General features: G+C 40.1%; 14 protein-coding genes and 1 non-coding gene across 31 annotated transcripts; 6 read left to right on the top strand and 9 right to left on the bottom strand.

The window, feature by feature from the left end:
• Positions 1 to 21047: 21047 nt before the first annotated feature.
• Positions 21048 to 22288, top strand: RRS1 (ribosome biogenesis regulator 1 homolog). The gene has a single exon (XM_040075156.2). It carries the CDS (start codon positions 21084 to 21086, stop codon positions 22158 to 22160), a length of 1077 nt encoding a protein of 358 aa, XP_039931090.1. The 5' UTR covers positions 21048 to 21083; the 3' UTR covers positions 22161 to 22288.
• A 3064-nt stretch (positions 22289 to 25352) lies between these two features.
• Positions 25353 to 44591, top strand: ADHFE1 (alcohol dehydrogenase iron containing 1). Of its 2 annotated transcripts, XM_040058700.2 has the most exons (14): positions 25353 to 25449; positions 26017 to 26054; positions 28238 to 28281; positions 28459 to 28512; positions 29669 to 29823; positions 29994 to 30190; positions 30585 to 30662; positions 31825 to 31930; positions 33168 to 33320; positions 34472 to 34570; positions 35311 to 35389; positions 35527 to 35623; positions 38757 to 38914; positions 42576 to 44591. In XM_040058700.2, exons 1-14 carry the CDS (start codon positions 25394 to 25396, stop codon positions 42657 to 42659), a joined length of 1398 nt encoding a protein of 465 aa, XP_039914634.1. In that variant the 5' UTR covers positions 25353 to 25393; the 3' UTR covers positions 42660 to 44591. The 2 variants fall into 2 exon arrangements, with proteins under 2 accessions (XP_039914634.1, XP_039914643.1); XM_040058709.2 differs by lacking the exon at positions 38757 to 38914 and having other exon boundaries at positions 25394 to 25449.
• Positions 44592 to 45800: 1209 nt separating this feature from the next.
• On the bottom strand, positions 45801 to 64464 carry LOC131378531 (synapsin-1-like). Of its 2 annotated transcripts, XM_058420101.1 has the most exons (4): positions 63563 to 64464; positions 62184 to 62281; positions 53045 to 53106; positions 45801 to 45936 (listed from the first exon to the last, which is right to left on the bottom strand). In XM_058420101.1, exons 1-2 carry the CDS (start codon positions 64433 to 64435, stop codon positions 62255 to 62257), a joined length of 900 nt encoding a protein of 299 aa, XP_058276084.1. In that variant the 5' UTR covers positions 64436 to 64464; the 3' UTR covers positions 45801 to 45936; positions 53045 to 53106; positions 62184 to 62254. The 2 variants fall into 2 exon arrangements, with proteins under 2 accessions (XP_058276084.1, XP_058276085.1); XM_058420102.1 differs by lacking the exons at positions 45801 to 45936; positions 53045 to 53106 and adding an exon at positions 46432 to 46544.
• On the top strand, positions 54830 to 69003 carry VXN (vexin). The gene is made up of 6 exons (XM_040058723.2): positions 54830 to 54896; positions 57788 to 57843; positions 64388 to 64523; positions 66946 to 67007; positions 67406 to 67491; positions 67957 to 69003. The coding sequence occupies exons 1-6, from the start codon at positions 54830 to 54832 to the stop codon at positions 68141 to 68143; spliced, it is 594 nt and encodes a 197-aa protein (XP_039914657.1). The 3' UTR covers positions 68144 to 69003.
• Positions 69004 to 85068: 16065 nt separating this feature from the next.
• On the bottom strand, positions 85069 to 108671 carry MYBL1 (MYB proto-oncogene like 1). 3 transcript variants are annotated; one of them, XM_040064239.2, is made up of 16 exons: positions 108510 to 108671; positions 104737 to 104839; positions 104537 to 104608; positions 101699 to 101791; positions 100301 to 100521; positions 98423 to 98606; positions 98136 to 98210; positions 96552 to 96656; positions 95054 to 95287; positions 94404 to 94769; positions 93792 to 93934; positions 93458 to 93572; positions 91791 to 91907; positions 91600 to 91704; positions 89447 to 89626; positions 85069 to 87637 (listed from the first exon to the last, which is right to left on the bottom strand). In XM_040064239.2, the coding sequence occupies exons 1-16, from the start codon at positions 108527 to 108529 to the stop codon at positions 87509 to 87511; spliced, it is 2262 nt and encodes a 753-aa protein (XP_039920173.1). In that variant the 5' UTR covers positions 108530 to 108671; the 3' UTR covers positions 85069 to 87508. The 3 variants fall into 3 exon arrangements, with proteins under 3 accessions (XP_039920173.1, XP_039920153.1, XP_039920164.1); XM_040064219.1 differs by having other exon boundaries at positions 96552 to 96653; positions 108510 to 108652; XM_040064230.1 differs by lacking the exon at positions 89447 to 89626 and having other exon boundaries at positions 108510 to 108652.
• A 648-nt stretch (positions 108672 to 109319) lies between these two features.
• On the bottom strand, positions 109320 to 109409 carry TRNAY-GUA (transfer RNA tyrosine (anticodon GUA)). The gene is given in 2 exon segments: positions 109320 to 109355; positions 109373 to 109409. It is a non-coding gene; the product is annotated as a tRNA-Tyr (tRNA).
• Positions 109410 to 121478: 12069 nt separating this feature from the next.
• Positions 121479 to 137570, bottom strand: VCPIP1 (valosin containing protein interacting protein 1). Its single transcript, XM_040060825.2, has 3 exons — positions 134676 to 137570; positions 129606 to 129692; positions 121479 to 126697 (listed from the first exon to the last, which is right to left on the bottom strand). Exons 1-3 carry the CDS (start codon positions 137362 to 137364, stop codon positions 125826 to 125828), a joined length of 3648 nt encoding a protein of 1215 aa, XP_039916759.1. The 5' UTR covers positions 137365 to 137570; the 3' UTR covers positions 121479 to 125825.
• Positions 137571 to 154113: 16543 nt separating this feature from the next.
• SGK3 (serum/glucocorticoid regulated kinase family member 3) lies at positions 154114 to 209523 on the top strand. Of its 4 annotated transcripts, none has more exons than XM_040063824.2 (17): positions 154114 to 154218; positions 183146 to 183350; positions 188103 to 188186; positions 190111 to 190183; positions 192998 to 193073; positions 198700 to 198787; positions 200603 to 200652; positions 201713 to 201770; positions 202575 to 202658; positions 202755 to 202886; positions 204109 to 204221; positions 204437 to 204473; positions 204588 to 204674; positions 205444 to 205539; positions 206369 to 206524; positions 207570 to 207659; positions 208108 to 209523. In XM_040063824.2, exons 2-17 carry the CDS (start codon positions 183273 to 183275, stop codon positions 208276 to 208278), a joined length of 1473 nt encoding a protein of 490 aa, XP_039919758.1. In that variant the 5' UTR covers positions 154114 to 154218; positions 183146 to 183272; the 3' UTR covers positions 208279 to 209523. The 4 variants fall into 4 exon arrangements, with proteins under 4 accessions (XP_039919758.1, XP_039919748.1, XP_039919769.1 ...); XM_040063814.2 differs by lacking the exon at positions 154114 to 154218 and adding an exon at positions 175829 to 176009; XM_040063835.2 differs by lacking the exon at positions 154114 to 154218 and adding an exon at positions 175829 to 176038.
• A 2714-nt stretch (positions 209524 to 212237) lies between these two features.
• On the top strand, positions 212238 to 222898 carry MCMDC2 (minichromosome maintenance domain containing 2). The gene is made up of 14 exons (XM_040080229.2): positions 212238 to 213200; positions 213285 to 213415; positions 213507 to 213566; positions 213858 to 214053; positions 215025 to 215147; positions 215315 to 215422; positions 216785 to 216913; positions 217442 to 217673; positions 219354 to 219553; positions 219865 to 220031; positions 220346 to 220522; positions 221240 to 221382; positions 221888 to 221997; positions 222445 to 222898. The coding sequence occupies exons 1-14, from the start codon at positions 213101 to 213103 to the stop codon at positions 222609 to 222611; spliced, it is 2043 nt and encodes a 680-aa protein (XP_039936163.1). The 5' UTR covers positions 212238 to 213100; the 3' UTR covers positions 222612 to 222898.
• A 5717-nt stretch (positions 222899 to 228615) lies between these two features.
• Positions 228616 to 235531, bottom strand: TCF24 (transcription factor 24). 2 transcript variants are annotated; one of them, XM_040072977.2, is made up of 5 exons: positions 235451 to 235531; positions 234350 to 234434; positions 233321 to 233412; positions 232002 to 232411; positions 228616 to 229632 (listed from the first exon to the last, which is right to left on the bottom strand). In XM_040072977.2, the coding sequence occupies exons 4-5, from the start codon at positions 232383 to 232385 to the stop codon at positions 229519 to 229521; spliced, it is 498 nt and encodes a 165-aa protein (XP_039928911.1). In that variant the 5' UTR covers positions 232386 to 232411; positions 233321 to 233412; positions 234350 to 234434; positions 235451 to 235531; the 3' UTR covers positions 228616 to 229518. The 2 variants fall into 2 exon arrangements, with proteins under 2 accessions (XP_039928911.1, XP_039928921.1); XM_040072987.2 differs by having other exon boundaries at positions 233321 to 233408.
• A 5490-nt stretch (positions 235532 to 241021) lies between these two features.
• Positions 241022 to 260355, bottom strand: PPP1R42 (protein phosphatase 1 regulatory subunit 42). The gene is made up of 8 exons (XM_040074290.1): positions 260227 to 260355; positions 259143 to 259309; positions 258549 to 258687; positions 255722 to 255838; positions 250575 to 250692; positions 249204 to 249332; positions 247884 to 248035; positions 241022 to 241099 (listed from the first exon to the last, which is right to left on the bottom strand). The coding sequence occupies exons 1-8, from the start codon at positions 260353 to 260355 to the stop codon at positions 241061 to 241063; spliced, it is 990 nt and encodes a 329-aa protein (XP_039930224.1). The 3' UTR covers positions 241022 to 241060.
• Positions 260356 to 276325: 15970 nt separating this feature from the next.
• On the bottom strand, positions 276326 to 286366 carry COPS5 (COP9 signalosome subunit 5). Its single transcript, XM_040075234.2, has 8 exons — positions 286076 to 286366; positions 285730 to 285964; positions 283084 to 283212; positions 282541 to 282606; positions 281249 to 281334; positions 280321 to 280432; positions 279453 to 279601; positions 276326 to 276721 (listed from the first exon to the last, which is right to left on the bottom strand). The coding sequence occupies exons 1-8, from the start codon at positions 286231 to 286233 to the stop codon at positions 276637 to 276639; spliced, it is 1020 nt and encodes a 339-aa protein (XP_039931168.1). The 5' UTR covers positions 286234 to 286366; the 3' UTR covers positions 276326 to 276636.
• A 741-nt stretch (positions 286367 to 287107) lies between these two features.
• On the top strand, positions 287108 to 350421 carry CSPP1 (centrosome and spindle pole associated protein 1). 9 transcript variants are annotated; one of them, XM_040073381.2, is made up of 31 exons: positions 287108 to 287159; positions 291796 to 291899; positions 292464 to 292560; positions 297336 to 297436; positions 298127 to 298150; positions 300605 to 300685; positions 303164 to 303265; positions 308011 to 308180; positions 312538 to 312639; positions 313284 to 313366; positions 315184 to 315277; positions 316239 to 316296; positions 319849 to 320039; positions 320940 to 321058; positions 322055 to 322133; positions 322485 to 322605; positions 324618 to 324753; positions 326729 to 326875; positions 329085 to 329197; positions 330296 to 330445; positions 331639 to 331785; positions 332543 to 332647; positions 333695 to 333761; positions 335176 to 335296; positions 336006 to 336151; positions 336700 to 336840; positions 340589 to 340644; positions 341930 to 341993; positions 345447 to 345562; positions 345711 to 345861; positions 349688 to 350421. In XM_040073381.2, exons 2-31 carry the CDS (start codon positions 291798 to 291800, stop codon positions 349900 to 349902), a joined length of 3399 nt encoding a protein of 1132 aa, XP_039929315.2. In that variant the 5' UTR covers positions 287108 to 287159; positions 291796 to 291797; the 3' UTR covers positions 349903 to 350421. The 9 variants fall into 9 exon arrangements, with proteins under 9 accessions (XP_039929315.2, XP_039929230.2, XP_039929252.1 ...); XM_040073296.2 differs by having other exon boundaries at positions 308011 to 308456; positions 336009 to 336151; XM_040073318.2 differs by having other exon boundaries at positions 308011 to 308456.
• Positions 350422 to 353184: 2763 nt separating this feature from the next.
• ARFGEF1 (ADP ribosylation factor guanine nucleotide exchange factor 1) lies at positions 353185 to 440178 on the bottom strand. Its single transcript, XM_040061355.2, has 39 exons — positions 439915 to 440178; positions 413420 to 413450; positions 409433 to 409589; positions 408248 to 408394; positions 400702 to 400881; positions 399721 to 399994; positions 399105 to 399218; positions 398266 to 398429; positions 397062 to 397195; positions 393442 to 393676; positions 389348 to 389447; positions 389089 to 389228; positions 388876 to 388984; positions 387709 to 387910; positions 385143 to 385254; positions 383730 to 383935; positions 383548 to 383632; positions 382837 to 383008; positions 381528 to 381679; positions 378185 to 378313; positions 374900 to 375058; positions 374405 to 374555; positions 370826 to 370916; positions 369717 to 369757; positions 369459 to 369628; positions 368685 to 368836; positions 368350 to 368522; positions 367280 to 367440; positions 366509 to 366639; positions 365539 to 365668; positions 364433 to 364568; positions 364206 to 364344; positions 360240 to 360309; positions 358530 to 358659; positions 357597 to 357736; positions 357049 to 357217; positions 356413 to 356551; positions 355388 to 355505; positions 353185 to 354654 (listed from the first exon to the last, which is right to left on the bottom strand). The coding sequence occupies exons 1-39, from the start codon at positions 440036 to 440038 to the stop codon at positions 354490 to 354492; spliced, it is 5532 nt and encodes a 1843-aa protein (XP_039917289.1). The 5' UTR covers positions 440039 to 440178; the 3' UTR covers positions 353185 to 354489.
• Positions 440179 to 462236: 22058 nt separating this feature from the next.
• On the bottom strand, positions 462237 to 530979 carry CPA6 (carboxypeptidase A6). Its single transcript, XM_040068161.1, has 11 exons — positions 530962 to 530979; positions 509321 to 509434; positions 494627 to 494751; positions 491125 to 491239; positions 490095 to 490196; positions 489174 to 489278; positions 473878 to 473988; positions 473538 to 473628; positions 468845 to 469047; positions 463741 to 463825; positions 462237 to 462424 (listed from the first exon to the last, which is right to left on the bottom strand). Exons 1-11 carry the CDS (start codon positions 530977 to 530979, stop codon positions 462237 to 462239), a joined length of 1257 nt encoding a protein of 418 aa, XP_039924095.1.
• Positions 530980 to 576716: the final 45737 nt, after the last annotated feature.

The raw sequence follows: 576716 nt of genomic DNA, 5'->3' as shown, positions 1-576716 counted from the left end.
CGGTAGCTCGTTATACGGTGGGGCTTCCTCGGCACGTGTCACTTGTTCTTCCTCTTCTTCAAAAGATAATCCAAAAGTCTCACCTTCAGGCCAGTTAGTTATAATTTCTAGAATCCCAGGGCGATTTGGGTTTCCAATACGGGCGCGCTGTGTGATGAGGGCAATCCATTTGCTCCATGTGGTGTCAGTGGCATGATGCGTGGAAGGAACCTTTCCCTTGAACATCCATCCCAGCACTGGTAGTCGAGGTGCCAAAAGCAGCTGCGTTTCAGTGCCAATTACTTCTGAGGCAGCTTGAAGTCCTTCATAGGCGGCTAAGATTTCCTTCTCTGTGGGAGTGTAGTTGGCTTCAGATCCTCTGTAGCTTCGGCTCCAGAATCCCAGTGGTCGGCCCCGAGTCTCCCCAGGCACCTTCTGCCAAAGGCTCCAGGACAGGCCATTGTTCCCGGCTGCTGAGTAGAGCACGTTCTTCACCTCTGGTCCCGTCCTCACTGGGCCAAGGGCTACCGCATGAGCGATCTCCTGCTTGATCTGGGCAAAGGCTTGCTGCTGTTCAGGGCCCCAGTGGAAATCGTTCTTCTTGCGGGTGACCAGGTAGAGAGGGCTCACAATCTGGCTGTACTCAGGAATGTGCATCCTCCAGAAACCTATGGCGCCTAGGAAAGCTTGTGTCTCCTTCTTGCTGGTTGGTGGGGACATGGCGATGATCTTATTGATGACCTCAGTGGGAATCTGCCGCCGTCCATCTTGCCACTTTACTCCCAGGAACTGGATTTCTTGGGCCGGTCCCTTCACTTTACTTCGCTTAATGGCAAAACCAGCTTTCAGCAGAATCTGGATGATCTTTTCTCCTTTCTCAAAGACTTCCCCTGCTGTGTTCCCCCATACAATGATGTCATCAATGTACTGTAAATGTTCAGGAGCCTCACCTTTTTCCAGTGCAGTCTGGATCAGTCCATGGCAGATGGTGGGGCTGTGTTTCCACCCCTGGGGCAGTCGGTTCCAGGTGTACTGTATGCCCTTCCAGGTGAAGGCAAACTGGGCCCTGCACTCTGCTGCCAAAGGAATGGAGAAGAAGGCATTGGCAATATCAATGGTCGCATACCACTTTGCTGCCTTGGACTCTAGCTCGTACTGAAGCTCCAACATGTCTGGCACAGCAGCACTTAGTGGCGGGGTGACTTCATTCAGAGCACGGTAATCCACAGTCAGTCTCCATTCTCCACTGGACTTACGCACTGGCCATATAGGGCTGTTGAAAGGTGAACGAGCCTTGCTGACCACCCCTTGGCTCTCCAGTTTACGAATCATCTCATGGATAGGAGTCACAGAGTCTCTGTCAGTGCGGTATTGCCGTCGGTGTACTGTTGTTGTGGCGATTGGTACCTGTTGTTCTTCAACTCTTAGTAGTCCCACAGCACAGGAGTCATCTGAGAGACCAGGCAAGGTACTCAGTTGTCTGATGTCTTCTGTCTCTACAGCAGCTATCCCAAAAGCCCAGCGATATCCTTTTGGATCTTTGAAGTATCCATTTCTGAGGTAGTCTATGCCAAGGATGCATGGGGCCTCTGGGCCAGTCACGATGGGGTGTTTTTGCCATCCATTCCCGGTTAAACTCACTTCGGCCTCCAATACAGTCAGCTGCTGGGACCCTCCTGTCACTCCAGAAATAGAAATGGATTCTGTTCCTACATACCTTGATGGCATCAGGGTACATTGGGCACCAGTGTCAACCAAAGCCGTATATTTTTGTGGGTCAGATGTGCCAGGCCATCGGAGCCACACAGTCCAATAGATCCGATTGTCCCTTTCCTCTACCTGGCTAGAGGCAGGGCCCCCCTATTCCTGGTCATGGTACACGTTGCTTTCTTCCTGTAAATATGTTCCTGAGGTCCCTTCAAGTGGATCAGTCATATCATTCTTCTTATACTGTCTGGGGTTCTGTGCCTTTGAGACTGGAGCAGTGTTGGCTCTAGATGAGCTCTTCGTGGTAGGTGTCTCTCTCTTCAGTTCACGTACCCGGGCTGCTAAGGAGGAGGTGGGTTTTCCATCCCAATTCCTCATGTCTTCTCCATGTTCCCGAAGAAAAGACCAGAGGTTACCCCGTGGAGTGTATCCTCTCTCCCTGGCTGGTGGGTACCTGCTCCTAATGGCAGAGACTCTTGTTGGTTCTGGCGAGATGTGGTAAATTTCTTCCTTAAGTTCCTTTTTTAGTTTCTGATGGCCCTCTTCAATCAAGCTCCGGACTTGCTCAGCCAGCCTTGTTTCCACGGATGAGACATGGGTACGAAATGGGGCGGTGACAGTATCCTCGTAAATTCTTAGTTTATTGACCAAGACGCCCACCTTGTCCTCACCTTCCCTCCATTGCAGCGTTGCCAGGTAACGGGAGTACATCTCTGGTCCAAGCCGTGCAAATCTCAACCACATCTGCGATGTGCACTGGACATCATCTGGGCTTTTAGGAAATCTCTCGTCTTCTGAGAAAATGATCTCCAGCACAGCCAATTCCCTCAGGCATCGGGTACCTTGTTCCATTGTGCTCCATTTTCCTTGATGCACCTGGAGGTCTTCTTTACAAAGGTATCTGTCCCTCACACTTGTTAGCAGTCGCCGCCAGAGGCTGAGAGTTTGTTGGGTTCTCCCGATCCCCTGGTCAATGACCACATCCCGAGACAGCGATCCCAGTTGCCTGGCCTCACTTCCATCCAGAATGGTGTCATTGGCTGCAGCGTCCCAGATGCGGAGCAGCCAGGTCAGGATGGACTCGTTTGTCTGGCGGGTGAATTCCCTCCGCAGGTCACGCAGTTCACCCAGGGATAGAGAGCGGGTGATGATCTCTGGCTCTGTCTCTTCTGCTGGGTGCGAAGGTCCTGCCACATCCTCATCAGTCATTATGCGGACTGATTTGCTCTTTGATTTCTTCTTCTGAACAGGGGCAACTGCCACTGGTTTAGGTTGTTCTGCTTCGGTGACAGTTTGTGTGGAGATGCTGATGGCACCTTTGGTTTCTTTCTCCTCTGTGACAGCTTGTGTAGACACTGACACTGTTGCTTTGTTTTTGGCTCCTTTCTCCTCTGTGATGGTCTGAGTAGATGCAGAAACTGTTGCTTTGTTTTTGGTTCCTTTCTCTTCTGTGATGGTCTGAGTAGATGCAGAAACTGTTGCCTTGTTTTTGGTTCTTTTCTCTTCTGTGACAGTCTGCATAGATGCGGTTCCTGTTTCCTCTACGACAGTTTGTGTAGACACGGATGCCGTTGTTTTGCATTTATTTCTTTTTTCCTCCTCCTCAAGGAGACGCTGCACCACCCCATGTAGTGTTTGATTTCTAAACATGGTGTAGGCCGTGCAGAGAAGGCAAAGCAGAACTAACAACAATATTATGCTGTCCTTGGCACCTAGAGAGAACTCAATACTTTTGAAAACTGCTGTGCCATACCTAAAAGACTGGAAAAAATCATTCTTTACCCCTCCCCACAGGGGCTGGGTGCGATTATTGAGAGCCCAGATGTAGCATTCTGGACCAGGACAAGAACACAAAATAGAGTATATATTCCGAATGATGCTCATTGCCTCAGAGGTTATCATACAATAAACATAATAGACCAATACAGCAATTCTGGTACCATACCCTGGTCTACACATGAGCATTAAGACCGGCAAATACTGCCCCATGTGTGGGAAAATGTAGAGAGCTAGGTATAAGATATATGAAAGCATGTTGAGCATCATAGCGGACAGCTGTTTCTTTTTTCCTCACTACAAAATTGTAATTCTGACTTTTCTCAGTACCTCCTGCCCCACGTTGGGCGCCAAAATATATGTACTGGCTTGAAGGCAAAACCAGCGAGAGACTCCAAGTCAGAAAAAACAATTTAATAGGAGAGGAAAAAAAAAAAAGTAAAATAAAATAAAACACATGCAATGGTACAAAAGATCACTGACAGAGTCAGAATACAACCTGAAACCGTGGTGGTGGCAGTCCAGATGAAGTGGTCTTGTTGAAGCAGTGTTCTTGCAGAAAGGTCTGGTAGCTCTTGTCCTCTGGGAATCCAGTGGGTAAGGCTGCCTGTGCTGTCCCAAGGCCCCGATTATATCCAGGTGGGAATGCTTGGCTCCTCCCCCTGGGCGGAGCATCTCACAATGGACTGATATCATTTTATCAGTTTTGCAATGGGTCCTTGATTGCCTATTAAACAGAGGTAGCTCCTGGGGAGAGTTATCTATGAGTCATGCAGGACGGTATTGATGGGCCATTAACAGAAGATAGTCTGGAGGGAGGGGGCACGGGAAACAGTGGTGCACAACAACATTTCATGTAGATGGTGATAGAATACATACTTTGGGCACATTTTACATTGTAACCTAGGACAGAAGGTCCTTTGTCAGAGCTAGGGATATTTGGGCAGCTAAGGAATGTACATGCTTGGCCTTGTAAATGCTACAGAGAAGGGAGCAACAAGGAGCAAGAATGCAGCCCAGCAAATACTGGTATTTCCCTATAGTACCTCCCACTGACAGGTAGTCCAAGAAGCAAAGACTGAACACAAGTTGCATGAGAAATCTGCAGGTTTTAAACCAACAATTAAAAGTGTCGTGGATTATTCCATTCATGCACCCTTGACTAAAGAGGCAAACCTTTATTTTGTCCCTCTCATTTATTGTGTGAATATATTTATTTATTTTCATTTTATTGCTCCTAACTACTGCTACACACAAAATTGCCCTGCCCTGCTTTAAAATTTCCTCAGTAACTCAAAAAAAATTACAGATTGAGCAGTTCCCACAGTACCTGTAGGATTCTGGAAACTGAGGATCTATCCTGTTTTGTCCCTTATCATGCATTGCAGCGGCTGAGGAACAGAGGCACTTTGCAGAAAATAAAAAGAATAAAGATGCACTGTGCAGAGCAGCTGATTTGGGTTTGTGGCAGCATGCGGGAGGCTCTGAGCAGTTCGGAGAGTCTCATCCCCTCCAAGGACTCAAGAGCCCTGACTGCAGATTAGGACAGGGATTTCCTGCCCCAGCTCTGAGGGCTCTGATTCAGCAGCAGCAGCAGCAGGGAGGTTACCTTGTGATGGCCAACATCATTCCTACATCCAGTTATTCTCACTCCACTCATCTGAGATGTTCCCAAACCTTTTGCAGGAATGACTGAGCAGTCTATGTAGCAACTTGTTTAGTTTATAGTATATTATAATGAGGTAACAGCAAATTGCTGACATTTTCCCTTAACACAGCAAGCTGTGAGCTCTGGTTGCTACGGGAAGGGGTACAGGAGATCTCTGCAGCTACCTGAGCAGTTAAGCCTCCTTTACATAAGAAACTTCTTCAAGAAGAGTTTTGGTAGGCTGTATAGGTACAAACCATGATGGCTTCTTCAAGGAAAGCCAGCCCTGATTGTGAGTCAAGCTAATTCCCTCAGGAAAAAAAAAAACAGTTTGAGAGATTGCTGTTCCCTCTCAAATTCCTAGCCACAAATTCACACTCCCACCCCACCCCAGAAGTTATGCTGATTCAGCTACCCTGTGAGCATGGCCTAAAATGTGTGAATTGACTATGTTAAGCTCTAGGACTTCTTTTGCAGCATAAGAACTATTTTAACCAAATCTGTCGTCACTTGGTAATGATGTAGAGCCACAGCCCTAGGCTGTATGACATTCAAAATTAATAACATTTTTTAACAGAATTTCTCCTAATTTACTCCAAGCCACAACATACATCCTAGGTAGAAGCTCACAGAAGTTTACAAATGATTCTTGTCTTACAAAAGTCACCTGTGATTACATGTGGTTGAAATCCTCCTAAATATCTTGGACCGAACTTTTAAACTGCCCTATTTCTGTGTACAAAAAGATCTAAACCAAGACTCTTTTCCCATTTCGTTAATAAATATCACCTGGAAATGTATTAGCAAGACCTTGAAGTCTCTAATGTAGCTTTAAGAACAAAATGGTCTAGAAACACACTGAGGACAAAATTCCATCTTGACAGATCAGCCTTGCTGATGAATGGAAAAATGGAGGATAAAAGGTTACAAACCATGTTTGGGAAGCCTTTTTCTTGCTATCAAGTAGTGCTAAGGTTTTAAAGATACCTTTGGCAAGGAGGACTTCAGCAGGCATCTCCATGTCATCCAGCAAGGGCAGGGGGAAGATTCAGGCAGTTGAGGTGTGTGTAATGGTTGTGGTGTGTGTATGAAATGATGCTTGGGTCTATGGCTAGTCTCAGGTTCAAATTTCCCCAAAAGATTCCTGAAGAATCATGATCCTGAGTGCATTGCATTGTCTTGTTTTAAGATCAGGTCTCATATTTTTTCCTTTACCAAAATCAATATTTGTATCTCTTGCATATGTGAATGCTGTTATCTGCATAGGTTTAATCACATGGATGGAGTATCTGCACGTGCACATAAAAGGATGAGATTTCCTATTGAAAACACGCCCCAAGAAGGCCACTGCTGGGAAATGGATTATTTCTGCATCACAAAAGCAAGAGTCTATAGGAACTGGCATGGTCATTGCAAGCAGACATACATTTACCCTACTCTCAGATTCATGGTATTGAATCTCTTTCTCCATTTAATTTGTCTTGTGTCCTTCTGTCAACAAAAATCAGAAATTACTATGGCACATCTTTTATGTCCTGGATGAAGACTTACATGTTTCATCTCACTTCCAATGTTGGAGATAATTCCAACCATGAACCCAGCCCAGGAACAGAGAAACTTGTTTTGTTCTTCTGTTTACAAGTGCAGACTTAATCAAGGACAAATCGCTGAGCATGACAGATTTGTTCTAAAAGAAGGAGATGTGTTCATTGGCTTTTTTTAACTTGTAGAAGTAATCTTATGCCAAAAAGTAGGTCTACTCTAGACAGATGATAAGAAGGACTGACCCTGGAACAGGAATGTGTTACTATGTTGCCATTCTTTCCATCACTGCCTGATAAAGTTCTCATTCTGTTCTTTAAATCATCCTAAAAAACACCCAACAAAACCATGCCCCACCATTGCTGGTATTTCTAATATTAAGACTGTGCTACAAGAAAACTTTCTCAAACAAAAATCAGGTCACAGTTAAGCTCATAAAAAAAGCAAACCACATCACAATCTGTTCTCAGTCTGATTCCCTAATGCATAGCAAGATAGGCATCAAGCACTTGGGAAGGCCTCAAATTAGCTTAGCTTTGTTTTGTTTACCCAAAATCAGTTCAGTGAAACCACACAGTCACAACCAGTCAAATGATGAAAATAGATTCTGGTCTACCCATCACTTTCCACAGTGCCTGCAGTCATCCAAATCTCCCAGCTATCTTGCCAGCTATCTGCGTTCTGGCTTCTGCACCAAAAATCAGGCTCTGCTCAGTTATCCTTGTATGCTTGTAGCTGCATTCCAAACCACCTAGTCTCAGGTTTTGGAACTAGAGCTACAGCCGCCTGAATTCCATCTGCACTTTTTTCTTTTTTTTTTCTTTTTTTTTCTTTTTTTTTTTTTTTAATAAATAAATAAATAATTAAATAAATAAATACAGCATTCTGCTATAATCACATGAAAACTTGGGACAGGAAATTTAAACCTGCTCATTTACAAACCAACCAGAAATCTTTTGAAGTGCGTGAGCACAGATAATATCATCACCATCAACACAACTTGCTTAGAATTAAGCACGTCCCTGTGAGGTTCCTAGTAAGACCTTACAGTGGTGAAACCACGTAAAGGAGTGCCCCATTATCTGTAATGAGTAATATAATTCTTGTAATAGGAAAAGCTCTGACTACCAGATGTATTTTTGTTATACTGCTGCAGTCAACTCATACATTTTATAAAAGATGGTGCTTAAATCTTTGTAGGTTTTTTTTTTTTTAATTCCTTACAGACATTTTCACATTATATGGACTGGTGACTAGGAAAAAGTCTTTGTTTAGCCAAATTTGCATTCCTCTGTTTTGTTATTTGGACTGAAAAAGCACTTATAGGTCCCAGGAAATAGGATACATGCTGAAATATATGAAATGTATCTTACAGGGTTAAAAAATATATATCAGGAAGCAGAATCGGGCCCATAAATTCTTGTACTTAATACAGCTTCAGTGAGCAAACAACTTCTCCCTTATACAAAAGAATCCTACAGCACAGATTTTTACTTCAAAACATACTGAACAAAGTCAGTGGAAGGGAAAGATTTGGAGATAGTGTGGATATTTTAAGGGCACTTTCTACTATTTTCCAAAATTATCAGCACTTTGAGTTTGCCTGATAAAAGTGTTCTTCATAACAATCCTCACAGCAGGCTTATGAATTGATTGAATCATTTTGTAACTACATCTACTGCCATCCAGAGGTAATTGGCAAAAGTTTGAAGCGTAAATCTAAGTTAATGGTATCACTAACAGTGAGAATCCCGTACATTAGTGCAGCTCCTATCAAACACAAACTTCAGGTTACAGCCCAGCTGAACAGAAACTACAAAAATAAAAGATAAGTAGGATAATTCTTTATTCTTTCTCACAAGAAAAACAAACCTGACAGTATATCACGCTGATGTTGTAGTTCTTTTGGTGCATCGCATATATCCTGCATTATGCTTTCAAATAATCTTTTGGACAAGTGTTTCTGCAAATTATATTCTGCCATCTTATGTTTCTCATGCAGCTAAATTTTTCATGTGGTTTAAAAAAAAAAAAAAAAAACAAAGCCCCACCCAAAACTCTACAACCTTCTTGACTCCAGAGAAAAACTGTGCTTTGCAAGAGCATCCAAACTCTGTCTGGTAACCTCCCAGTGAAGAAAGCAAGCAAACAATACATTATTAAGCCCATATATGCACATACTGTGACATGTATTGCTATTGTTCATACTGAGGAGATAAAGTACCTCAGGGAAAGGGAGAGCAATGATGAAATTGTTTAATTATCTATGGATTTTAAGTGCCCACAGTTAGCTGTTGTCGAGCCCTATAGCTGAGCACAACCCACAGGCAGTCTGTAAAATGTGATATTTGATATGCCAAAAAGAACACAGGAACCCCAGAACAGAGATGATCAAAATGAATAAACACTTCTAAAAATTCATTATTTTAAAAATTGCTGGAAAAGTCTTTCTAAAAAGCTGAATTAAACATGAGATAACAAAAACATTCATTTCCCAAAATCTGTTTCTATAACTGAACACTGGTATTACCTTTTTATCCTTTGGAAAGCCCATATTTGCAGAAGTACACACACATCTATTCCCTTGGCAGAAGCCATGTACCTGGTTGTAATCCCCAGCTCTAAGCTGGGAGTACAAGCTCAAAGCATGGCTATGATTACTACATTAAATTCAGAAGCCCCTTCTCAGAATGGGACATCTTCCCAAACTATCCATTTGGGGACTATTTACAAATCTCTGTTTACAAATATTTTCCAATATTCTTTCAACTACCACCTTCCCAACCACACTGTGAAAGCTGCAAATGCCAAAAGCAGGGTCGCGCTCTGAGGTGCAGATTCCCAAAATACATTAAAAGGCTGGAATTCAGATCAACACAGCAATCTCCAGAAAGTAATTTTTACCTTCTGAGATTCCTCTACATGTCTTCTGGGAAAACAAGAAGATAAATTCCTGGCATGCACTCCTTCTGCTGTTCCAGTGGTAATCATTAACAGTTCAAGCAAATTTGGAAGTGCAATAGATATTACCAATTATGTCCTCTCAGCCCAAGGCATCTACTTGAAGTATCTGGACTTAGTGCAAATACAGATCAAAAGAACTCTGAGATTTAGCTGCATAAGGATAAAACAGAAGGGTACCTAGATCAGTGTAAAGGTATTAACTACACTGCCAAAATAGTGGACCTTGCAGTTCAAATGTTTAAATTTATGCCTAAATCTGGATAGTAGCTATGCACCTCTTCAAAGAACTGCCTTTAAAATTAATTTTATCTGCAATTCCAGGTGAAAGTATGAGCTGCCCAAGACAGGGTACAAAATATTATCCAATGCCATCTTGTGGTAAACAAGAAAATAGTCTATGCCAACCAGCCTGGATTTAAATACATAGGGATTCTGTTGCTCCATAGTATACAAATCATGGTCAAAACGGCTGACTTGGGGGGAAAAAAAAAAATATTCCTGGTTAATTGTGGGTAAGTTGTGTTATGCTAGCCATTAGAATTTGAGAATCAGCTATTTGTCCTCACCTGACAAACATGGCATTTTGTTTCATTTCGGCAATACTGCTGTGGCATTAAACTCAGAACTGTTTCCATCACTCCAGAACTAATGTAAAGGCAAAGATGGGGTAATAACTTAGAAGAGAATGATACCTTGTATAAAAACACCCATCATTTCCCTCCACTACAGCTAAGTGCTATCATGAGCTTGTTTTTAGGGCAGCAGGGATCAGCTCAAAATATCATGGCCACACAAGCCAAATCACCGTACAGCTATAAAAGGATTCTTCTGCAGCCCATTTGTTTAAAAATAGCATGGCAGTATCTTTGACCCAGCTGACCTTTAGGAGCACACCATATCACCCCGATCACCTCACTTATAATTATGTCTGTTGAGACATCTGCCAGATGATACTGCTTTCCAAATGCTGTTCCTCCCCTCCCTTCTCTGCGGGGAGATTTACCCACAACACCTGTGTCAGCCTCGGTGGAATTGCAATACAGCACTTGAATGTTGATCCTGCGAGGAGCACTTAGTGGGACTGTTCTACAGCAAGGAGCATCAGAAAAAATCATATGCTTAAAAAAACATCAAAACACAAATGAAACAAACCACACACACACACAAAAAAAAAAAAAAAAAAAAAAAAAAAAAACAAAACAAAACGAAACAAAAACCAACCAAAAAAAACCACACCACAACACCACAACGGGAAAAGTATTTTCCTGTGTCACAGTCTCAGTGTTTGGATGCCATGGCACGTCCCTAATGCAGGCAAAGGCAAGGGAAGCTGCGGGGCCCCTTTGATTCTACGACAGTCCTACCTCTCTGCTTTTGGCATTTGCCTCCCCTCATGTGCTGAGCCTTCCCACATATTTTCCACCTCAGTACCACTCATGGTGGCAGCAAGAGGCAGATTTGGGGCTGCTGTGAACCCCACATGTTATAAATAGGCAGGAGTCGATGTTATCTCCTTTTTAATGCCTTTATTAGTGATTTCAGCAGAGGGACGGCTCGGGGTAGGGATGCCCTTGCCCACGCTGCATCAGCCGGACACCGCCGAGGAGGAGGTCTCGTCGGATCTGCGCCGCTGTCGTCGCAGAGCCGGAAGCCACGCCTCACGGGAGTCCCTAGGCTCACTGATGGCTCGAATGTCTAGGGGGGTGACTCTTAGCAGGGACTTCAGAGGTTATGGCGACTCCTCTCGGTGTTTATAGATGATACTGGCAGCTACCTTGGCTCTTTCCCCACTCAGTGCTGCATTCCGTCTCTCCGGGTCTTGATCGGGCTCGCTGTTCTGAGCGGTTCTTTGGTTCTAAACTCACTTCCGGCTATACTCGATTTGCATAGAGGCGGTGACAGGCCCAGAGCAGGCGAGGAGTGGGCGAGGCCCCCAAGTTGATGGGCAGGCTGGTATGTGGGCGGTGTCTCGGAGAGCAGCAGGGCTTACAGACTAAGGTAGGGGTGCAGGGAAAGTACGGGACGGGATGAATGTAACATTCGAACCACAGAATCAGTGCATTTACGATTGGGTTTTAGGGTACAACAGTACATTAAACAGATAACTAACAGATAACATTGATACATAGAACAGAGGATACCCACAACTAACTACTAACTGCTAATAACTAATGGCCTGGACCCTTTGTTAAAATCTTTATCTTTCTCAATCCCCCCTCTTTTTCTTTGATCGAGTTTAACTCGCATCAATTCTTTTGAGTTCTTGGTATTGATTGTAAATTTCTTCTGCTGTACTTAGTTCCTTTATTTCTGATGTTAAACTCAACATATGTGGGAGCTTTTGTGTATTACCTTGGGATACTTGGAGGCTTGCTTGCACTGCTGATGTAATAATTCGGATTAGGCAGGGTAGTAAGCATGGGATGAGTATGAGGCTTACTAATGCACTCAGAGCTATAAAACTTACTTTCTTCCACCACGCCCCCTTGGATGACCAAAATCTGTCCCACCAGTCAATGTTTAGTAATGGGGTCCACTCCTGGTTTCCCACGTAGGCGACTCTCCTGATTTCTTTCGAGATGTTTCTAATGACCTCACTCTTATTGTCAATCTCAAGGCAGCACTCAGAGGTATTAAACTTCCCGCATATGCCACCCTCATCGGCTAACAGGTCTAAGACTGCCTGCAGCCTAATAATTCGGTTTAACATATAAACGGGAGTTCGATACCCCCACGACCCGTCTTGCGCCCAGGTTGCTGGTCCATATGTTTGTATAATTTTTTCAGGAGTCCAAACTTCTCCTTTCCAATCCTGGGAGCTGCCCATATTGATTACGGTTCGTTTTTGCCTCTTTAGGTTGTCATATAATGGTACTCCCAGGGTGTTTCCAGATTGGCGTGGCAACAGAAAGAAAGCTGGTTTTATAATTCCTATAGTGCAGCTCCCTGCCCAATCCCTGGGAAGATGTGTATACGCTTTGTCCCCACAAATCCAAAAGAGATGTTCGGGGGCGTTCCAGAACGTATTTTGGGTAATAAATGGAGATTCCCAGTATTTCGAGATTTCTTCAATTCCCCAAAAGGGGTTAATTCCCCGGTCAGTGCATTGGTACAAGTCATACACCTCATTATAGATACATCCTGTTCCCGTTTTCCTAGTTGCCCAGTAGGTGTACGGTTCTCTGGGAATCCACTTTTGGATGAAGTCCCTGATAATGAGGGTTCTTTTACAGGCCATTCTCCCCACTGGGGTCTTGTATCGTTTGCCTGTTCTTTTAATGCATTCTTCTCCGACTACTTTAGTTTTCAAATCCCATTGCTCTATTTCTCTTTCCCCTATGTATGGTGGTTCTGGCTTCATCATTTTCCATTTTAGTATGTCTAATGGTGATAAACTGATCCCTTCCCAAGGCCATACGTCTGCTACTTGAGTACTCCCACATATCCAGCAGTTAGTTAAGTTCAATTCGTGGCTAATCCTCTCAATTAGATCAATGAATAAATTTTCGTTGGGGAGTTCACTTAATTCATCTTTTCTGATGGTTAAGGGTTTTTCTTTCACTAGGTCTGAGGCCCCTTCCTGATTGTCTATCTTTTCTAAGCAGAACCATTCTCTCATAGGGCATTCTCCAGTCAGACGCTGCCTATAATTGGCTATATTCTTAGCAACCCAATATTTCTTACCTTCCTCTTGGCAGGAGGTAAGTTGTCCAGCCTCAAAACAAGTGGGGTTTACATTCGTATGAACCCTTATCAACTGCTGTAAATCCTCCCCATCATAGATGGGTGAATAGCACTTTGTGCAAGCGGCCCCTTCTGTATGTTTATTCATCGCTTGGACTAGTATCAGTCCTATCAGCTTCCCCAAGAGTCCAGTATGAACCATGATTGTTTTGGTCTCACCTGGGCTTGCCTCTTGGGACTTAGGGGCTCTCCGCGTTTAGTCCTTAGGGTTCTGTAGTTATCTTTCCTTCCACTCGGAGGTTAATTTGGTTATTTCGCCCTTCTAAAGATTGCTCTAGGAGAGAAATTTGAATATATGTTCTAATTTACTTATCTATTTGCTTAACTGCTTTTAACATTAACTGAACTTTATTACAACAATGTTAACAATTTTCAAACTTAATACAACAGCAAGTGATTTATAATAACTTTCTTTCGCTTGAATTAATTTCTTAATCACAGGTTTTTTTTTTTAACAGTCTCTGGGGCTCAACTGAGTTGCTCCAGTCTTTTACTGAGTTTTTGTTTTCCTTTTAAACGTCAGTTTTAGCGGGTCCAGTTGCGGAGTTACCGTCCAATCGGAGGAGTCAGCTGGTTGGTTTAGGTCTGGGGGTTCACTTGGGGGTGACACAGGTCCTTTTACTCTAGTGATGTGGGTCCAGCCTCTTTCTTTAGTGCGTACCGCGGTATGAGTGGTTAGGAGTACCTGGAAAGGACCTTCAAATTTTGGGGTCAATGGGGTAGTGCTCCAAGATTTAATTAAAACCCAATCCCCAGGATTTATTTGATGTATGTTAGCGTCGAGTGGGGAAGTCTGAGGAATATACCCTTTTATTCTGAGGTTTTCTAGTGTTTTACCGATGGTCTGTAGATACTTTCGGGCGGCTGTATCACCTTCTATATATTCCCCGGTGCTGTGGGTTGTTAAAAGAAAGGGGAGCCCGAACATCATCTCATAGGGGGAAGCCCCTATATCCGATCTTGGCCTAGTTCTGATTCTCAGGAGAGCTAGGGGTAGACACTTTAACCAATTTAACTGTGTTTCTTCGATTAATTTTGTTAATACGTTTTTAAGGGTCTGGTTCATTCTTTCCACCCTCCCTGAGCTCTGGGGGTGCCAGGGGGTGTGCAATCTCCAATTTATGCCTAATTCTTTAACAATTTGGCGCAGAATTTTAGCAGTAAAATGAGTTCCCCTGTCCGAATCAATGTTATTTACTAACCCATACCGAGGGATTATGTGCTCTAGGAGTATTTTTACCACTACTTCCGCTGTTTCCTTTTTGGTCGGGAACGCCTCTATCCAATGAGTAAGGTGGTCGACCATGACCAATAGATGTTTGTACCCTTGGATTTGAGGCATCTCAGTGAAGTCAATCTGAATACTCTGAAATGGTCTCAGAGCTAGTTCCCTCCCTCCAGGTATGGCTTTCCTCGCTATCCGTTGGTTGACTTTTTGGCAGATCGTACACCCTTGCGTTATGGCTTTTGCTATGCTGTATATTCCTATGCAAAAGTTTTCTTTTAAGAAATGATCACATAATCCCTGGGTTCCCCAGTGGGTTAGTTCGTGAATTTCGGTTAAAATCCTTCTGGCTAGGGGTTTATTCAAAAACTTCCTGCCATCCGGAGTTAACCATTCCCCATGCTCTCCCTTCCTCATTCCTAGGTCCTTGATCGCTTTTAATTCTGTTCTATCATACTTCGGTTTCTCTTCCCCTCCCTCTTCCTCTGATGTTTCATTTAAGGCTAATATTCTAATTGATCCTTTGGGGTCTTGAGCTGCTCTTTTTGCTTCTTTGTCTGCTAGTTGGTTCCCTTTCCCTTCAAATGTGGTTTCTTTTTGATGTCCTTTTACATGTACCACAGCAATCTCAATGGGTTTTAACAAGGACGTTAAAACTGATCTTATCATTTCCTTATGCACTAGGTCTTTCCCTTTTGAATTGAGATATCCCCATTCCTCCCAGATCTTTCCGAAGGTATGGACTATCCCAAAAGCGTACTTCGAATCGGTGTAAATAGTTCCCCGGTCTCCTCCTAATAGGTCTAGTCCCCTTTTTACAGCATAAATTTCGCAGAGTTGGGCGGACCAACTCGAGGGTAACTTTCCCGTTTCTCGAACTTGAATGTCTTCTATGGTGGATCCTTCTACCACTGCATACCCTGAAACCCTTTTCCCCTCTAGAACTCGTGATGATCCATCAGTGAATAACCTTTTTCCATAAGGTAAGGGAGTACTTTCCAAATCTTCCCTTACCTTCGTCTGGAGACTCATAAGTTCCAGACAATCATGCTCCAAATCTGGGGGTGGTTCCCCAGAGAGGAACTGTGCAGGGTTCAGGTTTTTGGAAACTGTTAACCTCAAGTTCTCCGAGTTTATTAAAGTGATCTCATATTTCAGGATCCGGGAATCGGTTACCCACCCCGGGGCTTTTTGGCTCAAAACTGTTTTGATATCATGAGGTGTATGAATTTGAATTTTTCCATTTAATGTGAGCTTTTGAGACTCTTCAACCAACACTGCGGTGGCGGCTACAGCTTGCAGACAGGCTGGCCACCCTCGGGCTACAGGAGGGGTAGCCTGTATCTTGGAAATATATCTTGGAAATATATCTTGGAAAGGAAAGCAATTGGCTTTTTGCATCCTCCCCACTCCTGAGCTAACACACCATAGGCCACTCCTCCTTCGGTGTTCACAAATAGATCGAATTCTTTCTTCAGATCGGGCAGGCTCAGGACAGGTGCAGTGGACAATTTGTTTTTTTAGTTTTTTCTAATTGTTTTTCATCTTCTTGTGTCCACTCTATGAGCTCTGAACTTATCAATTTATCATAAAGGAATCTCACATTTTGGGTGTACTCATCAATCCAATGTCTGCAATACCCGAAAAGGCCTAATAATTTTCTTATGTCTCTTTTGGTTTTTGGAGCAGGTATTGCTATTATTCCAGCAATCCTTTCAGGGCTTAATTTCTTGTATCCTTTGCCAATCAAATGCCCCAAATAGGTCACTTCTGGTTTCACGAATTGTAATTTCTTTTTTGATACTTTCAGCCCTTTTTTCCCCAGAAAATTCAGGAGTTTAATGCTGGTGGTTCTCACTTCAAGTTGGTTTTCTCCTGAAACCGACATTAACTCCCACTGGAAGCCTCCTAATACTGGATCGGTCTGCTCCAGTATCTACTAAAAATTCATATTCCTCGTGTTGGGGACCCACTTCAAAATTTACTATGGGCTCACCTCGGTGGTACATCGGGTCCCCTAGTGCATAGAGCCCATGACACCCCTAATCCTCGTTGTTTTCGCCCTTTAATAGCTTCTCTAAGGCATCCTGTTCTTTTGTGATGGCTTCATCAAAGGATAATTTCTGACACTCTCTTCTTATGTGTCCAACCTCCCCACAATAGAAGCATTTTCTGTCCTCTCCTGGCCTCCCAGGAGTCTTCCAAGGTGGTAAGGCTTTTCCTCCCCCTGACTTGGTACTTCTCCGATTGGGAGGGTTTTGATCTTGTATCGCTTCTCTTGCTACAGCCACCATTATCTTTGCTTTCGTCTTGGTTTTCTCCTCCTCCCTTCTTAGATAGACCTTTAAAGCCTCTCTTAACAACTCATTTACGTCTTTTTCTTGCCAGTCTTCTATTTTTTCTAATTTCCTCCTAATATCGGGCCAGGACTTGGTGACGAACTGTGTCTTTAACAACACCTGACCCTCGGGACTATCGGGGTCTATACTTGAATAAAGTTGAAAATTCCTCTTTAACCTGTTTAACCAGGTTGCGGGAGTCTCGTCTTTCCCCTGCATATTATCAAATGCTAATCTGGTATTATTGCTTCGGGGTACTGATTCCTTTATACCTTTAACTATTAGACTCCGATAGTCGTCCATACTTCTCCGGTCTTCCTCCCTGTTCGGATCCCACCTCGGATCTACGACTGGTAATTTGTAATCCCCTGGCGGACCCGTTCTGTTTTCTTTCTCCCAAGTTTTCATCCCGGCGGTCCTAATCATTCTAATCTCTTCTGGGCTAAATAAAATCTTCAGAATCGAATTCATCTCTCCCCACGTGTAAGTATTGGGGCCCAGAAATTGATCAACTTGATTTGATATTCCTACAGGGTCCTCTACTAGGTTTCCCAGTTCTTTCTTGAAATTCCTCACCTCTGAAGCTGTTAGTGGAGCATTTACAAAACCGACCCCTCCTGCAACTCCACCCATCGGGACTTCCCTTAAGGGGAAAAGTTTAGTTCTGGACCGGGTGTTATAGTTATGTCCCTCTGGGACTTCAGTTGCCCCTATGAGGTTGGTACTGTGAGAGGGGTCCGTATTCGGGGTGTTAAGGTCTAGCTCCCAGCTACGAGGTGGAACAGGAAGTTTAGATGGCGATGGAGAATGTATGGAGTTTGGAGAGACTGGCTGCGAGACTGAAGGAGGAGTAGGAGAAGCTACAAAGCTATAAAAGGGGTTTTTACTAGAGCTATGAGATGTTACTGTTAGGGGTGTATTCCCAGAAAAATTCACAGCACCTACTAGAGGGGCATTCATAGAAAAATTAGTCCCCATCGGGGACGTATCTACCGAAAAATTAGGGGAAGGGGAATTAGGTACAGGGGAGGAAACTGGTGAGGAAAGGGTCTGAGGACTGACTTGGGGTAGATCAGGGTAAATAGGAGGAGGGGGTAAGTGCTCAAGGGGGTCCCATACAGGACCCTTCTCTTCTTTCTTATCTTTATTTTTCCCTTCCTTTTCCTGCATCTTGCAAATTTTTACTGTCTCGGTACCTGATCTTACATGCATCCAGCAAGCAGCATACCTTAGCTGCTCTGTGTCTACTTCCTCTTGGGCTCTCAAATATTGGTTTAACTGTGAGCTCATCCAAGAGTCGGTGGTACCGTACCATGGCCATTCCCCGGGTAGATTAAGGGTTTGCCATACTTCCACGCAATAGTGAATCATTTTCACTTTGTTTAAATTCTTAGTTTTCTCATTGTTCTCCCACTGGTCTAACATTCTCCCTAGTGGGCTATCAGAAGGGATGTTAGCTACCTTCCCTTTTCCCGCTTTTCTCTCCTTCCTGATCTTACTTCCACACACACCCATTCTTACTTAGTCAAATGAAAATACTCTACTGTCAACTAAAATCTAAAATTTCATTCACTCTGGATAGCTTACTGGCACGCCCTTAGGTCCTGGCCACTATCCCTCTTTCACTCTCTCAGACAGCCTGTTGGCCCGCCCTCAGGGCCCAGCCACTGTCCCTCTCTTACTCACGACGCCACACTAAACTAATCCCCGCAGACGGCCGATAGACCGGGGCCCAAGGTGTCAGGCACCGCCTGCAGCCAGGATTAGTGCGTCGCGGTGCGACACTCACTCTGTCCCTAGCTTTGAACTACCCGCACCTCAGTAATTCCCTAACCACACACACCCCCACCCGGGACAGCGTCCTGTCCGCCCGCCGGTGGGCTGCCCCCGGATAGCGTAGACGCCTCCGCCCAACGGTCCCAACGTGTCCGGTAGCGTACCCTAGTGGTACCCCCGCCCAACACTCCCGTCCGGTTTGCACGTCTACCCCCGCCAGGGCAGGTCCCTTACACCCGGTAGCATAACTCCCCTTTGAGCTACCCCCGCCCAGTGTAAGGCTCGCACTCTTGGTCCCACTACCCTACGCCAAATCAGCGGCGCACCCCCTCGTTGCCGGCCCGTAGGTCCGCCCTTAGGACCCCAGCCGCCGCGCTACGGGCTTCCTACCGCCCTTGCTCGCTGGGTAGCCTGCCGACCCGCCCTCAGGGCCTCAGCCACTACCCCGGGTAGCCTGTTGACCCGCCCTCAGGGCCCAGCCACTACCCTTGTGGGGGGGGATCCCTAGTGGGGCCTCCTACCAGTTGCCTATCAACCTCACACGGGCCACTCACACCCTAGGTTTCCTCCGCCCGTTCGGAGGGGGGCCCACTATGCCCCTGGAGGCGCCTCACTCGCTCAGGCTCCACTCGCTTCCCCCTGTTCCCGGCCGGCCCCCTCGCGGGAGTCCCGGAACCGCGGTACTAAGGGGTCCACACTCGCTTCGGAGGTCCGAGCTGCCGGCCCCCGTCTCATTCACACCACACTCGCTCGCCTCCACTCCCGCCACCGGCTATACTTACCAGCCGGCGCTCCTCGGCGCTGTCTTCCTCGATGCTGCGTCCCTCGTTGCTGGGGTCCGATGTTCGCCAGCTGTCCCAGGAGTTCGAAGATGGGCGGCGCCTTCCCTTCTTCGTCCTCTTCTGGGCGTGGCGATCCCGGACGAGCCCCCAAAATTGTTATAAATAGGCAGGAGTCGATGTTATCTCCTTTTTAATGCCTTTATTAGTGATTTCAGCAGAGGGACGGCTCGGGGTAGGGATGCCCTTGCCCACGCTGCATCAGCCGGACACCGCCGAGGAGGAGGTCTCGTCGGATCTGCGCCGCTGTCGTCGCAGAGCCGGAAGCCACGCCTCACGGGAGTCCCTAGGCTCACTGATGGCTCGAATGTCTAGGGGGGTGACTCTTAGCAGGGACTTCAGAGGTTATGGCGACTCCTCTCGGTGTTTATAGATGATACTGGCAGCTACCTTGGCTCTTTCCCCACTCAGTGCTGCATTCCGTCTCTCCGGGTCTTGATCGGGCTCGCTGTTCTGAGCGGTTCTTTGGTTCTAAACTCACTTCCGGCTATACTCGATTTGCATAGAGGCGGTGACAGGCCCAGAGCAGGCGAGGAGTGGGCGAGGCCCCCAAGTTGATGGGCAGGCTGGTATGTGGGCGGTGTCTCGGAGAGCAGCAGGGCTTACAGACTAAGGTAGGGGTGCAGGGAAAGTACGGGACGGGATGAATGTAACATTCGAACCACAGAATCAGTGCATTTACGATTGGGTTTTAGGGTACAACAGTACATTAAACAGATAACTAACAGATAACATTGATACATAGAACAGAGGATACCCACAACTAACTACTAACTGCTAATAACTAATGGCCTGGACCCTTTGTTAAAATCTTTATCTTTCTCACCACACAACCCTAGTCTGGGAGTCACCGGGGATTTCATCAGTATCGTTGGTGATCATGGGTATCATAGGTCAAGGGCCCAGAGGTGAAGTCCCATGAGTAGCGGCCAAGGGAGCCGAGGTTGTTTTGAAGAAGAGGCTCAGGGGTGATCTTATCCTTCCCTACAACCAGGTGGAAAGAGGCTGCAGCCAGGTGGGGTTTGGCCTCCTCTGCCAGGCAACTGTAGTGACAGGACAAGAGGATATAATCTTAAACCTCACCAGGGGAGGTTCAGGTTGAGTACTGGAAATAATTTCTACACAGAAAGGGTGATTAAACACTGGAACCGGCAGCCCAGGGAGGTGGTGGAGTCACTGTCCCTAAAGGTTTCTAACGAAAGACTGGACGTGGCACTCAGTGCCCCAGTCTAGTTGACATGGTGATGGTTTGGTCACAGGTTACACTTGATGTCCTCAGAGGGCTTTTCGAGCCTAATTGACTCTTCGATTCTGCGACTGGAAGCGCCTGCCCATAAGCCACGGCGGCGTGTCCCCTGGCAGAGGGGCTGAGGCGCGGTGACACACGGCTCCCTCTGGCGGGCAGGCGCGACGGGACTACAGCTCCCGGCGGGCATTGCGCCAGTCCCGCCGCAAGGGCGCGGCGCTTCCGGCGCGCTGACCCGGCGGAGCTTTGCCGCGCTCCAGGGGCAGCGGCGGCGCCGCTCGCACGTGGAGCCGCTGCCATGGCGGCCGTGCGGGTGGAGGCGGTCCTGGCGGCCGCCGAGGAGCAGGAGGCGGAGAAGCGGCGGAGCATCACGGTGGAAAAGGAGCTGGAGTTGGAGTACGACCTGGGCAATTTGCTGGCGGTGGACCGCAACCCCCCGCCGGCGGCGGCGCTGCGCGGGGCCGGCCCGCGGCGGGAGGCGCTGCTGCGGGCGCTGGCCCGCGACAACACGCAACTGCTCGTGTCCCGGCTCTGGGAGCTGCCGGCCGAGCGCGCCGGCGGCGCCGGGGGCCCGCTGGTGGCCCAGCTGCCCGAGCCCGCGTTCCGCCTGCCGCGGGAGAAGCCGCCGCCGAAGCCGCGGCCGCCGACGCGCTGGGAGCAGTTCGCGCGGCTGAAGGGCATCCGCCGCAAGAAGAAAACCTCGCTGGTGTGGGACGAGCAGGCCAAGGAGTGGCGGCGGCGCTGGGGCTACCGGCGGGCGGGCGGAGACCCGTCCCGGGCCTGGCTGGCGGAGGTGCCGGCGGGCGCCGACCCCGAGGAGGACCAGTTCGCCCGGCTGCGGCGGGAGAAGCGGGAGCGGGTGGCTCGCAACGAGCTGAACCGGCTGCGCAACCTGGCCCGAGCCCACCGCGCCGGGAGCGCCGTGCCCGCCGCTCCCCTGCACCCCACCGGCCACCAGGACCGCGACGAGCTGCGCCGGGTCGCCCGCGTCGCCCGCGTCTCCACCGCCTCGCTCGGCCGCTTCCAGCCGCGCCTGCCGAAGGAGTCGGCGGAGCCGCCCTCCCGCAGCGGCGGCAAGAAGCGCCGCTTCGAACCTCTGCTGGGCAACCTGGCGGCCGAGCGCAGCCGGCAGCTGGACCTGCTGCGGGACATGGGCAGCAAGAAGCCGGTGCTCGACATCACCCGCGCCGTCAACAAGCAGCTGCGGCAGGAGGAAGCCGAGGCGGCCGCTGCCAACAAGGGCAAGAAGCAGTCGAAGCGCGGCAAGCGCGGCCGCCGGCAGCAGCGGCCTGGGCGCAGCGGCAAGAAGAGCGGAGCCCGGCGGCAGCCACAGCAGCAGAAGCCCGCGGGAGCAGGCAGGAGGAAGAAGGCGTGAGGGACAGTGTGCAGCACGGGCTGGGGATGCCCACCGAGACGTGGGAAAAGACTGTCGCTGCCAGCCTCCTGCCCCGTGCTCTATTCACACACGTATCTGTCAATAAATGCGTTCTGACCTTTCTAAAACATCCTGCGTTTGGCTCATACCTGATAGACAAGGAGGGCTGTGTTCTCCATCCAAGGGACGTTGGTGTCCTGTGAAGGGGATCGGGAGCCCCGGTTCTCCCCAGGTTGGGGGTTTCACAGTCACTTGTTTCACAGGTAATGTTGCTTCACAGCTGGCCTGCAGCATTTCTGCCAGGACAAAAGCTGAGCAAAGCTGTCCCATTTTCAGGTAGCGGGGACTGGGGGTGGACCGCAGACGTGACCTGGAGTTTTGATGGAGTAGCAGCCGCAGGTCTAGTTAAAGGATTGAGGCTGCTCCTCTCCGCCTTGGGCAAGTGGCCTGACGGTGGAGCTCTGGCTCCATAAGTCAACTTCTGCCGCTCAAGTCTGTGGTATTCAGTTACAAAAGGAACATGGAAACTTACCGTGAGATTTATTGCAGGGCCTAAGAAATTGTACAAGTTTTCTAGAGCATTTTGTTGATGAAAAAAGGAAGTCAAAATTGCTGACCAGCCATTGAGTTCAGCAGAAGAGTATTTGTATTGTACAGGTTAAAACCTAAGTTTCTCCCTGTAGTAGCAGTACTCCATCATTTTATAGAAAAAATCTTACAGTGTTTACCTAGCAGCTTGAGAGCAGGTAGTAGAAATTCTCAGACTTTTTCCCATTACTCTTTTGAACTTTGTAGTGTCACATGTACACTTGAAATAGGAAAAAAAAATCTGGTGTCTCAGTGTGCGGCTTAGCAACAGGGAAGATGCTGTTCCCTGGTAAGAAAGTTAGTAAAACAAGTTTCAGTAATCTCAATTAAATTAGGTTTTCAAACTTTGAGGGTTTTGAGTGGCTAGTGATATTGTAATGCCTCACTGCAAGTGAGTTTTTGAAAAAGCTGTGTGACTTTAGCAGTTCTCTTGTCTCATTCTGTAGCACTTCAGTTAGGATGGCAGCTTCATTAAAAAGCCTCAGTATGCAAAACCTTTGTGTAGGGGAGCTGCTGAGGGCGGAAGGGTTATGTACACCTTGGAGCTTGGATGGCATTGATAGACTGACCACTGCCCAACCTGTGAGCCCTGCATAAGGTGTGTTCTTTGCCTCTCTCATGCTTCTTGCCCATGTGCTGAGCCATCTGCAGCACTACAGGCTGCTTTGGACTTACCAATGGCTGGAATGGTCTTGTGGGCACAACCCTCTGTTACCAACTCTTCAGTGTAATTATCAAGGCAAAGCAGGGGCAACAAACGCTTGTGAGTCATTGAAAACCCATATAGTCACGGACAAAGACCCTCTAACTAATTAAAGTTAGACAGTGGTATGTTTATTCACCGGCGGGCGGCACGGGAGTCATCTCCGAAAGGCGTGGCTGCCCCGAACAAGGCTCTTTGCTCTCTATTTATTCTCCAAGATCTTACATACAATACATATGCATAACCCCAGCACCTCCCATCCCCGCTCTCCATTAAAATGAGGCTATCAGTCCTTCACGCGTGCGCAGTTCTTCTCTTGAATTGTGTTGGTGGTCTCAAATTGGGTCAGTGGTCTCAAAGGATGAAGTCAGGAGAGTCTTCATCAGGTCTCTGTGACCCTCTGGCACTGTCCAAGGTCCCCTGCTTCGTGATTGATTGATACCAAGTCCAGGTGCTGGCCATTGTTCTTAGTGGTTTCAGTCTGTTCTTATGATGGTTCGCTTACTCCACTTTTTCTATAAACAAGCTCATAATATAACAGTTAGCTCTAGCTTGGGCATCTAATAATCATTAACCTACCATTTACTAATCTAACTTACATCTTGATCAATATAAATTGCTTTTAGCCCTTAGCTAAAATCTTAACTCTTGAAAGTCATGTATCACTTGGACATGGAAAAGGTTGTTAAAGAGAGACATTCCAGACCTCTGATCTTCCAGGTATTTCCATAGGGCACATCTTGTATGTGCTCAGCCAGAGAGGAGGACTCTTTCCAACACATACATGTACCTGATGAGAATTTTGTGTTGCTCACAAGACTATTGGTCATTTTTCTCCACCAAAATCCTATGAAGTATGTTCATCTCCAGCAGCAAAGTGGTCACTTTAGCAGAGGTGCAGGTGTTCCTGTGGTGTTTCCACTTTCTGGCTCTCAAAAGGTGGATAAAGGTTTTGCAGCCTTGTGTGGGGGCCTGACCTGCTTTCCCAAGCTCAGCGCCTTGCAAAATTGTGAGTTTTGGGCTCATCTGACCTGCTCATAGAATCATTGAATGGTATGAATTGGAAAGTGCCATAAAGATTGTCTAGTAAGACATAAAGAGCATGCAAAGGCAAAATACTTATATCTGTTACAACAGGAGAATGATGGGGGGGGTTGGCAGAATCCAATGTTTCCTTTGCTTAATATTGGTTTACTACTCTGCTGGCAGCTAAGCAGCATAACTTAGAGCTTAAAATTTGGTTATAAAGTTTTATCCATCCTGCATTGTAATTTACTGTGATTTCATAGAAGTACGGGATTGTTATGGTTGGAAGGGACCTCTGGAGATCATTTCATCCGAGGCCCCTGTCAAAGCAGGGTTACCCAGAGCAGGTGACACAGGAACGTGTCCAGGTGGGTTTGGAATATCTCCAGAGAGGGAGACTCCATAACCTCCCTGGGCAGCACGTTCCAGTGCGCTGCCACCCTCCATGTGAAGAAATTCCTCATGCTGAGGTGAAGCTTCTTGTGTTTTAATTCATGATCATTCCTCCTTATCCTGTTACTAGGCACAACTGAAGATCTTGTCAGAAAAGTATTTCGCTTAATTCCAGGACCATGGGGGTTTTTTTATTATCTTCACTTTGCAACTCCGTTACTTTCAGTATTTTTCTGTGACAAATACACGACACGCACTCAGTCCTAATGAGGTTTTAGTCGGTCGTCATTGGCAATCTGTGCTGTATATTTTAGCGACCAGATTTCGCTTGCCTTAAAACAGGCGTGAGTTGTGTTTTGACAACGCTGACGGTCGCGCCGTGGGCTGGGGGTGCTGAGTGCGGACACTTCTCGCCTCACCCGTGCGATCCCTCTTTGGGTCACCGCGTGTCGGGTGTCCCGGGAGGAGGCGCTGCCGCCGGCCCGGCCCCGGCCCCGGCCCGGGCCGTCCCCAGATCCGGGCGATGGCGGCGGGGCGGGCGCGGGTGTCCCGCCTGCTGCGGCAGCTGGAGCGGGCAGCGTGAGTGCGGTGGGACGGGGCGCGGGGGTCCTTCCCGGGATCCCTCCCGGGGTCCTTCCCGAGGGTCCTTCCCGGGGATCATTCCCCAGGGTCTCTCCCGGGGTCCTTCCTGGGCGTCCTTCCTGGGGGTCCTTCCCGAGGGTCCTTCCCAGGGGTCCTTCCCGAGGGTCCCTCTCGGGGTCCTTCCCGGGGGTCCTTCCCGAGGGTCCTTCCCGAGGGTCTCTCCCGGGGTCTCTCCCGGGGTCCTTCCTGGGGGTCCTTCCCAGGGGTCCTTCCCGAGGGTCCTTCCCGAGGGTCATTCCCGAGGGTCCTTCCCGGGGTCCCTCCCGGGGTCCCTCCCGGGTTCGGTCCCGGGGCCGCGGCTGGAAAGCGAAGAGCGGCGGCCTCTCCGCCCCTGCGAAGCGCCCCCCGTGCCCGCTCCCGCTGCACACGGCCGGGCTCAGCTGCACGCCCTTGGAATGGGTGCTTACAGGAGACTTTTAGGACGTAAAACTTTAGTTCTCTGCTTTAGTTTTCCCCTTTTAACTATATCCTTTTTCTTTTTTTTTTTTTGAACATTTTGCCTAGTTGTCGGTGTCCGAGCCATGGCCACACTTATTCCCAAGGTAAGACTTAATTTGTGTCTACAAAATAATTCTGTAGGAGACCGTGGCCCTGCAGAGGGCTGTATGTACCCGTGTAACCTGGGCAGAGGGTGCAGGTTACAGGTGGGAAGGAGCAATCTAAAGGAGAAGGCCTGTTATTTTGTAGCTGTACAGCGGTGGTGGTTTTTGTTGGAGAGTCACTCTTCCCACATAAACCGCAGTTGCGGCCTCCTGTCCCCTCCCTCCCCGTACCGTGGGGCCAGTTGATCTGAACTTTGCTCGGCCTGTCATCTCCTGAACCATCTCAACTTTAGATCTGCTTTTGGATACATTTTCTGTTACATCCGAAAAGGAACAGGATATGAATAGGAAGTAGCTTGTCACAAAGGTGTGTGTTGGCCTGGGGAATAAAATCTCCATAGGTTTTTTTATACAGTCAGACCCTTAGGCCAGGATTGTGGACTGTGAGCAGGGGAGCTGCACTGAGTAACCCAAGTCACCCTGTGGGGAGTTTGTTTGTGTGGCTCCAGATCCACCAAATATTAGTGTTTTGGGCCATAATTTCAGTAATGTGTAGCTCTAAGTAGCATGGTTTCACATGCTTAGAACACTTCTTAAAGAATTGGTGGTGTCATTTTACATATGGGAAAGCTATTTATATGTTCAGATACTTGTTTTGCTGAAGACCATCATACAGCAAGACAATAGTGCAGCTGAGAAATAAGATTTCATTCTTTAACTTGTATGCTTGATGACCTGCTCAGTCAATTCAAACTAAACTCTTGCTAAACTGAAGCCTGAGTTAAGAACCCTCTCTGAAAGTTTCAGGCAGCAGTAGAGTCTATAGTGTAGCAAGATGATACCAGTTCAGTAAATCTCTAAATAGTGGGAATCGATTGAACAGTGACTATAGCTGGGGGGGGGGGGGGAATTATTTAATTAATTAATTAATTTAATTGTGTTTCTTGGCCGTGTTCAAGGAAATAGTGCAATTTTTGAACTCAGTAAAATTTGCCCTGAAAGTTAAGTTTGGTTCAAGAATGTAACAGCAGAGCATCTATTATACTATCAGAAAGCAAGAGAGTAAATGGTGTGGACATGTCCTTAGCCTGTCAAATTAATGATGAAAAGTGCAGCAGACTCCAGCTCCAGGAGAGGTCAAACATGTACAGCCTGGCAAGAGGTGGCAATGAAAGAGCTGGTAACACCTGATCTGTGCTTCAATAGAAAGTACATAATGGGTTTTAATACATCTGTCTGTTACTGCTGTGGGTCAGTGCTTCAGTGCACCCCAGCGTGTCTGCAAGACTCATTATCACGGCTTCACTCCTTGGATTGGAATCCAGATTGCATATTTTCAATTAATATAGCAAACATAAGGCATGATTTTGGAAGCAGGAAGAGCAGAATGCTTTGCCTGATCTTTTCTTGGAGAAGAATGGGCAATTTCAGTTGATGTAATTGGCTTCGCTCTGCGGCAAAATCAGAATTTGCCAGAAATAGAGTTTTGTGATAATTTGCGCAAAAATGGCATGGCAGAGAGAAGCTATGACAGAAATACTGTCCTTATAAATGTCTTCCAATAAAGTTAATAGTAACACACTGTTTCTTATTTATTATTAGCAGCGCACGTGGTAATTTTCCATCAAATAATTCCGTTTCACCTGCAAGTTCAGGACTAGGCATAAGTAAAAAGAAGTGTAAACACCTGTTAGTATTGCTCCCATGCATACGTAAGATGTTCTCTATCCAGGTGCATAAAGAGGATGTCTCATGAATTTGTTTTAAACAGTGTTCTGAAAGTTATCATGTAGCCCCTACACATTTCTAGCACCTCTCAGCTTGTGCTCTACACATTCTCAGTTCTACTTTTAATGTGCTGTTCTGGCCTTTGTAGACTGTAAACAAACTCTCATGCAACCTTCCTGCTAATTTGTCCAGTTCTTAAAATAAATAGTTAATTTTTGGAAGAACTTGAAAAAACTCACTTGCTTTGTTGAATTATGAGTCAGATCAAGTACTTGTATCATTTAATCTCATAAACAGCAAGGGATGAAATGGGTAACTGTTATCCAGACAAGCTGAGATGACCTGTGGAATATATTAGTGATTCTAAAAGCAAGGGAATCTGTCAACTCTGGAGCTGAGAAACAGATTGAAATAACTTATTGTTCCCTAATTCTGCTGTTTTATTTCCATTCCAGTCCCTGAACGGCCCACCCTGGGGAATACAGACTATGCATTTGAGGTAGATTTAATCATTAAATATATTTAATTTAAAAGTTATATAAACAATACTTCTTGACAAATATGGCATTTAATAAATATTTACATTATTAAATATTTATGTTTCACTTTGAATGAGTAGGGCCAGATGCCATTTTTTTCGAGAAAAATAAATGGTTGTTGTTGTTTTTTTAAATAGATGGCCATTTCAAACATCCGATATGGAGAAGGAGTTACAAAAGAGATTGGCATGGTAAGCTGCCATGGTGTAAGTCCATCACTGGTGAAAAGTTATTTTCTAAAGGGCTGCCAGTACTATCAGTCCACTTAATAAAGGAAAGCTTATATCTGGTGTGGTCCTATGTATCAGTGTAAAAAGGTTGGAGCATACTGTTGGTTAAAGAACAGAAGAATGGTGCATCAGTGCTGCTGTGGTATAGGAAATGCAGTTCAGGGCATAATTGAGTTATTGATAATTTGCTAGATGTACGCAACAATGTTTTTCTCTGACAGGAAATTTAATTCAGAAAGTTTTGAATCCTGGTGACTCACCAGGATTTCCTAAGATCGCTTTCATCTTTCTAGCACTCATTAAAATGAATCAGAGGCTTTCTATTAGATTAGCTAGATATTCATTCAGCTCTCAGCTAGCCCTGTGTAAGTGTAGAATTATTGTTGCAGCAGTGTGAGATGGTTCACCTGAGTGCATTGTTCCAGTATGCTTTTATCACTGTTTTTCTCCATTTATCATTTTTCTTCCCTTTCTTTGGCATTTCTAGTATTACTAGATCTCTTCTTATTTGAAAATTTGTGAAGTAAAATTAGTCAGACCGTAAATGAAATTAGAGAGAACATGTCTTTAAACAGCACTAGAATAATGTATACATATTTTGTAGCTACTGTGACAACTTAGCAAATGTTAGGATGTAGCATTATTTTTCTTCCTTTTGCCATCTCATTTCGATTTTTCATCAATAAATTAATGTTCAATATTACATTTTCAAGATTTACATGCTGTACTTTGATAGGCAGTTAGTGGAGACGACCTGTGAAAAAGCCTTTTTTATTCTCACAGGAACTGAGGAAAAAATATTTTTTAAAATGTTTTATATTTTACTAGAGTTTAAAGTGGTTCCATGTGGTTCAACAATGTTAGCTTTTTGTATCATAATACTTCAACTATATAAATTTGGCAGCTTTAAACTTTATTCTGCTTTCTGTATTCTACATGTCCGTGGTTAATGCTCTTTTTCTTCAGCTGATATGGTTTTAAAAATCTTACAATAACCAGCTATTTTTAAGTCAGGGTTTTATTATTGTCAAATGGATTGGTTGATTTGGATTAGTGTTTAAATAGTGAAGTGTATGATTTTATACCAGTTGCTTGGTTTTTTGATTTGTTATTGTAGGACCTGAAGAATCTTGGGGCTAAAAGAGTTTGTCTGATGACAGATAAAAACCTCTCCAAACTCCCTCCTGTAAATGCAGTATTGAATTCCTTGGCAAAATACGGCATAAACTTTCAAATGTATGATAATGTCCGTGTGGAGCCAACAGACCAAAGGTACAATTTACTTCTGATGGTGCACTTCTCCAAGCAGTGCTTAGGCCTTTACAGGATTCCATATGGCTTTTTAAACACCGCCTTGTGGCCTGCATGCTGGACTTAATAGTTAGTTTCCCTGTGTACTGCTTTTGTTCTGACTAATTGGAAAATCTTCCTTGTGCTCTCAGTTTCCTGGATGCCATCCAATTTGCTAAAAGGGGAGATTTTGATGCCTATGTTGCTGTTGGAGGTGGGTCTGTAATAGACACCTGTAAAGCTGCCAACCTGTATGCAGCCAGCCCTTCCTCAGAATTCCTGGATTACGTCAATGCTCCCATTGGGAAAGGGAAGCCGGTCACTGTGCCCCTCAAGCCACTTATTGCAGGTAAAGCATGAGGAGACTGTGTGGAGGCTTGGGGCAAGGGGAAGGTGAGTTATTCTATACTCTCTGATACTTCTGCTGAAATCAGTTTACTGTGACCATTTCACCTTCCTTTGGGCTTACATCTCCTCTAGTTGTATTCAGCAGTCGTTTTGCTGTTTAATTCAGTGGAGGTAAAATCAGAGGTTTTATCATTACTTTGTCTTGTTCAGCTCAGTTAGATTCCTTTACTGAGAAAAGAGATCAAAGTAGCAGTTTGCCTTTGACCTGTTGGCTTTGGATCAGGGATTTCCTGGCTCCTGTATTTTGGGTGGTGTTACTATTGTGGTTTTATTATTTGTTTCGCAGTATTGTATATTTCTTATTATTTGTTGTTATCTCCGTCCTTCCTTTTAAGTTCCTACGACATCTGGCACTGGAAGTGAAACCACTGGTGTTGCCATTTTTGACTTCAAAGAACTAAAAGTTAAAACCGGTGAGGTTTTGGTGCTTTGTTTTGGGTTTATTTTGTGGGTTTTCTTGTGGGTTTTTTTGTGTGTTATTCAACATTGCTTTTCCAATGTCTTTGTTATTTCCCTGCCTTGAAAGGAAAGGATACTGCATGTCATTTCAGGTGTCATTTTGTTTGATTCAACTGCCACAGGCAAATTTTAAAAGCTTAAAGATTTCCTCCTTGAATTAAATTTATAGCATATTAACATAATGAAATACCTATGTAATACAGTGGATTGTAGTTTGAAGGCAAAACAGGAAACTAAAATCTTTCAAGTCCTTAAATGGCACAAAATGTTAATTGCAAAGGAAATTTCTACTTATATTCAGGGTCAACCAACTGTTCCTTATTTCCTCTGTATTTTTCTTTCTACTTTTAAGATTTCTGTTTCTTTGTTGTGTAATTGCAACCAAATGTTCCTTTTCCTGACTTTGGAAACCTCAGGCCTGGGATGCTGTGTGAGTGAGGGACACTGTCTTCCTTTGGCCTTTTCATCCCTGGCAAATAAAGATTAAGGCTAATATGTCATCTTGAGCTTCATAACTGTTTTAAGGTTTTGCTTCTAAACATGTGGATTTTATATGCCACACAGTCTGCAGAACTTGGGACCCAGATGGGTGTGCTAAGGAGGTTTGACAATAGCTCAAGAGTTTTCCAGTCTATACGTAGTCAATCGGTCTGTCTGTCTGTCTCAAATCTACATCTTTGTGCCCTTTTCCGAAATACAAGGACATCTGGTTATTACAGATGCTGAAGACAGCAATTAGAAATAGCAGTTGATTGTAGATACAGCCCAGTTTTGTCCTCTGACTGTCCACAGAAGATACAAATCTAAGAATACTGCAGATGCCACAGACATTTTGCAAGGCTGTTCAGGTAGGGTTGCAAACAGATAGAGAACATTGTCTGGTATAATCCACTTCATGTGAAAATCTCAAATCATATAACTCTAAAAGAGAGACTTCACCTCATCAGTCTTCCATTCGTAGATAGTCTCTACCCTCCCTTCTCTCTCTTTGTTTTCATGTTCATAGTTTCAAATATTTTTTCCTTCCTCATTTTCATGTCTTGAGCATTAAGCTCATCTTGTCCTATTTTGTGGCAAAACATCTTTAACTGATTTTCCTCCTTTTACATATTGCAGGTATTGCTTCAAGGGCCATTAAGCCAACATTAGGCATCATTGATCCTTTACACACACTGTCTATGCCTGAACGAATAGTGGCCAACAGTGGCTTTGATGTGCTTTGGTGAGTTTTCTGCATAGGCTGCTACTTGAATTTATTTAAATTTTGTATTTTTACTATGATGATTGTAGAAAAAATGTATTTTGAGAGCACAAGAGGATGATCTTTTTTTTCCTCTATTTGCTGTTCTTGTTAAGGTGAGCTCTGTCAGACTTTTCTCTTCCTTAGTTTTACTGCTTTCCTCAGAATGTACGGAAACAAATCTTGCATTTGCAGAAATTTGAATGTTTTTGCAGTGCACTGGAGAAACTGTTTGCTTCCAGAATAGGTGTTGTCAGGGTAAGAGAGTCCAAGTGTACCTTTTTAAAGGATCATAGAGATAGATGATTAATCACAATTGTAATAGCATTTATCATGAATCACAGACATGGCAGGGACTAGAGAACAAGAATTTTCTAACAAAAGCCATGGTCAATAAAAATTTGTAAAAGCTTCTGAGATACTAGCAGGTCTTCACTCAGTGCTGGTCATCTTTGGAACCAATCTCATAGCTTGCTTTTCACTTGGCAAAAATTATATTCATCTTAAACCAACAGCTTAACTTCACAAAGTGCATTGACATTTCTATTTGGGGAGCCAGAGCTTACTTTGCTTCTGGGTGCTATGTATATTAAAGTAATAGATATGTAATGAAACTATGACTTCTTAAATGTGATGAAGGACCCTGTCCTGCAATGTCTGTAATGGATAAAAGGCATTTGTTCACCAATGAAAATTGTTTGTCTGTAGTTTTGTTCATCTTAATGGAGCCATGTAGGCAGTGCCCCTTCTTTATATAGTCGGATTCATGAGTATCTGGGAGATGAGACTATTAGCAGTTCCATTTAGTTTAAACATTATACCCATAATTTTTTCAGTACTTTTAAAAGAAAAGTACCTTATGAAGTTTCCAGTGCTAAAGCCTCTTACGGTTCCTGTCCTACAGAAAGGAAATGCACTCATTGCACATATACAGCCCTCTTCAGTGAAAAACACTACAGGTGCTGGTGCATCCAACCAGGCCTTTAGCATGGTGTGAGCTGATAGAAGGGGACTTTGTTTAGATTGTTTTTTGTGTGTTTGTTAGAGAGGAAGTGCTCTGGAGGTGCTGGCCCAGCATTCTTCTAGCTGTAAGACTGTATTTCTTGTTTCAGCAGCTCTTGGACGCCAGAAATAAATAAGAACCTGCATTCAAAGGACAGCAGGGCAGTAAAACGGAGCTCTCCCCGTTAAAAACTTAATTTCTTAATCTTTCTGTTAGCCATGCCCTGGAATCATACACTGCTCTCCCTTACAACAAGCGCAGTCCCTGCCCCTCCAATCCCCTGGAGCGCCCAGCCTACCAAGGCAGCAATCCCGTCAGTGATGTCTGGGCTCTGCACGCCCTGCGCATTGTGGCTAAGTATCTGAAAAGGTAACACGTTTAACAGCCATCCCCCTGCAGTGTGCTCAGCACAGGGCCCTGAAAGGGATGCTTGCAAGGATGCAAATTCTGGGCTACAGTGAGGCAAGCTGCAATGTTAAGCTTTTGTTTCCTATCCTGGATTTTTCTTAAATAAAGCAAAATATTTTTCAAATTAAAAGCAAAGTAAAATTGGGGTTAGTAGCGTGTCTTGAGGAGGTAGATTTTTAATGCCTCTGTGAATCAAGTCCTCAGTTAAAGGTATTTCAAGCTGTTCATAATATGGGAGCAGCATTTCCATACTTTTTTCAAGAGTCTCCTTTCTATGACGGTATAGGGGGAATATGTAACAAACTGAATAAAATACTGCTGATGTTATTTCTGTGGCCTTCAGTGTAAATTAAGATACTTGCACATCCATCAAGAAGGTAATGACGTGCACTTATGACAGTGCAAAATTATGCATTTATTGCAAACCTGCTCATTCTTAGGAGACCTTCAGTTTAGAATAGCTACTGATTTAGCTGGGAGTTGGTTTTGATCCCTGTCAGTAAAGTTTTAGCCTCTTTACAGCTTTTGCATACATGTGCACATCTGTTAAAGATCAAAGTCGGGATTTTTTGTAAAAAACTTTTTACAGTACCTAGTGAGTCAAAATAGTTGTTTTTTGTTCCTTTGAATCTATTCATGAGATGTTTTCTCCTTACTGTCAAACCACATATGGATCCTGAGGCATGGGAAGGCAAAGAATCCTGTCTTCTTCCCACACAGGTGGTGGGGTCTAGAGCACCACCTCATGAGATGGTGAGAAAGCTGGAATGATCCTGGAGCCATACACAGAATTACCAAAGATTCCAAGTAGAATTTTGTAATTCATCACTGAATTGAATATGGTTAAATTCACTCTATTTACTTGGGTCTTTTTGGAAAAGTGAACAGAAGTTTGCCCTTCACTGAACCAGTACGATCTGCCTAAGTGATCCAGATGCAGGATTGTTCTTTTATTAAAGCATGACTTGATTCCATTTCCACCATTTTTACCTCAGCTTATCTTTTGGATTTTTTGTGTATTCCTCCATAAAGAAGCCCTCTCTCTCTTTTTCCTTCTGAATCACCAATCTGTTTGTGAATTCATTGATACCATTTGCCTCCATGGTGCACAGAGCCATCAGAAACCCTGACGACCGTGAAGCAAGAGCCAACATGCACCTGGCAAGTGCTTTTGCTGGTATTGGCTTTGGCAATGCTGGTGTTCATCTCTGGTGAGTACAGAGAAATAGTAACCCCATCTGAGGTCAGCTTATAGCTAGTGTTTGTTTCATATGGTCGAAAATGTTGCTGCCCTTGTTGCTGATTGTAGAGTAGGCAATTGTAGCCTGGCCTGTGGTGCTGAAGGACCTGTGTGTTGTGACAAACTGATGGGCTCTTGTCATTTATGTGTATAAAGATTGTGTATTCTGGGTTGTGATACTCAAAACCGGTCACGTGAAAATTACAAACCACAGCCTTCCTTACCTTCCTTGGTTGTAAAAACAGGAGTAAAAATGTCAGTGATATCTGTGTGCAGAAGTTATTAGTAGTCATTCTCTTCAGAGGCTTTCCTTTCATTCCTTTTCTTTGAGCAAGCCTACTCTTTTAATTATATGTTAAAATTAAAGTTTATTTTTCTCAGACAGTGTGAACACATAGGTATGCAGACTATGATATTTTTGGCATATCTACATTACTTTAGGAACTGAACACCTTTCAGTCCAGTCAGTGAAGTAATATAACTTCACGCTCACAAAGTGAGGAGCTACTGTGTTTTACAGCTAGGTCCCTGAGGTGCAGAGGGATGAGGGTTGTCTGTACCTAATATCCTCACCATACCTGTCAGTACCTTCTGAGTACCAGTACTGAAGAGACTTGCACTGAAAAGTGACCACGAAAGGGACTGAACACAAATTTTCCAAATACCAGAAGAGCTGCCCTAACCACTCTCTCTCTCTGCTCTCTGTTCCAGCCACGGAATGTCTTACCCTATTTCTGGTTTGGTGAAAACTTATAAACCAAAGGATTATAATGTGGATCACTCTTTAGTGGTAAAACTTGTTTATTTGGGGGTTTTTATTATACCTTTCAAATGTCTGCTATCTGTCATTAGTGAGCATTAAAGTCCATTGAAGTTAAAATGTCCTGTTGCTGTGTTTTATTCCTTTTTTCTTTTCTTTTTCCCCAGCCACATGGTCTTTCTGTGGTGCTGACATCCCCAGCAGTGTTTGCTTTCACAGCACAGATACATCCTGAGCGGCATTTAGAGGCTGCAGAGATTCTAGGTAGGAACCTCTGTGGGTACAGTTCTCGTGTACAAATGGAATTCTTTCCAAAATGACATTTTGGGATTGAAAAAAATTGTGTGCAAGCAATTGTCATTGGTTGTTGGGAGGGGTTTAAGTTTAAAAATCAAGATTCTGGAATTAGATGTGATGCTAATTAGATAGAATAATGCTGAATTTTGATATTGAATTATATGATTAGAGGAGCAAACTGAAAAAAAAACTGATTCTTGGCCAGAAAAGTGGGCAGCTGAAATTAACTGGAGGTCTGTTGCAAATCAAACAAGAGTAGCTGTGATTGGCACAACTCTTGGTGCTTTATGAAGAGTAGTTACCATAAAGTGAACCAGTACTCAGGAGCATTTGTTAACTAAAAGGAGGAATTTTGCCTAACAAATTCCCTGCTGTGGCAGTGAATGAGAACAGTGATTCACCAAATCACTCCTGTTCTTTTTCCATGGCACACAGCTGTGGGTTTTGGTCTTTCTAATGTAGGCCTAAGCTTGTTTGTAGGTGTTGGAATTTCTCAGTGGCTGATGTCAAGGGAAAGCTTTTCCTGGAGTAGCTCTTCTGTGGACACATTTGTAATGGCTAAGAAGAGAATAATGAACAAAATGGCCTTTTCTGCTTTTTAGCAGAATAAAGGTGAATGCTGCAAGCTGACAGCTTATTTAAAGGTTATTTTATCGTACAGTGCCTTGTTATGTGTGCGGCCCATCACCAAAGGGTGTCCTGAGAGAAAGGATAGCTCTTCATTATACCTCTGGCATGACTGTGTGTAACAAACCAGCTTCCAGGGATGTGATCTCAGAGCTGCTAGCACTCTAGCTGTGATAGCATGGCTCTGCACTGAGCTAATTTATTTATGTCTAAGGTCAGGGGTTTTGCCTGGACTAGGTTTTGTGTTGTGGCTACACTGCCGCTAATGCCCATGCTGGCTAAGGAGCAGTCACAGCCACACACACAGCTGTGCAGGGAGTGGAGAAAAAGGGGTTAGGCCAACTCTCCTGCTATATGGAAAATTTGTGTTGCGTCCCTTGTATGGTCAGCCTTCTGTATGCAAGTCACAGCAGTCCGGTCACATATATGACTTGCTTGTGTAAGTAATCTCCAAGCATTGATTGGAGACCTCAAGAAAGAATGGAAATTTTATATAGACAATGAAAATATCACGGTATTTTATAGAGGGTGTAAAAAAATGTGGTCAGAAAAACTACATTGGGTGCAAGTTCTGTTTATTTCATAAATGGTCTGTGAGGTTGTTCAGGCTTCCTCTAAAGTATGCTGTCCTGCCTATGGTCGGATCCAAAACACAAACCTTGCTGGAATCATATACTAAGCTAATTAGTATCTGTGTTCCTACAGCAATAACACAAAACTAAAATTAGTTGAAGAAAATGTGTCTGGTCAGCACAGGATATCAGAAAGCTTCAGCTCTGGCTCTTGATTTTAAAAGAAGTGTCTGAAAAGGAGTTCCTTTAGGTTTTGTGGTATTTACTTCTGCCATAAATTCTGTCTCTAAAAGTTCTGTTAGTTTTCTCAGTAGAAATTTTAACTGCGTCATTGTGTGCTTTGTTGGAAAGGGATTCTGCTAAAAACATGTCACGTGGAATTGAATTTATTAATTCCCATCTGGGTGTTTACTTCTGAGTCCACTCCAGAGTCCAGCTGACTACAGTAGCAGATTCAAGTCTGTCATGTTGCCAAATGCAATGGCTAAGAAAGTATTTTATGACATGAAGCAGATTACTAAATAGTTGTGTTGTGTGTATGTACAGCTATGAATTTGGGGATAGCCAGAAAAAGCTTAATACCTCCCTGGGTGGATTCTTAAACAGTCGAAACAGCTGTGCATGTGGCCTGAGATTTTCTAAGTGCAATCAGACTGATGCATCTTTTAGGTTGAGCAAAAAAGAAAGCACTAGAACTGTAGCAATATTTTAAAACTGCCAATCACATTTACTGTCGTGTTTTATCCTCCTCCCTTTCCCTTTTACTTTGCTATCTGAAGATAGTGGGTTTATGTCCTAGTTACCCCTCTACAGCAAAACCCCGGATAAACTGACTTCATGGCATAGCCCCAATAGCACAAGACTTTGTACAAGACTCTGTCATATCTTATTTATCAGTTTTTCCCAGACATTATTTGCCAGTCTTACTACCTGAATATCTAAACTCTTGAAGTGAGCTCGTGGGTCTCCAGTTCACTTAAGTCCCTTTGAATGTTACACTGAGCTGTGTGAGGATCACAGAAGGTATTTTTCCTGTAGCTATGTATTGCTCTTAATCATCTCTCAGTATGGCACTTGGACCTAACATATTTCTGGTGTAACGTCATTGAGGTTACACGGAGAACCAATTTAGCTCTGGTTACTTTGAAAGAAATCGTATGGAGGAACTCTGGTCTCCTGTCTGAACATACTTTCATTATTACTTTTAAGTAAGTCCTGAACATTCATTGAAGAAGGGAACATAAGCTATTCTGTAAGAAATATTTGTAAGCTTTCGTTTTATGTTGGTGTTTTCATTACTCATCAGTAGATGTTTCAAAGAGAGCAGTTCCTCCTCTTCAGTTCTACAGTACCTTAAACGAGTAAGCACATATTCAAACAGCAGTAAATTTAGAATTTACTCAACCCGCTGAACACTGCCCTGCTGTCTCCTGCCTTTTTCAGCCCACATGCTGTCGTCTTCTCCGTGAATGTGTGATTAAACGGAGCAGTCCTCTAGATGTCAGCAAACTCAAGGCCTTAAAATGAAGTTAGCATTTGGCACACTGTCCATACAAATAAATACCACTGACGTTCCTGCGTTAGCTGCTTTCCTCCCAGCAGTTAGTCAGACCGAAAAGTGCTTCTCCCTCTAAGCACAGAGGGAAAGGAAGTTAACCTCCTGTGGCAGTTGGTCTTTTTGGCAGCAGTTCACCTGCTTCTGAACTTGTTTTATTTCACCTTTCACTAACTATTCCAACAGTAAAATGAGGACTGATTCCTCTTTTTACTTCATGCTGCTTTTAGGGCACTGGCTGTTATGTATGGATATGTATTCAGCTGATATTATGATTAAATTAAGTCCAGGACAGGCTTCCTCTGCTCTCTCCACCCTACAGTCAAGACATTATGTCTTATTTTAGGAGCTGACATCCGCACTGCCAGAATCAAAGATGCAGGGCTTATTTTGGCAGACACACTCCGGAAATTCCTATTTGATCTGAATGTTGATGATGGCTTAGCTGCAATTGGTTATTCCAAAGCAGACATCCCTGCATTAGTCAAAGGCACTCTGCCTCAGGTAAGACAGAGAGCAAAACAGTTTTTCTTGTCAAATAAAATAGAACAGATTTTGGCAAAAACAAAAGTGTTTCTTTTCCAGCAAGTTTTATTTCTATTCCTACATGAAAACTATTTAAATGGAGAAAATTATGAATCGTCAACTGTATTTTGTTTCACTCCACAGCTTAGGTTTTTCTTTTCAGTGGGATGGAGTGCATGCTGCAGTTTCCACGCGGACTCAGAAAAAAAGGCTAAGTGTTTGGTTGTGGGTTTTTTTAATGTTACAGTTTTTAAAAAGAGGATGTTTTTCATAGGCCTGTGATCTTTGTAGTAGATACTGTTCTTTCATAACTACCTCTCTTAATTATGTGTGCAGGTGGTCTATAGATAAAGCCTTAATACCAAATGCTATCTGGTAAGAATGACCAAATTCACTTTGCATTAAACTTTCCATATTGAGAAGTTGCATTTTTCTTCGCAGATGGCTTTTTTGTTCTGCTGACCCCCATCAGAATTTGAAATAAGGTCCCCTGGGATGATATAGATTAAACTTGTAATACCCTTTATTGTTTCAGTGCCCACAAAGACACTGCAAAAAGCAACACACCACTCTTAAAGCAAAATCCAGAGTCTTCCTTGTAAAAAGACAGTTCAATTCATATGCTATGGATCTAGTATTTGTTTCCACCAAGTTGCAAGGGAAACACATACTACAGAGAAAGTGAAAATTTTTTAGGCCAAAAGGTTATTCACATTTTACAGCAGATCCTGTGTAGTTCTTCTCACTCATAAATCTCAGAGCAGTGTAGAACAGTTATATTAACAGTTACATTAACAGTAAATATCAATATTCCTATTTTATACCTGAGAAAGTGACACAAAGGTGCAACTACTTAGGATCACACACAACAGAGCAGTGGCAAGCCAGGAAGAAAACTAAGGTCTCTGAGCACCCATTAGGTAGGTTATGTATATACACTGTTATGGGGCACTTGGAGGGTTTGTTTTGATAAACATGTTTCTTTAAAACAATGACTGGATGAAAGTTTTGCATAGCTGAGGGAGAGTTCTTCACCAAAAGATGTTGAAGGGCTTTTCTGTCTTCTTATGGCACCGGTGATTAATTGTACTGTGTAAAATGAGATGATCTAATAGTTTCTCGGCCCTTATTTTTTGTATGAGGCATAACATGATGCAAATGTATCAGTGTTCTTTAACAATCTGTTAGTAACCATGTGATCCATACAGTTTAGTTTTTGGTAATTTTTTTTGCTTTTCAGCTTGCATTAGGTTTGCTTTGTAACACAGCAATGGCCCAGGAAAGCAATGTGGTGCACCACTAAAAAGTTTGCCAAGTATATTCCATGCCCTGAAGTGCAGGCTGCAGGGAAAAATGTAATCTCACTGTTGGGATTTGGGGTGGGAGCTCTGTTGGGACAGATGTCTGTGCTTGAAGTTAAAACAGATTTTTATTTCCCTTCCTAAGTGAGTGTATTGAAATTGATCTTGTTTACAAACAGCAGTTATTCTAGCAAAGATTCTGTCTGAAAGTTCAAGGTGGCTGGGTTGTGTTTGAGAGGAGTTGGGGATACTGAAAATAAGAGATTGTGGAAGGGCTGTTCTCTGTCCACCCACCCCCTGCAGACGTCCCAGAGGCAGCTACCATGGGGCTGAGCCAGTGATGAGTGCAGAGCTGCTTGGCTTGGCACCAGACCAGAATGCACTGAGTCAGACTGAGGGGGCCAGGGCCTTGCTGTCTGGGCACCAGCAAATATCAGCAAGCTTGTGCAGAGGTAGGGATTGGTGCCTCTGTGTCGAGGCATACGGGATGAGCACCCGTTTGCAGCCTTCTGTCGACAGAGCTGGGAAATGCTCCAGTCTGTCAGGCTGTCAGGCTGGCTGTCTCCTGTCACCTGGTGTGATTTTACAGATAGCTCTGGACATCTCAGTGCACAGAGCTGCCAAACTGGCTTTGGCCCAGATGGTCCTGATATGATGAATTTATGGATACTTGAGCATTGTGTTGTCATATTTTGTATTTAATGATTCTGCAAAAAAAAAAAAACAAAAAAAAAACAAAAAAAAAAAAAGAAAACACAAAAAAAAAAAAAAAAAAACCAAACCCACCAACCCCACACTATTGCCCTAGTGCTATTTGAATTTTCCATTTGGTTTCAAAACTGCATAGAAGAATCTTAGGCTCCTCTTTGCCTGGATCTCTGCGTGTAGCAGCACTGGTATCAGGAATGGGGAAAGAGGTACCATCTGATTACTGCTTAGGCACCAGTAAAGCTTCTTCTGCAGGTAAAATGCACACACAGCTGCACTTTTCAGACTCCTCACAAGCCTTGCTAGCCATGATTATGAACTGTGAATACCTCACAGCTGGCTTCTCACCATGCTTCTCACCACTGCTCCACGTTGATTGTGCAGTGTGGTGGCCTCGCTTGCCGTGTAACCACATCCAGCCTGCCCACAAGCCGCGTCCGCCGGCTGGGGGAAGCGCAGTGGCTGCAGCCTGGTGCTGTGGCATCACCCTGGGCAGCGGGGTGTGCTCTGCTCCCAGGGGCTCAGCTGAGCCTTCTGCCCAGGCAGGGCACTGGGGGAGCCCCTTCCCCTGCATCCCACTCCTTTCCTGGGGCAAGGAGCTCAGCAAATGATGTCCACTGTCTCATGTGTGAATAAAGAGGGGAACTTTAGAGCTGGAAGGCAGCATCTTCCACGAGGGAGATGTTGAAACAGGTTGCAGCAGAAGAAACTCTCTCTTGCCGAAACACATCCCACCTAAAGATAACGTGTTCCTAGTGTAGGCCTGGACTCTGTCTTTGCAAACTTCTCTAACTCTCCCCAGTATTTCAGTAAATGTTAAAAACATTGGTTGTTGAAAACATGAAAGTTCTAATCATAACCAGTATGAGTACACTGATGTTAGGCCCTTTCAGCTGAATGTTTCTGCAGTAACTGGGTACCTACACTAATGCAGCTCCTCATCCTCAGTAGCACAGGGCTTTTCTGAATTGCAACCCCTGCCTTTGTGGTGATTTTGTCAAGCAGAGCACTAAAGCACATACCTGAGTTTTATTTCAGTTAGTGGGGCTTTAGCACCTGAACATTCTGTTGAATCAGTGTCCAAATGAAGGCCAACCACAACTCCTTTGTATTCTGACTCTGAGGTGTGGGCTGTTTATTAAGCAGTTTCACACCGTCCCTTGCTGTGTCTCTTTTTCAGAGTCTGACTTACAAGTGCTGCTTATTCTCCCCATTTACAGCAGCTCCTGGGCCTTGAGAGAAGTAGTATTTTGAAAGTCTTAGTCCCTTAAACTCTAACTCCTAATTCAGTGCTGGCAAATTAATTTTGAAATGGACTATTTCCGGGATAATGTCCTCCAGTGTACTGACATGTGCGATGGAGAAGGCCTGTGTTTGCTGTACTTGACTCTGAAACTGAACAGCATTCTGATCTTGCATCTGTGTATTTAATTACAGGGAAATTTTGTCTTATATATTCTTGAAAGTAATGTACAGTTGATGATGCTTCAACTTTAATTACTTAATTACTTATTTTGCAAAACCTTGTTATTCTCTGTGAAGGATGTTAGTACAGAGACACACGGTTCACCTATTGTTTTATTAATTTTATTGGTATCCATTTTTAATCCAGTTTTTCTTTCATCTTGCAGGAGAGAGTGACTAAACTATCACCACGTCCCCAAACAGAAGAAGACTTATCTGCTCTCTTTGAGGCTTCCATGAAACTTTATTAGCTTAAACATGTTGTTCTGGAAAGTGTGGTCTATTCTAACACAGAGGTAGTTTCTCATAGATACTGAAATTGTTCAGAGCATAGAAGAATTTGGGTACCTCTGACTTTTGTTCCATTGTACACTGCCAAAAGGTCACGTAATTCATCTTTAACTAAACAGTGCTTTGAAGTGAGGATTGACTGTGGTTTCTTTCTTGCTCAGTAGTCAGTGGCATTGACTTGCATAAAAGTTGGAGCATATTTCTTTCATTACTGAAGGCTTTTTTTGTGCTTTAGAGATGGTCAAAGGTGGAAAAATGTTCTAAGGGATATTTCAAACCATTTTTCAAATTATGCTTCCATTTAAATTATCCATCATTTTGTTTCTAAAAGTCATGCTAGTTAAGAAATAATGAAGGTCATTTTTAATTAGGGAGGGGAAGTCGCCTGCAGAAAATGTCAGCTTACTGTATTCTGTTCTGCTTTATCATCTTTTTACCATCTGGCTTTGCTAAGAATGCTATTGAACTGGGGTGCTTTTTCATTGTTTGGTTAAGAAAAATCTGCACCCTTCATAGCTGTTTGGAAAAGGCTGCTTGAAATTTTGGTTTGGGTTAAAATTCTGACATATATTGTCATATATTTCCCTTTTCTCTTATCATCTCTATAATTGTCATATATTTATCTCTCCTTCTATGCTCTATGTGAGGTAGCATCAGAGGAGCAAAACCAGAGTAAAGCATGGTCACAGACTCAACAGGACCCATATAACAGCAAGACAGCATCCATCATGGTCATTCTGTCTCTCTGGAGGCAACACCTCTCTTTTCCTACTGTGTTCTGTGGAAGGAAGCTCTCAAGCGTGTCTTGCTTAGCTGAGAATCAATTGCTGCCGCTGAGCTCCTGCAGGTGCTGTCCCCAGAGCACAGCCACACACTTGAGGAAGTGGCTGGGTGCTGTGGTTCAATATTAAAAAGTGGTGGTGAAGCATTTGGCTGCACAGTGCCCCACGGGGAGCGCTGGTTAAATGTGGGAATGAGAGTGCACCTTCCGAGCAGTTAACCAGCTGGGTGGCTGTCAGCTGAGAAAGGGAAGTGGGGAAGGGAGGAAACTAACATTTTAATATTATTTTCCTTTATTTAAAGTTCATGTGGTTGTGTATACAGTTCATTTAAATCAGATTCTGCTTCATGTTGGACTCTTTCAGCATCTGATGCTACCACACAGCACAAGACAAATGAGAGAAGAACCCTCTGACTTCTGGTGTGCATATTTCCTTCTGCTGGGGAGGGAGCACATTTCAGTCACCCTGTTGGAGTGTTGAAGGCTCTATGCTTGCACCTTTGCATTTGTGTATTTGTCTGATCAAACTAGTGCTGTCCTAGATTCTGAGGACAGATGTGTACTGGATATTGACACTGGATCCCTGTCAGTGCTATTAGAACAGGTGGATGGATACTGGTTGAAGACTGGTTTTTAGCATCAGAACAGGTTTGGCAGGCACAGGACTGCATTGTCACTGTGTGATACACATGTGATTTCCATGTCCTTCTGAGCCTTCCCCTCTGCTGAAATTGCCCACAAGTACCTCTGTCATTGAAGGCTGATGTTGTAATAGCAAGGGATTCGCTTTATTATATTGTGCATAGCTGACATGTTTGGAAAAAAACCCCAAATTTTGTCAAAACCCATTGTCCAACGCTGTTGTTCAAAGTCAGGCTGGATGAGGCTCTGAACCCAGTCTAGTGAAAGGTGTTCCTACCCATGGCAGGGAGGTTAGAGCTAAATCTTTAAGGTCCCTTCCAGCCCAAACCATTCTATGGTTCTATATAAACTTTTGGCCTGTTTTGTCTTTCCACTCCTTTCTCCAGTCTGTGGTAGCAGTACAGATTCATGAAGAGACAAATCTTTTTGTCCAGGAGCCTAATTCATGGTTAATTCATGTTGGGGGGGGAATATACTCTCTGGGGAACTGAGCAGCATATGATTTCATCACTGCAGCAGAGCACTCTGATGGGCTGCTTAGGGAGGTAGGATAACTTCTTCCAGAACATTTTTTATCTGTCTTGTATGGCAGTTACTGGCAGGCTGCATTTTCAACTGACAGAGCCTCTCACTTAACTTCCTATACCAGGTAACCTGCAGCTCCTGATGGTCTATAAAATAAACTTCATAACCTCTTTGATACCCATATTTTACAGACGTGACAAAGGGGTTTATGTAATACCTAACCTAACATAAGCAGATGGTGCTGTAAGAAAGGACATTTCTGTTTTCCACACCTCTTTGACTGCAGCATCAATGTCTTCAACTGGCTTAAAGTGATTGTGAAATCTCAAACATCAGCTACCTGTGAAAATTTCTCTCACAGACATCAGTCTCCACTGCCAATTATTCATTACTAGTAGAGATTTTCTGAGGAAAAATCAAGGGAGCTCAAGTTGCCCCAGAATGCTGTCTTTCAGATAGTGATGATGTGACAGGGTATCACATCCTGGCTCCTGGGCAGTGGTAGTTTTATTCACAGCTGAAGAGCTACGTGGAGTTTTTCATGTATTACCCCACTAAATTACTCTGTACTGGTATTTCTGTGGGGAGCTGGGGTAACACTGTAGTTGTGAGTACCCAGTGGTGGTTGGGCATGTGTGTGAAATCTGGGAGTTCTTGTGGCTCCTGGTACTGCTGTGTTACTCAAACCCTCTGTGATGGATCTGTTATTTTAGATTATGCTGAAATGTAAATAAAAAAAACAAGCTTGTTTGAGAGCTGCATTTAACTCTGTATTCTCTGAGCTTTGTGCAGGTAAACACAACCCAAAACCTGGCCCGTGTGATCACTCACTCAGTCCATTTACTTTGATTAGATTAACTTTGGGGAGCAGTATGATCAAGTACATATGTAGTGCTGGTGAAAAGAGTTTACCAGCAGGTATAATTTTATCTGGAGTACCAAATGGAAAACTTAATTCACAAGGTAGAGCCTGCAGGATTGCTGCTTGAGATTTATAGATAAGAGAGCAGCTGGTACAGTAGTTTGTCCATCCCCTCATTTCCCTTGCCTCTTTCCATACCAGTGCTGATTTTCTCAGCAGATAATAAGAGAATGAAGCAAAAAAAAAAAAAAAAAAAAAAAAAAGTGCCTGACATGCCTAAATCTTCAAAAACTCTCACCATCGTCCTGTGTGAATAAACTTGGAAGAAACTGCACGTAGCTTAGTGTGTATGTTCATTCCTGTTGAACTGTCTTGTGCTGTGGCTGCCATCTTCTGTCCTGTGGTTGGCTTTCCATTTTCCTGAGACCTGAAAAAATGGACGAGAAAGAGCAGTGGTTAAGGGACACAGCCAAACTCTGCCTAGGCCCTTTCCATAACCCCTGAGTAAATCTGCTAAAGCATCACTGTGCCCCAGGACAAGTGCAGTGTGCCTTGGTTTCAGCAGCTCCACCCAAATAAAGCTGTCACTGCATTAAACGTGTCTGTGCCGAGGGGACAAGCACGGCCCGATGCAAGGCAGCAGAAGGCCTCAAGGTAGGGTCTCTGTCTTCCCACAGACCATCACTGCTGTGCTTCCTAAATCAAAATGAACTGATTTTAAATCCAAGCACCAGCTAGTGAATGCAGGAAGTGATGCCACCATTTTCCTGCTGTCTCCAGCAGCTGTAGCTTGTCGCACAAGCTGCTTGTCTGCTGCAGTGTCTGTCCTGTGCCTGCTGACACTGAGAAGAGGGTCTTCCACACCTAACCATCTCAGCTAATCCTGTCTCGAGGTCTGATTTAATTTTTGACTTACCACCTGGCCACCTGTAGAAGGAGAGATTCCTCTGAGCAGTGATGTGGCAAGACTGTCAGTGACCAAATTTGCAGGACTCAGCTCTCTGCACATGCATATTTTTCAACCTTTCTGTTTACCTGCGGTGTATATGTGAGAAATCACGCAGGGTCAGTTTGTCATAAAATGTTTAGTGCATAATTTTTAGGGGTAGTGGTCCATGGGAATAAACAGAAGCTTCTCCTGTTTGCTCTGAATTTCTCAAAGAATTTGAGACAAAAAAAAAAAGCCCCACACCTGGTTTATCTTTAGGAAGGCTACAGTTCCCTTAGATGCACCATTTCTGAATGCAGTTTTATACTTCGCCAGTTCTAGTCTTCCATTAACCCACTAAAATGCCATTGTGTTTCTTTTTTTCCCCATAGTACTGAAACAGCTGCCATGAGTGAGTTGGTAGAAGATGTTGTCCAGCCAGAAAGTAAGAGGAAGAACCATTTGACACAGCTCAATGGAGTGCTAATCAGGTTCTTAAGTTAACGGCTTTCCTAGTAATTTTCCTAATAATAGGAGGATAAAAAAATACTTTCAATCTTTGATTTCTATTGAAAAATTACATGTACCCTATTTTCAGAGAACTCTAAGTACAACAAATGGCGGCAGATATTTTCCTTATTTTTCTGAACATGGGAATTAAAGAGGAAAATTGATTTACATCTGTGTGGCAGCGTAGTTAAGTGAAGGCAGAGGAAATGTGACTTGTATCCTTTGGAGATAATTCACGTGTTAACTTGTGTCACCCTGTAGGGCCGCGCATCTTGGTTCCTCGGCCACAAAGAATGGCAGCACACACACCACTAAAGTCAACTGAGGAGCAGAGGAATACTGGTTGTGCTGACACCGTAGTCTGAGCTGCCATTAAATGTTTGATTTAATCTAGTATTACTTTATCATGAAATATATATCCCATAGCCCAAAAGGGTTTATTGATGGAGAACTTTTCCTCTGTGTTCCCTGACTTGCAGTGACTTTGACCTACTTTAACAATGCACTTGTGCTTTTTCTGGGTGTTTGACCATACAGTCTTAAATTAGCAAGTTGACATTGAAATGCTGATTTACACCTGCAGTCAAAGGGATAACACATGTTAAGGACTGATTGTCAGCAGCTCCAATACGTTATCGCTTCATTCTCTGGCATTGTTTCTGGCCTTTATGGGATTTAAGGACAACATTGTGTGGCATTGTTGTTATGGCTATGGACACAGCTGTGGGGGGCTGACGCTGTGTATGGTCCTTGCCATTTGTCTAAAAGTTGACATCACTTTCAAAAAAATGACTGTGAAAGTTTGGATGTTTAAGTGTTGCTGTATGTTTTAAGACAGCATTGGGAATAAAAAAAAAAGCCTTTTTGCTGCCATAAAAAACCCAAAACAGTTAACACTGAATAACTTGCTCTACTGACCTTTTCACCTTAAGGAAGATTAATGGTGGTTTAGATCAGAACATCCCCTCTGATCAGGGTCTGAATGCTTCAGGGATTCAGAGAGACAAAGAAAGTCATTTCACCCCTAGGTCACCAGCACAGGCCTATGGTGTCTCACTAGTGACCACTGGATGATTGCTCAGTAGTTTATGTGCAAGAGTTGGTGGTCATAATCCATTTTCCAACGGACAGGTCCCTGCCTCATGAAAGCTGTCACCATGTGCTTATTCAAACAGCAACAAATGGGAATTAACATGAACAGCCTGCGTTACATTTGCCATGCACTACTAAAATCGCAGAGCCTCTGTGTTTTGATGGATCAGTCTCTCCAGGAAGGATTGAAGCTGTGCTGGTGCTGTTCTGTGAGTGGTGGCACCTCGGTGTTCCCTTCTGGAGGGCTGCAGCCTCTGCTGCCACCTCAAGAGCACACAGGTCTCATTCAGGCACACTGACAGTGTCACCACTTGCATTTAGGACATCCTGGAATGTCATGTCCCACAGCTTTCATGTAGCCATCTCCCAGGTTTAATTCTTGGTATTCTTGCATTTTAAATGGAAGACCTAAAGTAAGGACTCCTCAGTTAGTAAAACTGAGCAGAGAGTTGGCGGGCAGGTTTTGATTGTAAAGTGACTCTTTGTGACTTCTCCTGTCAGAAATTATAATGTCACCAACCATAAAGCCCAATTCGGGGGTCTACCCACCAGAGCTGAGCTAAAAACACCAAGGTGCCCAACAAAGGCAGCACAGGGTTGGCTGACAGGCGCTGAAGGTCTGAGCCTGTCCTTCTGCAGGGACATCTGCATGCACACAGCAAGCCAGGCTTTGGGAAGAACTGGCAGACATACAAGTACTGTTGTTCACAGCTGAGATGTTCAGCCTGAGTACGTAACATGGTTACGCGTTACAGAGAGAAAAAGCCGGAGTGCTAAGATCTAGGAGTCTAGGAGCTGAGAGGATCAGACTTCAGGGAGCATCTAAGATGAGAATATGCATTCTAAAAATATTGTAAAAACCCGAAGGATGAGGAATCTAGACTTACGTAGTTAATCGGTGCCATGTCCATAGCAAGGCCCACAAAAACTCTTTTCTGTTCCCTTTCAGGTTTTTTTACTCCCAGGGTTAGCATTGTACAGTGATCAGATTACAGGTAGAACTGAAGTAATAAAGGTAAATGCTTAAGTGTAAAGGCTAACAGGATAAAGGAAAAGGACAAGTAAAGATCATGAGTTCTGCGAAAATCTGAGATCTCAGAGGCTACTGCGTGACTTTAAAAGTACTGACCTCTATGTAGCTTATAAGCTTGAAAATCCTCTCCTATGTATTTGCAGCATTAATTCCTCTTGTTATCTGAGGTGATCTACTTTAATCAGATTCCTACAAACAAGCCAAGTGCTTACAGCAGAAGATCTTTGACACCCCTACTGGCAGTGTCAGTGGAGAGGACAAAGACCAAACCAGCAGGAAGATCAGATAAATCGCCTCATCTCAGCAAAAACTGGTTTAGGATAATTGGCATCAGAGTTTCCCACTCCCCAGGCTCTTACCTGTATGCTCTATGGTTATTCAATGTACTCAGTGCACAAAAGATACCTCAAAATAATCACATTTCAAAGACACAGCAATTCTGAAGCCTCCCCTGTCACAGTGCCAACTCCTGTGCTACCTTGCTCCCTCATACAGGCATAACTTGAGTCTGGATCAAAAGGGGACTCATAAATTTGATCCTGCTTTTGTGCCTTTAGTGCAGCTTCTTATTTTCTAAGTTGCTAGTCCCATGGTTTGTGAGTCCAAGTGATGATGGTCCTTGTTTTAAATTTAATCTCATTTTCACGCAGAGCTTAAGCCAGAGGTGGCAGTGCCATCTGATACCCTCCAAGGACCTCCCATCCCTACTGGAGCACATGTATTGCATGTGGCCAAAGCAGCTCAATGGCTGTGTAAGGACACACAAGATATATGTCAGTTCAGGTTGCCTTACTCTTTAGACTTATCCATTGGAGAAAACCTAAGTATTTTGTGCCTGGTTACCCAAGTGTAGATTTCACTGCCTATGGTGCAAGACTCAGGATGCAGTTGCAGCAAGAGGACTACCACTGCCTAAATCCAGGAACCACAGGACAAGCTCTGATTAATGTGCTTGTTTGCCCAAAAATGGCTATGTTTATAGCAGGAGTCAATAGTCAAAATAATCTTAAGATGTTTTAAAGGAAAAAATTGGGAGTGAAAAAACCCTATCTAAAAATCATTATGGTTTATCAGGGGAATAAAGACCTCACTGATCAATTAGCTTGAAAAATTAAAATCCAGGACAAATGTAGCTAAAGATTAGCATCTTAATGAACTATTCTTGTCACAGCCCAGTTTGGACATATAGGTCCTTTGTTGACATTTTTAATGCTTTCTGTGGATTACCAGTACATGACCAGTATATGAAAGCTTGTTAAGCCTCCACGTGCTCAACCTGGCCCTAGCTTTAATACTGGATTAGTGCAATCCCTGCTGTTGGCACAAGCTCTGTGGGACTGGAACCTTGTGGTGTTGGGCATTGTGTTTCTACCTAATCATCATATGGACCTACTCAAGTGTATTTTACAAGCTTAGGGCAAATTTGTGAATGCCCAATTATCTATATGTAACTTTTATAAGAGAAGCCAACCAGGGTTTTTTTGGGTTTTTTTCCCTTTTGTTCTTTTTTGCAGAATTCTGCAATATCTTTCTGTAACTAAGGGGGGGATCTTTCAGCCTGGCTTCCAGGTCTGGATGGTATTTCCTCTCTCGATTAACAGAGAAGCCTGTGCACTCATCTTTTCAAACTGCACAGCTCTCTCCCCTGGTTCTCTGTAGAGAATTTAAAGTCAAAATGTTTTCTGAATGCCTCAGTCTTATTCCCATTCAGGAAAAATCTGTTACAATATCTTCTAGACAGATGCAAGTTCACATGTTACTTTTGAAAATTCTTCACTTATTCACAGACCTTTAGCTGTGTGATGCTATTTCAGTTTTGAACTAGTTTTGCTGTCTGCTACAAGTATGAGGTGAAGTTACTGATAGTGTACTTGTCTCTCTACTCCTTTAATTCAGAGAAAAACAACAGATTATGTATGAGAAACTCACTTTATAGTTTGCTTTTTTGGTTGGTTTTCCTTTTCCATTGTTTGCAGTTGTAGTTCTGTGGCCCTAACTGAAACAAAGCGATTTTCCTTCCCCCCAAAAAAAAAAAGCTGCTGGCATTGCATCATGCAGAAGTGGTTTAGAGTAGATGCCTGGAGTATGCATGTGCAGTTCCATCCCATCTTATTTTTAAATGGTTATCTGCGCATCCCTCTGGTTCACAATCTTATTCCAAAAATACTTGGGGTTTATCCTTATCATATTGCCCAGCTAACAGTAAGAAATAGGCTCAAGTGGCTCAGTACAGATTAGATTTGCCTCTTATGCAACAAGGTACAAGATCCATGGAGAAGCAAGAGATCTGCCTCGGGAAGATCTCTGTCCTTCGTGGGCCAGGGAATCCCTTGGCAATATCCCTTGCACTTGTTGACAGTATCAGGTTGCTTCCCAACAACTTCACTAGAAGAATACTGCATTGAAAAGGGATTCATTTGTTCACAGATGTCAGGATAAATAAGGTCTAGAGGTTTCTGATCAAAGAAATTAAAGTTTTAATTACTGTTTTTGTAACTATATTTTTTTTAAATTTGATTCCTTTCAAGTTTATCAGCTCTGGCATACTTGGTAAATAGGACAAGCATCTACATTTGTTTCTTCAAAATAATGTCCTCACAGATTCAGGCTTTGGGAAAAGCACCCTTGCTAACTCCCCAGAGGGACATTTCACCATTTTGTGGGATTTTTCTGCCATTTTTACAAGGTTTGCTGAGCCTTCTGCTGTTTTTAAGTTTTTGGTTTTTTTCTTTCCTTTCAGCCTCAACAAACATTTCTTCTTCTCCACATTTCCCTCCTTTCTACCCACATTCCCAAGAATCAAATACTTGCCCTGTCCCTGCAGATAAGGTTAGATGTGTGTTTTGTCAGACAGCTTGTGTCTGTTCCCGTGTCCAGTGTTCTCTTCCTCCTCCTCCTCCTCCTTCTCAGTTGCCCTGTTCACCTTTGGTAACCTTATTCTGGCACCAGAAAATGTTTTGATCCTTTACTGTCAACACCGAGAGTGAGTTTTGGTAAACTGCTGTATCACAGCCCGCTGGGAAGAATTTGGGTTCAAACTGTTCACTTGGGAGTCTTATGTCAAAGATATACCCCAGGGCAAAAACTTCTTAGGGTCTTCTCACAGCTGCAGTGGCACTGTGTGAATTAAGTCAATACCTTATTCCTCACTTTAGTAGAGAATAAAAAAAATTGAGCCTGGTTTTTAGACATTTTATGTAGTTTGGGGAACAAAACAAAACAAACAAACAAACAAAAAGTTCATAGATTCAAAAACGGTTTGGTTTCTCCTCCCACCACAGACTGGACTCTTGCTAGCTGAGTAGGGAGCTGGAAGGAGATACCATGTGAGATTGTCTGATGTGGCTCTGCAGTTCCTAGGCTGGACATTGTAGAGAGTTTCTCCACAAAGTCTAAAATTACTGCCTGCATTTCTTTATCAGATAGCATGCAGTAGAGCTTTTGTAGTACACTTCCTGCAGTATAATTACACCTATTTCATAGCTAAACCAAACACTGGACATTTGCCCAAAATATCTCCCACACAGACAGAAAAAAGTAGCCCAATATGTGTTCTTCTCCTGAAGCCACATTAAGGTTTCATGGAAAACCCTGAGCATCCATAGTGCTCAGCTACTCTGCAAGATCTGGGCAAAATTAAGAAAAACTCCTTTTCATGGACAGGGGAGGATTCATTCCCAGATGAAGACCCATGATGAGGCATATTATATCTGTCCTCCTTAGCCCTATTTTTATGCCTAAAAGTGATGTGAGTGCCTTTCTTCAGCTCTCTGTACAGTGATTTGTCCCCAGAGCATCCTGTGCCTTGCAAAGATGCATCCAAAACCTACCTGCACAGTGAATGCCAGCTGGTGACCAGCTCTAGAATCTCACTTCAGTTTCCACATCCCACCAACCCTCAAAGGATGAAGAACCCAGTACTTGTTCTGATGTTAAACCCCATCTATGATTTGAAATATCTGTAGGTCATACCTAGAATTAGGAAAACAATGACTTAGGTCCAAAAGTGCTGCTCTTCTCATAGGACTCAATACCTGAAGGTGAAATAAAGGGTGGGTTAGATTTGTTATAGCTTGCTTTTTTTCTTTCTTTTTTTTTTCTTTTTTTTCTTTTTTTTTCTTTTTTTCTTTTTTTTTTTCTTTTTTTTTTTTTTGGCTTTTTTAATCGACTATTCAGTGTTGGTCTTCATTATTTTTTTTTTACCCTTTTGAAAGCTTTTAGAGCCTCCTGCATAACCGCCTCCGCCCCATTCAGTGCTGAATGGACAGTGCGCTGATCTTTTTCTCGGTTGGTAATGGATTTGGGTTGATTGCTTGACACGGGGACAATAGGGGGGTAAACAATTGCCTTCGCACCCGTGCAGCTCCCCATCTGTTGAGTGCGTGCGCCTTCAGAGGCAGCCGGGCAGGGACAGATGAATGCGCCAGCCGAGCCTGATGTTAATGACATCAGTCATACAAGCAGAACATGTGGCGCAATAAATCAAAAACTAATTGAACTTTTGGTTGATTATATCGCCGTCCCACTGCCTGCTTCAAGCACGGTTTCCTGGGACAATGCTCCCAGCCCTGCAAAGGCTTGGCTGCCCCTGGACAGCAGGAGCCTGCCCTGGGTGGTGACAAGTGACAACAGCTTCTCTTTGCTCGCTGCTTTCTTGAAACAGCGACACCTTCCACTCGATCAAAATGCTTCCAGGCTCAGGGTGTCTATTTGACCAATATTTATTATTTCAAATAAGATATGTTCATCAATATGACAGTGACAGCCCATGTTCACTGGCACTTTCCATCTGGGACGGTTGGTGGCAGACATCTATAGGAGAAGACGGCACTAGTTTTTGTGTTAATTAGACGCACATGTGGTAGTAATGAAGGCCATTCATTAGACTGATATAATTTAATATAATTATTCACACTTGAAAACGTTCCAACTACATCAGTTGTTGGAGCCTGAGAGCCAAAATTTTCTGTCTCGGGTGTCCATGGCAGCATTAAGTCACCAAAAGTTGAGGGGGCTGATATTCAGAGGTGAAAAGGAACAATATCTGATGGGAGTATTAAGAAATTAAAAGCTTTGGCAAGAAAACCCTTTACTGAAGTGCATAAATACGGGATTAGGTCCCAGAGCCATCAAGCCAGGAATCCATCCATGACTGAGCCACCTTTCCTCCCCTTGCAACCACAGACATGAAGGGGGCATGGAGATCTATGCGCATCTGCCTTTCTTAGACATCTGCTTTTGAAATTTTACTTTGAAAAACCCAGGATTCCAGTATTTGTTTATGAAATGGAAAGGTAAAGCACAAAATGTTTTTCCTAATACACCTAATCATCTCCTCATTACAGGTAAGGGGCAAATTTTTATGGTAAATATGTTAAAGTACACACTTTACCCAATAATGTAAACTTATTTCAAGTATCTTTGCAGTACTTCTGTAAACATTTGCCAATAGATTAGACTTTAATAATTAGCTATCTATTGCAGAGGATTGTCCACACTGGTAAAAGGAAATGTAAAATAAAATGCTTAAGTAAGAGCTAAATTAAATCTTTGTGTTAATATTATTCATAGAAAGGCAGATGGGAGCAGAAAATGTTGCAATGAAGAATATGGAATGAGATGAGATCACAGCATCAGTCTGTCCTTTGTAGATCTGGACAATGATCACAGAGCCAGATTGGATTAGTGAAACCTATTTACCAGAAGTTCAGAGCGGTTGCATGAAGCTGAAAGGCAGTCAGTAGGGAGAGGTGGAAAATGCACCAGATTTACAGCTGCAGCGATGAAAATTTAGAAGTTTTCACCACTGTGATTTCTTCCAAATGTGAGTACATCAAAATCTAACAACAGCTACGGTGTTGTCTTTCAGAGGGATGGGATGTTTAGCAGCAGGGAAATATTTGAAGAGAGCAGCTCATCTGTTCTGCTGTGCCATGCTCTGCCTGCAGCCCAGCACTCGCTGCTGCTTTCTCGACCTAATCCGTGCAGGTGCTTCAATATCGTGGCTCTGTGAAATCTTTGCTCTGGCAAAATTGGGAGATCTGGAATCGGTGTTGCTATACCTATGAGGTAACTGCTAAAGTGACAGCTTGCAACTGTGTGGCTTTTCTGTGTAATAGAAAAGAGAACGATGTTCTGCGAGCAGTTAGAAGTGGGTGAAGTGCATGAATGTTGAATTTAAGTCTGCTGGCTCAATAAGTGGAACATTTCCAAAGCCATGCCCTGGAAATGAATGCATGATTAACATTAATTGCTTCTAATGAAGAGTAAGGACCGGACAAAGCCCAGCCTGCATTTGATTGAACAAATTAGTTTAAACTCAATGGCCGCATATTTCAGCAACAAGAAAGCAGGGAAAAGCAGGGAAAACAAATTGTGGGGCCAGATCAGAGCTTTACTTGCAAGCTGTGAGCATGAGCTCTCAGCTGCTTAATTTTGGAATATAAGTGGAAATGACAAAGTGAAGCATCACTGTAATTGTATTTGTTGCCCGAAATCTGGGCTGTACATAGAAACATCCTTTGCAAATCCACATTCATCATCTGCAAGAATTCGTTTTTCTCTTCCTTCTCCAGCTCTCTGCAGAAATTTGCATTTGCAGGGACATCCTTGCAGCCCCACTGTTTGCACTGCTGCCATTATATTCCCACGCAAGTGGGTCGCTTCTGGCTACCTCTGTGATTCACCCTTCTTTCAATGCCTATTCAAGTAATTGCATGTTTGCTGGTGCTGTGACTTGCCTTTCATGCCTTGCCTTTCTTCAGCCCCTGTAAGGATTTTTCCACTCGTTCTGGCAGGCAACAGGGGATGAGGGACTGTGGATCGTATATACTCTGAAAGTGGGCAAATTTATTACTGTTAGGCACATTTATGTGTTGTTCCTTTTGCACTAGGCTGGGTAGCAGCTATAACAGCACAAGAGCACTTGCTTCTGGTAGAAATTTCTAAGAAACTGTACTCCTTACACTGTGTGGTAAAATACCTAAAATGCCAGAGAGACAAGAAGATAGTTCTTTGCATCACTAATCTTTTCTGCACTCGAATGTTCTGCTTATGAGCAATTAGTTTAGTCCTCACACAGTGAAATTCCAGAAGTAAAGGTGATGGAAGCAGCTTCAAAAACAACTTACAGCATATTCCTAGGTTAAACAAAAAAAACAAGCCTCCGTCATTATGTTTGTCTGGCTTTCACCCCACACACTCACCACGGTTTAAAATATAAAATGTGTCCTGCAGAAGACAGTAAGGACCCCTGAGGACAGCACACGGTGTGGAACAGACTGTAATCATACTGACAGCTTAGCACACTCCAGGCAGGCAGATAACTTACTTGTGATGAGCTCAGTAGAAGTGCCCTGTGCTGCTCACAGGGACCCTCCCATTTTCCTGTCCCATTTCGCTACAGCCACAGCACAGGCCAGAATTTCCTCTCCAGTGGGCTCCTAATGCTCAGTACTCACATCCTCGCTGGGGGATGGCTGTTAGACACACACAGGCTGTCTAGGAAGAGTGACTTTGGTCTCCCTGCCAGCTCTGCTTGTAGCAGAGCCCTGGAAAGCCCAGTCACTTGTTATTCCTGCCATCTGAGGAGAGGAGTTTGGCTGCAGTAACGAGCAGCCTTGGATGACCTCCAGCTGCTTCCAGAGCTCCAAAACTCTGCAAGCAGTAATACACAGCAACGATAAGCACTGCAAGTTAAATGTGTGCCAACAAAGTAAAGGAAAGCTCACCTGGGGAGTAGGAGTCACCCATCATCCTGTAACAAACCTTCCTGGCTCTTCAAAGCCTTTGGATTGTACACAGAGCCTGAATAGGAAACCCCCATTCACGTGCCTTGGCCCCAGGGTCAGCCTTTAGAATGGGAGTTAATTCCCCACGTTTGGCAGCTTTCTGCAAGCCTGTTTCTGTCTCTGGTGGCTGAATCCTGTAGCTCCAGTACCCTGAACACAAGGCAGGGTAAGATATGATGAGCTGGGAGTATCGCAGTCTTTCAGGCCAGTTTCAAGTCTAACTCAAACAACAAGAGTTTAGAGAGCCTTCACTTAGCCCAATAAAACCACCACCCAAAACCAATCGCTCCAGTCCAGACAAAAGCTTGGCCTAGGGCCCTGGCACCCTGTGTGTCTATTGTCTAGTGGTTCTCTGAGTTTGGTGTCTTGGTGGGCCTAAAAGTGAGAAACAGACTTTAAGCAAAATGTCCCAAGCTAAAGAACTGAACAGGCCATTTTGAGGATTGAAAAAGAAAAGATTAGGCTTAGTGTAAGTGTTGTGCTTTGCCCATCATGCAGTAAAAGTGAAATAGTATCATGAGAGAGTTGGAGCTTTTTGATGAAGTCCCTAACCAGATAAAATACTAAGTCTCCCAGTTAATGTATACACTACTCATTTCCTACTGAAATACTGGCAGGTGGGAGGCCAAATCAAAACTGAGAAAGGAGAAGGAGTGTTTCTCCTGGAAACCTATGGGAGAGGAGCAGAAACTCGGGATAGGCTGTGGCCCTGGGGCCACGGATTTCTGTATTGTATAGCTAGAGGATGGTCTCTGAGATCACATCAAAAGGGACTTTCTTTTGGATTGTTTCAGCTGGAATCTTCCTTAAACCCCTTATTCTCCCCCCTCTTCCCACCATGCCTCCAGTGAATTCTTACAGAGGACTTTTGGAGGCACGTGTCCACCTCCACAGCATCCTGACCATGTTCCTGTTCTTTTCGCAGCATGTAGCCCTGCCCGAAGACGAGCCAAAGCTACGCAGCACATCCTGACAAAGACCGTAAGAAAAATCTCCTTTCCTCTCCCTATTTTATCTTTTTTTAATATTCCAGTTGACTACACACACCCTCCAAAGTGCTGTGAAGCAGATCTTCCAGGGTAAAGAAGTGCAATTTGTGTCTGATGCAGGGAGTGGGGTGGGAAACAGAAGGAAGAGTTTCTGTAAAGCTGCAGTTTATTTACAGAAGTCCTTCAAAACAAAAAACAAAATATGGTCTTGCCATGCAGAGCCAGTCAAAATGAACATAGTGGCTTATCAAACCTGGTCATCTGAGGGAATCACAGACTTAATTATCATCCATAGAGCCTTCACAATAAGTCCAGAGAGACATGCAGGAATGAAAAGTAAGCAAATCATACCAAATCATATCAGTGTTAATCAACAGTAATAAAAATATAATAATCAAAAGTAATAATAATAATGTTAATAAAGGAGCCAGTATCCTAGGGAATTTGGGAGAAAAACACCAAGCAATGGACTGTAACTCTGACCCTAAAAGTTGGCACTGAGAGACCCAGGGAGGATGTTTGTCCCCTGATCCCAGCAGTGCTTGCCTGCCCTTGCCTCAGCCTCGGTGCAGAGGGCACAGAGGAAGCTTTACCCACTCCCTGCAGGTGAGATACCCCCAAAATTAAAATAACTGAACATTTTTCATGCTCTGAGTAAATGTCTTGCAGGTAAATGTCAAGCACTTGCAAGGTGCTTTCACACATGGGTGTGAGGTAGGTTTCTTGTATTCAGAGACAGTTTTCTCTCCTTAAATCCACTTGACCTATTCACAACCCCTTCCACAATCTTTTTAGCTGATTTGCAGGAATGTCAGTCTCTTCTGCATTCAAAGCACTTCTTACAAGTTTGAGAGTCTTCTGCCAAAGCATTTCTTCCCACCACTGTCTCTCCTCTAGCACTTTGCTGAAGTATTTTGCTCCATGGCCTTCCCTTTATCCAAGCCCTTTCCTACTTCCCAGATCCACCCTCATTTTCAGAGAGCCTTTTCTTTGTATTCCTGATTCTCTGTCTCTTCACAGAACTGTAGGTCCTCCTGCCTACCACACTCACCTGTGCACTGGGAAAAAACCTCATCCCATTCCCACTCTCTCTTTTGGTTATTAAATCAGATCACAGGATCCCAATATGCCACACGATACCTGAAGTGGTCCTCAGGAAGAGTCAGTAACATGTCTGTCACTTTTTGGGTAGAAAGTATGCATGTGTATATTTTCCCAAATACCGACAGTTTTGGTTTGGTTGGTTTTGTCCCATAGCTCAGGCTGAGATTTCATACTTACTCTTCATTCCAAAGGAATATGAGTGAGACTGCTGGAATATTACTCAAAATAAACCATTTTGAGATACCTTACTTTTATTTGTTAAACTTTTGGTATGTTTGCCATGCAATAGAAAAACATCAAAAAAGTGCAAACCAAAAATTAACTATTCTGACTTGCTGAAACAAAATGCTCCAGGTTTTTTTTGTTTGTTTGCTTGCTTGCTTTTTGACAATATTTATCATAGAACTATTCAGCTGAAAATTTTCAGCTGGCTTACATCAAAATCAAGGGAAATTCTATGGCTGTTATCTTGTTCCAAATCTCAATAAATAGTTGTTTCTACTAAATGGAAGTATCTAATATTTAATTTGGATTGGATCAGCTGCTGTGACAGCACAGTACTCATACAGGCCTAAGAAAATAAGAAAGTCCCTATTTTGTTGCTGTATTTTAGGAGGATTGGGGGTTTTTTTCCCTTTGGGGCTTTCCTGACCCCAATTAAGGACGTCCTTTGATTGGCTCTTAGTCATGATGCAGGCAGCATCATATTAGCAGTGGGAACACCAAGCCTGAGGAATGGTCTGCAGCTCCAGCTACAAAAAAATGAGGATGGCTCTCAAACCAAAGTGACTGGCACACTGAACTCTTAGACATTCCCCTCCTTCAGTGGGAGGCAGCTGCTCACAGCTCATAAGCAAGCATTGAAGTAAATTGCACATACTGGAATAGACGTGCCTGTGAGGAAGCTCTGATTGCCAATTTCTAGACCCACAGAAAAGTCGCAGAATGATTGTTTATTTTTCACTTTTACATCTGCACCTGCATTCAGAGCTGTAAAAATGCCTCAGCTAACAAAATCTTCTGCTCTGGTGGTTGCAGTGGATGCACAACTTTAATCCTCAGCAAGGACAAAAATAGCAACCAACATGGACATCTGCCAGACCTTTCTTTTTTGCAGCAGAAATACTCAAGCAGTGTAGCATTAAGTGATTTAACATTCAAATTACTGACTGTGGGGGGTAACTTCCATCACATGCAAGAACTCATCCTAAAAGCATGAGAATGACTGTGGAAGGGTGACAGAAAGGAGAAAGCACTTTTTTTTTTTAGCTGAGTGTTTCACCAATATGTATACTTGCAGTTCCTTCCTACTGCCCTATTAACAGTTATTTCCAGTGATAGTAAATCCTTCCCTTCTCTTCTTCTATCCCCAAAATCCCTTGGGTAGAGCTGACTGGACACCAGTTCCTGTCTACTTTGAACAAAAGTAGAAAATACACCTGTGCATGCTTGAGCTGCTGCACTAAAAATTAGCTCAGCATTAGGCCATCAAAATAACTCCACAGATCTGGAATTTTCTCTGCTAACAGGCACATTGTTGTTTAGACTCTAACTTTCAAAGATTTACCCAAAGCCAAGTATTTAATTGTCACCTTTTCTGGATGGTTGTTGGTTGGCAGTGGGATTTCAAGTCCAGGATCAGGATGGTTGGAACAGCCTCTCTGTGACCGTCCTGTGTCCTCTGTGCCCCTTCCCTCTTAACACAGCTAATTCCAACAGTGTGTATGCCAGGCCTCAGTGCTCTCATGTGTGTGGCAAAGCCCATAAAAAGAGAGCTTGCTGAGCTCTGATTTCAGAGTCAGTGTCCTGCAAATAGACTGGGCCAGTCAAAGGATTTACAGGTTCTAAAAACAGTAGGGTTTTTTCAGTAGTTTGCTTAATTCTGCATAGTTTGGCTGACTCTGCCTTTTGCACAGATTTAAATTTCCTGGTATGTCTAGAAAAGAAAAGTGACTCCCAGTTGATCCTTCTGCCTTACCCTAGGTACCCTAGAGAAATGTCAGCTCCACTTTAGATCAAAACCAAGCTACAGCAGGTTTAGTTTCCTGACCTAGATAAGTCTTTACATATTACAGTAATGGGTGAGGTAGCCAAAGTCACTGTGAAATCTTGAGTTAGGAGATAAGGGACTCCTAAAGTGTGCTACAACCACATGCTGCAAAGATGCTCACTGAAAATATATTACAGAGATTGCACTATTGTCTCCAGCTGCAATGGAAAATGGCACTCTAACGTATTTATACAGGTTCTGCTGCTTGGAGGCATTTGGGCATTACTGATATCATATGCAACAAGGAATCTCAAAAACATAGACAATGTGCCTAAATAATTCTTGCTATTAATCAAGATAAAAATCCTCTTCTTTTCCCCAAACTGTATTTCATCCTGTGCAACACGTAGGCAGAATGCTAAGTTTCAAGTCCATGGTGGTTTACACTAATCAAATAAGCCACTTTCAGGATTAGAGGTGACTGCAGCCAGCATCCTACTTACCAAAAATGCTCTTTCCATGACAATGCAAAATAAGTGACCTCAGGTGCCTCAGTAGCAGAGGGTTGATGACATTTTCTATCACACACCAGCAAAGACTGAGTGTGACCCAGAGCACTGGACATTTTTCCAGAGATGGTGGGAGAAGCTGAGCTTTGTGTCCTTGAAAGCTGGAAGAGCTCAGTTCACACGAGGCAGACTCCAAGGGCTGTCATTAGAGACCCCTGCCAGCCACAGCCTCATCACGTTAGTCCTGAAGACAGGTGTCTCCACTGGTGTTACCGTGGTGCAGGGGGTGATGCCCTGGTGAGCAGCTTGTCAGATTTGTGTGGTCAGGGCGTGGAGGCAGAGCCTGCAGCCTGCAAGGAACTGCTGCAGAAGGATGGGGAGCTGCTGGAACTGCTCCAGAGCCAGCAGGGAGGGAGCCAATGCCAACAGCTTAGAGTAGCAACAGGAGGCCTCTCACAACCAGCATCACCCTCGTTCTGAAACATCGGAGCAATGCTGAGGCTCGGCTCTGTTGTCAGCTCCAAATTTGTGATCAGTAGATCTGGGAGCCAGCTGCAGCCTCCTTTGGCACGTGCTTGCCTTCAAGGACACCAATAGTCCTTTTAAGTGAACACTGGGCATGTCTTTAAGTAGTTTACAGCATATGCAATATGTTAGGCTGTGTGTCAAAATCCGCAGAAATAAGGGAAAACCCCTACTCAGCCTTGGATTGGGCTTTGGTTGCCTTACCTGCCGTTTCCAGAAGTCTTTTTGCCTGTTGTTGGGCAGTTTCTGCTCCTCATCCTACTAATCAGTAGTATCTAGGTAATGTAGCCTTGTCCAGACTCCTGAGGGCACATGGAGACAATAGATTTAGAAGTGGTTAGGTTGGAATTTTTTTCTTTCCTGTTTCGGAGAACATGGGTTTGCATGTGTTTTTATGTCTGTGTAAAAAATCATATACACAGAATATTGTGGATTAATGGCAAACTGAATTAAAACTTAATTAGAGGAAATTAACAATTTGGCGTGAAGGGACATGTTTGAATAGTGTCTTGTTTTTATATTAAGTGCATGTTAACAGGCAGAGCAATAGAAGGAATTCATGCTTTTTCTATGCCAATAGTGGGCTGGCCAGTTGTTTGTCTCAGTCTTGAAATAAAATAACTATATTTATATCTAAAACATGTAGCTGGCAACTACCAGTCATCAGTTAGATGCAACTGCTTTTCTCATGATCTTCCAGCATAAGTAAGTCTAAGGACTTATTTATAGTAAGTTGCTTATAGTCCCTAGTAAGACTATAGGAAATAGTCTGAATAGTTGCCACATGTCTTGTTTCCTTGCTGGTTTGGCTCTTCACCCTGTTTAAGTGGTTCTATGTATGACAGCAGCAAGTCTTTAGGGAAGAATAAAAAAAAAAAAAATTAAAAAAAAAAATCACAAAGTATGAAACACTCTGTCTCTGCTGTTGGAACTTTGATCTTCTTGAGAAAACTCTTTCCAGACCATCCTGGATAACAGTCCTGATGAATCCACTTCTTTGAGGTGTATCCCTGTTTTTTGAAACTCACATTAGCTCTGGCCTCCCCAGTTGCTTGTGGCAGTACAGTGAATGCCGTGGCTTAGTCGTAATTGATTAGAAAAGGATTTGGGTTTGTTCATGCTTGTTCTCAAGGGCTGTTGGAGATACCGTGGGGGGGCTGATGCTCAAAGTTGCAGCTGTCAGTGTGTTTTATCTGTGCGAGCTACTGTTTGTGAAAATTTATCTCTAGGAGAACAATTCCTCTCTGCCTCATATTGCCTGTAGTCATTTATCAGGTACAATATGTAAGTAAGTTCAGAAGACAGGAGAGACTGTAAGGAAACAGCATTTTTAATTCACATCGCAAAAGTTTGACTGAGTGCCCAAGATGTGATGCAGTAAGAAAACAGATCTGAGCTGCCTCAGAGGCATATCCTATGCAGCTGAGTTTGGAAAGGAGCACATTCCAGTCTCCTGAGGAGAATACAGAGAGGTGCAACCAAGTAGCTGGGTCCCAGAAAGACCCAGCCAGATATTCCCATACTTGTGTACACAGCGCAGAAGCTGGAGCCGAACAAAATCCCACAAACCCCACAGCCCCCACCTGACAAAATCCCTTGGGACAGCGCAGCAGCAGGAAGAACAAGCAGCCTCTCAGCTCCCCCACGACAGACCCCGCGTTGGCCGGGCCCGGGTGTAATGGGTGCTTTGCCTCTCCCCGCAGGCGGTGCCTGGAGCCGGGTGTAATGGGTGCTTTGCCTCTCCCCGCAGGCGGTGCCTGGAGCCGGGTGTAATGGGTGCTTTGCCTCTCCCCGCAGGCGGTGGCCGTGCCCGGGTGTAATGGGTGCTTTGCCTCTCCGCGCAGGCGGTGGCCGGGCCCGGGTGTAACGGGTGCTTTGCCTCTCCCCGCAGGCGGTGCCTGGAGCCGGGTGTAATGGGCGCTTTGCCTCTCCCCGCAGGCCGTGGCCGGGCCCGGGTGTAATGGGTGCTTTGCCTCTCCCCGCAGGCGGTGGCCGGAGCCGGGTGTAATGGGCGCTTTGCCTCTCCCCACAGGCGGTGGCCGGGCCCGGGTGTAATGGGTGCTTTGCCTCTCCCCGCAGGCGGTGGCCGGGCCCCGGTGTAATGGGTGCTTTGCCTCTCCGCGCAGGCGGTGGCCGGGCCCGGGTGTAACGGGTGCTTTGCCTCTCCCCGCAGGCGGTGCCTGGAGCCGGGTGTAATGGGTGCTTTGCCTCTCCCCGCAGGCGGTGCCTGGAGCCGGGTGTAATGGGTGCTTTGCCTCTCCCCGCAGGCGGTGGCCGGGCCCGGGTGTAATGGGCGCTTTGCCTCTCCCCACAGGCGGTGGCCGGAGCCGGGTGTAATGGGTGCTTTGCCTCTCCCCGCAGGCGGTGCCTGGAGCCGGGTGTAATGGGTGCTTTGCCTCTCCCCGCAGGCCGTGGCCGGAGCGGAGCGGCGGCCGCCCCAGGGCGAGCTCCTGCATGTGCTGTGCCAGGCGAGGGGCGAGCCGGAGGCGCGGGGCCGGCGCTGCCCGCAAGGAGCCTGCCCCGCCAAGGGCGCTGCCCAGCACGGTGAGTCCGCGGGAACAGCCCTCCGGTCCTCCTCCGGCCGTGTACGGCGTCCTCGGGTATCGCAGCCTTCCAGGCTTCGCGGCGAAGCAGGCGCTTCATTGTGCGCCCGGAGGATAATTCCGTGCTTAAAATATCCGGTGGAATTAATGAGATAGTGACCGCGGCGTTGCTTAATTTATTCGGAGCCGTGAACTCACTTTATTCGGAGCCATAAACACTCCCTGACAATATTTTAGAGATGATAAACAGTAAATTACTGAGTTTGCCTGAGTCATCTTATTATATAAGATCCCTGTTTGGTTGCTCAGAATTAGCCAGAATATAATCATTTGGGATGAATTTTCAGATTCTGGCTGTGAGCCACAGACCTGATTTTTTGGCAACCAAATCTTGTTCAGCATATTTGTGAGAAACCGTGAAGGAAAAATAGAGCTTGCCAATACGAAACCAAGGAGATGGGTAAATATAAACAGAGTGGCTATTCAGCTCCTCCAACACTGGTGTGTTATGTTTGGAAGACTGAAGCTGGAGCAGGGCTGTGCATTTTCACAGGGGATGGCCTTTTAATCAAAAACACATCTTTTGCTGTCCTTTGAAAAATCACCCAGATGCAGTCAAGTCATATGCCTTTATAGAAATCCCACATGGCATGCTTTTGCAAGAGAATTTGGACATATGGATGTTAAAAGGTGCAAAATCTCTAAAGCAGGTCCATGAAGGTGCATGTTCCTCACATCACGTAAGCTATCCATCAAGAATACAAACCAGACGAGAGCAGGGCCTGGGAAACTGGAAAGGAAGAAAGTGAGCCTGGGACCACAGGAAAAGTTCTCAAAAAGATGTCAGGTCCAGAACCAAGATGTGGCTGAAAAAGAACCGGAGCTTCAGGACTGGAGCAGGGACGGGAGGAGGAGTGGCTGGGACTGGCTACAGGGTAAAGGACGGCAGAGAGCCAGAGAGGCAGAAAGGCGGGACTGCTGGTCTCTGCTGTTAGGGGAGATGAGCGGTAAAGGGTAACAGGTGCAAACAAGAGGGAAGCTGTAGGAATCTAAAAAGAAGAGCAGAAAAGGGGAAACGGGTCTCCTAGGGGGAGAAAGGGGAATGGGCAGGCCTGAACATTAAATTAGAACAACAAACAAACAAAAAAGCACATAGATGAGGCCATTGGCATGTTTATCGCTACCATCAGAAATCCTGCACAAATAGCAAAAGCAGAAGGACAGCCCATTTCAGCATGTGAAAAAGTACTTCTGAAAGTGGAATTCACACTGCATCCAGCCACCTGAGGGGAGCCACTACAAACCTGAAGCCATGATAACTTTCTTTTGCTTAGATATTTTGCTAAAAGTTTGCAAGAACATTTTCTGTTTCTAAAAAGAGGGACGGGCTGACTGGAAGAATTAAAGTAAGAGAAAACAAAAACAAATAAAAAGATGGGCATTAGCTGAAGCACTGATGATCTGCTTGCTGAATACTGTTAGTACCTAATATGCAAGATGAGAGGAGGTAATTGCATTAACTTTGACGTGAGGGATACAGTAAGGTACCTAATGGAATTACTGGAGGGGGGTGGAGCGGGAAGAGGGAAGCTGGTTAGGATATTTATCATAGTCAAATATTGCCCCCAGAAGGAGGAGACAGTTCTGATTGCTAAGTCATGCTGCAGACAGCACTATGAGCAGAACCCTGGCTATTTCCATATTTGCTGTCATTATTCATGCTCCATTGGTCACAGCAGTGGAGAGGTCCACATTCCCACAGCCAGGGAATAGGAGGATTTGGCCTCATGAAAAAATCTGGCATCCCTCACTCATTTATTTCCTTGGCAGAGTGAGCAGGAATGTCAGTGAGCATTTATCCATGGATAAGTAATCGGATGAGCAATTACTTGAAATTGAAGGGTAGACCTCAGAGTTGAGGACAGCAGAGTGAGATGTCCCTCAGCCACAGGAAATTCCTCCCTGTGACAGGGTAGACATAGCACACATCTCTGCCTAGGTTAAAATAACTCTCCAGAGCAATACAGAAAGGAGAGAATGATCTCCTAGGCAGGACAAACCTGCAGTGGGGGCTGAAGAGGAGCATTTGGGCTCTTTGTCTTCAGAGATACATGAGCGTTTACAGAGGGGGAAAGGGCTCCCACTTAGCTTGGTCTGCTAAGGGCAGCTCATCATCTCATTTGTAAAGTCCAGGAGCAAGCTGAGAGACTTTCCAGAATGACTTAAGCAGTTCCACAATCGCTTGTTTTGACATCACAATAGATGATCACTCTGCTACTTTGGCTATAATTAAATCTGGTGGAACTATAACCTGTACCTAGGTTCTGTCCATATCTGGGTTTTACTGTACAGAGGGATTTTTTTCATACAAGTTGTGCCAATGTTATAATTGCACCTAATGTCATATTTCTTATGCTTTGCAGTGGGAATTACTGAACAAGAGTCATCCAAGTCCTATAATCATCTGTTGGATGGAAAATCTTTGGTAAGCAAATAGAGCAAGACCAACTACCACAGCATCTTAAAACCTTGTACCTGTCAGCATGTCCCACCATTAATAGCATGTCAGTCTGTTGCAGCACCTGTCGATTTTCCAGTTTCTGTTAAAGCTAAACACAAAAACTAGGGAATAAAATGATCTGCAAGTGTCCCTTCTTTGATGGGGGTTGTAACTCTCACTCATGCCGAGCTCAGTAAGAATATTCACGTGAGCAGCTGGTAATTGTGTGGGTGAGAGTTGGGCAGTCAAATCCTTAACCTGCTTTCTCTTGTAAAGAGGTTTACAGCATTTATTTGCTTTCTTAAAACAGCTCTTTCCTCAGATGAACCGGTGTCCCCACTCATCAGTGGCATTTCCTAATGATGTGCTTTATCCTCCCACAGATTGCTCCATCTCCAGTTGCCCATATCACAGTGAAAGCTGTGGCTGTCACGGGCTCACCCACACGCAACCGCACTTCTCTGGAAGAGTAAGTCCCTTCCCACCCTCCAGCCATGCCTCTTGTTTCCCACAGGAAGGGAGAGATTGGTAAAGGTTGTGCTGAATTTATTATCAGCCGTGGCCATTTATACAGCTATCTCAGTGTCCGTTACAGCTCTGCTTTATCACTAGAAAAAAAAATCATAATTCAAAATAAAAGTATTTTCCCCCTAAGGAGTGTGTAATATTTGCCTTAAAGCATAATTAGAAAATGTAATTAATTGGAAAAAAAAAAAGTCTTAAAGTCTAGTTAAGGAACAGCTTGACCATAGTACAAATGCACTCATGACCCACAGAGTCTCTGCTCATTCCAGACTTGCCGATCCCAGGGCTGGGCCAGGCATGGGCACACCTTGTCAGCCAGGCAGCTCTTGGCTCTGAGCGGCTGGTTGCCATAAGCAGGGAAGAAGGGCCAGGGAGAAGCACTCTGTACACACCTTGTTTTATTTGTTAGCCACAGGCAGCACTGGAGGAAGACCACAGAGTATGACCTGGCCCTGCCACCAGGAGCAGAAGCTTCCCTACCACTGACAGGAGGCAACCTGTGTGGGACACCCAGCCTCCTGAGGAAGATGTGGATGAAGCACAAGAAGAAGTCAGAGTACCTGGGGGCAACAAACAGTGCCTTTGAGGCTGACTGATAAGGCTCAGCATCCCTTGGAAGGGCAGAAGGTGCTTTAGCAGGACAAGGTGCTTTAGGATCAATGAGGGAACAGACACAGCACAGCTCATCCAGGAAAATTCTATCCTTTTTATTACTTGATGCCATTGCCTCAGAACAGTGGGAGAAAGGCTAACAAAGGTAAAAATGGTGAATATGATGCAACTCAATGGCCTTTCCTTGTTGCATTACCCTTAAATCCCAACTATCCCACTAGATTTACATCTTGACTCGATGCTGAGACTACTGCTGGCTCATTCACCATTCTCTATGTCCTGTCTGAGTGAGCTTGGACTTGCAACAAGAGAAGCCTACGAAGAGGTTTGTGTATTCCTGCAAGGCAACAGAGACTGATTACAGAGTGCCATTAAATCCCAGGGAACTGCTTGTTGTGCACCACTGCTTGTCATCTTTCCCCTCTCATATCATGAGATAAAAACCCCATCTTGCGATATGCTTGGCTGAATGACACATGCTAAACCTCTTTTCCTTCAGTTTTGATGTTTCAAGGCAGGAGTAAAAGATGCAAAAATTCTAAAACAATGGGCGAGAACTGGGCAGGTTTGCAAACATATGTACCAAACTTTGCTATGTGACAAGTGATCTGTGCTTTAAGGTGTCCTGCCAGATCAAACTATGAGCAAGAGGATAGCCTCAAGGGATACTTTCTGCTGTAGAACCTGCTTATGGGTGAAATGTAGTCAGCAATTTACCCTCTAGCCATGTGGTAAAGGATATTACATTAAGTGCACAAAATACTAGGAGGAAGGAAAGTATGTAAATGGTGCAACTAGGTGACTAAGTATAAGATATTTGCATGTAAGAGACTTGTGCTTATAAATAGATGGATTTAATGGAATTTGCTTTAAAAAAAATTCCCTCTTTTTTATTTTTCAATTTAGAAATTGCTGGCCAGGTTCTCTTCAGGTTTTCTCTCAAAAAAAACCCTAAAATAGTTTTACAAAAAGAGTACTCACAGCTGTTATGGACAATATAATATTAGTCATGAGCAGTATTTGCCTTCTGTGAGTGCTCTCTTATTTATTATAAAAACCACCGGTTTCCCTAAATACAGAACTTTAAGTATAAAGTTGGAGGAGGCGTATCTCCTGTTGTTTATAGTAATGACGACCTCTAATCTAACCGCCAGTGCACCAAAGCGTAAATTAAAAATAAAAGTCTGACTCTGTGGCAGCAGCAGAGGGAAGGAGCTCCCATCTGAAAGCAGCTTGCCTGCAGCCAGTGCAGTGAAATGCACTGAGATGCCACCACAGACAAGGCCATGGTAGCGAGGGGCAGCTGGCCCTGGTCGGGGGTCACCAGCTCAGGAGTACCAAGGGACCCCCTGGATGGGAGGGAAAGACAGCCAGGACTTCTGGCTTTGGCTTGAGCAGCACACAGGAGAGGTTTGCAGCTTGACAGCCTGAGCAACCAAAGTTCATGGGACAGGAAAACAAATGGAGGAGGCCAGTAGCTTTACAGAGCATATGGTCCTGATAGCTGCAAGGAGGGCAACAGGGAAAAACTATTTAGGGCTGGACATGGTGGGAATGATAGTAGGATGGGGATGGAAGTTCTTACTTAAAAATGTACTGTGGCTTCTAATGCTGCTAGAGTCAAGTCAGTCCAGAGTCTGCCAAGGAGAGAGAGGCACTACACCTTCATGAAGTACCTCTGTCCGCCCTCCCGTTCTGCTACCCATCACTGCTTCAGTCACAGCCTCCTCCTTCAGAGGTGCCCAACTGGTCAGAGGAAAACTTTGGGCCTCAAAACCACACAGACTCTCCCTCCTCATTACCAAAGGCAGAAGTCCTTCTGTGGCCCAGCAGCCCAAGACAGGGATGATCTGCTCTCTAGCTCCTATTTCTTGCTCCTGGGAAAGGAGAAGAACGCGGTTCCTTGTGAGCCACGTGCTGGCACTGGTGACCCAGTATTGACCATGTGTTCTCTGCCCTGGAATGAGAGAGCAATGCTGGCACCCACTGAAGGCTGCACACCTGAACAGTTCCCCCTGAAAGGTTGCCCATAAAGGTGAGTTCCAACCCACCTTTAGAACAGAGCCTGGCACACTGGTCCTGGGCAGTATTCTGAGCACCCTGACCCTGCCAACATCAGGTCCTCTATGACTGAGCCATCCTGGAGCCATGGCCAAGAGTTTCCTGAAATACTTTTTACAAATATCACTAGCCACACTTCAGCCCCCTCCTCAGCCCATAGCACTCCTGCCAGAAACCCATATCTGTATTTTTACACATATAGGTAAACCTAGTAAGTCCAGTGGGACTGCTCCCTCACATAGCAGTACATGCATTCAAAGAGTAGGGAAAAGACCAGTCACTGCTTCCCTTTTTTGGTGTCATTTCCTAAACAAAGGAAAAATAAGGATGATGGACAGACACTGGGAAAGGGCCATTTTCTGCATTAGGTGTAATTAAAAGAGTGAACATTTGTGGTACCAGCCCTTGTAGTTAACATGGCCCATAAAGTACCCAAACGCACTCCAGGGCAGCAAGAGCTTTGCTTGTAGAGGAAGTTGCAGTGTAGTAGTAGTATTTAATTTGTTAATTAATAGCTTTGAGCAGTATGAGGATGGAGGCAGAGATGATTTGTATTTCTTCTTAATAATTGCTGTATCTTGACATGTATTTATGCTTTTCTTATTTATTTATTTATTTATTTATAATTTGGATCTACAAGAGAAGGAGCTTTTTACAAAAAGCATATTTAATTTCCTTGTATTCCAGGAACTGCTGTGGAGATTTTTTTGTATTGTAGTAGATATTTATTTTACTTATTTAAAAGCGTGTTCTATTCTTAAAAAAGAAAAAAATAAACAAAAAATAAACAAATTGCATGTGGTTACATATGGGTCTCAGAGATATAGGAGTTTTTTGGGAAGCATTTGGTGGCAAGTAAAGGAAGGTGTATGGTACTGAAAAAAAGGTGAATCCCTGACAGCAAAGAACATGAACTTCTCCACAGTCTGAGAGTGTTTATGAGTAGCTCCAGTATTGTTCAGGTGATAGAACCATTTTGTTATCAGATGTTCAGAGAGGAGCCCTGGCACTGCCAGCAGTTGGAAATCAGATACACCTTTACACATCTGACTTCAAGTGCATCCCAGACACGACATTTGCATCACCTCCCTCCCATCAAATAAGAGTGCCAAGACAGAGACTCCTGAAAGGGATTTAAGGCTCTGGTGGAGAATAAAGCCAATTGAATTGTCATCAAAGTCACTGAACTTACTTCAAAGACAACCCTGACTTTGAAGAGCCTCTGCTGAACCACGGCCCAGCCTGAGGTGGATGGCACAGGACCACAGGAGCCCAGCCTAGAGAAGATGACTCAGGACTGCAAGTGGAAAGAATTCAGGATACAAGGGAAAAAGCATATGGTGTGGGCATGGTCCACCAAACCCAGACTTCACAGCTCTCCTTTAGAGGATGACTCATTCACTGCCTGCCACACTGCCCATAGTCACACAGCTCTGGTGAAAAGTTGTCACATTTCTGGCTCTTCCATTACAGACACCATCTATGTTTAGTACGAGCAGCCAGGGAGTGTCCTCCTGGTGACTGTCCACACCACAGGAGCTGGCACAGATTTTTTTCCAGGTCCTGGCCTCTGCTGGGAACTCATTTGTGAATACTTGATCTTTAGCTATGCATTAAAAATACCAGCATGAATGTGGAGGAGGATGGGGATGTGCAATGTATTTTTCAGGTGAAGTTGTACAGAAGGCTGCATTAGGTTGACCCCAGCACACACTCAGAAAAATGTGAAATAGTGATTACAAAAAGAAGTGAACTTTACCTTTTTTTTCACCAAAGACAGAAGTTGTTAACAGTGCAACCAAAAACATCGCCTCTGGCACGTGCCTGTTGTCACGATTTATAACATCTGTGAGAAGATGCATTTTTCAGACCTGTTTCATGTCAACTTATGACTTGGTGTTCCCCAGAACTAGAGACTGACTAGGGCACTGATCTGACAGAAGGAGACTGCATGATCCCACTGACAGTCATTTAGAATTCATTTTCCCCCTAAAAAGGTTTCTAATTTCCCCCCATCATTTCAAAACCATCTTTGTGATAGAGTTACCCAGTAAAATATGCATAATTACTTTGCATACCACTTTATTTAAGTAAACTGTAGTAAATTTAAGCTGGGTTAATATATAAAATCATTCCTACTGATGCATGAAAAAAACCACCTCAGATACGCCTTGCCCACCTGTCTTCCCCTTTTGCTCTCACTTTACAGGTGCTGTAGCAAACAGGGTTGCCAGAAGAGTTAATCATAGACACATCACTGTTTGAGGGAATACCACACACTTTATACAGAAAGTATTTAAATTCAAACATCGACATCAACAGAATAATTTTACTTCTGCAAGTCACCCAGTCAGAAAAGTTACAGCATCAGAATTTGCACACACAAAAATTGAAATAACTCAGATTTCTCAGATGAGACCCCTGAAAAGAAACTCTGCAAACAATACTGGTGTCACACAATTATCTAGGCAAAGCTTTTAGAATCTCAGCATTAACTTTAGAGATGATTCACAAGTGAGCAGCTGAACCCTAAACCTTCCAGGTGGGTAATGATGTCATTCTGAGTAGTCCAAATCTCCTCCTTACGATTACCTCCTGTGAGTATATCATCAATGTACTGGGAAACTTCCACTCCCTCTCCCACTGGTATCTTTCCCAACTCTTTTGCCAGCTCATGGTGAGCTGAGGTGGGTGAATTCTTGTACCCCTGAGGAAGCCCTGTAAAGGTATATGGTTGCCCCCATATACAAAGGCAAACTGATGTTGATCTCCTCGCTGCAATGGCACCATACAAAACAGGTCTTTAATATCAGCAGTGGTCATGACCCTGTGTGCCTGTTCCTGGATGGTGGCTGTGAGCCCAGTGATGTTTGGTATGGCTGCTGTTGATGAGTCTGTGTCAGCACTGAGGCAGCAGTAGTCCACAGTTAATCTCCACTTACCATTTGGTTTTCACACTGGCCGTACTGGGGAACTGGAAACTGAGTGAGTGGGATAACAATTTCCCATTTTTTCAAGTACTAGGACTGGGGCAATTCCCTCCCAGGCCCCCAAGGGCAGTGGATAGAGTTTGACATTTGTTAGTTTTGAAGGGAGAAGATTTGGGGCCATCTGGAACAGTGTAACTTGGTGGTTGGTGGTTCCCAGGGACCACTGGCACCACAGATTGTCATGCCAAGTTCTCCCTCTGAAAACATCCAGTCCCAGCTAACTTGCAAGGAAGCCCCCCTGTTGCCACGGTAACAGTTATGGTGGCTTCTTCTCCCAGTAAGAAATACTAACTGCGGTGGAAGTTACTGGTTGTGACACCCCCTAACACATTCACTACAAGCAAAGGCTGCTTGGATGGGACAGCTCCTCAAGTGGTGGCATCTTCTTTAGTCAGGGCTGATATCTGAGCCCCAGTGTCCTCTAGGAAGGTTAGTCATTTGCTTTTGTGTCCGGGAGCTACCATCAATAGACATCTCCATTTCCATTATCAGCGAGCTGTCCAACATAAATCAAGCTGTTGTCTCCCTGCACACCTAAAGGGAGAGGAGCTTTCAGTTCTCTGTTTCCTTTAGCACACTTTCTTCCCTGCTTAAGATGATCGAAGGGGGTGTGCTGAGGCTCACATTACACTTCTCTGCACTTGGTTTCTCAGACAATTTGTCCAGCCATGGTAATACCACCTCTTCTAACTATCCATTAGTTTTTAGAGATTCTCTTCTGCCAACCTTGTGACCAAATTTCCTCTCATGTGTGGGTGCTCCTGCCAAACCTGATTGGCATGGGGAGGAGTCCTATGTGAAATCCTCAGAATAAATCAGGTGGTCCAGAAAGACATATGAGCAGAAATTTTGAGGTACTGACACCTTGGTGTGCCTTTTCCAGCCCTAGTGCTCCTGGAGCTGTGGGCTCTTTGACTCTCTCAACCCTAACCCTAATGGCAGCTTGACACTGGGCCAGGGGTCCTCATTGCCACAGGAGGCACAGATTGAACAGTGTGGAGCTGGCAGGGGTGGCACAGATTAAAGAGTGTGGAGCTGGCACCAGTGGCACCCTGCCCTGATGCCCTTGTAATGCCTTTTCAAGTGCCAGTGTCCCTGGAGCTGTAGGCTCTGTAGATCTCTGAAGCCTAAACCTAACCCTCAAGGCATCTTGTCCCCATCTCCATGGGTGGTCCAGATTAGAAAGATGTAGGAGCAGCAATACTGGGGCCCTGCTGGGATCACCTTGACATGCCTTTTCCAACCCCAATGTTCCTGGAGCTGTGGGCTCTTTGACTTTCTCAACCCTAACCCTAAAATACCCTAAGTGGTATTCAAAACTTTTAAAGTGGCAGAACTCCTATTTAAATATATGGGCATAAAAATGACTGATATAAAAACCAAAGTATTTATGAAGGAAAAAAAGGAGTTGGATATTTAATTTGGTGAGATGAAGGCCTAGAAAACCCCAGGAGCTTAGATCAAAGGGAGACAGTTCAGGATAAAATGGAAGGCAGTGTGAATGATGAGTCTCTTTTTAGCCATCAGGTTGGGGTCCCTACTAAAAGAGACATCATATTTAACAGCCTTTAATTAATAAGCCCCGTGGAGTAGTACAGGGCCTCAGAGCTGGCCCAAAGGTGACAGATCAATGCAGACACTTGCTGGCAGCCCCCAGTCCCAGCCAGGTGTTTCACCACATCAGACCTCCTGCATCAGTCCTGCAGATTCACCTGCCTAACATTTGACTCTGCTTTATTTTAGACTGATATTTCCCTACTGAGCCGTCACATTTTGCATAGCAGTGAAACAGCAAGAGGCAGCACACAGCCAATTCGTCTGATGCTCCGTTTTTGGGGGAGGATGGGGTTCACTGGACCATAAAGCAGAAGAGACATGCAAAGGCCGCTGCAGCATGCAGAGTTCTTCACCCCTGTGTCTGACGAGGCACTTTTGGGTGAAGCGGGCACTGGGCGCGGCCGTGTCGGGAGCTGATGCTGCAGAACCAGACACTGCCTGTGATGTGCCAGCACAAGCAAAGGTGGGGTTCAGGAAACAACAGGCTCCTCATCAAAGGTGTTGCCTTAGTAACAAGTAGCCATGGCACAAGTAGCAAAAACTGCAGAAATTACAGCTCACTTTGGCAGTGACCTTAAAGATCATCTAATTCCAATCCCCTGTCATGGCCAGGCACACCCTCCACTAGACCAGCTTGCTATAAACCAGCCTGACTTTGAACTCTTCCAGAGATGGGGCATCCACAACCTCTCTGGACAACCTGTTGAGTGCCTCACTACCCCTACAGTAAAGAATTTCTTACTAATATCTAATCTAAGCCTACCCTATTTCAGTTTGAAGTCATTCCCCATTGTCCCATCTGTACATAACATTGTCAAAAGTCCTTCTCCATCTCTCTTGTAGCTCCCTTTAGGTACTGGAATGCTGCTCTAAGGTTTTCCAGGAGCCTTTGCTTCTCCAGGCTGAGCAGCCTCAACTCTCTCAGCTTCTCTCCATAGGAGAGGTGCTCCAGCCCTCTGAGCAGCTTCATGACCCTCTGGACTTGCTCCAGCACATCCAAATCTTTCTGATGTTGCAGAGCCCCAGAACTGGACACTATAGTTCAGATCTGGTTTCACATTAACTCATCTATGATGAACTCTTATAAATGGTGTTCACCAACATTCAGACTCTTACAATGTCTATTCATTTAGTTTCAATTGCAATGTATAAAAATCCAAGCCTGGCTAACAGTTTTTTAAAAAATAATTTACAAATAGAATTACTAAGTTTTTTAGCCGACAACCGTACTGGAAGTGGGTCATCTCATTAGCTGAGGAGACACAAATATTCTAGGGGGGAAAAAAAGAATAAGAAATAAGCCTCAAATAATTTTCCTCCACGGACAAACCCTTTGGCATGGACATTCCCAGCCGCTGACACGCTGGGCTTCTGTGCCCCAGTGCACCAGCCACATGCAGCAAAGACAAAAGTCTGTGCAAAGCTGGTGTGGGGCAGGCAAGGCTGTGAATGAAGGCTGCTGTCATCCATCCTGCGGGGTTGCAAGGGGACCTTTCTTCTGTGACTGTTGCACACTTCTCAGCTGACACCTGAGCGATGCACTCTGGCTGGGAGGCTGCTTTGGAGCCAGGCACAGGGCTCTCACCTGACACAGGGTCTCCATGGGGAAAGCAGAGATGCTCAGAGGCTGTGCAGTGCCTCAGGTAATGCTCTTCCTTCCCTGACCTTCATCACCTAAAGAAATGAGACAGGGTGACAGAGGAGTCACCCCAGCTGTGCAGAACATCTACGGTCTGGTTGCCAGCACTCCAGCCCCCTCTTGCCCACATCAATCCTCCCTATGGGTGAGGAGTGGGAAACAGTCATGCAGTCCCTCCCCAGGGATCCCCTGGAGCAGGAGGACTTGACCCATTCCTCTGTGGCTCAGGACACTCCCAGCCATGCCACAGCCAGCCCCCCATATCTCCTCACGCCAGGGAGGGCATGTCAGTGCCGTGCTCACACATCTGCTGTAGCAAACATGTGGAACAGGGTCTGGCCCCTTTGCACAACAGCCACAGCAGCTGGACACATCAAGGGCCTCTCTGCAGCCCATGCCCTCAGCTTAAGCTCCCAGGGTTAAAAATACCTTCCTGCTGCTGGGCTGGAGACACTCATATCATGATAGCTTAACCTGCATGATCAGTAGAAGTGGAAACACTCTGAATCCAAGCACTGTGGAAGCCAGCAGCCTCAGCCCCATCAATAAAGGGTCAGAAAAACCATTCCTCACCTAGTCCAATTGCTAAAGCTGGCACCGGGAGCTCTGTACAGATAGCAGGGTAAAGAGGAAGACGGCACATTCCAGCTGATAACAACCAGTATGCAAAAGCAGGAGAAATGGCTTATTGACACAACTCTTGTTTGTAGCCATGAACAGCTGGCTTACAGCAGCCTTGTCACTACACAGCAGCCCCCAGCAGGCATCTGGGGCATTGTGTGAATTACCAGTGCAAACATCACACACCAGTGTTGTCCTGACACAGAGCATGGCTCTGACACCAAGTCGGCTTCACAGATTTTCTCAGCCTTCAGGTCACCCCACCGGGTTGTCCAGCTCCATAACCAGGTTTTGGGGGTGCATCACCCTTCAGAAACCCATCAGAGATGTGGGAAAGTGGTGGATGCTGTTCCCAGAGGGTGGGAAATTCCTGCCCTCCCTTTCTGGGTATCCTCTAATGGAGAAGAGAGGCAGGAAACCACCAAGGTGTGCAGAGGTAAATGCTTCTTTACCCAGACACAGGCTCCACCTTCACATCTCTCCCTGTGTCACCAGCTAACCTGGCTGGCACCAATATCTTCTGACTCATAGGTGCCTGCATTTCTCTCAGGAGAGTGTTGGTATTAGCAAGCTTGCAAATAGCTGTTCTGCATGATATTTAAAGGCTCGGTAAAAGCAGACATCAACAACATAAAAATCTATTCCAGCTGATGCAAGTGCCTAAAAATAGGGTACAAAACTGCTCTCCTGTGATAAACCTACATGTGTTTATAAAGTCACAGAACTGCATCACTGCCACCGAGCTGAAAACTTCAACAAGGACTGTTAATATAAGATGGGGTAAGTAAAGTAAGTTTCAAAACTCAGACAGAACAGGCATAAAGTTAACACACAGCTCCTGACAGCCCATGGACTGCTCAGTTTTCAGTATTTCACCTGAAACACAGAGCACATGATGCAGTCATCAGAATGTTGAAGGAGGCTCTGACCAGTCCTAACCTCTGGGACTGTGTCCTGCTGCCCTCTCCACGTGCTCCAGAGGAGGCGGCTCACTTCATGCCAGAGGAGAACATTCGCCTTCACAAAAGGGACCCAGCAGTGCAAACTTCAGCACAGTCTGCGTCTATTTGCTCAGTTTTGGACGTGGTACTTTTCATGAGAAACAATACTTTTTGGAAAGAACTCAAGGCAACTTGAACAATTCCTTTTTCCAGGATCTGACAAATGCTAAAATCCCTCTGCCCTCTAATCTCTTTTTTGATGCACTATAATAGACTATTTAACAGATGTTTGGGGTGAAGTTAGAGATAAATGAGATTATGGAGCCAGTTTTATGCAATAGCTAGGTCACCCAGTTACAGCAATCACTTTTGTCCCTAGAAATCATCAGGTCAGCACCAGAACTGCTTTAGTAGTCCTGCCACAGAACCCACAACAGAAGGAAAACTCCCAAGTCACCTCCTCAGCACCTGGTTGTGCTCCCAGCTGGAGGGCTGTTAGTTTAAGCAGATTATTTCAGAGAGAAAGTAGCGCACGCATGAGCCCTGCAGCAGCCCTCTGCAACACAGGGCACTACAGCTGCCTTACAGAGAGACACTTCACATGATCGAGGAGATCTTGTCTCACACTTGCTACAGAGGGTAGGTGTTGTACAAAACCACCCACTGACACACACACACTTTCCCCTGTGGCTAACACCCGCTCCCAAAGGACAGTGTGGCGGTGTCCTGCTGGGGCTCCGAGCCAGGGGACACATCCAGCTTCACCCTCTCCTAGCCAGCAACCCTACCTCAAACCACCATCACCCCCAGCAGAAGCAGCTGCTTTATTTCCTTTCATTTCCCATGAGGAAATAGCACAAAGCCCATGTAATCAGGGCAAATGCACACAGCTATTATCCACGTTCCTGCATCTTGATAACCAGTGCAGGCAGAGTCCTGGCTGATGTCACACACTGGGAAATGAAAGGACTTCCATCATATGTTGGAAATAGTGTTATGTGAAGTTATTCTATCTCTGTTCCATAAACACCCAGGACAGCTGGACACGTGTCACTTTAGGCCGCACACAGCTGAGAAAGAGGCTGCCTGTCGCCAAGACCCCAGACTGGTTGTGCACTGTGACCCATGGGCAGCGCTGCACCTCAGAACACCGGGGTTACTCGTGTGCCACAAGCTGCAGGGCAGGGACAGCAAGCCAGAGACAGCCCTTGTGTCTGCACCCTTGTGAACAGCCGGCTCTGAGTCTCCGATTAGGTTTTATTTAGGTGGCACAAACCTCAGCTGGTTGTCAGTGCACAGCACAGTAATTAAAATTCTTCACGGAAAATATTTCACACAGTGCAATGTGAAAAGGAAAATATTCCTGCAAATGCATCTGCATCTTCCAGCGCTATGAGGCAACCAGGTGTGGATTTAAACCACTTTTAAAAGTCAAAATGAAATCTTTTCAAGTTTCCCCCTGCACAGGCTCCAGGCCAGGTCTGTCAGAGCACCCGTGTGCCCCTGAGCACTGTGGGTACAGACTGAGCAGCACAGTCGGGGCGGTGTCTGTGTTCCTCACCTCCCCTGTGCATTTCAAACATTCACCAGACTTTCACAACCAAACCCCTCCTTTCTCACTCAAACCCAGAGTTTTAGCATCACCAGCTGACTGCTGCTGGGAATGAGGTCACAGCTAGGCATCCAGAGCAGGGAACAAGTCCGGCAGCTAACCCAGCCAAGGAAGGTCACTGTTACAGAGTAAAGCTATTGAGGAGTCTGAAGTCCTTTCTTCCCTCCAAGATCTGCCTGCTTTGCAGCTGTCATATTGCTTGAGTAAATCAGTAGCCAATAGCTCCATTCATGTTCAGTAAAGAGCCAGAAAGACTTTTTGTTCTGGGTTATGCGCAGAAGGAAAACTGTGGTCCATAAGCATTATGTTACAATGTAGTCACTTCTATCCTGCCATCACACTCTTTGTGAGACAAAAAGTTCTAAAAAACACTGCCTGAAAATATTCTGTCCCCAGTCATTACACGTTAAAACATCTCCCAAATGATCTCTCAGGTTTTAAATTAAAAGTGAAATAAAATTTAAAAAAATAAATTTAAAAAATAAAGCCCCATGGGAAAAAAAGTTACCAGGGTACAAGGACAAGTGCATATGGGTTCAGCTCCAAACTTCCTGACATCGAATATCAACACTCAGTAGACACAGAGATGTGCTGGCACCTGAGGTGATCCTGGTCACTTAGCTCTACAGATTTTAATTAAATCAGCATTATCTTTTTCTCCCATCCTGCCACAGTCAGACCTTGCACAATCATGGTGAATCTTTTCAACATTTTTAATTATTTACATTTTTGACTCCTGAAGCGGAGCTGGCTCCAAGCACCTTTGCAGAGCATGCCTTTGTAAGGCAGTAAGCAGTCTCTAGCAATAGAGTTTAAAGGACATAGGAGGATGAGTTAGACAAGGACTGCTGCTGCCAGCCAGCCCCAGTGCTTCCCCAGAGCTGAGCTTGTATGAGGCAGGGAGCTGGGCTGGAAGGGGGATGCTTACACCTCCCTTACCACAGAGCCTGGCACCAAACCTTGGGAAAGATGAAGAGGATTAGAGGCTGCAGGTGCTTCTTCCCTGAAATTGCACTGGCAACCACTAACCCTTCAGGGCAACATTTCTCATCTTACCTTGCTGTTACCTGCTCATTTAAACCTGGAAAGGAGAGAAACATGCATGCTTACTCCTGCCTTCTCCAAGGGCAAGGAGCACAATGCCAACCCATACAGGGCCAGGCTGGGTTATAAACACAGACCCTGATGACTCCTGTTTACCAGCAGGAAACATAACAGAACCACAGAACATGCTGAGCTGAAAGGGTCCCACAAGGATCATTGATTTCAGCTTTCGGCCCTGCACAGGACCATCCATAGAACTGCTGACAGCGTCTGTCATGAACTGAACTGAGGCTCTGGACCAAAAAGCTCTACTGAACATGATTTCCAGAGGGTTCAAATTCTGCAGCTATTTATAGACACATGGTTGAGTGCCATTCACTGTATGTGTGAGATGGGAGCACTTCAGGTGAAGAGAAATTCCCTCTGATTATGTTGCTAATATCCATGTTTGCCCCTGAGCCATTGCTGAGGGAGGGAGCCAGATGCCACACATTGTCACCAAGCTCCTCGGGATCTCTGCGAGGAGAGAGACATCAGCTGCCAGCTAGCCATGACTCTCCTCTCCGGGGCCAGGACCAGTGGAGCCCCTGTCCCTGCTTGGACTTTTGCTGCCTCCAACGCACCCTGGAAAGCGTGACCTCGGGTGACCCAGGCCATGTTTGCCATTTTCCTTCAGCCAGCCAGACAAAAGCAATGGAAGATGTAATATGTTTTGCACATTTGCCCAATGCAATTAGCAACAGGCTCTTAGCCGAGGGGCTGCATTGTCACACTCAGCTGGAGCCAGCTAAGCTGATTTGTCCGTGTTCGCAAAACTCCCCTTTCACAGGCCAGTGCCTATGGTCAAAGGACAAACCGATGAGGTCCCATGTTGGCCCCAGCTGCCAAAAGGTCCACCCCCTCCACCTGGCCCTACAGGGAGATTGGAAATTTCTGTCTCACTGCTGGACAACCAATTCCACGCAGCAGGAGCTTCCAGGCTCCTTCATTCTCCTGTTCTGCACTGGAACTCTTCTGCCCCAGCTTGGCGGGCCAAGTGGCTAAAACACCCGTGCCAGCACTGCAGGCCAGTATTTGCAAACTACACAATGTACAAACACAAGCATAACCATCGCTTACTTGGCCCAGGGGAAAATGCTTGCACTCCAGAGTGCTCACCACAAGGCACAAAAGGAGCATCAGCTCAGCAAACACAGGATGCTCCATACCCAGTCACTGACAGTTTTGCTAAAGGAGATGTTGTATTAGCAATAAATAAAATTAAAAAAAAAAAAAAAAAAAAAAAAAAAGTAGGGGGGGAGACGGTGGAAAGAAAAGTAAAAAAAACCTCTCCACTTCCCGCCAAAAATTATGCAGCAGCAGGTCCGCAGAGTGTCTGCCAGATGACCCGCTTGTCACACTCATAATTGCTTCCCATCTGGTGTCTGGAGCACACAAAGCCTGGCCGTTTGCCAGCGCAGGACGACGCACAAACTGGCCTACTTCTGGTGACACGGGCCCTCCAGACACCGCTGATCCCCCGTTTCCGTATGGCTGAGGAGAACGTGGCATTCATTTGTAAATTGCCGGCGGCGGGTTGATCCGGCTATTCGCCGCGCTCAGCCCGCCTCACGCGTCCCCTCCGCTGCGCAGCCCCAGCCCCAGCCCCGGCGCCGGGACACCGAGCCGCCGCAAACCCCCGCTCGCCAGCCTGACGAGGAGGCGGACGAGGACGGTGCTGCCCGCACACCGCTCAGCTTTGAGATGAGCGCAAGCCAGCCCATCCCTACATACACGTGGAAGCACATACTCGGCTGCTCCGGTGTACAAAGCTGATTCCTTTTCCAAACTCGTTCTTTCCGCCTCAGGTGTAGGCATAGTTCTGCTGTTCAGACAGTTCCTGCAAAGGCCTTTGAGATACTTCATCTCACTGCATACGAGCAGTCCTCAATAAGCACTTTTCTCTGATTTTTCTTTATCTGCTCTACTGGTATGTCCAATTAATAATTTTTTAAATTGTTTTTTTAATTTAATGCCTACTGGTGTAAGAACCTGACACCCTCAGAAAGTGGAGCAAATATTCCTCAACCTACGGGGCAGACCATTTCAAAGCAGCGTGCTAAACGCTGTAAGGGGTACTCTGAAGCTCTGATGGTTGTGCAACCACCAAACATTTTCACAAGGAGTAACTATGACCAAATTGGTCAATGGTGGACAAGGAAGGAAATGCTAAGTAAGCAGAATTCTCCCTCCCCAAAAGAGAAGAGCACCCCTTCCCCTCAGACTATGACACAGGACAGACACAGTGCCCATCACTGCCAGCCAATACACAGCCCATTCCCATCTTGCTTGCACTAAGGCCACTAACATCCACTCTCTCTGTAATCAGAGGGTGTGATGACACAGGAAATCAGAGGTCAGGTAAATAATCGAGGACTCTAAAAATAAACCCAAATTAGAACCCAAAATTTCTGTAAAACATAGTAGCAGGTAGACAGAATTCCCATTGCAATAGCAACTGCATCACTGGGGTGCTACAGCCCAACAGTGGGCACTGTCAGAGGGCTCCTCTCTGCTCTGTACCTCACAAAAAACACACAGCAAGGAAGCAGAAGAGAAAATGAAATTAGGAAAGAAAACCACACCACCAACAGAGGCTGAAAGTGAAGAATGCCATATTGCACATCTCTGACTCCCAGTGCAAACAGAAGCTGCACTGCTATGGTTTCTTCATTAGGGTGATATAGTGAGTATGAGCATTTGGATTTTTGCTTCATACAAAGATGTAAGATTGTGTATAAATGTCCAAAGCTTACCTGCTCTTCCAGCACATCATGCTAGCAGAACTACAAGGATCCCATTGTTCCCTTCAGCTGCAGGGCAAGAATCCAACCCACTCGAGGGATAAGCTGGCTGTCTCCAGGGGAAGCCACACACACCAGTATGCTGCAGCTTCAAGGGGGACCAATCTTTTGGCTCTGCTGGCTCAGAAACAGTAATCCATAGCTTCCTCATGAAAGTAAGCATTTAAGCCTGTAAAGCTTCAGTTTATCCAAAGTCAAGGAAATTTATGAAAAAAAAAATTAAATGAGGTCTAGCATGAGAAGACATCAGTGTATTTTCTGCCTAGGTACTGAACTTTTATCAGAATATTTGTCACAAAACCAAATGTAAGAATCAATTTCAGTTTCAAAATTTTTGTTGTTGGCATTGTGTGTCTTGGTCACAGGTATAGTGCAACCTTGGTCCATTAATATTCAGTGTTGAAACCTGTACTTCACAAAGCTTGATTCACTCACAGCATTGGATCAGTTTTAGTTTGGTGCAAATCTAGTAGAGTCATTCTCACTTAAAACCTGATTAACAGCAGTAGGAACTGCGATTATTCTCACCAATCAATTCCTTAAAGACCATTTCTTCCAAGTAAAAGCCAGACCCATAAGAAAAGCTTCCAGAGTTTTCATATAATAAAACTTGGGATTGTAGTTACTGCCAAACCTGCCTTACTGGCTGTCCATCTGCTCTACTTTGTTTCACTGAGGAAAGTCAATACAGAAAAAGGAATTTGCTGCATCATTAGACTTTGCCTTCCTTTACCTACACTTTGGTCCCATTTCAGACATCAGAAGCCAGCCACGAGACAAACAAAAGCTCCAGTCAGTCCACCTCACTTGTCCCAAGTAATGGAAAACTTCACACTTGCAAACAAATATGAGCATGTCTGCAGATTACTCATACAGCAGTCTGGCTATGACAGTCAAATCCCCAGCAAAGCCCCTGTAACAGTCAAGAATTTGCTCATACAGCTTAAAGCTAGATGATACAAGTTACCAGGACCTATTTCTGATGAGTTGGCTCATGTTAGTCCCTCTAGTCCTTTTCCTTCAACAGGTTACCTTAACTGTAATTTATATTGTCACAAAACTGGGAAATGGAAATTTTGAACTGAATGCCTATCTTGTTTCTATCAAAATAAGAGAGTTTAAGTCTAACACTAACTCAGATTAATACATGTTTGTGAGAACTGCTTAGGGGAGGAAAAAAAAAATAAAATCATACTGCACAGCTTACACTTGCATTTACCTCCCAGGCAGGTACACATACTAAAATATTTTTACCCTACAAATGAAAGGAATGTAACAAAAGCTTTACACTATCAGCATGCATTTCTCAAATTGTCTCCTATACGTAAAAAATAGTGTTACAGCTTTGAGAGACAAATATAAACTGATAATCAGGTACAAGTAAGCTTACATGCAGGTTGGATTGAAGCAGGTACTGCCAAGGGACCCCATCCTGCTGTGTGATCCACTGATTTCCACATCTGCTGTCTCTGGTCAGTCCAGAAAACACAGTTCCACAGGCACACATACAGACATGTTGCTTTAATGAGCACTGAGTGTTACAGTTGTCAAACAAAAGACACTTACAGTAACCTGGTACATAGATTTTTTTATTTCTGACATTAACACGGTCTGCATTGTGAGATTCTCTTACATGAAAGAAAAGTTCGTAGTACAACAAAAACTAAGATAAACAAGGCATTTGTTGCACGTCATGTCAAACCTTAGAACAAAAATATGGGAATATGTATTTAGGTTTCATGCAAGTTTGGCTGCTGCATGTACAATTTACCTATAAACTGAAAGAAATGCCAATGCACACAACATTCAAAAAGTAATAAGATGCCTGACATATGAAAGATTAAAACCTTCCTGCTAAAGCAACAAAGTAGGAGTTAACTGAACGATCCAACCAATACCAACACAAATTATTACTACTTACCATAAATCTATGCTTAAACTTGGTATAGGTAGCTTTGATGACACCATTTCTATTTCAACATACCATCCAGATTCTAGATAGTCATTCTGTCTTAATGTCTGATTTCATTTTTTGTGAATTAAATGCTGTCTCCAGCATTACATGTTGCTGTTAAATCCATTCAGGTAATGCACATCTAAATGCACTGCCAAGAATTCCTCTATATTTTCTTAGGTGAGGAGTATTCCTGGCATGATGGGCATTTTCTGATCCCTTGCTTATGATAGGATTCCCGCCCCCCTTAAAATTTCGATGTGAATTAAAAACTGCTAAAAGTGTTTGTGCCTACTACTATCAGAGCCAATATCAAAAAGCTCGTAAAAACAAGGATTGTATAAGCTTTGAGATGCTTTAAAAAAGTTTAAGAACCCATTACCTTCCTTGTGCCGCTCCTCACGTGTTAAAATTCTCCATTAATTAATTCTTCTCTACCATCTTTGATATTAAAGTGTTAGGAACACTTTCCACACCCTGCATAGTACTGGTTGATCTCATAAAGTTAACTAGAGAACCTGACATCGTGTAATTTTACATACAGTGCATATGATGCTCGCTCTTTCCATCTCTCATAGCAGCAAGCCGATTCTGCCACGATCTGTAGCAGCACATCCGGGAGTGGAGAGGAAGAGTGTTTGAATTATAAATAGCTAAAACTACAGTGTACAATACTATTTACCTGTCAGTATCTGTTGAGAGCACTCCATTATATCTTGCTCGAAATTAACTACATAAAAATCTCTACAACAAAAGCAAACCAAAACATTCCTTCAAAACCAAAAATAAGGACATAAAATAAGTGCAAATACCTAAAATAGGCAACTAAAGCAAGTGTTGTGACCTGTATACCTTTAAATAAGGACAAAGATTTTTCATAAATAAAAGAATGTTCTCTTTGCTCTTCAAACATTTAGTCAGTATATAATGGTCAAAGTTAAGTGCAGATACAATTGTGTTGAGATCCAAGGTGCCAAGTTTCTTTAAAAAAAAAAAAAATTAAAATATATATATTGAAAATGCATTAGTTTTTAGTTCCTATGCAGGACAAAGTACTCCTCGGTCACATATAAGACCCCACCATTTCTTTCTAAATATATTTAAACAAGGTACAGGAACAGTTGCTGTATAATACAGGAATACCTTGTAATTATGTTGTAGACCAACATGATTTTAGGGCTATAGTGCAATCTTCATGTAGATGTAACATACAGTATAGATTTTTACACTTCACCACTGTAATTCTTCTGCTATTTCATATATTTTAAACTTGTCCTTTTTTCATTTTAGCTGTTTTAACAGGAAACAACATTGGCCTCTAGACAACCTGCATACATATAAATATCTACATTTAAGCTCTGAAATGGAAATAAATTATAAAAACAGAGACTCCTTTCCAATTTACAAAATTTCGCTTGTTCCTACATACTGTACAATACATTCAACAATCATCTCATTTTGAGATTTATGAAGAAAATACTGATGCTTTACACTAAACTTAATTCACCCCCCTGTGCCTACTTCTAGTACCATTTGCAAATAAATATATTTAACACTGTAGTTAATTTCATTGTTTTGCAGCATACCAAAAAAAAATTAGTAGTGCAACTTTCTATTCTTCCTTTGTACTCCTTTCCATTGTGTTTCTTTATATACTAGAAAAATGCTACATAAGCAAAAGCACATTCAGTCATGTATGTTGCTCGTTTGGAAACCAGTAACAACCTATAAACCTATTCTATATTGAAAATGAGCTAACAGATAAAAAAGTGATGCAAGTCAAAAGAATAAATATGAAAAATAGACCTAAAAACTGTATGTTGTCAGTACTGCAATGTACTTTACCCTTCTTTATATTTTAGGGGTTTACTATCTAAAAAATTCATTGCAGAACTGTTTGCGGTATCCCTTTGTAAAGAACGCAAGAGCCTCATGTCTGCTCTTTATCAGTCAAAAGAAGAAAGGAAGCTTTAAGGTTTCCCTTGGCAGACTTTCTCAAAGACTTAATTCCCAAGTATCACACGGGAGTCACCTTCAACATTGTTTCAGTTTCAATGAAAAGAGATGGTTGTCAACTGCAGTGACCATCACAGTATCAGAGACCTTGAATTGCTGTTGGTAGCCGTGTATGTGCTCAGATACCTTCTTGCTTGCTCAGTCATGATAAGCTGGTCTTCTGTTTTTCCATAAACAACTGCTTCCCAGTCACGATTTGGCTGCATGAAATAAAATTCTGTTAAAAAAGTTCTTTTAACAAACTGAGTAATAATAAATACAAGAGGAATAATAAATTATTAAACCCTAGCAACAGAGTATATTTTACTGAGAAGGATCCAGTTCTACAGTACAATGCCTAAAACTTGTGACTAAGCTCCCTCTCTACCCCTTAAGTCCAGCTCCCCATCAGTGCATCTGGGTTATGCTTCAAGTTCTTACACACAAAATGAAAAATGCTCTTCAACAGTCTAACCAGTTCAACAATTAACACATAAAAGGGAAGTTAATTAAGTTATCTTCTCTTTGACAACTTCCTCTTTAAATGTGCTAAGTTCAACTGGCAGAAAAACACAGCTGTCTGGAGACACCAAGGCAGGTAAAATGATTTGGGAGCAGAAAAAGGAGATTGTGAAGAACTTTACCAAACCAAGTGGCAGCTGTTGAAGAATCATCAGATTTTTGGGGAATATATTCGAAATGGCAAAGGAATTGGGACTAACAATGATAAATGGAAGAATAATTAAGCTACCAGTCCTGCTTTTTCCATGGAGTAAAGCCTACATCTTCACATGATGTACTGAATCCCGAGTTGATTTGTTTCAGCTCCAAATTGGACCTGACACTGGGCGATCGTAGGATGATGAAGAATGCAAGATCCCCTCCCTTCCACATCGAACTAGCAACTGATCCAAAGGATCAGTTCCCCATATTGATTCACAGAGAAAACCAACTGTTTGAGTTTCTCTGTAAATTTAGCAGAACTTGATTCATGGAAGTGGACTTGGGTTAGAGAGGCCACAAAACTGAGAGGGAATTTCTCTGGAGAAAAAGAAAAAAAGATGGTTCAATGAAAATAATTTTGAGTATACTATGACTAAGCTCCCCTATTAAGTATTCAAAAGACCATACTTCTAGGCCTGATAGATGTATTCAGCTTTGCTGCAATTCACAGCAAAATAAATTTTTCCTTTTTTTTTTTCCCAAATTTTAACATCACAGTTAAATGAACTTTGTTTTTCTTCCTCATAAGAAAAGATCAGAAAGTAATACTGTTGTCTGTCTACTTAAAAATGTCATTGTTAAAGCAATTAAGTAGAATATAGAAGATCAGACTCCAGGTGTCCTGTCTTTTGGGGTTTTGTTCCATTTTTTCATTAATACAGAGTTGTAGATATTCTGAGAAGACAAAAATACGTTATTCATTAACTCCCTATGGGACAAACTGGAATTGGTACAAAGTCAGGTCAAAGAATCTCTTCTTAAAGCTGGTGATCAGGACATATCCAGAGGGAAAACTAGGCTCCATAGTTTGGCCACTATGGAAAATATGTGGATATAAAAGAATGGACCTGCTCCAAGAACAATTACCAAGTAGAACCTATGGATGAATTCTGCTTACTGAATCCCACGGGGCTTATTAGGAAGAATAAGTGCCAGAAAAATTTGAGAAACTGAAGCCCAAAAGAAGTTTAGTTTACACCAGGTCAAGTTTTCTAACTCCTAGTCTTGGGCACCCAAACCTCTTTTGTATCTCCCCTACCCTGTTTTTTTTCCCCCCCTCACACATCTAAATCATAGTGAAACATCAGTTTGTTTCACTGAAATAAAGTGTGAAACGTCAGGGTTGTATTTAAATAATTTAGCTCTGAATAAACAATTTGCAGAAAAATGACTAACTTACAAGAAATAAGTCATGGAAACACTGAAACTGGATCACTGATTTCAACAATTCTAGACATTAGTGCAAGACAGAAACAAAACATAAAATTTCATTGTTAACCCACTAACAGAACTCTTTGCATCCAGACCTGAAGAGCTTTCTCCATTTTGACATTTTTTGTAGCACATGCATTCAGTTTCTTCTTAATTACTGCATTTGCTTTGTTTGCTGGATTTACATCCTGTTTTTCTGATGTCAGGTTACATCTGTTGTCCTGTATTTCCAACAGTGGTGTCATTAATAAAGATGTGGTATATGCATTTTTGGACTATTGACAAAAAAAGAGAGTAGGGAACAGGAATAATAATTAGTAATTAATACAAAAAGACTTCAATTGCTGCGTTCAGAGAAGCCAAAATGTAAATAAAGCAAATACTATCAGAAAGACCCTAGGAAAGAATCTAAAAAGCAAATGTAATGAACAGTATATGAAGAACTAGCCTGGTCTATACTGGGATGATCCACAGTCAATACTAAGCATAGTACAACAAGCAGCTGCTAGCATGGTTTAGGTACCACTGAGTAGACAGTTTCTTTGCTCTAAAGCCACACCACTCTGATACATTTTGTTAAGAACAAGATTTGATAAAGTGGTAGCTACAGAAGAGTTTAAAAAAAAAAACAACAAAACAACCAACTTTTCACTTTCACTTCTAGGACAAGCCTTATGAAAGTAAGGACAAGGAGACTAGAGTCCAAAGAGAAATATCACATCAGTTTAAGGGAGAAGAACTTTAAGAACTGATATAAGCACTGGATGGATTTTTCCAGAAGAATTTTATATATCGGTAAAGTCCATGGAAATAAAAAGAAATGAATCCAGCTTCAGTATACAAAAGTGGAAGACAGCTATATGTCAGTGTCAAAGACCAAAAATTAGATCACAGTAACAGTGGCATAAGTACTTGCTTGCATACAAAAACACCCCACTAAACTGCATTAAACCACCTTAAAGTATTTATTCTACCTCAGACCTTATTCCTAAATTATCATCACATGGACACACAATTTCTACTTAAAGATTGTGTGTATTTTTCATTTTAAATAAGATACTACCACTATCTCTCTTGCTAGGAGTGAATGTTCTTGTTGCACCAGCAAGAAGATGTTGACTTATGAAAATGCCTTATGAAAATGAAGGAAAACAACTTTTTCTCAGTCCCCAGCCTTTACTAGAACACAATATCATGGTGTATCTTAACCTGAGCTCAGTGATATACAATAATGAGTCATAACAAGACTTCACTCAGAGAACAGCAGGCATTTTGGTTGTGATGGAACGGCTGCAGCATTGCTGCTCCTCCAAGAGATGTTCCCGGGGGAGCTGTCAATTCCCACTAGGTGGCAGAGCACCTAATACCCAGCAGGAAGATACCAAGGCTCGGCACAGAATCTAAGAGGCACTTTATAAGGTAATCTAGAAAACCAGCTAGAAAGGAGTATGACCTAAGCACCTTACACAGTCTTTTTAAGGACCTTGGATCCTACATCCTCTATATAGCCTTAAACCTAATTAAGAATCACAGACACTTACTCGTTAAGAATTAAACACATACATGCATTAGAAACTCGTTAGAACAAAGTTTTCCTACAAGACTAAAGAATGAGCTATTCAGTTACTCAACTGAAAAAACATTAAGCTTCTTTTTAAAGGAAAGAGGGACCAAAATAGCCCCATATCTGATTTCTTCATGTCTTGGTTGTTGAGGCAGAAGTATTCAAATTCCTTTAGGCAGAGGAAGCACGCAAACTTAAATCTTTTATGTGCTTGATATTTCTTGAAGTATTCCCCTAGTACATGAAGCAGGAAAAACATGCTGCCTAATATGCAGTTCGGTATTTTCAGAACACATTTGCCAGACTGTCAAGCATACACAGCACAGGAGGAAATGTCATCTTCCTGGTATATTACAGAAAGCTTCAGCATGCTGTGTATGCTTAAGTTTATAGGTAACCAGCATGGAAACAGCTTTGCTACAAACCTGTAAAGCATTCACATTATTTTACCTACTCTGAAGGACTGAAAGAAAAAATCCATGCATGAATTCAAGCCCAATGCTCACCTATTTCTTAAGTACTCAAAACAGTATTTCAAACAGAAGGTATTTTTCACTTTCTAGATGTATTATTCTAGCAACTTCAGTCCAAAAATGTATTTTAGTTTACAGAACGAAAGATACACAGTTTCATATCAGTATTGCTGCCAGTGATGCTCTTCTGTTAGTTTAGTTTAATTCTTACCTGTACATCTAAACTATTATCTTCTGTCAAGCGCTGGGCCCCAACCTCTTCTTTTTCCTGTGCATCTAGGACCAGTGATTTTCTGACTTTTTTAGAAAAGTTGTGCTGAAATAAACATTTTGCAGAGAGTAACTGTTAAATATTATTTAAAAGCAGTTATTCCCTATTTGAAATTACTATTGTCATATTACCTCCTGCTTGCAGTTTTTATACAAAGTGTCATCTTCCTCCTTGGGAAATATATCTGTTCCAGTTTCCTCTTTCAAAACTTCCCTAATATCTTCCTCCGAGAAGGCAAGTGGTTGTGACTTAACATTAATTAAAATTGAAGAAGAAAACACAAGAAGTCTATTAGTGGCCAGTTCTTACGACATTCTACTTTCAGCTAATGTAAGCCAGAAAGGAGATCTTGCAAAACACAGCAAGAAAGGACATAAGCTACTGTAGTTAAAAACCACAGGGCTACATTTCAAGGCTATGAAGATTATTTTAAGTTCATTTTACTCCACATTATTTTTAGCCAGATAAAACATACATATGCACACAATGCCTCAAAAAATGCAAGGTAGCATTGAAGAAAAGCTACCTGTTTGCAAATGGTTATCCACTGATAAAAAGGGATAAAAATAATTTACATATACTAAATACCTCCATAAACACATATATATGCATAAAAACATACTAAAAACTGTACTAGAAATGTATAACTGTTGTTGTGAAAAGGATTTATACGAATTTTAACACAAATCTTTGAATAAGACATTGATAGTCCTAAGTACAGTACAGAATTTCACAGAAGCCATACAGATGGCTCCTTTGTGTACCAACAGGAGAAGAATTCCCTTAAGCCCTCAAAATTTGATTTTGAACAGGAGGTTAATAGTGGACAGGAACAGGAATGCCAAACCACTCCATTTGCATAGTGAGGGACTGTGAATCTATAGGGTAACACAGATGGTGCCAAGCCCTGTGGCAAAGTCTGAGCTACCTTCTGTGTTTGCAGAAAAGAAGCAGTCAATATATATTGGCTGGAATCTTTTCAGAATTTGAAAAGCATATGTCTCTGGAATTCCAAAAGTTATTATGCATTAACATACCTTAGCTAGGCTAGGAAGAGAACAAAAATTGAATTCATTTGGAACAAACTAACAAAAAAAAGGTAACATCCATAGTCAACAAAACCAAAAAAAAAAGTGTGATAGCCAGCAGAATCAGAGGATCATTAACTGCTATACTAAAATTTCAGAATTTAGGATGAAGAAAACTGGAAACATCACCCAAAATCATCACATGGTGGTAAACACCTAGTTTCAGTGCTGTAGAAAAACCAAAACCAAAAAACAACTCCGCTCTTACATAGTCCAGAGGATTCAAAGGTAATGCAGTTTTTCAAGTGAAATGTGAAGGTTGTTTAAAAAAATGAGGTCAGTCATACTCATCTATAGCAGCTTGCCCTTACCAGTTGGAGAACCCACACCCATTCATTCTCTGACTTACAAAAAACAGGAATCCTAAAGTATTAAAACTAAAATTTCAGGCAATTATGCAACCACCTTGTAAGAGATAAAGTGTTAGCAAGGGTAGGCAAATTTAAAACAACTCACGAACATGAAACTGATGCATTTGAGATTAGATCAAATTATTACATGTACCGAATTACTACTCAAGAAGACAATGCCTCCATACTACGCTGAAGAATACAAGTCTAACAACCAGATCCAGAGCAGTTGATTCACATTCTAGTTTTTTCTATGACAAGAAAATGCTTTCTGAGATCACACGGAGGCTTACAATAGCCCAAAATCAAGGGGGCGTTTAGACTTCAACAAAGAAGAAAATAAACAATATTGTCACATACCATAAGTCTGAGGGGACCATACTTTTTTTCCTGAGCAGCCAAAGCGTTTTTAAAAGGAGTTGGTGTCCTTGGTGTTGAACCCAAAAGAGATCTTCTCATTGTGGGAGTTCTAAAACTATACAAGCATAAAAAAGCATTTACACATGCATTTTAGTATTTTATCATTAGCAATGTAATAAAATTAATCTTATTTAAATAAAACTAAAAATACCTTCATTTACACAACGGATATCACCATCATGAATCTGAAAGTACTGAGATCACCATAGCATTATCCCACGTGTATTAAACTTTAATTTGATAACACCACCAGATGTTTAATGCAATAACCTACCCCACATTTTCCTTTTGATCTTGCGGTGTCATTTCCTTGTGTAGAGGAGTCGTAATAAGGACTTTCTGCCCACAGATTGGAGTCGATGTAAATGCAGGATTTTCAAAGTTAAATTGTTCATTTCCAGAGCAAGTGTTGAAAAACTAAGCACAAGAAGGAAAAAAAAAAAAAAGCAACCTTACAGGACAAAATTTCCCCATTGTGCTGAACAGCAAAAACCCCCAAAATATATACATATATCTGAAAGACTTTTACTGACAAGTCCCAATACGTTGTTCTTGATTTACACTTATTGCTGAAACCTTGATTTTCTTCTTAAAATCCCTACTATTTAATTAATTCACAGAGACAAAAGGCCTCTACCAACAATTACTTGCGTGAGAAAATGTGAGCTGACACAGGGGTTGCGACTACCGCCCTCCCCATCACTCTTCAAAAACAGAGGTTGTTTAGTGATATATTTTTAATATATTTACCCTTAAGCACATATTTTAAGAAGTTGTCCGACATATTTATTTAGGCTACAATGTACTACTAGGGAAGAAACTTCTTACAATTTGTAACCCACGCACTACAGTCTTCATGTTTAGCCATATTTAAAGCCACACTCACCTGTGATGGAGAAAATGGTAGTGTTTTCACTGGCGTCCGCTTTAGTGCAACATTGACGGCATCGCTACCCAAGCCATCGTTCACATCAGTAACCGGGGACTGCCCAACACGCAATCTCTTTTTCTTTCTCAGGATAGCAGGTGGATTGCTGAACTTGGTTAAGTTCGAGGTTGTTGAAAAAACTGTTTCCTCATCGCCACTGACGCTGCTGTGGTTTTTGCCATCGAGCATAGCGCCAACATTATACTGGCACTCGGCAGCCCCTTCACTGTGTTGAAGCCGCATCAGCTTTACTGGAGCTGGCTTGACGGGGGATACAACAGCCTCAGAAAGCTCGAAACAGGTATCACTCCATGCTACCGGATCCTATGGGGCAAGATGCAAAACACGAGCAGGCTTATCCAAGATTACTTTCAGAATGTCCAAGCCAATCTATCAGCCCTCTATCTACACAAGCCATATGCTGAATTAATCTCCCTGTGTCTTTCATACAACCACAAAACAGTGGATATTTTAAAACAGGCAATATAGCACTTGATAAGGCAGAAGTTATAGACAAATACAGAATAAGGTCATTTTAAGAGTATTTTACGCATATTGTGTAAGTTGACATTCCTAATTAAACATTTAACAAAGGAATACAAACTTACAATTTCCATAAGATCTAGTGTCTCTGCAAATTCTGGAATGGTTTGTAGAGGTGTTAACATCCTATTTGCTTCTACACCCAAATACTTAGGCGGTGAATTCTGCTGAACGGGTGTGATGCGGGTCTCGTCCATGCTGTAGAAATCACTTGTTTGTTCCTCAAGGCTACTTAGTGTATTAGGCATACAATCCTCCATGATAAAATTTCCAGACCAACAAGACAAGCTTCCAGCTTGCTAAAAAGTTATGAAGAAACATGTTAATCTTATTCAGCTTTGAGGCTGGAGAGAGTCAATTATGTGACTGTAGGGTGGCAAAAAATGTAGTGTGTGGAAAGACTAAGCATAATGATTAATTTTGGCATTTTCAAATACTAATTATCTGTGTCAGTTAAAGAAGATAGTCTTCTCTTTACATTAACATGCTCAACATTCTCAAATTTTGTAAGATTTTTGTCTTACCCCACATTCATATCTTATACACATTCACAACTTAGGTAATTATGGGCTTGTACTGGAAGCCATCTCTGATGCAAGTTTCCTGCATACCTGAACACCAATATATTATGAAGTCATATTCTAGACTAGAACACTGAATTTCTAATTAAAATATTAGAAAATGTTTCTAGAGCGTGAAATACTACTTGTTTGATCTGGGGGTTTTTTATGCATATTTTGCATTAATAGTTAAGTAAACTTCTAAAAGATTATCCCATTTCAGTAGACTGCTTAGTACCCAAGAAACAAATTTTAATTTTCACTGGGAATCTAGAAGCAAATTCTACTTATCAGACTCCACTAGATAAGTAGAATTACACTGTTTCAAAAGAATGCCAGGAATAACTCCACCACATAAAATCTGAAGTTCACATGTAACCTAAACTAGTGATCAATATAGTTGGGATAGTTAGGTGTCTGATATGCGCAGGCCTCTGAGGAAATCAGTGACTGTCATGTGCAAGTCACCCTAATTCTACAGAATTAGGGAAATTCCACTGAATTTACACACAAATTGTGTACAGTGCATATTTATTTAGTGTTTGTCATGTCTAAATGTGGGTATTAAGTATTGCAAGCACTCACACTGAAGTTTGAGGAAAATATAGTCTACAGGACATTTTGAAATCAAATGGGGCAAAACCCATGTATTTTTCACCTTTCTCTCCTAAGCAGATGACCAACATTGCTGATCCATAAAACTGAATACCAATTATATCAAATGGGTCACCTCCTGAAGAGGATTACAATACTGGGTCTTAGGAACTGCCAAATTGCTGGTCATATTTCTGCTGTCTTCACAGTTTAGAAAACTGTGCACTAAAAAGAAGTTGTCTCAGTCCTAATATATAGATTTTTGTTTTTCAATGCAAAAGCCATAGGTTTGATTTTAGAGGGTCAGGTGAAAAAAACACCACACTAAACCAAACAACCGTTACTGAATTTCTGAGGATTAACCTCAGTAAAGCATATTCAAATATTTAGAGAAATTTACAGTCCTTACAGAAGACATTTGTTTTCTTCTGATTTCATTCTCTGCTGACATAAGTAGCAATTCAAGTTCCTTTATTTTCTTTTCTTTATCAGGATCATCATCAATAAATGGCTGCTGAAAAATTTAAGAAAGAAGCCATTACTATTTTTCACCTCCACCACCCCTTCACGGTAAAGATTCTGTATTATAACACAGCTGTATTTTTAACAGGAATCCACACAGAGAGGGAACAGAACTGTTCAAGTTGTATCATATTTTGTAGTACAGAAGTCACCCACAAGTGAAACAACTCCAATTACCAGGAGATGGATCTGATGCTCAAGTGGTGTGTAAGGTGGTATTTTAACTGGGTTTATAACATGGCCTGTAAGTTACCATTGTGCTAAAGCACTTTCTAAAGTAAAGTCACCACATTCCATCTTTAATAGAACCAAGTGCTGGCACACTGGTTTATGTGCTTGTGTTTTCACATGCCTTCTACAACTTTGTGTTATTATCCTCACTCAGTGTGCAAGGAAGTGTTTCAAATCAGCATTTGCTAACACAGTATTTATACAAGAAATCCCCCCACTACTATCAGAAAAGAAAATTAACTAATTGGTTTTGATTGGTTTGTTTGTTCTTAACCTCCTTAACGCTTTCCATTATTACTACAAATACAGGTGAGGATATATGCTATCACCAGTTTAGAGACTACTTCAAGGAGCAGAAAGTATCTTATACTTTTCTGTGTAGGGCAATCCAGACTGTCAAAAACCATCTGAAGCTTTGTTGTGACTTGTATTCTTATACCATTATGAGGGAAGAAAATGCAACATGAAACAGATGACCTGCACAGGAAAACTTCAGGTTAGGTAGAGTTCTACAGAACCCCTCTATCTAACACAAACAAAACAAGTATTAATCCCCGTGTCAAAATACTTCTTTTACTAATTCCAAATTCACAAGAATTCTTCCAAGGCGTCATATTAGAAACCAAGATCTATATTCATTCTGCACCACAGGAGGAATTTCAGATATATTCCAAGTGAGCCCAAAAAGGCAAAAGAAAATATTTTTTCCAATTTCTATTTGTTTTAAAGTTTCTTAATTCTTCAGCATTTAGAATGCTGCAAAAGAGCATCTTCAACTGATTGGAAGATGTTTATCAGTGAGAAAGAAATAAAATCTAACGAGAACAAAAAAGCACAGCCAGAAGTGTAAGTCACAATAAGTTGAGTTTTTCAGATATGGTTATATGTATTACATATACGTAAAGAGTAAAGTCTTGTCTTTAAATTTCTCATAAGTTAGGTAGTACTAATATAGGTATAAATTTCTAGCCTCAAAATTTAACAAGTAGACTCCGTTTTAAACCATATTTCTATCAGAAATAAAAACAAATATCATGTATCTAGAATACAAAAAGAGAGGTTCATTTTTCCTACCTAAAACTACCAACTAAACTAGCAAGCTTACTTACAGAGGAACATATATAAATTTAGGTGAATGATAAAGACTAACAGACATTTTGAAGAGCCACATCTTTTCATTTTACTGAATAATACTATGCAGTAAATTCCCTTTAATTTGTGAAGGCTGTTAACAATTTACCTGAACTATGTTGGAAGAAGATGGAGCATGTTCTAGACAGCTGCCTTCTGGTGAGGCATACTGATATGCTGGAATCTAGAAAGACATAAAACATTTTACAAACCACCAAGAAAAGGAGGTTATAAAATTATCTCTAGTTTACACATAAACTATTTACAGTTTCCAAATCCTGAGCTGCCATAAAATCACAAAAATACTCAACAGCTCTTCAGTCTTTCAGACTTGTTTCAAACCAAATCAATTATTTGAAACGAGGAAATACTTATTATTCTAAATTTTGAACTTACATGTGTCTGAACAGGCACATAAAATTGATTCTGAGTGTGCAAGTGTTCCATAGTCAGACAAGGTTGGGGCTGAAGTTCAGCAGAACTAGCGCTTTCAGACTTTATAACACTTTGCAAATATCCTTCCTGTTCCACCTTTCTTCGCATTGTTGAATTCCAGTGATTTTTAATTGAATTATCAGTCCTAAAAAAAAAGTATAAAACAGTGAATGGTTTCCACATCTCAGAATTTAATATATGACACAATTTACCGGGTTTGTAGAGTAGGTTAATCTGAAGCCACAAATCCAGAAAGCTCCAGCAGCTTAAACTGAAAGTTCTGTGATCAGCAAGGTTTTGGCATAATGACTAGAAGGCTACCCTTTTTAGAACTTCCTCCTACTAAACTTCAAATGTGCCGGAAATTAAAAGCAGTAAAGGAGAAAGCCTTGGTTCTGACTGTAATTATGAGGGGGAACCTTTTTTCTTAGGTACTTGGAATAATGTAGTGAACACATAGTTACTTACCCCTCTGCTATAAATTTGCAGTACATGTAGCTAAGAATCATCCCAGTGTCCCACAATATAATAAAGGCACTTTCGCTGGTGTTTGCCACTGGAAGACATCTCTTCTAAAATTGACAGCCTGCAACCCCCACTCTGCATTTTATGTGCAACTTTGTGGAACAACGTCCTACTACCTCTTCATGCCCTTGATCGTGGATAGGATAAAACAGGCATGGCATTTTGACAAGCAGGTTGAAATCACTTTTAACACTAAACAAACATTAAGACGAGAGTAGAGCATAACTGCATTACTGTCTAAAATACTAGCATTATTATTCCTAGCCTTAGGTGGAGGCACACGGAAACAAGAATTGGTTAAAGCCCCATTCTTCATTTAAGGTCAACTCCGAGAAGTATCCCCCTTTTCATCTCACTAGTGTTGGATTCTACAAATCGTCTAGGTCTATGATCTTTAGCAGTCTTTAGCCAAGAGTGTCAGACTTATTGACAGCAAACAAGCTAGCAAATAGGAATTCTTCTGCCAAACTCATCTTCCCTCTCCAAAATTCTATTTAGATGCAACCCATTCTCTTCATTCCTCCAAAGGATTTTCTGTGAGACAGCGATTGTGCACTTGATCAAAATACAAAATTTTTAAGCACACATTCCTCATTACACCAAGATAACAAATGCTGACATTTTTTAGGCACAGCAAGACAGTCACTTCTTGAACACACAAACTGAGTTCAGAAAGGGACAGCTTAACACTGAATTTCAATTAATAGTACAAGGTAAAAGAATTATTTCATTAAACTCTTCACACACTAAAATTTTGTTTTACACAACCACAGAAATTGGCAGTGAAACTTAAAAGAAATATAAGGCAAACTGCATACAATTTGTTCTTAACTTCACAATAACCAACTAACTTTGCAACCCACGGCTCCTAAGCCTGGACTTTTGAAGGTTACTAAGATTTTCTTTTACATGTGTCTAGTTCAACGACTGCTACAGAAAAAAACCAAATCAGATCTTAAACCAAGAAAGTCACCCTCAAATGCCTATTAATGAAGGCACTTTGAGATCAAGTTTGATATCAAATATTTTTTCTACTACTTGCAGTTAATTCAGTTCAGCTGCATTATAGAGTGTTTTTAAGTGATCAGGATGAATTTGAAGATACCTTCAAACCATTAGAGCTCTTTGTATGGGTTTTACATCTTTTTAAGGATACAGATCAAATGCAAAAGATTTTTAGCATCTATCAAGATAACTATGCTTTGATTTAAGTCCCAACAGATGCTTTCTGACTAACAAATTAAGATTTGAAAGGGTACTGAGATGAGCACTTTTCATATTCCAACATTTAACACAAATAGACTTGAAAAGCACCTTCCAGGAAGAAGTTTTGCTATTTCAGCCCATCGGTTTCCCAAACGCTTGTGAGCTTCATAGATTATTCTGTCTTCTTCTTCTGTCCATGAAGACTTTTTTACCTCAGGATTGAGATGGTTATGCCATCTTTCTCTGCATTGCTTGCCTATTCTTCCTTTCAGATGTTTTGCAATTAGAGACCAGCGCTTTGGACCATACTTCTGAACTAATTCAATAACCTGGAATACAGATGAAAGCACATTATAATTTCAAAACCTAATTTACCTAATCAAAGGCTGAAAACAATGATAATCTCACATTTTAGAATAGCATTATAATAGTCAACTGGTATTAGGCCTAAGAAGGCAGACAGTGACTTGGGGGCTTAAAAATGATTTTTCAAGAAATCAAAAAATTACTAACTCCAAAAATTACTCCAAAAAAATTACTAACTCCAAAATCTCTGAATCTTAGAATATAAGTGTATACTGACAAAAAGACTACTTTGGAACTTTCCTTTCTATTGCCCAGCATATAAGCTGACATTAGGAAAGGCCAAAAAAGAAACTGGTAAAAACATTTCATTTGTCTATTTTCAAAAACATTCATATGAGGAAAGACCGACACCTCTACACCTAGAAATGGAATGGAGGTTGGGAGTTTTTACAAAGTAGAAGCTTTTTCTTAAAAGACTAATGAGAACTGTATTCATAAATTGACAGAGAGTAGTTTAAAACATCTTAGAACAGTTTTTAAACAGTAGGAACAAGAAACCAACTTGAAATACCACAGGAAAGCTGTGTTTGCATCTCCCCACCAGGCAGTCCAGGTTGTGCAGGCAAAAGGCTACAGTATGGATTAACAACAGCGAGGTGAAAAAGGAGCCTAAAACCCTGATAGCTCCTTTACACAAAGAAATGGTTTCACAGAATATTCAGAACTGAAAAGAAACCAGAAGGAACATCGAATCCAATGGCTCATACAATGGATCACTCTCACAACCATTATTAGCACTATGCTCTAACCAAATGAGCTGATGTCAGGATTGTAACAATAGGTTATGAAATAATTTCCCTTATTCCAAATCCCTTCAAGTCTGGTGGGTTTGAGGAACAAATGATGTAAATGAGACCTTTGATCTTTAGTGCTACAAAGAGATCCGCCCCCCCCCAACTTGGTAAGCTAGAGTAATTCAGCCAGCAGTCTCACTAATGGGAAATTAAATGTTTGAGCAGACTTGACATTCCGTCTGCTTAAGAGAGAATTTTTTTCTTCTCGTACATCATAATGTAATAAAAGTACCCATGTAACAGGAGGCATCAGATATCAACTATATGGGAACGGAACTTAAAAGTACACATTCTTAGCGGTCATATGCCAATTTTATTAAAAAGCAGAATATTAGTTTTTTGTTACCCTCTGATCTTCTTCTTTAGTCCAGGGACCTTTAATCAATTCTGGGTTTAGTACCTTCTGCCATCGATGCTGGCACTGAAAATCTGAACGATTCTGAAACAGTTTCAGAAGACCAGTGTAGTTGTTAAACTCTTGAATACATAAAGCTGTAAATACATTCTAGCATGAATTATTAGCTTATTTCAAATTAAAAGACTTATTTAAAAATTTGTTTTAAGTATAATAGTTAAATTCTCTCTTATTATTTCTTATTCCATTTGCTTATAAAACACTCCTCTCTGGAAAAAAAAAAAAGAACCTTGCATGAAGCTCTAATCTAATTACTTCAATGTACTAACTTGGTAATCACATTCTGAACTTACTCTTCTTTAAAGAAAAATTTATATTTTTGTCCTCATTACTCCATACTTTGTCTGAACTCTGCAGTTGATCTATTTTTTATAGTTACATTATCTGTGACTTAAATAAGGGGAGAAAATTTTTAAGGAAATACTTTTTCTTTCAAATAAAAGAATACACTTTTTGCTAAATCCCAAATGAATGTATTCTCAGCTCTTTACTGGAGTGTTAAGGAAAACAGATTTAGATCAAATTTAGATAACATGTACTAATTAAACAACATTGCTTTTGCTGGTCAGGACAGATGGTGCTTTTCTGTAGCTTAACTAAGGATCTTTTGAAATATTGTTCCCAGTTATGAAAGAGAAGTAACCTTCATTTAGCCTCCTAAAAACTGTCTGTATGAAAGGGTTGGTCCAATGCTTAGAAATATGCAGGTAAGAGCCTGCCCCAGGATAGCATATTTTTTTAACACTGGGACATGAGTATTTACTTGATTCAATGCAAGCTGTTGGAAAGCAAATACCAATTGCAAGGTTTTGCTGGTCATGTCTATCAAGTAAAGGTGTTACCATGCTAAGATAAAGTTAACAAAGTAGCAGTCTGCAAGACCAGAAAAAACAGCCAGAACACTAACACCTGGAATTACACTGCTCACAGTACTTTGAAGCTAATCACAAGTAGTAACTGTATGATTCAAAGCACACTATAGTTTTTTACAAAACATCATTTCCTGTTGAAGACAATCTGTAAAAGACAGACTCAATATAGAACAGCTGTTACCAGTTTGATGGAAAAACATTTTAAATTGTGGCCTTTTAGTGCTTTTATCTTCCAGACATTTCTGAAATCATAACACGATTTGGAGAGAAGAGTAAAACAAATGATGGAATGAAACAATATAATCGTTTCAGTCTGCCTTAGCCACAAAAAAAAAAAAAATCAAAAGCGATTACAAGCTACACTCCCTCTCTTGAGAGTGACCTTGAAGCTGTCTTCATTTTTTTCAGGCAGAATGGAGGGAAGGTTTACCTGCGCCAGTACAGCAAAGAAATGAGGGTTTGAAAGCACAGCAGTCTGAGGGCCTTTACAATTTAAGGTTTTCCTAGCAAAAGTCCATCAGTTATAAGGTAAATGTGAATTATGCCAGCCTCTATTATTTGGCTGTTGCAACAGATCACCTAAAAAGGCTGTGCAGGCTCCATCCATGGAGATAATCAAACTCAAACACTGTCCTGGGCAGCCTGCTCCAGCCGACCTTGCTTAAGCAAGGGCTGTGAACCAGATGACCAGCAGAAATATTCCTTCCAGCATCAATGACTCTGCAGTAGGCACCTGATTATGCATGTTTCCTATGATAAGTGGGGAATGTTTTTTCCAACCTCACTTGGGCCCAGCTGAACAACAGGTTTTTTTGTCTCCAGGAGCATTTGCTTTCAGCTGGAGAATTTTTTACTAAACTGTTAGAACTGTTAAATGCAACTCCATACTACACCTGCATATCAGTTTCACCAAATGTATTTTCAAACAGCTTAATATAAAAGCTTTTTGATTCTCGTCTGCCACCCACTCATTTCACTGATTTTTATAAGAGAATAATGTAAATAACATGGATTTGCTTATGCATGACTTAAATTTAGAAGCTTTGCATTTATTACCTGATATCTACATTTTGCCATTAGGAAAAAAAATCAGAAGCACCACAGTTGCACAAAAACATGATGAAAACAATGCAAAGTTAGTTGTTCAGCATATAGAACTCAAGTCCTTTTTTACATTACAATGGAATTTCATACAACCACATCATCCCACACAATATTGTAAGAGCCTCAAAGGTAGGAGGAGGTGTAATTTTTTGATTTCTAATATTTCAGCATTCGATACCACTTCTAGGAAGTGATTTCAGCCTTATATTCTACCACGTTTTTACAGCGGGCATTTTATAACACTTGTTCAGAAGAGAAACAAACACCATCAATTCTAGTTGTGGGGACTTCCTACCATTATCTCAGGGAAGCAGTCATCACTGTGGAAAAAAAACCAAAAACAACCCAAACAAACAAAACCCTCAAACACACACAAATAAATAAATAAATAAAACACACCTACAGTGGTTAAGAAATTCATCCTGCTCTTTCAAGCAATCTTTCAGACACAACCCACTCTCCTAACGCTTCAGAAACAACCTATGAACTGTGGATTTAGCCACCACAAGTAACGGAACCAGTAAGATACAGGAACATATTTCATAACGAAAACAAATAGCAAGTGTGAACAGAAGGTATTTTTGATCATTTCAGATTATCACTGAAGACTGAGCCAACAAGATTCTTCGAGGTCTGAGCTAGATCTTAAGTCTATTTTCGAAGCATCCTCTAAAATAGCTTTTATAATGTGCTTCTGATTCTATTTCACTTCATTTCCAAACCAGACATATGAGCAAAGTAAATAAATATTAAGAGAACTTAACTGAAACAGAGTAAGTAAGATTGAACTTACTTGTAGATGACTAGCAATGAAAGCCCAATCATCTGTACCATTTTGTTCCACCAGCTTCTTTAGCCTTTCATCCTGTTAAGACATAACCTCAGCCAATAAATTTTACATGCTACCCCAATACAATACTAAATAATAACGTATTTCATGAGCTAAGAAGATCAGGTAGGGATCAGACTGAAGCAAAAAAAAAAAAGTATTACCTCTTCACGGGTCCATTTCACCTTGCTACATATCTTCTTCAAACCTTTTTGCTGTGGTACTTCATAGTCATGATCCATATACTGAAAGTCATCATCTTCCTCACTGCAAAGTACAACAGAACAGTGAAGAAGATCAAAACAAAGTTTAAAACACCTCTGAATAACCTTTTTTTCTAATTACTTGTAGCTTTTTTCTAATCTGTACATATTGTTCTAAAACTAACATATAGGATTTGCATGATCACAAGGTCTGCCTCCATCAGTTCACCATGTCAAACTACCAAATTAATTTTAATTTCAAGGCCAAACACTGGACAGATAACTCATTCCAAGTCAAGATTTAAATCTGAAGTAAAAACTACTTTTTAAGATTTCTGTATTTCTTATACTTTTTTTATCTTTGTTTTACATGAAGGAGCTTATAGAGTGGTTTGTTAGACTGCAAAATACATTCTCGATCCACCTCCATAGCTGAAACAACAAAGGCAACAAGAATGGCAAATAAGTAAATCTCAGCTTGACTAAAAGAGCTGCTTCGGTGTTACAGGAATTAGATACAAATCTCTGAAGATACGAATTAGTTTCGGCACCAGTGCTGAGCCTCAAAGCGCGGACCCAGAGGCGCAGGGCAGGGCAGCCAGGTACCTCTGCGACACCGCGTAGATCACGCTCCATCTACTGGAGAACTGCGGAACTCCACAGCCTGCGTAAACAAAGCCTTCCAGACAGGCGGCACAGGGAAGTGTTTCATGGAATCATCGCTTAAACTTCTGTCAGTGACTCACGTTAGCATAAATTCAAACACATGTGGAAACCTAGGGCTAACAACAAGAGCTGCAGTGCCCCTGCATTAATTATACCAAAGGCACAAAGAAGGGACTCACATCCAAGTACACCGCTTAAATTAAAAGCGGTTTCACAGCACAATTTTTTCTCTGTGTTATTACTGGTACAAAGCAGGATAAAAATATCATAAATTTAGGCTTAAAACAAAAAAAAATATTTATGCTCATCCTTGAAAATTACTTCAATTTTTCAATCGAAAGTATAAAAAAAATCCTTCCCCAGTAATTAAATTAACCTATGCTGGTGTCTCAAGAACCGATTCGATGGGCCACCTCTCCATTGTTTTCCAGAACATGCAATGATCAGCACAGCATGCTGATTAACCACTTACACATTATTTTTTATTTCTCATTAAGTCTGTTCCTGTTAGCCACCGAGAACATGCTTTATTCAAAAGCATTACCACAAGATAAGTAAGTGCCCAACTCCTGCAGGCTTGCTTCTACATCCTACACATCTGCACTTGTCCTACTTGGCTTCATGATGCAGCAGTAAAACATAAACAAATTAAAACGTTGCTGAGTTGCTAAAAGACAAGGCAGCAAACTTGCGAGAAGGTCAACAGCGAGTCCTTCACTATACTTTCAAAAAGCAAATGAGCTGCAAACCAGTGACTTTAAGAGATTTGCATTAAGTGGCTTAAGACTTACAAAAAGAGAACTTAAACTCAGAAGTAATATTTTTTTCTGCCTCCCTACCAACTCCTCTTTTGTCCACAGGTATTTGACAAACTTCAGAGATCTATCTTAGGATTGTAATACCAAAATACACTTCTCATAATACCATTTCATATCAAGCGGACCACAACTACAACTAAAATCGGGCCTTCTTGTAAAGCCCTTTGTCAACACAACCTCCTTACCACTGCACAGCAAACTAGTTTGTGAGCAGTCTCCGGTTATGTGAAAAGTCACGGGGATGGAAAAGAACAGAAGGGGTTCCGTGTATTACACAGCAGTGACACTGATGAGAACACCCGTGCCACACAAGGGGCGCCCCGCAGGCAGCTGCGGTTCGGAGCCCTGCACTGGGAATTCTCCGGCTGCACGCATGTCCCACAGCCACAGCGGTGCCTCTGTCAGCCAAGCAGGCATTAACCTCTCTTGAACCTCGATTCCACCTGAGGAACCACCTAGTCCTGAGTCTTGTTTAGACTAGCGCTATGACAGACTATAAATCAAATCCAGATTAATGATTGGGACCACTACATCAAGTTTTCAATTAAAAAGACAAGATTTTTAAACACGTGGGGTTCTTGTAGCTCACTTGACAATTCTTTTGCAATTCTTATGAAACCACTAAAATACTGAGCCAAAGTGGAAGGCAGCCACCAAGTTTTGTCACATAAGACATCTGGGACAATAAAGTACGTATTTTGTGAGATCTGGCCTAGGTGTCCTTGCAATTCTGAATTGAGGACCATTAAAAAAAAATCAAGCATGTAATGCAAACACCAAGAGCAGCTTAAATTAAACGAATATAAGATTAAACTCAACACCATTTGGAGCAAAGCAATTACACTTTCTCCTTGCTCCACACCTAGATCAAAAGTCTTGAAGTCACTTTTATGTAAACTCATAGCTTCAATGATTTAGTTTTGGAGATACCATCACCATTCACTGACACAACATCCGCCTCGGGCTACCAATCTCTAACCAAACCTTCCTCTGCTATCCACAACCCACTGTACTTTCAATCATGAAATCAAAGCACACCACTGTCATGGGAGATAATACAACCTAAAACTTGACAAAAATGAAACTACTGCGTGTAATACCACAGGTGAAAGTCCCTTAAACTATAAAATGCTGATTAGGAGTGCCAAGAAACACACTGTCTCTGAGTTATTCTAGGAGACAGCCAAGCACAGACAGCTTCAGCAGTCAGCCTCTGCAAGCAAAGCCCTTTGTGGCTTACACAACTAGAACACCAAAGCACTGCTTTCTTGTTTTAGTTGCAGTTTTGCAGAAAAACATTCTCTTCTAATTTTTTTCCACGTCAGAGGAAAACATAGAAGCCGGTTTAATACGTGTAACTTTGAAACTACCTCCAATTCCATGAAAAGTATGCATTCACAACAAACCCCAGATGCCGTAGATAACTCAGCGAGTAGCTTTTCCTTTCTCAGTCTAATCCTTCTCTTGCATCTCTTTATAACTTTCCAGAAACTGATTTAAGACAAGAATAACCATAGCGACAAAAGACTTCTCCAAGACCCACCTTCTGAATACAAAGCAAAGACACACCCATTTTCATATCACTATAACAAAAGATGAATGAAAGCCATCTAGGGCAGCTGCTGGAGCTCTTGTGCAAAACGTTATCTTTTAGGAATATTTCAAGTTAGATTGTGATATCTTTACTCAAAGAATATGCCAGATGAGAAGAAGGTGCATTGAACATACTAGAAGAATCAATAGGCCCAAACCTTTAAATCAAGGCAGTGCCAAAGCCACTTGGGAGGTGAAAAGGAAAAAGTATTACTCCACCAGAAGAAAAACAACCAGCACGGAAAGCTACTGCGGGGACAACGGAGTTGTTACTGACAAGCTCACCTGCCCAGGTAAGCTACAACAAAGACGACCTGAGAGAAAGCACAGAAGTGAGAGCAACTGCCAGGGGAAAGGCGGGATTTGTACCCGAGAGGTGGTGCGCAGAAGTCCGAGAGAAGAGATACCTGCGAGGGTGCCGGAGGGGGGAGGGAGGCGGGCAGTGACAGCCGAGGCCGGGGCTGTGGAAAGAGGCCGAGAGCAGCGGTGAGGGGCGGGGCGGCACCTGGCCGGGATCCCGGGGCGCGGGGGGAGCACCTGGCCGGGATCCCGGGGCGCGGGGGGAGCACCTGGGCTCGGGGCGGCGGCGTGGAAGGCAGCACTGCCCGGGAGGGGATGGGGGGCAGAAAGCGCAGAGCGCCCCGGTCCCGCACTCACCTGCGCCGTCTCTCCGCCATCCTCGGCGCGCACCATAGGGGGGGCCGCCACGGCCGCGGGGCGCAGCACGGAGCCCCCGAGCCGTCCGGGCTCCCTCTCTCACAGCAGGGCAGGGACGTAGCGGGACTCCGGCGGCTCAGAGTGCCTCCAGCCGGACAGAGATCCTCGCAGGGCCCGCCGCTCCCCGCGGTGCCCGCAGCGCCCCGGCGGCCGCCCTCAGCCCCGGCCCGGCCCCTGCGCGTCAGGCATGGCTCGGCCCGGCCGCTGCCCGCAAGGACGGGGCGCGCGGCGGCCCCTTTCTCGCCCCTACTGCGCCTCGCTCTCCGATGCTGTCAGAGCTACCGCGGGTCCCGGCGGCGCCCGCCGCCCTCCTTCCCTCCGTCCCCGGGCCGACGCGCTCCGCCGCTCTGCCCTGTGCCCGCCCGGCCGCCGCCCCGCACCGGCCGCCGCCACCGCCGCTCGGGCTCAGCCGCCGGCGCTCGCGGCGCGCTCGGCCGGTGCCGCCCGAATCTCGCGCGCAGCCTTCCCCCCGCGAGCCGCCGTTTGAATCTGCGCAGGCGGACTGACGCCCCATTGGCCGCCGCCGACCGCACGCGGCTCCGCGCGCCGGGCGGGAGGGGGCGGGGCCTCGCGCCGGCGGGCGGGCGACGCGACGGGGCCGGGGCCCGGGGGGAGCGGGGCGGCGCCGCAACGCCCCGCCGCGAGCGCCCGCGAGGCGCCCCCGCGCCCGCGGCAACGGCGGCGGCTCCCGACGGCAAAAGAGTGCAAAAGTAACGGCGGGGCCGCCCCCGCGCGGCAAAACCGAGCCTCTCCTTCGAGCCGGAATCGAACCAGCGACCTAAGGATTCCCGCGGGCCGCGCCTCTACAGTCCTCCGCTCTACCAGCTGAGCTATCGAAGGGAGCTGGACGGCGTTCCCGCTCCACGGTATAAAGGCTTTTTTCCCGGTGTCACTGCTGATGTCCGTAGTAATTGGAGTTGGAATTCTCTCTCCGGGCGCAGCTGGAGGAAAGAGACGCGCTCGGGACGGAGATGTGGAAGCGAGCGGCCCGAATGCGCAGCGGGGGCTCCCGGACCCCGGGCCCTGCTGCCGGCGGGTCGCTCAGCGCAGGGGCCGCGGCGCTCTCGGCTTCTGACGCTCCCGCGCCGGGGGCGAGCTATTCCCGGCGTACGAGGGCTGCGCTTCCCGCTTCCCTCCCGTGCCGAAATATCCATGCCCCGTCGTTGCTCGCGTGCTCGAGGAGCGGGAAGCGCGGGTCTCATCCATCAGGCAGCCGGCGTTCTTACGGGGCTCCTGCTCCTGCCACGGCACGGGTCTGTCGGGAAGAGGCCACCCCCGAACAGAATCAGGTCGGAAAAGACCTCTCAGATCATCGAGCCCAATTTACGACAACACCACCGTCAACTGCATCATGGGACTGAGTGCCAAATCCAATCCTTCCTTGAATACCTCCACGGGTGGTGATTACACCACCTCCCTGGGCAGCCCATTCCAATGTTTAGTCACCCTTTCCATGAAGAAATTCCTAATGTCTAACCTAAAATTCCCCTGGCACAGCCTAATACTATGTGCTCTCATCCTGTCACTAGTTGCTCGGGAGAAGCCGAGCCCCACCTGGCTGCAACTTCCTTTCTGGTAGAAACATGGCATTGCATCCTCGTGTGGCTATGCTGATGGACACGGGGACTCCACAGAGCTCCTAGGAGAACAAGGTGGGAGCACCTGCTTTAAAGACAGGTGTTGGTGGCTGCAGAGTCAAAAAAAGAACACTCAGAAGGGTAGAGACAGCATTTAAAGGTGCTCAATCATGGTGTTTACTCGACATTGGAGTGCTCACATCCATCACAGAGCCAAACCATCACTGTTTATTAATTGCAATGTGATTTTTACTTCAGTGGTCAAAACAAATCACCAAAATAGCAAATGGTTTCTTATCCATCATCTTCTTTCCAAATACTTTTTTTTGGATCATTTACTTAAAGAATTTTATTAACCACCACCACCAGAGGCAATGACCTCCTGAAGCTATCACCATCGTGAAGTAAAAGCCACATTCCAGCAGAACCTCTGTGTGTTCTAAGTATTTCCCTACACGAGTCTTTAGCTGGAACTATAGAACAATTAAGGTTGGAAGGGACTTTAAAAATCATCTAGTTCCAGCCTCCATGCAGTGGGCAAGGACACCTTCCACTGGACCAGGTTGCTCAAAGCCCCATCCAACCTGGCCTGGAACACTTTCAGGGATGGAGCATCCACAACTGCTCCAGGCAACCTGTTCAGTACCTTACCACCAGTAAAGGGTGATCATTTTCTCCTAATATCTAATCTAAACCTGCTGTCTTTTGGTTTGAATCCACTCACCTTTGTCCTGTCACTACATGAGATGCTCCAGTCATGCTTTAAATTGTATTTAAAGAGAGGTGCTTCACTCCCTTAATCATCTTTACAGCCCTCCACTGGACCTGCTGCAGAAGCTCCTTGTCTCTCTTGTCCCGAAGAGCCCAGAACTGCACACAGCCCTCCAGTAGAGGGGCAGGATCATCTCCCTCGACCCGCTGGCAATGCCCTTCCTAAGGCACCCCAGGGTACCACTGGCCTTCTTGGGCACCAGGGTGCACTGCTGGCTCTTGGGCACCCTGGTGTCCCCCAGGATGGAACACACAGAAGTTATCTGAATAAATGAAGCCGTGTATGGAGTCTGTACATCCCCACAGCATTGAGGCTATTCCCAATGCATCCCCACAGCAGCGTGGATGTTCCCGATGCATCTCCACAACCCTGTCAATGTTCCTGGTACATCCCCGCAGCGCCCTGGATGTTCCCTGTGCCTGCGGGCGGGAACGCCGGGCTCGCAGCGCCCCCTGTGCGGGTATGCGGGAACTGCAGGCGGCGGCACGACCCGCACGGCACGGGAGGGCAAAAACCCACCAAAAACCCACCAAAACCCACCAAAACCCCACCAAAACCCACCAAAACCCACCAAAAACCCACCAAAAACCACCAAAAACCCACAAAAAACCACCAAAAACCCAAAAAAAAACCAAAAAAACACAACATAACCACCAAAAAACAAACCAAAAACCCACCAAAAAAACACCAAAAAACCACCAAAAACCCACCAAAAACCCACCAAAAACCACAAAAACCCACCAAAAACCCACCAAAAACCACCAAAACCCACCAAAAACCCACCAAAAACCCACCAAAACCCACCAAAAACCCACCAAACCCACCAAAACCCACCAAAACCCACCAAAAAACCCACCAAAAATGCACCAAAAACCACAAAAAACCCACAAAAAACCCACCAAAAAACCACCAAAAAACCACCAAAAACCCACCAAAAACACACCAAAAACCCACCAAAAACCACAAAAACCCACCAAAAACCCACCAAAAACCACCAAAACCCACCAAAAACCCACCAAAAACCCACCAAAACCCACCAAAAACCCACAAAAAACCACCAAAAACCCACAAAAAAACCACCAAAAACGCACCAAAAACCACAAAAAACCCACAAAAAACCCACAAAAAACCCACCAAAAACCCACCAAAACCCACCAAAACCCACCAAAAACCACCAAAAACCACCAAAAACCCACAAAAAACCACCAAAAACCCACAAAAAAACCACAAAAAACCCACCAAAAACCCACCAAAACCCACCAAAACCCACCAAAAACCCACCAAAAAAACACCAAAAAACCACCAAAAACCCACCAAAACCCACCAAAACCCACCAAAAACCCACCAAAAAACCACCAAAAACCCACCAAAAACGCACCAAAAACCCACAAAAAACCCACCAAAACCCACCAAAAACCCACCAAAAACCCACCAAAAACCCACCAAAACCCACCAAAAACCCACCAAAACCCCACAAAAAACCCACCAAAAACCAACCAAAAACCCACCAAAAACCCACCAAAACCCACCAAAACCCACCAAAAACCCACCAAAAAACCCACCAAAACCCACCAAAAACCCACCAAAAACCCACCAAAAACCCACCAAAACCCACCAAAAACCCACCAAAACCCACCAAAAACCCACCAAAAACACACCAAAAACACACCAAAACCCACCAAAAACCCACCAAAACCCACCAAAAGCGCACCAAAAACCACCAAAACCCCACCAAAACCCCACCAAAACCCACCAAAAACCCACCAAAAACCCACAAAAACCCACCAAAAACCCACCAAAAACCCACCAAAACCCACCAAAAACCCACCAAAAACCCACCAAAACCCACCAAAAACCCACCAAAACCCACCAAAAACCCACAAAAAACCCACCAAAAACCCACCAAAACCCACCAAAAACCCAACTTCACCCGCACCACAAACCCACTGTTACAAAGACGAACTCGTATCGTTGCGTGTTTCACGAAGGAGATTAATTCCTTGAGGGTTTTATTTGTAGTGTTTGCTAATAGGTGTTCAGCGCCAACCTACATTCCCTGTGATGTACTTTTAGCAGCCAAAGGTGACAACGCAGCAGGTTTCCCCACATCAAAGCTCGGACAGGAGTCTTTGAACTGCAAAAGCTGTAATGAAAAAGTAATAAAAACCACCCAGAGACAGGATTTGTGTCATCAGCCTCATACAGTATGAAATGGCATCTTTTAGCATTCATTTATATTTCATTCAAAGTGAAGCCTGAAAAAAAAAATTATTGTCTAAATAGTTACCTTCTAGTGTATTCCCACAGTAACACGTGTGCTTCTAATTTGCAGGAAATAGATCCTGAAAGCATTAGGTGAAGCAAATTGCTAAAATAATAAGTACAGATGGTCCTGTTGTTAAAAAGAATAATAGCCTAAAGATGTAGTTTGTTATGACATCCAGTAAACATTCTCCTTGGAGTACACCAGTAAGCACATACACACCTCACTTTTTTTTCCTTTTTTCTTTTTTTTTTTTTTTTCTTTTTTTCTTTTTATCCTGTTATTGTCCTGTGTGACAAGAGTGTTTGGAGTTTCTTTTGCTCCTACATGCGGGGGGGAAAAAAAAAAAAAAAAAAAAAGATGGAGATGCATCCCCCTCCCTCTGTCTTCTCAGCTTCTAGTAGCTTCACAAAACCAAGCCAGGGGCCTACTAGTCTCTTCAGGGAGCTTATAAGAAAGAAGGCACAAACAGACACTGTCTCTGTAGGAGGATGTGGACTGTCCCCTCCCATCCCACCCAAGCTGTCATGGCCCACAAGCCAGCAGGCTCCGTTTGCTGGGCTTCTGATAGGACACTCACCAGCCAGCAATATCTGAGTGCCACTGTGCAAGAACTGCTTTCTGCCTTTGTTTGTCCTTCCTAACACTCCCTTGTGACCAAGGAGAGCCCAGTCCCAGCCTAGACCCAAAGAACGTGACCAGGTGCGAAGACATGGCTGCGGGTTCAGGGTGTCAGGAGGAGGCCAATCCTAGCTCATAGACCTTGAGTCATAGTGGACATACTTCCAGTGGCATTTTTTGCCACTTTCTCACTACCTTAGAACTGTTTAGTTGAGTCTCCTGACAAATCAAAACCAAACAACACTTGAATCACCTGCTGGCATTTGGATCTTGCTTGGGTTTTATAGTGTTGCCGAAGTTCTAATAGCAGTGGGCAACACATTTCTAAAGACAGGGATGCTTACTCTTACCCAGATGATTGAAAGGGCAAAGTGCCCTGGAAGAGAGAGTGATGATCCTATCACTTGTTCTATTATTTATTCCTTCTTGTTTAGTTTCCTGCTGATCTGCAGGGGAAAAACTTCTATTAGGCATTAATTATGACCTTAACTAACAGCAGATTGTTCCTGCTGGGAAACAGGTCCCTTCCTGTGCAACACTGATGCTTCAAAAAATGTCACAAAGCTGCAGTGGTATGAAGGTACCACACTATAAGGCCATATATTAAGTCCATATGTATACTATTTTTTACTGCTCCAATTTGGTGAGAGTTCCATCTATTTCCTCCTAAAGCCTTTAGTGAATAAAAAATACCAGTCACGATCCCACTGCTTGTTGTCACAAGGAAATGATAGAAAAACTCTGAAGTCGCATGCAGAGGTTTGTAATTCTTTGCTGCTATGCATCGGAATCTCATTGTAAATTCAGGCAGCCAATTTAACATTTCTCTGGACAGTAAAGCATGGGTTGTTCCCTGTTCAGAGGCACAGGGTAATTTCACTGACTTGAAGTTAAGAATAATTAGCCTGTCCTAAAAATTCTCTCTCTAGGTTGTTTGGAAACCGTAGAGCAGACGAACCCAGAGTCTTTGTGAAGATGATCCTCAGCACAAATAATCAACAAGACAGGCAACTGACTTCTTAGCATGAGAGAATAATCTAGAAAAATTCCTACAAAGTAAACTCAAGAATCAGTTTTTCGAATTGTGGAAAACAAGAGGCTTATTTCCTCAGCAAAGAGTTTCCCAGTGAATTGCTGCCAGTCTCACAGAATTAAGATCTATAAAGCAAAAGAAATACTTGATGATTGTAAAATAAAGAAAAAGCTCAGTGTAGGTGACTTTACAGGTCTTTTACCAGGTACGTTCCTTTTAGTAATTGTCAATACTTTATCACCAGTTGCTCCAATGACTGCAATCTTCTGAGCTCAGCACTGGCTGAAACACCAAGTATGTCAATCAAACCACGTGTATCCATCACGTCTTCAGCCCAGCTACTTGACTTGGTCTCGATTCAATGTCACAGCACCACTCATTCAGCACCCAAGGTGTGCTTGCCTGCATCATCCTGGTGGGATTGAGCTTTCTCCTCAAGTTTCGAGAAATTCCCAGTGAAATGCACAAGGATACCCACCAGATACTCGTTTAAATAAAAACAGTTTTTTGTATGACAGCACCTTATTATCTGCATCTGTTCTGTGTCTTGGTACTAAAGATTCCAGCTCGTCATCTGTACTCCAGTCATGTCACAGTCAGTTCAGAACAATTTCAACTTTCTATGTTCCTTCAGAGTCATACTTAGTCTTGTGTTGTTCTTTTCTTTTTTCCATCTGCTTGGTATCAAAAATTCTGAAGGACAATATTCTATTCACGGCTGATCTGATTTTATTGGAATTCTCTCTGAATGCTTCTCATAACATTTTCCTAAAATGTTAAGTCTTAAAGGATCAGCCCCTTCACCCAGAAGAACTTGCTAAGTCCTGGGCACTTTGACTCAACCTATTTACACAACCTTTTGCAGAGGGGAAGAAGTACTGTTACCTTCATCTAATTCAATCAGCCTGTGTTCAGACACAGAAGAATTGCATGTACTTTGTGATTTCATAAATTTTATTTTACTGTATTGACAGTATTAAAGCTAGAGGAGGGAGTGTGCAAACAGAAGGCTTAAAAGCTACCATATCACAAAAATACCAAAATAATCTAGTGTATCTAGGCGGGCTCAGAATTTATTCTGATGCATTAACTTCCCTGAGAATCATGCACACAAAACATCTTGCATGTTTCCAAAGCAGCCTATATCAGCTTATCAAGGAGGCTGTACAACTATTGAAAGAATTCTGAGGTGGCCTTGAAATCAAGCCTCGGACTGAAAAACACAACCACAGTTTCCAGGCTCAGAGGACCGATAAAGCGGCTCCAGGGATATAGCCCTGCCAGAGATCAACACTAGGATCCACTTGCTCAGAGTGCAAGGAAATGGTGTCATTGCACAGCTCAGATGGATGCTGTCACTTCAAAACCAAGCTTTAAGCCTCACCTCATCTGCTGTGCAAAGTATGATGGCAGCTAAACTGATTGACAGCTTTCCTTTGAAGAGACAAATTTCATTTGGCAACCACATCCCCTATGGTTTCAATGGCATGAGCACTCATTTAAATGAGGTGCTATACAGGCAAGTATTACTTTTTACAGGCTGAAAGTAGAACAGCCTTGAATCAATGAAAGAGGGAAAAACATTCCTAAGTTTACACCCAGGCATTACCTATCATCTTGCTATCAACTCTCACAATAATTAGTAATGATACCACTGCAGGATTAGATTATAATATTAATCTCAGTTAACAACCTCTCTAATTTCTCAAATGCCACTTGTTTATTTTGGAAATTATTGATAAATAATTTTACTAGTTCTGGTCGAGTATACAAATACTTAAAAATATTTCACCAATATATTTACAACTTTGGAGACCAAAGGGGACATTTGCAAGTCATCTGGTAACCAGGTATCAGCATTACCCCATGGTTTTAGCATTACATTCTAGCAAATCATCACTAGAAATGCAAGAGAAGTCAACTTAATTCTTAGATTCTTATCAACTCCAGGAGTAAACAATTACTCTTAAAGAAAGGGATTAAAGCTGTCAGAGCCAGACTGAGCCAAGCTGACAGGCAGGCAGCAGCAACAGTGTCCTGGCAACTGCATGAGCTAGATTCAGGCAAGCCTAGATTCAGCCTAAATTAGTTGTAGTATCCTGGTGATGGATGAAAAGCACCAAGTTACGGGCTTGACTTTCTACCCAAAAATCAAAACTACTTTATAAAAAGGACAGTGTTTTGATCCCCAGCTTTCCAAACTAGCAACAAGGCTCCCAACACTAATTACAACAGCAGGAACCACACAGACAAATCTACCAGTATCACAACGAGCGCTCCCAGAGGTGCTGGCCCCGGCTGCTTGCACAGCAGTAGTTTGCCTCTTTTTCCAAGGCAGTGTTGCTCCCATGCCCACAGAATTCCAGCAGGAGAGAAGAGAGATCACAGGGTGCTTACAGACTGCAAAAGACTGCATACCTCCATCCTGGCTCCGCTTCTCCAGGCAGAACAAGTGTACATGAAATGTCTTCAGTTACTGCAAATGTATTTTCCAAGTTTGTGAAAACATGTGAGTTAATGAGAGTTTGCAATATAGAACCTCAGGGTTAGGATTGGAAAGAATCAAGATGTTAAAGATGATTTTCACAGTGGCCATAGGTAAGTGGGAATTTTTGGGCTGCTGGCTTAATAGAGACGTGAGAATTTAAAGTTCCAGACTCAGGAGGGAAACGGCTAGCTCAGCTGACCTCAAATGCAGGGAAGAAAACAAACCAAAAAAATACACTGATGAATGTGGCAGGGTAAAGAAGTAGTTACAGTTAGGAAAAACAAAGGGAACAGAGAAATAAATAGTGGCATTTAGCTTTTTCCATTGTACTGTGCCTTGACTTTTCTTATTTTGAAAGCAAAAAGAAGCAGGTACTTTTGACCTTTATTTTCTGCATCCCTCTTTGCTGCCTGCAAAAATAATTGCTATTTCCAGCATCTGTGTTAGGAAGCCAGGAATGGCCTTGTTCTAAGAAAAACAGTGGAGAAAGAAGTAGTGTTCTTGTATGTGCAGTGTTCAGATGTAGGATTTGGTATGTACTGAGAAATGCTTGGGCAGATTTGAGCATATGAATAGTTAGAAATAAGAGTTATTTCATTCAATACATGTTTAAGTTAGGCTCTTTCTTTTTCTGTGTGTTTTGGCTTTTTTCTCACTACCACAAAACCTACACCATCATGGGGCAATGTGTGGTAAGGTCTCATCCCTTCTCTCCCACGGGGTTGAAATGTATGTATTTGGTAGCTTCCGCTCCTGGGAGAAAAGAAAGGTGGATCTCAGGGAAATGCCCAGATTTGGAGTGAGCCACTGCAGCTTCTAAAGTTCCACCACAGAGATGGAACGATGTAAAACGTTCTTGCCATGCCCAACTACAAGGTGAAGTTTTAGAAACACTGGTAAATCCTTGTGCATCTTCTTCCCTTCTCCCGAATATGCAGGTAAGTACTCCCATCTCCCAGGAATCTCCCTTTGCTCCTTTCTGTGCCATATAAGGTTTCTGTGCTTGTAATAAGGTTTTCTTATACATCAGGCTAATTTGTGTGAAATTTGATCCTCTGTTGCCTCTCACTGTCTCTAAGAGGCGCAGCATAAACAGAGGACAATAAACCTGGTAGAAAGGATATAGAATAAAAGTTCAAGAGACAGATGAAAAGCAAACAGGAAAGGCAGCCCAGCATCAGAGGAGCCCTCTTGAGGATTTGCAGAGATGGCACAAATGCATGTGGGAAAGGAGAATTTAGGATCAGGAGGTGTTGGAGTCCAGGGCATTCCTTTGGTTGCCCTGGAGGGTCAGGGACCTGGGCAGGGGGGTCTGGGACCCTAGCCCAGAGCCCAGAGCTCAGAGAGACACTGGATTTGATTTCGGTCTATTGGAGAGGCTTCTTGCACTGCAAGAGTGTTTACAGGCCATAAAAGTGTGAAAAATAGTAGTTTAGTATATCACAGCGTGAAAAAACAGTGGGTTTGGGATTCTTGGCATTGAAGTGAATGGGGCAAGATGGAGAATTTAGGGCGTTGTCCCTTTCTTCTTCCTTCTTGTTCCCTCACTCCATTTCTGCAGTGACGTTGGCACAAAGTAGTTAGTGAGGATTGGGTCAGAGTAAAGATGACCTTTCTAGTAATAGTGATAGACATTGGTAATAAATAGTAAATAAAGAATACGTAGCAATTAGTATAAAAGATAAGGACAGCCCAGAGACAAGAGGAGTCACCAGATGTCCGAGCCGCTGCAAACATCTTTTGGACACTGAGAAAATTGTAAGATAAGAACTAATAAACGAAGCATGTAACCTTGAAGACTCCGTCTTTTCCTGCGTTTGGCACAGAGCTTTGCAGAGGTCCAGAACTCTAAAACCACCTGAATGCCAGGGAATTTAAACTCCAGGGAAAAGGAGCCCCCGACAACTGGCGTCCCTGGGATGGGGAGAGGCAACTGGCATCCCTGAGATGGGACAGAAACAAGGAGGTAGCCATTTACACAACAATGTGATAATCTAAAAGATCATTTTAAAGAAAATCTGGTACACTGACTTGACAAAGTAGCCTTTAAAATCAAGCTTTCTTGTTCTGAAAGAAGTTGCTTGAAGCATGCCTTATGGGTTTGTAAGAAGTGACTGTGCATTTCATGCAGCCAGACTCCACAGACTGTTGGCTAATAAGAACCACAGCACCATTTAAACCTTCTTATAATTTCTGGTAACTTCCTTCCATCTGCCATCTTTCTTTCAATTTTTCACTTATTGAATACAAGTTTCCAAACAACACAGACCCAGTCCAGACCTACAGGATCACTTTAGAAGCAAAATTAGATTTACCAGCAAGACAAGCCACTAGAAGTATTATTTCCAGCGGAAAACAAAATTAGGTAGTCTTTTAAAAATAGAGATGGATAAAGTCCAAATACAAGTCTGTGCAGCTATCTCATAATCAATGTTTTTCAGTAACAGAACAAAGAATAAAAAGAATAATAGTTTTTTCTGAAACCTCTTAAAGTGCCTGCAACTTACTTCAACAGAGGTCATGCTTACACTGAAGCCTAATTCCTCTTTGTTAACAGATGTCCAGAATAACCCAGTATACGTGAATTTAATTAATTCAAATCCAAATAATCCATTTCAAACCAGCTGCAGCAACAGGGTTTCTGCAATGTCAGCTTGGCCATCAAATCTACTGTGAATCAAAACATCTACTTTTCTTTGTCCATTTCTGAGTAATAAATACTCTAAACTACACAAACCAATAGAACCCAACATATATCAAAACCTCTACATCAAGCAAAGCAACATGATTTCAATTAACTTTTGCAGTCACTATAAGGTGTTTGAACTGACTTTGTAATACCAAAAGCGCCTTCCATAGGTCACTATACATGCTGATGAATTTCCAAGGTTCACTCTCACCCTGGCCCTAGGGATAAGATTTTATTTTGAGGAGTTTTATGGTGGCATAAAGCCGGGGGTTTTACAGTGACGTTACAACAGATTTGCTGTGGACATGCATAAGAAGAAAAACCAGACAAACCAACCAACCAACAATAACAACCCAAACCAAACAACTCCCACCCAAAATAAAAAATTTAGACAGATATTAAGAGTGTACAATTGCAGAAGTAAAATGAAAACACTTTCAAAGCAGACTTACCTTTGTTGCTTCATAGACTCAGTACTGGTTTTGGCTCAGATTATAAGCAGTGTATTAATAAAGATGAGCAAACTTCTAGCTTAGCATTAAGCATTTAAGCTTTTGAAATACAAATCTTCTGAAGGATAATTTTCAATTCTTCACGATATGACATACAGTCAAAATTAACTCTGTATATTTACACCCATCATTTTAAAGAATGCTTTAATGCTGGCACACTTGGAATTAAAGCCTTTCAGTAAATAGCGGAAGAAGTAACACAGGAGTTTCGCAGATGGGTTTTATGGCTTGTTTCTAGGCTCAGTTTTGATTAAAGCCAATTTATGAAACGAAGTACCACATGTAGCTGGTGGGAAAAGCATAGAGATAATTTAAATAGTTGTCAATATGTTCATCTTTGAGTATTGCCAAATTTTCAAAAGCCTAATTCTTCCAAATTGTACTATTCATGCTTGAATATTACATGCACACATTAAAATTTTGCTTTGAAATACATTTTGATCAACATTTCAAATCACAGATTGCAAGGTATCTTAAATGCTGACTTGGGCAGCATTTTTCTACGTCTTTTCTACATCTTCTTCGTGACAACTTTGAAAAAAGGATTCAGGTCTTGAACTTTGGTCTCAAATACGTGAAACACATATGGTTTAGAAATCTCTCAAATTCAAAAGTCCAATGTGTTCAACGAAATATTTAGAATAGGTATGAGGTCAAAACCCCCAACTTTTTCCTGAAAGAGCTTTTCTCTCAAAAAAATTCTTTTTAAAAAGAACCATTACTAAAGGAGAATGGATAACATCTGATTTTACTTTTCTATGAATTGTATCAGTTTTTCAACTTCTGTACTAGTATTCATGTATGCAAGCATAATGCAATTTATATTCAAAATGCAGAAATTAATTGCCTCATTTTGTAGGCAAATCAGCATTAATTAAACAAGCTAGTGTGTGAAAGGGTAGATAAAAATTACACCTTATAAAAGCAAAGCAGATGTTTTGACTTATAGTTTTAATATAGCAATCAAAGAAAATTCCAAATACTGTACAGTGAAGTGTAGTATAGTACACTATATACTGTTATAATACACTATTGTTACATTACAGATAAAAAAAAAAATCAAATATAATTAGTACAGCAATCACAAATAAAACGAACCAAACCTTGCTGGGTAACAGCCAGTACTGTGAAGATGGTATAGTTTCTATGCTAATTTATTTTTAATTCAACATGTAAAGCACTTACTTTTTAAAAAGTTTTTTTTTTCTAAATATATACACTATTTTAATTCCTATTTATACATTTTAAATAGCATTCCCTCCTAAAAGTGCACTCTTTCATTGCTTGGCAATAATCCTCATCAAACGTAAAGTAACTCTGAAAATAACCACTCTTGTTTCAACCTTTTATTGCTCAACCACAGGCATAAGGGCTCAGAGGGAATCCTGCATTCTAAAGATCTTAAGCAACTTCTTCATGAAGCTAAACTGATATCCACAAGCAAAACAAAGAAACCACTCTCTGTTGTGGCTTTTTTTAACAAAAGGATTAACTTCATATTCATATTATTATTTTACAAAAGCATGTAGATTCTGATATTTAAAAATAGGAGCCAAACAAATGTAGAGATAACAGTGGCATCTTCTTAAATCATTAATTTTCCATACAACTAAGGTGGAGCATCACTCTCCCAACTGTAAACACACCAAGAATTTTGTTACCTGGCATTTTCAGCACATTGAAAAAGTAGCAAGCAACTCCACTAACCCTGTGACAGTGACAACAGATTCTACTCTGTGAAAGATTGTAAATCAAGTATTTTGGCCTTGCAGGGTTGCTAGCACACAGCCCTGTGGCACTGTGCCTCTGTGACACTGCGAGAGCACTCTGTCAGAGGTAATGTCTAGCTTGCATTTTGCAGCCAGCACAAGACTAGTAAACTATTTGGGATTCACAAAGCCAACAATGCACACAGCTGTTTTGTGACTACCACGGGGAAGACATCCCAAATACACTTCTTTGATTTCATTTGAAAATCTGCTATTTATTTTTCCTCGCTGAAATGCAAACAATTCAGAGAGAAACAGCACTATCAAAAAGTCAACTTTACTAAGCAGCCAGACATTTGAAGTAGTCAAAGTCTTGCATTTCCCAGGAAAACTGATCTGTTCTCCCAAGGCTTCCCATATTCATCAACAATCTAGTTCATTCCCCTTTTTATTTTTGTATTAGGACTGTATTTTTAGTAATCATCTTTTCTTTGGGTTATACATACTAAGCCGTAGTAACATTTAGGATTTTCTAATAATGTGTCTTCTTCGCCATGAGATGCAGTGTAGATCGTTGGCCTTCAGACAAGAAAGTAATCAAGGTGGGTACTCAAAACTACAACCTCTTTCCAGAGGCAATTTGGTAGCAAGAATTTGGGTTGGTTGCCTTTATTTTTCAAGAAAAGGGCACCATTCTTGACATTTGAGAAGTTCTACTGACACATCTTCTCATCCACAATGAACCAGTCTTCCCTGCCCTTATACCCCACCAGCATTTTCCTGACTGTAAGAGGGAATTCTAACAAGCACACTGGTCCTCCTTAAGACAGGCACACAGATTTGTCTGAACTTAGATTCGCACCCACTGCCAGCAACCAAATGAAACATCTGTTCCAACTTAAACTTCAGTGTTCTTTATTTCACTTCTTCTGCACAGTCACACATCTCACTGGCACAGAGATGATGTTTAGCTTCATTTGAGGGTATCAAAAGCTATCTTTCTAAAACCCTTTAATATTAAATGCATGAAAAAGCAACGTGAGGTAAGAACACTGTAAAGAAATATGCACAATCCTGCCTTCCAGAATTCACACCAGCAGATCTTGTGATTGACACCATTTTGCCAGTCCTGTGAGACCATCTTCTTTTAGGAACTGGAGGGTTCTGATCTACACGACTTGAGCGGGCCCAAGATGACACTAACGGTGAGTCAAACAGAGCTATTATCTGGTTCTATGTCTATTTAGATAAGAAGAAAAATGTCAAATTACTGCTGAAATGGGAAGTGTGTCAAAACTAAACCAACCCTTCCTCTTTATACAGTAAAAGGCACACTAACTTCTGCAGTCTTACCAGAAAGGCATGAAAGAAGTAAGCATTTTTCCTTGAAATAAGAATGATGTGCAATAAAAATTTCAATTTATTTCAAACTTGAAATTCCTTCGTATACACTGCTTGCTCATTATTTTTCCAGCCAAGGAAGACTTTTTTTCCCTAAAGAAAAGGTTAAAACTGTCAAAGCATTGGTTACCTGGTCTAAAATTCAAGAGATCCAGGAGATTCCTCCCCCTCAGCCTCTCCCAATTGAAATTCTTTCCCAGGAACAAGTCACTGCTTTACTTTTCTAACGCTGTGACAAAGCAGAAGCCTCTACTCAACATTTTCTATATAGATGTAGCCTTCAGTGAGCTAGACTGATTCATGGGAGACTAAATGTTTTCAGAAGTCCTGGCAGGCTTCCAGGTGCTGCATGTGCATCCTGTTTCTCACTGAATAAGCCCTGCCAGTTAATCAGTGCATCAGCAAGGTCAGTTCTGGCAAGCCAATTACTTCATACATTCCAAGTTTCCAAACTGCTAACTTACCAGATCGCAATTTGAGATCTTAACATTTTTCATTTATTTGTGAAAATGTGATATTTTTATTTAACCTCTAAGTAGTGTACGAAATCATAAAATATTTGTACCATCTACATAAAAAGTTAACCAACAGAGGCATTTTAATTTACTTTGACAAAAGAGAAGGGCTACTCTTTAAGTGACTTGCTTCATTTCAGTTCTACATACAAAAATAAATCCTTCCTCATGGGACATTTTATCATACTAACGCTTAGAACTGTTTAAGTGATTAGAAATGTAAAAAGTGAGGAGACTTTTCTGAATACAAACATATACAACACAAACCACATTTGTGAACTGGTTAAAATCTACGTGTGCACAAACACAGACTTCAGTATTTAAATGCTCTTAATTCCTTTGAAGCTGTATCAACATCTTTTCATCCATTCACAATGTTATTTTACCATGAGAAGAAGCAACAATAGTGCATTTAAATGAGTATGAAGATAGGAAGCAAAGTGCAATATCAGAAACACATTCCATCCTTAGGGAGCAAGCACAATGGCTGCTTCTTAAAAACTAGCACTACAAGTCTGATGAACACACTACTTAAGTGGATACCAGCTCTATAATCACTGGTGCAGGGAAATCTGCATCACAAACTGAAGTGAGGCTGAGAGAGGCGGGTAGTCTTTATAGACACTGAAACAGCGTGTATTCCTTGCTCCCACAGAGTAAACACTGAGCTTCTAAAAGCTCAATTATCACCAAACACTTTAGGATAATGTGTGTTAGAGAGTAATTTCCTTCCAATGAATTGTTAATTTGCTCTTAAGAGGGCAGCTATTATTTCAATTTTGCCATTTCTAACCAATGCTAGCAATCTAAGTCTTCTAAAAGAAATGGATTTGCCACTGAACATTTGCTCTTACTTGCAATTGCCAGCTTCTCTCCCGTAATTGTCTCAAAAGTTGCACAACCACCTGACCAGTTTGGGAGGAAATAAAGACATGCTACCAAGAGAGCACCAAAATGGTTTTGTTGGCTCAGACAGCCATGCATAACCACACCACATTCAATGTATCTTCATCATATGCTATGTGGCCTTTTTTCTAACTTGCTTTCTAACTGACAATAGGAGAACTTAGACTTCAGTTTACTAAAGTTACACTTATTTCAAGATTTCTGAGAGGAGGACATGAATGAAAAAGTTATTAAATTGGAGAAGTGCCAGCCAAATGTAATTAAAAGTACTGCATATGCAGCATTATCAAATTGAGCAGAAGTTTAGTTTCATTTCCCTTTTGAAATTTATGTCTAATTTATTATAATAGTGTATTTTTTATTGGAATTAAGTACCTGGGACAGAATTAACTTGGCCATGTTTCTAGTTTTGCCTGTTCTAGCCCTTCCAGTAACCTTAAGCTAGCATGGTAAGAACCTTGCATGGGCTTAAATTTTAAGACTTTTAAGAAATTAAAAATTACAAAGAATTTTCAAGAACCCACATATACAGCAGATATTCATCTCAGTGCATTTCCTAATAACTAATTTACAGGTAACAGAGCCAGCCTGGGCAGCAGTATGGTAATATTGAAAGCTATTGCCAATCACATGCTTATCATGCACTGAATAAGATGATATAATCTTTGACATACATACAAGATTTAATAACTAATCACTTTGTGTGGCCCAGCCAATAAACATTACATTTGAACAGTAATTTCTTCTACCCTTATTAGATTTTTAACCTATCAAGAGTGATCCATTGGCTCAGTTGCATTAGTGATTCCTGCATCTTGACTATCCATCTCCTCAAGCTCCTCAACAGAATTTCCCTTTTGTGCTTTAGACCTTGAAGGGAATGTTGTTCCCACAGAATTCACCACGTTACCATCAGTTGATTCAGTATTCAAGTGTGCAGTACCACCTGGTGCAGAGAATGATTCGGGTAAGGCAGCCTGAAAGCTCCCAGTTTTAGCAGTTGAACTCACTGCCTCTACTTTTCTTTGAGATACATCAACTGATGCTGACTGCTCTGTATTCTGATCCCGCAAATGTCTATCCATTGAAGCCTGAATAGAAGAGACCATTTCCTGCAACTTTTTTCTCTGCGCCTCAATCAAAGTGGGGTCAAGCTGCCTGCTGTCTCTCATTGTCACAACTCCCGGAGCAATTCGAATAAGCTCACTGTTACCAGAAGCAGCTGTGAATACAGAAGGCTCAATTCTAGCAGAAGGACTGAAGTCCGTTTCTGTGCTATGCTTTCTTAAAAGTGGTGTTTCCCTGGCTCTTTGATCATGTTGTTGACTACTAGATGCAGTTCCTAGGGAATGACCCTTTCCTTGAAATGCAGTTATGTTATGCAGTTGTTCAGATTTCTTTTTCACTACTCCACCACTACCCAGCTTCAGCATTCCATGTGAAGGACTTGCTTCCCTGCTTCTTGAAGTAGCTTCAGCTCGCACTTGACTTAAGGCCTCTTTAACCAGCTCTTCAACATCAGGACCGATCGGGAAGTGCCCAGCAGCATCCACACACAGCTCTAATCTGTCTTCTGCTGCATTGTACACAAAGTTTTTACCAGGCAGATGTGGAAAAGTGCAGTGCTTGCCATCAGCCAAACCTATAAAGATAAGAAAAGTTACTCCAAGTGCTAACATATTTTAAGGCATGCTCTGAATGCACAGTAATAACTGTATTTAAATTTACTGAATCAAGTATGTAAAATCAAACACTGAACGTTACTACTGTGGGAGAAAAAAAACTAGGCTTTTATGCCACATGATAACAACCACAGTATGCTGCAAAGATGCTGCTGCCTTCTGTGATGACTCTGATGAACAGACAATACTGTACAAAATAACCACACTGCTATGACTTGCAGTTTTGTGCTTGCAGTAATGTAAAACAAACCAAACCCCACCACTACCACCACCCCACAGCCCCAAAACCACAAAAAGCCAAACCATCAAAAATCAAAATCAGAAAACTGACAAGAACATTACAAAACAGTAGGTAGATAAACACTACTTAGGACTACTTCCATACTAGTTAGAACTATAGTAGGATTTCTGGTTGTCTAACTGCTGCTAAGCCTGGGGAATTTCACATTTGCTATTTTGTCTTCTTCTCTGAGAGGAAGTGCTGCTATATTAACAGAGGTGTTTCAAGCTTATTGCATTTAGTAGTCCTGGAGATTATGGCTATTAACCTTTACAAAACAAACATAAGGCATGGTATTTTTGATCTGCTGTTTGTTTAATTGTCTCACCTAAAATTTGACCAATCTGTTAAAACTGAGTTCACTAGATAATTTTAAGTTCTGAAGTTTCTGTGTGCCAAAAATAGACAACATTCATTTTTTACAGTTTATCATCATAAAACACAAAATAATTCTTTCAACTCTATCCCATGCAGGCTGTGGTAAAAGCAGTAAGGTATCACTTCAGTGATGGTGGCTTTCTGTGACTTAAAAGCTATCTGCAGATGAAAACTCGGCTGCAACCATTCTCTTCACTTTAGTTCCATCAGCTATGCATGGAGAGCTACAATGAAAACAACACAGTTTAAAAGGTGCCAAGAACAGGTAAATTGTTGGGATTTTTCTTCTCATTCTCAAAATTCTTGAAGGAAACCACCAGAAATTATTCAGAAGGGAAGAAACACTACAAGCAAATCCTATTTCTGTGTTACCAAATACAGTGCTTTAAAAATGAGTGTTCTGGGTAACAATGGAAAAGGTCACTCAATAGTTTGATAAGTTATTAAACTGTTTTCATACTAATGAACCTACTGATCAATCTCACACATTCTTCACAGCTTCTGATTCACACAGTTGCAGAGGACCTACAAATAAGATTTTATTCTGAGATCTTCAGACATGTAGCTCCTTTCTTTGCATATCCATGGGAACCAATAACCAAACAGTCAAAATGCAGAACAAAATTTTACCTCAAACGCCAACCTAACTTAGCCTGAAGAACATATTTTAAAGCACGTAATTTAGCAGCTCAACTTTCATTTGCAAAAGAGAGAACTGTAACAATTCCTATGATTGACCAAAACTGCCTCTGAAACTTCAATACCGAAATCTCAAAGTAAGATCTTAAACAAGATCTGTTAAATCAAGTTTCAATTGATTAACAGTACCCACACTTCACAGACAGCTTTGCTTCAAAGGTCCAGTATGATAGGTGCATTATTACATTACCTAAAAGATTACAAATAGGTAAGTAGCTTCTTAAAGCGGAAAGATGAGACAGATTGTTGCACACTGCAATAGTAAAAGTGTGCTAATGCTGAAAGAGGAATTGTACCTACCAAGACAGTCTGTATTTGAAATTACTGCACTTCTTTGCATGCAGGCATTTTACACTATTATCTCCTACAGCCTTATTTATTGCACAGTAAGCTGGGAAAAATGGCTTTTAAGTCAGACATTCTTGGTGAGTTGGGTTAAAATTCTTTGGATTCATTTCAGGCTTTCAAATCTGGCTAGCCATTAACTGGTCAAAAACACCCTTTCCATCAGGCACTGTATAAGCTGATTCACTTTCCACATACAATATACCACTCGTTACTGTACAGGCACAGTAAAAGAAGGAAAACTAAAAGGAAACAGATCTAAGACACTTGCATGCTAACTCTATTATCTAGGCTAGTAATTCAGTGAGAGGTAGTGGGCACTGAGGATATCATGCATTTTAACTTATTTCCAGAAATAAGTAAGATAAGTTTGATAAAACCGGCTAAGAAAAATCATACAGCAAGAAAGCAGCATAGGAACCATTGTAATAGCTGAAACCACAAGAGCTAAACTGTGAATGCAAATATTTCATCAAGAAAATAAACTTTGAGAGAAAATAACTCCTTAGTACTTTCTTCTCTAAAGAAACAGTTGCTATTCTTTGTAGGCAGTATCTGTAAAGCCACCTAAAAATCAAATCTACATGCTTGGTTATTCTGCACAGAGCCCAAGACACAACATTCAGCAATTCAAGAAGGGGATGGATGGCTTTGCTTTTGAACAATAATCTCAGGAATATGAAAAACAAATTTAACCAACCATTTAAATTTAAAACATATAGTACCCCATATAAAATATCTACTAAGAAGCAGACAAGAAAGGTAAATTCCTTATCCAGTAAGCATCTTAAACTAACAGGAATAGGTCCTATGATTTTGTTGTTTGATCTCTACAGGAGAAAAAAATAAAGAAAACAAAAAAAATCAGTTGATTTTTTTTTTGGTCATATTGTAATTTTAAAAAAAGAGTTGTTTGTACAATTCAGGAAGTGGAAATTTCAGAAAATAAGAGGTTTAAGTTCAATGAAATTGGTCTAGGCAGCTTCCCTAGTCTCAGTCTGTCTGAGGGAGCATTAGAAGTTCTGAAATATTTTAAGAATGAAAATTTACCCCAGTAATAGAATAATAAAAAATATGTTTATGCTTACAAGTAACAATACCAATTTACAATTTTCAGGATTTGGAAATGGAGGAAGGAAAGAATAAAAACAAAACCGAAAAAATACCTGTTGTTTTCTTCATTATGCTGTAGAACACTCCACCCTGCTGAAACAACTGAGGAAGCCCCTTTGCGTAAGACCAAACATCTTCTCCTGTAAAAATCAAACATGAACATCAAAATTAAATAGTTGTGTTTTCATATTAGAGACAATGGCTGAAAATGTAACTCTTTAAATCAGAAGTTGAGTCCACAGTCTCTTCTATGCTCTATGCAATTAAGAATTTGAATTTTTATTGCAAATGCACAGAACAGGAGCCTGGGACATTGGGACTTTCAGAAAAACATACCACTGTCTGCAGTCAAATATCCTATATGTTCTAGCACAAAGGTGCCCAAATTAGATTTGATCCAAGGTGCAGCTCCTGGTTCTTTGCCAAGCCCTAAACATGAGTCTCCATTCCCTTCCTACCTCCACTTTCAACATTAAACTAAGAAATTAAAAACAAGCTTCCAAAATTCAAGCACAAATCCTTGCTCATTAAAACTTGAATTCTACATTCCCACACCTTCTCAAAAATCAGAGCTCAATTTCCCAGCTGCCACACAGCAGACTTAATACTGCAGCCGAGACACAAACTTCCACCCAGGCAGCTGCTGTGTCTGTACCTTGCTTTTCTTGAGAGTTAGAAACAAAATACCAACCATGAGGCCCTGGCAGTCCTGTATAACCAGTGTTTCTCAACAATGCCAAAAATGGCATTGAAATGTGACAACTTTAAATGCCATGGAGTGAAAAAAAAAACCCAACCTAAACTACATAAGGAAAGGAATATAAAGCACAGAAAAATTGGGTTACAATGATGGAATATCAGTGACCTAACAACACCTGCTCAATCAGTTCAGATCTGCATTTTGCCTATACCCTTTTCCTTATTTTGCTAACCACTTACCTGCTTCAGAGAAGTGACATGTGCTGTTGCTATCTAAGCAGTACTAACAGAAAGTTCTGATAAATTCTATTCTCCTGATGCAGAAACAACTACGGTGCATACACACTTTCAGAAAAAAATTGGTTTTCCCACTTTACATCAAATATTCAGGGAACATATCAAGATATTTTAAATAGAAATTGCACCCTTCTGTAGGGATTGAACTCTCAATAACCACATCTCTCAAATTTCTATTAAAATTGGAAGATGTAAATCTTCAACTAAAGTTAACTGGTTGTATTACTTGGATAGAGATAGCCAGAATGTGTGAGGCTGCAAAATATAACCCACCAATGTATCTTTGCTAGCTGTTATAAGGAAAATAAAATAAAAGAGCACAGGAGGCATAGGACTCTGTACACTCCCCTGCTCATCTGTTCCCCTACAACTGTCACTCACCTCTCCACTTCAGGCATGACTCAAGCCCTCATTCTCTTTACAAAGGTACAGTGCACATTCACCACATTCTGTCTTTGGATGTTTTGAAGACGGGAGACATATGTAATCTAATTTATTTGGAAAGCGTTCCTTCAAATCATATATGCTCAGGCTCATTGCATTCATTCACACATCAGGCGCACAAATCTGGCCTTCACTTCCAAGATGAACATCCAAGTAATAAACCAACTGCTCTTCTTTCTTATTTTCCATTATCTACAGAAGGAAGTCTTCTGTCACTGCTACCTGTGTCCTTACTCTCGCTGACAATGTGAAATGCACTGCCCTAAACACGGTGTCTCCAGAGCATCGCTGCTGTGCCTCTTCCAAGTCCTCCTGAGGGTTTAAACACTGCCCACAGGAATCAAAATAACCACTGCACTGAGAAGTACAGAATACAGCAGTCAGTCCACTGAAGCCTGAAGGGGCCACAGCCAGCAGGACTCCATACTAAGGACTCCTTTACTGCTGCATCGGGCAATCCACTACTATTTGAAGGACTCCCTTTCATTCCACAAGACACCCTCTGGACTTCAATAAGAAGCCTAGCTTTAGAATTACTGACATTTTCCAAGGAAAGACTCCCTATTTGCTGTGGGCATGATTTTTCAAGCCTTGCACAAGGGAAGCATCACTGTTTAGATAGCTTTTTATGCAATACTAACAAGTACTGCATGCAGGAAAGCAGGGAGAGCAGGGCTCACAATACAAAAGCATCAGCCACTGAAAGAAATACAAACTAATGACACTGTTTTGATAGACATCTCCCACTGGGAGACCAAAAAAGCCCACATTTACAACTGGACTTTCCCAGATCAAAGGAACTAGTGCGTGTGACTCAACCAAACTCCATTTGAGGTTTGCACATTTTCGTTGTTAGTTGAGTTTTACCGTTTGTTTTGGATTTGTTCGCCATGGTAGCTAGATGTTTATAGGTCACAAGTTAATTTGAATGATCATTTAGTTAGATTAAAAACTCCCTCAAGACACTACAATTATCAAAGAGATTATACTGTTCCTACCCCAGTACACACTTCCTCAGTCCAGACCCCAACCCCAGAACATTCAGGTATGGGAACAAATCCAGACTGTCCTACCACAAACAGGCCTTGTTCACTGGTGTAAATTAGCCAGCAGCTGCTGCAAGCCCAGGACTGTCACTTCAGACAGCAGACAGAACACACAAAGTGCAACACAAATAAAAAACTCAATTGATAAACATACGTTATAGGGAAGTACAGCTGGCCCCAAAGCAAGCTGTTTAATTCCAAGAAAATCCTGGTATCAAATAATACATTAAATTTAAACCTGGCTATTTTGATTCCTTGTATATGGATGAATTCACCAATGAAAAACAAACCAATCAAAATGAATTCATATCTGGCTTGCACATATTCAGAGTGCCTCTCCATGGGTTAATTAAATCTGGTTTAAAATATAATGTTTTAAATATGTTAATGCAAAATTCCAATTCCTTTAGTAATTTCCCTATAGAATTCTGTCTTTTGAGCTAAAAAAAAAAAAAAAAAAAAAAAAAAAAGAGAAAGCTTTACAAAAAATCATGCATAATTTGTTAATTGGTCCAGAAATTACAGTATTTAATTTCCCAGGGCTTTATTTTTTTAATTATATACAGAAAAATTAAAGAACATGATCTAAAATTCTAATAAGTATCTGAGACCAGAAAATAAAAATTCTAGTAGCTGAAATAAGAAAAATATTTCAGCCTACAGGAGACTCTGTATGAAAGTAAATGTTCTAAGCACACAGAACGAATAATTACGGATGTTTAAAGACACACGTCCACTATGGGCATCAGGGAAAAGTGTGTCTGGCCCTATAAGCTGTCTCACCAGCATCTCCCCTCTACACCTTCTAATCTCACTGCATTACAGGAATGTTTTTAGCAGAACAAAGTTACAAAGCTGTCAGACCTTCACAGCAGTTCTTAGCAGTATGGAAATGTTGTTGAGAAAAACTAAGGCTTCTAGTCCCAAAAAGGCTGAATATGCCACCTTGAGGAATTGCCACCCTTAAGAAAGTGCAAGGACTTAAGAAGTTTGTTAATCTGTTGGAAAATCACAGTTGTGAACAGTCTAGTAACTAGATTCCCCCCACAAGTATTTTTAAAGGAAAATGAAGGCCCAATGAGAAAAGTGATGATATAATAATAGCATCTTATTCAGTAGTCGCATAAGGTTTTATAACTAGTTGGTTTATCACTTGCTGCTGCTTTTACTTCTATTAGTAATGCACAATGGATGCAGCCAGAGAAGGGTGAGATAAATTCTATTCTAACCAGTGCTCTTAAAGCAGACTCTTAACAGTAGTGATGGCAAAGACAAAAAGTCATTCTTGCATTCTTGCAAGATCAGCTCACAGTTTATGGATAAGCACCTGTAAAATGATGACACACCTTAATGTTGAAGTAACCAAGATATTTTTAAAGCATGCCTAAGTTTTTTGAAGTCAGTAATTATACTCTCAGCAGTATTTCCTGCACACAGGGAAGCACTGTTCTAAGCTTCATCTCAAAATAAAGATAACTTTTAAACCTAACTTTTTCCTGCACTTTGGAACTGGGGTGTAAATGTCAGTGTGACGAGGTGAGTAGTGATTCAGCACACTATCTTGTAAAAGACACAGGAGTAAACAATCACACTTGGAAAAGTACCAAAGTTCTGCTTGCTGAACTTCTGACATACCACTCTGTGATTACGTAATTGTTTCGTTTCTGAAACATCACATGCTTTAGCCACACCAAATCCCTCCAGCAAAAGAGTAGGCTCCCACAAAAAAAAAACCCCTTGTAAACATGACTATTCAACTGGTTCGTAGAGCTGAATGTATGATAATTACAGCTCTAGCTCCTGCCAGAAAGCAGCAAGAACTGTGAAACCTGATGAACAAAATACACAAACGGAGGTCCAAGTCTCCCGAGTTCAAAAAGGAAAATAAAAAACATAGGCACCTAAGGAAAGTCCTTTTGTGTTGAATTATTCACAGTCAGATTTACATGACTGACAAGTTATAAGCATAGCTTTGCAACCCTGTGTCCAACCTTTGGAATTCAGAGCCATATTTAGATTTTTTCAGTTTCTCCTCTGTTTATATTCTGAAATAATACTTTTCTCAGCTCTTTAAAAAGATCAGATCCTATTTTAAAACTAACAGATTTAGACGTTTTTCTTTAGGTTAAGCTAAAATGACTCCCTGTGGGGTCAAATGTCAGGATTTCACCCTACTACAAAGGTAAAATTTTGTTCCTCAAACTTCCAATGAGCAGACACTCAGCATCCCATTCTCACCCCTGCTCTGAACTTATTTCCTGAAACCTGAGGGAGATGTAGGAAACAAAAGTCCATTCACACAGACTTTCACACATCCACTTCAAATGTGTACCTAATGAGAGGCTGGAAAAACAGAGACGAGACAGCAATGCAATCACCTCTAACAAAAAAAATGCTAGACAGCAATTTTTAAAAGAGGACTTTACAGCAAAGGAAGAACAAGCATCTCATATACGTCACATATACATTTCTAAAAGTCACTGACAGCATATTAAATGTTCTTCTAATAAAGGAATAAGGGAATTAAACTGATCAACATGGTTTAAGAAAAAGGGAAATGTGTACATAACTACAGTTTGCAACGTTATCTTCTACTCAAAAGCACAATTTTAAAAAATAACACGAAGTCAGCCTTACCCATGAGCGTTGCCAGAAGACAGAGCGAATACATCTCCTTGTCGACTTGCTCCTGCAGATCCCTCGACGAGATCTTACTGGTCACAGCAACATCTTCGTGCTTCACAGCATGGGCTGAGTGCGCTGAGGCAGCCTGCCTGCCTTCCTCCTTGCCCTTCAGGATTTCTATGGCAATCCTGTCACCGTGCTGCAAAGGAACAGGCTCGTTTTCCATGCCTTCTTTGGGAGGCAGAAGCTCTTTCGGAGGAAAGCCGTAGCGAATACATTGCAAATACGGGGGAATATTAAATTCTCTCGCTATGCCTTCCTGGAGTTCCAGGAAGGTGGTAGTGCACTTCAAGGTAAGCATCGACTGCCTCCCGTCATTGGTGGTTATTCGAATTTTCTTTTCTTTTGCAGACGTTGGAGAATACGGGGTTTTGGTTGGTGTAGCAGGTGCAGACGAGGGCCCCTCACGGACAGCCCCAGGAGAAGCAGTCCTGGGTTGCCCTTTATGCTCTTGTTTCAATTTTTCACTTTTCCGTTTCTGCATTACGGAAGCCTGGTCCGTAATGTTCTGCTGAATAGTTCTTTCAGCTTTGCTCATATTCAACTCCTCCTTGTGCAAAGTTTTAGTCTTCTGTCCAGTCAAAATGATTTTGGTTGGAAGTTGAGACTCTAACTCTTGTCCTTGCTGCACGTCATCAGCTCTTTGGGCGTGAGCACCATCAATATTTACAGGGGTATAATCATCAGGGTTCTTTTTGGCAGTTTGGTGCAGAATTGTGTTGACAACTTTCTGCACAAGAATCTCGCTACCAAATTCACCGGGGAAGTGCTTGGTAACAAGTTTCATGGCGACATCATACACGTTGCTGTTCAAAGAGGTGTCACTTTCATACTGGAACCAGTAGACAGTCTCTCTCACCACTCTTCCACCCCACTCTAGAGTTATAGGAAAAGCTTCAGGCAGATTGTCGTATTCTTTACCTTCCCAGTAATGCTTGAATCCACAGCCACATTTGCCACCTGAAGATCTAGTATTAGTTCTGTCTCCATCAATATACAAAACAGACCCATCTTCTCTGACACGACGCATTAAGTTACCGTGGCACCAGTTACAAACAGTCAAATTACTCAGGCCATAGTCTGGTACCAGCACGTCCTTCACGGGGTTGTATGAACACACCAAACTGTTCAGGGGAAAACTGTAATTTTTGTCAGGCCTTAGCTGGCCATGAGTACTCTTTGCCAGGTTATACAGCTTCCCCCCAGGAGCCAGCCACTCTGGGGGAACGTGATGCTCTGAAAGAGCCCCACAGATGAGGCACCTGTGAAGGCGGTTGTCCATCACTGCTTTTTTGGCAGCTGCAGTGACCTCTTCGGGCTGGACCCCTATGACACCAGTCCTTCTGTAGAAATACTGATGCACGTCAGCTACAAGACTGGGGTGGATACCGTGTTTACTCATGAAAACCTCCTCCATTGCAGCAACAAGCCTCATCAAGTACTTATCCTGTAAACTTCTGTCTCCTCCAATAATACAACCACCATCCTCCTCTAACATGATGTACTTTTTGATGAGGTCTTGAGGAACTCCCCAGGCTTTAGGTAGTAGCTTCCTAGGCAGCTTAGGTAAAGCAGCACCTTTTATTCCAACCAGAGGAATATAATGGTTACGTCCTGAGCTACTCCACGCTATACAGATCGGCTTGTTCAACATGCCATCTTTCCCCGTGCATTTTTCCAGAGGTATCAGACCAGGGAGGAATGTTGCTGAATAATCTCCAGAGCTTCGCATTCCACTCAAGGAGTCTAACAGGATGATAGGCCGGTGAAGCACATTGGCCAGACCAAAGATGTGAATATTCCTAAGGCCCATTGGCACACCTTCTGGAGGAACAAACAAAGGGTCACATTCATTGATAATATCCTCCCACTCTGCAGCATCAATAAAGTCATGGAAAAGTGCCTTGTAGTGGCTTAGATTCTCCTCAAAATGCTTCTTTAGGTTCTCTCGGAGAGCATGCCAGAACAGTTCTCTGCCAACAAGCGCTCGTGAGACTGCATGGACAAGGCAGTGGCCATCTCCATCTACGTGGACAGGAATGAGGCACTCTTGACTGTTGTTGGCCTTCTTGATGTCCTCCAGGGTGTCGTGAAGGTAGATGAGGCTGCCGGAGCGGTCCTTCCCGTAACCCATGGTTTCGACGTGCTCTGGCTCGATGAGGAAGGCGCGGTCGCCCAGGAGAGAGCAGTCAAAGATGTCTCCCTGATTCATCTCCGTGAGGAGCTTGGCTTTGCCAGTCTGCTTGTCCATCCCATAGCGGGCCAGGATGGGGGCCAGGAGCTTGCAGTGGTAGTTGGAGAGGCCATTGACTTTGACGAGCTCAGTGTTCCTGCGGGGCGGGCCGGCGCCGCTGACGCCCAGCAGCGCATTCCGCAGCAGGTTGTGTAGCACCAGGTCGGGGTCCGTCACCTCCTCCACGGCCAGCAGCTGCCGCTGCTCGTGGCGCCGCCCGCAGTCCGTGCACTCGATGCTGCCGCTGCCCTGCGGCCCGTGCGCCGGGAAGAACAGCCGCGCCTGGCATTTGGGATCGGGGCAGGTGCCCGAGAAGATGCGCCGGTCTCGCTTCTTAGAGGCGGACGGAGGCGGCGGCTGAGGTTGCTGCTGAGGGGACGGCGGCGGCGGCTGCTGGGGCTGGGACATCGCTCCGCCCGGGCTTCACCCGCACCCGCTCCTCCGCCGCCCTCACAGGCGCATTCCCTGCGCGCCGGACAACGACCGCCGCCTCTCAGGCGCCGCCGGTGCCGGTGCCGCCCGTGCGGTACCGAGCGCCGCCCGCTGCCCCCCGCCCGACGCGGAAGCCGCCGCCGCTCTCACCGCCCCTCGGCCGCCTCAGTGCCCGCAGCGCCGCGGCCTCGCGCACTTCCACGCCAGCGGCGCACGCGCGGTGCCGCAGGGGCGGACGGGAGTGATAGTTTCCTTCGCGGCCAAGGCCCAGCGTAAGGAAGGGATCTACGTGCCGAGGGGAGACTACAGGGACCATGATGCCATGCGGCGAAAAGAGGGAGGGCGGGGGTGGAGCTAGTCCCCGGGGGGTTGCTGGGAAACGTAGTCGGCGGCCGGGTGGGCCGGCACAGACGCGCAGGGCACTTGGCGGCGCTTGTTGCGCTTCCTGCGGGAACGCTGGGGGTGGGAGTAGGATCTGAGGTGACATTCCACATGTACATTCCTGCTCTGTCTCGCTTGGGTGCTGGTCTGAGGTGGCACCCCACGTGTAAAGTCCCTCTCTGTGCCCCTCGGGTGCTGGTTTGAGGCGACACTCTACGTATATCCCTCCTCTGCTCCCCTCGGGGGCGGGTCCGAAGTGACCACCCCTCCCTGTACATCCCTCCTCTGCCCCCTCGCCCGCTCAAGCCCCGCAGGAGCACCGGGGCGAGGTTCCCTCTCGTGTCGCCTGTCCCCCTGGACAGGCTCCGGGAGCGGGAGGCTGCCCAGCTCCAACAGGCTGCTGCCGGTAAGGGGTTGACAGGAAGGGACAGGGCGGGGGCCGGCCCCAGCCTTCCTCTCAGCAGTGCCGCTGAAGGGGAATCTGCGGGCTCCCTGGGCACGGAGGTTTCCAAAAGCACGGCAAGCAGCGTATCCTGCCAGGGAGAGTCCTCTGCCAGACAACACCTCCTGCACGCGTGGGCACACGGGCTCTGACCCCAGCCTCTGCCCCGACAGCCCCACAGCCAGGCCCGTGGGCGGCGGAGGCCGGGCCGTGCCTGCCCCTTGAGCTCCTCGGGGTGTCTGGAGCTCGGCACACCCTCGCCGGGCTTTCGATTCCCGAGAAGCCGCGCCGGGCTGCCTGTCCGGGGGGTGAGCTATCTGAGCCGAGGTGTTCCCCGGCTGCCGGCTGCTGATAGCGACAAAACAAGGCTCGAAAGGAGACGCGAGAGCAAGCTGTTAACGCGAGTGATCCCTCCAGCTGCTGCGACCTAAGGAGATAATGAGGGAACGGCGCTGGCGCTTACGTTATCTCCAGTGGCCGTCTGAAATGGTACTTTTGCCAGAGTGAAACGGAATAATGTTCACGAAGTCCAGCTTAATTACAGTGGGCTGGCATCTTATACACGAGGAGAACTCCAGGAGGGATACTGTCCGCAAACCGAGGAGTTAAGCTCTCTGAAAGCTATTGCAGATAGAGATTTATCCTTAAAATAAGGAAAACAAAAGCTGAATGTCAGAGGACAAGGTGAAACCTCACAGGGTATTTCCAATTACCAGTGACCTACCCCTGTGAACACAAGGGGGGGGGGGGGGGAAGAAAAAACAACAACAACAACACACCACCACACTTCCCCACTCCTCCATCACCCTTGTTCTACCAAACAAACACCTGGAATTTACACCCCAAGGCCTCACCTATTCTGTAGTCACTCAAGTGATCTAAAATTAGAATAAAAATCATAGAGATTGTATCAGAGAAATGGTATTGTGCTTGTATTTTCCAATACAAAGGGCATGTTTCATTTCCATTAATCCATGAAAAGTAATTTATGCATCTGACATTTAAATTATAAAGATTCAGATGATTAATACGTACAGAAAAAAAAAATCTGGTTTTGTGCTTTATCACAGGCTTAAGGGAAAAAATGGCTCCGGGCCTGGCCCTGTGACAGACTGAGCACTGCCACCTTCCAGTGACAGCAGCTGAGCTGTGCATGCTCATTCCCTTTTGGTTTCAGTAATTTGTCAAGCACAGAAAATAATGTGTGTGTGTGTGTGTGTGTGTGTGTATCCACAGTGTAATTTTTTATCTGATCTTTTAAAATATGTGGCAGGTTTGACGAAGAAAAGATGAAAATTATGAGATGGATTTTCACTCTTGCCTGCTACTAATACTTTTTAATGTGTATGACAGAAAGGTAGCAGCATCACCAGCTCCACAATCCTGCCAATGTGCCTTGTACTTGGACATAAATCAGCAGTCTGTGCCCATTCATTCCTTAGTCTCCCCTTCATAAGTAGTGGGAACGCAGTAAAAATGCAAATAGGGAAGCCTCTGTCCTCTGTGAAACTGTGGCAGCTACTGAGAATGGGCACCATTCAGGGCATCGGCCGGTGACAATCCTGTGCTAACCCGGCCTGCATTTTGAACAAATGTCAAAAAATTTTTCCATAACATCACTGGCCTCTGGAGCAATCCAGTTTTTCACATATGGGAAAGAAACACTTCTGTTACCATTTAATTGTACTTTATAGTCAATAGTAAGGGAGCACCTTGGTGAAATAATTCACTTGTACTGTCAAAACCAATGGGAATTAGGATGTTCTGTTTACTTCTTCAACCAGATGACTCTGACTGTAAAGTCAAAAAACGTTTCTCCTTTCTGTTCCTTACATTAATTTCACTGATAAATTATATTCAGTAGAGGAATCTATCTTTTATGGTGGCTTGACCCTAATTAACATGGATGTTTTTGATGAATGACATTTATAAGTTTTCCAGATATATGCACTTACGATAATGATTGATTGCCCAAGCAATTTCTGCAACAATAAACTTTCATTACAGACTCTTTGATAAAACTCACAATTCTCTGGAAAACTAATAATTTATGCAAATTAAATGCATCTTTATTTACAAGCTTTATACACTATACCTGGCAAACAGGATAAGGAAGTTATGTGTTGTATCTCTGAATACAGATTACACAAGTAGCTAAATCTTTAAGCAGTCTTGAAGGAAAATTCAGGAAATACAGTGTCTGCCTTGTTTGTAAGTACCCTGCACTGTGTAGCAATGAGTCCTACCAGAGATCATAGCAAGTGTCATGCTATTTTCACAGGCAAACAACATCACATTCAAGAAAGTAGGATTGAAGATCACACTGATTACAAAGTTAAATCTATTTGTAATGGGTCAGAAGAGTGATTAATTGTCAGCAACAGGACATACCTGAACTCGTGCCACTTCGTTGATGAGAACCAAGCACTGACAGTCAAAATACCAGGCATTCATTTCAGGCCCAGGATGGAAGATGTAAAAATTTCAGTGCTATTCCATCTCTTCTTTGTCATTTACCCTCAGGAAATGGGTCATTCCCAGGTCAAAGCAATTATTTTTCAGAGGCACTTGTTTCTTTGGAAGAGCAATGACAGAAGTTTCCAGCTAAACAGAAACAAAAGGCTCGTGCAGCATGCCAAAGAACCGATCATGATAAACTAGAAGATGGTCTGTGTAATCAAGAAGTGAGTATTATTATCAGCCTTCAGCTACACCTCAGCATGCTCTTCAGAAAGGATAGCTAAAATCTTTGTAGATGTTTTCTTCATTGAAACCCTTGCAGAGCTAATCCTGCCTAGCCTGCAAGACTTGCAGTTTAGCCTGACCTGGCTCTGAAAGCTCTCTACATGTACACTCAAGAGGAGAAAGAAAACAAAAGTGTGAGCTAGAGGCAAGATGACAATATCATCACAGCCCACAATGAATGCAACATTTCTTATTTAGATGTGATAACCTAGCATCTAAAAAGCATTTGTAGACCCACAACTGGATACTACTTATGATATCCTAAGTACTATTAATAGTACCAGCTACAAGAAGAGAAATACAGCATGTGCTCCACTGCACAGAGCAGCTTTGAGTGTTATATGGGCTCTTCACTTCTTGTTCCTGCTAAGCCAATTTGGCATTCCCTTCCTGACTGCTGTTCAACTACGAATCTTGTTTTGCTCATCACTTAAGCAAGCACTCAGCACCGTGCTACCTGTGGTATTCCAGAGGGGTGTTGGTCACAGGCCTCCTCATCTCCTGGTCCTCAGAGGCAGCGTGCAGCCCAGCAGTGTTCTGGAAGGACAGGAATGACCACTGAGCAACTTTGGCTTTCATGAACCTTTGGGTTAATTAATAGTTAGTCAATGGCAGTTAGAAAACAGCACCTGGCTTATCCTGGGGACCTAGACTGGTAACTCTTGTCCTGGATACATCCAACTGAATAATCTCCATATCCCTCTTTTACTACCTTCCAATGACCTCCAAAATTAAAAACAAAAAACCAAACATTTTCCTTCAGTGCTTTCACAGAGTCAGAGCTTGAACTGCTGCCATTGCACGAGATTCAGCAATTCATACTACTATTAGACGCTCTCTGTTAACTCTAATGTCATTCCTACACGAGACCAGATTTGGGCTGCTCAGAGTGTGGAATGCGTGTTAGCAAAAAAAAAAAAAAAAAGCACTAGGAAAACAACATGAAAAGTGAAATACTAGTCAGAGGTTCTGGTACTAATTACAACCATACAAATAATCTGCTCAACGGATTTGCTGCAGCAAAATCAGTGTTCTCAATGGTGATTCAGGTACAGCCTAGTCCAGTAAGAACAGCTCTACAGCTGATTCTTGTGCTGGGTCAATCTCAGCATGCAAGACAAGCTGCTCAACACTGGTTTGGGTTTGTTTACCTATGCTTTCCTTTTATTTCTTGGCACAAAATCTGGCTCTGAGGCCCTATCTTGAAAACATTTCAAATTGATTTCACATGCAAACTCCTCTGCAAAGTTAAGGCCCCACATTTTTTTACTCTGAATATTGCTTTGCGAATTGATGTCAGCACAACTGGCAAAATGGATTCATCAGGACTGTCAGTGTTCAGGAACTGTCAATAGAAAATCAATCTTTAGGGCAGTAGACCGTTATAAAAAAAAGCAGAATGAAAGTGTTATTAGCTTAGATGTGTAACCCGATTATATGGAAGCATCAATGGCAATTACTGTGAATGTTTATCTGCTTTCCATAGTGCTCTGTCAAATACAAATTGAACTAATGGTACAATTCCATTACACTAAAAGATAAATGCCTCAAAATAAAATAGGTTGAGCAACTAACACACTCACCCTGTTGAATTGTATGTTCACAGTGTATGCAGTCACTGATCTCATCAGCTGTTAAAGGTTTACTTAAATCTGTATAACAGTCCCATGTATTTACATGTCCCAATTAACTGTCTGGTCCTAAGTGAAATTCTCTCCTCAAATACCCAGTCTAAAGAATGAACAGCATTTCCAGTACAGAAGAATTTCCAAGTCAAGGATATAAATGGGGGACAAAGACATAAAATGCTTCTTACAGAGAGCACATAGCAGTGATGCCTGGCTTGCAATTATGCTACAAATCTGGAAATATTACAGGTTTAGAGCCTGTGTTTTTCAGAGTTGAAGACTGAGGAGAGAACACAAATACAGAATGGTGGGAGTGGATCAACAAGCTGAAAAAAAAAAAAAAAAAGAAACAAAGCCACTCTATCCTTAAATTTTCACCTAAGGGTTTTTTTAACTAGATGTTATACCACTTCAAATTGAAACCAGATGAACCCTTCCAACAGGTTTGTTGCCCTGTCCTTTGGCAACTGAGCTGAGCATAATACCCTACCTTCCAACATGCACAAAATCCTTACCACTAGTAGCCAAATGTTCTAAGTCTCTAGTTTTCTGATAGCTCAGAAGGTTCTTGGTCCTTTATACACCTATAAAGGTCTAAACTACAGCTCTTGTGTTCATTAATTCATTGTAGTTCACTAATAACCTTCCAGTAAGTGGCATCCTCTACGACACTTCCTTGTCTTGGATGTGATTTCTAAGTACTGAAGTAAGTGAAAAGGAGATTTGCAAAACCAAACAAACAGGTGCCTATTACTGGGCAGGAATTTCTTTGAAGAGCAGCTTTTTCTTGCATCTAGTGTAAAACCACTCACAGTAACAATGAAGATGTACCATCTATTGAAAAAAAAAAAAAAAAAAAAAAAAATTTGTGGGGGTTTTTTTTGGTGGTTTGGGTGGGGGGGGGGGGGTTGTTTGTTTTGTTTTGTTTTGTTTTGTCTTTGAGAAGTATTTTCCCATTATAAACTCATTGGCTTCTATCATGGAAAATGCATAAAATGACTTTCAATTAACTCTTGTCCTTTACTAATTTTATCAAAAACAAAAACCCAAACCAAACCAACAAACAAAATCCCACAAAAATCCCACCAAGTTGCCCCCGGGGTCTTTGCCATTTCTGGTCTATATAACTTATGTCCATAAAACCACAGGTGGTATTTAGCGCTCTCCATTCAAGGCGGTGCGAACCCAGAGCCCCGGGCCCCGCATCCCGTGGGCGGGACGCTGCCGCGCCCCGCGTTGTTGTGCTGCCTTCGGCTCTGGCAGCAGGTGTCAGCAGAAGCTCGCCAAGGAACCCGCCCGCCATCCCGGGAAAGTGCCGCGCTGCGCGGGTGAGACATTGCGGCCGTGGGGCACCGCTGCTTTGTCACTCCGCTGCCTTTTTCTGCCTAACCAAGTGAGGAAAAGCAGCTGGTTCAGCCGCTGAACGTCCTACACGATTGTACCCCGCGGCGAGCAAGCAGGACGAGCTTTGCTTACGCGCCGATAATGCATTTGCGTAGCGAGCGTGGTGGTTCACATGACAGATGCTGGTCTCGAAGAACATTTTGTGCTGGAGAATGACAGGACACCGTGATTTGCGCATTGAGAACATGAGTGCCTGTCCTGAGGTCCGGAACTCATCAGGCCAGTGGATCAAATAACTGCAGAGCAAAGATCGTCCTTATGATAATGACTTTACTGTACAGCACTGCAGAAGGATGGTTCAGGGGATAAAATTTTAAGGAGAGGTTTTCAAATAGAATCATACTATGATCAAAATCACTACTCAACCTAAGAGCTATCTGCAGGTACATCAGGAGAAAGCTCATTCGCAGGAAGGAAGTTTGAGAGAGATTCTGTTGATATAGAGTATGTCAGGCATCCTGTGGGGAAGGCTTTCGATTGTAATCTGAGCAAATCTAGATGAGTAAAATAAAGTATCAAAAAAGTTGCACAACTTGATGAAATAACAAGAGAGTGAAAGAAAGACAACTTCGATACAGCATCTTTGGAACTCTCCACATTTCTAGATAATACTGATGTGAAGGAAGTAAAAATCAAAAATCATTCAGAAAAAAATCTGAGTTTACATGTGCCTAAGCCACCTCAATCCAAGGAATAGTAACGTGAAGAAAATCACTTCATTTAAGCAATGACCTTGACCCCAAAACAAAACCAAAACAAACAAACAAAACAATATCAAAACAAATGAAAAAACAAACAAACAAAACCTAAAAAAAAAAAAAAAAAAAAAGAGGCAAAAAAAGTCCACTAAACTAAATCACCAAACAGAAAGCAGGATGAGGGGGGAAAAAAAGATCCAATGATGCCAAAGCAGAAAGTAAGATGTAATTAAGGGGATATAGGGATATAAGGAGAACACTGTAAGAGCATTACTTCTGTTAGAAATGTTTGCCAATGCCAGCCCAATATGGTCACCTGTTTTCTCTCAGTAGGGGCAGAGCACATACAGGAGAAGAAGTGATGCCTGTCTGATCTTGGCATTTGTGAGTTTTGGTATCCTTTCACATTGCACTTTACAATCAAGCTGGCAGAAAATGTACTGGTCTGATACTGCTGTGCTAGATAGAAAAGCCATGATTATAGCAAACTTATGTAACCACAGCATATGCACAGCAGCTGGTCACTACCAAACTGTAAAACCATATCAAAATGAGGTTATGCAGGCATCTGTCCTCAAGTCTGTTCATTAATTACGTGCAAGATTATACGTATTAAACTTGTTGGAAACACCGAGCTGGAAAGAGTTGCAAGCACTTTGAGGGAGAAAAGTATAGCTTAAAATTCTCTTGACAAGCTAGTGAAATAAATAAGATTAGAAATCAGCATATATAACATCTTATTCTCACTTATAATCACAAGATAAAGGAGTACATTTATTGGAAACATTTTTCAGAAAGGATCAGGGCATACAGTGAATCACAAACTGATTGTGAGTCAGCCACGTCATATTGTTATGAAAAAGCAAAGCCTTTTAAAGGATTCAGTGAATGAGTGTCACAGGGATACAAAAGGATCAACATGGCAACTTGCAGCAAGTGCAGTGTGTGTTACTACCTCATTTAAAGAAACATGAGAACTAACAGGGAAAGGTCCAAGCAAATGAACAACAAAATAATCATGATTAAAAAAAAAAAAAAAAAAAAAAAAAAAAAAAAAAAAAAAAAAAAAAAAAGAGTTTTCTCTCATATGAATGGAGAGAAATAATGGATGTCCTTATGTAAGCATGCAAGAGCAAGGTAACTGAGGCAGGTAACACACAAACTGTGAGACAAGATCTCAGTAAAGAATCATGATACAGAAATAGAGAAAATCAGAAAAATGTGTTAGAGATAATATGGCTCCATGAAAAATAATCTGCTCTACTGACAACCCTTTCCTAGCCTTCTGTTTGTGAAAATGATTGGTAAATCCACTCCTCTGATGGTTAAGCTTTGTTCACCTCCTGTTTACACCAGAAGTAGCCAGGCCAGCGCTCAAGGTGAAATTTGGAGGAGTGCTCCTGAGGAAGACAAACAAAAACATGCTACATTGAAAAGTAGAAAAAAAGCAAAATGAGAGTTTGAGAAAAAGAAAATGAGAGATTACCTTCTTATATGTGGGTTAGCAGAGCTGAAAGATTTAGCTAGTGTTATAGTAACCTACAGATCAAAGAATATTTGACTGAAGCTGTTACCCCTCCAAGAACGTTATTCCCAACTCAGCTCTTCCAAAGCACTTCACTGGCTCTCTGTGTGCAGAGAAATAAATGCATGTGGAACCTCTGATACAGGGGGGACACCTAAGCAGTCTCTAGCAGAGTGGGAATCACCAGCTCCTCAGAAAGGGCATCCCAACAGTCCCTCTTCCCCGTCGCACAATACCAGACCCTTCAAAGAAGGCCTCTCACAGGTAAACCTACTACTGATGCCAGAATAAGACAGAGAAGAAAGAAGAGGATATGTAACTGTGCCCAAAACATTGTCTTTCAAGTCTAGGTGTAGGAAAGACAAATCTTTAGGAACAGATAGGATCTGAAAATTCTCTGAAGTGGAGAACATGGCATTTTTACCACTGGTTTAATATTGATTTACGTTTATCCAATCCCTACTTTGATTATTGTGCCTCGGTCACTCCCTAGACTCCAGACTCTTCCCAAACAGACCTTTTGTAAGCAGCCATCTCCTATTGTGTACCAAAGGATTTCTCATAAATTTCCAGCAGTTGCAACAAATAAGCTACCTCAGATGCAGAAAGCTACTGGTGTTTGGAATTTGCTCTGCCTTGGACAGCAGATCCACGGACAGCAGATCCACAGACCATTGGTCAGAACACCTGGGACATTTGCTGGGCCTTTCCTGCTGGAGCTCTGCAAGAGTTGGTTACAAAATGGATGCTTTTAGACTAGAGTTACAGAACACTGAAGATGCAGGGGCTTAGTAGATGTCTCATTCTCACCTGCACCGTTCAACTACCCTTTCATTGTATGCTCACTAGATTTCACTATGCTTATATCTGTGTGCAAGGTTAACCAAAAAAAAAAAAAAAAAAGGTTATGTCAGTTCTTTCCCATTTTCCCCTACAGTACATCATGAATTTCCTTAATCTGGTTGCATGACAGTAAAAATGAGAAAGAAGAACAACCAACCTGAAGGAAAACAAAAATTTTATTTCATTTTTAAGTTGTACTCTTGCTATCAGCAGAGCTGGAAAGACTGCCTGATAATGATGACTAAGCATTAAGTAACAACACTTCCAGTTGACACATATATAAAAGAATTCACATCTATAAACTTTAGTAACCCCTCCACTTCACTTAAAAATGGATTACAGCTTCCTTACAGTCTTGTAATCTTGCCCACTCAAAGGGCATATTCTCTTCTTTTAAAGGTTTTGGACCCTAACTCCTATATTAACACACATAAGAACACCTCCATGAATTTGTGGTAGGTTTTGAGATTTTGTATCTGTGAAAGCTATTGACTCATGGTTGCTACTTCCTAATAACTCATGGGAAACATACAAGGCAGGGGTTTTCATGTTCCCCAAAATGGCAACCACAGCTAGGACGGAAAGGGAAAAGGAGAAGAAACAAAGAACCATTTCATTAAATAAAGTTGTTTTCTAAGCGGGATATTTTCTTGAACTGAAACTTTGGTAAATTAACTCAATTTCATCTTCTTGGATACTTACATTGTTATATCACATGACACTTTTTTTTTTTTCCTCTATACCACTAAGATTTAATCCCATTTCCCTTTTATATAACTGTGTTAAGAAGCAAAAGTAGACTTAGAGTTTGACTTAGGGTCTCTAACTTCTCTGCTTAATTTTAAGTTTGCATTGAATAAGATGATTATATGTCCTCTTTTTTTTTTTTTTTTTTTTTTTTTTTCCCTATATTATTTGTATTTCTATTTGGACATATCTTGATATAACAATTACATTTCACCCTTGCAATACATACCATACTGCCCTTTTTTCTTGTATCTTTTTGTAGAAAAATAGCTTGCAATTCTTGGCTGGATGTTTGAGAATGGTTATTTAATATATTTAAAATAAATAGTTTCAATTTTAAAGAGCTTTTTACAGATTTGAAGAATATACTGTCTTCCATTATTTTAGCTAATTGTGCTTGCAGAGATTGACTCTTAGATGCTGTAGCCAACATCACTGATATTTCACACGATAAACGGTTCACAGCAGCAGGGATCTTGAATGCAAAAAACGGGCTCTGCTTTGTATGCAAAAATTTCACACGTAGTGGTGTGAATGGGATGGGTCTTACAGTGCATCCAGTAGCAAAAGCTGAAGGGCAGCTAACCTTCTGGTCTAATTAACTTTGAACATTATAGAGAACACACTAAAGCATGAAATAGCAACACAAAAAATATGTTACAACAGTTGAATAAGAGGATATGATTGAGGAATAACAAATTTTGGTTTTGGAAAAAGGGAAAGAAAATAAAGCCTGATTACTACGTACCTAGACACAGGATATGATGCTTAATTGTGTACCTCTCACCATTCCAGGGAAAGAACTGTACTTACTCACTTGAAAGCTGCCCCTTGTTAGGGGCAAAGCAACAGTGCTTACATGTCCTGAAATATCACCCACAAATTTGGCAACATCTTGCACCAGTGTCCATCATGTCTCAGGATCAAAGAGAAAATGACCATTATTTAATAACAACTAAGACTAGGAAACACATCTCTGTTTACACTCATCTGAATATCAGTCCATGAACTCCAATTCTGCAAAAATCTGATCTAGATTTACTCATTACACTGACAACTACAAACCAAAGTATGAAACTCAAAGCATGCAGCAGTGTAGGAAATACAACCAACTTAAAGTGGTGGCCATGAGAAGAGTGACCTTCTGCTCCTCTGTACCTGTTGTGACTTGGGTGTCCATGTAAAAGCCTAATGGCAGTGCTTTGGAGAAGATGATTTTTACTTGAAGGCACAATGAGAGGTAAAGATCCTCAGATGTGATTTGGTAACTAAGTTCTTGGAACTCAATAAAGAACTTAAGTTTCTTTTAATTTGACATTTGTGTTAAACTTTCATCTTAATTTCTGTGGGCCGTGTTTCAAGTGTTCAATAAAATGTATTATACTACCTTATTGGAGGAAAGCATTTTCAATACTATACCTTGTAAATCTCTCTGCTAATTAGAAATATGAACTGTTACCTAGCCTCCTGAAGATGAACTTTATCATTCCTTCAGGAACTTGCCCTGAAAAGATGGGATTTTACATGCCCGAAGATAGGAGCCTCTTCATGAGCATGGATTCAGTGGCAGATGAATCCATGTCACAACAAGCCTTCCTTGTGATACGCAATCATTGATTTATTTCCTGGTTAGTATGTGGCTGTGGGGGATCTAACCAGCCTGAACATGTACTGTCAGGTCTGCTGAACAGAAAGCCTAGGAAAAAGGTCACCTTATATAACTTTGCGCTCTGCTTTAAAACTTTTAAAGCTTTTATCCCACTTGTCCTTAGTCTAATTCTTTCATCCCAACTTTGGCTCACAGCCCATAGTGCTAGAGAACTTGCTACAAGTCTGCATCAGCAGACGACCCTTTGTCTTTGCAATTTCCCCTCTGAAGTTCAGCCCGTGCTAATACGTGGCTTCTTCACGTGGGAGGAGGCAGAAGTAGGATGTATGAAGGCAGAGTTGCTATGGGGAAAGAAGAGCAAAGGGATGAAAGGCGGAGACATGCAAATAGGTGAAGCAAGAAAGAGAATGAAAGAAAGTATAGCAAGAGGGCAGAAGTCCTGGTGACCCTACAAAAGATGTTTCTCCCTGTCATCTCCACAACTACTGAGTTACTGAGTTACTACACAAAGGGTTTACTCTGACCTCAGTCTGTGCACCAGACTGTTGATATTGACAGGAGTTTTGTTTTGCTTTAAAAGCAGAATGTCATCATTATAATCTGTTTTTTTCTCTGTTTTCTCTTTCTGTATTTGAAAATTGCTGCTGCTGCTTTTAGGTGTGCTGTTCAGACATTGACCTGCGTGTAGTTAAACAAATCAACCTATCTGGAAGGATTTGCATAAGAGAAGAAAACAAACAATGGAGCAGACATGAGGAAACAAATGAGGCGCATTTATTAGCTTTGTTTGCTCATCAGTCGGCCTGAGACTGACCTTTTAAAGATTTCCTAAGTTTAGTGCTTCCTAGTATAGAGGACTTAGCATTAGGGACTTGAGGGTGTCCTCACAGTAGAATATCAGAGCAAGAGGAAAATGCCATTCTTATAGGAAAACTAAGATGGAAGAAAAGGCTGGCTGTGGTTGCAAGTCACTTTTTCCTTTGTTTCCTTTTTTATTATTATTTTTAAGAGGCTTTTACCATAGGTGAACTCTGCTTACATTGAAGTGGAGATTGTTAATATTCTCTTTGATATTTAGGTTTTCTGCTGTCTGTACAGGAGTGCAATAGTCTGACTAGCAACAGAAAAGTCACTGGTGGAGAGAAATAAACTTGGAAAGAGCATGAACTTGCAGTTGCTGAGGAGCTCTGTCACCATGGCTGCATCTGCACATTGTGGTCTAGACGGGAAACTTTTCCCCATGGCAACCCATCACCTACAAGAGGACCATGTCTCTCTCAAGCTTCCCAGTTTGTGCCAAAGTGTATGTGAAGCAGGAAAAAATTAAGTATACCAGGTCAAAGAAGGATTTGTACTGTTTTTACACACACATGCACACAAAAAGGACTAGAAGAGACTTCCAGCACTTCAGACCCCTCAACTGATAAAATATGCTACTTACAGCTGACCTTTTGTGCTCCTTTGTGCCATCTCTGTGTTCTTTTAAGAGGCAGGAAAACTCTAGAAAGCTTTTCTTGTTGTTATTATTAGTTAACTGAAGTGGATTTCACTTAAGATGGGTGCTTTTCACAATTTTTAATTTCTGATAAGGAATGAATAATACAAGTATACCTGGTTAGAGCTTTGGAAATGGGAATTCTGTAGGCACTTTATGCAGTGTTTAAGAAGCTCAAGTACATTGAGATGATACATCGGGTTATAGGCTACTTTGGGGTGGAACAAATTTTTCCTTCTTAGGAAGGGTAAAGATCATTTTTTGTTCTTAGTTTTGTCCTGATATGGGAGAAGAGCTTTCAATACTTTTTCTTCATTCAGGTTCTTTGGAGAAAAGGGAAAGGAGGGAATGGTTACATCTATTATTCAGTCCTGTCTCAGCTAATTTAATACAATGCAAAAATAGGGTTCTGATACTGACAAATTAATTCCTGAAAATCTAGGCCATAGAGGAAATGTTTAGTTGTGTTAATCAAACCCTTTCTCCCAAGTAATAATATAGCTAGAATCACTCATCACCTTTTAGCATTACTTCTGCATAATGAGGTGGGTCTCTTGAATGGGTCAAACTGCATAACCTTTTTGTCTGGAGATTTGCCTTTTGGAAGTTGTCCTGAAAACAGTTTTCCGTGTGACTGTATTCTAAATAATTACACATGCAAGATGGATTGAGGACACCCAAGTGTGTGTAATGTTAAATGTGTGCAAGCCTTATGAGAAACGTGAAGTTATGATGATCACAGAAGCACAGAATCATAGAAAAGTTCAGGTTGGAAGGCACCTCTAAAGGCCATCTAATCCAACCTGCCTGCAATGAGCAGGGAAATCTTCAGCTCAAGCAAATTGCTTAAAGCCCCATCCAACCTGAACTTGAATGTTTCTACAGATGGGGAATCTACTACTCACAGAACAGGCAGCATGTTCCAGTATTTCACCACCCACATTATGAAATTTTTCTTCCATATATCTAATCTAAACCTACCCTCTGTCAGTTTAAAGGCATTATCCCCTGCCCTATCACTTCCTGCACTTGTACAAAGTCCCTATTCACCTCCCTTGTAGGCCCCCTTTAGGCCTTCTCCTCTCGAGGCTGAACAACCCCAACACAGCCTGTCTTCATAGGAGAGGCGCTCCAGCCCTATGAGCATCTTTAAGGACCTCCTTTGCCTCCTTTGCCAACAAAAACTTGTTGCAACAGGTCCATGTTTTTCCTGTGTTGAGGACCCCAGAGCTGGAAGCAGCATTCCAGGTGGGATCTCATCATAGCAAAGAAGTGGGCAGAACCCCCTGTCTCAACCTGCAGGCCACAATGCTTTTGATGCAGCCCAGGACACGGTCAGCTTCCTGAACCACAAGCACATATTACTGGATCACATCCAGCTTTTCATCCACCCCAAGTCCATCTCCACAGGTCCTGCTCTCCATCCATTCATCCCCCAACTTGTATGGATACTGGGGACTGTCCCGGGCAGCAGTCCTGTCAACAGCACCACTTGGCTTCGTTTCATCTGCAAATTTGCTGAGTGCACTCGATCCCTTTGTCTATGTCATTGGTGAAGATGTTGAGCAGCATCGGTCTCAGTATGGATCCCTAGGGGACATCATTTGCCCTGATCTTCACCTGGACATTGAGCCATTGACCACTACCCTTGGGATGCAATGAATTTTAGGTGCAATCAGGTGACTGGGCATAATGATGGGTTAAAATAGTATTCCCACTAAAATATGTCAGCAAAATTCCCAAATGAAGAGAGGAAGTTTGCATGAAAAGATAACCGTCTTGGCAAGAATTGCTTCTACCTACTTTTCCTCAAAGATGTGGCTTTTAGCTGTATTTTTCTTCTCACTCCTTTGCTTAATTGAAAGCTAGGAAGGAAGGAACTATCCAAACTGTATTGAAGGGCCATTGTAATTTAGGGATCATTCTTTTAAGATGTACTATGGCAACAGATTAACTATAGCAGCCATCATATTGAGCTCATTCTCTGGGATTCACTTTTGCCCATACCATAGTCTCTGTCTTCTTTCCAGCACCTCAGGATGCAAGAGCTGCTGCTGCCCTCAGGAGTCTCTTCCCTTCCCCTTATTACCACTCAAAAAAATTCACCTGTGCCCTGGCTGTGCTTGAAAAAACCTCCCTAATCTCACATCCTCTCACTGAGGCCTTCCTGGAAACTCTCATTGTTTCGTGAAGCATCCAAATGGGTACCACCTCCTAAAGCGTGCCATGTGGGGACCTCAGTTGGCCATACCAGAACCATGAATCTGATAGAAGTGTTTTGAGGCTGGATTGCACAAATTAAGGGTGAGGTGAGTTTTGCTGTGCTGCATCCTGTGGTAACTTGAGAAAAAAGTGTGCCAGGAAGCATAGAAAACAGCCAAAAGAGAGATAACAAATGTTGCTTGAGACAAACTGATAACTATTTTTACCACATCCTGCTGCGAGAACTGAGCACTGAAAGTGATTATTGAGAAAAAAAGGCATAATAATCCCTACAGGACAGAGTGGGGAGGATGCTTCTGCACGCCAGCTGATGTCTCTGATGTCGCTCTCCTCCATCCAGCCCGACCGATCTACTTTTGCTGCCCAGGTGGATAAAACATCGGCATCGAAAACCGTCGTCGCTTTCTGTGCCAGGGTGTGAGAGCTGTCAGCGGAGGGAGCGGCCCGGCCCCGGGCAGGCTCCGCGTATGTCCCGCTGGGGCACACACAGTCTGGGGCACACACAATCCCTGCCAGCGGCCTGGCGGCGCCGTCAGCTCTCGGAACTCGCTCCCGAGGCGCAGCCTGCGCGCCCGCTGGGTGCCGCACGCGGGGAGGACGGCGTGGCCCTGGATTATCCGCCGGTTTAGCGGGAGGATCTCGGTGATCCGTCCCTGGATCGCACATCCCGCGCTAGCCGGCAGCCGCAGGCTCCGCGGTCCCTCGGGCAGCCGCAGCCGCGGGGCCCCGGGCGGGAGCGGGCCCGGCTGCGCGTCCCCGCCTGACCCCGGCCGGCGCCGCCCGGGGGGCGCTGCTCGGGGCGGGCCGGCGGCGGGGGCGGCACCGACAGCGGCACCGACAGCGGCACCGACAGAGACACCGACGGCGCCGGTGGCCCCGCCTGCGCCGCGGGGAGCGGCGGCGGCCGTGGGCGCCCCGGGGTGGGCGCAGCCCCGTGAGGGGAGCCCGTCATCCCGCGGCCGCGGCGGGAGGAGCGCGGCTGACGCGGCAGGGAGGAGGAAGCGGCAACTCGAGCGGACGGACGGACGGACGGACGGACATCGCCGGCCCGCCCCGGCCGGCGGAGGGACGGAGGGTCGGAGGGAGGCAGGTACGCGGGGTGCAGCCGTCCAGGGGTTCGTGCCCCTCCCACGGGCGGGGTAGAGAGGGCCCGTCCGGAACCGCGGAGGCTCCGCGGCCGCGGGGACACGGGACTCAGCCGGGGACACGAGACTCGGGGACGTTTCGCTTCCCTTTTGTTGCAGCCCGAAAACGCCTGCGTGCTTTGCCCACCCCGCCGGCGTTCCCGAGGAGCGTGCTCGGGTCGGCCACGCCAGGCTCCTGCGGAGGGGCCGGGGAGCTGAAAGCGCTCCCGCAGGAAAGCGCTGCTCCGCGTGGGCGTGCGGCTCCAGCGGCCGGGATCCGCTTACGGACAGGGGGCAAAGTGCTCGCGGGCGAATAAACAAACAAACATGGAGAAACTTCTGCTCCTCCCGGCCCCGCCGCTACTATTTTAGATTCTGTATTTGCAAAGAAGTTTTAAAGCCATTTAGAGTTTCACATTCTCCTCTGTCTTTCTCTCCTCTATTTTTTTTTTTTTTTTTAATTCCCCCCTTCTCCATCAGTGTTACTGCCTCCTGCTAGTACTCTTGCACTAATGTTTTTTACTGCGTGTATATGTAGTTTTACATATTATGCTTTATTTTGCATGGCTGGCTCGGTGTGGGAGGGTTTGTTTTCTGGGTTGCAACTACGGACACCACCAAACTCCCATTTCAGTTCCACTACTTAACTCCATAAAGACAGTAAAGCTATGCTGGAATCAGACATTTAAGGGGTGAAGAATGGCTGGGCGTTTACATTTAGAGCAGGTGAAAGAGCTCTCTTCCAGAGTCTTATACCTCTGCCTCAGCAGGATGAGGAACCCCTGGTTTGCTTTGCTTTGTGCCTTGCAGAGGCAGCGCAGTGAACGCGGTTTGGATCTGCAGTCCCTCTTTCTGGGGGTCTCTGTGCCAGAGAGGGAAGGGCTGGAATTGTCTCTGTGCTCGTTCAAACACCTTCAGCATGAGAGAAGGTTGGAGGCAAGGAGGGAATTAAAATAATGCTTCGTCCTCATGTGCAGAGGAAGTTGCAAAGTATTGGTGATTCCTGCACAGATCTTTTATGGGCAGACTTGATTTGGGTTAAGGAGAGAGGTGGTCGAGCTGGAAAGAGTATCCAGTAGCATTCACCTGCAAAATACTTTGTTACTTGCAGGATGCCTGCCTCAGTGCTTTTGCGAGCACTGGTGAGAGCCCCTCGGCTTCCCCTTGCTGAGACTTACATGCTCCTGCAAAGTTTTTTTTTAAAATCTGAATTCTGTCAGGCTCTTTCCCTTAATTTTTGAGATTGTACAAAGAGCAGAAATATGCACTAGTTGGCAGCAAAAACCAGTTAGTGATCTCTGTATTTCTCTTCAGTAAGTGCTACAGCCTATTTATTACGTGCTCTAAGCACTGAAATGGCATTGACATTTATACTGGACACTCAAAATAGATGTTGACAGCCCTTGCATTTAATTTTTTTTATGCTAATCTAATAAATTCAGTATCTATTGTAATCTTCAAAGAGGATTAAACATTTCCTGGGGGAAAGGAAAGTTATGTGGACTGGTGAATACATGGGCTGCGTCCAGAGTGCTGCAAGACTTGTGATTCATTGGTTTTGTTGTTCCGAGGGGATCTTCATCCTGATAATCAACAACCCATAGGAGCTGTGGCTTTTTATTATCAGTGTGTGCATTCTCATTCTCTAAGGACAGGTATCTTTCTAAAAAGCCTGGCAAAGCTTCAAGATGTTCAAGTCTCATTGAACAGAAATCTTCAAAGGATTTATGGGGGGATAGTAGTTGGTTGGTTCCTAGTCCACTCTGCTTATAAAATGATGTATTGCAGGGAGCTAATAGTTCAAGTTTTAAGATGTGAGCACTTTAAAATCATTACTGTGTTAATTTTTTTACTTGTTTAAAGTCAATCCACAAGTAGGTGGATAATTTGACTGTAATGGCATGTGTTTAAAATAGTGATCGGTGGTTTTTAATATGCAGAATTGCTTCAGCCTAGCTAGCTGGAATAGATGCAAGCCTCCAAAGCTGACTTGACCCAGCAACAAAATATTTCAGTAGGGTATGCTGAGGGCCAAAAATAAAGTATATTAAATAAAATTACCTAGGTATTAGCAAATAAAACTAGATACAAAGCATCTCTTGTTTCTTTTGGGATCTAGGGTTTATGATGGAAATCATCTGTCAATCTAAAATGCCATGCATGCTAATTGCAGGTTCATGTTAATCATCACTGTATAAGAGGGTATGTCAAATCTTATTTTCCATCCCATCCATACAGGATAGGCTGCTAATAAGCTGTGATCCTTCAGCCACATCCACACATCAGTTCTCTCCTGGGTTATCCTCCCTATATCCCAGATAATTTTCCAGATGGTTTCAGTTTTATAATTTGCGTGCAAGTAACTAGGGCCTTTTTGTCCCATGGCTACAAGCCATTTTATACACAAATGCCCTCATTTCTGCATGGAAATAGAACTCAGATTACACATATTGGCAGTTCCAAATTATGTTTTTGTTTTGGCTGTCTAAGTTGTCATTATGAAGAATGTTATTTTGAAGGAATGTGCACTTCCCAAATGGAAAGTCACTATTGGTTGGTTTTGTGACTTCATTTTTGGACATCCCTAAGTCACTTAAGAGTTATTCTGCTACGATTTTTTTTTTTTTTTTTTTTTAAACCGAGGAACTAGAAACTACTGTAAATAATGTATGTATTTATATAGACTGAGCCCTAGTAAAGCAATCTGTTGTTTTTATTTGAAGTTAGTTCTTTGAGTATTTGTATCGAAGGATGAATTTTGTTCTAGTTTAAGCAGTATCCATATGCTAAAATGTCCTACAAAGCAAACACACTTTCCAAAGTAGAACTGAAGGGCTTCCACGTGCTGCAAGAACATTTTAAAATATGTTAATCAGGTTCCTGCTTGCATTCCTAATTCTCAAACAGAATTTATTCCCCCAAGTCTTCCAAACCACCTAACACTGTGTCTGCCTGACTCTGAAAGTGTCTTAAACATATTGGATCTCCTTCTTTGTGCAGAAAGTTCTTAAGCGCCTTATCTAGAGCTGCTGTAGTTGAGCATCAAAGCCCTTAGGAGATGAAGAAAGTAGGGCACCTGGCAAGCACACTGTAAACACACGCGCTGATGGCATCTGTGGTGCCTCGAAATGCAGCTGCGTGCTTCCTTTTGGGAACGCTGCTGGAAGAGGAGCCAGTGTGCACCTTTCCCTGAGAGCTGCTGCTGGTGGGATTTGTCTAAACAGCAGACTGTTCTGGTAGTTGAAACCTGGGCTCCTGCTCCCTGTGCCCGAGGGGCTCACAGCCACATCTTCTGTCACCTCTGCAGCTGTTGAATAGGCTGAAGGAGGCGAGCAGAAGGGCACGCTTCGCTCCTTGTGCTCAGCCTGGGCCAAATCGTGGAAAATGCAGCAGGTTGCCCAAGGCTAGCACGAGGGAGCACCAGAACCTTGATTCTGTCACAGCAGTTCGTGTCCTACTGGGAGGAGGGCTGGGACCTGGTGGTTGCTTGCTGGTGATGATTATCAGAGGAGATTATTTCCATGGCATCCTCTATGTTTCAGGAGAGGATCAACACTTGACTAATTTCTCTAGGAGAGAACTGGGCCCAGGAGAACAGACTCGGAGATGTGGAGTGGGTGGTGACAGCTGTTGGTAGTCCCAGTTTAGAAGTTCAAGCCTGCAAGCTGAAGTGGGGAAAGTGTCCAGTGTTTCCTCCCAGAAAGCCCCATTTCCAGCGCAGGAATCTCCACCCTGGGCCACCACTTTCACACTGTGTCTCTATGTGGCAATAGGTGTCACCCTGCTAGTTTTATATTATGCAGGGTTTTAGGTGGTGTTTTATGTGTTCTGTCCAACAGATTTGTGTGTTTGTGTCCTGACCTGTAACTCCATTCCCTTGCCCAGTTCCATGTTAGGATTCTTTCTCCCTACTCTTTAGCAAAGGAAGAAGTAAGGTTTTATCTTCATGTGACCTTTTCCCTCCAGTTTCTCAGACAGCCTGTGAGCATCATCATTTGAGGAGAGGGAACTTCCTTATTCCCTCATATTTGAAATGCTTTGCTTTGCAACTACTAAACCACAGTTTTTCTGTGGTTTAGGGCAGGAAAGCACCTGGGGGTTGGGGGAGAGTGGATAAGGAAGATTGATGTCTAAATTTATTTCACAGCTCCTTTATTCAAAGAGATGTCACATCTTACTTCTTGGCAGTCTTGTTTGAAATTGTGAGGGCAACTGGCAAGCTGCTAGTGCTGAGTGTCTTGCCAAATACTATTGCAAAATACTGCTAGTGCAGAAGTTGCATAGCTTTACAGACTGCGATGTTTCTCTGGGAGTTAACCAAAGGGGTACCAATTTCTGATCCTTTGCCTCTGATGGGAAGCAGGAGCGATATATTTCCATTGCCTTATGAGGCACCATCATGCTGCTCTGCAGCTGCTGTCTCTTCCAGCCCTTGGGATTAGTTTTCCTTCAATGGTGCTTCTCCATCTCTTGCTTACTGTTGTGAAATAAACGAGGAAACAGAACTATTTTAAAAAAAATCTTCACTATATTGTTAATTGCAAAATATTTTGGAACAGACATCAGACAAAGGAGAGCTCTGCCTCCAATCCTGTACTCAATGTTGCTAATGCAGCAGGTGCATCAGCATAGATTTGCTGTGCCCCACGGAGTTATGCCCCATATTTCAGTGTTCATTGAAGAGCCATGCAACTGAAGTCAATCCCAACTACTTATCAGTGTAATATAGGATGCAAAATCTGATATCTAAATATATGCAAACTGTGTGCCAATTATTGAGGCCTTGTAACTTTGCTGTTAAGGCATGAGTTGGAAACACAGTTCTGTTTTTCAGGAGCTAGCTTGATAGCTATTTCAGAGCTTTGCATCATTAATCTGTGCTCAAATTGGTATTTTAATGAGAAAAGGGGCACCTGTGAAGATTATGTCCCACGGTGTTGTATATAATATTGCATTACAATGACATTTCTGGATTCAGCTAGGAAGAAAAGCTGAAGGGGTAAGTGCTGCTCCTGGATAAACATCTTAAACCATGCTGTTATTCTGGTTAGAAGGTACCTTGGAAGTTGGTGAGTTAACTCACCAGCTTAACTCCTCGCCCTAAGTGTTCAGACTGGGCTGCTCAGGGCTGTGTTTGCCTGGATTTTGAAAACCTCCACAGCCCCCCTGGACACCCTGACCTAGTGGTCAGTTATCCCTGTGCGGATTTTCCTTCTCATGCAATGCACCAAGAAGTCTGTCTTGGTAACCTTCTCGAAGACATTGGGAGGCTGCTGTTAGATGCCCCTTGAGCCTCTTCTCAAGGCCAGCTATATAAGTCGAGTTACCTCCAGTTCACCTAGAGAATGTGCTGCAGCCCATGACTGTCTGTGTTTTGGCCTCTTCCATACCCTGTGTAGTTCCTGGAATGTTGGATGCATGTGTTAGGATGCAAGTGTACCTGGTCTGCATGACTCTGAACTACTGTGTGTTTCTATGATAATAGTTTAGATTTAGACTTTATTTTTTTGTTTGTTTGTAAATTCCTAGTGTTAGGTATTTATGAACTGGGATCACTATCAAATCCTAAAATATGTTTTATACTAAGTTTAGTAAATAAGTAAGGACTGAGCATTCAGAAAATGAATGCTTTTACTCAACCATGGTAGAATTTCCACTTTATGGTATGTGTTTTGCTTTACTGCTGGAAAGAGCATAGAAAAGGGATAGGAGGTAATTAAAGAAGAAAATAATTCCTGTACTCCCTTTGGATGGGACTTTACCATACCTTGCAAAAGCAAGATACATTAAGTCTACAAGTTCGAATGCTGCTGTAGTAGTCGTGCATCTTGAATATATTAAAGTGGAGGGGGGATGAGGGAGGGAAAAAAAAAAAGCGCTATGTTTTCATAAAAAGGTAAGTAAAAAGAGCATGTAGCATTAAGGAGTATATAGCAATGTTTTGAGAGGTAAGAAGTGAAACAGAAGGGGGTTATTTTGGAGTCATAGTGGATGCTGATAGCCTAGAATCCAATTATCCAGTTAGCCTCCTGATTTTTTTTATTTTTTTTTCAAATACTAGGCCCTCCTGTTTCATTTAAGCAATAAATGTAATGCTGTTAATTTAATCTCCCAGTACTCATGGTAAATAGCTTGTAAACAACTAACTTGTTTTCATCAATTGCTCTTTAAAAGGGGTCATACATTTTTCGGATTAGCGTGGAGATGGTTAAGCAGCATTTTAATATCTAAATTTCACCCTTCCAAATCTTTGGTAAGAGAATATCTGTTATCTTTGGAATTTTTGGGACTAACAGTTCTTTCCTGCCATAGTTTGGTTTTCAGAGCCCTGACAGAAAACAGATAGGGTTTCTCTGTCAGGGAATCCCAAAACTGTCCCTTAGCTGTCCCTTGAAAATAATGTGACACTTGCAGCAGTGACAGAAAACCAAACAATTACTGTGCTCTGGTGAGAAAATGTGGCCAGTGTGCTACAAAATTTTCAGCTCTCTTGGTGTAAAGTGTTGGTATCAAGAATGAATTGTGCTGTTTGCAATGAGGTTTTACATCTTGTGTATGTGCCCACACACATTATCGGTAGCTCTAAAGGCATATGTCAGATAGATTGATTTAACTTCACTTTTCTTCAGAGTTTTTTGGAGGTTGGCTGCCTCTTTGGTGCTCTTTTCATGTTAACTAATAGGTTATGTGGTGGATGAATAAGATTCTTTATAGAATTATCTGAAACCAGGCACTGATTTATTTGAAAACAAAGGGTTTCTTTAGAGCTAAGTTTAAGCTGGCATTGCCATGAATCCTAGAATTATTCTACATTTAAATGAGAGAACAGTAATGCACTTGTACTTGGGCTTTGAACAGCACAGAGCTGTTGACCAGAGACTTGGAGACTGCTGAGCAAATCTGTTTAGGTTCCTTTGCCGAAGTTTCCAAGCCTACTCTTCTCTCCTTACACATGAAGAGAAGCAAAGCTAAAAAGACACTATAAGTTGCATTGATTAGTTTGTTTGGAGGAAGGCAAGTTGTTTGCTGGTGTGTGATCAAAACACGTGTAAAATCCTGCTCTGTAGCAATCTGAACACATACTTTTTCTCTGTTTTGCTTTGGGGTGTGTGGGGTCTAGAGCATAGCAGCTAAACAATACCTCACTTGTTTATAAAAAACCTTGGGAAGAAGGGGTGAGAAAGAAGAAAATATTTACAGTAGCTTTCTACCCAATTAAAATCAGAAGGCAGACTAAAAAGGAAAGAGTTCATCTATGGTCCAAGCCAATTAAAAGTAAATTTTGCTGCTTGGATGTTAATTTACACATCCAAGGCAATGTAAATTTAAACTAGAAGCTTGATTTAACCTCACCGGTTTAGATGAACTTCAGATTTATGACTCATTTAGTTTTGGTCATAGCATCTGGGTATTTAAGCACATTTTATGTGAATTGACATTAGAAATTCATAAGCTGCCTTAAAATGTTAAAGCTGTAGAGTACTTCACCAGAATGTGTAAATAATGCCTGTCTCGCAAACACAGCTCTACAACATGAGCTGGCTCAGATCCTCAGTTAAGATATTCTTATGCCCTCAGCCATTTATCCCCTTGTTTAATTATCTAGGAATAAAACCAGATTTCTGTAGCTTCTCTTATGTATTAAAAGGTATCTTGAAGTTCTGTGCAAATGCTTTAATTGTATTTGTTGATAATAGTTGAGATTGTTTGTGGGGGTTTACACATAAATTGTGGGTTTATTTTTAAAGAATTGAAATAGAGGTAGAATCACATAACACTTACGGGGTTTTACTCAGAAATTAAACTGCAAACTTGTCAATGTGTGCAAAAATCAGTTCACTGTTTTACATAGGAGCATCACTTGAAATGACCTGAAAGAAATTTTATCATCAACCACCCAGTCAAATCCTGGATAATTATTCAGAGAACCATGTTGGATGTATGATGTGCACAGAGTAAGAAACAGAACAGTCCTTGAGAAGGAATGTGAAGGGGCTGAATATTTCAGAAGCTGCAGAGCATAAGGAACAGAGGACAGCCTTGCAGCTCAGAAACAGGGACACACACAGTTGTGCACAATTTGACACTTCTTTAGGAAAAGAAAGTTCATGAAATGAAAATATGTTGATAATGGAAACTGGTAAGGAGAAACTGGAACATGCCTTGTCTTGGTTACTCGGCAGCTGGAAAAGATCCATGACTTGGGTGCTTGGCTCTTTGTTTTGGTTTTGCTGTTTTAATTTATGAGTCAGAAAGTCCCTAGACATAGGGACTCATTTAAAGGAAAAGAAAGAAAGAAAAATAAGACATTATTAGCTACGCTATTTTAAAGCAAATGCAGTTGCTAAGTTAAAATATTGTGATAGTTGTTCCAGCGTATTTACGGATCTACCGAAGATGTCCATATGTCACATCAGATGTCAGTTAAAATGGTCAATATGCCATCTCAAATCAGTCAGTGACTGGTGTCTGGACAGTGAACACTATCTCTCCAGCCACGCTTGTTGCTGCAAAGCATTTAAATCAATCTAACAGTGGAGGAAAGCAGTGTTGCTCTGGTCTGCTGTGGCTGGTGTGTCCTGCTTTGGTCTCTGCTACGGTTGGTCCCTGGATTTCTCTGGTTTGGCTTAAGATGAGTCTCTGTTACAGTATTAGTTCAGGTCAGGAGCATGCTTTTGGAGTACATCCCTTGTGGTTCACTCTGCTGGGGGACCTTGGGGAGCATGAACTGGATTCCTTTCAGATGAAGTAAGATTGGAAGATGTTCTTCAGGAGCGCTTTTAGCACTGAACCACAGTGCTAAACACCTGTGGGCACAGGTGTTCTGCCCACAGGACCAAGCTAAAGTTTGGCTGAAGCAAAACATACAACTTGCCATGCCAACATGGGTCACGTGGGTGCTGCATCTTCAGCATCAACAGTCTTCCTCGCTGTAGATATGCTTTGCTTGCACTACATTTCTTGGTAAGGTAGACATTGAAACAAAAACTGCAGCAAGAGTAGATCCAAGCACCTGGAGCCTGCCTTTTCTCTTGCCTTCATGTGCAGCCTGGTAAGTCATTGCTCATGAAAGTGTAACACACCTCTGAAATGACTGTCCCTGCAAATGGCAGTCTCATTTTTCATCTTTGTTTTTCCCAGTTTCCTGCCTGTCACCTGAGTTCCCTCAGTGCTTCTCTGCGCTTCTAAACCACTTCTTCTTCCCCTCACTTCTGGTTTGCCACCATGGCATTCCTCAACCATTGTTCCCAGCCATAAGGTCTCAATCTCAAGTGGTCTCTGCCCCAAAGATGCAATCTGTGTTTTATAAAGAAGTGTTTGCTTCAGCTGTTTTCAAAGCTTTTTCCTGGTGAAATCTGTTCAATATCTTCACTACCCTTCCAATATTTTTTTCATGTTGTCTCCCTTCCTCAAGTGCTTATTAACCTGAACCTTTTCTGTGCTCATTTTAAGCTCATTAGGACTTGTCCTGAAGAGACAATTCCCTTCTCTTTGAAGTAGTCTTCCAAGGTAACAGCCACTCCTCAAGTGGGTTCCCCCCACCCCACACTGGCTTGTCAATCCCACCTCCCCATAACACACATTTTCTAGACCAGTTTTCATTCTTATTTCTGTTCCCTAGACCCACATAGGTAGGACCACATCTTTCCTAGGTATTCAGACACAGAGTGAAGTAGAAGGACTTTTTGAGTTCAGAAGATTATGCTCAGGCTTTTCACTCTTATTTTATATCTCATAGCAATATTTGTCTTAGAGCAGCATGACATTTGTCTTTGTGACCTGCTGCAGTCTGAGATGCTTCCCGTCCTGTATTCCCATATTAGACGTTTTCTGCCTTTGGGCAGTGTCTTGCATATAACCTGCTACATTTCACTCCATTCTTCCAGATCACTACTCTGTCCTGATGATGATACATTTAACCTTTGTTTCTCACATCCAGAACTAATATTTATTCTTCCTGCATCTGTAGCCTGGTTGTTAAAATATCTCAAGGCATTTTCAAAGCTTTTCTGAAGGGAAGGTGTGCCATCTGTGATTTCTTTCTTACCTCTCTGGAAGGCTGTCAGAAGAAGTTAGCAATGTGATTTAACAAATCTCTTTTGGCTATTGCTTAGGATTATCTTCCAGGTGCTGCTAATTGATCTGTTTTGGATTGTTTTCTCCAGGAATTTGAAGTTAAACTGACTCACTGGGTCTTTAATATTCTTACCTGTTGTTTTTTTGTTGTTCTGATTTGTTTACTTGGGTTTTTTTCCATTGTGCAGACATGCACACACTTCAATTCGCATTCTCTGTCTCTCTCCAGTTCGTCCTGAAATCCTACCTGTCACTACTATTATTTATACTGCTTGCATTTGACCCCTTTGGTGAAGACTGATGTCCTAGACATGATAGTCTTCTGGGTGTCATTTCTTATCAGCTTTTCTCTGTGTTGACTAGGGCCAGAAGGTTTTTCTTTCTCTTAAGCTATAAATATGTTGATAATAAGGATTTCTTTTTGTTGCTAGGTTTTTTTGTTGTTGTTTGTTTTTGTTTTGTTTTATTTTTGGGGGGTTTTTTTGGGGGGGGTTGTTTGTTTTTTTTTTTCATTATAATTCTACCTTAACCATGCTGATTCTCATAACTATGTACTTCTGCAGATTTTATATTTATTGCTAGCAATTTGGCTATGTTTTCACATTCTGTGCCTGTCTTGACAAATAAATCTTGTGCTACTTTTTTATTTTTACAGGGCACAAGCACAGATTATCCTGTTGTATTGTTTTGTAGAGGAATTGCTGCTTCTTTCTTGTCTTGCCTCTTAGTGTCTCTTGGGTTCACATTCTCTTTGCTACATTCTTGGGCTCCCCCACCTCCCCTTTAATGACATTTAATCAACTTTTCTTCTGAACTGGTTGCTTTCCATTTGTCTAGAAACAAATCAAAAGTATTCGCTGCTTTTTTAAAATGTAAAAACCAAAAAAATCTGATTTTGAAATAAAGGAAGTTTAAGTCTAAACTAAACTAAAGTGCTGTCAATTCACAGGCCTTTGCTCTTATACCATGTGACTGTTGAGATACCACATGGCAGCAGATTTCCCGTTCCAGCTCTTTGGTTTTACTTTTAAGTTGCTAGCTGTTTGATATGTAGATTTGAGATATCAAACAAATAACCCTGGTGCTGGTAGGTGGTTTTTAATGGCTTTGTTTTTGTTTAAACTGATTAGCCCTGTCAGTGCAAATGGCTTGTTCTTGCAAGGCTTCAGATTCTGCCGGCTGTCATTGCGCTTGTTGTCTGTCATTGTCCACAGTGACAATGGATCTACCATAGTGGGAAAACATCAATTTCAAACCTAAGGAGAGTGTATCTTTTCAGATTTACAGAACAATAGAATGGTTTGGATTGGATTGGAAGGGGCCTTAAAGGTCACCTAGTTTCCATTTCTGGTCTGTAAGCTCAGCCCATTCATGGGTTGGTCCAGATTTTGTTTCATGAGTTGTTGATACTGTACAAAGGTCAGATGCTGGATCTAGACTCTTCCAACCATGGATTTATTTCCTTGGCTCATTACAGCAGTGACAGCAGACATTTTAACTGAACCACTCCATCAGAACAAACGGCTGCTTGACATGGGTGACCTCGACAATTAACTGAAATGCCTCCCCTTGCCGTTTCGAAAGGGGAATGCTGTACTGCATTCCACTCCCAAGAGAGAACTGAACCTTTGGATGTTCATCCTTGGTGACACCAGTGATTCTAAAGGCTTACCACTGACTTGCATTGCATCCAGGGTGAGTGAAAAAGTTGCTCTGCTGTGGGAAGCCCATCAGTTTGGCACTTCCTCTGAGAGGAATTAAAGCTGTGATGTGCTGCCACACTTAGAAAAGAAAAGGATCTGGTTCAAATGTACAAATTCCACAAATTATGTGTTCAGAAGATACTGACAATTATTTTCTGACGTAATTTTTTGTTGCTATCCGATTTACTTACTTTCATGGTAAATTTGTCCCCTCCCCGCCCATGTATGTTTGGAGTTTTTTGTTGGGTGGTTTCTTTCTTTTCAAAACAAAAATCTCAAAATAATAATTATTATTTTAGTTATAAAATAAAAGAATGTGAGTTCTGCGTGTTTTCCTCTCTCCTTCCAGACACTACAGGAAGGCATGATGGTCTCTCCTCTCAACTTTCCTGGACACACAATAAAATAAAACTGGATATAATCTCATGTAAATTAAATAATTAATCCCAACATCTTGTTTCCATACTCCCACAATTCTAGCAGGCCATACAGGTTTAGTTTGGCTCTACCTGCCCACCATAGTAGGCATATTAATGCGTCCAAATTTTCTTTTATGTGAAACATCCAAAATGTCTTCTTATTTTGGTGTTTGTTTGATATTTTATTTGTTCACTTTTTGTCTCACTCAACCACTGGTCCTTCTGTTAGTTGATAGAAGTTCTTCTGCCTCTTGTTTATCCTATGAATTGCTCTGGCTTGTGTGACTTGGGACATCCTTCCCACAAAACAAATTAGGAAATGTGGTACAAGTTTAACTGTGCAGTACCACGTTATGGTTTGATCCCAGGTGGCAACCAGCCCCTTGCTCACTTCCCCTGTCCTGCTGGGATGCAGGGGAAAACTGGAGAAAGGTGCAACCCATGAGTTGAGGTAAGAAAAGTTTAAGAATTGAAATAAAGTAAAATAATAATAATAATAATAACGAGAAAGGAGAAAATGGAAAGAGGAATAAAACCCAAGACAAAGAAGTGATGGACAATACAGTTGCTCACCATGCCCTGATATCCAGCCCGTCCCTGAGCAGGGATTGGTGGCTCCTGGCCAACTCCCCCAGTTTATATGCTGAGTATGATGTTCTAAGGTATGGAATATCCCTTTGGCCAGTTCAGGTCACCTGTCCCAGTTGAGATCGCTCCCAGCTTCTTGTGCACCTGCTCAGTGGCAGAGGATGGGAACCTGAAAAGCCCTTGACTTAGGGTAAACACTGCTTAGCAACAACTAAAACATCAATGTGTTATCAACACTGTTCTCATACTGCATCCAAAACACAGCACTGCATCAACTAATAGAAAATGAACTCTATCCCAGCTGAAACCAGGACAGTGCACAAAGTACGCAATAAAGTGTATATGAAAAACTTCATTTAGCAATTAAGAACTATAAGAATGCTGGAAATAGGAGTCAGCAGTAGAAACAGCCAACTTCCTTACTGTGACTTTAAAAGAATCCTGATTACTTCTTCATTTCTCTTCTCAAAATTAGTCATCATTCCTGTAAGAGTGAGAAATAAACAGTGGTTGTATTTTCTGACATTGGACGCACTTCTAAATCAATCAGGGGAAGTAGATGGGCGAAGGATGAAAATGTCCACAATTACCCCAACTTTATTTTAACAGAGGTGTGTGGTGAGGACCCCTTGGCTGGACATTGCCTGGCACCCCAGGCTCCCTAGGGGAGGTGACCACAGCAGCAGGCAGGCATCCCTGAGCTTCTGGTGTGGCAACAGCTGCTTTCGGGAAGGCATAAATTGGTGACAAACAAATCAAAAAAAAGAGCAGCGTAGGCCTGGGAGAACCACAGTTATGTAAAGGTGAACAATGAAACATTATTTCTCAAGCGTGTATTTTGAAGGGCTTGTTACCGCAACGCTTTTTAAATAAATGAAAGGTACATTTGAATCGGAAGCAATTTGGTGTAGCAAACTGCTACTGACTCATCCCAGACCTGAGGGGAAACAGAGCTGCCGTGACATGGAGAGATTTTTGAGTGCTTGCATGGGATGTGCTTCAGACGATCCAAGAGTGAGAGATGTTAATGCCTCCTCCAACACCGCTCCTATTAGCATCCAGTAGCATGGTGCACATTCCATTTAGGAGATCCTCATGGCCACTGAAATTGCATCCAAAGAGAGGTTGATGGTTGGTAGCTTCCTGAATGTTATACAGATTCCACACCTATCCCATATTTTAATACCAATGCAGTAACAACGTATTTATCGATAGCTTCAGTCTTGAGTTCTCATGGCTTTACAAAATCTTTTATCTTCTTTCTGGAACAAATTTTTTTCCTTAATTTAAAGATTTTTTTAAAAGTTTAATGAATCAGGTTGACACAAAGATTGCCATGTAATTAGAAACCCATGACATTTTGCTTTTTTGTGTTCTTGTGCAAACATAGAATTGTGCTGTTATCTACAAAAACTACTTTAATTTGTATAGCATAGTTGGAGAAAACTGTAGTTGAAATAATAGTAGTTGCTCTTGATACATCCAAGAGTAGCTTGGATTGTGTGCAGGAACATTTTCTTATGAAACATTTGAGTAATTTGAACAATGACTTCAAGAAAATACCGTGTCTTTTAAATAATCTGGTTCTTACTGTCCCTTTTAAAATGGCTGCATGTACATCAAAGCTAAATGTCAATTGATACAATTTTGTGATAATTTCTCCTACCTCGTAGTCATGTTCCATGCTGTAACCTACAATATCTTCTGTGTGGTCCCTACCCCGCAACACCACAACACCTAACATCAAAAAAATTTTGACCTCAAATGTTAAGTACTGCCATGTTCCTTTTTAAAGCTGCATAATGGAACAGTGGTCTTGAATTAGTGAGATTAGACGGATTTATTTAATTGTTGCTTTATGCTCCATACTTGGATTTCCAATATTCTATTAACTGGCTTCTACTAGATTGCTGTAGTATAAAAAGAAAGGTAAGTGAAAGAAAAAAATAGTTTTGTGGAGTCCAGAAGTTGATCATCTGTACCTGCTTCCTGTTGTATTGGCTTTACCTGCTCTAAGAGGACCATATGCATCTTTATGTAAAATACTGCTGATGTATCTTTATATAAATCCTTTCTGAAACTCATTTAAAAGTTCAGACCTGCATGTACCCTTCAAACACTGACCCATAGTTCCCAGGACGGAAAATGTGAAAATGAAAATGTTCTTGGAGAACAAAAATCAGACTCTCTGGCTAGTAGATGAATTGTACATCTTCTCAGTGGGTTGGGAATAGGGTTGGAAATCTGGCAAACCTGGGAAATGACTAGATAAACAAGTAAGCAAAGTAAGGTCAGCAAATAATAAACTCTTCAAACAGTCTTACATCTATGTCCTTTTTGGATTATAAGATCCTGCTTTGGTTGGTTGAGTTTTTTTCATTGTTGCTACCTTTTTTTCTACTCTGAGTTTGTGCATAACAGTGCTTTAGTGGAATTCATGTGTCTTTTGCCATAAACAGTTTGTTGGAAGTATTAATAGAATAGGAAAACCAAGCCTATTCTGTAGATCCTAGGCTGCCTTTAAAATGCTTTTATTTTGGAAAAACCCTGTGAGCCTTTTGTGAGGGGACATACACAGCCCAAACCAAAGCCCTTGTTCAGTTTCTTTTGACTAGAATGCCAGTAAACAGCTTGAAAATGCAAACGGGGCTCATCTCTACAATTTGAGGAAGAACTCTTGGCATTCTGGGTAGACCCCACCTACATAACATCGTGTGCCAGAGAACTTGTTTACCAAAGCATGTTTGTTCACCCCAGCCTGTATTTGCAATTCTAGTAGAACGTGCTGTAGCTGGGATTCAGGAGGCTGAAATAAGAAACATCCATACAGAATTACCACTTAGAGAGATTTTTTTCTTTTATTCTTAGCTTTGGTATACCTTCCTGAACAAATTGGTCAGATCTCCTGGAAACTCAGAGACTTGACCTATTTTATAGAACCGTATTTATAAATGGAATTCCAAAGAGTCTTTGTTGAGGGCAAAATGCAGGTCATACAGTGCTGTCAGTTGGGAGGGTTTTTTGGCATTTTATATTTTCATGGGCTGTATTTGATAACTTCAGCTTCACAGTGTTTACCAGTGCAGTAATTTATTACTGTGTTGTATGCCTGTCTGCTGAAACTACTCCCAGAACATGTCAGCGTGTACCAATAAGCTGTCTGTGTGACATGTCAAGCACATGTGCTGCTACATGCCTCTAAAGCAGCTGGGTATCTTCGTCCTTTTGTTATCTATATATTCCCTTTTGTTATCTATGTATTCACCCTTGTAGGACTTGGTGGTAAGCCAGGTCCAATGGGCTTCTTTTTTTTCTTGTATTCTTGGAACCCATGTAAATCTTTTGTGCTTCGATGTGATCAAGTGGAAGTGGCATGAGGCAGTATCCGTACTGTGGGTCTCTGAGATAACTGATAACTAAGGTAAACTAGGCTATCAGTTCAGCATTCCCACTGCTCTTCTGGCACTGAACTGGTTTGTGGAGGTTTCACTTGAGTACCTGCTCCAGACTGCACACTTGCAGTGAGTGAGGGCAGCTGCAGGGCACAAAGAGATTACGGGCCATGTGCCCTCTGATAGCGGTGCTTCTCCTAAGGACACAGTTACAGTTATGGTGTCTCCTGGTGGAACCCTGCCAGCTATTGGAGTGATAAGTGAACAGGATGTAAACAGCAGGGTTTGGGTCAGACAGTTCATGTGCACTGAATTCACCGTTCACTTTAAATGCCTTGCATGCTAAGTAATTTTTAGAAACTAATCATTGAAAAAAGTGAAACTAACCTGAGAAAAAGTACTCCATATATGGTAACCTCTTGGCGTGTGCATGAGGAAAGTAAAGATCTTGAGGAGGATGAAGTCAGGAAAATAGAGATACCTGTATTGAAATTGCAGATATGGTATTTCACTGCCTGATACTGCTTTTTTACTTTGAAATTTCATCATTCATTTATGCTATTGGCAGAATGCTTGCTTGTGTACTGGTGTTCCTTTTAAGTACATGCTTCAGTTGATTTAAACCAGTTTTCCTCTGAGCTTCTGTGAAGAATTTCTTTGATGTGGTGCTGCTGTCATTTTTCTGGTTCATGTTATACACACTCTGTGACGTTCATGAAATGATGCAGTTTATTACTGTTTTTCTATAGTTTTCCATCATTTTGATTTGTGGTGTTTGCTGTCCTAAGGGAGAATCCAGGTAGTGTTGTTGCAGGTCGTAGTTTTGATATTCATTAACCTCTGTGCTCCAGGACATTCTTCTTGTAATACATGGATCATCATCATCTTTATGTCTGGACTGCTGGAAAACTGGCAGTTCATTGTGTCACCATGAATGAAGCCTCCTTTTACTTGCCAAGCTCTTAATGCTTTGTCAAAAGATAATACTAAATCTTTCAGCTGTGCTTAGGTGGCTTGTGGTAGTTTCTGGTGGGTTGGTTAGTTTGCTTAGGAGAAGGGGCTGAAGTATATGTTTGCAATGAATCAGTCTTTTAAGTATTCATTTCATTCCTGCAAATTGAAAGACTGTCATCTGAAGACATTCTGCAGCTGATCTAGCGTACAAAAAGAAAGTAGGGAAAAAAACATTTCCTCTGCACAGCTCATGGAAAACTGAGCCATTACTCAGACTCCTCTAATAAGCGCAGGCAGGCAGCTATGAAAATGAGTTAAATGAAATCTATTAATATGCATACATTCATTAAGTGTTACAAAACCAGCTTTGGTAAAGAACAGTTACCTGGTGATACTGTTGCTTGCACCTGCATTGTGAGCTTTAAAGCTTGCCCGGCTGGCATTTCTTCCACGGTTTTAACTCTCAGGCTTTCAGCTAGTTCACTTTCCCACCAAACGTCTTCTCTCACTTGATGCTGTCCACGGTTGCCCGTCCATGTTGTTTTCTGGTGATCTCAGGGAGTCTAACAGGACACTGTTTTCTCCAGTACACAACTCTGGGGTGCCACGCTCCGCAGTGCAGAATACCTGCTCCCAGCTGGCCCATGCCCACGCCTCTTCAGTTCCTACTCCGACGGTGGAGTATGAACATAGCTGCCAAACGAGAGGCTGGAAAGCAGCGTGAGAGTAACTCATAGAACAGGGCAGGTGCATATCTGTCTTCATGCGTTTATGGGATCTCTGTGGCAGCCACTATCGCTGGTGTTAGACATTATTTGCCCAGAGTCGCTGTGCCTGTGTCATTGTGAGGCCCATCCACGGCAGCCTGAGGCCTTTCCGAAGGGTGATGTCCTCAGCCTGCTCAGTGCTGTGCAGGTGGGTACAACCTGCTGGGAGCTGGGCTCTTCGAGTAAAACAATTGGCACATGCCATGTTAACTGCAGTGGCTGGGAGTTGTTTCCTGAATGAAGTCCAAGTTCAGGGCTTGATGGGCTAAAGGCTAACAATAATTATTTAAAAGATTGCTTCATATCTATTACTGTATCATGTTTGGAGTGTTTTAAACAGACATGTTTGGTTTAACTGGAGTTAACAGTTGGCAAGATGCTGCTACAGAAGAAGTTTCAATTCCAAACACCATCTCATCTTAGTGTCCAAAGCTCTTGACTATTAACAGTCTGTTCTGGGACAAGGAGATTGTGTTTTCCTTAGTGTGAGGAGAAGGATACAAAGCTTGGTTTTAACAGAGATAGGCTAAGATATTCCTTTGAAGATGCCAGGATGGAAATGGAAAGCTGTGGTGTTAATGTTTGAAGTTGATAGTGAGGTAATGATTTTGTTGCTCAATGACCTGCTGTCTTTTAGAGGTAACTAAAATTTTTGCGCTATGTTTGTCAAATGGTTTGGGCTGTGCTTTTGTGTGAATAATCGAATGTATACATAAGTTTCATGATATATGGAACAGTATTCGCAAGCAAACTCCTGGCTGCATTTAAACAAGTAGTCTGTGTTCCTGCTTGTCTTTGTCATACAATGAGGTTTTTATGCTCTATTTTTTTTCATGTATAGTTCTCTTGATGTTATAAAGTGAGACTTTTGATCTTTGGTCAGGGACAAGGTTTTCATAGTAATTTAAGGACATTTTCAGTAAAAACAGAACTGAATAGTTCATATTGTTGCTACCTGCTCTTCCTGTGCTTGGAGAAACATGTTAAAGGTACTCTGCCTTTCTGTGACCTCTTGCATTTGCAATAGATTGAGATGGATCCTTCATTTCTCTTCCCTTTTCTCATATTTTCCACCCCCACCACCCAATCACTGATATTCCTTGAGCAAAGGCTTAAAATAGTTGGGATGGCAGCACACTACACAGATTTGTAACATTCCTTAGGAGCAAAGTACTCCAAAGCAGTGGAAATGAGATTCTCTGTGTGTATTACTACCCAGAGAACATAAATGGGGAATGCAAGGGAGTTCCTGGGGGACAAAAATGTCAGAGTGAACGCTGACCTTTAACTTCACTAAAAGGCAAGTTGAGTTCCTTGCATTTCTCTGTGTGCTATGCAGTTAACCACCAGGTATCCACCTTAATATTAGAATATTAGCCTTTAAAAGCTCATCAAGCAAATCTGTAAATTACAGTTTATTTAAATTGTGTTTTGCATAGTATGGTGCACTAGACAGATGAATGTGCTGTGGAATTCATTCAAGCAAATTACAATTTAAGGATATGTACCGTGTTGCTAATCTCTAATTACCTATGCCAGAATAGGGAGAGGAACTGCATAAAATTAACTGCTCAACAGCCCAATCTTCAGAGGGATTTTAAGTGTGAAAAAGGGCAAATAGCCGCTCTTTAGTCAAAGGTTTAGGGCTTAGACTGTGTGGACAGGGAGTCAGTTAAATTATCTCCAAGCCAGGGTTATCTTCCCACCTTTCCTTGGTCGAGGCTGTACTGTAAATCAGTCCAATAGCTCTGTTTAACTGATCTGCTGACAAGTGAATTATTAACTGAAAACTATCAACCAGACAGAAGCAGAACACTGCTCAACAACTGCAAAATAAAATAGCTCTTGAATACAGATTACCTGCCTAAATTATTTGCCTATGAGTTATTGTAACTGACTGAAGTTCAGAAGCATTCTGGTCCAGGGCTCACCACAGAAAGTCCTAACAAAGCCTCTTGTAAACCTCTCCATGAATGCAGAGGCAAATACCTTGCCAGATCCAAATGAGCAAGAGAACAAGTTGCTACAATGCCAAGTCTCAATATCTAGCAGTACCTCTCCAAAACCACAAAACTCCAAAATCAGGAAAGGGCAGGTTAGGATGGGAAAATTCCTCATTTCTTCCTGTATGGACTCCACTGAAATGGAAGCTTGCGATCCAGTTGACTTGTAGCTTGTGTGTACACAGTTACAACACACTAATCCAAACACTGACGTATTTTAAAAACTGCCAGACTGCTTCTCTGATTTGTTTTTGGAGAGTGCTTGGATGACTGTCAGTGCCTGACACGAGTGTAGTATTATGCAGGAGTACTTCTGCAGCAGGACTGTTCAGAAACAGAATTGCTTCTTGCCAGATTCTTGCCAATACCTGTGACTCTTGAAATGAGCACCGTCATGTCCTGTCAGGCCCCAACACAACTCCTGTGGAGACAGGCCTGTGGAACATGGGGCTTCTCCACAATCAATAGAACCGTTCCTGATGACAACTTGTGAGGTTTTGGGGACACCCTTGTGTTTCATTGGTAATAGAGTGGAATGGGCTGCAGTGTTTTCACACTTGCTCATTCTTTACGTGGCCATTGAAATCCCAAGAAACATTTCAGGTATTTATAGGGAGGAAGCTAATATGGCATAGGCTTTTAACTCATCTTGAGTGTTACCATTTGCTTTAGATATTCCCTGCCTCTTAAGCCTTCTCTGAATGTTTGAAAGCATAGCAGATCCTCAGTAAACACAGGCTTTAACTTAATGGGTGTGGTGGTCTTTTCTGTTTAACAGAATCCATGCTAACTCCCGTTTGTCCCACACTTTTAGCTCACGTTAACAAAATAAAGTGAGGACTGATACTGTCATTAAAGGAGCTTCCCTACCCCAACCCCCCCCCCCCCCCCCCCCCCCCCGAATTTATATTTATATAACTGTTTTATAGCCTCAATTTGCTCAGGAAAACTGACCAAGTTACACATCATTTTAAGAAGTCCAGTTGAATTTTAGCGGTGGTATTGAGACTTACCCCTGAAATTTCAGAGTTTGCAGAAATAGTTCCCTATATAGTGCTAGGTGTCATACAAACCTATCTTATTTTCCCTGTGTTACTGCTGCTGCCCACACAGAAGGAGAGCTGTCATTACAGCGGCTGGTTGGTTTAATGTGGCCTTGCCGGTGGATTGTGGGCACCCCTGGACACACTGAAGAGTTAAACTGAAACCCCTCGTGTGCGCAGGGGTGTTTTAAAGTTATTTTTACCAGAGCGTTGCTGTTTTTCCAGCGTTTCTGTGGGGAGCCGCCCAGCAGAAGCGGGAGCATCCCCCTAGGGGCTGGGGAGGGGAGAGGGGATTGGAACCTTGGGATTAGGGGAAGTGGAAGCTTGCCCCTAAAACAACACATGTTCTTTAAGGTATTTTATCTTAGCGTAGATGTATATATTTAGGCCGGGAGGGGAGAGGATCTCACCTCAGGCCCAGTCCTGCAGCCCGGGGCAGGCCGGGCTCCGCGGAGGGTTGCGCGGGCGGGCGGGCAGCCTGGCGCCGCGGGCGGGGAGGGGCGGAGGCAGGCACGGAGAGACGGAGGGAGGGAAGAACAGACGGAGGGAGGGAGGGAGAGAGGGAGGGCGGCCGCAGCCTGTCCGCCCAGGCGGAGCCGCCTTTCCCTTTCCCTGGCCGCCGAGCCCCGAGCGCGTTCTCCTGCGGGGGCGGGCGATGGCCGCGCGGGGCAGCGGCGGCGGGCGCTGGGCCGGGAACGGAGGAACGCCTTAACTTCCTAGAAGTCGAGGAGCCGAGATAGAGTTGCTGGGGTGAAGGCAAGAGAAGCTTGGTTTCGTTCCTGAGGTCCTGGCGAAGCCGGTGGCTGCGCCGGTGAGGAGGGGGCGGGGGAGGAGGAGGAGGTAGGTGCGGGTCCGTGGTACCCAGGGAGGGGAACCGGGACGGCCTCTGCGCCGTCGTTCTCGTCCTTTCCCGGGTGGTTCGCAGCCAGGACGTGCTGCTGTTTGGGGAGAGCAGCACTGAAGCGTCTTGGGCAACGCTGCTTTGTCGGGATTCAGGTACCCTTGAGGAATTTAATTTTGTGGAGGTTAATTAAAAGGTTGTTGTAAAGTATTTATGGCTAAAGCTGTTTTGACAGCTCGTCTTTTTTTTTGTGTGTGAGTGTGTTTATGTGAGTTTTCCTCCTCTAGCAGCTCATAAAGGTGTAACTGCTGCTTCTAAACATGCAGTAGTTTTGCAGGATGGAATGCACGTTTCTTATTCCCCACTAACCTTAGGATACGCTGTCATGCGGGTAGTGCATTTCATCGCAGCACAGCAGTGTCACCTGAACGTCCTTACTGTTCTTCCTCCACTGAAGATTTCTATGAATATCACTTGCTGCAGTATCCTTGTAGCTAAGGGTTGTTCATAACTTCTTTCAGATGTTCCAAGTGGTTTTATAGACACACACAAAATGAGACTGTATTTTTAAGGGTTGATGTTACTCTATTTTGGATTCTTCTAACATTAGTGTTGTTTCAACCTCAGCATCTAAATATAGTTCTGACTTTTTTTTTCCTTCACCTTCACATCAATCTCTTCAATGACTGTAATATGAACTAATGGTAAAAACAGAAGTTGCATATGGAGGAGTATTTTCCTGAAGACTTTAAGATACTTCAGATTTCAGGAAAAAATGCTACTAGAATTTGGAAAGCCTTTTGGAAAGTTCAGTGTTGTTAAGGTAGTCTTCATGCATGGTATTTCTTATAACTTAAAGGTAGAAAACTGACCTATTTCTTAAAAGATTTCTTGTTCAGATCAGAAATGCAGCACGACTGACTTGCCCATGTGAGTGAGAAGTACCGCTTGTTTTAAGAAAACCTTGGCAAAGCTGAAGATGTAGGCACTAGTGGTTACATGATAATGTAACATGATAATAATAATAACAACATAATGTGTTAAAATTGCTTTCCAGCCTCAAATTCCCACCTGTGATGTAAATTACAGTCTCACCACATCTGATGTTGTTGCACCAAATTCTGTTTCTGTACATAAGCCACTAATCTCTGAATCCTTATGAGCTGAACCTTCTCATTCTGTGTGTAGCACAGAAACATGTGAGAGTTCAGTGTATGCTCTTGCCTGTGGGAGTCTGTAAACTGTCCCTGAAGAATGAACATAGAATATACTTGCTGTGGTTGCACTGATGTAACATGGTGAATCAACTGGTGGTGAACTGGACATGCAGTTTGTATATTGCTAAAGGGTCTTTCTCTTGCTTGCATTTTATATTCCAGTGTTTAAATTGTTGCCTTTTCATTATCCAACAGCTTTATGGTTCTAGGCAGCCATTAATTCTGTAAAGCACTGACTTCAAAAGTGTGATTTCTGGATTTTGGCCTGTAGCTTGGATTTGCATATTTTATTATGTTATTATCCAGCTATGTTCTGTTATATGGATTTTACCCTTCTACCGATTACAGTACATAAAATCTGGGAACTCTCTACATGTTCAGTGTGTTAGCAGTAACATCGTCTTAAACAGATTGGAATTCTGTATTTATGTAGCAAAACCAAGGGAGTGCAGTTGGTGACTTCTGTTGAAGGTCATGTAAGAACATGTCCAGTATATCTGGAATTGAAATGTGGTGTTCTCTCGTTTAATTTTCATCCAGAGGGGTAAAATGAGGCTGGATTGTTTGCTTGGTGTTTACTGAAGTCTGACTGCCCTCTTACGTAGAACTGACTATGTTGCAGGTGGATGCTGTCAGATGTCTGTAAGACCTCTTTAAAGTAGCTTGTGGTGCTCTTGCTGCAACACTTGAGCTGCGCTATCCTTAGGCATCTACATTTAAAATTTAATTGGACCTGTTGTATAGGGAGACTGAGAAAGCACACCAAGAAATGTGCAGGTAGCAAGTATAATGCAAACTGGTTTTTTTTTTAATACACTCTCTTGTTTGTGTAAGTTGTACCATCTGAGGCATATAGTGATCCTTGTGGATACTATGGACAGAGGCTAAAGTTGAAGTTATTATGGAGATGTGTTCAGGATTAAAAGACAATTGCCTCTTACTGGCAATATTTGTTCTTAAGACCCGTTTTATTACTCAGGGCTTGCTTACCACAGCAGAGAAACCTGTGTTTTGTCATGTAATAAATAATGAATGCAAATAGGTCTAATCCAAGCCACGAATCTTGTTATATGCCAGTTAAGAATAATTTACTGGAGCTTCTTTTGGGAGGTGGAACAGAATGGATGTTCCTGGGTGCAGTACAGTTGTGGGAAGGTAATGTTTGCCTGACTTCTCCAAAGTAAATTTGATAGAGACAAAAACAAGTTAATTACCTATTTCATTTTTTTGATTCCGTTTCACTTTACTTGCAGTCCTTTCCTCTTAAGTAGAAAGATTCAGTTGAATTGGACTTTGCCCACGTTGCTGCAGAGGAGGGGTGCTACTAGAATTTTTAAAAACTGCTAGGTAGTGGGTGGATGTGTAAACAGGGAGCAGGCTTTTTCGTTTATACCAGTGGCTGAATTCTCAACTCTCTCAAATTGTACTTAAAAGGGAGTGTGGAGATAAGCCACGGATTGACTAGAGTATTTTGGTTAGTGCTCTCTCCTCTAATTCAGGTGAAGGCTCACTAGAGGTCTACCCTGGTGTCCAGTGTTACTGTATTAAAAATTGTATGTGATGTGATATTTAAAAGGATGTATTTTGTGAATGAAATCTGTTTCCTTCAGAACCTTGTTAGTGAACAGCTTCTGGCCATCCCTCTCTCTTCAGAGATCAGCAATCCGTGTTTTACTTTTGACTTTTTCTGAAGCATTTGACTTCACCTACAGTCCCTCATCCTGTAATTCTGTTGCACTGGATTCTGAATATCTTGTCTCCCATTTCCTGTGTGTCAGCTGCCTGTCTGGTAACAAGAATGGAACACTATTTCTCCATAGAGAGGTTGAGAAAAAGTCGACTTTCTGGGTTTTCTCCAAGATTGTGTAAGGTCCAGTGATGTGTTGAGCCATTTTCCGTGTATTTGTGGAGAAGACTGAGGAAGTGATGATAAGTATGCCAAAGTTGATACTTTCTCTAAAGTTAGAAGAAATAGGGTAGTGTTTATAGGATAGTGTAGAAATAGGGTAGTGTATATAGAATAATAGGACTGCCTCCTGTGCCTTCCTTTCAGTTCCTTTGCATGCAGGTTCCTCCTGTGATTGGAATCACAGGTGAGATTTTCAGCAGCTGGTTTAATGATGACTCAGTCCCAAAGAAAGTCCTTCAGGGTAGATGATTAGTGTATAGGGAAGTGCCTATACACTGTTCCAATGTTCTGTTTCAATCGATGTAGATCCTGGTTTGGATCCTCCAAACATGCTTGAAGAGTGAGTCCTTTGGGATTTTGTTTGTGCTCGTCTCTGCTTCCCTTGTGTTACTCGAAGAGCGAGTGTGATTTGCCCTGGCCTTGGAGGTATTTAAGGCAATGTGGCAGCCGCTGGAGAGGCGCCAGGTGAGTACACAACTACCTGATCTAGCCTTGGACATTCTAGGTAGAGGTACGTAAGGTGCGTAAGCTCCCAGAAAAAGGATCTTTTGATCACACAGTGATACTATCTTTAGGCCATTACCATTTTAAAAAGAAGAGAAAAGGTTTCAGTCCAGAATAAAATAGTCTGATTAAACTTCAGAAACCTTTTCTAATACAGTTTGCTTATGTAGAAGAGAGTAAAAGGAGGATGCCACATGCAGCTAAACTATGTCATATTTGCCTGTTGCATGCAGCTATTAGGAGGCTGCACAGAAGATTTTACAGTCAGGCATTCATTTGTGGCTGTAGTAGATTTGTGTATGCTCTCATGGTGTCAGGGTTCTGCTATTGCCATGCTCCTGCTTCACCGCAGGCAAGGGTCAGCTGGAAATTGATGTTGTTGTGGCTTCCTGCGGGAAACGGTGAAAATACTGCTGGCTTTTTGACAGCCCCCATGGAGAGAATGGACAGTGTAACTGTGATAGGCTTGAAACTGTGCCAGGAGGACTGGTGACTTACGATCTACTCTTAACTTTTTCTGTGCTTTCTCCTGTTCCAGGTCTCCATACTGTAGCAGCTTAAGTTTTAGCTGTTTCTGCTCAACACTATTCTCAGCATTAATCTGTCTTGCAGGCTATCTACATTATCTACATGTTTCACTGATGGCCAGGTTTGATTTGAGGGCGCTTACTTTTGTGAAGTTCCCTTCTCTTTTGGTCTGTAACTGAGGTTGAGCCGAGGGGTTGCTTGTTGTTAGTTCCAGAGGTGGGGACTTCTCTGCTGACTGTGTCTGTTAAACTGACTCGTACCTGGCATCCTTCAAAATGCTGCAATTTCCACTTCTGAAGCTGTGGATAAAAATGTCTCTACTGTTTCTCCCCATTATTTTTTCATGTAGTCACCACAGCATTAGTGGTTTTACCTGCTATTTAAACTACAGCTGTGTTCCTAACTGCAGCATGTAAAGATTAAGGCAAGTCTGTCCCTCTTTCTGTAGTCAGACCTACAGTTCAGATGTAAGAAGCTCTCAAGAGCTGATGTGCTTGAGGCAAATAGAAATTGAAAGAAAGCTCTGATCCTTTGGAGATTAGTGGCAAAGTGAAAATGCAGTTCTTCCAAGTTTGTCAGTTCAGCTTAGCGTTGGTGACCCAGGCACGGCTCTGGGGAGATACCTCGGGGAAAGAAAATAATCACAGCCAGTGATCTTCCAGGCAGCTTAAAGAAAGAAATGTGAACATTACAGTTTTGGTTTCTCAGATGATTTATTCTTCTTCTCCCCAGTAAGATGAATAAACTCTTCCTGAATTAATCTGGTTGACACTTCCTCCTTTTGTTTTTCAGAGATCTTTCAACTTCAGATATGAAATAAAGCTCAGTCTTCCAAGACTAAAGCTTTTAATCCATACGAGTCCTATACTGGATTTAAAACTGACACTAAAAATAAGAAGCTGAAGGGATGAGCGAGATACAGCCTGTATTGTGAAAATGAGTACAGGCATCTTGGAAACCTTTGTAACAAACGCTGGTTTACAAGATGAGAAGGACAGTGAGTGATAATAGTCAGGGAACACCTAATCCATTTTAAAGCTTTACTTGTTTTTCTCTGATGAGCTGTAAAACAGATAAAACACAGGGGCTTATGCTCAGTTCCTGATACTGGACCTGAAGTAGCTAAAGATTGACACAAGTGCTTAGTAAAGTCTAAACTTAGTGAAACACTTGCTGGAAGTGGTGCCTATTGACTGTTTTAGTGGACCTCTTACGATGGAGAAGAACTCAGTTAACCTTTACATCTCAATTTATGTATATGGCAGTGGGAGAAGGACACTCTTACTCTCATGCTGGCATAAAATTGTGGAAGATGTGCCCTGTAATAAAGCTTTTAACAGTAGCTTTCCAAAGGAAAAGAGAAACCAATTTGAAACTCATGGTCTGTGTAAGTGGATTGATTGAACTGTGTTCTAGCCAAATAAAGGTGGGGAAGAAGCTTAACCCTGCTTAACACTGTAATTGCCTAATTGGTGAAGTAGGGAACAATCAAATTAAGGTAAATGAAGTGTAGCTAAAAATAATATTCTGAATATCTTGCAGTATGTATGATCTGTCACTTAGCTGTGATTATTATAGTAGTTGTAAACATTCCTTTTTGTTAAAGTCATCAGATCTTTGAAAATTAAATTTAAATGGCAAGACGAGAAATAACATAAAGTTTGATGGTTTGGCTTTTGAGAGCAAGAAAAATAGTCAGTTGACTGACTGAGACTAGTTGGGTATCAAGAACAAATCTTCAGTGGATTCTGGGAGCTTTAGCCTTTGTGCCAACATAAATATGGGTGTCTCTCTAATAGCAGAATTGCATGGGATTAGTTTGTGCTTTTTTGGAAATTTATGATTTGAAATATAGAGTTTGCTTTTACACTTCCCTGTTTTAAGAAAATAGGGAGTTAATGTTGAATTGGGCACTCCTTTTTCCTCTGGGTGTTTTGAAGAGAACTGAGGTCCTCCTCTTTCTAAAACACTCTTCTCATATTTGTAAGTTGATCAGCCACATCTTGTTCTAAAGCTGTGCTGCGTTCAGTGAAGCGGTTCAGTTGGCTGTGCTGTGCTTTGCAGGCCCAAACAGAGGGTTGTAGCTATGCAGCATTAATTTTGGCCGCTCCTAAGCATCGCTGGAGTTCCTGTTGTTATCAGTAGGGTCCAGCAAGTAATGTGCTTGTGCTCAGGGCAAGTGTGGAGAATACTGTCCTTCCATGAGTGAGGAGGCATCTGGTTAACACTAATATTTCTGCCTTTTTGATAGCTTTATTCTCAGTCTCTTGTGTTGTGCCCTTCTCAGATTCTGTGTGGAAACTTAAGTGTTCCACTGAAGAGAAAGGTTGACCTTACACCCTGTGTGCTGCCAAGCACAAAGTATGCCCAGTAAGTGGAAAGAGGGGCAGAGGAGGTAAATATTCAGATAGACACATGACGCAGCCTCTGTCCCTCTCTAAAATTCGCATGAAAAATTAGTTTTTCTCACTTCATCTTTATTCTCAGATGTGACATTTAAATGCACTCAGCATGTTCTGACAAACCTGAAGTGCCCCCTGGTATAGACTCATGCAGTTGAAAACCTTTGGTATTAAAATAAATTGTTCTGAATGTACAAGATGGTGGCATTTCTCAGATGTCTGATACCAGGTTGTCATCTTCAATTATTTCTTCATGCTCTTTGTTCCTACAGAGTATTCTCTGTAGTGGCTCAAATCTGTTTCCAGGATGTCTACACAGCTCAGTGGGTTTTTTTGGATGCACTTGTGTCCTTGGAGAATGTGAATGATTTCAGTGAAACAACAAAGGATTGCAAGCATGAAAGTTTACAAAATAAGCATGATTGTGGCTTTATATGTGCATATAAATGTGCATTTCCTGCCAGCAAAAGTTCTTGTCACACAGGTTTTTAGCACTGTGAGTTAAGATTTCCTGTACTTAAATTTTCCTTCTATGTTCACTTCAAGATTGCATGATGGAATTCACGTTTTCTCAAGAAAAGCTGCGGATCTTGCATCAGTACCGTTGACGATACCTCCTGAGTGCGACACCCGAAGTGAGGTCCTGTAACAAATCTGTCACAAGGAACCTACAATGGATCTCAAAGAGAGCTGCCCAAGCGTTAGCATTCCCAGCTCTGATGAACACAGAGAAAAGAAAAAGAGATTTACTGTAAGTATGTAAGAGAGTAAGCACTGTGGGCAAAGGCATAGGCTGTTGGTGCCTAGCAGTGCTGCTTTCTTTTCTTCTCCTACTAAGCTTCGTATTATTTTCAATAGGTTTATGGAAATCAGTTTCCTTGCTCTTGTGAGTACTGGCCATAGTCAGTATTTTGAATATTTTACAGTGTTTACCTGTGTTGCTTTAGGCAAAAGAACTTGCCTTTACAAATTTCTGCTATTTCTACCCCAAATAGCTGCATTTGCTTGTATAAAATAATTAAGTATCCAAGTACAGGGAGAACATTCTGGTACCATTTTTGGCATTCTGCGTGATTTTTCATGAAGACATTTATTTTGTAAAGGGATAAAGTGTGGATTTGGTTCTTTGTTGGGGTTTGTTGGTTTGTTTTAATGTCCATTCTTTCACTGATACCTTATTATACTATTGTAATTTTTTTGTGTAAAATGAAAAAATACAAACCATCAAAAAATTTTAAAACATTTTTTTTTGTCTTCCTTCCTGTTTCTGATTCTAATGCTTATGAGTTTTTTCCTATCCTGTTCCCATTTCCACTTCTTGTCATTTCTCTCCCTCTTCCTTTCTTTGCCTCCCAGTTTGACTTTCTGGTCGTGAAGTCTTGCTGTTGTGTGGGAAATTCTTTGCATTGCATACTGAAAAATAAAGTAGTGTGGTATGGATTTTTGTTTGGCCTCTATATAACCCTAAATGACAAGATCAAAGTACTTGCTTTAGAAGGCTCAAACTGTTTCATTGCTCTTGTGCAACTTCCTCCAAGATTTTTTTTTTTTCATTGAGTGAGTTAGTCACTCTTCAGATGAGGAATGCAAACACCCTTATATGGAGTTGCTGTCTGAAGAATACAGCAGAACAATGGTTTACTATGAGTTATGTTGTCTCCCTTTCCTCTTCACCTCCCTCGGAGAAGCGAGCGTGTCAAGATGTAGCTTGGGGAAGGAGTGTGCTGGTAAAGGGAATAAACAAAAGAGAACTTTACTAATTCCTTGAACTTCTGCATTCGTGTGAAACTCAGGTGAGCAGGAAAACCTTTGTGAGAGTCTAAACTTGAGCAGAACAGGTTTGTTTTGTTGCCTCAGTGCTGGCAGTTCTGCAGTTAAAATACTCTAGTGTGGTACATTGAGCATGTACTAATGCTGTGGTCTCCAGGTCATTTTACCGAGAGGTCTGTGAGACAGTCTGAGCAGTGTAAAGGCACTTGCTTTGTGTGTGTCCTTTAGAAAGATGTACGAAACATCAGAAATGGGGGGCTGAGGGAGGAGAGGGGAAAGAATCCAGCCCGGCTTACACTGTGTGGTGGTACACTTTGTCTTGCTGCCTTCTGCTTTCTGAGACAGGGAGTAATTAGCAGCTTGACAAGAAGTGCTTTCACAACCAAGTTTTCGAATATTATCACATATATTTTAGGATTTGGTAACAGAAGTGAGGGTCCTATTAAACTTCATGGTAGAAACTGTGAATTCCAGCATGTGTCAGTGCTGTTGCTGTGTCCCCTCTTCTGTAGCTGCGTGTAATGACAGGATCCTGTCAGTACTTTGACAAGGAATGAGAAAGGGGTGCAGGGGAGAAACAGTTCTTAACAAATTTGTGGTAGGTATAACTGCCTCTTTTGATGGCCACACTAGTGCCATTTCTAGAAAGAAGAGTAGAAAGGGTTTTTGCTTGGGGTGAAAAGAAAAGTCAGAGTGATAAACGGCTAGGAAAGATTTCAGGTGACCGTATAGGCTTCACTTTACCATTGCTCACAGTATCACTGCTCCTTCTGAGACGCTTCTAAAATCCTATTGGTCTGAATAGAAACTGAATTTCAGGTCAAATCTCTCAATGGCTCACTTAATGCTGGCATGGAAAAAAGACAAGTATGTGCAACTTAGCTTTTGCTAGTTCTACTTTTTCCCCTCACACTCTGATAAAGCATTTTTTAAAACAGTCATCTGTCTGAGAAGTCGTCATTCTGATAATTAAATGAGCTTTTCAGTTTTGTCTCTGGAAGTGAACTTCTCATTCCTCCTGAGCATTCTCATGACCTTGTATTGAATATTTGATTTGGTTTTGTTAAATACTGCATACTTTTGATGTATTTACTACCATTTTTTGTCGTTGTTGTTGTTCAAATGATTACATGCTAGCATTTTTTGGGGTTCTGGCAGAGAACCTTTTTTGCTTCCACTTAATTCATGGCAACCAAGCCTCTATGTAAACCCACAGTAGTTCACTGTCCTGCATTTCTCTGAAGATTCAGCATTCACTTTCTCCATAAAAAGAGTAAAACATTTCCTTGTTTTGGGCCATATCTAGCCTGTATTAATTCTTTCTGTCCTTGCTGCCTATTAGGTCATTCTTCTGCCTGCTTTGACAAATAGCTTTGTTTTGGGTTTCTCACTTTTATCCCTATGCTTTTTGATGTCTGAGGCTTAATTTTCTCTTCTGACCTGTTCTCTTCTCCCTTTACACCCAGATCGTATGCAGGATTATTAAAAAATCTCTTTCAAGGGTGCTGTATGTCTGATTAGATCTGAAAACTTTGTCTCAGACCTGTGATGTATAATATTAATCCCCAGCCCTGTGGAAACTGGAGGGTTTTTTTCATTTTATTTGTTGACAGTAGTTTCCTTCCTTTCTCAATGATTGCTCTGTCAAAATTGGAAAACAGCCTACCTTTTTATTTTTCTTCGTTTTATAAAAATCAAGCTTTTAATCCAGGAGCATGAGCTACCACAGAGTTGAAGGCTTTTAATTTCAATGACTTACTTTGTGAAGAAATCCTACAGTATCCAGAAATAGCTGGATCCTGTCCTGTCTGTATCTGGGAAGATATTTTATGGTGATGTTTTCAGGAATTCTGTTTATTTTCTTCCTTTTTATTTTCCTCTAAGCTTTGTCATTTTTACCCACATACTATGAGTTGTGGATGCATCATGTCGATGTTTAAGGAGTTTTCTAAGAACAAATCTGGATTAGGAATAGTTAGACTTAAAAATGTTATCATTTAAGTAAGTCTAGATTCCTCCCCCCACCTTTCTAGAAATAAGCATTGCACATCTCTCTAATCATTACACAGGTGTAGCTGAGAGTAGCAATACAGCCCAGACATGCCATGATTTTAGGTTTTACCAGATTCTTTGTGGATATTGTGTGTTTTCTTACCTCTTAGTGTGTCCATAACTGTTGCACGGGCAGCTTTTCCTTTGTTGGGGAGGTGCAAGAGCATCGTTAGTGGTATGAATTAGGTGACCTCATACAGGTGGGTTTTTTTTATGCTCTGTTGTGTAAAAAATGTTGGTTGTGTCATTGTTCTACAGCTGCTCTGAGAACAAAGCTGTTTCAATTTAGCGGTTGCCAAGGAGGTGGATATCATCTCGCACCCTGAGTTGTGCTTGTCTGTGCACTCTGCTGCCTCTGCTTTGTGCCCAGCTGCCTTGGCCCTCGGCTCGAGTCTGTTCAGGACATTGATTTGCCGTGCAGTCATGGGGGGCAGAGGTGTTTCGTGTTTGGACATCGTTTGTAGGATTTGATTGCTGTATAAGAGACACAGTTCAGGAGGACAGTGCTTAAGTTTTGCAGCTGAAGCTTTCGCTGTCTGCAGTCTAGGGGGGCTCTTAGAAGGGGAATGGGTAGGTTTTATGCTAACACTTGTTCAGCAGTGTGAGGCAAAGCGGGTTTCCTTAGAAGGTCTCATCAGCATTCTGCTGGATGCTTCCATCCAGCTTCCTGTGTTCCCCAGGGCCTGGAGCTGAGAACAGCTTATGTGAGCAATTACCACAGCATGACTGCAGCCCTCAGGCTGAGGAACTGATGGTGGTGGCTGCCACTGCCACTGCGGAGTTGGAGAGAGAGCCAAGGTGCTGCTGCAGGCCAGAAGGGAGACTGGGGCATTGGTCCAGTTGTCTGCATTGGGAATTAGCAGCGCTCTGCACTCATTTCCTTGCTGTGCCCATCATCTTCCCTGAAGGAATAGCTGAGCTCCCTCTGGAAGTACAAGAAAGTAGAGAAGTATAGACAGCTAATTGCCTGAGAGACAGGGGAGGCCTGCTGGACACACAGCTACCAACCAGATTTATGAATGCAGGGACTGACAATCTAGCTACTGAAATGCTTTGAGACATGCAATTGAAAGGCCAGAGGTATGCAGCAGGTTCCAGCTATACCTCCCTTCATCCCAGTGCTGCATGTTACGTTATATGGGCTGTATTTCAGCCACAGCACCATTTTTTCCTCCCTGAACAATTGTGCCATCAGCCAGGATTCTTCTGTATTTAGGGTGTTCAAGTGAATAGTTATCTTTGTACCTTCCATATGTACTTTCTCTTTAGGTTTTGGTGAAGGCAGTCTTCCATATTTTTAAATGTTTTGCTTCTTTAATATTAGTCTTTATTATGGATTATAGAGTTTTTAACAGATTTTATATTAAATTCTAATAGATTTCTATCTGATGGCCAGGTGTTTTTTGGATATTAACTATTTCATGAAACTCTACTAAATCAATTTTGGTGTTACTTTTTGCTTATGTGGTGTTCAGAAAAATTTCTGTAAAGTACCAGATTCTTTTAATTGTTCTTTTAATAATTCCTGTTAATGTCTGTGTGACTAGCTGTAAGAAATACATGGTTCGATAAATGCATTTACACAATAAATTTAATAACCTGCCCTTATTTCCACCACAAGATGAAACCTGGGATGTTTTACTAAGTTTTGTAGGTAATAGCGCTGTCCTTGTTCCTACAGGTTTACAAAGTGTTGGTCTCTGTTGGCAGAAATGAGTGGTTTGTCTTTCGACGGTATGCAGAGTTTGATAAACTCTACAACACGGTAAGCAAGAAGCAAGCTATGAAATCATGCCAGAATAGCAGAGTAGCACTTGTTTGCAATGTTACGGTTTGAGTTAATCCTCTCTTGAGGAGTTTGAGTCAACATTTAATAACCATAGAAGCCTAATTAAAGAAAATGATGGAGTGGGTTTTTTAAACTTTGGTTTGTTTGAATTTCAGACTCAAAATCCACTTACTTGTCACAATTTTTATAGTTCCTTGAGATCATAGCTTAATGAAACTTCCAGCTTAGTTGTTGTCAAAACATACAAAACATGCTTTTGTTCATGCTAAAAAAACCCACAAAACATTTTAGTTAGATGTATTTCTCCTAAAGTCAGTGTTTTTCTTTCAAGTACTAAAAGCAACGAACAAATCCTTGCTTCTTAATAGAAATTTTCTAGTCAGTCAATGATGGCAATTCATACCCGCAGTTTCATAGCAGGTATGATTTTTTTGCACAAAAAAATGTGGTCAGTGTTCCAAAAAAAATAGGCCCCTTCAGCAACTAAGTATGAAGTTCTTGGGTTTGATGCTGGAAGAGGGTTTTGTCTTTTTTACATAGTGGGGTAAGTACTTGTTCAGATACGTGTCTGAGTTATGTGTGCTGTGTCCATACTTTCCTCCAGTTCTTTGTGTTTAGAGACCATAATTTTTGCTTTAACAAAAGAGGAAACTGTTCCTCTCTGATTCCGATACTAAAATATTACCAGCTGCTTGTTTGTGCCTTCCCTTCCACTATCTCACTGGGAAGGTAGTCAGGCTTCTCTCTTCTGCCTCCCTGTGCATGGATTTGCACGTGGCAGTGGTCTCCAAACACAGGCTGTGAGCTTGGAAATGTTCTTGGAAAGGTTTGAGTTGAAAGGCCCCTGGATACCCCATGCTATGCTTTGCCTGCATCTTGCAGGGATAGACCTGTAAGGGATGTAAATGCAGAAAATCCTCCTTTCAGAGGGAGTGTTCTGATCCTGTTCTTTTGCCACATCCTCTTGCCACTCGGATTGGCCTTGCTCTGCTGAAGTTTGTTCAGCCCTGGTCTCTCTAATATGGTCAGAGGTGAGGTCTTGGGGAAGCAAAACCAGGAGGAGATTTAGTCCAGTTTCTGTTCAGTGTAATTCATACAATATATACACCAAAAAGAATTTGTGCTGCTAACAGAAAGAAATACTGGTGTTGCCAAGGCAAAAAGAATTGCCAGCTACTGTATTAGAAAACTACTCTCTTAAATTAAGAGGATGAGAGTAAGATTGTTCTTCTTGAGACTTGAAGGTGAAGAAATTGTAGTCGAGGCTTGATTAGTGTCAAGTTTGGGGGTTTTTTAACACATAATTCACTGTTATTGTTTACTACCTTCTGGTTAGTTTATTAAGTATAATAATAATAATTGAATTATCAAGTGCAAGATCCTAAAATAGATTGTTCATCTGTTTGCAATTTTGATGTAGGGGTAGACCACCTGTGATTTCTAAAGCTTTAAGAATGTAATTTGGACAAAACCCAGATGCCTGTATCCCCAGCCCATCGCAAACCTCATGCATACAGCCCTGTGCAAGCATGAAAAAAAACAAACCCAAAGAGTTAAAGAATTGATGGAGGAAGGAAGAAAAAGGAAAACAAAAACAACACTGAAATTTGTTTTTTCAATCTGGAGCAAATCAGTTTGCACTGTTGCTCTAGTGTTCCATAAGATGAAGATGAGATGGCCTTTGAATTTAAAAGGGTATGTCTATTACAAATAAGCTGAGTACAGATTGTTCTGGGTATGTTTTTTTCCCCCATGTGTATGAACAGAGGAAATGGCATAGCGAAGCAGAATTACTAATAATCAGGTGTTCAAACTGTTCATCAGAAAACAAACAAAATGCAATTATTTCTAGGTACTTTAATGTCTAAGCACAATCCAGTTTTATGTGTTTTGTTTTCAGCTAAAGAAGCAATTTCCCACCATGAACCTGAAGATTCCAGCTAAAAGAATATTTGGAGATAATTTTGATCCTGGTATGTCATCATCTTGTTATTCATTTTGTCAGTTTCTTTATATGAAAATTGATCTATTCCAGCCTACAAGAAGCTATCTTAGATGAGTTTTGCAGCAGTCCTCAAAACAGTGACTAAAGCAGTTTAGTCATGCTTCAGTCAAGAGCAGGAACTAGCGTGGGTAGGTGTTTTACCTTGTGATAGTGAACAAAGCATTGCTAGGTTGTCCAGTGCCTCTCTTGCACTGAAGGCTGTAGCTCCTCCCCACCCTCCTGTGTCCCGATTCTGAGTTGTCACGTGTGATCTCTCTCCAATAAAAGCAAAAGCCAAACCCCAGACTCCTCCTAAGTGTTATGCGTGGTCCCTTTTAAACTTTCTTTGTGTGACTACCCCCACCACCTCCTCTGAGAAATGAAATAACTCAAGGATTTATCTTTGAGGACTTTTGAACTCTCTGTATCTAAATGTGCTTCCTTATACAGTTCAGGTGAAAATGAACTTCTGTAAGTGGAACAACAGCAGGAAGCGTGTGCGATGTGAACGTGTTGTGCTCCAGTTACCAGTGATAGGTCCCCATTTAGCTTGCTCTGTACGCAGTGAAATAGTAAGAAAAGTCACTTGTAAAGTGCCTTGAAGTAACCTGGGTGGCACCACAGATGAATAACTAAAAAGGCAAATGGGAATGCCAGGCCATTGCTCTGTGTGTTTGTACTATTCATTCAAGCCATTTTTACTTCAGGCTTTTCCCGATGTTCTTTGGACCCTCCCGCCCTCCTCTGGCTTGCTGATGTGGTCAGACTGTAGTTTCATCTCCTCCTGCACCTGTTTCCATTGTTTCATTTTCTTCTTTGCTGAGGATCAAATGGATCCAAAGCTGTTAACTCTTAGGATGTGTAGATCTGGGTTTTTTAAAGTTCTGACAAGCAAACCTAGTTTTCCAGATCGATCATCTGGATCCTGATGGGAAGTGCTGTTTTATTTTTTATCAGAATAATCAAGTAAAAGTATCCAAGCTCTGATGTTCTCTTCTGATAAAAATTTAAATAATTGCCAAAAGGTCTACGTGTATTTTGTCTACAGGGAGACAAAGTTCAGTTCTGGTTCCTTTTCTCTGACCTTGGGATTCTCAGAACTGGCTGAGGACCAGAGGATGCCCTACAGTCTTGTTTGCTGTACAGGCAAATATGCAGGTGGATTTCTTGGAGCCAAATTTAGGAAACTGGAGTTTTAATGGGGAAAAAACCCTCAACTAAAACTTTATTAAAATTATATATGTAAAAACAAAGTCCTCAAACTTGTTTTAAATTTCCGTGAACTACACTGAAATCCTTGAAGTATGAGAAACTAAATAGTTCCCAAGATGTTTCTTACCGGGAGGCAGGGTGGAGATGGAGCCATGATGCTTATGTAAATAATTCTTTTTCTTAACACTGATTTATTGAAGCTTTGATGCAATGTTTCTGCTGGCTCCTGAAACAAGTCACACATTTTACAAATACGGAAAAGGTATTTTACTTCTGTAATCCATCCATGAGTATGCAGCATTGTGCTATTGCATAGAAATGCAGCAGAGTGAGATCTTTACATCCCTTTACCCAAAACTACAAAAAATACTGTCATTTAAATTACCATTTAAATGCTCCAATTTTATTGGTGCTGAGGTTATTTTAAAGTTAATCTTGTTTAAACTTGAGAAAAATGGAACAGAAACCAGTCAGAAGACAGAACCTGAAAATTTCAGATGTTATAGGTGTTTTAACCTCACCAGCATGGATAGCCCTGTAGGCTTAGAGTGACTGATGACACTGTACATCTGCCACACTGAAACTGCTGATGTTAGTCACTCCCATAATATAATATCTGTATGCAGATTTACTTTTCTGTTAGATGTCTGTAATTTGGGATTATTAAATGCCATAGGAAAGGTTCAGGGATTATATCTCTGAAACAATATGGACATTTTTCTTGATATTTTAAATACAGCTGTTAATTAAAACTTAATTTTAATTTAAAATTTTTTAAATCGTCAGTAATCTGGATATGACAGTCATTGGAATGCCTTAAAAGTTAGTGCACAAGTTAAATATTCTTTTTCCAGACAAATTATTGTCGGTATGAGTAATGAAAGATAAGATTGTTCCATTTCACACTTTCATTTTATGTTACAACTCTCTTTCTATTCTAAATCCTTCATGTATCTTTCCGTGTTGCTACAGAACAGTTATGTGTCTTAAGATTTAGATAAGGGAAGGGATTCTGAGGATTATCTTTTTTAATGTTGGAGATGATTTCAAAATCTAAAGGAAATATTTTATTTTGTTATCTTTGATGGCTCTATCTGGGTGCCTGCCGGCAGGATGAATTGTGTAATTTTTCTGCCATACATATATTTTGGAAATATGCTGCTTGGTGGGACTGTTCATGTAAAAACTTGACTTGTGCAACTGATGTCAGGTTTTGCCAGTGGGTTCTTGGGGTTTTTTCCCTGTGGAATCAGGTGCTGAAGGACTCACCCATGCAATGAGGGCTGCACAGGTTAGCCCGCTGCGGTTACACACAGCTGTGGTTACACACTGTTCTTGAAGCACAGGGTGTCACTTCTAATCCACCTGGCTTTCAACGTTTTTAAGCAGTGTTACAGAAAAACTGAAATTTGTTCTTTCAGCTCAGTTCAATGTTTTAAGCTAACAGTTTTGATATGTAGAACTAATCCCGTTCTAAATCAGTCATGGGCTAGTCTCCTCCTAACTGCTGTTTTAAATCCTAAAAAACCTGAATAAGAAATTAAGTTTTTCACAAGCTGACTGATGATTCTATAAATCTGTTTTTTTTCAGATTTTATTAAACAGAGAAGAGCAGGACTGAATGAATTCATTCAAAATTTAGTTAGACAGCCAGAGCTATGCAACCAGTAAGTAGTTTCATTTCTGTTTTTTAAGGGCTGTTGAAAAGACATGAGATGAAAAGAGATGTTAAATACAAAATTGCAAATTAGGTATTTAACCAGAAAATGTATTTTACCTGTTCAGAGCTCTTCAGTATAAAGAAAATAAACTTTATATGGCCATCCATTCAGGAAAAATCTACAGACTGAAGAGTATAAAAGTGTTTTTGTTTTCTGAAAACCAGCCTACAAATCAGTTTGCAAGCAATTAACTGATCTTAATTCCAGGGCTGCAGATTCCGCTAACCCTAAACTATTGCTGTAGGGCAGGTGTTTGTTTTGCCATGGCTGAACTGTTTGAGGGCCCTGCTGTCACTTGCTGCTTTGCTGCTGGCAGTCAGTCACGGCCTGCATCCTTTTTTTGTTAAGAGCATTTTGTGTGTGCTCCAGAACTTGCTTAAAGCATGGTAACCAGAGTGGCGTAATTAGCTTGCTGACATGGTTTGGGATAACCAAGCTGAGCTGCCTGAAGGAAGTGATGAATAAGCTTGTACCTAAAGTTTTCCCAGCAGAACTGCAGAAGTGTTCACCTCCACCCATGGTGAATGGGAGGTGGTGTCAGGACAAAGCTCCAGTTAAATTTGGAGAACAGTGCTTTGTGTGTGAGCTCATTACAGACCAAGCTGGTGCCTTCTTGTAGTTGGAAGCTGTGATCAGTTTGAGCTAAATCCGTGCAGCTTTCTATGTTGCTTGAACTGGTAAAATGGTAAAGCTCTATGCTTGGCTTTAGAGTTGAGTGAATATCTTTAATGTATATGCTTTGTTTAATTAGCCTATTTATACAACCTGTGAAATTGCCCATTTCCCCCAGGAAAAAAGTAACTCTAACAGAATATCACTGCAGTTTGCAGCATGCAGTCAGATTTTCTTTTTTCACAACAAATGAACTATTTAATGTCCTGTCACCCTGAAATATGTACTTCCTTTCCTTTCTAGATAAAAAGGAGCATTTAATACATACTTCTTTTGCTTAGTGAGAAAAAATTAGTAACAGTCTTTACAGAAGGATGAAGGATACCTTCCCACCAGAACAAATACTATGAGTTTTGTGTTCGTGATACTGTTCTTTGGGAAATAATACAGAGCACTTCAATATAACAAATTACTGAATCTGTTTCATTGGGAAAGGATACTGGTTTATTTAGGCCAGTCTCCTTCTCGGTGGTCAGTATATCCAATTACCAAATATTTTTGTTTCAAAACATACTGTATTTGTTCTCCAAAGGTAAAATGTGTTTTTTTTGTTATGGATGGCAGAAAATGGTGTGCTAAAAAAAAAAAAAAAGGAGTATCAAACCTCAAATCTACCTGCCTGCTTAAATTTTTCTGAGCTTTTAAAATTGTTTTATGCTTGAATGTAACTGTAGAAGAATCAGTGTTCTCTAGTACGATACCTGGCTTGCCTGGTCCATTAAACTGACTTAAACCAGGGTTAAGACATAGGTCTGATAGTGTTTGGTGCTGATGAAAGTGTGTTCAATAATAAGCCTATTAAACAGAGTTCTACAATAAAAACAATCAGTGGAGACCAGAGTTTGTCTTGTACTGTTCTCCTCTACCCCAGCCTTACAGAAATAGTGAGTTAAGGAGAAAAAGCCTTTAATGCACAGTTTAGTGCAAAAGCATTTAATTTTGTAGTAATTTCTGTGCTGTTTTTCTTTCAAACACAAGTTAGCTTTTACTTTTTGCAGTGTTGCACTGCAACAAATCGTATTAATAATTATGTAATCTGTCACCTTTTCTGTGTGCCAATGAATGTTGTTACAGAAGAAATACCAAATCTTTTGATCTTGGTGCTTGGGATTTTTTGTATAATCTGATAGAAGTACTCAAGGGATACGTGATGACTGAGTCTTCACAGATAGTCGATCCTTGCTTTTTTAGTTTTGCTTTAATGTGCTAATTAAATTTGATACTAGGTCAAATAACTTATGTAAAGTTAGTGACGTACAAGGAAGACGTGGGTTATGCATTGTCACAGAACCGTCAGGAAATCCACCTTGCACCACAGAATCTTTCAAGCTTTAAAACCAGTATCAGCATGTCGTATATTTTAAGTAATTCTTAGGAAAATTGTTTCACTAAAAGCTTAAGGATGATTCAAGATGTTCTCATTTCTGGATGGGAAGGCACGTGAACATCTGAAGTGAAAAGCACAAATATCAGATTCAGTGTGTCCAGGATGCTAATATTCACATTATTCTTTGAAGCATGCAGCACTATGTTCTTATTTTCCATCAGTGGACTTTTTTCTTGGGTCTGGCACATTTCTTGAATATTGTATCCAAGTCAAACCTTTTTGCTCAATAAAAAATCCAAGAAAAACGTAAGTGTGTTGGAGTGCTTAGAGGGACCTGAGAACAGTTGAGAAGGATTTTCCTGCAGTCACTGTCAGGTGGAGTACAGGTGGGATCACTGGCTTAGTCCAGATTGGGAATTAAGTGGACCGGCTTCAAGCTGCATTTCCTCAGCAAACTTACTGTAATAGGTAGCTTGCTGTCATGGGTAGAATGCAGGTGTTGTAAGAAAAGGTAGGGATAGAGATCTGATAATGTGTTCCCCTTGCTGACTGATATCCTTAAGAGAGCTGGGAGTTTGTTGCTAGTGAACACTGTGAGCCTCCCTAAAACGCTACACAACTCCTGAAAGTGGGCTGCTCACCCCCTCAAACGTAAGCCTTCACTGAAGTATTAATGCATTTAATTGCTCTCTATCAGAAGATGTCCAAAGAAAACCAGTTTGAAAAACTGTATAATAGAGGATGCATTAAAGATGTAATGCAGTTATTTTTAAATAGTCCAAAGTAGCTCCTTAATGAGAATGAGAACATTTGCATAACACTTGAAGAACTCAAGGATGACAATACACTGCAGCCTGTGGGGAAATGAGTTACCGGTTCTGTAAGTGAGAAGCGGGGTCTGAATGTACTCCTTAAAAGAAAATCAGCTACAGTTTTTTTCTGATTTCAAAATCTGATTAATATAAAAGTGAATATGAAACTCCTGAATTGTAGGATCTTGCAGTCTGTGCTTGGGAAAGCAAACTTTGCATTATATTATTGTCCTCTTTTAAAGTGTTACTGTGCTTTATCATATTAAGGCTTTTTGAACCTTTGCTTACTGTAAGAAATATATCAGTGGTTTACTTTTTAAGAAAATGTGACAAGAAGGAGGAGCTGAGCACCATTATTTAAATAAAGTGGGTCTTACATGTTAAGTTTTTGCCACTGGCTATTAATTTTAACATTTTGATTCAAAATTTGTGTGACTTTTTACGTTTGTTCATATTTCTGTGTGTGTCCAAAATTTTGTGTGGCATTACATTGTTTTTTGCAGGAAGACTAATGCAGAATGAGTATTACATAAGCAACTGTATCTAAGCAGAGCTTGACACCTTTTTGTGTATTTCAGAGATAATCCACAACATAAATTTATTCCGGCAATCATAAAAATCCAGACAAAACCAACTTTTGCTGGTAGTGTATGTATATTGTATATTGAGCATCCCTTTTAAAATGGCTTTCTCAATCCTTTTAATTTCATAGGTGAAGTTATTTTAGGAATAGTTTCCATGTATTCTAAAATACATTGAGTTAATCCATGTGAGCTAATACAGCGTAGAAGGCCTATCAATCTGTATAGCTTTTTGCATAATATGCTGCAGTCTTGCCTAGGAAATTGGTACATTAAACTTTTTATTTTTGATTAGTAGTTCTTTGCAGTGCTTTTAGAATTGCATATGTAAACAGTGTAACATTAATCAGTTCTGCTTCTGGCCTGTTGTGGATTGTGGAATACCCTGCAACTGTACAGCAACCCTTTCCTGTGGATTGATATTTTTATGTTTTTCCTGCTCTGAATTCAGTCATGAACAAAGTTACTATAGTAACTATTTGAGATGTATTACAACATGCTCTATTTAATGAGAGAGTTGTCCAAAATAATTAATGCTGAAAGGTAATTAAGGTCTATTTCTGTTGTGAAAAGCATTAACCATAACTTTGAATTCTTGATTTTACGATATCCAAATGTTCTGAAACTGAAATTGTTGCATCAGGACCCGGTATTAGCACAGTGTTCAAACAGCTGGGATTTTTGTCTTCCTGGCCTCAGGATACAAGACAGATGCTGAAATAGGTCAGAATTTGGAGTGCATATAAAATGAGAAGTATTAAACTGAAATGATGGTGGGAAATTATGTGAACAGTCTTGTTGCTGTGCTTTAAACCTGAAAGACTGAAGGTAACTGAAGACATATTTCAAATAGGATTTAAGAATACAGAATATAAGTGATGAAGCCTCAGATAGCCTAGGATTTGAGGTAGGTTCAGTAGTGCTGACATGAAATTACAGAAGCTGCAGAAGTGTCAGAAGCAGCTCATCTCTTACTTCTGATCCTCACTGTTCAGAGATGGGGAGGGTAAATGGATTGAAAAAGGCGAGTACATCTGTTTCTTACATAAAACTACCCTATTTTATATATTCTAGGGACAGATTAAAAGAGCAGCTCCATAGTAAACTAGTGCTTTTCTTGTACTAAGTGGCTCATGTGGAGTTTCCTATCAGTGAATCCCCTGAGTCCTTCTCAAACAACTCTGTCTCTGAAATGTAGGTAAGATTTCTGCCTCGATAAGGTTACCTTTTAGTGAACTGAAGGAACTTGAAAGATTCAGATCAGCTATTGAAGTGGTTTATACAGGCTGTACACGATACCCGTTTTTTTAGGAATTAATTTTTCCTCAGTTGTATTACATTATTCTTTATTTGCACTGTGCTGTGGTTCAGAAAGATTTTTTATTCTCTTGATCCGTTGGACAAGCCTTTCTTCCTGGAAGAGGAAATTCATGTTCTTGGAATTCTCTTACTTTCCCACCTTTCTGTCAGTCCTTGTCCCCCAGCCCTACCAAGATAGAGCTTGGAACTGCTGCTGAAGATAAAATGCATCTCCTTAGGTACTGTGGGAAGCCTGTTGCTAATTCCTGAAGCATTTGTGTCCTACAGCTGACTGGAAGGATTTCTTAACACCATTTTGACAGTGTCTGGCCAAAAGGAATTCTGAATAGAAGATCACCATCTTCTTCTTTAAAGTGAATGGGGAGAGGAACGTTACTGCTGTGTATCTCTTGGAACATGTGTCTTTCCTTGGGATACAGATGATGTGTTTCATTCCCTACTGTGTTGGACAATTCAGTTAATTTTAGAAAACAAAAATTTAAACTCTTCAGTTTTTTGGAAGAAAGTTTCTTGGTGGCTGCTAGCCAGATAGAACTCATGATTTCTTCTGGTCTTCCCATCTTTAAATGCATTTCTGCAGTGTTTCCTTCCGAAGTCTTCACATACGTGCACTTTTAACATGTCAGGTTTTTGCAAGTGAAAAGGTTTGTGCTGTATAACACACTTGGGAATTGAATTATGTTGCTGTAAAAGTATTGCTTGTACACAGTCCTTAATTACCAGAACTTAAGTATAAAACTGTTAGGAGTAACTCCTCTGTGTGCTGCTGTTCAATCCTATGCTCTGTGTTTATGGCTGAAAATCTTGCTGTGTGCTGTGTGCATCTGTTGGTGTGCTAATGAAGTTAACTGTGCTTCTAGCCCAGATGTCAGAGCATTTCTTCAAATGGATAACCCAAAACACCAGTCAGATCCATCTGAAGATGAAGATGAAAGGAGCAGTCGGAAGGTAATAAAACAGAAGTAGAACAGTCTTCTAAATTTTAGCTACTTGAGGGAAACCTTCCTAGGTATATTATTTACTGAAAACTACTGGTAGGTTTGGAATAAATCCCTTTCCTGTTCTTTTAAACAACTCAATTCCACCAGATGTGCAGAGAGGAGTAAAAGTGATTGCTGGCTTTGTCTTGCTTATTCCCCTTGCTATACGGATTAAAGAAACACAACTTTAGTCATAGCTTAGCTGTGAGAGTCTTTACAGTCTGTTCAAAAGCTCTTGCTAGGAAATCTGGCATGGAGCAGGGGAGGTAGAATGTTTAATTGTCTTTTTGTTCGCTTGTACGTTCTTCTTTTTTAAAGATAGGGAGAAATAGAATTCTCTCAGGGGAGAAAATGCAGTCTTTCTAAAAGTCACTTAGGAGCAAGGAAGGATTTGATTTCATTTCACATGTAACACTGTGTGAGGTCTGAAGTTTCTTTTGTCAAAAAAGCCACTGTATAGTTGGATGGATTCTCTGAAAATTAGTTTACAGCCTCCAGAAACAGTTTGAAAAAAAGGAGTATTTCTAGGAAGGCAGAAGAGCCATATTTAACTTTGTCTTCTCTATTACTACTTGGCATAAAGATCTGGTATTAATACTTTTCTTATTCAGCCCCTGTTAAAGATGTAAGAGTTGTTTCAATTTGTGTGTGATCTACAAGAGATTTAGTGTGTTCTAAAAGTTTCATTTCCAAAGTCACTGGTTTAAAATTCCAATGTCCTCCTCCTTTGAAAGGTACTTTAAGTAATGAGGAACGATATGAACAGTCTGTGGAAAATTTATAATGTGTCATACCACAGTGAATTCCAGAAAGAGAGGTACTGCATAATGGCCTGGACCCCATATTTTTGGTGGAAAATTCACCTTATGATTACTGTAAATGATGGAGCCAAACAACGAGGAACAAAAAAAAGCCTTGAAAAAAAGAGTCATTTTTACGGTAGCTCTTTCAAAACTGTCCAGTACCACTGGCTCATTTTAGTGAGCAGTGGCATCCAGTGCTGCTGTCAAACCACTTTCCACTTCTGGAGTACTGGTTTGTGCTGCCTGGCAGCTTATCCCCAGGTAACTTGTACTTGACTGCAGTTCATTCTTCTCTGATAAATTCCAGAATCACAGTGAGAGTACAAATATCGCTTTTCTAAATCAAAAACAAAATGGAAAAAATCACCTAAATGACAGTGGCTTCCTCTGCTCCTTGTAATTTATAAATTCTGCCTGGGTGTGTACCAGTAAGGTTCATGGAATTCCAGGAATTGAATTATTTAACCTTTAATGTCAGGATAGAAAAGGTTAGTAATGTTTTTCTTGGGGTTGGGAGAATGTTCACTTTGGTGTTTTTAAAAGCACTGTGTCTTTCATTAATTACTTTTATATAAACAGTGTGGGTTTAAAATTACTGTGTTAGTAAGAACTTGGAGAATTTGGCATAAAAGGCAGAAAATACGTTCATGGAACAGAAAGGGTTAAGTTCAGAATGAGGAGCAAATTGTTTTTTGAAATATGCTTTGAGTTTTATTTCTGATCTTTTCCTCTCTGAATGAGCACATATTTCATTACCTTCATCCTTGAACAGGATGTGTGTAGAAAGAATTTGTGACGAGGTGATGATGGCTAGGTATTTCAGTTCCCAATCTAGATGTTAGATCTCTTTAAAATTCTAATGTAGCAAGTGTAAAAGTATGGATTGAGCAGATTAGTAGAGTATTTTGAAATTAGTATTGGTTGAAAGATGAGAGAGAAGAAAACGTACTACAAGTAAACCTCTTTGTTTCTCCCAACAGTTAAACTCTACCTCACAGAATATCAACCTGGGACCATCTGGAAATCCTCAGTAGGTTTCAATTAAATTGAATTTCATGTAATTCAATTAAATGTAAATTTAAAATTTAATTAAATGGGATTAAAATTAATTTTAAAACCTGAAAAGTTAGACTGACCTTGGGAGTGCTCCCACTGTTTCTAAACACAAGTTTGGTTTATTGCATGGCAGAGGAGCAGCTTGCATTGTTGGTGCTACCCAGTTACTGCAGTGGTTACTTGTGTCTCTGTTTGGTGTCTTCTGCAGAGTTTCTGTTCTCAGTTCTGTGTGAATCTGCTTTTCTCCTCTAGCAGATGACTGCTGTTTTGGTTTTGCTTTCCTCATTGATTTTTTTTTCTGGGCTAGCAGGAGGAAGTGGTTAATAGATTGCAGTAAGAAATGAAATATAAGAGTCCTTCCCTTAGGGGGTAATAAACAGGGAGGTGTATGGTGATGTAACTTGTTTTGCAATTTGAAAACATGGATAATTGTTTTGCTGACAGAATTGTATTCAGGAAAGAGTAAGGGAATCCTGGGAAAAACTGAAAGGAGTGGTGATGTGGGAAATGGAAAAACTGAGAGTGAATTCATACAAACACCAAGAAGAGGCAGGTGTTAGGACCTCTCTCCTCTTACTGAAATTTAAAACGAGGAAAGATTGGATGGAAGGAAGAACAGAAAAAATAAGAAGGAAAAGACAAACTTAGTCCGTCCTTTCCTCATGTAAGCTTTAGAATCCATTTGGACCACTGGAAATAAGCTCCAGGAGATATGATGGTGAAATGGAGACTTAGAAATTACAGGGAACTAGACGATGGAGAATGAAAGAATGATCTTGCTTCTCTACATCATAAGGTTAAACTTAGTAAATAAAATAAACTCAGAGGATGCAACTTGAACACTTCTGCTAGAAGAAAATGGAGTTGCAAAATGAAGAGGAGTTGTGTCTGAGGACAGATCTGCAGAAGCAGTGCTGGGTGGAAAAAGAAGAGGAGGGTGCTTACGGGCCATTGTGCTACACTACACTGCTGTACAGCTCTAAGGCTTGTAATTTCTACCCAGATGACCTGTCTCCTTCCTAAATATCTTTCAGTGCTAAACCAACAGACTTTGATTTCCTGAAAGTTATTGGGAAAGGCAGCTTTGGCAAGGTGAGCTTTTATTCCTGTTTATTATGGTGGTGCAAAGATACTTGCTGGTTTCTTGTGCACAGTGACTGGAGACTTGGCCAGAGGTTCCAGAAGTGGTGTTGCTCTTGGGTGGCCCATAAAGTGTTCTCTTGGATCCCCATTGCTGCTGCTCTGTGGCCCTGCCATTTTCTCCCTGGTGCAGCTGTTGGCTGCCTCAGCCACTTGTTGGGACTAACAAAAGGGAGATTTTTTCCCTTTCTCGTTAAGGGCAATTGGGATCCTCTGTTTCCCCCAGGGAGGAAGGGAGGTACCCCTGTGCTTATGCAGCGGCTGAAGTACAAATCGCGCTCTTCCTCTTGTTGTCATGGACTATTTTGTGAAACCTCTGATACTGTGAAGCAGTGGGAACAACAGCACATTGAAAAATGACTTAAGTATTGTTATTTTACTAAGATGCCAAAAAGAATCCCTCTTGAAATACCCGTTTCATTATTTTTATAACGAAAGTTAATTTCAAAAAATTATTTTTCATGTTGTTGTTTTTCATTCAATTAGTTTTACAATTTATCCCATGTAAAGCTGAAATTAATGGAAAACAAATGTTATAATTTAGTCTTTCATGATACCACTGTCAGAATAAGTTTTTACTGAACTGACTGTAAGCTTTATGGGCAATTACACTGCTGACTGACTGTATTAGAAGCAAAGAACTGCGTTGTGAAAAAATAGCATGAACACTTTCAAGTTATACTGAAATGATAAAATATTACCAATAGTATGTGAACTGCAGCAGTCACATTTCTTCCTTTTTTTTAAATTTCTCAGGTTCTTCTTGCAAAACGAAAACTGGATGGGAAATACTATGCTGTCAAAGTGTTGCAGAAAAAAATTGTTCTCAATAGGAAAGAGGTTAAGATAAATTGTCTTTTTCCACCCACCTCCCTTGTTTTTTCCCTTAATTACAAAATCATTCCTGTTTACTTATTGATCTCTTACTTCTTGCAGCAAAAACATATTATGGCAGAACGTAATGTGCTTTTGAAAAATGTGAAACATCCATTTTTGGTTGGATTACATTACTCATTCCAAACAACAGAAAAGCTTTACTTTGTCCTGGATTTTGTTAATGGAGGAGAGGTATGTGGTGGGTTTGTTTGCATTTTAGTCTTAGTCTATTCTGCTAATTGTAAGTGGGAGGAGTGAAATGATCCTTTACAATGGGCTGTGATCAGCATTCTCCCAATATTGAAAATCCTGTTATTATCTGCTGTTGCTACAGACTTCTGTAGCTATTTGGACCCTGTTCCTGTTCTTACTGACAGTTCCAAATTTATTAATGCTTGTCAGATACAAATACTGTATTTTACACTTATAGAAATTTACCTTTATTATTAATTAATCTTACATTTACATTTTTCACCGTGTAACCCTGTCTTCCTCTTGCATCTGCATTAGGTGAGATGCTGATATTTGAAAAGGGGCAGGAAGGAAACTGACAGCTGAATTTATTACATTGTGTCAGAGTTGGGACAAGATGGGCATTTTTCTTGTCTAACGTATTGTCACCTTGCTTAGGCTGTATTAGCAGAATCCTGGTTTGCTCTACTCTGAATTGTGGGCAGAACTTAGTTTTGTGCTGTTACGGGCAAAATAAAATACAGTTCAAAACAGCTTTCAAATTGGAATGGAAAGCTGGGGGGCTTTTTATCTTTCATAAACTTTGTAGGCAGAAATCAGAAAATTTCATTTTTCTTAAAATCTTTACAAGTTGAGTGTGTAGTATAGTTGAATCTGTATATTTATAATTTAATCTTTGTCTAGACTTTTGTATCTGGTCAAATTAATTGCAGCCAGACAGTTCACTGTGGTAGAGAGAACTGGTGGATCAGCTTGGAATATACATCTCACACAGTGATCTACATCTAGGTTATTTCAGAATACAATTCTATAAATAATTATGCAAATCTTTGAATACACGCATTTGCAGAAATGAAAGATGACTTGACACCAGGGTTATATATTCTGCTTGGAGGCAATCTTGCATGATTTACTCTTGCCAGCTTCTATTCACAGCTTAGTGATTTACTCTAGTTCCTTTTGACTAGTCCTAGTTTTAAGGGAATGTGTTGGAGTTACCCATCCATCTGAGCTACAAAAGAGAGGCAGGGAAAAGAGTAAAGTAATGACTAAGTCATGCAGTAAAACAATTCTATTTCATTGTACTTAAAAAATAAAAATATAAAAAGTGGACAACAAAATAACTCTTCACTGTAAAATTACTTGTCATTAACCTGATTTGTATTGTCAAGATTACACATTGTCTGTGTAACATTCTTATTTCCTATTTGCATATTTACAGCTGTTCTTTCACTTACAAAGAGAACGTTCCTTTCCTGAGCACAGAGCCAGATTTTATGCTGCTGAAATAGCCAGTGCACTGGGCTACTTACACTCCATAAATATAGTGTACAGGTAAGTTTCTGAAATCTATGCTTGCCCTGCAGAAATTTAAAATAGGACAAATTACCAAATAAAAAACGCTACAGGAAATCATCTTAAGGGAAACTTGAACATAACAATTTCATCAAAACTTGAAGCTTTCAGCTGAAGAATAGTAAAGCCCCTTGCCTCTGTGACATGTGACATGTGACTGCTGTTTTGATTTACTACCTCTTCTTTTCTAATAGGGATTTAAAACCAGAAAACATTCTCCTAGATTCACTAGTAAGTATGCAAGATTATTTCCGTTTTCTGTGTTTTCTCACAAAATTGACACTTCTGTGTATTCACATGTTGAGCATATTCTCTTTTTAACATATCACTCTTTATTAAACATAGGGTCATGTTGTGTTGACAGACTTTGGACTTTGTAAAGAAGGGATTGCAACTTCTGATACCACTGCAACTTTCTGTGGGACCCCAGAAGTATGTTGACAACTTTCATGGGTTTTTTTTATCAGTAATAAATGACTGTTGACTAATATTAATATTTGTTTAACTGGAAGGTCAAATACTGTGTTGTGTGCTGCTGGGAGGTTTGCATTCTTTTAATAAGCTGAAACCAAACCAAAGACAAGCTCCCTACACATCTGTTCATTGTTATTCTTACTAATATGCAGTGTCCACTGCTTGCTGCCCTCGTGGCCGTACCTCATCTCTTCCTTCCTCTGTTTCTCCAGCTCTTTTCAAATACCCTTTTCTCCCACGTCTCCTAACTGCCGGGTAGACACAGGACAGTTAGATTGTGTAACAGCTGCTACAGATTTGTCAGTATCAATCTACTTACCATACCCTGCCTTTGATTCTTAGTAAGTTAATAGAGAATTAATACCTGTGCCTCAAGACAATTATTGCATATGCACAAAACTCTGAACTTGCTGACTGAGTTATTGAACTCTGTCTTTTTACTGGGAAAACTACGCTGGAAAGCCTAGAATGTGGAATGCTTGAACACATATGAGGGATTCACTGAACAGAGGATTAGAAACTTTGGTAACTTGATAAACATACTTTAAATTACAGGGAAGACCTTTGAAGGCAGGGAAAGATGAGCGAGGTGTAGTATTTAGCTGAAACATTTGATTGTTATGAAGCAACTTTTCTTGAAAGTGTTTGCTGTGTGACTAAACCTTAAGTTTTATCCATGTTACCCTAACTCTCTAAAGTACCTTATTTATTTATTTATTTATTTTAGTATCTTGCGCCAGAAGTCATTAAAAAGCAGCCCTATGACAACACAGTAGACTGGTGGTGCCTTGGTGCAGTTCTTTATGAAATGCTTTATGGGCTGGTATGTACCTGATATGTAAAGGTTGCTTTCCTCCCCTCTCCTCTTTTATTTGAAGTAACCTTTGAGTGTTGTTTAAGATGCTAATATTTTCATAACATCAGAGTACTCTGTTTAAGCAGATTAACATATTGTCTTTTACTTAACATAGCACTTATTTTTCTCTTTTGGATTTTACTTTGCCTCTCAGTGTCTTACAGTTCATGGAAAAGCAAGCTCGTAGACATCAGCAAAATCAGTAATCATAACTTTGAGGGACTGTGAGAGTAAACTGAATCAACAGTGATAGTACATAATTAAAAACAAAAAAGCTTATAAGAAAAATTTTGTGAAATACTGGAATAAATAAAATTAAAAGACATTTATTTTACTTACGTATTTTGGGTTTTCTCATAGCTTTTGCCATCATTAGAACAAAAAAGTCTTGCTATGCTTCTTCTAGTCATATATAGTTACTCCAGTAAGAATCTGTTCTAGTTTTCTCAAGTTCTGTCTCCTCCCATAGGGCCTTAAATAGGTAGATGGATTTGTTTTCCCATTCTCAGATTCTTTTCAGGCAAGTTCAGTGGGAGCTTTGAAGCTGGATGGCATCTGTGGCTACTTGGGAGTGTGAGAACATGTTAGGAGTAAAGAAAGGAGGGTGGTGGGAAGTTATCAAGTGTAAAGTTCTGGCAGCGGTGATGACTGAATGAGAAGTTAGCACTGCATGAAAAAGATTTCTGCTTCACTGCTAGCAGCTTGTATGTCTTAGAGAATCATTTACTGATCATACATAACATATGAAACAACATTGCATGTGGCTTCAGATTCACATAGAACTTGTATTTTTTAGCCTCCTTTTTACTGCCGTGATGTTGCTGAGATGTACGATAATATTCTCCATAAACCCCTGGTTTTGCGCCCAGGAATCAGTCTTACAGCCTGGTCTATCTTGGAAGAACTTTTGGAGAAAGATCGGCAAAGCAGACTAGGAGCAAGGGAGGACTTTGTAAGTTATATCCTAATTATCAAACCCCATTTCATTTAAAGGAATCTCACCAAATTAATGTGCACAGCACAGGATTAATAGTTGGAGATAGAAATTGCATTGCTGCATCTGTCTCTGTTTTCCTCCTTTTTGTTTCTTCAGGAAAGACACCAGTGGGGTCTATCCCTGGAAGTTGCTGGGGATAAGAGAGCAATGATTGTTGTGGGGTATCTTGAGCTTGGTTGTTGCTGTGCCTGCCAGTTAAGGAAAAACAGTCGCTGCTGTAGCAGTCACTAAGGGGCACAGAAGAAGGTTTCACTGTTGATAGTGAAACTGGGAAATAATCAAAAGAAAAGGCTGTCATGTGGTAATACTAGTGATTTGGAAACTAGTCTTCAGGTAAAGAGGGACACTAGTTCCATGCAAACAGCAGCGCTTTTTCTAGCCTTAAAATCATGGCAGACATTCTCCCAGTGTAGCAACAAAAACTTCGTTCACAGAAAGTTGATGTGAGAAAGTTACAAGTGTCTTCAGAGCTGTGCAATGAGGAATGATCTAGAGGATGTACTCCATCCATTAGTGGTGGGATCTTTGTAGTCTTTAGTTTGCAGTCCTTACATTAGTCTGTGGACCTTGTAACTAAGCAAGATGAGAGCACTTAGCGTAGCTGTTGGCTGCTTCTTAAATAGTTAAGTATATTGCAGAGTTGTTGAAGCAGCTGCTTCTCAGACAGTGATATGCTTTACGAAAACTAACAAAACTTGAAGCAGGAACAGATACTGACAGAAAACATTCTTGCTCTGTGGTAGACTTCAAGGTTGTTGATTTAAGGGCTTAAAAGCAGAAAGTATAATCTTAGAAGGAAAACGGTTTATAGAGGCAGTCTCACATTTTAATTGCTGTTTTTACTGACTACAGCTTTTATTGCAAAGTAAATTCTGAATAAACAAACTGATAAGGACATGCACATAAGAACTTCCCTATGTGCATGTAGCGTGAAGTAATGTTTACTACAATGCACAGGATGGGATTATGAAATATCTGAAATCTTTATTGTTTGCTGCAGCTTGAAATACAAAAGCACCCATTTTTCGAATCTCTCAGCTGGACTGATCTTCTTCAGAAGAAGATACCGCCACCATTTAATCCTAATGTGGTAGGTGCCTGGGAAGTGGTTGTTAGTGTTTGCATCTCAGATCACACATCACAGAATATTCTGAGTTGAAAGGGACCCACAAGGCTCATCGAGTCCATCTTTTAAGTGATTGCCCCATATGGGGATTGAACCCATGAACTTGGTGTTCCTAGCACCATGCTCTAACCAACTGAGCTAATCTCCCTAAGAGAGACTTTTCTTCATATTTTTTAGGTTTATCAGATCATTAAGAATGTAGGATTTGGTCAAAACTCCAACCTAAATGAATAAACACAGCCTTTTAACACCTATTTTCAGAGATGGAGTGGTGTGCTTCCTTAATTTTTTTTTTACTTAAATAGAATATAACAAAATAGATAGCCTTGAGAGGTAGATTTGGAATCTAAAGGACAAACACTGTCTAAACAATGTCTTAATTGGATGACTGAGAGATCCCTCTGTTTTCTAGGTTGGACCAGACGATATTGGGAATTTTGATGCAGTGTTCACAGAAGAAATGGTCCCATACTCAGTTTGTGTTTCTTCTGACTACAACATTGTCAATGCCAGTGTCCTAGAGGCAGATGATGCATTTGTTGGATTTTCTTACGCACCACCTTCTGAAGATGGGTTTTCCTAGGAACTTAGAAGGGAAGAGTGGTTTGGAAGTCTTGGGTTGAACTGAAATGTTAGGATTATGGACACATTCCAAAATAGCGTAAATAGTGCCTCGTCTTGTATGTAGGTTGGAAACCTATGAACAAACTTTCTCTGCTGTATAGAAGGAATTTGGGCATTTTGGATGGCTTTCTTTGGGGTTTGAACTGTTTGTTCCTGCTGCAGAAAATATTTTTTAAAACCTTTAAAAAGCATTCTCTACATATTTTTTAAGCAAAAACACTGACTGTTCTCCTCAATCCCTTCGAGTTTACATTCATACCTATCTAATTTGGCTGGCACAAACAGCAGCAAATTTAGTAAATTTATAAATGCTTTTGTACTTATTTACAGTGACTTTGTGCTTGAATTGTAACTATGCAAATTGTCTTTTGTATATCCTGGTTTAAAAAAAAAGGTAAATGTTTTCCCTGTTGCCAGTTTGGAATATGTGTTAATTTACCTGTCAGCACTTAAATGATATAAATTACAGACCAAGATTCTTAAAGGACTTCTTGATAATGAAGGACTTCTTCTTGGTCACATAAAACTGGATTGTTGCTCTTGTACTTGCTGAAGTACAACCCATTGACTCAACTGGATTATCTGAGGTATGGGGGATTACTCAAAGCAAGGGCAGAACAAATTAACTGGATTGATTTGATAACATTACTTATTATGTGTTCTACTTTTCTTTCTTCCCTGAGCTAAGTGTGTCTATATTTCAACTACATTAAAAATATTTTTGGTTAAAGCTCTGCTTCTCCAAAGATCTAATATGCAATAATCATGGTTACTTTAAAAGTAAATCAACTAGCTTTGACATTTTGGGGGTGGGTGGTGAGATGATAATGCCAAATATTAAGGATTTTTCTTGCAGATTGGTAGTTTAAAACACTCTTATGTTCCAAATTGATTGTATTTCAGCGTTCATAGCTACTTGTTTTTGTGTTCCAGTTTGCACCATTTTTAAATCTTCACTTGATATTGGGGGAAAGATGTAAATGACACTGATAATTTTAAAAATGTGAAAATCTGTTGTACTTCTCAAAACATACACATGTATGGACAAACATAATTCTGAAAAATTTCTGTTTAAGGAAATGGTTTTTTTAAGCAATGCAAAAATTGACTGCAGTTACAGTGTATAAAAGGCATATAATGGTAGTACTTTTATTATATATATTACTTGTAAATAACAACTTTTTTTTGTCTGTTACTCCAAAAATATTCAGTGGTTTTTTGTTCATAAATACATTCAGTTAAATGCCTTGATTTGAGAGAAGTCTCGTAAGATACTGATACATCATAATGATACATAAATTGAATGAGTGTTACATAAATTTCAGTATCTAAGTCACCTTGTTTGTAGCAAAATAAGCAGCTAAGATAAATATACTGCATCAAGATCAGATAAGAATTGAGAACTTAGGGGGATAGAGTGTATCAAATCATAATTCTTTTGAAATAAATGTTATATCAATACATTAGAAGAGTAGAAAGTAAAACAGGATTCCTTGCTTATCTCAAGGAGTATCTCCTAGAGCATAGTGCATAGTGGTTAAGTGATGTTTAGCAGTTGCTACATGAGATTTTGGAATGAGTGATTGGGTAAAAAGTAAGAATTGACATTGGCAGGGGAGGAAGGAAGGAAGGAACTGTATCATTTGTGGGAGCAGAATGATGGCTTGGCACTCATTTTCCATAGTTCTCTTCTGCAAGGGTTGAAAAAAGCTGTTCAGGTCAACCAACAACTATGTGAATTGTTCCTTTGGCATTAAAATAATTTGGAAGTAACAGCCCTGGGTTTTTTTAGTTTGGGGTCTGGAGGGGGAGGGGTGTTTGGATTTTTTGGAGGGGGGATTTTGTGTTGTTTTGTTCTTTTTATTTAACTTATTTAACATGGCTTTCTGATGGAGTGGGAAACAAATTGGTGGTATGAAAGGAAGTATCCATTCTCATACTGTATTTTTAGTCTGTATGCTCCTGAAATTACAGTAGCCACATAATTTCACAATAGCTACCTTCTCTTTATGGCAAGGAGGTACAGTGCTGTAGAGGGATGGGAAGGAGAGGGAATACTTCAGAAATTGTTGTTGTGGGAACTACCCTTTTTAATTTTTGTCTTGTATTCCAGTATCTTCATACCTAGCTGTCTGACTGGATGAAGGGTTTTGGGTTTTCTTCTGTTTTCTGTTAAAATCAGGGGTTCTTTCCTTTAAAAAAAATAGTATGGCAGTTGAAGTTATTTCTGGGAGAGCAGTTTAATAATTGCTTATTAAGCTTTTTCCTTTCAGCAGACTCTGCCTTTTTGGCAAAATGTGAATGCGTTCCGCACATCACTTGAAGTACTTAATTTCTTTGAACTAAAGGTTAACAGAGTGTACAGCATCAGGCAGGAAAGCCTCACAGTATTTCTGCATGCAGTGTTCTTGTTCCACATCTCTGTGCTCCCAAGAGGATGGTTTCCAAAGTAAAACGTGTTTGGAGTGCTGTGGCTGCCTCACCCAGGGCTGAGCTAAAAAGTTACATCTTAAACACTCGGTAAAGCCTAGAGAGGAGAGCAGACCTGCACAGGAACCACCTGTGTTACTCCTTTCCTGCCTTGGCTGATAAGTAATAAAGGGAGGCAAAATTTGCCTTTTTGTGGCTAGTGCAGGGGGTTTTGTTCCACCTGTCTGTAGCGGAAGGGGATTTGTTCCTCCCTTTGCAGAGAGGGAACCCAAGCACCCATGAGAAGCAGCCTTTTCTCTGGTGGTGTGGGAACGGTGCTGCTGTTGTGGTCTCCGACCTCTCGGCCTGGTGGGGAACAAGAGAGACCACACGAAGGATGGACTGACTGAAATTCACCATGGTTGTAAAAATGTGAACTGAATCACGGCACAAATAGAGTTCAGAGGTGCTCTCCCGGAGAGGTAAGTTCGGGATGCCTGGCATGCTAAAGGCAACAGTTAAATATGCAGTGTGTATTAATGACAGAAGATGGTTCTGTACGTACGTTGCCGCAGTACTTCGTACGCTGACAGAGCCGTGTCCCGTGCCCATTGCCCTGCCCGTGGGTGACGGCAGAAGCTGTGTGGGGCCGAGTCGCCACTCCCGGTGGTGGCCGCGGGGCTGGGGCAGCTGTGGGTGTGCGGTGGGCTGGGAATGGCCTTCCCCGAGGGCTTGCACTGAGCAAAAGCGGTGCCCCTACCCCACCGAGCCCTGAGGGCTGTAGCTCTTGCCGCGCCGCGGGCTGAGGGGAGCGCCGTGCCGCGGGTGCCTAGGCCTCGCTGCCACCTCATACAGGGCCGCCTTGGCCTCCCCCGCGGGCACAGGGAGCGGCCCCGCGGGGCTGAGGGCAGCCCGGCCCCCGCGGTGCCCGCTGCTGCCCCCCGGCCGTAGGAAGCCTGTGAATAACTGGTGCAGAGGTCTGTGAGGCGGGGGTGCCGATGGCAGGAAGCTGAAGCCAGGCGGGAGATGGCGGCTGGCTGTGCCGAGTCACACCTGGAGTGCGGTTTGTTGGCTGTGGGGTCTCCGGGGAACACCATCACCCTGGTCAGGCTTTATTTTCTGAAGCTTAGGCCATGGCTGCTTAGTGCACAATGAGCGGGGCCATAGCTCAGTCCTTCCTATCGTGTGTGGTGTCCTGGGTGTCCAGCCCGCGTAACACGGGATCCAGGGAGATGCAACAGATCTATGTGTGTACATTTCTTTAAGCCCTTCTTGCTGAATATTTCAAGAGATGGAGTAGTAATTGTGCAGGAGTAATCCCAAAGACACGGGGGGTGGGGAAGGAGCAATCCCTATGGTAAATTGTCTTTTAACTTGTGCCTTTGTTACTTCAGGCACTAAACACATTCCAACCCACAGTGTACAGTTCTCAGGCCACAGGGTTTATGCTGCTGCCACACTGAAGTTGTGCTGGAATCCACTTACTCCTCTTGGGTGTTGATCTCTTAGTCCTCCCGAAGTCATTTCTGCGAACTCCTACAGGGAATCTCTCGTTTGCCGTGAGCTTTGATTGCTCATCAGCTCAGTAAGTCCACGTCCTATCCTTTATCAGGTAGCTAAGTCTTATTTTTAAAGATTCGAGTGTTGTTTCATATTGGTCATCTACAGAGAGGACTAAGGACATTTTGCAGAAGAAAAAATGAAAGACATTAAAACAGATGCATATATACAAAATACCATCTTTTCTCCTAAATTCTGCAAAGTAGTGCTTCATGGCACAAGACTCTACACTTAAAAAAAAAAAAAAAAGTGGGTAATACACAGCAAAAATCACACTTAAGAGCACAGTCAGCCTCCAAACCAAAACTGTAGTTGTAAAAGCTTTGCCAGTGGTAATCAGAATTAAATGTCTGTGTACATACATGGAAATAGGTGCAAGATCAGCACCCTGAGTGGGTGCTGATCACAGGAGGATAGGAAAGTCAGATTTTAAGAAAAGAGATATTGCCCAGTTTCACACTTTTAACAGCTATGACAGACTTCTCAAATAAGGGAGATAAAATTTTAAGTCTTACTTTTGATAGACTGATTATAAAATCAGTCGGGAGAGGTTACATTAAATGGAAACCTTAATTTCATGGAAATTAGGAGTGAAGTAATTCACTGAGGAAAACACTAGAGCATTCCTCAGAAATTTACTCTAGAAACAGGATACACTTCAGTCATTGGAAAGCTTTGAACTGAATTTTAAAAATCCTTCAAGAATTGCATAGTTTGAAAAAAAGACTGTTTTAATTTTGTATGGCCAGTGCTACCATAATTTCTTCACAGTTTATTCCCACAGTTGGATAAAGAGTGCAGTATCTTGGAAGATGGATCCTGAAATACAGAAAATGAGGGAAGTCGTCCTTGTCTACCTTGACAGAAGTGGTGGCCTTCAGAAATTTGTGCATGATTGCAAAAAATATAATGGTATTACTGAATAATTAGTCTGTTAAATTGATACATAATGTTACACAAATCTCTGTTATTTTAAGATACTTTTTGCTCCTGCAGACTCAAAACAAAGCTATGCTGTTTATCGTTTCATTATTTCAATTAATCCTTCTGACATTGCTGAATTGGATGCAACTCTTGGAAACTATATTCTTCATAACCCCCTACAAGCTGCACAGATTTTTCAGTCAGTAAGTGTGTAATAGATGAGTAGACAAAAGTGCATCATCTAAACTTTAACAAGATTTTCCTTTCTAAAATGAAGTTTTTACTCCATCACAGGTATGCTTTGTAGCTATTAAGACGTTATCATTAATTGAACAATTGCAGACAGAAGCCCAGGTGAGTCTGCATTGGTTCTCCATTTAGATCTTGAATCTTCCAAATACCATGAAATATTAGCAAATATTTTTGTACTTTTGTTGCAGTATTAATTATAATTAAAAATAAAATAGCTGGATGTCTCACTAACCATATTGCAATTGTGAGATTAATTAATATGAAATCTAGTTACTCTTCATGTGTTTCTGAAATTTTTAAGTTATTTATGTTGTGTGTTGGTCCATGAAAAGTAAATCAGTTTTAAATAAAAATATGTTTTTATGATATTAATGCAATTGTGTCTCTTGCTAGATAAGTATATTGCTGAAACCAACACATTTGCCACCTTTACCAAGTTATGTTCTGAGTCTTTCTGCATATCCTTTTAATTACACATCTCCAAGATTTTATATGTCTGAAGGGATAGTGATTGCAATGGGAACTGTAACAAAATACACACAAGGAGCAAGATTTCTTTGTACTGAGGAAACCTGTCCATTCTCTGAAGGTAGTAAAAAATATAAAAATTAATCACTACTATTTCAAAAGCTTTTAAATAAATTTGGTAATAAGAGATGAAAAACTTAGCCTAACAAAGGTTTTTTCCTATATAGTTTTATTATGCATACATTTTTGTAATGAGCACAGCAGGATTTTTGTTAATTGAAAGGAGTGGACTTGCTCAGCATTCTTAAATGTTTTGGAAGAATAGCTGTGCCAGCAATCCCTTTTCCTAATGCTGAAGATAGTTTATAGAAGAAAACATAAGTCACCGGTATAACTTGGATATATTTAATATCTTAAAAAACCTAATACTTAAATATCTTAAGTAGAAATAAAATATCTCGAAAGTAAATAAGCTAAACTAGTAAAAAAGCTTTTTCCTTGGAAACTGTTTCTGTCTATAAAAAAGTACCACAGAACAATCTGTTTAAGTGGCTGACAGAAGCTTCTAGCATAGAACAAGCGCTGCTTTGATGGTTGTCTTCTGTGGAGCTACTACTTGGAGTAGTACTGCTGAACTTCTTGTCCCATTGCAGAGAGGCCCTAAATACTTTTAGGGCTGTGTGGGTTTTTTATCTTTTTCTGTAAGGGGGACCATACAGTTCTAAAAGAGAAGCAGAATCCCAGAGTTTGGAGACTGCAGGTTGTCACACAAGTGCCTTCACTTGGACACGTACCTCTAATGGTGACTGTCCATATCCCATGTCATCCCACGCCAGGCAGAAGCCGCTCGCTCCTCAGGAGCCCGTTCCGCTTGCGAATGTGCAGTAGCAAACTCTGCCATCTCGTGGCCAAACACAATAAATTGGTTGGATTATTTTAGTGGAATATATAAGGAAGGCTCATTTGAAGAAAAACATAATAAATTTAGAATTTCACTGTCCAGTATTTTAATTGCTTCTGTTCTTCATGGGAAATTTAAAATTAAAGCTATGCCCTCCTTTTAAATGGTTGGTAAATGATTACTTTGTTTAGGGTTTAGGTGCATCAGAGTGCATTGTCCTGGAGCTACAGAGTCTGCTACAGTGAGGACAGATTTTGTGTGCAGCTTGTGTTCTTCACCACTGCAGGAAGACATGAAATTTAGAGTACTTGGTGGTAGGATCTATGTAATCTTGCTTATAGATCTGGTAGTTTCCTACTTCTGTTACATAGAAAGTAAACAACATATTTAAGTGGAAAAAGCCCACTTACAATACACCAGGTCTTTTAAAGAAGGATGTTTTCAAGAGAATTAACCTTTTTCTTTGCCTTTGTTTTGAAAGATAAACAAATAGTTGAAATGATTGATGCTAAAATTCTGAATGCTTTGAAAGGATATTCCATTGATAAATCACATTTTAGGATTCAGGCATTTACGCTGTTCCTGAGAGGTAAGCTGAGCTTTGGAGTTCTGTCAAAAATGTTGTTTTAGAATTGAGCTTTAATAATCCCTTGCAATTATAGTTTTGTTTGTTTGTCTTGGGTGGTTTTTTTGGTGTTTGTTTTTTTGTTTTGTTTTGGTTTTGTTTGTTTGGGTTTGTTTGTTGGTGGGTGGTTTTTTGTTTGTTTTTTTGTTTTTTCCTAAACGGTGGAAGTCATAATTCATATTGCAGTTCTTTCTGTACTCAGTCCCTTAATTTTATAAAAAGTAGGTAGGTGACAAAGCTGTGTGCACAGGTGATTGCAGAGTGTACATAGCAAAATTCTTGTGTTACTTTTTTTTTACACCTCCATTTCATTAAAATGCCCTGGCCAGCTTTGCAGTGTCAACTGTTGCTTGTTTCTTCCTCCTTTCCATTTTCTTTGGTACTGCTGTTCTGTACTAATTTCATGTATATTTAACATCCTTCCTCAATCTAGCTGTTTTCCATATGCCATCAGGATTTTTGGCTTCTACTGTCACTGCCATCCACTGCAAACATTAAATGATTTCTAATGTTAATATCTAACAAAAATCGCAACTCAGCAACACACTTCCATTAATTCCCAAAAAGACCCCAAACAAACACAGAGACAAGCAACAAAAAAAACCCTCTTCCATTCCAGATGTCTAGGGAATTATATGGTTCATTTATTGAAAACTAAATAAAAATAACTAGTAGTATTGAAATTATAATAAAAATATATAGAACAATCTATGGTCAAGATACTGACAGTTGCATGCAATAATTTTCTGCTAGCTCTAGTGATCAGTGTGGGTACAGTGTTTCTCAGGCTGAGACTGAGATCTGGTTGGATCTACTTCTCATTTTCAAAAAAGAAATGGGATTTAGTTTTCTAAGGAGCACAGAAATATAAAGGCTCACAGAGCTATCTGTGTTACAGATTTCTTTTTGAAATCTGTGTAGCTTGTAGCTCCTCTGTATGGTGTGGGGGTTTTTCTCTGACATTTTACAGGACAGTGAGTGATAATGGTGGTGCAACAAGTTTCAGAGTAGGAAATATACTTGCAAAAAACGATCCATTTTCTTTTCAATGCAGGACTAAATGCACTGTCCATTTTCTTTATCATGAAGTCTATTTTCCCTCACCTATTGTGCCTTCCTTACCTTTTGCACTAAGTAACTTAAATTGTGTATTTTATTCTAGTCCATTATCCATCTGGCATCCAGCTGTTTTCTGCCAATGTTAAATCATAAAATCAGATGTTCAGAATGTTTAGAAGTTTTCTAAAACATGTCTTTAAAACTGTTTTTATGCCCTAATGTATCTGTAGCTTAGCCCCCCTACACTTATTTTTTTATTATTTTCAGATGAACTGGCCAATAAAATGACAATAGGAAACCACTACAGGATTATAGGAATTCCAGCTTGTGTACAAAACGGCCTGCAAGCAACTGCATGTATAGAAGTCACTAGTGTACAGCTCTATAAACCAAATGGTAAGAAAGTTCCATTAAAAATTAACTTTAAAAAAACTGAAAACCTCCTAGAAAAAAAAAAAAGTTGAGATTTGGTACAGTTTTTTATTATATAGAGGTCCAGATTACAAAACCACTCAGGGACTTTCCTCTTACGGTCTGAAATGTGTACCTCCTGTTATTTGAGAATATCTGCTTTTGCCCACTTACCATGCTTTGGTAAACTCCCTAATTTTTTACTGTAGTTCTTCAGCTTCTCTTTCCATCTTCTCCTGTCCATTGGAAAGTACTCTAAAATCATATAAAATGAACCTGATATTTCAGTTTGGTTTTCCTTTCTTATTCCACCAGTTCTAGCAGATCATGTCTGCTACCTTTTTAGCAGTAAAATTAACAGTGTCAGATGTTTACATTCTGAATTTGTGCTTAATACAGAGACATATTTGTCCTTGGTAAGTTTTTGTATCAAGACACCAATGGTGATTTGCTCTAACACACCTGCATAGGTCTCTCTAATGTGTTTGTTCACCTGTACTTTGTTTCCATTAGGTCCTTCTTTTGTCAGTGACAATTTTAAGTATCTGCTCTCACTGACTTCAAGTTCATGCTGGAGGTTTACTGCCATCCTAGCCAACATCTTTGCTTCTCAAGTTGTTCCACCAGGCACTTACAATACTCTTAAACTTGCAATATTGCTGAGTCTAGTACAGACATGTGAAAAAGAAAATGCAGATTATCTGGATCTCTTGATTGTGACAAGTGACACCCTGGTAATTGACAGGTAAAGAGATTCCTTTTTTTTTTTTTCCACATAAATTAGAATTTAAAATCTAGTCTTAAATATGACAGGACTGGTCTTACATGAAAAGCTAGAGACTTTGTTTTAAAAGAATGTAAAAGGTCCAACTTAGTTAAATACTCAATTTTTATCCCTGGGACATTTTTGTTTCTCTCAAATGATAAATCTACATCAGAACTTCATTAATTATAAAACCTCCTGAAACTCTTATAAGATTCTGGTAAGAATTTAACACTAGCACTGTTTTGCAGAGCTCAGATAAACCATTCTTCTAAAATCAAAACTGAAGGCTGTCCCAGAAGCTGGTAGCAAAAAAAAAAAAGGACTCCACTTTTCAAACCTTGTGTCAATTTAAGCCCTCTCATCACTATTCCCAGCTATTGGCCTTCTGAATAACTAAGCAGTGTATAAATAGATACTTACATTTTAATCTCTTTTTTTCATAAAAACCATTTGAATAAGGTATCAGAATTCACACGTATTTTTACACATAGATTATAATTCTGCTTGCTATTGCCTTTAAATATTTTTCACTATGCATTTTATGTATTTACCTATTCATGCAGCCACTAACACAATTTTACATATACTGCAGAAAAGTACCATATGCTCATATTTACATTTATTTAAACAAAATTAGTTTCTCCTTTCATAACTTAAGATCTCTGAAAGGGGCAGGAATTTTATTTTTGTTTGGAAGTTATTCAGCCAATTCACTAATATTTTTCGTTGTGAAAAAAATCCCAAAACTTTGACCACTTCAAAATTTAGCTGCAGAAATTATTTCAAATTTTTAAAAAGGGAACTGCAAGGTTTCTTTTTTTCCCAGGTTAAGATTAAGATTTCTTGAGAGAAACAGGAGTTCAGTGTTTTAAGAATCAAAACATCTGGTTAATATTAAAATGGTTGCACACTGTAAATCATGATCAATATTGCAATTTGTACTGTCTTACATGTGCACAGTATTTACTGTCAGCAGCCTGTCAAAGTAAGCATTTCCTGTATATTTCCACTGGTGCAATACCCTATTTACTAATTCTTACTAATTTTACTTAGGAATTTTCTCCCAGATCGTAACAGTAGGACAAACCATGCTCTGACATCTTAAAACCATGAAGAGCCTTTGATTGTGGAACCAGACAGACAATCTGCAATCTCTCTGTGCTAAAGAACATAGTACAAGAGATGAAAAAGATATTTTATACCTTCTCCTTCTCTATAGAAAAGATATTCTATACCTTGGAGGGGAGTGTGTAACTCAGGAAGGCAGAGCTTACAAGTTCCAGCCTTTTCATTTTTCCCAGATGGCCAGAATTACTAATCCTCTAAACTTTGAAATCACTGGAAAAGTTTCTGTAGAATAGAAAGAGAAGTTAACAAAGTGGCATTAAATTACGAGACATCTTTGATTTCCTAGGAATTACTTCTGCAACCCATGATTTGCCTCATGTTTAATCCATAAGAAATACAGTCCTGATGACAGCTGTTAGAGAGCAGGCTTGAACCTCTACTTTTGCATGCAAAGTTAAACAATTAGTTTTGATGCTGGTTTCATGTTAAGGATTTTTTAAATTGTTGTTGTTTCTAAGCAAGACTTAATACTTAAGTTTTTTTAGAGGTAATTTAACAATTTATGACTGACAGAATTATTTAATCCTCCAGGCTTCTGAATTACAGCTTATGTCTTCTGCCTCGTGGCATACGACACCCCCCTTGCAGTGACATTTTTCCTTCTGTGTCCAAGGATAAACACGGAAGTGCCAGTATTCAAGCCTGCAGCGCTGTGCTGGCCAAGGGTGGCATCTGTTACATAGGAGACTTAAGTTCATATAAAAAGGATAAACTTGAACTTCTACAGTCTGGTAATCTCCCACCTCCTAACAAATGAGGGGACAGAACTAAACAAATACGCAAATTTAAAGCTAGGTTTGTTCCCCGGGTCATGGCCCTCAAATGCTGCAAAAATCTGTATGCTGTTGTTAATGGGTCTGTGTAATACACAAAGCCAAAAAAGCCAAGGTCCTGTAAATTTAAATCTGCTACACTACAGACATTCATTAATCGTAGCAATTCAGCAAAATCATAATCATGACTGATTTCAGATGTGTGTGGGACTAGAATTTATAGCTAAGCTAAATCCATCACATAACTGATGAATTTTGTCTTATCCTAGTGCTAGAGAGCAGAACAACAACAGTATTTATTCCTGGGAAGAAGTATGGAGAAGAGGCTGACCAACAAGTTACTGTTTCAGTTCAGACCAACTTTTGGTCCTTTGTAGATGTGGACTCTTCCTCAAAGAAACATATGCAAAAGGAGAACTTTCTAATTGGACAGATGGTAAAGCACATGCCTTGTTATGAGAGGAACTGTGCCATAGCTGTCATTTCCACCTATAAAATAAAACAATAAAATTTCTATTTCCCAGAAAGTCACAACTTAAGTAACTTTACATCAAGTATCTTCTAAAATGAGATAGCTTTCCCAAAAAAGTAGGTGTCATTCAAACAAAATTTGACCAAGTATTACAGGTAATTAATTAGATAATCTTGCAGTAGAAGTGGATATAGGCTATTTCAGATATAAAACACCTTCTATCTGCTTCTATCAAAAGCCCAAAATAGACATTTTCTTTCTATGGGTCTCTTCTTTAGGATGTGAGTTTGATTCCAGTTAACCTTCTAGATGGTTTTGGGCTCTTGATCTACAATGAGTTTCCTTCCTGTCGCCTTTCTTCTCCTGTTGTACATCATATCTTGAAAAAAGCCATTAATCCTGAAGCCATGCTCTACAAAGTCTCACAGCAGTTCACAACACAGGATTATGAGGAGGTAACAGATTAGACACAATAACTTAGAAATGCATTATCTTTGTGAAGATCATACTGGGTCTGGCATCAGAAGGCTGGTTCTCTCTGCTGTCTGCTTAACTTCTAATACTCACTTTCTGCCCTCTCCCCCACTGTATTTCCACTATTAGGATCGTTGACAAAAGCAGCTGCAGTTCTTGAAAATGGTCAGTATAATAAAACCAGTTTGAGTGTGTTTCTGGAAAACATACTAAGTTAACTTTCACATGAGAACATATCTCAAGTATCTATTTTTGTCCAAAAAGTTTACAATCAGTAGTAGAAGTTAGTATTCCATTCTAATTAAATTGTCAATATCTGTAGCATAACTAACAGATGATTCCGCCCTGGAAGTGCTTCAAGGCCAGGCTGGATGGGGCTCTGAGCAGCCTGGTCTAGTGGAAAGTGCCCCTGCCCATTGCAGGAGTTGGAACTGGATAATCTTTAAGGTCTCTTCCAACCCAAACCATTCTGCAGCACTGTTTACTATCCAAGATATGTCCTTATTATTATCCTTATTATTATCCTTCGTATTTTCCTTATTCAGCATAGCCAGATGGTGACAACTGTCTTTACTATTATATTGGTAGAATATATTGTCCAACCTGTATTACTATGCCACTGGTATATTAAATGATGTGAAAAAAGGTCAATTCCTTATTTTCCAGTTAAATATTTAAAATGTATGCCCTCTCTCTAGTTTATTTTGTTTGCTAGGAACCTTCACGTTGAACTGAGTTCAGAAGCAGAAAGTCTCATTCAGGGCTATTATCTTGCAAGTCGCAGGGTGAGAAGAGATTCCATTCATGGATCAACATTATCGGCCTCTGCACTAAAAATTCTGTATGTCCTACTTTCCATTTTCAAAGAGAAATTTGCTAATCTGCTCAGGAGCTTGTTTAACAAAAATCTACTTAAGACTCATATTTTGCAAAGTTCAAGCATAACTAATCTTATTTACTATTTATAAATGCCATTTATTTTATATATTGACACTGCTAAAAGAAACCCAAGTTCAAACAACTTTGCCAGGCAAAAAAAACCCAGCTATTTACAAAACATGTATCATTATTAAACTACCTAGAAAAAGAATGGGATTTAAATATGTACAGCTTTATTATGGGAGCAGAAAAAATTAATGGATAACATGCCAAGTTCCACTTTTTAGCACAAGAAGTTAATGCATAATATGTATTTTGTGGTAAGTGTAACTGCACAGCTGAAGTATGAAAAATCCACCCCAGTGTTAACTTTTAATTCACACAAGAGCTTGACACAGAGCAATATACATTGCATTCATGCCTGCAGTATTTTTTATTTCTGACATGCTTTTATATTGATCTCTCAGGATCTCACTGGCTAAGGCTCATGCCAAGCTCAGTTTAAGACGGACAGTACTTCAGGAAGATGCAGTGATTGCCATCTTGTTACTTGAGTCATCACTGACCCTAAAACATGGTAAATAATGCCCAACAGTTCCTTAGTCTTGGGTGCATCACTGTCAACATTTTGCCAGTCTGAAAAAAATCTACATCCATTGATTACAATAGCAGGTAATTTCAATCAAAATCCAGAACTTCCACTGTTGAAGACTGGCATTGGAGGAGTCTGTCAGTTTGTCCCAGTCTGTCCTTCATGCACCAAGTCTGTCCTTCATGCTGGTTTATTTAAGGCATTGCTCAGGTTAAATTAAGGACACAACTCCCTCCCTGGGAAAACCAAAAACAAAGTTTGGAGGGTATTTCTGTTTATTAAACATCAGTCATATTTGTTCACACACAGATTTGGAAGCAAGGTAAGAATTGTGATCTAGGATTGCATGACTAAGTAATTTGCATCAGTTGTTTTTTCCCTTGAAATACTGGCAAATATCAAGTTTTACAGCTTAATTTCTTCTTTGCCTAGGCACATCTGCATTATGTGTAGCACCAAATCCTCTATTTCCATTTGACCTCAGTGATGAGAACTCCCTGCAAGAGAGAGATATTTACCTCATGCAGTGTTACCATCAACTGCTGAAGTTTATTGCTGCCTATAGCCCAGGAATTCACATTAACACTAATGAGGAGTAAAAACTCCACCCTAAGTAAAGCCTCAGGCTTTGGCTTTTTGAGAGGCTACAGTTAAAAATACAAAATTACTACGAACTTAAAAGACAGTTCAGTGATGTTTTACCAAGGAATAAAGCATAGCTGACAAGATTTGAATTGCAAGTCTTTGTGAGTTATCAGAAGGCAGGAGGAATGTCTACATCCTGGAAAGCCATGGCTTCAGAACACAGTCCTAACCGGAACTTCTCTTCCTTCCTCTACCACTTTCCATTCACAGTTAAGCAAGGAGTAATTTAGGATTCAAGATTTTTAATAAGACTACAACTAAAAATTAAACCACCTGTTCAGAATCTAGTGTTTCATTTCAGCTACCTGAATTCTGCAGTTTTTCTTGTTGTTTCCTTTCAAATGTATCACCCAAAGGGTTAAGGAGTTTTAAGAACATTAAAACTCTTCATAGTTTAAGTCAACAGTCTTTAATTACTCATGGTGTATAGATTTTTAAATGTATAAAAGTATTATCATAGTGCTTCATGTTCTGTGTCTTTTTTACATTACGGCAACATGAGATTAGACAAGGATGCCCAATGCAACCAAAACCCAAACCACACCAAAAAGCCTTCAAAACAAACCAACCACAAAAGAAACCCACTAAACCACCCCAACCCAAACCCCAGTATTTCCACATTATTTTATACAGACTGCAAGAGATAGTAGAGTGCTACAGTTAGGTAAAAAAATATTAGACAACCTGGCAGGCAGGCAGCTCAATGAATTTAACCCCACCTCACTGTAAGAACAAATGAAGAATGTGTGGTAGGAAATGAGGTGTTTGGAGCACAGTATGCTTCCCCAGCTATCGGCTTTCCCATGTTTCATCTCCCTAGTAAGGATACAGCACTAGGCATAATCCTCAGAAAGCCTTGTATCCAACAGATACACGTTAAAATAAAAAAGCTGCAGTATAATTGTACAGACTCACTGTCAAATCTGGACAAACTGAATATTTAAGGCTTGTGTTACTCCTACCCAGGATGTCATCCAGACTGCTACTGCTCCCATAGCCTCAACAAAAAAAGTTACTGAAAACAGAAATCCAAGATTTTATTCATACTCGCTATTAACACTGTAAATACTCATTTAGACAACACCAGTTTCCCCACATTTTAATCTTTGCTTTATTCACTTTTGATCCATTTATTTGAGACACTCAAAAATTCATACTAAGTTCTAAAACAGCCCGTAAGGCCCCTTCTCTTTCTAGAGTGAGCTACCCTGAACTTCATTCCCAGATTTTTCATTTTCAGTGAACAGCTACTCCCTGCCGTACTGTGGAACCAAGCAGTATTTCTGATGAGCAGGAAGGGCAATGGAAGCATTTCCAAGCGCATTAGAACTCCACATTCCAGGCTGCTGTTTTCAAGCTAAGAACAATAACGATAATGAGTTAGTTTCCTGTACCCTTAATCAATCTTTTACAAAGGTATTACCCTCACTGGCATTTCAGATCTCAAGATACACATCAAAAAACATTCAGATGGGTAAACGGCAAAGGTCTCATCATTATGCCAGAAAAATTACTCTTTAAGAGTAGACTGAAATAGAATTCTTTAATAAATCACAAATTTTGAGAAGCATTATTAAGGGATTTTCTGCAAAAAGAGCACAATGTTTTATCCTTGCTTCTCCCCAGTTTCTCCCATGAGCTCTGGAAAATTGTAACAATACCACAAGGAAGGGACGGCTGCCAACATGGCCAGTACAGGCTGTCCCTGGATGGCAGTACAGCCTGCAGGAACCTGGGTCCTGTCACAGTAAAAAAAGCAACTGACCTTACACACCCACCCTTCTAGAAGTGGGTGGACTCTCCTGTTGGCCCTATGTGCACACACAAGGCTGGAAGACAGTGAAGATGGTCACGTCATATCACAGAACCTTGAAAAAAATAAATGAAATCAGAAATGACAGGAGCTAATCAAACTGGAAAAACCCTACTGATTAGCTGGCACATCAGATATACAACACTGCTCATCACAACCTTCAGTTGGGTAAACGGCAAAGGGTCATCATCACTGTGCCAGCAGCTCCCTGCCTGTGTAAGGCTGCTTCTTCCAGGTACTAAATACAAGGGGACTGGTTAAGTTTGTCTCAAGTTGTACTTCAATAAGCTGAAGCAGAGCCTCCATTTTAACTGTTAAGCACAGAACAAAGTACAGCCAAGAACAAGAAAAAAACAACTCTGTTTGGGCACAGAAATATCGGTCCCTCTCGAACATTCAAACCCCAGATGCCAAGTATCTTTCTAGAGGTAAAGCTCATACCACAGTCACCTTTCTCTTTGGAATGTATTCCAAGACGGACACAGTTGAAGTGCCAGCATACCGTTCTTCACTTAATTACCTCCCTTTCAACTAACATCCGTGAATTCTTCAGAAGTCATGCTTCCTCAGTTAAAAACTAAGTTCTCTAATACAAGCCTCTCCCTTCTGATTCCTTTGGGATTCTTGGATTGCACCTGCTTTATTATGGTGAGCAAACTGTAGGAGATTTTATAGTTGCCATAATACCTTTTGTTAGGATTTCAATCTCTTAACCCTACATGAAATCATATTTCTCCTTTTTCTATCGGTAAGGGAATTTGCTAGCCATTAAACAGCTTCAGAACTCTTGATCTGCATTTCATGATGCTTACCTCAACACCTTTAAGTACAGTAAGAAATACTTCCGTAGCTCCAGAATTTACGTGGCATCTTTCTGCTTGCAAGGCATGGTAGAGTCCAGACTGAGGATTCCCAAAGCCAGTAACAAACTCATCTTGAGCTTCACTTTCTGCCTGAAACAATGAAAAGGTATCTGACTCAGAGAGCTCCACTGATGAGCCAGTAGCAGAAAGCATTGACACCAACCCCATCCTCTCTTTGTAATTACCTGGGATAGAGCATCAGCCAAATGAAGGTTAAGCAGAGGCACGACCCTTTTCCTAAAACGAGCTCCAGTGTGAGGAATGACTGATTGCAGGACAAGCACCGTGCTCCTAATGACCAGCCAGGCTGGGGAAAGGAGCACCCTGGCAGGGTACAGCCTTTAACCCCAGTTCGTATGTGACACCCTGGGGAAGTCACTGATGTTTTACCACCAGTTGAACTGAGGTCAGCACTCACACCACAGTCTGTAATGCAGGAGAGCATTATCCCAGAAGCTGCTGATACTCCTGGGGCCCTGTCCCTGCCAGACCCCACCAGTTTGCATCTGTGCCTATAACCCGAAAAAGGGCACAGTCTGGGTCACCTCACAGCCCTTGCCCAGCTCCCTAAAGGAAAAAGAAGGTAATTTATCTCTTGAATTATGACAGGCATTTGCTGATGAAAACGATCTGTCAGCTAAACCAAGTGTCTTTGAATTTCCAATCTGTCATTCCTTTCAAGACTTGATGAGCCAAGAGACAGTCGAAGTAACCACCACGTGGCACACAGTAATTAGCTCCATCTCGGTCTCCCACAGCACCCGCTCTCCTGGGCAGCCTGTGTGGCCGGAGTGTCAGCCTGAACTTCCCAGCACGCAGGGGAAACACAGGCACAGTTACAGCAGCCTGACAATCTCTCCTCTTCCAAGCGACAGCTTAGGCCGCTTAGAAAAGCCATCCCTGCAATTCCTGAGATTACAGCCACTGCTTTGACCTGCCACGTGGGGATTTCTCACACGAACCACCTGGGAGCATTTCCAATTCCCCTGAGAAGGCCAGAAATCACTACTGTTCAGACACGCACGTTGCCGGACCTGCTCCAGGGAGCACGGCAGAGGGCGGGCGGCTCACAGAGCACACGGATCGCTGCGGATCCACACGGCAGGATCACGGAATCACAGACTGCTGAAGGTCTGGAGCGGACCTCAGCGATCATCCAGTCCCAACCCGTTTCCTGCCACGGGCAGGGACACCGCCCACTACACCAGATTGCTCTAGGCCTTATCCAAGCCTTACACACCGCCGCGGGCTGGGACACTGACGCCCTTCCTGCTGCTAAGGCCTCACCACCCTCACAGTAAAGCATTTCCTTCCAATATCTAACCTAATTTTCCCCTCTTTCAATTTGTACCCATCAGACTCGGCGGCCGCTGCTGCCGCTCCCACGCCCGCGGCACGGCGGGCCCGCTCCCAGGGCAGGGATCGGCACGGGCACGTCCCACGCCCGGGCATTCCCCCCGCCCAGGGCGCACCTCGCCGGGCCCCGATCCGCCGCCGAAGGGGACTCGGGCCGAGTCCCGCCACATCCGTCCACGCACCCCGGCTGGAGGCGGGCAGGCGCGGCCGCTCCGGTTCCGTCCCGCTGGGAAGAGGCGATTCCCGGCCGCCATCCCGACAAACACGCGGCGCGCAGGGAGCGGCGGGGCGGAGCAGGGCGGGAGCGGCGCCTTCCGGCTGCGTGCGCACAGGGACACGGGGAGCACGGGGGTGAGGGGAGGGGAAGGGGAACCGGAACGGGAACGGGAACGCGAGGGGGAGGCGCAGGGGCTGCTGGAGCTCGGGCTGCGAGCGGCCGGGAGAGCCGGTCCGTGCGCCGCAGGGTCTGCCCGGGCAGCGCCGGTCCGTGCGCCGCAGGGTCTGCCCGGGCAGCGCCTCTCCGTTCGCCTGTCGCAGCCCTCCGAGGGGAAAGCTGTGACGACACTGACCGAGGTTTGCCGAGATCTTTGAGGTTCCTCCGTGAAGAATGCCACCTTTTGATAGCAGTGTATAAGCATTTTACAACTGCGTCCCTAGGCACGTGCATATTCCTAGTGGTAAATGCCAAACTCTTGTGTTTCAGTATACGAGGCTATGAACTGTTCCTAGGAAATGTAACACTGGAACCAAACACGAGGTTTGAAGCCAGCAGGTTCAGAGGATCTGTTGTTACCCTGCTGTGTAAGTTTCTGGAAGATAAAAGCTCTCGCCCTGGTCGAAGAGAGTGAGAGTTGCCTAAGCTGGTGTCTTGGTTCTGGAAGGAAAGACATAATTCTGGTGCAGAATAATCTGTTTAAAGGGGGGAAAAAAATGCTGATAGATATGGGGAACCCTTCTTAACTGAAAAACTGCTGTTGTGGTTCTCCATGTTCTTACAGGGGCCTATAATAGATCCATAAAATGCTGAAAAAGTCTTAGGAATATAGGTACAGTAAGTAGCTACATTGTAAATATTTAGTTGTAAATACTGCAGGGGTTGTAGAGGACTCCAGATTTTACTGTACTTTTTTAACAAGAGTTGGTTTTGGTAGTATTTTTGGTTTTCCTATTTTCCTAAATGTCATTTTGAAATTTGAGGTCTTCAGAAAGGAGACAACATCTATAAATTCAGAATATTGCCATGTACAGTGAGATACAGGTCTTGCAGCTCAGTGGTAAAGAGTCTGAGATGTATTCTCTGTGCCATCCATTCATAACTTTCTGTGTTTTTAACCCTTACTGCTCAAACATTTTCATGCTTACAGAATCAACTAGGTTGGAAAAGACTACTGATCACTTCTGACTGATCACCACGTTGTCACTTTGATCATGCTGCTAAGTGGCACATCCTGACTTTTCTTGAACAGCTCCAGGAATGGTGACTCCACCACCTGCAACTCCACCACTTCCCTGGGTAGCCCATTCCAATGCTTAACATCCCTTTCTGTGAAGAAATTCTTCCTGACATCCAACTGAACCTCTGCTTCTTGGATAAGTAGTCAGAATCTTTCAATGACATTTTAAGGAATTAGCCTTTTAAAAACACTGAGGAATTATATATATATATTTTTTCTTTCTTGAATACTGTCCCTTCCAGGTATATTATCTTGTTTAAAGCTCAGAATACTGCAGAGGCAGTTGAGAGCTCTAGATTTTACCACAGTGTTTTTTTGAAAGTTGTTCTGGCTAATATTTTTGTTTTCTTAAACGTCATTTTTAAATTTAAACCATGAAGCCTTCAGAAAGACAACAGCATCTATAAATATAGAATATTATCGTGTACAATGAGAAACTGTTAACAGATTTTGCAACTCAAACTACATAATATTCACAGAATAATATTTAATAGAACATTTACCCCAGCAATAACAAACCATATGAGAAATGCAGTGTTTTACAGAACCGATACAACAGATGACATTTGTGCATTTAGTTTCAACTTTTCTTGCCTAAATACAGATGTTTAAGTGAACAAGTGTGCTACAAACAAGCCAACAATTTGGGTTCACCTGCTCCAACATGTGAACCCCTGAAATGAAATGAGGCGTGGTGTGGTGAGCAGACACGTGGTTGTGCCGGGGTAGCAAACACAGGCTGAGCCCCTAACATGCAGCACAGTCCTGTGGGTGGCTACAAGCAGTGCTCAAATTACAGCACTCAGTGCAGGAGGGAAGGTCTCCCAGCACATTTTTACTCCATGAACATGCATCCACATTCCCAGCAATAGCTACAAACATACAGGACTACCCGATGGATGGAGCCCTGACCGGCCAGCTGCGGTCAGGGGATTTCTGCCATCGGCTTTAAGCAGTGGAGAAAGTCTGTGTGGGATTACAGTTGCTATTTTTAGCCTTGCCCTTCTCTTTGCACCCAAGCCTGTTTTGCCCTGTACTTGGCCATTAGCACATCACTCCTCCTCTCTTTTCTCACAGCGCTTGTCCCAGAGAGGACAGGGATACTCAACTCTGCTCTTTGCTGCTGCTGCTTGGATTGGTGCTGGCTTCAGTCACCCCCTCCCACTCCCCCTCACTCAGACTGCAGCAGTGATAGAAACCAATGATGTGTCACATTAACTTAATGAGGTATTAGTTACATTTAAGAATCAGTTCCTTTTCCCCTACAAACAGCATTTCAGGAACTGTAGTTTTGTCTGTAGATACTGGTTTTTTAACTTAAATATATATATCTAAGGTGTAATAAATAGCCATTTTTTGAAAGCAAGAAGGGAGGTTAGATCTGTGAAGATGTTGACGTTTCCCCATGGTTTGCACTGTCTCCTTGTGCCGAGTGGGTCAGAAACTGTCCCGTGGCTCCAATGTACAACCTGGAACGCATGGGCCACTTCTGCAAGAGAGGAGACAAGCACAGCACTGAGACACCCGGGATCTTTGCACTCCAGCTGCAGTTCTCAGCAAAGTTTTCATGGAATCAAGAAAATAGGAACCTGTTGCTGTCACCAAACAGTTCTTCTTTTGTCATTTGCTGGAAAATGTTTGGAGCTTGATAAGGGAGCCTCAGCCTGGCTAGTTGTGAGGCACAGCTCCCAACCCTGCCATGCCCCAGCAGACAGGAACAGGCCATGCTGGCCAGTCAGCCTGGCTCAGTTTGTGTCGTAGATGTTCTGTGAGTAGAATAAAACAAAGAATTCCTTCTCAAGGCACCAGGGATGCTACAGGGATACACCTGCACCTGCAGGGATTGCAGCCCTGTCTGCACTGTCCTTGCTGGCTGGGCCCCACAACACCACAGGGGCTGCTGCTGAAGGCTGTGAGTCTAAGGGAATTTAATGTAATTGCACCTTGGCCGCCTTCAGCACTCTCAGCTTCTTGTCCTCGTCAGCTCCAGCTGTTTCAGATGACACAATTCATCCTTACACTCACTGATTTTTGGAATCATCAGTTACTCTTGGTGTTAGATATTTATTCTGACAGCTTGAGTTTCTTAACGCCAGCAGGTTGCTCACTGCAAGCAGCCCTGTGGTGCGGGTGGCCGCAGCCAGGCACCCAGAACTTGGGGGGAGCATCCAGAGGGGGATGCTTGAAGAGACAACTTGTCACACCCAGTGGATGCAAAAAATACCTGAAATGCAGCCAGCACGTTGTTCCAAAAGAATGCAGGGTTTTTTAAGACTCCTTTGGGAACAGACTGGCACCTTTCCTGTGGGTAAGGGATACTTTATAGTACTGCAGATAAATCTCAGCTCTTCTCTTCAAAGACCTAAAGCGGCAGCATATTTTCACTTAGAAAGACTGTACAATCTCATTCAGTAATTTCATTTCAAGTGTGATGTTAAGAGTTTTTCACCAACAGACCATTCAAATTCTAAGTCATTGACCGTATTTTTAATTCCGTGTACACACAACTGTACTTGGATATTTAACTTTCCTCACTATTTGCATTTACTATGCTTAATCTATCAGTTTAGTTAAAGACTTTATCTCTAAAAGTTGTCTTATATCCTGCATTTTGGGGTTTTTGAAGCACATACTAGGATTTGACTGTGACACATTCATCAAATATATTAATAAAAAAATCACTTAAGTGAATCCGGTGTTGCTCTCTTCCAGAAGCCTGGGAAATCGGCATCTGGATCATTTAACTGCTGTAATAACTACTCAAGAATATTTTTCTGCCAGTAGTAGTTGGCAGCTGATAAAAAGTACCATAAGAGACCTGTGTCCTTTCACTCTGACTGAGGGAACTAAGAGAAGCTATTTTGGACTTATTTTGAAATACATCACAGTATTTTTTTTACTTAAATTATAACCATCTTCTGATTGATATAGAGGTTTTTCTTTCTTTAGGAGTCTGCTAATCATTTAAATGGCCTCAGAAGCCTGCATTCACAGCATGCTGTAAAATACAGCAACCAACACTGTGAACAAGGAACTCTCTGTGAATTAGGCCCTTCTTAGAAATTAGAGATTACTTCACAAATTAATCTTAATTAAATCATTCTGAATTCAGACTCTTAAAATAAAATTTAAAAAAATAATAAAAAAAGAAAAGAAAACACCCCAGTGCTCTGAGTCGCTCCCTGTGAGCAGAGCCAAAGAAAACACCCTGCGGTGTCTGAGCCCCATCAGTCAGTGAGCCCTGCATTTGGAAAGAGTTTCCAGCCCAATCCTCTCCAAGAGCAGTTCCCCTTTCTCATCCCTTCTGCATAGCTGTGATCTTTTTGGACGAAAGGAAGAGCATATACCAACCAGGGCAATGCTTCAGAAAAGCACTTTAGTGGAAGTAATTAATACACGGCTGGTAATTAACGCCGCTGTCTGCACGGGGCTGCCTGGGCAGCAGAACCGAGGCGGGCCCAGCCGTGGCAGGATCACCGCTGTGGGACAGTGTCACCTCACCACATGGACCCCTCACAGCAGCATCCAGTGGGTCTGTGGGCATCACCGAGGTTTCCACACAGGGACCAAGAAGATGCACCTACTCCTGTGGTGCTAACCCTCACTTCCAAAACCAGGTTTGGATCTGCACCAGATTTGATACTTCGGTGCAAAGTCCCCGAAGCTGGAGGAACAAAGCTCCAAGATATTTCCATCACACCCCTGAGACCTAAGCGCAGCGGTTTGTCCAGGCAGAATTTCCACGTAACACCTCTAGGCAAGGTACGGGAACTTGAAATCTTTCGTTTGAATTACGTATCTAAGGCCAGCGTACTCACTCACTGGCGGACGGTGGCGGCTGCTCCTCAGCTCTCCTACCTTGACGGGGTGCAGGTATCCATCCCCGCGGAGCGCGCCCAAGCCTTCTCCCGGCGACTCCTCCTCGTCCTGGAGGCTGCGGGTGAGGTGCGCGATGTAGGTGGTGGCCAGGAGGAGCACGTCCAGCTTGGAGAGCTTGGTGTCGGGCGGCACGGAGGGCAGAGTCCTCTGCAGCTCGAGGAAGGCGTGGCGCAGGGTCTGCACCCGGCTGCGCTCCCGGGCCGCGTTGGCGGCGGCGGGGCGGCCCGGAGCGGCCCCGGCCCGCGGCGAGGCCGCCGAGGGCAGGCGGGAATTGCTGCCGCCGGAGGAGGGCAGCGGGGAATCGGGGCCTGCGCCCGGGCCGCAGATCTCCTCGCTGCTCTCTGCTAAGCGTCCACAGTCCATCGGTGACGTCCCCGGCAGGGAGAGTCCTGCAAGCAACAGGAGTGTCTGAAGTAAGGTGCTGCGGTGAGCTGGAGCCAGCGCCTTCTGAAAACAAGGGCGGTCTGAAATGCAGGCACTGCGAGTGCCAGTACAGCTCTCTGAGCCACTTTTCCATTCGCTGCTTACAAATTCAGCATCACACACGGGTACAGACCAGAAGTTAAAATCTTCGCAACAATCAATTTTTTTTTAAAATTTTTTTTTTTTTTTTTGGACAGTATTACACATAGCAAAATTTTCGAGTCACTCATAGCCCATGACTTCTGGGAAAAATGACTTTTGAGAAAACCCAACGGGAACCATCACAGTGGTTTCCATTTACAACCGACTAAAATTTAGGCTAAAGGCAATTTTTAACACATATTCTCTCTATGATTTGGAATGTGGAACTGTTAGTATATTCTCTGTTTTAGCTGTGATCATTTTATGAGCAGTCTTGTAGGTGATTAGTGCTCCGTGGGCTATGGAAAGAAAAATATCATTTTCAAATCATCAGTAGGTGAAGCCACAGAGCGCAGACTCAGTTTTTGAAGGGCAAAACTTGGCCCATAATTTTAAAGGATCAGGAACTGACTTCTATCTTGCCATGCGGAACCTTACTAAAAAAAATTTGCATGCTTGTCCTTTCTCATCTACATTTTCAAACTTCTAAAGAATTTTTCGAGATGTATTTTGGGGGCAAAAGAACCTTTCAAAAACATTAAAAAAAAAAAAAAAAATCATGTGGGAAAAGCTGAAAACACTGACCAGAAGTTCTTTTCCCTGCTATTTGTAAAGCTGGTCAGTCAGCTCTGCCTGTAATACAACTCACAGTCCCTTAATTCATTCAGTTCCACAGAAAAATGCAATTCAATCAATATTCCCCAAAGTGCAGCACTTCTTAGCTGGACTAATACCTGATCCTGTTGTCCTCAGCCAAGCAGCCCGAGTGAGTGTCCCAGATCCTGGCTTTCACGTGTTAGGAGTATCTGTTCCTGTGACAGCCTGGCTAGACAAGGGCAGAAACGAGTTATTAAACCTTTTAATTTCATCCAAATACTGCATAATTAAAAATATAAATAACATTGATGCACATAAATTACTGAATATCCACATTTACAAGAATTAGCTCTTGATTTTGCAGAGCATTTCAGGCACACATTCAAGTCAGAGATTTCTGTCAAACACAAGGAAAGGTTTCTAAGTAATCCTTTTTGCAATGCTATAATTTGATGGTATTTAGAAGATATTTTTATTGTTATTATTTGGGTGATTAATTGTGATTAATTTGCTCACAGAGATTTATCACATAATGTTCTCCTGAGCAGCAGTACAGGTTAGACTGAAATTATTTGTGAAATATTCCGTGCACATTATAGCTCTTAACCAAAGGGGAAAAAAAAAAATCTCACTATTCTTCTTATTGTGGTATTTATGATCAATATAAAATAAAGCTTACATTAAGACTTCATGAGCTCATCTTGAGTGAGGGCTGAAAAATGGTCCTTATATTGGCTATTGCCTCGAACTTAAAAAACGAATCCAGTGTGCTTTTTTTCTTGGTGTTTGCTCATTGTGTTAAGGCATAGTCAGATCTGGATGAATTTTAGTTTAAAAAAAAGAATCATCATTGTGGAGATGACATCAAGCTAATCATTTAAGATAATCATGAAAACTGGCACAAGAATCTAACAATTTATGTTCAGCAGAAGGATTACCACCATCCCATCAAAATCCCACTGGTAGGAGGAAATCTTCCCCAATTTACTGGAAAAGTCTGGATTACCCAAGGATACAGACTGGGTTAGTAGAAATACCTGCTCCTCTACTGAAATACAGGATTAGGGCTGGTTTACACACAGTTTTTTTTTTGCTGTGCTCGTGTGTAACCATATTTAGAACCAGAATAGCTTTGAGTGACATAGAGTACATAGTAATGCACGTACCTAAAAACCTCATCTCCTTGGGTGCCCTTGGAAATGGTCTTTATGGTTCAGGAGCTTCACATCTATATGAGATAAAATCCTGGGCCTGTGGAAAAAAGAAAAAAAAAAAAAAAAAAATCAGCTGTGGAAATGAGAGATTTCACTCTGAATTAAATTTCTCTTCTGTCAGACTTCCCATCAAACACCAAAAGCAAACGGCCTGAAAAAATCTGCTGCACAAAACAAAGGATCTGCTGTAGTTATGTACATCTGTGTAGCCAAACCATGGTGGTCCCTGGATCACACAGAGCCAGCATCACTTCTGTTACACACTGGGACTGGGCAGGAGCACCCTTTTCCCCAGAGGAATCAAGACACCCGTTCCAGGTGCTTCAAACCAAGGCACTGCCCAAACCTCATGGGCCAAAAAATGCTGCTAAAAACTAAAGTAAACAAAAAGCCTCTGGGCAACAGTCATTTCCCCTTTAAAATTTTACAAGAAAGAGGTTTGGTTTTTAAAATAATCACAGTGATATTTGCAAGCACCCACTTGTCACCTGGTATGCTGAGAGAGTTGGGAACAGGGCTGTGAAAGTTAAAGAATTTATGTTGTTTCTAAAGCACTTCTAGTGCAGTATTTCTAATGCATGCAGATGCACTTCTGTTTTTACCTGACACTACAAAGACGTGATTGGTTTGACAGCTTTTACAAAAAAAACCCAGCACAATATTTTGGTCTTATATTCTGTGTGAACGAAACGCCGACGAAGGCAACCTGCCCACACAGACAGGGAAAAGATGGAAAACGCCAGAGCAGAGCACAAACTGAAAACAAACAGGTGGAAACCTTAGATAAAGTTTTCCGTCGCTCCTTAGGGGGCAAAATACAGTGAATCTGAATTTTTTGCATCGGTTTTAAAAAGACCTTGCCCTTTGTATAACTCCGGTAACAGGTAACGAAAAGCCTTTCCCCGGAGCAGAGAGATAAATAGGAACTTGCCCGTGGGTGTGCGGGAGCAGCACCGGGGCTCACGGTCCCGCGGCGGCTGCTGCGTTCCCGGTCCCGCATCCCGGCTGCCGGGACCCGGCAAGACCCGCGCTGCCCGGCCGGGGTGAACTTACCGCTCCCGCTCCGTGCGGAGCTTCCAGCCCGGCGCGGCCCCTCCCGGCGCCTCCGTCCGGTCCCGTGCCGTCCGGCCCGGTGTTTATAAGCCGTCGCGACCGGTGGGTGCGGCGGGGCTGTGTCGCACCTGGCCTCCGGGCTCCCCCCTCCAGCCTGGGCGACAGCGACCGCCCCTTCCCGGGCGGGTGGGTCATCAATCACGGAGCTGTCGGGGCGGCATCGCCTCCCGCTCCCCCGGACCCCCGCCCTCCCCCGCACCCGGCCCCGGGTCCGTGCGGGTCTCGCAGCCCCGCGCCGCCGCTCGCGCTGTTTGTCTTAGGATAAAGTAACGGTTTTGCTGGAGGAGAGAAATTTAATCGCTGGGCTGGGGGCTCAGGCGATGTCCCGTTAAAAGCCAGCCCTTTCTCTTCGCTCCGCCGCCGCATCCCCGGTTCGCGGATGTGCCCGGCCGGAGCGGGCTCCCCCGGGCGAGGCTCCGTCCCGCGGCCGCGGGGGGAGCGGCGGGGGCCCGACCCACGCGGGATGGAAATCCCATCAACACGGGATGAGGCGAGCCCGGGCGGGCAGAGAGGGGCTTTAACGGGGAACGGGGAGCGATTAAAAATCGGTAACGCTAATGAGAAGGGACAGTCAAAATAAATACCGGGGTATGAAATTAGCCCAGAATAACATTTTGAACGAAGCCCGATCGTGCGATAAGAGAGACACAATAAATCAAGCCCCGGGAGCAGTGGAAAAACAAAGTCTAAGCGATTCGTTACCGGGTTTGCAGCCAAGAAAATTAAAGGCTTAAACTTCAGCGATAATTGGAGGTCCCGGGAAGGGACGAGCCCGCTGAGGACCCGGCGGGGCGGGAGCGGCCAGAGGGAGCCGGACACCTTCAGCCCCGGCCCGGCCCGGCCAAACTCCCCGGCCCGAGAATTCCACCAGCTCCGCACCGGGGGGACGGGCGGGGCTGCCCGGGGCCGCGACCCTGCCCCGCCCGGTCCCACCGCGCCTTCTGCCCTCGGGCTGGCATCCACAGCTCCGAGGAGCCGCCTCCGCCGGGCCGGAGAGGGCTGGATGGCAAGGAATGCTGTCGGGTTGCTCTACAGGTTCTGAATTTAAGCGCTAAATTCTAAGTTAGATACTTAAATTCGTCTGTAAATTTAAGTACTGAAACTCTGCTTCAGCGTTTACCTTTGCTTGGTGCTGACAGCCTCGGTCGGGGTTTCCCTTCAGCCATCAGGAGCTACTCTACAAAAGCTGCTCTTGAGAGTATGTACGCGGCCGCGATCATGGACACTGGCACCGCAGATCATCCTTTGGCCTCCAGGGTGCAAAAGAATGAAGACACTGGATTCTCTGGAGGACACTGGAGGAGCCTCCAGGGAGCCCTGCTCCGTCATGGCTTTTTTGGCCCCAAGGTTTCCAGGGCTGCCTCCTGCCCAAGTGAGCATTGCTGAATCCCTTCTGCAGTCAAAACCTCTTAAAAAATGCACTCGACAGACATCCCTCTGCTCAGTCAGCCTCTGGGGCTCAAACAAGTAGCTCTTGAACATATCCTTAAGCTTGTACTGAAAACTCTGTGGTGTGATGTCAAGAACTGATCCCAGACTCCTTGGGGAGCAGGGACACTTGCCTTCCAGCCTCAGTTCCCCTGGAACTGAGGAATCGGGAATCAGCTCTCCCACACCCCAAGGAGGTTTCTAGGTCTGCTGCCCGCCTAAAAAAATGCCTGCTCAAGGACTTCTCCTCACAAGGCTGTGTCTCAGTCACTGACAGAGAACTTAACAGCAGGTGTCCCAACACCCTGAGACTTCCCAGCCACCCTAAATTAGCAGATTGTGAGTGCCGTGCTCTTCTCTGCTCTCATTTGATTAATGACAGTTTTGGGGTTTTTTTTTTTGAGTTTCCCACTGTACACAAAGTTCTGTGTCAGTGCAGGAAATCCAATGGAAGGAGCTGGAAGAGAAGTGGTGGTGGAACTCCCATTACCATCTTTAGACAACACCAAATCCACCTTACTGCAGAGCGTGATTAGGGAGATTGCACAGTAAGAAATTGAGCAGTGTTTGGAGATGCGACTCTGGCTGCTAGCCTTGTTATCAAAAAAGGGGTGCTTTAAACATATTTTAAAACCCCAAAGAGATAGAAATGTAGAAATAATTGTTCTTCACTCCATCAAGAGTTTATCCCATCAGATGAGGCTTCCTCTAAGCGCAAAGACATCCAGTGATTATTTTCTTGTATCAACCCATTATTTAAATCCAAAGCTGTAACAAATAGCTGCAGCTGTTTCTTCTTTCCCAGACAAATGACTGAGAATTACTTTTCCTGCCTTACCTTCCACAGTATATATCAAATCTGAGAAATGCCAGAGTCACAGAAGAGCCAGATTTCCAGTGTGATTTAGGTAAGAAGTTGTTCTACCAGAGATAGAATGATGTTTTTCCAGGTACACTCTGCTCCCTTTATGTCAAATAATTTTCTGGTTTTATGGCTACAATTCAGCACGAACATTCAGGGTATTTCTTTCCAATTTGTTCATTTTCTCCAATTCCCATTTCTGTATAAGGGTTTCTCAAGTATGCTTGCCTGCTGGTATGGTGCATCAGTTATTGGTGCTTCTGACAAAGACTAGCAGAAACATTGCTTGTCCCAGTAAAACAGCTCCGGCAGGAAGCCACACACAGATTGGTGGTATCTGGTCAGGTCTCACAGATTCCAGCTGTAGCCTGGGAACAAATCAAAGGCAGGATGCAGCCACAAGAGAATAAAAATAAGTTGCAGTTCACAACTTTTGCTCCTTGGGGAAATCTCAGCATAATGGACTCCAAATCCAAACAAATATTTTGAAGATTTCCAATTAAATACTTTATCCCTCTTTTTTCAAATGCCATGTTGACTGCATACTGTAGAACCTTAATATATTCCAGTTATGTTAAATATGCCATATTACAGTGTATCAATATACTTTTCATAGGATTTCTCAGTAGTATTACTTTAAAAATATATTTTAAATGTGTATCAGAAGGTGGGGGAGGTGTTTACACAAGTGTTAAACCATGCTGTCAAGACTTTGCTAGGGGTTTGCTTTACCTAGTCATGAGTTGCTTGGTTGTGGGATTCTCTGTGTGAAACTCCATGGCACATATTTTATTGGGAGTAATTAATTCAGGTCTTCAATATTTCATTTATTATACAAGAAAGTATGATAAATAAAACATTGAAGACCTGAATTAATTACTGTTTATTAATGTTTAATCCAGAAATACCCAGAACCTATGAGAAATAAGCCATGCTCTAGGTGGCTTACACAGCATAACCCACATTAAGAAAGACTAACAATCCATTAAATAGTTTTAAATGGGTGTGGGTAAGGCAGAGGGAAGTGTAAGATGCAAAGACAACACCATGGCATAGAGATCAGGAGGCGAGTTCCTAATGTGCTGCATTGAGTCAGCAATCAGCAGCTGACACTGCAAACATACTCACCAAGACTATTGACATCCTTTGGAAATTGCCTAAACAATTAACTATTTTTTTAATGTATGCTTTTCTGTCTTTCTCGACCTGAATATCATTGATGACAACAGCTAGAACAAGTATCTTCAGTAAGGGACTAAGAGCTACACATCTGAGCTTTATTTTGTGTTTGGAATATTCTGATTTTGAAGGCAAATTGCCCACTAGCTTTTTATGCTGCTTTGGGTGGGGGTACAGATAATTTTCTTCACGGTGGCTGGTACGGGGCTGCATTTTGGATTAGTGCTGAACACAGGGTTGCTAATACAGAGATGTTTTTGTTATTGTTGAGCAGGGCTAACACAGACATGAGGTCTTTTCTGCTTTTCATACTGCCATGCTGGTGAGGAGACTGGGAACGTGGGAACTGATACTGGGGGAAGCTGGGACAGGTGACCCCAACTGACCAAAGGAATATTCCATACCATATGGCATCATGCTCAGTATCTGAAGTAGGGGAAGAGGGAGGAAGTGGAAGGATGTTTGGATGTTTGGCATTTGCCTTCCCAAGTAACCACAGCACGTGATGAGCCTCTGGTTTCCTGGCAATGGCTGAACACCTGCCTGCCCATGGGAAGTGGTGACTAAATTCCTTGGTTTGCTCTGCTTGCATGTGTGGCTTTTGCTTTCCCTATTAAACTGTCCTAATATCAACCCATGAGTTTTCCAGCTCCTACCCTTCCAATTCTTTTCCCAATCCCAATGGGGGGAGTGAGCTGCATAGGGCTTGGCAGCTGGCTGGGGTTAAACCACAACACTTTAACAGAAGCACTGGCACCTCAGCGTTACAGTACCACTCATTTACTACCTTAGCTTTGGAAACCTAGCTTTTTATAATGAAGATGAACATCTTGTTATTCAAGGGGAGAATGCAGGCAGGAGTTAAATGCATTCTAATCATCTGTACTGAATTATCTTTATCTTTATAAATGTTAACAAAATACACAAAACATTCCATGCAAAAAGCCAGATCCTGATTTCCTTATTCAGGAAAAATTCCTTTCTTATTTCAGAGAGGGCCGCAAGCACAAGGTGCTGACCTGCCATTCACACAGAGAAACTGCATTAGGAAAGTTCTTTTCCCAGGGGCAATTTGTAATCTGGGCTTTCCTTTCCTTATTTGTAGGATTGGAATTTTCCTATATCAGAAGTCTCTAGCATTTATTTAATTACTCAAACTAGTGCAAAGCAACCAAACAAACAGAATTTCAAGTTAAATTAATAAATGATCCTCCCAATCAAAAAATTAATCGGCATAGACATCATTAACCTTCTCATGCCTCCTGTGCTAACTGTTCCACATTATTCACCAGAACCTGGAAAAATCCAAATCATGGAAATTACTTTTTAGGACTATAGATCTTCTCAAAAATCATGTGCTAATAGCTCCTTTCTGCTTGAAAGGAGGTTGTAGACACGTGTGGGCTGTTTTTTTCTCTGAGGTAACAAGTGACAGGACAAGAGGAAATAGGCTGCAGTTGCACAGGGGAAGTTTAGATTGGGTGTTGAGAAAAAAATTCTTTGTTGGAAGGGTGGTCAAGCAGTGGAATAGGCTTGGAACAGGGGAATTATGGAATCACCATCCCTGGAATTGTTAAAAACATGTGTAGATGTAGTGTTTTGGAGACATGGTTTAGTGGTGAACATGACAGTGTTAGGTTTACAGTTGGACTGCATGATCTTAAAGGTCTTTTTCAACCTTAATGACTCCATGGCCCTACTGTGAACACGCCTCTGGACAATTGCTGAGTATCACATAGGGAAAGAAAGAGCTACTAGGTCAGGCACTGACTAAAACCAGTTCATGTCTTGAGGAGTTTAAGAATTAGGCAAACGATTTAGCCTAGCATGTGCTGATGTTTTTTACATGCTTTTGAGACAAAGCATTACTGGTAAATAAATAGGAAGTCCCCTTATTTTTCTGAATGCTCTTAGAAGTATTAAGTTCAACAGACTTAATTTTATCAGGTTTTGGGATTAAAAAAAGACACAGCTAATGTATTCAAAGAAACACCAGTATCTTTCTTTGTAAGCTTTGAGGGAGAAAAAGAAAATTAGTAATGGCCAAATCTTCACATCCAGTAACTTCTGGCTTTTAGAATTCAAACTACTTCTGCTGTTACTTCAGATTCCTCCTCAACCTACATCAGAGAGATCAGAGGAGACAGGTGAGATCTTCATGTCACAACCACATCAAAGAACCTATTGCTCCCATGGTCATTAACACTTCCTGCAAACACTCAACATTTCAACAAAAATTATAAGCAGTGTTATCAAATGCTGTTGATGAGAAAAAAAAAAAAAATTATGACAGTCTAACATATTAACTTTCCAAGAAAGGAAGAGCTTATTGATTGAAAGCTCTTTTTGATTTAAAGTATTAGCCGATTACATGGATAATTTCATAGCTGGCTTGGATTTATCTTGGTTTTGATGCAGCAATGAATTCTGCTCAGAACTAAGAAAGTAGAAAGATGTAGTCAGTCATTTCTGTAGTCTTTGGTTACAGTGTTGTTTGATTGAAGAGGTAAGGTTCAAATACAACTTTTTTAACAGTGAATTCCTAGAATTCTTCAAGGCCAAGTGACTTACAATAAATTGTCACTGGTTTTTTTGTATTTTTTTTCCTAGCAAAGTAAAAAGTATTGTTTTCAGTTACAATATAAAGCATTTCTAATTTTGTGAGTGTAAATAACTAGGTTCACATAATTAAATATTTTATATAATTAATAATTTTAATTAAAAATTAATATATAATTAATAATTTTGCCTCAGAGCTCTGTTAATCAGGATAGCGACTTTGTACACTACACTGAAATAAAAACTCCTAAGTAAAACAGGGAAGAGAGCCTTTCAGTTGCACTTACTTCTACCACTTACACTCTGAATACAATCACATACTATCCCATATTAAGAGATCACATCTGAATCCTCATCCTGAAAAATCAATGGGCACATCTTGAACACTGACAGTTTTCTGTCTGTTTTTTTCCCCCCGTCTATCTCAGAACTTTTGAACTGTATGGCTTTTAAAGCTGTATCACAGGCAAGGCTGTGTACTGCTTTATACCTGCATATATAAAGAAATAATACAGCATTAAATTAACTTAAACCTTGCGCTGGTTTTAATGTGATGTTTAAGAAAAAATATGATTTTTTAATTGGCTATGGATTCAAAGTTCAAATATGAACTTTAGATCAGTGACTCAAACACTGTGTGTTTACATATATTCTGAATATGGTAAGAACATTACCAAAGGGAGGTATTTGGGCAGTGATGTCTGATTTTTTTTTTCCCTTTTTGTACTTCTGACACACCAGTACTGTGGATGCTCTAAAAGCATTGGAGTCTTTACTGGTAAGACCTGGTCTCACACCTTTTAGGTCCTAGGAACAGTTTTTGGTGGGGAGAAATTCTACCAACAGTAGATGATGACTGATTTAGGAACCAATAAGGTAAAACTGACATATCCAAGTTTTTGCAACTGAATTGGATACATCCCAGGGGGCTGGAAGTGAATTTGAGGAGGTATAGCTGCTACTAAGGAATTAGTGGTTGTAGTGCTGTCCTCCAACACGTAGTAGCTCATCTTGCTAGATGAGGGCAGTCTCTGTTTTCACCTCAGGTTTGTTAAAGCAGCTGCTTTCAACTTTTCAGAGAGGGGAGTGTGCCTACACAATGTGTGACCGGATACAGGAAGGTAGATATTGAAAGAGTGTTTATATCATTGCAGTAAATTAGATTACTGGAAGTGACTTCAACAGACTTATACTGAAATTACAGAATTTATTTATATATTCCTATTCAAGCAGCAGTCTTTATTTTAACCTCAAATTACTTTTTCAAACTCACATGCAGTCATGTATTTTAAAAACCTAAAACCAGAGCATTACTTCTGTAAGTTTGCTAATTAGATTCATATTTGTGTTATTAAAGTGATATTTGTAATTTTGTCAGTCAGCTACACAATAAAAAAATGTGTAATGCTAATACAGCAGACCAAAAATGTTAGGAAGTTTTGAGGTTTAATCTCAACAGTACTCTAAAAGTACTAACAACAAAGATCTAAGGATAGGAAAAAAATAAATACTGCATACTGAATGTTTCATTTTACCTAGTAAGTATTAGGGTGAACATGTAACAACTGAAAAATAGATAGGCAAAGATCTGAGTTGGTTTTTTATTTACCATCCTAAAATAGTATTTAATTCCTGATACAGTTTTGAGGGCTCAGTTACAAGATGCAACTCACAATAAAGTCACTTAGTAGTCCCCTCTCATTCTGCATTCTGTTTAAAATGTTACTGACTTACAGTTGGACTTAATGATCTTACAGCCTAAAGCAATCTAAATATTCATCTATTTTATGCAAAAGATTTCAGACAGTCTGGGTTCCAGTGTTCTTGAGAGCATCTGACAGCCTGCAGCCCCAGATGTGTCCCGGTAAGTTGCTGAGCACCTACTGGCTGACAACTCACACGTGCCATTTGTTCTTCTAAATGTCTAGGAAATAGCCCCTATCTCCTGGAAGATGGAGCAGACTACTGCAAGGAAATGTGCTCCTGCCAGATTGCCCATCAAGAATGTGTCTATGCTCTAGCTGGTCAGCCAGACATGTAGGAGTATGTGAAGTCCAGCAATCTGCTCATCAGCAGATGTGCTCTCTGTCCGTGGTTTGAAAAGAATTTACTCCTTTCAAGGGCACAGGAGGTCTATCAGTGCACGTGTTCTGCCAGTGTGGTTTAGTTCCTTACTCCTTCTCAGCTTTGGGCACAGGCAGCAGCACAGAGAACTGCAGTGGGGAGGCAGGGCATGGGCAAAAAGATTCCTTTTATCACTGCCTTTAGGACACTGGATGACATGGCAGGGTTAAGTACTACAGATTTGGCATATAGTAGACCTACTTCTTGTTTTTTTTTAATTACCACTACTGAAAGATGTTTAGACAGAAAACAATGCCATTGTTGGTGTCTTGTATGTTTGTGGTGACAGTTACATTTTTCCTTCTGAACAAAGTATGAATAATCATGAAGAGAATCATCCAGCACCATATTCAGCAGGGCTGTAAGCATGGATACCAAAAATATCACTAGGGTGCTGATTACTGTAATATTAATTATGACTCTGCAAAAGTACTTACACTCGCCTTTACAGGTAGTGCATATTCTCCACACACACACAAGAAAAAAAAAAAGGAATCAACCACTAAAATTGGCTGAATTGTCTGCTGGGACCTTACATGGGCCACAGTAACCAGAAACTGCTAATACATGACCTTCATTCAAATGGCTCTGCTTCAGCAACTCTATTTAATTTCAGAACTTCACTTTATCTCTTTATCCTTACACTTTATCTAGCATTGTAGTAACTCCTTTCACATCCTATGTCATGGCTGAATAATTCAACGGCAAGTAAATTCCTTACATTTCTCTTCCACAGCCTTCAGCACTAAATGCTGATTGATACTTTCTGGACCTCACTAAGAAGATGTTTACATTTTTCCTTCAACACCATCACCAAGGAAAGGCAGTGAGACAGGCTGCTGGAAAAGGCACTCCATGTCTGTTCTAAGCATGCTCTCAGCTCTGGCAAAGTGCTCCAGCTGGTATCTCTAAGCATTTAATGCACCTAATTCTGAATACATTTGGAGTGCTTGTAAGCTCTTCAGCTGCTAAAGCCAGCTTGAGGGTGCACAGCTAAAACTGCACTGGTTTATATCTTAAATCTGTGTTTCTCTTCTCCTGCAGCTAAGACTAAGGATATCTTTTATTTTCCAGTTTTCAGATGTTTGCTGAAATTGATATTCAGTAAGTGAACAAGGATTAGGTCACCCAGAGGTAACGTATTTCCCCACCTCCCTCTTAAATAAGAGAACTGTATTCTGTAACATGAAGCGTATGATTGCAAAACTTACGTTTTGGGTATATATATCATTATAGTCTCAGTATCATTTCTCCCCAAAAATCTGTCATATAATAGGCCTTAATAATTCAATTTATTATAATGCTAGTTAGATTCATATGAACAAAAGCCCAGTATACATGAAGAACGTGCACATTCCTACCTGTTATCAAATGTACATTGTCCTGTGTAGATTTCAGACCACAGTAATCACCATAACTCATGGCATTTATAAATATTTAACTAATTAAATACAATGTTCATACAAGTATCTGCCTAAGAAGAGGGAGAGCTAACATTGTTCACTGCAAGTTCCTTCCTTTTGGACTAGAACTTGAAATATAGATGATATATGGATATATGTATATGCATGGTGGCAGCAGAGTGGCTTATGATTAGTTGGCACAATCCAGAGTATTTATTACATGCTGACTGTATAATTTAAAGACATTTCCATATTGCTAATCCCATAACATACGATGGAGAGACAAAAGGTGACTTTCCCACCACATTCTGAATTGCTACAAATACCTACCACAATATTTAATTCCGTGAATAAGGCAATGTGGGCAGAAACTGCTGGTTACAGATTAAAGTTTACAACGTCAAAATTTCAACAACTTCTCTACTCAGGGAACATTAATAATGGTGTATCCCATTGGAAGGTATTAGGTATCTTTAAAATAGTTAAGTGATTTGGTTTCTTTTAATTACTTCCTGCCAATATCCATAATTTTCTCTGCATGTCCAAAACTAACTTAAAATTCAATATAAAATTGCTATTGTTTTTATATCATCAAAAAGGAAAGATTAATGACATATTTCAGTAATCTAGTAATAGGTGGCTTTTTTCATTGTTCAAGCTGCATGCAATCCTCAGTGGATCTTAGATGTAGGTTAAAAAGGTATTTGATGCCTGTTTTTCAGTTGCCAAGGTCAAACATCACCTAGTATGTATAGGGGAAGAGGAAACATCTGTTGGAATAATTTATTTGACTAACACAGAGGTTAGGATTAAAACCCACTCATTTCTTTGGTCCGATACTGAATTTCAATTAAACAATACAGGTATTCGTTCAGTTTGAAAAAATTTCCTTCCTTTACTTGTGGGCACATTCATGTATATCCCTAATTAGTGGATCTGGCAAGGGAATACTATGATTTATCATTTTTTCATATCTGCATAAGCTCTGAGAATGAATATTTCTATTTTTTTAAGGTTTGGGGTTTTTCTTTTCCCAGTAAATGTTCTAAAGAATTCACAAACTTTTAACTCCCAAGACTCTTTGGTTTCTATGGAATTCCTCTACTAACAAGATTAGAATACATCTCAGGATCAGTGATTACACATAAAATTGTAAGATACAGCAACCTTCAGCATCTAAGTCCCACTTACAAGTTTTTAGAAAATACTAAATGCACATCATCTGACTGCAGTTTCTTCTAACCTTTCTGTGAAATCAAACTAAAGTCTTCTAGACTAACAGTAAAAAATAACTTAAATTGCTTAATTTACAAATGTAAATTAATAAAAATATATGTATTTTATTTCAATCAAGTGTGGGAGATGCTCTTTTTTGCCTTTCTAGGGTCAAAAGGGATTTCAACAGAGCCATGATTGTGTTCCACATTTATAATACTATGAAAATATTTGCCAAGCCAAGAAGCTCAACGATTGGACAGCTTTTTACCATTGTAAAGCAGAATCAGAATGCTTTGTCTTAAAGGGAATGGCAGAAGATCTTATAGGAGAAAGATGTTGTACATGCATGTTCCATCCTTTTTTAGGATTAAGGGGAATAGTAAATGAAAAGCACAGTTTTACTCAGCCTGGCCCAAAAGAGAGGATGCTAATAGAGATGACATGCAAGCTGACAGAACACTGAGCATGTAGACAAACCCATCTTACAAAAGAATTTAAAATACCCCAAACATATTTATATGGCATGAGCATTAGCCTGTATCCCTCTAAATTTCAGAAGCCTCTATTATTCACTGGAAAATTATAGTGTACTACTATAGTAGTACTAACAGTATTACTTGTTATAATAACGAGTACATTGTTCCTGCAGTTCTTGTTTTCATCTGCTCCACTGCTCTGTGATTTCTGAGAAGGAAAAAAGTTCAATAACAGGGACATACATGACAAAATTCAGTTTCTTTTTTAGGCCAGAATATATCCATTGTCATATGATGAACAAAAATTATTATTTGAAAGAGAGCAGCTTTGTGGTTTGCAATTCTTCTTCTCAACAGAAAGGCAGCTATTTTTAAGTGGAACAAATTATCAGAAGAAACAAAACTCATGGAATGGAAAGGGGTAAGTTGTCAAGAATAAAATAGCATTAAATGCTGCTCAGTTAAATTGTCAAACATACTAACAAATTCTATCTGGAATGTAAAATAGAATACTACATTTACTAATTTAGTTACAAAAGAATACCCGTGTCAGTTGCATGTATTTATTTTATCTACCGCATTGTACAAATGATGACTTTTTTGTTGGCTAGTTCAGCTAATACATAATAAAACCATTAGGTTAAAAATAGTATTAAAAATCTGGAAGTGATATAAGGTCCCAAATAATTAACTACACTATTGCCACAGGTGAAACTGGGGCATGGCTGTTAGAGGTGCGAGGTAATGATGAAAAACTGATTGTTTCACCTTCTCTAGATGATTCCATGCACAGCATCACCCTTCACCAATGGTCCTCACACCTTAACTTACTTCTGAGAATTAACTTCAATATTATTTTACCTTTGTGGGAAATTATTACAATTAAATGCATTTGACAGAAACTAGTAACACTAAAGTTACTACTATTAGGTAGCCCACTGATTTGTACCAAGAAACTGAAATCTATTTTCCTGTCTTTCAAAGAAATAGACAATAAATATAACATGGTTAAAAAAAAATACAGATTAAATTCTATCTTTCTGTACGCATTTTCCAACTGATTCAGCAAGAGCTGTACAAGCAATAACCAACATAGCTAAAAGGAAGATATTTGAGAAACACACCTGAGTTTTCATCTGACTTTTTCTTTCACAGATTCTTGGTGGAGGTTTTCTTTCAACTTTCTGCTTGTGAGCCAAATCTAAATAATCTGCTTTTTCTTTCACAGAGTCACTGGGGTTATAAGGAAGAGTGAGATGAGGTGTTTCAGAGTCAGCTGCAGAAAACAAAGAGAAAAAAGGAATAATTCAGTATCCCAAGTCAAACCATACATATTTAATATTCAGTGTGATTGATCACAGGTTCCAATATATCTCATTATAAAGAATGTAATGAACCTTAAGGTAAAATACCCCACATTTGATAATTCAGAATGGAAAACTTTGAATGGAATTATGGAAGGTGCTACAAACACTGATGAAGGTGAATATTAAAACAGGGATTCCCATTCAGGTAGAGTTATTTGAAAGGGATTACATAGCACCTCCTTATATCAGAAGTTATCCAGAAGACAGTTTCAGAACCATTGCTATTTATATATGGCTTCCAAATGATGAGCACATTCCAACTATTTTGGGCCGGTGCTGGCAGGCAGAGCATCAGCCTTCATGTCTTCAAAAATAACATATTAATATATCTTCCAAAAGCAACAGTCTAAGTGCCACCAATTTTATTTTATAATAATATAACTCAAATAATTTTGAATAATTTCAAGTTAAATGGCTGCATCCAAGTCCTGCAAGATGGCAAAACATGCTGTTAAGTCATTTATGTTTTAACCTGCAGTCAACTCTGTAACAATCACCACCTCCCCATCATTTTTAAAAAACCCTCAAAGTTTATTTCAGGTTTTGCTTGAGTTTCAAAACTAATTTGCTTTCTCACTTGATGAACAGATTGCCTTTAAACCTCAAAAAGGGTTTAAGGCTTTTTTACCTCCCAGATATTTTTTTTTCGTTTCCAAATTTAAGACTTGGACTTCTGTTAGGCATGTATCTTGCAAAGGCCTTTAGAAGGACCGACAGTATACAGAGATCAAGTATCAACAAAGAGATTTTAAAAGTCTGATATATTTCATATATATTTATTCTAGAATGCTCAACATTTTTAAAATATGGAAGTTAATGTGAATATTTACACACTCAAAATGTACTAGCTACCCCTTTCCATAATTGTGGGAGATTGGGATGTGAGGAAAAAAAATACATCTACTAGTGTCAAAATTAAATTTTATATTGGAAAAGCTCAATTTCTGCTCATGTCTTTTGGACTCATCACTGGTACAAATGTCATATAAACAGTTCTTAGTATATTTATTTTTAGCTGCAATTTTATGATTTCTCTAAGTTTTAGATAAACATGAAGCAGTTGATTAGTTTGCTTACGAAATTGTACATTGGCTGCATGTTCATCTGTCATTCTTTCATTGCTTTTTTCCCTGGCATCTCTGGCGGCTTTCCAATTTATCAAGAAACGTCTTTCCATTTCTTGAATTTCTTTCCCATCAAGGTATTCTGCAAAAGAGAACATTTTCTGTGACTCAAAGTGAACTAAGGGTCTATACAAAGTTGGATGTAATGTGTATTGGCTCTATATTAATTCTCTTCAAGTCTTTTTTTCTTTTTCTAGTATTTTGGTAAAGAAAAAGATACTTAGTAAAGACTGATAATCATATTGAAGTTGCAAGAGTGAGTTAACGTGTCTTAATTACAACAAAAAAAATTGACGGTTTTTATAGCTTTTAAGGGAAATATACATATTTCACATTTGGTTAACATGGAAGACTCTCTAAAGTTCTGCAGAAAAGTTATGCTCTTACACAGGGTAGAGACAGATGCAGAAATCCAGGTTGAGAGGGAAACTGCACATCTTAGCAATCAAGGAATTCTACTGATCGTGAAGACAGTCACACAGATTTGCCTCTCTCAGTTTAACTTTACTCACTTAGGTGCCATAAACCTTATGGTCTACAATTCACTGGATGCATCTGCATTTTTGAGTCAGCCCAAATGAAATACCTCACGTGGCCACAAATTTAGGCACCTAAGGCACCGTCATTTTCATTGTGCAGATAGGCTTTTTCTTTTTCTTAATGGCCAATATTTTGTGCTCTGTGAAAAACCAAGTTCTATAATTATAACTTCAAAAATAATTGCCACCTTTATCCAAAAAAAGAAAAAAAATAGCAGATTTTTTAAACTTATTTCTACAGTAGAAATATTTAGATATAGAAGAATTAGTTTCTTCCTTTCACGCTAAAATTTTATGCAAAATAATAATATAAACTGCACCATAAGGGTTAAGATTAACATCTTAACATCACAATGTAAGTGTGAACTGCTTAGAAGTTTAAGGATGAATGTTGTATGACAAACTCAAACGCAGTACAGCGGGATCTGCACAATTGGCACTGTACAACAAAAACACAGAGGAATAGATAAAACTCATCTTTGAAAATCCGTTTCATAACATCTGGAATATGAACACAAAATATTGTCTTGTGAGATCATCAATCATCTCTTGTAAAACAAATTATTATTACTACTACTAATACCAAAAGCCAAACAAGATGGCTTGTGAAGCTGATTACTAAAGCAGTTTTAGCTTTCTACATAAATTAAAAATTTATCATTTGCCATAAATACCTATAGCAGTAACTGTGTTTACACGCATAGTGCTACTCAAGAACAATTCATTTTTCAGTTGTTTCCTAAAAGAGTGGGGGTTATGGGTGGGCTATTGATGTAATTTTTTACCTAAAGTCAGTGACTGTACTATAATCCTATCCTTGTACTTTGGTGTTTGGCAGATGGGGTTTCCTGTAAGATCTATTCTGCGTAGCTTTGTCCATTTTTTCAATACAACCTCCAAATCCTGCAATTGAAACAACAACAGAACATTGTGATTATGTTTCCCCCTCCAGAGTGAATTCAACAGTAATGTGATTTGTTCAGCCAGGCCCAAATCCTGCACACATAAATAACTTCAATAAGACTATTCACATGTATTAATATGCACATTAATTAAACAGAGTGGTCCACAGCATTCCCTAGAAATGGTGATTTTGGAAGATGCTGCATTTTTAAGGATACAGTAATGCCAGCTATGGAAAATTACCACTTCAATTCCATTGATAAGTACCCAAAGCCTAGGAACAACCAATGAAGAAATTTGTACAATATGCAATGTCTGTTAATGCATCCCCAAGGTCTTACAGAGCCCTTAGAGTATCAGTGTGTGGAAGAATAATTACTTTATACAAATAAAGAACAGACAAAAAAAAAAAAAAATCTAAAAATCATGCAATCCACAGTGGACTGCCTCTCTCTTTATATATATGTAGAACTGCATTTCACAGGAGAAACAGTAATGCCCCCCTTACCTAACTGTGGGTGGTCAGTTATAGTATTGGCCTACACTGTGAAATTAGTGAAATATACCTTTCTCCATCTCTATTTCTGTCTGGTTACCCAGGGGCAGTATGACCTAGATGAAACTACTCTGTCTTTTAACTGCAATAAATTCAAGTTAAAAACATGCAAAGTTTAGCAGAACGGTCCTTTCTACTCAGACACCTTATTTTCTGAAATTCTTTCCAAAATTTCATTTAACTCCCATTTTTGACAGGCATTCCTTGTATGTGTAAAAAGCATAAGGAGGGATTCAAGACAATAGTTATATATAGCAGAGAAGATTTGTATCCTACTGTTGTAATAATTTGGAAAAATCTACTAATCGTGCTGTGACGGATTCTAAACCACAGAGTGTGTAAAACTTTGTAGCTTGATGCCAACAATGAAGTCTCTAGCAATGTAGATATCTCTTAGCTCCTTCAAATTTAGAAAATTGCTTGGGTGACACAAGTAGAGAGAATTCTGCTTTTGCTGGCTCATCTCCCTTGGTAGAAAATCCTCTCGGAAATATTCTATGGGTCATATAATATATGTTTAGAAAAAATCACATGGAAGAGAAAGTGGCAGCACAGCCTCATACCTCCAAACCATATAATTTTTGGTGCATCTATGATGATAGTGGTATCATCTATTGTTATTCAGTGAGAAAAATGTTTTTTTAGAAAACTAGAGAGCAAAAGTCTGATTCTGTGAGGATCAAGACTGATAAAACAATGCAAGAAACTCTGAGGACTAGTCCACATGAAGAAATGTTAATAATTCTCATAACATTATTCAACAAAGTTTAATCAGCATGTATCAGGATAGCAATGTGATAACCCCCATAGTTTAAGTGTTAACCCTTAATTACAAGCAAAATTTAGGGGCAAAATATTTTAGGCTAGACTTACGAAAAAAGAAAAATAATTTAGCAAGTATATTTATTTATCCTTACCTAAGCATTCAGACACTATCACTGAAGTCTGTAATGCGTTCTAGATTTCATTAGAAAGAATTTTTCCAAGTAATAATTTTGCAACACAAAGTTGTCTATTACTGAAATAAAATGTATACAGTTTAACTTTGATGAATGTATACAGAGTCCTGAAGATTTTTGTTAGCTGTTACTTACTTGATAAATGACCCAGAACATGCTTACTCCAGTGTATGTTTATCTAAGAGCACACTAATCCTGTGCTGAAATATGATTACCCTTTCGATACGCTCTAGTTGTTCATTGCCTTCCTGTCTCTAATAAAGTGCTTTCACTTCCCAGCCTTTCAATAAGCTGTACTAAAGGGACTAGACACTCTTCTGGGCAGGCTCCATTTGATAAATGATCATGTCATGCTATCACTTTGAGGTCTGCTACAAAATACTGACGAGCAAATTATATTCCATCGGGGAGGGTGGGGAGGGGGAAGGGCAAGCGCCTGAGCCGGCGGCTCTAGTGCTGGCAATAACTTGCTTACCAATTAACGGTGGCTGTTTAAGAATTGGTATTTGACCAGCATGCTCCAGTTTTTATCGGAAACATCTAATCCAACTGCCCCAGCTACATCTACAGACAGCAATTTGTCACCGGTTTGATTACCTGTCATAATCTATTTGAGAAAATCTATAATTTTTCTCTTGTTCCTGACTCAATTCTAAGGAGAATGAATTCATCTTTTGTGATATCCTCTTGTCATAATCAATACTGGGCAGAGGTTGAATAAATTAAAGACTTGGGAAATACAGATTTTTCCAGGTATTTCTAGCTATATATATATATATTTTAATCTATCCAAATACTCACACAACTCATAATCTTTCCAAAGCTAATGAACTTAAATAAATAAATTATATTCTGGCTTTTTGTAAAAAGGAATATTTGTGGGGTTTTTTTAATAGACATAGTGTTTTAAAACATTTCCTTTATTCTAACCCAAATACACTACAGTTTAGAAGACCTAGTGTTCCTGACTAAAGCAAACCAGAATCTCAATACAATGAATAAATGAAGTAGCAAGCAATAGAAAACAAAGAAAAGCCAATTCTATTAAAATCAATTATATTCTTGATACCTGACCTGAGACATACTTTTTGCATGTGGTAGCTAGTCATAGTTATTTTGCATTAATTCAGAAAAATTACTTGATTTTCTTCTGTCTACTGTTCAGACTGAATTATATAAACTTCAGTCAAGTGAAACAAGGTCATATGGCTTGTTGTCTGTTAATTATGCTAACAAAGCCTTGTATTAGCCACAACCTTAAGTGCTTGAATTTATTAGTCCTAATTTTCAACTACGCTGATATCAAAGTAGCATAGTTGAAAAGCGAAGGAATATGGGTTTTCATAAGAAAGTGAAAAAACTGAGAAATGTTTAAATATAAAATAATTACACAAAATACATGAAAGTGAGAAAAGTCTACTTTTGTAGATTGTATTTCATGCATTTCTTATGTCCTTCATATTTTCCTCTTTCACAAAGATTGTATGTTACTCCTGCAGTTCACCAGACCTGCTCAGACACAGGTAGCTCCTCTAGAGCTTCTCTTCCCACCAGGTGAGGCACAGCTGGGCACAGAGCTCTCTGACACTTGCCTGTCATGCAACACTGCCACGACCTGTGATCAATGCCAGACATTCCTGGGGAAAGCTCTTGATGGCAGTTATGGGAAAGCAGGAAGGGGAAAACAGGGGACATCGTGCTTTTGGCATGAAAAAGAGGTATACATCAGAGTTTTGATAAGATAAGGGCAAGAGGGAGGAGAATGGAGGCAGCTCATGTGGGAGTGAAAGAGCCTTTGCTGCATTTAACAAGTTCAGCCAGCAAAACCAGTTAAAGGTATAGATCTGTATACCCCTAAAATCCTTGCAGCTTTCACAATTGCAGAATGACGTATGCCATGCAATCATGAAATTCAGGGATGCAAAAAAATTTGAAATATACCCAAAACTTCCCTCAGCAATTTTTTTTTTGAACAGTCAGTGGCTGTGTAAGATCTCCTGCTAGATGTCCACTGTGAGCTAAAACCTCTTACATGGAGCTAAAACTGACTTTTAAAAAGCCAGCTTCTCATGGCTTACTGCTTTTTTCAATAGTTTGGTTTTTATTTATTTAAGAATTTACACTAGTGATAAGTAGAGTCTACCAAAAAGTAATCCCTTAAAACTCAGTAACTGTAGCTGGAAAGTAGGATATCCACCTGCATTATACTGTATATTAAACACATTTGATATGTTCATTAATTTTACAGGTCTGCAAAGATATGAACAGAAACAAGTTCCCCGTTCCGTATATTTCAAAATGTGAAAAACCTGGAGATTCTTTAGAAAACACACAGAACAGTCACTTTCAAAATATAATGGAGCTTAATCTGAGCATAATGGATAGCAAACTCAAATGCTAACTGTGTAATTTTTCAAGAGTTGTGATCATGTAGCATAGGAATCTACAGGGCTAGCGGATTTGGGTAAATATAATTCTGGTATCCCTGATGATCAAATAATGAAATTTAATAAAAAATAAATAATATATACACAGTTACTGAATAATGCAGTCCTTTTGTCCTCTCCTTATTCTTTTTCAGAGGATACTAATTTTTCCTCTGAGATACTGTAAATTCCATCTCCAAACTGGCATCATCATTCTTAAATTTAATTGGTTCTTTGGCTATGACAATTTTCTTTTAAGATCAACGCAACAGAAGTATATATTTTATTTATAAGAAAGAAAGAGCCAATATAAAAATCTCTGTAATATGTTTTATTTAGAAATGGATTTCTTTTAAAAAGGGAAGCTTTGGGGAGATTGCCTATTTGAAAAAAGCTTTTTGTTATTTTGATGTAACCAACATATTCAATGTGATTTTAACTATTCAGCAAAAGCCTACATTAATTGTATTTTGATGTAAATTCAATCACAACTGCCAGCCAGGACTTGAAATACAAAGCATTAATAATTCCAAAGTAAAAAAGAAGGTCATCATTCAACATTTTTTAGCATTAAAGTGTAAAAAGATGAAGAGTCCAAATAGAGTAAATTCATCTAGAAAACTGATAGGTTATGCACACAAAATACTGCAATCTCCTCACTAGTAAAGAGAATTGCCAAATTCTCTCAACAATCTGTTAAAAATACATGTGTTCTCAGAAGTAATAAGAATAGTCATTTTAATAATTACTAACCAATGAAAGTTAAGTTTACTAAGAACATAAAATGCTTATGCAAACCAGAAATGAAAGAGTTTATTTCAATCAAGACTTTGTCTTGGTGATTTGGGTTACTATTTAAGCCAATTCGTTTCAGTATTAATTAATAAAAGTATAAATTTTGACATCCTAGGTAAATGCTTCTTCATTTTTAGTCTCAGTAAGATTTTTATATGAAAAAAGATGCATGCTTGACAACCCAGATTTAGTAACTGCAGAAGTAAAATTTCTTTTTCTTATATATTTAGTGATAAAGATGAATGTGACTAATTTCTTAAACACCCATACTTAAAATAACAACTATTTAATACCTTAATATGTTTAAGTTGATTGTCGACTGCTTTAAGATAAGAAAGGTTTTCCAAAATTGCTAGTTCTTCTAATTCATCAATGTTGTTATTGCTGATATTCAATACAGACAAAGATTTCTGAAGGGAGAAAAGCAGAAAAAGAAGCATTTTTTTCTATGCCATGTATGAGTCAAGTTGCAAATTGTTACAGAAAATTATCTTAAAAGATGAACAACCATATGAAGAAGAAACATGCAAACACCACCTCCACATACCATACAAATTGTTTTATGCTGGTGTTCCACCTTGTCCTAAAATGTAATTTATTTTGGTTTTGAATAAATTACTGAAACCAAAGTAAGATTGTTTCTCAATTATTTCAGAAATTCTCAGTAAATACAGAATTCTTGTGGTTTTTTAAAACTCGTTCAAATTCTTTACGGAGTTCTGCATGTGCTACAACTCTGCTTTTGAAGATGAAACATACATTGAAACTGACTGCCTTTTTATAGAACCACAGAATGGTTTGGGTTGAAAGGGACCTTAAAGATCATCTGGTTCCAGCCCCCTGCCATGAACAGGGACACCTTCCACTAGACCAGGTTGTTCAGAGCCCCATCCAACCTGGCCTTGAACACTCCCAGGGATGGGGCATCCACAACTTCTCTGTGCTATCTGTTCCAGTGTCTCATCACCCTCACAAGCAGAGGATTTTCTCCTAACAGCTAATCTAAACCTGCCCTTGATCAGTTTCAGGCTATTACCCTGTGTCCTATCACAACACACCCTTGTAAAAAGTGCCTCTCCAGTTTTCTTACAAGCCCCCTTTTTAGGTACTGAACTGCTGATATAAGTTGCCCTTGGAACCTTCTCTTCCCCAGGCTGAACAACCCCAGCTCCCTCAGCCTGTCTTCACAGGAGAGATGCTCCAACCCTCTGATCCTCTCTGTGGCCCTCTCTGGACTTCCTGCAGCAGGCCACATTCTTCTTATACTGTGGGCCCCAGATTGCATCTGAACTGCAGAGCTGAAGCCTGTATGTGCTACCCACTTACTCTCATTTAGCTGGACTACACTGCTTTTCTTTCAGGCTTGATCCTTCAAACCTCTTGCTGTCCATACCTCTGATCCTTATCCCTTCTCTGGAACAGTACTGAGTCACATATTGCACTTTGTAACAGACAATAGTTACAGAGATCTTTACATTTTAGATAAAAATCTAAGTGTGTTTCAGGTGTTTATCTTGAGAAATATGAATGTAGTTTCACATAAAAGGAAAATATTTATATCTCTAGAAAATGAAAAGGGACTCCTAATCCAGTGAGTTTAGAATTATACAAGATATAAGATTTACCATTAGCTGGAAAATACTTTTCAGCAGTTTAAGCAGGAAAACTAACCCCCTTCAAAAATTTGACCAAGATCTACATTGTAGATGGAAATTACCAGTATCATACTGATAAACACAGTTCATTATCTTAATCTTCTCAGTCAGATTCATGACATTGTCATCATCAAACATTTGCCTGTGGTACACACAGAGCTACCTGGCCTTGTGCTTTTATCTCTTTTATCTCTGATACCATTAGAAGAGCTAGAAACAGATGAAGAAGTAAAAAGCGACGCCTTAAAAGGGCTTCAAATACTTAGCACTTGAAGGATAAAATATAATATTTTTACATTTAGCCTCGACAAAGATGTTACATAGTCAAGAATGCAAAGTTGTTTCACAGAAAACAAAACAAACTCCACATCAAAAGCCCTTAAATAAAAGCCACAAAGAACAAAATCTAGACCAGGCTGCTGAAAAACATGGAAGAGTTTATTATGCATTATTGTCCTGAGAAGATTATAGCTATAAAACCTCCCTTTACTTTGATAACTTCTCCAATATAGAAGGAAAAAAGTACAAATGCTCTCACAGTAATGATTAAAATCTATTAAAGAAGAACAGCAACATGTCTTGGATTACCTAATCTCAAAACAGGGGAAAAAATAGAGCTAGGTCAAATATTTCTGATATACATGTGAACAAAATTCACTTTTTAGTGAGTTTTCCATCTTCACAAAAAAAAAAAAAAAAAAAAAAAAGGCTCATCAAGCCCTGATTACACTATGGGAGATACAGCAAGAGGAAATTTTATAGTACAGAACCACATCCATTAGCAAATAAAGCCTAGTTTTTAACCTCTTCATCTATATGTTTTATGTTTTCTGAGCAATTAACATGTTGAAAGACAACTTCAAAAAGATATCCTGAACTTTCGACATCACACAACATAAAAGAACTGCAGAACTAAAATGGAATGCTTTTGATTGCGTTGTTCTTAATATCCAGGAAAAAAAAAAAGAAAAAAGAAAAAAGAAAAGAAAAGAAAAAAAAAAAAAAAAAAAAAAAAAAAAAAAAAAAAAGAAGCTGTTTGTGCTCTTTTTTCCACTCTGTTTTTCTACAGAAATACAAAAGGCAATAAATAAACAACAATACCAATTAAATCACTGAAATATCAACAAATTAATTCACTACAAATGAAGCAGACTAAGAAAACTAAGAGCAGTAAATTCCAAGTCCTTTTTCAGTTTATTCACATTCTGTTGGTATAGGGCATCCACACACTTCCTTAATTCCTCTCTCTCTTTATTCTCGTTTTCATCATTCATAATGAAAAAAGATGAAGCAGAATTTGCTGGACTCCTTATAAAAAAATTAGGGTGAGAGTCCCTTGGTAGAATTTGAAATAATGACACCAACTGGCAAAAGAGGAAAACAGAGTGATCGACTCCTAATAATTTCTCCTAAAAATACTGACCTCCTGATAATTGACTCATTGAAATTCTCAAAATGTACTTACTGCCAGGGAGTTAAGGGATACTGGATCAAAGAGAAGCTTTTCACCAGGAGGGAGATGTTGATTTTCAATATGTAGCTCCCTTAGTCCTCCTACTTTATCCAAACCCTCTACTACAGTGATATAGTTGTCTCCTAAATACCTACAGAATAGAACATAAATTAGATTTAATAGCCTTCAAAAGCAGGAGCAAACACAAGGCTTCAATATATAAAGAAAAATATTCGTCAAGCATTATTGAATAATACTTGGAAATTATGATAGATGAAGCAAATAATCTAGCATACTACTAGAATATACATTTAATTGATTCAAGCAGTTTTTTGCAGTTTTATCTACTGCTATTATTTTTATTATTATTATTATTATTACTAAACTGAAAAAATAAAATCATTTAAATGCAAATATATAGGCCAAGATGATATGCCATTATTTTTATCACAGAACATCTCATCAAAAAATAATAAGCGATCCCTTCTATTTGAAAAGCAAAATCTAAGAGATGAAAGGACCTCAATGGCTACATAATTTTAAAAAAAGTTAAGCATCATAATTGTAGTTTTTACTAGTAAAATAAATATTTTATTTTCAACTTACAGTTTTTCAAGTTTTTTCAGTGGTGAGAGATTTTCTATACTTGAAATATGATTGTTCTGAAGATAAAGGTGTGTTATATTTGAAGCAAAGTCCAAGTTCTGGATTTGGTTGATTTGGTTGTCATATAAATACAGGAATCGCAGATTTTTACAGAAAGCGAGGTCACCCTGAAATAAACAGTAACATGCCACTTAATGTTCACTGACTGCCTGCTTCTGGAAGCTATTGATTGTTCTTATCTTTAAGTTCTGATGCATGATTTATCAATTTTCACCTTTAGCAAACAGTTCTTAAAGCTATTTTTCTATTTTAATATATTTCTGAACTCAAGTTTTCACTCAAATGTTGAGTTTCTTTGAACATATTCCTATGAAACAACTAAAAGGCCACTCTTCATGAAGGTTCTGTAAAACTTTGCTGCAGCAGCTGATCCAGTTAGTGACTCGCTATGGCTGGGCACGTTCCTGGGAGTGGGCTGAATAAACCCCTTTGCTTGCAGGGATCTCTTCACACAGAACCAGCGATTTCCTCTCGACTGAAATCACAGTTTTAGAGCAGAAATTCACCACATTCAACAATGCAATTGTTCAGGGCTCAGCAGTTTCAAAATTTACTCAGTATCTTGAGGGGATGTGAATTAACTCAGAACTTACTGAAACCTTTATACATTTCCTATTATTAAACTCAGAGGAAGAAGGACTGGTTTAAGTTTGCAGGTTTAGTCTTTGAAAATGAAAAGCTCATGGATTATTTTTTAAATGAGTAAGCCCCAGGGAGCAATTTAAAAAAAAAAAAAAGTATATTTTTAACCTGGCTAATTTGAAAAAGCCATTATAACAGTCCAAATTTGTTAACCTCACTCGGGTTATTTCCTGTTCCTGAACTCTCCTTTCCTTTCTCAGACTTCCTCTGAAATTTAAGGAATAAATCACAGATAGATTGAAAAGATTATGCTGTGAGTTAACAAATTTGTAAAACTTGGCTTTCCTCATATGTCTCTCCAACAATGAACACCACATCATAACCGTAACTACAAAACATCAGGGTAACCAGTTTAAAAAGAATAATAAAAAATAAATCTTACAATTGAATCTATATTTTTATCTGATAAATACATATGAGTTATTTTTTGCAGATATTGTCCAAGGTCCTCTTCACTACGATTCTTGTGACTGGCATTTTTAACAATTAGATCCATTGTTAGTTGAACCATGGTTCTGTAATAAGTCAAGCTGCTCTACTGCCTCTTTTAATAGTGTATTCCACGTGCTCTTCTAAGTAGTATTACAGAATGCCTTAAAAACAAAAAAGAAAATGTTATACTACTTGTATCCCCGATCTTCAACAAAAGTTGCGCGTGTACTTCAAATCTTACATATTCTCACCAATTCCCATTTCATTTACAGTGCTACTATGTTGCATATAAAAACTTACCCCTTTTATTGCTGACATTTTATCAAGTTTTTGGTGCATTAATAAATATTCAAAATAATTTTTCTATTTGATTTGTTGATTCAGTTTGCTTAAGAATATTATATCCTAGTTTTACATACAGAAATATGAGCACAATGCTCCACAGCAGGCACAGTTCTCACACATAGTAGCTAGTTAATGGAAGCTCATAATCTGATTATAAATTAGAAAATACACGACACTCCATAACAGGTTTTACAGGCTGTGAGAGGTGATTGTAATCTACAGGACTCTTTATACATCTGCACAGCACTTTCATCATCTACACAACTGCATGCTCTGCACAGTCAAAAACTGAGTTTTTCCCATTAAGGCATATTATAGAGGTTCTCACAACAATAGCAACTTTTTTCCCAAACTCTGGCTCATATAAGTGAGCTTATAAATGATGGAATGGTGGAGAGGGATGAAGGCAAGCAGCTAGTATTGAACGGGAGGCGTAAACCGTCTGGGGATACAGACACCCTAACAGATATAACTTAATGACGCAGAATAGAAAGTCTGAGTACTATCTAGCCAGTACATATACCAATGTATATTATGTGTTATAGCTTGTAAGAAAGCACCACATCAGTGTATCAGAACAACTGAGGAGACAGCAAAAAGCATCCAGTGCTGAGCCTCGCACAGAGAATCCTCCCTGCCAGCATTACAATTAGGAGAAACTGAAGAAAAGCCAAGATCGAGGTAAAGGCAGAAGAAACCTCCTTTCGTAGTTAAAAAAAAAAAAAAAAAAAAAAAAAAAAAAAAAAAAAAAAGCTCTCCTTTATCCATACGGGATTTGCTTCAAACTTTTAAAAGGTGGGGATGAAGGAGAGATGAAAGGACATTGTGAGTTGCCTGTTTTTCCACTGTGAGTGTCTTGCTTTTTACATAGAAACACCTTTCAGAGCCCTTTCTTAGACCTTCTTCCAAACTCAGCCGAATAAGCGAGGGAAAGCCGGGCAGGTCTCCCTCCCTCGGTCCCAGCTCCTTCCTACCTACGGCCGCGCGATTTCACACCGCCCTTCCCTTCCCGTGGCCCCGCCACCAACCGCCTCCCCGCACGGCCGGCGGGAAGGCGGCTCTGATGGCGGGCACGGGCCGGGATCCTCTCCAGGCGCTCTCCCGGGAGGAAGCGCCTCCTGCCCGGCCCCGCTCTCCCCTCAGCTCCCGGCCCGCGCGCTCCGCCGGCCCCCGGTTGCCGCGGCAACCGCACGCCAACCGCCGGGGGGCGGGGCGCTGACCGCTACCGGCCGCGGCGCGCGCTTCGGACCAATCAGCGCCGAGAAAAGGGAGCAGGGGCGGGGCTCTTTTGCGAACGCGCAGCGACGATCCCCGCGCGGCTTCGCGCGGGCCGGGCGCGCTGGCGGCCATGTTGGGAGAGCGGGGGGAATGGCCCGAGGCGGAAGGGACTCGCGAGGGTCGTCGGCAGCTGTTGCACGGGGCACGCCAAAAGTTACACCATGTGCCTGAGTGTACTGCTCTTATGCTTCTCGTACTCTTGTTAGGCTTGGTGTTGTCACTGCTTCCCGGAAGAGTCCGTTCCAGTGCCCAACCACCCCCTCGTTGGAAAACCTTTTCCTAATATCCAGCCTAAATATCTTCTGACACAACTTCAGGCCATTCCCTCGAGTCCTGTGACTGGACGCCATAGAGAAGAGATTAGTACACGACCTTGCACTTTCCCTCATGAGGAAATTGTAAACTGCAATGAGGTCTCCCCTCAGTGTCCTCCAAGCTGAACAGAAAAGGTGACCTCAGCCGCTCCTCATAGAGCTTCCTCTCCAGTCCCTTCACCATCCTCCCTGCCCTCCTTTGGACCCTCTATGATACCTTCATGACATTTTTGTGTTGTGGCGCCCAAAACTGCACACAGGACTTGTTGCAAAATGTGTATTCTGTAAAAAATTTTCTAAGGATGTTCTTTCATGGTTGATGTTTGTTTACTTTCAAATCAAAAAGGGAGGTTTAACTTGTGAAACAGCAGCTAACAAGCAAGCTCCAAGTGATAGCTATGGTATCTAGAAGACCAAATTACTTGTTTGTAGAATTACCTTGTTTAAAGTTTACGGCTTGACATGCTTCAATGATCTGAGACCAAGGGGGAGGTTAACAAAGCTTGGGAAAAAGGATGATGATTGATACTGGACACAAAGAATGCAGAATTTATGACCTACAGAGACATGTGGTAGAACTCTTAAGATAAGGTAAAAACTAATAAAGTCAACTCAGCAATTGTGCTGAAATCAGCTGCAAATGAGTGAAAGGTAATTCTGGCAGGGCGAGATCTGCGACCTCCAACCCAGAGACCACTGACCCAAAAGAAGAGAAAGATTGGCCCTATGGACTAATTAGCATAAGAAGCAAGAGATTGTCAGTCAATAGTAGAATATGAATTAATAAGAAAACTATGTAACTATTAGCCAATGAACACTAATTCCTTTATTTGCTAAAACATATAAATTCTAAAAAGTTTTGGTAGTTCGTGTGCTTGATTTTTGCAATTCCACCAGGCACCCAGGCTTGTGCCATCTTGAAATAAATAATCAATGTCTCAAGTGTGTAATTACTGGCTTGTTGCACACCAGGTAATAAATACATTTTTTGTGGACAACGGGACTCAAGGTGAGGCTACCCCAGTGCAGAGCAGAGCAGGACAATCCCCTCCCTTACCTGGCTGGCGATACTGATACACCCCAGGACACGGTTGGCCCTCCTGGCTGCCAGGGCACTGATGACTCAACATTCTCTCTAGGATCCCTAGATCCCTTTCTGTGGCATTGCTTTCCAGCCTCTCAATCCCAGCCTGTACGTATGCCCAAGGTAGCCCCATGTGTAGAACCCAGAACTTGCCCTTGTTAAAGTCACTACTGTTGGTGATTGGCCAACTCGCTAATTTGTCCCAGAAGAAATTTTTGAAACCTGCTAATGCAAATGGACTTTGAACAACATCCCCCATGCTGCCCACCCCTACAAAGAGCTCTTTGTCTTGTTAATGTCTTAATAAGGCTATGCATTGTTAAATCTTGTTAACCAGCCGTTTTTGTTTGGTGTTGCCTCTTTTTCCTCCATGCCAGACTTTTTTTTTGTGAGCATAGACTACTGGCAAAACCAAGATCCTATGGTTCCTTTCCCACATGCTTGAATTGGAGAAGTTAATAGTTCTATAAATTGCGTGGATACTGTATTTAAAAACAAAGTTCTACCAAAAAAAAAAAAAAAAAAAAAAAAGCGTTAGCAAATGTTTAATGATTTTTTTTAATGGTGAAACATTATTGCAATTTGTGGTTAGTTGGTTAGTGGTTCTGTTTTGCTTTGTTTAATCAGTTATATCACACTTTTTAGTGCCTATACAAAAGCCAACTAATTAGTTGCTGATGACACAAAAGTGGGAGGAGTGGCTGATACGCCAGTGGATCATGCTGCCATGAGGAAGGACTTCAACAGGCTGGAGAAATGAGCCAAGGGGAGCCCAAAAAAAGTTCACCAAGGGAAAGCACAAAGCCTGGCCCATGGGGAGGAACAGCCCTAAGCATCAGCAAAGACTAGCTGCAAAGCAGCTTGGCAGAAAAGGACATGGAGGTCCTGGTGGACACCAAATTGTCCAGTGTAGCAGCAAGGAAAGCAAATGGTGTCCTGGGCTGCCTTAGATGAATATTGCCAGCTGTAGAAGAAGAATATTGCCACTTGTGAGCATCTTTTTTTTCAGCGCTGGTGAGGCCACACCTGGAGTGCTGGTGTCCAGCTCTGAGCTCTTCAGTGCAAGAGAGACATGATGTACCAGAGAGAGACCTGCTAAGGGCTGTCAACATGATGATGGGACTGGAACATCTCTCTTTTAAGGAGTAATTGAGAGAGCTGGGACTGTCCAGTCTGGAGAAGGCTCAGGTTGTTTGCTTCAAATGAAAACAAGATTATGACTTAATTTCTCTTATAGGAAAAATGACACAAAATGTTGTTAGGAACAAACATGTTTTATATGTAAAACATGTCTGAAATAACTTGTTCTAATTAATTTCAGTTTGGGTTTTATGTTTTCAAAGGTAGCAAATATAAGATTCTCAAAAACATGGAGCAGAGCAAATAGGGGAATAGGGGTTGTGGAAAGTGTCACACCTTCCTGCTTAGGGGAAGACACTTTACACTCTTGCCTGTTCCAGCATGGGCTTCCCACAGAGTCAAAGCCTCCTTCAGGCACATCCACAGGCTGCAGGTGTCTGTCTGCTCCACAGACGTCTGTGGGCTGCAGGGACACATCTTGACTCACCATGGTCTTTGCTATGGACTGCAGGGAAATCTCTGCCCTGGTGCCCCTCCTCCTCCTACTCCCTCTTCTCTGACCTTCTCTTCACAGTGTTGTGTCTCTCCTGTATTCTCACTTCTATTTCCTAGCTGCTGGTGTTGCACAAGGTTTTTTTTACCCCCTTTTTAAATATGTTATCCTGAGGTGCTACCTACCATCACTGATGGGCTTGGCCTTGGTCACTGGTGGGTCTGCCTTGGAATTGGCTGGCATTGGCTCTATCAGACATGGAGGGAACTTCTAATAGCTTCTTACCTAGTGTGAAGAAGCCACCCTTGTATCTGACCCTTATTAGCTGTCCTGCTGGGTGAGTCTGTCCTTTGAGGCTATCAAGGTTCTGGCTGCCAGGGTCAGCTGTGAGCTGCAGAGCCAGGGTAGGGCTGGGAGTGTCTGATGAGCTTTGGCCCTATGCTAAGTAGTCCTAGGGGATGGGTCACAGTGTGGGCTGGTTTTCAGGTCCTGAGCCAGAGGTAAGCACATGAGGGGAGTCTGGGCTGGGCGAGAGCTGGGACAGAAATGGGGATTCTCACCCTTCATCAAGAGCCCAGGTCCCTGCCAGCAGCCTCACCCCTCACTCCTTCTCCTACCTGCTCCCAGCTCCATGCAGCTTCCATACCTGCTTCCCACTCCTTCCCAGACCCACTTGACCTTTCCTCTCCCTCCTCATCCAGGCCATGGCTGTCCAAGTGTTCTTTAGGGTGGTGCAAAACATCATCATCCAGTACCCGCAGATGGTCAATAGGGAGCTGGATGAGGCCACACACGAGTGCATGTGGCAGCACGAGCAAATGTTGAGATAGGAGATGACTTGCCTGCTGCAGGAACTGGGGCAGAATGACATGGCCCAGAGACACCTGCTCCTCACTGCCATACTGCAGTGGCAGAGCTGGGCTGTAGCCCTTGTTGTGCTCTTGGGGCTGTGGTGGTGGCTCCAATAGTTGAGAAGTCATCATAGAATTGTAGAATGGTAGAATGGTTTGGTTGAAGGGACCTTAAAGTTCTATTTAACAATTCCAACTCCCCTTCCATGGGCAGTCACACCTTCCAGTAGACCAGGTTATTGCTCCATCCAATCTGGCCTTGAATACTTCCAGGGATGAGGCATCCATAACTGCTCTGGCAACCATTAACCACTATTCCAGTGCTTCACCACCATCACAAAGAATAATTTCTTCCTAATGGCTAATCCAAACCTTCCTTCCTTCAGCTTAAAGCCATTCAAGCAGCCTGTCATAGCATGCCCTTGTAAAAAATCCATCTCTGTTCTTGTAGGCTCATTTGCATAGTGGGAGGGTGCTGTAAGGTCTCCCTGGAGCCTCTCCAGGTTGAACAGCCCCAGCTCTCTCAGCCTGACTTCATAGGAGAGGTGCTCCAGCCCTGTAAAACTTAGTGGCCCTCCTCCTGACTCATTCCAACAGGTCAATACCTTTCTTGTGTTAGGGGCCCCAGACCTGGACGTAAGTACTCCAGGTGGGGGTCTCACGAGAGTGGAGTAGAGGGGAAGAATCACCTCCCTCGACCCGCTGGCCTCACTTATGTTGACAGAGTCCAAGACACAGTTAGGCTTTCTGGGCTGTGGGTGCACACTGTTGAGACGTGTCAGGCTTCTTGTCCTTTCTCAGCCCAGCCCATAATTGTGTTTGGGATTGCTCTTATCTGGGTGGAGGACCTTGTGCTTGGCCTTGTTGAACTTCGGGAGTATCACAGGTTAGCACAATTTTGTTTTCTAGATATAGAGAAATGTAAAATGTTTTTTCCCTGCCCTAACTATGGCGTAGGTTGGTGGGAGGAGGACAAGGACCTATCAGAAAGCAGGCTGAGATATTGACAGCTAAGTTGACCAATGAGAACTGTCAGTGCGACTTTGGGAGGAACATTTAAAACTTAATGCAGCTGACTGCCCACACTCCTGCTTTGGTGATCTACCATGAGGTAACATTGTGGTCTGGGCCGGGCCCGGGCTGGGTCGGGCTCTGCTGCCCCTCTGGGTGGACGGGCCGGGCCCGGCTAGGCTTCTGAGAGCTGCTGCCCGAATGCAGCGGGAGGGGAGGCCTTGGTCAAGCCCTTTTGTCTCTGGGCCGGGCCCGGCCGAGCCCTCTGGGAGCTGCTGCTCGCATGAAAGCGGCTCGGGTGAAGCCTTTCTTGTGGCTTAGTGATGGCTCTGAGCTAGACCGCCTTAGATGAGACCAAGGGGTGGAAAAAGAGACATTTGCTGGTTTCTTCTACCAGCTGGGTGTGTGCACGTGGCTTTGCAAGCCCGGGCAAAAATTTTAACCCTTTCTTAGCAATACAGAACTTTTAAAGCATGATTCTTCCTTGAGAGAAAGAAGAAAACAGAAAGCACATGAAACAGACACTGCATGAAGTCAGTTAGATGAGAAGTGAAAGAACTAATAATATTGGAATAGGATTGAAGAAGTGGACATTTTTAACCGGAGTCTTCTAAGGTAAATTATGAAGAAATGAACTGTTCTTTGCAGCATTCTTAGTATTATTTTGGGTTGAATGCTTCTAATCAAAATTAAGGACTGGTGTAATAGAGATTTGTTTGGGAACTTTGAAAACCCCTGCTCCTGGGTCAAAAAGGAGGTCTCAGCCTTTTGAGACAAAGATCATTTTAGATCAGAAGAAGTATTCTTTCCAAATACACTGAGAAGCTCTGCAAACATCACAGTCTGCTAAAACTCCGGGCGGCAGCAGATGTGTGACAGCACTAGACTGTTTGTCTTGTAGCAAACATCTTCATGAAAGATCTTAGAAGGACTCTTCTCCTAAAATAATGTGTAGTTATGTCTAAGTAGTGAAACTGACTGAAAATCCTAAGTTGTGTTTTTCTATGTTGTTCAATAAGAAAGTTAATAGTTTGTAAGAGGAAAGAAGCGTGTTTTTTTTTTTTTTAAAGCTTCATTCTGTTTTAGGTTTTTTTCCTATTCTTTTAGTGTGTGTTAATAAAACCTTTTTTTTGTTCATTTTTAAGCTTAAGCCTGCTTTGTTTATTTTTCTCCTAATCTCTCCCTCCCACAAAAATATTAACACTAAAATCCCTACATTAGTTAGTGTTTCTGCCTGGTTTTATTAAATTAAAACCACTACAGGGAGGTTTGCATGGGCCCACCTCTCAAGCCTATCAAGGTCCCTTCTGGGTGGTATCCCTCCTGTCCATCATGTTATCACACCACACAGCTTGGTGTTATCAGTAAACGTGCTGAGGGTACACTCAATCCTACTATCCATGTCACCAACAATGATGTTGAACTGAGTGGTCCCAATACTGATATCTATGGCTATGTAAAGCCCATTCAGCCCTAACACTAATAAATAGAATAAAGTCATGAATGTTGCATGAATGTTTGGCTGCTGCATATTCTATTCCTTAGCTAGCACACTATTTTTAGACAAAAAAGTCTACCATAAAACAAGAAGTTTAATATTGATGCTCAAGACTTTGGCTTCTAAATTTGTACCAAGTACAAATTCATTTTTGTACAGATGTTAGGAGTTATCTTATTCAGACCTCTAAGTGACAAAATGATGTAAGTATCTCTACAAATGCAGAATTATCAGTGTTATCATTCTCCTATGCACACTTCATGTGTTTGAACACTGTTGTCTGCAGACCTGAAGCCACCATCTCAAACTCCCATCCCAAATCAACACAAACACACAGTATTTTTGTTCCCACATCCTAAGACAGATGGGAAGGAAAGAATGGGGTTTTATACTCTTCTGGGTTGAAATTATTTAAATTTCATTACAGGGGATAGGTTACTTTCTTGTTTTACCTATATGCAAGATGTCATTGACCACAATATCTTTTTCCTAAAGCCAAGAACACTTACACATCTCCCTGTTCTCCCTAGTTTCCAAGCACAGTACAGGGTTCTACATTTATTTAACAATACTGAGCCCTCTAAGTTTGGGCTAAGTAATGGTTTGTTCTAAGTTCAGAACAGGAGAAAACTCTACATTTCATGTTGCCTTCCTTTTGCAAGATTAATTCATGTCCTTAGATCTCCTTTTAGAAAGCTGACAAACCATGTTAGAAGAAAAAAGTCTTTAATGGAGAAGCATTTCATTCCAAAGAATGTACATTGACAGAGGCCATAGTTCAATTCTTTGGGCCATTTTCTGTAGCAGCAAGGCAAGAGATCCACACATCTCTTTTCCTATTAGAAGCAAAACCTGGTGCTCTACACAGCCAGACAGCTTTGTCAAAGGATTTCAGAGATAAATAAAAGGCTTTAATGTTTATGAGGAGTAAACAAGTTCCTTGAAATTAGTGTAATTAAAAAAAACCCAAAACACAACAACCAAACATAAGGAAGGAAAGAGAAAGTTCAACTACCTTTAAAGAGACTGCCTTTCAATAGAGAAAGTTCAGTCTCAAATTAAGATCTTTCCTTGTATCATTTGATCCTTCTAGGACTTCAAATAAAATAAAAGTTTTTATCCTATTGTCTGGTTTGCATGGCAAACCAAGATTGCCTGGTTACAACTACTATAACCTCACAAGTTCTTAAGTTTCTCAAGTCTGTGCAGCCCACCCAGTATCCAGGCTGGGGCAAGAAAAACTCTTAACTTAAAACAAGGAAGTTGAAGCTTTAGAGAGTTGCTTCTATTTATGCAACATACTACTACAGCTAATTTCACACCTCTTCAAATCATCTGCACTACACATCTGCATGATGAGAACAATTACGCAGCTGGGATTGGAGCACTTCAGTCAACAAAGACAATAAAGTGGCATCTCAGATCTGCAGCATGAAAAACTGTTGAAGCCTGGAAACAAAGGTGAAGTTATTAGAAAACTATTTGTTTGTTAGGACAAACATTTTATCTTTGAAGTTTTTTTGTTTGTTTGTTTGTTTGTGGTTTTTTGTTTGTTTTTTTTAAAATGAACATTGTATCTTACCTCCAGCAGAGATGACAGTGTAGATTTGAGAAATGCAAAATCTTGTCTCCAAAGATGAGTGATAGGAAATAATTCAAAACATCAAGTTTTCACCATAGAGGAAAAAATAGCTTAGCAAATATTGTAATGAAGTTTGACAGATGAATCAAGAAGAGAAAGTAAAAATTATTATATGCTGCTATGATTCAGAAAGAGTCCAAAGATGTACTGGTATCTCAGAATTATTTTGTCAAACATTGTATAGATATCTGAGTACTCACACAATCATTCTTTTTTCTTAAACAGGTGTAAAATGTTATGTGTTTTTTGTCCCCAGCTGATAATTTACATAAATGTTTGTGTTAAACCATTTTTGTTAGTCTGAGAGTTTTACATAGATGTTCTAAGAGTAATTTTTAAAGTGGAAAAGGAAGAACTTCCACACAAACTTGGAATAATGAGGAGCTAATTTGGTGCTTGTATCACCATATAAAATACATACAGCTTGTTTAAGTTGAAACAGTATCTGCCATTTTCTCCAGTTAGATCTCCAGCTTTGTAGAACTCAGACTGAAAATACCTCCCTTAGAAACAGATTTCAAATATAAGAATTCATATAATTAATTCTAATCTCAAGTGATGTGAATGCAACTTGTCTTCAGCTGGAAAAGGAAGTTCAGATGGTTGTAATTATTAAAATTGCATGCCATTAGATGCAGGCACATAAATTAATTTCCTTTTATAATAAAGTAATGCCACTACAGTTGTACATAAGCCCTAAGGTAATGTGGGCTAGAGCAAACAGAAATTCACACAGGAAATTATGGACAAATTTACATAGAAGTTGGATACAAGTTTCAGTCAAAAATAAAGTTCTGAAAACAATACATTTATAATCCCCTCAAAGGGCTTAGCCGTTTCCTATCTGTGATGATCTAAAAAAACTCCCCAAAACCTATGCAAAACAGAGTAAACATTCTTTGCTAACAGTATTATTACAAATTGCTATTAAAGGTGGTAGTATCTGACAAACTAGAGATGCATGACCTGTGGTGCATACGCCCAGTAATACTTACATATACTTTATCATCTATATTTTTAAAAGGCTAATGATCAATCTTCTTATTTCATAGAGGGAAACAGACACTAGCTCTGCAAAAATGCCTTGCTAAAGTTTATGCACTCCTGGTTTTTGAAAAGGCAGGAAGAAAACCCCATTCTCCTGAGATGCGGTCCTGTGACCTATCCACTAGACCATGCTACTTCCCAGAATACTGTAGTTTTCAGAAAGTCCTGTATGAAGCAATTTTTCATAATTAAAAACAAACCAAACGTCATAGCAAATATTTCATATGTTAGAGGTTTCATCTGAGGGTCAAAATTAACTTTCCTAAATTACATATTTCCTTGTGGATATTATTCTGAGGCTCTGAAAAGTAAAACTACAGCTCATAAAAATACACCCTGAGGAACAAGATACTTCATTAATTCCTTAAAGGTTTAGCATAATTGTTTTTAACTCAAGAAAAATCTTTCAACTAACTGGATACTCTCCGATGTCAGTTCTTCCAGATCTGACACATGAAAAAAGTTCTATGTGCATGCAATTAATCTTATATTTTATCACCCCATATTTTAATAATTTTCAACCCTTAGGGACTTGCACCCTAAAATGATGCTATCTCAGCTGTGTAGTATTTACATTTTTTTCTGGTTTTGTACTTTTTAATGTATTTGTTTTTATCATTTTATCTTAACCTAGTTTACGGTATGATACACAAAATACTTTATATAGGGATTTCAATAAATACTTTAAATATAATAGTATCATTAAGGTTGGAAAGATCATTGCCCTAGCACTGCCAAGTCCACAACTAAATCATGTCCCTAAGTGCCACATATACTTGTCTTTTAAATACCTCCAGCGATGGTGACTCAACCACTTCCCTGGGAAGCCTGCTCCATTGCTTGACCCCTCTCAGTGAGAAATTTTCATGGTATAATGAGAGTCCAATTGTAATTTGGAATTTTTGAGACACAGCCATAAAAATAGATAAAATAAATAGTACATTTATCAAAGAGAAAGTAATATACCAAGCTTATTTCAAAACACAGACAGAAAAAAATTTCCAAAATTTAGCAAAAGGGAGAAAATAAGTAAGATGATGAATGTTTAATTATATTTACTATATTTTTAACTTTATAAATAAAATAGTAGCTTGTCAGCAATTAGCTTTACAGCTTGTATTCTTCCATTTTTCATAATCAACATTAAATAATCAACTGGTACTGCAGTTCATAATAAATAGAGGACTACTCTGGAAACACTGCCTGTCTTGGGACAATGTACTACCCTGTGCAGGAGTGATCCTGTACCCAGGTCCATGGCAACTTTATACTTTCTAAAGCAAATATATCTGTCACACTAAAGTTTCATGAAACACTGGACAAGGTAAGGTAAAATCAAAATATCCAAAACCAGCTGCAGTCAAAACTTTATAAAGGCGGAAGTGATAGAAATACAAGAACATTATGCTTCATTTACTGAATATCAAGTTTAAGAGAGCTTATTCTGTTTAATCTGAGCAAATGTGCACACACTGCCACCAAAGGCAAGGAAAATGAGAGAGTCCCTTGTCAAATAGGGTCTGAACAGGGGTAAGGCGAGTTTTTCAAGGAATACCAAAGAGAGGCAGTGAACAGAGCTCTTCTAACCAGGTCACAGTTACCTGTTATTCCAGTACTAGAATCAAAGATAATTTGTGAAAAGCTCAAGGAATATTTCTTCTGACCTGGCATGAATGCGAGGTAAGGAACAACTGAAGAACTTGTGACGCTGCTCAAAAGCAAAAGCTTAAGGTCAGCCTTTTTATTAGCTTTTTCTGAAGCAAAATTTTTTCTTGACTTCAGTGAGGCTGCTTGTAAGAGTAATGATTACAGAGTTTGTGACAAAACCCAGATACCTGTGGCTAATGGTGCCAGAAAAGTTTTTGGGACTGAAACATGTTCTAAAATTTGTCTTTCTTCAGTGTACTGAGGTTATTATTTAAAACTCCTGTTTAGCATAAGTCTTCAGAAAGGCTGTCTCCAGTAGATATCTAACATAAGAGATCTAGGCAAACACTTAATATTTACTAACTCCCATTTCCCCTCAGAGTAAGGGCTGAGGTTTTGAAAATCTGTATGCTTCAGGGAACAAATGGAGTTGCTGGATGCAGACATATTTAGGAAAAAATTGACCCTAATAAATAGCCTGATTCCTTAATTAGCTTTTTACAAGAGAGACAAGGGAATGAGGGAGAACTATTTAGCCTCTCTGTAAAACTTTGGTGCACCCAGATCTTGAGTACAGTGCAGGTTTGGGCTCTGTGTCAAGGTCAAAGTAGGATGTGGGACATATGGAGGGCAAATAAAAATATCAAGTAGGTAAAGTGGCAGCTTTATAATGACAAAAAAATAGCTGAAACTTCTCAGTTTAGAGAGAAAGCTGAGGAGACGACATGATGAAAGCTAATAAACACAAAGGTGGAGGGAAAAGCAAAAAAAATTGTTAATCACCCCATGCCACGCTATTAGAACTAGAAATACTTTAGAAAGCTACTACATCCATTCCAAACAGGTAAAAAAGTGGCCAAGTTCAGGTGCTCTCCCTTAGGAGCATTCCTACAGATGGTCCATCAGCACAGCTCTCCCACATCCCCTCACTTTCTCTTCCCCTCCTTGTTTTAGGTAGACTGGAGGACAGGACAGCAGGGAAACAAGCAGAAGCCAGTCACACAGCTGCCTTACTCCATGCAGTAAATTTAAAAATGAAAAAGGCAAGAAAAAACATTATGTCTTTTTTCTCATTCAGGCTGCAACAGAAGCCAAGCCATTCAATCTTCAGGCAATAAAATTAATTTATTGGAGCTGTCATTCCGTTCCTGACCAAACATTTGAAGGGAACTTCAAAGGAGAAGCAGATCTGATAGGATAATAAAGCACCTTTGTCCTGGTAATCACAGAATAAATCTGAGTGGCTCTTCTTCTAGCCCACTCACAATAAGGCAAACCAGTATTCTATCAGGAATTACAGCTTAGCCCTTTATATTTGATTGTCACAAACACATATGTATTTCTTTGGATCTTAGTGGTATTAGTATATATAAATTATTTAAAAATGTAATTTGCATACATGAGAAAGGTGAGCACACAGGTATGCTTCAAAGAAGAAAAACAGAACAGGATAGGGAAGACGTTCAAACACAATTCAGCATCTTCAGCATTCTATAATTTTAATATGTTGGCAAATACTGTTAGATGAAGAAATTACTTGTGTTCATTAAGATTTTTATTTATTGAGATGTAAAAGGGACTCAGTATTTTGGAATGCAAGCCTGTCTCAAAAAATCTTACCAAAGAGAACCTATTTGTATGTGCTTTAGTTCTTACTGCATTACTTCAGCTGTCAGCTACCTCATATGTAGCACTCATTTGCAAAAATTAACTTCTAAATAAAAAGTAGCTGCAAATGGGAAAGAATAAATCAGTGTATCTGAACAACATGTAATTGTTCTCAAGAAAACACTTATTACTAATATTTTTGAAGTCTCACAACTGCTTGGTAGAATTAAGGCATCTACCCATTAATGATGCTCCACTGTTCAGGATACACCTGTTTATGAGTGTAGATGGGGATGTCTCCTTTGTGGAAATGATCTTCAGTGCATGGAATTCTGATCTCAAAATGTGGAATAATGCTAGCATTAAAAATGGCTGTTCAAAGACAAGGGCCCTGTTATTCTGGTTCCTGAACACTGCACAAAGGATCCTATGCAGGGAACAGGTACAGCCCCACTACATGTATAATTTTAAATTGAGTTATAACACCATATGCTCAGCAAGTAAAAAGACACGTAACTCAATGGACAACTGTTCACATGAGCATTTAACATCAGCATTCATATTGCTATAGTTTATAAAACAACTTGATTTTTTAAATTAAGCCATCTGTGACTAAAAACATTGTGTGTGAGCCTACATGCAAAAAAATTTCTGTTCACTGCTATCACAAACTAGGACAGTTTCAATAGTCATAGATTAATATGAGATGAAACTATTATTTTGTATTTTAGATAGATACAAGATGTGCAAAACCTTTGGATCACGTTATGCAAAGGGAATTCTATAAAGTAGCAATACAGATACCTATTAGGAAATATCTTATATCTCACAAAAGCAGAATGCTTCTTTGTGTAAACACATATTGACTGGGACAATGGCTATGTGCCCAATTTAAAGTCTCAAAGACCTGTGGAAAAAAAATTAAATAAGAAAAGTTACTGGCCAGGTACACTTGCTTTGTCTTCATTGAACTTAAAGGAACTGCTGTGTACTTACATACTGTACTTGTCTGTACAGAAGTCTACTGGTGCAATTTCCAAGAAAAAAATACCTTGAACTATTAAAATACCACAGCTTTCTTCTCCTGACTCCCCACCACCACTATCATGCTGCAGGAAGAATGAAACTGTTCTCCTACCAAACTGCACTTCTGATAATTATCTCAAATTTACTAGCTATGATAAAACATATTTTTCCTATACAGCTGGATGCTGCAGCTTTAAAACTTGATGAACTTCTACTTTAGGATATCTGCATTTCCCTGCTGAATTACAAATTTTCATTGTATAACTTGCACCTTAAATTCAAATGCACTGGAATATGTTTGGATGAAAAGGCCTAAATGAGTAATAGCTATTAACATTTCCAGACCAAAACAAAAACAAAAACCACATGAAGACAGAGCTATGGCTGAAAAAGAGAGTAAGTTACTTAAGGTATAAAGCATAATGGCATATTGCATAAAGCATAAATTATCCCAAAAGTAAACATTCCAAAACCCCCAGGAAATTCAGGATTAAAGATGAAAACTTAAAAGGAATCCAAACATCTTGTATAATTGAAATGCAGTATGAAAGCCTCCAAAACAAACTTAGATTAGCCCTGCAGCAGCACCACATTGTAAGCCAGAAATCATGATTAATGCATTTAATATCTGTGGCCCGAAATTAGCCTAATGCGTATTTCAAAGGTAATTTTTCATTTTGTTCCTTTGTATGCAACAAGTGACTATGACAAGCATTAGAAGGTGAGCGGGAGAAAAACAATGGTATCATAACCATGTTGTGAGTTCCTCTGCAGAGCTGGTCAATAGTTGACTATTTAGAAATATAAAATGTCCATCATGAGTGTGAAGCTATAAGCAAAATACTGTTGTACCATGCATAAATGTTTCATGAATGTGAAAGAAACTGGCTGGACCAGTAAAACTCAATCAGGAAAGGCTCCATTACATTTAATAACTTGTTAAAAGACAAACAAGTAGAATTCCAATTCTTAAAATAAAGCACAGATATTAAAATCTGAGAAACAAACCTCTTACACTACATGGGTTACCTATCTAATCTGAGTAGACAGAACTTTTCTACAGAACAATAAGAAGAGTAAGAGAAGATAAACGCTTGCCAAAAATATCAAGGCCCAAAACGCACATTTAGTTTCAAAATTCTTTTATTGCAGTTGGATAATAGAGATAAATATCTAAGAGCAAAATCCAGTAAGTCACATTTATTTTCCTTTGGAACAATTCTGCAAACTGGTTTTATGATAAAGAACAAAAAGTTGCACTACATTTTGGAACATTTTGTTCTTTAAAACTGGTCAGACAGGTGGGAAATATTAAAGTACTACAAATTAAATGAATAATTTTCCACTTCAGCTTCATTTCCCAAACTGAACAAGTCCAAGCAAAAGAAACTATGATATTTTCTGCTTGTGAGATACATATCAACTGGTGATGCACTTCAAGCTATATTAATTTGATTAAAAAGTTTATCCTTAATAACCTGAGACATCAATCCATGTATAGCTTCTATGGTGGTCTTGCAGCTGAAAAACAAGCATAAACTCAATGTTGGACAAAAACGGAACAGAACTGTCATTCTCCTTGAAGATATCCAGCTGTTTAGAAGTTCAGGGTGCCCATAACCCCATGAATCTTAAAAACTGTCCAGAAAGAAACAGTCACACACAACAATTTGGCCATTGTTGCCAGTACCTTTTTGTTACTTAGAAAGCAATCTGACTGTACACACACAGACCAATTCCAGCAAACTTTGTCTTGCAATTTAGAACATCTTACATTAACTATAGCAAGTGGGCTCTGTGGCCATCTGAACCAAAAAAAAAAAATTCCTTCAGGGAATGGAGCTATCAGCTGGTATTATCAATACCTGCAGGCTCTCACTGCTCTCTATCTTATCTCCTTTGCCCAAGCTCAGGACAGTAGTGTACAGTAACCATGGTCCTGCCAAGAAACTTTACAGGGAACATGAATGAAAAGTTTATAGAACAAATCAGTTATTGGTCAAAATATGTAACCTGCAAAACCCCCAAAGAGCTGAGAAGATTCCTACTGATCCAAGTTTTCCCTAATGTCTGCCGCAGGGCAATGTAGTGTCAAACTAACAAATAAAAACAGACTGTACAAATGCAAAAGATTAATCAGGACTGAAGGCATGGAGAATAGGGACAAATTACTATTAGACAGATAAAGGAACCCTAGGGAAAGCAAGCTGACTTGGAGCACAATTTACCTAATGCACACGTCCGCTTAGAAAATGGCTTAGAGATATGCATGGACAGCAACAGAAGTTATCATACAGCCCAGTGTAAGCACCTTTATGCTAATGCTCTACAGCACTGTTTTCCCAAAACAGGTATGTCTAACAATCCTTTAGTGATCTTTCCAGCTCTATTTCTTCAGAGTAATTTAGGTGACACTAAATTAATTGTCCTGTGTCTGCACAGGTTTCCTACTGTCTTTTCTCTTATGAAAGATCACTAATTGAAGAAAAACATGCATCTGCAGAAGTGTTACACTCCATTTTGGGAACTATGGTAGCTTTGGTTGCACAGGAAAACAGAATTATTGCAAAAACAATTCCCTCCAATCCCTTACAAATTATGCACTAACTACTGATGAAAATTAAATAAAAACAGAAAAGCGAAATACCTAGAACTGCTGCAACAAATAATATAGTAGCATGATCAGAGAAGGAGCTATTTCTCAGAATAACTGTAAGCATGTAGGAGTAAGGGGAAAATAAAATGCAGTCAGTATTACAGGACTCCTAACAGCAATGCAAACTTATGAGCAACTCCATCCTCCTCCGGTCTTCAAAGCATTGCTATTTTGTTTCCTACAGGAACTAGGACGTATCACTTAACCTGGCTGCTGTGCCGTAGCAACAGCATTAACTCCACTGCAAATGTAATCTGCAACTGAAATAGGCTAAATGAGTGTTAATTTTTAAAAGTCAACCTCCCTCCAATTCAATCATGTTTGTTAAAAAACTTGTAAGAGCCGGTAACTTTCCAGAAAAAGGAAACAAAGGTGTGTCAGGGGGAGAGAATACCAGGAAACTGTTCTACTATCAACATAAAGTGATGGGGAAGAGGGACAGAAAGCCTCAAAAGCTGAAAACACGCAAATGCAAACATCCCAGATTTTGTTCAATTTTTGCACTCTGTTCTAAGGGATTCTACAGAACTGTTTCCTTATTAAATGGAATTACTACATCTCACTCAGAATACTCCTAAGGTGTGTGCAGTTGAGTCCTGCCTTCTCCACAGATGGAACTGAGTTTGTCCCACCATATACGGTGCACTATTTCTTGGTTTTCAAAGTCTGAAACTTGCCAATACGGTGTTTTTGAACAATGCAGCTGCATGAGCTGTTGGATACTATTAACCTCTGCTAAAAGATTTTACTTGAAAAACCGGTGACTCTAACATGATATAATCTAAGCACACATATAATTCTTAAGACAATTGGGAAAGAGATGTGAGTATTACTGAGAAGCAACTTGTGTACTTCAAAGCTCAAAATAAACAGAGCTGATCACCAATAAATGTAAGGAAAACTGAGGGAAAATATTATAACTCCTTTGAAATAATGTTGTACACCTTGTGATAAGAAGTTTATTAACTTACAACAGCAAGTATGTGCTATCAGGCAGCGTAGCTAAATATAAAGGCCAGAATAGCTGTAAGCTACTTCTTAAAAAAAAAACCCCAACAAAACCCCAATGTTTTCTTATTTTTAAAATAAAAGATACATTAAATAAGAAATATGAATGAGTTCATAATTTTTATGTTACTATTAGACAACTGTAAACAAAACTTACTGAACTGTTTACACTAGTTCTTAAAATCATGTTCTATACCATAATTTTACTTACTGTTAGTTTTAACCTAATTAACCATAAAACTATGCTAATTACTAGCAAAGTTACAATTTTGCACTAGACAGTAAACATTTTTTTTTGTTTGCCAGATACTGATGGAATTTTACAGCAATTTTTTATTTAATAAACTAGAATTAAACTCATTCCAAAATTAAATTCAAACCCCCCCCAAATTAAAAATTCCTTGTAGGTTTAACAGAGGCAAGATTTTCTTTAACTTTGAAAAACAACTAGCGACTTCTTGAGTTTCTCATTCCTAGTTATAATCTAATTATTATCTCTAATTTCCCAGGTTACAGTTACAGGCATTATAAAAGTTTAAAACCAAATAATACTTTTCACATGAAGAACACATGGATGTGTTATCTTACCTGTCTCGTGTTGCTTTTGCAAGTTTGTCTTCTGACTTCTTGTCATGAGTCTCTAAACCCAGCATGAAACTGCCCCTTCCAAGCTGAGCTTCTGACTGTTCTAATTTTTCAGACAAATCAAAGACTTGGCCAGTGGTGTAGTCAGCATTCTTAGGAGAAAGAAAGTAATAAAGATTTTGAATATAAGCATAAATTCAAGCATTTATACACAAAAATAAACCAAATCTGAGGAAAGGTTTTAAAAGTGCAGTGCTGCATATTTTAATCTGTATCTGCAACTGAAGTGATACAGAACATGAGTGGTGGTTAAGAGAACAGAAGCTGAACATCTGACAAATGCTCAATCCCTAAAGCCTGAATTGGGTTCTTTTTATTACTTTCAACCCATGCCCTAAGTTATGCAGGAGTAAGTAAAACTCAGTTGGTTTTGACCAAGAGAAAAAGAAAATTGGCTTCTGCAGAGGGAAGGTTTTGATGCTTTGCTGTTACACTGAAGGTCTACCTGCAGTATTTCTATTGCAACCTAGTTTTAACAGTTCCTTTTTTTATTTTTTCTTAAGTGTTTACTTATTAAACACCATTATTCACTGCAGTGCTCTACAGAGTTACAAGGTTAAAAAGTATTTAAGACAAAATCCAAGTATATAGACAGAACTCAGAAAAATTAAATTTGTTATTCCCACCTTCTCCTTTTACAGAGCAGATATAAGGAGCATTTCAGTATTTATGATTAGGAAAACCTTCTTGTTTGATCTGACATTCTTAATGTGGGGTCTGTATCTATCAAGTGTTCTATTAAGCATTTTACAGCAGAGGGCCTGGCTTTCAGACTCATGAATGAATCAATGCACACAACTGTGGTACTTACAGTGAGCAAACTAGAAGAACTGAGAGTGTTCACCCAGTACTTGTTCCACAACAGCTCAAGCAATTTACGATCCAAAGATGATTTAAAGTACGAGACTTCTAAAGCATAATACCTTTAAAAACAAACATGCAAACAAACAAAGTGTCCATCTAAATATCCTGCTTGATTGTCACATCCAAAGTACATGCAGCTCAAAAAATCCTTATCAATGGCAAATATCTTTAAAAATTCAAAGCATTTAAGGTTACTCCCAGTTCCAGTTCTCTGTATGATCTTCTGTAAGTAATTCATATATAGATTTAATACATAATCCCCACACATACTGCAGTGTTCTGTTAAATGAGATTGCAAGAGTTTTTGAATTATTCTCTTAACAACCTATCCTATGCTTGAGTTCTTCAATACCATAACTTACAGATGATTGTAGTTTTGCATATATTGCTTCTAATTTCTTGAGGAATGCTTGGTAGCAGTAAATGTTACAAACAGGCCAACAATCTCACATTCTACTCTTGAAAGCCAGCCTTTAGCAGTGTTACAAATTAACACACCCAGAAATGCAATAAAAGGAGCTGTACAGGCCTTGCCCCTTAGTCAGAAGAGCAGTGGGATCACAGCGTCCCCAGTCCTGCTGGTCAATCCCCATCTGACCCTTTCCTCCCTGCCCCAACAAGGCATCACTGCTTACAAGTGTTCAGAAATCAACTGCTAAAGCTTTTAACCAGGTTCATCTTTACCTTTGCAGAGTTCTCCCTTAAAACATCCTCTGATAAATGCCAGTGACACTTTTTTTCACAAAATCAAGAGCACTTAAAGTAAAAGTGAACTTCAGGATTTGAAACGCTACAGGAAATTTACTTTTCCATACTGAATCACTAACCTAAACACACAAAAAATAAAAAAGTTGGTTTTTTTTTTTGTTACTTACTGTTTACAATGTACACCAAAGTCTTCTATTTTATTGAGTGGAATAGTCTGGTATTCAGAGGGACCTTCATCTGGAGGTTTATAGCCCTAAAAATTTACCAAATGGCAAAGATGACATAATAATTCTGAGGCTTTTCAAAATGCCTAAACTTTACAAAAAAATTTCTAGCTTATGCAATTCTAGTTTATTTTTGTCTAGAGAAAACGACATTTCCCCTGGTAGCCTGAAATTCAGAATTTTCTAAGATCTCAGGCTTACATTTGGCTTTACTAGCTGTACTAGTCATTACATTTGCAGGTTTATCAAAAGCAAACTAGTGGTCATAGTTGAGTTTTTTCAAGTAAGTAACATGGCAAGCTGTGATTAGATCCTTTCTTAGATCAAAGAAAGGGCAAGCTTCTTTTTAGTCAGTATTCCTCTACCTGTTCATGGAAATTTTGAGGGAGGATTTGAGAAGAGGGCAGAAGCATCCATGGACATGCCTTAGAGATACCTAAAACTTTCAGTTACTTGTTTAGCCAAGATGGTGACACTCACAGCTACTGACAAAGCAAAAACTGCCTGCAGTCCACTGTGAGAGCTCCCTAAAAATATGCTTCTCACGTGCATTTTCCAGATGTGATTTGGTTTTCAGGTACAGGATTCTTCTCCCTGTTCAAAATTCTCAAAGTATTTATGAAGGGGTTTCCGATATACCTGAACTTTACTGGATTGAAATTAAATAGCACAGCCAGAAGTATGCATGAGAGGATCCATTTGGAGAACTAATCTCCAATGCTGATGTGATTTTTTAGCTTTAAGCCTAACCCATATTGTTTCATTAACTTTTTTGTACATTAGTTTGCGAAGATTCATAATATTTACTTGAAAAAGTAGATAGTTTTGAACCCTACTTTTCTAAAATGAAAAGCAAATTACAACATTTAAACATGCTATTAACATTTGGGTTTAGGTCTGAAAAATAAACAGAGAAGAACTAACATAAAACAATTTTGATGAATACTACCTACAACTATGGTCATTAAAAACTACCTATATGGAGCTACATAATTTTGGGATGGATCCACAATCTGGACAGTGTAATTGATTTAACAGTGCCAAAACTCTATGAAAACCACACTAGGAGTCAACCTTTATAAATGTAATCAATATCCAAAGGCATGCAGTAACCAGAGTATGGGCACATCGTCCTTTGGAATGAACATTCAGTACAGCACAGCAGACCAAACTCCATCATATAAAGACAGTTCAGTGTTCACACATTAGATAATTTTAGATATTTAACTATTTACCTTAGGATATGTCCTAAAAGCTCCAAGATTTACTTTTCCTGCAGATATTGTTCTTGTTGGATCAATCTGTAGAAATGCAAGTAAAACTCATTACACACATTTTATTATTTATTACAGGCTTAAATTAAGTTTATAGTAATTTTACTTCAGAAATGTAATTCATGCTGATTGTATTAGTTCTGTCATAAACAGTACTTCTTCTGTTGGTATGAGACTCTCTAAAAAGATGGGAGTATCAATAGCCTTCAGTGGATTATTTTTCCAAACTGATTTTCCTTATTTCCTAAATACTTAAAAACCCCTTATGCTTAAGAACTATACCATAGCTGAAACAACGCAGTGAAAACGGCCCAGGCAAGCAACACTATTGGTTTGCCCAGTACGTGGCCAGCAAAGCAGGAGTGGCACCAGTTTAAAGTGTGCATCTAACACCTCCGTCACACAAAGTACACACTACTAAAATGCTAACAGACAGAAATCCAAAAATTATTCTCCTCAACATGATCTGCTATGCAGGGTTATCACCCACGAGCCACTACTTACAACCACTGCTACGAAGGGTTCCTGAAATTGCTGGTTGAGCATCTGGGTGCTGACGTCGATCCCCGAGAGCCAGCAGCCGTAGCCGGGGTGACTGTGGTACCAGCCGATGGCATTTTCCAGGCGTCCGACCTAAGAGCAGCAGGGAAGGGAAACAGCCCCAGCGTTCAGCTCCATTCCCAAAGCACCGCCTGCCCTCCAGCGGCACTTCCAGCACGCTGCAAGGCGCGGCAGGATAAACAGGAATTTCCACTCGTGAGGAAATATTCCCGAGAAACCCTACAACGAATAGTACTGGCATTCTCTGCTACAGCTGCTGCCACAGAGCAAAGGGCTTCAAGGAGCCTGGAGCTCCTTCTTCGGTGACAGCTGAACTACTGAAGAGGCTCCACACAGCTGGATGCTGAGCTGCGGCTCCTCAGCAGCGCTGAGAAATTTCTTAGGGATGTAACACAAATATATCTGATCTCCTATAAAGTAGGGAACATCAGCAGAGAATGAATTATTTAGTATGGTAACATATCTCACAGACATACAACCTGTTAGTGGTAGGTTTAAAAAGTAACTTCAAAGGCATGCTTTCAAACACCAGAAGAGACAGAAATTATTGCCTAGAGCCAAGTTTAAAAGCCAAAAGATGAATTTTTGACAACTTTTTATCAGATAAAACCTCTGAATAGGAGTTTCCTGGCTATCTCTAAAAATACTGGAAGAGAAAGGGGCAAAGCCAAAAACCCCCAGGAGAATAATCTCCCATTGAACCTAATTTTTGTAATCCTCTCTTAAGGAATTGTTTACTGGCTGTTCCAGTAATGAGACAGAACACACAAACTGCCTACTTTATTTTTTAACTGGTGAAGAATATTTATATTTTCTTTACAATTCCCACAAGAGAGACCAAAAAAACAAAAGAATGCGTGTTATTTTTCAAAGCCAAGTAACATATTTGAACTACATTAAGACCAGATCCTGTCCATGGAGAATCAAGTAACTGGAATGGCAGCATCTATAAAGCATTTACATAGTGCTTTGTATAGTTATGTAAAGATATATTAACCAGAAACCTAATGATAAAAAGAGCTATTCCAGGAACAAGTGCCTACTAAAATCAAACAGCCACCATGAAAACTCTGCCAGAGCAACAGGAAAGCTGAGATATTTTATTTGCACACAAGTTTAGTTTCAAAATTGTGAAACCAACTACAGACAAAACTGAACAACATAAACAATGAGAAAAAAAAATTTCCTGTCACATAACAACTCCTACAGAAACCTGGACTGTTTTAAACATAAGACAAGCTGTTTACATTTTTATGCAATATATTTACCATTCTGAAATTCAGTATTTCTCCCTAAGAATGGGATTCTATGAATATATCTTTATTTAAAGATAGCATGACTGTATTCTTTAGGCAAAGACATCTCTTCAAGTTATTTACTTTTTGCAACAAGAGTATGAGCATCATGACATTGTTTTCAGATAAAACAAATTAGATTAAAGGAATTATTTCTACATCTTCTCACAGGGTTGGGAAAAAAAAAGTCCCAGAACATAATTATTTCTGCATTATGTTTACTCTTTGCTGATGTTATGATTCACCCTAAAGCACATCAATTTCAGTATCTTCAACTCTATGTAAGTCTATGAACGTAGGTACAACTCTCCAAAATAATCCAAATGCTCCTCTGTTATATCCACTTAGTATGTAAGGGGCTTCTAATTTTAGCTGGTTTAAAAATCAGTGGGTCAACAGGGTATCAAAACTGTTTGAGCTTGGAGAGTTAAAGCTATTTCAACTCTTATTTCTAGTATAGAATTGTCCTGTATTGGAAGAAGGACATCAGTAAGTGCTCTGATGTGCTGTGGTGGTTTCCTCATCAGCCACGGGGCAGAGCTGTATTTCTGTTATCCTTTCTGCACATGAGAACTTCACTGTACATGAACTTCACTTCAGCTTTAATATAACACGGATCTCTGGATAGAAAGTGACAAAGATGGGAAACAGACAAGTAAGTCTGTTCATCTAAATGTCCAAATGACAATATGAATAATTAAGTTGCACTGAAACTTACTTATTCTTTCATTGGCATTTTCTTCACAAATATGTCTTTTTTATGGAAGAGAGCGGCGTACTATACAGAAAGATCTCAGAAGAAGGTAAGAATAAATGTCTTAATTCTGATCTACAAATACTAAGTACGTCCAATGCAACATACATATTTAATTTTGCACAGTTTTTAGAAAGAAGTATCAGTTACTTTGGAAACACATTCTCCCACATAGCCAGCAGCCTCAGCCATACAAACACCTCCTCAGCAATGAGAATAATTTACAAAGGTAAGGAGAATGCACTACTTTTCATCAAATCATTGAGGTTGGAAAATATCTCCAAGATCATTGTGTCCAACCTTTGATGAACTATTGTAAGTCAGGGAAACACGGATGTGAAAATGTTTACCGGGCCCTGCGTTCCGTGCTACTGACATAGTTCTTAGCGCCACGTTTGAGGAGAGACAGGACAATCGGGCAGGCGCTTCATGACTGGGGGAGGGAGGAAGCCTGCAAGCCCCCAGGTATGTTCCTGTAGCTCACAAGGCGCACAGGGTCTCCACGAGGAGGGTCAGACACCCCCCGCCAGCTCTCCTTACCTGCTTGGCGTTCTCGATGTAGGCAGCCATGTACTCGTAGGCGGCGGCCTGCGCGTTGACGCGGGTCTCGGTGCCCTCCACGGGAAGGGCGAAGCTGTCCATGATGATCATGGTCTCCCCGTCCACCTTGCCCAGCATGAGCCCCATCACCTCCAGGTTGCCGCCGGACCTGGCGTGCATCACCATCTTCAGCAGCGCCAGCGCAGAGATCTTGCAGTACTTGAAGTAATGGTGGCTGCAACAACGCGGAGGCCGCGGAAGGGAAGGCAGAGCCATCAGATCAGGCCGGTCCTGGCCGCCTGCCCTCCCGCCCGCCCGGCCGCTCGGCCGCCCCGCTCCCACTCACTCCTTGGTCCAGGGCTTGGCCGCCAGGATCTCCTGCTGCTGCTTGCGGTCGTACTTGTAGATCTCGTCGATGCTCTGCGCCTCCTGCATGTTGTTCGCGAGCTCCCACGTCTTCTGCGCCATCCCGCTCCCGGAGGCGCCGCTCCCCGCCGCCGCCATCGCCCCGCTCCCGGCCCCGGCTCGCGCCCCGGCCCCGCACCGCCGCACCGGGCCGCGGGCGGAACCAAGCGCGGGCCGGGGGTGCGCACGGAGGGTGGTACGGTCCGCGCAGGCCCGGGGCGGGCGGCGCTGCGCCCCCAGCGGCCGCGCTCGGCTCTGCACGCCCCGTGAAGCGGCACCGCGGAAACCCGACCCCGGCCGAGCGGAGGCTTCTCTCACTGTTTATCCATTTAATTATTTACTTGTGCTTTTTAAATTACTGTGACCAGTTCTGGGCTGTTCAATACGAGAGAGACACGGAGCTTTTGGAGCGGGTCCAGCTGAAGGCAACAAAGATGTTTAAGGGACGGGAGCATCTCTTTCGTGAGGAAAGGCTGAGGGAGCTGGTCTTGTTCAGCCTCGATAAAGAGACGCCTGAGAGGGGGCCTTACCAATGTATATAAGTATCTAAAGTGGGAGGCGTCAAGAGGATGGAGCCAGGCTCTGCTGGTAGGTGCCAAGCAAAAGGACATAATGAAAGAAAACTAGTGCACGGGAAATTCTCCCTGAAGATGAGGAAGAATTTCTTGACTGTGCAGGTGATCGACCACTGGAACAGATTGCCCAGAAAGGCTGGGGAGTCTCCCTCCCTGGAGATACTCAAGAACCGTCTGGATGCAATCCTGTGCTCTAGGGTGGCCGTACTTGAGCAGGCAGGTTGGACCGGCTGACCCGCCGTGCTCCTTTCTATCCTGCCTTACTCTGGGATGCTGGGAAGCCCACCCGCCGCCGCCTCCCCTCCCGCTCCTTCTCCCCGCCCGGGAGGAGGCGGTGGCCGGGTCGCACCGCCCTCCGGGGCAGCGGGGGGCGCTGCGCGGCGCCGCCCGCCGGGTTCCGGGGCGGCCGTAACGCGCGGGGCGCGGACGGAGCCGCGGCCGCCGGCACCGGTGAGCGGGCGGCGGGGGCGGCGCGGAGCCCAGGGACCCTCCTCGCAGCCCCGCCGGGCGGTTCCATCGCCCGCATCGCTCACAGCCCGGAGGGGGCGGCGGCGGGAGCGAGGGGGGTTCGCTGGGCAGCGGGACGGGCTCCGGGGCGGGACGGGGCGGGGGCGCGCCCGGGGCGCGCCCGGGTCTGGGGTCCCCGCGGGGGCGGCGGGGCTCGGCTGGGCTGGGCTGGGCTGGGCTGGGCTGGTCCCGGCCCTCCGGCGGGGCCGCTTGTTGTGCGGCCGTTGCCTGACAACGGCGCCGCGATCCGGAAAGGGGCCGAGCCCCGAGTGCCGCATCCCCGCCCCGCAGCTGCTCCCTGGGGGTCGGAGCCTCCGGGAATGCCCCAGTGCTGCCAAGAAGGAAGGAGGGAGGTTGGGAGGTGGGCGCTGCAGGCCAGGGGAGAGGCGCTTCTCCGAGCTGTCGCTCTTGGAGAAATAAACTTGTTCTTCTGGGTCTGAAAGTTTTTCGAAATTAGTGTCTTTTTGGATCAAATTACGTGCTCTGAAAAATAGATAAGCCCTGTAGTGGAGGGAAAGTAACTCGCGGAACTTGTTGCTTGGTTGTTTAGAGGATGGATTGTTTTCTCAGTTGCGAAAAAGTCGCGTTGCTTTAGTCAAGAGTTTACTCTTTGTGAACGGCCAGACCCTGGAATCTGAGCTTTTTCAGCAAGGAATTTGAAAGAAAAGTACAGGGAGCGCATTTCTAAGTGCCATTCACAAGGGTACAGAAGCAGCCAGTTCTAATTCCTTCGGAAGTTTGAGTTAAACTTTTAAGTGTTTCTTAGCGACACAATTAGTGGCCGTGTAACTTGTAAGTACAGTTACGAAACGTGGCATATAGTTGCTCTTTCAAAGCATTTCCCTCCTTGCCACCCGTGCTGCAGTTCACGTGGATGGGAATTGCCATTTTGCCAGTGCTCCTGATGATACTTCAATATTATGTTGGCATAGAAGAGACGAAATCTGCTTGCACGTGCTGATTTTAAATTTTGTACGTTTTCCTGAACAATTAGGAGGGGGAGGGAGAGATTAAAATGGAGTGCGCCCGTTTCTTTCAGAGTGCAGTAAACATTGCTTTAGGTGATAAAGTAGCTACGCAATATGTAGGTAAATATAGTACATAAAATATGCACATGCATATGCACATACATGTTTTGGATACCTTGAATAGAGAGACGTGCATTATTAACTCTGGGCATAGATCCAATAAAAATCTGATGTTCATACTTGACTTACTGTTCTTGAATATTTGTGTGCTTTCTATTGCTTGATATGTTTACTAAAGTTGGAATCTACCTAGGTGACAATAATTACTCAAGAGTCGTTTTGTGAAAACTGTGAATAAGGAAAAGAGGCTATGAAAAGCTAAAATCTTCTTGAAAGAAAAAATATGTAAAAATATTTTTATGGGAAGTTTTCAAACCATATACAGCAGCAGTATGTTTAATGGAATTTCACTTTGAATAATGCATTGTTTTGGGAGTGCAGATTATGCAAGATTTAAAGTTGTGAGAACTAAAGAAAGGCTGATAGATATGTGCTGTCAAACATTTTTTAGAAATACCATTTGCAAAATACTCTGTTTTCCAAAAAGCTAGAAAAATATGCTTACACCTCATAATTTTGAGGGCATATAGATAGATTTTATAGTGTTTACAGGATATTCTGACTTTACACTCTGTACACGCCCATGGAGCAATGTCTCCCAGCTAGGTTTTGAATCTGCTACTTTAACTAGTAATTGCAAGGATCTAGAAATGCACAGAAAGAATTCAGATGCATTGCTAAACTGAAAATAAATTATTTTGTTCTGAATTGGTTTTATAGTGTCAGGCTGTGCCTCAGTGTGTTTGTGCAGCCATGGGAAGCCACTTTGAAGTTGACAGTTCTCTGTGAGTTCGGTGCTGTCACCTCCGAGGATAGTTCACTGCATACCTGGGGCTGGGGTAGCCCTCATCTCAGAAATGTGTTCTTTCTTTATTTTTATTGTGGTTAGTCACGATCTCTTCACATGCTGCAGTAGATGATAAAATGGATTAATATTCACTACAATACTTGCTTATATACTGGCATATTTTTGGAACTTAACAGTGTGTGCATCACATTGAAGTTGTTACTCTTTTGCTTAGAGTAACTAAGAAATTTTTATTTTTTGGTATAATGTATTTTTTTTTGCTTATCTCATGAAGTTTGCGCTCGTACATATTCTAAGATCAACTCAAGTAGAAGGATGTTAAGACATAAAATGCTTAGATATTTTTAAGAAGGATTTAGTTACTCTTCCAGGCAATTGTGCTGTATTAAAGGTATGCTGAATCAACAGTGCTGTAGCATTAGTCAGCTTACTGTTCTCCAAGGCCTGGAGTTGCCAGCTCTCTTCACACCAGTTGAATTGCGTGTGTGGTTCAACCGTAACTGTTTGAGCTTTGGTTTTTAATTTATTATATTGGCCTTTTGAGCAATATGATAGGTGTGCAGAATGCTGGAATATTCATTGTGTTCCTCATGCTAGTTAGAAAATACTCTGCAAAGACTCCTTTCCTTATGCCAGCTCTCAGAATAAGTTTGGTACCATTCCCATACAGTGATTTGGAAACAGCGCTAGAATTTATAAATTATATTCTAAACAGAGGTAGGAAATATAGATGTTACAGTCAGTGAGCTTTTGGAAAGGCTTCTCACAGTGCCTCCTCCATGTGGTAATTTTCCTCTTGGTGACTCTGCAGCACGGGGTAGGTGATGAGACCAGCTTCTAAATTCTTTAGTATCACAAGTTGTTTCACCCTTTCCAACCAGTTTTTTCATTATTGTTATATAACCTAATGGGCTAAATAAAATTTATCACGCTTGAAAACTTATCCTCTTCCAGATTTCTTTTATCCTTTGTCAGTGTGCAAATGAGATTAAAGATTTAGGACAAATCAGATGGGGGTATTTATTTTTGGCATTGATTGTCCTTTATTACCACTAGGAATTGTAAATTGGTTGGCCTAGTTCTGCCTCCTTCATAACAATATTATAATTTCATATTATGAATCAAAAAAGAGAAAAAGTTTAAAGGAGTACATTCTAAGGAATACATCAAGTAAATGTATTCTTTAAATTAAGTTAGCCTGCAATTACTTCACTTTATCTTATAGCATTTGTGCATTTTTTATTTTCATTTTGCTTCCAGTGAGAATTTATTTCAGTCTCTCTGGACACATTATTCCATGTTTACCTGTTTACTACCTTATCTTTGAGGTGGTGATTTGGGTTTTTTTTGTTGCTGTTGTTTTTAAGTTCTTCAGTAGTCTTCCTGAATCTGTTTCCTAATTTCTTTATCATTGGCCTCTTGTTTACTTCGTACAGTCTTACAAAGATACAGAATTAGCTTCAAAGAAACCTGCTGTCTTAGTTTAGATATTGGATGTGTTGGGATTTTTCAAGAACCTGCATAAGCAATCCTTTTGCTTAAGCTGCATAGAGTGATTTGAGGGTCATAATTTTCTAAGTTTCATGCTGCTTTTAAACATGGAATAAAACTTGAGGAATTTTTTTTTCATTATTGGTAGGCTTGATTTTGTAAAACTCCTCCTCCAGTGGAGTTGGCGAAAGTGCTGAGTGGAGATTAGGATGAGTCGGCTTGTATGCAGTCATTCTTTTTGGTTATGTCTTTCTTTTTTCCATAATTAGTGAGTGTGCAGCTTTGCAGTATTTTTAGTTCTGATAGGAACTAAACTATCTTAACTTCGGTACAGTTCCATTGACATGAACTTGATTGACTTCAGTTTTTATAATGAGGTTATTGAAAGCAGCAATATACACTAAATTCCACTAATAAGGTGCTAGATTTCTGGAAGACTTTCAGTTAAATATGCAAGGTGCACAAGTAATAGAAGAGAGGTAATTGTAGTTCCTCAGTATGTGTTTTCTTACAGAGCAGTGTCTGATTCTGAGTCAATGCTTCTTTATATCCCTGATTTGTTCTTATTGCCTGTGCTATTTTAGTGATACAGGGGGGTAGGCACTGTTGGCTCGAACTCCAGAAACACTATTCATATATTTTGTAAGGGTTTTTTTAAAAATTCATGTTTTGTTTTGATTATTTCAAGACTTCTCATGATGGTAAGTTAATCACAGAATTAATTGTGTGATTTGGTCCTTCTTTTAGTACATGTATTTTGCATTTTTTTTGTACTTTTTTCCTAACGATTACTTTATCCTGTTTACTTTTCTGTGTTTTATAATTTTGATTTTATAGTTCACTAAGAGTAAGCCTGTGCTTGTGTGTAGTGAAAGGTCACTGGTAGACTTGCAGTTAAAAAAACAACCCCCAAACACTGCAACCATGTTAGGAAAAAAGATTAGATAAGTATCTTCAGTCTTGTAATCCAGAATCTTGGAATTTTCTCTCTGATGAAACATCAAGGAGTCTCATGCATGGATAGGTTTCCCAAGCCAGTTGTTTTGTTAACCCAGCAAATATCATAAGGCTCATAGTTCTGAGGGAGAAATTTGATTATGTTTAACTGCTGTCTTAAGCAATAGTAATTGAGCATTACATTTTTGAGGTTGTAACATAAATGCCATGTTCTGCATCTTTTCTGTACCCTTAGAAATGATGGCGGATGATTTAGAAAAATTTATTGAAGACCAGAAGGCCAAGTTGGCACAAGATAAGGCAGAACTTGAGAATGATCCACCTTACATGGAAATGAGGGTAAGAGTATTAAAAAGCTTTCCTGAATTTAAATACTTCTGTTGCCAAAGTCTTGATTGAAGATTGCTTTTATTTATGCTCTTAAAACTGTCTTGTTGTTAGAAAATATATTAAAGATTTATCTATTCAAAGTAATTTCCAACTTGAGTACTTCATATCTATATGTAGATTTTTAAAAGCCTGTTTGCCACCAAGCAAGTAAGATTTGTGTTTTACAAGTGAGAAAAGTCTTGTACATGGCTTTTATGATTCCTTCACCTTCCCTAGGGAAGCTGATTAGCAGGGGTCTGTCCTCTGCCTGCTCCAGAGCTTGGCTGTTGGTTCTGGGGATGGAAAGTATAAATATCCTCAGAATTTCTGTTCCAGAAACTATGAGATATAAAAGGCAAATAACAATTGAAAAAAAGCTGTTCTTATCACAGTTTTCCTATTAGTAATTTCAGTGTGTTAATCCAGCATTACTTTCAATCTCTTTTCTCCAATGCTAATAATGACATTACTAATGTTGTTCTTTTATGTGATATTTCCTTTACTTTGTGATGCAGTACGGTGTTTTGTTTTCAGAATAAGGAATCAGAGAAGCTTTCTGAAAATAGCAAGATGTTAATTTCCATGGCTAAAGAAAATATACCTCCAAATAGTCAACGGAACCATCCTTTAGGTATAGTATATTTTTTTTAACGTCTTCTTGATTTAAGTAGCATATAATTACCTTTGACAAATTTTGGAAGGGTTTTACTGCTTTGTATCTTTAATGATTAGGATGATCATTGTAATTCAAGTGCATAGTAATTTTTCAGTCTTCGAAAGCCTTGGGATTGTATGGAACTTTTTTTTAAGTTAGGCTTTTTATTTTTTTTTGGCAGGAAAATATCCAAAAGCTGTATCTTTTTTCTTGCAAGGTACTGCCATTAAAAATACACCAAATGAACCAAACAAAAAAAGAACAACACAGAAAACCTGCTTGCCAGTCCTTGATAGGTGATGTGTCCTTTCCTGTTGTATTTGGGTAGAGCGAAATCTTTGAAAGTCCATCTTTCATCTGCACTTTACTGCAAAAGAGTACATTCCCATTCCCCATGTATGTTGTGCCAGGGAACCAGGGCCTCTTTCTTTCAGCCTCTTAAGAGTCCTGGTCCAACTTGGCTAAGAGGCACACAGTTAAGCTATTTTTTCTTTTCTATAGTGTCTTTCAAATGTTCAGGCAGTTTAAACTGTTTTTATTGCTTTTGTAATTTTGGTACAATGTAGTCAGTCATTGTGCAAGTAAAGAACTAGGACTTCATTTTGATTGAAATCTTAACAGGTGAAATGGTTAGATTTATTTTATGTGGCTACCAGCTTAATATCTGTTTTCTTTATATATTGTCTTTTTTCTTCTTCTCTGTGTTCTTTGTGACCTTTGACTGAAAATGTGTGATAGTGTTCTTTTCTCCATTTTCCTGTTTCTGCAATGTGCCACCTTTCCTTACTTCTCCTACTATCTCCCTTCTGAAGGCACTACTGTTTTTTCTTAGCTACATGTGTGTAACTCAGGTTTGTCCTGAGAGCTTTAGAGCTTTTCTGTGTCCTATTTCTTGTTGACAATTAACTCTTTTCTTTCACCTGCAGACACTTTGGGTTAGTACCTCATTAATTTTCATACTGTGCCTACTGTAATTCTGGTATAATTCTGCAGCTTCCAGTGGGATGGAGCTTGAGCTTGTGAATCTGTGGCTCTGAACTGCTCTTAGCAGCATAAGTAAAAACATGGGTTTTATAGGGATGTTGTATAAACAGAACTTCCAGCCAGCAGGAAGGCAAGCTCCTCAAAGACATTTAGAGGAAAACTTCACTTAAAAGTACTTGAAATGATAACTGAATATTCCTTGCCTCCAGAAGTGATAATGGATAAACTTGGTTAGAAGGTGGCACTTGAAGAAGTATCTATCACACACATTTCTGGCAGTTTTATTTGGTTCAGCAGGTTACTCCAGGTGTTGATAATTGTGCTGGCTTGAAGGCAAAACCAGCAAGAGACTCCAAGTCAGTAAAAACAATTTAATAGGAGAGGAAAAAAAGGTAAAATAAAATAAAACACAAGCAATAGTACAAAAGATCACTGACAAGAGTCAGAATACAACCTGAAACTGTGGTGGTAGCAGTCCAGATGAAGTGGTCTTGTTGAAGCAGTGTTCCTGCAGAAAGGTCTGGTAGCTCTTGTCCTCTGGGAATCCAGTGGGTAAGGCTGCCTGTGCTGTCCCAAATCCCAGATTATATCCAGGTGGGAATGCTTGGCTCCTCCCCCTGGGTGGAGCATCTCACAATGGGCTGATATCATTTTATCAGTCTTGTAATGGGTCCTTGATTGCCCATTAAACAGAGATAGCTCCTGGAGGGAGTTATCTATGAGTCATGCAGCAGGGCATTGATGGGCCATTAACAGAAGATAGTCTGCAGGGAGGGGGCAAGGGAAACACTGCCCAACCTAGTTTCAACAGCTCAGGTAGATGGTGATAGAATACATACTTTGGGCACATCTTACATTGTAACCTAGGACAATAATTCTTTGCTTAACTGAGGAAACATATGATACAGAAAACAGCACACAAAATGTAGTATCCCACCAGCTGTGGCAGACTATTACCAAATAGTTAAGCTTTATTAATATTAAAATAGGTTTGTTGTTGTTGTTGTTGTTGGAGAGCTGTAATAGCATGTCATGCTGTGTTTGTTACTGTAAAGTTGACCTAACTGTTGATGGCTGAACATACTAACACACTGAAGTATTACAGATGAGGGGCAGTCAGGTGATCTTAAATGAAAAGAAGAAGTAGGCGTTGCCATGTTATTGTTTAACCCCAGCTGGCATCTGAGCACAGCCACTTGCTCACTCCACACCAGTGGGGTGGGGGCAGAGAACTGAAAGAGTGAAAGTGAAAAAACTCATGGGCTGAAATAAAAACAGTTTAATAACTGAAAAAAAAAAGTGATGAAAAGGAAAATAACAAATAGAAAGCAGTAAAACTCAAGAAGGACAAGTGATGTGAATGTAGAACAGTTTCTCACCACCAACTGATGCCTAGCTGGTCCTTGAGCAGCAGGTCCCACCAACCTCCCTCCTGGTCTTACTGCTTAGCATGATGCCATATGGAATGGAATATCTCTGTGGTCTGGGGTCAGCTGTCCCAGCCATGTCCCCTCCCAGCTCCTTGTGCATCCCCAGCCCCCTTGTTTGTGGGTGGGGTGAGAAGTAGGTAGTGTGACCCTGCTGAGTAGGAACTGAAACGTCCGTGTTATCAACACTGCTTCCAGCACAAATCGAAAACACAGCCCCACACCAGCTGCTGTGAAGAAAATTACCTATCCCAGCTTCACCCAGCACTTTCTATAATAAACATTTGGGTGCTGAAATGGATGGTTGCTGATATTACTGGCTTGCTCTGCTTTAAAGCACTATGATTTCCTGTGGATTAAATCAGATGGGACTTGTTCCTTGGTAGCTACTAAGTATATTCTATAGTTCTAGCAGTAATGTTGAGGCTCAGACTGAGTAAAGTTGCAGTTATTCCTCAACATTACATGCATGGAAATGTTTATGTAAAAACGCATTTAAAATCTTGACATTTTAAAAAAATCATTGTCACTGTGACTGTATGTGGTTAATGGAATGTGAAATGGCAAATAAATACAGCTAATACCGAAAAAACGAAAGTAAAATCAATTAAAAAGAAGGTATATATCTTATTCTGTCAGAAGAATTTGGACAAATGTTGCATGAAATTAGGTTGAATGTATGTTAAGTGGAGTGATTTTGCTCTGCTAGGCTCTCCAAGAGTAAGTTTTTGAAATGGGTAGTTTTGAAATATCCCCCAGATCACTACCCATAATTGTTATCTCAGTGCTTTTCTGGTGGCCCATAAAGTCCTCTGTAACAAAATTAATTTTAAACCATCTTTTGTTTGAATACTTCACAAATTTGAATCAAAGCACTGGATTGTCACTCCTTTTTAAAAAAGATTTATTTATTTATTTGTGTGTTTGTTTGTTTGTTTATTTATTTATTCCCCTACTGAATTTCAGTGGCACTGTGAAATTACTGAATTAATCTTTCCTCCAACTTGTTAGTTACTTTTTGATCTTTTTCTAGAATGAATTCAATAGCAATTATGCATACAAATAAAAGGCAAGAGCAAGTAGCTGAAACAAACTATTTATTTTTCTGTGTTCTGTTCCGCTTTAGAACCCCTTTTCTGAAGTTTGAAATGGTACCTTATTTTTTTTGAATGGAACTCACACTTACTTTATGTAAATTAGGAGAAATTAGGAGAAAGGGAACTTGCAGGTTGGAGAAGAAATTCCTTTGCAGATTTTGGTTAATAGTTTGACTCCACATGTTTCAGAATGGCATAGGAGATATTTAATCAGGTATTGGGTCCTTTGCTTCTGAATATCAGGCTGACTCCTGTTTGCCACTTCTTCCCTGTTACACTGTTTTCCTGGCTCATGAGGATAGAATGAGTCAGAATATATCTTGAGCCACGCCAAACAAACTACTCTACAATAAACTGGGACTGATTGAAGAGCAAGTCTTGAATATCCCTCTCTTCCCTTTTACTCCTTGCTACTAATTTTGCATAGATCACGAGATGTAGAAATGCTTTTAGAGAAACAATATGCACACACTCACTCCCAGTTGTAGTCTTTGTCACTAGTTGTGTGATTTTGTGGAATTCACTACTCTGTGGAGAGTGGTGAAAGTAACTACAGAGATGGGCTTCTGGGGTAGAGGATGTTCTTATAAAATACTTTGAAATGTATTTTGGGAACAGCAAACAGCTTGCATAGCATTTTATTTTATTATATTTTAAGAGTGCAGTTGTTATGAGACATGATAGTAATCTCAGAAAAGTACTAACGTGTTTTGGGTCTACTACAATTAAAAACACTGAGGTGGAAAGAAAAATTACTATTATTTTTACCATATGGTCAGATTCCATCCAGATGTGTAGGGGCAAAAAAAATTTTCACATGCCAAACAAACAGCTTGTTGCTTTCATTTGGGAAGTATGTTTTCTCTTGTGTGGTAAACACAGATTAAAATATCAGAATAATTTACCAGCTCATATGTCAAAGGAGATTGCTTTGGAAACTTACATTGACAAAAGAAATATGTACAATATTCAAATAAATTCAGCTTATGGTGCTTTTTTTTTGTAATGGGAAGAAAAAGTCAAAGGGTTAGAGGAAAACTATCCAAATACCAGTCTATTTTTCTATGCTTTTCACCCAACTACTCTTACAGAGAAGGTGGGGTTTTTTTCAGCTGTCGTGTAATTACTGGTTGAGTGGTTCTTAGTTTTATTGCTTGTGTTTAATAAAAATCCAGATGTAGCTTTTGCTTTGTATTGATGCAAAAATAATAAATAACGATATTTAATGGCACCAAACTTTCAGGTGACTATGGCTTGAGTTTACCTCTTGGAGAAGAATATGAACGAAAAAAACATAAACTCAAAGAGGAACTTCGACAAGATTACAGGCGATATCTTTCTCAGGTAAAGCTGCTTGTCTGGTTGCTTAACTTTAGTGAGTCTCTTAAAATTATGCTCTTATTTAATTGAATGAAAATTAATGTCTGTAGAAAAGTTTTTAAGGAGGCATTCATTATGAGCAGTGGCTGATTTTGAAGACGTAAGTGAAAGTAGTTTCAAAATGTTTTGTTTATATATTTTAGTCTTCTACAGATCTCATTGACATGTGACTACATATTATTTAGTACACTTCTTTCTGAATATTTTATTCATTTGTTTTTGCATCTTCCTTGATTTTTTTTCTTAAGAAATAAAAAGCTGTTACTTCCTGAAGTACTTATGTATTCTATGGTCTGTAATTGGGGTAACAATATCCCTGTACTTAGGATGACTCTATTTGACAGCTTCTTTTCAATTTTAGAAAGAAAAACCTTTGATGTTCTGCTTAACATGATTTACTAAATGTCACAGTAAATTTAAAATTGAAATGATATGTATGAAATGTCATCATCTTGGGAATATTCTGTAACTGCTCTGCATGAATCAGAAAAAATAAGGAACCAAATAATTTATGTTTTATGAAAATACTATTTAGCAGTGTCTTTAGTTCTTAAAATAAATGGATTTGCTTTAAGAAAGGAAGTTTTTTTTGTTAAGTCAAGTATTTTTGACTCAAAGACTCCTTTTGAATAGTATCTTTTCCCTGATTTTTAGGGTATTTCACAGGCAAAAAGAAAGGTAGGGTGCCTTCAATATTATTTTCTTTTCTTTCAAATTAGTTGCTTTTTGCTTTTTTTGAAAACTTTATGCTCTTGGAATTGAAAAAATCATTTTCTTTGTGCTTTCTGCATTTATGCATGCTGTGGTGATAAGCTGTGACTAACAGCATTGCTTGCTTTGTGCAAAATGATTACTTTCATATATTATTTTCCATTTGTAAGTTTTTAAAACACTTGTTGATTTCCTTTTTCATGTGCAGTTGCCGTTGTTGCTGTCTAATGCTGGCTCTACCATAGTTTTTATTTTAGTAGATGTTTGCTTCAAGGATGATCAGTTACATAGAGAGTAAGAGTTCAGATTTTTTTCCCCTTGATATACATATTTTTTTAAAGCTGGAAAAAATAGTAACTTATATAAGTATTGTACTATATCATTCCAACTAGAATCAGGCCTTTTTTCTTCCCTGTCTCTATGAAATCTCATCATTGGTGCTTAGAGAAGCAGTAGAGCCAGATATTTAGCACCTACTGGCCAGAATGCAAGAATACAAACAAAGATTATGAGGAAAAAAATAACACCTCTGGTGTTATTTTTACAAGCTTTGTTTAATTAATTTTAGTTTTAAAAATATTTTTATACTTTTGTGTATCTGTAATTTTGAAATTTAATGCTGTCCATCCAAATTGTTCAGACTGAGCAGCATCAGTAAAGGACCAGGAGGTAATGTGGTAGAAACACAATCTGCTGGGTTTTTTTCTGGGTTTTGAATAACATGCATATGATACAAATTGGCTGTGTTAGCATGCACTAGAATTCTTAAATAGCAATAGCAACAGCAGAATAAACTGCCTTCTTAACCTCTAACCAAAATCATCCTTTTATAATTTTTCTTTCTTGTTTAATTTAAAATGCCAGATTATTTTCAAAGTTAGAATATTGTGTTAAAACTTAATGTTTCATAATTATCATCAAAGCACCCAAATAATATAATTTTTTTACATTAACCTCTAGTGTTTTATTTTCAACTGGACTTCAAGGTTTACAAGGCCTTTTTGTTAGTGTGTTTGGTTTAGTACATGTTAGCTCCATTAAGCTGGTAAGGACCAAGGAAGAATAAGATAACAACCTCTAATTTCTTTTTCCCACCTAAAGAGAACTGCTGGAACTTTCAGCAGTTCCCACAGTGATAATTTTTTTGTTAGTAACTTGCTTAGTCTTGCTTACGTAGAGAAATGCAGCTTCCATATCAGGTTCTGATTTTGGAAAACGTGTTTTTAAGATTGGAGATAATCTCTAGAGATGTCTTCAAAATTCATGCAAAGAATTACTTAATAATGAGGATTACAATTTATTTACCTTTTCTAGTAGAAATAACTTGGTTTTCCATATAAATCTAGTTTTCTTGGTGCTTGAATATTTTTGCATGATTATTAAATCCCTTAAATCTTTTAATGTCTGGTTTGAAATATGATTAATAATGATGTGGGTTTGTACTGGAACAGGTAGAGCTCTTACTTCTTGACATTCCTCTAAGCATTTTGGCCACATTGCAACATAGTTAAGGAAAGGAAACAATGCTAGTGAAATACTGTATCTCACCATTCCCCTCTTCAGCCCCTCTTCACACAAATAGATGATCTTTTTAGTAATGATAATCAGATTTATAAGACATATGACTGACTGGGAATGGCCTGGGGATGCTTTTAATAAAGGAGTGATGTGTAACAAATCCTTTAGACCTGTAATCTAAAGACCTGCATCAGCACTGGTGTTTGGTTTGAAGAGCAGGTACTTCGGCTTTCTGCACAGCCCAGGTCCCAAGTGCAGCCCAGGGATCATCTGTGTGGAGCAACACCATACTGGTTTTGATGGGAAGTTCTGCTCTGAAAGTGACTGATGGTCCATAAGGAATTACGAAATTTGGTGGTGGGTCATTATCCTGAAAAACGTGGGCACTACTGATATGGAAAACACTGTTGAGATAGAGGTGTGCTACTGTTAGCATGAATTCCATCTGTTAGAGGTAGACATGTGTTTTCTGCTGTTAGAAAAAGAAATTTTTCATCTTGAGTAAGGAACTGTTTTGGAAAATTCCTCTTATGTTTGTACAGACACTTGTGCCTGTGCTACAGAAAAACTGAGTAGGGCTTCTTTGAATAAAAATAGGGTTTTTTAATATAGAGACTAACTTACATAATACTGGAAATAGTGTAACATGGAAGAAGTGACAAACACTTTCAAACTCAGGCTTAAAACTTGACAAAGACATTTACTTCCTGCATTCCTTGACTTCATTCATGTGTTCCAAAAACATCCTGTATTTTCAGAATGTAAAGGTTGTCTTCAGTCTTTATTTCATCAAATTGCTCAAATTGCTTCAGTAAAATATAATACCTAGCAACTCTTTAATGAGTAAGATCTGGTATTTTAAAGTGTATTGAATGGGTTTCAATTTTTTTTTTTTTAATGTAGAAAAATTATATGACTACTGGTGAAGTAGATCCATATACTCAGGGATTATCTCTCCCTATTGATGAGCGAAGATCTGCCAAGGTAAATGGAGTATAACTTGAAAATATACCTGGGTCTTAAAACTGTTACAGAAAGAGTATTTCCATTTAAGTTTTTTTTTTTTTTTTTGCTTGGGTGTTTTTTTTTTTTTTTTTTTTTTTTTTTTAATAGAAATGAATGTTTTTGGTGGTAATTAGTAATAATTTTTAGAAAACTCTGTTACTTCATTTTTTTTTTTTTTAATTTAATACTATGTTACCCGTATTCTTAAGTTTTAGATATTTGGTTTTTATTATGTAGATATAATTCTATACTGATACAAGTTTGAGGTTTGCTACCTCTGATCCACACATTTAGAGCACTTGATCTGTTCAACACCTCTAGTGGTTGTGCTTGGGTTTCGTTTAGCAATCGCTGTTGATCTCATCTCCTGCCCTCACACTGTTGGCCTTAGTGTGGCCTTAGAGTCTCAGGTTCTTTTCTTGTGTTTGCTTGTAAATTGATCCATAAAGTTGAATCAGCAGAAACATTGAAATTTATCAACTTTTTTCCTGACAAACATCACTGGCTGGTTGTTAAGATTGGTCATAGCACAGCAGAGATTCAAGGCAATGAGATAACCTGTGTTGCTGGAGGAGAACCAGGCATTACGCTCCTGGGGCTTTTGTTGGTTTTTGATGTTGTCTTTAACCTTTGTTGCTTTCAAATTGCACTGTTGATTTGTGTTTGTGGCTATGCTGTCACTGCAATCAGGTGCAAGACTTCTGCAATGCCCTTGTGCTTAAACTTTCTGCCCCTTTTGTGCTCGTGGTTTGGCTATAGGAGGAGCCAGGTGAGAACTCAAAGGGAAAATTACTTTTATGAAAAAGCCCTGAACTTCAAGTTATACTAGTGTAAAAAGGAGACAGCAAGAATGAAACCCAGGAAGGGGGAAAGGATTCCAGGGGCAGTGTGCACTTGTACTGAGTTTATGTTGCCTTTAGGTTCTCAGGAACTTTGTATTTTTACCCTTGCAATTATGTGTGCTGAAACAGTAAAAAATAAAGTATTTTTGATTAATTCTGTGGAAATAAAAGATGTATCTGTACTGCAAACATGTTTTATTGTTGATGGGTTTATGTCAATCATATCAGCTCTGTGAAGGTGTGTTGTATCATTTTTACCCATCTATTTGTTGCTCTTGCAGAACCTAAAAGCTGCCAGGAGATGTCACACTGTGCCCCATTAATCAGTTGGCCTCCAGGCAGAATAATGGGAGGTTAACATTTGCGTTTTGGTTTCCTTTATTAGGTCAAATGTGCAGTCACATAGCATATTGAATCTCCTGCTGAGTGTTTTGCCACCTGTCAAAGATAAATGTTGGTTTCTCAGCTTTGAAAAATGTATCTCAGGCAGTTTTCATGGCTTTCTGCATGTTTTATACTGTCACTGTTAGCAAACATATAGAAAACGTGGTTTTTTTGGGAAAAAACCTCCAAAAATGAAACAGTTTTGGAGACCATTGGTCTAATCTGCAAAATCTGTAAAATCTGTGATAACCTGGTATTTACATGGTGATTGAGATATAAATTATTTTATTTATTCATGAGAAAGTAAATTTATGTGTGATGCTCAGATTTTTAAAATACATTTACTTTTTTATTGGAAAATGGTGCAGCAGAAAAGAGCCTAATTCATAATACTGTAGAATTCTCTTTTTTTTCCCTTTATGTGATTGTTGGAATGAGATAATATAAGAGATACCCCAAGCTCTAAATGGGGACTAATATCAAGAAATAATACAAATTAGAGTTTGCTTTATCTGGAAACTTTTGTATTTCATATGATATTTCTAGGCTGTTGATGTACCATTCATATGTGTATTTTTAGACTTGAGAAAGCTGAATATAAATGTTATCATGTTGCAAAAGCAGCTAGGACAACAAGCATAGATCCTGTTTTTCTTGGTTTTCCTTGCAATCTTTTGCACTTTTGACTTTTTGCAGTCAGTTTAACTGCTTGTGTGAATTCAAAAGTTCCAATTGTAATTGATACATTTGTCTACACTGGTATTTGTTATCCTGTTTTAATTGTGAGGGGGCAAGTCCCAGCTGACCTTAAAACAAAGAAGGAAATTATATGCTTGAAAATCAGCTGTAAATAATTCCGATTGGAAATTAGAAGGTGATTCCTAATTGTTGGAGCGAGGCTTTTGGAGGCAAATTTTGGAATGGGTGCTTAGCAGGAGGGAACCTACCTGGTTTTAAAGATGGACCTTGATACACAGTAGTGTCTCTGGGGATTAGACTTCCTGCCCAAGAAGCTGACTTCTACTTACAGGTTTCAGATTAAGAGAAAGTGCTATGCTAAGAGAGAATGAAATAAAACCTCAAAGTAATTCAAGCCTTATTTGTACACCACAAAGAATGTGAAGGGGGGGAAAAACACAGTTTGCATTTATTAATTTAGTACTGCAGCTCTATGAAGTTAAAAGCTACTAAAAATGCAAAATTATGATGCCCTTTTCAATGCCTATTTTAGGAGAGATTACGGCTTGAAAGGAACAAGGAGTACAATCAATATCTCAGGGATAAAGAAGAATGGAATGAAAGGCTAAGGAAATTAGGGAAGAAAAACAGAGAGGTAATACAGTTTTACGGTCTTATCATTGATTCAGACATCCAAAGTAAGACAAAATACACAAATAATGTTTAATTAGGCTACATTTTTATTAACCTATCTATGCAAGTCCTGGTTACAACTCACATGGTGCAGTTCCTGATTCCTTCTTCTGTCATGTCTGTCTGGTAGAAGGATGCTCTCATTCTTCTGTATGTCTGAAGCAAATCCCTGCATTGTTCTTGATGGTAAAAGTGATATCCAAAAAAGCTGTCTATTGGAACAAAATGTTGAACTCCACATAGTGTTCCTTAGCTTTTGTTTGTAGATGCTTTTTTCTTCTGTCATGTAGATTGCCAGGCAAGGGTAGCAGCCATATAGAATATGGAGCTGTGCATTTGTGAATAAAAATCAAAAAGTATTTACTGGTGAAAGTGAACTAGACATAGTCTAGTCCAGTTCTAGGCTGAGGCCTTTGATTTGTGTAGCAGTAAGCAGCTGGGAACACACACACACCTCGGTTGGATGGGGGAGAGAATCAGAAGAGTGAAAGTGAGAAATAGTGTAGGTTGAATTAAAGACAGTTTAATAGGTAAAGCAAAAGCTGCTCACAGAAGCAAAGCAAACCAAGGAATTCATTCACTTCCCCTGGGCTGGCAGGTGTTCAGCCATCCTCTGTAAAACTGGGCTGCCGCATGTAACTGTGACTTGGCAAGACTAATGCCATACTCAGAATGTCCCCCTTCCTTCATGTTGAGCATGACCCCCCTTTAGAGTGGAATATCCCTTTGGTCATTTGGGATCACCTATCCTGGTTGTGTCCCTTCACAAATTCCCATGTACCTGCAGCCTCCTTGCTGGTGGGTTGGTGTAAGAAGCAGAAAAGCCCTTGACGCTGCGTTAGTGCTGTTCAGTAGGAATTAAATTATTCCTGTGTTATCAACACTGTTTTCATCACAAATCTAAAACATAACCTCATACAAGCTACTATGAAAAAATTTGTCCCAACCAAAACCAGTGCAACAGCTAGTGGGATTTTTAGGTCTGATTAGCATTGTTGGGAGACTCTTTGTTTTAGTAGTCTGGAAGCAATATATTGATCTAGAAAATCTTTTTAACTTTAAAGTCTTGTCTAGATTACGTAAATTTCCTTTTAAAAATATTTTTGCCTCCGTTTAGTGATGGACTGTAATAATTTGGACTCTCATCTAGTGAAAATTTGATTTAAGAAGTCCTGCCACTTCTTTCTAATAGGGAAATTCTAAAGTGTACAGTAGTCTGAGAGCTAGATCAGTCTATGAAAGACCTCGTATTTGTACCCAAACCAGCTGGAAGTTTATTGTCTTCCTTACAACAGTTGGCAAATACAAATCCTCCTGTATTTGTAATTTCTGTCCAGAAGAATGCCTGTGCAGGGGTTTTAGTATTTATTCTCTTTTTTGTGGGAGGGAGAGAGAGATTAGGGAAAAAAAAAAACGACAAAGCAGGCTTAAGCTTAAAAATGAACAAAAATACTTTTATTAACATACACTAAAAGAATGAAAGATAAAAAAAGAAAGTTGAGAAAAAGAAAACTTAAACTAAAACAGAATGACACTTTAAAACACGCTTCTCTCCTCTTACGAACTATTAACTTTCTTATTGAACAACATAAAAAGACACAACTTTTTAGGAGAAGAGTCTCTCTAAGATCTTTTTATGAAGACATTTGCCACAAGACAAAATAGTCCAGTGCTCCCAATGTCACACATCTGCTGCTGCCCGGAGTTTTTGCAGACTGTGGTGTTCTATCAGCAAAGCTTCTCAGTGTATCTGGGGTATTATTTACGAATACTTCTGATCTAAAATCATCTTTGTCTCAAAGGCTGAGACCTCTTTTTAACCTGGGAGCAGGGGCTTTAAAGTTCCCAAATAAATCTCAATTACTTCAGTTCTCAATTTTGATGAGAATAGCATTCTACCCAACGACACTAAGATGCTGCAAAGAACAGTCCTTGTCTCCATAGTTTACCTTAGAGAAGTTCGGTTAAAAATGTCCACTTCTTCAATCCTATTCCAATATTACTAGTTCTTTCACTTCTAATCTAACTGACTTCATTTGGTGTCTGTTCCATGTACCTTCTGTTTTTTTTTTCTTTCTTTCTCTCAAGGAAGAGTTGTGATTTAAAAGTTCCATGTTGCCAGGAAAGGGTTAAATCTGCCTGGGCTTGCAAGGGCCACGTTCAAGCCCCGGGCTGCAGGATCTGAAGAAAATACAAAGCTGTGTTGATGGAGGAAGCTGGTAGATGTCCTTTTTCCACCCCTTGGTCTCATCCAGGGTGGCTCGGCTCGGAGTTGTTATGGAGCTGCAGGCTTTCTTTCTCTGCTGCCAGCGGTGATTCAGCTGGGCCATGTTTTGGCCCCTTCTGCCGCGGTGCGAGCCCGTGGCCAGCACTGCCGAGCTGCAGCCGCCTCTCTTCGCTGCCATGGCAGGGGAAAGGGGCTCAGCCGGCCCAGGCCCTCCCTGTGCGGGCAGCGGCCCTCAGAGGCCCGGCTGAGCCCGGCCCGGCCGCACAGAGGGGCAGCGGGGCCTGAGCCGGGCCCGGACCTGCCCGACCACCATGTCACCTCACGGCTGATTCCAAAGCAAGAGAGGGGGCTAATCACCAGCAGATTAGTTTTAAATGTCCCCTCCAAAATCGCATTGACATTTCCCATTGGTCAGTTTAGCTGCCAATATCCCGGCCAGCTTTTTGCTAGGTCCCTGTCCTCCCTCCCCCAAAGCACTCCATGGTCAGGGAAGGGAAAAAACATCTCACATTTCTCTATAACCAGAAAACAAAATTGTGCCAACCCACGATAGCCTGTCTCTAGAAAGATTGTTTTCTTATGAGAAACATCTTTTCCTTCAGGTGCACTGGAGTGTCATATAGCTGAAAACTATTTTAATTTGTGAAGGCATCCATAAGGCAGCATTCAGGCTTCCTTCATATGTTGGAATTCAGTATCTCATTCTTAACTTTCTTCTTCAAGGTTTGGAGTGCTACACAGCGGTGATCCCTAGGAAGCATTGGGAAAAGTGTAGTTTATTTTTGTGCAACTGAATCTATAAATTTTTAAATTTTTTCTACATTTTTGGGCACTTAGGTTTCCTAAGCTGACTTACCTAATGAAATCTATTTAGGGACTCAAGGGTTTTTCTTTTTGTTTTATTTGTCATCTACTTGGACCTTTAAGTTGTATTTTTATTATTCTTGTGGAGAAACGATCTTACTGCCAGAAAAGAACAAACAGAAAAAAAAAAGGTCAGGATTTGTTGAGGTTATGCCATCTCTGAGAGGTATTTAACTTGGAGTGAGAGTCAAATTACATATGTGACCTTCAAAATTTGATTCAACAGTTTAGATAGTCATAGAATAAATCCTGCTTAGATTAGGTTGGTCTGGCTTTATTTGATGGAGTTTTGAAAGAATGGAGAATCCAGAGTCCTCTGGGCAACCTGTTCCACTGCTCTAAGTGCTTGATGTGAACTTCTGTCCCTCTGTATCCCATTGGAATTTTCCTTTGCTGCAGCTGTTGGTTCTTTGAAAACCATGAATACTGGTATCTCTGTAACCACCTTTTACACAGGGACTGCAATTACTCCTTCCTTCTGCACTGTACACACCCTCCTTAATCTTTTTCCAGGCTGAATAAACCCAGCTCTGTCAGCTTCTCCTTTAAGAGCTCAAATACCTCGACCATCGCAGTAGCCACCCTCTACACTTTCTCCAGTTCATCAGGATCTGTGGGGAGAGGAGGCAGAGACTGGACACACTACACCAGAACTAAATACTAGATGAATACTGAGCAGAGAAGGATCACTTGCCTTGACCTGCACAGATACTGCAGCCCAGGGTGTGGTTAGCAGTCATCTCTGCAAGCATGCACTGCTGCCTCATGTTCAGCTCTTTGCCCATTACTTTTTCTGCAGTGCTGCTCTCTAGGTGGTCAGTGCCCAGCCTGTCCTGGTGCATGGCACTCTTCTGTCTCAGAGGCAGAGGTTTGCCTTTGCATTTGTTGATTTTCATGAGCTTTTTGTCAGCGTGTTTCTCCAGTTTGTCAAGACCCTTCTGAGTGGCAGGCATACCCTCTTGTATATTGATTCTTCTTCCTAGTTTGGTATCATTTATAAACATCCTTAATTTATTTTTCATTAAATTTTGCAAGATAGGAGTTACTGTTGTCGTTATTCCATAGAGGAAAGATTAGAGCAAAGATTGGTACACAGAAATACTACAGGATTTATGCAAAACCGTGGTTTTTGTAAGGACTGTGTATTGAACAGTAGTTCTAGTTAACTATCCTTTCTCATAATGACATTTTCTGAGGAGCAGAGAAGTCGATTAAGAAATACTCAGGTTAAAAGGTTGCGCTCATAGGGAAGAAGTATTACAGACTTGCCTGAATCTGGATAGAATTAAGATATCTAGTCTCTTGATGAAGTAAAGTTTGAAGTGTTTTTTTGATTCTTTGCACCTCAAAAACTGAAGGTCAGATTGGTGTTCATAAAAGACCTGTCCAGTATTGATAGCTGTTCCTGTGAAAGACATTAGATAAGGGGAAGACTGCATTTTTTTCCCCAAGCAAAATGAATAAAGCCCTAGCTTTTAAGCAGTCCTTGAAATATTTTCCTTGCTCACCTTTTGACTTACTTCTTGTTTTGGGTTTATTTGAAGAAATACAAAGCTAAAGTTTTACTTGAGGTGATTTGTTTATATTCAACTCTCAATATTGTTTCCATTAAACAGAATGAGATGCACAGGAATAAAACACCTATTGCTGTTACCAGGCTCCAGCCAGAATTACACAGAGAAGTCCAGCCCTATAATACAGGTGCAGAACCTCCCAAGAAGGATGCTTTTACTTCCACAGAAGGTTGTGAAGAGCTGCTAAATAAGAGATGGCTGGAGGAAGACAGGTACCACAGGTTAAATGATGAGGTTGAATTGAGAAGTCGACTGTTAAATAAAAGACTTGATGGGGATTTGGATGTTCCCAATCGAAGACATCATGGATTTGCTAGCCAATCTGTAATTCCTACTAGGAAGCATCACAGATTTGATGAAAATGGGGAATTTGGTAGAAGATACTACAGAGTGGAGCATGATCCTGAGACAAATGCAGAAATGGACCCTAGATTTAGATATGAAAGCACCTATGACAGAAAAACTCCCCGGGGTTTTTATGCTGAAAGGTATTCTTAATTCTGTTTTCTCTTTTATTTCTGTAGTGCTTGTTGATGGCCACGGCTTACTCTCTTTAAATAGTTGGGAAGATTCCCATGTGAAAGCAGGATTGTTGTACTTATTTTTGTACTTACAAGAAGGACCTTTACAATAATTTATAGAAAGAAGTGTTGAAAAATTGAATCAGTCCCTAAGACCCTACATATATTAAGAAGCATTTTATATATAATAGCAAACCAAGGATACTAGAGAAATTACCCCAGAAGCAGCAGTCCCCAATTCATTTTTATGAAGAGCGGTTTACCAGAAAACATATTTGAGAGCAAACCCCTGCACTGTGAACCCAGTGTTACCTCTGTTTCCTTAGTCTGTAATATTCAGAGTGAGTTAGTTTCCAGTTCAGATTCCAGAACTGGTTTGAGATTCAATTTTTGGTACATGTGACTGCGTGTATAAAATGTAAAAGTCTATTTTTTAAAAATCCTCTTTCTTCCTCCATGTCTTGTGAAATGACAGTCTTTAAACATCTGTGTAGTTGAACCAAATCCTGATGGTTTTAATAGGTGCTCTGTAATAACTACACAGTAAGCATTTACAAAAGCCCAAACCAAACAAGAGAGTGTCTTATATAAATCATTCAGGAGGAAAACTGATACTATGTACTGTTCAGTATTGAATAGTCTTTACTGTGTCAACTGATACATCAGCTGGGTTACTTTGGCATAAATTTTTGATCTTTCACTTCTAGCTTTCATTTAAAAGGGAAAAAAAAAGTATGGCCTTCTTAATCATTCAGGGTTTGGCATTCTGGCCACCTTTAGTTATTCCATTGCAAGAACTGGTTGCTTTAAAAACCAGATGGGTTGTGGTGTAAAACGGCACCAAATTGAAACTGATTTGTTTATACAGTTAAACAAAGCAGTAAAGTTTATTGTAAATGAATTTTCAAATGATATTTTAAAAGTGTTAATTTGTTCCCTTTCCAGGTCTTGGGAACGTGAGTGTTGTAGTTATTTGTGTTAAGCCTGTTGCTAGAATTGGTTTCCTCCAATTGCTTCACTAAGGGAACCACCAGTGTTCTTCCTTTGCAAGGCAAAATAAACACTTTCTCTTTTTTCTACAATTAACACTTCTAGGGAAAACAAAGGCAAACTGTACCACTCTCAACAGTGTTGAATATTACTATTATGTTTTGTTGTTAGTTGCTGGTGGATGGGTTAAATGATCTTTTGAGTCATTGTTTACAGGGATAATCTTCTGGATAGTACTGCAAATTAATAACTGGGGGGAGGGGAGATGCTCTTCTATGGTTAAAAGCAACCTCTGAATTCAATGAACTCATATTTCTTTTCCAGTTTCAAATGCCAAGAGAGTTAGAATAATTTTTCTCAAAAAATTTATCTTGATATTCTTTCTCAGCCTTTAAAAAGAGTAATCATGAAAGAAGTAAGTCTGTGGAAAAAATGAAATGTCTGGAAGTGTTTGGGAGAGGCAGACTAATAAATGGTTATTACGGAGCTTCAGACTGTGTGTTCTGGTGTGCTTCTAAAAAGTGTGTATTTATTCATTCAGTGTTTCTGAAAAAGACCAGCAAAAGGAGACAGTGGTTAAATAGATGAGGGGAACAAGATGGCCTGTTTTCTGCTGAGATTCAGAGAAGAGACTGCAACATTCAAAATTTGTTCCATTCTGTAGTGTATTATTGGTAGAAATGAGCAAATGAGGTTTCAGGATAAAGTGGACTTGTCCTATAGCTTTTCAGAAAGAAAAATAATTAGAAGCTTAACTTGGTGCCTAACAAAGACAACAAAAATATTTTTGAAACTAACAGCAATATTTAATTCTCTGTGTTAATTAATAGTCAGAAGAATGAGTGTCCTCTTTTTATTAGGTAGCTGTTTGCCGCTGTCTAATGCAGTTGGACAGAGTCTAATATTTAAATAAAAGTAACCATTTGATAGTGTTTGAGGGTTTACTTTGTTACTCAAAGAATTTATACAGAATTATATAACAAAAAATCAGCAAGTATGGTGTTTGAACCAACAGTAGATACCATGTTGAGTATTAGTAAACTAGTTTTTAGTTATTCCAGAAAATGTGGATGGTGCTTATATAAATACCTGTCACTAGTATATCACCAGGCAATTCATGAGTCATTTGGAGAGACCTCTGAAAATGCTTTATCTCCAGTTTTCTTTTAAAAGAGAATAGAGAAGAGAGTCTTAGCTTTGCTGTTGGCAGACTTGGTGCATCTTCTTAAAAGAAACTGCTGGACCATTACCTGAATTCCCTGAACTTAATTTTATTTGCAAGATTGTTTGGGGGTTTTTGTGCAAATTTTTTACTGAAAATTAGTTTTCAGTATTTATTAAATGTGTTTTTTAATCTAGTACTTTTTTCTTCTTTGAAAGGAGTTCCACTTAACCTCCTATGAAGTAAATTCAGTCTCTTCAAGGAGAAACATATCTCTTAGTAACAGCTCAGCTTCGGAAGAGTTAGCATTTTTTTACTACATTTCAGGCAAAGTCAACTTTTCCCAAACACGTTTGATTCATGGTGGAAACTAAATTCAAAAGGAAGCAAATTTTTATTTGCTCTACTAAAGTTCCTAGGTTTTTATACACGGATTTTTAGTTTGGAGGGGCAGATGTTCATAACAGGACTTTTCAGAAGGGTTTCTGTTTTGATGGTGGCACAAGATCTGTGGTATATTTCAGCAAACAGAAATGGTGACCTGGAAGTGAGAAGAATTGCAAAATGTTTTAGTTCTTAGGAGTGGAATGCTTTAGTCCATCCCCAGCTGTCAAGTCTGTCCTATAAACAGGAGACAACAGCTTCTTGATTGAATTGGGCCAACATGTCTGGGCCTGCTGTGCTAAGCTGGCTGCTTTGTACGAAAAGGATTGCCTCTTGAATTCCAGGGTTTGTTTCTTTTGCTTCCTTCCTGCATCCTTTCATGACACTGCGGACTTGGCTCTCTATTTCCTGGCTGTTTCGGTCTTATGTGACCAGCCTTGGAAGGAGTAGATTGATTGTTGTCATAAAGATGAACTTGATCGTGAAAGAAGATCATGTTATGCCAAGAGGCTAAATGTTCTTTCATGTTGTTCGGGTGGCTTGTTAAGATGCCAGATCAGTGTTTAATAATCTGCTTGCATCCTTTTGCCTTTGATTATTGAATTCTATTTAAATTAGAGATAGGCAGAGTTGTGGTTCTTTTTATGTAAACAAAAGAGTTTTTTTCTCATGTTTACCTAGTTTTTAGGTGGTTTTTTTTCTTTGCTTAATAGGAAGTCCATGGCTCTGTCAAGCTCTGGAAAAAGTGTAACTTTGATAGCATTTCTTGGGTGCTTTATTTTTCATTGAATACCTATTTTTGCCCTATTTTGTCATGATAACTTGAAATCCTCAATATAGAGCTGTTATTTTGCAACTCAAGAAAAGCTTATAAATTCAACTACCTCAGATCTTTTCAGGAACAGCTCCCTTGTGTCCATAAAATATTTGGCATCTCTGAAGTTACTTCAAGTCTCAATCATACGATTTCACTTCTGACACAGATAACTCAAATTTTAGTTCCTGAATTTTTGTATTCATGGTGCTGCCTTTTGCCTTGAAGAAATGTCCCCTCAGCCTGCTAAAGTTTATCAGGTGTGTAGTGAAGTGTAGATTGTCATTAAAAAGGTTTTCATATCTGAATTGGCTGTTTCACCACACTTACCCAATAGCTGTGTGCCAAAACCTGTTGAAGACTTCACTGGCTCCTGGAGATTAAGAGCAGCAAGGTCAGTTTCAGTTAATGCAGCGTGAGTGGCAAAAGCTCTTTAGCTCTCAAAACTCTTAACCAGGTTCATTAGATAAGGGCTGCAGGAAAGCAGGCCTGGGAATTCACATTCCTGACAGAGAGCTGTTCTGACCGTGCTGGCAAAGGGAATTATTTCTAGAATATTTTCTGATATTTTCAGAACTGGTTCTGCAGTCCAGTGTGCATTCAGGCAGCGAATCCATTTGCACAAAACTGCTGAACCTTCCATTTCAGATTGGCTGTTTCTAGGCAAGCCTAGCTGAGTATTTTCTATTTCTTTTAAGGCCCTATCTGAATGGAATGGTCAGAGATGTACCTGCAGATTATGAAGATGAATTAAAGGAGAGAGCACATGTGCGGCCGTTCTCAAGAGCTGGAGATTCTAGGTGGGATATACTGGGTACTTTTCTGATAATTGCACTGCAAAGACATGGTGAGAGGAAAATCTTGACTTCAAATCCCAAAACATTGTCTGAAATGCCTGATAGTTTTTCCTGCAGCTAGAATATAGTATAACAAGAAAAACATGTTTCCTCTGAAAATGGCCATTGAAGCTTGCATGCCAGTTTTCTTTTTGTATTAATAGAGCACCTATTCTCCAACTGATAACTTTAATTGAATCAAATGCTGTGGAATTCTGTTTTCATAGTAGTTTAAAATTTCTTTTCTTCCTCTTGTCTCGGTTTCGCACGTCCTGAAGTGATCTAAGTGGGTGAGGCAGGAGCAGAACACTTGTAAAGGGCTTACATAAACTCTTGACTGGCACCATTCAGTCTGTCAACATGGGTGAAGTGCTCAACTGAGTCAGTTTTTCTGATGGCTTCAGAAACCACAGGCAGCTGGGAATTGTGAGAAATGCCTTTTTGCCAGGCAGTTTCTTCTTTTGCTTGGGATATTTCTTTGGATTGTAGGAAAACTGTTTGTCACATATGTGTCACATAGTGATGTAAGTGAGTCTGTCATGTTTCCCACAGACTCTGTATGAAATTCTCGAGTTTAATCATTCTGTTTTCTTTTTTGTCTTTGCCAGAAATCAGGTACAGATTAGTTCTTCAGCTAATGAACAGGCCAAATCTGCAGCTGAAAGGCGGTATACAACAGGCCTTGTTCTTGGTATGTATAAAAAGCTAACTAGTAACACAGAGTTAGGCTTTCTTTGTGTATGTTATTTCTCCATGTGAATAGTTAAAAACTAGAAAAATGAGCTTTTTTTCCCCCTTTTTGATAGTTGTCTCCAAGGCTGGTTAATAGGTGTTATTTACATAGAGAAACTAAAGCAAAACATATCAGTTTTCCCCCTAATGTGGCTTACTAATTAATTTTTTACTTTCTAATTAATTTTTGAGAGCCCAAGTTTCTTCTTAGATTTCATTAACATGTCAAGGCCCAGATAAGGGATTAAATTATTTTTACAAAATGAAGAATGGGAGGAATCTTAACCTCTGTTTGTCAAAGACGCAGCTTTATAGTGAATTCTAAGTGCAGAAAAATGGTATTGTTCGCAACCCTGGGCAAGATCAAATGATTCTGGTTATCTCTGCTGTAGCCATAACATTTAGCAGGAAGCACTAGTATTGAGTGGAATAGAGAGAAATACTGGTGAAGACCTAGCATTCTTAGCTGAATTCAGGAAAATATAAGGCAAGAATAAAAGAACTGCAGGTAGTTCTTCAGATGAGAGCTTTTGGAGGCAAGATAGCTTTGAATTATGGCAGAATATATTAACAGTTGTCAGAATACTTTCTGTTATTTTTTTCATTTGAATATATCTGATCTTCAAAGCTGTATGGTCAGTTTTTTGGAATTGTTTTAAAGGCAGCATTAAACTGGTGGTCTCATAGTGGTCACTCTCTGGTCTGTCCAGTCATCTCATTTGTAGTAACGTGAGGACATGGAGGTGTGAATTTGTACTCCTAGCAGTTGTGGTTAGAAGAGTGTTGTAAACTATGTTGTGTAAAGCTTATGTAAATTAAAACTTGAATTGTTTTAAAATGAAAAGTGATTCCAGACTCCCCCAAACTCACAAACCATGAGGTCATCTTGCACGTTTTGGTCACTTTGTAGACCCAGCACAACAGTTAAAACAAATCAGTCAGTCATGCATCAGGTTTTGTTTCTGTTGCTTATTTGGCTTTTGTTTTAGTTTCTTTCCAGCTTCCTTCTCTTTATTATTCAGGTCTTCTTCACAAGGAGTCCAGTCAGTTTGTGTACTGGAGTATGTTTAGAGTCTTTGTGTCTGATATACTCAACAATCTAGTCAACAATACAGAAAGTGCTGCTGATGTTTTTTGGAGGTTCTTTTGAAAATAATAGAAGACCTCAGCACTTATTGTGGGAGAACCACCTCAAACTAAAAGTTTTTTGTCTTCCTTAAAATCTCTATGAGCTGTTCATCGTTTCCTTTCCACATACACACATCTGTGGGTACTTTGCTAGTTCTTAGTAGTCATGGGAACCATCCTAAAAGTGGAGCAGTTTGCTTTCCTCCCCATGGGTTTGACTCCCTTCAGTTTTAATTTTCATTTTTATCCAGAGCAATGCCTCGTAATTCAGGAGTGCTGTAGTGTATCTTCCTTAGGTGAACATTAGACAAAAAACCCCCCAAAAAACAAAACCCCACAAAACCTTTTTTTTAGTTGCTGTTGTATCAAATAGCTTTTAGATTTGTAGCTTTGATTATACAAAACCAGGCAAACTAGGAAAATAACAATGAAAATTTTAATAGTTTTGATCATTGTACTCCAAACAAATTGTCTATTAAAAGTAGATATCTTTTTTTTTTTTTTTTTTTTTTTTAGTCAATAGAGATAGAGTGTTCATCTAGTATGCAGTGTTTCAGTTTTCAAATTGACTGAAAGGCAGTGTTTTTGTCCAGTACCTTTTGTGTATTTTGTGGAGCATTTACACAAGTGTGTGGTCATTTCCATTAGGTGGTCAGGACCGAGAACTTCTGCAAAGGAGAAAGGAGAAATACAGACAAGAGCTAATGGAACAGATGGCTGAACAGCAGCGGAATAGGAGACGGTAATGGAAAGTCACTATATTTTTAAGAGATAATGGCTGAAATTTAAAGGCATTCCATTAATTCAATGTGGTAAGAAGCAATTTCATAACCAAGGGATTCCAGGTAGTTGAGTAGTGCAGTTAATTAAACTCATCGTCATGAGAGCTTTAGTTTTTAATGAACATATTCACAAGTTTTCAGTGGATTGAAGAAAACCCAGATACTTTTTCATTTTTAAAACTGATTTTTTAGTTTCTTAAAGGTAAAGAAGCTTTAACTAAAGTTAACTTTTTTTGCTGATACAGGACTGCCTAAGTAGTTGACAAAGTTGAAAATTAGTTTTGTTTTTGCCCTCCAAATTTGGAAAGTAATTGTTCATTTTTAAAGCATTTGATCATCTGGCTTATGCAGAATAATAAAATATGAATTTCTTTCTTACCTATTAGTCACTAGCTACTGAATTATAGATAATGTCAGGATAAATAAAAACACACAGCAATATTAGAGAAAGGATAAGGAATTAAAATTGGTTACTATTGACAGTCTCATTGTGACAAAACCTGTACAATGCAGAACAAGCCTGAGCCCAGAAATTTCAAAATTGTATTTATTGCTGCACTTTTGAATCATTAATTTCAATGTGTTTAATGTTAACTTCTTGAATGTGAATAAAGACAATTTCTTAGAAATGTCCTGAAAAGTTGTAGTAAAAAAGAATTGTGGTGGTTTTTCCTTTTATGGTAGTTGGATTTTTACTAGGTGAAATAGGTGATAACCAGATATTTCTTGAGAGTTCTGTGCATTTACAGATATTATATAATTTCCCTCCCGAAGAAATCAAGTTAAATCACTGTCTTTGGTTATCCTGTATTTTCAGAGTTCTTTTAACTACAGGGTTGTGAATCTGTGCTTTGAAAGAATGAATATATTTGTTATTTCTTTCTGATTTAATCCTTTTTTTAAAAAAAAAAAACGTAACAGTGAGAAGGAACTTGAGCTCTCTGTTGCTGCTTCTGGAGCTCAAGACCCAGAAAAGAAGGTAAGAAATTTGGATTTTCTTTCATCTATATAGCCTGTTCTTTTTTTCTTACATGCACAGTGTGGTTGCTCAGTCACAAAACTAGAGTTTCTATAAAATGATAAATGTTGGGCTATTTAATAGGACATCAGTGTATAACAAAATTGAAGCCAAGGATGATGAGGCTGTGTGATGGTTTAACCCCAGCCAGCAGCCAAGCCTCACAAGCAGCTGCTTGCTCACTTCTCCACCAGTGGGATCAGGGAAAGAATAGGAAGGGTAAAAGCTGGAAAACTCATGGCTTGAGATGAAGACAGTTTAACAGGGAAAGCAACCCATGGGAGGCAGGTGTTCAGCCATCACACATCCTGGGAAGACAAACAACATCCCTCCAAACATCCTCCCCTTCCTCCTTCCCCCACTATGAAGTACTGAGGATTATGTCCTATGGCCTGGAATATCCCCTTGGTCAGTTGGGGTTGCCTGTCCCAGCTGTGTCTCCTCCCAACCCCCCAGCCATGCCCAGTTCCCTCACCAGAGTGGCAGCAGAAAAAGCAGAAAAGGCCTCATGTCTGTGTTAGCCCTGCTCAGCAATAAAAAAAAATCTCCATATTACCAACCCTGTGTTCAGCACAAATCAAAACACAGCCCCACACCAGCCACTGTGAAGAAAATTAACTCTTCCCCAGCCAAAAGCATCACAGGCTGTAAGTCATTACACATGCTTTCAGCATAAGAGGGAAATATTTTCGTGGATGTTATGAGGCATTTTCTTTTGCTGTGTCCAAGTGGAAATTTGTACCAACAGTGGGTATCATGGATAGAATACTTAGTGCCCTCTGGTAGCCTCTTACATGCACACTGTAGTAAACTTTCTTTGGGAATGCAAAGTATGCTGCAGAAAGCTTTTTCTCAATTAAGAAGAAAAAAGGTTGTTTTGCAGATGAGTTGATCTCCTTATAACAGTTTTTAATTTAAAATTTGTAAGGTTGGTTTTATTTTAAATGATCCAATGTAGTGTTTAGGATTACAATCATTTTTACAGGATTTTGTAAAAAGCAAGGTGTTTGGGATTGTGTTGTTGTGTTGTTTGTAAGACTTAATGCAGAGTTACTGCTGTCTCCCCTTACTTAGTAAGGTGATGATTACATTAAGAATTTTGATTAGCATGCATCCAGGAGTGGGTTGTCAGCACAAGTAACATCATTAGGAGACTGACAGTCTTGCAGAGACTGCCAGAACTTGTGTCATTTGCATGTACTTGCTATGTGCCCAAAGCCATTGCAGGTTGGGTGTGGTGGTGAAGTGCTGTTCAAGATTCAAGCAAGAATAGAGTGATTACTGGATTAAATTATCACCAGTGCTGTTTTTGGGGAATGCTTCGACACAGATTGAAACTTTTTCCATCTTTGGAGGGTTCAGTAGAGGTGAAAGAAGGTCCTCTCTGCTAGAAAGTGAAGGTGAATGAATAGCTGTAAGATGCTATTAGTCAGATCCTTGTGCGTCCCTTCCAGCTCTGAATATTCTGTGAAACCATTTCTTTCTGTGAAATTTGTGAGACAGGAGACTGAGAATGCACACAGACAAGTAGTGAAGCTGAATCAAAATTCTTACTCCTAAATGAGGAGGGAAAACACCTGTCTGGTTGCATGTTCCTGCCCTCCCTGCATAAAGTGTCTGTCATGCTTGTTTGGTGCTTGTTTCAAACTGATTCAGCTCAGTTATCTGGCAAAAATCTGAATCTTTTTTTTTGCTGCTTTAGTTGGTTTAGAGGGGTCAGCTGGCTGATCAGGGGTTCAGATGGTGAAAGGGAGGGAAATGAAGGGTACAGCTGGGAGGCAGGCAGGAGAGAGGGCAGAACTGAGCAGAGGATGCTGGCCTTCTGGCTCAGCAGGCTGCAAGGTCAGCGTAAACAGTTCTGTGTAATCAGAGCTGACTATGCAGAGGCAGGCTGTGCTGCAGCACTCAATATACCATACACATCTCAGTCAGAGTCTGCAAAGTGCGTGTTGTAGGAACAAAATTATATCTAGAGCAAGTACATGGCATGCATAGTGTTTTAGAAGCACTAATTTAGCTGAAAGCCTTCAATTAAGTTGAATGGCTACATTCATTAAGCATCAGTCACTGTTAGCTTTAAATTGCCTCTCAGGGAGAGATTCTAATTAGGTGCATTTCTTGATTAATTACAGGTTGGTTAAATAGCAATGCCTGATTAAGAATCTATAAATGTAGACTGTTGCATATGCTGCTTGTTTAAAGTGAAACAATCCCCAGGATGAGCTGAGTACTGAAGACACTTCTGAAATCAGCTGTAGAGCTGAAATCTGGGGCACTTTGGGAATGGTTTCAGATTAAAGTTGATAGTGAGAAAAACTGCTTTAAATGTTCTGCAGCTCAAGACACTGGATTTGAAAAGACAAAAAGTCTGTAGACTGCTTTATAAAATTCAATTGCTTTAGCTAATATCTGTTATCTAATTCTGTGCTCACATCTAGAAATTTGAAGTTAAATGTTATAAGCAAATATTCATGTCTAGTAGATTTTGAGAATTTTTATTTAAATGCTCTAGTCCTTGACTGGTGAGTACTAACTGCTTGTATATACTGTCTTGCAGCTAAGTGATGAGGAGGTAAAGTTTAATATTTTATTGAAATATTTCCATATTGTAGGGTGTATGGTTTTCTCATAGATATTTAATATGTAGCAGGTTTCGGGTATTACTTTCCCTTAATGCATGTTAGTTGAAGAACTTCAATATTGGGACCAATAAATGCAGAACAAAATCTCTTTCTTCTACAGTGTATGATTTGTTTCCATTTTTCTATTATATTGCCGTATTTAAACAAAGATTAGAATAGTTATGCAGAGCAGTTGCTGTAAGGCCTTTCTGGGTGTGATAGGATAGTTCTGAAACTAACTAACTTGCATGCCTTCACATTATTTGCATGTTGCTTTTGACTTTCTTCTGAGGCTGCCAGTTATCAATAAACATTTGCTACTACTGTTTGAAAAAGAACTCCCCACAAAAACTCATAATTGTTGTGGTTGAAAAAATTAATAAGATTGAAGGAATTTAAAAAGTAAAATAATGGTAAGGAAATGTTTATTGGAAAAAGTCTCAGTGTGTATTTGACTTTAGTTTTTACTGATTATGAGCTATTTCAATCTTGGGGTGGAGGGGAGGGATTTCAGAAACTTCTATGTATAATATGAGAATACTGTCACTATAGAAAATTGGCAGCTGTAGATAAACTGTTCTACAGACAACTGTGGAAATGTTCTTTTTTTCTGGACATTAACTAGATTCATATACTTCCTGAAACCTATGATAAGTTTGCTTTTTGTAAATCTCTGATAAATTTCCTGGATTTCCTTGTAATACTGGATTCCCAGTAGATCATTGGGAGGAAAAAATGCAGTTACTAGAAATTTGAACAGCTAGTTTGGATCCAGTGAAGTGTTTAACCCAACGTAAATGGAGGTTCAGGATATTTCCTAGTAATAAGGTAACTGTTTTGGTTCAGTTTTTTCCCTCTTTCTTTTTCTTTTACTTTTTTTTTTTCCCTTTAGGCAAATAGATTGAAGCAGTTTGGATTCACAGCAAGAGCCTTTGAAGAGAAAGCACCTCCTGAAAGGCCCAGGGTGGCTTTCCAAACTCCAATGCCTGCCCGTTCAGCCTCTCCAGTGAATGAAGACTCTCAGAGTGATAAAGACTTCCAGAGGGGTCTCGTCAGCAGTCTTGGGGAAATGGCAGCTCCCAGGTGCTTCACCATCACGTTCATTTTACATGTTAAATAAGATTGTTGTTTAGCATGTTATTACTGCTGAGGTAGAGCTCAATAGTACTGTTGATCCTTCTCCAAGGATGAAGGTAGAAATAATATTTTGACAATTAACGGAAAACAAACTAATTTACACTGGAATAAACGTCTAAGGTCAGTTTCCTCGTAGTTTATTTGAAAGTATCCATGGAGGCTGGATTATCTCTGAAGGCAGCTCTCTCACAGTGGATGTTTGCGTAGGATGAGGGTTGAGCTGTAGAAATTATGTCCATTCCTCTAATACTGAATCATGTTGTGAGAATTCTTGGGTACGTGCCCTGCAGAGCCCATGTTTTCAGAAGGCTGCTATGGCATGAGTTTGGCTCCTATTAATCAATCAGTCTCCCAGGGCTGAGCTCAGGAATGCACTGTAGGCAAGGACAGCTTCCACTAGGTGCTGTGATCGTGACTAAACTGTTCAGGGAGAGAAGGAGCTTCAGGCACGTGGCTGAAGCTGTGCTGTGCTATTCACCCGTTGACCAGATCTTGCCTTGTTTGCTTTACTGATGCAGCCAGGAAGTACCATTAACTGAGCCACTTAAAGAAGGCATGCTTGTTTTATGTTCTTTAGATCTCTTGAGTAGTCTGGGTTCACGTACTACTCCCTCAGGGAAGGTTAATTCTCCACTGAGAATTACTGCGTCTTGTTCCTGCTTGCCACTAATCAGAGGTCTGCAGCTGAACTAAATCTACAATTTTTCCGTAATGAATTCTCATTCTATCCCAGTCTCCTCTCCATTCTCTTTCCCTCCCTCTGCTACTCTCCTCCCCCCACTTCTTTTGATGATATCTTTTCAGTTGTGCAACAAACCAAGGAATTGTGTCCTTTTTTTCTTTAAGGCTTGCACCGTTGCCACCGCCGCCACCTCCAGTTTTGACAGACAACTATAAAACACCTTATGATGATGCTTATTACTTTTATGGGGCTAGGAATCCTTTGGATCCTGCTCTTGCATACTGTAAGTTGATGATTTTAGGTGGATTGTTAGAGGAAGTCATATGACTGCTTTTAATCTGGTTAAATGATGAATAATGTAGAACTTGTAACAGGAAATTAAACCCATTTTTGGATGTGTATTGAATGAAAAGGGCTATTTTTTTCAATACTGTTTTTGAATGAAGTCATTTTCTCCAGCAGCAAAAAGGGTTGTGACTTCCAGAAATCTTGTTCATCACTTGAACGAGCTCTAGTGGCAGATTCTTTGCTGTTACTCCTCCCAGCTAATTTTCTTTATAATATTGATAATTAAAACATTATTTCCTAAAACCATTTAAATAATAATGAATTGCATGTTTAGGCCTTGTTACAATTTCAGATATAATTATCAATATTTTTAAGATATTTATAAATACATTAAATAAAATAATGTATGAAGTGGTCTACTTGTATATTTTAAGAACTCCTTTTTTATCTATCCTTTGCTTTATGATAATTTCATGATTGAAACTATTGTGATGTGTGTAGGGAGGGACTGGATTATGTGGTGTTCGTTTTTCTCTTTTTTTTCCGTTTTTTTCTGTTTTAGAGAAAAAACCAGAAATACTTTTAAAAATTTTTGTGCTACCTTCATAGAACAGGTAAAATAAAGGAGAAAAAAACCTTAGAAAAATAACTGGTTTAGTAGTTGATTTGAATGACATTTGGAAAGAATGAGGATAAGTGTCACCATTAAGCAAGTAATTTTGTTTTACTTGATTTTAGAATATGTTAATGAGGTAATTTGTGAAATTTAAAGGGATTTAGTTGAATTTAAGAAACAGATTTGTGCCTTGGCATTGCATTTCTTGCTTTAGAGGGCATCAAGGATTATCTAAGTTTGTTATAGAAGCTGAGAGATCTCTTTGTTATGTGTTTACAGAGTTTGAGCAGTGAAGTGTATTCTTTTAAATAATGTCAAATATTTATATCTGAGCATTCAGAATTTAAAATATGGTTTGTTTTTTTTACTGTGCAGATGGTACAGGTATGATGGGAATGCAACCCACACCTAGTCTGGATCTTCCTTTAGGCCAAGCTCCAGTAGAGCAGCCTGTGTAAGTATTATCTATATTCATATTCTTTCTGTGTTTTTACCTGTATTGATACTCTTTATGTGTTGGTAATATTTTGCTGGGAACAGATATGTCTTTGAAATAAAATGTGTTCAAGAGAACTCTTCAAACTTATAATTTAGGATTTCTGTCTAGACAATAAAAGAATAATTGAGTGAACTACTGTTTGCTTATAGATGTAAGAAAATGTTTGGGGTTATAAACTGCCAGGCTGTGGGAAACAACAGCTCTTAAATGCTTCAGGAAGGGATTTTTTAAATTTATTTTTTTAAAAATTATTGCCCTCTGGACCCTGTGATGTTTTGCTTTTGTATGTGTAATTTTTTAATTTAGAAGTAACATTGTACAGAGGAATACAGGAGACAGACAAAGAAGCATAGGAATGTATTCTGAAGAGAAAACAAAGCCTTCCAAAGAGGCAACATTATCTTATCAACAAGAATTACAACAGCAGGTACTGAGCAATAAAGCTTCTAACTCTTCTTTTTTTTTTTTTTTTTTTGACATATAATGGTTGTAACTATAGTACTCTTTCAGACAATTTTATGTAGCTTACAAATAAAAAGCTTTTTAATTCTCCTTCCTTTCATCACTTCCTTCTTCTCACCCGGCTTTAGCTCATTTTAGCTCTCCAGGTGGACAGTAAGCTCTTCAAATTTCTTGTCAGAGGCAGAATGTTAAAAATGTTAACAGCAAACAGATTAGTTCCAGTCATGTAGCTTTATGTAATTATTTTCATGAAAATAAGAACCTCCATCTTGAAAGGAATGGCTTGTATTGCTTTGATATTCCATTATTGCTATAATTATTAGGAACAGTCTAATTTCCGTAGGTTCTTCGTGATCATTTGGACACTAATTCAAAGGTTTGCTTCATGTTTATTTCCAGAGTGTTTGTAGGTGGTGTCTTACTTCTTTTTAGCTTTTTTTTTGGTAGATTAGACAAATTCTTTGGGTCTCCTGTTCCAGTAGACATCTGAGTCCTATACTCACTTTAGTGGCCTTTTGCTGCTGCACCTTGTAGGAGTTCATACTTATAACATGTATAACCATGATGAAACATGTTACTTTTGAAGAAATTTTCCTAGAACCCAGTTCAGGGGCACTTAACATTTTCTTATCTTATTTTTTTATGTATTTCTTTGGTAGAGGTAAATAATACCTATAAAAATACCATAGTTTTAATTACGTTTGTGCATAAGGGATAAAGGAAAGGCTTCCAACCAAGGTCAAATAAAGAATAGAATAACCACTTAGGAATTGTGTCAGATGCTGTACATGTGGTTCTCTGAAGGCATTTTCTCACTATAGTCCTAAGTAAGTATTACCTTGCTATATGAGAGACTGCACAATTTGACATATAGATCTAATAAATGTGGCATGATACAGTCTTTCATAGCTGTTATGGTTTACAGCAATCAGAGGATATTCTTCTTTTTTCTATAGATAAACCTGACTGATGATTTTTGTGAACAGTTGAAGGACCTAGATGTGTCTTTGTTGACTCATTATATCTCTTACAAAATTGTGATTACTTGATAAAAGAAAATTGTAGAATCACAGAGTCGCCTGGGTTGGAAGGGAGCTTAAACTAGTTCCAACCCCCCTGCCACAGACACCTTCCACTAGACCAGGCTGTGTGATGCCCCATCCAACCTGGCCTTGAAGGGATGGGGCATCCACAGCTTCCCTGAGCAACCACTTCCAGTGCCTCACCACCTTCATAGTGTTTTATCTAATTATATTTATCTAATCAAATGTTTTTCTAATGCACATGAGAAGTAAACTGAAGAAAAATACATTAATATACTTCAATATTTAAATAGTTAGTGTTTTAAAAGCTTTGAGTAGAAGATGGACTTTTTAACAGCTGTTCACTTTATAAATGCTACAATTATTAGAAGACCTAGTTACATAAATGATTTTGAAGAAAAAGAAGAACAAAACATGAACATTCCTGTGTTATGTACACAGATCATAGTGAATTAGTACAGAAAACTATTTCATGAATATTAGAGAATTGTGTAACATTCTGTTAAGGCATTTATTATTAGAAGTCATCCCCAGTCTAAGTTTTGGTTAAACAAAACATACCAGATTGAGAGAAGCAAGTGCAGTAATATTGTAGAATTTTGCCTTTTTAATTTTCAAGCAATGTAAACATCTCTATGAAAGATCCAAACATATGGAACTTTTGATCTAGTGCAAATGTCACGTGGGCATTTCTGGAACTTGGAAGTCTTATACTGTGTAGGATGTTTCTCTGATTATGCACAACTGGACTTGCATGTTTTGACAACAGAATGCAATTCACTCTCTGCAGTATAGACAGTGAACTGTTTGGATTTGCTTGCTGTAGATGAGGGAAATAGATAATGAGAGCATTCAGTTTGCTCTGTTAACTTTTTATTAAACTTCTACTTAATGTGATATTATTGTGGAACTAACTTTGGTTGGTTGTTTTTAGATAAGAGAGAGAGAAGAGCGACGCAGACAAGAGCGAGAGGAGAAGGAGAAGCTAGAAGCAGAAATGAGGAATTACAATCCCTGGGGAAGAGGTGGTGGTGGTGCTCCTCTCAAAGATGCAGAAGGAAATCTAATAAGTATGTTTGTGAAAATTATGGGTTGTCTTTTCAAGACTGATGTTTTCTTGCTCTCATAAGGGCTTGATTCAGCTGTATTATTCCTTGATTTGTAACACTGGTAGCCCTTGACAAATTAGACTTGTTTCAAGGGGATGCATTCTAGGAATAATTGAGTTATTATTTTGATTTCTGTAGAATCATTCAAAGAGTACAATCCAAGCAAAATGGGAAACACGGGATATGTCAACTGTAAGTGGAGACACAATGCAGTTGCGAAGGGAGGAGGAAAACAAGCTGTCAGAATCATCTGCAATACAAATATGCTAAAGTCTGTTGTGAAGATTTTTATTTAAGCATCTCCTAGGAACAGTTTTTAATTTTTTTTTCTTTTTAAAAATGATTTCCAGGCTTAGAAATCTCTAATTCTGATATGAAAAATTGAATGTTTATATAAATATACAAAGCTACGTGGAATATTTTTATTTCCAGTAACACTGCTGGTAGATGGCTATATAAAGAGCACTCAGAAGTAATGTTTTTTAAGGCTTACTTTTTTCTAAGTACTGTTTTATACAAGATGAGAGTAGTGACCTGGAAGATAGCTATGATCCAGGTTGTTCATATACCCTTCCAGTAAATCATTAAATATTTACTGTATAATAGTTTACATACAAAAGTAAATGGTTTTCGTTGTATGACACTTGAGCAACATATGTCAAAAGTATATTTTGAGTGTAGTGACTAAAGTTTAAATGCTTTTTAAAGGTTTTGTGGCCAAATTGCAAGTTTAGAAGCTTGTGTTAAGGATCCAAGCGGGTGTTTATCCTCAGGGCAGATATAGGTGTTCATGGTGCCTGACTTCAGGCACGGCATTTACACTTTGGCTTCTTCCTCTAGGCTTTAACAGTGCTGTGACTGGAAATGTAAAGCTCTCATACTGGCCTAAGTTCTGCATGTAACTACTGAGAAGTTTATCTCTGTCTGTAAATGAGAAACCAAGAGAAAGAAGCTTCTTAGCCTGTTTTCCCGAATTAAATATCTAAAATACTTTTTCCACCATAGTTTGGCAGCATGATGGATAAGCTATGAGTCAAGTGTTGTGAAACAGAGCATGCTTTCTGACATGTCTTTTTTTAATGTGGTGTGACTTGTCTTTTTATCCTCTTAAAAATGTCTGTGAATAGCTTTTGAGGCCGATATATGCGAAGGTTGCTTTACAGAGAGGCATGAAATTTAAAGTTCTCAGAATCTGTGTGCTTAAATGACTATGGTAATTCATAATTACCAGAAACACTATTTCAAAAGGTAATCTGAAAACTGTGCAGTACTTTTTTCTGAAATGAACCTTCTAAGTGTAGCATGATAACACTTCAAAATGAGCTGAAATTACCATCTTTGATCAGGCGCCATGTACATTTTGATGAACATGGTGGATAATGTTGCTTTGCTTACATATTGAAATCTGCACCTGGATTATTACTGAAGACATGAAGACCAAAATATGCTTCAGTCCTTCAATTGCACTTATTTCCCTCAACAGTAATTAGAGAGATTCAGCACTTAAAATATTGCTAAACTCAAAAGCATTTTACAGCTTTATGGAGATAGAAGAAAGGGTGGTTTCTAAATATCTGCTTGTCTACGCAGACTTGTCAGTTACTTTTGTCTTTGAGTTCTTTATCTTTCCATTTAATTGCATTTTGAGGCTGGGGAGGTTTGTTCTGGAAAATCGTTCCTGACAAAAGAAAAGTGACAAAATAAATCTTTTAATCTGTTAGCTAATAGTACCTAATTATTATTAGGTATTATCTCACCCGTAGTCTCTGTATTCCTGTCCTTGTTTGAATTTTTTGTTCCCATGGCTGATATGCTCAGGAAAAGTAGAATCTGATCAACCCCCCCCCCTGTATTTTGGAAAATCTACAGTGAACATGCCTTTATGATAAATATAAGTACTATAATACTATAAACAGTTATTTCCCCTTTCCTTCAGCGGACTTGAATATAATGCACAGGCGAAATGAAGAGGCTTACCATAATCCAGAGGCAAGACTATATGAAGATAAAAGGGCTATTGTTGACCTAAGTTTGGCCTCCTCGAGACCTGAGAACTCAGAAGCATCTACAAATAAAACAGCAGGTTTTTAAGAATACTGTATTACTCATCTAACTATCCATAAGTCTTAGTGATCAGAATTCCATAGTTCTTTACCTCTCTCTGGTAGTCCTATGATAGTGCTCTCTACCTGTGAAGTCAGTATCATGCATCTTTCCCAAATTTCTTAATTGCTGTCGCTGTGTGCTCTTAAATCTTATCTGTCGTGTCAGTAATGATAACTAAAGCTGTCTTAGCCCTGAAGAGTCAGGATCTGTACATTAGCTTTCCAGATTCAGTGTTTTCTAATCAAGTGTTTGTACGTATTTGTCTTAGTTTTAAATGACACTCTAAAATACAGCTGTGTGGTAGGTGAGACTGTGGAATAAAAGGAGGTCTTCAGGTTGTATTATGTTAGAGGTTAAGGTGAAATTGGTACAGTAACTAGGTTAACAAGTTTGAAGAAGTTACAGGTAAATTGGGTATGTATGGAGCCCTGTGCACTGCCTCCAAGTTCTAGGGTGTGCACTGCCTCCAAGTTCTAGGGATTTTGATTTATTTTCGTATTTTAAAACTAATGCAACTTTATCTTCCTATGTTTTATGTGATATCTAAATGAGAGCACTGTGTTACTCCTGGCCTGTCCCTAGTTTAGGATGGGCAAAGGCCAGGACTGGTGCTGATGTCAACCCAGCTTAGATGCTATTTTTCCTTATCTTGTTTGAATTGTTGCACTTCTTAATAAAGAATTACATAGTATTAGGGGCTTGAATATATTTTGCACAGCTGCAATCCTTACCATTGACATTTGTTCCTTCTGTCCCACCTATCTCTCTTTATCCCCAACAGACTGTATAATTAACCATTTAGTAAGAAGTAACACAGGAAGCTTGATAAAATAATAACGTAAAACAGCCAAGAACCCCCTGGTTAGATCACTTGCTTTGGGATCAGGAGGTGGTGCACATCAGTGATGGGAACTTCATAGTCTTGTACCTTGAATTTGGTCAGCCATGTAGTAGAGTGGCTCTGGGTATGTTTTGGTGGCTTTGGTTGCTTGGTTTTGTAGGGTGCACTGCCCTGTTAAAAGAGGAACTTGCAGGATAGTAGCTGGTGCACAGTAAGTGTTTTCCTTGACACTTGCCATAGTAACTTGTCTTGTTCCCATGCTTTCTAGATGATATATAAGATTTATTCTGCTTTTTTATATGGAAGTAACTCCATCATGAAAGAGCCACGTGTAAATTTAGTTCTATTTTAGAAGGATTCAAACACTGCTTCCATGTAAGGAAAATAATATCAAAGTATACTCCTTGGTATGCAAACACATGCTCCTAAGGCTAGGCTGTAGCATTAAACATGTGCATTCCTATGGGAATACTTTAATGTGTTATTTATGCTTTCATCTGACTTGGGGTGACTCACCATATATAGGGAAATGTAATGTTCCTCTCAGCTCAGTGGAGCTATTGCTCTTGCACATCTTTGATGCACTATTTTCAGAGCAGACATGATATGAGTGAAGAACAAGCTGCATGAGCTGGAAAGTTAACATGATTTACTCTACTTTTCCTTTATTTCCTCCCTTTCTCCTCTGCTTCTTGTAGGGATTCTGTTCTGCAAAACCTGCTCTGTGTGGTGTCTGAATTAATCCTGTCTAGAGCTTTGGGGTCTGTATGGTTATGGCGTGGTTGTAACTCAGGGCTAAAGGAAATGTGACGCTTCAGACTTTATATACAGAACACACTTTATACTGGCTGAATTCAGATTTCTGACTGCTTAGACTTTTATTTGTCAGTCTGGAGCTTTGCTTTTTGTAGCATCCTTTGGTATTTTCTGTAAATATTTTTTCTGTTAGTATGCTCTGTTTTTAAAGAGTGAATAAACCTGAGGAACAGAACTTCATGTTCTAAGTCAGAGGACTTACAAGCAGTAAAGTTATGAGATGTAAAGTATTCTAATTAATTTGCAGGTAATGTTCTTAGATACTAAGCTGCAGATTGAACAGTAGAACAGGTGACTTTATTAGGTATTATTTTGTAGAAATGCAACTTGCTTGGATGGTATTAAACAGTTAAAACCTGGCTATTATTTCAGGCAGAAAATGTAAAAACTTTCAAGCCCAGCTATAGCTTTGAGTTACGACTGCCAAAAGCTTCCTTTTAAAACAAGTGTCTCGGATTCCCCCTTCCTCACTCTGGCTTGCTGTTTAAATTTTGTTTGCTTTTTATCTGTAACCTTTCCCCTCCCTTAGGTATTACATTTGCACAAGCCTCTCCTTTTGCTCGAGGTAATGTGTTTGGTGAACCTCCATCTCCAGAGCAGCTTAAGCGACAGGAATCCTACAAGAACTTCCTGCGTCTACAGGTGACTGCTCATGCCAGAGATCATCTGGTGAAATAAATTGTAAAAAGAGGATTTACACTCAGAGTAAATCAGCACTACCCACCAAAGATCTTACCTGTGCTATCACAGCCAATTCTGTACAAAAGAGGTGTACTAAAAGCTGCATACTATAGAGTTTCTTGGATTTTGGCTTACATAACAGTATCACTTAGACAAGCATTTCTTAATAGTTGGCTTCTTTAATCTAGGCTCTATTTTTTTTTTTTTTTTAAGTACAGCTCTCTAAATAATAGTATTGAGTTCTGAAACACGGCATACAGTACAGGTTAGCATAGGTAAATGACTACAGAAACCAAGATTTGGGCAAACCATGTTTGCCCTTGGAGGCCTACATGATAAAATTGCACGTTCATCAAAGTGAAATGGTGATCAGTTATAGTGTAGTTATTTATTGATGGGTACATAAAACCTGATTGTTCTTCAACCAGTTTATGTCTTCTGTCCATAATACTTCACATTTAATCTTATGCTGCATGAATTAAATATCAGTGTAATTAAATACCATTATTAAGGAAATAATAGGTAATTTAAGAGACTACTAAAGTCATACAGTAGTTTGATGTGGATCTCTGGAAAAGAAAAGATCAAGGGTGCTTTCCATATGTAGAGCTACCAAATAGACAAAAGAAGGGGCTGGTTTTTTGCTTCAGTAAATCAGCACTGTCTCTAATAATACTGCAGTTGTGGAACAAAACCCAGTAATTACCATATGTTTTTGGTTTCCCATCTTCCATTATTTTATCAGTGAAAAAAAGAGTTACTCCAGCACATCTTGAATACAGCAAGTGTTAGGAAATACTCTGGTTTTATTAGTAGTGTTTATGAGTAGTTTTTCTGTAGGGGGGTAGCTCCAATGGCCAAAAAGAAATAGGAAAACAGAATCTCATTTTAAAGGAGTTCTGAAGCTGAAATATAGGACAGGCTCTAGGATTCTTTCGGTTGCATCATATAGGTTTTGGTTTTTCAAGTAGGTACTGCAAAAATGATGGTGGTAAATGTTGTTAATCAGATTGTTACTGGCTGTTGGCAGTTTGAATACTACTTTGTTTTATTTTTAAGATTGAAGAAAAGAGACGTAGGGAAGAAGCAGAGCGAGAAAGACTTAGAATAGAGGAAGAAAAAGAGGAAAAACGTCTCGCAGAGCAGAGGATGAGAATTCAAAAAGCATATGAAGAGGAACTAGAGGAGAGAAGGAGGAAAGATGAGGAGGTTAGTATTTTGATACTTTGACTTCTTTCCGTCCTAAACTAACTCTTTGTAATATTTGCTGACTAGAAGGTAAGCCAAGAAGTGTCCTGTGAATTGGTCTTTGCTTTTAAATGGGTCTGCATTAGGCAGAGGAGAGGTGAAAGATTGTCAGCATTAACTAGCACCTTCTTCTCACTCTTTACGGTATGCTACAAACTTGAAGTACTGTTAATTCTGTCAGGAAAATCTTGTAGTTTTATAAATGACAGTGGTGCTCTCCTTTCAAAAAGAAACTGGTGGTGAGGCCGATAAAAAGCTTTATCAAATTGGTGAATTAAAAAAACATCAGCCCAGTTTTTGTCTTAAATCTAACTCTCATGAAATTATTTAAAAAATGTAACCATGCAGGAGTATTTTGTAAAGACTTTCTTTGAATTGGAAAGGAAATATCTTTGAGATAAGAATACTGCTTGTTTTGGACAAATGCCAAGCAAATCTAGTGAATATTCTTCATGGAGATAAATGCAAACCTAAATCAATACCCGTGGATTAAATGAATACCCCAAATTTTTATTTCTTGGGTTTGCATTTTTAATGAATTTGCGTTATTTAGAATATAATAAATAATTGTAGGGAGAGGACACAAGGCCATCAGAGAAGGAGGAGTCTTTCAGTGCCCTGTGGGATTATGAAAGATAAAATTAGGATTTAGGTCTTGAAAATTTCTAAGACGGAACATTTATCTTATATTCTAAATTCTCCTTCCCTGGAGATGGATGAGCCTTGTCTTCTGGATACTAGAGCTGGTCTAGCAGAGAGTGGGGTGTCCTTGTTATTCACAGTCACACGACTGAAACTGAGACCAGATGATAATTTCTCTGTGGTCTTGTGATAGTGTGGTGCGTGTCTGCAGTATGTTTTAATTGAATCTGAATTTTTGGGAATAACTCCTACAGTTTAGCCTTAGCTGATGGCAGATCTGGGGTTATAAACTGGTGTTTATAGAAGTTATTAGGAATTTAATGATGTTAACAGAGCTGGGGCTGCTGATACTTGCATGAGATATATTTTAATTTGGATATTTGAAGTCAGACTAAATGAAATATCTTTTTCTTTATTTCATACTCATCACTTTGATGTGCAATTTTAACTTCTCAAAGAGAAAGAAAAAACCTTAGTAATTGAGTATTTTTAATGTATTAACTATGTTACAGCGAAGATTAAAAAATAAAGAAGTAATTCAGTTAGATGAAGAAAGGAGAAAAGAGGCAGAAAAACAAGGAAAAGAAAAAGAACAGAAGCAAGAGGAACAACTTAGACAATATTTTGAGAAAGAAAAAATGGAAGAGGAAAAGAAGATGGTATGTTTAAGTGACTTTCTAAGACAAGTTTTAAAAATAACTGGATTTTAAGGAAATCACATGATATTGTAAACTTCTACCTTTGGTGTTGTTCCCCTCAGTTTATCAAACTGCAGTATACTTAATGCAGAGAGAACAGCTGATGGAAAAATCAGACATACTGCATTAGAAACTTAACTTGTTGATCAAATTTGCATTAAAAATAGTAAAAGCAAGTATATAAAAATAGTAAAAGCAAGATAATAATAATCTGCACTCAATAGTTGATTTTATATCTACTGTGAAATACTGTGACCTGCATTTGGTAAGGTGTAAATACAAATAAAATCGTTTATTAGAGGACTGTTCATCTTGAACAATGGTGTTTTTGGTAATTATTTTCCTTTGACCTGGATGATGTAAGAAATCCATCACATAGAATTATGATGTAAATTATAAAACTCTCTCTCTTATAAACTTTTTACTAGATTTCTGTCATTTCTCTAAAATTGACAGATATAAAGGAAGTGTCTAGAGGAAAGAGATATGTAATTGAAATATAAATTAAGAAAAAAACACCCTACAGCATAGAAAAAAAGTATTAAAATTTGTATCGGTAGAAAACAAAAATCATGAAATAATTTTTGCAGTCATTTTATGCACTTGGGAACATTTTTTCTGTCAAAGGGAAAACACTAACAAAACTTTCCCTGTCCAAAATAACACTTTATTCAGAAGCTGTAGGATTATAGTTTCGTTCTTGGTTTCCCCCCTGCAGCTGTCACGACAACCTTCACCCGTCATTCCTGCTCTTCAGAACAAATCAGTGAGGAAAGAAGAGAGGATTCCCTCTGCTGAGAGCCGCCTCTCTTACTATGCACAAGTATGATTGCTACAGCAAACTTCTGCTGCTTTATTTAAGACAGTACAGTGTATGAAATCGTGCCAGATTTTTAAAGTTCGCCAGTTGTTACTGGAATGCCCTGGGTAACGAGACAGTCATTACATTAATCAGTCTTGCAGCTCTGAAATTTAAGGTTAAATTTTATTTCAAGTATTGAAGAAATTTTTTTTTGGTGTTATTTTAATTTTTTTTTCTGCATGTGCATTTTCTGTAGGAATGAGTACCTTATTTTGGAGAGGGCATGCACTGTCCAGATCCCTACTGGGGGTCTGATGATCTCAAGGTTTAGGATAAGAAAATTTACATATAATCTAGCAGCTCATCGTTTTCACTCACAGAAGAACTTAGGTCAGGCATGAAGTTGAATGTTGATTTGTAGCTACTGACTTTCTTGTGTAATCTTTATGTTTTTGAAAGTACAAGAAGATGATTACTCCTAATATGCTTTGCTTTCTTCTCTGCATCACAAATGTGTTACTGTAATGGTTCTGAGACCTCTCATTTCTTTTACTTGATAATCTTCTCTGGGGCTTTTTTAGCTTTTAAAATAAACTTCTCCTAGAAGAGAGTAGATTAAGTAATTGTTTATGCTATTTGAATTTCAGGCTACACTTCTATATTTTTATTGAAAAACTGTTTGTTTGTGTTTTACCCACTCATTGTCTGAACTGGGCTAAATACTTCGTAGTGCAGTTTCAGAGAGTATTCTATGTCACACTTCAAAGCACAGCTTTCCTTAAATTTCCTAAATTGAAGAATGCTCTGGAGGTAGGCCAGTTTATTTATTTAGCAGTACTTGGAATAGATTTGTTTAGAACTCTGAATAGTGCACTATAGGTGTTGTCATAGTAATTTGGATTATACATTTAAAGATGAGATTTTAAAAAACCTTAGGCATTCACAACGTGTGAGGTTACTGTTCTGACTTCCAACTGTTAATGTAAATTAGATGCAAAATAAGGAAATAAAATTTAGTGTAATTTCTTGCTTTCACAAACTGCATTTCATGTTGGTGATGATCACTAGGATCCTGCACAGCCGAGAGCTCCTTCTCCACCTGTCCCTGCGAGAAGAAATCAGCTGCGTTCGTTGGGTGGGTATTTGTCTACATTGCAAGCTCCCTTTCTATTACAGCAAAACTGTTCTCCATTACAGTTCCTGCTCTTGCCTGCAAAAGAATAGTCCTTTAAAGTTTGCATTTCTGTCTAGGTGTTTTCTGTTAGTACTATCAATGTATTAGTGTGGTATGTCTGAAGTTTTAAGACAAAATAAAAATGCATTTAGTATGCGTCATCATAAGGAAAAATGGTTTTGTAAAAACTCTGATAGTGGAATTGTCTGCAGGGGATTTGCTGGATCTCTTGGAACAATGGTACCTCTGTGACCAAAATATGGCAAAAATGAGAAAGTTTTGGATTGTCTGAGTAAAGGATTAGAGCAACAGAGTGTAGAGCATTGCAGTTCTAACTCTCAAATTCTACCTACCTTTGTTAGTCTGCCTAATCCTCTCCTCATTCCTCTTAGCTTTCACTGGTTCTAAAATTCCAGTGTGCTGGAAGAATCTCCTTTGTTTTTCTTATATTGGTTATCCTGGCAATATGTGGGTGGAAAGCAGTAATTTTTCTGATGATACTTTTTTCCAAGTGTATAAGGAGCAACACATGAAATGTAGCAGTAAGAGATGTCCTACAAATGCTAGCCTGCAGCAGAAAGTACCCGAGGCCATTCCAGGGAGTTTGGATTTTCCTCTAAATGGAAGGCAGAGTGGTTCTTAATGCAGCCATTGGAAATTGATTGACTCAGACCTTCTGTCACAAGAGAGATTAAGACATATAAATTGAGTCTCGTGTTTGAGGATATAAACTAGTAAGACTTACTTGCCTGCTAAGTTCTGGACACTAAAGTCTAAAAGTCAGTAAAATACCAGATGATGTTATTTGGAAAATAAGGAATTTCTGAAACAGGTTTAACTTGTGGAGAAATCCTGTCCTGACCACAAAAAACAGCATAGCTCTGAAAAGTCAACATAAGCATGTACTAAAAATTGGAGTTAGAGCTCCAATTCACTTAAAAGAGTCTGCACTAGGCAGACAGATGTCCCACTTTTGAGTCAGGAAAAAGAAAGATGTTGAGTGCTTGCAGATACCACTGCAGCTCCTGTTATCTGAAGCCTGTGTAGGTTTGCATATTTCAAATTAAAGCTATTTATTGGCAACACCCACTTGTATTCCACAGCTTTTCCCTTTTTAAATATACTGAAACATTTCCAGTGACATTTGTATGTTTTCTGCCATTCAGGAGTTCTGGTCCTTGTGCTGTCTCAAATTATAAACTCTGATCTAATTTCTAGTGTATGGAATGTTGCAATTCTTTTGTTTGTACTATCTTTATTTTAATTAACGTTTCATTATATCTGTTTATTCCCATTATTTTTACATATGTTTATAACTAGGAGGCAAAGCTACTCTGACACTCTTTATTTTTAAATTATTTGTGCTAAATTCCAGAGGAAAGGAAGAATGTAATAAACGAATTATCTGAGATGAGGAAACAGCTTCGTAGTGAAGAGAGGCGACTGCAGGAACAGTTGCTAAATGTGGCCAGTCATGATAATGTACCAATTACACGGTAAAAATTTAATCTTCTCTTTTAAAAGCTAGATTTTTCACAGGAACTTAGTTACTGTGTATTATTAGATAGTATTGGTTGGCCAATATACATGAGTGGAATGGAATTACAAAGGTAGAACTCGTATATTAATTTTTTTTTCAAATTTTTTTGAATGTGTTTGGGTTTTCTCCAAGACTCTTGCTAAAATTTATTGTAAGAATGGCTGTACTGGTGAGATAGGAAGATGCAATGCTCTGTCTTGAGGAGTGGTCTAAAACAGATGTCTAAGGCAGAATTTTATTTAATTACTTTTTTTCTAGGGCATAATTTGTGCCTGTAAACTGCAGTACTACTGCTGCTGAATATGCTTATGAATACTGTACTGTTGTGGAAGTTCTTTCTTACTGAAAAATCATGTTCTCTTTATTTGATAAGTTTGGTTTGCTTCCAAAACGTGTTATTAATCATACCAATTAGCTGGAGAAGACACATCTAATTACCAGCCTTAGTTTCACTCTGTAAAGTTTGAGGGTTTTTTTTATTTTCAGTAGCTTATCTCTTTTTATAACACAATATGCAGTGTCATTACTTTCAAATACATTTTCCTGTTTTGATGGCTTTATTTAAAGATAAAAGATCTGAACATTATCAATATTATACTTCCACCCAACTCATTAATAATATGGTGTTAAATTGCTTTCTGCTTGTTTTACAAACCTTTCAAAAGCAGGAGGAGAGAGAAGAATCCAAGGGACATATTCGAGATGGCCAGGCTTCGTCTGCAGGCTCCAGCTCGACGACCTTCCTTAAAGGAGGCACAAGATCCTGTCAATATACAGAATATCTGGGAATTTAACGAGCTTAAATACAAAGGCAGGTAGATCTTCTTGTTACTGATGAGGAAGGGTAGGGAAACATCTGTCCTTCTCCTCCATCTTCCATTCCACGCAAGATTCCAAGACAAAAATAAAAATTGGGCTCTTCATGATCTACTGCCCGTGCAATGCACTTCATTGTACTTTGTTTGTGTGTATCTCTCTGTGGGGCTGTTCCAGCAATTCCATGGAATTCTTGGCCTCACAACACTGCACCATCACTTGGAGCACTGCCCTGTCTTCTAGTCCCTGCTGCTTAAACTTCTTGTGCATTTGCTGTCATGGTGTTACTGAAAGTAGACTGAGTTGGACTTTTTTTACCAATCAACAAATTACGTTTCTGTGTAACTTTCTGTTTATTCTTTACCAGAAAACATATATTTTTAATATAGTGAAATTGTAAAATCGTTGCTAAGTTGCTCATTCTCTTTGCCATTCGCACTATTATTTTTAATGATTTTTTAATAACTTAGATATCTCTTTAAAAATGCTTTTCAAAAATGTTAATTTAGGGAAAAAAATGTAAATTTCATGTCTTTGCTCTAGATCCTGAAACACGTATGGGCTTGAGGCACATGTATCCTGATCCTCCAAAAGATGACCAGACTCTCGAGATTCAACAGCAGGCACTGTTGAGGGAGCAGCAGAGGAAACTTGACAGAATGAGAATGAGGAGAGAAACAGAAGGTAAGGAATGAATGCTCCGAGATAAGCAAAACTCTTTGAAATGACGTGTTTTGTATTTGATAAGAATTAAAACCCACTAGCACTAGTTTTACTTCTTTCAAGTGCACTGTCAGCACTGCTGTATGAAACTGTAAAACACCAGAACACTGAAAGTCTATCGTAATGTAAGCATAAAAAGATTGAGTGTTTGGGGGAGCTTTTGTGGTACTGTACTTAGTTTTGGTTTTCTTTTTTTAATTACTTGTGACTGTTTCTCTTTGGTTCCCTGAAAGTTATTTAACTAGTGCCTCATACTTCAAAAATTGTAAGGGAAAAGTGGTTTTGTTACTGTTTCTTGGAGGAAACTACAGAACAGTGAAAATCTTTTGCTGAACTGTGAAAAAAGTGTTAGCAGGTAGGTTCCATGGAGCGATTTTTGAGCTCTCATGGAGGAAGTAGGATGGCTTTGAATTGTGAATTGATTAAAATACAGCCAATGTATCTTCACCTTAGTCTCCTTTTAATGGATGAAATTTCTTTTATTTCCATTATCTTGGGTTGATCTATTTTAAAGTTTCAGAAGCCTGTATGTATAAAAAGCCTTTGCTTTAGAAACCACACGCGAGATACTGTAACTCCTTGGAGGTTCTGGAAGGAAAATGTTGCTTGTATGCTAAATAGAGATGATCCTAAGAGAGTAAACATTAACAGCCCAACATAGAAAATATTTTGGCTGCATATTGCAGAAGCAGTGAAAAGTAGATGTATTACCCCTTTTTTGCATGCTACTAATTAATTCCAAGTGTAAGGTTCACTCAGGTATCTTTTACAGTCAGTCACGAAAGAGCAGTATTTCCAGTTGTTGTAGAGGATATTTAAAATTATGAGAGTTGCTTAAACCTAATACAAATGAGCTCAGTTTTGATTGTAAGATAGAGATTTCTCAAAAAAGTGTTTGACTCTGTAATTCAGACTGGCCTAACTAAATTTTTGAGGAGAACGTAGCTTTATTTCTGCGGTGGCTTAGCCTTTGCTAACAGCCAGATTCCCATGTGGCTGCTCTCCTGCTTATGTCTCCTCACTCCTGCCCTTTGGGGAAACAGGAAGAATAAAGCTTGATGGCCAAGGTGGAGATGGGGAAATTGGCTACCAATTGCTGTTGCGGGCAAAACAGACCTGACCTGGGGAAAATTAACCTAATTATTATAAGCCTAAATATTTGATGACTGACTTTAAATAGCAGAAAATCAAAAGCATGAAGTCTGCACCTTTTCTGCCCCTTTCCTGTGCCTAGTTTCACTCCTTCATTCTCAGCATCGCTGCTCCCCTTCCTTGGTACCACCGCAGGTACCAAGTTACTTCTGTGACGCAAGGAGTGATGTCAGGCTCGGCAGGGGGGAATTACGGTCATTCCACAGCAGTTTCTCTCTGCTGCTTCTTGTACCTTTCCACCTGCTCCACCACAGTGTCCTTCAGGGGCTGCAGGGGAATCTCTGCTCTGTCACCTGAGCACCTTCTCCTCCTCCTTCTCTGGCCTTGGTGCTTCCGGGGCTGCTTCTCACAGGTTTGTCCTCAGTCCTGCTGCCACACTTTGTTTTGCTCTTTCTCAGATTTGTTTGCAGAGGCATCACAAGCATGACTGATAGGCCCTGCTGTGTCCTGCAGCAGCTCCACTGTGGCAGCTGCTGTGCCCAGCACAGGGTATCCCCTGGCATCTTTCCACAGTGCCCCACCTTGCCACAGTCACCCATGGAATTGCTCCTTAGACTTCATGAGCCTTAGGTGAAAGTTGGGCAGTAAATAAAACCAAGCACATGTGGAGGGAAAATATTTACATTTTTGCATGCTGCTTTGGAAAAACTGAATGCCTCTTCTGGTCACTGGTGCTTTGAGGCTTGCTCCTGTTAGCTGTTGCCAGACCTGTAAGATGAACAGAATTGATACCAGGATGTGAAGGGTGACAGTTGTGTTTTGTTCAGTATCCTGCTGTGTGGTAAATGTGATTCCTGTTCTATCTTGGACAGGTGAGCTGTGCTCAAGCAGTGTGTGCCATATTGCTTATGAATAATAGAACATCACAGTGGCAAATAAGCACATCTGTATCACATTCTCTGTTAATTATATGGTTGTGAGTATCCTTTAATGTTTAAATGGAATGTAGTCAAATAGGCTTGACTTCAGTCTTCATGAGATTGTCTAAAATGCTGAAAGATAGTTCACTGGCTTCAGCTGAGGTCTCTCTGGGACTTGGTACTGGTTTTCCACCATTAGAATATTTTTTAATAGATTGATCTGAGAAAGCTTTTATTTATTATTTTCTGCAGAGAAACCTCCACCAGCTAGAAAGCAAATTTGCCTTTTCCATTTATTTCAAGCACATGCAGTCTTCTGCTAATGGATAATGTAGGCTTCTATGATGACTTCCAAGGAAAGGCCTCTTCCAGTTAGCTTAGATTAATTGATAGGCAGCTGATTTTTGGAAGTATTTTCTACTGATGCTTCTAGAGGATCCTTAAACAGCTCTTTCTCTTTTTCACTCCTACTACTTTACAACATCATTTAACTTTATAGTCTGTCACTGAGTACTGAGGAAGAGAATTAGTTGCCATCTCTGTTTCCAGTTTATTTTCCTCAGAGGCAAGTTCATCATTTTCTTCTGGCTGAAAATAGATGAGTGGTTTTATTGTCTGATTTAAGGCAGAAAGAAAGATGAATTAAAGCAGCATGCACTTTTATGCTGTGGGTGAAATAACGTGTTATGGGCTGTTGTGGCAAAGGCATACCTTTTTTCCCACACTATGTGTAAGTGTTCTTTGCCTTACATGCTTTTTATAGTTTTCCCTCTGATATGTTTGTTTTTATGTGAAAGAGGAATATGTTGACTGTTAATGAAACTATAAACTGAGAAATCAGTGTTTTAAATATGCCAGGTTTTTAAATGCTAGCTGTGTCCCTATAAATGAGGCAGCCTTTTGCAGACTTCTGGATGATTATTATTTTAGGGGTTGTGAGGAAAAGCCCCAAGAGTGGGTTTGATGTTGCTGTGCTGCAGTGCTGGCTGCTGCTTGCCTGGAGCAGTTTGTCAGGGATGGGCTGGGAGTCAGGCCAGGAGGACTGACAGCCCACGTGCTCTGGTGCTGGACAGGTCAGCTACACACTGAGTGAGGTGTTGTTTCTTGCATCTCTGCCTCAAAAACAATCTAATTTAAATTTTTGTTTGAAAACTTAAACTAAGTAAGAAGAGTAACTTCAGTTCTGCTTCTTTGCATTTCTGGCTTGCATTGGGTCATTGTCAGCTTAACTTTCTGGCTGGTTCTCTGTGCTCTCCAGAACTGAGTTTTTTTATCCCTAGATGAAATCATAAATATTCTTAGCACTTTCCTCTGTGAAACGATCTCTGTCTGGTTCAACTTCTCTTTGAAAGCTGGAAGTGTGGTGTGCTCAGCATGTTGAATGTACATTCACTCTTGGGGTTTTCTGCAGTCCCTGCTGTGGTTGTTTTTCCCTGCCAGGAGCCAAAAAACAGATTAAAAATAATACACTACAGATTTCTGATTGATTTCTCTGATTCTACTTAGATTTGCATAAGGAAACTGGAATGATTGTTGCATTCAAATGCTTTAAAAGCTCATTCCTTCAGCAGAATTTATGTATATTTAAAGATGTAATGCACACTGCTCTTCAGTTTTGCAAAAATAAGCTGATATAATATGTTTTGTTATTAACTATTTTAATGGCAACCCTGTCATTTTGTCTCTTGTCTATGTAGCTTTTCACGATCGAGATGATTCTGCTTTGGACAGCTACCCACAAACCATGGGCCTGGTAAGAATAAAAGGTTTTTTATTGTATTACATTTTCAAGAGTGAGAAATACTGTGTCTTTCACTGATTTGGAGAAAGGAATGACACTTAACAAGACAGCAAATTAATTTATTTCTTTTTCTGGTCCACACAAACGGCAGCTTCTTTAAACTTGACATACAAGTTGCTTATCTTTGTATGTAGGGATGGCCTGATTCTTTAACTCTCATCCTTTTATATTCATTGGTACTTATTTTATATTCTGATGATGCTAGATTGATGCTGGGGGGTGAGAATTAGTAGAAAATGCCAAGCCAGAAGCAGTTGTTCTGAATTTGGGTGGTTTAAGTGATGCACTTGGCACTGAAGGATTGGATCTGTTCTCAGGTGGAACGTTTATGTTCTGACTTGGTGAAAAGAGCAAAATAAAGTGCCATCAAATTAGAATCCTGCACTAACCCCAAATACTGAATAACAGAGTTCAATTGTATTTCATGGCAATATGAATCAATGAAAAACAGGAGACTGTGCAGCAGCAAAGATGTTAACCTTGAGGATAATACTGTAACTAAATACAGAAATGAAACAGTTTTTAATTTAAAAAAAAAGCATTAATGCACTTTATGGTTGTAACTGAATGCCTGAAATTATCATTCAGAGCAATGCTTTGCAGTAAAAGGTTTATTTTCTCTTGGTCTGTTTCCTCTGCTAGTTTCTCCTGCTTTGATTTTAGAGTGATTTTCACCATAAATTATTCCTCAGTAGGATTTCTGTAACAAATGGTTGTAACTATGAAATGAACTATGAGTATTGGTCTTAGTGCTTGATATTATGATGCAGAAATTTGTTATTTTAATGCTTTGATGTCAAAGATTGTATGTGGTGACATAAGTTAAACATAAGGAATCGTTCTTCATTTGATCAATACTTCATACAAACCTTAAATGCAGAGCTCACGTTGAGCACTGACTGTTCTGAACCTCATGCAGAGTGACAAAGATCAATTTCTTGATGGAAATGTCTGTGTTACACAGATTACCACAACAGTTGCCACGTGTAGACAATTTCAGCAAATGGGATTTGTACAGAAAAGTAAAAACAACAACCCCTAATGCTTAAAGAGAGTATGACTTCTTAAAAATGTGTTGGGTTTTAGAACCACAAAGTCAGGGATAGTAGGATAGTTACACTGTACAGCTGCTCTTTGCTTTGCAGAAGTTTGGCAAATAATTTACATTAATTATCATTTGGCCCCAGAAATGTATTGAAGCCTCTGAATTTCCATTTTTTCTGTTTCACTTTTGTAGTTCAGGAATGAATCTAATGAATTCCAGAAAAATTCACTGTTGGAATCGGATAGCGCTTTTATTGGTGAGTTTACACCTCCCCTTAACCATGTTGTGAGTGTACAGACACGTGGTTTAGTCTCATGCTGCGTCTCTAAAATTATTATTATTGTTTTAGAAGTTGCAGTGGTTATAGCTATGGTGATTGGTATGAAATATTAGGAAGTTATGTGTCTGAATTAAAATGCAGAGATTTACGAAATTTTACTGCAATAAATTTGTGTAGATGACACCTAAATGTAATGATGCTGCTGAGTTGCCCTTTAGCACCTTACATCTTTTCATGAGAAAGCATCTTTCTCTGTACTTCGTGCTTTGTCTGGGAGGTTGGTCTTGTCAAAGGGCTTTTTTTGACATCTTCCCAGCTTTGGATAAGGAAAAGCTAATATTTATTCAGGAAATGTGTTACAATGGTAGCATAGGCAATGCTTTTCTATTGTTCTGCTGCAAATAATATAATTTATTGGCAATTGCAGCTTACAACTGCAATCTGTCCATAGTGAAACACAAAAGTCTTAGACAGTCAACAATTCTTTTCATGGTTATTCTTTTGGTTTACAAGCATGCTTGATTTTAAGTATGATTATATGAGTATAAAATAGAGATTCATTTTAAATTAGTCACTTTTCTGCTGTTCACATATTATTTCATTTCACTTGCAACATCATACTTACAGCCATTGTCACTTATTCATCATCTGAAGTGGAAGATTTTGTTTTCTAAAGATTTTTGTATAGACTGCCTCATGTAATGTCTCTCTATTCAACCTTTATATGCATGGATGTAAAAGTGCTGTTTTATTTCCAGTTACTAGAAATGACAGGGCTAGAAAAACCTGACCAGCTCAGGCCTTTGCATGTTATTTTCCATCAGCAGGCATTTCAGTATCTTGAAATTTCTTTTAGTCATCTGTGGGAAATCATCTTGCAAGGTTTTCGTTCTTCGGCTTGAGAAATGCAGTAGTGTCCTGCAGACGCTTTTTAATGAAACAGTGTTTCTATAAACTGATGATCTCTGGCTTTGGTTCAAAGCAGAATTTTTCATTTGAAATGTATTCAAGCCTGTTCTATTAATGTACAAGTCCTGGAGTACAGGGTAGAACCTGGCATTGGGAAGAGCACAGGGTGGGGCTTTCAGTTGTGTTCAGTGCATTTGGTTCTCTCTGTAGTCTGCAAAACCTCCCTTTTCAGGTTAGGGATTAGGGTGTATTAGTACAGCTCAGTGGTGAAAGGATGCCTCAGGAGAGCCCATCAGTCTAGGCTGGGGCCAAACATCCCATCTCAGCCAGGACAGGCTCATGGAGAGGAGCACAAGATGCGGGCCAGATATGCAGGACTCTTCCAGCTTCCAGTGACCTGTAGCTGATTGCTTTTCATAAGTCTTGCTCAGCTGATTTCACAGGTTTTCATGAACTGGAATTAGCATTTTTGAATCCCTGCTCACCATCAGCACTATTGTGTGGATAAATATCCAACCTGTGCCTTCTGTGAGCTGTGTCCTTTCATCTGCCATCTCTGTAATGGGGTGCTCTTGGTTATTCACCACTTCCATAAGGTTCATGATATCTATAGTCCTCTCACACTTTCCCTTCTTCCCATCCAGCTGGTACTTGCAGTTTAGTGAGGTGTTGGAGTTAAACTAACATATTATTTGTTCCCCACCACTACCTTTTTCCCCTTTCCCCCCAGATCATTTATGACTGATGAAAACCATGCTCTTCAAAAGTGAGCTGTATGCAGAAACTAAAAATATGTTGTCCTTTGCATTATTTGGGCTTTATAAATAGCTACTACAAATAACATTCTGAATATAAATCTGGAGTCTTCCATCCCTGAAATGAAAAATAAAAACGATCATTCTGTGCAGGCTGTGAGTTGTGCTGCTCACATTGTCTGGGGGTCTTTTGTGAAATACAGGGAGTGTATTTTTAACTTCGACTTTTCCTAAGAAGAGTGTAACACTACCCTCTGTTTTGGTTGAGGGTTTTTTGGCATGGGTTTAAAATCCAACTCAATTTTGACATCTATTATGTCAGCATTGCATATGAGTTTATCTCCTAGGGCTCAGAAATTTGAGGCAGTTAGAAATAAAGTGGTTTATTAGTCTCTTTTCCTTTTTTTTTTTCGCCTCAGTGAAAACCCTAGAATCCATTAGTGTTAATGCAGTGATTTAAAAGCATCTCTCTGCAGCAGGATCTGAATGATAGATGATTAGAGGAACAGGTAGCATCTGATACTGGTGATACACTAATGGTACAAATAAATTCTCAAGCTTGTCCTTTGTTGTGACAAATTCACATTGTTAAACCATTTTTTATATTCCAAGTAATAGCATTATTTTGAATATAATGAAGTTCAGCTGGTTTTGTAGCTGGAATTCTGATACAAGAATTGTTAGCCTTACATAATTTCAAAATTATGCTTTGATTTTTTTACTTGAAACATTTGTGATAAGACCATGAGTACCTTTGGTCAGACTGGGGAAGAGAAAAGATGGGAGGAGAATAAAAATGTAATTTTAGGGGAAAAAAGCAACTGACAGTATAAAAGAAGAAAAATGTCTTTGTTATTCTGAACTTCTTTGATATATTTTTTAAGCATAAGAACTTCAATTTTCAACCAAAAGAACTGTTTAATTGTTATGTTTAGAATTTACACACACTTATCTTTTTTTTTTTTTACTTTATGGGAGGTACAGCACTAACCACTTTTCCAAAACGTGACTTTGTTGTCACAAATAGCTGGTGGGAGTGGATTCTGTCGGGGTTTTGTTGAACAGAGTCCTTCCTTTTCCTGGGAGGCTCTGTTCCTGAAGATGCCAGAGGGACTGCAGTAGGAAACAGAGCCCACTGCCTGCACCAACCAGCAGCAAAGCCATCAACCAGCCCCAGGCAGGGGTTACTGCCCTGGAGGAAAAACCAAAAGTACTTGTTTGAAAGAGTTTCCAGAGTCAGCAAAAGAAGGGGAAATAGACAAGTGTGAAGCAGAGACATGACCTTAGGGTTCATGTATATTATAAAAAGAGATTAAACTCCCCTCACTGTAATGTGATACAAGTATGATCAAAAAGTGTAGTTAGTTATTCTTGTATGAACAGATTCTAACATTGTATTAGATGTATTAGATGAAAAGACCAAGGATGTGTGATTAAGGGACCGATTTTGTCTTATATTCCATGTAACCCTATCAGTCCATGTAATGTGTTTTTATATTCCATGTAACATATTTACAAACATAATTTGTTACATGATTATATCTTTTTATGACTGATTTTCCAAGTGTTCTCTCTTCCAATAGAGGTGCTATGTTCATTTGAGTACTCATTTACTTTAAAGGTCTGGGTATAAACAAGATTTGTACTGAATACATTCCTGTGATGGAGTCAAGTACAATATATAGGCTTGTTTCAAAACATAAACAGGTTGGAGCACTCTCTGGTATTTTGATTTCTTTGAAAATTATTTCACCTGTTTTTCCAGGTGCTAATGGAGAAACGTTTTCTGCCTTAGAAGAAGTGAATTTATTACCACGGCATCCATCTTCTGCAAGGGAGAGGAGACGACTAAAGCAGAGAGCTTTGGAGAGTGCTGTACATGTAAGAACTGACAGATGTGATGTCAGACAGTGCCTGTGCTTCCACAGTGACTCCATGTGACTCCTGAGGGAGTACACTGTAGCTGTTTGCCCTTTTAAAAAGGATGCTGTTTAACTGAAGGAGTTGTGCATTTTTGGATTCTCTGCAGGAGGAAGTTCCACCAGTGCAGACACCGGTGCTGCAGCCTGACAGCTTCTCTTTGCACTCAAACTTCAGCCTCGACGTTGATCAGGTGAAAGGCAAGAACGAGGAGCGACTGCACAGACTGACTGAGCTCCAGCAGAAATCTCCTTCCTTGGGTATGCTCCCTGTAGCAGAGATAATGTACTGAACACTAAGTAATTACAATAATTAAAGGAACAAATAATAGTAGGTTTCATGTAGCAGAACAGTGAGCAACCAGATCAAACACAGGAGTTATTTATAGAGCTCTGTAGCTGGTACAAGGGCTTCCCCAGCACACCTCAGCACAACTTCTTTAGACTAAGTTTAGAGGAGGAGAGTAGGAAAAGATTCTCATGTTCCTGTCTGATCAGCCACTCCTTTTGTCCTGTGAGCACCACTGCAGTGTGGGCAGCAGCATGAGGATATCCAGCTGCACAGCTGAAATGGCAGTGGGAAGAAATAAAGCACCCGAGTGATGAATGATGATGAGGTGCCTGTGTGAGTTTATTGGCATTCCTGGGAGTCAGTCCTAGTCCAACCAGCATTAAGATATGCCAGAGAATTGTGTGTAATTGAAGTACTTCAGTTTCTAGTTAATTTGATTTTTCTAGTGGTTTGTTAATATTAATGATCATTCAGTATTTGAGTATGTGAATACTTGATACTGATACTTCTTTCACTGCACACACACTTGAATTCATTCCATGTTTCTTACATCAGGTGCTGGGAGGTGTCTTGGAGCATCTCCCAATGCTGGCTGCCCGATCTAAATCCCTTTTGTGTATGAAGTACCAATCATGGCAACCATTAATGGCCTTTAATTTCTCACATGGATTGTGACCCAGTTCATACACTCGGTGCTAATGATTCTTTCATACGAGTCTGAAATCCCCCTTTTTTTGGAGGTAGTTGCTATGCTGTCTAGGCAATTACAGTATCAGTCTCCTTTTTATAAACTTAATGAGAGTACAGATGCTGGCAGTATTTTTGATTCTGTTGCTATGAGTACTCTTACAAGCACTTCGTCCTTTTAATTTGTTGTTTTAACCATCTCACTGTGGTTTTAAGTCACTAAAAAAGTAAATCCTATTCATACTAATTTTCTTCTATAATTTAAATAAACTCTATTAATTTTACTCCACCCAGATGTCTATTTGCTCCGTGAACTACTTTTTCTTCCATATCTTTGTTATATTTCACCTCTTATAATTTCACCTCATTTCTTACGCACTACACTTTTTATTTTGCTTGCCTTCTGTTTGTCACAGCCTCCAGAACTTCAGCCTTTAGATAAATAGAATTTTGATGTGTGTATGTATATGTATTTATATGTCTGTATGTAGTTTGTTCTCTGGAGCACACTCATCCCATCACTCATTCTTAGCATTTGTGCCTCTTGGAAAGGCAGCAATAGATCCTCTTGCTCAGCTGTGGTTGTTCAAGCTGCACTGCTGCGTGCCCTCCTGTTCCCTCCTTGTGCTCAGGGATCTTACAGTAAATTGAGTGAAGCCAAGTTTTTTTACTCCTTTTGCCTAACAGTGTGAAAGAACCCTTGTGGCATCCTCTTGCTTTCTGAGCAGCCAGGGCTGTCATTTCTGCTCTGTCCTCAGAGACAGTGCTGAGAGAAAACAAATCTCTGAGATGCATACCTACAGAACTTGGTTACCTTCCCTTGAAATGACCAGAGATGGCAATTCACAGGCTTTGATAAATTAATTCTAAGAGCTGATCTGATTCAATAAGGAGGCTCTGTTCACAGCAGTTCACTTTCTCCTGTGGGACTGATGTGGGAATCCTAAAGGCATCCTAGGATTGTTTGCTTAATTGGAAAATCAGAAAAAAGGAGTCAGGCCTTCTCCTTCATTTTCACCTATCCAAAAAAATTCCCATCAGTGTAGACTTGGTGAATATTTGGGTGATGGAGTCTCTGCAAGCCAGAGATGCCATCTGTCAAGCAAGGTATGTGTGTTCCTAAGGGTATAAAGAAGAGCAGGCTCAGACACAGAAGAGGGAATTCTCACAGCTTTGGGCACACAAGATGTGCTGCTGTTGGTGTTTTGCAGGAATCCAGATACCATCCAATTCCTAAACCAGGATTTCATGCTAAGGAAAAGCTTTCCTTACCCTCAGCCTCCGCATGCAAACTGAATTATCAAGAGTCTTGATACGTGTCCCAGTTAAGGACAGTTATTTACGGAGCGTGCAAAGTGATGAAATCCATGATGAAGTTCTGCAGTGCAGCTGATCTGCTGTGCTGTCTAAAAGCAGCACCAAGTGAGTCTGATCCAGTGATGTGCACTGTGATCTTGCCTCTGGCAGAACAGCTGATCTTGCCTCTGACATCTGAAGATCTAAAAGCTTTGCTTTAAAGGCAGAAGTAGTTACGTGTGGGGAAATGCAGCCCTCTGGCTTGGACATTCACAGTTTGTGTCTCTAAACAGCCTTATTTTTATTGCTGCTAGTTATCATCTCTTAAAACAGCAAACAGAAAATTAATTTTCTTTAGGTATCACTTTTCCTGCTGTGTGCTGTTAACCCCTCTACACCTACATATGCAAAAACCTGTGGGAGAGTTCACGTGACCCAGGATTTAGGAGACAAAGAGGTTCACTCTGCCACTTCAAGCACAGGAGATGACAGGCCCAGGGAGAGGGAGGTCTGCTCTCACTTCTAGTGTTGCAGACAGGTTTTGGCCAGACTGGGAAGGATTGGAGGATGATCAGATCACTGTCTGTATGATGTGACAGAACTAAAGATTTGCGCCAAGTTCTTTTGGAACAAAAAGTATTTGGCTTTTTGTTTTAGAACCTGCAATCCCACCTAACAGACAAAGAGGAAAACCGAGCCCTTGCTCTCAGTGTCTGTGGGGTTGTGCAGTTCCTGTCCTTCCCTTCACCCCTGCACAGCTGCCTCCAGCCCTTGGGCTCTCACACCCATGCTTAGGCCTTCAACTTTCAGTTTTTAATGAGCATCTTCAGAGAAGTTTCAGTTTAAATTCTCATTTTTAAAAAGTCATAATTTTTACAGAATAAAACCCTAAAACTTGTAACAATAACCCAAATACTTAAATTACATGACACTTATCGTTTAGTAATGATATACTTCACCTAAAGAATATACAATTTTGTTTTGCTTGAATTAGGATGTTTATGCAAAAAAATGGGGGTTTTTTCCCAGAGTCTTTAAACATTTTTCTGCCCACCTTAAACACCAAGAAACGAAAACCTCCTCATTGATGTAAATCAGTTTTAAGAGGAAAATGTTGCAATTTTCAGTTTGCACAGCTTTTTTGATCAATGTAAAATTTAAATGTAGCGAGGCCAAAATATGGAACAGCAAAGAGAACTTTATACGTTTATATCCCTTTATATAAAGGAACATTTTATGTTGTTTGGTAATCTACACTATTTGTTTAAAGTATTAGATGTATAATTGCTGACAGAACTGAAATAAGTAATAGTAGAGTCCAGAGTGACGGTAACTCCAAGCTCAAAGGCAAGGCAGTTCTGCTTTTTGTTCAGTGGGTTTATTTTGTAGCTGGAAGATCCCAGCTTAGCCAGTTTTAGCATGACATTGCACTGAGGTTAAAACAATCCTTCCTCAGTAAGAGACTATCTATACAAGGTTCAGTCAGGCACTGTGATTGAATGGCCTTATTTTTACATGCATTTTTATGCATATATGCACTGACAGATTTGACTTCTCCCTAAATAGAAGCTTTTTGGAAAGCAAGAACCCTCTGCCGAGTCCACCCACCTCTGCCTGTGTCCTTATCCCTTCTGAGCTGCCGCTGGGGAGCTGCTGAGTCCCCAGAGCACGAGCAGACGTGCGCTAAGTAGAAATGTCATTTCTAAGCATTATTGATGCACCGCTCGCAGCCAAGCCTGCCCAGGGTTGTGCTGGGAAAAGCCTCCGTCCCCTCTAACGCGCGTGTTGCTCTCCTCTCCTCTCCTCTCCCAGGTGATGACATTTCCTTAGGGGACGTGGACGACCTTCTGAAGCGCGCTCAGTCCCAGGCCAGCTCCACTGACACGGTGGCCACGGAGCCGTGGCTGCGGCCGGGAACGTCGGCCACGCTCCGGAGACTGGCGGCGGAGCAGCCGAGCCCGGCGAAGCTGTCCGCGGAGAGCGCGCTCCCGCTGGGCTGGCACGGCCTCTCCACCGCGCACGGCTGATCCCGCCGCGGGAACGCCGCGGGGAGAGCTCTCCCGGGCACGGAGCGTGCGGCCGGGCGTGTATTGAACTAGCAATAATAAAGGATTGGACACGGCGCTGCAACGGGGATGGAGCGCGGGCATGGTTCCTGTTCCGTGACGCGGGAAAGGGAGGAAGAGCTCGGCAGCTTTTGCACTTTTTGTACAACTTAAGTTTCAGTCTCAGAAACAAGAGTGTGGTGTGTGTGAATTTGATTATTAAATCAAAGATGTTTGCTAGCTTTATAGTCAAACTCCAAAACTTTCTGGCATTAGACTGGCCCAACAGCAGAAGGGCGTTAGGTTTTTACCCAAAGAGTGAGTAACTTGAAGGACACTTGGTTTTCGTACAGGAGAAATGCTGTCCTGCATGAAGGCACAGCTAACACTTTCATGGGAAAAAAAAATGACTATCAGCAATGTGTCTGACATTCCCTAACTTGTCATGTGCTGAAAAGACAGAGATTGTTGAATATATTTATGTTTCTGTTTGAAGAGTTAATAAAGTATTTTGTTACTAAAATGATTTTTGTTAAAAAACCAGTGAAAGCAGAATCAATTTTCTTAATTTATGATTTGCTTGGGGTTTCATTTATATTCATCAACAAACTGGTGTTAAGTCAATCTCCAAAGAAATAAAAACACATGGAAAATCTGTTGATTAAGAGCACAGAGCTTTAGCAAGGACATGGAGCAAGATTTTAGGAGTTCAGTGAACTACACAACCAAGGTGAAGCAGGGGCAATGCTGCAACTTTCCTCTTGGTTGGGAAATTCCCACCAAGAGGCCTAAACCTCATCAAAAGAGAGGAAAAAAGACCCTAAAAAAAGAGTGATGAAAATGAACTTTTTACAAAGGTCTTTTATTTTTACCACACTGCCACCTTCAAGCTGTTGTCAACCTGGCCGATGGCTATGGCAGTTCCTTGATGACAGCAGGCAATGTTTGCTGACAGCTGTACTTCAAACCTGTGTGCTGCTGAGCTTCTTCCTGGGCTTAGCACATTCCTTCCCAGAGAGGATTTGCCATATCAGGATAATTCTTACCTGGAGTTTCTGGCTCAGCAATAAGACGGTTCCTCAGTGTGGGTATGACAGCGCTGGCCACTCAAGCAGGGACATTGGTGCAATCCCCGACCTGGGCTGCAGCAGGTACCTCAGGCTGCTTGGCTGCTGCAGCCTGGACTTCCCCCAGGTGGGAAATAACGTTGTGGAAATGCTCTGTAACAGTGCACTTACCACCCTCTCGTGCCAAAGCCCCCTTACGCCTTCTGTAGTTTGGCACCTGCCCTGATGGCTCTCTCCAGTTGCCTCACAAGTTGAACTTTGAGCTGCGTTCACTGTACCAGCTGCAGGCTAGATGCAGAATTTCTCTTCTTCCTCATCTAATTGCCTACAGAGTTAATTATTCTTTATTCCTTTAATTTTAATCACTTTTTCCCCTGAGAGACGCATGAAGCATTCCCCTAAAAAGCCATCCTTGTTCCACTGCAGTAAGTTTCATAAATGCCAGAGACCATCAGAAATTGGCATTCCTTTCCTCCAGTCCACAAGGCCAAGATGTAGCACAACCCCGCTTTGTATCACTTTTCTTCACTGAAACCCCTGAAATTACTTTAACCTCACTGCTCAGCAGCCCTTAGCACCATGGATTCCACTCCTCCCTGCAGCTGCCTTCCCTTGGGCACTCGGGATCTGCTCAGGACCCTCACTTTGCATCTTCCCTTTCCAGATCTTTCTTCAGCTTTCTCTGCCTCTCCCAAGTTCAGCTTTTGCCAGGGCCCTTTTGCCTCCCTAACTTTTTATCATGACAGGCTCACCTGCAAAATAAATTTATCAGCGGTCCCAGCCCTGATGGATATTGAGAGAACTGAAAGAGAACCTATTCTCTGCCCCTGACCCCAGATTTCTGATAACTACCATAAATGTGAGCGTTCAGAGAGCTGCAAGTTGAACACAATGCCTGGAGTACACCTGGGTGCTGCCCTGGCATTGCAAGACTTAAAGAGTCACAGAAGGTTAATTTTTGGTTCATCACAGAACATGAACCAAAATCGAACAACTATTGGGCCTTTTCCACATAAGCAATAAATAAGGCATGAGAAGTCCAGGCTGTAAAAGAAAGGTGTCATTACTAAACAGGAGTACACAACAGAACAATGAAGCAGTGAGATTTAAAACCAGAAAGAGCTGCACAACCCCAGCTGCCCAAGTTTTCAGATAATTCATTGTACTCACTGTTCTGTCTTGAACACAGATGATTAGAAAGCAGTTGGGCAGACACACAAGGAACAGTGGCTGTTTAAGCAGTGCTCAGGGCAGCAGTGTCAGGAACACCTGAATGCTCTCAGAACATGAGGGACAATATGACTATGAATAGGGATGGGACACATTATACTCACTCTAAAAACTATTACTGATCACTGTCAAACAAAGGAAGAGCTCTGGTCTGCCGCAGCACAGCAGTGTAAAATTTAAACACAGCACAACAAACTGAACAAATAAAATACAGCCCCAGAGGAAAGGCTACGATTAATTCAAACCACCTCAATTCTCCCTCTTCCGACTCTGGTAATTGCTATTTGGTTTTGCTCCACCCCAATTAACTTTGTGAGCAAACTCTGAATCACAGGTCACAGCCTCTGAATTCCCTTTTCTGGCTTTTCCACAGCTATTTCACTGAACTGCTTACACTTATTTCTGGAGCCCTCTGTGAATGTCTGAATGTCTGTGGCAGACTCATTGCCCTGAAAGAGAGAGGAGGCTCCCTCACACTCCTTGCTCCTCACTGCTCTCCTGTGCCAGTCGGGAGTTTTGCGGGAACACACTGGAGAACAATCCAGTTCCACTCTTACTAACAAAATCGAAGACGCTGACAAGACTGAGCTGGCTGATGTTCCAAGCTGTTCCAAGCCAGCAGAACTGAGTTCCCAGCCCTCCCTTTCTCCACCAGCTGTTTGGTGTTTGTATTTCAATCCCCAGAGAGCAAAGGGCAGTACTTGAGCTTCTATGTGTGCAACACTACAGGATCCATCTGAGCAATTCATGTAGTGCTTTTATTCTCCTCCAGCCTTGCCCACCTTTTTGTTTAATTTACCACTCCTGTATTTGTCTCTAACCGTGAGAAGAGGCACCCCAGTCAGCCAGAGGACTTTCTGCTCCCAGGGTCTGGGGTTTGCTGCTCCTTTGAAACAAAAGCTTGAGAGGCAAAGCAAACTGTAAAACAAGTAGCTGTGGATTAGACTGGTTTTGATTGCACTGATGAAAGAGTTCAAAAACTTTATTGACCTATAACCTGATTAGAATATGCCAGATGAGAACCAAATATTGTACAGAAAGTTGTACAGAATTTTTTTTTTTACATAGAAAACTTTACATATCTGTACCATATACATTTTGTCCATCTGAAAAAAATTTCTACATCCATTGTAATACAGAATGCTTGACAATCTCGTCTGTTAACCATCAGAGCACAATTCACAGTATGAATACATTTCCAATAAATTTAACCATCCCCGAACCATGCCAGATTTGTTACTTGAATATATCCAACATTAAATTCTGTACATAAGAGTGAAATCTACATCAAACAAAAAAACATCTGACAGCAGACACAACCTAGACTTGTTTGCAGTGATTCAAGTTCCAGTCCTTGAAGGATCATCATTTCAATGGCTCGTTATATTTAAAAGCCCTAAAACAAGTATATTACAGGTAGTTAAGTCAGTCGTGATATTTCTACCGCTGTTTTTGACAAAAGTCGGCAACAATAACTTCTGGGCTACAATGAAATGAAATGAAACAAAACAAAAATAACAAAACAAAACAAAACAAAAAAAAAAAAAAAAAGGAAAAATAAATCACAACCCCAAAAAGAAACCCAAACTTCTAGTGCATTTGGTAAACAAGGAAGAGTTATGGGCTTTCAATAAATCAGTAATACAGAAATAAAATAATTTGGGAAGAACTGTATAGTGTTAAAGAGTTTATATTACAGACCTGCATCTCTGTACATTTTCACAGAAGGATGATTACCAATGTCTCAGACAGCCTGAGTGTGCAAAAATCTTAGAATATCGGACATAGTTGCTAAATATTTTTTTTTCATGAACAATAATCTCCATTTTCTTTTCACTATAAACATTTTATCCTTCAAAATACAGCTCTCCTGAGTTGTACTTCTCGCAGAAGCTCAAACCTTTACATACATATGTTTCTTTGGGTACATTTCACTTTCACACCCGCCATTAACATCCGTTGCTATACTGCTGTCTAGGACAGTAAAGGACGCTGCAGCCCGTGCTGACGAGGGGACTGTGCTATAAACTGGCTCTGTGCTCAGCACCAGCCAGGCAAGAGAAACCGCTGAGAGAGAATCCGCCAGGAAAGAGAGGGACCGGAGTGTTGCAAGCCTTAATTACAGTTGGAAGCGTCCGTACCGTTAACCCTTGGATACACGTTGCCAGAGAAAGAAATCATTTATATGGAGATCCAGACAGAATGGCCCAGCTCCCTGGTCCTTTTGTTTAGCTTGAGGATTATAAACTTTGAAACAGAGCCTCACTGTCTGCTAATGCTTGCTTATTCCAGCCTCTTGTTCTGGTGGCTGGGATATTTGGAAAACCACGCCAATCCGCAGGAAAAACCTTCGCAAAACAGCTCGCAGCTCAGGAATAAGGTCAAACTGCATGATTTCACACAACAAAGGATAGTAGAACGAGGCATGGGCCTTGAACTGAGGAGAAAACAAACAAGAAATGACTATTGTACATCGGTACACCTCAGGAAGCACACTGCAAAATAAGAATTTTAAATATTCTCCCAAGTGAGGGTGAGAAACCCACAAAGTGACAAGCAGAAACACCTTTACAACTGAAATTAGCAGTGCTAGAATAAGGCCAGCTGCGATATACTCTGACAGATGCTCACCAGCTACAAAGCTCCTCATTAATGCTAATTCTCCAAAAGGGAATATTTTTCTATTATGAGATTTTTCTTGCATTTGGCCTTTTTCACTTCATTATTTCAGCCAAATTTTCTTAGAAACAGAGGGAGATTAAACAGGGATTTATTTACTGCAAAATTGCTTTGGAGAAGGTCAAGGTGTACACGTACCTGCAGCACTGGCAGCGGAAACAAAGTTAATTCTTTGAATAAAATATCATCACTAATTGTCTTCCGCAGCAGGAGAGGGGTAAGAACAATTTAACACACACTCCCAAAGGATTCTGGCATCTTTAAACTTCTCTGACACATTTTATTTTATCACTCACTGCACCTTCACACTGAATTATTAGTGTCAGTATCTGCCAAGTGCAGTTTGAATGTACATTCCCTCAACACAACGAGTGTCTACAGAGCAGCAGGAGCTTTTAAAATCAAGTCTGTAACTGTGTGTGAGGAACCAGCCTGGAACTACTTCTTACCTGTACATGTCATCGGAAACATCATTCTAAACAGTTACTTACCCTTTCATCACTTATCTTCAGGACTTTAGTCAAAAATAAGAGTAAAAGGTTAGTCCAGGCTTCCCGATGACTTTCTGATGTAAGAGTGAGAAAATAGCTCAGAGCCTCGCTGCAGACACTGGAGACAAAAGACACAGAAAAATAACAACTCACATTTCCTTCTGAGCTCTACTGCAGAGAAAGACCTTTGGCTCTGCAGCTTCTGGCAGTGTAGAGCCCTGGTGCAGAACAGCATTGTTTTATGAAAGCTGCTCTAAGCCTGGTTAACGACAGAAAGCAGTGACTTTGTTCAACTCAAACCCAAAGTCCTAGGACTTCAGTAATAAATAAGCTGACAAAATGCGATTATGCTGCTCGTGCATGTATTTGAAACTTAACGAGTGCTCTTTGACAGGTATGTGACAAAATGCTATGTGGACTTTAGGAACATCTCATATTGATGTAACCAGGCAGTTTTCAGCTCTGCTTCCTCGTCTATGAAACTTAAAATCTTAGCCTTAAGTGCTGCTGTTGAGGTTTAAAGCCCTCCCTTATTCCAACAGTTGCTTGAAAACTTTTTAAACAAAAGACATTCAGATCAATAACCAAAGAGCCAAAGGCTTCTCTATGCTCACAAGGCTGCTTAAGCCCAGTGTCCATTTCTGAAAATGAGAACAAACAGTGCCAGTTCCCTAAAATACCTGAGGTTAGTGAAAGAAAAAACAGGGTTTAGGTGATAGTTGCTTCCCTTTTTAAAGACAAGCTATAATAAGCCCCCACCTACCCACATGATACAAAAAAAAGGTGACAAAATCTTTGTCCTCCCTGTGAAACATGTAATGAGGAAAAAAAGGAGAGACAGCACCAGTAGCTGGAGGCACAGCACTGCCCACAGAACATGAAACTCTTAATAATAGCTGTGACCACCACACACGTGTTAGTTCTAGAAGTTTACTGCAAACAGAGAAGGGCTATCCTTTTAAATAACCACTCCCTTTCTTTAACATCAGAAATAACACGACCAGGTTCGGCTCCGTGGACCTTACTTCAGCAGCCTTTGCTGGACTTCCTCCCAGGCGCTGGTGCGGCTCTCGTCCGTGTACATGCGGAACAGGATGCGCAGCCCACACGCCAGGCTGCTCGTCTCCTGCTTCAGCAGGTTGGGCTTTGACTTGCCTTTGAAACCTACAGGAATTCCAAGCATCCATTTAGATTTTTGGTGCAGCTGACGTTCTTTCTTAGAGTCCCCCCCTTCTCTTTCTAAGCATCTTCTGCACACAGACAGAAGAACCACCTCAGACAATTAATTTCTTGTAATATTTAGTACAATGGAACATTGCTAAAAGTTAACCTATTAATACGTGCCATAATGGTCTTTGGCACCCATTTTTAATATCAGCTTCCTCATATTAACTGGCTGTGAAACTTGTGTTTGTGCCTGCAGCTTTCAAAGCGTGGGACTCACACCTACAGCCAAGAATCAGCTTGGCAGCTGCACCTCAGTAAAACCTTGTATTTTAGGAAACCAGAGATATTTGAACCTCCACAGATGAGGTCTCCTCCTTTTAGGAATCCTACAGTTAGAGAGCTTCAACTTTTACATTTGGCATCAAAGTACTTCTGACCTATTTTTGGGTCAATTCTCACTGTCACAAAGTATTTCTCCAAGGGGACTGACTCACCTGCTTTCCAGAGAGCAGTTCTTTGTTCATTGTTTGAATTAAATGCTTTAGCAAATCTGTGAGATTCCAGCAGACAATCGAGAAGTTTGAAAAGCTGCTGTGATGTTAGGAAACGATACATCCCTTGATCCTGAGTATCCACATGGACATCAAAGTCTACTGCATCTCTCTATTAAAAAGGGGAAAAGGAAAAAAAAAAAAGATTTGAAGAATTCACAACTGTCTTCAGCAAGCTCCTGTGATAGCTCAATCCTACCCTGTTTACATCTGTGCTTGCACTTAAACTTAGCAATGTATTAAAGGTGGTATCCACATCCCAGTTACACAAATCCCTTTGAACAATACATGTTTTAATCTCCACAGTGCTGCCCTGGCACAGCAAATGCAATTTAACAGAAGTTGTAAAAGATCACAACAGTCCAATGGAAATTCGCAAACACATGTGAAAATTGTAAATTAGCAGATGCTACAGAAGTTCAAGAAACTTTGTCTTAAAACCTTTGGAGGAAAAAGTGCTAAAAAGAGAGATACCTATTAATTCCACTTACTTGTGCTGCTGCTAGATTCTCTGCATCCTCTTTTTTGCTAGTTGCTGGGAAGAATACAATGTTGTCGATCGTCTGAATGAGTTCCAGCTGTACTACACACTTGATCAAAAGAGCAGCAAACAACTTCTGTTCTGGAAATTCTTTAAAGGAAAGAATATTACTTGTTAACTAAAGAACTTCTTTGAGCAGCTTTGAGGGCAAGTTGAAGAACAGTTTAACTTCAAGCTCATATGTAAACTGAAACTGGAATTCACTAGTTGGAATTACTAACACCAGGACAGATGATGCTACCAACTGGAACTTCTTAAAAACCAGTTTCCTGAAGATGTCTGTGATACACTGGGTCAACCTGGTTCAGTGCTACCTAAAAATCACCAAAATGAGTGACTTGGACCTTCAGTGCAATAGCAAGAGCCAGAGGCTCTTACCAGGCAGGAGGCTTAGCACAGCATTGGCATCATTGCTTGTCTGCAGCTGTGGCAAGTACTGCTGGACCACATGACCATTTTAAGCAACAACACATAACTGCAAAGGATCTTTAAAAAGTGTTTGATACACTCTCTTCAAATCATAGACAGAATTCTTTTTCAGCTACTGCTTCTGTTGCATTTTGCACTGAAAAATCTCTGCTCCTAAGAAAAGAAATCTCACACAGCATTTTAAGGAGACTACTATTTTTAATATTTTGCTTTGGGTAAAAAGGCTAGAAGCTTGCAGTTGAACTCTGAGATTTTTAAAACACAGGCCAAAAACATGAACTCTCAGGAGTCCAAGAGAATTCTGTCATACTACATGAAGACAAAAATTTAAACAATGTGATTTCTTCACGTCATGTTTCTGAAGTCACAGCTAGGGCTGTACCTAACACATCACATATCTACTCCATACTGCTCTTAACAGCTATCAAATGGCAAACCACTGCAGAGCACGCACTTGCTGCTGGCCTGGCTTTACTCGTCTCTTCAGCGACTGCGGTCCCTGTGCTGGGCTGATATGGGCGTCCATCTGAAGATCGAGGCTGGATGGAATCGTGGATATCCACTGACTTCTGGGAGATTGTATCCTGAAAAGAAAGAAAAACCAAAATAAAGTAATTAACTTACTGAAAACTTCTGGTAATTGGTAGTAGTGCTGCGCTCTTCAGAGTTCAAGAGAATTGCTGTTTCAACACTGCACTTTCACTGACTTTAGTCATACTTGCTATGAGCATTCGTCAAAGATGTACCAGAAAGACGAGCTACTAAAAAAACCCTGAAATTTTAACAAGCAACAAATACTTATGTACACAGAAAAGGCAACGAGCAGCATTTTTCAGATAGATTTTTGTATTCCCACCAAGCATCTCTTCTGTCACCCAAGAGTTACTACAGGTTTTACCAGATCAAGACTAGGAGGTTTGCTGCAAGGTTCCTGTAAAGAACACCTCAGCTTCTCATATCAGTAGATAACCAAGGTTTTCATCTCTACTAAGTAAAAAAATGTATTTTAATCTGTCATGTCTACAGATGGCAAAACACTCCATCATATTTGAGCAACCTAAAGAAAAATGAGATGAAAATTTACAAAGCCTGCAAAGATTCTATCCTACTAAATGAGACAGCCAAAATATTTTTCCTTTAGTATCATTTATTATACAAGTTCTGTTAATTCTTATGTTGCAAAATATATTTTTAGATATTAACTGAAGACAAAAATAATTTTAAAAAACATTAATGTTGAACTATTTCATAGGAAAAAAATCTTTCAATTTATTCAAGACTATGACATTTATTTGCCATTTAAGGATGTGATTATATTTGACAAAAATGGATCAAAAATATAGCCAGTATGTTTAGATCAAACCACTATAAATGAGTCAAGGTACAGCATGAAGGTATAATACCTATATAATGAGAACCAGCCTTCACACACATTTACTCTCTGTTTAAGCTGAATTATGTTAACACCTCATAAAGATAAATGGAGGGAGAGTCAGTCTCCCTTAGTAAAGCTCATTTGGGACCATTATCCTTGAGCAACTTGTATCAAGTGCTTCATTAATCTGTAAAGAACTTTATGCAGCAATCTTGTGAGAATGTCCAAAAGCTAAACTAATTCTCATCAGTAGCAAAGCAGCTACAGGGCTGTCACTTGCAGGCAAATCCAGACTTCAGTTTATTCAATCAACACTAAGAAATGTGATGGCTATACAAATTTTCTACTTCAAATAGATATTTAAGGCCTTATTACAAGAAAAAATTTGGAGGCAAAAAAAGTCAATTTAACTGTCAATCTATCCCTCTTCAGCTATATCAAAATGAAAGAAAACCATGACCCAAACCACAGAACAACTCAAAACCCAAATACAGTATTAGAGAAACCTGCCAGACACAGGACATTACCTAAAACAAACACAGGTAGCTACCTACAGCCAACGCCTGGAAGTTAACTTTGCTGCAAACAAATACATCCTTCTTTATCAATTAATTCCTTGCCTTTTTTAAACACTAAACAGCACTTGAGCTGGACAAAAAAAAAAAAATCAAGTAAATCAAAACTGAAAAATGTATTTAAATCAAATATATTTTTCACCTATTCTACGTCATAACATATTTGTAATGAGCTCCTGAAATCTTGAATTATTGTTTTATTTCAGCAGCTTACCAGTTTTTCTTTTGCATCAGAGGGAGAGCCAGAGCAGAACTCCCCACCGACTGGTCGCCAAGTCAGCAGCCTTGAAAACACAAAACCAGTCCCAAATTTACAAAGTTTCAAATATAAATCAGAACCAACATGCTAAAAAGTCCCCTTCAACATGGTGTGGGTTTTTTGCATTAATTTCAATTCTAAGTGCACTTTATTCTTTCACACATGTTTAAAAGTGTTAAGTACTGTGTTTGCTGAACTTCAGCATTTCTGCCAGCTACCTTGGAAGGACAAGTGGACTATATGGAGGTGGATCTGTTTTCCTCAGAAATGCTGGATTTGTCTTAAGCAGTGTTTTAGTGCCATTAGTGGGCCTCTTCCCCCACACTGCCTTGACCTAGAATAAGGAATGAATCTACTCCAGAACAAATCACACCAACATTTGGAGATGTTTCACATTCTGTGTCTGGGGTATATTCCAGGATTATGTTTCTATTTCCACTTAAAAATTCACCACTTCCACTCAAGATTCACTGCTGTTATGAGGTATCAAATCACTGACAATACTTCTGATCTCTTCCCTGATGACTTCCTATAGGGCAGTACTGTCTTGAGGATCTTAACCTTAGCACTAAAAGATTTCTACAGTAATTTTAACTTACTGAGACTGTCTGTGCCTGCCAAGAATTGAGGAAATTGGATTAAATAACCTAAGTTGTCCCATTATTTCTTGTTCTATCCAATCTACTGCTGCAAAGTAAGATTGAAGTTACTTGTCACTGTCATGAGCTCAAACTCTTTAGTCTCAATCTGTGTGAGCTAACACATATTGGACATTTGTGTCTGCACTTCCTAAGGGAGAGCTTTCCCCACCAAGTTAAGGATCCTAAATGAATATACCACTGATCTCCAGAAAACTGATTACTGCGTAACTAAAAAGACAAATCAGAGATAAGAAAAGATAAAATCTTGAGGCATGTAATAAGGCAACAAATAAAGTAGAACACAGAACTGAATTGATTCTTGAAAGCTGCAATGACATAAACTGAAATACTGGGATAATGAGCCATTATGAGCCAGTATAGGCCAGACCATCATAATTTGTGCAAGGAACCAAATCTAACTCTTGAATTTTTTGAAGACAAGAGGGTGCTCACACTGGACTTCTCAGCACCAGAAAGCCAAGACTCACTCTCCTCTCATGAAGCTTCAGAAAATTTAGATTAACAAGAATTATAAACAGAAATTAAACTAAAAGAAAAATTAAAGAAGCTATTAAAATAAGCAAAAATTGATGAGCTAGATGAGCCAACAATGAGGTGGACCGAAAACTGACTGAAGAGCCAAGCCAAGAGGATGGTGAAAAGGTGCACAGAATCTAGCTGGAGGGCCAGTGGTACACCCCAGGGATCAATACAGTGTCCAATCTGTCCACCTTAATGATCTGGGTGGTTGGGCAGAGAGGATCTCAGGAAGCTGGATGGCACAAAAGCAGCAGGAGCAGCTGAGACACCAGAGGATCATGCTGCTATCCACAGGGACCTCCACAGGCTGGAGAAATGGGCTGATGGGAACCTTGTGTCCTTCAGCGAGGGAAGAACAATGTTCTTCACCAGGGGAGGAATGAGCCCATGTCCCAGGACGTGCTGGGGGCTGCCCAGCTGGGAAGCAGCCTGGCCTGCAGAGAAGGCCCTGGGGATCCTGGTGGACACCGGGCTGGACATGAGTGAGCTGGGACTTCCTGGGAGAAGTGCTCTGCGTGACCATGCCTAAGCACAGGTTGGTTGGATCACAAAACCTCCAGAGTCCTTTCCAACTTCAGCCATCCTGTGTCATTTTATATTGGTATCTTCAGCTATCAACACCTCAGTGACCTGCAGAAGCCTGGCAGCAGTAATTTGTGGTTTTCTAGTAACTGATCCTTGCGGAGATCGGCAGCTGAGTAAATATTAGAGTACATTTTCCAAACAAGGAAACGTGATCAACTCTCTTTACTACAAAGTAACTTGCCAAGAACCAGCAGAGGGTGATACTGCAGCTAAGAACTCCTGCAGCCAACGCTGCAGCTCTTAAATTAGAGAAGCTGCACAACACCTGGAAGATGTTTCATATGACTGCTAAAAAATAACAAATGTAACCCTACCTGATCAGATTAATAAGAACCTCGGCCAGAAGACACTTTACTCCAGAGATTCATAGGTCTGACTATTTGAAGACACTTGGCAATAAAACACATTCCCATAAAGTTTTCATATACACCATTGTGCGATTTGTCTGTCTCCATTTCAACATTAACTACTGTGTTACTTCCAGGCATGGAAAAACAAAGGTAAAAAGATCATTTGCCTTCTCTAAGCACTGAGGCAGCCACTACAACAAGCTGAGTATTAAAACTGCATTGTCAAAAAAGAAAGTAATAAAAAACTGAAGGCAGGGTATTTGCTAACTTCTTTTTCTTCTGCAAAGGAAAAAACAAAAAAACAAAAAACCACCAAAAAAACACAACCCCACAAACACCTAATAGAAATAAAAATATGAAACGTCAGCCAAACCAGGAGTCTCAGAAAAAGAACCAGATCCCATAAAAAGAGGAAAAAACAAGTATCCTCCTAGGAATCAGAAAGAGAAGGAAAAAAAGATGAGCACCCTCACATAAAATCAATATAAGACTACAGAAGTTGTGAACCTCCCAGAAATTTAAGAAGGAATAATATAATGAAGTTCTCAAAAGATGGTATAGAAAGATTAAAAGAGAAAGAAAGAGAAAGTTAAAGGAAGGAGTCAGATACTCTCCTAAGCAAAATAACCCATTTGAGGAGCAGAAGGGCCTCAGCATCAAAGTGAATAATGCACATATTTCAAATGAGATATAACTAAAGGCAACAGGAATATTTTGAGTATCTAAATATTAAGATATCTAAAATGCTGCTCTAGAAAGATTTCTAATATTCAGCTCTAAGAATACCCAATTAAGTTTTGATTAAAAATTTCAGTTTTGATCACATGCTGAAACCAAAGCAAATGTTCTGCTAGTGAACATTAATTTCAAAATCTTTCCAAGTACAGGCCATACTAATTAGGGTTAACTCAGCTGGACTTTTACATCCAGAGATTTGGGTTCCAATTTTATTTCTGGCAGTTACCAAAATGCAGAAGTACCTTGCTAACTCCCAAATATTTCACCTTCATTTTATAATTATTTTTGATGGAATTAATTTATACCTACTTACATTAAAAAACAGGCGAGGTAGTGATAGATTTTCTCTTTTAATGGGTGAATGAAGCTCTCTTACAGTGCTATCTAATATGCAACTCTAAAATTAAGGGAAGACTGACATGCAGAAGGTTCCTTTTGCTTCAGTTTTCTTCAGGCCTAATGTAGGTCCCAGAAGCAAACAATATAAACTGGATAAAACACAGCACTGGGAATGGTACAGCCTTACTCCAAGAAACCTCACACAGAGTTATATGAACAGAAAGAGTTACCAAATATCCAAGGTCATTTTCACAAAAGTACTAAGATTCATATAAACATATGATGGAAATTAACCATAAACCACAGAGACTTAAGTCTCTAAGACTGTTGCAGTATTTTAGCGTTTCATGGAAAAAGCTCCACATGTAATTACAAACAGCAAAGCCTGCATCTTCTATTACAAAAAAGAAAATAACAACAACAAAAAAATCAGATAATACTTCTCCAAAAATCCAAAACCTTAAAACTGATTCATGTTACATTCTGGGGGTTGTTGGGGGAATTTTTTGCTTGTCTCCTAAACAGTATTTTAGTTTTTAACACTTTATCATTAACAATACAGTAGAATACCTCCACCTCATTTATAATCAGTTTACAAATAAGTCTGTTTCTCTTTAGTGCACACTTTACAGCTTTCACCCCACTCACGAGATATCTAAGAGTTTGAAATGGGTAAATCAACTAGTTAAACTGCTTTACAAAAGTATAAATATTAACAGTAGTCTTACGCATGAGGGATTGTAGTTTTGAAAATATCCAGCATGCAAGTGCAAGTTTTATCCCAGATTTCTAGGGTAAACTTTTCCCCATTAAGGATGACAACATTCTCCAAACAGTTTGTACCAGATCGTGCCAGTTGTTCATTGTCTGTAAGAGACAAACAATGCATTTGTTTATTCACATTCAACAGATCAAAATGTTAACACTGTTTTAACGTAATTTGTACAGTTCCTACCTTGCTGCACACACCAGTACAGCTGTGCAAAGATATCATCCAAAAGAACATCACTAAGTACTTCTAAATACTGTGTAAATACATCACATATTGCATAAAGTGCGTGGTTACAGGTAGTTGTCATCCACTCGGCTTTCTAGGAGTCAGGAAAAAGAAGAGTTACAACCTTAAGGTGAAACATCTGGATACACATACAGATGAACATTTGTATTTACTCAGTTTGCTTTATAGTGACATGAAATTCATTTCTGTATCTCAAAACCTCAAAATTTAGAGCCTCAACTCCTGCTTTGCTAACTAGCAGGTTTAAAAAGAACTACAGGAACAGACAAACAAGTGTCCAACCCTGCTCAGTGATTTAACACCAAGCTAAAGCTGTGTTTAAGCATTTTCTAGGGAAAAAAATTTACCAGGTGAGACAAGTCCTACTACAAATATCCAGACAAAGCCTCCCCAATAATCGACAATTTTGATCTAACTTCTAATGCTAATAATTTACACATTAGTTACATTTTAAAGCCCATTTCCGTTGTTTTTCAGAACAGTACCTGGTTCTGGTTTGGCAGATCAGAACCCAGATGGCTGGTCAAAAGCTTGCAATGATAGCACAGTGCTGTTTTGGGTGGTTTTTGTTTGTTTGTGGGTTGGTTATGGGGTTTTTTGCTTTCTGTTTGGCTGAGGGGGTTTTGTTTTCACCTTGTTATGAAAAAACTTTGAAGGAACAAAATTAATTTCTTCTAATTGTGACTGCACTGCTATTATAAGCCTCACTCAAGTGAGCATGTTGTGTGTCTCAGATTTCAAACATCACATGTAAAATCTACAGTTCTTCTTAAAACCCCTAGATACATTGCATTTTATGCTATTCTGTTGTTCCTAGTGTAAACTACAGGCCTTTTACACATATGGCTTTAAAAAAAGAAAAAAAAAGACAACACCTGCCAACAGAATGCCATTAAAACAAAACAAGGTTTTAATGGCCAGAGAACCACAGGTCCACCATCCCAGTTTTGAGGTTTACCCTACATTACTTGACAAAGCTGTATTACAGGTTTTCTGCTGTAAATGTAGTTCTCATGTAAATGATCTTCCTCCACTTTTATCACCTCAGTCTGCTGTTCTGGCAGTTTCATGTTGTCAAATATCCTGAAGACAATCCGAAACAAATCTTGCCACCAGTGTTTTTCGTAGGTATGGCCATATGTCTTCATTATTTCAAACATTACTGTTAAGCCCCTGAAATGAAGACAGAACAACTTATTCCAAGAGTTACAGAAAGACATGAACAAGACCAAGTAAGTACAAGTACAGCAGCAATAACAAACTCAAATACTGTTGAGAACATTATACATACACACGAGTATACAAAATATAAGTAGAAAATCAGCTTCTAAAAAAAGCACTTTATAGTCACAGGCAACAGCCAAAAAATATTTTTGAGAGCTGCGGTAATTTAAAATTAAAAACCAACTCCTTTACCAAGGGCCACAAAAATTAATAAACAAATATTTCCAGTTAAAAAGTACTAAAGTCTAGAAACGAAAGTATTAACCTTCACCAGCTATAAAGGGAGTCCAGTTGCACAGCTCCCATGCCAAAGTGTAAATTTAATGTTATTTGTGTATAACCCCTTATATTTCACATCAGAACTGTAACTGAATGCACTTTACAAGGGAAAATCATATTCCAGGAAAATAAACAAGTTTTACATGAGATCAGAGTACAGTTTTGTTTTTTTAAACCACTTCTGCAATCCTTAACCACTTTAATGAATCACAGTATAAAATCAGTTTTAAAATCCCCAAGGTAAGTAGGGTAAGCAAGACAGAGTGCAATCACAACTACTTAACTCTGTTGTTTATTATAACAGAAAATCAAAACTTCAAATGTACAAAACACAGACTTAATTTCCGGATTCCAGTGTCTATTTAAAAGGTGCTTGTTGTTTCCACAGTGGTATCACCCAAATTAAATACATAAGTAATTTTACAGTGATTACATTTACCAAGAGTTGTTTTTATTTTTAAAGTGTAAAGTAAGTCTTTTAAAATTTGAATTACAAATACTGATTGTTACCTGGTTCTTACATCTAATTTGCATCTATTGATGATACAGGATAACTCAAAGAGAATTGGGAACCATCCTCGCACCCACACTCTGTCTTCAGGAGCTACATTCATATCATCACTTGTGTATTCCTTGAATGCCTTTAGAAGAAACACAGAGTTGTACAGTCATAGAAGTTAGATTCTTCAAAATAAAACACAATTTGGACTGCAAACAACAATCTCTCCTGCAAGAGTATTACATCCTGATACCCCAGAGGAGTTGGCAATCAAAACAGTAACGCTGAGAAAGTGAAGTTTTTCAAACTAATGCTTAGTATACTATGAAGAACAAACTTAAAAAAATAAACAAGATTACATATTCAAGCACCAGTTTTTGCTTCCAGTTCAGTGTGAGTCTCTTGTTCTCGTTTTCATAGAGACAGCTCAGAAAGTGAGGATCTAACCATAACATTTTGAGGATATCAAGCATTTTTGGTTATGACATTATCCATTGCTTCACATTTGTCGGCAGAGAGATCATCTTGAGAAATGCTGATTTCCAACAGCCCTCAGGAATGCTAGTCACCAGCTGAACTGGGTGGTAGGGATGGGCAAAGAGGAATAAAGATGAACAGAAAAATCACTGATACTTTCAAAGCCTGGAGCATTTTATACTCCTGTTGTTTCTGAAAAAACACATTTCTTATTAATCCATGAAACTTGAAGGGAAGCCAAGAAGTTTAACATAACTATTTTTCCTTTACAAAAGCACTTGTAATTTAGTTAACACAGACTATACCTGAGGCCTGTCAGACACGTATTTTGCACAGTGGCGAATGAGGCGGATCGCTTCCATACTGGTATCTGGAAATGCTGCATTGCAGGCAAATTCAGACAAGCACTTCACTGCATCCTGGAAAGAATCTATGGTTGCTGGGAAGTGTTTTTCAAACACGATTGCTGAGAGGAAAGTGTGAACAGGAGAAAAAAAAAAAGTCATGCTTTAAAATCTATTAATACTAATATGAACTATCAGTAACAGAAGTCATGAGAGACTGGTTCATTGATTGGTGCTGTCAAATGCCTGAGTAGTAAGAAAAACTAAAGGAAAAAAAAAATACAAAAAAAAATACCTAGAGGGCATTTCGTTTTGACAGCGAGTGTTGAAGGCATATTAAGGTAGCACCTAGACTAAAGCAGGGAAATGTGACAGTTAAGCAGGACTAGAGCAATAGGCTTACTGTTTAACCCTAGTCTGTGTCACCAGAGCTTAAGAGGGACACATGAAGCATGGAGTTCCATCTACTAATGGACCTCCTCCCCAGCAACACAATGCCTTGTTTCTAAATAGCTGCTTTTGAAGAAAAAAAAAGTGCTTCATTGATGATGAAACAATTTTATAAACTTGCAGAGGTTCAGACAGAATAAAGAGATCTCTTAAAGCCTGGGATCTAGATTAGAATATATATATAGAGAAAAAATTATCACAGTGCCCCCTAGCTCAGCACTTCCTCCTAAACAGGCCTTACACAAGCACAATTCAGAAACACAGAAAAAGACAAGCAAACAACATATTAGTAAAATATGTACATTTCTTTTTCTCTAGGGGAAACACCAGAATACTTCACTTAAATAAAAATGTACAAATAGACTTTTTTTTTTAAAAAAGCATAAAGAAAACCAGTTAACTCTATTATTACTGAATTACTTTTGTAAGTATTTTCTCAGAGGACTGGAAAGTGTAAATCACTGGCTCCAAGACACGAAGCAGGCTCTACTATATACAGGCTGTGAGTCCAGACAAACAGAGCTTCTTGGGCTCTGGAGTGACACTCACTTCCATGACATCTGAATATTGTCCATACTCACTGACAATGTGTCCTGTAGTCTGGAATGCCAGTTCCACTATACTTTCATCCTGATCTGAGGCTGCCAGATGAAATACTGAAAAAATGTTTTTCCAGCCAGAACGGATGTTAGCAGCCTGGGAGTTCACCATCTGTGCAATACACCGTACAACCATGTCTCGAATAGTAGGAGACCTAAATTAGGGTAATAAACAATTAATTTTTTAAACTAAATTACATAATCAATTAGAATAGTATAATTCTCTAACTACTGATTTTACAAAAGCAATTTTAAACATTAATTGCAAAAGTTGATGCTTGTGATCCCAGGCAATTCAGTTAATTGTATGTTATTACCTGTTTCTCTTCATGATATGTTCAAATGGTCTTAGGAAGTCCTTCTGGAATCGGAAATTAGCAAGTTCTCCTTTTTCCAAGAACTTCATTGACAATTGCCTTAATGAGTCTACTGCAAAAATAGCTACATCTTCGTTGGGATTGCAGCCAACCTGAGAACGTAGAATAGAAATGCAGAGTAAGCTTGCATCAGAATTCTTATAGATTCAGCACAAGTTGCCTTTACAGTTCATACTCAAGAACTAAGCAGTACAGGAAAACTAATGAAATAAACAGCAGTCAATTTCAGAAACCTCACTGTTTATGTAATTCAATAATCCCTAACTAATTCCGGTTATTTTCTATGTTAAATAACCTGGCATTTAAAACCTTCTAAAAATAAGCAAGCTGTCTAAGAAAGACTTCAACATTTGTACTAAAAATGCATGTCCAACATTCATTTGATAAAGTTAACTTAGACTTGAAGTCAACCTTTTAAACCAAGTGTCATGAAATACCCCCAAAAATTACAACACAAAACTAACAGCAGCCAACTTTAGACTCAGGCCATAACAACTTAATGTATACTTCTGGTTTTACATTTATTATACTGTGTACCTCTGCCTTCTCACAGGTCTTTCTGACTTTAGAATTTCTGTTGGTTTAAGCTTACAGAGAAGGCCAGAAAAACCCCTTATGATTCATATAAGCACATGATTTTTCAATAAATCTCAAAATAACATAATCTGTATCAATAACTGAAGGAGTATGCACTATAAGCATTAACAGGGATACCTTATTAAAATGATCGCCAATAACTTCCCAGATCCTAGACCACTGTAACCTTATGCGGCCCATGTTGTAATAAGAAATCTCTACTATCTTCTGCAGACTAAACATTCGAGGGTGGGTAGCAGACAGCAGCTCGTCCATAGACACAGCACAAAGCCAGCGAACGAAATCCACTGTTAAATGACCACAGATTTTAATGCAGTATTTTTCCACGGTTTAGTTTACAGGGGTGGGGAGGGGTAGGGAAGAGATGAAACCTACCAATAGCATTTCCATCCAACCTTGTAGAACCCGTAAATATTCTGTAAAGTGCAGTTAAAGACGTGGTTAAAATTTCTTAAGAAAAGCATCTGTGAAATGTATTCAAGCTTCCTTGTCTTGTTTTTCTTAACAATATATAGACAGTCTCTGATTACCTTTATTTATTAAAAACAACTGGTAATTGTAAAGACATGGTGAGAATACTGTCAGCTTTTATCACCCCTGATCCAAATACAAAATTCAAATGTCTCCAGAGTGCACAATATCAATTTGCCATGACAAATAGGTATTTGAAACACTTCCCATTATAAAGCAGGGAGGGACACTGCAAGTCTAAATAGCTATTATGTGTTTGACGTGAGGCTTCCCGTGCACTTGATGTGATTTTACTGCAAGACAACTTTTAACTGAACTAACATCAGTCTTGCTGCCTGTACTTCAACCACAGAAATGTTTGTAAGCCTTCAAAATGATACCTCTTCATCAGTTTTGACAACCATTAGGAAAATTATATGTTCTGATTTCTTACATGCTGAGCAGGCAAGATCCATGAACACTTCAGTCTGATCACTACTGTATGATATAAACTGGGAATTTTCATAATATGTATTCTGCCTAGCCAAATCTAGTTAAAATAAATGTGATTCATAGAACGGAAGACTGGAATAATAATTTTGGTCCTTTCAGACAACATCCACATAACCTAGAGGAAAGCAGGGAGTCAGTAATTACGTTTAGGAGAAAAAGGGTCTGACAGTAATGCCCTCAGCACTAAGGCAAAATGAGATTTGTGATCTGTTACTATATACAGCAAATCAAGATTCAGCAGACACTACAGCAGACTTTATTCTGCAAGTCTTCTGTAGTAATTTTTTTATCAGTAAAAACCTTATTGCTTAATCTTTGCTTCTGCTCTTTCTTGCGAAAACACCCATGGATCAAAAAAAAAAATAAAGTCCACTCCCCTACCCAACTGAAAAGCACTTCTCTGTGGTAGTTTTTATGTAGGCTTTGTCCTAATAAATTAATAAGGTCCTTTTCTTAGCACAGGGTATATTCAACTACTGCTTTAAAAACTTCAAGTGGCAACAATAAATTTAATACAGTACCTGTCTACAGCAACAACAACGCTTTGAGAGCTAGTTTCACCAATGGATTCCTGAATACTTGCTATCTGCTTCCAATCCACGTTTCCACCAACTAGAGTGGAAAAAAGAAAAAGAAAAATGGGTAAGAAAGAAGACAGAATGGGTTAGGAAGAAAGAGAAATAAAAGTTGTGCCATTACCAGTATAATTAAATATATTTTTAATTCACAGAAAAAAGAAGCACATCATGAATTTCCCTTGCATAAGCAGCTGGCCATCTCAGTGAACAAGTTACACGCTGGTATAAGTCCTAATTATCCTAATTATTATACCTCTATCCATGTATAAACTATATTAGTCCCCAAAAATGGTCCACATTTAGAGCAACAAGTGAAAAAAAAAAAAAAAACCCGCAAGAGTCACCTTTTCTCCCCTCCCTTTTACAATGAACCTTTGGTAATCTTGCCACTTAGAACACACAACATATAACTGAGAATATAGCTTAGAGGAGAATTTTTCACACTTAATGAGCATCAAGTGAGTAAATCCATCCCAAAAGATTTTATTTCTTATCATTCAGAAAGAAGAACTTCCAACAAAACTCCTTCTTTAAGCTACATCTCAAAATGACAGCAAAATTATCAACCCAAAATAGTGAAAAGTATCTATAAATATAAATAGCAATTATTTATTTTGGAGGCTGGAAACTGTAACCCACATCTGGGAAAGCTTATATGAAGAAACTGCTAACTTTGCAGTGAGAAAAAATCTGTAATTTTTAGCAATCTCCAAACTCTCCTTGAACCACCATCAAAAAAAGAGCAGGAATCCTGCAATCACTCTGGGTAATTCCACATACCCTGTATTCAAGGGCTTTATTATTTTTTTTTTTCCCCATCAAAATGGAAAAGAGCAGAAGACTGGAAGAAGGCAAGCAGTTCAGTTCTCAGAGGTTTGCTGAGAGAAAAACTTCTCATGTTTCAGCCTGCCCCAGAGTCTTGATGTGCTCCATCCCCACTTGGAGGTGGGCTGGAGATGACTGTCTGCCAAATCTGCATAACCTGACCCACCTGAAGTACTTTTCCAGGGCATTTATGGAACACCTTGTCTGTACATACACATATAACCTCATACTAATATCTCAGCAATTTACAATACCACTGGGTTTGATCAAGACTTCTCTTGTAAGCACACAAGCTGCCAGTGTCAATTAGCTCGAGTCTTGGTAATGAGTCAGCTAAGAAACATACCAGATGAGCCCCAGAGTGTGAAGAGAATTTGAAGGGCTATTTCCAAGGAGTCAGAACCTTAACCAAATTTAACAGCTTACATGAGAATTCCTTATGATTTTGTGCAGGATTTGCAATTCAAGCCTTGAAAACCTAAACAGACAGCAGACTTACACTCTAACAGTTGTGCAATCTTTTACAATGAAACACAGGAGTCAGATATGTAACTCTGCTTTACTAAAAAGGGATTCCTCAGATTCCCACTGCCTTAAGAGGATTTCTGGCCATCCAGGAAGTAAACTTTGGCTATGACCTACTCACACCAGCAGGTTTTATCTTCCAACTTTGTGAACAGAAACTGACATAAAAGAAATGTCAATTTCACAATAACACCTCCAAGTAAGGCAACACTCCCACCAAAGGAGCAAGAGACTAGATGCTTATTCATTTACTTGTACAACCCCCATGCTTGTGCTGTTTCCAATTTCTAAGTACAAAAACAAACAAAAAAAAGGCCACAACAGGAAGGTAATACAAAAGATGAAGACATCATTTGACTGCAGGTGCCTGAACAGCCACACCTGAATCCTTGCTGAGGCAGCAAATGAGCAAAGGAGCTTTTGGGTCTTGTTTTGTTGATCCTTGTTATTACAAAAAACACATTAACTTTAGCAAGAAGATTGAGTGCGGCTGCTTATCCACATCTGATTTTGCAAGCAGGTCTGAAAGATGGAGCTTCTGTGTCACCAGACTGCAACTTCACTCACTCTAAACACCAATTTTCCTGTAAAATATGCGTCCGTGTATATGGACATAGACACTGTGTTCTTCACAGGAATTTAGGTTTATAGAAAGCCTCCTTGAAATACACAGCTCCAATGCATCCTTCAGAGTAATCATAGAAAATTAAACTGTCTGCAAAAAAGGATTTATGGAAAGAAGTGAAATAACTAAACCAGTTCAGAAAATGTTCTAACAGTCCCTTAGTGCATGAAAACCAAGTTAAGCATTTTCCTATAAGATTGAAGCAACATTAAAAAAAAAAAAAAAAAGAAAAAAAAAAAGAAGAAAATGGTGAAGTTTCCACATGTGCGCTGTAATAAGCATTCCAGAAATTCAATTCAGAGAAAACCATTTTACGCATTTGGGCATAAACGATTTTCCCTAGAAATGTAGCTGACAGCAGCAAAAGGCGTTTACGAGCTGGACCTACACCCATGACTGGTAAGTATGATTTAGAGACACCTGAATACAGTTTACGTTCTTGGGTTATGAGAACTTAAAACTGCCAGCATTTGGAAGTAGCCAAGTTGCACAGGTCATCAGGGAACACTAAACTGAAGGATGCATATTGGAAGGGCAGGAAGAAGCTCAGTGTATGGGGATGCTGGCAGACCCACTGATTTCCAGGCCCAAGTTTTGTACTCCCTTCATCAATGCCTGGCAAGGGGAGGGGAGTATAGAGAGGCAGGCCAAAAGTGAGCAGAAGGCAAAGGAAAGAAATGACTATAAGAAGAAGAAAAACTGTCTGAGGAGAACACAAAGCTGGATGATTAGGACTAGCTGGGGGTTAAGATCAGGGAAAATAGAAAATTATCATTATTCAAAAAAAAGTTACACAAAAAACTGAGGGAAGACAAAGCTTTTGTTTGGATGTGGGTGAAGTTCAAAAGGCAGGAGATACTGAGCATCACACTCTAATTGAAACTTTTTCATAGTCAAAAAGACTCATATTACACTTTGATGCTCCCAGAGTCTTTTACTACCTTACACCTATGTATCTTTAACTGTGTTCCCATTTAAAACGAACAAATGAACAAAACCCCCAACCTTCTAAAGACAAATTTAAGGTAAATCTTATACTTTTCTAGGAAGAAACATTATCATATTTTTGCAGTATACTTTAGTGCTCAAGCCTAAAAAAGGCAAACTTACTCAGTACTGAAGTAACCAGAATAGGAAAGAAATGGAATTTCAGAATTTAAGCAAAATTAATCTCCCACTTGGTTTGAAGTCTGTGTATTTCTCATAAAGGTCCACAAGAGATGCTTAACCTACACATACTGATTTGCTTGCTTGGTAAAATACTTGACACAATAATGCTGCAGTATTATTAAATCTGGTCATACCATCTGCAATCCATTCCTAGATGGAAAGCTATATTTTAATGGAAGTGAATAATACATATAATCTTCTTACATTTTCCACTGTAGCAATAATAACGGAGCAAACTAAATATTCCGGAAATTGGAATAAGTCTATTCAAAGCATAAGGACTAATATAGAACCTCACATAAAAACTCAGAACAAATTTAAATAGTTCTCTGAGCAAAACCAGTAAAAATGAAATACTTCATATCTGCATTACTTACCCAGTCCCAGCCCCACAAATTCATCAGGTGCCTGATCTTTTGTTCCAGTAAAAGAACCTTCCCTGCCACGCACTGTCCCTGAGATGTAGCGAGGTTTTACTCCAGTTCCTATTAACTGCGCCAGTTCAAGTTGACTGATGCATTTCAGAATCTATTCCAGAGAATAAAGAAGCTGTTTACCAACAAAAAGCAGTTTGAAATAGTAAAAAGCAAGTAAAGATCTGTAGAAGGAAAAAAATTCTAAGCACTTGAGGTCAGAAAATCTGTTCTTTTGTCTAAAATCAATATTAATTTAAATAGTACTGGATTAGTCTCTCACAGTTTTATTTCTCACTTAGACATGTTTTGCTACTTTAAACTGGCTGCATAATGTATACAAAAGTATACATGCAGCACTTACCTAAACCCCACTGTGTTTCTGCACAAAAAAGCACACTACTGCACTGAAAATCAGTGAACATGCTTTCTTACAGTTCAAGTACAAATGACTTGTACCTCATGCCAGGAGTTTCCTAAATAGTTTCCATCTGTATGAGCCACCGTGATGAGAGTTTTAATGGTGTCAATATTCTTCTGCTTCATTTCAGTAATCCCAGAACTCACTGTAAGCAACGTAAATCTTGCTAATGCTTGAACATAGGCATCTCTTTCAAGCTACAAATGGGAGGGAAAGAAACAAAAGTCTCATAAATATTTTTGCCATTTCTTGTTCATAGTACAATCTGTGTGATTTCATCAACTATACCATTTATCTTTCTCTTCCTAGAACTGAATTTCCAAATCATAGTGAAAAGAGCTCAAGTTTTTCACCAGTAAGAAGATATCTGTAGGATGACATCAGGTTCCTTCTATTCAGGAACATGAAGTGTAATATCTGACAGCATAGAACACATAAGTTGTGTTCAAGTTTCTAGTTTGGTCTTTTTTGGGGAAAACAGGATGCTGTTTCAGAAGAAATGTTGCTACTTAGCTAAGTTTTCAATATTCTTGTACTATACTCAGATCTACTCTGAAAATGCTGCCTTTAGCAGACTCACTGAAATTTTAGCCTTTTTTTAATCAACAAAATCTAAAAAATGTATCTAAGAGGCCTGTTATGCCAATTTCATGGAATTGCTCAAAACCTATTTGATTTAATCCGCATTATTTGGAGCGCCTCAGAAGCTTCTGAACCAAGTGTCATGGGTAAACAGCAAGTGACCATAAGCTAGACAGATCTCTCAAAGAAAATTCTACTCAGTTACCCATTTTTTATGTGTATGGTATCTGTAAGCAACAAAGAGAACTCCTCAGATCTCACATGAACCAATTACAATGGTAAAAAGGGGATTACAGTTGAGCCTACAAGTGCATTTTATTCTTCTGTTATGTATAAACTGAAGGCTGTAAATTGAAATGGTTGTACACCAGATAAACAAACGATAATTATGAAATATATTTAACTGATTGGATATTTAGCACTATTTTTAAGTAAGAAATTAAGCACAGATAACAGCCAAATATAAAATTAAAAAACAAACAAACAAAAAACCCACGAAAACCAACCAAACAAAAAAACCCCACCAACCACCCACAACAACAGCAACAAAAAACCAGGAAGAATGGGACTCCATAGAGAAAACACTAACATCACAACAGTGGGCTATGGTAGGTGGGACAGATTGCCACTGAGCCACTGACCACAGTATAGCTGTCACATTCAAACCTAACCATTACTGCAGGGTATGCTGGCAAAGGCACAGAAAATGATGTAGAAGCATAGAAAAATGAAGTCTCAAAGAAAGTGTACTAAGCAACAAAGCTTTCGAGTCTACAAACTGCCTATCTTCTGTAAAAAACAAAACGTTTTCAGTCCTACTCATTCAAGGAGGTATTATCCCCCCTTCTTCTAAGCAAGCAAAGTAGAAGACAAACAACTAAACGTGTCCATCACCCAGAAGATTTAACCCTGATGATATAAACAGATTAAGTACATCCTTTTGATGCATATCTTGTCTCAGATGCTTAAAGACACAGGTCAGACTGTGTGACAAGTCTAAGATTAAGAGCATAAATAATTAAAACCAGAATCTATAATTGAGGTTTTACAGGTGAACATGCATAACTGAAACTATACTGTATACATTGGAAATTTTCTTAAAATTAAAGACATCCAGGTGCCTCCATTATCTCAAGGCGTATAAATGGAATGTTAACTCTCATCTTAATTTCTGTACATTTACACAATGAAAATTGAAACGTTGCCATCACTGGCATGAGGAAAAACTTCATTCCAACAGAAAAGATCCTTAAATCAGCTCAGGTGCAGATGTGCCAGTCTCCTTCAAACTACCAGAGCTGTCTGGTGTCTGCAGTCAGACAATATCCCATCTAATCAAGACCTTGTGAATTGGAATCATCCTGTAATACTGAAATCAACAACAAACCACTATTGTTTTCAAATATATCAACAAAACAGAACTTCCATAGAAAGCCAAGAAGTAATAATGCTTATACTGAAAATGCAAAAGCAATGTTTCCCGTTTTCTGAGATTTAATAACTTGTTTTTGGAACACCACCAGTTCAATCATGTCCCAAGCCAATGGAGGGGTACAACTGAATCATAGGGATCTTAGAGCAAACATGTTCTTGCCCTCCCCATGCACGGCTGACCACTGCAGGACAGAGAGTTAAACTCAGCAGCTGCTGGAACTGGTATTGGTACCAGTTCCACTTTTGCAGCTTAGAAACAAAAGTAACCAGAGTGCATTTCACTGAACATCTGCAGGCTCCAGGGAAGGCTTTGTTAATCCAATTTTTAAGTCTGTTCAGCTCAGGGACAGGTGGTCGTGCAGAAATTCAGTGGAAAAACAGAGGAAAGACACCTCATATGATCTCAAATGGGCCTTTTAAAGCAGCTGTATCACAGATCCCAATATGCCTTTCCACATTAGTGGTAAAAATTTATCTAACTTGCCAAATACAAGTGCAAGGGGACAAGGGGAGGAACACATTCCCTATTGTATCATAGTTCAACATCTATTTAGTCTTATACAGTTGGTTTTTGGGTTGGTGTGTGTTCTCTTGGTACGCATTTTCAACATACACATGAAATAACAATGCCAAACACAAGGATTTTGCTTGCCCCTCTCTTCAGCTATCTCTGTAACGGACTTATGAAAGACCAGTACTCCATTTATTAACTAATAATCTACAGTAACATAATTGTACCTTCCCTACCAATGGTTTCTAAATAGAAAAACAGAAGCCAAAATAAGCCCAATTTTCATCACCACTGCCTTCTGGAGCCAGTGAGTCTGGCATTCTTGGCATTGCATTCATTCATTACATCAGGAATGCCATTTCCAGTGCCGTAACTGTTAAAAGGATATCCATTCATAGACATCTCAGATTAGTGTAATCTCTCTGAAGTTGAGAACAGTGTTTCAAATACAGTTCACAGATACTATTTTACAGGACAGAGAGACTCATTTTATAAAACTACATAACACATCTAAACAGCTTTTGTAACAATGACAGAAATAAAATACTTTGACATAAAAGTAGTCAATTTCTAGGGAAGCAAACATTCAGCACAGAGGTATGGAAGTACTTAACACAAAGCACCAAGAAAAATAAAGGTCACTTAATTTACACTTACAGTCAAATATCAGATGAAATAGCAATATCAGAAGCAGGCAGCCTCTAGGTATTGCAATGCAGAGCTTCAGCAGCAAGGACTCCACTAACATTTTGCTGGTACATGTATCAAAGTATTGTCTCAATCTTACATTTTTTACCTGAATGTTGAAAATGCAAGCAATCCGGATTGCACATCGTATACCCTCCAAACAAAGAGAGGCAACTTCGGTGTCATCACAGTCCTGCAGACCCACACTGAAGGCAGCCAGGAAAGGTGTCCATGCCAACTGGAATTATGCAAAGTGTTATATTAGCAATTGCTGGTACTTGAAGGGAATGTTATAGATTCACCATCTTGCTGAAGTGTAAATTCCATTCTTAACTTACATAATTGACCTTGAAGCTGTCTTTTGACAAAACAGAAACAATATACAGGCATGAGACACATAATAGTATAAAGTGTGGTTAGAAGAGACATGAGACGCAGAATGGAGCTCCCCTCCAAAGCACTTGTCCTCTCCCTCAGCAACGTACACAGAGCCATCTTTGGATAGTTGTAAAAACCAATCCCCAAAGCTTTCTCAATTGGATGTCTGTTAAGAGTTTTAGCATTCCCAGGATGAATTCCCAATTTTATCTTTGCACACGGAAAAGTAAAAAGTTACAGTAAAAACCAACAGAACAGATAAAAGATTTATGATGAAAAGTACATACTGAAGTAACACTAGCTTGTTCTGATAACACCAGGGGAAAAAAAAAGAAAAAAGTGGAGGGTAGTGAAAATAAAGCAAAACTTTATTAATCACACTAAAATTATGGTAAGCCAACAAGAATATCCAGGACATGACTACTGCCTTATCTCTCTACTACTAATTTTGTTGCCCTTAGCTCTCCATCTTTTTGTACCTAAGCCAATACTGATGTTTCCCATTCCTCTTGCCTTAGGTGGCATTGAGGATGTAACACATGCAATTATAATTACTGTAGAGTGTCTAAATAGTCCTTTCCTTGTGGTCAAGACTCCACCCCCAAAGGCAGAAAAAACAGAAGTTGCAGAGAATCCTGCTGTCACTACATGGGGTTATGGAAAGGAAACACCATGGAATCCAGAATGATTTTAGAAATAGTTTTATCTGAAGTCACCCCAGATGAAATACAGCGTCAATGGATACAGCAAGGAGCAACAGATTTCACACTTAATTTCATAATAAAATGATGCACCACAGAGCTTTGGTTTCATTTAAGACAGGAACTCCAAAAGTGCTATCCTCAAAAAGCATTTAATGCTTGCACATACCAAACTGTAACTGCAGGACAGTATTAAAGGCATTGGATGAATTCACAGATTCAGGATTTAATTCCCTATCATATCACCTTTAAAGGTCCCTTCCAATCCAAACTATTCTATGATTTTATGTTCAGAGATTTATGTTTTCCCCACTGCTTTCCTAATTTTCACTGCTATTGAAACTGAAACTAATAAAATCACAAAAATGAAATAATTTCTTAAGAACTATCAAATGGCCTGTACACAGTACTTTGTAACTGGATGTATGCTGTTACTTGTAGGCTGTTTGTTATTACAGGTGAAAAGTGAAGCCTCAAAACCAGGCAATCAATTCTGGGGTCTTTAGATGGGTGAACAAAGTGATTTTTTGCTATTTTAAAAATTTAGCCAACGTATTTGTAAAAAAAGTTACAATGATCAATTTTACGTGGCCATCAATGGATGAGATACCTGGAAATTTGTTAATTTTTGCTGAAATGTAAATCTAAATTAAAAAAGTGAAATTAAGTGATCAAATTCCACAGTTCTTACTTGTTTTTGAGAAGAGGGCCCACTGTCCAATACATAACACCACTGTACACAGTACTTTAATGAGGTCATGAACAAGTAACTTCCAGTAACAACTTCTAATTTTTTGCACCTTCGCAAACCATGTTTAAGGTGTTAACTTAACCAGGGTCCTTCATATTTTTCTCCTTTGAAAATGAACTTTGGAAATACACTTTTCAGACAATAAAGGATAGGAGATATTAGGGATGGTATCTTGAAGGAAATCACACCATGAATTTTACAGATGCCTGCATGTGAATTATTCAGTTTCAGCCTTCAGGAAGTCAGCAGAGAGAAAGTATAGTACATCTCTGCTATGTGACACCTTGATCAGCCTAAAAGTAAATTTTTAACAAGGTCTGTGCTTAGTGTTCCTCCCTACAAATCGAATACTATGCTAGTTTTTTTGATAGGGCGACAAGGAACTTGTAATTTTGCCTCACAGACAGCACTCTTACAGCGAGATCCTCAGTGTGCCTGGGTGGCCAAGAAAGCCAGTGGCATCCTGGCTTGTGCCAGCAAGTGTGGCCAGCAGGAATAGGGCAGTGCTCTGTACTCAGCACTGCTGAGGCTGCACTTGGAAGGCTGTGCTCAGTTCTGGGCCCTCGCTGCAAGAAAGACATGGAGGTGGTGGAGTGAGTCCAGGGAAGGACAATGGAGCTGGTCTCTTCTCCCAGGCAGCAAGGGAAAGGATGAGAGCAAGTGGCCTCAAGTTGCACCAGAAGTTTAGATTGAATATTAGGAAAAAAATCCTTCGTAGATGCAGTTGACAAAAATTGGAACAAGCTCCCCAAGGAAGCAGTGCAGGCAACAACTCTGGAAGCATTTAACAGACGTGAAGATGTGGCACTTCAGGTCATGGTTTAGTGATGGACTTGGCAGCACTGGGTTAACAGCATGACTCAAAGCTTTTAAGAGTCTATTTCAACCTAAATGTTTCTGTGACTCTTGGGCCTGGAGCTGCACCTAATCTCATAGCACATCCCTCCAGGGAACCATCTGTTTATTCAGTGGTACTGGTCTGAGACTTTACTTCCCTGGAGCAGTTCACAAAGGGGTCATGTGAAGACCATGACTTGAACAAGGGCACAAAGGGGAGTGCTGTAAAACCGTAACAGTTTATCTCAACAGCACATGACTGCTGTGAGTTAGGTTATGCCAAAGATCACATCCAAGAGCACACTGAGTACTACGGAACATACTCTACCTATGACTCTGAATCACTGCTATGGAAAAGGCATTTGGGATGCAGACAGCTTTGCACTTACACAACAGCAGACAGGTATTTTAGAGTAATAGTTACAATAACAACAGGTGTAACAATCACAGGTCCAGCTTCCTCCTGTCCTTCTACACTGGACAGGAGTCCTAGCTTTTAAAAGTATTAATTTGCAACAGACAACATTAGATAAAGGTTTTTCCTGGATAATTGCTCCATTGCCTCAAGATGCTGTTTCTATCAGCACAGAAACATCTTAAATTCCAGGGTAAATGAAACTAGATTAGAAGGCTCAAAATCCTCTCCTGTAACAAGTTCAATAACTCACAAAATGAGCAGAACATAGCAGATGCAAATCCATAGTATTTTCAACAAATCCCATCAGTCGGCATTTTGCATTAAGAAACTGTGATATTCTACATGATTATCTAAACATGGATCTCACCTTAAACATGGGTCTCACATGCTCCAGGTGTGTTGCACTAGTAAAAGGGGCCTGAACATGGCTCACTGCCTCCATAAGAGCTTTAGCTGTTTTAGCCATTTGTTCCATTTCCAAGTTATATAGAAGTCTTCTCTGCTTCTCACTAGCAACACCTGCAAACAGATTTTTTTCCTCTCATTTGTGCATCTTTAGCAATGGTGTCTTTAGGAATATAACAATTTTACGTTTTTCATGAAGTACAATATTCAGACGCATTTTTATATTATCTTTACTTTCTGAAATTTATACCAGCCTTCTCATATTTCTTTTACAATACAGATAAAATATAACTTCAGGCAAACTTGTATTTGAAATGTAAATCTTTAAACCTTTATAGAATTTTAAGACTCGAACGACATAGATTTCTTCTCCATCACCTCAACTGACAGCATAAATATCACATCCACTAAACTAAATTCAGAATGAAGAAATATTTAATAGGAATCCATCAGCAGAGAAAAATAACAAAAACAACTGGACACCTTTTTTCAGTGTGAGAACTACATTAAACCTTTTCAGTTCCATAACGGAACCTCCCATCTCATGAAGACTGTGAAATCCAAGTAGCATGCAATAATCATCTTTTAAAAAATGACAATAAAACATTATGCTAAGTGAATGAATACCGGAAACAAGAGTATTTATTTCTTTCAGATGCAAATTTCCTGCAAGCAACCTGTTCATTAGGCTAACCTAGGACTTAAATCATACAAATATGCGGGAGAAAAGTTAAGTCTCTCTCAATGTTCACTGTAGAAAAGCTAGAATGAGTAACATCTCAATCTTCACACCCTGTGCAAAACACAAAAAGTTTTTATGGCATCTGAGAGAGTAAAAGATAGTTAACAAAGTATATAAATTAGGGCCCTAAGAATCAAATATTGCAAAATAGCTGAAGACAGGTTGGCTATTGCAGGAAATCACAACAGTTGCTTAAGAAATAGAAGACACACTATTGGCAACCATGTAACTTCATAGATCCCTCTGATTTCCCTCCGCTGCTGCTCAACAGCAAAACCTGCCTCCTTCATGGTCAATGCACTGATTGCCAGGAATTCAGATGCAAAGGGAAATGAAAAGAAGCAGTTGTATTTAAAGCAGATTTGAGGTTAACATCACACGTTTATGTTAAAAAGAAAATGATATGAAATTAGAAGCTAGGACCCACTGTGAGTTAAGTGAGTGGTGTTCACTTCATTCAGCTTATTTTAAAAAAGAGAACTTCATGAAACTGAAGTTCTTACAGAAAGCTAACAATGCCACTACTTACTTTGTTTACTGGACTTCGTGGGTATTGTTAATTCTTTTGTTTCTTTCATTGAAATCTTCTTTCCAGCTATTTCATTATAAATAGCAGACAAATATTCTTCAGGGAGATCTTTACTGTCATTGATGCCTCTATTCATTTTAATATACTGTTCTTTTGTCATTTTATTCTTAACCTGAAATGCAGAAAGTAGCTGTAAATATCAACAAATGAGGCAAGCTCATCAGTTACAATGCTCCCTATAATACTGCCCAGCCCACGAAAAGTTACCATCAAGGATAAACCTGCTGATTCAGAAGACATTTTAAAGTTTTCAACACATCCGAGACTACACTGTCAAATCTACAATATACCACAAAGCCACAAGGATATTCCAACACTCGAACGTTTGGTAGGACCCACAGATCAAATGTAGGTCAAATTAGACATACATTAAAAAAAAAAAAAAGGAAAAAATGCTTTTCCTTGTCATACAGACCATACCATCTATCATGCAGAAACTTACCTTATAGAAAGGCCTAACCAAAAAAATTTCAAAACCTCAGTACTCATGAAACATAATACTGTTACTTAAAAGACGCACAAACTACACTACCTTAATTCTTACATACATACTAGTATTAAACTGGACATCAAGCTTTTACAACTACATTGTCACAAAGCCTGAAAGTTACATGCTTATGAATTACACAGATATTTACTCCAGCAACATACCTGTGGACTGTGAAGATCTGTTGTCAACATGATAATTGAGTAAGCTAAAACATATGCAGTATCTGCACTAGCAAAAAGAGTTTGCCTGAAGGCAAAAAGGAGAGAAAGAATAGCAAATTTAATTTATTAGGATTTTTTACTAATTATTCAGCTTTCCAAAGTTCTGAAGAAGTGTATCTTACCCTTGGTTACATTCTAAATATCTAGCAGCAAATTTCTCCATTAAGCGATCAATTTTTTGAGCTTCTCCTGGTAGACGAAATCCTTCTAGAAACATGCGCAGAGCTGAAACGAAATCCTTTCCCGAAAAGTCATGTTGGTCTACATATGCATACATGACTTCTTTGTTAAATTTATCATTGTCTCCCAGGAACTCCCCAACCTGAGTCTAAAATAAGAATAGAAAAGACAAATTAGTGCATTTATATTTGAAAAATAAATGTAAGTAACAACAACAGAGTCAAACGTCTTACAAAAAGAGAGGCATGTATTGCAGTTAACGGAGACATACTCCTGCTTCTCCTCTATTGTCCAAAGCAAAGTATTTTGGCTATATATTCCATCATAATGCTCTTGCATGCTCATACATATGTTCCTACATTCTTCCTTCTCTGTTTTTACTCACATGCCATTTTTTTGTTAGATGAATTCCACACGTGTACAAGACAAAGTTAATGTTACTAATGACTGTTCTCTGCTATAATGATTTCTGTACTTAAGAAACTTATTACAGGAATGAAAAGCTTACTAAACTCAACTTTTTCCCCGAGAGTACTGCTCTCAAATGGATGCATCAACAAATATTGCAACAAATATTTTCATCTGAGGGGTGCTCAAATAAAAATAACTGGTACTCAAATACATCTGAATTGACCACTGTCAACACAGTGCAGTGAAAAATAGCATGCATTCACATAAAGATGCCTGTATATGTAAACTGAGGTTAAAAAATGTTCTGATGTCTGAGTCTAAGCACTTATACTGAAATTTGTGACTTCAGCCACATTTGCAAACATGGGCACCAATGGGTGTGGCTTTCATGCACAATGGTGAGAACTGCTGTTTCAGAAGTTAGGTTTCTGATGGCAATATTAACACGAGATATTCCCACCCAGCTATTGCAGGACCCTTCTAAGCCCAGCAACAGCTGCTAGCTGTAAATAAAATCAAAGAACTAATTTCAATTAACTAACCTCTCTGGGGGCAGAAAAACGTGCTTTTAATGCTGTTGCACCACATTATTATTTTCATCATCTCTGAAGGACAGATACTTCTCGCAGTTCCTTACTAAAGTATACAGGACTTACTAAGCTGCTTAAAGCTATACTAGCAACTAAGTAAGTACAAGTTTTGAGTCAGCTCAAGTAGGTTAGTCTCTTGCTGAACTGCAGGATGCATAGAGCACAGGGCAGAGCTCTGCTGCACCCTCAAACTCAAATTCCTTGAACTTACTAATTTTAGAAGAGAGAGAGAAGTTTCTTTTTCTTCATTCCACAATAATGTATTACACACTCTAAACACTATCAACTGATTTGCAATTAGTATAAACACATCAGCATGAGCACAGACAACCATCAGGAAAAGAGTTTTCTTACTGAATCTAATCTTTCCTCTTGATGCAAGAATTGAGCAATATCTTCAGGGGTAGTGCCAAGCATTCCTTGTTCTTGCAGGTACTGAATCCCCCTCTTTGGTTTCTTGTTGAATCTGTACAATTAAGAGCAGGATGAAATGAGAGTTAACCCTTTCACCCATGAGCAAAGCTGTACCAGCTTAAGCAAAAAAAAATCAGAAATTTCAGATGAGATGCTGAAAAATCTACATATTTTTCCTTTATCAAACTGCATATTAGATAAGAATAAGCCATTCCCATTTAACTCTGACACTCACGAAGAAAAAAATATTCCACAAAGACAGCAAAATATTGAAAAGAACAATTATGCCGTTGATTTTTATTTTAATCTGTATGAAACAATCAACAAATCCATTAGTTGCCTGTAAAAATCACACACACAGAATCACTAGATTGGAAGAAACCTTCAAGATCATTGAGTCCAACCCAGCCCTAACACCTCAACTAAACCATGCCACCGAGTGCCACATCCAGCCTGTATTTAAACACATCCAGGGATGATGACCCCACCACCTGCCCAGGCAAACCATTCCAGTACTTTAACACCCTTTCTGCAAAAAACTTTTTCCTAATATCCAACCTCTATTTCCCTTGGCACAGCTTAAGACTGTGTTCTCTCGTTCTGTCAGCTGCTGCCTGGAGAAAGAGACCAACCCCCACCTGACTACAGCCACCCTTCAGGAAGTTGTAGAGAGTGATAAGGTCACCTCTGAGTCTCCTTTTCTCCAGGCTAAACAACCCCAGATCCCTCAGTCGTTCCTCACAGGGTTTGTGTTCCAAGCCCCTCACCAGCCTCGTTGCCTCCTCTGGACGCGCTCAAGCATCTCAACGTCCTTCCCAGACTGAGGGGCCCAGAACTGGACACAGCACTCAAGGTGTGGCCTCACCAGTGCCGAGTACAGGGGAAGAATGACCTCCCTGCTCCTGCTGGCCACACCATTCCTGATCCAGGCCAGGATGCCATTGGCCTCTTGGCCACCTGGGCACACTGCTGGGTCATGTTCAGCCGCTGTCACCAGTACCCCCAGGTCCCTTTCCTCCTGGGCACTGTCCAGCCACACCGTCCCCAGCTGTAATGCTGCAGGGGGTTATTGTAGCCAAAATGCAGGAGTTGGCACTTGGACTTATTAAACTTCATCTTATTGGACTTTGCCCATCCATTCAATGGTTCCAGGTCTCTCTGCAGAGCCATCCTACCTTCCAAGAGACTGACACATGCTCCCAGCTTAGTGTCATCTGCAAATTTACTAATCAAAGACTCAATACCCACATCCATGCCATCAATAAAAATATTGAACAGAACTGGCCCCAGCACAGACCCCTGAGGGACACCACTGGTGACTGGATGCAGCACTGCTCACCACCACTCTCTGGGCCCGGCCATCCAGCCAGTTCCTAACCCAGCACAGAGTGCTCCTGAACAAGCCATGGGCTGCCAGCTTATCCAGGAGTGTGCTGTGGGAAGCAGTGTCAAAGGCCTTGCTGAAGTCCAAATAGACAACATCCACAGCCTTCCTGCATCCACCAGGCAGGACACCTGGTCATAAAAGGAGATCAGGTTGGTCAAACATGACCTACCCCTCCTAAACCCGTGCTGGCTGGGTCTGATACCCTGGCCATCCTGTAAGTGGTGCATGATGACACATGGTATAAATTGATCCCTCACCTTACCAGGTACTGAGGTCAGGCTGACTGGCCTGTAATTACCAGAATCCTCCTTCCCACCCTTTTTGTGAATGGGTGTCACATTGGCCAGCTTCCAGTCATCTCACCAGAACCTCTCCAGTGAGCCAGGGAAATTGGTAAATGATGGAAAGTGGCTTCACAAGCTCATCTGTCAGCTCCCTCCTCACTCTGGGATGGATCCCATCTGGGCCCATAGATTTATAAACATCCAAGTGGCTCAAAATAGAAACATACAAAGTATAGAACCAGGAAACTGAAAGAAACTGAAGCCCTAAAGTACTAAGGCGTATTTGTGCAGGGTCCCAGAACTATATGACGGGGAAATTTCGTTTTTGTATAGAACTGACCTCACTGAAGAGATTAAGGTGACCAAGATGAAATCATACGGAAGATTCAAGTCAGACTGCACTGAGAAACTACACCGTCCTTCAGTTCTAATTATGACAAGTTAATTAATCATAAGGACTCATCAGCATAAGCATATAGGCATTTTCATCAGTAAAATGTACATTGAAATGGGTCATATTTAAATCATCAGGAGTTCAATGTTCTTTTTATCCAAATATAAAACCTTATTTTTAGACAAGCAGGTCTGGAGAAAAAAGAACAAACATTCAGAGTACTCATCTTCTAGCTGTGAGGAATTAGGTTAACACAAAACACTGTTGACAGGCTCCAAAGGGGACACCATTCAGCACTCTTTCACCAGAGGAAGTGCTGTTACATCCAGAGTTTTTTTCCTAACACAAGATGAGTATCTATGAGGAGAAGGAAGAAAAACCCAGGAATCTTCATAGCTCCAAAAGAATCCACCCTCCCATGGGTGATAAAAAGGCACTCACAAGTCAATTCCTTGTTCTATTATTTCCTTTTGCTGCTTTAGGACTTCAAACTGCTCTGGGTTGTCAGTGCCAGACATCTGTGTGCTGTAACTGCCAATTCCTGATGAAGCAGTAGAATCCAAAGAATTTAAGCTTCCATATCTGTTAATTGTCTCAGGGTGTTTGGTTTCACTGTTGTCCTGTTCTGTGGGTTTTTCTTGGCCTATAAATTGAAAAGGGTTATATATATCCACAATACATACAGTGAAAAGAAATAAAAATTACGTCAAATCCTCAATGCAGGCTTCAACAACTCAGGGTTATCTTCAATTACGTATTTTTTTATATATATATATATTCTTCTTTTATTCTGGTCAGGAAAGTAAATAATAATTTTGAAAAATCCCTACAACATATCAAGGAGAATTATATCAGTTCCTCACATACTGAAATTTAAGCCTTAAATCAAAATTATAATTTCGGGGAAAAAAACCCCGACACCTGAGAAAACCAACTACTGATTTTGTTTTCAAATGCACTGTCACTTTTAACCTGGAGCAACTATTCTAAGTTTTTGAAACACAGTGTCTAAAAGAATTTAGGCATGCCAAGGAGTTGGTGCTCTTGAGTTCACAAAGGCAGCCAAGCTAACCACTCCTTGAAAGTTTAAGCACCTAAAGTTGGTGGGTAAAGTAGTAATCTCAAAACTCTAGCATAACCTTAGGTCGAATGGAAACAAGATTTAAACAAGTAATTATTTAGTTACTTCATGGCTTACAACGTTCAAAGTTCTTCAGCTACAAAATGTATGAGTAAATATTCAGTAAGTAAGTAATTTTTACAGTAATCAGTAAATAAGTAAAAAAACGCTCTCTATTCAGCTTGCTTTAGAAGTTATTTAATCAATATGGAATTATATAAAAATTAGGGGAGCTGCAAAGAAAGTTTTGAGATGCTTTTAAAATCAGAAATACAGAAAATAACAGGATTTAGACATTTTCAGTCCGGTAGCATTCTAGGAATTCACACAATTAGGAAAAGACAACTAAGACAACTTGTTTAAATTACACCAAACTTACCAAAGGAAAAACAGTCTGGACATTAATAGCATCAAAATACTGGATGAACACACGCAAGTCCTGCAGCAACTCATTATTAAAGCCAGAAGAAACACATCATATGTCTTACCAAGGGTTGTCTGGGAATTGGGATTTACATATTGATCCTTACTCCACTCCACCATGCACTTCAAGATCGATACTAAGCATTCCAATCCTTTTTTCCTCAAACTTAATTCCTAGAAAAGATTTCATAAGCAATTAATTAGTGGGCTGGAGATTTTAGTCTCAACTTATCATGCCAAGAAACATGAAACTTCATAAAGTTTGGTGCAATTTTTACCTGAACATTGGACATGCCAAGTTCTTGGCTACCCCTTCCTTGAGCAATCTTTGATAAGTCATTAACCAGCCTTTCAAATATATTTGCTGCATTTAAATCACAATCATAGTTCACGTAGATGTCCACCACACTCTGAGCATCTATAAATAAAGTGACATTGTCAACCTTGGAACAAAAACTAGGTTTAATGAAAGGCAACTATAGTTTTACTCTTTAAGATAAAAAAAAATTAAATCTAGAACACAACAGTCCTTAGTACCTGCACATATCCTTGTCAGCGTTTGTATAACCATCCACTTATGATCAAATGAGCTAGTAGAAGTTTCCAAGATATACAGGAAAATTTCTTTGAAGAAAACCTAAAAAATATTCCAGGAAGAGGGAGGAAAAAAAAATCTATTACAAAAACAGTCACTAACTTTGATGGTAAAAATTCTGACATAATTCTGAAAGCAGCACGTTAGAAGTACAAGAAAAAATGAAAAGGCAAAAAAGAAAGGGAGAAAGGAAGAAATACAACTTAGGACTGATACTTGCAAATTAGGAATTTGAATTATTTACTTATGTGCTTCTGCAGTGTTGTCCAGGTTTATTTGCTGAGCATTCAAAAGCAGAATTTGGAATAATGTCAAATCCTGAAGGACAATTCAGCCTAACAAGAAGCCTAAACTGTTGTTAAGAGTTCATCTGGGATTTTGAAAGAAGAGGTATTACCTCATGACAAAAATACTTTATCTACAACATGACAACACTATGGCCCAAACATAGTAAACAGCTACTTATGCAAATTTGAAGTATTGGATCTTCCATTAGAAGGGAAACATTTTGACACAAAAGATTCACTCTGCAATATTAGATTATTATTGGAAGAAGGGTACCAGTCAGGCACAGCATGCAGCAACTCCATTAACAGGAAAGCTACCCTTCACTAGAATACAGATAACTTTACCCCAAAATCATTTTAGTACAGATGCTGTTGTTTGGAACAGAAACTGTTTTATCTCCCCTCAATTAGTTCCTCACCAGATCCATCAGCACCACCATAGTTCTGCTATTCAGCCAAGCTTGCTTAGCAGCTAAACTAAGGCTTCTTCCCACTTCTTCCCTGAGCAGTGGCAACGGTAACAGCACCTGAACCCAAAACTGAACTGCTACAGGCTATTACATCAGAATTAATAAAGAACTGAAAGCTCAGCTCTTCACAGCCACTTGTACCTTTCCAAACCCACAACAGTTTTACTAGAGGGCTGCTGAGAGAGTCTCAAGCCACTCAACTCCTCCAATAGCATCACACCAATATCCAAATACATGACTACCCTTGTTTTTAATATTGACTGTTCCTTCATAGCACAGAATTTTTACAGAGACTATATGCTATTTTTATGCTATTAACCAGGTAGAGAAAAACATAAGGCTGTTTCCACTTTAAGTCATACATGTAAGGAAAAACAGCAACACTGACTTTTAGGCAACTTTGGTGGTAAGCTGTTTCCTCAAGCAAAATGCGCTAACAACAGTTAGATTTTATTGATCTCTAAATTTAGAGAAACAGAGGCACACAGCACAATGCCAGCTGTCTTAATAATAAAAGAATCCCTATGAAACCTAAGGAGTTCAACATATAACAATTCAAAAACCTGCATAGGCTTAAAAATACTTCAGCTTACCAGACTGATTTTAGCCACAATTTTACATAATCAAACAAAATTGAATACACGTCATGCTGTGAGTAACCCTCAGTTACACATTTGGTGTTTTCTGATTTTTTACTGAAAGACAATAATTTTATATAGTCTTTGGAACCAGCAAAAGTATTTCTTTTCTGGTAAAAAATTTAAAAAATAAGTCACTAATGAAGCAGAGAAAAAGGTTTCAGGGACAAAAACTAAACCCAAATCTAAGCTAGAAGTGAAAATAGCTGGAAGCTCTGCATACTATCAAGGTACTTCAGATCTCTGTGCCTCTAAGACCAACTTGACTTTTTGTTTCTCTTGTCACCTTTGGACAAGCATATCCTAGAATGAAGAACTTCTAAAAACCATAGTTAAGGTTTACCTTTCAACTATTAAAAAATGCTATTTATCATTATATAACTCATTGCAATTCACGTCACAGACTTGAGACTTTGTTCCTAGTATACTGGAAAACTAAACCAGAAAAGAGCTATTTATTATGTTTGGTGAACTAAAGTATGAGTTTTAAGGTATTCACAGTTATGAAAGGGTGGCAATGATAAGCACAGCTAAATGACACCCCAACTCCTCTGATATCTAGGATTTGATTTGCATCAAATACACCCATTAATCATTCAGAATCACTGTTAAAATACAAATAAGGTACATCTCAAACTATTTTACTGTCAGAGGGCAGTGTTAGCTAAATATCTAAGTCAACAAGCCATGGGAGGGTCACTCTGAACAGAATCTGAAACTATTCTTTTCAAACATGCCAGAAAATTCTTACACAGATGAAAAATGAAGCCTCAATCCCAAAATATATAGATTTTGCATATTATAAATCGGAGCATATGGCTCTCCGTACTGCTCCAAGACACAAACTGCATGTGAAGTTATCTACATGTCTACCCACATCTTCAGAATAACCTTTAGGATCAGCAGCTGAAAGAAGAATTCTTAGCTCACAATCAGGAAAAAGAAGTTTCTAGACTTTCCATACTATGTAATAGATGGGTCCTTCAGCAGCATCAAGTTTTTGGGTTTCCTATCCACAAGGAGGAAATGCAGCCCTGATATGTGGTGATGGTCCTAATTTAGCATACTCTGGAACCAGCTGCAATAGCATAAGGCTTCCTATATCCAGTTTACCTCATATGCCTTAATTTTCTGTTAGGAATTTGTGAAAGGCTGGCAGTGATAGAAACCTCTCAAGTTTCTGTCAGGGAAGCCGACTGCAATGCGGTCACCACCTACACGCTGACTTGGAAGCTCTCTGAACACAGCAGGTCCAACACTTTCTGGGAGGCAGGCGGTGGGACTGAGAACGGCTCCACCCCGTCTGCCTGATGTGCCAAACACTGCACATGCACTACAGTCTTGTTCAGCACACAGCTGGCCTTGAAACTTTTCAAAATGGATCACATTTTCAAGGCACATTCAGTCATTTCTATCCAATCTATGCTCAACCATATACCGGCAATCTGACTGGTTTTTTTCCCCAAAGAAGTAACAAAATAACCTGGAAAGTGATCAGAACACAATTATTTTATGACGTGCTACTGTCAAAATGAGGTTCTTCCTCCAAAGCTGCCATAAAACATCAACTTGTATAATGACATCCACAGCTGAAAATATCCCTGAATTCAAGGTCCTTGTAACAGCAAGATTTATCAATATTTCTATATTTTCTCTTTACATACTTAAGCTCCACATGGACAAGACAATCTGTTGGCTTCAGTATTCACACTTGACTCCCCAAACAAAAACTTACTAAAATAAACAGCAAGGACACAACTACATATGGTATTATTTTATTCACCACAGAATTAAATCTTTAGCACATGGGACACCAAAAGAGGGTATCCATGTGGTTGAACAGGACAGAGCTGTTCTGAGAAGCTGCCTGTACCTCACGTACAAAGAGCTGATCTCAGGAACAAGCACTCCACCGAGAGAATTACAGAATATTTCAAGCTGAATGGGATCTGCCAAGATCATTGAGTCCAACTTGTAAGCGAATGGTCTGCCTGGGGATACATCTTCCTTTGCCCGATGACTTAGAACTGACCCACTGAAAATTCAAAATGCCTGCCAGGACTCAGAGAATTTATTGCAAAGAATACAGACTTATCTCCACTTATAGTCCAAAGAGTTAAATTGTGTGCACACCTTTAGAGGAAATGAGATCATCTTATTCAGAACATATACTGACAGAGGCCTTGATAAGCAAAGGGAAGTGGCTACAATAATGGGACTTCCCCAGAGAAAGAAATCTGCTCAAGTGATCTCAAAGAGAATCCACAATGCTTCTCATGTCATTAATTTTTATTCTAAAAATCTTTTGCAAAACCACATGTTACACAGTCTTTTCCTAAGTGCATTCATTTTCTTAATTTATAACATGCAGTGCTGGGCTAAGCTTTCTTAATCACAATATTGAACACTGGTTGAGCTTAGCAATAAATCCACTCAATTCTGAGTTTCAGCAACAGTCCACGATTAGTACCATGCCACACCCAACAGAAAACTTTAAAATAAGGAAAATCTGGCAAGTTTTACACAAAAGCTGTGTCACAAAGGAAAACAAATTTATTTAAGCAAGACCAAGCTACACAAATATAAACAAATGTTCACTTAACACCTCCCACACATTTAATTAGAAATTAATGTAACGTACCTCAATCTGCATCTTTAGATGAGTCTTAAAGTTTGACAGGAGGGTAAGAAATATGGAAAGTGAAAGTTCAAAAACTTCTGGAACTGATGAGACTCCATTTTTTGACAGTGCAACACAGAGGTACTGCTTTATAGCATTAATGAACATCTCATTAGTCCTGAAGACTGGTCCTGCATTTTGCAGAATGGACAGAAGCAACTGCAATGAAAGAATCTTTGATCGCAGTTCATGAGATCTAGAACAAAACAACGCAGCACATCAGCCCAGTACAAGTCATAAGAAATAAAAAAACCATTCTCTTAAAAAGTCAATACAAGCCACAATGATTTTGCAAGTGAAATGTTAATGAGAGAAACTCAAATTTGACAATCAGCCTCAGAAAAAGTCATAAAAAGATGTTGGGTCTTTTTTTTTTTTTTTTTTTTTTTTTTTTTTTATTGTTCATTTTTCAACCAAGAATGCAGGCAAGACATTTTCCAGAAAAGGAAAAGCAACTGTTGAACCACTCTTCTGCAGCACAGAACAGCAGCAGCAAGAGGCAACACTGCCCCTTTGGCAAGAGGATGAAGGAGCATTCTTTGCTGTTAACAGAGCTTTGGAAGATCCCATCAAAAACCCAGCCCATCTACCAAACCCTGACTAGTAAAAGTTGGAAATTCCTTCTCCTCCTCTATTTCCACCAGCATGGAAAAAGCGTTGAAGGACTATAAACACGGTACTTCTGCCAACACAGAAATCTCTTTTCCCAAAACCAGCACTATTCAGTCACTGGGCCCAGCGCACTCTGAGAGCAGACAGGTAAGACACAAAACATGCCTATATTAGGCAAGGCAAGCACCAGTCAGGCAACTGCAGGGTTGTCAAGTGCTCCACAGTAACATTCTTACAGACTCAAGTAAACTGTTCATGTCAGAATAGCCCCACTATCTCTGCTCTAAAAACCCCGAAACAGCAAACACAACGAAGCAGCCAAAACTCCCTCAAATCGCACATGAAAAAAGCATAAAGCAAATCTGCACCTCTTAAAATCGAATGCAATAAATAGCATTCCAGGTGAAACCATTCTCTCCTTAGACTCCTGATAATTTCATAAAAGGCTCTCTTGTATCTCTTCTGAAGAGCAGGTACAGACACAATTGGCTTTCCCAACAGGACAGTCCATAGCTTTTGTTAAACAACCACTTGGACAGAGGAGAGTTACAAAACACAGGGAACAATGACAGGGAATTCTTCATCCAGTACAGCCCAGACACAGGAGTGCTTCAAGCCAATCTGCTATATATTGCAAATACATAAGCTTAATTAAAAAAAAAAAGAAAGGTAACTCCAGCCTAAACAAAACCAAAAATGCTAATGATTATTAAGTATGTTGCAAATAAAATTAATTATTTCTGCCCAACAAAAAAGGATGGGGAAATCAACCTGCAGACATTTCAAACTCAATTATGTAAGTCTAACAGTAGACTTTTTTCTAAAGATGACTTTAAGAAGAAAACAGCCAGTCAAATTGAGTGAGGAACTTGTCCCTCGCATTTCTCCTAATGGGCTACAGGTCAAAGTCAATCCAAAACTTTCTCTGTAAGAGTTCCTCAAAAAATGCTTGGAAGCTGAATAACAATCTCTTTTGATGCAAAAGGCTTGATTTTGTATCACATGGTGCGCAGGCAGCACATGACCAGACCATACTTCGCTATGGAAAGTAAGAATTTAAATATGAAGAGAATTTCAGTCATAAATATTAAATATTGCCTACTTCCAGCAAGTGTCAGCTTCCACCTGAAATCCTGACATGCTGACCTCAACAATTTTGTATGATGTGCAGAACCCACTTAACTTAGAACAGGTTCAAGGTAAAAACAAAAACCAGCAAGCAAACCTTCGAGCTATTATTTCACCCCCATCTTATTTTATTCCAGAGAAAAGGGAAGCAAAGACATTAACCAGGTTCCCAGAAAACAACATGCTGATCTTAACTCCTAGACTTGTGATTTTAAGCTAAAGCTTCAAGTTCAGTTACCTAATATCTAAAAATATTTTCATTACATACATCATAACAAACCTAATTGAAAATAAGATTTTTAAAGAGGCAGATAAGACTCTTGAAATGCCATAGATATCCAAGACTCCTCTTCCAATTACAGCATCTTTGTAATAGTTCAAAAAGCCATCAATGACTCAGAACCATTGATAAATTCTAGGCACTTCTCTAAATATGGAATATCTTCAAATGTATTTGCAGTGAATTTCTGTTGCCCTAAATGCCTTTTTCTCCAATTTGTTTTGTATGAAGAGCTTCACCAGTTCTAATAGGAATGTCAAGGACTCCATGGATTCAGGTAAGATTCTCCAAGTGCCTAAATAGCTATTACTACTTTTACAAAGGGAGTTGATCCACTAAAGCCTTTAATAAATGGACAGCTTTAGTTGCAGAGTACTAAATAAAACCACAGGATTTTCATAGCATTTCCTGAAAGACAGTTCTCAGAAACAGTGAGAAACACCCTCATGCCTCGGTCTTCATTCTCTAATGTCCCGACTTTCCATAGTACCTTGCAAGATAATTCAAAAAAATTTCTAGACTAAACCTTTGAACCCTTTTGACTACTTTTCAGCTTATTAAATACACACCACACATTACTGATTAAACTAAACTGTCTTAAAGCTACCTGCTTTAAAAGCTAGACTCAGAACAGTAAAGCTGATTTTATTTTGAAGAATACCAGGCCTTTCACTGTCATCTGAAGTCATACTACAGTTTCGATTTGATCTCTTATCACTCCTTAGAACAAAAAAAGCACTCCTCTTGAAAATGATTAGCAATTGTTCCTAATGTGCAAATAAAATGTATATGAATTACATGCATATAAATCCAAGACCAGAAAGCAAACCTTTCTGCCAACACTCAAATTTAATACTGGCACCCATCTACAAAGGAGACTCTGTATTTGCTTTACAGCAATTCTATAAACAAAACTGAAGACACAGTATCTGCAGTCAGAAGAAACAGCCAAATAAAACCTTTGTTATCACACAGTCATGTTTTGATTAAGTAGACTGACAGAAGTGTCCAACCTGAACAAAAGAATGAAACACTGCACCATGAATTTATCATAACCAGTTACCAGCTCCAGGTGAGGAGCTTATGTTAAGATGAACTAGAGCTGAGGATGTGTACTAGATGCACAAATATGCTGGTTTCAGCTGGTGTAGAGTTAATTTTCTTCCCAGTGGCCAATACAGAGCTATGTTTTGGATGGAGAGCAATAGAGCATGAGATGAAAGAAATAATGAGGCACAACCAGCAATGGTTACAAACCTAGAAGGTGCCAAAAGCAGAGCAATGTGACCAAGACCAGAAATACTCGATGATCTTTGATACAAACTCTTTTCAAAAGCATTATAAGCAGCAACTAGGAAGAACATGCTGTACTTATAAAGGATAGGTGTTAAGAAACTTCTGAACAGGTATGCAAAAGATACATTAAAACATAAAAACACCTTTCCAAAGTTTCTACGTTCTTTTCAATACACCATTAGTTTCTCAGTAACAGAACTCACAAAAATATTTAAGTAATTTATTTTTATTAGATTAATTAGGAAACCTTTTAAGTTCTACTTACTTTGGATCTGGTGGTCCATCTGACAGGGGCTTCATGGAGAGTTTACACAGTGACCTGAATACAAGGAAGGCATCCTTTTGTAAAATGTGGGAAAACTTAGCACCAGGGGTAGGTCCTGAAGAATTTCCAGATTCCTAAGGAAGTTAACATATTTCAGTATTCCATTTTGCATTAGCAGGGTGTGTAGGGAAATCCCCACCTCCGAGCAATAAGAAGTTAATATATTATACAAATTTAACCAATTTACTTTAACTTTATGGTCTCAAGACTAAAACACAACATTCTGCAGTCCAGTTGAAATGAAAGTCACTACTAAAAATTGCCTACTCAGTAAGAAGTCAGAATTAATTAAAGAGTGTCATGAAATTAGGTAGGTCAAGTGTAAGTAGGGTAATTTCCAATGAATTGCTGCCAGGCAATTTCAGTAGATAACTAGTTTAAAAAACCCAAACACCTGACATTTTAATAGATAATGAATAGTTACCCATCTGCTGCCAGATACATTTGATAAAATTTCTATGGTACAATAAACACCCCTATTATTAAGTTCTTGCAATTCTGTATTATTGTATCATACATAAGCAATATGTTTAATTTTAAGTCTTCTATTTGTATGGCCTATGTGACTAAATTTTTGAACTTAAAATTATTATTCTCAAACCTACACGCTAACAGCAGATATACTTGGTCAGCTGACAAGCATATAGATGGTTCATAAAACAGAGGGAGAGTATTTTTACATCTATTTTGTTAATGAAAATCAAATCCTCTCAGACATGAGACTTTTGATCTAAAATCACTGCATTAAGGTCAGCTTGAATTTCTATTTATTGTTTGAAAAAAGCACACTAAAATTACACAGGCATGTGTATAATTTGCTGTATGCCTCACTATGTATATTGAATACTAGTTTAACAGTTTCTCAAGAGCACTTCATGAAACAAGAAACTGAGTTCCCTTGAACAGTGAACTCCCTGGGACAACTAAAAACATGGTGGAATAAAAAAGACATCATACACAAAATTTATTCAGAAAAATTTCATTTAAACAATGCATTGAAGTAGAGTAACATGACTTAATTCTTGAAATTCATATCAGTAACCTGTTTTATGAAGTTCTACTAATCACTCTGCGCAAGCGTTGGGCAACATTTAAAACATAATACTTTTTTTTCCAGTATTTCCTAGTTTATATCTGCCTGTACCTGAGTATCGTTGGAAGAGACAGATAATCTGTCATCGGGTAAAGATGGTGTATAAGCAACAGAAATTGGAGTCCCTGGAATTCCATTTGCCTGAATGTTTTCACTGTCACTGCCATCCTCTAACGATACAGTTGTGCCATCACCGCCTGCAGTCCCTTCCACATCTATCAGAAAAGATGTAAAAATTATTAACAAGTGTTACATGAGATTAAAAATCAAAAAGAGCTTTTAAAACCAGTATTTAAATACTAAGAAATCATAAGGAGGAGCTTAAGATGGAATTTACATGGCGTTACAGAATTATAAATACTGTAAATACTCTTAATTCTCACAAAGAAAATTACAGTAAGAAATTTACTTGAAACTTCACATTGTCAGGGTCACCACTCTACCAAGTTTCCAAGATGCATGGGACATCACTCACTAGTCTGATAAACAATTTACAACAAACTGAAAAATATAATGAGACACAGTGAGGCTACTACAGAGAGGGACCCATTTCTGAAGTGTTCAAATAGGAACAAAATAAAATAATAATTAAAGAAACAAAACCAAAAAAACAGCAAGAATTTGTATTTTAGAAGATTAGTCTCTAATATAAAACCAAGAATTTGTATTTTAAAAGATTAGTCTCCAATATAAAGAGTGTAAATCAATGTATGAAATCCTGTCCGTTTTACTGTTAAATAATGCACAGCTAAAGTCTGACAGCACAACTGTCTTCTTTAGCATGTAAGTCGTATTTAAATGATGATAAATTTTAGTTAAATATTTGAAAGTGGTAAAATAATTCTTAAGGTCAAGAACTGCTATCAACTAGACAGATATTAATATAATACCTCCAACTACTATGTTCACCATTTCCTGCACAATACTTTCTACAATTTCTTGTGCCTTCTCTTCACACTCATTGCTTTCACCATCATATGTTCCTCCATCAGCTTTAGAAAGATCTTTATAAAGAAAAACAAACACAAACAAGTATTAAGGAGAAACTCTGAAATTAAGAAGGTATTTTACTTGCACTTAATAGTTCAGAATAAATGTTTGGATGCTTCAAAAATGGGTACTTGCAGGATGTAAGAATTCCAGTGGTTAACCTGTAAATGGCAATTAATCTACAGGCCTATGCCAACAAAACACATCAATTTTCTATCTTCACAGACATTAAAACACTGAAAACTTGAGAGTTTTGAGATGTTATTCTCAAAAACTTTCACAATATTACACAGATGTAAAAAAGAATTTTTGATACAGACTCCTACAGAGTGCAGGACTAAAGGATGCTCTGAATGGACAGTGGTAACAAGGACAAATGGGCATTTTGCATTAGACAGCTACTTGAAAACTTATGTCTCACTCCAGATTTGGGAGAGAGAAAAAATACAATCCTCAAGCATTTCTTTTCACAGACCTTTTCCCTCCCTCCATCAAACATAAATACACACTGATTACTTTCTGCTGCTGTGGCTTGGTCAGCTTCTGTCTGTTCATTTTCAGCACTAGAAATGTCAGATCCATTTTCTGCCTCCATATCTTCTTGAAGGTTCTTGTCCACATCATTTGTGCTGTGGTCAAGCTCCCTCTCATGGTCTTTGGACAGCTGGTCAGCCTGTGCTGGAATATGTCTCAACTGAGGTGATTCAGGCTCATGATGGCTCACTGGAGAGTGCTGGAGATGGTGTTGCTGTCTGTGTCTTTCCTTTTCCATCTGTTTGGCTTCCTGAAGCTACAAAACCATTGCAAACACACAAGAAGTTCACTATCAAAATGAAACAGTAAGATATATGCATTATTTTATAAAGATGACATCTCTATTGTCTCTGCTTACACAGTAACAGTTTAAGAAAATGCATCTTTGTTCAACTAAAAATAACTTCTGTACCATGGGATAATCCATTGCAAGAGGGCTGCTTCCCAACTAGGCACAAAGCTCATACCTTCACTGTCAAAGAAGGGATGACTACACTACATAAACCATGGAACCAGGAGTTGTCTGCCTGCCCTATAAGGAAGCTCAGGGAGTAGATGTGACAATAAATGAGGAGTACTTGGAAAAACATCAAGGAAAACACTTTTTGTGGTCCCTTGTTCTGGAGTCCCCAGTAAGGGAAGAACATCTGTGACCTGTCTAATGGATTATGACAACACTTAAAGTCAAACCAAAGCAAGATGGGCTTTGAGGTAAATACATCTATTAAAAACAGCAGACTACTATGAGAAGTTTAAAAACTGTACACCACCCCCACACCCAAACTCCTTATTTTCCACCTATTTCAGAGTGAAAAACATAAGAAAAATATCAGATACCAGGGTTTTTCTCCCCGAAGTACTTAAGTTAGAAAAGCCAAAAAGCATTAGTAATGATGAAACAAATCTCTCAAGCTGGTTTGCTTTCAAGAGATAGTTTCTAGATGAAAATACTGAGATACTCACTGCTTGATTTTCCATACGTGCAAAGATGACATTCAGCATTTGTGTTAGAGTGGCCTTGGCTGTAGTTTGATTTATAAGATTTTTGCTTGCTAGGTAGATATTGTAACATGTTCTTACAGCCTGCAGTACAGTTCCTTCGTGGATTTCTATGTGTTGAGATGTTACTGCAGTGAGCAAAGCCTAAATAAACACACACATATACATTTACCAGTCAAAACTTTTATCAATCAAAAAGTCTGCAAATTAATAAATACCAAAACTGGATTACTTCTACAACATATATAAATACGTATCTTAAACAGCAATTTAATTATGTTTTCCCACATACTCTTACAGCCATATTGGAAAATTATATTTACCAGTTATAATAAACTGAGTGTTTTTAATCAACATATCTAAGAACTAAATGTTTCATAGCATGTAACAGCAAGAAGTAACCAATGGAGCCATCAGAGAAGTAGATAACAGAAGTCATCCTCAAATTTTCTAGACACAAAACAGGAACAGACTACCTGGTAAAGCCTGGAAGGGAAGGCAAAGGGTCCAAAAGTTGTTTCAGAAATAAATGTAAATCTGATAAACAGAGACTAAGTATGAGATTTGACAACAATACCAAGACAGCTGCCCTTTATAACAGCTTTTTTAACAGATGCTAGAAAATTGTGTTGCCGTCTGTGTAGAAATTCACTTATTTCTTCCTATTTGCACTAATATCTGCTTCTCTTAAAAAAAAAAAAAAAAAAAAAAAAAAAAAAAAAAAAAAAAAAAAAAAGAAGCACGTAAGCCTCTGAAAGATCAGATAACAAAGAAGTAAGGAATAAATTGCATTTATGTGAGGCAGAGGCTGGCTGGATTAAAGGGCAGAAATAGAGGCAAATGAAACCTGAGGACAGAGTTTGAAAACATTGTCAGAGAGGTGCGTTGGACAGTGTCAGGAAAGGGGACGAGCCTGGTTTGCAATAGTTTATGTTCATCACTGTAATCCAGTAGAAGGAATAAGGGATTTTTGAGCATTAAAAACTTTGACAGTTATCATTTAGTGGGATGTTTAGGGTAAGAAAGAAAGAACTGGAAGCACTGAAAAAATTATCACAGTTAAAAGTTTTTTCAAGTGTTGGGTAGTTTACTAATCAAACCACACCTCACATCTCTTACTGACTGACTTGTCAGAACTTCTACACACACAAGGCACCAAGTGGAAAAATAATACCCATCACTCACTCAAACCCCTTAAAAAGTAGAATCAGTCACTCTTGAAAACAAGTTGAACAAGTGGATCCAAGACATAAACAGCTATTTTTTCCAAACCGCTACTGTATGGAGCCAATACAGCATATATTTAGATTTAGTTAATATTTCTTTCACTCAGTTACAAATTATACCACATACAGTTTTTCACTTGGAACACAAGGTCTCTTGCAGCCCAGCACTTAGGACACTAATAAAAGGTGCAGGGGGATCTAGTCTCCATCTCTGGTTCTACTGATGTCATTCATAAAGTTAGTTCTTTGTGTCACCTTCTGTCTCCTTCAATTTGGATGAGTAAGAAGCTCATATTTGAAAATTCAATTTTAACTTCCATCTCAGTTCAGTGAAATCTTGCAATTTTTTTTCCCCCAATTTTTAATAATAGAAAGTAGAGCCAGCTAGTAGAGAAAGGTGACAAGGCTACAGATAGACTATGTGCTGTTTTGCTTTAATTGGCTTTAACAGCTTGAATTTCTTAAGGTTTTTTTTCAGTATGCTTGTTATGAATAGTAGAGCCTGGTTCTTTTCACACCACCTGATTGGAGGTGTGGAGGCAAAGAAATGCTTCAAACACACACTGAGGTATACCTCCTTAATATATTAATCCAAATTCACTGAATAGTATTTTCTCGGCAGCCTGAGGAATCAGTCTTTCTAAAGGGCATCTTCCTGCTGATATCAAACTATACATGAGTTTACAGAGCTCTTGATAACCACTTCTTTGGGTTTCTTTCCTTCCCAGGCACTAGATAGGAATCTTAATGACTACCATATACATACACAAACTGATAGACATTTTTAGCTTTGATCTCTTGCTAAAATCTTCCATCTTCCTTACAATTTAGAGTCTTCCTCAGGCTATTAGTCATTCTAACTTCATATCTCAGTGCCATTTTTCTTCTGCTAGTATGCCAATCCAGTAGAAATACAAGAACAAACACAAGACAGGAAGTATTTTACAATTACTTCATGAACATCTTTCCCTCTTGACAGCTTCCATTTAGGGTTCAATTTGATGATATGCCCTAGACAACATCACCTGATTCTCTTTCATAGAAGAGTCTATCATTATCACAATGGCATGACAGCTAACCCTGAGAAACCACATGTTATGATCAGGAGTAGCAGTACTGCTCCTCTGAAACCCTTGTGAACTCACATGTTAGAAAAAGAAACCCTTCCTTTCTCATTTTAGTACTTTTCTCCATGTTATGCCCCTTACTCTGTGATCAAGCAACTACTATGTCCAACATGAGGAAGAAGAGAGGGGCGACAGATGAGTAGAGGACAACCACCTGAGCCCCCACTTCAGCAGGATTACTCAAAATTTGAAACTGCTACATGACACATGTCCCTGAGAGATGGAATAATAAAAGCTCTGCCTTCCTCCCAGCCACTCTTAATCTTACTTTACAAGTCCCAGAGCATGAAGCAACCTGTGCTATTTTAACAACAATTCATCAATACAAGTAAAAATCATAGAAAATAAAAGCACCCTCAGGTGGTTCTCTGGTGTTTAGTTTTGGGTATTTTTGTTTGTTTTAAAAGTGATTTCACTGGATGCAGAGTATTAAATACTTGTTAGAACAAGGGATGGGATAAGGGAAAAGTCTGGGAGGAAAGCCTGGACAGAAAAATGGCTCTCTGCAGAGGTCAGAACTGCAAGCTACTCCTATGGAGTCACAGCATTGTGTTGTTGCTCTTTTCTACCATGTAAAGCTCAACACCTTTTGCAGTTGAGTTCCCACTCCTTCTGGTCACATACAGCTCATCTGTTTTCACAGTACCTCATTGTGAACTAAGAAACGAAGGAAGGAAAAAAAAAAAAAGCCTACTTTATTTACTTTGCTGCTCTTTAGCACCTTTGCTGCTCTTTAGAAACAGAAGGAAACCTTTGAGAAAGGTTAATGCTACCTCATTCTCCTTCAGCTCCTTCCACAAAAGCTTTCTTTGTCACTGCCTTTGGTTGCAATGCAAGATGTAACCAAAAGTATGTATTCTATTGCCATCTGTTGAAACCAGTTGGGGTTTCTTTATCTCTTCTAGACCCCATCCTCATAACTCTGGGTCGGGGGGAAAGGGGGTGGGTGTCTTCTGATAATGGGCCAGCTGTTAAAACTAGATGGGGCAGTGTTCTTATCTCTTCCAGGATCCATCCTCCCTCTGGGGGATATCTTCTGTTAATGGGCCATTAAGGCTCACTGCATGACTGATAAAATTACATCATCTCATTATGAGATGCTCCATCCAGTGGGAGGAATCAAGCATTTCTACCTGGATAAAATCTGAGAGTCAGAATAGCAGAGCAGCCTGTTTCCACTGGATTCCCAGAGGAAAACTGGACCCATCTACAACACCACTGGATCTTCAGAGGAACACTACACCCTTCTACAGGATCATTGCTCCAACAGAACGACATCTGTCACCCCAGGAGCACTGCAGCCACAATTTTAACTGGACTTTACCAACACCCGGACCAACAAGGTATCAGGTTGTATTCTGACTCTGTCAGTGTTTGTGGGGGTTTTTTGTACTACTGCATTTTTATTCTAATTTTCCTGGTAGAGAACTGTTATTCCTATTCCCATATCTTTGCCTGAGAGCCCCTTAATTTCAAAATTATAGTAATTCGGAGGGAGGGGGTTTACATCTTCAAGAAAGGCTTCTACCTTCTTTGGCAGACACCTGTCTTTCCAAACCAAGACAGTCACAAAGCCTGCAAAAATACCAACAGCCAACAAGCCTTCCTTTCCTTGAAACTACTGGCTACCATCCTGACTGTGAATGTGTTTCTTTATGCTTTCCCTCCAGTCTTTCCAGTCTTTCATACTTACTGTTCAGTGTTTGGGAAAGACCCTACTGTCCTGTACAGCCACCTACTTATTATAAATAAAGCTTATTCACTTCTATAAACAACCATTGGATGGCTTTGGGAAAGGAGAAAAATCTCCAGGATAAATCCCTGAGTTACAGATTATCATATCTTTGTGTGACACCCACAGTATTTTTTCTTTTAGCCTGAAGCATGCTTGCCAAGTGAATTTTCTAGTATTTAAAACAAATGCATTAGAACAGTTCAGGAAGTATCATGCTTTGAAAGGCAAAATGAAGGTAATTTAAAAAGTAAACTAAATTAACAATAATCCTCTAGTAAAAACATTCCTCTCACACTGAATATTCTGTCAGAACAGAACAGTTACAGCAAAATAATGTGACTACAACCAGGAGAAGAAATTTCAACTCAGGGTCAGTTTCTTCTTCCTCTCAGCTAACTCTGATCATCTTATCTTTGGAAGATTTATGACACAGTAGAGCTGTCATCTGATCAGCACGGGCTTACTTTGTCTTAATTTTGTGATTCAGTTGCCTGGAAACTCTCGAGTACTTGGAACAGCACATAAAACACAGTAGGCCTAGCTCCTCCCTCTAGTGTGAATTAGCTACTAGAACCACATAATTCTGTTTCCTTTGAGAGGGTCTACAGCGTTATTTTCAATAACAATTTTTTTAAAGCTAACTTGAAGTCCAAACATTTACTTATAACAAAATAATGCATTAGTATGGACTGACTTTCGAAAAAGCACAGGAAACTGAACTCCTTAAACCACAAAACAACAAATACATCAAATAACCTTCACAGATAAATAATTTTGGAATTTAAGTGACACGAAAAAAAGTCACTAAATGACATTCAACTTTTCAGACTACTACTATCAAGCACACACAACAATCTTTCTCTGCCAAACATTAATTAAAGTTCATCTGTAAAAGTACGTAGATGATAGCATATACTCCCATATGGCAAACCAAGGAAAGAAAACACAGATGTAAACGGCTGACATCATGTTCCATCCTGCCTCATCTCTATCCTTCTTCACAGATTAAAAACAAAAACAAACAAACAAAAAAAAACCAAACAAAAAGTTTTGCCATAGTTTTAGTTCTTCAGGCACCACAGGCCAGAAGAAATGTAAACAGAACTTCAAGTACAACCTCTGCAACTGTCAGTGCAAGTCTGCACTCACACACCACAAATGGCACCACAGGAAAGCAAGCCTGGAGGCAGAAAGATTCAATCAAGGGATGCTATTTCACACAATTTGAATAAACCACTTTTAATTGCATCAGCAGTCTAATTACTTGAATTGTTTCTGCCACGACAATCCCCACCACAACAACTACACAAGAAAGTTGCATTGCTTCACATCAGAAATATACCAAATCAAACTAAACTACAAGGGAAAGGAAGGAAAAGGCCAATTTCTCAGTCTGATTCATCACAGAGTCTATAGATGAAGATCAAGAGCATTACAGAGATGAGAAGAGAATATGCAAGTGACAGGAGCAGAAAAGTTAAACTAAGCCTCCATCAAAACTACTGCAGGACATGACTCTAAAGCTCAGATAACTAAAAAAAGACAAATTATACTTCCTGGTGTCAGCAAGATTATTTCCTTGGTAGTCAGCAGAAAGGTATTTTCAGAATGCCTAAGTGGCACTGGTAGTTGGGAACTGGCTTAAAATGACTCCACCCCTGGAAGGCCACCCAGTAACTAGGAAACAGCACTGCATGTTAACTCTTACCCCGTGATGGCTCCCAGATCTCAGAGTGAGGGCAACATGCTACTTAAGGGCCACCCATTCTGCATGTAGAACCAAGACAATCCTCCAGAGAGGAAGGCGTCCAAGTGATCAAAGTTCTCAGCTTTCACTGTGGTGTTGGTGAAGCAGCTGCCCTGTGGGAGTGTTGCTTATGTTGTGGGTAACAGGCTGGGAACACCAGCACAAAAAAGCAGGAGATCCAGGTCCACTGCCTTCCATCTCCCTGATGGAATTAAAATTCTTCAGACAACGTACTAATCACCAGAACCACAGAAGAGTCAAAGATGATATATAATCCATCCTTCATACTGGAGAAGCATGGTCCACATTCATCTCAGAACTGAAGAGTTATGAGGCATAAAAGAATATTACTAACTTAGCAGTTTCCTTATTCTTCCAAAGTCAGAAGTTCTGGTCTTTGCCAAGGTTATTTAAAATTTTCGAGCTTTTTATGGTGTTCAGTGTATTGGACAAAGATGGAGTCAAAGTCAAAACAGTACCCCCCACTTTCCCAGTTCTTCTAACATGGCAATTAGTTACACCTAAGCAGTAAAACAATTAAGAAATTAAATGAGTGTACACACTTAACGCATCTTACAATTGTTGAAGAATTTACTTTCTCAAATCTTCCCCTGAACAGAAGGGGTATTAGCTCTTAAAGCCCCCTCAGGCTGGGAGGATTAAGAAAGCATTCAGAGAGACAGTATTACAATGAGACAGAGTTATAACAGTTTCAGCCACTGAAAGTTTAAATCAATAAAAACTTTCCTTTGCAGGATGAAAAATATCTTAAATGCTTGGACAAAACAACGCAACAAATCTAGAAAACTGCAGCATGAACCAACATTAGTAACAACTATCAGCTGGAGAAGTGCAAAAAGGATCGGGAAAGGTTTAAGCTATGAAAAGAACAATCCACATTCTTTGCATTAATACAAGTAAAAACAATCTGAAAAAAATGCCTCAGGATACATATACACAAGATTATGAGGTAACAAACACTTCCTTTCTCTTAACTAACTTCAATTGTATTCTTCACTGGCATTCACCATTGCAGCCATTCAAAGACTGCTGTTACAGGAACAGAGTACAGCATTTCCACCAGGCAGCTAAATTCTAGTACTTGGCATAGTAATTTCCCGAAACAAATACCCATAATTAATGACTGCAATCAGAAAACAGGTTCCCCAGAAACATTTGTACAAACTCCACATGCAACATTCATATAAGCTGTGGAAACAAACCCTGGACCTTCTTCAAGCAAAAGTGTATGACACAGGAGTACAATGCTACCATGGTAATGTCCAAATGCCAGGTCTAATTGCACTTCATCAGCAAATTCCATAATGGATTTTAAATTCTGCTGCTTAATTACCATTTCCCCCACTGGGAGTGCAGGATTATTTGACAGTAATTCCTTACAATTAGAGACTCCACAGGTTTGCTGTGAATGAACTTCATCCAGTGGTCTACGTATAAGATTTGAGGCCACAGCCACAAGTTCACCCAAAATGCAGTGGGAGAAATTAGGGGAAGGGCACAGGATAGAGAGTTTCCATCGCCAAGAAACAGGATGAAGAAAATATTTTAACACTACCATGACATTTACAAATTAAGCACTTCTGCTTTTTAACTCTGAGGTCAAGAATGTCTTCCTGCTGCCACCACTATAAATACAGGAAGTATTAAATGTTACCTTTATTATTTGTAGCTGAACTCCTTCGTCTGTTTGAGGGCCTTGAAAACAGCCACATATTGTCTCGATAATTCTATCAATTAGTTTTTTTCCTGGAGCAGTACTGTCTGGAGCATTCCCTGTCAAGTGCCCATATGCTATAAGTTTCTGAAGAGAAGGAAAAAAACCCCATGTAAATAAGAGCTCTAAGACAGCTTTTTGTTATAATAAGTAAATTCACTTGATGGTTCTAACTTGCACAGAATAATTAAAACAGTACTTTTTACCCCACGTATCATCAAACATCAAGGATTTTTTTTACATATCCTCTGGATTTAGTCCATTTTCACTCAGCAACTCTTACACAAAGTCTGTCAAGCAAGTTTAACATTAAAGGGTTTTTTTAATCAGTTAATGTTTTAAAACAAACAGCATTCTAAAAACTAACATCACAAAAGTCTTCATATGTAGTTAACACACAGTTGTTTCTTATACCAGATAAACCACTTGCATATGCTTTTTCTTTGAGCTACTAGCTAGTTCTATTTTTTTAGCGTTTCTTCTGGTTTTAAGTGTTCCAGTGTCTTTTGTTTTCCGTAGGTCTTCAATACTTAAAAGTGGAATTTATTATAAAATTAGCAAAATCTACTTCTGAACACTTCAGGCACAAAAGAGGCTACTCTACACAGAGCAGCATCATATCTCCTGGTATGAGAGCAGGCCAGGCACATGTGCCTGTGACTGTAAACTGAGTTCACTGCTGGGCTGCTCTGGAGGAGTGAATGGCTAAATACAATGCTGCAGAATTTCTTCTGAAAACATTACAGGAGCCTCAAGAGTTTTGAGCGACTAGACATCTCAAACTGAAAATATTTTACTGCACTCATAAATAGCATAAAATGAATTTGCCAATGTTATACCTGCTGTGTTAGTTCAACACATTTAAACACATGAAAATAGACAGCTGTACATAATACCCCAAACAGGAAATTGTGGTAAAACATATATACACAAAGAAACACACACACATACACTACATAATAAATAAGGCATACATTCATCTATTGTGAGAAACACATTCTATTTGGTTGTGTGTGCAACCAAGTAAAAAAAAATCCTTGACATTATTTATTACATATAACTGTACTCCCACTCCAAAGCAACAGGATTCTACAGTTGATAGTTAAAACTCATCTTCATACACACCTGTAAACAATCTAGGGATGTACTGACAATCCTAGGGCACTTGGACTGGCATGCCAATTCAAATGGTAGGAAGTATTTGTCCGCTTCAATGAAGCTTGTCTTTGATTTCACAGGTGGAAGAGTGCTTGAACCAGACTTGGCTTCTCCATGAGGGGGACTAAACAGAATGACTGTATTAGAATACCGTAAAGTGATCACACACATCGTTCTGACCACCACAACATTTATGAATGAAATATCAAATTAATGTTAGGAAAGACAAACTTCTAACAATAGTAATACATATAGTATTCTTAACACCTTTCATACTTCCTGGCTCCTTTGTGGACCACGCAAATTGACCCACTTGCACACCAAGGGACTATCCAGTGGTACCTGCTGGTTCGGAAGCAGAAAGACTTGCTTCCTCCCAAATACCACAGGGCTCCCCTTACTAGACTGGCAAAAGCAACAGAACAAAACAAGTGGAACATTTATCTTAATCTCTGCTTCAGGTAACACCACTGAATTCAAGAGTTGAGTGGTTACCAATGTATCTCACTTGGGTATATTACCTGAAATAACTAACTGCACAAAAGCAAGAAAATGATGAGTTGTTGAAGTTTTATTGATTACAGCCCCTTGAAAAGGGTCATGCTCATTAATACTTACCACAAAAAGATAATTAGGAATGGGTCATTTTTTACAATTTGAGTGCATCAATACAGTTTGACTTTGGCTTAAAGCAAGATGTTCAGATTTTCATTTCACAGAATAACTCATCATCTTCATATAAAGCATTCCCAACCTTTTTTGTGCACACATAGGTTTCTTTAGATAAAAGGTAAACAACGCTGTCTTACACAGGCTTGAAAAACAGTACCAAAGAAAGTGCAAAATGTCATCTTCTGTAGCAAAGGCTTACAGAATTCTTGCAGTAACTCGAATAGATCTTGGTAGAACAACTGCATTCAAATGCAGCTCCCATACATGTTGCTAATTAAAAATGATGCTTCAAGGAATGCATTCAATTTCATGTTCCCTAAGCAGAAGAATGAACCACTAAGAGTTTATTACAAATCCAAAGCATGATTGCAGTCCCAGGCATTATGGAGTGGGCCTTAAACCAATCAATATAAATTAGTTTCACCTTTTCAAGGAGCAGGCTGGATTGTCCTTGAGGTATCTGTCACCACATTCAAACAGATCTTGTCTGCGTTGCTTAAAATGGGCACCCAAATTCTAAGTCTTAAAAGTGAGCAATTAGTATTCAGATGCTACTTTTTACTGACTACATCTCTTTTGAAGGGAAGATAAATAGAAGATAAATGTAAGAATTTATCCCTAAACATTTTTTCCTGAAGAAAAACAGATCTTTGGATTTTTTTGCTGTATGCATAACTTTATTGCCCTGTATTTGCTGGAAGCAGATCTTTTTTGAACAACACCCTAATAAGATAAGTTGCAGAGGAAGTACATGATTCTCCTCTGTTCTTGAATCTCTCTGATATTCCTATGAAAGCTTTACTCTGTGGAATAAAGGGCAGTTATCTGTTGCTTATGTCTTATGACAAGACTGTTCCCCATCTAGTGATTATGTCCATTGAAAGCATTAAAATTAAGTTAAAAAGAGCACTCTGGGAATAAACCCAGAATTGTTCAAAACAAGGAGCAGGCCACGGCGAGATTCTGAAAATGAAGAACCCATGCCACAGCAAGCTACTACATAAGCCTGGAGCATCTCTTAATTGAAACTATTTTAAAATGGGCAAGGTTTTAAATATGGAAGACGATGCACATTTGTCTCTGGAAAAGCAACTCATTAAGCACACCACACTGCTGATAATGTAAGGGAAGGGGATAGCAGGGAGAGGAGAAGAGAAACTCAATAGGACTCTTCCTAATGCCAGTAAATTGCTTCTAAACCCAGAAACTACCCCCAAAACTTTTTTACACCAAGGCATCTACAAAGCATGGGAATTATGAAATATGCTGATATTTATGTATTGAGAAAGGCTAAGGTATGTATCAAATAATGGATTTGAAAGTTATTTTGGCTGCATTTGCTGTGTAATGGTTACATAACTCAGCTTGTACTTTTCTAGTCCCTTCCCCTACACCCCACTACCAAATACCAGTTCTGTTTAAAAAACAAACAGCAGAACAAAAGGAGCTGTTTTACATGCAAAATTTCTGGAAAGTGGAAATGATTTATTTTTAAGATCAGTTACCTTGAAGAGGGACTGGAAAAATGAAAGAACCATCATTAGAAATCCCTTGATTTGAACCTTGATTACAAAAGTAAGAACTTGAAAATAATTTAATAAATTAAGAAGCTTCTCTATTCTAGGGCCTAGAAAAACAGTATTTTCTACTGCACCTGAACAATTTGACTCTACAGCAAAAATAGAGAAGTCCATTCACAACTTCCAAGTCCAGCAAAGCTTTCACAGCAGCAAAAGACTACTGTCAAAATAAAGACAGCACCAAAGAACCCAAAATCTATTAAGAAAATGCCAACAGAAAGATAAGACATACACATTCTACCTCCAAAAAAAAAAATCACAACTTCAGACATCGACAGGGCGGAAATTATGCACCTGAAATGGCTCAACCACATTTATATAAATAATTTAATTCTGTGGTTTCATTAGTTTTCGTATGGTATTAACTACAGGACCGGTTATTACTTTTCCTTATACAGTGCCCAGAACAAATATCTCTCACTGAATATTTAAGGTAAAGCATTTTTTCTTATCATGCTTCACAATGTGGACTTCTGCTTTATATACTCTAAGAAAAATCTATTATAAATTCACATTATTACTTTCTGTCTGAGACAATCTTGTAGTGCTGGATGCAACATTTTCTAAACACTATATAAATATTACATTTATTTAAAAAATCTTACTATGAGCTCATTGCACTGACTTCATTTTGCTGGTAGAAAACAAAGCACAATCTCAATCAGATTCACCCACTAAGTTTAATGTGCCTAATTTGATAAGCTGCAAGACTAAATTTTTCAGCATATTTGATATTAAGTTTTCCTTTACATCTTCTGAAACAAAGTTCCCTCTGACTTTATTCCAGCTAGAAGTGATTCTATTTTCCAAACCAAAACTGTAGATTTCTACTCAAATATCCAGGAGATGAAGCAGAAATGATTAGCATCCTACTTTGACAGGTGTGGTTTTAAATGATTTGACCCAATACTGAAATCTAGTTACATGGAAGAACAGAGATCCCCAAGCAGCACCCAGCTGCCTAGGAACACTTTCATCCTGTTTCACCCACTGATTCTATTCTTTCAACAAGTGATATGAAGAGTCTTCACCACATGGCCCTGACTCAGAGTTAGGAACAAAGATGATCCTGTGGAACATGTAACAAAATACCGTAACAGGTCCCACATCTTAGCAATACTTAGAAGTTTCTTGACAGCAAAAGACTGCTGAATGTCCATTTTTGGGTTTACCTTCACTTGCAGAAGAACTGCCTTCACGAATCTACACCTATTCCCTAACAATGTCCTTTCCAGATGTCCTTTCCAGACACTGTCTTTGCCAGTTATATTACTTTACTCTGCTCACACCCACCCACTTCCTAACTCCAATCTCCTCCCCTTGATTGCTCACTTTAAGTCTTTTATCTGCATTCTTCCACCTTCTCTGAATCTACTTCAAGGCCCTTCCACCATTATACTGAAAGAAATTTCTGTGTCATCCACAGAGATCTTTTCCTACTTGGATCCCTATTTCCTATGCTCCCTGACCAGACAGTACCAACCTGCTCCCTCTAAGCTACCGTCTGCTGCTTCTCACAAGCCCTATGCCTTGCACTAGAACAGCCAGTCACATAAAGCTGCACTATCTGTACATTTCCAGATATCACCAACCACCCAAAATATGCTGAAAATGCTTTTCAGAGAGAGCCCCAAACCCCCGCACAGAATAAGTATGGTACACATTTTAAGATGTTAAATTAATACGATGAACTATCACATACCTTTGCTTTCCTGTTTCAGCCTTTATTTCCTCTGTAAAATGAAACAAAGGCATAGTTACAGAAATGGTATCATAAGCACATATATAAAATCAATAACAGGAAATTACTGGAAAGCAAAACTATTTAGGCAAATATTTGAAACCAGGATTATTATAAAACAGAAAATATGTTTACAGTTCCGTAAGTACCTTTACTCTCCATGTGCATTGATTGCAAACTGCATCATAATTACTCTGCTTATCTGTATTCAAAACTGGATGCTTAAATTTGCATCCAGTAATGCTAGCTAAACATCACATCCCTGGAACGCTTCTGTGAAGACACTGGCCAGCTCTTTTCACAGCTTGACGTATATAGAAATAATAAGGAAAACACAAATATTTTTGGACTATTAATTTACCCATAAAGGATATAAAACATACTGCTTGATAAGTATGAATTATACAGAAACACAACCAAACAATTCACCACTGCTAGTTCTAATATGAAATATGAAACGACCAATTATCACCTTTGGTTTTTTAGTGTTAGGTACCACAGTAATGACTAAGGGAGAGGAAAAAAGTCTGTAGCGCCTCTATTTCATACTATTTTAAAATATATTACAACAGAAGGATGACTAGTTGAATGCTTCTGGCAAACATTTTCAACAAATTTTTAACAATACATTTTCAAAATAATTTTAAATTACTGGAATGAATTTTAGGAAACATCTTTGATTCAAGACTAGTTTTGTCTATTCTCTAGTCATTTTGCATGCTTAAATAACAGGGAATTTCATAAAGCCTAGGTTTTCCACTGCTGAAGCAATACATACTTGAAATAAACTGTACAGGATCAAGAATGAATGTGTATGTTTTTTAAGAAGTCTTCTCGGGAGATCTATTCCAATACCAAGTCCTGCTCAAATATGCAAAATTATAATCAACTAAACCAAACACTTTGATTTTTGTGTATAGGCATTGAACTCGTGGCATGGATTGATTCTGACAAAAAATGCACCAACTTAATCTTTCTAACCAGGCTCCCAGGCAACAAAAGCACACTTCGACTGCACCCCATCCTTCATTTACCATTTCACACGGTCATACTGATTCACTTACCTAACACAGGTTCTCAGTGCTTGGTATTTTATCACAAATCACTAGTAGCAAATATGTTCACTAACTGGATTTCCCAACATTGAGAATATTGAACATATAGAATGCACATCACCTTAAAATCTGTGTCTCACTTCTGGTAAGACTGATGTTCATATTTACCCCCAGTAAGCCCCACAGATTAGCAGGTCAGTGGATCATCCCAGAAACAGCTACTCCAGAAGTTATCAAATCTGGGCTACCGAGGACTAGACAAAACATGAAAATAATTCCATATTCTAGACACTAAACATACCTCAGTAAGTAATAAGACTTACTGTCAGCTATATTTCAGTAAAGTATATCTTCCTTCCAGATTATGGCACTACAACTTTTACTCACTTGAAGACAAATTCCTGACCAACACGAAGAAGAAGCAACTCTCTTCCTCCCTTCCAGCATCTTCATACGTTCCATTATTTTACCTCCCACCTTAGCATTCACACCAGGAACTCTGCTCCCTGTGATACTCTGAAGTCTGTCCATCAAACAACGTTATCAACCAACAGATAAAACTGAATGACTTCCAAGTTTAAAGTTTCCAACAAAACTGACCAGAGGTAAAAAGCTTATAGAAGTGTCAATCTAATTAACTGTTACTACCACTTCAAGCAGCATTGCCTAAGTCTATTAATGTGAAACCACTGATTTTATAACCTTTGTTAAATAAAAAGAAAGGTTCTTACGGTGGCCAACATAAATTATTTTTACAAGACTAAAATATTTGTAATTGCAGAGAAGCATGATATGATAGTATTAGTATGAATGAGGTAAAACAGAAGGCTTGAACTTTACTTTTACTCTTGAGAATAGAGAAAACCTCGTTTTTTTCACTGTCTGATTGCTTCCTCTGCTCTCGATGCCAGAACACAAGTTAATCCCAGTACAATTTCACGGTCATGTATCAACCACATCAGAAGGAAGCATACAAAAACTCAAGAATCATTATCAGCAGAAAACCAGATTATAATAAAGGTAACTAACAATTCTCATGCTAGATAAATAATCTGTTAAAGACAGATGAACCGGAACACTTACTGATGCATTCTTTTAAACAGGAAAAAGTAATCCCTGCAGAACTAAAAATTAGCTAGAAAAGAAAGATGTAGCCAGACTTGACAACATTGCTTAATTTGCTCTCCCTCTTTTCAAACACACAACCAGAACTGCAACAGAAAGGATCTCAGAGCTGTAAAAGCTTATTATCTTAGGATCACCTTTCATTCTGAGAGGGAAGAAATGAAGAGGATATAAGATTCTAAAACAGGGGATGAAAACTGTAGGGAAGGACAACAGCTTCCTCTATATTATCTGTGATGTAAACACAGAATTATAATGAAAAACAGCTCAAATTACTCTATGGTACTGAAACAATCATGTGCCATAAAATGGAACTAATCGTAATTATTTAGAAGTGCAGCAGAAATGACAAAATACATCCCTTCTGAATCTCCCATTTACATACAGCTCCAGAAGACCTCTTTATAGAATTTTGTGACCTCTGAGGCACAATTTATGGAAATACACGAAGCTTTTGCACACCAAGCCTAGAGCTGATCAAAGAGATACATTATTTTGCAGTTTTACAATGGTATGCATCGTTTCACCAAACAGGCAAAATAAGTCATGCACATGAGTTTCAACATCATTTTCCATTTCATCTACGCTTCTACAGATCAGCATAATTTCAAAGAAATCTCTGAAAACATCTAAGACCTTTGTTGTTGGTTTTGGCTGGGTTGGAGCTAATTTTCCTCACCGTAGGTTGTATATGGTGCTGTGTTTAGGATTTGTGCTGGAAACACTGTTGATAGTTCAGGAATGTTTTAGTTACTGCTGAGCAGTAACTAACTTGAGAGTCAAGGCTTTTTTCAGTGTCTCACTCTACTCCACCCCTGAGTAGCCCGTGCTCCGTTTTAGCCTCGGCTAGCTTGAGAGAGAGCCCACACCAGAAGGAATCTTCCTTCACCAGGGTCCTTAAAGCTACCCAAAGCTGGAACCTTTTTCTTTAGAGAGTACTGGAGACCGTTGATGGCAAAAGGAGAGTCTACTCTCTGTCTGGGGTGGGAAATCATGGCTTTATCCCGGAGTCCTGCCCCCACCAGCCAGAGCTTAGTACGGAGCTCTGTCCCCGTCCCCGTTCGGTGCCAGAGAGAGCAAGTCCCCCGATAAGGTGGGAGTGGAACAGAGTTGGGTTACATTCCAGTGTGGGGGATGGGCGGGGCCGAGCAGGGACAAACCTTGTGATACATTTTCCAAAGGGGACAGGGGATACAACAGAAAACATTACAAAGCCCAATATAAAAATGAAACACAATATAAAACCCAATTAACACACTGAGTTGGGAGAGAACACAACCACAACAGCCAATCCCTACAGACCCCAGGGGTATTACATTTCATAAGGTGTCATGCTCAGCAATAAAAAAATTGGGGCATGAGGCGTGTGTGCAGTTTGCCTGTTGCTGCTTGGGGACTGGCTGATAATTGGTCACCTCGTGGTGAGCTACTGCATTTCTTTTGCATCATACGTTTCTTGGGTTTGATTTCGGTTGTCATTTCTCAATTAATCCCAACCCCAAGTTTTTGCAATTTTACCCTTCCAGCTCTTTGATGCAGTGAAAGTCTGTGCAGGACTTAGTTGCTGGCCAGAGATAAACCACAACAGGGATCCATAATGTAATTCTCACCTCTCCAGCTTTAATTCACTACTTTTAACGTGTCATTTGAATACTTTTCCTTACTCTCTTCAGACTGCTTATAGTTTTTAGTATAAAAACCAAGTTTCCAGTTTCCTCCTCCTTCCTTTAACACCTTATAACCAGCTAATCTCATTTGCAACTATAAAATCAACAAATTTCTCTGTAATTACAGTCAGTAACACCAAACAGCAACATCAAAATGGCCAAAAAGGCCAAGTAGGTGCTGTGGGTAATACTGGATTATAACACTGAACAAAACTCTAATTTAAGAATAATTCACTGTTTACTCTCCTGTGTCCAATTCAAAGTACGATTTAAACCTTAACTACATCTAATAACCTGAATTTCAAATGGGTATCTTTAGGTATTATTTCCTTCGAGTTACCTAAATATGCTGTCAAACTAAGTGAAGTAGAAATAGTCTCGAGTTAAACTTCGGCAGAAGTCAAGGATAACATCCTCATCAAGTACAGAATAACTAAACTGTTAGCTTTAGGAATGCTACACAGAGTTAAGTTCTATGATATCAACATCCAACTGTACATTAGATTACAGGAAAAAGAATTCTCATGGAACTTGCTATTGGGAAAAATGCAAACTATTTACCATAGAGTGGAAAAATAGAAGATCATTACAAAATATGATGCTAGGAAACCTGCTCACAAAAGTATTTAATACATCTCTCACTGTTCTTCCGGTCTTGCATGAGAACTGTATTCAAGAACAAGTATACATTACATTCCCATAACACTGTATTCTAAACAACTGATGTTACCTGCCAGAGAAGCACATGCATAATTCTTAATTCCACAAGGATCTGCACATCTAAAACCTAATACTGTAAGCATCAGAATAAAAGCTTATTAAATATATAATTCATTCAAGACAATAAGTGGTGGCATTTTAAAGAACTGTAACCATCTAGGATAATCAGAAGGTAGAACTATCCAAAGCAGCACAGGCTGCAATAATTCAAGGAAACGAGTCAATGTTTGGAGTTCATGTGACTTATACCAGAGAAGACTACTGTGAGAAGGAAGCAATTTGCATTCAATTCTTTCAAGTCAAAGCAGGTGGATAAGATCCAAGGAACAAGCAGTGAAGATGAATTTAAATTACATCGCTATCTACATTAAAAAAGGTGAAATCAAAACATTAAAGCTTTGCTTGAATTGACTTTGTTTGCATTCTTCTATTCAACTATTCTAGTGACTGTGTGCAGTATCATAAAAAATATTGCGGCAACTACATGATTAAAAAAACCCCACATTTTCTCTCATTAACAATACTGACAATGTCCTTCTCCATGTCAAGGTACAAAAAACCTCTGTAATATAAAACTAGAAAATCCATATTTATTTGAAGATAACTTTATTTAACTACACTCCCAACTATGTAATAAGATTATCACACATATGGTAACACTTTAATTTTAAAAAAGTACCAAGTTTGAACTTATAGTAGGTAAAGCCATATAAATTTGACAGGAACAAAAAAACCCCAATTTCTCCTTCAATGAGATGAAATTCTAAACAGATCACGCTGAGTACATTCTTCCCTAAATTGGGCTACTAGAATATATTTCTTAGGAAATATCTCAAATTTACTTAATTTCGGGGTATATCTGTTAGCTTCAAGCAGGGTCAAAAATTCTCTTGTCTACTCAGCTAAAGTACGAACACCCAAAAGGCTCTAACAGATTTAAAAAAAAAAAAAATACCCCTAAAATAATTACATCTAAGGAGCCCAAATAATGGAACTGGAGAAACATACAGCTGCTTTTACCTTGAGCTTCACTACACTGAAAGAATGATAATCCAAAGATGATCTCTGTGGGGAATTTCTGCTAAGTCAGGACAGCTAAGAAAAACCAGTAAGTTTATGCAAAAATACATGCTGCAAATTTAGCACTTGCTTTTATCCAAACACTATCCTTAACATCTAAACCACTTACAGATCTTCCACAAAGCTTAAGATTTGCCAAAAAACAGTGTCCAGAATGCACACACAGGACTTTACTGATACTTCCAGCTGACCACTCTTCTTGCTGCCACTGAGCCTTTGTGTCACATTTCCTCTGAACTACCCCAGTTTCAATATGTCTCCTTACACACTGAAAAGGAACGCAAGGAAACATACTAAGGAGGTACGGAGAACTGTTAAACCCAGAATACGGTCTCTTCCTGTCCCATTTCCTTTTTAACTGTAGCAGTTGAATTAACGACTAAGTTACAGGTGTAATTAACTTCATTAAGTTTTAATAGATCTATCTGCAATGTCAATGGGGTATCAGTGTATGCAATAGAAAAGAGACAAAAAATGAAACCTTTATAGAAAGCCCCACTGGGATCTCAAATCAGCACAGAATACTTAAACAGTTTAGTATAACAGTAGGAATCTATTCTGCTACATTATCAAATCAGGTTGACCTGGCTAAAACTGGTAATAGTGTATGTAAATTCATTATAGGAAGATAGCACTGAAATGATCAGTATTTTCGGTTGCCTGCAGACCAAAACACCCATTATGAAAGCTGAAATTGTTTCTTAAATGGAATTCCCAAGACACGTATCACAGCACTGTGTTTTCCTCTAAATCCTATAAATAGCTTTTTCCATCATACCTTCCAGGATGAACAGAGATCTCTCCTCCCTTCCCTCAAACCCTCTTCAACACAGTGCCTAGAAGATGGACAAAAAAGCCTATTTTTGGGAGTCCAAGAAGAGGCTATTAGTGGCACTAGGCCTTTAGGGTGCTATGTTTTGTTCTGTTTTAATCCAGAAAAATGGAAGAAATGCAGATGCAAGTGCAAGCATAATAAAGCATCAAAACATGAATTTTACCTGTGTACGTTCTCCCCATTGCAAATATCACAAGTGTTTCTTCCCTTTCCTGAGCTCAGATTTAGCACAGGCCTTCAGTTACAGTTTATTCATACAACTGTACACATCTGCAAGAACTGCTGGTTCTTGCTAGGGGCTTCTTGCTCGGGTAAATAACACTTTTTCATTATACCTAGTTTTTTCCACCTGTAAAATTATAGCTCACGCAGCTACGGCAAAGGGACAGAAAACAGCAAAGTTCTGTACTTTGAAAAAGATTTAAGAAAATCACTGCTGTGGTCTTCATTTAGTATTTATTTAACAGAAAATAATTCCTGTACAGACAAAAGAATCTCAGGAGTGTATTTGAACACTTCCACTTGCTTTCCATTCCAACATATTACACTGTTGCAACTTTATGTTTACAGGTATCAAAGGAGTAACCAAGGAAGCGGTTTAATTTAAGAAGAAGCATTCCAAACAAAGAGCAGTTGTATTTTGAGTCTGGTAACTGCTGATGAAATTCTACGTAAAGCCTCCTCATTGTGCTCTACAAAATCTTGAAACTCTCTAATCAAGTGAAATGCTTCCTTGCATTTGTATGAGAAGTCCTATCTCATGATCTCTGAAAAACACGGAGGAGTAGCCTCTGAATCATGTCGAGAAATATTTACATGTACGCACACACAAAGTCAAAACTCAGGAGTCACACACAGACTTTGGAAGGGTGCTTCAACTTTAGATGACACTAATGCCTTTGAAGAATGCTAATACAGGAAAGGAACAATATCTATTGTTACTTCCCATGCCATATTTTCTGATATGCTACAGATTTGCAGCAAATCCTGTCAAAGCAATCCTCTACTTTTATATCTGCACTTCAAAAGTCATTATGCCTCATGCTCCTTACTGCATTTTTAATCTCTGAAGCAATGATTATTCTCAGTTCTTCAGAGAATAATAACTTCAGAGAATAATAAATTCTCCTTTATTCTCAGTTTTCTTTTTAGCCATTTTCAGATGGTATTAATACAGAACTACAGATACTTCCAAGCCCTGCTCACAATGCACCATTCAGGAATATGCAACTCTGGTGTAAATTCAGAAACCTGAATGCACAATCTGTCTTGGTTCAGTCAAACTCTTCAGTTTATTAGGTACGACATTTTCAAATACAGAATCACTGGCAAATCTATATAAAAGCAGCAACTGCTCTAGTGGTTTCATCCCGCTTAAAATTAATTCAGAATAATTCAATCCCGTGTGGTTTTAGAACTCCATTTCCTGTAATAATCCTATTTGATAAACCAAGTTGAGACTACTGTCAACTTGCTTCATTACTTGAGGAGTGGTGACACACATAGAGATCACACATTACCAAGGATAACTGAACTACAGTCATTCTTAATGGCATTACTTTTCTAACACGTGGCTGAAAAGCTCACTTCCTGCAGCAGTAATTCCTCTGCTTCCCCTTATTACTATATTGGTCATCCTTTAATACATCTACAACAAACTCCTAGCCACTTCCAAATTTGTGTTTTTTCTTAGATCAGTATCAAAGAATGGAAACAGACTTTCTATTTACAACTTTAACAGTTACAAGAGGATAGTCATTATCCTCTTGTATTTAGTTAATCAAGCAGGGCATACCTTTCAAATACCTCCTGCCAGGTATTTGGCACCTCCTTTTACAACCTCTGTGAACCAGTTTCATGCTCAGAATTGGTGGTAAAAGTTGCTGAAAAGGTCCATTAACATAAAAGAGGCTTGGTTGCTTACTAAATACAGTCACCTAAACAGACTATAAAAATAAACTTGCCTAGAGAGACAGTTTTCCAGTGTGCTTTAATCCAGTCTGAGGGTGACCACTAAAAAAAGTGTTTCCTCCTATTCCACTGTCTGTGCGTATATGCAATCTGCTTACACAATAGCTACCAAGGCCCTGCGTTTAAATAGCCTGACAATTTTAGTTTTCATTAGGTCAGAGAGCTATTTCAACTCACTGTAGATCTACATGACCCTGAGTTGGCACACCTCATGTGTATCATATGTTTTGGTAAGGAAAAGATGGAATAGAATTGCCCATTGCAGTGAACACCAAAAAATGCCCTGGAATAAATATACTGCAAAACCCTATGAAGTCTATCCACTATGTCTCATCAACATTACTGCTATTTTTGTAATGAAGTAAAGTTTTGACAAGACAATAATGCTTCTTTATCACATAACAGGGAGAAAGCCTGCAGCTGTATATTCTTCTTCATATTCACCACGTGTATGGTTTTTCTGACTCCTTTCTCAGGTCACATGTTGAAACACTTTTGAATCGTGTAAATTTTGTCTCTATAGGCTACAACCCCAGCAATAGCTATTCAAACGGAGACAGGTAGGACATTTCAAAAACAGCATAAACTAACTTTGCTCAGATATTTTTATCACTTTTTTGTAATTTTTGCTGCTTAAAGAAAGAAGGTAGCACATCTGTGCTATGCACACAAATGAGTCAACTACTACTCAGAACAAAGAAAGACTATACAGCAAGAAAAATGCACAGTGCTGTTCAGTGTGTTAAACAGCAAAAAATCAGTTGCTGCTTAACATCCCTTTCCTCCTGGCTGCATCGCCTGTCGATATTAAGCCAGTATAACTGTCCTGTACACCTGCTATAGAATTGCAGAGGGACTTTACTAGTTAAAAATGTACCAAAGTAAAACTGGATTAAGAACATAAATATTGGTATTTTTAACTCAACTTTTTAAAGACTTTTTTTAAAAAAAAAAAAAAATCCCACAACATTGATGAGTTCCTACACCTGGTTTTACCATATGGTGAAGGGTAAGATGGGGAAGAAAACAAATGCTTTACCAAGTATTACTAATACTGCTTGGGGAAATATGAGTTGTTAAGTTACAAGAGACTGAAATAACATAACAGAAAATGAAATTAAACATGTAAACATGAAAATGTGCATTGAGGGAAGTAATTTATTTCTTTAGTAAAGAATACGAGAGGACAAAATACCACAGACAAACATCAAAAAATGACAGACCTCCTACAAAAGTTTGATCGAAGGGCACACTACCACTATTTAGGTCCAAACAACTACAATTTAAAGAAAAAAAACCATTTCACCAAGTGCAACAGTATAGAGAGCAGTATACAAAAGGATTCTTACCAATGTCTCTCATGGAAATAGCACACACTGGACAAAGAACAGTACTGCAAGTCTTTGGCGACAAACTAACAAAACAAAACCTAAACAAACAATAAAAAGCAGCTTCTCTGCCTCAGGAATTGATTTTTCAAATATTCTTGCAAGGAAGCATAACTGCCATCTAAGTAGCACATAAGAAGGCAAATGAAACTGTCTACCAATCATAAATTCTGTAACATAGTGATTATAATCAGCATTTCTTGTCAGAAGTGAGACTTTATTTACACCACCTCTGTCAATGCATCCCAACATAACAAAGCACTCTGTGTGATTTCCTGCAAACACTAGACTTTAATGGTCTGAAGTACTACGTAACTCCACCAGTCCCTCTAGAATCGTTCATGCAAGATAAGGGGACTCAACCCAACTCTTGTTTACCTGAGTCAACTGATGGCACACATTAGTTTATCAGCATATTCATCAAAGACAAAACAGAGTGAAAAAACAGGACAGACAGAAATTTTCAACAGTGTATCCTGCAGAGAGACTCAGTACATCCAGTCCTCCTATCAATTTTCTCAAGCATTCATTACTTCACTTGATTATTTGTTTCAGTCAGCAGAACTGTAGCTTGCACTGCATGCAAGAGCAGGGCTGCAGACACTCTCTGGGCATGGTGGGTTTTTGCTTCCTCCAAGCCACAAGGAAACCAGTAGCTCTGTTGTTTAAAATTGTGAAGCATGTTTGCCTGTTTCTAGAGACTGTGAGTCATTAATAAGTCTTGATTTGCCACAGCAGCTTGATATGTTGCCCTCTGAAATTTAGAAAAGTCAAAAGCAGAGTGTTCTTCTTCTGCAAACTTAAAGCAACATAATTGATTACATATAAGATTTCTGGTGAAAGCCATCAGATATGAAATGTAGTATCATATCGTACAAAGAAAACAAGCTTGTGGTAATGCTTGTTGTGACTTTTCATATCAAGATTGGCTTCCGCTCTTTCCATTACTTGAACTGGTTAGTTTCCCTCATTCTTAAAATCAGAAATTCAAGCACATTCCAGGCTTGGAAAAGTGTGGGTTTCTGTCAAAAAATAACAATAATTAAAAAAAAATAATAATAAAAAAATATATATATATGTCAGAGATAGAAACAGATTTTGTCTTGATGGACACAAAATTACATTTGAAGTAGGGACAGCATTTTTAATCAATTCACTTCCACCTGCCTGAAAAAGCTTATCTATCTGAAATGAAATACATCTGGAACAAAATCCTGCGATTTGTATCTCATCTGAAGGGACACAATGAGCTTCTCTCTGAAGGTCATCTTTAAGTTTGACCTTTAATTTCAAAGCAGGCAAACATGACTAGTCTAACTAAAAAAAAAATCAAAGATCTGATAGTATGAAATTATCTCACCCTTTTGCAACGCAATTACCGTATTCTTCCACCATATCCACCCCTACAAGAGAGAAATTTCTGCACACTCACTTGCAGTCAAGCAATGCAATAAATAGAAGGCTTAACAGAAACAAGTCCCTTAAGTATCTGACTAGCTCTTAAAATGGAATCAGCATTTTAATTGTTTGCATTTACAACTGAAAAAGTATCCCAAACATTCAAGAGAAGCTACATCTAGAAACACAAAATGATGCTATCCAGCTAGGATTCAGTTTGATATATATGATGCTTTTCCCTGCATGTTTTCATGCACACTGTCTGCCTGGCCTCTTGTAAACCCAAGCTGTCACTGCAGTTACGAGCTGAGGAAGCTGGACGTTTGCTTCAGAATTCTCCAAACCCAGCAGAGAGCTGAACATTATAGAATACAGGAGATCAGATACACATGAATGCCTCTAATCTTAGGCATCTTACACTTTAACTGTGTTCTGCTTCAAGCAGTTATGCTCTCATGACAGCATGAACAATGCAGTAACAGAAGTAGCAGGTAACATGAATTTAAGTCACCAAGTCAGTTTCTCCATTTCTCCTCAGCACAAATACCCTCATATTTTAATGACAGTATTACAGTTGTACACATAAAGTGTTGCAGTTACATAAACTCACAGAAGCTCAAAAGAAACAAAAACTTATTTCATTTACGTACTTGGGTTCTTTATGAATCAGAATTTTAAGGCCTAATCAAACCTAACTTGGAAAGATCAAGCTACAGTATATCCTGCAGCACTGTTGCAGAATGCTTGTTATACAAGCATTCTGTTCTTCCTACTTCAGATACAACTCAGATTTTACACCTACATGCAAAGTTTAATTCTAGAATTAGTGTATCTTCAGTTCATGATGCAATTCCCAGAACATCAGTATTTTCAATCACCATTTCGTGTCTTAAGACAGGGATTTGTATGCAGTAGCTCCAGTCCATTTAATTAAGAATTTTTTCTTCTTTGTAGACAACCATGAATTTTCATACATAAATAAAATAATATAGTTTTGAACTTACGTACTATCCACCTCAAAAGCTATTTTACCATAAAGTGCAGACATAGTAGAAAAAATAAATTTCACGCAAGAGTAAAGAAGGCATCTAATAAACTTTGATGGACAACGAATGTTTCATGAAATACATAAGCAGATCAGTGTCTAAAGATGCAAACAAAAACAGAGCAACGATATACCAGATTTTTAAACTGAAGTTCATGAGAGCTTCTAGAACTGGGGAACAAACCCAGAAATAAAATCAAAAAATATCTGACTGTATCAGACAGAAAGATACAAGAACAGCAAGTTTTTCTTAAACCCTTGATATCCAGTCTTCACTTTGCTTCCAGGAATGGCCAACAGCATACGCTCAAGTAAATGCAGATTACAAAAGCAGGGTAGGAATGCTGCAATAGTTCCCCCTCCTACCAGTTTTTAACCATCTGTGGCTTACACTCTTCCTGTGCAGAGACTGTTCCTGCAGGTTTGACAACCCTTGTCAAATTTTCACTTAATCACTTTTCAAGCCATTTTAACTTTTGGGATGAATGCAATTAACAGCTGCAGGAACGAACTTTTTTTTGCTTTACTTAAATAAGCCGGGTTCTTTACAAGATCTCTGTATCTGCATTACAAGAAATTAAATCCATTGCTCTCTCTTCATGCCTGTGTCATTTACAATTTTACAAACTTCCTTTACTTCCATCTCTCATTTTTTCCCTTCAGGGAACAAGAAGCACAGTGTGCTTGATCACCTCTGCAAGACACTCCACACTTTCAATCATCCTTGCTGACTTCTGCATCAAGAAGGCAGCAGAGAGCAAAACTGCACATAGAACACATGGTATCTTTATAAAGCAGCCTAACAGCTTCATTTTTTTCCTCTCTGTTGTTTCTGCATTTGTCTTTTTGACACAGGAATCAATATTTTGATGGAATCAGTCAAGTAATTCAATGTCATGCACCCTCTTGACAGATATGTCTTATTTGAAGCCCATGTTTGCGCACCCACAGTTTCAGCAGTTTCCTCCTCCATATAGGTCAGTTTGCATTTAGCAGCACCCAACCAGAATCCTTTGATCAAGGAGTGGGTCAGTACAGCACAACTGCTGCCTCTGACAGGCTGTTTTCACACTGTTAAGTATTTTCCTTAATAAACCTTTTTAACCTCACCACTCACCCCAAAACAGCACAAACCTCTACAGAACTGAAACATCTCTTTGTAGGGAAAACAGATTATGCAACCTTTGAGAGCTCAGTACTTTCAGGAACCTTGGGTGAACAACCTGGTTGAGGTCCACTGTACAACTGTATTACCTTACACTTATCTATACACTCAATGACCCTGCCCTGCAGATTTGGGATGGTAGGTTTCCCTTCAGAAAAGTCCACACCGATTCTTCCTCACCACAGCACACACATCCATTCTGTTCACTGTTGGCTTTATTCTTTGCTACAGTTCAGACTTGCCAGGCTGAAGCTCTCAAGACTTCTTCATCCCTCATATCCTTGGCACCTTTAAAAAAAACAACAACAAACCACTGGCTCTAGTCACATTTAGCACCTCCCATTCCTTTGCTAGCAATCAATGAAATTGAAATCTTACATGTTCTATTAAACAATCCAGCAATTTCAGATTTGAGGCCTTTGGAAAACTCCTAATCCTACCAAGTTAATAGGATCTTTAGTTTAGACTTCAAATTGGGATTTTTTTCCCCCAAGTCATGAATTTTAATTCTATAGGAAACTTCTTTAGCTTCCACAAACAGCAAGAAAAGTTAATAATGTATTTTCATCTTCTTCAGTATCTTTGTATTCCCCAAATAATTTTGATACCATTATCACTCACAAGCAATACGGATATGGGTGTGTTTTCTTTGCTACTTGCTCACACCGGCTTTATCACAAAGCTTTCATGAGCTTTTATCAATAGCTGATATGCACTAACTGTTAACAAAACACCTGACAAACAATCAGCTCCAAGCATTTTGCTGCCCTTTTTGATCCCTCAGTTTCATGTTAGTCTTTTTGACATAAAAAAACCCATGGTCTTTAGTGAGTTTTTTTCATGACTGCTATGAAGCTGATTTTGAAGACTCTGAGCATACCGTGATGAGATTGTGTGTGAGCTCTTCTACTGCTACGTCTTAAACCATTCCTGGGTACTTCCCAAGAAGGACACAAGAGCTGTTCAATACAACTTAACTCGGTGTTACCGGTCAATGCTCAATGTTACCTGTCTACCATGACTAAGCTTTCTGTCAAGTACAGCAAATTAAACATTCCTACCTTCATAATTAATGCTATGGAATTAAAAATTGTCCACAAATTACCCCTTCTTATTTATGGCCTAAGACAGCAGCCTCATTTTAAAACCACAGACACTTTCGCAGCTGACTGTTTTTAAAAAGGCTTCGGGCATTCATATATAAGCAAGCATACATGCCTTTTTTTGACAGAGTTACCTATTGATGAAACTATTTCTTGAGACTTCTGTTATTTTCTACTGCTCCCTATTTGACATTTGCTTGGCTGGTGACAAATGAAGACTGAAATAAACGTTTTACTAATGCTTTGTATTTATTCTGGCAAAGATCGGCTGGTGCTGCAGAACAAGACTGTCATTATGTTTCTCAGTCTTGTTTCTGGATCATTTGGCAGTATGAACAAAAGCTACGTGTCCCCGCTTCACACAGCCCACCTCTTCAGCAGACTTTGTCATGTAACATGATCCTTTGAACATTCCTTCTGCTTTTAAATTTTTTTTTTAAGCGCACACACAAAGCAGTGATGATGCATCCTTACTCCATTCTTTTTTCAAGTATAGCCAGCTACCACAAGCTACTATCATATACAAGTTTCACAGATTACCCAAAGCAATAAAAGTAATTACACATCAGCTGTGCCCTCCATAAACACAAGTATACGACATATTATATATCTGTAATATAGACACAGAACAGACTCATGGAGTAAAAGCAATCCTGGAATAAAACGATTATTCTAAGCCAGTTGTGTGAGCATCTTCATCTCAAAATAGGTATTTGACTGCTATATTTTTAATAAAATCCAGACCTAAAACTGATCAAACTATGGGTAGTAACCGTTAAGACATCCTGCAAAAAGGGAATCTTCAGGCTTTTTAATTATCCTCCTGACAACACAGACAATCATTTGCTGTAACATTTCTAATGTGTATGAGGTTTATTTCTGTTCTGTCAAATGACCAGAGCTGTGATTTTTTTTAAAAAAAAGATACAAACAAGGGCAGTAAGGTCTTGTGTAGTGTCAAAGTTTAAGAATCAAATTAAAAGATCTCTTCATAAAATGAGAAAAATCTACATATCTGAGCGTAATTTTTTTTTCCACTTTGGAAATAGGTAGTTTAATGGTAATTTTGAAAAGTTGAAGATTACTAACTTTTATTTCAGACTTAAACAGAAGGCAATTTTAAGTCCATGATACTGAGAGAAACTGCAACAAAAAAAACACCCCCAAAACACCCACAACATACTCCCATTAAGTAGCCTGCTCTCTACAGTAACTTCAAGAGCAACAAAACATATGACACTGCAAGACTCTTACTCATTTCAGACACTAAAATTTTAAAGGTCACATGTAAGTCGACACATGAATTGCACTACTGGTAACCTTCTAATTAAAAGAGCACTAAGCCATTTCCCTTCTATTGTAGCTCTGAATTTTAAGAAAATCTTTATCTTTTCCAGCTACAAGATGACAGCCAGAAGACTACAATTTATTGATTGTTTACATAATTCACAAATCCCAGTTATATTTGATAAAGGTAATATAAAAGGATAACAATAAAGTATGAACTTAAGTTTGTCTGTGGCATGCCCCCAAAAAGGTTACAACCATATAGAGTTTGTAACTTTCACCCAAACAAAATTCTGAATGTGTATTAGCAAGCTCAAACTTTAAATCAGAAGTTCTGATGTGACCTCCTTTAAAGGAAGCATTCAAGGTGACCATACTGTTATTGAAGTCCTGATTTCTTCATGAAGTGCTGATATAAGAAATAGATCAGACCAAGATATTTGAAAGAGCATAAGAAGTAAGAATATGAGTATTACTGAAAGCTCCAGTGTGACTGCCTTCAGTACAGCACATATGCGTTAATTAAAAATTAAGACTTCATTGTATTAATGTTCAATCTTTTATTTACATCCAATAAATTTTTTTAGAAGTTCAGAACACATAAATTAAGGCAATTACTCATATGACAACTATTCTTCCTTTTCTCAGATGCCCATAAGGCAGCAAGTAGAAGGCTACTCAAAAGGCCACCACTAAACAGTATTAACTCTACTCAAGTATTATTAACCCTAACTCATGCTGCCAGCCATGCTATCAGAAACTGCTTCTTTTACCACTGCTTCTTACCAAACTGTGAAAAATTTCAGGCATTCAGTTCCATGTTTATTGGATCCACTGGATCCATAGTCCTAAATACAGTATTATGAAAAATAGTACTTGCATTGACTATGCAAAATCTTTTTTATTTAACAATACAGTTAAATTTACAGGTTTTTTAACCACACGTCCTAAAGCGCTCTTAAAGAACAAGTAGGAGAGGCACAAGATGAGTGAAGGAGAAAGTATAAGTAATTACTGTTAAATAAACTGTTACAAACTGCAGCAGTCAGTCAAAGAAATTGGCACCTGCCTCAAGCTCATCACTGAAAGGCCTGGACAGTAATCAAGAAGACAGCAGCTTCAGCTTTCATGTGATAAGGAGGTGAACAAGGAAAGAACACTCCAAGTGCTGCCTTTCCCAGAATGTAAAAGGCTGTCAATAATTTGAACATGGATTTTGTTGAGCAAGACTAAGGGATGGAGGTCCAACTTAGGTGCAGAGAGGAAAAGAAAAGGAGCTAAGATACAAACCTGTAGCTTCTACAAACATCACCAACCACCACAGACTATATATCCCACAGTGTTAGCTACAGTTTTAAAGAAGCAAGCTATTTCTCTCTACAGCAAAATGTCTAAGCATTTAAGATCTATTTATATGCAAAACCACACAAAATCAGGTTTCATGTCTTAAATCACAAGTGGAGAACATCCAAGTCTCATTTTGATCCAGGTGAAGAAAATTTTAATCACACTTCCCAGACACTTAGTTTGTATCCAGCTTTCAAACTTCCATGCAATGCAGCTGTTCTATTCCAGCAATTCTACTTAAGGTTACAAAGCTCTGTTTCCACTTCAGAATAATGAAAACAAACGTTAATTTATTCGTATTCACTTCCCTACAATTCACACAAGACCCACACCAGCTTTCTTGCAGGCATCAATGTCCACCAGCCAAATTAAGCAAGCCAAATTAAGATTCTGTCTTTTCCAGCTTTCCTGAGTTGCAGAAAGAACTCTGTGTCTTTATGTTGGCTGCTGCACCCTCAGTCCAGGTAACAGTACCACCCAGACCTTTATACACACCGTTAACACCTGCAAGATCACCTCCCAAGCATGCAGCAGTGTTAGTTTTACACACAGCAGAACCACACCTTTGCAAAAAATATCTTGGCTTGGAAGGGCATTCCCCTTAGTTTAGTCTTACAACCTGCATTAAAAGTACACTGTGTCAATTTGTAGCACTGTTTGAAAACTAAAATATGAGATGGGAAGCTACCAAAGAAATTGTATCAGAGGTACACTACTTATTTTTCATCTACAGATTTCAAACTCTGAAAGTCTACCTCATACTACCCAACTAGACAGCTTAGATTGTAGTATAAAATGCTAACATCTTCAGTAAACCTCAGTAGTTTTATCTCAATTTCAAAGTCTAAAAATATCTCCTCCCTCATTTCTCCCTCAAACTGCAAAGCTGCAGATTGCAGTGTTGAAGCACGTTGGTCATTCAAACCAACTGCAGTGCAAATTGCAAACTGACACCTGAGAGACACTTAAAGTTGGGGGGGGGGGGCGGGGAAGGAAAGAGTAACACTCTACTGGATCCAGCACTGGCTAAAATATCTTCATGTGAAATATTTACAAACCTAATTACACTTTTATTTTTAACTGAAAAGTAGGAATAACATTACAAAGCCCATGGAGATCATCAGAACAGCAAGTGCTAAAGGCAGTATGTGCAAAATTGGTATTATTAATGGATCATTTTCTTGAAATTTATCTCCCTCTGTGTTTGAGCCAACAAAAAAGAGAGCTTGAATACACCCATTTATCTCAAGGGCAAGTAACTTCAATTATCGTTAAAATATAATTTTCTAACATAAGAAATACATGAAATGAAAAAAAAAAAAAAAAACCACAACCCTGAAGAGCACTGAACAGACATAAACCAACTGAACAAAAACAAGTAATAAAGAGCATAACATCCATCAATAACCAGAAACAGAGGGACAGGAACAAAAAAAAAAAAAAAAAAAAAAAAAAAAAAAAAAAAAAAAAAAAAAAAAAAAAAAAAAAAAAAAAATATCAAACCTGAAAGTCATTAAAAAATAAAAGTCCAAACCAATCATGCCCTAAATGTCTTCTTAAAGGATACCTTTGGTCTTGGAAAAATGTAGTTATGCTATTAAACTGTTTATACAATTCTAAAATAAAAAGCGTGGACTTAAGACAGAAAGCCCATCCACGCCTGACAAAACAGATCTAAGCTGCGTAAGGTACAGAGTTAGTACAATCTCCACATTCCCTAAGCTTTTAAGCTGTTCTTGACCACTGCACTGTAACAAGAGCTCAGCTTCCTCAAGACTTCAAGTTTTTTTAAAAGAAGTTCTTGCCTCCCAACTGAAATTGCATAACCTACAAATGCATTTAAAACTTCAAATTAAAGAAAACCCCCAAATACCACCAAATCCAGAAACTCCTGCAGAAACCCAAGCAAAATCTCCAACACCAAGAAGAATACCTAAAAGCTAAGACAAAGGCTAGACTGCAAAGCAGCAATGTGAAAAACAGGGTGGGAAAAATACCAAACCAAACTCACCAAGCAAAAATCACAAAATAACCCCTCAAACCAAAATCTGTTAGTATTGAGCAATTCTAGTGAAACGCTATCAACCATTTTTCTACCAGTTTGGCAATTTTTACTTCTAATCATTTCAAGTTAAGAACTGAAGAACATAAGAGTTACAGAAGACTAATAAGTGGTGAAAATACCTTATAATCTATCCCCAAACTTTAAAACTACTAGGGGACCTGCCTTTAAAAAAAAAAAAAATTTAAATCTTTCTCAAATCCTTGCTGATTGCCAATTTTATTCTCACTGACATATATATATCAGTCACTACACTACTTTGCCTGGGATCAACATTAAGCCAAGACACTAGTAATTACCTAGGTAATCCTTGTAACATTGCTGGCACAGTAGCAGATGTCTTCCAGTCCTTCAGGATTTTCTCAGTGTCCCAAGATTGATTAGAAATCAATAAAGGAATTGTGCCAGGTATTTCAAACCTCTGGGGCTTGACAGATCTATTTTTAGTGTCTCTCTATATTTATACTGAAAATGGAAAGCATCATACAACAAATATCATCTACCTTATCCCTCAAAACAGATTTTTTTTTTTAAACATTCCCCTGCATTCTGTTACAGTATCTATAAATTACATAGGCTGGGTGCAGGAGGTTCTGTTGGTGTTTGGTAGGTTTGGGGTTTTGTGTTTTCTTCTTCATTTTAGGTTACCATATTAAGTGCTTTTCATAGAAACACCAGCCACCACTTGTTAAACTATCCTTGTACAATAATCTCTTTCTATAAAATCCCACAGCAGCATTTCATGTTTTCACTGGTTGTTTGGAGACCTCTTGTATGGGATTTTTCTTAAAGGTCTGTTTTGCCTAAGTATAACCTATAGTTTCTTCTACTACTTACTTATGGGAAAGAACTACAGGCTAACTATGAACTATGCACAGAATACTTCTTGGTCTGTATGTATCTGACTAGCACAGCTACTATGCATTATTTTTGTCTTTTAAACACACAGAGTAAAGGTCTGCCTTCTTCACAGATAAAAAGGACCGAACTTCTTGCTCAGCTGTATTTCCATGGTATCTCCCTCCTTCCTTGAAATCTGCAGAGCTGTTTCCCAAGTCTCTTCAGCCTACAAAGCTCTACTGACAGTAACTGTCTTTCACGAACCAGAGTATTTTCTCCCTGCAAACCACCAATTTACACATCACATAGGAAAGCTTTCCAGCTGGATACAGAAAACCCAAAACTCTTTTCCCCTGCCTGTTTGAGTCACTGATCTACTACTGGCTGCTGCAGAACAGGAGTCATAGGCAAGTTTACAGGTCTTGTTTCCCAAGGTCCTGGAAGCATTCATTTAAAGTTCAAACTAATCAGCAATCTGATAAAAGTATCAACACAAATAAAACCCCCAAACTCACAGCTAATTGCCCCCCCAAAAGACAATCTTACTAATCTTTGTAAGTCCATGATTTCACCTAGGATGTTTGCCAAGAACAGGACAAACTGACTAGAACACCAATGATTGATGCTTCCCCCTTTATAAACACCAAAATCCTTCCTGACAACTGCACAAGCTTACATATTTAGAAAATCTTATCAAAATACTATCTCAATACTGACTGCTCTCTGACAGATTCTAGAAAAAGTCTGGAATGTACAACTGGTGTCAACAGTTGAGCTAATTTTTTCATTTGTATATGAAGAAGACACATAAGAACAGACACAGCTGTCATCCTGAATGACTGACACAGTGGTTAGCTGGAAACAAGAACCAAGAGAAAAAAGAAAAATATTACAATCACACCAGTTATACATTGGAAAAGGGTATAGGAAGAAAAATCAACTAGACCGAAGCCCACAAGACAGTAAAGATAGTTCTTACAAGAAACAGACATATGCATTCTGGTTACAAGGCAACGACTTCTAATTTTAAGCTTCAAAATTCTAATTAAGGCTCTAAAATATGCAGCAGAACACAGGTATTTAAAAGCTGTCCTGTGTCACAAAGATATGTTGACGTCTTTCAAGATTAGATTTTAAAAGATTGTGAAAATCAACGTTCAAACTTTCAAAACATTAAAGGCTTTAACTGAAGACGTATTTCAGGTTAAACTCAAAGTTACCTAAAATAAATAACATTTTTAACCTCCAAGACAAGCCCATACTATTTGATATTAATTCTCTATTAACATTTTTCTGACCCAGATACAAACTACCCTGTTCTCTAGAAAACTGTTTTTACATATACCTTGCCAACCATACCCTTTCTCAGGAGAGATTTAATCTCATCAGCATTGCCATTCTGCACAGCCAAGATCTGATTACATTTGAAACAGCAAAATATCTAAACAGACAACTTTCCTTAAATTAGCTCCATAAATTCTACATAAACAGCACTTTACATATCAAATGCTGAAGGCAGCCTGGAAAACGGTTTATAGGGCCAACACACCTTACTGTTAACAAGCCAACTTTAAATCTTTGCAAAAGTAGATGAGATTTTAACCAGACTGAAAGCCTGTTAGTTAAAGCCCAAGCTCAGTAAAGCAAACAAAAGCAGGGAAGGGCAGCTGCAATTTTCAGAGGGTTTTTATTTTTGTCTTTTTTTTTTTTTTAAACATACATCTTGGTTTTTACTAGCATGAAATCTCCATTTATCTTCCTTGCTTAAAAATAAGTGTTTCAGAAGGACAATTACAACCGGAAAAAAAAAATATTATGAGGCATAGTGCAATGTATATTGTGAAAATAAATGCCTACAGCACATAAAGACAACACAGAATATTGCAATACCAATTTCTTTGTATTCAACATAGAAAAGAGTCCAAAAATTCTGACCTTCAGTTTCCAAAAAAGGACAACTAGTTTTCATGGAAAATAGAAGGCAGCCTATCAAGAACAGCACTATTCAAAATACAAACAGGAATTTAGCTCATCCACAACTTCTCCAGAAAATTAACTTCAGTGCAGTAACACAATAATGGTCTTCAAAATGCATTTTTAACTGTTCATTATAGTGTAGAAACATTATTTTCCAATGCACTCAGTTTCCAACACAAACACACATTTCTGTATTAAATATCTGTTAACCACATTCCTTCTCATGTATCTTGATTGCTTGTATATTTGAAAGACAAAAGATGAAACCAGGAAAGATAGAAAGGGAGACAGAAAAGCATAAGTAGGTGAGAGGTCGTTTGCAGATCTGTGCAGATAAGGACATAGATGAACCCACACTCCTCTGGATTAGTTCTACTCGAAGGATCATCTGTTTTCAGAGAAACTACGTGCTTAATTGCAGCCCACTGCTCCATCATCCCACACATTCATGGAAAGGCAGAACAAATGGAACAGAGATGCTTCTTTCACACTGCATGAGACCTACACCACCCAGCAGGATTCTTGCGTGACAGACAAAAATAAACAATAGAAGGAGCACTAAAGAATCTTTTAAAACGAAGTTCTGGCCCTCTTCAGTTGGTAGTTCCAGAACTCCGGGCAGCACATGCACACTTTTCTTTAAAGCACATACTAGGCACATATCCAGATATAATTTCATATTACTTGTGGTTTGGAGTTTTATGGAAGAGTTGTTTGACTCCTGATTTGCAGTTGAATTAGCAGACGTTATACAAGCAGGGCATTCTGGTTTGTCCAGCTTAATGCTCTGAAACCACCTTTTCAGAAAGATAAATCCATGCTGCAGATTTTGACATGAAGCACCAACAGTTTTTGTTCAGTCTATTAAAAACTTTATGTTCAGATGAGGATTTTTTTCCCCAAGACCTTTCATCATTTATGCAAACATAGTATGTTTACAGTAAGGTTTCCTAAACTGTAGCACGGCTGAAAAGCAATACAGAAACAGCAGTGGAGGTAACTCACTGGAAAAGGAGCTTTTAAATCTAATCATTCTGACAGCTTGCTGCCCTATTGCTTTCTGCAAGAGGACAATTTCAAGGATAAACTCATTCCTTACGCAGATTAAGAGCTGTTGCTATGAAAGTAAACAATACAAAGTTCTAAATTAGCTGTACTTCATTAGGTGATTAAAGAAATCTCATGTTTTCCACATCGAGAGAAAATCTCCCAGAAAGGACAAAGTTAAATTAAACTCAACTGTTCTGTACAAACCCAGACACAACCTGGTGCATCATCAAATATGGGATGCTAAGCATCAGGTTTAATTTCATCCGTGTTAAAAAGCCAAAGAACATCTATAATTCAGGTTGCAACACTTAATTAGTATTTTGCTTTCTTATCTTCTAATCACCAGAAAAATGGTCATACTAGAAGGACCTCACCTTAACACCTTAAAACTGCCAGAGTCTGGAATGTTGCTAGGTTTTTCTCCCTAAGATTCACAAATTAAAAATAGATGATGTATAATCTTAATGGAATGCAACAGATTAATAAAAAAATAAATGGAGGTTAAAAATGACAAAGGGAGAGCTTAAAGATTCTTAAAATACTGCTTGTTAAACTCAATCTAAAAAGCAGAGCTACTGTTAGTTTTTCTGTTGTACAGGGATACTGTATTTCTGATCATTGCTTGTTTATCAAATACTGCAATAGCAGATAATTTTATACAAACAACAAAAAGCAATATGAATAGTGGCTTTAGAGAATTAAACAAAAAAAGCCTGAATTAGTACCAACTATTAGTTAGAATATGTGACCTATTATTAGTAGTAAATAAAAAGCAACATTTTACTACAGCCATGCAATTGGAAAAAAAAGATCTTAGTGGAGAATACAAATAACTTCAGTGAAGACCAATTAATTAGACAATCAAATAAATTTAAAAAAAAAAAAAGTTGGTTTAGCAGATATGGAGATATGGAAGTACTGCCATGATTTTTAAAAACCACTTTTTATTTAACTACCATTTAAAAAAATCCATTAAAACTGTAAAGTTAGACTTTGCCAGACTTAGCACCAAATTAAATTCAACTCTAAATTAAAATTTTACTGATGTCTGATCATTAATGTTGCTGCACTTCAAAATAAAACAGTATCTCAGCATTAAGTCCCTACCCCTTGCTTAAGGTGGCAAAGAAGCATCCAGCAAAAGAGTAGTCTCAACAGATGAGGAGCTAAATGGACAGGGCACAACACGTGCATCCCGTTTCAAATACTGCTACAAAAATTACAGCTCAGCTTTAACAGCCAATTGTACTGTATGTGAAATATGGATGATATGTACTTTTCTCCAAAAATTTTCTAATAGACAGACATGAGCACTACTCTACTCAGGAATTACACATTGCCACTTCTGATCGCACCCAAAGCCAGACCATGGACCACGCTAAATTTACAACCACCAACTGTATTTTGTTGTGCTGTAACAACAACAACAAAAAATTCAATAAGCCTCTGCAGTAGTTAACATCATGTCTGATATTTCTTCAAGTTCATGAAGCCCCGTATATACATAAGGTAGTACACACAATCTTGCATTTCTTCTTTCCTGCCTTAACGGTTTTTATACCCATATCACATTGTTTTCCTATTTAAGCCCCATCAGATCCACAGAAGGATTCAGTGAAGCTGTAGGATAGAAACCACAGGGATGTGTGCTTGAGAGTCTTCTCACACAAATCAGTTTACATGACACAAGAGGCAGTGGCAGTCTAGAGAGCTTGCTTTATAATCTGCAGAACACAATAGAGCCAAGCTTGGAGGGATATGGATGATACTTAAGATAGATCAAGCTACTGAAACAAAGTACAGCAGAAACACAAGATTAATACCAGTGTCTAATTCTATGGATGACATACAGATTGGATAGAAATTCTGTCTACCAATTAAAAAAACCACTTCTCTGTTTTATTTCTACCTTGAATGCACAGTCTAAAGTGCATAAATCATAAGATTACTGTTAATCATGCTAGTGATATATGAAAAGTGTAAAAAAAACCCCCATTTCTCATCGATTTTAATTAAGAAGAAATAAATAGCTTTAGTATGGTTATTTCTCCCCCTCCCTCTGTCAGGATCTTTCACAAAGAAATCAAGAAAAGGACTGTTTTGTTTTTTTCTAAAAAAATGTAAGCACTAACATACCAATTAACAGAATGACAGAAGAACAACTTCAGAATACTTACACTCAGTTTTAAAACAAGCAAGTTTCAATTTAATGTTATCTCTTCAAACAAATCCATTTAAAGATGTTATTACTGTACAAAATCATGATAATTACCTCCAAAACAGAAACAATTACACTAGAAAGGGAGGGACACAATCCATTTACATATTACTTAAATGAAACAGGTCCTTCTCTAGAAGTCTTTCAGTAAATATGTCAGTACTGTGTCACAGAGGTTCTAGCCCCGCCTGCACTCATCATGTCAGAATCGTGAAGCCCAAGCTGTCCTTTTAAGCCGCCTGTAATTGGATCCCTACATGTGCTTTGTACTATCCAGCACCGGTACTTCCCTCACGCTTCCAGAGGAGGTGGCGCTGACACAGCTGCACTACAAACCCAACACCCCTCCTTCGGTCCGAAGCAGGCAAACGTCCCCACATCTTGGGAACCCAACAACAGGGGCAGGACTGGACGATCTCCAGAGGTCCCTTCCGACCCTAACAACTCTGTGATTCTGTTATCATCCGTGGCCGCTCCAGCTCTGCCATGCATCAAGGAAGCTCTCTTCCCCATCAGCTGTTTCTCCACCAGGAACGACTCGCCTAAGGCTCTCCCTTGCACATCTCCCAGACCATTCTCTCCCTCTCCAGCCCTCTTCCGGGCTCCGAAGGGCCACCAGCTCCAGACACGGCCTGGTGTCATTGTCTCTCGCTCTTCCGCCACCCCCTCTTCCTCACCCGTCCCTCCTCCCTCACCGCTGCCTGTCACCTGCTCCCTCCCCGCCGGCCGTCTGCTTCCAGGTCAGCTCAGCTCAGCTCCGTGTCTGCCTATTCATCCTGCGAGAGGGGAGGAGGAGGGAAGGAGGAGGAGAGCCCGGCGGGCGCCGCAGCGCCCTCGCCGCTGCTGTCAGCACGGGGCCGCTCCCGGCGAGGGGCGATGCTCGCCCGCAGCCCAGGGCGCCCACACCTCCGGGGGCCTGTGCTGCACGACCCGAACCTGTGCCACGGCTCAGCCCGCAACCCCACCGCCCCCGCCCCTTCCCTGCAGGGCAGCCCCTCTGCCTCATTTCCCCAGAAGCCCCACGGCCCTCCCGCAACACAAACGCGCACAGGCAAAGGGGGCCCCGAAGTGCGCACCCCGACCTCTGGCCGCCCCTTCCCTGCCCGCCCGGGCTGCTCCTCACCTAGTGCCACCTCGCAGGCTTTGCGCAGCTGGGAGTGATGCGCCTTCTTCACCTCCTTGTCGGCCAGGATCTTCTCCAGGGCCCGGGTCAGAAACATGTTTTTCGTCTTCTTCCCTTCATACATGGGCGCGATCGAGCCGTGAGAGGAGGAGGAGGAGGGTGGAGCGGGGAAGTGAGAGCGGGGCACCAGCCTCTCCCACCGGGAGCGCTTCCAGGGGCCGCGGCGGCCGCGGGGGAAGGGCTCCCTCGCAGGGCGTCCCGACACCCGCTCGGCGGCTCCCCCGGGGGAGGCTGGGGTGGGCCCGGGCGGCGCCGACAGCCAGCCCCCGCGGCTGAGGGAAGACGAATCCTTCTCCTCCCTTCTCCTCCCGCCCCCGATGCGTGTGTGCGCGGACGGCGCCCGTCAGTCCCCGAGCCGCCCCCGGTCCGCGCCCGCCTCCATCAGCACCGGCGGCGGCGGCCGCAGAAGCAACCTGCCCTCGCCATGTTGGAAGGAAGCGACGTCAGGGCCGCAGCCGGAGCGGGAGGAAGCGGCGCCCGTGTCCCGGGAGGCAGGGCGGGCGGAGGGAAGCGGGAGGGCGGGGGGCGCTCGTATCTGCCCGCCCCGCGGCCGCGCTACAGGTGGAGCGGAGCCGCGGGAGGCACAGAAGACGGACGCACGGAGATGGCCGCTGCCACCTGGGATCTGGATGAGGAGGAGGGGCAGGGCTTCCCTTCCGGGCCACCAGCGCTAGGAGGTGGAGGAGGAGACGGAGGAGGAGGAAGGCTCCCTTGGGATGCGCCACCTGCCCCTGAAGGGCGGGCTTCGCGGCGGCTGGGGAGAGGGGCCTCCCTGGGAGAGGAGCTGCCCTCCTTCCACGGCCGCCGCCTTCCCTGACGAGAAGAGAAACAGCCGGGGTTCCGGCGAGCGGGGCAGCGAGCGGAGAGCAGTCCCCGGCGCCGAGGGAGGGAGAAAGGACGGGAGAAGCGCGTTAGAGCGTGGGAGGTGTCCGGGCTCATCGGGGCGCTCCCTCAGCCGCTCCCCGCCTGGCCCGCGCCTCGCCTCGGGCGCGGGAGCGCTGCACCTGCGAGTTCGTGTGGTGCTCCTCCTCCATCACCTGCATCCTCTAACTAAAGCGCTGTCGTCCCCCCTTTCTTCTCTCTGCACCTGCACTAGGAGTATAGAGCATTGAAAAAAAAAGCAATAAAAAGCTCAGGTCGACCCTGCCTAACTGGTAAGCAGCAAAAACATACCAGGACCAGCTTTTGCACTCAGGAGCACTAGTGCACCAGTATTTAAAAGTCGATTTTGGCGTTAACTGGAGGCAGGTCTGGTTTAGAAAAAATTTACCTGATTTAAAATATATATATATATATATATATATATATCTTCGAAATTAATCTGGAAATGAAAGAGCAGAAGTTCTAGATGTACCTTTCAAGACAAGGCTATAGCATCAGTGTGCAGAAAGCAGGCGTGGTTGTGGAAATCAGGGGTCCTGCTGTATCAGTTAGGATCACAACCTTTGGAAGTTAATCCCCACCCCCTCCTGGAGCATTTGAGAGAGTTTGCCCAGGCTGTCATTCCATTGTGCTCAGGCCTTGTAAGGAGTTGATTTGAGCACCTGTTTCCTTATCTACAACAGAGCCATTGTAGCTGCATTAGTAAAGGTACAGTGATCTCAGCTCTCCGGTGAAGAGACATCTAATGCTGCCCAGTGCTGCTTAACACCGTTTGCCAAATGAGAAATTATTTGTGCCAGAGTGACTTGTTGCCTTGTGGGTATCTCTGTTTGGCTTTTTAAGGAACACACTAGCCTGGGGAATTCTGCTAAAGGTGAATGCAAGGCCTGACTGTTTGAGCAAAACACTTGTTCTACTGAAACTACTTTATTTGTACCAGCGTCTTTTTCTGGTTATTGGCTATTTTGCCACCTAAGTGATAAACAGTACAGAAAATAGGAAGAGGGTGGATCTGGTTTTAGAATTATAACAGTTTTGTGAGAGCGTTAGAAGGTCATATTACCAAGCACATTGATCCCTGAAAAAAAGATAGTATTCAGATTGTGTTGAGTTATTCAAAAGCTTGTGTCTTCAGCAGCAAAATTGATAACCATACCTGAATTATTTCTACTAATTTATTATTGGAAATTTATTATAATTTATAATTTATTATAACAGGGAAACCATTTGCCTGTTGGCTAAATCTTAATTATTTTTTTTTTAATTTATTCATAGGTGCAAATTCAGAAATGCAGTCAAAATTACTTTGGTCTTTCAAAGCTGCCTGCTAGTGACCACATGGCAAAAATTAAGAATTTCCATGGAGTTCTTGCTGGTAGGTTTGCACAAACCATTTGAGTTTAGATTCCCTTAGCCAAGTCAGAGCTTACAAATGTTATTGAGCAAATGGAGTTTGCTATTGATTTTCACAGTCCATTTAGCAGAAATAGACTTGCAATATGAAGAAAAAGGGTATCTGTACGTAAAGAGCACTGAGCACTGCAGTTATCTGTTTTGTTCATATTAATGTCTATTTTTGTATTCTGTACACAAGATCATTTTACATGTAAAATGTGTTTTAGATGAGCATATAGAATTACTGTTGAAGCATCTGGAGAAAAAGACTTGTCAAAAAGAGATTTAGTTCCATGTCTTTCATTTCTGCTCTGATATGAATGCTTGTTTTGGTTTGGGTATTTTTTAATGTAGTTTGAATCTTCAAATTCTGTTCTCAGTTTCCAACTGCTGCTCTGTTAACTCAATTTGTGACTTGGCAGAGCTAGCAATCTACATCTACATTCTAGTTACAAGGCAAACACTACCTAAACTCTGCAACAGTGTAGAGCCTGCTTCTGAAGTTACACAGGGAGATGTTATTGTAAATCACCTGTCCAGTAGGTTAACATTCAGTTTCATTCCCAAAGCTGAGTCAATACGGATGGAAATCCCAGGGGAGCTATTATATAAGCATTGAAGACAAAATGTCCCATGCCCTCAGTTAGGGACAAGATATGAACAGTGATTAGATTGTGTGCTGGGTCCCAGTGCTTTGAATAAAGTCAGTTGTTATGACAGCTTCATTTACTAGGTGAGCCAGCTATTAAAATAATGTTTGGTCAATTATAAAAAGAGTTATGGACTTTGAGGAAGCATTTTGAGGGAAGATTTTGTTACAGAGACTACAGACCATAAGGAACTCTTTGCTGATTGCTTTGAAAGCTAGTGGTTTATATCTAGTGAAAGGAGGATGAGAAAACTCATAAGAATGACAAGGTGAAGATTTAGAATATTTGTCTTACATGGATTCCTAACTAGAATCATTTAGGTTTGGAAAAGACCTTTAAGGTGGTTGAACCTAACTGTAAAGCCAGCACTGACTGCCAAGTCCACCACTAAACCGTGTCCTTAAGTGCCACATCTACATGCCCTTTAAATACCTTCAGGAATGGTGACTTAATGACTTCCCTGGGCAGCCTTCTTCAAAGTTTGACAACCTTTTAGGTGAAGGAATTTCTATTAATAACCAATCTAAACCTCCCTTGGTGCAACTTGGGGATATTTCTTTTTGTCCTATCATTTGTTACATGGTAGAAAAGGCTGACACCCACCTGGCTGTAGTCTTTCAGGTAGCTGTAGAGAGTGATAAGGGCCTTGCTGAGTCTCCTTTCCTCCAGGCTGAAGAATCCCAGCTCTCTGAGCTACTCCTCATGGGACTTGTGCTCCAGACTCTTCACCAGCTCTCTTGCCCTTCTCTGGACATGCTCCAACACCTCAATGCCATTCTCTCTATTAAGGAGCTGAGAGTTGAACACAGGGTTCAAGGTGTGGCCTCACCACTGCCAGGTACAGGGGGACAATCACTACCTGGTCCTGTTGACCACATTATGCCATTGACCTTGGCCACCCAGGCAGACGCTGGCTCAAGTTCAGCTGCTGTCCACCACATCCCCCGGGTCGTTTTCCAATGGGCTACGCTTCCCCAAACCTGTAGCACTGTGTGGGATTGTTGTGACCCAAGGGCAGGACCTGTCAATTGACCTTGTTGCCTTGTTAAACCTCAAAGGGTTTGCCTTGACCCATCGATTCAGCCTGTCCAGAGCTGCAGAGCCTTCCTGCCTTCCAGGTAATACAACTGCTTGTTGTATACAGTGATTCTATTGCCTGAATTGTTTTGGTTTCAGCATGCAGCATGCAGATCTTTGCTTTACTAGTAATTTGTTTCACTAGTAAATGTCTGAAAAGACATTTACTAGTGAACTGTAATCCTCATAGCTGTAGAGATTCCTATTTGGTTTCTGAAGTCCCGAACATGTGGAAAAGGACTGTTGTTTTTTCTGCTAAACTGCTACTAAGCCTGCTGGCAACATGATGTATCAAATATAGTTGCTCAATCAAACCTGAGAAATGTTTTCTGTCCAATCTAAAAGAAGCATGTAGTATATATGTCCTAAAGCATAAAACCATCACTGCTTTCTTGGGGGCTTAACTTTCAAGCATAGAGCAGCACAAGGGAAAAATGTGTATTTGAGAAGCACTGCAAATATTACAGTCTAGTACATTTTTATTTACCACTTAATTGGAATAGTCCAGAAGCTATTTATATTGTTTCATATATTTAAACTGTTTTGCGTGAGTGTTAGATACTTGTTTAGTAAAAAAACAGCCGAGAACTTTCCATGTGAGAGGGAACAATTAGCACCTGCTTCTGCTGGCTTTAGGTACAACAATTGTATGTAGCACTTGTTTGAAAATGCTGATAAGCTAGGACTAGAAGCCTTTGCTTAAAAGTCAGATGAGCAGTAAAAAGGAATAGTAAAAGTGCAGTTTTATGCTTAGAAAAAGCTGATTATTTTCAGTTGTTCTGCCTCCCAAAGGGAACTCTTTCACCTCTGTGAGCTCCCATCCACTTTCTTGTGTTGGTCCAGCTGTGTAACTGTGCCGTCAGTTAGTTCATCTGTGATTCGGCCAAAAATCAGTTTTATAAGAAAGTTAGGTTTCAGTGGGATCAGTGAATTGATCAGACTTACTTTCATATTCAGTAAATCTTACTCAAGAAGGGGAGTGGGGAATATGGGTGATGAGGAGGACTGCTGCTCATGGTGGCACTGTCTTCTTAAATCATCTTGATGAGCTTTGAAACAGCACAGTGATAATGAGACTGTGATCACTTTAAGCTAGAATAAGACAGAACTACTACAGATGCAATCCTTCCTTCTTCTGCCTAGATGTTTCTTACTTCCTTTGTCACTGTAAGCATTTGCATTGTTGTGTGGTGAATTATGTGCTGAATTTTATTCAGAATTTAATTACATTGAAATTAACCTGACAAGGAACAGACTATTTTGAATCCAGATATATTTCATATCCCAGTTCAGCAGGCAGCCTCATAGATGTTTGCGTTAGCTCAGGGGAATGAATAACACAAGAACGTGAAAATAGGTAAGAAGAGGTCAGGCGCTTTTTTTTTTTTTTTTTTTAATTGCAATAGTATTGGTTTATGCCAACTTGAAGTGTGGTTTAAACTACTGCTTTTTATATAAATTTTCTTGATTGTTTCCAAGAGAGAAAGAGAGCACTCAGCCTTGTCTCTATTTGTCACCCCATATATAGGATGGATGGGTCCATAGATAGGACTAGTGTATTCCTGCCACTGCCTATGAACCTTTAATCATGGTGGTTCACTTGTCACCTTCTTTAGCTCCAGTATAGTACTTTGCATCCGTTCCCATCCTGTTTTCATGTACCAGATGCAGATAATCAGTGCGTAATGGATCAGAGTCCAGATGGATCTGACAGATGGGAACCTGGAACAGGAGAGAAGCTGTGATTATGTTCTCAACTTCAGGCACCTTGGTGGAGAAGTTTCCAAGATTCTTACTGAAATGCATAAGATTTAACAGGTCTGCTGGTGGTGCTTGGTTGTGTAATACTGAGGTACAGACCAAGCATTCCTCTCGGTCCCTTTATGGACTCATAGGGCTGCCACCCTTGTAAAAATAGGTGAAGCATAATCCACAATGTTCAGTTATGCAAAAGATCACAGTCTGTCAACCAAATTGCAAGGGATACACTCATCATAAATGTACTTTAATGTTTTAAGAGGTTTTTCTGTTGTTTCAGGCTTTTTTTTTTTTTTTTAACATAAATTCTGGAACTGAAGAGGTCAATTTGTTCATAGAGTGAGTATCCTAACAGGTTGCAGTATATCCACTGTTGCAGTGTATGAGGAAAAAAAGCAAGTGTTTGTTAGCAGAGGGAATATACACCAGTAGGTAGGTTTGTTCCAAACATTTGTACAAAAGCATATGACACCCTGGAGTGACCAATAAGGAAATAAACATCAATCACTGCAAGGAGGCTCTTTCAAAGTGACAAATTCATACCTTAAAGCTAAAAAGTGGAGACTGTTGCTGTATTAAAATACATTCCTGATACTACAGTTAAGTGAGGAAACATACTAGCAAAGCATGCCATTTGTCAGTTTATGACATGTAGGGAAAATGTCGGAGAGCAGTGAAGAAAAAGTCCCATCTCTTGTGGTTGATGGAATAAAGTTTTGAATTGTGGCTGAAAACTGTTGAGAGGATATCAAAGGCTCCTGGCTGTAGCTTGAATTAACACGCTGGAAGTTATTACCAGTGCATTTGATGGAATATGATTCCCTTTTCTATTTTTTTTTTCTGTGGAAGCACATTTTCTCCTAGCCTACCTGTAAGGGTTATCAACTTGTTCTGCATCTTGCTCCTGCTAACAGATGAATAATTTAGTTCCCAGCTTCCATGGCATCTCAGCATATTGTTCCCTGATACTGTGAATGAAGGAATATAAGGATCCATCCTACAGACAGAAGGAAATTAATTTTAAAAAGATTGGTCATACAGGGTTTTAAAACAGATTCTTCAGTAGTTATTCAAACTTAAGGTCCTTCTATGGATGTACAAGCCCTAACTCTCTGAAAAGGTGATTTTCTGGGACACTGTTGAAGAAGACAGTGCTTTTTGAGGAACATAGCATGTATTCACCTGAACCAGGATCCTACTGTGCAGTTATTGTTGTTAGTGACACTACGCAAAAATGCAAAAGTAAATTCAGGCCAGTATAGTGACTCCTTCATGATGGCAAATACTTCTGTCTCTAAATGCCAAGAATAAAAAGCTCTGGCAATTTCCTGGGAGCCTTTGCACTGCAAAAGAAGACATTTGGAGAATGTATGGCAAATCTGTCAATAAGATCTGCTGATTTATTGCTTCTCCCAGCCAACTCCAGAAGATAAAATTGCTAAAGAACTATTATGGGATTCTAATGAGAAGGTGTTGAATAGGAGGAAGTCACAACATGATTACCCTTTTTCCTGGGAGGTGCTGTCACTACCATTATGGATTTCCTAGATTACTCTGTGCGTGAGCCTGGTTAGTTAGTTACCTCCCCAAACACCTGTAATAGGAAGGACTACTACAGTATATAGTTTGTCTCACATTCTTAATCTCCGGTGTCAGTTAAAAAATGGGAATAATCTGACAAATGAGAAGAGTAACAAATTTACTGAAATTATATCTGTTCCACCTTTATATCCTAGCTTCAGTCTCCTGAAGGTCTTTGTGACTGATGTGACATGATCAGTGTAAAGCATGCTGACTTGTCCTACAGATTAGTAATTAAATAACCTAGAAATTGGGTGCATGAAACATTAGTCTGAATCTAATTTTTATATGCTGGATGACTTTTTTTCCCCTTGATCTGAGGTGAATTTTCACTGTAGCACTTTAGAACTTGAGCATTTCCAAAGTTTTATGCAGATGTCTTTCAATGAGCTGCTAATAAAGAAAAGTTGAAAATGGAAGTTGAAAAGAACAGATGAAAATGAAAATCAGCTGAGAAAAGTTGAATGGAATTTAGCTGGAGAAAAATATCCCTTAAATCTCTGGGCAGGGTAAGTCAAATGAATAACAAGGGTGGTATCCAAGTATTTGAATATTAATATTTTAAAGTGTATATGAAACACTCAGAGAGGTCATAGAAGTCATGTGAATTAAGGTGTGAAACAATGAGAGTGAAGCAATAACCACTTTTAAATGCCATGAAATGAGCTTTCAATCTGCCTGATTGTTTCCTCCAGCAACTGCAGTGGGTCATTTTCTGTCAAAAATGCAGTAACTGATGCTTGAGGATGTGGGAAAAAACTCCAACATGAGCATATACTTTATAAATTGTGATCTTCATGACATGAATGAAAGATTTTTAATATTAGTAACTTAAAAGATAAAATTGAATGGAAGTGATGGATTCTTTTGCCTAAAAGAAAGACATTAAAGAAGCACTGCAGTGATTCATTCTAATATGCCAGTTAACTTAACTGTTTGCTAGCTGTGTACTCACTCAAATATTTTTACAAGACATTTTGAAACACCTGCGACAATTTTGATTAGACTTCCATTATGTTTCTAGTTTCAAGTCAAATGTCACAGCTGATGTGCAATCTGGATCATGAAAAACTGAAGTGACTGTTTCACAGCATGTACAATGGATGGTTTTTCATGACATTTAAAGCTGCTGCTGTCTGGGTTTTGACCCAGGCAGACCTGGAGTGTTAAATTTTGATGTCTGGAAGTTTATATTGTATGCTGTTTCTTTGGTTTATAATTTTAAGTCTTTCTATACAGAAGCATGGACAGTGGCTAGCAGAAAATTTTGCTGTGCCACTGGTACTATTGAAGTTCAATTTATAATTTTTGTAGCTAAGAAAGTTTAGTGGTTTCACATTCACTAAATTCTGGTCTTAGTACTTACTCTTTCTGTGGGAGAGAGACTAGGAGAAAAACAAAGCAGGCTCAACCCTAAAAATGAACAAAGAGTTTTATTGACACACACTAAAAGAATAGAAAAAAAAAGTTGGGGAAAAAAAAAGTAAAACAAAACAGAATGAAACTCCAAAAACACTCGTCTCTCCTCTTACAAACTGTTAACTTTCCTACAAAACAACATAAAGAGACAAAACTTGTAATCTTCAGTCAGTTTCACTATTTGATAATAGTCTTTCATCAATTCTTTAGGGGAAGAGTCTCTCTTAGAGTCATGGATCCCACTGACAACTTAGAACAGTTCTCTTGTGGGTTTTTTAACTGTGACAAAAACAACTGCCTGGAGAAACCTGCCTTTGTGACCCTCCCAGGAGCAGTTTTCCAAGCTGCTTATGGGTCATGGGTCTTAGACTTTTTCATATTGGGGTGTCACCTTTTAAAGATGAGTAACTCTAAAGCAAAGGATCCTTTATCTCAAGGTACAGAGATATCGTCTCACTTCTTCACTGGCACAGAGAGCTCATCATTATCTCTGTTTAAGCATCTTATAAGATTAATATTACTTAGTCCATCACAAACACCTTTGCTCAAATCCACACACAAATCAAAACAATCATCTCCTCAAATGCATATCTTTCTCATGATTTAAAGGAATGATCTAAATATAGAGTTCATGTCTACAGCTCAAGTAAGAATGGAACAACTAACTCTTCAATCCTCTGTCCTAATAGTCTTTTCACTCTTGCTCTACTGACTTCATGCTGTTTTTTTTTCTTTATGTTCACTCTGTCCTTTCTTACTCTCTCCGAGAAGGGCCAGGCTCTGGAAGCTTCATGTTGCCAGGAAAGGGTTAAATCTGCCCAGAGTCTTTGTCTGTCCCTCTGTAGCTTGTGGTGTTAGATGTTCAAGGCCGCGCTGGTGAGGGAGGAAGAACTCACAGAAACATCAGAGGTCAGAGCACCTGGGCAGTCCAGAATCACAAAAAAAACAGGCAGGATCATAAATGTCTTCTCATCCCACCCCTCAGTGTAAATTGGGGTGGCCTCGGCCTAAATGGTGCCCATAGCTCTTATCAGGGGCCTGGCAGAGATCTCTCCCTGCTCCAGGGAAGTTTAGAGAAAGTAATTGTTGTGAAGCAGCAACCTCTCCTTTCCCTCCCTTCACCCGGGAGCCGATGGAATCCGGCCAGGCCTCAGGCCAGCTTCCCCTCGCAAAAAGCGGGGGTAGCAGCAGGCCCAACTTAATGTTACCTGTCTCTCTCCGGCCAAAGGAAAGAAGAAAAAGGACCCACCTACAGGAAATCAAGGGGTTTTATATGGTACTTCCCAAAGTCGCAGCCAACAATTTTTAGTGGTCAGAACAGATGCCAATATTCCAACTAACCCTCTGATAGGGCCCTGTCTTTTCTAAAGCAATTCCTAGGTCCTGACCTGGAGAATTATTCTACATTCTTCTATAACTATAAAAACAAACTGTGCTAACCCATGACAGAAAGTCAAACAAACATTGTTGGGCTGGTGCAAATCTCATTTATCATAGTTTGTGAGATATGCAGCAGATCGTTCTACAGGGTCCTTGTTATAGATACCTAACAGTACAAATCAATGCTAATGATAATCCTTATGGTGTTTTATATATAACTGGACCAAACTTACTTTCTTGGCTAGCTCTGGGACTAGATACATTTAGCAGTAAAAGTTAAGCTACATTGATTTAATAGCAGATTATAGCATGAATTCATCTACTTTGTCTGCATAGGATGGAGGTCACGCCTCTGGATTGCTGACAGTGTCATCCTTAAAATACTCCCCTGACAAACCACTTCTGTTCATTAGTTTCTCCTTCCTGAACTTTCCCTGGTTTAAACTCTTGTCAGCACATTGCTTCTCTTTTGCTCACCATTCTAGAAGAGAAATAATGTATTATTGTGCAGAAGGATATAATAACAAGGATAACAATGTGCACAAATGGCATGAACACATCTAAGAAGGATGCAATAGGGTGCAGTTTTTCAAAATGAAGCATGCTGGCAGTGAGCTCTCTTACATGGTCAGTCCAGATGTGGACACTTAGAAACCAGAACATTCAGCGTGGGCACCTGGAATTTCTGTCTTTTTTGGTGCAGCAGGATATATGGCACCTTCAAGATAGCCGCCTTAATCCTAAGACATAATTGTTCATGGAGAAACATGTAAAGGAAGGTACACAATTGTGCATTACTTTATAACAGCAATTTGAGGTATTCATATCACATTAGACCCCATCGGAATTTTCTCCAAGTTTGTGGAGGTTTAAGTTCCCATTTTCACTTTTTACTGTGGTGCTGTATCAAAGATAGATTAAAATGCAAATTTGCTTTAAATTCACAATGTACTGTATAAGAATGAGGTTGTGTCCTTTGAAAAAGGTGTGAGCCCTCTATGGAAGCTGACTGTGCTCTGGTTGAAAAATCCAAGAGATAACAGCAATGTTTTATAGGCAAGCTTTGCTTATTTGTGCATATTTGGTAAATGTGGTCGCTCTGTGAAATATAGTATTAAAACAGTCTGGTGTATTTGCAAACATACATTTTATTGCAATAGTTGCAAAAACATTAATTAAAAAAATCACAGAATACAAAAATCTGTAGTCACTAGTTCTGTGCATAAATTCTGAGGTTGCTTTTACTACATCGTTTACTAGAAAGTTATTTATTTCACGCATGCAATCCTGATAAATGTTTTACCATCAGCCTGTGACTGCATTTTATTTTACTTGCTCACAAAAAACTCAGTGAGTTTCTTTTCTAATGAAGGTATTGACTTTTACAAGAAAAAGATTGGTTTTGCAGTGGGAAGCTGAAGAGGTTATAGCTTACTTTGACTATTTGTTTACTAGTCTGCATTACTGAAAATTTGCATCAAACATGGAGTTCTTATACATTCTTATAACATAAAAAGGTAACATTTTCACTTTACACTCAGTGTCCTTTAAATATCAGAAACAAGAAAAAGAGATAATTTACAGAGGATACTGACTGTTTACAGGGGTGTTTACTATGGATTCAGCAGGCAGCTGACATCCAGGCAGCTGCTGGGGTAAAATCCGTAAGGTCTTAACAGTCCTGGAATTTGCTATTTTCAGTGACAGATTTGGAACTGTCTTATGATAGAATCTAAATACTCTGCATTGTTTGATTATTCAGGTACTGGTATACTGTGTGTCTTTGGTATTTTCTGTATTCTGTGTAATAGCATTTGTTTGACTTCTAAAAAATCTGTCCAGGAAAAAAAGAATTCACCAAGCAGCTAACTCATTAGATTAGTGTTAGATGTCTAATTGTTATTTATACATTTTTTGGCTCTCTCTCCAGCAAAATAAAAGGACAAGAAATGAAATGTGAATGTAGAGTAACAAAAATAGCAGGTGGGATTAAAAGAGACGTGAGAGACAAAAAAGGAGAAGCATTCATGGTCCACAGCACCTGAAAGATGCCAGGCTTCACTTGTGGTGGCTGAATAAATTAGGGCTGCCTGAGTTAAAGCTATGTGACAGAAATACATCTAGACAGTTTGCTGATTACATGGACATTATTTTCTGTTAGGCAAATATTTATAGCTAAAATAAATAACATTTATTTTTAAGACCCATAGGCTGACCCTTGCTATGCAAAAAGACTAACATCTAATGAGTAACTCATGCAGGACCAATGGCACCAAGTCTCAGGTAGATGTGACCTGTCATCCACTACATTCTTTATTTTTCTCTACGAACTGCAGAGGGAACCAAGTCGATTTAGTTTAGATAAATAGCTTTGACACAGAAGTCAGATGAGTTAAATCCCACCTTCAGAGCAGAAAGATCATTAAATTTTTCTCCCAGACAGGTGAAAGTTGAGGCTTGCCACCCCAGAGAATGAATACAGAAAACCAGAAGGTGAAGGGCAGCATTGGTAAGCCTATATAACTCTGACACCTCTTTGTTCTTTAGTATCCTGCATTACTGTGGCCCAGCAGGAGGGTGCCTGTTTTTATATTTATCTGACACATAAGAATGGGTAGATTTACTAGGATATCTCATAAATCTGAAGTAAAGCTTTTGGCTGTAGGATTATTGCCAGGTTTTGTCAATATGCTGAAATATACTAACTGTGCTGTAAAAGGTTTGGATGTTTTTTATGGTGGTGTATGTAATTGTCAGGGAGCACCTAATGTGAAGTACAGAGAGAGTTCACGATTTACGTGTGTAAGCCTTGGTATGTTATATTCTTTTGTATAACAAATTTGCAGAGTTTAAGGATTATTTATTGTTCCTTCTTAAAATAGGTATATATTAGGCAAATAGACTTACTCTGGCTGTGTTAAAATAATTTCCCACACTGAATGGCAAGTAAAATGATACATATCCAATAGTTTTAGCATTCCTTGCAGCCTTGACTCCTGTACTCCAGTGAATCTGAGCATGAAGTGTGATTTAAATAGATACACATTGTCAAGATTTAGGGAAGCCTAAGAAAGGCTTCCTTAGAAACATTCCGGTGTAAGTCTCATCTCCTGTGTTGCAATGCTGCTTTCTGCTTGGAATTTATTGCATCTTTAATTTCATACTGCATACTGGTTGTGCTGCAACTTTATCCTATCCAGCTATGGTATCAATCTGTTCTTGAAAAGCTGTGCACTTATGAAAGTCCATTGAAATGCAGGAGAATTGAGAAGAATTGTCATTGTGTGGCCTTGTGGGTGTTTAAAGAGAAGTGGAAGGAGAAATGCACTTCTGCTATGCAGTGGGATCAATATTTTGATGAATTTTATGGCAAGCAAGGCTTTCCATAGAGGAAGCTCATCTTAACCCTGTTTTAGTTTCCAGTGCCTTATAGGAGCTACGTGGTTCTTTTTACAATTACGCATGTTCCCTTGTGGAACTACTCCCTGAATATAATGCAGACAACTTCTGCTGCTTCTGTATGGAATCCACTGCTCTGCTTCTGCACACAGCAGCTACCAATCTGGCTTGGCTGTGTTAGGCTTTATCCACATGTACAGCTGGAGAGGTAAAGTGCAAACCTGCATGGAGGGGGGAACACTGGTATTGCCAAGTAAGGTAGTAAGCAATACTAGATATATACCTTTTATCTCTTCCTAATATCCACATACACCAAAAATATGTCACGAGGTCACTGAATATTAATCAACACTGTGCCCATGGGTGTACTCCAAAGACAGGTGTTTTTTTAGGTAAAAGAAGCTTGATTATGGGCTTTGACACCATCAGATGAAGAGAGAAGTTACTCTCTTAATTTTAGTGTCCGTCTCGTCCTCTGTGCTTGTTACTTTTAGAAATAATCCTGGCAGTATCTGTTTACTTTACTTGCGCAGGATGAAGTTATTTTTATACTCCTCAGAGAGTGTCATTCAATCTAAAATGATTAATCTTTGCTTGTTTGCCATTTTTTTCTAAGTTTTGTTCTTCCGCCTGTTTAGTCACAGATAGCTGTTCACTCTCTCAATGTGTCATCTGACCCAGCAGCTCTGGATTTTTCAAACATCAGCTTTATTCAGCATTATTTTCTTTCATTTTTCTAAAGTATTGGTGCTTCAGTGATTTTATTCCTGGTTAAAGATAAAAATGCCTTTTTATACTAGTTAATCTCTGCTTCTCTTAGGGCATAGTCTTGCTACTTAATTTGGACTTTTCCTCTATTCCGTGTTACAGACTTCTGTCCTTTGCCCTTATTTTTAGTCCTGATAACAAGTGAAAATAGAAAACATACTCCAGATGTCCCACCTTGGCTCTGTGCATTCAGAATTAGGCCATGAACATGGTACATAACTGTACTTGGTATAGTTTTGGATAAAACTTTCCAATAATCATTTGTCTTTTGGGATTATTTTTTCCCTTATGTACATACTGTTTGTTTTCAACAGAATGGAAATTGCTGAATCCAAAAAGGAATTTTTAAGAAATCACCTTTTTGTGTGACCTTCAACAGACACCTGAATGGGAAAGAGTTATTTTTGTACATATTCAGACTTTAGCACCAATGGGTTGTTTATGATTTCATAAAGGCAAAAGAAAAACAAGACAGCGATTCCATCAATTTCAAACAACCCTGTTTTTAATGGGCTGGGTGCCAGTGGATCTGCAGCCAGGCACACCAGCAAAGGAGCCCTTCCCTGGTGCTGTGCAGAGACCTTTCTTTCTCTGTTAAAACTCTGCCACAGACTAATGTTTTTTTTTAAAATTGCAGTCCTGACAGCTGTGAAAATGTGATGTTCCTACTCTCAGCTCCAGAGGAGAGTGTTGTAGAAGAGCTTCCCAACATTCATTAGCCAGTCTGCATCAAGACTGCTGTCTGAGGAATATCCTGGTCTTGAGACATGTTTGCAGTGAGGCCTCTGCTGAGGCCTCTGCTGAAGGTTGCACTTATTATCTGCAGTGTTGGGAAGTGTGTATTTGACAGGTAGTGGACTGCATCCACTGGCTCTCTAAACAGCCTTCAGCATGACAGCAACTTCACGTTATTTCTACTCAGCTTCTTGGAAAAGACTTGATTTCTCACAAAAGAAACCTCATTAAAATAAATACAAAAACTTCAAAAGAAAATCTATAATGTGTGTGAGATAAGGGGTTTTTTTTGGTCTTAAGTTACTATTTTGAAAATGTATTCCTTCAAATAGTTAATATATAGAAGAATTGTTCACAGGCTGAAGCAGTTCCAAAAATCCTGGTGGCAGTTAGTATGGACCTGTAGGCTCTGCAGTGTTCTCCTTAACACTTCCAGGTTTTCCAGGCACAGTCTCAACATTGCTTTGTTCACTCTGAGCAATGGTATAGGACCTTCTTCATTACACACAAGGTAGTGAAAACTTTCTGGGATGCAATACACGTCTGGAGTAGGGGGCATAATACCCTCGCACAGCCTCTGCCCTAGTGTTCAGAATAACAAAACCCAACCTCTGAGCTCTGTAGGGTGCAGCACAAAGTGTTTGGCCCATGAGGGGAGCTTGTAGGTGTTGTGTTAACAGCAGTGGCTGGTAACCCACAGAGACACACTGGAGCAGAAGTGAGAACTTCCTGTGTTGCAGCAGTGAAATAGTGTCAAAGGGCTTCCAGGGAACTGGCCAGACGAGCTGAACTTACGTGTGCTTCCAGCAGGCAGAGGAGAGATGCTGAACACATGCTGCCTGCCATCAGCAGCCCTGTGGTTGCCAAGAATTGCAGCTACACCATTATATAAACCAGCACACAGTACATGTTGTGCAGCCAGACACAGTGTTCGTGTGTGAATGGCTCTGCGTAGGTAAGTGGGGAAGTTCACGCATGTTAACAGGTTCATGTTTTAAATTTAGTACCAAAAATTAGGCTCTTTTATAGCCTGAAATTGTCACCGACAGACAGTATTAGCTTCCTTTTTGAAGCTAGAAGAGAAAAATGAAGGTGCATGCAGCATGATAGAGCAAATTTGTTCTGTTAGGGAAGGCTCAAGTACAGATTCTGTGCTGTCAAGGCCAAAGAGCACCTCTGGTTCTCCTACAACACTAGTAGACATGTCACTATTTTAACCCTTAGAAAACTGGCTGGCTTACGACAAAATAACAATAGATCTTTCCAAACCACCTCTATGAATGTGATAATTTGATTCAAACAGTGTAAAGCAATTAGTCTACATAAAGAATTTAAATTGACAAAGCTACTTTTCTTTTTTTTTTTTTTTTTTTTTTTTTTTTTTTTTTTTTTTTTTAGTAGCTATTTCTAGCTCATTAGGCACAGAAAAATCCTTTACACTCAGCTTTTCGCCTGTACTCCATCAATTCAGCCCAATCAACACATTTTCTCAATCTAGAAACAAAGCAAAATGAAATAAGGGAAATTAAACAGTGAGTAGATCAGTCATCTCTGCTCAGCTTTCAAGGCTGCTATAAATGTTTTTTCTTTCCAGTTATGACATGCTGAAAACAATAAACCACCTGAAAACTATGGCTGTGATTTTAACAGCTGCATTATTTTCAAGAAAATTTAAAATCCTCTTTTTAAAATACTACTTTATCCAACTCTTACCTGTTTATGTATTTTCAGGCCTAATTCTGCTCAGAACTGGGAAAAAAAGTTTCATTAACTGGTTAAAAAAAGAGACACTCCTCCCAGCATTGATCCATCCTGGTATGCAGGTGAATAGCCTGGCACATCATAGTCAGTGAAAAAGACTAAGTCATACCACAATATTTATTTCAGAAGCTGTTATCTATTATTTTATATAAAGTATATGCTCCTATAGGCCTGGGGGTAGTTTAAAATATTTCATTGTTATGGCTATTCCGCCACATGTCTTTTTCAAAAAGGCCAAGCAGTGCTGAAGTGGCTGGACTTTCAGAGCAGGCAGGACTGATGGAATATATTACCCCACATTTTTATGGCAATGGATGGATTTTCCTTGTCACAGGCAAAATATGCTTTCTGCATGGCTGGGGACAGTGGCAGATTTTTTCAATTAACATTTGAATCTACTATTTATGAGTCCATTCCCTGATGTCTGAATCCGAGGGTAAGCCCTACTCTGCTTGACATGGTCTCTCACCAGAGGGCTTGAAAGGTCCGCTGTACAAGTGGAGAGACCTGACACTTTCTGCTTGACTGCTCCTGCCCGTCAGGCAAGGACAAATATTCAGGGACTAAAGATTTCCCTGTTCTCAATATCCTTGCCCTAAACATAGGTTTCTAAAGAGAATCATGTGTTAGCTCACTGCTAGTTCCCAAACTTGCAGATGTTAACAGAAGACCTTGTTGTTAAGGCAGGCTCTTTTGGCACCAAGAGCAGCATAAGGCTGTGAATTTCTGACAAGCTGCTCAACCAGCACATCATGCTTGGGGTGACAGGCACGTTCAGCCAAGAAGAGTGAAAACCACTCTGGAGTTTTCCACTTCCCCCAAGACAGACCCACCAACAGCATCAGTACTCCTGACTTGGTGGTGCTGACAGGGCTGGAAGATCGATGCAGTCACTCAGAAGGCAGCTCTCCTCCTACACAATGAAAGAGAAGGCAATTACAGCTGTTTGGACCTGAATATTTTATCCTGAATAGTTATGAGAGTAAGGCATATATTAAGCACATGGCAAATAATCTACATTTTCCGTGGACAGAGGACTTCTAAATTTGCAACAAATTTACAAATTATTTTGTGTCATGAGCATTTAAAATATTTTTTAAGAAGTGTATCTAATGCCACAGGGTTTATATTTAAAAAATCTTTCTGTAATTTATTTAAATTTAAGTTCTCTTATTCTGTTTTCTACAGCAGAACAATAGTTGTATCTCTGTGCATCTGAGATATTGTTCTGGTGTTTTACTATCACTGAAGAACTGCTTGAAGATGATAATATGTGGCTTTTAGGCATGGAATTCAAAATCGTGAACACGTGTGAGACAATGTGACTGGACATACAAAACAGTGAACTATGGAAATGATATAGCAGTTTTGCACAACCAAAGGAAAAGTCAAAGTGCTTACAAAAGTTCTTATTACCCTACCCATGCTACCCTACCATTTATTCTTTAAATGATACCATTAAAATGAATGTAAATATAAAAAAGTGAAAGGATTGTTCAACAGAAATAAACTGGAGCAGTTGAATATTAACTTATTTTTAATAGGAAATACAAAGCTTTCTTCCCAGCTGTAAGAATTAGACACAGTCTTGTCCATCAGTGGCTATTTTGTGCAGTCCTTGAGTAGGCAGCTAAATCTGCCCAATGCTGTTTCCTATAGACAAGCAGATCTAAATCTGGATATAAATGGCTTTGGATATAAATGCATGTTGGCATGCAAGGTCATTTGGACTCTTCCAATTCAAATTTTGGAAAAGGTATCGCAGTTCTCAGAAAGGAATTGCAGTTTTCCATAGGCTTTATATGTTATGAGTGACCAAATACACTGACCTTTCTGAAGCAACTTCTGGAAAATACACAAGGAGCTTCAGCCATCAGCAGTGGTCTTTATGCAAGGTTTGACCTCCAAAAGCAATTTTTTATCAATTTATGAATGATGGTTTAATACTTGTAATACTTGTTGTAATGTATATAATGTAATACTTGGTTTTTGGAAGGGTGATTTGAAGAGGCATGGACCTGTTTCCTTCATATTAATTAATCTCAGGGGTTTGTTTGTAAAAATTAAAAGCTATAAAAAAAGGGAACAATGTTGTTTTCCAAGTGACAGAAGTGGTTGTAATTATTCTATGAATAATCAATGGAAGTGTAACTTCTGAATTTCACATAATCACTATATATGTGATTTTGTCTGCTGGGTTACTAAACACTGTTTTGCTGTTCATGTACTTTTTATTGTGTTGAATGATAAATTGTACCTATGATCATAAAATAAATTCACTTTTCTCAATTCTGTCATCCTGTAAAAATTGCTGAAAAATACAAAGGGAAGAGGAGCAAGCAATTACAGAAATCAAAAAGAGCTGTTCTTGAGAAGTAACATAAGTCACTGTAGAAATTGCTTCACTGCTGCTGCTGTGGACTCCAGGACGGTGTAGATAAATGTAGACGAGAGATCTCTGAAGTTAGGTTTTAGAAGATGAGGTTTATTGTAAGGGATGTGGGGCCTTGCTCTGAGCTGCCAGGCTGCAGCTCGTGGCAAGGCCTAGGAAGGTGGGGGAAGGGAGAGGCTGGGAGTGGGGGAGAGCAAAAAGCAAAGAGACCAAGCCACCTTTGCAACCCCCTGATAAGGGGTCTCGAGGTGGACTGGAACAGGACTTGTGCCAATGGGGTTACAGATACCTGATAGTTCAGGGGAGGGGTACAGGTGTGGGATGAACCATACATTGAGGGGTGAGACAGAACATTCCATTTGACCTGGGTCTGGCTGCAGGTAACCTTCAGCTGGTCACATAACTGTTTTCCCAGACATCCAGTAGCTAATACATCTCAAACATCAAAACTTACTTTCAATTCTATCTCACTTACAGGTTTCTCATTCTCAGAATATAGGCAATCATATTTATAGGGCTTTTTGGCTTCATCCTCCCCAACAAGTCACAAAAGCTGTATTATTTCATATCCAAATAGCTGGTTGCCATTAGTCTTTTCCTTAGGGTAAACTACTCCATTTAGAATCACTCTTTCGCTGAAAAATTATCTTACAAAAATTTAATTCAGGAAACAGGGTTTGTTCTTTCGTAGTGACTGTCTTTCCACTAGCTTTAATGGCCCTGAAATTAAAGGGCTCAGAGACTGTTTACACTTGTTTTCAGCTATGGGACATTAAGTTACCCTGAATAGGTCTTCAAAACTCAGCTCAGAGTTCTTAGTTGCATGACATACATAGTATTCAAGCCAAGTCCATCTATATACTAGTGAGTAGCTTTATTCACGGAAAGGGTTTGATATCAAGTACCTCTAAATGTCAAAGCTTCTTAGATAAATCTAAGAATACTTGCAGTTATTTCTGTCCAAGAAAGTCAACTAAGTCTAAAATGTTAGGTCCTTTTAGTACCTAAAGGAGGATATTTGTTTGTTTCCCTTTCTTGTTCCAAGAGTTCAATTACTTTTCATTACCAGAGGAGTTGTAATGGTATGAGAATAAAGCTGAAATACTTCACATGATGAACTACTGGACTGCAAGCAGGAATCAAACCATCACATAAGAATCTGGTTGCTCCTGGACCGTGCTTGTACTGTAGCAACTCAGAGGTAATTTTGCCTCATGCTAATTAGACATCCTTCATTCATCTCTTCTTCAGTCTCTTATGTCTTTGTAGTAAGTTCAATCTTTTCACCTAAATTCAGAATACCACATAATGATTGGTGCTGATCATTCACACCACTATCAAGGCCATTGGTCAGGAATCTGTGCATAGCAAAAGACAGTTATTGCTGTCTTCAAAATATTTAATGGTTATGGTCATAAGCAACTGGAAATTACTATTTTGAGGGCTTCTGTCCCCTAGACATTTAATAAACCAGAACAGAAACTTAAGTTATTCAAACAAGACTGAATTAAACAAATCTGAACGAGCCTTCAGAAACTTGTGTAAAATAAACACATTTATTAACAAAATGTTAGACAAATAGAATGCAATTCTGTTATCTTTGCTCACTGATTGCCTTTTGCAGTCCAGAAAACGATGATATTCTTAATTAAATACAATACTTCCCTTATAAGACTTATAAAGATTGCCTGTTTGCAAAGTTCACATGTCTGTTTACACAGGATGTAGGGTTTTTTTAATTCTCCATCCTTAGCATCAGGAATGTTTTACAGATAGGTAAAATTGTTACATACTTGAACTAAAGTTTTAACACTTAAGTAAAATATGAAGAATACTTTAAGTGTCTTTGACAATTTTATTAACAATTATGTTTTAGTTCATATGTAATGGCATAAGATTAAAATCAAAATTCATAAAGTAAAATATATGCTTCTGCAGATATAATAAGATAAAAAAATTAGTATTTTAAAAGTACTAAAAATCCCACAACGTGTTATTATCTTCTCTGTGCTTTCATTATTCTTCCAAACATAGTGCTCATTCACTTTATTTCAGCTGTAAGGCTTCTACCTTCACCTCTGGCTCACTTAAGAACCCATTAAAAATTTATTAATTCCTTTAAAACATGCAAAAAAATACAACTTCCAGGAAGAAGAGCCACATAGCCAAAGAGCTACAGAAGTCACTGCAAGAATATTGATAAATAAAACATCAGTTAATTACAGCTTAAGGCTAAATCCTTGGCTTGTGGAAATGGGCAGTCACTGTCTACAGCAGAGCCCAAATGCACCAGTCGACTGCCAGCTTCAGGTTCCAAGTAATGGGAAGTTGCTTTGTCTCTCCATGAAGCAGGAAAATATCTACCTCAATAGTATTTCATTATAATTCTTCATCACAAGGAAAGTTATATTTTCAAAGACACTGTGTTGATTTTGAGTCCACTCCAATTATATACATTTGGAAGTAGATTTCTCTGAACAGTTAAAAGAAACCTTGGTTCAAATTATTGCATAATATGAAAAAATCACAAAAGTGCATATATGTATGTATGTACGTATACACGCAAAAGGAAGCCACACTGCCACTTGCAGTGCAGCCAGCTACCACTATAAGGCATTTATTGCTGTAGATACAGGCCTCTGTTGGGTCACAGGGTACAGGGTATATTTACATGAATGTAAACTTCATCCCTTGGTTCAAGAGACCCCATGGGAAGTCTTCATGTTAGGGAAAGGTGCATGGCCTGAAACTGCCTGGAAGTGGCAGTTTTTAGGGCCGGCCTCACTGAAATTGCGGAATTAAAGTTTTATAGCAAAAAGAAGAAACTATTTTGCACCAAACTGGTAACTAAGTTAGTATATCAACTTTATGGACTTTGGAAGAGCAGATGTTGAATGATTTTTTTCCATTTTCCACTAAGTTAGTTTGGCAGAAACAGTATGACATTTCCCATTAGCTTCTAGAATGCTAATGGGAAGTGGCCAGACTTAGAGTGGCAGCTGAACACACTGAAAGGCATCAGCACTAGGAGTAAAATGTTTACTTCCAGCCCCTAGAAATCCATCTCAATGACATTTCTTCAGCAAGTGAAGAGTTATATTTTTAACTGCAAGCATGGTCTCTGTGCAGGTTGGTTTGATCAGCGTTTCGGGAAGCAAAAATCCAAAATGGCCAGTGTCACGCAGCTCGAATGCAAATGCATACGGGATGCCATTTTTGTAGGCCCAGTCCATAGAGCTGCCAGAACTCACATCTGAAAGAGGCAATTCAGAGAAAGCATCAAAAAGTGTTAAATGCAGGCCATGCTGAAATCACCAGAGGGTTCTTTCGGCGTTTTGTCTCTGGGACTCAGTGAGTATACTTGCAACTCCAGCTGTTGCTTGCCCTCATCCTGAACACCCTTCAGAGAATAGCATGAGCACCCAGAACCTGATGAAATGGGCTCAGCACAACATGGATTAGACCCTTTATCTTAATAGGAAAAAATATTGTAACTGTTATGTGTAAAGCAAAAGTTTTATTAAAGAGAGTATGTAGAATAAAGCCTCTAACTGTTTTTGTCTCCATGTGAGCACTCTGAAGCTTTCCTACCACAAAGGTCTCCCAGCTGGACTGGAGAGCTCTGCATACTCCTAGATATAAACTGGGCTTTTTAGGCAATTCATTTGCAGTGAGACAGGGGAAAGTTGGTAAAGTAATATGCCTTTTTCTTTTTAAAATGCTTTTAAAATTCTTAGCATTTGTCTTACCTTCTCACCATTTCCCCACAGCATGACAGCATTTGCATAGGTGGGGTCTAATATTAACAAACCTGCCCAAGGAAGTGTGCTGCTCATGCTTTCGTTATCTCCATATGCTGATTACACAAGACACACTTTTTTATACAGCTACATCTCTCATGTGGCCTGCTGTAATCTGTGCAATTCTGACATTAATTCACACTGCTTTTCCTTCGACATAGTGACTGACTGCGGTGTAATGAGCACATGATGACTATGCTGTGAGATGGAGGCCTATGATAAGTGGAACTGTAGCTGAAATACAGCAAAAGCAGAGGAGATGCAGGAGGTTACTTGCGAAAAGTCTTTAGCATTTCACTTCTTTAATGTCTGTTAACGTTAGCCACAGCATTCAGACCTCAAGGTTTCAGTAAAGAAAAAAAAGTGTCTCGTTAAAACCTGTTGAACTTTTCTTTTACCTCTCTACAGAGAGCTTGCCTGACAAATGCTGTTACAACTTAGTGGTGCATTTGCAGTATCTGATAAAGATATGGTTTTAAAGACCTTAGGTTTTGTTTTTAAAAAACCCCATAGTTTTATATGGTATGAATATGTTATTTGCTGGCTTTTGACTCTCAAGTGCATTGCATTTTAATCTCTTTTATTGCATCAGCTGAGTTAATCTTACTGCAATCAACTGACTGAATCAATTGCAAAACTTTCTTCTGCCTTCCTCAGAACCCGGAACAAAGTTCACTTTAAATAGTGTTTACATTCTTTGTTATAATAAGGGTATTCTCCTTCTTACTGTAGGAAGGTCAAAGTCACAAACCTGCCGAGAAAAACTTACACAAAGTGCTGGATGCAGGGCCGTATCTGTATCTTACACCATAGGCTGAGTGAAGAGCATTAACAGCATTATAGGCTGCGGATTCCTGGGGAGGAGAGAAAATTCAAATACATAAATTAGACTTTGAATTAAATACTGTATTGTGATTGGAACCTGAGTCAATGGATCATTGACCTCTGGTGCAACGCTGTGTTCCATGAGTCCATGGCAGCTAAGTTAAAATGACTGTAAAGGATAAATGCATTATTTGTTTTTAATGACAGCAGCTCCCTGAAAAGCTTGGTTTGGTATTTTCATGGCATAAATGAGCTCACGGCACCATGAATGATCAGATGTTAAGCATTTATAATTATAGGTATATATGTCAATTTAGCAACACAACAAATTTAGATGACATGTAAGACCATGAGATGAAATAATCTCCTTTTTATGCAGTTTAAAAGCCATGCATGCATTTTCTGAAGATGAATTTCCCAGTTCACTAAACCTTGTCTCTGCTGGGCTTGTGAAGGAGAAATGATGCCTTGTTGATGCTCACAATGGTTCAGTGAGCAGAGTGGGAAGAAGGAAGGAGACAAGTTCCACTCCTGAATCTCTGATCATCAGGTGAATGTTCACTGCTGGTCTAACTTTCTCTGGGGCCTGATGATGTAGTATTGGGGAGCTCTTTCCACTATTTCAAAAACGTGGTTTCAGTCCTGTACAGGGAAAATCAGTGCCCACATTGCAACAGCTTGCAGCCGAAAAGCTGTTTAGGAGGTTCATGGTTCATCCTGTGAAACTGCGTACAGAAGGCCTGGCCCATGGAAAATTCTGAAAGTCACATATGGATAGTGCATTGAAACACACAGAAAGGATGTGCATATTCAAAAGGAAAAGGAATATTATCCCAAAGAAAAGGATATTGGCAAATATACAATGAAGGCTGGGAAAATGCAGTCATGCCTCCATGGAGAACAGGAAATTATTATCTTTGGAGCTAGAAACTCTGGACTTTGAACTACTGCACGAAGCTGCAATAGTTGTGTTGTTTTATTTCCTTGAACAGAAGGTTTGTTTGGTTTATACAAGTTTTCATAAACTCAGTCCTTTCCTTATTATTCATCAGGCACTAAATGAATACACTGGAGAAGGATTACCCTATACTTGCCTTTCCATTTATATGTTTTTTCCTAACCTTCCACTTGTTTGCCCTTGTCAAAGAGTTGGGATTCTGACTTAATCCTTGGTCTGACCCATGCAGGCTTTGTCTGTCTGAGTAGAGAAGCCAGAGAAAACTGCTTTAAATGTCATTCCAGAAAAAAAAAAGTTCATTTTCACTATCCGATGTGCAGGTAAGGCTTTGGAGAGCTTATTTTACACAATAACTCCTCTTAGGAAGTGAAAGAGCACTTTTTTGCTCCATTACAAAAATTTGGTATGCACAACCAGAATGTTTGTTTGTTTAGCAGAAGGGCGATGGTGCTGGAGACTCTGAGCTTTTCATCTTCACCTCTTGCCACCTCCATGAGAGAGCGTGGAGGCAAGAACCACTTAACTCAGTGTTGCTGGAACTTCTGCAGGGCTGGGATGTGGTTGTCAGTCAGTGTAAGGGGTAACCTCTGACTCACCCTAACACCCAAGATGAGAAGGGCCTGTCCTGTGGGAGAAGGAAGAATTGCTATGACTTGGCACTCTTCCTCTAGATGCCTTGACTTCTGAGTTGTGACACGCAAGACCCATGATGGGGTTGGAGTTGTTGGACCCTGTGAGGATGGTGGGGTGGCAGTGTGAGGTCACTGTGGTAGCTGTGGCTGCACAGGATCTGGCGAAGGGGGAGCTCCAGGTGCAGCCAGGAGCTGTTGTCAGGTGCCTGCACTGTCCCAAGTATGAGACCCTGTCGCTCAAGCAAAATTTGCAAGCAGCTGTGTTTACCATCCCAGGGTCTTGGGGAGAAGCTGGGATGGCCTGACAAGAGGCCTGATGCCAAGGGAGCAGGAGACAGGGCTCAGCTGGGGTAGCTGAGGGGGTGGAGGACAAAGTCCTGATAAATGCACCATGGCAAGGAGAACATAGCCACAAACAAGAAGACTCCCTGTGCTTGAGTTACGGACTGTACAGCAATGAGTCAACAGATAATCCTGTTGAAATCTTTTGAAGAAATAGTTTGGCAATGCCCATTTAAAATCAGCACAACAGTAATGGGTTCTGTGCAGAGGCAGAAACTTATCGGGAGGTCAGACCAGGAGCATCCCAAGTCTGTGACCTCCATGTGGGCTCTGTGAACTTGAAGCCTTGAGGAATGCAGCTGGCTTCCACTGTTAGACCCATGTGCCCCAAAAAGGGACAGTTCTCAACTGCATCATACTGTGCAGGCTGGATCCAGAATAATCCCAGGAAACCAGTCTTTGAACACCCTCAAGGAGAACATGCCACATAAAATTACCAGATTTTTGCAAAGATGTACACAAACTCAGTCATGCCATATAAGTTCACTGCAAACACTAAGGCAAATAACAGTACAGGAAGAAAAAGGATGAAAATCAGGTGAAATTTAAGACTCTGGAGATGGATGTGTGTTTCTGCTGGTGTTTTTTTTCAGTCTAAAAGAGTACTTTCATTTTGTGCATCTTAAAAGAACAGATTTCAGAAGAGTGTTAATAAGAGAGTTGAGCCCAAATTAGAACAGAATATGCATGTTGTGATTAGTACACCACTCTCCAGTTTCAAAGCAGCTCTGAATAATTGAACGCTTTAATTGAAATGGTAACTGACAGCTCACTAGAATTATCTAATCCAGACAGAAACAGCCTTTCTTCTGCTCAGAATTCATTGTAGCCCAATGCTACTGTTAGCACCAAAAGCTATTTATTTGCTATGCATGTGGGGTCCTACTGTTTTCCACTGTACACTGCCCATGTAGACCAACAATGCTTGTTCCATCAGTGTCAGGAAATAGAGATCTATCGCTTTCCAGCTCACTGCAATTTCCAAGAAAACTGGAGAATCTGAAACCTGAGCCTAAGTCATCATTTTGGAGACTTCAAATACTAAAAACTATGCATTTATGAGCCACCAGGTGATGGAGCCTTTGGCTGTAGACCAGTATTAAAACACACAAATAAATAACCAACAAGCATTCCCTTAATTTTCACAATGATCCCTATAATGAGCTGTATAAATAACAGGAAATAGGAAATAAACTTCAGTTTCCCATTTAAACCTCCCTCTTGTTTTTGACCAACTGCAATGAAAAGAATTATGAGGTTAAAATACTGACAAGATATTTAGAATTGGTATTTGGCTTCCATTTGTCCATGGGAGTTGTTTAAACTAGTGTTTTTTTGTTCCTTTCGGTCTGTGCTCCACTCCCTTTGATGAGAAGCCTGATCCAAGGTCTTGCATACCTGAGGAACACCTGCTAAACATAAAAACTGGGATCCTTTGGTGTAAAAGCAGTGGGTGGAAAGGCAGAATGTGTAGAAGCTGAGGGGCAGTTATGCCCCATCTTAGAATGGAATTATCCCTTAAGTAATAAGAACAACAAAATATACTGGTGTGTGTGAAAACTCTCAGATAAATATTCCTTCTCCTTACAATGAATTTCCCATCTATAGCACCTGCTTATATTACTCTTGACGTTTTAGTCAGATACCCAATAATCATATACTTGCAGAGAAGTTACTTATTCTTCCTAACACCACATCTTTACTTTCTCCTCTGTTGTCTGTTCTTAAAAAAAAATATGCTTGCACCTGCTGATCTTCAAAGGAATGAGAACCTATGATTTTAAATACCCAGTCTATGTTATTTTGCTAACTAAATAGTCATCAGTTCACTTGGGAAACTCCTTTCTCCTTGTTATTTGCCAAGAGTGTAAAGGTAGAATTAAAAAAAAAAAAAAAATCATAAATTTATCCACAGTCATTACAGGGTTCAGTGGTCAGTTCCCACAAGTCTCATTTTTAGCTCCTCTGGCTGTTTAGTTAACTCCTAATTTGCTCTGTTTCACAAGAATAACATCAGACCGAATAATGTTTAGTAGCTACTGAAATTAAGTGTCTCAACAGAAATAAACCTACAAAGATAGTTTAGTTTGTGGAGTCCTGGCTGCTCAGCCCCGATGGAACAGCTGAGTGAAACTTCAGTCGAGCCCCAGGGACTGACAACATCATTTATTCTGCACAGGATAAATCTAAGGTGCAGTTAAGCTCCTTTGGAGAAAACTAGCTTAAACCAGCAAGTTAAAAGTCACTGCAACTTTCAAGGTCAAAATGGGAGATAAATGGAAAATGTAATTTTACTCAGGACTGAGGATGAAAGAAAGAGGCTTGAAACTGGTTGGTGCAATGTGGGTCTGTGAGCAGGAGCAAACAGGGAGCAAAGCTTAGCCGTGTGTCCCTCAGAGAATAAGCCATAAGGGGGGTTTTATGAACAGGAGGCTGGCTAAAGCAGACCTCAGACTGCAAGCAGAGGAAATAGCTCTGCATTTGAATGAGCATGGAATATGTGAAATGTACTCATCTGTGAATCAAGAGGCTTACATCAAAAACTCTACTCTTATTTTTCTAATATACAGAAACTCCTGGTTTTAATTGCCTGCTTTTCTGAAAGGGTTAAAAACACTTTGTCCGACCTGAATGATACATTGTACAATTGCTGCTTTAATTTTGGTGAAATCTAAGAGATTCCTCCTTGAATTGGTAAACATAAACAGTTTCAATTTTATTTTGTTCATAACATTGAAGATGTTCTTCTTTATGCTCCTAATGTTTAAGTTCTGAGCATGAAGAGACAGAATTTCAGCTAGATGCCCAAGGACCTAACTATGTAATTCTCATTACAGTTAATTAAATAAAATTATAATAACTATAATTAAAACTTAGGGATTTATGCTATAAAGTAATTTAAAGGGACTGATGGATGAAAGGCATGATACCATTTTAATCAAATTGCCACTGACTCATGGTGAGTGAAGGTTATATAACCAGAAATGTGATTGCAAGTGGATCCAGAAAAAATACTGCTCAGTATTATATTGTATTGAAGAAACAAGTCTTGTCTCAAAACAAAATGTACCAAAAAATATACAGAGGAGCACTTCTCCAAGTTTTAATGTACTTACCACACAGTTGAAGTTTGGAATGGTTGCATATTTGTAGGAGTAAGGGTACAGCAGCATCTGTGCATATGCATGGAAGGACAGATAGGCTTTTATTTGTTTCCGGTGTTTGCGAAGAAAATGAGCAACAGCCTTTACTTCAGGCTCAGACTCGGGAAAAGGACCACAATAAGTGTCATCACAGGGGTGTAATGAAGCACCTTCATCTAGAGGTTGAAAGAGAAAGTTGGTGGTGAACAACCACAGAGAAATTCCAAGGGTCAGCTTCTGGCTCAGCCTCTTTTGGCCCATGTGCAAAAGCATGAAAAGCAATAAAGAAATTCAATTGCCTGATGAGCACGAGCCTGGGGACCTCAGTGCAGAAATCTCTTTGTTCATCTCCTAGACACACCAAGCTCCCCAGCTGGCCAACTACACACTATAGTCCCCAGAGGATACATTCTTTCCAACTGAAAAAGGAGAACCAGACTTCATTGTATTTTCTTCCCTGTATTATATTTTCCCCTGTATTTTCTTCCCATATCAGCTGCACATTTTATGGCAGCATTGCAGTATTAAAACTATTGATGGGTCTCAGTTGTCTATTTGAAATCAGAGAGCTATACCTCTTTCATTAGTCACTCCCAGAACAAAGCTAGCCTTTTACAGCTTTTAATGTATTACCTACTAAAATGGTGGTTACAATGGTAGGTAGACTACCTCAACAGGGATTATCTTAAAACCTTGATAATACTTTCTGACTACTACCTATTTTCACCCCTGCAAACCTCATGGAAAAAAGAAAAAGACACATGGGATGACTGCTCAGTCAGCTAAAATAGAAATCACCTGTTTGCACAGCGCCTAACTTTGCTTCAGGTTTGGGGCAGGGGTTCAGTTTTGAGGATATCTTTATGTCAACCTGCTCAGGTGCCAGCAAGCTGCACAAGAGTAACCTACAGATAATATCCCATGAGATACTGAAAGCTGAAACTTAGAAAAGGAGATGTAGTTGTGGCTCCTTTATAATTTAGCAATTCTGGATGTAACCCATCGTATCATTTACAGGTTAGGGCCTGGGCCTAAAAGAAAAATATTTATGCAAATCTACTCTGCTCTTTTATCTGCTGCAATTTCAAAATACCACACATTTCACATTGACCTGCAGAATCATAATAGTTTGTTTGCAAACTTCCCTGGAGCCATCAGGGACTTACAACAACAGTGTTTTATTAGCTTTACTTTGTATAGTATGTACTGCCACCTTGCATTAATAAGAAAAGAGCCATGTGTGAGAAGGCATAATGATATCAACTAAAACAGGGTTGTGCAATCAACCTAATGGGAGGAAAAAAAAAAAAAAAGTGGAAGAATTTCATGTTGCAGTTTCATTTGTAAGATGAAAATTGAGGCTACCACTCAATGGCCACAGGTGGGGATTTCAAAAGGTATTAGTGCTTGGACCACAGTGGATATGGAAGGGTTATAGAGAGGGCAGATGGTCTTCTCCATGCAGAGCAGATGGCCACCAAGTCATCTAAATCCCAAGGGCACTGCCTGGATTTGTTTTCAGATAAAATAGCTACAGGAGAGCTATTTAACAGTCTCCAGAGCCTTTGCCTTCTTTTTCAATTTTTTTTTTTTTAAGTGGATACTTCATCTCCTGTTTCAGTGTTGTATGCTGAATCATGGCAATGGATAACACTGTTAATAAACAGTGGATTCCTACAAGCTAATGGTAACATGATCCATTGTAAAATATGGCTCAGTTTAGAGACTTCCAGGGAAGGAAAAGAAACTCTCTAAACTGTTCAGCCTGTTATGGTGAGCCATGTACCATCCCAGATGTAGTGCTTTACCTTAAGTGAAGCTGGCTGGTAATAAAAAGAGGAGGTTTCCATGCTGGCCTTGGATAATGTAAGGATATGCTCAATTCTCATACTGGAAGTTCTTTTAATGTAACCGAAGAATTTAAAAAAGAGTTGATACAGTATGTATCAACTCCTGTGATATTTCTAAGTTACAGTCATGAGAAGCAAGTGGAATTGTGTAAAATGTTACCATGCTGCCTTATTTTTCTACCTGATAGCACACCAGGGGAGGACAAGTATCCTCTAACATCCACCATGAGACCCAGTGAACAAAGGAAATGCGTGCCAAGTCTGATAAAACCAGCATTTGGTACAGGAAGACTGAGAGGTATGGAAGACTGAGAGGATGAAAGAGCTGGAGCGTGGTTTTCAAACCTCCTTGCAGCTGCTTCTGTCAATATGGGACACTGTCCTCAGTGAGCACTGAGGTGCCCTGGAAATCAGGATGTGCTGAAAATTTTAACTTCCACGGTTGCTCTCGGGTATTTGGATGTAACCGCTTTAACTAGATTTGCCCTATGACTTAAATTAATTCCAAGTACCTCCTTATTTCCTTTAAAGTTGCTATTATTCCATTATCATTAAACCATTGTACTGGTTATTGCACATATATGTGCATTGCAAGGAGCATTTCTACCCAGAGTTCTTGCTGCCAGTATTCATGTGGGTCTGTGTGCAATTTGTGTGCACTGTTTTGAGTACAGGTTGCTGCAACATGAAATCTAACGGTGATATGGCCCTTTGCTTGGTCCCCAGAGAGTCATAAAGCTTACATCAAAGTCCGACACTAGAAAAGAAGAGGAAAGCAGATAGGATGCTGTATTATCAGCACTGACTAGCTCACTGCTGATAGCGTTTGGTGGCTTTGCTGAGGCCAGAGTCTGCCACAGCACACCTGCCTGGAAGCCCCACTGTGAAGTTCAAGCCTGTCTGAAAACTAAATGCAACTGAACTGAGTGAAAAGGTTTTTACAAGCACATGCAGTTTTAAATGTTAAACACACCATGATAACGCAAGCCTCAAAGTGTGATATGATCCAGATTCTTCTCTGACTCATCTAATGTCAGATATTAATGAGAACACCAGGTGACTGGTCAGGGTCATCTGAGTAACCAGTCAGACCAGTTCATGAAAGACCTTTTTATTCTCCACCAAAACAGACAATCAGACAGACTTCGGGGTCCAAAGCAGGAAGCAGATCATGCGCTTGTTGGGATGACAAGAAGACTTGAAAGAATTTTTATTGTTTAAACTTGGGGTGGGGACCTGTCTTTCATGTTCAGTACAGGGGAGAAATGCAACAAGTAGGGAATTACAACACACAACATGTGTGAGTATTGTTACAGTTTCATTAAGCCTAGAACAAATAGTTTTTTGAATGAAAACTAGGCAAACATTTTTAGGACTGAATAAAAGAAGTGTTTTAATACAGTGGCTAGGGAGCAGGAAGAGGTAGAAGGAACCCAAGAAAAATTAATTAGAACTAAAAAGAAATGCACTGAGTATTAATTTTGCACTGAGAGGTACCTAACATACATCTATCAACACACTATGAGAACAGTTATGCCAATGGCTATCTTCTGAACAGTAAATGAGTAAACAGTGGTAACAGTGATGCAGGACTGGTTCACTTTTATGTTATTTTTGCAGCATAAAATTCCCTTAAAGATTGTGATAGCAGCCCTGGGCCTGCCTTCTGCAACAGAGAGTTTCTCAACTAACACAGGCTTTCTGTAAATGCTTCTGTCTCAGTCCTCTCCTTAGAGCAGGTAGAAGTGAAAACAATTTGAAGCAAATTCCACAGGTCCATACTGTGAATGTATGCATCTGTTCATGTTCACTTTTATCCTTACAATTCTCAAAACCCTCCTTCAAGAATCCAGCTGTTGTAAGGCAGACTGTACAGTGCTCATCCCTACTGCACGTAATCTGAGTATTGTGGAAACATCTAGAGACTTCCAGTGGAAGAGGGATGGGCTGAAGGCAGGGGCCTTGCACTACACAAACACAATTTCTTGTCTTTACAAGCTTCTAATATAAATAAGGAAGGTGGAGTAATGCACAGAGAGCTGAAGGAAGTTGAGATGGGAGAGCAGATCAGCAGGTACATACTGCCATATTTAAGTGTTCTTACTTCCTTATACCAGAGCTTTTTTACCCCTGTGTGAATTGCATTACCTTTAGGTAAGATTTCATTAAATACCATTTTTTCTTGGCAGACCCATTCCAAATCTGGTAGTTATTTCATTACTGTTGTGTTCTCTATAAAAATTTCAGGCCAATTTTTATGAAGTACTTACAGAAATGCTGGGAATTTAAAATTGTATCTACATGCATTTAGAAGCACCTTCTTTCTGTATTAAATCACTAATAATAGCGGCCTTAAGGACACTGAGGCCAGCAAAATAAGTTTGATGTTTCCAAAGTTAAAATAATTTCAGAGAAATGGCAAATTGAATAAAATGAAGCTTGAAATGTTTCCTGAAGCTGCTGTTAGGTAAATCTTGAAAAGTCATGGTTCATTCTCAATGCTATGCTTCAAATTATTTATATGAATGCCAAAATACAGAATAGCTGTATGTGTGATTTTAAAATTTTTTCCACATTCTCCATGACAAGCTTTTTACTTATGATAAGGCCTGTTTTTCCACGGTTGAGAACTTTTATTTTTTTCAGAAGTTAGTAGGAAGATTTGAGCCTTGGCTTATGGCTTTATGGGAAAAAAATCTTCATCTTCAACTATACTTCACAGAAGATGTGATCTAACCTACTTGGATAATTACCTCTAATGGATAATTAAATACAGGGTAATCTGAACTGTGGGACCAAAGTATCTCCATACTTACCACACCACTTCACTTTCCAGTTGCGATTAGCATCAACACCATGACAGTGAAACCTCATGTTCTTTGATCTTGTTTTTCTCCAAAATCGATCCTAGCATAAGTTACAAAATATTTAAATAGCAGTATTACTCTATTTTGGCAAAAAGCTATTTGTACACATAACAAATCAACCCTGGTAAAAATGCTCAGTATTCTTTTTTAAGTGGAATAAATTACTTCCACTTTTCAAGGCACAAAGTGATGGACCAGATTTATACAGAGTCTCCTCTGAATAATGTAATAACCATTTGATCTTTCTTGTATGAATAATTTTTTGAATAATACTACTGCCATTACTTACATGTGTCCAGCTGAAATGATATCCATCCACATTAAATACAGGCATGATATAGAAATACAGCTGAGTTAGCATCTTTCTCATGTCAGGATCAGTCTGGTATGTCTGAAGAGCCTAAAGCAGAAAAACCAAAGAAAATAGTTTCCATAATAAAAATAATTTCCCAGTTAAGTATCATGATGGACTATAACAGTCACGTGGCATTTGGCAGTACAGAAGTCTGTTCTCATGGCAGCACCGACATCCTTCTAGCTGTGCCTGAAACACTGACATCTTCCTGCAGGTGTGATTCAGACAGTGAACATGTGACAAAGGTGTTCTAAAGACCACATTCTCTCTGCTCCAGTATTGCTTTCGATACTCAAGAAAATACAACTCTCATTACAGAGGAGCAAATGAATGCAAAGTTTTTCTTGAAGTAAGAGCTGAAAGTCAGTGGAAGAGATTCTTAGTTGAAGAAATAAGTTTAGCTCCTGTAAGACAATGGAGCCCCAGTATTTGCACCAGGTGATTTGATAAGGTCTTGAAGCATTTAAGGCTCACATTAACAACACAGCTTTTCTTAGTATTCACAGTAGCTTACTATATGTACAATTATCAATACAGGCAGTTTATTCCTTTACAATTTAGACACTTCTTTATTTTTGGAGAGCCTTTAGTATATAGGTTAGTAGAAGAAGTCTGGGTAGGGAAAGTTTTTGGGTTTTTAATCCATTCTGCATCTTAGAAAAATGCAGCAAAACCAGAGGCTCCTCTGCAGTTCTATTTGATAGTGCCAGAGATGTTCCTTTACCGGTTCCAGGAAGCTTATACTCCACATTCTCTTGCAAATACTGTCCCTTGTCATAGCTGGGCATCAAAATTGCATCCTTCAAAGTTTAAGTCTTGATTTTATAAGGTGAGGAATCCAGTGCTTCATGTGGCAGGCAGAAAGCATATCACACTGCTGCTGGGTTCAGAGGGATGCCTGAGCCTGGCTCCTCTCCTCCTGCTACTGTGACTGCAGCCTTCTGCTCTGCAGTATTTCTGGCCCTTCAGATCTGAAGAGTAGCATGTGTTTGGGGAGCAAAGGGAAACATTTGCTCTGAAATAAACTAAGCTAAATGCTTTTCAATTGACAAATGCTTGGGAGCAGTGTGAAGTACAGGAATTCAATACTTCTGGGCTCCTAACGATGCAGCTGTTTGAATTACTGAAGCTGCCGTGGGAGCTGATGGATGCTTTGTGTGGAATACCTCTAAGAAATAACCATACATCTGGACATGACTGGGGCTGAAATTTACTCATAGAGGAGTATGACATTTTTTTTTCTTTCCTGAGGGGATTAGTGGGTTAATGAACCACACAGAAGAAGTCAAAGTACTTCTTCTATGTGGTTCATTAACCATCCCTCTGTTGTGCAGTGCTTTCTCCCTACCCAGCTTCATCTCACCCTCCCAGAAGTGCTCCGCACGTGCAAGTCCTTCAGCCTCACTGTCAGATCCAAAGCAGCACAGTATCCTTGTAAAAAGCCAAGTAACCCAGTGCTACTCCACATCGAGCTCTTCTGTTTCAGCCAGGCAAGAGGAGGGGACAGTGAGAAACAGAAGGCAAAGGGGCAAAGCACAGAATGAAATGAGACTTGGGCAGCAGCTGGGCCAGGGTGGTGTGGCGCATTGCACATTAGGATGAGATCCTGAAAGAGGTATTCGGAGGGGAGAAGAGAATGACAGTGTGCTTTTGAGGGGATTCTTGATGGGCTGCCCAGGAGAAAGCCCCAGCCAATGAGGAGGTCATGGATTCCCTGGTCCATTTGCAAGAAATTGCCCAAAAATTCTTATCTGGTATTTAATTTAAATTTGATTTACTTGTATCAAAAAGCCATATCAAGTCTTCAAATAGATTTGGATTAAAAAAATTGGTGTTCAGGGAACTGCAAAAAAAATTGTTTTGCCAAAACATTGAGTTGTCAAAAATAATGGCCATGAAAATCAGGACTGTGTGTCATTGCTATTTCAGATGCAGAGAATGCATATTGAAGTAAACAGGACACTATGTGCGTTAGGCTGGTCCTGCTCTTCAATCTGCACAGGATTAAGAGGCTATGTGGTAAGTATGGATGTTAAACTGGTAAAACTGTTCTTACAGTTGGAAACAGAACCAACCTCCAAAATGTGAGTCAAGGAAAATTAACATTTTTATCTTATTTCAGGGAGAAGTAGTATCATGGCTTGGCACAATTTTGTTTTCTGATTATAGAGAAATGTGAGATTTTTTTCCCTTCTCTGACCATGGAGTGCTTTGGGGGAGGGAGGACAGGGACCTAGCAAAAAGCTGGCCGGGATATTGGCAGCTAAATTGACCAATGGGAAATGTCAATGTGACTTTAGAGGGGACATTTAAAACTCCAGTCTTCAGAAAACCACCCTCTCTCTCGCTTTGGAATCAGCCATGAGGTGACATGGTGGTCGGGCAGGTCCGGGCCCGGGTCAGGCCCCGCTGCCCCTCTGTGCGGCCGGGCCGGGCTCAGCCGGGCCTCTGAGGGCCGCTGCCCGCACAGGGAGGGCCTGGGCCGGCTGAGCCCCTTTCCCCTGCCACGGCAGCGAAGAGAGGCGGCTGCAGCTCGGCAGTGCTGGCCACGGGCTCGCACCGCGGCAGAAGGGGCCAAAACATGGCCCAGCTGAATCACCGCTGGCAGCAGAGAAAGAAAGCCTGCAGCTCCATAACAACTCCGAGCTGAGCCGCCCTGGATGAGACCGAGGGGTGGAAAAAAGGACATCTACCAGCTTCCTCCATCAGCACAGCTTTGTATTTTCTTCAGCTCCTGCAGCCTCGGTGCTTGCACATGGCCCTTGCGGGCGGATTTAACCCTTTCCTAGCAACGTGGAACTTTTAAAGCACAACTCTTCTGTAAGGGAAAGAAGAAGGAAAACAGAGGGTACGTAGAACAGACACCGAATGAAGTCAGTTAGATTAGAAGTGAAAGAACTAATAATATTGGAATAGGATTGAAGAAGTGGACATTTTTAACCGGACTTCTCTAAGGTAAATTATGGAGAAATGGACTGTTCTTTGCAGCATCTTAGTGTCGTTGGGTAGAATGCTATTCTCATCAAAATTGAGAACTGAAGTAATTGAGATTTATTTGAGAACTTTAAAGCCCCCCCTCCTGAGTTAAAAGGAGGTCTCAGCCTTTGAGACAAAGATGATTTTAGACTAGAAGAAGCATTCGTAAATAGTACCCCAGATACACTGAGAAGCTTTGGTGATAGAACATCACAGTCTATGAAAACTCTGGGCAGCAGCAAATGTGTGACATTGGGACCACTGGACTATTTTGTCTTCTGGCAAACATCTTCATTAAAAAAAATCTTAGAGAAACTCTTCTCCTAAAAAGTAATGAGTAATTATGTCTAAATAGTGAAACTCACTGAAAATCTCAGGTTGTGTCTTTCTATGTTGTTCAATAAGAAAGTTAATAGTTTGTAAGAGGAGAGAAGCGTGTTTTAAAGTGTCATTCTGTTTTAGTTTAAGTTTTCTTTTTCTCAACTTTCTTTTTTTTTCTTTCATTCTTTTAGTGCATGTTAATAAAACTATTTTTGTTCATTTTTAAGCTTAAGCGTGCTTTGGGTTTTTTCCTCCTAATCTCTCCCTCCCACAAAAAGAGAATAAATACTAAAACCCCTATATCAATTAGTGTTTCTGCCTGGTTTTATTAAATTAAAACCATTACAAGTAGTTTAGCTGAGGTGGAAATAAAGCACCATGCACCACTTTGATTTTTTACTGCTTTCCTCCTTTCAGCCAGTATTAACAAATTAAGCTCAATGTCCTCATGGTGGATATTTACATATCCATTCATCATCCATTCATGGATGATGAAATTAGCATGTGTTTGTCTGTGTATTTTGTTTGTATCTGTATTTTGTATGCCATTCTTTTGCTGTCAGTTACATCTGTAATTATGCATTTTGTTACACTGGGCTATATACTATGTTTTAAACAGCAATGCTCTAAGACTAAACACTTTAAAACACTTTTAAAATCATGTCTTTAAAATAACTACAGATAATTAATTAATGTAAGGTAATACACTGCTTAAATTTTTCAGGACATTTCCAAATTTGCAAAAAGTGGCATAACGAAAATATTTGAATTAAGACTTTTTAATATACAATATGTTTTAAATCCTGTGAAGAATACATTTTCCTTGCTAGGTGAAAGCATCACCATTTAAAAACCTAAACAAAACACAGGCAGCAAAATGCCAAGTTTTACAGTGACTCTATGTTATTTTAACGCCTGTTGTCATTGACAAAATACTAGAAGAGACTTTGGAAAGCATTATAGTCCCCAGTAATAATCCTGAAAATTGGAAGTCCTAAGATTGGTTTAGAGCCAAATATGTCATTCAATTCTGCTCTTTAAAGAATATATGGGTTTTTAGAATAACTGTTACCATTTTAGAGTAGTATTTCATTAAAAATACAGTGGATCTAGAGTGGCTTTCTTCTTTGAAAGCAAGCAGATAGTGTGAGATCATATTCACTCTTTCTGCTGAGAACACTTTGTCTTTCGTACCGCTGTTATCTGGTATTTTTATTCAATGTATGTAATCAGGCAACACCGACAGTGTAATCTTTGGCAATGAGCCTTGCAGTCACCAAGGTGTGTTCTTGCTGGAGCAAAGCCCACATCTTGCCTTTCGTGACGCGACTCTCCCAACACGGGTCTTGTGAACCACCTCCCCCACCCGCTCCAGCAGTGCTGAACGTTCTCTCTCTGCTGTGACACCAGCAAGGCGAACAGAAACCATTAGTGAATTAACTGCACTGTAGTTTGCAGAGAGAGCTCTCAGAATATGGGTTGATTCTGCTTCCCCATCGTGCAATCAATAGCAGCTTTGCTGCTGAATGTGCAGAGAGCCAGACCGGCCCAATAAACGCTGAATCGTGTTATTAGTGAGTGAGCAGATGATAGAAGAACACTGCCAACAGCGTGCAGGCAATCTGCCTGGGGGGTGGGGAAAGGACCAGTGATTAATAGGATGGGGCTCGATCATCTGGATCAGCTGAGTGATGGTTGCTGATAGAGCTATACCGGCTTAGGCTGGCTGAGGATATGGTCCACAGGAAATTTAATTTAGGGGACGAAGTAAACAAAAGAGCTATGTTGTAAACTGCCAAGGCAATAAAGGCAAGAGTGTAAAATGGATTTAGGATGCAGTTAGGCTTTTTATAAAATCAGGGGATTGACTGAGAAGGACGAAGCAAGGAGATGGGGTTGGGAGAAACTCTGAAATCCCGTTTGAGCTTAATAAGGATTTGTTATCCCAAAATTAATTATTATTAAATTTAAGGTAACAATCAGCTTTTGCTGTTTCCGATTTTAAATTAAACAATCATACTGAATTAAACAGTTACTATTTTAGTACAAGGAATTGACTCCATTTACTGCTCTGCCAGAAATCGCACAAAACTGCTTCTGGCAAAACAGAATTAACTCTTCCGTGCTATTATTAAGATATCCGTTAAAACATCTTTTCTGACAGTAACACACAATATTTTACTTTTATCTGCACATGTTACACTTTAGCAGGCTGACATTATGGTCTGCTATCCAGGCCACTTCATTGCCACTTTATCAGTTTGGCAAGTTAGTAATTAGCTCTGTCTCTGCTCTTGGAAACAGTACAGCTTTCTATCTCTGTTTTTCCTTTTACTGCTAGTGTCCTGCTTTGGCATTCAAATCACAAGCAGAGTGGTAAGCCCATTATTAAGGCTAAGATACAGCCAAGTATTTAAAAACAAATGGCTTAAAACAAAGGGTCAAATTTTCAAGGCTGAAGCTTGAACTGTGTCTGATTTATCTTTTTTGTTTAATACAAGCAAAACCTTCCTTCCTCTTTGGAGGCATTTACCACAGGAGAAACACAGAAACAACTGAGAAAGAGGAGTGTGCTGCAACTACTCCTTGACACCCATAAAAAGAGTCTGACAAGAGGGATCTGCAGAATCCCCAAGACTTGGTTATGTAGCTCTTTAAGGATGGAAATGGAAAAGACACTGAAGCACAGAAGAGGCAGAGGGATGATGGTGGGATTCACACGTTAGAGTGGCAAACACCATTCCAGGAATCTTGTGCAAGGCTGGGACCACTCCAGCCAAGGGCAGGATCTTGTGGGGAAAGATGATGTGTAATTACACAGATCTTAGTAGAAACTGGAGAGACAAAATCTTGGTTCCACTCAGAGAGGTAGTACAAAAACCAAAAAGAAAAACCTTTTTGATGCCAAACAGTTCAAAGACCGCCTATCTGGGAAAAAAATGGCCTGAGTTATTCTGAAGCACTGTGAATGCTTTGAAAGGAGCAACACAGATTTCTTTACTAGTAATTGTATGAAATTAGTGCCCACCAAGATATAGGCCTCTGAAAAATGTAGTTACTGAGTTTTACATCCTTACTGTGTTGCTCCATGGTAGTACATATTGAGGGAAACTCGAACTCACTTGAATACGAGGTTTAATTAAATTTTTGAGACACAATTAATACTTAAAATACAAACAATTGTTTGTAATTACATTTCTGGAACAAATAAATTGTCCAACATATGGAATTTTCTTTCACAGTCCTTTTTCATGCTCAGTAGTGTTTCTGCATATCAGCAGTTTTACTGAGATGCTAATTACTCAGTACCATCATACAGAAGTGAACTGCTAAAATACAGAGCAGGATTTCTTCCTTAGGGCAACCAATGTGTTGGAACAACAGTGTGAATTCTTTTCATGCCTTGAAGAAGAACATACCCAACAGGTTAAAAGCCTTCAAGGGGTAGAATCAGAATGTCCTAGTGATGAATACTTAAATAGAAATTTACAGGAGCAAGTGTCATTGAAGAATTCCTATTATAGGCACAACACAGCTGCAGTGTTACTTTTCTTTTATCGAGATCTACTTACATAGTGAAAAATTAATAGCTGCAAGCAAAATGAAAGCAGTTTTTACCTTCTTAAGGTCATGGGTAGGCAGGAGGATGCAGCTGAGTAGTTGAAAGTGCACACAAAAAATAATGCAGTACATACTTCCCTTTGGAAAACTGAAAACAATTTCAACCATTTCTTTTATTTGTTATCATGAAGGTGTAACAGAAAAGGAAAGAACCTTCCCTAAACTGTCTTATTGTTGAAAAGACCTGGGAAATTCCACCACAAATCAAGAGAGAGAGATATTTCACAACATAAAATGTAAAAGTGGTTTGCTACAGTTGCCTTTAAAACAATGCATCACATGCCTCATTGTGGTGGCACCATGGTACTGCACTCCATCTTTTTGGCACTGGCTTAGATAGTATCCATTAAAAAAAAAAAAAAAAAAAAAAAAAAAAAAAAAAAAAAAAAAAAAAAAAAAAGAGGCATCACAACTGAGGCCCCAGATCAGGAAACTCTTGTTGACAGTGTTCACTGCTACTTTATTTTCCTTCCCCTCAGAAGTGGTGCAGATTTTTAGTAGCAAGCATGTACTAGAGAGATGCAGATACTTAGAGAGAAGTGGTGTACAGGATGGCTGCCAAGAAAAAGGGAACACATTCAGAACTGAAACAGCTGTGGAGTGGAAGGGAGACGTTGAGTAGAAGCAGAAACTACTACACGTAGGTGTGAATACTGCACATGAACTTCAAATGGCAGGAACAGCATTTGCAGGATGGAAAAAAATCATGAGGATAAAATGAATTCTGCACTGGTACCAGTGCCTCTTGCTGCTGAAAGGCTGATGAATGAAGTGCTGAGTGAAGAGGCTGGAAGAGGTGATCTCTCTGATGGAGAAAAAACAAATAGTGTTTCGGGCAGAAGCTCTTGACAGAGAAGAATGAATTAGCTAAAGACAAGTAAGGCTGAGTGTTTCAAATATAGATACTGCAGGATGGAGCAGATGGATTTTTTCCTCCAGATAATGAATATATAGGGAGCACTCAGAGAAGTCCTTTTTTTTCCCTGAAATTAGGCAGCTAAAAAGACAGCTGGGGAGACTAGTATCTGGTAAACAATAAAATTTAAGCTCCACAGATTGTATTGTGTTTACTCAAAGAGCTGCAGACATTCATGGAGAGATTGTCACCAGATGACTGGTCCTTCAAGGTGAAAAAAGCCCAGTTTTTTGTGGTGCTGTCACCCCTGGCACCTGTGAAGGAGGCTGCAGGGGGGTAAAACAACCCTGGGAAGGTTACTCTCCTAAACCAAGGGTAAACTAAAAATTGATCAACTGGAGGGAAATGAAGATAAGAAGATTTCACAGAGTAAGAAGATGCAATTATTTAAGGAGCAACAAATATTTCCTGTCAAGCTGACATCAGCTAAAGAGCTTTAGCTGAAGGGAACAGACTTTGGAAAGAAAGAACATCCAGCTAAAGGGTGAAAGGAAAAAGCTACAGGTACAACGTTTGTTTTGGCCTTGCATGCCTCTTATTCACTTTGGAATATTTCAAATGATTTCAAAAGCTCTTCAGGTTTTTGAGGCCCATCAGTCAAAGATACTTTAGGAACAGTGGCATACTTGTACCCAGGAAAGGACTGGCACAAATGTCTGATTTATATGGAGAGGCAGTCAGGTCCTTTCTTTCCTTCCTCTATGGTTCAAAATTTCCACTTGGAGAACTCCAGAAAATGGAGATGGAAAGACAGCAAGTGGAACACATTGTCTCAAAGAATAACTATATATCGGTGTAATGAGCATCCTTTGAATTAATCTTAGTCTGAAACCCTGGGATGTGGGAACACAGCATTTCAGTTGTACCTGTTCAAAAGACTTTAGCTGGTTGACAAGTGATAGATCAAGTGTATAATCTTTAGGAAACATTATTGTGTTTCTTCACATAACTAGCTTACACACCCCCAACATCAGACTATTTCTGAAGTGCGTGAAAAACTGGTATCTGAATTTGATAATTAGGCACTATTTCAAGGCTCTGGTAGCTATGGATAACACAGAGAATGAAATTTTCTAAATCCTAAAGTATTACTGGTTTTGATGGAGCTCAGCAAAACCCAGCAATGATCCAGAATGTGAAGCTATTTTCCTGACAGCGTGGGCTTCAGTGTGGAATGAATGACCGAGTGCTGCTCTGACTGTTGATGCAGGATGTTGCAGATGTTTTGTCCATCAGGACACGGACTGTGGAATTTTGCAGAATAAGTGCTACAGTGGCTTTCAGCAGATCTTAAGAGTAAGAATACTTAATAGTTTTATTGCCTTCTGACCACATGGCCTGAACAGTGTAGAAGAAGAGCCAACCCTTCTTAACACAGTCTGTGCCTCCTGCTTGGCCCTGCATCGGTGCGCACTGTTGCCCTGACTGAGTTCTGTGTATGTGCTGTTCCTTTAGCTGGCTGCACTCAAGCACTTCATAAACATTCTTGAGGAAGAATCTGAGGTCTTGAATGCTGCAAAATTCTTGGTAAAGACTGCTCTCTGGAGCCTGGTCCACAAGCCTAATGGCTGGCTAATTGGCAGTATGCATCCCAAATGCATCCCACGAGGTGACTCATAAATCAGTCTCAAGCTGAGAACAGTGGGGGCAGATGTTGCCACTTTGGTTCTTAGACAGTCTGTGTGTCTCTCTGGGCTCATTATTATGGAGTGAAAAGACAGGTTTCTAGCCTGGTTTTGGAATAAATCATTACAATGTCAGCACGAAAGAAAACTGAAACAACAAACAACAAAATACTTCTGAGAACTGCCCTCAGCCTTTAATTTCTTTTTCTGGGGCTGCATGTTTGCTCCCTGGGAGCATGATGAAGTCCAAATGCATAATTTTGAATAATCTGGGAACTCAAATAATTGTGATCATTGTTGAGGATGGGAGAAGAAGATGGTGACGGTCACCTCATTTCCCAAGTGTGAGGCTATTTTCACCTTCATTTGAGGCCCTGACAAGGTCACTCCTTTAGGGAGATGCATTTGATCTTAATGGACTTTTCCCTTACAGTTGACATTGGATTCTTAGAACATTTTGTCAAGAAGAACAATCAGTGCATGCTTCTTGAAAATTTTTAATTACATTTCTTGGATTTTCTAATCTTAAAATACAAATTCCTGCATCAGAAATAAAGAAGAACACACCTCAAAGTCATATCTCAACTATGGTGTTTTCTGAAAATGCTGTATGAAAGACATCTCAAGGTTATACATCATTGAAATGGATCAAATAGCAGCCTTTATTAGAGGGAAGAAAGTCAAACCAGATGTAATGGGAATCCTCATCTGCTTTCACTAAAAATGAAACAGAATCTAGTTTTGATGTTAATTTGAATAGCAGCCTGTGAACCATATTTCAGATTTTTTAAGAAATGGTAAAATCCTAAATTTGAGGCCTGGATAATTTGATAGCTGAATTCTGCTTCTTTTCTCTCAATGAATAGGAGTTAAATGGTCTTACTTAACATGTGTATATATATAATTATATTTTTGCAAAATGGCTATAGGTCTTTGTTTCTGTGAGGGCTATTTAATATTGGATAAATACATGATATATCCGAAGTTTGTTTCTAAAGTCTGCTGCTTTCTACATAGTAATTACACATAATAGAGTATCTTTCAGTTCATAATATTTACTATCACATATTAATGTATTAGATCCCATGTAGCCTTTTTAAAATTCTATGCGAACAAACATTTTTCTTTATATATATATGTGTGTGTGTGTGTGTGTGTGTATATATATATATATATTTTTTTTTTTTCCCCCCCCTAAATCTCTTGCTGTGGACACAAGCTCTGGGTTCATTTGTCTTTGCAGGCTGGCTTCAAAGTAGTCCAAATGTAATCAGTTCTGTCTCCTTTTACAGTTTGTTTTGCTTCCCTACTCCACCACAGAGCCTGTAATGTTTCCACTATCAGAGCCCTTTTTCCATCCCTTTGCAGCTGAGTGAGGCTTGAATTGGGTGGGACTCCACTGTAAACTGACGGCTATTTCACCACAGTGAAGTAGTGCAGAGACTTGTCTGTGGCTCTTTAGCAGGTACCTAAAACTCTGGTCCTGTGTGTGTCCCCTTTCTTGACTTGAAACTCAATGACAGTCAGGTGGGGTTTGTCAGGGGCCACCACTACAGCTAATCCTGACAGAACATCTGATTATCTTTAGCCAAGAGCCTACAGACATTTAGGGGCGCCTTCCACAGAAACAAACAGTGATGTTGTTATTAACATCAGACCCATGGAACACAGAGCCAAGGCTAGAGCTCATTCTGGAGTAGATTATAAGAAAAAAACCCAAAACACAGAAAACCAAACAAAACCCACAACTCCCCAAACCATAGTCGTTACCGTCCTTTTGTTTCAAACTTTGAGTAGGCTGCTTTTTGTACTTTGAATTATATTTTCACATAATATCCTGTGCATTCTCTTTCTCTTTTAAATCTGTAACTTCTGTAATTTTTTTCTCTCGTTCTTATTTTCTTTTTTTCTAATTACTGTAACTACCCAAATACAGAACAAGCCTGCTCAGCAGGCAGCCTCTTGCCTTCCCAGCCCTACATCCTCACTTCCCAAGTCTGACCTGCTTTAGTCTGTTTTGCATTTCTAAGTAGGTGGGAGCCAGGTCCAGTTTAGCTGAACAATTTCAGATTCTATGTAGAAAGCAGGGAGCTGTTGCCATACCCAGGAAAAATACATGAGCAGCTGCTCAGTGGCACCTCCACCTTTTGGAGGTGCTCTCCTGTTGCTCGCAGCAAATCCAGTGACACGAAGAAAACGCCACTTCTATAGGTGCAAGCAAGATACTGAGGCCAAATTGAATAGGACTCTTTGGTAAGGTCCGAAGCTTTGATGTTGAGTGACACTCATGTATAGAGGGTTTTCTTCCTAAGCTAAATTGCTTGAAAAACCTTCTTGTACACAGGAACATGGATATACTTCAATAAAAATAAGTTTCAGAAATCACAGGGTGAAGTGAAAGCTTTCTAAGACATTTCAGGCTGCCTGCATAGCGAAGGAATGCATGTATACCGTTCCTGCTAGAAAAGAAGCCAACACCATGTAAATCCAGCATTTCTTCTTCTTTGCCTTAAATCAATGGATTCGTGGTGCTATTCCTTGGAATCAACAAACATGCCAGGAAAAATCTGTTTCCAAGCTGACAGCCCTTTCTCAGAACTGCCTGTGAGTACCAGGGAGGATGGAAAACTAGGCTGCCAGGCTGCAGAGGTGCTCAGGGGAGGAGTTTGCCAGCAAAAGAGAATTGCGGAGTTTGAAGCGCAGAAAGACCTTCAGTATTCCCAGAGTTTTTACCAAAAATTTCTAATTCATACAATGAGAAAAATAATATCCTAAACCAAGCAACCTAATCACCTTGTCTCTCCTCCTTAGCCAGTCTTTTTTAATATGATGATGGAGACTATGAGCATAATGTATTCTCTTCCTGATGCTTTTTGCTTTAATGCTGGATGAAATACTGCTCTGAGAAGTGATGGGCAGACAAAGGTGGTACATTCTTGTAGTCTGAAGGAAATCTGTGGAGACTACTTTTAATCCAGGAAAATGTTTTTACATAATTAGCTTACAAGCTTACAAGTAGCTTACAAGCTACTCTCTGAAGATCTCAAACAACAACCAGACGGTTTTTATATACACACTCACAGCCTAAATTGTGCTATAAGGTCTACAGAGAAATCTTGTGATTTTTACACTACTGCCACATTGTACTCCTTTATGGGAAAACTTTGGTAAGGAAGAGGAATTTAAACAAACGGCTTCCTACCAGTACCTTTCTGTCCCAGCTTCCCTCCTTACTGCAGCATGTTCTCCTGGGTAGGAAAACTGCTCAAAAATTGCAAGTTAGTTGATCTTTACATTAACAGGAGTCTTAATAAGAAGACACACCATCACTGCACACTGAAATTTGGAGACCAGCTCCTGAATCTCATTTAGCCTATTTGTGGTGACAGGCTCATCCAAACGGTAGTGGCCTCACTATTTCTGTACTTTCCCTACACACTACTGGGATGCCCAAGGGAAGGCCACACATGATTATATGATCATCTCAGCATTACGGTGTTGGTGATGCAGAAGTTTACTGTCACAAAATCAGAGGAGGTATTAATACATTGTAGAATTACACAGTGATGGGTGGGAAGAAAAGTGAGAAAATTGTGTGTTTATAGGAAGAAGCTTGTAAAAGCATATTGCAACCCTTATTTTGTGCAAAAAAATGGTGAGCAAAGTACTCAAAGCACATCTGTGGGGGCATTTTTAAGCCACTTTTAACTTCTGCCAGTTACATTGCAAGGTAGTATCTCCATTGTGCAGATAATGTCTTGAATAAAAGTTTGTTGGCTAGGGGAAATGGCAAAATCCTGTAAACCACACAGAACCTCAGAACCAAAACAGCCAGACATTTTGGAAGCAAAATTCCAATTCCATTTGATTTCACTTCCCATTTGAAAACTGCAAATGGATAAATATGGAGACATATTTAATAAATACTAGACATCAAAAATAAAGGGTGAATAAACCCAGTTTATAGATAGAATCAAAGAAACATTGAAATCAGATGATATGAAATCAATCATTTCAGGTGAAATCCATCTATGATGAAGAACATCCAGCAGATCAATCCCTGGCTCTGAGACTGGTGTCACTGGCAGAATTTTGAGGGTTTTGATCATGGGTTGATTTACACAACAGCAGGCTTCCCAGTGAGATAGGGTGTACCTGTCTCAAAGGGGGAAAAGGACCTTTGGTCACAAATTAAGAGGTCTCATTGAAAGAGCTTTAAACTGGATTTGAAGGTGGAAGAGGATAAAACCAGGTGAGATAAACTTGGGGGCACCACACAGATATTTGAGGAATGTTGGGTTAGACAGGTCCTTCAGTTTGCCATCACAGTGGGGGCTGGGGATGGAGATCCATGCGGCAGCAAAGACAGAAGGGTTATTGATGTGTTAGAAACCACAGAAGTGCCTAAAAACAGTCATGTAGGAATTACGGCTTCTTCCCTGCAGAAGGCATTCGGATCAGTAGCCCAACTGAAGCACATCTGTACCAATACACACAAGATGGGCAACAAACAGGAGCTTGAAGCCATTGCACAGCAGAATTATGATAATTACCATCATGGTAGATGAAATGGTAAAAACATGGTAGATGAACTCTTGACAGATTGAGACCAGCTGTTCAGAAAGGCCAAGAGCCAGACATCCTGCACTTGAGTCACAGAGACCCCATGCAGTGCTACAGGCTAAGAGAAGAGTGGTTGGTAAGATGCCCACTGGAAAAAGACCGGAGGGTGCTGGTCAACAGCATCTGAACATGAGCCACTGTGTGCCAGGTAGCCAAGAAGGGCAATGGCACCTGGCCTGTATCAGCAATAGTGTGGTCAGCAGGACCAGGGCAGTGATTGTCCCCCTGTACTTGCCATTTGTGAGGCCACACCTTGAAGCCCGTGTTCAGTTTTAGGTCCCTCACTACAAAAAAGACATTGAGGTTCTGGAGTGAGTCTGGAGAAGGGAATCGAAGCTGGTGAATGACGAGCACAAATGTGATGAGGAGCAGGTGAAGAATCTGAGGGTCTTTAGAGAAAAGGAGGCTCAGGAGGGTCTTTATTGCCCTCTACAACTACCTGAGATGAGGCTGTAGCCAGGTGGGAGCCGGCCTCTCACGTCAAGTAACAAGTGATAGTACAAGAGGAAATGGTCTCAAGTTGAGCCAGGGGAGGCTTAGATTGGATTTCAGGGAAAATTTCTTCACTGACAGGGTTGTCAAATATTGGAACAGGTGAAATGCTTGTCACCATTCCTGGAGGTATTTAAACGACATGTAGATGTGGCACTTGGAGTGACAGCTCAGTGGTGGACTTGGCAGTGTTAGGTTAACTGTTAGACTTGGTGAGCTTTAAAGTTGTTTCAAACTTAAACAATTCTGTGATTCTGTTTTGTGAAACTGTGACTTTATCTTTCTATTCCTATGGAATTACACAAAAGAGAAATGTCTCTTTTAAACTAAGTCTTTAAAACAAAGATACTGCTGAACTGATCTGAAGCAGTACACACTGGCACTGATTTACCTGGGCCATTACCAAAATTACTGAAAATCTTCACACTTTTAGGTCTTGGAATAAAATCCTACTTCATATCTCTGCCAGTATGTGTCTGGCTGTCACTAACAGCTTTGTTTATTAAGCACTTAAGCATTCCATAAATAATTACAAAAAAAGAGAAGTATAATAGCTAGTTATTTTCCATATTGGTAGTGTGTTAGATCTGCTACAGCAAAAATGCAAAGTTTATTTAACAGAATGAACTGTATGACTGTAAATTTTAAACACTTACTTCTTTCACGAACCACTGGCAAAAGGCTGGGCCAATCCACTCTCTTGCATGAATCCCACAGTCTATCCAGACAGCTTTCTTGTAGGGCCGTGATCTTTTACCTAACTTGAAGTGTGAAAATTCACAAAATGCCAATAGATCGCATCACATTAGTGAAAACACAATAATGAGAAGAAAATAGAATATGAGAGAGAGGAAACCATTTTGAATTTCCTCATATAAAGGAACACAAATTTACTGTTTTAAAAGGTATGGCCAAGATAATGAGGCTAATTTATGGAAAAAAAACAAACTGTAGAAGGGAGATCTGTAAGTTCCCATTTATGAGGAATGATTATCACACAGAGTAGGATGAGGAACAATGACACAACATGAATTGCCTGATAATGAATCAAATTTTCAGAACTCTTCAATAGGAGATGAAAAGAAAATACATTGAAAGTATGATCTTTTGCATCTTTGCATTAGGACCATACTCTAATTTGTGGTCCTAATCATGTGATTTGAGAGCACACAGCCCTGAAATTTTATCTGTAGCTAAAGAAGAAGCATATGTGGCACATGCTGAGATGGGCTCCACAGTCCTCTGGGATCCCTCTCCAGAATAACTGCTCTCCTAGTTGTCTATAAACAAAAAGCTTTCCAATCCTCTTAAATCCAAATCCTGCTAATTGAACTTGTCCTGTTATCTTTCTCCATGCATACACAATCCAGGTAAATAGGATTTAGCTATTAGTTTTCCAGCTTTTTCCCCACTTTTTTTTCATGAAAGATGGCATTCAGAGAGATAGTTAGATTTTAGCAACTCATCCTTAGGAAACAATGTTAAGCTGTGTCTCTGGTGTATCAGCTGTAACATAAACAACAGTGTCTGTCCCTGCTTCCAGATGTTAGTCTCATTAATGACTATTTAATCTTTACCTTAAGTACATACAGTGGTCTCCCTTCATAGGATTTTCCAACAGAGAACATGTGAACAAGATCTGAATAAGTTCTATTCAGATAATGCATCCAGTCCTCAATCTGCAATCACAGAAATAAAATCATTGTTTCAATCTTTGCATTTCATGGAAATAAACTGTAATACATTTATTGAGCTCAGCTCCACCTATTTTTTGATTTTCCTGTAGTTTTTATTTTTCTCTTGTTTGCTTGTTTTTGTTTTCACACTTTAACCATTATTTAGCACTCAGAGCTCTATAGCCAGAGGCTGGATGCAGCCTTCATATGGAATTTTTTTTCCATTTCATTGTTGGGTATTACTGGAATGCATAAGCTGTCCATCAAAAATATGGGGGTGCGGCTAATCCACAACTGCCACTAAATATTACTGGAATGAAGAAAGAAGGTCCATGTTTCTGTCTGCCAGAACACAATGGCAAACAGACTGACATGCAGGATTCAATGCTACCTGCAGTATTTGTTTCACAGGCACCCGATCTTGTGGTGCAGCACTCTCCATGCTCAGCCTAGTGATTTGTTTTGATGCAGACTGAAACTGTACGTGTGAGCACACTAAAATCAACAGGAATTATTTACACAGCCATCATTCAGGACAGTATTCTTCATAAATGAGTTTGTATCTAAGTGTTTTTACGTATTTGTACCTCCTGTGCAAACACTTAAGCATTTACTCATATTGCTTAATTAAATGACTTAGTGTGACCAATCACTCATATCTCTTATTCCACCAGAGTAAAAGACCTACTTTAAAAACAAAACTCAGATGCTCTGAAAGATAGTTATACATAAAGATAAGTCTTTAATTTATTTTTTTGTTGAATATTATTTTTTTGTTTTGTTTTAAGGAAGTGCCTATTTTTGAAGAAGAAACACTTAGAACACTTCTGAAGATGGACAGGTAACCAGAACTTGTAGAGAGAATGAAACCTTAGCCTTACTAAATACAACATTGTAGTAGATAAGAGGAACAGCATAAATTTTAATGCACCTCTTCCAGGGAGTGGTACACTTCATAGTTATACTCAGAGAGGGACCTTCGATTCCTATGGGACCTTCCTCCAGTTTGGTTTTCTATTGCTTCCTGCAGGTCTGATATGAGAATTCTAGGTAAAAAAAAGATAGTGGTATTACTGAAAGCTGGAAGAAAACACAAGCTAAATCAGAACAACAATCACGTTTAGAAGAAATATAGCAGATATTAAACCATCCTGACTTTACTTCATCTGTTACTTTTTGACAATAAAGTGCTTCAGGCTCACTTGAATATAAGCTGCCAAATAAATACTCCAGCTGCTTTGAAATGTAACAGTGCCTTCAAAAACACAATAAGCTTGTTAAATAAATAAAACAGAATTATGTAAATAATGTAGCCAATGTGAATAAGCACCCACTTTCATTTGTTTATGGAGCAGCATTTACTGTTTTCTTTTATAATCCAATTATACTACGTGATCATGGATCTTCAAAAACTGATTTCAAACCATTTAAAAATATTTGTAAGCTCAGGAGAACATGGACACAGTTCCTCTTGGGAGTGGCATGGAACATTACAAATAGCTACAAGTTGTAGAGGCAAAACAAAAAAATCAAGAACTTGGTAGCGTTATCATTCTGTCTGAAACAAGAAAAAACAAACAAAAAAATCTAAAGTGGGCTTTGTTTATGTCACTATTCTGCTGTAGTTGTTTGCAAGTTTTGTTAAGATCACTCAGGAAAAACACGAAAAATACTAAGTGAAAGTTAAATATACTTGCATAAAAAGTGAGAAGTTCTTTGCACTAAAAGCAAAATGCATAAAGAATTGTGTAAGCTGAAACGTTCCTGTTTTACGGCAAAAATAAATAACACAAATACAAACTATAATATAGAAAATATCTATAAGTAATTATAATGAAGGAGTTGAAGCATCCATCCATCCAGACAGACAGACAGACAGACAGACAGACAGTAGCAGAAGCTGGGAATATCGTCATGGATATCTGTAACAACATTACTGTAAAATAGAGTCATCCTGGTATGGCCCCTTTTCCTAAAGCATGGCAATGTGTAATCACCATGCCACTTATTCACCATTCCCATAAAAAGACAGTCACATTCAACCTTTTACATTTTTATAGGCATTAGCTTCTGTGATCGGAGAAAATGGAAAGAAATGGCATTTACTCTGCACCTAACTCAGCTGTGCAGCAGATGCCTAGGTAATAGGTCTGTCTACATATAGAATCAAAGTAAACGTTATTCTCATCTTCCAATGCATTCGTGAAGTAGTTAGGAATTACATTGTTCTACATCAGCAACATTCATTAAGCAAACTAAAGGATTCTAGTCTTGACTTGCAAGGTGCTATATATACTACAAGACCAGTACTCTAAAGCTGATTAAAGGAGTGATTTTATTCAAGTCATTAGGGCATCTAATATTAAAAAAAAATTCTGGACAACTTTGCAGAATTCTGATTAGGATAAGCACCTACCAGAATCACGCTTACTCTGTTAACTGATGCATCTGTACTCTAAATGAGATTTGATAATTTTTCTTTACTTTTAAATGACTATGTACTGTGTGTGCTTATAACACAAAGGCTCTTAAGTCCCTCAGGTCTGAATGCAATGTAAGTGGCTATTTACCAGAAAACTTACAATTGACGCAGCTTGGTGCAGAGAGTTTAGCTGATGCCTGGCTTGTTTTCATGGCCATCTTGTCATGAATTCAAACCCTAAGAAGGATAAGCTTGTTTGACAGGCAAGTGCTCGTCATTATTAGGGATGCTGAAATGCTTCCTGACTTTGTAAATTTGTCATAATTTAGGTAAGCATCACTGCATCAAGCTGAAATTTTACCTGGAGATTGAGTCAGACTTTTCCAGTTCCAAAAGGGATGTAGAAACTTACCTCCATTGTAGTGTGTGAGGAAAAAAAAAAAAAATAAAAAAAATACTGTGAAAATGAGCCTTGTTGAAAGGAGCTGTACAAAATCTTGGCTGTGGAGCTGTACTTCAGCTCAGAGCCGTGGTCCCCAGCTGTGTTGTGGGCATGGCTGTGCTTGGCCAGCCTGCTCCTGCTGCTCCCTGACTATGGCTGTTATTGCTCTCAGGGTGAATCCTCCTGGCTCTTGTGGAGTTACAAATCTCAGGAGGCTTGTCAGGACAAGCACATGCTTGTTGAAGCTTTGCAGGGTTTTGCTCCTAATGGCTGGGGCCATCCAAAACGGGCAGCAAGGAGCATAAGAGGGAGAGCAAAGGACAAGTCTGGACCTGGTAAAATGCTGCCCAGTTTCCTTCCAACTACACACAGCTTGTGTGCCAAAAGAGAGATTTTCTCTGTGGAAGATTAATCCAGTGCTGTGCTAGCATTTGTAGCAGGTTTTTTGAGGTAAATTGCAGAGACGTGTTGCTCTGGCAGATCCTGCCCTTGCACATGGCTTTGCAACCCAAGCAGAAGTCTTCAAGTACAGAGTGTTTATAACACATATAAAATGCCCTTCTGTCATTTCATTAAAGGTGATTACTGTGAGCAGGAACAGCAGCAGACGTTAATACAACTGCTGGGTCACAGTAATTAGGGAACTTTTTTTATGCACAGGAAAACAATTAGAAAAATCCCCATCTCAGTTTTAAACATAAACAAAACCAAAGCAGTGCTGAACCCACATGAAAGTCACTCTGAACTGCAGCTATGGAGCTAGTATACTTAATTTCCTTATGTTTGTTTCTGTATTTTTAGAACAACTAATTAAGAGAGCATTGTTTTGATAAAAATGGGATTCCGATGAGCACTATACATATGTATACATAAATACATCTACAGTATGATTTACAACATCCTTTTATCACTGAGAAATAAGTATAAATAACCTCATGTAGGTCTTTATGTTTGAGAACTCATCAAGTGATTATTCAGATGCTTAGGCATGTCATTGAGAAGGCTTTAAAGACAAGATCATTATTCTTGTCCAGTATATCATGAGGATAAATATGAAAGGATAAGTATACTCCAAAACTGCCTTGAATTTTTTTAAGGAGCACTCTAAATGATATGTCAACCTAGGTCTGAATTTGTACTGTATGACTTGCATTGGTCACTAGGAATGGAGAATAATAGAAGTAGTTCCAGTATAATTGATGAAGAAATTTTGCCTCTTCATTTGCAGCTCACTTGTAAATAAACCTTACTTGTGCTAAATAAAGAAAGAGGCAAAGCAGGCTGCAGAATTAGCAATTACCAACCCTCTCTGAACAGATGTGATTTCACATACATTGAAAACACTTCAGCTTGACTCCAAAGGAGGACATTTAATTAAAGCTGCCTGCCTGTGGGAGATTTTCTGCTCTGCCATTAAAGCGGTTGTTTTCTTGGCAATGCCTAGCTGTCTGCCAGCCTAATTGCTGTGATGTGGAACGTATTTTCGAGCACACTTGGCGTGGTGGGTGCAGACCTGCCCTGAAGGCCAGGTCTCTGGAGTGAGGCGTGGGAAGTGAAGCATGGGCTTACGTGTACTGGATGTTTGCTTGCTGGAGGTAGGGCAGCAGGCTCCGCGTCGTGTTCTGCGGTACTCGCACGTCGGTGACTCTACCTTCGGCGATGTGGAAGGGGCTGCTGGGCTGCCACAAGTCCACCTGTAGTGCAGGAACCAACCTGTAATTCACATGCATTCAGTGTAGGTGGGGAAGTCCAGGAGAAGGCACGCTTGAAGGCAGGGCAAACCCTCTAGGCATGATAGAGACAATAAAACTGCATCGGCTGGTTCAGCTCGACACCTACGCTAACAGAGCGGATTTTGAGGATTGATTGTGTCCAGCTCACCACAACTCTCCTGGGAGATTTGCCAGTGGGAACAGAGAACAGTCTTCAGAATACACCGCCTCAAACTGATCGAAACAAAAGCTACTTCCATCTTCATGCACCTCCTCAGACTACTATACATTCCCAATGTATTAGCTCCTATGCAGTCCATGAGTTTTTTTATTTTGCAAAGCATTTTCTGTGTTCACTAGGGAAGCAAAAAAATGCTAAACAGATATAGAAAGCATAGCACATACCAGTGCTGTTTGCAAAATATGCTCAAGCTATATTCTTGATAATAAGCTGATCAGAGTTCAGTAACAGGTCACCAAGACAATGAATACACAATAATTTTATATTAAATGTCAAAACAACATGATTAAGATAATCAGATTATTAAAATCTTGTAAAAAATTATAGCTACTAAACAATATCACTACTGTTATTGTGCCATCTCTATCTGTACATACCTAAGGGATGTTTCTCGTCCAGTTTTACTTCCTTTTGTTGCCAAATCTGAAATACACTTGGATATTTTAGGCCAGGACATGAATTTTCAAGAAAGCAAGAAAATCTGCAAATCCCTTTTTCAAAGGGATTTGAAACAGTGTTCACTGTACCCTGTAGTAAAATAGTGTACTAGCACATATTCTTCAACAGAGGCAAGCACAGTTCCTCCCCAGCCAGTGTGAGGACAGTGGAAAGAACACAAGTCAACAAAAATCTTTCCAGAACTTCTGGATATTCATAGGAGTTTATAAATGGGAGTTTGAGCAACAATCTCTGCATCAAAATGACAAATAGGCATGCCAAGATCCACAGGCCTTAAATATATGTTTGTGAGCTGAATACAAGGAAGGAAATTGATACTGACTACATGTCCACACATTTCTTAAAGAGAATCTAAAAAAGATTAATACTTGACAAATGCCTTTTGGTTTCTTTGTCTTGTCTTTTCTGTTTTATTGCAATCAGCTGTGCTAGGCTGCACTGATGAAGCTCCTGATACAGCTCATGGAGGTCCACTGCTCTCCAGGTATTTAAAAAGACTTACATAATCTATACTTTAAAAGCTCTCCACTTCTTTTCTGCCATAGAAGCTATTTGAAAACATCAAATGCATTCACCTGGTCTTGCTATGGAACTCATTTGCAAGAGGACTACAATCTTGCAACAGGGAGATTACAAGGAGACAGATTTATTTCTCACTCTTTCTCAAATAACCCTGAGTAAGAATATTCTGATTTCTAAGAGAGCATCTGATGCCGAACCTGGTGCTACCTCTTCCAGCAATGGTGACCTCATCCCAGTTAATCCAATTAAATGTCTGCTACTTTGGAAGGAGCAGAACTGAAACACAGGGCCAGCCTCTTCTTGTTCTTGCCAAAACCACTCTTTGTTTCACGCTGCCACAATATGGTCTCTGGATCCAAGTCATAGTGGTGGGTGGGTGCAGTATCTTTTGAAGTCTAACACCAGGAGTGGCAAAGTTCATGAGGCTTCTGAAGCTGAGAGCAGCTATGACAGATGGTCAGTCAAAACCAAAGTCATGAATTAAATGGTGCTAAATGCTGCTTACAAATAAAGATTGTCTCACTGTGCTAACAGCCTATGTTTGTTAGTTTATCTGTCTTTCATATTTTGATAAATTATAGGCATCCAGTGAAATTCCCCCCCAGTTCAACAAGGGTAATTTCACACATTAGTTATGTGTATTTGACTTTTAAGATTTATTCCTAAAAATATACATCAGAAAGGGTAATTTTCTTGCTCTTAGAATAACAGTCTATCAATCAGCTCAGCCTGAGCCATCATTATAAAAATAACAACAAATTTTTACATACAAGCTAAGAACAACTGAAGGGAAGTCTCTCCTGGCCAACTGCAGTATCTAAGCACACAAAATTGGAACAGAAAAAAACCTCAACAAATCACAGCTGATATACACCTGAAACACGTCTTTGCTCTTGACAGTCACTCAGGATTTATTTTGGTGAAACTCACCATGGAGAGGATAAACCAACCAATATTCACACTATTATTTATATCACCAGTCTCTATAGGTTCTGAGGTATTCAAATTGTTCCTCAGATTACTGGCTATAAGTGAATATCAAAAGCAGAAGCTATCTTCTTTTAACTAATGAAATCTGTGGCATATTGCCACTATCCTCTTTTGGTAAAAATGCAGTATTTTACTCCTTGCATTGTCCTGGAAGTGAGACAAAAACATCTCGTATTTAGAATGCAAATCATTCAGCTTCATCTCAGTTCCCTGTTTGGGTAATTTGCCTTCCTTTGACTCCCGCTCCTCATCCTTTGCAACGTAAACGAAGCAGTCAGTGCTTCTCCGGGAGATGTTACCTGTGCTGTCCAGAATACCACTTCAGTCACTGGCTGGATTTTGCCTTATAAAGCATCTAACAACCAACACGTTTCTCCAACAGACATCTTATATATATTGCAGCTGTCAGCTTGTCCTTGGTGTGACAAGTACATGAAAACCGACAAACAGAAGATGGATTTCAGAGCAAGCATATTTGGACTGAGCAAGTCCAACTATCCTCTACTCACTGTCATCTTCAGGACATTTCATCATTGCACCTCCCACGGATATTGAGGGTCTTATTGAAGTCATCACTCTTATTTCAACATCATTCCTCTCACAAATATGTCTTGGATTTCCGTGCTGGGCTGTGCTGGCTAGTGAGTGGCAGTGAAACTAATTGCTGTCCTATCCTCTTAACTCTTTTGTGATGGGGTGTTGTTACCCCCACACACCACACATGAGCCTTTATAAGTATTGTTGAGTACCAGTCAGTGCCAAAAGATTTCTATTTGCTGTATGGGTGGTAGGATTTGCTAGGTGGGAGGAAGATTCTCCAGCTACAAAACAAACTGATGCAGAAATCCTACAAAACTCCCAGAGTGTACAACCAAATATTTGAACCTCAAAATTCACCTGGTATCTTGAGGCTAGAAGAAAAGCAATATGCTTTAGAACATGTCTGCAAACCTAATATTCTCATCTCCTTTGCAGAACACTCTTATTTGCACATTTTTTCCTGTCTTTCAAGCAGCAGGTTGCCTTTGAAAGGTGTTGGGATGTTCAAAGCCTCTGGATAATAAGCAGAGCCCAAGCAAGATTTTTCAGCATGTTCAGAGTTGGGACCAGGAGACCAATTACTCAGCACCTGCCACTCAAGTGTGACCACAAATACCTGTTCTTAGGGACAGTGGTGGCTCCCCAGAGGCACTCTTTCCCACAATCTCATGAGCATCCTGACTTGCTTTCTGTGAGGAAAAAATGGTATGTAAGAGCACACAGGCAGGCCTCTTTTTCCAAAGCATTTAAACATAATATTGCTTTTATTTAACAAAGAAAGTGTAAGAGATTACACTTTGTGACTACATAAAAAGTAGTCTTTTTTAACTGCCTGTTCTTTTTCCAACCTCACTTGTCCCACAAAAGTCCCTGCGGTTCAGTTTTTGCTTATGAAAGCCAGGTTTCTTTGTAGGCAGTTTCTCTTTAAACTGAGGTGCTAAAGACAGCTCAAATAAATCTATCAACTCTTACCTGGACAACTTCCAAGGTATAGCAGCCCTGAACTCATTAGTTATGTCTCTAGGTTTTGGTCAGTGCAGTGATGAAAAGTCAGCACAAGGCAAAAGGACAGATATTTTAAACAGATCTGGGTGCTTAACTAATAGAATTCAGAATTTTTTCCAAAGTTAAAATTATGCAAATAATTTTCCAGGAATACAAACACTTTGTTAGTCTAATTCTACATATCACAAATGGTGTCCAGAAAACTCTTTTCTCTGCCAAGACAGGACACAGAACAGGGAGTTTTTTATTCACTAAATCAGTTTTCCTCCAGCATGTTCCATGCCCATGGAAAAGAAGCCTGGGAAGAAGAGTCTCCCTTCTTTTCCCCACAAATACTCTCATGGCTGCATAAATCCCACAGTATTTTTTAAAATTCAAGTCACTGAAATAAATCTCCAGCTTCTTTAGACCATGGGGTTTAGGCTGGCCTTTGTAATTAAAGCCATTTTCTTGGGCAGTAGCCTCCAGTTGTCCCTCACTACCTTTTCATAAGCAGATGTTTAATTTCATCTTCCATTTAGCCTGAAAGGAAGGTGCTTAGTGCTCTCATCAGGTCTGCAATTATGTATCAGTCAACAGAGATGATTGATGTTTGTCATGAAAATAACTAGAATAACTTTGCCATAACTTACATTTAGTATCTGGAGAAAACAGTTTATGATTTATCTGTGTTATTCCCCATGAAGACAGTAATTTTGTTTTATGTTTTATTACCTAGCAATTCCAGTTTTTATACCTACTGAGTTGTGTCCAGCAATACACGTGCCAAAGATGGCCTTGTCCTTAACATCACTATGAATGGATTTCTTTGAGAAATGCTGTCAACTGTAAAGTTCAGAATATAATTACTGTTATGATGCCATCAGTTGAAATGCTTGGCATTTCTGAGTCTCTTGTAAAAGGGAACGTGCAGTCAATAATGAAAGCAGGGGTACTCTTTGCTCATGGGCTTTTTCAGGAAATGTGGGTTTCCCATTTATATCCATATACTCATGTATAGAAGCAGTCATGAAAGTCATTAGATATGTTTTCAATTATATATCCAATAGCAGAAGGCAGAGAAAAGAAGTAGAAAACACTTTAGTCTTACTGGCATCCTCAGAGGTCTGACCACCTGTAGTGGTTTCAAGTTTGCTAAATTCTGATTGCCAAATTTAGTGTAGTGGTCTTAGTGTTTATTCTCTTTCTGTGGGAGAAGATCAGGAGAAAGCAAAGCAGGCTTAAGCTTAAAAATAAACAGTTTTATTAACACACACTAAAAGAATGGAAAAAGAGAAGTTGAAAAAAAACCACAAAGCAAAACAGAATTAAACTTCAAAACACTCTTCTCTCCCCCTACAAACTGTTAACTTTCCTACAAAACAATGCAGAGACACAACCTGTGATTTTCAGTCAGTTTCACCGTTTAAACATAATCTTTCATCACTCTGGGTGAGGAGTCTCTCTAGAGTCCTATGGAGACACTCACCACAAGACTACAACAGCCTAGTGGCTCCCAATGTCAAAAATCTGCAACTACCCGGAATTTTTGCAGCTGTGCAGTCCTGCCCATTAGCAGCCTTTCCTCCGGCTACTCATGGGCCTCTCACTGTATTTGGGGTAGTGTTTAAGAATGTTTCTTCTAGTACAAAACAAGGATTCTCTTCTTTTATCTCTAAAATCGTCCCTATCTCAAAAAACATAGAGACCTCCTTTTACCCAGGAGCAGAGGGCTTCAAATCACTTTCTCTCTAAAATCATCTTCATCTCAAAGGCTGAGACCTCCTTTTACCCCAGGAGCGAGGGGCTTCAAGATTCTCACTTAAATCTCAATCATATCAATCCCTAATTTGATTAGAACCAGCATTCCCCCCAACAACATTAGGATGTAACAAGAAACAGTCCATTCCTCCATAGTTTTAACCAGAAGTCTGGTTAAAAATGTCCAGATCCTCAATCCCTCTTTGAATAATCTTTATCAGTTCTTTCACTCTTACTCCACTGACTTCATGCGGTGTCGTTTCTACATACACTCTGTCTCTTCACTGTCTCAGGGCAGGGTTAGGCCTTGGAAGCTTCATGTTGCCAGGACAGGGTTAAATCTGCCCAGGCCTGCAGTGGCCATGTAATTTCTGCCCCCGGCAGCAGGCTCTCCCCCCACTGCACTTCAGATTGGCCTGGGTTTCCTCCCTCCACTCTTTCCTTTCTCCATCTGGAACTGAGGTGGCCTCAACCCAAAGGGGCCCATAGCTGTTATCAGGGCCCAGCAGAGTTCTCTCCCTGCTCCAGGGGCTCGGGGGAAGTTGAAAAAGTAGTTGATGTTAAGCTGCAACCTCTCCTCCCCCGCCGGGAGCCGATGGAGCCCGGCCAGGCCTTGGGCCAGCTCCCCCCGCTCCAAAGCGGAGGGGTGAGCAGCAGGCCACAACCTGATGTTACCTGTTCAGCTGACCAGGAGGAAAAAGGGCCCGACCTGCAAAACATCAGGGTTTATGTGGGTACTTCCCAAAGTCGCATTTAACATTCTCAGTGGTCAAAACAGATGCCAATATCCCAAACTAGCCTTCTGATAGGTCCTTGTCCTTTCCAAAACAATTCCAAGGTCCTGACAGGGAAAAACACTCCACATTCCTCCCCAACTAAAAACCAAACTGTGCCAACACATGACACCACCTAAGTTTTGATCACAAATACATGGAAACACAGTCACTTACATGTATGCACACAAACACCCTTCACATGCACGTGTACAGTGTGCAACAGAATTTTAGACATCTGTTGGAATATCTGAAAAGAAAGAAGCAAGCAAGAATGACTCTTGTTCTCTCTGACACTACTGCATAATTACAGCAGTGCTGTGGTTGACCTGGAAAGCGCAGAACTGCTCCTCTGGAGTGTCTTCACCCTTGTAAATGTTTTCAGGATCAGGACTGATTTCATCCTCACTTGCTCCTGCCAATTAAGGAACTTAATTGACAGTCCTGACTGCCAATCTGCTTCAGCTGCCCTTTATGTGCTGCAAAATGGTCCATTGGCAATCCAGTGTGGAATTCCCTGTGCTTTCTAAAAGGACTTACAAGGTAGTCCCTGTGCAAAGTAATTTAGGTTTCTGATTGAGTGCACTAGACATTTTACTGGCTCTAACTTCTCAGTATTTATTTGCTTTTCAGTGAGGCTGGTAAGAGTAATTGTGCCATTAAATTTGGAATGATTCATGGGATTGCAACAACCATAACACTGGCAGGAACAGAACATGAACAATGCACAGCTTGAAGTTTTGAGTTTTGCAAATCTTTGTGGAACTGTAATGAAGTAATGGTCTTCCCACTCTGTTTACACTGGTATAATTTTACACTGAAAAGAACCTGTAGGTTATTCCTCAAGAGAGTCACTGAGATAAAACTCATACTCAATTATATAGTAACTGCATATCTGTTCTTACAAGTACAGATGCCATTGGGCTAAGTATATTTGAAAGATGTGAAAAAGTCTTTAACAGACTCATTTAAAAAAAAAAAAAATCCAAACCCTTCTTTTGTTTATTATTAAGCTACTTATAGCTTGGTTCAATTTGCAGTTGTTGCTGCACCTCATGGGAAATGGAATAGTAAGCCCTGAATCTGATTCTGCTCCCACTGGGGGTGTGCTGATGACTTCGTAGAGCTAAGGCTCAGGCTTCCTTAGAGGAAGCAGATTCCTTTCATCTCAGAAACTCCAAGCTTTCTGTGTCTTGTAAGAACAATACTGTCACTATGTGGGCTACTCTGTTCTATCTTGTATTTTCCCACTAAAGTTTTTCTGCAACAACATTTTCCTTCTGAGCCTGGCAAGTGGTTTCCAAACATGTATTTTGATACAGCGATGAATACCCTCTGTTGTCACCTGATGTTCCTTGTGTATCTGAAATGTTCTAATATCTGACTGGAACCCTAATCATGAGCTAAGGTAAAATCTAGACTGAAAACTAAAGCATCTGCCTATATAGATATATCTGCTGTAGGTGCAAAGCAAAATGTAGGCAGCCCTGGCTGCTGAGCTAGTTCTTTCCTTCTGCAAATAAGAATAGCTCCATTTGGGCTGACAGGCTTTCTTACTGCATTTCAGACAGGCTTTTGTCCTCTGAAGCTTTTTCAAGCATTTTCCTGTAGAGGTGTAAACTATCAGATTTATAGCCAAGTGATCCTTTTCCCATGTCTCCTATGAGACATTTTTTCTGATTCCCTGAACTGCAATGACAGGATCAATTCAGGGATTACAATGGATAAGCAGCTGCTCTAAGGGCTAGAAAACAAACAAAAGAGAATAGAGTTCTGGCTTCAAGGCCTGCTAGGCTGGCTCCTCCTGAAGTTGAAGAAGTGCCTGGCTGTGCCCAGGAATTTCTTTTATAAAAACTACTGAAGAATGAGTGGTCTAACTCTTATTATGCCAGGAATGTTCACAGAGCCGTTGGTTCTTTGCTACCTATACAAACAGTCCCGATCCCAGTCAGGCATTATGTGATAAAAAGTACTTGTAGACTACCAATGGAGTAGAAGTTATCAGTCAAGGCTCAAATGAAGTACTGCTTCAAATGTAACGCTTACAAAGGAAAATTCCAGAGCAGATAAACAGGATCTGCTGCATCTGAATACCCAAGAAAATCCCCATTTCTTTGTAAAGCACTTGGGAATGTGGCATTTGTTTCTGTCAGTCAGGTCCAACAGAATTAAAACCATGAAAGGGTTCATAAATCAGCAACAGGCTCCTCAAATTGTCTTCTCAACAACAAAGAGCAGGAGAAAATAGCCAGTCATTGGAGAGGTGTACAAAGCAGAGGGACAGCAGATGGACAAGAGGAGTCCTGGGGGACAGAGAATGGGCAGTAAGATTCATGTCACTGTGGTACTATCATCCTAGGTATTTCTCTTTCATTTGTTGATTACTGTAAAAATTTGGAAATTATTAGGGTGGAATAGTGAACCAGCAAAAAGATACTTCTGGTATTAAATACTAAGTCAGGATCAAAGATTTGTACCATATCTATAAAAAGAGAAATTATGGTACCTGTTCATGGCATTACAGCGGCAGCCAATCTAAAAGCTGGACAGCGATCTATAGCTAGGAAAATAAATAATCCCATGAGTTTGCACTTGAATTGTCAAAGTATTTGCTGCATTTTAGTCCATCACAACCACATGAAAATGTTCCTCAGCACTGCTATGTAATGTCCTTGCTATACATGTATAGTATACTTGCATACTATACATCTTACATGAAAATCAAGGCAGGAGCTCCACCATCATTTACCCCTGTCATACTCACTGTCACATCTACTCTAGTGGGCTTTGGCACAAGGTCTGTGCCAAAAGTGTCTAAGGATTCTGGTAGGAAGCACAGTTACCAGGGTCCTAGTTTTCTTCCCCACAGGGACTGAAAGAAATTATATAAGAACATGCTGGAGACAAGGGATTCTGCTGTACACATACTGATGGCATCTGCCAGCTGCTACTACTTCTGTCAATCAGTGAAAACCAGAAACTGCCATCTCCTGCCTCAAAAAAGAGCATGGCCCTTTGTTCCCCACCTGCCTCATTTCTTCTGACCTCACATATTGCCCTAAGGAACAGTTGCATACACAGTCATGACTGATGGACAAGAGTTTCCTGAGAACTTGTTCTGGAGAGATGTAATCCTGTAGTGAGGAGCTGGTGGGGAGGTGCAGGGAACTGTGCTCAGCCTGGCTGAGACAACAGTGGTTCAGGCCAGAGCCCCCTCCTGCTGCTTTGAGGCTGGAATGCAGCTGATTTGCCTAAGTATATTTAGGCTTCTATATTTCTTCTTCTTTACAGTAGCTGAGTTTATTGGTTAAATACATGCACGTTCAGGCAATTTTACAGAGCTCATGGCAGAAAAATTTTAATCTTTAGGGCTGACTATTTTTACTGGCAGTGGAGATCTACATGCTATGTTCATCCCACCAGGGAAAAAGCACAATGATCTGTCACCTTAAAGTTAACAGAACCAGCCTATGAAGGAATAAATGTATAATAATGATTAATAACAAAGTACTGTGGGCAATGGAGCTACAGACCAAAACTAATTTGTGGAAATTACTCAGCAAGTGATTATGATTTATGTGATTTGCCACTGGGCAATTCATGAAGAAAAGTAAAATGTGTGGAACGAAACGCTTATTATCCATTATTCACTCCATACAGGCAATGGAATTCATATGGTAGCAGAGCTTGGACAATTCAGGTAGAATTCAGGGATTTGTAACACCAAGAATTACACGGACTTTTTTTTTTTTTTTTTTTTTTTTTTTTTTTTTCCCTATTAAAAAGCGGGGGGGGGCAAATATCCCTCCTATGGAGCTCCAGATGCTAGGTTTAAGATGTTCTTAGGGACTACACCTTCTGTAAAAGTGTGTGAATTAACCTTATAGCTCAGGTATTGGTAGAAGAGCAGTCTTATTTGACGTCAAGAGGTTTCCAAGTGAACTAAAAACACTGAGTAGTCCTTCATATTTCTATATGAATTTTGTGGATTATGTTTTAGCTCAACTGTCACTGTCCAAGTTAATCACAGGGGACACATTCTAAGATACTTCAAACACATCAAGATATATAGCCAATTCCAAGATGATTCTTCAAGGATGTCTTGGTGTTGATTTCTGTAAATGCACATTGGGAAAGTATTCCTTTGGTGTCTGGTGCTTTCCCCAAAAGGGATGGACCTTGCTGACCTCTATGGCACTGACTTCAGCATGGCAAAAGGCAAAGCTCTCACCACTTCCTTACCCACTGCCCTGGTGTTAGAGCAGACTGTAAATGACAAATTTACTCAGGAAAAAACAGTGAGGACAGTAATTAAGAAGCTGGTAGATAAAACGAGTGAAATGACACATTGCTGTTCTTTCAATGCCGGTTTATTCTCTTCTTGGTTCTTCTCCCTTTGTCCAAATAAGCAGACAATAAGGAGGGGTATCTTTGCATTTGCTTTATTCTCTCCTTGACATTAAAATACATTGCCTTTGCAATAGGATCATCAGGATCACTTTTTCAAGCTTCTTTGTGATAATGCGCTTCAGAATCATAGGGTAATTTGAACTGAGCAGAGAAGAGTTTTTCTCGTAATTCTTTGAATTATGAGAGGCAGGCCAGAAGAAAGGGCTAAGTCACTCTGCCTTACAAGTGTAAATTTAAAGGCAGAAGGAAATGCCTGGAATGAACACATAACACCACAAGTCCATAGATAACCTCCCTCCGCTACACACAGCAAGGAGGCAGCCTAGAACAGGATGGATTATGTTCCCTTTGCCTTATTACCACAGATGGTCTGTTCTGTGCAAGGAAATCCTGCAACAAGCATACAATTAATTTGTGCAGAATCTAGTCTGTGCTTGCACTGTCCTGGTAAATTATTCAAAATATTTATGTTGTGCATGGCTCACACCAGGGGTAAACTGGGCTCCCCATATGACTTTTGTGCCACAATTCCTGTTTGACTAATCCTGACATCCCTAGAGAGTGTGACTTTTGGTCCTCTGAAATATATCTCATCTCTAATAGACTGACTTTCCAGGGTAGAAAAACATATCTGAATTGAAACCCAAGTGCATGTATTCTTCTCAACTGAACAACAGAAGTGATACGAGTTTTATTTTCATTGACATTTCTTGTTCTTATAATACTGACAACGGTAGAGAATACTATCAGGCCATATCATAACTCAGGTTGAAAACTGAATTTTGCTCAACACTGAATAATATAACAAAACTGTAATGTCTCTGTGTAGGAGAAGGAAATACAGGTGATCTCGCCCCTGATAAGTAATAGCTGTGTTAATTACCCAATATGGCCTCACCCCTGATGAATCACAGCTATAGCCAATAAAGGTAAGTGTGATAAAGAAGAGTGGGTTAGCTGATGAGGGGGAATCACGAAGAAGGCGGCTTTTAGGCAGAGAGAATCACATCTGTGAGGTCAGTCTGGGTCTGCAATTAAAGCCTCTTGTTGGAACCTGCAGTCACAGTCTAGCTAGGTGAAAGCCTGCAGTCAGTCTGCAAACTAATACCTGCAGTGATAGTTCAGCTGGAAATAACCAGCAGTCAGAGGCTGCAAGGGAAACCTACAGCAGAAGCTTGCTGCAGTCAGTGAATAGTTGGAGTCAGGGTGGCTAAGCTGTAAAGAGAAATGAACCAGGACTCTTTTCATCCTGTGATAAAAAAGGAGTCTCTGCTCCTTTCTACTCTCTGACAAGAGGGGTGCTGCAACATATTGAAAGAATCCTGATTCCATCTTTATTTCCCCCTTGCGAAACAGAATGTGTGAGCAATGTAACAGGTTGGTATTAATTTACTGCTCAAACCAAAACAGATTCAAAGGAGATGCGTATTTGAACCAGCTCTGGTTTTCTGACTTAAAAATAAAAAAAAAAAATCCGAAGTGCAGTCTTTGTAATCGTAGCAATTCATACATCTCTGTTTGCACTCCTGCTCAAGTTTCTGTTGTTTATCAGGCATATTGTGTTAAGATAGCAACAGGACTATATCTGGGATTTGTCTGCACCTTATTTTGCACTATTGAGGTTTTTTTTTTTGGTTTTTTTTTTTTTTTTTTTTTTTTTTTTTTTTTTTTTTGCTATGGAGATTTAAAAATTGCACAACTCTAAATGCATGGCTCTCCAGAGAGGCTGATGACTCGCAGCCACAATTGACTTGCTGGTATTGTAAGGACTGGGCATTTCTGAGGAGTGTTATTATTGATCCACTTCTTCATGAGGATTTTTTTGCAGGGTGGAAATATGATAAATTAATGCTAAACATATATATTACTTGTTATCCACTTGGGTGTCTCTTCCATCTGATGCAGATGGGCAATGCAGCAGCTGCAGATGGAAGAACTCCAACACCTGACATGCAGCCAAACCCAGCCTATGTTCATGAAACTGGGTATCACTACACTCTCTTTTTTGAGTCTTCCTTTCAACCTCCTCAGCTTAGTTTCTCATCAGAATCAATCACTTTCTAATTAACTAGTCAGATTCCGATGAAGTTTGCCAAAATTTTACTATCCTCCTCTCAGAGTTACAGTATGCAATTATTTATTCAAGTTTCTACTGCTCCCACTTTGATGGAATTGAGTGAAGGAATCTCTTTCTAGGAGCCTAAGGGAGCTCTGTAATGAGAAACAGTTACAGGAAGGTGAGTAACCCGTTTGCTTCGCAGGGTTTACAATATGAGGAGAAAGGAAAAAACACATGTGCTCATTCTTTATGTTCCAACATCCAGGGGGGAGAAATTAATGCAAAGACCAGCTTCCACATGTATTGCTTGGGTTTACAGTTAGGTTTTTTTCCCTAATTGGGAGTAAAACAAAGTATCCTTTTTGGGGTTGTTACAGTAACATTCACAGGTAAGTATCAGGTCCTTAATAAGCAGTGCAGAAATAAATACAAGACAATATTCTTTAGGAGAGTTGGGCATTACAGTGCAAAGTAACGTGGTAATCCATGGCACCATAACACTGCCTCTGTTGAACACTGAAATTTTTCATGCAACATATGCACAGGTTGGATGTCTTGAGATTGGGGGTTACAAAGCACAGCCTCTTGCATGGGGAACTAACCAAACAGCGTTAAGAAATGTAGATGTGATGAAGACAGCCTCAGCTTTCCTGCTTAAAGCTAATGAGGTGTCAATGTCTTGACTGCTGGAGTATTCACAGCAGTAAATCTTCTCCTGGGCTGAGGTACCTAAGGTAGCTAAGTCCTATTTCTTTAAAAAAGAGTGGCAAGGAAGCTTCATCACAACTGAAAGATGCAAGGGCTTCAGGAAGGTGTAAGAGCTCTTCTAACCACCTTACTTTTCTTTTATTTGGTATGCAAACAGAGACTTGATTTACTTGTATCCCAGATGTTAACTATTGGACTAGAAAATTATATGCACCTTCATTTGCTCTTCACTGAGAACACAACAGTTTATATAATGTTTCAATGATAGAGGTAGAATTACGTCACAGACTGCCTCATAGTTTGCTGGAGTTGAAGGCCGTGAGCAGCCCAAAGTTTTTGCACATGCTTCAAATGCTGTGGCACTCAACATATTGATAAAGTTATTATTCCCCTGATTCTGCTCCAGTTAGGCTGTTTTGGTGACTAATAATGAAGCTTAACCCTTTCCCACAGTGCCTGGGGGTAATGCATGATACAAGTCCTTTTTGCAGGACTGTAGACCTGGCTTACAGGTAGTCCCCATCCTCTGAGGCAGTGGGCCAGACTGCTTTGGAAAGACTGCCTCTGCCTTCGCAAGCTGTGCCAGCAAAGCAGCATGCTGCAGAGTGCTCCTGTGCTGCACTGCTGCAGTGGCACCACTACTTTTATTTATATCTGCAGAGAAAGGCCAGGGAAGAAAGATTTTGGCTTGCTACCCTAGACACTCTGTCAACTGCCTCTAGAAAATTATTCTGCCAGATTCTCAAACTGAAGCCTTTCCCATATTCCTCTGTATGTTAACAAGTTGAATTAACTCTGTTTCAAGTAACACCATTGAGCAGATAATGAAGCAACTATGTATGTTAGCAAGGAGTGGAAGAGCTAAGAAAGCAAATTTACAAGTGTGGCACCCATATTACTTTAAGGAAGTAAGTGTTGGTAAATTTTTCAGCCATGATGAATCTAATGCATATGCTATTTTATTGGTAAATTAGGAATTTAATGGGCAAAGACATCTTTCCAGACAATAAAATGATTTGACGTGCCAAATGAAAGGTAAGTCAGTTAACTCACTACAGTCTTCAAAAAAGATCAGAAAAAGAAGATGAAAATAATCAAACTCACCTTAAGCCTGTTGAATGCAGCCCTCAGGATCTGTGTTTCCCTCTCACTCTCAGGAACAACTCGTATGACTTTATCACTGCCAATAACAGAAAATTGAATTGGCACTTTAAGACTCTTTGCAGGAGTACAAAGGGACAGTAATTAGGTTGAGATAACTACTGTAATTGTGCTCTTTTTCAGCATCTGCAAAATGTCAGGTGGACTGGAGCTCTGCTTCTAAACTTGCTGCTGGATTATGCACTTCCATAGAAATTATTTGCTCTTTACAGATCAGTGTCAGCTTGACCTTCCATTTCTATGCAAATGTTTTGTTCATTCCTTCTAAGTTAAACCATTCAATAAACCATTGACATATTCCATACTGAACATCTGCCTCAGAACAAAGCAATTTTTTTTTTCAAATGATGAATCAGTTTCTGAGGATGAGATTACATAAAATACATTTTTTTTCATGTTTAAACCTTTAATGGACTTTAAAAATTTCATTGTTCTCATGCATTCAAGAGGGGAGTTGATTTGAGAAAAGAGGTGATCTGCATATTGGAGCATGCCTTTTGCTGACCTATTAAAACTTGCACAAATTTTGTGATGTAAATAGCTGCTCATATATACTCAGAAGGTTCTAGAAAATAGTAGCTGATTTTATTCAGTTTCTTTAACAGAAGCTGAAATAGCAAGTTTAGGTAAGATAGAAGGAAGAGATTATTTGCTGCGAGGAGCAAAAGAACTCATCACCCAGAGAAGGTGTGGATGCCTCATCCCTGGAAGTGTTTAAGGCCATGTTGGATGAGGCTCTGAACAACCTGTTGAGGTGAAAAGTGTCCCTGCCCATGGCAGGGGGCACTGGAACTAGATGACTGTTCAGGTCCCTTCTAACTCAAACCATTCTATGATCTCCATGGACATAATTCCGTGGACAGGAAACAAGAAACTGAATGACTCTTCAGTGACCACCATCTATCATGACCTATGGGATGTTGGAGACCACAGAAAATAGAGGTGATGATCATGTAACTCAAATATCAGCCATATACAAGAAGGGTGAAATAACGTTACATGGCCAATGTGAATTCTGGCATTTTCCTACACTTTGAGTTTTTAATTTGTACTGTTGATAATCAGTATGTCTCTTCCAAGAGACCCTGGGGGTCATGCATATCTTTATTTCTACAGTTCCATCCGCTACCCAGAATGCATTTTAAACAATTTCTTTATCTACAGTTTCTATTATCTGGGAATTTTAAACAGTAGAATTTCCCTTGATGCTGAGAGGTTTGTCCCTTAAATATCTCATGAGCTCTCCTACTTTGCTGAAGGTTCTGAGTCTGATGATAAGGTATCTGGCCAACTAGAAACAGCACTGCTGAGTGTGCCCTTCCTGGCTCACCGTTCTAGGAAGGCTCCCAGGCTGCTGCTGTTCTCAGGCACCAGGTCTTGCCTTTGGTGAAGTGCAGCTACAGCTCTGGTAAGACTCACCTTTGTTAAGGATTTGTAAGAATCCTTAACGCATACATAGGTAAGCATTAAATATTGTCAGTTCAGAAGAAAGCACAACTAATAAATTCTGAAATGGCTCACCTGTTTCTTGAAATAAATTTTCCCTTACCTCCTATTCTTTTTCAGTCTTTTCTCTATAGTAAGCATTTGCTCCCCCTGGGTAGCCTCTGATCCCTCGTTCTGTCTCAGTTCTCCAGTTTTGGTTCTCACCCCTGATGAGCTTTCCCTGTACAGGTCCCAAGCCTTCCAACTCCTTCACGGCATTTAAGTTTTTGGTCCAGTTAGACTGGTTACTGCTGCAACAACACTGATATATCCACTGGTATGGATTTCAGTCCATTCTCCTTGGCTGCTGTTGACCTTACTGGACAAATGGTTTATGCCTAAGAAAAAAGATTTCTGAAAGCTCTCTTGTTATCATTTGGCAGCCCAAAAAATTTAGGGGAAATTACTATGCTTCCAAACCAAGTTTAACCTCCTGTGTCAGAGCTTCCCCAGAAATGAATAAATCTCAGAGAGTACTACAACTGCTCCATCTCTTAAAGGAAAATAGATGCTTTTAATTTATCATACGTACAACAGTAATATTTTTTCCATTACTCACTTCTAAGTATCAAATTGCTGTTAAGAAGAAAATAATAAAGAAGTAATGATTGCCCAGGAAGTTGATGTAGCTAATAAAGATTCATCAGACATTTCTGGAAGGATTGGTACAACCAACATATAAAAACCAGATTTTAATGAAATAAGTAGCTAAGCATGTGTTACACAGCTGTAATGGAATTTTGAAGGAATGGATATCACTTAGGTATGGTCTTGAATTACTACACATCGCTGTAAACTGTCCTCGATTAGCTCAGCAACTCTGTCATTTTCAAGGTGATGAAAAACCTGCCCTGGAGAGGAAAGTATTGGTGCTGTGACAGATTGATCACTTGACACATTGTTGGGAAATGCTTCAAGCTGTGGCTGAGTCTGCTGCTAGACAGCTCATAGTAAGCAGTTCAGCAGTTTAGTATGGTCATTTTAGTATTTTATTAAAAGGTAGTTAAACCATCATGGCAAAGCCCTTTCAATTTTTGTGCACGCAAGATCTGGGAATACACTGGATTCCTGAGAACTATCTGCTAATACCCACTGCTGTAGGCTGGCTGGTCAGTGGATAATTGTTATGCATTCTTCAACAAAGCACAGGTGGGAAATCTAGCTTTACTTCAGATATCTACAGTCAAATCCCATAGTCCAAAGGTAATTTTTTAGCTTTATAGTTTTTCTGGTTACATTTCACATTAAAGAAATCCAATGATTACCTTAAATGTTATGCAATACCCATTGAATTTAGGGTAGAAATTCAGCAACCCACCCACTATTTAAAAGCCAACAAAATCTATCAGATCATGTACTAATATGGTTGAAAAGTGGCACTTGCACCCCAAACTCTCAGGACCATTCCCTGGTGAGGTCCTCTGCCATCCTTTATGTTGAGCTGTTGAGGAGAAAGAGGCAAGTAATCATTCATATATCTAGGGAAAGTTTTGCTGCCTGCAGACATATGTCAGCAGTCTGCTGATTTATGCAGGTAAGGTTATTTTTCTAACCATGATGCCTCTAAATCTTTTTTTTCTAATCCTATTTTACAACAATTCTAAACAAACAGCAAGATGGGATGTATTTTGTATAAATTAATGTAGAAATTTATATCCACCATGAAAACTTTCAATTTACCCCTAGCAATTAGGCTAATGGAATTTAAAGCCAGGACTTAGCAGGATCTTTTCAATTTTGTGTAAACACAGTTGAAAGCCTTTGCCAAGAGCAGAACACAAGCTTTAGTAAATGAACTGACTGAAATAGTGTGGTGAGCAAAGAGTAGAAGCCATACGGCTGACGTCCCCAAGGACAGCCTTATGTCTGAGCAGAATGGGTGACCAGCTGTTGGCCAGCACTGACATGCCATGACATCTTTTTTTCCCCTTCATCACCCCCTTACATTTTTCAGGAACAGTATAAAAAATGACACAGCTGCTTTTAAAACACAGAATATGCTACGTGGCCCTGGGAAGGGTGATACTCCCTGATGCCAATGGGGGCTAAAACCTCTTGGTTTATTTCTTTGGCTTTTTCATTTACTTTTTTTCCCATTTACTTCATAGTTTTACTCATCTATGAACAGGCCAGATGGATCCAAAGAAACTATTCTGCAACACATCTACAACTTCCTTGCTGATGGAATTAGCAGTTCTCTCTCATGAAACTTTCCTGATGAAGTCACATGGCATGAACTGCACTTATGTAAATTCTTAATTTCCTTCAGGAAAATCCTTCTTATTGTTTTATTCTCCTGACTAATGTGAACCTTAATCAGATCTCTGCTCTCCCAAGGAATTTAATAAAAGTATGTTTACAAAGGCTTTACAAGTATTTTAAACACAGTTATAGGCTATAAATCAAGTACCTATAGAAAAAACAGGAAAGAAAATAAATCCCCACTTACAGGCACCCATTCCTAACAGTAGAGGAGTTGCTGCACTTTAGCGGTTCAGATGTGTCATTCAAGGGTGAATGCCACATCTGAAAAGATCTACAATATGAAGGCCTCTTGTCAACTCCCAATATGCCATCATATATCATTTGTGATGAAAGATCAATTGCTTCATTCTCTTTTCTCCACTAAATTCTGATAGTCAAAAGATTAAGAAATAATAAAACGTTAATGCTTTTCTCTCTTTCCATCACTGGGATGAAGAGTTTTAACTGTGACTCAATACTGTTACAAAATCAAGATAGATAAATATGGCTGGGCTTCTTCCTGAGACCTGGTGGGTACATCTGGAAAGGGAACTTTACAAAACTTCCTGAGCCCTTCATGATGTTTTTCTGTATTATAGTAGATGCTGATCAGAAGAAAGGAGAATGCCATTTTGTATTGTCTAAATAGCAATGTATATATTTTGTGCCTTTTAGCTATTAAGGCAGCAAAACTGATACCATTCTTAGCATAAGAAAGAGCTAGCTAATCTATAATTTTGAATGAAAAATAGGTGGTTGGGTAATGTAGGCAAAAATGCTGAGGAGGCAAAGTATGTTACTGCATTATATTTATCAGCATAGCACAGATGACTTCTTGGGAAGCTAAATTTACACACTAATTCCAGGCATGGAATATCTGAGTTTCATAGATGTTTTTCAGATGCAAAAAGGGTTTCTTCACCAAGCAGGAAACTTTGCAGAGTACAGCAATGCTATATTACCAGCAGGCTTCCTTTGCACAGTTTCATTTCAGAGACATATGGTATGGAAATGTTAGTATCTGCAAAAATTTGAGTTTTCATTCCAACTAAGGAACAAACTTTTCCAATAAAAGCTGGCCTCCAACGTCTCATAAACACTGGCTATAGAGCCATCTAGCTTAAACACAAGAAGTGGGAACCAATTGCTTCAGTGCATGTCTCTGTCTCAGAAAAGAAAAATGAACTGTTTATGGTAAGGAATGCTATCTTGCTTCATCAAGTGTCATCCAGTCATGTGCAAAAGAAGAGAGAAAGAGGGCAGGGATTTAGGGCAGAAAATAAAATAAGAAGTAACAAGACCAATAAACACTTAAACAGACCAAATTAAGCAACCAGATGACAAGGAAATATTATGCTAACTGTGCAGGATTAAGAACCAGGGGGGAGGCTGCAGTAATCTGCTTAAATGAAACGGCATGCATACTCATTCATATTAATTTCTTAAGAAACATACTGAAATAATATATTTGCATGAAACAGCTGATGATCATTTAACTTGGATACAATCCTTCCAATGGCATGTTATTTGAACTACTGCTACTTTTAAAGAAAGGATTATCATCATCCTGGTAACATATTATTGAAAGGAACTTCTGCTATAACCCTATCTACTTCTTTATTGCCATGGCTTATGGCAATAAAGTGAGTCGCTCTGTGCTTTATAAGGAAGCGATGTGATGCTGCCAGGCCTGGGATAGGCCTGGTTTTAGGCCTGACAGGACCAGAATGTTTATCTGTCCATCTGGGCACTCCTCTGCCCAAAGAGGAAAGCTTCCCCTTCTCCTCCCTTTTCATCCTGCAGAGGCACGTTGAACCTGTGTGGTGGGGCCAGACAAGCTTGATTTAATGTCCTGGTCAGACTGCAGCAAACAATTACTCCCCAGCCAGTGTCCTGAACAGATCTGATTACATTGGCTGCATACATTTTGTCCCTTTTCCTGCTCTTCATCCTCCCTTTCACCACACTTCTACCTTGCTTTTGCTACTTCCTCTCAAACAACAACGTTTCCCTATTTATGGTTTCCCAAACTGGTTCCAGCTTTGCTATATTGGTACCCGAATCTGGTATTTTTAGGTAGTCTCAGCTTCATATGGTAGCACTGATAGGGTTATCCAGGTATTATTGCCCAAAAAATGTCCCCAGTACTCCCTTTCAATTACCTGTGAAATTCAACCTTTTCTCAAATACCTCCTCCTTTACCTTCTGCAAGATCCAGCCACATTTCACAGTGCACTCTGAATTTTTTGTCAGCTTCTCGCACTGTCATATTCAGCAATTTTTCATGTCACATCCCATCATTTATCTATGTCTTGATCACTTAGCTTAAGCTTAGGCCAGAGTCGTCTGTGGCCTGCACATTCCTGCAGCTACCATCATTCCAGAAGTCCACACACAAGCTCATTGGCTTTTCCAAGTTTCAGAATTGCTTCAGTTCATCCTAAGCCTTGCGTACATTTTGAGACAACTGTAGCAACTATTTCCAAATTAAGTATCTCAGAACTCTCTGCAGCAGATTTGCTCTTGGCCTCAGTGAAAGAAGGAACACCAAATCTGACAGAAGGCTGTTACAGAATTTAGATACCAAGAGCAGAAGGGTGAAGGGGGAAAATGGTTTAATTGTAGAGGACTGCATTAAACTTTTTGTAGTCAGACTTCCTTTAAGACCTTGAACAAACAATCACAGGTGGTTGTGAACCTCCAGTGAGGTTCACTGTCAGCTTGGCAGAAGGCTCCTTACACTGAGCTCCATATGCTTCGTATCCATTCATGTGTAAAAAACACACAGTCTGTATTTGGTTAGAGACATTTGATGGTCAATTTTTTTCTCTGGTCCCCCTCCTCCCCATCTGTTCCAGTGGCCTGAGCAAGACTCTGGGCTCTGTCGTGGTGGGTGTGCACAGGTGTGTGAAGCACACGTATTTGCCAAAGCCTGGCACTCAGCCTGAATCTGAGACCGGGCACACACCTGCCTGCAAAGCCTGACGGACAGGCTGGGGTGCAGAGCTATGCTCAGCTGACAGTGAAGGCATGGTTCATCTCCCCACCCCTATGAACAGGGATGATCTCATCCTTTAAACTTGTGAGAGTATGGAGACACAAACTTATGGCTTTTAAGCTTCCTGATGGCCATGGTAATGGGAACGAAGCAGGGACCATAGGTGGAAAGCACTATATACTGCTTTCACAGAACAAAATTCTGCAACTCTTCCTAAGTCTTGAAACATTCTGCATTTACTCCAGAGCCTTCAATGATGTTGAAAAACCCCCTTTTCTTATTCAAATAATCTAGTATTTTCCGTATCTCCATTTTTTCAATGTATTGATATTTGTTGAATAACAGCAAAGAGTCCAAACAGGAGATGTCCATGCTCTTTTGGAGACAGCTATGAAATTTTGAAATATGCTCAAAGGTTGGAAATGCCCCCTTTTGGTTGTTCAGGCAAGCTACAAACCTGGAAAATATAAAGTATATTTTCAATGAAAGCAATCTACAGTCTTTAATGAAAATGTTAAACTCGTGGTATTCTGATAAAATTGCCTAAATTTAGTATGCACTACCATGAACACCACACACTAAAATTGATTTAGCATATTTTTTAAAGTGTGTTTATATTAAAAATTCCATATACCCAGAAGTAAGTAAAATAGCTATTGGTCTGATACTAATAGCTTACCACACACAAGTGTAAGGTTTAAACCCTTTCTATTGGATGTGTAAGGTTCATAGAGAATCCTTAATTTATAGAACAAAATCTATCTGGACTTCACTTTTTATAACTTATGGTTTTACTTGACCTTTACTTACTGCAATCAAATACCTGAACATTTCCAACTGTGTGACAACCACTGAATGGGGCATGTAATTTATCTGCCTTGGTGACTTCAAGGATAAGGTAATACTTCTGTCTTTAAAAATCAGAGAAGAAGAAATCTTAATTTTCATGAGTCATGTTCTTCACTTACATTTGTGTTTATTTTTAATCTATTTTTTCCCTCCTCTAATTTAAATAGAATGTCTATAGGTGGCCCAGAAAAAAGAAACTTGCCAAATTTATTACATAGTTTCCTCTAACAGCAAAGAGGAAGATCTTACAACCAGCAGGTCTTTTCTAATGGTACTCTGTTCCTTTCATTATAATACATGTTATGCTTGTAATGTATTCAATCTGAAATGATTTTACTCTTTGGAGGAATAATTTAATAGAGTAAGAAATAATTCTGGTTGATGAGCTACCTGGAGATGATTTAATCAGATGTCCCTGTAGCTCTTCTCTGCACGTGTTCCTGGCTTTCTTCTTTCGAATATGGACCAAAAGCACCATCTAAATGTAGTTACTCCATAGAAAATTCTCATACAAACTCAGTTTTATGGTCCTAACACACTGAAAATCACAGCCATCCTATGGTTGAATAGTACATTGCTGTTTTTTTTCTCCTTGATCCAACCAAAGGATATGCAGCAATTGGGAGAAATTCTTGTATGTATTGCATTTCACCCTTGTTCTTTTAATTCAGCCATTAAGTCCATCAAGTTTTTCTAATGTCTTGAACCTTTCTTGAATAAATAGCTTCAGAAAATAACCGGAAATAAATTAAAATTCAGTAGTTTTTTGGTAGGTAATGATAATTCAAAGGATAGAGAATGAGGGTTAAAGGCATGTAGCAATTCCTGCTGCTGAATGGGACCAAGTTGGGAAGCATTTGGTTAATCCTGATAGGCAATCTCTTGAGCTCAATTTAAGACCTTGATCCTCAACCCCTCACGAGTTTACAAAGTCTTTCAGCAATAGGAGGAGGAAGCCTTTACTCATTACTGTACTTGGCCCTGAAACACAAATAACTTGTAAGCATGTGTTTGTAAGAGTATGAAAAAAAGATCAGAGGAATTGCCTCATACATATTTTAAAAAGTAAATGTCAAGATGGTGAGCTTAGATTTAATTTAGGGCTTATCATTAGTGTTTTCTATGCATTTATTCATTTATGCAAGTTACAGCAAGAAAGATGAAAATATTTATGGAGTAAAAAGATGTTATGGTGTGAAATACTGCTGCATGAGACGTCTGTAGCATGCTAAGTTTCTCCAAATGATTTCATCATCACTTATTGCCTAGTTTACTTCCACATAATGATTATATATTTTAATTCATGGAAAGTACGCTTTTAGTGTCTCTATTCAAATAAAGGACAAACAGAACATGGCTCTCCACAATTTTGCAAAAGGACAGGAACTGTAGGTTTCAAAGCTGGGGAATACACCAAATTTACCAAAAAAAGCAATGAAAACCCTATAAGGAAATTCTCTTTTTGCTGGTGTTACTGCAATAGGATGGCATCATTCCATTCATTTCCAGAGTCTTGCTAGGTTAAGCAAGAAAAAACCAGCAGGCTTTTTATTTCATTACAGGACAACTAGCTATTCCTGTGCTTCAGATAAGCATAATAGAAACCTGGGTTCTGAACCATTCATCAATTTAGGATGCTATTTTGGAGAAGAAATTGTACATCTGCAAGCACTAAGCCCAGAAACAATTACACATTATGCTAACTGCTAAATACTGCCACAACTGAGAGTCTCACAGGGAGCCCCCTTATATTTCCTCTAGGGACACAAGCAAGGTGACAGTGCTGACCGGAGATGCAATACTTTGTGTCCAGGTAGAGTTTCTCTGACAACAGGAATGAGCAGAGTCTCTCAGCAAAGGGACACCCTGCACACCAAGACTGAGGTCAAATGGTATTTGCAAATTTCTCTTCAAACAGCCTGTACTGCAGAATATCTTCCCAGGAGAAATCATACTGCAGGAAAGGAACAGATTAAATATATATATAAAGCAGAGATGTATGGAAGAGTCTTTGAATAAAAAAATGCTGGATGGTTGGTCTACAAGACCCCTTGTACATTGTGTCATTTTTGCTTTCTACGATGTGCCTTGAATACAGAGACCAGTGAGACAAACTTAGCAGTAAGTCTGCAAAGGTACAGCTGCACCTGGGAGTATTTCCCAGTTTAGTGCACAACCTGGATGTATTTTGCTTTCCAGCTGAATCCTGTGTGACTGTACTGCACTGTGTTCAACCATCTTTCCCTGAGAAAGGATGCAAGGTGCACACTGCTGAGCAGTCTCTGTGTGTGCCCTGGAAGCAACTTACACTGTTGGGTAGCAAATATAAACAAATGTACTTTGCTTTTAGCACTGTCAGGTGTTGTACAGCAACTTGTTCTGAAAAAACAAGGTATTTTTGGATGCTTAGTTATGCAATGGGTCTTTTTTAAATCAACTCTCAAAATATTTTTTGGAATAAACCTGAAAATAAAACTGTTTAATTACAATTTCAGTGAGCATGGAAACCAAATGTGTGAAGCAGAAGGAGAGAAAAGTAATTTCCATGAAAATTTTTTTGTTTCACTTTAAAGAATTATGCACTGAAAAGTGCAGCTAAAATTCTACACCACATATACTTCAAAATGCAGTATATTTACTGACCCATCTTTCCTTACAGATATCAATCCAATTTCCTGTTAAGTATAAACAAATTAAGTGCGCATGTACCTGCAATAAGAAGTGTCATTTTACTAAGTATAACAGATTTTTAATGTTCACATTTTTATAATTTTCAGATAAAGGCCAGTTTTGTATTTTTTTTTATTGTGAGAGTTCAAAACAGCCCTTTGGTATTAGATGTAGTACTACAAAGAGAAAATTTATGATGACTCACAGAATGTTCTCTCCTAAGGACCACTTTTCCATGGTGATGAATTTATAGACAAGGTTTAGAAACCTTCCGTGGTGGGACAATTTTAGCACACAGAAAGGAAAACACTTAACCAGCTGCTCCAAGCAGCTTTATGGATGCTATTTATAATATTTTTGCTTATAGATACATTTAAGCTGTTTATGGGCTCTGTAACTTTTTTTTTTAAGCATTTTTGTTGTTGTTGTTGTTTTTTAAATATAGAGGTTACATCCATTTGCTTCTCATACCATATGAGTTACTTGATAATCTGCCCAAAGGGAGGAACCAGCCCCTCTGGACAGCCCATGCTTCCAGCTTGGGTGTGTGCTTCCAGCCTGCCCTGGCACACTCTCTGCTCAAAGACCAGCAGCTCTTCAGATGATTGCTTGCAGCACTTCTTTTGTCAAAAATTTTGTCAAAAGCATAGCTAAGAGAGATAAGAATAAAGACAGAAAATATATGTGGAACCACATCTAGGACTTGCATGTGACTATACAAGTCACCCGATGTCAGTAAAATTAGCAGTACACTAATTGCCTGAAGGATCTGAATATGGAGAGGAATTTGTATATATCAGGAGACTGAAAAAAAACCAACCAAAAAGTGTTTGATGTGATCACCATAATTATCTTCTTCATTACCGATTTTAAAGGCCGGGAACACCAGCACAATAGGTATGCAGAAGTGCCTTTGCTTTGATAATCTCCATCTTGAATACACTGGATTTTGTTCAGTTATTTTTCAGGGAAGTGAGAAAGTGGAGCGTTTGTTGTTGTTGGGTTTTTTTTCTGTTATTTTAAAAGTGAAGTGGTTTTATGTATTATCAGGGGCCTCTCAGATACACCCACGGTCAGCCCTATTTAGGAGCTGGGGTGTAAAAGCCAACGAAAATCAGTTTGCTGGACATGGGGCTCTCTTTATAAAGGCTGTGCATTTGTCTAGCCCATCAGGATCTTACATTTTATCCTTTTGCATTTTTATAGCCATAAATTTAGGTTCCAACCTGGCACAAGGTTTCTCAGGGGCAGATTAAGGACAGCCTTAATGCCTAATGATGTTGTAATACATACATCACAGTTCTTGCACTCACTCAGCCATGCATCTTGATAAAAAAGATGTCAGGGTACTACATCTAAACATGTCTATACTAGATGGCAAGTTCGCAGTCTCATTTAACAGCAAGGAATGGATGGGAAGGAAGAGTATAACACATCCACACATACAAACAAGATAGCTGTGCATAATTTGATGGATCTGAATCTTTGAACTTAGTCATGATATGCATATATGCAGTCTGATTCTCCGTTGACCTGGATTTTCTAAGACAAATTCTTTACCTCTTGTTCCTCAAACCAGTCCTGAGTATCTTACGCAAAACTGATCTGCTAGCCTATTGTTGAAAACTGATATCTATAGTGCTGAAGAAAGCAAAAGCACACCAAATACAGAGTACTATTTGAAACACAAAATCAAACTGAAGGCTGGGGAAGGGATATAAATATTTTAGTGGCAATGAAATTATTTATTCTCTGAAGACAGCTCCGAACGCAGCTGCACCAGGCATTAAGGCAATTATATTTTCCCATTTTTATATGCTGCTTGAGAAATAATTTTTTTCCACCAAATTAAAGCTGTGTCAGTTCTCAACAAAGTCACTTCTGACTTCAGGGACACTGGAGATACATGATGAGTAAATCTGGAAGTGAAAGCTTGGGATTTACTTCTTTATTGTGGTAATAGTTATTAGTGTGGGACAACTTGGAATTCCACAGAAACTTCTGTGCCTCTTAGTTTGCTAATACCCTGACCTCAAGCATGCCTCAGTAAGAATTCTCTGAGCAAAAAAGTGGAAATGCTGCTTTTGCTTAAGAGAATAATGTTTAGTTTAACTGCACCTATCAAGCTGGTCATAATTTCAACAAAATTGAAAAGGAGGCCAATTCCAAAGGTCTTCCCTGAGCAGCGCTGTAATCCTCCAACACTTTCTACCAGGGTGCTGTGAATAGACAGAACGATTTTGTTGTATTATGGCAGTTGGAAGACATATGGGAGATGATGTTTGTAGGCATGCAAGAAAACATTGCCTTTTCTACCAGCATGAGTTCATTAATAGACCAGGCACAAAACCAAATTCTGAATGGCTGAGAGGGACCACTTTGTAAAAATGGTGACCACACGTCTTGGCAAAGCACATTGTGAGTAGCTGTCTTCTACCTGCTGGCAGCTGCCAGGCTACCTGACCCAACACAGCCCATAGTAAGAGACGGGCATCTCACGACTATTCAGACTGACACAATAACCTCTATTTTATATTCTATTCTGTATTCTATTATTTATATTTTATATTAATACCTTATATATATATATTAAGGCTCTCTCTTCCCTAGCCATTTTCCTCTTTTTTTGCTCCCAAACTTGCTGTTCTCTGATTCCAGGGCTATGACTGCTTTGAGCACTTTATTTTGAGCTCTGCACACTAACCCAAACACTCTGCTCATTCCAACGTTTCCTTGAACCAGCTGAGAATGACTTTTATTCCTGTTTCTCATTAGCAGAAGATAAATGTATATTTTTAAAATAAGGGTGATAAATAAGGATTAACAGGCAATGAATAAATTAACAGGTCTTGGTGAGGTTATTTATGTAACTAAAGAGAGGTAAAATACTTCACAAAGAATAAATGCAGTCCATATATTATAGCTGTGTTGTGAGGCTGATATTTAACTTCAAGGCAATCCATGTTTATGACTGGAAGGAGAAAGATTTATAATAAATATTTAAATACCTTTCAAAAGCACTTAGTGTTCTTTTCTTTTTTTTGTTGGTGTTAATACACATTGTTTTATTCAGGTTGATGGAGTTACGCTTGCTTGCATAAACTGGTCATGAATTTTCCTATCTGCTGACATTTTTAATCTAGAGATGTTGGGGCAAAACATTCATTGCAGGATGTTTATTGCCCTGAAATCCAAAGATCATTATTGGTATTTGTTTAAAATATACCTGCCTTGCATGTGCACATAGGCAAATAAATCTCTCTGCAGGACAACCCTCAACCCTCACAGACAACATTTTCAATCCTGATGTCTTTCTTTCTTTCTCTTTCTTTTTTTTTTTTTTTTTTTTTTTTTTTTTTTTTTTTTTTTTTTTTTTTTTCCTATTTAAAAATATCCTGTTTGTAGGGCAAGTTGGTGTAATACCAACAAAGCTGCCAATGCCAAAGTTCTCCCCCTTATAGCAGAAGGTTTGCTGAGCTGGAGCACTTTGCAATAAGTCTACACCTGAAACACAGCTTGACAACAACAACAGTGTGGACAAATGAGAAATTATGTGACATTCTGAAAACTTTCCCATTCTGCATGGAGAGAAAAGTCTTTTCTGGTCAGAACTAGATGTTCCTTAAGGCCCCTTCCAATGCAAACCACCCAATGGTAAATCCAACAGAAAGAGTCAGTAGCCCAAATTAACACGGACATAATTCCAGCAGCATGTCAAATCTCCTGTCTGGGCTTAATGGCAGAGTGAAGGGAGTTTACTGCATCATCTGAACATCCTTAATACAGCATACTTTAAGGATTCTTTTTTGTTTTCGCTGTTCTGTTTTATTTTGAAACTTCCCTTCCTCTGTGGCAGAAAGGGGCTCTAGAGTTGGAATCAACCACACTTAATGTGGTCTGAATGAAATGAGTTAGGGTCTTCTGACTTCTCATAAAAGAGGCTCTAGGAAGATCAGTGACAGTTAGCAATTATTAGGTTATACTCTGAATGCTGGAATAATCCAAATTTGTAGCCCATTCCTAGCAGATTCATATGGCTGTGCTTAACATGGCAATTATGTATTTATGTAGCCTGTTAATAGAGGCATAAACTTCTTGTAGTGCGTGCTACAGTTAAAGCTGCTCAGCTCCACCTGTTTGCTGGAGAAAAAACAAGTTCACTTTCAGACCTCATCATTCATGTTCAGCTCATCTATCAAATTTAGCATTTTGATTTTGTGGAAGTTAAGCTAGTCTTTTCTAAATCTTTGCCAGCTGTACAGGAAATTAAATTACATAGATATGTTACATCACCTGCTTTTAATATTTTTTTCAGGAGCAGCAAAGATGGTGTTAATAAATCTTACTAATACTGTAATTAGAGACAATATAAATATACATTAAATACTAATGAAATATTTTTTTTAGTAGTAGGTTTCCAAACTTTTTAATACTACTCTACTGGGAAACAGCACAATAAAAGTTACCAAGGCATCCAAGTAGCAGATTCAAATATTCCCACCAAAATGATGTCAAGTAGAAGCTTGGGTAAGGCAGTTCCAGCACAAGGAACCACTGAACAATGTGAAAGAAAAAGGAGAAAACCAGTGCATTTTTTACTTGTTTTTGTGAACGGAAAACTCTGAGATAGTACTTTAGCTCAAAGAGTATAGTCTTGAACAGTAAGAAACACATAGTACAAATGAGTATTAAATGAAAAACTGTATTACAGATCTAGCAAAGTATCCGGTGGTGCTGTAGGAAGGACTGCCCTGCAGCAGCATCAGATATCTGTAGTAATCCCACTTGTCCTGACCAGAGACAGTTTCCTGCCTCCAGCAAATGTCTCTGTCATGATGCCTAGAGCAAGACATCCTTTCCTTCACTCCACACCTCAAGCACTTTAAATTCCTTAAAAACCTCTTGATATAAAGCAATATAAAATTGCTTTGAGATTCTCTGAATGTTAGTATGGGTCGAAAGGTGGTTATCTTTATCAAACCATCTTTATCAGAGCATTTCTATTTTGGAACAGTCTTCTCACCCAGAGTTAGCCAGACATATCTATGGTAGATGCCAGCCAGCTGAATACTTGGCTGGACAGTGTCACCTGCACAAGGAAGAGCAGTGTGGTGTTGAAACATTTTAAATTGTCCTCACTGATCCTGTTCACTTTTTTTCAGTAAACCAAAAATCCAAGGTAGCGTGGAGATTAACACAGTGTTGTGTGTAAGGGGATGTTTTCCTCTCTGCCCTCAAGCAAGAAGCTGTGACAGCTGTGCTCAGTTTACTACAAGGGAAGTTGCCATGGGCAGACAAGCAGATGCCTCCTCTTAAATCTTCAGCTTAGTCTCAGAAACTTCTCCAGGGCTGCTGTGACTTGCCCTACATTTCTTAAACCCACTCATGGTAATAAGACTCCATTCATAGTAATTTCATAAGTGGAAGCCTGGTATTAATCACTCTTGTTATTGGAGAATTTGTATTTCTTGTTATTGACGTCTTGCTGTCCATAAAGGAGGGGTTCTAAATATGACTCATTTCAGTCCTCAGCTAACAAAAGAAATGGTATTGATAATCTGAATTGCTTCAGTGGTTAGTCAGTCAGCTGATTCCTTGTATCTGAGGGCACTGATTGGAAGCGACCCGAATATTCACTGACACAACAGCCTTCAGCTGCTGGAGATGGTGTAAGGCAATGCTTTAAAGTAACTCCATTTGTTTCACAGTTACTGTGTTGGGTCACAAAGCAAAGAACAGGAAAAATTTTACTAGCTTAAATACGTTCCTGTTACAGAGCAGGTAATTACTTCATTTTTATACGAATCTGTTTACAATGTGAGAGCATTCTTCTGAGAAAGGAGCCAATGGCTGAGTAAAACTTTTAAAAATGCACAAAGAAAGGAATCATGGATTGCTCTGGGCGGACCTACTCCCTATTATAGTCACATATTACAAAAACAAGGCATCACAAATACAGCAGTTCCATATTCTCTTCCAACACACCTCAGAGATCTCAGTATCTTTATCAATGAAAGGTGATGGAGATTTGGAAGAAACCTTTGCTGCAGACATGCTGTTGAACAGCTGCAGTATTTCAGACACCTTATTCTTTAGGTGCTAGTGTTGGGAGAGGCATAGAAGCTACATAAACCTTTTAGTTCAGATCAGAAGTACACTTCTGAAGTGAACCTGAGTGACCCTTCCCACACATACGTGGTTCTCACTGTGACACAGCCTCGTGCTTTGTGACACACGTTGGGCTGCTCTGAGGGTGCATGAACTTGACTGAACATAAACTGAGGGATGCTCTTGAGGTACATGCAGTGCGCCCCAAACACAAATCAGCTTTTAGTCCATGGGATGAGACCAGCCAGTCCAAAGCAAAGCCCAAGCAGATCCATATAATGTAGAGGACGTCTGGTCCTCAGCACCAGCTCCTCCAGTCTCATCAGAATGCCTGCACAGCACAACCAGCTTGGAATTTTGTCTCGGAATTCCAAGATTTATAAATAGGCCTCTGCTTAGATTTAAATTTAACCGAAAGTACTTTAAAATTACCAAAGGTAGGGTAACTCCTGGAGGGCCAGTTTTCCTACAGAAGACCATGTGTTTGAGAGGGTGGATGTATATCCTCCACCACTGCTTGTGGAAAACATTTTTCCCCCACTCAAATTCATGTCATTAACACATGAGCTACAAGTCATGCTGTCATCCTGGAGAGAGAAATTTCACCCTCAAACTTTTGTCATTATTGAGGTAAATTCTAATTTGTCAATTACTAGTCATGAAATTTATTTATTCCCAGAGAAACAGTAAGAAGAAAGTTAATCTATTTAGCTTCTAGAAAACAAAAGAAAACAAAATTAAAATATATTTAAAATACATCGGCTGGTTTTTGGGGGTTTTTTTTTGGTATTTTTTTGGTTTTTTTTTCATCAACACAAGCATGCAAAAAGCCTCAGAGAAATTTCTGTTCTGTCAAAGGCCAGTTTGATCGAAAAACACCCAGAGTAACTTTTGTTTTTACCAGCTCTACTTGACACATGTTTTCTGCTCACAAGGGCACTACACTACAGAAGCGTTGCTATCTGAATGCTATCAAAGTCACTACATACTTAAATGTGTAAAATAATCTTTCTCAGCTCCACATTAGACTCTTATGTGAAATATTACAGTTTTAAGCAAGTGTCAATGAAACCAAAGCACTCTTCTTCAAAACCTCTCCATAAAATATTTTAACGATTTACTTATACATATATCTAGCTTTCTATCTAAAGGTCTTTTGCAAACCCATAAATCCCCGGTTCTTACAGATTTTATGCCATTAACCTAACTTTAAAAATTAAGTGATGTAAAAGTTTAACTGCTAATTCTGATGTTTCTAGCTTCTTTTGTCTCTTCAGTATCCATGTTTAGCTATTTTAGAGTAACATACAAATGTCAGCCTTAAATTAGGAAGCGTTCTGTCTGAGGCAATAGCGATGCATTTTACTAAGTGATTTGATAGATTTTAGGGGTTCGTTTTCCTGCTCTGAGGTTTGCATTTCACATTCATTCTGAAGGTCAATTGCCAAGAGAATGAACTGTGTAACAAAGAAACCATCAGATAAAGTTAACAGATGCCTAATTCCCTGGGGAGATGAGTATTTTGGGTGCTATTTGCCTACAGGAAGCCTTTTAATCTGCTGGAGTTTGAAACAGCTGCCACAGCAGTAAGTGACATCCTGGTGCTATGTTGTTACTGTTGTAAATGACCATGCTATCACACATGACTGGACAAATACAGTATAATACAGAAATACACCAGATCTGTGGCTGGTTTAGGGAGCAGAGCAGGGTGGCTGCTAGCTTGTCATTTGCTCTCACTTTGGATGTGAAAGTGAAGAGATTCCTGATTCTGTAATTCTCCTTAATGCTCACACTTAATGAGCAACATCTAAAACTTGCCTTTGGGAATGCTCTGAAGAGCAGAGTAGCTGCTGAATTCCCTTGTCAGATTACTATTCACAGTGAAAGAAAGGGAAAAAGCAGAACTCTTTTATTTATGCTCTCTGATACCAATGTCATAAGTGAAACTATTTTATTGATTTTCAAATTAGTTTAACAGCACACTTAGTAAGACCACACTACAATGGCTTTTTATATTAGCTTGTGAAATATTGATAATCCATTCATTCTGTGGCCCACTGCTGGTCTGAGGTTTGATGGCAGTAACAATTTCTAAATAAGCACTAAATTGGAAGAGAAGTGGGAGCACCATTATCACAAGAACAGTGAATGCAATGAAGAAGATGGAGGCAGTGAGGCTCCTTAGAAGACTTTTGTATGAAAACACTTGACTGTCACTCAGCATAACCCACTGGTGCAGTCAGTGGCACATGTGACAAATAGCACATGGAGTCAGAGAGCAGCGACATCTGCAATCCTCTGTTCTCCCAGTCACTGCTGACTTTGAGTGTTCAAACAGTTTGTGCAGACTCTAAGAGAAATTTGAGAAATTTAAGAAATTACGGATACTGGAAAACAAAAGCATTAGTCTATTTACCTGCTGGCTTTGAGAATATAGGTTCACAGTGGAAACTTATTTTCCATAATATTCAGATATTTTTGATTGCATGGTCTGAGCAGGAAAAAAAAAAAAAAAAAAAAAAAAAAAAAAAAAAAAAAAAAAAAAAAAAAAAAAGGCCATTCTTAAGATTAGGGTGAATATAACTGACTCCATAACTTCAGAAGTATGTTATATACAGACTAAAGTGTCAGATGTAGGGGCAAGTATACCAGCATGCTGTAACCAGTCCAGAAATGGAACAGACTAAGACTGAACTATTTAAATTCCTCTATTTCCTATGTCACCTAATTTGGAAACTACTGATACTCCTTGTAAGGAATTTTATGTTTTATTAGGGCTCAACTCCAAGAGATAATCAAGATTCATTTTTTTCCCCTAACAGCAGATTCCATCTACTTCTAAAAGCAGTAAGGTGCCTCTCTGCAGAACACATTAAATCAAGACATACACAAATGGGCCCATTTACAATCTACGATGACATACCCAGTTGATTCTAGATTCATTTTCACAACTGACAAATGCAGTTTACAGCTGACTTCCTCCAGTACTAGATTTTTGGAAATAAAGCCTTAGTTTAGTAACGAAAGCAATTGAGAAGTCTCTGAGCAGTCAATGGATACATCAAGAGTCTGCTACAGATGGAAATCTTTTCATTGCTGCTTTTGAATGTCTTTGAGTGCAGAACTGTTGGTGATGCAGGATCACCGTTCTTGGAGGACTGTACACTTGTCCCAGTCCCAATCAGGAATGCACATTTAGAGGCTTAGAAGAGCAAGGCCATAAGCCCTAAGCACGAGGGCTGAGTGTGAAGGTTTCCTGCATGGAGATCATCTGAAGAGACAGAAGGGAGGGGAATAAACCTAAATATTAAATGTTAAAGCTTCTGCAACCAGGAACACACGGCAGTCCAGACAGCCCATCGCCAGATAAAGCATGTGGCAAACTCAAAGCTCAGTTTAAAGCTGGCAACATAAAATCTGTTTAGGCTGCCAAAGAACCAGATGTGTCATGCCTGGAAGACTCTTTCCTTCACTGACTCTTTGCTTATGGGTCCTGTGATTGATATCCCAAAAGCTCACCATAAAACATTTATGGGAGGTATTGTGATCACCAACATACCTAACTTTTTTTTAAACAAAAGGTTGAAGTTACTTCTTGCCAATTTAAAACACACAAAAAGTGACCCTTTACATAGTTTATCTTACTATTTCTAGTGCTTTGGACTTAACTGGGCTCAAAATCTGTTACCAATATGACTTGATTTATGGAGAAATGTTTGTAAAAGTAAGTATAGAGTGTCTTATTTCATTTAATAAACTCAGTTTAAGGCTAAATAATACAAATATTTGTGTAGAAATGTGGAGTGAGTTGGGAAATTCTCATCACAACATGAATTAAGATGAATTAACATGCATTACGGTTTAATTCACCTTGGAAAATTTCATAAATTCTGGAGAAAACGTTTTGTTTATCATCATCTGTTCAACACAGGAACTGTCTTGGCCAATACTGCCCAGAATTATGTACGTTCCTGAATCAATGTCTGTGTTTTTCCCCAGAAATTCAATAGGTAAATAAAAAAAATCAGAAAATCAGATGGCAGCATTATTTTTTTATTTAAAGGGACAACAGAACTATAAGCTTGAAGGAAAAGTATGACCCGAAAAATATTCTTTAGGCAGAGAAATAAGGCAGTAGGGTTTGGGACTCCCTTATGCTACCAAGAAAAGAAACATAATCTACTTTTGGGGAGCTCAGCTAAACAAAAAAAGCCAGAGCTATTATTAGATGGTAAGGTTTTTACTTCCACAGAAATAAAAAAAGGCTTAATGCTCTGAACTGAAACTTGTGAAAATTTCACCTATTTGCCCGGTAATCACCTTTTCCTCAAACTAAGGAGCATTCATGTTTGGCTGGATTCTGATTTTGTTGTTGTAATTCCACCAAAACCTCCCTACAGTACCTTGGCTGCTCTCCCCAAACTCTTGACTGCCACCAAAGTGACTTTGTGTTTTCAAAGTTCAAGGTGTGGCTCCAACTGAGTCATGGCTGGGAACAGTCACTGAACAGTCACTGAAAGCGACATGATGATTTTGGCTCTTCTGCTGGAAGAAGGCAGGGTGGAGAAGGGGCTGCTAGGAAAGACTCAGGGCACTGACAACACACAGCAAGTTCCATTAGTGCCACTCCCCATGCTGGAGCCGTGTGGCATGTGGTAATAAGCAGATGTTTTATGCATTGTTAAAACAACTTACAGTTGATTTCTTGAGACATGCCATCACGTTTGTTTATTACTTAATTGTTAAAAAGCATTACCACACTGATTATTTGTTTACCATCAATCTGGAATCTAATTTGCTAAACTACAACAAACCACAAATGCAGAGATCTCTGAGTATTGTGCCTTTGTCAGTGAAATACCAAACTTGCCATTTGAGGTTTTATGTCATTCATTTTGTTTAGACAATTCACTGCTGTGCTCTTAGAATAAAACACTCCACGCTGCAAAAGTTGGATTTATGGAGCATGGTGTAAACATGTTCTGCCTAAGAGCAGGCAGACAGCAAATGCCTAAGGCATTCTGTAATTGTCCTGGGAAGAGCTTCTAAATCGTCTCAGATTTATTACTGTAATTTTCATCACATACCTGATACAGTAAATGTTTCTTAAAGTTTTTTAGTTTTTATCTGAAAAAGACAGATTGTTTAGTCTACCTGACTGCATGACATCATGCTGTTCATACTTTGTGTATGAAAGACAGTTATCTTTGTGAGTGTTTTGACTTACCAGGTTTGGAGGTATCATGGACGATGATGCACATACTTGTGTGAAGGTATGAAAATATACTTGTAACTTTTAGTGAAAAGGGACATTGTTATCAGCTTCATCCAGGATGTGTTACACTGGACTGAAAAGACCAGGGTAGGTAATGTCTCTCAGAGCTATTGTTTATGACCTCTTGCTTTCTCCTCTTTTTTTGTTCTCTATTTCCAACTCGCACACAGAGAAAACTACCAAACCCAAGCAAATACACCAACAAAATCCAAAGGGATCCAGAAGAACAGGATACCAAGTCCAGTGGGTATCACTGGAGTCTTGCACTCAGGTATCAGTTATTTCTCAGCATTGCTCACATCTACTTATTACAAAACAGAGCTTTGTCCGTTGATACTTGATGAAAATTTCCTAAGTATGATTTAAGATTTCTCTTGATAAAATAACTCACAAAAATTAATGAAATGCTGAAGAGAACTGCTACCTCCTTAAAACAAATCACCCTCTCAGCATTTCTTCCCCTGTCCTGAACTGAAACCAAATCCCTAAATTGGAAACATTCATAATAATAACAATAAATAAAAATTGTTGAGTTTATTTTCACCTGGATAAGACTGCTGTTTATCATATTGTCTTGGCCCACTGTCCAAAAGACCTGTTTTAAAGCTGAAACTGCTACTGCCTGATTACACTGCAGTCACACAACAGCAAAGATCTGGAATTATGTGCTGAGCCAGGGGGCAGTAAAATGCCTCCATCCCTACCCAGAATGGTTCTGCAGGCTGTTTAGGAGGAGAGGTGAGGACAATGAAGTAGAAGAGGGGTGAGAACTGAGAGGTAGGTACGAGGAAACTGTGCAGGTTTTTACACAGCAGGCTGTAATCTCAGCTCAGCACCTGCACAGCCAGCAAAAGGAAAGGTTCTTTGAAAAAGACAGCTGAGAAACTATGTACATAGGCCTTCTGTCAGAGAACTTTTGATGCCAAATGCTATTTCCATCAGGGAGCTGCTGCTTGCCAAGATACGTTCCCCAAGCAGCATTTTCACTCAAAATCTCCTGCTGCTGCTATAGCACCCAGTGTTTTTAGGAGATAGAGCTTCTATGTCCTTACTCTCATCTAAAGGTGAAATGCTGAGCTAGGGAAGGCTGCTTGTTCTATTTGATTTTGCTGAGTTTTTGGCAGGTAAATAGGATGTATCTCAATTTGACTGAAAGGGTCTCGAAGAGTGAGATGAAATTTCAGATTAAAAAAATGCATAATGTTTGCATTGTTTTATGCTATCTTGAATGCACAAATTATGAAACCTGTGATCAATATTGAACCTCTCTGCTTTGCGCTACATTTTCTCCTAGAAAAGGACAGTTGCTTTGATGGGATTTATCAAAAATGTAAACAAAAGGGTTTTTTTTTTTAATTAGCAGCAACAGTACATGTCCACCAAAACTAAATTCAGAACCCAGATGGAGAGTTGTGTTCATTTTTTTTTTTTTTTTTTTTTTTAATCCAGGTATCACATTCTCTGCTGTTCTACACTTTCAATTTAAATTGTATTTTTTACATTGCCCACTGGAATAAATTCACAGGGTGAATTCATTTCCATTTGAAATTACTGCAGTTCATAAAGCTGCAATGGGCAAAATATTTGCATTTTGCGCTACACTTGATATGCTATGTCAATTAATACCACAAAAATGTAGAGCTTTATAAATCCCTTATATTGTTGGCCCCATATTTCTGCAGTTTCTTTCTTATTATACCTTTTTTGTGACCAGCTATCATTACATCAAGTTTCATGGAAAAGGGAGTTGGCACGCTCCATGGTTATGAACAACCTGCCAAACACTTATATTATGCAAGAAGCAGCACAATATATGAGGTGATTCTTTGTGTTCATGTTGGAATTTTGGTTTTTTCTGTCTCAAATGAAAAATACATCTTTTTGTTGCGCTTCCATTTTTGCTTTTGTAAAATAGAGAGGAGTGACCTAAGCCATACACCAGGATAATGTGGGGCCAAAGCAGCAGAGGCCTCTTTGGCTGCCACGCTCAACCAAGAGGCAACATTTCCTTCAGTTAATCCTTACCATAACATAAGACAACTCTTACTTCTCTCTTCATCACCTCTTACTTCTCTCTTCATCAACTGCCATTTAAAACTCTCCCTTCCTCGTTTCGCATGAGTAATAATTGAGCTTAAAACAACAAAATCCCACACGCAACGGGGACACAAGTTTTGAATGCAGCGAAGAGGGTTTGGTGTTCCTGTTTTATGAGCAAGGCGTCGCTGCTAAAAGCAAGCATCTGCGTGTTCCTCACAGACAACAGATTCCAGTCTTGTTCTGAGATTACTTCATTGTGCGGCATCTGGTGTTTTATAGCCATGCAGTTTAGAAATAAATACTCTCTCCGCAATTTTATCACTTTAGAAATGTTAGCTTAAATTCACCCATTTATTTATCCATTCTCGTAAGAAGCAAAGTTCTTTATACAACAACTAATTTAAAAATTTCTACTTTGTTTGCTTGAAGTTTGTGCTGGTTTTTTTCCTCCTGAAAAAAGTGAATGTTTTTCAGTGAGCCAGAGAGACTTTTATTGCTACATCCACCCTTATAACTGATTTTTCCGTTGGGTGCTGTAAAACTGGTCCTCCCAGTAAGATCCCTGCATTTCCCTTCTGCATAATTTTTTGTTTGGTTTGTTCTAATTATTTTATGTTTAAACAGAATTGTTATTTTGCATTTTTATTGGCCAGCTATTAGCTACTCCACTAAGACTGTATTTCATTAGCTCTAACAAGATAGCTGAAATCTGGTTGATCCATTACTTGTGGAATAAACATTTAAAATATATGTCTCTTCCCTCTGTTAACGTCACTTCACAGCCAATACACCTAAATATTAGGAACCTCTAGATCCTCAGATCTAGTTTTCACAGACCTGGCCCCTTTAACCACCCAGGAGAAGGCTTTTCCTCTCCTGCCTGCTTCTTCTTTCCTGATATAACTGTGCAGGCTGCAGTGGCGTGACTTGCTGCAGGCTCTGCGACCAAATGCCTTCTAATTCAAAGACCACCCCGAGTGCAGTTGTCACACATAAAAGCTCACATGTATTTTTTCAGTAGAGATAATGGTCGCTGGATTAAAGGCAAACAATGCAAAAAGATCAGATTTCACAGAGCACAGTGTGCATCTCTCATTCCCTGCTATTCTGTACTCTAAACTGTTTCATGGCACTGTCTCGCTGTCCGTAAATTGTTAGGAGTGATCTCATCTGACAAGGTAAAATCTGTGGGGTTTGCCCTCACTCTTACAGTTTCGTCCACCAGAAGCAAAAAATCAGGTTTTCCTGGTCCATGGAGCCCCTCACTCACCATTCCTCAGTGGACCTTTCATAGGATTTGAAGAGGTTGCCCCTCATAAAAAAGAGATACAACGCTTACCTCATCCTGAGCACTACCCTACTGACTCCTTAACAGGCAGGGCAATGACATTGCTCCCCTTTTCCATAATCTCCTAGAGGCTTAAGATAACTAATTTTTCTATGGTTCTATACTTTTTTCTCATGTTTGTGGGTGATACATGCTAACCATTACAAGTTGTCCTGCACCTTGGTCAGGCAGGGACAGCCTGTGCTGACTACGAGACTTTTGAGGTGCCTTTCTGTCCATCACTCATCATATAGTAAGAAAAACCACCAGTTACCTTATGAAGAAGGGGTGATAGGTCCAATGAAGAGGGATGAACATAGGAAAAACAGCACACTGCTGGGTGGCATGCCACCCACTGGCTAAGAACTAAGAATAGAGGGAGTGGATGATAGCAGGGGCAGTGATGGTCTTGTAGTCTCCAGGTCTGCGACACCTCTTAACTTGCTTCTGAGCTGCAAAAGCACCTGAACTCACTGGACACCTACTTTCTAATTTAATAGAGATTCTTTGGCAGGTAAGGGTAGATGTAAGGCCTTGAAAGATGTAACTACCTCGTGTGGCAAACAACATACGCTGTGGACAGGAGGAAAGGCTGAAGACCCCAAGTCCTCCCTCACCCACTTTGAGCCTGAAAACCCCACATTTCCCTCTGTGTTGGCCCAGAACCTCCTGGCAAGAGTAGCTCAGCAACTTTGTCATGCAACTGTCTGACAGATTGATAAAGAAACTTCCTCACTGAGAGGGTTGTCAAACATTGGAATAGGCTGTCCACAGACCTCGCTGGATCATCATTCTCAACCATTCCTGGGGGTCTTAAAAACACATATGGATGTGGTGCTTAGGAACATGGGTCAGTAGTGACTCTGCTGCGGTCAGTTACCAGTTGGACTCAGGGATCTTCAAGGTCTTTTATAAACTAATCAATTCTATGGTTCTCGGATTCTATGACCAGATGATGCCCCTTTGCCTGGGGCCTCTGAGAGATATGATACACCAAATGTGCTCAGACACTGCACAGCCCATGGCAAGCAGACAGGGTTCCTCCCAAGACCTGGTCTGGACACAGGAGCCCTCTGTTCCCGTGTTTCCTGCTCCTCACAGCAGCTTCAGAGGGAGAATCACCGCTCTCTCTCAGGACAACTAAGTGTTGAACAGAAAAAACCCTTGCAGCAGTGATCAAAGCCTGCATAATTAAATATTTCACTGTAGTTTATATGCTAGGCTAGGCCTCGGAAAATACATCAGTAATTATTTTTATTCTGCTGGATAATGAATACAAAAGATTTTGTCCTTTACACACAAATGCTTTGATTTCCTCTGAAGCTTTTTTTTTTTTGGCCCTATCAAAACATGACTAGACTTTTGACTATTTCAAAACTAAGAGAGCTGCTTCTGGCAAAAGCCAAATAAAGAAAAACTCAGCTGAACGGACTGAAGGTGAAACTATTTGATTTTTCACACGGAAAAGCAAATTACTTAGATTTCATGTTCTATTAATGATCTCCATTTACACTTTTTACCATTGTTGCTACCGTAGGCAGATGGATCAGGGATCCAGCCTGTTGATAAGGGAGCAGGATAAGGACATGCTGTGCTGTCTTTGTGCCACTGGGTATGTTTACTGAGTGTTACTGGCAAGGACACAAGCTCATTTTGCAGAGAGATCTGAGCTACCAGCCCAGACTTGGCACTGTGCTTGCACAGTGACTCCTGTTATTTGGTGTAAATTTTGGGCAGAGGGTGTCTTTGGCTGCCTGTGCTACACAGCTCAAGTATTATTTCGCTGAAATAGGGAATTATTTCCCTTTTTTTGGCTGCCTGTGCTACACAGTTCAGTATTATTTCCCTGAAAGGTGAAAAGGTCCCACGTTTATTTCCCTGAAGCTATGAAACTGTGCTGTGACAAAAAAGACAGCGCTATTAATAAAATGTACTTAGTTAAATGTCTTCCCTGCTTTCTTGACATATAATAGCTATTGTCTGCCTAACACCAACCTGTTTAGTAAAAAGAGGCTATTTTTTCTGTAGGCCCTATCACACCAGTCTTGTTCATTATTTTAAGGACTTACAGCTTCTTCAAACATTAAGCATAACAAAATACCTTTGCTTCAAAAACCCACAGGAGGATGGTTAGTACCAAGATTAAATTTTTCTTTGGTTTTGCAAGTTCAAAAAAGCAATTATTTGAAAATAAGCATCATACTATTCTCTCTTTGAGTCTGGAACACTCATTTGTGATTGTTTCATTGACATAGGTCTGGAGAGGAATCTGGCAGTCGGGACTGATCAAGACGCCAAATTCCGCTGAGATGAACCCACGGCGTGCTCCTCGGAATACACACCTGAAATTAACTGGCTTCAGACAACTGTCCCCAGTGCACAGCGAGAATAACAGACTCGAGGTACACAGGCAGGCACCAAAAACCCAGCCATTCCTGCCCCTTCCCTGTGCCAGCACAAATACAGAGGCTCTGCAGCAGCCAAATCACAGCCTGATAACCTGTCGATTAGTCCTGAGTGGGGGGGGAAATGCAGAAATGTTGGTTTTGATTTTTTTTCTCTCTGTGCTCCCGGAATTCTCTTGCTGTAGACAGAGTAGTTCCAGTCCCTGGGCAGAGGCTGCTGGAAGAGCAGCAACTGCTGTGGCAGCATGTGGCCTCTAGTGTGGGTTAGCAGGGTTTGGCTGTATGACTGCACTGCAGCCTCAGAGTAGCATCTGGTGGTAATCTTGGTAGGGGTATGCTGGAATAAATCGAAGAGTTTTTCATTAGGCCTGCTAAAGTAATTTAAAATAGTTTGGGTTGGAATGAACTTTTAAAAGCCATCTACTTCAATGCCCCCAGAGGGACATCTTTCACTAGTTCAGGTTGCCCAGAGAGGTGGTAGATGATCCATCCCTGGAAACCTTCCAGGTCAGGTTACATGGAGCTCTGGGCAACCAGAGCTGTTCCAGTTTACTGTTTCAGTTTAGTGTTTCAGTATTCTCATTGTAGATTTCTTTCATGTGCCTCATCTAAATCGACCCTCTTTTAGTTTAAAACCATTACCCATTGTCCTATTGCTACAGGCCCTGCTAAAATGTTTGTCCCCATCTTTCTTATAAGCTCCCTGTAAGTACTGAGAGGTAGCAATGAGGTCCCCCTCGAGTCTTCTCCAGGCTGAACAACCCCAACTCTCACAGCCTTTCCTCACAGGAGTGTTGCTCCAGTCCTCTAACCATTTTTGTGATGCTCCTCTGGACTTGTTCCAACAGGTCCATGTCCTTTGGGGTCCCCAGAGCTGGATGCACTGAGCATTCCAGGTGGGGTTGCATGAGACTGAAGTAGATGGGCAGAATCCCCTCCCTCACCTGCTGGCCATACTTCTGTTGGCGCAGCCCAGGATATGACTGGCTTTCTGGGCTGTGAGTTCCCAGAATTTATTTTTAATCTCAAGTAAAAAGAGCTTCCTTTTTTTTTTTAATCTCTGAGTCAACCATGAGGTGCTGCTAACTGTATCATTACTATTATGAAGATATTTGAAATACGATATAAGAAACAGTAAGTTTTTCATAGGATAATTTTACTATAATAAACTGCCTACAAACTCATTTTCAAGGTGCTGTTGTGGTAGTCTCCCCTGTATCAGAACCTCAACTGAGCTTCAGAACATTAAGAAAAAGAAAAACTATTTTGGTCGGATACATCTGTTCTTCCCACAGCTGTGTTTAAGCAATCTAGAACATCTCCTCTTTGAAAAATGCTGTTCTGTGTATTGTTTTGTGTGGTAACTTTATGGTGTGGATTCTCTTTAAATAAATACACTTTAAGTCCCATTGTTCCACAGAGGAAGAGGAGGCTCAGCAGAGCATTGTTCTCCAGAGCATTCAGCCTGCACAGGCAGACACAGAAGGAAAGGGATCATGCTCATTGTCCACTGCTGGATTCCAGCTCCCATCCCATCCTCCTCATTTGGCAAGTTTGAGGTACAAAATAAGAGGAAAAAAAATAGAATTTATTGTCCCCATCCATTTGTTGGTCTGACTATATTTTCAGTTCAGAGTACTTTGGCTTACTACCTTTAGGTGGCTCACACAAAATTATATTTTCCTGAAAATCACTGTCTGATTAGGATCTGATTCTGATCTGATATACTGTGGTGCAAATTAGTAGCACCCTTGAAATTAATGCCCATTTTGCTGTAATACCAACATAAAATCAGAACCATAAATTTGTACCCATATGTACAGGCACGTGAGTGAAGTCTTTAAATCAGAATCATAATTACCTGGAAAAAAAAATCAGAATTAGGCTTAATTGTCTCCAGAATTTTTCTGACTGTGGATTTGTTCCTGCAAATCCGAGACCAGCAAAACATGTGAGTGTTTTACCCACAGCAGAGCTTTCAGAGAAAGGTCTAATGTATAACTGTAATTATTGGTTCTTTTTCCAACTAAACCTGCCTACCTTAAATAGGATGGAGAGCATGGGTTTCACTTGTTTTCTGCATGAAAAACAATACTGATAACATAAATATATATAAGTTAGGTGAACAGGGGACAGTGACAATGCTTGCTTATTTTAAATTATTTTCTATTTTTATTTTGCATTGAGAAAAAATCTTTTAATCTCCTGCCTGAGAGCAAAACAAATCATATTGCCTGAACAGTAAAAATACTGACTGTTGACCTACACTGCTGTTCTCAGTTTTTAGTGCTATATGCATGCTCACAGCAGGTTCTGCTTGCAAAACTGAAGAGATGCCAAATATATGATCAATATAACTGCTTATTTCTTGACTTTTGCATGAACATTATGCACACAGTGCCCTCTTAAATACTATATTCTACCACAGAAGGAGGAATAGAGTTTCTGTTATGTATTCAGAAATAAAATTAAGGAGAAAATGTAAATGAAGAGCCATTCTGCAAAACAGAGATGACTGAGTTTACCTCCAGGAGTCAGTGAGAGATGATTGATGGTGTCTATCCGCCTTCAACTGGAAACAACAATAAATGTTTCCTACAGCATTTTGACCATGTAAGGCCATTTCAGACATGTGGATGACATTTTTACAGATACTAGAATTTCGGGAGACGAGACTCTGGGATCCTGTTTATTGTGCAGTGTGGGATATGGTCCTACACAGTGGATGGAGCTAAGGGTTTCCCATAAAATACCAGAAGTGTATCCAAGAAAAGCTGATTTTTAACCTCTCTTTTTCAAATTCACTCCATTCAGAACGGTGATTTTTCTTTTGGAATAAAAGTAGGTTCCACTGTCTTTTATGTGAATTGCTCACATATTTTAGATTCCTTTTTTCTTTAATAATCATAAAAAAAATCCAATATATATGTAATTTATGTAGTGTCCATCCCCTGTTAAATGATTGTTAAATGCTTGTTAAGTCCTGTACAAAGTGTTCACATTTGAGAACTTCATTTTAAGGAATCTATGAGTGTGAAACCACAGGAGCAGCATCTGGAAGTGAGTATAGTATAGAAGTGGGAGCTTTGGAGGGAGTCCACTGCAACTACTACCAGAAGCTCTGGGAAAAGCTGTATTTCTTTGCCTGCTTAGTTTGATGAGACAATGAGGCTGGCGTATCCAAAGGGGACGCTTTAGACTGAGGGTCTAGGTAGATTTTATATGTGAATTCCTTATTCTTAAAAGTATCTTTTTCTACGTATCTCTTAGATGTGTCTTTTTTTTTTTTTTTTCTTTTTTTTCTTTTTTTTCCCCAGAATATAATTGTTGGATGCAACCCTGAATATGAATTTTCTTTAGTAATAGAATACATTCCCATTTGTAACAGTCACACTTTTGAAATGAAGAAAGTTAAGTGTTTACTGGAATTTCTTTCACACTTCCAAAAGAACCATTCTTACTAAAAGGCCATAGGTTGCATCTAAGGTAGGAAACCAAGGACAGGTTCAAAGCTCCTAAATACAGGTGCAAGCTTTGCCCATGTCTTGATATTTTATATCTTGCCTACTTTCCTTGCTTTTTTCCCCCATCTGTTCCACCTGCAGACTTTAGAAGCCACAGCACCAGGCAATGGTGTTCCAGTTTGGGTAAGTAGGGGAACCAGGCTCACATGGTGACGTGAACATGTGCATCAGTTTAGGCACAGCCATAATAAACTGGGAGCCTCCTTGCCTGGCATGCACTTCACCTAGGGAGTGAGGATGCGTGTACTGCTGTTCCAATTATTTAAAAATAGAAAGTAAAAGAGAGAAAGAAGGAGCAACTGAAACACTTTATATTTTTCATTTATAATGAGGAGGGCAGAGAAACTTTACAAGGTAAATTTATAATGCTTGGACACAAAAGAGAAAAATAATCGAAACTTGGCAGTATTCTTTTTCTCCTATAGGACAACATAAATATTATTGTGCAAGGGGAATATCAGGTATTGAGAAGCACATAATTAGAGCTGCAGTGCTGGGACAAGAATAGGTAAGTGGTCCCAGAGCTGTTGTGGATTTCACTGATCTGTGCTGGTTTTAGGCATTAGTGCTGTTTGACAACAGAATTATAGGTTATTTTAAAAAAAGGATACTTCAATTGCTTTTGCTAGAGAGCTCACAGCTTTTAACCTCTTAGAAGCTCCTTGACACCATCCAGAGAAGCACTAAGTTTGATTTTCATCTGAATGAATATAATTACCTTCCCTCTCATGGTGTTGGTGTGCTTTCCAAATGGCTTTTTTGACAGTTGTGTTCATGATATTTTACTTTGACTTGGGGTGGGGAGGAAGAGCTGAGCGGCAGGGAGAAGGAACATTTTTTTACATAGCAGAGCTTTTAGTCTGTGATTAAAACATTTGGAAAAAATCTGCAGAGGGAATAGCACAGGAGGAGTTCCTTTCCACTTCTCAATTCCCTCAACAACTCACATTTTCGTCACGCTCCCATGTGTTTTTTCCATGAGACAGAACAATTGCCAGCCATTGTCTGTAAGGTACTGTGGGATCAGAGGTACTTAGTTATGGTATGTAGGGGTATTAATGGGCATTAAAATACCTGAAATTTGCTGAATGCTCTCAGATTTGATATGTGTCCTTATCTACATGAACAGTTGGTTTATGCAATTTTCCGGATGTCATGTCCCAGTAGCTACAGCATATTATATCTTGAATTACAGAACATTTTTTACTGTTCTCGGTTTCCTTGTTATACACCTCCTCATGACTCGCAGGTTATTTTACATGGTTGTTACACAGTAAGTGTGTACCATAGCCTTCATCTGACCCAGAGAAATGATAGTTCTCTGCAGTACTGCAACCCACTGAAGAATAACATTTTGGAAGAGTTATCATCTTGATCCAATATTTTAAAAGACCCAAATCTTGCAATAAAAGCTTTAGAGAAAAACCTAAACCTGGTAAGTTATTTCAGCCTTTGCCTGCACTTGGTCATTTGCAAGTGAGAGAAGATGTGAGATGAAGAACACTTCTGAAAAGGCTTTGGAAGAAAAAAAAGTGGGGGAGAAATCGGAGGTGCTGAGCCACCATGTAAAGGTAGAGGTAGATGAACTGAAGTAAAAAGATTATAGCAGTGATTTTTAAAGAACAAATGAGAGAGGTATTTCCTATTCTAAGAAATCTTGACCTGCTAATGGGAAGCCATCTCCTCCTTCATAGGATTCCCAAGAGTAGAAAGATTGCTGCATTTGGTAAAAAAGCCTCACAAAAATCCATCTGCTCCAGCACCCTTATGCTGTAAAGCTATCAAAAGGTTCCTACTAGATTAATTTTATGTCTCCTGCTTCCTATAATTGGAAGAAACAGTGAATAACTGATCTCTGTCTACTAGGTCCATGTGACTCAAAGTTTGTAGACATCTCTTAGGGCCTAAATTGTTTCTACTGGAGACCAAAGTGTTCTAGTTTACTTGGTAATTTCAGGAACTTAAACCATTCCCATGTATTTGTTTATCCTTGTTGCTCCTGTGTGAACTTCTGGTAATAGCCTCCTGAAAAATCCTCTTCAGTATTCCACATCTGATATTCCACATTTGAATAATCCAAACCCTGATGTGCGTCACTTCCCCTGGAACCTTTGGCTAGAACATACAAATGCAGGAAGGAAAAAAGTATGTGTGAGTATAGTTTTGAGTTTGCTGTTGTGTGGCTCGTTAGCAGTGTCTTCTAGAGAGCTTCTCTTGAGTTCCTTCAGGCACAAGAGCACAGAGGCAGGCTGAACTCCTGCATATTGTGTGAGGCAGAAGACAAATCCAATCGTCCCTCAGTCTTTGCAAGAGCTCTGAGCGCTTCTTCCTCCTTGCTGAGACTTCCCAAATATTTGCTGACTTCCCAAAGGTATCTAGAACACATTTACTTAAAGATGTGCCCATATGTGGCATACCTGGCCTGCTTGACATAGTTTGGAGAAACATGCACTACCAGTTAATTGTCTTAGGTCTGAGTCCTTTACTAAAGAGTTACAATTGCATGTGCCTCCTAGTGCTGACCAAAGTTTATGAGAACTGTTTCCATTACGATTTTGGCTTGTTTGGTTTTTTTTCCCCCCTCTCATTCTTTTGCCCTAATTATACTAATGCCTTTTCCCTTTATGGTACAGCTTCTGACACAATAGAAATTATTAGGATTCACAGATGTTTCTTGGCACAAAAAGCAATCAGTTTGTTGGGACATCCCTTTTAATGGTGAACATTAGCAAACTATTCACCTCCTAACTGGCTTTCTCAAAAAAAAAAATCTACCAAATTTTTTTCCCTTTAAGTTCAGGTTCAGTAGTAATAGCAATACTTGCTCAACTGTTTCTAATCAATGGCATGCACAGAAGAACTTAAATGATCCTGCCCAGGACATTGTGAAGATGACAGATGGACAAGATATATTCGTAATTCTGTAGAAACCTCCATGCTATTTCAAATTAACTTTCTATCATCTTTTATTGACACAAATAATGCCAGGATAGTAGAAATGGAAAATATTAGTAGAGTGGCGAAAATATTACTAGAGTGGGAAAAATATTAGCTTGTTTTTCCAGTTTGTGTTACACATGTGGTACATATTCTGGTTTCTGTTTCAAATATTGACCACATTTTCAGCAAGGCTTGTAAATGTATCTTGGCCTCCTACTACAACTGCCTATTGACCAAGAGTTTTTATAATTAACTCTAGCTTTTTTTCTTTCTTTCTTTCTTTTTTTTTTTTTTTTTCCTTTGGTAATGATTTTCCTGCCCAACTTTTGGAAGCTGATGAGAAGTCTCATTTTTTTGGACTAGAGTCTACGCAAAAGCTTCTAAACCAGAGATCAACAAAGGGGAGTTTGGGCGGGTCTTTCACATGTCATCTTGGGAATATGAAATTCTGAAACAGGAAAATTATTTTTAAAACTTTGAACAAAATTGTTGAGTTACATTAATGAGCAGAGGTACGATATTTGAATTTTTATGCATATTATTCTATTTGAACCAACTTGATTATAGCTGACGATGTCACAAACCTAGAGGATAGTAAAATGTGTATTTTGACATTTAGTCAAAATTAGCAGAAAACTTATGTAATTAATATTCAGAAAAGTGTAAGCACCAGCACCAACAATGTGTTACTCATCTCCATGTCATCTGGAAACAAACTGAATGCTAGCTTGAATTTAAAAAAATTCAAGAGCATGGAGACCATGCCTGTGCTATGGGCTCCAGGCAGAGAGAACAGAGCGGTTGCACAAAACTTACAGCGGGACACCGGCTTTAAAGAACAGATTAGTTTTCTGTCCTGCTGCTTTTTGGCAGTGTCAGGAGCACTCCTGACTGTGGTGGCCTGTTTGATTTCACAGTGCAGACAGATACTGGGACGCGAGGAACTGAACAGAGATGGCTAAACAGTTGTCAAGTGTTTAACTATTTTCTGTCATTGTGACCAAGGGTTGAATGGCTTCATATCACATTACCAAATCCTTGAAGCTTAGGGAATGTTTTTTTAAGCTTCATTTTAGGAGGGGAATTTCTATGCCTGGCTTGGCTACTCCAATAAAATAGAAAGAATAATACAGCTTTTACTTCCACAGAGAGGTGTGCTTATCCTGATGAATTTGGTGGTCACTTTGAAAGAATTTTACACTTGTATGTTGTACACATGTTGACACATGCCACTGCCTTCTAACGCTCCTATATTTGACTGCCTTTTCATTTGCATCATACACTTATTATGTTAAATACTTACTAAAAACAAAGTCTTTAAACCAGGCAAAAACCCATACACTTTGGAGGCGACTTCACTTTTTACTACTACTTAGTTCAATCTTTCCCTTTCTAACACAAATTTGGACTGCCGCTGGAACAAAAAAGAAGTCTAGTTTGAAATACACGTGAAAGTTTTAGTCTCCACTCGCTGACAGCAGAGTTCCCTTATTGCTTGAACCTCTTATGCATTCCCTAATATAAGCGCACACTGTTCAAGTTTTTAGAAACAATTTTGCGTTCCAGTATTAGTGTATCTTAAAGAAAAATACAAACCTTCATTCATTTCAGAGCACGGTGGAACCTCAAAACCTCTTATTTCCCCCCTGTATAATCGCAATTCCCTTTTCCACAAGGACGCTCAAAACTTTTTCCCTTTTCCCTCAATGTAGCGTCCTTCCTCCGGCTAGCGGAGACCCGCAGCACCTTTTTCAAGAACTACGTGCCACGACCGCCAGCAAACAAGCCCACGGCCGGGTCGGCGGCGGCAGGGACGCCCGAACACGCCGGCACTCAGCCGGCTGCGGCCGGCGGTGCGGTGCGGAGGGAGCGCGGCCGCGGTGCCGCGCCCGGGCGGAGCGGAGCGGGGCGGCGGGCGGACTTACCCGGCGTAGCGGCCGCGGTGGCCGCGGAGCGGTAGCGCAGCCTGGAGGCAGAGCAGACAAAGGGGCAGGAGCCCGCGGAGCGGCATCGTGCGGGGCCGCGCCGTCACCCCGTCGGCGCCGTCACCGCCGGCACGGCCAGCCCCGTCACCGCCACCGCCGCCGCCGCGCCCGCCCCAGGTGGCGGCTGGGGCCGCGCACACAAAGCCGGGGACGGGAGGAGCGGGGCGCTCGGAAGCGTCGCTGGTCACCAGCGGCGAGGGCAGAAAGCCGGCGAAGGACGCCCGTCGGCCGCCGCCCCGCCGCGCCTGGGCACGGGGACGGGGACGAGGACGGGACGAGGACGAGGACGGGACGAGGACGCGACGGGGACGGGACGGGACTGGGCGGGGAGGGAGGGACCCGCCCGCCGCCGGGGAGGGCCGGGGGTCCCAACGCCGCCCTGCCCGGGGGGAGCCCGGGGGGAGCCCCAGGGGAAGGCGGGAGGTGGCGAGCAGCCCCCCGCGGGCACCGCGGCTCCGTCGGGGCGGGCTTCGTCTGCAGGTGCGGCGAGGCAGCCCGCCAAGGGCCGCTTAACCCGCGGTCGGTGGCGTCGGGGAATTACCGATGAGTTTCCCCGGCTGGGCAAGAGCTGAGGCTGATGACAGGGCAGAGCCACGCTTCCACGAAACAAAGAGTGGTACAGAGTCCATTAGGAACCATAAAGGCGGGAGAAAGTGGGATTTCAGGTTACAGGTGTGGTCAAAACCTTGTGTCTGAGTAGTGAGAATGGAAGAGACGCTGATACAATTGAACGAATTAAAAGCCCAGCGTGTTTTGAAAACTGGGCTTTTACTGTCTCTTCCACACTGGTGAGGATGAAAGATCCATGTAAAGATAAGTCATTGGAGCTCTGAGAATAACAAGGAAAATGGGGAGAATTTTGCTGCAAATAATTGTAGTTTATAAAAAACACATGGAGTACCTGTTAAAGAAAATGTAGGTAAATATATAATGCCAATATGGAATAAATGGATAGCCCCTTTGATACCTTTATGCTGAATTTACTACCCAACTGATTCTCAGCCTCTCTGAGAATGAACAAGTGGGCTGTAGGCAAATAAAACCAGCTGACATTTGAACGTGTGCGAACTACTCTAAATCCCTGTTAATGTTTCAGAAACACAGGGAGCCTTTTGAAAAGGAATATTAAACCACACAGGCTTTGTATTCTCTGCCTGGAAGGCAAACAAGCATTTTTCTTTGTCTTTTTCATAGTGGTACCAAATCTGACAGAGCTCTGGCTCTGTGATAGAGTCTGGAGGTGGAAAAGACTTTGTCCAAGGCAGGATTATTCTCTTTGGTCTTGTTATTGGTGTTCTCTGCCTTGAGCTTCCCATGCCCCCATAACATGCCCCGCTTAAAATCTCAGATTTATTTCTGGTGAGAATGTGCAGAGGTGAATGTGTGTGTGTGCTTACATGCCCTACATCTCTTGCTGAAAACACTTTCCAATAACTACAGGCAAGCCCCCAAATCTTTTCTGTGAATCTTCAGTCTTATAATAAATGCAACTTCAACTTTACAAACATCTGTTTCATAAAAGCTCTGCTCTCTGTTCTGAAGTAACTTCAAAGATAGAATTGAGCACCTGACTTTTGAAGGGCATGAGCATGATACTAAGGCAAAACCCACTGCTTTACTACATATTTCCTTTTCATACTGTGAACCCTTGCTATACCTGAACTGCATTGGTTATACAGGATCTTATTTAAATGTTTAAAAAATATAGTGTGGCTATTATTCTAAGTATTTGCTTTCCAGATGAACACCTGACTCTACTGGAGTTAGTAAGAATTACCCTTCTGGCATCTGATTGTAGAAGATTTTGGGTATTATTATAAAAACACTTTAAAGAGGAAAACTTGGCTCCATTGGAGTTAGGGAGAGTGTAATTCTGGACTACTCTGGCCCTAGGATTAAATCTTAAATCCTGCCTTAAGGACGAACCCTATGATGAGGATGAACCCTAACTGTAAACCTAACTCTAACCCGAAGCCAAAACCTAACAAAACCCTAAACAAACCCCTAACCCCTAACCTGAAGCGTAATCCTAATCTTAATCCTAATCCTAATCCTAATCCCAATCCCAATCCCAATCCTAATCCTAATCCCAATCCCAATCCCAATCCTAATCCTAATCCCAATCCCAATCCCAATCCTAATCCCAATCCCAATCCCAATCCTAATCCTAATCCCAATCCCAATCCCAATCCCAATCCTAATCCCAATCCCAATCCCAATCCTAATCCTAATCCCAATCCTAATCCCAATCCCAATCCCAATCCTAATCCTAATCCCAATCCCAATCCTAATCCCAATCCCAATCCCAATCCTAATCCTAATCCCAATCCCAATCCTAATCCTAATCCTAATCCCAATCCCAATCCTAATCCCAATCCCAATCCTAATCCTAATCCCAATCCTAATCCCAATCCCAATCCCAATCCTAATCCCAATCCCAATCCTAATCCCAATCCTAATCCCAATCCCAATCCTAATCCCAATCCTAATCCCAATCCTAATCCCAATCCTAATCCTAATCCTAATCCTAATCCCAATCCCAATCCCAATCCCAATCCTAATCCCAATCCTAATCCCAATCCCAATCCTAATCCTAATCCCAATCCTAATCCCAATCCCAATCCTAATCCCAATCCTAATCCCAATCCTAATCCCAATCCCAATCCCAATCCTAATCCCAATCCCAATCCTAATCCCAATCCCAATCCAAATCCTAATGTGAATGGCAATCCAAATCCCAATCCTAACACAAATCTCAATACTAATCCTTAACAAAATCTAAATCCTAGTTCTAATCCCAATCCTGAAGCTAAATTTAATCATAATCCTAATCCAAATCCCAGTATTAATACCGAACCTAACACTAAACCTAACCCAAACCCTAACCCTACACCTAACTATCATGGGTTGGCACAATTTTGTTTTCTAGATAAAGAGAAATGTAAAATGTTTTTTCCCCGGCCTGACCGTAAGGTGGGTTGAGGGGGGAGGACAAGGACCTATCAGAAAGCAGGCTGGGATATTGACAGCTAAACTGACCAATGAGAACTGTCAGTGCGACTTTGGAAGGGACATTTAAAACTGATCTGCTACTGACTGCCCACTCTCTTGCTTTGGTGATCTGCCGTGAGGTAACATTGTGGTGTGGGCCGGGCCCGGGCTGGGTCGGGCTCTGCTGCCCCTCTGGGTGGATGGGCTGAGCCCGGCTGGGCTTTCAGAAGCTGCTGCCTGCATGGAGAGCGGGGGAGCCCAGGTTAGCCCCCCATTGCCGGCTGGGCCGGGCCCGGCCAGGCCTCTGAGAACTGCTGCCCGCATGCAGCGGGGATGGGGGGAGGCCTGAGTCAAGCCCTTCTGCCTCTGGGCGGCTGGGCCGGGCCTTGCTGAGCCCTCTAAGAACTGCTGCTAGCCTGAGAGCAGCCTAAGTGAAGGCTTTTTTTGCCGCTTAGTAATAGCTCCGAGCTGGACCGCCCTGGATGAGACCGAGGGGTGGAAAAAAGGACATTTGCCGGTTTCTTCTAGCAGCCCTGCCAGTACAGGTGGCCTTTGCAAGCCCGGGCAAAAATTTAACCCTTTCTTAGCAACACAGAACTTTTAGAGCACAATTCTTCCTCGAGAGAAAGAAGAAAGAAGAGAACAGAAGGTACATGGAACAGACACTGCATGAAGTCAGTTAGATGAGAAGGAATAGGATTGAAGAAGTGGACATTTTTAACCAGACTTTTCTAAGATAAATTATGAAGAAATGAACTGTTGTTTGCAGCATCTTAGTATTATTTGGGTAGAATGCTATTCTAATCAAAATTAAGGACTGGTATAATAGAGATTTATTTGGGAACTGTGAAACCCCCGCTCCTGGGTCAAAAAGGAGGTCTCAGCCTTTTGAGACAAAGATAATTTTAGATCAGAAGAAGTATTTGTAAAAAATACCCCATATTCACTGAGAAGCTTTGCTGATAGAATATCACAGTCTGCAAAAACTCCGGGCGGAAGCAGATGTGTGACATTGAGAGCATTGGACTATTTTGTCTTCTGGCAAAGGTCTCCATAAAAAGATCTTAGAAGGCCTCTTCTCGTAAGTAATGAGTAGTTATGTCTAAGTGGTGAAACTGACTAAAAATCCTAAGTTGTGTCTTTCTATGTTGTTCAATAAGAAAGTTTATAGTTTGTAAGAGGAAAGAAGCGTGTTTTAAAGCATACCATTCTGGTTTAGTTTTAAGTTTTTCTTGTTTCTCCACCTTTTTTTTCTTTTCTCAGTCTTCTAATATATGTTAATAAAACGATGTTTGTTCATTTTTAAGCTTAAGCCTGTTTGTTTATTTTTCTCCTGATCTCTCCCTCCCACAAAAATATTAACACTAAAACCCCTACAATAATTTGTGTTTCCACCCAGTTATTATTAAAATTGAAACCATTACCCTAACGTTAACAATAACCATACCAAATCCAAAGCCTAACACTAACTCTAACCCAAACCCTAACCCTGAACCAATGCCTAACCCTAAACCCTAATTGTAACCCAAACAAGAAACCCTAATCAGAAACTCTAACACTAACTCTAACCCTTAATTATAACTCTAACCCCGATCCTAAACCAAACCCTAAGCCTAACCAAACCCTAACCCCAATCCAGATCCTAAACCAAACCCTTACCAAACCCTAATCCTAACCCTAGCCCTAATCCAAACCCTAACCCTAAACTCTCCCCCATGCCCTAACTCAAACCCTAATCCCACCCTTTGCCCTGGGGGTAGGGGGTAGTGCCTGGGGTGGGGCTTGGGGTGTGGGATGGTTTGGGATTAGGGGTTAGGGTTCCTCCTCCCTCTCCTCCTCCTCCTCCCCCTCCCCCCCCCCTTTGTTAAATGTTCTACTTCTGGCAGTTTGATATGCATTTTGAATATAACTTTAAAATACACTTTATGGCTGTGGTGAAGCTGGTGATAAAATTAAGTTGAAAATCCTTCCAAGGGATTTCAGTGAGCTCAGGATAGTGAGGCTGATACAGCTCCTTTTGTGTGTCTTTGATCCATCAGTTTAAATTGTGCAATGTTATAGTGCATACTAGAGGGAGGGCTGGAATTCGGGCATGCTGGCAGCTAGGGCAGGTTTAAAACACTGTAGTTGAGCCTGGAAGTTACACATGTGGTAAGTCTACTTTCCCGACAAGATGGGGAAACTCGCACCCAGCTAAGAAAAGGATTTGAGACAAAGAAAATAAGAGTTTCTTTTCCTTTGCTTCTTGGAACAGAAAACAGAAATTGCCAACACCAAGGGCAGCTTGGTAGTGATAAAAGCTTTGGATGGAACAGAAGAGAGCAAACTGAGATATGGCTTCTCTGCTAATGAATCAAGTTGTGGGATTTATCACAGCATCCTACACTTTACAAGGAACACAGTCTGCTGAAACACAGGCAATTCTACACAGTGTGGAAACAGGAAAGGCTTCATTTAAAGTGAGTGGGCAGACTGCCTACATTTGGTTACCTAAACTTTAGAACATGCCACTTATTGTGAAGAACAGAAAAAGGGCATTAGCTTCTTATAAGCATGTTCTATACCTTTGAGTTGTCCCAGCTCTCACCTTCATGAGAAGGTTACGTTGGCTTTAACAAACAATCATTGCTGCATATTTGTTAGAAACATAACAGTTCAGAAACAGGAGTTTAAAAAGGTTTACATTTTCTAGTTTAAATCATACCTATTAATGATAAAGTAGACTAAGTGTGTTCATGCTGGCATTTTCTCCGTTATAACTCATTAGAAAAGACTGAAGTTTATTGAATGCAATGTCCTTTTCAAGATCTGGTTTCCATTTCTTTTAACTCCCACAAAGAGCTTGTCAGATGGAGGACAGTGAAAGTTGCCCTACAGATTATGTTCTAGTTTAGGTTTGTGGTCTAAAGGAATGAATGTGATATAATCCATGCATGAGTGCCATGGCTAGTTAGCCTTAACTAACCTCTCTGTGTAGTCAGGAGTGTTACAGTAGTAACAGAAAGCTGATAACCTGAGAATTTCCCACTCCTAAGGGTTGGTAATTCAGGTTGTGCTGGGCTTTGCACTATCAGAGACAGCCTGCTCTTGGTACCTGAGATGGTTTTGTTACAATGAACTGGTGCTTGACATTACCTTGGAGGGTATTCAGATGTAATTTTCTCACTAACATGAAGTAAAAGTATCTTTAGAAGGGATGGACTTTGCAATTAAGAATCTTGACATTCTGTCTTCAACTTATTTTGGGATGCTGCATTACCATAACGGAGTAATTTTATTTGAATTTGTGTCAGTGGCACTGATTATAAAATGGTTAAATTAAGTGAAATAATTGAACAATTGCACTTAAAAAAATTCTGTCTTCTGCTATTATTATGTTATCCTGCAAGAGGACAGGAATGCAGGTTAAATATTCTTGTCTGTTTTGTAGAATCAAGAGACATTTAAATATGGGTTTTCTTTAGAAGTAGCTAAAGGAAATTAGGTGTATAACAGACAATTCATCAACAGATCAGCCCTCCATAGAAGCCTTTAGGAACCATACTGCTAAAAAACATCAGAGCACAGTATTACAAATCTGATGAGTCCATTCTTTAGTTTTAATCTTGGAAGGACTGCTATACTTTTTTTTCATAGGTTTCTTTATATGTGTGGAATTCTTACAGCTAACCATAGGAGAAAAAAAATCTTTAAAGGCTCTGCAGCAGGCCCCATTGTGATGAAAATCTTGTTCTGTCTTGAGATTCTGCCTGAAGACACATGTGGCAACATCGTTTCAAAATTTTTGGCCAAGCCTTCTGAAAAAAAAAAGCATTGCTCCTGACAAATGAGAGGTGTATATAACTGGATAAACAATTTGCAATATCCAGACTTTGTCTCAGATGTCGCTACCCCTGCTCATGCACATAAAGAAACAATATAAAAATATTCCCTATATTGAACTTACAGGGTTTTATTTGTGTGAAAACACAGCCTTTTATTAGGCAAGAAATTTCTTTATCTTTTCTATTCTGCTGAAAATTTCATGCTGGGGAAATATAAGGATGGCAATTTAAAAATTTCTTGCACCTCCTACACAAATCATGTGTATTTACTTTCTGTACAAATGATTTCTGTGTAGTAACACATTGCACTTGTATTGCACATTTCTCCATCCTTCTCTGAACTTCTGTACTTTACAGTAGCTAAAGTTCTCAGCCTCCCTCTAACTTCATGTAATGAGTATTTTGGAGTTGTTTTGCAGGTGGGCAGACTAAGATACGTGGAGGCTGGATAATTTGTCCCAAGAGTAAGAGCAAGTCTTCAGCAACTCTAACATTTGGATTTCACAGCTATAACCACTCAAAGATATGGAATTTGTGATTTTGTATTTGATTGTAATTCTAATTTAAAAGGCAAACCTTTTAGTTCCCAAAGTCTCAAACTTGTCTTAGTGTATTTGGGCTTGGGCTAGATACAGTCTCACTTCTTTTGCACCAAGGGTAGGTGACATATTCCTAATGAAATATTTTATGTCATAGAATCACAGAATTATACAATCACTGAAATTGGAAAAGACCATTGAGGTTGGAAAAGATCAACAAGTCCAACCATTAACTGAGCACTGCCAACTCCATTGTACGTGCAATATCTAGTTTTAAAATGCACATTATTTGCAACAATTGGAGACCCAGTAATTAGGTTTTTACAATGTTGAGAAGAAAGGAAAGCGATAACAATGTTTATTTTGAAACACTGCTAGAAATCTTCTGAATCAGCACTGCTCTATAGCAGCTACTGCCCACAAAAGATGGCAGGTGCCCAATGTTTATTTTAACAATTGGCATTTGCCACATATACACGTGTGAAAATATTGAGAAGAAAAGGGTACTTCTGAAAGAGTACATTCAGTACAATGGTGTTCTGTGTGACTCCCCAGACAACTCCTGCAGACATTCTGCAGTGGACTATTATTATATCTTCTGGGAGGAAAGGGAACATTACGTAGAATATCGTACTGGAGGTAGGTGAAGCAGAAACTACGGAGTTGTTAATTTATCTGTCAGCTGCAGCAGTATGAAAAGTGTCTTCCTCCTCCTCTCTTTCTCACCCTTAACATTGCCTCATAATTATCAGGTCATTTTACCATCTGTGCCTGGAATGATATTTTGATTGTCCTCCTTCAAATTTGGATGCCTCAATAGCTTGAAACTATATAATTAGGTAGCATGTACTTCAGAGCTTTATGCAACTTGAATGCTGAAAAATGCTGAGAAGACTGGAAAATATGAATGGTGGAAAATTCTGGTATTACAGAATTCTGTCAGTCCCGAAACATTAAACAGCCAAGGAATAAATTCTAATCTGGTGAAATATGCCGGAGGAGGAAAATGAGGCGAACCCCAAAAGCATATTTACTACAAACATCCTTGGGTCTTACAAGCAGGCAACACTACAGCGAGATCACACCACCTGTCTGTCAACAACTCCTAGAAAAAGTGGATGCACATGGGCTATGAGAGGGAGTTGTTTCAGTTGGGAAGTAGAGAATTGCCAGAGCTCCAAGGGCACTGCTGGCCCTGCCTGCACCTGCCCAGGGCTCCCCAGCCCTGCCCACAGCCCAGGGTCCTATGTCAGCCCCTGCCCCAGTGATGCCACAGCAGAGCTGGTCCCCAGCTCTCCACAGCCCTGCCGGGCCGTGGGCCCCTCCAAACCAGGAGCACATCCTGGGGCTGCCCAGGGAGACCCTAATGCTCCCAGCCCACAGGGAGCTGCCTTGTTCTGGTTACAGGTCTGTTCATCCTCTCCAGCTTGGTTATCATCTTCACTTGGCTGACACAGTTGAAGGCACACACAACCTGGCAGCTCAAACCAGAGGCAGGTGGCTACAATGCCAGAAGAGGCAGAATGGCAGGAGCTTGCAGGTACCAGAAGTGGCATTGTAGCCATAAATATGGGAATACAATGCCAAAAAATAATCTGAACTCAACCCCCCCATATTTGTGATTAACACCCCATTTGAATTTTACAGCCACTGAGTTATTTTGACCAATATTATATTGACTTAACAGGAGTTGACTTTACAAAATTTTGATTCAGGAAAGAACTTCATAATGAGAATTTCATAATTTAGTAATTTCAGCATTTGATGGAAATTGTGGAATCCATATGTTTTCACTGAAAGGTCATCTCTTGTAATATTCTGTTGGGGGGGGTGTCTTTCCTTTAACTGTGATCCTTTAAACATATCCATTTAATTTAAACATTTTAAAGAACAACCTGTAAAACTTTAAAACTCTTTATGAAGAGAAAATACAGAAAATAGTTTGGTTAAAGAAAGAAAAAATTGCTGAAGATGCCCATTAATGTTTTCATCTAGGGCACGCCAAGCATAGTTTTCACCTGGTATCAGTGTTCATAATGCCATTTCACAGAGCGTGGCAGTGCAGGAAGGACACATGGTACAGTTAAAGAACATTTTAAATTACAGTTTAGCTTTTTCTCTTTGTTATTGGTAGGCAGAGTTATCTGAATGTGATGTCTAAGCTGCAAAGTGATCTGGATGCAGTATCTCTTTTTTTTTAGAAAAAGTACCTGGTGTTTTGTAACTCAGGTAGCACATAATCTTCACTCATTGCTTTCTTAAACACGGTGATTTCAGGCATGACAGCAGTAGCTGAGACAAAGATGTGCAATTTTCTTTCACTTTATTTCACTTCTTTCACTTTATTTTTCTTTGGACTGATTAAAATTCCCTTCATAAGCAACTGACACCCCACTCGCCCTGCCAGTGCAAAATGTCCTTATCTCTTGATAGGATGTTCAATTGTTAGAGAAACAAAAACAACAACAACAACACAAACAAACAAGCAAACAAACAAAAACAAACAAAACCCCCCAAAACAAACAAAAACCCCCAAAACAAACCAACAAACAAACCCTCCCCTACCTGAAGGCAATATACTAGGAAGAAGAAAAGGTTTTTCATCTGCTGTGTTACTGTCCTTAGAGGTTAGCACATGAGAACAGAGCGGGAGCAGACAAGCAGAGTAGAAAATACCTTTACCCCTTAGAAGCCTGTTAGACTGTTTTTCTTCCTTGAGTAGTCAGTCAGGGGACATCAACTTGTTAACCAAGTGATGGCTTTTTCTGTTGTTTCTTAACACTATTAAAAGTGTTTCACATAACTGCCAATCTCTATGTGACTGTGGAAGGGGAATAATCATTTGTGGTAAAGTTTGGCTCAGGTATATGCGCAGCTGAAGTATATTAGGTAAGTTCTACAGATGAAAAACCTCAATTCAGATTCATTATCAGCTCAATTGTTGTATTATCAGTTCAATTATCTTGCTAAACTCTAAATGTTTGTTTGTTTTTCCAGCCCAGATAATGCCCCGCTTTCCTGCCTGCAGCTTGTGCCTGACATAGCAGACAAGCAATGAACATTTTTGAATCTGGGCTCCATAGAGCGAAAACTTTCCTTATTCTAAGACGCCAAAAAAGAACTCTGGCACCTTTTCCTTGGAAATGAATTTCAATTTTCTGCCCTCTAATAATGCAAAACTTAGTAGTGAAGATCCATATGAACTGTCAAGCATAGTTTTTCTAAGTAACATCTTTATTAATATGGAAGTATTTTAGTGTAATACCATTTTGCATTCTGTCATGCAGCTATCACTGGATATGAACAAGTGACTGCATCTGAGAATATTGTTGTTTCAAAGAAAATATAAAGTTAATCTGCATATACTTTGGTCAAATTTTGTCAAAATGGTTGATATATCTGATAGAATTATACTACCCATGCACCATGGAAACTGTCTCCATAGCAAAAAATCTCTTCGCTCAGAGACTGTTCTCCTGGATTAAATCCAAGGATTTAAATTGATAATCTAGAGCTTTCTCTAGCAGGTAGGAAGGTCAATACTTATGAGGAAATTGCCACGCAGCTCTCTGAAGGTTGTACCATCCCACCACTGGAATGTATTCTTACCCTCAAAAACAAGAGAAGTGCCATGATGTTTCCTTTCATGTCACACATCTTTGACATTCCAAATGCCAACAGGTGGTTTAAAGGCAGTGGCACATTTTGCTAGTATCTTCAGCTACCTGTCAGAAATAGAGAAAATTGTTGTCATGATAGTCTTCCTCTATAATCCCTCAAAACCCCCCCAGTTACTCTACTGTAGAGAAACTACTTTTGACCCATCTAGTGAGGGTAGAGAGTAAAAAGCATAAATCTGTAAGGTCTTTCACAATAGATACACCATTACCTGTTTGAAAACTGATTAAAAAAGAATCATGGGGTCTTGAATATCTGTGGATCAGTACATTAATAAAGCACAGGAAGGACACTGATTAGGATTTGTTAAGGGTCAAATGAAAAATACATGTTATTTCTTAAATACCTCTCTAATAGAAGAAAACAAGAACTGTATTGAATTGCATAACCTTTGAGAATAATTTATTTTATGGCCTGAAGACATCATTCAATGATTTTTATTTCCCAGGAAATACGACAGTACTGCCTAAACTTCATCCTGGTTCATTAGTGAAATAGGTGCAGTGATTAAAATGAAAAAAGCAATATGTAACAAGAAAAAAAGAGAAATATATACCAGTGGATACACTTATTCTATACTTCATAAAATCTAAGTTGTAAGAGGATTTAAAACCACCGGGAAGAAATTCATGACTGGCAAGCCTCAGAAAAAAAGGGTTTAAATACATTGAGTACAGTGTAAATCCTAGCTGTGGCAAAGAGGCACTGCTTGACGGTTAAATTATTAATAATAATGTAGAATTAACATAAGTGTTCAATAGCAAAATCTGTTCTGTATTTGTGAGAAGCAAGAATCAACATTATAACCTAATACCTCAAGAGAACTGGGAATTATTTGAGCAGTGATCAAGGAGGACCATGAAAAATATCTAATAAGCGATAAAGAAAATATTAATCATCAATGCCAGAGAAGCTCTATCCTGACCTTTCATGATTTTAGATAAACAATGGATCTCTGTAAAGTTTATGGAAAAGTCAAATACTGTTCCATATTATGTATTACAAGAGTAGCTGATCCAGGTAAGGTTGTTGATCTGACAAGTCCTGGGGAAGACAGGTGGTTTACACAGGGTGCAATTAGAAAAAAAAAAATCTGAGGATTGGAGTGGAAGTAAAAAGAAAGTTGGTCAGTATGGATGGTGAAAAAAGGTACATTAAAAGATTTATATCAAGTATATTTGACACTTGTTCGCAAACATAAGCTACCCCTCTGGGAGCTAGGTTGATTGCCATGTAGGTGCAATATATTCCAACTTTTTAGAAACAAAATACACAATTTCATATTGCTTAATGTTCTAAATAGCACAGATCAAGAATAGTTTTATGCAATATAACTAAAGTGCAAATTCACAGGTTAAGAGACTACATAACAGACGAACAATGGAAATTTTGATTATTAGGAAATTGAAATTAATGGGAACCATCTCATCAAGGCTTCACAGACAGATGTAATAAGTCTGATCTACTAAACTGAACCAGTGCAAAATGCACCAGAACAATGAATTAAAGTGAATCCTTTGCGTGGATTAACTTCAGTATGATACTCTAAATGAATAATTTGTAACATCTAAGACAAGTGTCCTCTATTTGCTAAAATCCATAACAAACGTGGAAGGAGCCATCAGCTAAAGTGGTTTAGGAGGAAATTAGGATTAGTCCTGTTCCCATTATCAGAGGCCACTTGAACTCCCAATTGTAGAATTAGGTGTTGAAATGGATCTTAGAGATAATTTATTCCCAAGCACCCTAGCCATGTGCAGGGAACCTCCCACTAGACCAAGTTGCTCAATGCCTTATCCAACCTGACTTTGAAGACCACCAGGGTTTGTGTATCCAAGACCTTCCTGGGCAATCTGTTCCAATGTAACCACTCTCACAGTAAAAAAAAAAAAAAAAAAAAAAATTCCTAATATCTAACCTATATTTCCTCTCTTTCAATTTACACTCATTGCTCCTTGTCCTATCACTGCAATGCCTGAAGAAGAGTCCCTCTCTGGCTTCCCTGTAGGCCCCCTTCAGATGCTGGAAGCTTGTGATGATCACCCGTTGCATACAAAATATCAGTGTGGAAGAAAATTTACTAGATGACAAAAGGTACCAGAATATATTTTTAGTGGATATTTACTGTGCTGTTGGAAGGCAGTGGCTAGAAGCAGAAGCCAAGTCTGAGTGATTTTGCTGCTAGCCCGATGATGACTGGACAAATTACATCATCTTCCTCAGCTTGAGTTTCTCTGTCTAGAAAAGAGGTGTAATGATACTCACTATTTTCAGAGGGCACTTAATGAATAGTGGAAAGTGCCAGCTCATCTGACTGGCTCTGCATTATCTTGACTACAGCCCTGTGTGCTGGATCCTGCTCTAAAATATCATTCTGATAAAGAAAAAGACCAACAGAACACTTGATGAATGTAAAAGTGAGACTCAGCCAGCTTCTAAGCACACCTGGAAGAATTTCACTGGGGTTAAAAATTTGTAGAATCAGTTCCACCATTTTTTTTAACCCTTTGTGAACTTCATTTAATTACTGAACTTACACATGTGCGTTTGAACAGTCATTCTCTGAGAAACATTTTAGCTTTAAAAGCTTTAAAATATGTTCAGGCATTTGTTTTTTGAACGGATTTATTAAGAAGGCTGTTCCGACCCGCAGAAAAGATTTACTTCAATCTCCTGCCATCTAGCGTCAGAAATAACACATTTGCACTTCCTACAGCTGATGTGAGCTCTGGCAGCTTTAAACTGTACATTGCAAAGAACTATAAAATATCCCGAGTCATTTTTTTTTCAGTGTTTAGCATGTTAGCATGATAAAAATATGTGTATATTTATATATACATATATTTGCATATATGTCAAAATAACTTTTCTCTAGTTTTTGACTCCAAAGTATGCACTAAACCCATGCTTAAGTCTTTGGGATCTCTTTGGCATTGAAACAAGGTGCAGGTTTGTGCCTGAGCAAAGCATCGTTTAAGAAAACCCTCTATGGTCAATAAAGAAAGCATTCATACTTTTGTGTGTATTTTGGGAGTTAATCTGAAATATGTTAACCAGTGCTCAGTACTTTGCTAGTTTCTTCACAGTCTTGGTGGTGTCTTGAGACATTCTGCTGTTCCAGTAGCCTGGGTAAAGGTTTTGGAAGGCTTCCACATCAGCTCCTTGCAGAGAGGCTTCCTCACTGAAAGATTGGCTTGCCAGAAACAAAGGGAGGCAGGCAGGAAGCTCCTGAGGCACTTCAGTGTGGCCAGTGCTTCTTTCAGTGTGAAGTGCATCCTGTTAGAATTTCCCATCCCTCAATGTATTCATTCACTCAAATACTCCATTAGTTCTCTGGTCTTCTAGTAATCTATAACTACATCTCTTTTTCCTCACTCTTTGCAGTCAGCGAATCCTTTGCAGATTCCTTTCAAGTTCCTCTCTCTTTTATCCCAGCTGGCTTGTCCAACTGCCTCCTGAGCGCTCACCCCCAGGTGACATTCCATTCAATACAGCATTTTCTTATTTCTTTTTCTTTCTTGAACAATTACCTGGGTTATTTTTATAATAGCGTTTAATACAAGAGTGTAATATACTATTATTAATTAATGATCTATACTATCATTAATTGTCATTAATTAATACAAATACAATTCAATATAATAGACTGTAAACATATTGTAAATGCAGGGGTTTTTCAGGTATGCACCCCCCACCTTACTTGGCATTATAAATGAAACCAGTGAAAATACCTGAGGTTAGGAAAAAAGATTTGTCAGTGTACCCAAGAACACTGGTACAACAGCTCAAACTACCCTTTGATCTTAGCAAATAAAGGTCAGCACTTACTGCTTTCAAAATGTCATGTCTTAGTGTCCAATGTCTCAGTGATAAATGGCAATTCAAGTGTCTTACCCCTTTTCTTGGAGAGAAGGGGTTTCTTGTTCAATTTAAGGCTCCATCCAAACCCATAAATATCTGTGCGAGGAAGTTATTAACTGGGAGTGTGTTGGGGGGATGGTTCAACATAAGATTGTAATGGGAAACAATGTGGAGATAACAATATAGGAATGATAATGTTTTCCACTCTTTTCCTTCCCTAGACGTCTTTATTTTAACATTTGTTGATAGAGTTGCTAGTTTAATGTGTTCCTCATCCCCGGCACCATTTGTGCAAGTAATACTTTAAGTGCAGTAAAGAGATTAAGATGGAAAACCGATGAATTTTATAAAGATTTACAGATTATATTAAGAAAATTGTTGGGCAAGATGTCATCCATGGAGCCATCTGAATTATCCCCACTATAACTGTGTGCAAAGTCACTGTCTTGCTGCCATCTCATTTTCAAACCTGGTGTTTTCAAAACTCTTTATTCCACTTTTTATCCCTGGCAATTACAGATTTGAGCCAGAGTGTGGCTTATCACCTGAAAGAGTCGATTTAAATGACTGGTGGTACATATATGTAGCACTAAAACTCTATAGTATGATCATGCAGTTGTACCTGTGATAACACATTGGTATCCCTCAGTAAAGAAACTGATTGATGACATGAAGATTAGCAGCAATAAATGAATGTCCTGAAAAGAGCACACAGTGAATACTCAGCTAGATTAATCCCCCTTCTCTTAAGAGTGTTGGATTTCAGGAGGTTCCTAATCTATCCTTCTGCTCAAAAGAGGCATATATATGAGGTGAGACCAGGGCTTTATCCAGTTGCTTGAAAATCTTTAAGAACAGATACTGTGCTTCCTCTCTGGGCAACCTCTTTCACTGTCACTGTCTTGATAGTGAGAAAGATTTAATTTGTATGTTTGAACTGCTCTCGTGTCCATCTATCTGTTGTTTCTTGTTAACAGAGTCCAGGATGCTCCTTCCTGGTGTACTTACTAAACTTTGGATTGACAGTCCTTTCAAGTTTGTTGGCACTGTTTCACTCTTATTTCAGGTCAGAGAGTCTGAGGTCAAAACATGAAATAATACTGAAGAATATATTTTAATTCTGGGGCAAGGTGACCTGGCACAGTGGTGGGACAAACTCCCATGAAGTTTTGACAGACTCCCATTGACACAGTATTATTGCACTGATGAGCTTCTCTAACCCTTGGCATTTGGAAAATTACATAATTTACTGCCCTTATAAATTTATCTTCCTTTGAGCCTTGCAGGTTTATATGTACAAACAGATATGTATCTATATTAAGACTAGGTTGTAACACTTATGCCTACATGAGTAGGCACATGTCAATGTGCTTTTGTGGGGAGGAGGCTTTGTGGGAAGGAAATTAGAGAATTAATAGAGTCACGAATCTTCCCAACACTTGTGATGGAAGGAACATATAACAGGCAAAGATCACCCACATATTCCTTCCCCTTCAGCAAGAGAAATTGGAAGAAGTTTGTGTCTAGACTAAGCCACAGAGTCTTTTCCAGACTGCAGTTGGACAATGTATTTCGCATTCCTCTCATTTCTCAAGCCTGTCTAGAGACTGACCAGGAGCAGCACTGTAGAAAAAACCAAGATCACTGCCAAATGAAATTTCTGGCCTGTGACTTTTTTAACCAGCCTTTATTTTCCCCTTGTCACATGGATTTTTCTTTGAACTGAGATGCAAATTGGATAAACATTTGTGTTCAAACTAAACTTCCAAATCACAAAGTACATTGAAAATGGAGGTATGTTGAGCTCTCCATTAGTACCTTCCCTCAGTCTAGCAGCAGGAAGACTGACACCTTTTGCATGTTCTGCCCAACTTGTTTACTTGAACTAAAACTCACAGTGCCTTATTAGTTATGTAAATAATGTCTGGCATTTGGAAACAGGACATGCCTCTTGGATTCCATGGAAAAGCCATAGTGAGCTTTTTACAAAGCACCGTGGAATTTTTGGTTGATTTCCAAGCATATGCATATAATTCCATTACCCTTAAATTAAAATGATAGCAAATGAGAGTACTTAGCACCTCATTTAGCCTGGGTATAAATAAATCCCTGGTTAATTTTAAGAAGACTGTTTTCAGTTCTTTAGATGTATGCATGCAATAATTTGCTACATTCACATTTTAGCACATGAGAAATAAGTTGGTAAAATGTTTTTCTGGAACTGCAATAATTGTCACCGTCAACCATTTTTTATTCAAGAGTATTTAGAAGTCATGTGACACTTGAAGGAAAAAGTATCAAATTTGTTTTGGAGATCACATTGTCAGCTGCTGTAAGAACCCAGGATAATGTGCTGAGGAGGGAACAACATAATGCTGCTTTTATACCCCACTGATATATGTGAAATTTTTTTTTTTTTTTTATCTTCTTAAAAAGCTTTGCTAAAGAATGGTTGCATTAATCCCTATATCTTTGGTTTATCTTTTTGTGGGAAATATAATTTATTAAAACTAAACAGGCTCTAAACAGGCTATTTGTGTTACTTGGGTAAGACTTCTACAGGAATTTTAGACCTTGAAATTCTAGCTTGAAAAATATCAGTGATATTTGAAAAGGACCTACCAGATGCTTTTGAAATGGTGTAGTGTTTCTCAGAATCACTCTAGTCTGTATAATTGGATGCTTTTTTTTTTCTTCTTTTTTTTTTTAGAAGAAATGGCACTAGCACTGAAGTTAAGGGGTTTGTAGAGAAATGTAATGGCAAAGAAAGTAGAAATGATAGAGATTCTTCAGGGGTCACTAATGTGTTGACTCCTTTGTAATCTTATCTTCTTTGATGGAAAGTGATGGAGCAGGTTTCAGCTTTGAACGTGATGAAAAGTCAGTTTACTAAGCTGTTTAATCAGTTCGAATCAGATCTTAAAAGGAGAACAAGGTAACAAACAGGCAGATGTTATCACATGCTGAAAGCTTGTCAGAAAGGAAAAAAAAAGAAAAAAAAATCAATGTATAAGAGATCTTAGGAATCCACTTACTGCCTGAATAGTAGAAGTAGGAACCCAAATGAGAAAAATTTGTCAAAGGTGTGCTATTTGCTTTACATTCTGGTATGGCTGTGGAGAACACTGCAATGGTATTAGAGATTCTAAACATCATGGATATATTTTAAGGCAATCCCATGAATGTAGGTGTTCTTCAAATACCTCTGCTATTATCATAAAATCACTCAGACCACATCTAAAAATTGTTACATTCCACAAAGAACTAATACATGATGTATACAAATGTACACTGCTTTGTTACCCTGGTTTTTCTGAGTTTTTCTCAGCCTTTTAATTTTCTTAAATGGAGTCAGATCTTTTAGTTATTGTACAGTATTAAGAGCAGTTTTCTACCTTTCCCACAGATGTAAGATAAACAAATCCTTTGTTTTTCATTCTCTGTCCTTTGTTTGCATATTTCTAACCTGAAAACAATTTTAACTGACAATTCATCTGGCCACTGAGGCTGAGGGGTGGAAACCCCAAAAAGCCAATCTTCTGCTAGACCCACAAATGTATAAAAAGTAAAAAAAATAAACAAAGGGGCTCTTCCTTCTCTCGGCTCACTCAGCTGGGAGCTGGATCGGAAGGACCTCTGCGAAAATCTCTTGTCTGCGTGTGACTGCTTTGTGTGTCTCAGTGACACTGCTTACTTTGCAATAAGAGCTATTTTGATTCTCTATCACATCAAGTTCCTTCATGGGAAGGGTTTAAGGTGCCTTAGGATGTGTGTACATGGTGTGGAGCATAAGGATTTGCTAGCATGCCATTTAGGCTTGTATGGGTCAGCTCCTACGGATAATATATGTGGGATCAGGATCTGGTTCTATATTTTACCCAGTGATTAACCAGATTCCTGTAAGTATTTCCATCCAGTTTTGTCACTTATCTATCAGAAGTGCCTGTGTTTAAAAATCAGTATATTCGATTTGTGTTCTATAAGCTGCCTAATTTCTTTACCTACAGACACTTGCAGTAAAAGAACAGAGTTTCAAAATATTAAAAAAATACTGTAAGGTTTGGGGAATCTATCTCGGGTACTTACCATAACAAAAACATTATGAATAAAATACAGACCCAATCATGAAATGGCCACTGGGAGGTTTAATGAGCACGCTTCACTCTAGTAGGGTAAAGCATTTTGTTAAAAGATTTTATAGACCATACAGTTTCTTTACCATCAGGATATCAAACTGATAATTTCTAAATTATTTTCCTCCTCAAAACATATGGGAATTTCCATGCTATTATCATGAATAAGTCTAAGAATATCAGTTTTATTTGTAGCATTTTGTTGTAAGTATTTTGTTACACTACTTGAGTATGGTAAGGACTAAGCTATTGCAGTTTAATAGGAGGTTCATTGTGGCTGTGACAGAGTAGAACAGTGTGAGCCAGTAAGCTGCTACAAAACAAAGGTAGCTGGGAATGAGTTCTGCAATAGGGGATCCCACCACTGTCTGCAGTGTAACTGTGGGATTAGTGGATGCAGATAGGTGGTGCTTTTCCTTCCTCCTTTCCTTTGTTCTCCGCACTAGACTTAAATTTATCTAGTTACATACCTCATATGCCCAGAACCAGACATCTGACCTTTTATATCTATATTTTTAATATGTTAACTCCATCAAAATAGGTGTTATCTGTTTCTCCATCTCTTGTTATATTTCTCTCCAGGTGTGTTGAGCTATCAGGCTGATAAGACAGCTGTTGTCAGGTAGGCCCGGGAAACGAATGAAGTCACAGAGAAGTCACAGAGCTATCATACCCTGAGGTGCATCTAATTAAAAAAACCCCACAACTCTCCTTACAAGTCTCTGCTATAAGCAATTTGACGCTGTTCTTCATTGAGAATTAAATACATAACTGAGGAATATTTTTGAGCAGTCAAAAATAAAGTAAAAACCCCCCAAAATACCCCACAAGTTCTTGTTATTCTTCTTACTGTACATAGTGCCTCTTAAAGGGTCTTTTACACCCTGTTAACTTCAGCCTCACAGCATTTATAACCCTGGGCTTCCTGTGGGACTTTCCTAGAGGGCAATGCAGTGTGACTGAAATTGGTTTAAGTTTCTGTGCCCTAGAAAAGTTTCTTTCACTGCTGAGAAGTGATAATTTTAGATTTTAGGCAATCCCTTTGGATTTTTTCCTGCAGTTTGCAAAGTTTCGATTACGTTATGAAATAACTTACCTACAGATCATGTTGCTAGGAACAGGTCCCCAAGCTGTCTTTAAAAAGATGCTAATATATATGGAAATAACCCCCATTATGGACATAAAAACCAGTTAATAACATAGTCCAGGTTGGATAGATAGTGACCAACAATCGCCATCCATGTGCTCTTTGGATAACTATGTGAAATGTGGTGCTGATCTTGGTTCAGCTGGCCTGAACCAAGGCCTGAACAGAGTTGGCAGCATTGCAAGCCTGTTCCAGCAGGGAAACTTCTGTCTAAACTGGGTTTAAATGAAGCTCACTGCTGCAAGAGGTCACTGGAGGCCAAGGCTCATGGATGTTGATAAGATATTGTCGGGAGGTTGGCGGCAGTTCTGCTCAAGCTGAACACTTTTGTGATTTTATAAAAGAATACAGTCACACTGGGGCTGTCATTCACACACTTTTGTGTAGATCTAACTTGACTAAAGATGAAGAGAGAGGGAAAAAAAATCCAACACATTTCTGACAGAGTGTCAATGCTCTTGTTTCATAACCATGTGGCAACAAGCTGACTTGTCACAAGGAAGGCTTCTGGCAATGTAGCCGAATCATTGACCTTGTAGACCTAAGTGCCTGGAGTGTCCAGTAGAAGGTGGGGTATGTATTGGAGGGCAGTGATCTTTGTAACAAGCATTTATTTGTTTATTTATTTGCAAAGTCCTATTTTTAATTCACACTGTGTGCTGAGTCACTGGCGTCTCTTGTTGTATAGGATCTAAATCCCCACAGAGTATGTGCAAAAGGTGCATCATGCTGTTTTTTAATTTGAATTTCCTTACCTCAGGAAACCCTAGGTTTTACTTGTGCACCCTGCTCAAAATGTTAAAAGAAAATAAATATTTGTGATCACATTTTTTTCTCTTTCTCAGCTGAAGCTGAACAACAAAGCTATATTTTTACACATTTTTTTGCTCATTCTCCTGTCCCCCTAATTTTGCCAAGATTTAAAAATGAATTATCAACACTAGGAAGGAACTTAAAGTATTAGATGTCTTATACTCAGCTACCTCAACCATTCTGCTATTTTGTGATACAAATCTGTGGCAGCTGTCTTTTGCAGTAGTCCTGGTGGGGTGCAGACCAGCACGACTGAATTGGGTTTGGATGAATGAGATGCAGCATGGCTGGGCAAATCTGGGGATGAAGGCTTCACAGCTAAGCTGTAGCAGCAGGCTACATGGGAGACATGGGGCTCTCTTGGGCCAAGAGACAATGGAGGTGTTGGCCTGGGACTGGGGAGGCCTGGTTCAAGTTCTGGACTCCAGAGAAATGGAGAGAGACATGGACGTGCTGGAGAGAATACAGTGAAGGGCCACAAAGAGGATGAAGGCACTGCAGCATCTCTCCTGTGAGACAGGCTAGGAGAGCTGGGACTTGGAGAAGAGGAGGCTCAGGGGGAAACTGTTCAAAGGATTAAAATACCTGAAGGGAAGGTGCAATGAAGACAGAACCCAGAAGTCAGCAGTGCCCAGTGCCACAGCCAGAGGCAATGGGCACAAACTGAAACACAAGACGTTGCTTTTGAACACCAGAAAACACTTTTTCACTGTGACGGTGACCAGGGTTGCCCAGGGATGTTGTGGATCCTCATCCTTGGACATATTAAAAAGCTTCCTGGACATGGTCCTGGGCTCTATGTGATGCTGCTTGAGCAGGGAGGTTGGACATGATGCCCTCCTGAGGTCCTTCCAAACTCAGCCGTTCTGTGACTTTGTGAACCTGTCAGCAGATGACTTAGATGGTTTGCCTGGCTTCCAAAAGCCATCAGTATGATATATTGACTGAACAATGCTGCTAAATAACCTTCCAGTTAACACTGCAGAGTGAACAGGACTGCCTATCACATGAAACAGAGGATCAGCAATGCAGAGCAAATCTGTAGATCTCATTTCTCTTATAAATTTCTTTTTCTTTTCATATAAAATAACTCAGTCACTGTTTTCCATATTTTGGTTGTCACTTTCCAAATTGCTTGGAGCGCTCATCTGCACAAAGCACTCAAAATTTTTTTCACAGCCTGCTTTTCCCAAAACTCCTCGGAACACCACATGCTATTCTGATTAGTATTCCACCACTTTTGTGAAAGATCCCCTTTGGATAAATTTCACTTCTCAAATTATCATTTATAGGTGCTGATTTACTGGCACTCATGAAGTTATTTTTGTCCTGTCGTATTTTCATCTCAGTGGGACTTAGAGTTTCAAAAGGATGAAAAAGCCACATTCTTGATACAGTCCCATCATTGGCCACCTGAAATTCAAGTCCCTACTTAAAAAAAAAAAAATGCTAGAATTTCAGCAAAGTAGGATTACATTTTTTAATAATGTAGACAAACAAAGTCTCAACCAATTCTGACTACAGAGATGAATTATTCTTATTGAAATATGTTCCTTTCCTTCTCATCGCCAGATTTCAAGCTGACATGATACTTAGCCTGGAAAAAAATCTAAGGGCAAAGTACTGATACTGGGCAAAACTATAAATAATTTACTCAACATTTTAGGTGAAAAATGGTAAACTTGATAATAAGTACTGTTAATGCCATCTACCATAGGAACAAAGCAAGGCACCAGAAAAGGAAACTGAATAAGGCCAATCTTGTTTTCTGCTACTGCCATGGAAATCACTGGAATCCACAAGTCTCTAAGGCTCTTTATGGACCCTTTCTTCTCCTGAATCCTGCTTTTGCTCTGATTTTACTACTGCAAGAGAGATCTAACAAAACCACCAGTATTCCTGAGCCTGGGCCCTCTTGTATTAATAGAATAGTAGAGAGCAGGCACAAACCAGAATATCACATCAATGCATGAGTAAGAGTCTCAAAGGGAAATAGAAGAACACTTCCCTTTCTAAAGCTGACCTACTCAATTTGATTGGATGACCAGAGAGGGAAAACTTTCCTGTGCTCATTCTGTAGCATTCGTAGTTGGCTCTAAAAGGTGCCTAGATAAAAGAACTGAACACTCAAATAGACTTCTATTGAATTTAAAATTCCCTGAAGAGCATTACTCTTCTATCCATTCTAAAATCTATAGCTATTTACTTCTGCCTTCTTCAAAAAGTGAGCTGCATTGTCTGATGCTGATAAAAGGCATAAAAACATTCTTGTAAATTAGAAATACTAAAATCTGGCAGCTTGTTCCATGAGGAATTACATTGCACAGATATGCAAAATTTGTCATCCTATCCATCTGTTCCCCAACGTGCATTTAAAAATGGGCGATGCCACAAAAGCTAAATCCTGAATGAAGCAAGGGAAAAGCACTGCATATTCTGGTTCCTGGGAGTCAGAAGAAATGAGCACAGACTCAGCTGGGTGGCAGAAGAGCTGTGGTGGAGACCTTTTCATGCTGTTGGCATGGAGAGATCTGTATCCTTGATCTGCCCCTAGATGCCAGCAATGAATTCAGGTTGTGAGCTGAATCTTCAGTTTCACCACAGCATTGAATTCAGGACTCTGTTTTTCCTCATATGTCGGTAGAGGGTCATGTACAGTAAGAGTTCACCTCCAATACTTTTATTTCCTGTCAAAGTTATGGTCCAAGACACCTTGATTTGAGTGACAACGGAGTTAACAACATGTATTAAAAATCTAGATTTTCAGGATTTGGTTATCCTGTCAAATGTGCATCTGCTTTTTGTGAAAGCATTCTGAAATGCCCATTTATTTTTGGAATAATTTATCCCATTCTGAAGTCTTAATTTAAAATGATTGAAACAATGGATATATTATCCTTGATCAGTGGCAGAGCTTGTTTCACCACACTATAGTAAACCATGGTAATTGAAAGCTTCTGATTTTTCCCTCTCAAAACTAGTTGAAATCAATTAATTGGGGAAGGAGCTGGAAGGGAATGTGGGTTTTTTGGACTGGGCTGAATGAGGTTATTGACACAGACCTTTAGCTATACACGGTACCTACCAAAGCACCCTTCCTGTGGCATGCCTTTGAATAAATCCAGTTTTCCATTAAAATAATGCAGCAGACTGTCCCACATTCAGAGATAAATTATATACCCAGCTTTGAAGACTAAAAAAAAAATCCAGGAATTTGTGCAGTTCAGGAGCAGACTGAATTGCAGAGAAACTCATATTTTCACATAGAGCAAACAACAGTGTTGATGCTCAAAGGATTTTTTTGAGAATACTTGCAGATCAGTCTTGCTCAATGTGCCAGCTGTATTGAAGTGTCTCTCTTTTCTGCAGCTTGCATAAAATGTTCTTTCTGGTAGTCAAAATCTGGGTGTTTCACCAGTCTTGACCTGAAAATATGTGTATCATAAATTTACATGAGTTCTAAACTATTTACATTACTTGTAAATACCTATTAAAATTGCAGTAGACTTTGGCTTGATTTTAAAATACTTGGCATGATTCTAAAGCAGCTTTTGTTAATTAAAGCGTTTTTCAATTACATTTGATACAAAAAGAAAATTTTGCAGCTAAAATGACCAAATTCCAATCTAGAATGTATTTTTATGTAAAAACCATAAATAGTTTTTTGGGTTTTTTTTAACACGTGACGAGCCGTAATTTGAATGCAAAGTGTTGTTAATATATTTATTCCCTGATTAGAGATTAGTCCTGTAAATGCCTACGTATATTTCTGGGTGTGAATTCCTGTGGGCCCACGTCTGTGACCAAAGTCAGGCATGCACAGAGGCTTTACAGGGCTTGGGAAAACAATCTCCTGGGTGCCTGCATATTCTTAGTCAGTTTACAGATTCCTTTTCTCAGATTTTTCTTTGAGGAACCCACGAGAGGGCAGTAAACAGCAAGAGTAATGCAGATACATTTTACTGCAGCTTTCTGAAAAACAAATTGCCAGGTTAAGGGAGGTTGGTCCCTAGCATCATTCACTTTTGGTAGTTAAAAAAAATAATTTGCAGTTCAGTCGGGAAAATTATTATATTTACTGTTATTTTAGGTGAACTTTCTCTTCTGATGTAGAAATCTGTTGTTATATTTGTTTCCTATTTTCACAACTACAAGTTCTAGACAATTATTGAAATTTGAAGCAAACTGAATTTAGAAAGTGGTGTGGCCAGAATGAAAAAAAACCCAACAAAACAAAAACCCAAAAACCAACTCAAATAAATACGGTGAGTTAAAATCTGTGAAAATTAGTCCTAATAAATTATCAAAACAAACCCAACAGCTGCTTCAAGACTTAAGACAGAATTAGGCAAGTACTGATAAGTGCCTGCAGTAGATGCAGTTTAGTACTTGGGTAAACAGCATTTTTTACATGGATTGTCTCATTGTATTAAAAAAAAAACAAACAAAAAACCCATGAATACAAAGGTCATTGAAGTAGCTGGAACAACTGATGTATTTAAATCTGATTAGCATGTCTCATTTAGACCCAAAGGCTTGCTGTGCAGTATTTCTGATTGCAGCATTTCATTAATTAGCGATTAGATCACCTGTGCTTGTGACAATAGTACACTGGCTGTGCAATGTGGTGATGATTAAAAGGATGCACCTGATGTAGGATAAAAATTCAGCATATCTTTCTGATTGAATTATTTTAATTCTGTGTAAAAATATCTGAATGAAATTTTTCTCTCCTAATAAAAGCTGATGTTCTGAATATTACTTAGCTAGTGAACTAATGATATTAAGGATTTAAGCCAAAGTGGCAGGTGGTCATTTAAGCATTTCACAGACGTAGTAGGTATTTTCGTGTGGTCCTGTCACTTTTCTTTCTCATGGTAGAAGGCGTCACACCTCATTTGTCACATGTTAGGCTTGAAGTTTACCTTCAGTTAGAACAAGCCTGGAAACATTTCCATAGATGCCTGCCAGAGGTTCCTGACATTGGCCTTTTCAACAACATCAGTGTGTGCACTGACTATGGTCTGCCCTGTGCCGTGGCCAGTTTAACCTGTGTGCTGTGCTCCTGCCTGTGAATGCCACAGGAGGCACGACGACTGCACGGCTTGACCCGTGTAGAGCAAGCTGCAGTGTGGCCCCAGTTGTTCATATGTGCTCTGCATAGAGGTGAGCAGTGCTTATTTTCTATGTGTACTTCTGGTGCACCACAATTTGAACATTAGTACAGAAAGCAGTGATTTGTAGAGGCAGGATATCAAATTCATGCTCCCCAGAAATCAGATACGGGGAGTTCTGGGCGCAGGGCTTTAGCCTTATTTTCAGAGTTTGAGTATGCTGTTTGAAGGTATAATTTATCCTTGAATTTGAGCTCTGCTCAGTCCTGAGAGCAGCATCTTTAGATCCTACATGTTGCAGCTTGCAGGTGGAGAAATAACTATTTCTTTGACCTCCTGCAGGGATGTGTGTTTGTGTCCCATTGAGCTTTCTTGCATCCTCTTCCACTCCAGGACCCAGCCAAGTGCATGTGTGTACCTGTGTGCTTTTGGGTAGATCGACACCAAAGCCCACACAGACAGGTATATACACACATACTCACACTCACTCATATTCCCTTGCTCAGTTTTGTCTTGCAGATAGAAGGGAAGAAGGATGGGTGTCCAGACAGGGGCTGTGAGCACGTGAGGTGTGCATGTATGCAAGCTGCTGTTTCTTCACGGCTGGGATGAACAGAGGTGAATACAAGTAGAACTGAGTGGTAGAAATAAGGAGCACGTTCTCTTTGAGAAAGGAGCAAATGAAGATATTATCAATTAGCAAAAAGCCACATGTGTAATATAAGCATATACTGCAACTGAACAAGTGTGTGGGGGAAAATTAGCTGTGTGCTTGTGCAATTAGATTAACTTAATGTTAATTTCTGAATGAGGTATTTAATGGTACACGGGTACAAGAAAGAAGAAGAGATGGCGGAAGTAGAATTTTGGTAGTTGAATGTGAGCTTCATAAGGAGACCTGTGCTCTCTGCAGTAGAACAGCAGTAGTGAGAGTGGGAGCTTTCAGGATGAACATATAAAACTTCTGGGGATAAATGTAAATGCCTTTTAGCGTCCCTCTGTGAAAAATACAGCATTAGTTCTAGGAGAAACAGGCTGAAGGATGTGTGTAGAGATCCTGACCAGTAGACCATATTATATCATTAGTGACCCACAAAACAGTCAGCCTGAGCTGGGCTGCAAGACCAGCTTTGCCTCCAGCCTGGTGCTTGCTGCCTTTGTCCCTTGGCTTCAGGACAGACTCAGCCCATTCCCCGCGAAAAAAGAGCCTGCAGGCAATTCCCACCATGTACCAGAGATTACGCCACCTGCGTGGCTTTGCCTTTATCTAAAGGCACAGCAAGAAGTTCCCAGGTGAACATCCTTTCTGTTTGATAGTAGAAATGATGAATAGAGTTGTTTTCTTGCAATAAAATCCTATAATAGCTCGAATTACCAAAATTCCATGGATGATGTCTGCAGGATGCGCTACATGTGCATCAGGGAATGATTCAATGCTGAACATTCAGAGTTGCCGGCGGCCAACGGGACACAAAATTACCTTTATTTCTCTCTCATTATAGTGTTATCTCTAATAAGTAGAATTTTAAATGATACCTTTCAGAGTCCAAGTGCTTTCTTACTGCGATCATCACGACTAGCAACTCTTCATGTAAAACAAGGTGTCAGGCGAGAGACTGGCTGTATGTTACCTGCATTCTCTGAATTATACCCTTGACCTTCCCAAAATGAGTGCCAAAATTTATTGAGAAAGGCATAATTGGACTCTTTGACAACCCTTTGGAACTCTTATTACAGAATGATATTGCTCCGCAATGCTAAGTTCATTTTTTCCCTTTTTTTCCTCCAAATTGGTGATAAATCCGAAGGCATTAATGTCACAGCTTGTAGACATGAACAGGGAAGGAAGTGTTTAGCTCCAGCTTGCCCTTTTAGTCATGAGAGGACTGCATAGGGCTTGAGGTCAGCATAAATCCTGTGAACTACTCCTGAAATTTATCCCTTGAAAAGGAAGGGAAATTTATCTCCTTTAGAAAGAACAAAAGTGTCCAAAATCCTTGGCACAATTAATTGAAATTGTGAAAAAGTAAATGAACATATTTAAAAAAAAAAGAAAGAAGTTTTCCAATTTTCTTTTGATTTTTGGACCAAAAAGATAACAGTAGGTTGTAGCTGAGAATTTTATTTCTATAACTTCTTTGAAGGTTTCTATATTAGTAATTCTTGGTAATTTAATATTTTCCTGATGCTCCAAGACCACAGTTTAAATTCACTTTAATCTGTGTATGAATAATTGAGCAGCAGCTTTTATATAGTGTTAGTCCAGTAGAACTACTGAATGTTCCCAAGCTATTAACATGAAATATGAACGGTTCTGCCACAGAAGATGATTAATCAAAAGAAACGGTAAATTATGTATGACACTTACTTCTTTTCCTTTTTCCTCAATAACTGTTCAAGTGATATTAAGTAAGTGGCATTAAATAAGGAAAAATAAGTTAATATGAGAAGTCCTTATGAAAATCAGATAAAAATAGAAGTGATAGGATATTGTATTGTTTGAGACATGTACTTTAATCTACAGACTGTTGATAGAAATCATTCTTTTAATCATTATTGGCAGTATAAGTAGAATGGATGGAACATGTTCCAAAAAAACCCCACCAACTTTTCTAAGTCATTCCTATCTGAAGTGAGTAAAGAAATTAGTATCTGGGGGTGAATATGTTGAGGTGTTTCATTTTTATCATGGTTTCTGTATGTGGAAGACATACACAGAGCAAGAGAAAAGAAAAGGAAATAACCAGAACAAGCCAAGACCAATCCTATGTTTGTACAGTTGAGAGCAAGAACAGGAAAGGAGTAAGACCAAGGCCTTATGATGCCATACTCTTAATTACTGTCGCATTCATGACTACAAAGCTACCATGAAACAATGATTGAAGAGAGAGGGAGATAATATATTTGATTTGACTCAATGATGTGACTGGAAAAAGTGAAGAATCTCTTTTATTTAGACATGCTGAGACTTTTTCAGCTGTCCTGTTCTGTGCTGAAAGCAAGAGCACTTGTAGCTAAAAACATAAACCAATGATTACAGCAGTGAACTATTAGGTCCATTCACTTCTAGGTTCAGAATAACCTAAATGAGGAATTTTGCAAAAGGATCCTTGTACTAAATAGGGCAGAGAAGTTTACTTTAGTTTTGTTTTCTCAATAAGGGAGACCCTTCCCTTTAGATTTATAATATAAATCATCCCTACAGCAGTTGTGTGGGAACGGATGGTTTTGCTTCCTGAACAGAGCTGTCTTTTCAGCTATAGAAATACATGTGTGTACCTTTCTGGGCATCAGGAGTTTGCTGTTGCTGTGTCTGAAAGTGAGTAGTGTTTTAAAGCTGCATCACAAATCAAACTCTGCCCGTTCTACTGTGATTTGTTGTGTAAATTTGAACTCTTTTCACTTGAGCTAAGAGAGGCTGGATTCAAAGCAGCACTGAAGCCATCAACCTATGTAAGGACCTCATGTGACACAGTATCATATGGTTACAGATGCATGCAATGGCTATGAAATTTCTGAGTCTGGTAGTGCTGCTAGATACTCAGTCTGGAGTTTTATGATGTATTGTATAAGTTCTGATTATTTTGTTGCTGTAATGGGTGAATGATAGCTATGGGACGAATGAACCCTTGCCTCGTAATCATGGAATCACAGAATGGCTTGTGTTGGAGGTGACCTTTGGCATTGTGTGGTTCCCACCCCCAACCCTTCCACTAGACCAGGTTGCTCAATGCCCCATCCAGCCTCAAACACTTCCAGGGATGAGGCATCCACAGCTTCTCTGAGCAGCTGTCCCAGTGCCTCACCACCCTCAAAGTGAACAATTTCTTTCTAGTATTTAATCTTTGCCCTCTTTTAGCTTAAGACCATTCCCCCTTGTCTTGTTACCGCATGCCCTTGTGAAAAGTCCCTCTTCAAATCTCTTGTAGGCCTCCTTTAGGTACAGATGTAAAGGTAAAAGAGTCCTTAATTTGGCTATCAGAGAACTTTTGCATATACATTTGTGTTCCCTGCATTCTCCTTTTACCGTTAATGGCTAGCAATCCAACACAGGGGAAAAAAGACTACAAATCTGCATTGTTTCATAATTTTCCAGGAGATCATTTCAGAATACTAAGGAAACAGTTCAAAGGGGAAAAAAAAAACCCAAAAAATCCCAGCTTGGGATCAAACAGCCAGTAGAATGCCAGACTTCCCCCAGAAATATTGATTTTATTATTCTTGTAAACAATCTTAAGAGCGAGTACATTAAATTAAAAGTGTACAAAAAATAACTACTCTGTGTGTTCTCTCTCTTTTTTTGTTGCCTTTGAAACAATTAACGGGACATGTTGAAAAGGATGATTAAAACTGATTAAATATTATGAGCACCTACCATTAAAACTCAGTTTTTCAATAGGTTGTTTAGCTTTTCCTGTTTTCAGTGGTTTGTTTCCCTTGGAGTTTCTCTTTCTTTTTCTTAATGTGTTACTCTACCAAAAGATTACTGTTAGAAAGCATAGATTTATAAGGCTTACATTATTATTTTCTCTTATTTGAAATTTTAATCAGGAAACTCCAAACCTTACTAATGCTTAAAAACACTTGTAAGATGTAGGGTCAGCAAAAGTACCGGAGAATGATACACTTTTCTCCTTTATTAGTGGTGGAAAATTGAATACTTGCCAGCCCTCTAGCCCCAATTTTTTTAGACTTTTCACATGAGAAATATTATCTTGACTTTTTTCCTGTGACTCCCATCCAGTTTTGTTGCTGAGCATGCCATTAGATGGCAAGGAATGTCCCTTTGCCCAGGTTATGTCCTTTCCCAGCATCTTGTGTGCTCCAAACCTGCTTGCTCGTGGTCAGAGAGAGGAACGGGAAAGCCTTGCCCCTGTGCAAGCACCGCTCAGCAGTAGCTAAAACGTTGGTTTGTTAATTAGCTCCATTGCCAGGCTGATCCTGCACACCCTGTGGAATCTGAAAGCAGCCACTGCAGCTCTCATGCACTTTCATGCTTAATAAGGGCTCCATGGCCTAGCTATTTAAAAAGAAAATAAATTAGAGGAAAGGATGTGAGCTCAGGTTTAATTTTGCATTTATGTTGAAAACATGACTGTTATATGTAAGGAGGAGTGTGGACTTAAAAGCTTAATTCAATATCACAGATGAAAATCCATATTCTCTGGTGAATATGCAAATGAAATTTGTGCAGTTTGAATTTCTTATCTGTGTGTCTGTCCTTATTTGCTCTTCAACTCCTGCTGCTATCAATTTGCGTCATACACAACTCTGAGGTTTCTTTTTTTTGGTGAGAAAATGTAAAAAATAATGCATATTGTTATTTAGGTATTTAAAATGTTTTAGTCATCAGTTTGGAAATAGAACCAAAACAAATGCATTTTTA

The sequence above is a fragment of the Hirundo rustica genome, chromosome 1 (genome assembly GCF_015227805.2).
Source record: "Hirundo rustica isolate bHirRus1 chromosome 1, bHirRus1.pri.v3, whole genome shotgun sequence".
Classification (NCBI taxonomy): domain Eukaryota; kingdom Metazoa; phylum Chordata; class Aves; order Passeriformes; family Hirundinidae; genus Hirundo; species Hirundo rustica.
The sequence above is the reverse complement of the archived record's forward strand: the minus strand, read 5'-3'. Positions and strand labels throughout refer to the sequence as shown.

Excerpts from the sequence above, each read along its gene's own strand:
- PPP1R42 (XM_040074290.1), bottom strand. The coding sequence starts at position 260,355 with ATGGTTCAACTAACAATGGATCTAATTGTTAAAAATGCCAGTCACAAG. Across the intron at positions 255,839-258,548 it reads TATCCCTTAACTCCCTGGCA|AAATCTTTGTCTGTATTGAA; the intron begins GTAAGTACATTT and ends TTCTCCCTTCAG. Across the intron at positions 249,333-250,574 it reads AGTACAGTCACTGACTTTAG|AATACCTTGATGGGAAAGAA; the intron begins GTAAAAAATTAC and ends TCTCTTTTGCAG.
- VXN (XM_040058723.2), top strand. The coding sequence starts at position 54,830 with ATGCACCAGATTTACAGCTGCAGCGATGAAAATTTAGAAGTTTTCACC. Across the intron at positions 64,524-66,945 it reads CAAGGGCGCTGCCCAGCACG|TGGGAATTACTGAACAAGAG; the intron begins GTGAGTCCGCGG and ends TATGCTTTGCAG. Across the intron at positions 67,492-67,956 it reads AACCGCACTTCTCTGGAAGA|CCACAGGCAGCACTGGAGGA; the intron begins GTAAGTCCCTTC and ends TTTATTTGTTAG.
- LOC131378531 (XM_058420101.1), bottom strand. The coding sequence starts at position 64,435 with ATGCAGGAGCTCGCCCTGGGGCGGCCGCCGCTCCGCTCCGGCCACGGC. Across the intron at positions 62,282-63,562 it reads GTCCCAAGGGATTTTGTCAG|GAGTCTGGACAAGGCTACAT; the intron begins GTGGGGGCTGTG and ends ATGTGCCCTCAG.
- MCMDC2 (XM_040080229.2), top strand. The coding sequence starts at position 213,101 with ATGGATCCTGAAATACAGAAAATGAGGGAAGTCGTCCTTGTCTACCTT. Across the intron at positions 215,423-216,784 it reads ATTTACGCTGTTCCTGAGAG|ATGAACTGGCCAATAAAATG; the intron begins GTAAGCTGAGCT and ends TATTATTTTCAG. Across the intron at positions 219,554-219,864 it reads ACTTGAACTTCTACAGTCTG|TGCTAGAGAGCAGAACAACA; the intron begins GTAATCTCCCAC and ends GTCTTATCCTAG.
- SGK3 (XM_040063824.2), top strand. The coding sequence starts at position 183,273 with ATGGATCTCAAAGAGAGCTGCCCAAGCGTTAGCATTCCCAGCTCTGAT. Across the intron at positions 198,788-200,602 it reads ATGAAAGGAGCAGTCGGAAG|TTAAACTCTACCTCACAGAA; the intron begins GTAATAAAACAG and ends TTCTCCCAACAG. Across the intron at positions 205,540-206,368 it reads ATGAAATGCTTTATGGGCTG|CCTCCTTTTTACTGCCGTGA; the intron begins GTATGTACCTGA and ends TGTATTTTTTAG.
- ADHFE1 (XM_040058700.2), top strand. The coding sequence starts at position 25,394 with ATGGCGGCGGGGCGGGCGCGGGTGTCCCGCCTGCTGCGGCAGCTGGAG. Across the intron at positions 28,513-29,668 it reads TTACAAAAGAGATTGGCATG|GACCTGAAGAATCTTGGGGC; the intron begins GTAAGCTGCCAT and ends TTGTTATTGTAG. Across the intron at positions 35,390-35,526 it reads ATGTGGATCACTCTTTAGTG|CCACATGGTCTTTCTGTGGT; the intron begins GTAAAACTTGTT and ends CTTTTTCCCCAG.
- RRS1 (XM_040075156.2), top strand. The coding sequence starts at position 21,084 with ATGGCGGCCGTGCGGGTGGAGGCGGTCCTGGCGGCCGCCGAGGAGCAG.
- MYBL1 (XM_040064239.2), bottom strand. The coding sequence starts at position 108,529 with ATGGCGGAGAGACGGCGCAG. Across the intron at positions 101,792-104,536 it reads TCATTGCTAGTCATCTACAA|AATCGTTCAGATTTTCAGTG; the intron begins GTAAGTTCAATC and ends AAACTGTTTCAG. Across the intron at positions 95,288-96,551 it reads GAAGAAAACAAATGTCTTCT|CAAGCTGGAAGCTTGTCTTG; the intron begins GTAAGGACTGTA and ends ATAACTTTTTAG.
- VCPIP1 (XM_040060825.2), bottom strand. The coding sequence starts at position 137,364 with ATGTCCCAGCCCCAGCAGCCGCCGCCGCCGTCCCCTCAGCAGCAACCT. Across the intron at positions 129,693-134,675 it reads TCTTCTGGCAACGCTCATGG|GAGAAGATGTTTGGTCTTAC; the intron begins GTAAGGCTGACT and ends TGATTTTTACAG. Across the intron at positions 126,698-129,605 it reads CATAATGAAGAAAACAACAG|GTTTGGCTGATGGCAAGCAC; the intron begins GTATTTTTTCGG and ends TTATCTTTATAG.
- TCF24 (XM_040072977.2), bottom strand. The coding sequence starts at position 232,385 with ATGGACTGTGGACGCTTAGCAGAGAGCAGCGAGGAGATCTGCGGCCCG. Across the intron at positions 229,633-232,001 it reads GATACCTGCACCCCGTCAAG|AAGTGGCCCATGCGTTCCAG; the intron begins GTAGGAGAGCTG and ends CCTCTCTTGCAG.
- CSPP1 (XM_040073318.2), top strand. The coding sequence starts at position 291,798 with ATGATGGCGGATGATTTAGAAAAATTTATTGAAGACCAGAAGGCCAAG. Across the intron at positions 332,648-333,694 it reads GCCTCTCTTACTATGCACAA|GATCCTGCACAGCCGAGAGC; the intron begins GTATGATTGCTA and ends GATGATCACTAG. Across the intron at positions 336,152-336,699 it reads TAACGAGCTTAAATACAAAG|ATCCTGAAACACGTATGGGC; the intron begins GCAGGTAGATCT and ends TCTTTGCTCTAG.
- CPA6 (XM_040068161.1), bottom strand. Across the intron at positions 494,752-509,320 it reads CTGCATTCAACAGGCTTAAG|GTGGACTTGTGGCAGCCCAG; the intron begins GTGAGTTTGATT and ends CCTGCACTACAG. Across the intron at positions 473,989-489,173 it reads GCCAGTGGTTCGTGAAAGAA|GCTCTTCAGACATACCAGAC; the intron begins GTAAGTGTTTAA and ends TTTCTGCTTTAG.
- COPS5 (XM_040075234.2), bottom strand. The coding sequence starts at position 286,233 with ATGGCGGCGGCGGGGAGCGGCGCCTCCGGGAGCGGGATGGCGCAGAAG. Across the intron at positions 281,335-282,540 it reads CTTTTAGGACATATCCTAAG|GGCTATAAACCTCCAGATGA; the intron begins GTAAATAGTTAA and ends GTAAATTTTTAG. Across the intron at positions 279,602-280,320 it reads GTTCTTCTAGTTTGCTCACT|AATGCTGACTACACCACTGG; the intron begins GTAAGTACCACA and ends CTTTCTCCTAAG.
- ARFGEF1 (XM_040061355.2), bottom strand. The coding sequence starts at position 440,038 with ATGTATGAAGGGAAGAAGACGAAAAACATGTTTCTGACCCGGGCCCTG. Across the intron at positions 383,009-383,547 it reads CAGATCTTCACAGTCCACAG|GTTAAGAATAAAATGACAAA; the intron begins GTATGTTGCTGG and ends TCTGCATTTCAG. Across the intron at positions 357,737-358,529 it reads TAAAGCCAGGCCAGCAGCAA|AATTTCCAGAACAGAAGTTG; the intron begins GTGCGTGCTCTG and ends TTTCCTTTAAAG.